Raw genomic sequence first — 576,716 nt, 5'->3', positions numbered from 1 at the left:
CTAGCTGATAGCCAATATTAACTGCCAGATGCATGAGTGAGCCTATCTAGATCTACCAGCTTGAGCTGAGCAGTCAAATGACTGTAGCCCTATCAGTGATTCTGACTATGACTGGTAGAAGAACCATTTGGATAACGAAACCACAAACCATGAGAAATAACAAATTATTCTTGTAAACCACTAAATTTTGGAGTTATTTGTCACGCAGCAGTAGATAGTGAAGATATCATCCTACAAAGTCTCTTCTCTGACCAGTCAAAATATTGTGAACATATATTATTGCTATTTCTGTATCAGCTTTTTACTTCTACTAAGCCATATGCTTTTTTTTTTTTTTTTTTTTTGACAAAGTCTCACTCTGTCACCCAGGCTGCAGTGCAGTGGCAGGATCTCAGCTCACTGCAACCTCTGCCTCCCTGGTTCAAGCAATTCTCCTGCCTTAGCCTCCAGAGTACCTGGAACTACAGGCGCCTGCCACAACTCCTGGCTATTTTTTTGTGTTTTTAGTAGAGACGGGGTTTCACCATGTTAGCCAGGATGGTCTCCATCTCCTGACCTCGTGATCCACCCGCCTCACCATCCCAGAGTGCTGGGATTACAGGCGTCAGCCACCGTGCCCAGCCAAGCCATATGCTTTTTGAGGCCTCTTTGTACATCTAGTACATCTCAGACGATTCCTCTTGAACATCTCAGAGCAAATATCAAAATGCCTTCACATAGTAGACACTCAAAAAACATGTACTTTAAAATAATGCAGTTACAGGTTGCAGTGAGCAGAGATCGCACCACTGCAATCCAGCCTGGACGACAGAGGGAGACTCCATCTTGAAAAATAAAAATTAAAAAAAAAAAGACCAGGCACGGTGGCTGACGCCTGAAATCCCAGCACTTTGGGAGGCTGAGGTGAGCGGATCATGAGGTCAGGAGATCGAGACCACCCTGGCTAACACGGTGAAACCCCTTCTCTACTAAAAATACAAAAAATTGGCCAGGCGTGGTGGCGGGTGCATGTAGTCCCAGCTACGCGGGAGGCTGAGGCAGCAGAATGGCGTGAACCCGGGAGGCGGAGTTTGCAGTGAGCCAAGATGGCGCCAGTGCACTCCAGCCTGGGCAATAGAGCGAGACTCCATCTCAAAAATAAAATAATAAATAAATAAAAATAATGTGGATTATTCAACATTTTATAATCAAAGAGTATACAACACAAGTTTTCATTTACAATTTTGTGCTGAATAATGATGCATCATCTGTTTAGAAATGTGGATTGAGGCTGGGCTCGGTGGCTCACGCCTATAATGCCAGCACTTTGGGAGGCCGAGGCAGGCAGATCACAAGGTCGGGAGATTGAGGCCATCTTGGCTAACAGCGTGAAAACCCGCCTCTACTAAAAATACAAAAAATTAGCCGGGCATGGTGGCGGACGCCTGTAGTCCCAGCTACTTGGGAGGCTGAGACAGGAGAACAGTGTGAACCTGGGAGGCGGAGCTTGCAGTGAGCCAAGATCGTGCCACTGTACTCTAGCCTGGGCAATAGAGCGACACTCTATCTCAAAAAAAAAAGAGAAAGAAATGTGGATGGAAAAAATTTGGCAACTTTGCTGGTCATGGTGGCTCCCACCTGTAATCCCAGGACTTTGGGAGGCCGAGGTGGGTGGATCATTTGAGGTCAGGAGTTCAAGACTAGCTTGGCCAACACAGTGAAACCCTATCTGTAGTAAAAATACAAAAGTTAGTCAGGCGTGGTGGCAGGTGCTTGTAATCCCAGCTACTTAGGAGGCTGAGGAAGGAGAATCGCGTGAACCCAGGAGGCAGAAGTTGCAGTAAGTAGAAATTACACCGTTACACTTTAGGCTGGGCAACAAAGCGAGACTCTGTCTCAAAAAAAAAAAAAAAAAAGAATATGGCAACTTAAGGACCTACCTTTGCTACTTAAGAGGAAGAAGGAAAAGACAAGGGAATTGGAGACTGATACTCTGTATGCATGTGAGGCTTTGGAGAACTCTCCCTGCAGGTTCTGGTCAGTTTGATCCAAGCAGGATCTCAGCTTCCCTCTCACTGTGGGGTTAGATAGTTGAGAGTTGGGCTGCTTGTGAGTGTCTGGTACCGGTTACTGTGATTGCTGCTCCTTCCCAGAAGGAGACACTTCTTTTCTACGAAGTTTGGTTGCCCACCACATTTAGCATCTGCTTTTCTTCCAGGAGCTCTTGCTGTGCTCCCTGGCTGGGCTGTCCAGCTCTCATACGACCTCCTCTTCTGACCGCACAGTCTTGTGCTTTCTCTTCTAATGCTACTCACAGTGTGGTGCAGCTCACGCTGGCAGTTTCTTGTTCCGTGTCTGTTTTCCATTCTGGTTTGTAAATTCCATAAGGGAGCCTGTCTCTCTTTTTCTGAAACATGGGTAGAAGTGTTTAAAGAGCACAAAGAGCTGCTAAACTGCTCCACACTGCACACATTTACTGATATGTGAAAACACAGTAAACATAATCTATCCAATCTATTCTGATGTAGTTTCTTTGCACGTTACTTGTTACAGTTGTAATTAAAGTTCGATTATGAAATTTAACTTTGGTTTATCATGCCTTCCCTATGACCCAACTTTAGTGTCATAAAATGGAACTAAATAATTTCTGATATTGGTCTGATTCTTTCAACATCTGTTTGACACAACTCTCCATTTGGAAACATTTCCTTATTAATGTTATTTGTCTCGGTTCCCAAGCTCGTATTTTATCTACTTAATGTTCTTTCCAAAATTTGACTTATATTAAAATAGCTAAAAGGTAACTTTTGTGGTAGTTTTTAGATGGCACTAGATCAAAAGCTTTCTTGATGATCAGCTAAATTAAATTTATATCACCTTCCCATTGGGGCCTTTTTGAGAAAAAAAAAGACCATCTACTTTGTTGTGTATAATTCTAATTTAAGAATCTAGGCAGTCTGTAATTAATTGCCTTACATTTTTCTCAATTGCAGTTGTGACATTCGTGTTTCCTGTTTGTCTCCAAAAACTTTTAAATTCCTGGATATAAAGATACATTTTTAACTTCTAGCAGTTTAGGTATACATTTCGCTGATGCTTTGAATAATACCAATACTTTAAATTTTCGTTTCTGGTAATGGTAAATTGGATAAGAGGGAAATAACATCCCAAATTAGGGTCCAGCAGGGAAACACAGGTTTGCTTCTGTACATGCAAATATATTTCTTTTCTACAATTTCATTTACAGTGGAGCTCTTGGATTGATTGTAGGTGAACAATAACATCTAGCATTAGAAGAAAGAATTTTAATGATGGTGAACTTTAAAAAAAAGCATTATTTCTGACTTAAAAAGTTGATCCCTTGACTCTATAACTATTTTTTGTTTGAAACCCCTTACACTTGGCTTCTCTGGGTACTTGTGAAGGTTTTAACTAGACAAGGCATGAATTATCTGGAAATGAATAAAAGCTCAAGAACCTAAAAAAAAAACCCAGTTGCACTAAAATGCCATTAAGAACTAATTATAATCTGTTCTCCTTCTCCTCTTTCTTCTTGCTAACTTCTGTTTCATCTTATCTTAACCTGTTCTCATATTAATTGTTAGTGAGTGATAGCTTGGGTATGGATGGGAGACAAAAAAAATCAGAGTAGTAACAAGATGAATAAAATCAGATAGTTAAAAATAACCTCTAATACCCAAATTGCTGCCTAATAACAAAATTATGTTATTATGTTATTAAGGTCAATAGCTCAGATGAAATAGGACAATGTACAAATTAGCAAAAATGTTGTTAAGATTTCTCATTGCTTAACAAATGTTTATTGACCAACAAATATTTATTGACATGTGTTCAGGCACATGGAAGATCTCCTAAACTGTACAGCCTTACAGGTCCCGATGAAAAGCCTGTTGCTTTGTCACATGCTTTAGGGATTCCCAAGCAACCACCATCTGTAGAGATGCTGCTTCCAGTGTGCCCAAGAAATGAGTCACAAGGAATCCCATGGAAATCTCAGAGAAATTCACATGCTAATTCCTGGTGATATTGCAGAGGCTAGTGCTGTAGGAGTTGACATTGCAGTACATTACTCTGTTGTTTCGTTCCCAAGTCTGGAGGTTGCACCCTTGCTCATGATCTCTGTGATCAGTATCTTGTAAAGGGTCTGTCTGGGCTTGATAAAACTGACTTCTACCATTTGCTGTTTCTTTTCCTAGATCTTATCAGTGGAGGAAATGGCATGGACTCAAGTATGCAGGCTTTTTTGTCGCCTTAGTGTAACCCAACAGAGGACAAACGGATAGACATTGTCCCCATTTCCAGTGACCTTACAATTAATAAGCAAACAGAACAATGAGGAAGCATGTAGCAGAGTCTCTAACTCCCAAGAAAGATTAGGTCTAAGCCTGGCTCTGAAGAAGGGATAGATGTTTCCTGGGTTGTGGGTAGGGGAGCAGGGTGAATTCTGATGGAGAGGTGCATTGATCAGTGGAACTTGAAGGAGGTACAGTGGGTGTCAGCCCAGAGTATGAGGCCAGGAGGAGTAAGATGGGCTGGAGGGTCAAAGAGGGGCCAGACCATGCTGTGTCTTGCCAGCCTCAGGTAAACAGTTCTCAATGGGTATACTTTAAAGAGTTCTACAGAGGGGAGTGATAAGTGCCATCATTCCTTCCTAAACCTTGAAGATCAGATCTGCACGTAAGACACTCCTGGGGGTGGCTAGGGAACATGAATCAAAACAAACAAACAAAGCTGGGTATGATGGCTCACGCCTGTAATCTCAGCACTTTGGGAGGCTGAGGCAGGTGGATCACTTGAGGTCAGGAGTTTGAGACCAGCCTGGGCAACACAGTGAAACCCCGTCTCTACTAAATATACAAAAAATTAGCTGGGCATGGTGATTCCCACCTGTAATCCCAGCTACTCGAGAGGCTGAGACAGCAGAATTGCTTGAATCCAGGAGGCAGAGGTTGCAGTGAGCCAAGATTGTGCCACTGCATTCCAGCCTGGGCGACAGAGTGAGACTCCATCTCAATAAATAAATAAATAAATAAATAAATAAATAAAACCAAACCCAGGTGGCTTCAATAAAATATAGGAATTAAATTTACTTGCTTTAGAAGTCAATATCAAGGAGAGAGTCAAACAACAAACTCTGATTCATGGCTGTATATACAGCAGAGAAAATGCTGTATAATATTGAAACTCAAAGTTTATAGTCAGCTAAAAGAATTAAAAACTTAAGCCACATTTGTTGAATTTAAGAGTGACTATGCTAATTATGCAGTCATACTGTTGGTGAGCATATGAAAGCATGTTTTGATTTTCTTCTTTAAACTTGCAAACTCAACAAAGGGAAATTTTTGGTTTGTTTACATGTTTAGTTTTGATTAACCAGACTGTCCTTAACTTAGTAAGAGTAGTTTTTGTACATAATTATGCTTAAAACATTCAAATCAACTTTTCTACATTCTAGATCTACTAATTTTAGGTGGTCAGACTACTTAAGGTAATAGCTTGGATTTTTAGAATTTGCCATTATTCTACCAAGTCTGGTATTTAAGATGCTATGAGGTTCCTCTCTATGAGCCCTGTATGAGTTTGCTGTGGCTGCTGTAACAAATTAGCACAAATCGAAAGGCTTAAAACAAATCAAATTTATTGTCTTACTCTGTTAGAGATCAGAAGTCCAACGTAGGGCTGCATTCCTTCTGGAAGTTCTAGGGGAGAATCCACTTCCTTTCCTTTCCCAGCTTCTAAAGGCTGTCCACATTCCTTGGCTCATGGCCCTTTCCTCCATCTTCATAGGGTATCACTTCAACCTCAGCTTTTGTCATCACATCTCATATTTCTGCCTTTGATCCTCTTGCCTCCCTTTTCTAAAGAGGGGGATCTGAAGAGCTCCTTCTTTGTAATTACATTGAGCCTTCTGGAATAATCCACAATAATCTTCTCTTTTCAAAGTCCTTAATTGTATCACACTTGCAAGGGTCTCTTTGCCATGTAAGATAACATATTCACAAGTTCAGGGTATTAGGACATGTATATCTTTGGGCCATCATTCAGTCTTCCACAGGCCCTGGATAAACTAAAAGTTTGTTAATCATGCAATTTAAAACTTGGAAATAAAACAAAAGATGGAAGGTGTATTCTTTTAATGTCATACTGAGGTTTTGTTTTATTTTTTGAGCAGGGTCACCTAAATATCTAGGGCCCAATGGAGAAAGAACATGTTTCCAATAACATATTCTCAAGGTTAGCTTACAAAGGTGTTTCTCTGTCAAACACTTCCATTCACTGAAAGAAAACAGCTTATGATGAAACAGCTTACAATGAATCTTTAAGAAAGCACGTGACAAGCATGCACATTCTGCACATGCTCCCCTGAACTTAAAATAACAGTTAAAAAAAAGAAAACATGCTTACATTTGCCTTTTATAACCTCATACGTAAACCTGGGTAATATGAACCAGTGGAGAAAGAAACATGTTCCAATTACATATTCTCAATGTTTGCTTAAAAACCCCCAAATATTTAATTATCTAGGAACTGTACCTGTGTTTGATTTTATTTCTGTTACTTAAAGTTTCAGACATTGGGTTAAGTATTAAATATATGTTAACTTGTAAACCTGAAAGGAGATGGAAATAATTGTTGTCCAGAAAGATAACCCCAAAAGTTATGGTTTTAGTGCCCTTATGACCTACAGGACATTAACCAGTTTTTTCTCTAATTCAGCAAACTTATTTTAGAATTATCTCCTTGTATAATATCTTCTCATCTTAATTTTAATGTTATCATTTTTATGGTTCAACTCATTAAAAAGTTGAATACATTTTTAACACAGATGCATGCAATATTTGTACAAGAGTTTTAACTTTTTGACAATTATGGTTTGACAATGAATTTGTTGGGTAAATGATATTAATTGGCCCAACAGCAAACTATATTGGCGTAATAGATATTCAATATCTCTCCCACTCCAAGAGTCTATGATGATCTTTATTTCTCATCAGTACTCAGAAACCAATGTTATACTCGCAGGGAAACCTAAATAGATGGAATTTTCAGTCTAAATGTCGACTGAAGCTTACGATTTTTTTCCTCTGACATTAACACTATAAATTTTCTGTGCTTCACCATTTTTCTAACTGATCTATTGAGTTGGTGGCAATAGTGATGAATAGCTGATGCAGCATGCTATAACATTTACATATTAATAACTTAATGGAGCTTGACAACCAGTTTCACTCAAAGGTAGATAGGAAAGAGGAACCTAGAGGGCTTGAATATAGGAAGTTGGCTTGTCTGTCTTGAACGTGAGGAACAATAAGAAACTGATGTGGCTGTTAATATGTGGTGAAACCAGCTTATGGTGTTTGTGATAGATACAAAACAGGCAAAAATCATACACTGTTGGGGGAAAAAAGTTAACTGCTCTTGGTTTAAAAATAAAGAGAGGAAATCACTACTGGTGATTTTCCTTTTGAAGGTAGTTGGGAACAAAATATAAATTGTCATATAAACACATTTTCAAAAATGTATGACTGTATTCTGTGTTCCCAAAGTTTGTAGTGTGGCAGGTTTACAGTAACAGAAGTGTGTACGTAACTCTGCAGAAAGACATAAAAGAGTATTGTGTTAAAATTTCGTAGACAAACTTGCACCCCATCAGCAACTTGGACAAAATTAACATGTTTCTAAAGCAACAGAATGTTGCGATACATTATCAAGATGGCATAGGGGCTAAGTGGTTCCATGCTATGACAGTCAGATATTATTTACTAGAGAATTTTTTAATTAAGAAGAAAAGAAAAAACCAAGGCTCAGCAAATAGTAGAAAGCTATACGGATTGCACCCTCTGTATAATATTATAGTTTCCTTTTTGTCAAACTTGGTAAGAAACACAAGGAAGAGTAATGCCTCAGTGATGAAGAAGGTTGGATACAAATAATACCAGGTCATTCCCCTTATTTGCAAATTGTACTTTGACTTTTTCTCACTTCGACTTCCATTCAATTCCTTCAGCCATTTCAAATTCACTCTTTAGTTGCCATGGCAAATATTTATTTTGTTACATGGTAATTTAATCTGTATTTTAAATTTCAAGTTAAAACATGTTTGTTTTTCTAGGAATGCCTGTATTAAGTAAGCAGCTGTGAATATGTTCATCGCACACTGAAGACATGTAGTCACATACTTTGGGCATGGAGGTGGGAGGTATGGGAGGGTTCTCACTAAATAAATCACCTAGCATGGCTTTGGTAGGAAGGACCCTTACTACCTCCCTATTACCTTAAGGCCAGTGTCTAAGAAAGAGAATTCTGGTAATCCTAGAAGTGAGCAGAACTTTCAAGGAACTGCAAGTGGAGGATTCCTTTTTTTTAATGTCAGAGAAAGCAAAGTCCAGTAGAAACATTGAAAAGATTCCATTGAGATGATGGTACTGAAGAATGATTTCTGAGCACTAGGAAGAATTTTAATTAGGCTGCTACGGATACCCATAGATAGCATCAAACAACTTCTATTTGGCTGCCTAGCTAGAGAATGACGGCCCCTGGATGTGATCAAAGCCCCCCTGAGTTCTCGGGGGTTCCCCTTGAATCAAACCCGTCGTAGCTCATTTAGATGCTGTGCAGTGTTCAGCGTGGCTGGGGAGTTGCTTTTCCTCCCAGTGCTTAACCTCCTTTCCCCTAAGACACAAATGTCAATATTGGATTTAGTCTAGTTGAATGGATGTGTCAGAGGGGAGATTAGTGACTGGCAGCCACAAAAGGGTTTTTCAACTGGCAAAAGTAAATTTTTCACAAATGAATCAAAACAGTTTGAGGTGGAAAAGAAGCAGGGGGAAAAAACCCTTGCCAAATTTTGTCATGATGCCTCATTAAATGGATTCGAATACTTCAGTGTGGGCACTTTATCTAGAAGCTACTGGATTCACCCCACAGGAGGCTCCAGAGTGAGGGAAAGAGAGCATCTGCTTTAATATCCTCAAAAGGGCATTTTCTGTGAAAAGTCTCAGTATATTGTCCCCTTTTATAGCATGAAACCATCCGCAGCCTAGCTTCCGATGATCAGAGTGCCTCGCTCATTATAACAATCCTTAGACCATTTAATGTGATAAATTGTGGAAGTTTTTTATTTGTGGTTGTATTCATGCCTTTTAGAATTAGTTGTGCTGCTTGTTTTTTTGCTTATTTGTTTGTTTTGAATGATTTTTGATAGTCAAACATCCCTGCTTTGACTGATTGAGAATAAATGGAGGTGGTTCCCACCTCCTTTCTTGAACAATTCACATTGCTGGCATAATTGCTAAGGTCATTGTTTCTGTGGTCACGTTTATGCTTCTGGTCACTTTAAATATTATGGGCATGTCTATTTCAGGGAACTGGTGTTCCAGCAGGGAGGAAAAAATGAAAAACATCCTTTGGGATGTAGTTATTGATTGATTAATTAAAAGCAGTCATGGATTATCCTTCTCAGGTTTAGCAAAACACGCTAATTGTTATAAACTTAGAAGTCGCAAGAAAGAAACTTGAAAATTATGGGAGAAGGGTTTGGCAGTACCAGCTTATCTCCTAATCAGCTCTGAAGATTCATGGAGAACTGTTGACAAAATGTTTTAGAAAGGTGGCCTCCAAATCCTAAGAAAACATCATTACATTCATGACCCACTTCAGTTCAATCTTCTAAATTTGAGGTTTTGCCAAATGGCTGAAGAAAGCAGTCAATTTGTTAAAGTCTAACTTTAGAGCCCATGGCTGATTCTTGATAGATCCCTAAATTTGCTATATCAAAAGATTAAAAACAATCAAGAAGTTTCTACTTTATAAGGCACATTAAAAAGGCTTCTTTTTTTAATAATAAAAAATTTTCAGGCTACATAAGTTAGGATTAGATTTGGCCATATGTGACAGAATGCTGCCAATACCAAAGCCTTCAGCAAACAAGGTGCATTTTCTCACCTGGAGGAAGTTCAGGAGTTTGTCAGCAGAAGGCTGGTACAGCAGCACCACATTTCATCTGGACCTTTGATAGTTCTCACTTGTCATTCTGCACCTTGGGCCTGACACATTAATAAACTACAAAGCACTTGTAATTCTTTTTTTTATTATTATACTGTAAGTTTTAGGGTACATGTGCACAATGTGCAGGTTAGTTACATATGTATACATGTGCCATGTTGGTGTGCTGCACCCATTAACTTGTCATTTAACATTAGGTATATCTCCTAATGCTATCCCTTCCCCCTCCCCCCACCCCACAACAGTCCCCAGTGTGTGATGTTCCCCTTCCTGTGTCCGTGTGTTCTCATTGTTCAATTCCCACCTATGAGTGAGAACATGTGGTGTTTGGTTTTTTGTCCTTGTGATAGTTTGCTGAGAATTATGGTTTCCAGCTTCATCCATGTCCCTGCAAAGGACATGAACTCATCATTTTTTATGGCTGCATAGTATTCCATGGTGTATATGAAGGCACTTGTAATTCTAAGTGTTTTAAGGTGCTCATAATTTTGTAAGACACAGGTATACATACATTTAATTATGATGAATACATAAAATAACAACATAAAAATATAGAAATACAATACATGTTTTTTCTTTCTAAAAGAATTTAGGAAGAATGATAATAATAAGCATGAAGTAGGAAAAAAAAAGACATTTGTGTGTAAGGGGGAATAACACTTTTTCTCCACTCCTGGTTGCACCAATCCTCGCTAGGGAGCGTGGTGTTCGAGCATGCCTTTCCTGCAGTGTATAAACGCTCTTATGTCCCTTGGTCACAGAGAATGTGGCCATGCCCTAGGCTGTGGCAATGTGGTGCATTATATAAGGGTCAGGAACCCTTGTTCTAAAACATGAGTGGTAAATTGACAGCCATGAGCCAAATATGACCTGCAGATGTAAGTTTCTGACCAACTTAAAATAGTTACCAACATTTCAAAATTGAGAGATTTCAGAGAACAATTTGACCTCTAGCTTTTCTTAAAGAATTAGATTAGCTAATCCCAGCAATTTGAGAGGCCAAGGCAGGTGGATCACCTGAGGTCAGGAGTTCAAGACCAGCCTGGCCAACATGGTAAAACCCGTCTCTACTAAAAATACAAAAAATTAGCTGGGCGCAGTGGTACGTGCCTGTAATCCCTGCTACTTGGGAGACTGAGGCAGGAGAATCACTTGAACCCAGGAGGCAGAGGTTGTGGTGAGCTGAGATTGCTCCACTGCACTCCAGCCTGGGTGACACAGCGAGACTCCATCTCACCACCAACAACAACAACAAAAAGAATTAGATTAGCTTTGGACCTCTGTTGGTTGGGTAACATTTCTCTGAAGCTGATCAATTGCAGCCACTTCAGATAAAGCACTCTCCAATTTCCCACCTACCTACCCTCTCCTTACTGCTTTCTATTATCCACCTGGCCCTGTAGGTGCTTATATGTGCTTGGTGTCCCCTGTAAGCAAGCACATTCTGAGGTTGGTGTATTCTTTTAGGGTCAAAGTGCTTGTGCCAGGTTTCTTCCAGCTTTGGGATGCTTCCCTTCATATTTGTTTGTAGTAGTATATTTTGGGAGTCCTCATTCTTGGGTCTGGGTCCTCACAGCCTGTCACAGTCAAGACAGATTAGACATGGGAGGAGGGACAGAGTACAGATTTGACCTGCTCCCCTGTTTTTACCCGATAGGGATTATTGTGAAACCTCAGGTCATTTAGAAGTTCTCCAAGTTTATCCTAGAACATATTTGAAAGCTCAGGGAAAACCTCACAGGTACTTTCAAGTTATCCTGGTAACCAGGCGTGGCAGAGTGATCCAGCGTGGCAGCCACCAGGTTTTGCTTATTGGCACTCAAGCAAAGCTGACTGTGCCTTCCTGATAGTCCTTTGCTGTTTTGCTGTGGCAGATTGCACAGTGGAAACTGGTGGTGTTATGGTCTCACTACGGTGAAATGCCAGTGTTCCCATACATGCCCTGAAATGAAATACTTAGGAATATCTCAGCGAAGTGTCTTGGAGGGCCAGTTACGCTTAGAAAATTCTCATTAACGGCCAGGCGCGGTGGCTCATGCCTGTAATCCCAGCACTTTGGGAGACCGAGGCGGGTGGATCACGAGGTCGAGAGATCAAGACCATCCTGGCCAACACGGTGAAACCCCATCCCTACTAAAAATACAAAAATCAGCTGGGTGTGGTGGCGCACGCCTGTAATCCCAGCTACTTGGGAGGCTGAGGTAGGAGAGTCACTTGAACCCAGGAGGCAGAGGCTGCAGTGAGCTGAGATCGCACCACTGCACTCCAGCCTGGAGAGAGAGCGAGACTCCGTTCTCAAAAAAAAAAAAAAAATTCTCATTAACTATGACCATGTTGCCCTCTGTCATTCTGAATCTGCTGAGGTGTCCACTACCCTAGGCTGTTACCTTATGATTGCTAAACAATGCCATTATCTAATGATTTTCATTAGGACAAATGAAAAAGTTACAGACTTCCTTGTTACTCTTTTTGCTTCTTTGCATTCTGTATGAGTTTCCAAAGCGTGTAGCAAGCGACTCAGCAGTAGCTGAGACTTACTCATTTATGAGGGGTCCAGAAATATAGCTGGCTATCTCAATCTCTGTGTCAAAATTATTTGAACAGTTCAGAATTCTTTGCTCCCATTAGCTGTACCTGGAGAGTACAGAGGTCAATGTAATAGTAGTAAAGAATCTTAAAAGGCAGCAGTTACACAGTGCTTACTACAGGTTGAGCATCCATAATCTGAAAAGCTAAAATCTAAAATGCTCAAAAATATAAAACTACTTCAGCATTGACATAATGCCATAAATGAAAAATTCCAGCCCTGACCTCATGTGACGGGGCACAGTCAAAAAGCAGTTACACAACACACAGTTTATTCAGCATTCCCAGTGGAAAATAAAATTTACCTTTAGGCTATGTATATAAGGTGTATTTAAAACATAAATGAATTCTGGTGTAGGCTTGAGTCTCATCCCCAAGATGTCTTATTTCGTGTATGCAAATATTCCAAAATCTGAAAAAATTCAAAATCCAAAATTCTTCTAGTCCCGAGCATTTTGGTTAAGGGGTACTCAACCTGTATGTGCCAGGGACTAAGTATATCCTCAATTCTTTTGACAAATCTAGGTGGTACTATAATTTCTTCTATTTCATAGATGAGGAACCCAAGGCACAGAAGGGTTAGAGTACATGCTTTGGATCATCAAGCTAGAAAGTAGTGCAGCAGGAATTTGAAATGAGGTAGTATAGCTTTAGAGTTCACACTCTTAAGCAAAAAGGTAATTCCTCTTCATTATAGGGCAGAATAGTTCTGCATGGTGAAGCCAAACTATGTTAAACTTCAGCTTCACTTTATGATTAGTTTACTGTCATGACAATTAACTTTACATAAAAATGATAATAAAGGCCGGGCACAGTGGCTCATGCCTGTATTCCCAGCACTTTGGGAGGCCGAGGCAGGCAGATCACTTGAAGTCAGGGGTTGGAGACAAGCCTGGCCAACATGGTAAAACCCTGTCCCTACTGAAGATACAAAAATTAGCTGGGTGTGGTGGCAGGCACCTGTAATCCCAGTTACTCAGGAGGCTGAGGCAGGAGAATCACTTGAATCTGGGAGGCAGAAATTGCAGTGAGCCGAGATCACGCCACTGCACTCCAGCCTAGGTGACGGAGTGAGACTCTACCTCAAAAAAAAAGATAGTAAGAGCATAGCAATAATAATATCATAATAAGCATTAGCTGGCAGTGTACTGAAGACTCCTGAAACATATGCTGCTTATTATAACATTTTGAGCTTTTCTCTCTTTTTATTTATTACAATATTTATAAGGATAATTTTAAAACTTTAGGTTTGGATTGATTAGACATGCAAAGAAGACTAAGAAGAGGTACCCAGAGAGTTAGGAGAAAAACTAAGAGCATGGGAAAATAAAGTACATCAAGAATGAAGAAATGGTTGCATATGTTGAATATTTTTTAGAGGCCTAGTAAGGTGAGGCTGAACACTGTACATGAAGTTTGTCAACATGGAGGTGTCCTTGGCAAGAACGGTTGTAATAAATGGTAGAGGTGGAAGATCCATAGATATGGATTGAAGAGTTAATGGTAATTGCAATTTTCAGCAACATAATTAACTAGATATTCTGTAAAACCTTCCAATACCAACACTTTAAAGTGCTTTGTAAAATATAACAGCTATCTTACTAGATGTCATGTTGAAATGTCAAGAAAGTAAGAGCAATCCCAATGATCAAAAATTTAAAAATAATCAGGGTGATAAAGCAAAACTGAAGCTACAGCTACCTCAAAGATATTTACAAATCTCATTAATGAAGACAGTAGGATTTGAATGGCTTAGCCCAGTGGAGAGACTAGGCTTTGGCCCATGTGAGGTGGGGAGTTAGAACTGATATCTCCATTATAAACCTGAGTGCCTCAAAGTTCTACATCTTTGCCTTTCATCAAAACGAAATGTATCTAACTCAACCTGTACTCTACATGGAAAAAAGTCACCTCTGAGACTTCATAACAATGTGTCTGTCCTCATGTAGGTTTTGGCTTTGCATTTATGCTATTCACAAGGTCCATGAATCCTCACACTAAGAAATTAACTTAAAGTCATCTTAGGGCATTTGGTAGAAGGAAAATAAATCTGCTCTGGACAGACATGCTTTTAACTCAACCTCACAGAATTTCTACAGTTAAAGTCACTGGGATGACAATGAGTTTATAATAGAAAATTATAAAAACAATAGAAATTACAAAACACAAGTCACTATGAGTGACAGCCAGCATTATAATCAGCAGAAGTAGGACCAAAATAATTTAATATTAAATTAAATTATTTAAGGAATTAGAAGGCAGAATAGAAAAATGTGAGGAGAAAGGAATTAAAGTGAACTTCTAGATGTGAAAAATATAATCTTTGAAATTAAAAACTGAATGAAATGATTAAAGCAAAAGATTAGTCAGAGCTAAAGAGAGACTAGTAAACTACAAGATATGAAATTTAAGGAAACTTACAGAAAGAGTGAAAGAAATAGAAAATATAAAGAGAGAGTAAGAGATACTGAAAATAAAATGAGAAGTTTTACCGTGTGTCTAAATAGAGTTCCAGAAAAAGAGAATGAGACAGAGAATATTCAAAATATCAAAGGCTAAGAATTTTTAGAAGCAAAGACAATAAGTCATCAGATTTAGAAAGGACAAGAAAAGGAACAATAAAAGAAAATCCTACCAAGATTCACTGTATGAGCAGAACACAGAGACAAATAGTTCTTAAAAGCAATTAGAAAGAAAAGGGAAAACATCCACAATTCAACTGTAAGTAAAGACTTGAAAACTGCTGAATTCTACCAAATATTTAAAAAAGAAGTAATACCACTTCTCAAACTAATTTCAGAAAATTTAAGAGGAATACTTTCTTTATTATTATTATTATTATTATTATTATTATTATTATTATTATACTTTAAGTTTTAGGGTACATGTGCACAATGTGCAGGTTAATTACATATGTGTACATGTGCCATGCTGGTGTGCTGCACCCATTAACTCGTCATTTAGCATTAGGTATATCTCCTAATGCTATCCCTCCCCACTCCCCCTACCCCACAACAGTCCCCAGAGTGTGATGTTCCCTTCCTGTGTCCATGTGTTCTCATTGTTCAATTCCCATCTATGAGTGAGAACATGCGGTGTTTGGTTTTTTGTCCTTGCGATAGTTTACTGAGAATGATGATTTCCCATTTCATCCATGTCCCTACAAAGGACATGAACTCATCCTTTTTTATGGCTGCATAGTATTCCCTGGTATATATGTGCCACATTTGCTTAATCCAGTCTATCGTTGTTGGACATTTGGGTTGGTTCCAAGTCTTTGCTATTGTGAATAGTGCCGCAATAAACATATGTGTGCATGTGTCTTTATAGCAGCATGATTTATAGTCCTTTGGGTATATCCCCAGTAATGGGATGGCTGGGTCAAATGGTATTTCTAGTTCTAGATCCCTGAGGACTCGCCACACTGACTTCCACAATGGTTGAACTAGTTTACAGTCCCACCAACAGTGTTCCTATTTCTTCACATCCTCTCCAGCACCTGTTGTTTCCTGACTTTTTAATGATCGCCATTCTAACTGGTGTGAGATGGTATCTCATTGTGGTTTTGATTTGCACTTCTCTGATGGCCAGTGATGATGAGTATTTTTTCATGTGTCTTTTGGCTGCATAAATGTCTTTAGAGAAGTGTCTGTTCATATCCTTTGCCCACTTTTTGATGGGGTTGTTTTTCTCTTGTAAATTTGTTTGAGTTCCTTGTAGATTCTGGATATTAGCCCTTTGTCAGATGAGTAGGTTGCGAAAATTTTCTCCCATTTTGTAGGTTGCCTGTTCACTCTGATGGTAGTTTCTTTTGCTGTGCAGAAGCTCTTCAGTTTAATTAGATCCCATTTGTCAATTTTGGCTTTTGTTGCCATTGCTTTTGGTGTTTTAGACATGAAGTCCTTGCCCATGCCTATGTCCTGAATGGTAATGCCTAGGTTTTCTTCTAGGGTTTTTATGGTTTTAGGTCTAACGTTTAAGTCTTTAATCCATCTTGAATGAATTTTTGTATAAGGTGTAAGGAAGGGATCCAGTTTCAGCTTTCTACATACGGCTAGCCAGTTTTCCCAGCACCACTTATTAAATAGGGAATCCTTTCCCCATTGCTTGTTTTTGTCAGGTTTGTCAAAGATCAGGTAGTTGTAGATATGCGGCGTTATTTCTGAGTGCTCTGTTCTGTTCCATTGATCTATATCTCTGTTTTGGTACCAGTACCATGCTGTTTTGGTTACTGTAGCCTTATAGTATAGTTTGAAGTCAGGTAGGGTGATGCCTCCAGCTTTGTTCTTTTGGCTTAGGATTGACTTGGCGATGCGGGCTCTTTTTTGGTTCCATATGAACTTTAAAGTAGTTTTTTCCAATTCTGTGATGGAAGTCATTGGTAGCTTGATGGGGATGGCATTGAATCTATAAATAACCTTGGGCAGTATGGCCATTTTCACGATATTAATTCTTCCTACCCATGAGCATGGAATGTTCTTCCATTTGTTTGTATCAAGAGGAATACTTTCAAACTCATTTTATAAGACCAACATTACTCAGATTCCAAAACTGGAAAAGAACACAATAAGAAAAGAAAACTACAGGCCAATATCCCTGAGGAACCTAGATGCAAAAATTCTCAACCAGATACTAGCAAACTGAATCCAACAGTACATTAAAAAGATCATTCACTATGATCAAGTGAGATTCATCTCAGGGATGCAAGCATGATTTAACAAAAACCAGATGATTATTTCAATAGACACAGAAAAAGCATTTGACAAAATTCAACATCCTTCATGATGAAAATTCTCAAGAAATTAGGTACAGAAGTTCTGTACCTCAACAGAAGAAAGGCCATATATGGAAAACTCATAGCTAATATTATACTGAACAGGAACAAGACAAGCATGACCATTTTTACCACTTTTATTCAATGTAGTATTGTAAGTCCTAGCCAGAGCAATTAGCCAAGGTACAGAAATAAGAGACACCCAAATTGGAAAAGAGAGTCAGATCATCCCTGTTTGTATATGGCATAATTGTATATAGAGAGAACCCCAAAGACATCACCAAACACTGTAGAACTAATTTTAAAAATTCAGAAAAGTTGCAGGATACAAAATTAGCATACAAAAAATGGTAGCATTTCTATGCACTAATAGTGAACTACTTGAAAAATAAATTTGAAAAGAAGTTCCATTTACAATAGCCACAAATAAAAAAGATACCTAGGAATAAACTTAACCAAGGAGATGAAAGATCTCTGCAATGGAAACTATAAAACTTCAATGAAATTAATTGAAGAGGACACAAATAAATGAAAAGATACCATGTGTTCATAGATTGGAAGAATTAATATTGTTAAAATGGCCACAGTACCCAAAATGATCTACAGTTTAATGCAATCCCTATCAAAATGACAATGACATTCCTCATAGTAATAGAAAAAAAATCATAAAATTCATATAAAACCACAAAAGCCTCAAATAGCAAAAGCAAACCTGAATAAAAAGAAAAAAGTTGGAGACATTACCCAGCCTGATTTCAAAATATATGATAAAGCTATCATAGCCTAAACAGCATGGTACTGACATAAAAGCAGGCACATAAACCGATGAAACTGAATAAAATGTCCAGAAATAAATTCATACACCTACAGCCAATTGACTTTCAACAAAGGTGCCAAGAACACACATTGGAGAAAAGACAGTCTCTTCAATAAATTTTGCGGTAGGAAAATCAGATATTCACATGCAGAAGAATGAGACTATATTCTATCTTTCAACATACACAAAAATCGGGTCAATGTGAATTAAAGATTTAAATGTGAAACCAAAAACTGTGAAACTATACTAGAAGAAAACATAGAAAAAATGCTTCATGACATTGGGCTGGGCATAAATTTGTTAAATATGACTTCAAAAGCACATGCAACAAAAGCAAAAATAGACAGTTGGGATTACATTGAACTAAAAAAATTTTGCACAGCAAAGGAAACGATTAACAGAATGAAGAAACAACCTATAGAATGAGAGAAAATACTTGTAAATTATCTATCTGACAAGAGGTTAATATCCAGAATACATAAGGAATTTAAACAACTTTCCAGCAAAAAACAAAACAAAACAAAAACCAAAAACCAGATAACCCTATTTAAAAATAGACAAAAGAGGCTGGGCATGGTGCCTCACACCTGTAATCCCAACACTTTGGGAGGCCGAGGTGGGTGGATCAGTTGAGGTTAGGAGTTCAAGACCAGCCAGGCCAACACAGTGAAACCCTGTCTCTAGTAAAAATAGAAAAACCAGCCAGGCATGGTAGTGCACGCCTGTGATCCCAGCTACTAGGGAAGCTGAGGCAGGAGGATTGCTTGAAACCAGGGGACAGAGGTTGTAATGAGCTGAGATCATGCCACTGCACTCCAGCCTGGGTGACAGAGCAAGATTCTGTCTCAAAAATAATAATAATAAATAATTAAAAAAATGAAAAATAGACAAAAGACCTTAATATACATTTATCTAAGGACATACAAATGACCAACAGGTATTAAAAAAATGCTCAACATAACTAATCATCAGGGAAATGCAAATCAAAACCACAATGAGATACCACTTCACTCCAGTTAGAATGTCTACTACCAAAAAGACAAAGTAAAACAAGTGCTGGCACAGATGTGGAGAAAAAGGAACACTTGCACATGTTCGTGGGATTGTAAGCTAGTACAACCACTATGGAAAACAGTATGGAGGCTCCTGAAAAAATTAAAAATAGAGCCACCATATGATCCAGCAACCCTACTACTGGGTATATATTAAAAGGAAATAAAATTAGTATGTCATAGAGAAATCTACACTCCCATGTTTACTGGAGCACTATCTACAATAGCCAAGATATGAAATGAACCTAAATGTCCAGCAATGGATGAATGAATTAATAAAATGTGGTATATATACAAAATAGAATACTATTCAGCCTTTAAACAGAGAGAAATGATATTATTTGTGACAACATGAACCTGGAGGACATCATGTTAAATGAAATAAGCCAAACACAGAAAGACAAAAGCTATGTGATCTCACTCATATGTGAAATTTTTTCTAAAAAGTTGATATCATAGAAGTAGAGTGTAGAACCATGAAACACTGGTTACCACAGACTGAGGAGGGGAGGATGAGGAGAGGTTGGTCAATGAACAGAAAGTTACAATTAAATAGAAGGAATAAATTCTGGTATTCTATTGCACAGGAGGGTGACTTTGGTTAATAGTAAAATACTGTATATTACCAAATGAATATTCTTGACACAAATAAATGATAAATTCATGTGATGAATGTACTATCTGATTGAATAATTATACAACATATATGTATCAGAACATCAAACTGTACCCCATAAATATGTACAATTATAATGTCAATTAGAATTTAAATTATTTATTCAAAAATGGAAGCCAAAAGACTGTAGAATATTTGCAAATTGTTGAGAAAAAATTATTCTTGAACAAGAATTATGTCTCTCTTTAAAAATATTATTTTAAAAATGTTATTCAAAAATGAAGGCAAAGTAAATACATTTTGAACAAACAAAACTGAGTGTACCACTAGTATTACTAAGAGAATTTTAAAAACGTGTCTTGCAAGAAACCATGACCCCTTAAGAATCCGCCAAATAAAAGGAAATAGCAAAAAAACTTAGTTATCATATGTAAGTCTAAACTAAACTTCAGTATATGAAACAATAATTCTTATAATTTGGGAATTTCAGAAAACAAGATGGAGCTAAAATGCTGGACAAAACACCTGTAAAATAAGAAGTGAATATTGAAAATAAAGTGTACTAAGGTACTTGTATTGTTCAAGAGGAGATGAGAGGTATTCATTAATTTTACATTTTGTTAGTGTGCATGTTAAATTATTAATGATTACTACTGAAAGAATAGAAATAAAGTATGTAACTCCCAAACTAGTGGACGGGGAAAAACATGGATCAAAGACACGATGAATCAAAAGAAGGACAGAATAGGCAAGTAAATCAAAAGCAAAAGATGAAATGGTAGTAATAAAAATATGTGACTATATTCATATAATATGATACTACTCAGCAATAAAACAATAAACTTCTGATACATGCAACAATGGGTATGAATCTCAAAAAAATATGTTAAGTATTAGAAGACAGTCCAAAAAAGACATAAATAATCTATTTATATGAAGTCCCAAAACAGACCAAACTAAACCACAGGGAAAGAAATCAGAATAGTGCTTGTTTCTGTGAGGAGAGTGAGAGTAAAGGGAAAGGAGCTTAAGAGAAATTTCCAGGATAGAATAATCTTGATTGTTATGTTGATTACAAAGGTATACATTTGTCAAAGCTCATCAAATTATACGCTGTATATTTTACATTAGGTAATTATACCTCAATATGTAGGTGTGTATGTAATCACGATAAATGTAAAGGAACTATTTTTTCTAAAGAAACAGAATTGCCAGATTGAATTTAAAAAAAAAAAATTAGTTTGGTGGTTGATATAGTTTGGCTGTGTCCCTACCCAAATCTCATCTTGAATTGTAGTTCTCATAATCCCCACATGTCATGGGAGGGACCAGGTGGAGATACTGAATCATGGGGGTGGTTCCCCCATCCTATTCTCATGATAGTGAGTTCATTCTCATGAGATCTGATGGTTTTATAAGGGCTTCCCCCCTTTGCTGGGCACTCATTCTTCTCCTTTTTGCTGCCATGTGAAGAAGGACCTGTTTGCTTCCCCTTCTGCCATGATTGTAAGTTTCCTGAGACCTCCCCAGCCATGCTGAACTGTGAGTCAATTAAACCTCTTTTCTTTATAAATTACCCAGTCTCAGTATGTCTTTATTAGCAGCATGAGAACAGACTAATACAATGGTATTGACAAGAGGCATATCTAAAACAAAAGCACATAAAAAGATTCAAAGTGAAAGGATAGAGGAAGATACAACAGGCAAATACTATTACTAATACTTTTTAAAAGGTCGTATGTTTAAGGCCAAAAACATTATTAGGGAAATAACACTCACTACATGATAATAGCTAACATTCACCAGAAATATTTAAAATTTTTCAACTTATGTCCAACTAATACTAAGACCTGAAAATACATAAGGCAAAAGCTGATAGATGTACAGTAGAATCTACACATTTATAGTTGTATTGGAAGATTTTATGTCATAATACATATATGGAAGATTATAGCAACACAATTAAAAATACTGATCTAGGCCGGGTGCGGTGGCTTACGCCTGTAATCCCAGCACTTTGGGAGGCTGAGGCGGGTGGTTCACGAGGTCAGGAGATCGAGACCATCCTGGCTAACATGGTGAAACCCTGTCTCTACTAAAAATACAAAAAATTAGCCGGGCGTGGTGGCAGGTGCCTGTAGTCCCAGCTACTCGGGAGGCTGAGGCAGGAGAATGGCATGAACCTGGGAGGCAGAGCTTGCAGTGAGCCGAGATTGTGCCACTGCACTCCAGCCTGGGTGACAGAGCGAGACTCCATCTCAAAAAAAAAAAAAAAAAAAAAAAAAAAAATATATATATATATATATATATATAACATTGATCACAATTAAAAGTATATATGAACCAAACAGAGAATACAGATTTGCCTTGAGCATGCATTTGTGAAATTTGTCACATAAATGATTACATATGAACACATTTCAGAACCAGCATAAAACAGACCATGTTCTCTGACCACCATACAATTGACAGTAATCAATAATAAAGAGATAATGTAAAAGAACCTACATGTTTGAAAATTCAAAATTCATTTGTAAGTAACTCATGAGTCAATATGTAATTACAGTGAAATTTTAAAAGTACTAATTAAAGAACAATAGAAAAGGTTTAATATCAAAACTTTCCCTCTCTTTTTCTCTCAGTTACGTATCATAAATATATTTAATAAAGGGCTTATATCTAGACTACAAAAATAACTCTTACAACTCAATAATAAGACAAAAAATGAGGAAAACACATATTGATAAGATTTATGAATGGCTAGTGATCACATAAGTTGAACATCACTAGACTTTGGGGAAATGTAAATTAAAACTACAATGAGATGACTTTACGTATTATTGAGAATAATTAAAATAAAAAAGACTGACAATACCAAGTGTTGGTGCAAATATGGAGCAATTGGAAATCTCAAACATTGTTTTCCAAAGTAGTTGTAAAATTGTATAACTATTTGGGAGAAGAATTTCACAATTACTTATATGTTAAACATATACTTAACATATAACTCAGCAATTTTATTTCTGGTATTTACTCATGAGAAATAAAAACATGCATTCAAAAAATGATTTGTATACAAGTATGTATACCAGCTTTATTCATAACAGCCCCAAACTGGAAATAACCCAAATGCCCATTGATAGGCAAATGAAACAAACTGTAATATAATTCATAGAATGGAACACTACTCAGTAATAAAAAGGAATGAACTACTAATACATGGATAAATTTCAACATGAGTAAATTTCACATACAGTGTGCTAAGCAAAAAAAAAAAAGGCAGACACAGAAGAAAATATGTGTATGATTCCACTTATGTTAAATTTTAGAAAAGGCAAACTAATTTATAATGACAGAAAGCAGATCAGTTGTTCCCTGGGACCAGACTAGGGTAGTGGTGAAGGCTGGCTGCAAAGGGGCACAAGAGAATTTTGGCATACTGGAAATGATCTCTTTATTGGTTATAGTGGTGGTTACACATTCATCAAAACTCAATGAAATATAAAAATTTGTGAATTTTATTGTATGTAACTTATACTTTAATGTTTGTTTTTTAAAAAAGAATGCCTGAAATGACAAGCTAAGCATTCAATTCAAGAAAACCTGGAAAAAGTAAAAGGGAAAACATTTTAAAGATCATAAATTCATAAATAATAAAGATAAGATAGGGACAATCAATAAAGAAGTGTTTTTTAAAATAAAAACCTAAACAAATTAATTTCTGACAAAAAAGAAATAGCACACATATACAGTGTTAAGAATGAAGAAGGCACATGGTTACAGATGTAGAAATAAAAATAAGGGAGTTATATAAATAACTTCAGGCTAATAAATTTAAAGATATTCAAAACAGACAATCTCCTAGAAAATAATGTATACCAAAATTGACCTAAGTAGAAATGGGAAATCTGAAAAGACTTACAACCAATAAAGAAATTGAATCAGTAGGTTAATATCTACTTTTTCTTTAAACTTCTGCCTGAAATTATTAGGCCCAGATGTTTTTAACAAAGTTCTGTCTAAAACACATCCAAGAGATGACTAACATAATTACAACTGTACCAAAAAAAAAAAAAAAGAAAACACATCTAATGATCAAAATTCAAATCCTATAAAACACTTCCAGAGAATAGGAAAAAAGAGGAATGCCCCAAATCTCATTTAAAAAGTAAACTCATGTAAATTAGATGACAGTGTAATTGTAAAATATGACAGACTTATCTTATTTATGAACATAGATTCTAAAAAATATCTGCAGCATTATGGGCATCCCCGCCAGCACCATTGCAGCTGAATTATGCAGGCACAGAGGCACAGAGGTCTGCAGTGGGCATCCATCCAAGGTCGAGGATTACTAAACTACTGGACACGGATTCTGAAGTTGGGAAGAAATTAGAAAATAGGAAGGAGTTGATGACTATAGAGAAAAGATGATGTAGTTTAGGGGATTGGAGATCTCAATGAAGTCAAAGAATTTTCCTTGTATGAAAATTGAGTGAGAAAGGTAGGCCAGAGATAGGAGTGTTTGTGTACCTTGAATAATGCTGGGCTGCCTGGTCTCACCCTGGTGTTGCATTCAAAAGAAACATCAGTCCAACATGTAAGGAAGCATAACAGGCATTTTAAATTTTGAACTAAAATAGCTTAAAAAGGGGCAAAGAAGCTGACGCCTGTAATCCCAGCACTTTGGGAGGCTGAGGCGTAAGGATCACCTGAGGTCAGGAGTTCGAGACTAGCCTGGCCAACATGATGAAACCCCATCTCTACTAAAAATAAAAATTAGCCGGGTGTGGTGGCACATGCCTGTAATCCCAGCTACTCAGGAGGGTGAGGCAGGAGAATCACTTGAACCCGGGAGGTAGAGGTTGCAGTGAGCTGAGATTGCACCACTGCACTCCGGTCTGGGCGACAGAGTGAGACTCTGTCTCAAAAAAAATTATTACATTTTTTGTCACAGCAAAACATTTTAAATCCCCTTTGCTTATCAGTTTCCCTGGGATCTCGCTTCTCACCTCTGTTGTAGCCCTATCGTCTTCTAGAACTTCAGCCTACAGTTCCAGTGCTTTTCTCTTCCTCTTCCAGTTCTCTGTTCTTCAAGGAGCAGCTTCGGGCCCTTTATAGCGTGCTTCAATCAAGTCTTATCTGTTCCATCTAGTTTTTTCAGCTGTGCCCATTGTCTGAATCAGCACAAAGTTCAATAGCTTCCATTTTTGGCTATCACTTGAGTTGAGTTCTCAATCTTGCATGTGGTGTGGTTTCTGTTGGTGATGAGGTCAGGGATGTAACCAAGAGTAGCATAGAGTGAAAGAACATTGGAGATGAGAAGACTAAAGATTTGAGTGGCCAAACTTGAGGCTATGTCAAGTGATGTCAGGAGTTGGGGTGAAGAAGAAGACATGTGCTTATGTCTTTCTCGAGTGAGGACAATGACCACGAAATTGCTCTATGGTTCTTGTAAAGAGAGAGGAAGTTGCCAGACACATGAGAATGATTTTTATTCAATAAGGAAGAAAAATAATCGTCTTAAAGGAGTGAGTTAAACAGCTTATGTCTGAGAGAGCTATAGGAGAAACAGTATTCCTGATGGAGAGTCAAGTTTTGGTTAAGAAAAGTGGGGCAGATGGGGGCGGGTATGGTTTAGAGAGGAAGTTAAAATTTATGAGACATCAATGAAGAGAAATTTCTAGAAGGTGCAGTGGAAGGATTTTGGTTTTGAGGAAAAGGGGTGGAACAGATTTGGGATTTACAGCACCGTTTGGGGAAGAGTGACTAGAAGACAAAAACTGTATGGAGGGGCTTGGTTCTTGGTTATAGATAAAAAGGCATGTGGAACATTGTCAGTGTAGTTCTGATCTTTTAGAGCAGGGGTCCCCAACCCTCTGGGCTATGGACTGGTACCAGTCTGTGGCCTGTTGAGAACCAGGTGGCAAAGCAGGAAGGGAGCGGTGGGAGAGCAAGTGAAGCTTGATCTGTATTTACAGCGGCTCCCCATAGCTCACATTACTACCTGAGCTCCACCTCCTATCAGATCAGCCTTGGCATTAGATTCTCATAGAAGCACAAACCCTACTGTGAACTGTGCATGTGAGGGACCTACGTTGCCTGCTCCTTATGAGAATCTAACTAATGCCTGATGATCTGGAGTGGAACAGTTTTATCCTGAAATCATCCCTCCCACACCATCTGTGGAAAAATTGTCTTCCACGAAACTGGTCCCTGGTGTCAAAAACGATGGGGACCACTGTTTCAGAGGAAATTGAATTGCTTGGACCTAGGTGTATGATCCAGAGGCTTCGTATGGAGAAGATGAGACATTTCTGATGGGCCAGGGATAGCTGTTGCTGCAGGAGCAGTAGAGCTGGATTTTGCCTTTTCATAGATACTTGCACTTTTTTTCCCCCCCGAGAGAATCTTGCTCTGTCACCAAGGCTGGAGTGTGGTGGCGTGATCTTGGCTCACTGCAACCTCTGCCTCCCAGCTTCAAGCGATTCCCCTGCCTCAGCCTCCCGAGTAGCTGGGATTACAGGCACATGCCACCAAACCTGGCTAATTTTTGTATTTTTAGAAGAGACAGGATTTCACGATGTTGGCCAGGCTGGTCTTGAACCCCGACCTCGTGATCCACCCACCTCAGCCTCTCAAAGTGCTGAGATTACAGGTGTGAGCCACCACACTTTTGAGAATGTATCCTAAGGAATTAATCACAGCAGCACATTAATTTATGCATGAAGATATTCATCACCATCTTATTTTTAATAACAAAAAGTTGGGAATATTTTAAATGTCCAACAATAAAGAACTGGTTTAATCAAGTATGCCACATTCATTACAGAATTCTGTGTAGACATAAAAAAATTTGTAGAAGTGTACTTAATGATATGAGGAAGAAATATGGTATATTAAGTGAAAAAGTATATAATTATGTGTAGGTGAATGTAAATTACTAGTTAGTTCTCGAGTTGAACATTGGTTTTATAAGTGTGCATTATATTACTAAAATCATAAATAAAATAGAGGATCATTGCTGAATGAAAGACGACTGTCATGATCTAAGAATTATGATTAATAATTTAAAATCTGAGGTTCAGCTTTTAAAAAATTCATTTATGAAATAAATAAACAGTGTCATTCTGATTTTTGTTAAAAATAATATAAGCCACGCTTTGTCTTGCTCCTCATCTCCCAAGCCTTTGAACCTTTTTTTTTTTTTTGGCCTTTGACCTTATTGATCGTTCTCTGTATTTTAGCTTAGTCTGAATGTATTTGTTATCTATTGCTGTGTAACAAATTGCTGTCCTCCCTAAAACTTTGTAGCTTACAGTGATAAACATTTATTATGTCACGGTTTCTGTGGGTTAGCAATTTGGGAGCAGCTTAGCTGGGTGGTTCTTGCCCAAGAGGTGTCAATCAGGATGTTGGCAGGGGCCACAGGCACCTGAAGGCTTCACTGAGGTTGGAAGATCCACTTCTAAGATGGGGCACTCACAGGGCTGTTTGCAGGAGCCCTCAGTTTCTTACCATGTGAACTTCTTCATAAGCTTGCTCAATTGTCCTCACCACATGGCAGCTGGCTTCCACTAGAGTGACCAATCCAAGATAAACAGCAAGGAGGAGGCTACAGTGCCTTTTATGACCTAATTTCAGGAGTCGAAAACAAATACTTCTGGTACATTCTATTCATTAGAACCTAGTCACTATGTTTGCTCAGGGGCAAAGAGATGCAGCTGCTGGGGGTTGGAAGTTGGGCAGGCAGGTGTTAAAGTAATAAGGCCTAGGGGGTATGAGTGGAGCAGTGACAGCTCTGTTATACTCCCATCACTCACAAACTCTTGAAATATTAATCTGTCATTCCAATAAGAATTCGTCTCCTACCTTTACAGCATGTGTAATAGATTGCCTTCTAAGTACGGTTCATATCCTCCTCACTCACCTTCCCACCAAATGTCCAGGTGCTCTCACCTAATTTATGTATTCATTTAATTTAATTATTTTAATTGCAGGTTTTCAATATTGACTAACATCCACATGGTTCCTCCTATTTAGATTGTAAGATACTAGGTGGCTGACTGCATAGAACCCTGGAGTTGAAAAAAAAAAAAACCCTGGAGTTCCTGCAAGCCAACCCTCCATCTGCTCTACATGTTCTTTCAAAGCATTTTTCACAAATGGCCATTCAGATTCAGCTTGCATACTTCAACTGAAAGGGACTCACTATCTTACCACCATGTGACGTATTTAGTAAAAGCTTTTGATTACAAAGACAATGATTTTAGAAACTTGGCATATCTAAAAGAGTAAGCCTGTGAGATATATTAATATACTATGGCAGCCTCGTAATATGACTCAGGATGGCCTTTCATACTTGAGATCAGATACTAGATTTTTGCTCTTAGTCTTTTCAGAAGCTCATCTTTGATGCACCGGTAAGTGCTTTTGGCAGGCAATGATCATGGAGTGCATATAGTTTCTCCTATCTTCCCCAACTCTGGCACCGAGTTAGGGGTGATGATATACCCTGGGTCAGTTTTCTCTTCCAAAAGACAGAAAAAAAAATAGAAAAAGATTCTTATTCCTGGGTGCTGGCCCTGATTCTTCAGTGTATGAGTAAATGAGTCAGTACTATTTACCTAGGAGGTTTATAATGATTATTTCATGTTTTAAATTCAATCCTGATTTTCCTGCAAATGCAGCATTCAGAGGAAAAGAAAGAACTCAGCTGTCTGTACAAACATATGGAAATCAATGATAAATGGACAGAGACTGCAGAGTATATTTATTAACCAAGCTTGTATAAATCATAATTTTTCAACCATTTATTAAACTAATAGGATTGTTTTGGGAACATCAAAGAATTCTTTATTAAGTAAATAATCATGTTTATCCACTCAGTTATGGGGAAAAGCAAATCATTCACACTGCATTTACTCTGCCTCATCAGATTTCATTTCTCTTAAATGTCAGCCGTTGATAATTTTTACCAAACAACCTGGGAAGAAAAGTCCAAATTCCTACCAGTCTTCAGCCACCTCTCCAGTTCAGGGAAAGGACTGTTGCTGGCTTTTCAGATTTCCATTTCTTTCTTCCCCAACTGGGTAAATTCTCCATGAGGCTTAAAATGGCTGTACCATAATGAACTCAAATTTAGATAGTTGGCAGCCTTGGCCAACTCTCTCTCTCTTTCTTTCTTTCTTTCTTTCTTTCTTTCTTTTTCTTTCTTTCTTTCTCTCTCTCTTTCTTTCTCTCTTTCTTTCTTTCTTTCTTTCTTTTTTCTTTCTTTCTTTCTCTTTTTTCTTTTTTCTTTCTTTCTTTCTCTTTCTTTCTTCATCCTATGCCAGTCTCTTTATTATCTGACCACCCAGGCACATTTCAGTGGCCTGCTTTGTGGATTAGGCATGAGCCAGAGACCCTTAGCACCTGGGACAATTCTCTCTGTTTCTACTCTTGTTCTCCATTGCGCAGCCGGCTGGCTTGGGCTCAGAGAACACTGACTTGAATTTCCAGTGTTAACAGGAACACAACACAATCAGGAAGTAGAATCTGCTGCTTGACAGCAAGGACATATTCAGATGTTTGTTATTTTTATTTTTAATGTCAATGTTGTTCTGAAAATTATTTTTATACATCAGAATTTTATAAATAAAAATGTATTTAACCATAATTTAACAGGTACTGGGAGAGTTCCAGATTCCACTCATTAGTAGTTATTGATCCCTCTAAGGCCAGTCACTGGGCATAGTGAGAAATATGAAGATTTATTGATTTACTCAGTAAACATTCACTGTGTACTGGCAATGTGCCCGACCCTGTTTGTGACACTGAGAATACAGAAATGAACAAGAAAAACAATGCTCCTGATCTCAGGAAGCTGCTATTCTAGTGGGAAAAGACAAATATTAAGTATATAAACAAGTCTATAAAATTACTACCAAGCAGCAAGTGTTATAAAGAAAATAAAAATGTAACAGAATAATCGGAGAGTGACTGGCAGCAGTGGGGGATGGGCGCTAATTTAGAGGACTGGCCAATGTAGGCATCTGGAAGGTGACATTTGACCTAACTTTGACGATAAGTGAAATAGGGCACATTCCTTTTCCTGGAAGTTTACTGTCAAGAAAGATGAGAAGACTGCACTTAATGTAGTATATAACCTTAAGCATGTATCTATGAACATCATGTTAAAAATGGCAGAGCATCACACAACTCAGGGAAAGAAGAAAATATCTATAGGTCCACGGTAATACAAATAAATAATTGAAGAAAGAAAAAGGAAGGGAGGGAGGGAGGAGGGAGGAACGAAGGAAGGAAGGAAGGAAAGGAAGGAAGGAAAGAAGGAAGGAAGGAAGGAGAGAGAATGGACAAATAAATCTTTCTGCAGAAGAATTCCAAATACGTGTGGATACTCCCCTCTCCTGGGTCACAGGCTTAATCCCCTTCCTTTTCAGTGTCATCTAGACTTAGTGGCTTGATTCCAAAGAATAGAGTATGGAAAGGGAAAAACAGAAGTTTTACAATGGAGAAACCCCACAAATACCACCTTATCCAAGTGAGCAAGATTAGCATCATCAACGACAAGTCATGTTGACATCACATACCCTCTGATATAATGTGATAAGAAGGGCACTTCACTTCTGTATTATCCATTCACAAAACCCAGTCTGATCATGAGAAAACATCAGAAAGACTCAAATTGGGAGACATTCTACAAAATTCCTGACCAGTACTCTTCAAAATTGTCAAGATTATAAAAAACAATAAAAGACCATCACAGATGAAGGAGACTAAGAAAACATGCTAACCAAATTCAATGTGGAAACCTGGAAAAAGGAAAGGACATTAGTGGAAAAACTGGTGAAACCCAAATAAAGACTATAGTTTAATAGTGTACCAATGTTAAATTTTTTGTTTTGACAAATTGCCATGGTTATGCAAGATGTTAACATTAGGGTGAGTGCAGTGAGGGTACATGAGGGATCTCTGTATGCTCTTTGTAACTCTTCTGTAAATCTGGTGCAAAGATGGTATTCTAGAGTGGGAGAATGGCTTTTTAGTGGAATAAAGTATGAAGTGGATGTGGGACATAGCAAGCATTCCATTTTTATTAAGTGAAATCTTACACCAAATAGCTCTCACTTCCTCTATACTTCTACTGCTTAATCACTTTTGAGTTACCTTTTTTACTTTCACATTCCCTCACTAGACTGAGCTTTTTTCCTTTTAATTTCTTTATTTTTATTTTTCGTAGAGATGGGGTCTTGCTACGTTGCCCAGGCTGGTCTTATGTTATCTTCCCACCTAGGCCTCCCAAAGTGCTGGGATTATAGGCATGAGCCACCATGCCCGACCCTGAGCTTTTTAAGGGCAAGAGCCACACCTAATTAGCATTTAACTAGCATTTAACTTGGTGTCTGGTGCAATGTAGGTCCACAGAAATTTGCTTAATGAATGAATGAAAGGAGCAAAATATAAGGTAGTTTCCAGCCTTGAAAGTGAATACAAGGCACATAACTTAATTTGGAAAGCAGTGGGGAGTCACTGGAGATTGTTGAGCAGAAAAATGGTATAATCAGAGTTGACCTTAAGGAAGATTCCTCTCACGGCACCGTACAACATGGAGTGTGGGGAAAGAGACTAGCTAATGGCAGGAAAACCATACAGGAGATTTACTGCATTCCTGCTGGCTACTCTTATTGAGGGAAGGGGTTTGGGAGAAAGAGATTGAAAAGCAATGTGAAGAATCCACTCAGGCTGTTTTCTGAAGTGTTGCCACCTGCTTTTTCTATTTTACTCTCTGTCTAAATAATTATGGAATGTCTACTGGGCCATTGTACTGAGCTGAGCCCCATGAATGTGTGAGAAGAAGTCTCATAAAACATGGATTCATCTGGAGGAGGCTTACAGTCATTTATTTTGCACAGATTGGTTGTTGCCTTGGATGACTTTGTTTGTTAGGGTAAATAATACCAGGGGCTGAAATAAATAGCAATAAAATTTAACATGTGAGTTTTGTGAAAACATACTGAAGCCCAGCGTGGGTCCAGGGAAGGTGTGGGCCACAGCCTGCTCTAAACAGTCATTCAGGAACACAGTGACTCCACCCTCTACATGCCAGAACCATCAAATAAAGGAGAAGGAGTGTGGAGGTGGCAATGCCGCTTTTTACTACCTCGGCTTGGAGGTGACACATATCATCTCCACTTATATTCCATTGCCCAAAACCAGTTATATGGCCAGACCAAAACCCAACGGATATGGGAAATGAAATGTAGCAGTATTCCCAAGAAGAGGCAGAGAACTTAGATACTGGGGGGTTCTGGAAGTCTGTCATAGTTTTTATTTTTCCCTTAAGTAGATTGTTGGTTTTTATTGTTGTTGTTGTTTGCATATATGGGCTCTTCCTTCAACTACACTGTGAGTTCCTTGAGAGCAAGGATTGAATCTCAAACTTCTTTAACTCCATTACAGGGACTTACATGGTAGCCAGCCTCCAAGATGGCTCCCAGTGTTTCCTGCCTCCTGTATTCATACTCGTGTGTAGTACTCTTCCATATTGTATAGACCTGGCCTGTATAAACAACAGGATAGTGAGGAAAGGATAGGGTGCAACTTCTGAGCTTAGGCCATACAAATCACTGTGACTTCTGCCTTGTGTTCTCCTGGATCACATGCTCAGGAGGAAGTTGGCTGCCATGTTGTGACAACAGATATGTAGCCCTATGAAGAAATCCATCTGGCAAGGGATTGAGACCTCCTGCCAGCAACCAGCAGTAAGTTGCCAAGTCTGTGAATAAGCCAGCTTGAAGTCAATCCTCCTTTCATCCACAGTCAAGATTTTGATGCCTTGCACTTTAGAGTTGTCAAAGCATTTTTATTACAAGACTCACATCCATCCATTCATTTATCAAATATCTTTCATTTGTTCCTCTGAAGACATTGCTGCATAACTATCTTAAGACTTCACCCTGGCCAAGCACAGTGGCTCACGCCTGTAATCCCAGCACTTTGGGAGGCCAAGGTGGGTGGATCACGAGGTCAGGAGCTCAAGACCAGCCTGACCAACATGGTGAAACCCTGTCTGTACTAAAAATACAAAAATTAGCTGGGCATGGTGACGCATGCCTATAGTCCCAGCTGCTCGGGAGGCTGAGGCAGGAGAATCACTTGAACCCGGGAGGTGGAGGTTGTGGTGAGCCGAGATTGCACCACAGCTCTCCAGCCTGTGTGACAAAGTTAGACTCCGTCTCAACAACAACAACAACAAAAATACTTCACCCAAGTAAGAGGTAGTGAATTGGATTCTTACCACATGCCAGCTCCCAGTGGTTGGTAGGAATGGCCAATGTTGTTTCCAAGTCTCTGAGTTTGTTTTCGAGAATAAAGGATGGAAGCCTTATCCATCAGTAATGCTTGCCAAGTACATGGAAGCAGACAGCAGTGGCTTGTGAGCTGTATATTTGCCATCTCTGGTCTAGGTATTCTGACTCTTGTTTTTCAAGTCTATATCCTCAGTTAGGAGCCATAGGCTAGAAAGTACCACTCGGCCTGGATAGGGGCCCCTGAGCTGCAGGTTTCACAAACGGCATAAGGGGAAAGCTGAAGCCAGATACTTTTTGGCCATAAGTCAATCAATTAATCTGCTTTTATTTATTGTCTACCATGTGGCTTATACTATGTAAGAATTCAAATTGGTTGCTGAAAATCATCTTTCCTGGCTCTTGTAGAAGACTACACTTCTCAACTCTAGCCTTACAGTCTTGTGATTTGATTTTTCTAGCATTAGAGTCAAGGGCAAAAATATTTGTTAGGTAACTACTAAAATTCAGAAGAGGCATGAGATACATGCTACCCTATCGGGGCTCATTTGTATTCTGAGCAGAATCTGGTGGCCTATGTTTGCTAAATGCATAAATTTTCAGGTACTTGCAAAATGCCAGGATCATAAATCTTTTTCAAAAACAAAGCTTATTTATTTTCCCTAAAAATAAAGTGGCTTTTTGTTTCACGGAAAATAGAGACAAACTCAAAGAAAAAAGTAGAAAACCAACTATCCACCCTTGATTCCACCTGTCAAAGCCAACCACTATTTTAAATGTTGTGCAAGGTAGAAAACACATATACTTGGGATAATATATATACAATCTTGTTCTGATTTCCTCAGTTATCAGCATAACAAAAAAGCATCTCCTGCATTATTACTAACTTTTTGCATATATAATTTAAGATTGTTGCTTATTTTATTATATCCATTTATGAAAATTTACTGATCCATTTCCCTAATGTGAAGTTATTTTCATGGAGGGAAGGAAGGTGCTAAATTACTATGAATCTTCAAATAATTTAAGACACTACTGTTAAAGAGGGAGATTATTCATCGACTCATGTAATCTTAAACCTGCAAGCCTCCCTTACGGTCAGTGGATTGCAGTGCTTTTATCTTGTACAAGAGGAAAATGAGGCACAGTTTCCTAACTTGTCCAGGATTACCCAGCCAGTCAACAGCAGAAGCAGGTTTATAGCCCCAAGCTTCTAGCAATTATAGAAATATCAAAAGGAGAAAGCACTTTTCTTTAGCAGGTATTCAGCATGATGCCCAACCTTTGAAGCCATTGCTACCGTAGGCATGGTTCAATTAGAAATCAACAAAGTTGGAGTTTCTCAGCCTGCCTGTTTAGATGAATGAGGGCTTGCCGGTGGGAAGAGTTTGAGACACATGTATAGCAGGAAAAAGCTTACCTGGGAGTCCTGTCTGTAAACATGGGATCTAGCTGTGCTTTTGCCTGACTGTGGTTTAAACAAATATAGCATAAGCAGGTCTACATCCTTGGATCTCAACTTTCTCACTTTTCAGTGAGGGAACTGCATTAGTTGATATTTTAATGTTCTAACATTTTAGCATCTAAGCCTACTGCTTTTTGTCCATTTCAAACTCAGTGAACATGGGTGGCAGTTAGCAAGAAGACTTAAGAGTTTACTAATGGGACGAAAGTCCTAAACCACTGCTCAGGTGTGTTGCTGAGTGAACTGAATGAGCATATATGGAATCCAAAGCTCTTTGCTTGAATAAAATATTTCTATCAGTACCACAGAGTGCCTCTTACCTCTCTATATTAGGGTGGCAGATCAACAACTTGAGGTTAATTCAACTTCGAGGTCACAACTAGCAAGTGAATTGTGAAGCAATCTGTGGGAATGACTGACTATAACAAAGCTTTGTTCAACTTTCTCCGTTTTTCAACTTTCTCCATTGTTCAACTCTGCCTGATGCTTTCAGCTTCAATGGGAATTGTCTTTGATGTTGCGGTTTCTCATACGTTTGACTTAAACATATTCTACTGGGCAGTACTTTGTAAAAACAGATACATGCATGTTTTGGCGACTTCTGAACTCTTTGGTACTGCAATAGCAGCATAGACAGCCCTTACTTTGCCAGTTTTGTTTGCTACTCCATGTGTCTCTGGGCTGGGACTCTTTTTTTACTGATTCTTTGAAATACTCTCTTGGACTGAAGTGACCACCTTGAAGAAGAAGAAAGGAGTACTGACTGATGTTGATAATATTATCAATTAAAGCTATTTGGAGCTTTGATGTAATTTCTTTGGATGATAAATTACAACCCCCTTGCCATTCCTATTGCTAGTTAGTTGCATATTTCTGAGATTCCCTGTTATATCCCCATTAAAAAAAAAAAAAAAGCTGGCTTGGTGGGGATGGAGTGGAAGTGAGGTAACCCTGAAGCTAAAACTCTACATATTCACCCTTAATTTAAATCCTAGAAAGATGAAGGAGATAATATTGGAAGAATGATTGGGGATTTCTGTGATATGGGGTATTCTGTGACAGTACACCCCATATTCTGTGTGGTATCCTCTCCATTGTTAGGAGAGGATTTATTCATCAAATAAATGTTTACTGAGCCCCTGATATGTATCAGATGATATTTCCAGCTCTAAGGGTTCAGCAGGGAAAATGCAAAGTGCACAGGAGTTCTTGAATAGCTTTACTCCTGAAATTTGCTCCATTTTCCAGTTGCTCAGGCCAAAAACCAAGAGTCGGCTTTAACCCTTCCTACTTTCTCCCTTGCTCTACTTCCAGACTCCATTGACTCTGCCTCCAGCTGTTTCCAGGACTGACCATTTGATCATTTTGTTCCCCTATTGCTACCATCCTGGGTAAAACTACCATCATTGCAATAATGACATCACCTCCTACTGCTTCTCCCCTTGCTTACTGGCCCAATTTAGGGGTTACATCCTGGCTCCTTCCTCTACCTGAAATACTTCTCCACCAGGTGTAGACTTGGCTGACTTCTTTCAAATTGTTTCTTCAAAATTTACTTTCTCAATAAGGTCTACCTGGACTACGCTGTTTCATCCTTTGAACAGAGTGTCTGCACAGTGTTTCCTATTCCTTTTAGCTTACTTTTAGCTCTACTTTTTCTTTATTGCATAAAACTTATCCTTTTCTAACATAATAGACCTTATTTATTATTTTTTAATTGTCTGGTTCCTGACACCCATGCAAGATCCACCAGGGCAGAGATCTTGGTCTGTCTTATTTACTGCTGTTCTCAAGTGCCTAGAACAGTGCCTGGGCAGTAGTCGGTGATTACATAAATATTTCCTAGATTTAGGGTTTTAATCTTTAATGTTTAATCAACTTAATCTTTAAATTGATTGCAAATGTATGTATGCAATGTATGTATGCAGTTTTCCAAAAGCAGTCTCATAGATTTTATCACATAGTTAACGGGAACTGTGACTAAAACCAGTTTTAAAACTACTATGTTATGTTTACCACAAAATGATTGATTTGGGGATTTAATTAGAATAAAACACGTGAAATTGTAACAATGTGACTTCTTGGATGGTTTCTTGACCCATGTACTGGTATGCTAAAAATCCTTCTTACGAAGACCTGTAAGTGGGGAAGCAAAAAACTATTGAGTGTCTTTCTTAGCAAGAAGTCAAGAGAGCAAGTGATAATGAAGCTGGTAAATAAAGTTGTTATTGTTAATAATAATGCTAATACTCATAATTATTGTATGTAGAACTTTTCATTTGGAAGTCTCAAAGTGCTTTGTAAACTAGTCTAATTAGTGACATTTCATAACACCCTAGTGAGACGGGTATTACTATATCCATTTTATATCTTTAGATAAAAGAATTTCTAAAGGTCATGTAGTAAGTTAAGATTAGAAACTAAAGCAATACTTGGAATCTCCCACCCCTCGAATTCCAGTATGTCTCCTGGTGCCTATAGGTGTATGAGTTCTTTTCTTCCAGCATTGGTTCATGACCTGTGGGAATCTGAGACTGATGCATTGTTCAGGATGTCATGAGAAATACAATATTCTATGGTAGCCTCAGAGGAGTTGCTGAAACTAAATGATAGACTTATTGTCTTGGTTTTTTGTTGTTGTTTGCTTTGTTTTGTTTTGTTTTTTTGAGACTGAGTCTCGCTCTGCTGCCCAGGCTGGAGTGCAGTGGCACAATCTCAGCTCACTGCAGCCTCTGCCTCCTGGGTGAAGAATCCTTCAAGTGATTCTCCTGCTCAGCCTCCCGAGTAGCTGGATTACAGGTGCACGCCACCACGCCCAGCTAATTTTTGTGTTTTTAGTAGAGATGGGGTTTCACCATGTTGGCCAGGCTGGTCTTGAACTCCTGACCTTGTGATCCGCCTGCCTTGGCCTCCCAAAGTGCTGGGATTACAGGCATGAGCCACCACGCCCAGCCTATTTTCTTGTTTTTAACAGAGATTTTCACAACTGATAATATTCCCTTTGCCATTCAATTCACATATTTGTCTTTCCTTTTGTGGGTCTACATTATTTTGGCCCTGTTCAATTGATTACTTCTCCAGCCTTACATCAAGGATTTCTGTTCTAGTCCCAGCTGTCAAAACCACTGTGACCCCCAAGCAAGTCTCCAAGCCTCCTGAATCTCAGTTTCTTCATCCATAAAATGAGCATGCTTAAGTATCTCTATGTTTCCTTTAAGCAATAAAAGAACATAATTCAATATAGGAAAATCCTTTGAGAGTATTTCTTTAGGGCAGTCTGCATGTTGAAAGCATATAAGGCAAACAGTTATTGGAGAGATGCCTTGCCAATGGGGAAGAGAGCCTCTAAATGTTCTGTTATTAAAAATGGTCTGAAATAGGTTTGGGGTCAGTTTCAATTTACTTCTGGGGCCCTCTTAATGATGATTACAAAATTTTATTTTCTTGGGCACAGGTTAAAAAAAGCAAGGTTGGTCCCTAATTGTCTCATTAGGGCTTTATGAAATGAGTCCCCCTTCTTGGGAAAGGCTCTTCCTCCTGTACTTTACTGATTTCTGTCTCTGCTTCTTTAGGAACCTCTTTGTCTCTCCTGGGTAGTGTCAATTCACATCTTAATCACTTTGTGTGTAATCTCATTAGAGATAATCCCATTTGCCAGAGTGTCAGTATCTTTCTTTGGTAAAGAAGATGGAATTCCTATCATTTGATTTGGAAACCCAATCCAGCTTGAGTTATAAATAGAGCAGTCATAGCTGAGTTCTTTTGACTTTTGATGCTGGCATTGAAATAGATGAGCGATGCGTTCTTTAAACTTGTCACACTAAATCCCTATCAATCTTGGCTTTAGACAGAAAGGACATAATCTTTTTTGCCATGTAAATGAAGCAAACATTTTTTTCAATTATAAAAAATATATAAAATGATTTTCATAAATCAATCTGGTAATTATGTCCTCTTATGATTACCCTATTTTTATTTGTGGAGGTAAAAGTTCTTATAATAAACAAAAAAAAAACCAAAAGACACACACACACTCACACACATAAAAGACTTCCCTCCCTTTGTTTTACTTTGAACACTTGCCTTATAGTGATTCTCATCAATCAGTTCTGAGACGATAAAATTCCAGTTCATTCAAGCAACCACATTTGGTGGTTGAGAGCTTGGTCAAGGAGGCTCAGGATACATCACATGTGAAGTCTGATGATGTGAGCAGTGATCAGTTTTTGCAGGAAATGCTGATCCATATTGCTCCCTGTTAGTCATAATATACATTGCATTAAATGTGTGAAAAAAAAACCTCCTATGGAAACCCCATCTCTCTCTGCCGTTCCCCTTTCCCACATGCAACAAATTCAAATCCTCATATTCTTCAAGTGGGGGGTGGGGGATGGAGAACAGCAGTCATTCTCATTTGATGGTTTGAAAAAAGAAAAGATGTTGGTACCACTCACTGACTGGCTAATGAATAATCAGATTTCACAGCATGAGTGCTGGGCTGGTAATTTGGTTGCATGCCATGCTCCAAACCCATGGAATAGTGCTTCATTAATGTGAAGACCTGTATAATCAAGCAATTAGCAGTCTCTCTGCAACGAAAGCAGCTTTTCATCAGCATATATACTTTGTCAAAAGATGAGCCCCAAATCAGTGGATCTGATAGCAGCTAGACTTATACTAACTCATAGCAACTATAACATGAAGTTTCTGCTTTTCACCCTTACCTTGAGCTTAGAATCTGATGGCAGCTTGTGCTTCGGCATCACTGAATGATAGCAAACATCAGTAGGAAATATGAGATTAGGATTATGCCTTCTAATTTTATTTATGTAATCTGCTGTTTTATAGTTCCTATGTTTATCCTCATTTTATGCTCTTTAGAATTAAGAACCTTGGAAAGATACTTTAAATTACTGTGGGGAAAGGGAAGCTTTGATCCTTTTCTTGGTTTGCTTATTTACATCAATGATTTGTGTCATCTTCATTCTAATATAGCTGATTAGCCTCTTTGGAGACTTTGTCTCAGTAACCATGGAGAAAGGGTGCTGTTTTATGGCAAGATCTCTCTTTTTCTTTGTTAACTAATTCACATCAAATGAATGCCCAACAGGGCTGCTTATAGGGCCAGGAGGCAGAGACCTTGGGTTCCTGATGCCCTATGGTTTCAAGTCTTTTTCTACCCCCAAACAAGCCCTAAATATATTAGGTTGCTTTCAACATGTCGCTCAGTGGCAAGGAGGTGATAAGTATTAACTCCATACTTTTTTTTTTAAGTAAAGTGTAAATTATCAACAAACTTCAGTGGATTTGTGACTGTTTCATGATGAGTTTGGCTATTCTAAATCAGGGTAGCAATTTTTTTTTCTGTATTTAGGATACAGCATACATTTAGGCTTTGCAGGTCAGGAGGAGAATCAAAGATATTTGTATGTACTCATATAACAACTGTTTTGCTTGTGCTTCTTTCAAAAACGTGTCACGGGCTAAATGTGGCCAGTGAATCCTTGTCTGCCAATGCTTGGTCTGAATCACAGGCTTAAAAAAAATAAATCTTTCTTGTAGTGACTCATGGCTGTAATCCCAGCAATTTGAGAGGCTGAGACAGGAGGATCACTCAAGGTCAGGAGTTCAAGACCAACCTAGGCAACAAAGCAAGAACCCCATCTCTAAAAAATTTGAAAAATTTGCTGGGTATGGTGGCATGTGCTTCTAGTCCTAGCTACTCAGAAGGCTGAGTCAGGAGAATTGCTTAAGCCCAGAAATTCAAGGCTGCAGTGAGCCATGATTGTGCTACTGTACTCCAGACTGGGTGATAGAGAGAGACTATCTCTCAAAAAATAAAAATAAAAACAATAAAAAAATCTTTCTCTGTGGTTTAGCACAATAGCCTCTGTATATCTGCTATGGTTTGGATATGGTTTGTCCCCACCAAATCTCTTGAAGGTGGGCCTGATGGGGGATGTTTGGGTCACCGGGCCGATTTCTCATGAACAGATGAATGCCCTCCCTCCGGGGTGAGTTCTTACTCTGTTAGTTGTTCCTAGAGATGGTTGCTAAAGAAAGCCCAGCACCTCTCCCTTGTCTCTTGCTTCCTCTCTCACCACAAGGTTCTGGCTCCCCTATGCCTTCTGCTATGAGTAGAAACAGCCTGAGGCCCTCATCGGATGCCCAATCTTGAATCTTGCAGCCAGCAGAATACTTCAGGTTACTGAGCAGAATACTTGAGTCAAGTAAACCTTCATTATAATTACCCAGCCTCAGGTATTCCTTTATGGCAACACAAAATGAATTAAGACAGTATCTGAGTTTCTTTTTGTACATGGTTGTTGTTCCGTTAGAAATAATGAAAATTTTGCAAGTGTGTGTTTGAGCAGTAGAAATTGTTAGCAATAATCCATAAAAATGTATGGGATGGCTCTAATTCATTGTGGAGAGAGGTAAAAAATGAATAAACCCAAAATACTCCTTTACTGTCTTTTTGTTGACTGAGAGTGGTGGTGGAGCAAGATACTCAGTTTACCTGGGTTATTGGTGTGGATGAATTTCAGGTCAACTGATGGAGCATGACCCTGACAGGGCCACAGTTTGGGACGTGGTCTCAGGATAGGTGTAATGGTTTCACACAAAGGGAAAACACTGTTGCATGGCACAAACTGTATCTCTACTCAAGTCAGTTCTCAGAAAGGCTGGCCAGATTGTCAAAGGAAGTATGGCTGAACTAAGGACAACTAGCACCAATCCCAGAAAGAGCATGCCCTACATGACTGAAATCTCAGATCAGATTCTAGATTTGCATATGAAGACAATTATTTGCAAATACGGTTTCCAGCGGGATGGAGCAAGTGTTCTAAGGACAAGTTATGTCCTGTTGTTCTCATGCCTTCGCTGACAGGTTACCCATGTGGTAAATCAGAGAAATACATCAGATGTCCTATTTCTGGACTCCAGCAAGGAGTTTGATAGCATCCTTTGTGAGATCTTTGTTGACAAGATAGGGTAATATGTATTGGAAGCTGACATGTTGAGGTGGGTTAATTAGTAGAATGCCAGGCTCCAAACAGCTGTAGATAGAGATTTCTAGTGACTGCCCATTGGATGTTGTTCTTCACACCATTCTCTTCCACATTTTCATTAAGATGTGCATGAAGACATAGAAGGCATTACTGTCAAGTCTGCAAGTAATGAGAAGCCTGGAGAGCTCACAAGTTCAAAGGATAACAGTTAGAGAATCAACAAAATCTCTATGACTTACCATCACTGTCGGTGAACTACAACAAAATACAATTGAAACTGGGGTAAGTGTACAATTTGTCATCTGAGTTTTTTAAAAACACAAAAATACTAATAACTAATTGTATAAGCCCTGAGTGGAAAAGTCCTTCCTTAGCAAAAGCAGAAATGAAAACTTGATTTCAGTTTTCAGTAGTTTCAATGGGTCCATGAGGTAATTCACATTACCTATGACTGCGATTATCTAAACAGGTTCACTTAGAGTGCCACATTTTATTGTATTTCTTTCACAGCATATTTAGATGGCATGGTAAAAAGGAAATAGATAAAAGTGTGTTTAATAAAGAAAAACTGCAAAGTGGGGGATGCAAAACCTTCATTACTATGTTGAATGAAGGACTGTAGAAGGAATGGTGCCTCTTCTCTCTAATTTCTGGGCTCCACTACAGACCTGCTGAATCAAAATTCCCGAGTGGTGCCAGGGGATCTGCAGTTGTGAAAACCTCTCCAGATCATTCTGACGAGAAGCCAGATTTGGGAGGCCAAATCCTCATGAATGGAAAAATCTATTAAACTAGATGAAATAACTAATTAACAACTGAGATCTGTAGTAACTTTCTCACATTTCTTCCATTTGTTTTGGAATCTTAACACTAGCCTGTGGCTTGTCTGTTTAGGAACAAGTAAGTTAGCATTGCTGATTCTTTCTCTGTAAGGGCCAGTTAATTTTATTTGCCGAGTCCCTGCTTTTTGCCAGGCATTGGGATAATAAAGATGAAAAAGCAATTTTACATTTCATTACACTGACCCCATGTTCTTGTTCTAATAGTTTGCCAATGCTGAGTTCTCTCTTATCTCCCAGTCTTTGAATGTCAAATACCATCCCTCCAACTCTAGTCCTTCATGAATTCTTCTCTGATCTCAATACTGAGAGATAACCTACTCCTCTTTGAATGCCCACAGTGCAATATTTGTGGCAGTTATCACTGTTTAGCAGTTTGCATATGTACACATCGATTTACTGCTAAAATACAGTTGTCATGAAGAGTAGGAACTCCACCTTATTTCTCTCCACTGCCTCTAGAATAGGGTCCAGTACCTAAGACATGCTCAATAAATATTTGGTGGAAAAATGAATGATTCATTGGCATTAAAGGCTGAAGCTTTTGGCTTATGATGATATATAGCAACCATGAAAAAAATAAATAAACACCTAAATCCTTCATAGTTTAAATAAATGTATGCCAGAGTTCTTACTCAGATCAGCATGCTTGCTGAGGTCACATCGTCATTGAAATATCACTCTCCTCCTTTTCTCCTCCTGGTAAACACAGCTGGCTCCTTATGGTGCCAGTGGTCACTTTCTAGAAAGGCTGGACTTGGATGCCTCAGTAGGCTTCTGCTTCCTGCACACTTCACTTAGCAGAGAGTGCATGTGAGACAGTTCACATTCCATTGAATTGTTGAGGTCCTTCATTTTCCACCTCACCACAGGGGTTATTTGAATGTATCAGACTTTACTACAGTACAAAGGTATGGAGAGGGTTACGTTGGAGTAAGGCAAACAATGTAAAGTGGACACTGGGCATTCTGGATGCTTTATGCTCAAAGCTCCAGTCCCCTGCCATGTTATTACTTCCCTTTTTCTGTTCCCCCAGATTCCTGACCATCACTCATTCAAAACAATTAGTTGGCTTTTTTGTTTCTATCTCCTTATAGGTATGCTCTTTTCTTTCCCATGCAAAGTAGAGAAAGAAAGACAGTTTCTGCTCTTAAATGTATTTTTGCCACTCAATCTATATAACATGTTCTTCCACAATTACAATAGAAGACAGACTGGGACTCTGGAAAATCCTAAAGCATTATAGAACTTGGGGCTTGTCCTTTGACTTCATGGTTTTCAAACCCAGCATGGTGACCCAGTAGTGGGCTGTCCAATCAACTGAGCTCTTGAAATTGGAATAGAATAAAATAGAAATATCAGCATATTCCCATCTATAGAAAGGGTGTGGTGGCGGGTGCCTGTAGTCCCAGCTGCTTGGGGGGCTGAGGCAGGAGAATTGCTTGAACCCGGGAGGTGGAGGTTGCAGTGAGCCGAGATTGTGCCACTGCACTGCAACCCGGGTGACAGTGTGAGACTCCGTCTCCAAAAAAAGAAAGAAAGAAAGAAAGCATAAGTATTGTTTTGTGAGACTTGTTTCAGTTTTGTGTTTCTGTGTGTGTCTCCTGGCTTTTAATATGAAATGTGCTTCTTACACTGTTGGAGGCACTTTGGTTTTGCTGAGTCTCCTTATCATCTGGCTAATGAGGAAAAGGCAAGTTGAACAAGAAATATCGGCACATTTTTGCGGTCTCCTTGAATCCCTTCTAGGTGGGCTTCTTACTGGGCTCAGACTAAGACCTAGATTTTTGACACAGTTATATTGCTAGTCATTTCTAGCTTCTAGTTGGAAATGCAAATGATGTAGCTTAAAAAAATAAACAAACAAATAAACAAACAAAAAATGGAGTAGGGGCACAGTGGCTCACGCCTGTAATCCCAGCACTTGAGGAGGCTGAGCACTTGGAGAAATGCTTGAGCCCAGGAGTTGGAGACAAGCCTGGGCAACACAGGGAGACCCTGTCTCTTAAGAAAAATTAGCCAGGCTTGGTGGCATATGCTTGTAGTATCAGCTACTTGGGAGGCTGAGGTAGGAAGATCACTTGAGCCCAGGAGGTTGAGGCTGCAGTGGGTGATGATTGTGCCTCTGCACTCCAGCCTGGGTGAATCCTATCTCAAAAAAAAATAAAATAAAATAAAGGAGTCACTTAATACTTCTTAAGGTTTTTGCAGAACTTAAAAAGAAAGAAAACCTGTTCTTTTGTTCCTATATAAGGACAGTGGGGAAAGCAGAGCCCATTGCATTTAGGGCAGGGGGTAGGGTGACTGTTGGCATAGACACACATAGCCAGGATTCCTGGAAATGTATGAGTCTTCCTAAAATACAGGCTTGTTTATTTTTCTTAAGAACTGCCTTTATTAGTGGCAGCCAAGGAAGCAAACATATTGGTTGCTGACACGCCTATGAAATGTAAAACCCAACTCTTCTCCCTTGTCTTTCTTTCTAGATGCAGCCTCCCTCCCAGACTCTCCCATCGCCCTGCTCCTAACTCCAGCCTTGGATGCAGGAAAATTGTGAAACTAGAGGTTATGTTTTGCTTACCGGGTTGGCACCTTTAAGACAATGACACAACAGTATTCCTAAATCAGTATCTTACCCATTAGGAGATTGTACCTCCTTTCTCAGAGAGCCTAGTCGTTGACCAGGACAGACGTTATGCTTTATGCTGCCTGCCTGCGGGGGCCATGTTGCAGACAGGCCATTGCACAGCATTTTCTGGGTTTCCTTTACCCCTAGCCAGTCCTTCTCCTCCTATAATTCACCCAGCAACCTTGGGAAAAGCAAGGATATTTTCCCTCTTTCCCAGCAATCCCAGTCACTTCACAGCAAGGTTGCTTCCCTGAGGAAATCAGGAAGGGAAGGATGAGGGCAGCTGCCCACAGCCCAGGCACATGGCAGGCCTGGCCAGGAATGAGAAAGAGAAAACGCAGCCCGAATCTATCATCACTCAACTTCTCTGTGTTCCAGAGAGGTACCACCATGCTGAAAAATCAGTGGGGATATTAATATTGGGACCCTTCTCCTTTCAGCAGCTGCTGTTTCAGTAGAAGGGATATTTTTGGGTTAATAAGCAATGATTGGCCCCTTAAAAACCAATTTCTAATAGCAAGCAGAGTAGAGATGGAATGGCAGGGCTCTCTATTTGTTTTCGGGGTGTCACAGCAAAATATTAAATCCTTTGAATTAGCACGAGCTCTGTAATCCTCTTAGAGCGTGTTTCTGTAGGGAAGAGACCTTGGACAGCTACAGTGCATCAAGATGCCTTTGTGAGCATTTCCAACAGACACACCAGCCACCTATTCCTAACGTGAAGTCTGACCTAGCGTCAACACAGAGCAAGAGAAACAGACATGCAAGCACATTGATCACCAAGTAAAGGGGATAAGATGACATGAACTCTCCTTTTGAGATTCACACATCAAATCAGGCTTCATGTGTTTCTAGAAGCAGCTGTTAGGACAATAATATTTAAGATTATTTTTTAAAGTTCTTTTAAATATAGTTCTTTTAAAAATCACTGAGAGAAAATTTGAAGATTAGGAAATATAAACATTTATTTAATATTTCTCTGCCAAGCTTAAAACATATCAAATCTCTCTAAACTGCAAGATTTTATGTTGACATATCCATGAATGTAATGCTACAATATATGAATATGAGAAAACAATGCGTTTCCATAGCTCAGCACATCACTGGGGAAAATGCTTTATTATTTACTTGTGGTTGATAAATATTAAAACCGAGAATGAAGTTAAAATAGTCTTTTATCGTAAAACCCACCATTTTCTCTTCTCTCCTCAAAAACTGGTTAGATTCATTCTTTTATATATATGTCTTGTATTTTATAACTAACAAAAATTTTCTTTTGGCTTTTCTTTCTTTTGCAAAAAACTTAGATTTAACAAATCATTGCCACGAGCTAAGTCACATTTGAATCTAGAAAATGCACTGGTATTATCCTTCTCTGTTCACATATATTTGAAGTAAATTACATCAAATTGTATTTGAAATACCAAACTGGCATTAATGGAAGCTTTTTTTGCTCCAGGCACCATTTTAAAATAGATGAGCATAAAATGCAGTCTGCATCATTAAGTTTATATGAAACTAGTGAGAATAAAAATCACCATGTAAGTTCTAATAAGATGTGTTTTCCATTCCAGTTTAATAACCCAAGACTATATTCATCTTCCAGTATAATAAATATACGAAGAGGAATGTGTTCTTTTGTGGGCTTAACATGTTGAGGTTCCCTTTTTCCCCCCAAGAAGATGGAGTTTTCTGGGAAGCTGGGTGAAGAAAATTCTTTAATATGGCAGTACAGAGTATTATTATCATAAATAATTAATGTGCACAGCAGAAGAAAGCCGGGCTTCATTAATAATTCTTATTTTTAGTTGGCATAAGCTAGAGGTGCTGTATCTTCTTTCATCCTATCTATGTCAATTTCCTTGATTTTAATTTAACAGATGTTAAAAATTTTAAAGGTACGGTACATTATGCAGTGGGTTTTTGTTTTTTTGACTAAATAACATCCTAGTACTAATTCTTACCTGCCAAGATATTTTTAGAAACAGGCAAAAGGAATGAGGTGAGGATGGGGGGAAAGTCATGATAAGGCAAGGTAGAGTGGGCCTTTTATCTTTCATTTCCCTCTGGGACTAGTTAAGATGCTCCTTTGATTAGAACCTCAGGAAATATTAAGAAGCTCTGCCATGAGTTTGAGCTCATCAAACTCGCCTATTTTTCAAATTCAAGGCTGATCCACCTTCTGTATCCTGAAAACACAGGTTCTCCCTGACACAATCTTGCATTTGTGATCAACTAAATCACTTGTCAAAACCTCCAAATCTTTGATAACAGGCATTTGTAATTTATTAATTCAGCCTCTGAGCAGGAAAGCAGCTAAGTGTTTCTGATTAGCACAAGGGAGGAAATAAAGAGCCTGCTACAGAGGGCAGCAGGGTTGCACTTTACAAGGAACAGTGAGAAGCGTACATGCCATTCCAACTTAAGGGGATTGATGCACAACCCGGACAACTGTGAGAGAGCCAATCAATGTTATTTCACGGGAGAGTAAAGCTAGGAAGAGGGGGCAATCAAGCAAACCTTGGGGAAAAATAAGTCTGATATGAAACAACTCAAATCATGGGTCTATGCATTTTTGTAGCCCTTTCTGCTGAACACCAGGGCTGAGATTCTTATTTGTGGCCACTGAGCTCTACCTTGACCTCACAGATATCAAATAGCTTTCCAGACAGCTCAGCTAAGGTGAGGACAGAAATACAAGCAGCACCTACAATATGATCTGAGATGCTCCTTCATCCATCTCCTGTGTTCAGGATAATTCAAGTGCTCAGTTTAACCCCATTTGCCTTGGTATGTATTATTGGTCCTAGAAGTCATAGCCATTGCCAGATGAGCATAGCAATCCACATGCTTCCTTAGGTTCCCATAGCCCCACCTGGCACTCAACCTCCTCCTTAGAGCACCCCCATGAGCTACGAAAAGAACTTGGGTCTGAGCAAGATCGTCTACTTACTTCTGGAGTGGATTTTGCATTTCCTAATTAACTGTGAGCCTTGAGACAGAGGATTCTGGGTTGGTAACCTTCTCTCGGTTCATGAACTGAGAGGACTGAGTAATTAGCAAATGCTTTGCCTTTTACTGAGCATGTATTAAGTGTCAGGCAACACGGTACTTGCTGAACACACAGCATTTATCTAGTCTTCATACAAATCTTCAATGGGCAAGTTAATATTACTACAGATTAAATTGTTTTATGTGTAAAATGGGCAAAAATTTAGTTTGTTGAGAGGCTAAATAACTTTCTTTTTCCTTTGTCACCTTTTATTTTAGATTCAGGAGGTACATGTGCACAAGTACATGTGCACCTGGGCATATTGCATGATGCTGAGGTTTGGGGTACAAATGATCCTGTCACCTAGGTACTGAGAATAATGCCCAGCAGTTAGTTTTTCTTTTTTTTTTTTTAAGTTTTAAGGAGTTTATTTATTTATTTATTTATTTTTTAAATTTTATTTTATTATTATTATACTTTAAGTTTTAGGGTACATGTGCACAATGTGCAGGTTAGTTACATATGTATACATGTGTCATGCTGGTGTGCTGCACCCGTTAACTCGTCATTTAGCATTAGGTATATCTCCTAAAGCTATCCCTCCCCCTTCCCCCCACCCCACAACAGTCCCCAGAGTGTGATGTTCCCCTTCCTGTGTCCATGTGTTCTCATTGTTCAATTCCCACCTATGAGTGAGAATATGCGGTGTTTGGTTTTTTGTTCTTGTGATAGTTTACTGAGAATGATGATTTCCAATTTCATCCATGTCCCTACAAAGGACATGAACTCATCATTTTTTATGGCTGCATAGTATTCCATGGTGTATATGTGCCACATTTTCTTAATCCAGTCTATCGTTGTTGGACATTTGGGTTGGTTCCAAGTCTTTGCTATTGTGAATAGTGCCACAATAAACATACGTGTGCATGTGTCTTTATAGCAGCATGATTTATAGTCCTTTGGGTATATCCCCAGTAATGGGATGGCTGGGTCAAATGGTATTTCTAGTTCTAGATCCCTGAGGAATTGCCACACCAGCAGTTAGTTTTTCAATCCTTGCCCAAACTTCCCTCCCCCTCTAGTAGTCTCCAGTGTCTATTGTTGCCATCTTTACGTCCATGAGTTCCCAATGTTTAGCTCCCTCCTATAAGTGAGAACACACAGTATTTCATTTTCTATTCCCATGTTAACTTGCTTAGGATAATGGCCTCCAGTGGTATCAATGGTGCTGCAAAGGTCATGATTTAATTTTTTAAATAGCTATATAGTATTCCGTGGTGTATATGTATCACATTTTCTTTAACCAATCCACCATTGATGGACACCTAGGTTGATTTCATGTTTTTACTATTGTGAATAATGCTGCAATGAACATGTGAGTTCACGTGTCTTATTGATAGAACAATTTATTTTCCTTCGGGTATATACACAGTAATGGGATTGCTGGGCCAAATGGTAGTTTTAAGTTCTTTGAGAAATCTCCAAACTGCTTTCCACAGTGGCTGAACTAATTTACATTCCCACCAACAGTGTGTCAGCATTCCCTCTTCTCTGTAGCCTTGACAAATCTGTTGTTTTTTAACTTTTTAATAGCCATTTTGACTGGTGTGAGATGGTAGCTCATTGTGGTTTTGATTTACATTTCTCTGATGATTAGTGATGAGTATTTTTTCAGGTCTTTGTTGGCTGCCTCTAGGTATTCTTTTGAAAAGTGTCTGTTCATGTCTTTTGCCCATTTTTAAGTAAGATTATTTGTACTTTGCTTGGCCTATTGTTTAAGTTTCTTATAGATTCTGTTTGAAGACATAGTTTGAAGAATTCCTTATAGATTCTATAGACCTTTGTCAGATGCATAGTTTGTGAATTTTTTCTCCCATTCTGCAGATTGTCTGTTTACTCTGTTGACAGTTTCTTTTGCTGTGCAGGAGCTCTTTAGTTTAATTAGGGCCCACTTAACAATTTTTGTTTTTGTTGTGATTGCTTTTGAGGACTTACTCATAAATGCTTTCTCAAGTCCCATGTTCAGAGTGACGTTTTTGAGGTTTTCTTCCAGAATTCTTACAGTTCGAGCTCTTATATTTACATCTTTAATCTGTCTTGAGTTAATTTTTGTATGTGGTGAAAGGTAGCTTCACCAGGTGAAATTTTGTATGTGGTGAAAGGATAGCTTCTGCACACAGCTATCCAGCTATCCCAGCACCATTTTTTGAACAGGGATCCCTTTCCCTATTGCTTATTTTTGTTGACTTTGTTGAAGATTAGACGGCTGTAGGTGTGCAGCTTTATTTCTGGGTTCTCTATTCTGTTCCATTGGTCTATGTATTTGTTTTTGTACCAGTACAATGCTGTTTTGGTTACTGGAGCCTTGTGGTATAAAGACATGTAATATGATCCTTCTAGCTTTTTTTTCCCCCCCCTTAGGATTGCTTTGACTATTTGGGTTCCTTTTTGGTTCCATATGAATTTTAGATTAGTCTTTTGTAAAAAATAATGTTGTTAGTTTGATAGAAATAGCACTGAATCCATAGATTGCTTTGGGCATTATGGCTATTTTAATGATATTGATTCTTCAAATCCATATTTAATATTTTTCCATTTGTTTGTGTCATCTATGATTTCTTTTAGCAGTGTTTTCTAGTTCTCCTTGTAGAGATCTTTCACCTCTTTGGTTAGATGTATTCCTAGGTATTTTTTTTTTGGTAGCCATTATAAATCGAATTGCATTCTTGATTTCTCTCGCAACTTGAACGTTATTGATGTGTAGAAACAGTACTGATTTTTGCGCAAAAGATGTTGGATTTTATTGAAAGCTTTCTCCATGTCTATTGAAATGATCATATGGTTTTTGTTTTTAATTCTGTTTATGTGGTGAATCACATTTGTTGCTTTGCATACGTCGAAACCAACCTTGCACCCCAGGAATGAAGCCTACTTGATCATGGCAAATTAACTTTTTGATTTGCTGTTGAATTCAGTTTGCTAGCATTTTGTTGAGGATTTTTGCATGTGTTCATTAGGGATATTGGTCTGTAGTTTTCTTTCTTCATTGTGTCTTTGACAGGTTTTGGTATCAGGCTGATGCTAGCTTTGTAGAATGAGTTAGGGAGGAGTTTCTATTTGAAATAGTTTTAGTAGAATTGGTACCAGCTCTTTTTTGTATGTCTGGTAGAATTTGGCTGTGAATCCATCTGGTCCAGGAATTTTTTTTGTTGGTAGGCTTTTTATGACCGATTCCATTTCAGAACTTGATATTAACCTGTTTGTGGTTTCAATTTCTTCCTAGTTCAATCCTGGGAGATTGTGTGTTTCCAGGAATTTATTCATTTCCCCTAGATTTTTCTAGTTGGTGTGCATAAAAGTGTTCATAATAGTCTCTGAGGATCTTTTGTATTTCTGTGGAATCAGTTGTAATGTTACCTTTGTCATTTCTGATTCTGCTTATTTGGATCATCTCTCTTTTTTTTTCTTTGTTAGTCTAGCTATCAGTCTATCAGTCTTGTTTGTCCTTTCAAGTAATAAACTTTGGGTTTTGTTGATTCTTTGTATGGATTTTGGGGCCTCAATTTTGTTCAGTTCCACTCTGATTTTAGTTGTTTCTTTTCTTTTGCTAGCTTTAGGGTTAGTTTGTTCTTGTTTTTCTAGTTCTTCTAAGTGTGATGTTAGAGGAACATCATTAATTTGAGATCATTCTAAGTTTTTGAGTTAGGCAGTTAGTACTATTAATTTTCCTTTTAATACTGCTTTTGTTATATCCTAGAGATTTTGATATATTTTGTGTCTTTTCACTTATATCAAATATTTTTTTATTTCTGCCTTGATTTCATTGTTTACCCAAAAGTTATTCAGGAGAAAGTTGTTTAATTTCTATGCAATTGTGTAGTTTGGAGAGATCTTCTTCATATTGATTTCTATTTTTATTTCATTGTAGCCTGAGAGTATGGTTAGTTTAATTTTGATTTTTCTGAATTTATTGAGACCTGCTTTATGGCCAAGCATGTGGTCAATCTTAGAGTATGTCCCATGTGCAGATGAGAAGAATGTATATTCTGTGGTTAATGGGTGAAGTATTCTGTAGATGTCTGTTAGGTCCAATTGATCAGGTGTCAAGTTTAAGTTCAGAATTTCCTTGCTAGTTTACTGCCTTGATGATCTGTCTAATGCTGTCAATGGGATGTTGAAGTCCCCTACTATTATTTTGTGACTATGTCTTTTTGTAGGTCTAGAAGTACTTGTTTTATGAATCTGGATGCTACAATGTTGGGTGAATATGTATTTAGGATTAAGTCTTCATGTTGAATTGAACCCTTGATCGTTATGTAATGTTCTTCTTTGTTCCTTTCTACCATTACTGGTTTAAAGTTTGTTTTATCTGATATGAGAATAGGGACCCCTGCTCTTTTTTGTTTTTTTCTGTTTGTGTTGTAGATATTTCTTCAACCCTTTACTTTGAGCCTGTGGGTGTTGTTATGTGTAAGATGGGTCTCTTGAAGACAGCAGGTGGATGAGTCTCGTTCTTTCATCCAGTGTGCCACTTTGTGCATTTTAAGTGGGGCATTTAGACTATTTACATTCAAGGTTAATATTGAAATGTGAGGTTTTGATACCATCATGAAGTTGTCAGCTAGTTGCTTTGTAGTTTCTACTGTGTTTTTGCTTTACAGGGTCTATGGGCTTTGTCCTTAAGTGTGTTTTTGTGGTAGCAGGTAGTTTTTGTTTGTTTGTTTGTTTTTTCCATGTTTAGAGCTCCTTTAAGGATCTCTTCTACGGCCGGTCTAGTGGTGATGAATTTGCTTAGTGCTTACTTGTCTAGAGAAGATTTTAGCTCTCCACTTATGAAGCTTAATTTGATGGGATATAAAATTCTTGGTTGGAATTTATTTTCTTTAAGAATACAAGAATATTGTCTGAAAATAAGCTTGTAAAGTTTTTGTTGAGACATCTGCTTTTTGTCTGATGGGGTTCTCTTTGTACATGATCTGCCCTTTAATTCTAGCTGCCCTTAAGATTTTTTCTTTAGCATTGACCTTGGACAGTCTGGTGACTATATGTCTTGGTGGTGTTCATTTTGTATAGTATCGCACAGGTGTTCTCTGGATTTCTTGATCTGGGTGTCTACATCTCTAGCAAGATTAGGGACGTTTTCTTGAATTATTTTCTCAAATACATTTTCCAGGTTGTTTGCTTTTCCTCCTTCTCTCTCAGCAATACCAACAATTCATAGGTTTGGTCACTTTACATAATTTCATGGTTCTCAATGACTTTGCTCATTAAAAAAAATTCTTTTTCTTTCTTTTTTTCAGCCTGGGTTAATTCAGAAGACCAGCTTGCAAGCTCTGAAATTCTTTCTTTTGCTTGGTCCAGTCTATTGACAAATCTTTCAATTGTATTTCGAATTCCTTAAGTGAGTTTTTCGGTTCCAGAAGCTCTGATTGATTTCCTCTAAATCAATCCATGAAATGAAGGAAGAGATGAAGGAAGAGATAAATATCTTCCTTCATTTCATGGATTGATTTAGCAGTTTCTTTGTGTTTATTTTTAACTTTGTCTTGGTCTTATTGAGCTTCCTTGCAATTCATGCTTTGAATTATTAGTCTGTCATTTCTGAGTTTCCATTTTGGTTAGGGACCATTGCTGGAGAGCTAGTGCAGTCTTTTGGTGGTGTCACTACATTCAGATGTTTCATGGTGTGGAATCTTTGTGCTGGTTCCTTCTCATCTGGAGACATTGACACTTCTAACTTTTGTAATTGTTTTCATGCAGGTAGGATTCTTTTTTTCGTTCTTTCCTTTTATCAGTCAGTTACCATCATGGGAGCTGCTTGCTGGCATTCTCCTCTCTGGGATCTGGGGTGTCCTTCACAATTCTGGTGGATTCCCATTTTCTTTCATGAATTAAAGCTTACAGAGTTGATCTTTATGTACTATCTTGCTATTTCCAAGTGGCTGAGGCATACTGTAAAGCTCTAATCTACCATGTTGAAAAAAGGGCCTAAATAACTTTCTATAGTAGGTCACATGGCCAGAAATATTTGTCAAGCTCAAAGTAGAAGCCACATGTATTTGGAGATATATATGTATGTACGTCTGTGTGTATATATATATATATGTATGTATATATATATATGCACATACACACACACATACACACATGCCTATGTCTGTATCTGTTCTACATATCTTTATATATATGTCTATCTACTTATAATATATGAAAATGAATTGCATTTTACATCACTGACTCTGTATTAATTCACTATTAGCTAAATGTTAGGTATCTTGTAGTCCCTTTCTCTCATGCACCATTCATTTGGACTGCCTTTCTCTGCCACGATTTAGTGTGCTCTCAGTGAATGCAAGATTAATTTTAATGTCCATCAGAGATAAACACTTAGGGAAAAGTTAATCTGATGCCAAAAATATACATAACACCATGAATTCCAAGTGTGCCCTCAGCACCTTCTGCCAACCCCAGCATCCCTGCCCCTGCATCAGTGGACAGTCCTCCTGCAAGAATGGGGCCATCTTCAGTCTAGGCTAGACTGTGGAGCATTGGCTGCCCAGCAGCAAGAAGTTGCACCTGGACAGAGAGCAGACAACCTGTTTTATGATCAGCCTCTTCTTCTTTTTCTCTTTCTTTCTTTCTTTTTTTCTTTCTTTCTTTCTTTCTCTTTCTTTCTTTCCCTCCCTCCTTCCTTCCTTCCTTCCTTCCTTCCTTCCTTCCTTCCTTCCTTCTTTTTTTGTTTTTAAACAGAATCTTTGCTCTGTCTCCCAGGCTGGAGTGCAGTGTTACGATCTGGGTTCACTGCAACCTCTGCCTTCCAGGTTCAAGCAATTCTCCTGCCTCAGCCTCCTGAGGAGCTGAGACTAGAGGCATGCACTAACACACCCAGCTAATTTGTGTATTTTTAGTGCAGAGGGGGTTTGCCATGTTGGCCAGGCTGGTCTTGAACTGCTGACCTCAAGACCTCAAGCGATCCACCTGCCTCAGCCTCCCAAAGTGCTGGGATTATAGGCATGAGCCACCCTGCCTAGCCCAGGATCAGCCTCTTCTATCAGGTGACATGCTTGCTATTCTAAACTTAACTGACTCTGACCCTGCAGATTCTGAACTTTACCAGTAGTCTTCTTGTTTTTGCAGATGTTTCAGCAAATACAGGTCCTAGACTGGAAATACTCTGAATGCTTTACCCCAAACTGTTCATCTTGTCTATATGACAACGCCCTCTTCCCACTTCTTCCAGATAGGCCTGATGATTGGAATTTGACTTCTGGCTGAGCTGGGTTCCTGAGCTAGGCTACACATTCCTTGGGATCAGGGGATAGTGCCTGTCTTACTCAGTGCTTGAAACATAGTTGGCCTTCAACAGTATATTTATATGAATGAATAAATGATTGAGTAAAGATTGCACTGTGGAAGATGCCCAATCCATCCCAGCTAGCTCGTCAGTGGATCTCCAGCTCCCGTCCCTATCTCATCAACCTGATGCTATTACGACTTTGACCCCTGAGTGATGTTGATTAGAAACAGATTGGGGTCTCCACTCTCTGGGCTTGGCTTGGCCACTGTGGTCCTCCTCATGGAAAATGTCATCCTCTTACACAATGCTTGTGGTCAGAGCACCTGTTTTACATACTCCTCTGTGCAGGTGCTCCTGGGCTAGGGCACATTCTGGGCTTAGTGTCTCTATTTAGACTTCCCCATCTCTCCTGTTCAGTAACACAGCAAGATAACATGACCCTGCCTTGGTAATATTTTAGAATTTCCATGGCAAAGATTCTAATAAGACAAACACACCTGTGTTTTAATTGTGTATTTGCTTCAGAGCAGCAAGGAAGACAAGTTTTTGTTTACTGCTCCCAGGGTCAATAATTGGCAAAGGAGAAAAGTAATATAAGAGGTGAAAGTTGCCGGCCGTATAGTCTCAGTATATGCACTGAAAAACAAACAAAACATTGCGGCCAAGTTCCACCCTGCCCTTGCTTTCTCTGGCCCAGACATGATCTTTGCATTGCAGAGTATTTAATTACTCCTAGTAAACTTGCGGTTGGAAGTCAAGGGGTTGATTTGGGAATGGGTGTTTGCACCACATGTGAAAATCCTGACCTCAGACACATGGGAGTTATGAAAAAAGATGTATTCTGAATACCAAAGTCAAACCAGGGGGGAACAAAAACAATGCTAGGGAATGCTATTATAAATGGAAAAATCTTGTTTAAATCAGTAAAACTTTTCTCTGACTTCTTCGGTCAATGGCATATACTGCTCAATAAAACATTTATTTAATAGAGAGATTTTGTCTAGTAATTGAGAAGATGGACTGAAGATCTAAATTGCCAGAGTTCAAATCTGGACTATGCCTTTCACCAGCTGTGTGATCTTGGCAATTTATTTAACTTCCCTGTGCCTCTATTGCCTCATCTGTAAAATGGGAATATTCTTAGGAATGCCATGAAGATTAAATCTATCTATGTGTCTATACATTAAAATGCATCTATCTCTCTATCTCTCTCTCTATCTCTCTATCTATCTATCTATCTATCTATCTATCTATCTATCTATCTATCTGCCTATCTACATTAAAACATTTAAAATAGTGCTTGGCACTTAGCAAATACTCAATAACTATTAGGTATTATTTTTATTATTTCAATTATACTTTTTAAGGAATGAAAATATAACACAATTTCTATTTAACATTATTTAATCTTTCTTGGGTAACAAAAGCAGAGGCATCAATACTTTGGTAATTCTGTTAGTCAGGGAGTTGACATCAGTGTAAGCTGGACCTCACTGCATAATGTGAATTAGGAATGAACATCCCAGCTTTGCCCAGGGGCCATCCAGCTTGCATGAGATAAATCTGGACCCAAACGTCAATTTACTAATTTATAGTGCCCATCATTTGCTACCAAATTGGATGCTATATTTGCATATTTCCATCAACTTAATCTCTTTTATCAAGAAGTCGAATTAAGATTCCATGGCTGATTTGTGCACATGGGGTGTTGAGTGTCCTGTTGGTCATGACTGTAGAGCAGTGGTGGCTTATTGAAATGCCACAGCTCTTCCGGCATCCCAGTGATTTTTATCTTTGCACTGGCATGGCAGTAATAAGAATTTCTTACTCTGCACTCTGTCTTTCCTAGATTCCGTTTAGATCCATGCCTCTAGGGTACATTTGCCATGGCAATACCACTTCAAATGTCAACCTAGAAGACTGTTCTCCCAAACAGGTTACCATTTCAAATGTACACTGACTAAAGTTCCACTTCAATAACATTTAAGGGAGTCCCTTAATCCCCAGTATTAGAATGCCCCCAGAATCACACTTTGCAGTCCTACAATAAGGAGAGTTTTCTTCTCTTCAAAAGTGTCACTTTCTGACATTTCCTGAATCTGGGCGTCTGCTTTGGTTGCCATCTGACTTTTTTGGCTGGTAGCCTGTTCTCCTCTGTCCATCATCATTATAAGCGTCAACTATTATTTTGCTGGTAAACTCAGAAGTGCCATTTACTAGATTATTTTGATCAATAAAATGCCAGATAGACTAGATTTACTGTATCTTTTAAAGTAGTCAATAAAATAAAATCCTCTAAGCGAGATCAAAAAATGGCTTACCGAAGAAACAGACCTATGAAAGTAGACGAGGGACATGTCATTCTTACAGTAACTTGGGGCCTGTTTATCATTCCACTTTCTCTATTCCAGCAAACAAAGAAATATCATAAGTACCATCCCCCCCTTTTTAAAAAAGTTCCTTATTCCAGAAACTTTGTTCCAGAAAAGATGTAGTGAAAATGGGGTGTTAACAATATCTGTGTCCTAAAGTGTTTCATTTTTGATTAAAACATATCACACTTGAGGAATGATTGAACAACTGGTTGGAAGTCACAAAAATATTAACTGTAATGAGCTCATTTAAATAGAAACAGACGTGCTACCCCGCTGGTTGTCAAAAGTTTTCAAAGACGGTTTCTCTCGAGTAAGCACGGTCCTGCAGACTGCATCCATCTGTCTTCATGAAAGAGCATTTTCCATACTCTGGAAGGAAATGCTCCTGTAAAAACACCATTTGGAATTATTGATCTCTTGATCACTTGTAGATCTCAGTGGGAAATCAGAACAGCAATGGGCTCAGACAGGAATCACCAGTGCCAAGAACATTTTTTTTTTTAATTTGGATTAATAGGTGGCTGGAATGAAATAAAGTCATATTTATTAAGAGGAAACAATTTTCTCTTCTCTCATTGAATCCTATAATGGGATTTTTCTTGTTTTCCCAAAGGCCTCCTTGTTCTTCCCTTATCGTAGTGAAAGATACATCCCTTTGTTCCCAGTTCCTAAATTCCTGGTCTGTTTCTGAGGATTCACACGCTGCAGCTAAACACTTAGTGGGGCTTTACGACATAAATTCGATGTTCTTGCTTAAGTGTTTGTCTGGTGAATTAGAGACTAGAGACAGCATAATGACTCCAAGAGCAATTGTAGGATGCTTGAACAAAACAATACACGTTATGTTGTTTCCTTAAACCTAGACCACAGAATTCCAGGGCAAGAAAGGATTTGGGTATCAAATTTATCCCTCCCTCATTTTCCATAGAAGAGATTAAGGCACAGAAAGTGAAGTGAGACCTTGTACTTTACGTTCACTTTTTCTTGAGGAAAAATATCTCTTTATTTGGTGATACAGAAGCCTGACTTTGCAAAATAAATAAAATATAAAGAGATCAGTTTTAAGACTGTTGACAAACAACCCTATTGGGTTATCCTTAGGGATCCTCTCTTTGATTATATATAAGTCTAGCAACTAGAGGTGCTCAGAAATATTTGTTGAATCACTAAACTAATGAAAGACTGAGTTTCATATTGCTATTACAAATAAGTTCATGGACAATGGTGATGTATGAAAATGTGTGAAATCATGTTACATTTCAAAAGGAAAAGGCAAAATAGTATGTGTCCACAATTCTAAATGTGTACGAATGTGCTTAAGAATGTTACCAAAGCACAGAATAGAATTTGAAATGACGGATAATTTAAGGTTTTCTAAAATGTTGTTTAAATTTATGTGAGAATGAATTTGGCTTCAGGATTAAGTTGTTTGCTAGCTTAATTGCAATGACCATTGCTTTCCTTCACATTTTCTCTTTTCATTTTGCTTCAGAGGCACATATTGAGGGCAAACAAACTCACTGGGACAGACTTTGTGACGTTGTTTTTGAGGAGCATGAAAGAAATTTTTGTGCAGAACCCAGGTACGTATGTTCATCTGCTATCTGTCCCCACCAGCAAAGTAATTCATGGCCTGACTTGTTAGCTGCCTTTCTACCCTTTGACACTCCAGGGAATGGTTCCTACTACGAGGCTTGTCAGACATGCTTTCCCCTGAGTCAGCTCAGAGCTTGAAGGAAGTAGTGTGGGAATAAGAGTATCTGCTGGAATCACAACTGATCCCTGTGTCAGCCCAGATCAGTTCCTGGGTTCTGCTAGACCAAGGAGGGCCTTCTGTGAGCTTTCTTCTTATCCAGGGCTCCGTTTACCTTGCCTATTCAAAGACTCATTTATAGTCAGTTCTTTCCATTCAGATTCTAAGCCAACGCGAAAAATAAAACGACCTTTACCTAACACGAGCCACAGTGAAGGAAGCTTTTTAAACAAAGCAAGGCACTGTTAAGAAATTAATAATTGTGGAGAAGAAAGAAGGGCTCAGTTTCTAAATACTTTCCATGTTAGATATGGTGGGTGCCCTGGTTTCGTCTGCTTGGCAGAGAGCTGTCTATGTCATAAAAATGAAATGGGGTTTGGTGGGATGAGGACCCAACAATGCTTGAGAGACTGACTGGGGGAACAGCCTCCAAGGCAGATCCATTCAACCGCCTCAGTCATTTCCTATTTTTAATATTAAAGGAATATGGAGAGAAACGGGACAGAACATAGCGTTCTGGGAAACCAGTAATCAAACGGCCTAAAGCTAATGTTTACTTTTTGGAATGTTTTACGAAGGCATTACTTGGAGATGTAAAAAAGAGAGAGAGAGAGCACCTAATAATAGCCTTTCAGTCGCAGAAAGAGAAAAGCAGCACAGACATGATAATTGAATTTGGTTTGGATGGTCAAAATCTGTGTGATCCTACAGCTGTATTTTCTAAACCATCTGCTTGACTTTTAATACATGTTCTACGTTTTGTTTCCTTTGCCCATCGCTGCATTTGAAAATGGCTAATTACCTTACAAGCCTGTTCCATTTTCCTTTGTTCTATTTTTTTTCTTTCCCTCTTACAAATTAAGATGCTTGGCCTTCATTACTTCTCAGTCCTCAGATCTCTCACCTCGTCCTCAAAGCAGGCCAACAGGGGATTTGGGTCAAAGTAAACCCTGAAATAGTTTTCGTGGAAAAAAAATGAGAGAAAAATAAATAAGTCCAGCTTCATCTCCCAGGAACTGAGGTTGATGTCTGTTTGTCCTCTGCCCCACATAATTAAATCTGGTGCACGGGACAGGTAAACCAAAGGAATGGCAGAGTTTTCATCTCATTTCAAGTTTAAATACTATTGGACTTCTGCAGCCTGGATTCCAAAGTTGTGTTATAATTTTACTTATAAATTCTGAGCCCTGATTATGTTTTGTATAAACATGTACAAAGTTGTGTTATAATTTTACTTATAAATTCTGAGTCCTGATTATGTTTTGTATAAACATGTATGTCCCCAAGCCCTTTTTGAAGTCATCCAAGAGAAGAATCTCTATGTGTCCCATTAGAGGTTCATTTGACCTTGGATTGCTATAAAGAGAAGTGCCATGCCCTTGCTATAATTTAATAGTGCTCTCTAATGTTTATATTATGAGTTCTGGACATCTGGGAACTCCTAGGATGAGACTGGAATTGGAAAATTGGCCCCATACATGTGGATTTGCATAGACTTGCTATATTAAGAAAATAAAAAATCTATTTTAGTTGGACTCATAAAAATTAGTTGTTTGTCTTCTTTTCTCTGTGTTTTGACAGACCAGAATAGTAACTCTTAAAATTTAAGTAAAATGTTCATAAAGTATTTTTATATATTTTCTGTTATTTGAGCTATACAATTGCCATGTGAATTAAGGCACTAACTTTAGAATCCTGAAGCTTGGGTAGGTAAATTGAATTACTCAAGGAAAAAATGGCTAATAAGAGATAGAGCTGGAACAAAGAGCCATTCATACATTCATTCACTCATTCACACACAGTCACGCACCGCATAGCAATGTTTGGTTCAAAAATGGACCGCATACATGACAGTGGTCCTATAAGACTATGATGGAGCTGAAAAATTCCCATCACCAGCCTCCAGGGCCATGAAGATAAGTTTCTGTCATGTAAGTCACCCATACTACGATAATTTGTTATGATGAATACACTCACAGTGAGGAATGAGGATCATGATTCAGAGTGAGACACTGAGACCTGACTTCATTTTGGGCGAAGCCTGGCCCACCATGATCTGTGGTGGGTACAGGGGAGTGGTATCTCTGAGGTTTTCAGCTTCTGTGACTGCTCCATTCCCACTGTCACATCTTTCTGGGTCCTCCTAATTAACCACCTCCTTACAGGGAGCTTAGCTAAAGTTGGCATCTTTCTGTGCAGTGGGGTGGGGATAGGCCCCCTTCTCTGGGCTGGAGGGGAAGGCAGTTAATATCTACCTGGAAGCCCAGCAGAGCCTGGGGCCTACATTGAAAGCTGTCAGTACCCATCAGTGACCTAACAGAATTCTCACTGTCTTCTTTTAATGGGTAGAATTTGGGACATCTTAAAAACAAATGACATTTAATCTATACACAATTTTTTAAAAGCCTTTATTTTCACTTTTTATATCTGAGTTCTCAACTATCTTGAGGGATATTCTCTTTAAGGGAATGCAGTGGCCTTTCTGGGCACACACAATTTCAAAGAACAGCATTTTCCTTTACTTTTATAAATTTGTTTTTCTTTAATTTTTATGAGTCCGAACAGTTTTTTGCACTTTCAGTCTTAAGGAGAATGCACAATAATAAATTGTATCTTTGTAGGAAGTTAAAGTCTGTAGCCAATTTCTTGCGGTCATTATTTGGAAAATTTCCTAGAATTTAGACAGTTTGATGATATTCTCATAGAGCCATGAAGTCAGCTTCAAACAGCTTTTAGCCCCATTAAATTGTTTTAAAGCAAGTCAGTTCTCCTGTGTCTATCAGATACATGAAGGCCGGGACTGGCATCTATCCTGTTCACTGTCCTGTGCTCTCTGCCCTAGGACTTATTCAATGTTTGTTGCATGAATAATAGAAATTGTTCAACACTCAAAATCAAGCCAGTAAAATAAGACCATTTCCTCCTTATACAGGATGTCTTTGAGAAGCTCTGGGAATCTTACATCTTCTAGATGGAGTTACTCTTGGAATCCTGGAAATGGCAGGAGAGACTGTCATACATTTTCAGAGAAGTAAGCTTGACCTCCACAAAGTGCATCAAACAAAAAATGAAACAAAGAAAACAATAGCAGAAATAAAAGGTGACTCTGTAGCTCTTTGTCTGCAGAGATGCTTTGAGATCCAAAACAGTTTTTCTCCAGGAAAACAGCATCAAGGCCAAAGTCCTCCTTTTAAAGCCATAGGGGAAATGCATGATTGTCAGTAGGAGAGCAAAACTCTTTGGAGTGGGTTTAGAGGCAGTTGCAGACTGGGGAGTTTGAATTGACAAGTTTTCTTGAATTGAGTCATCCAAAGGTGACCTGTCTCATCTTGTAACATGAGACACTCCTGGTCTGTAAATGCAACCCTGATGAATTTCCACAAGGATCAGTGGAGAGTAGAGGATATATTCAGAATGAAATGAGGTAGTAAGTAGGTTAGTGGATGCAACACATTATTCTGATCTTCATAAGTAATATTCTGTTGATCTTATTTTTCTTATAAAAGGAACTTCACCTCTGCCCATCACCTCCTACTTCTAAGAGAGTTGTTTTGTCTGCTCTATAAATGAGGTCATGGTGCATGACGAAATAACCAATAATTCTTAAATACCTCTGGGATATTCTATTAACCAGTTTTCCTCTCTGGCAGGGACAGCTTCTGTGGGAAATCTCTTAAGTTTTATGGGAATTTATTTGGGATATTTTTATGTTTAATGATGATGTGGACAAACCCAGTTTCTTCTCATGGTTTTTATTCTCAAGTAAAAGAAAAATATAATCGTTTGCGGTTTATCAGATATTCTCTTTGACTGAGACAAAATTTCATTTGATATTATAGTACCCAAGAGTATGCTTCATTTGTTAGCTAAGAACACATGCTCATTTGATTTATCATTTTCTGACAAGTAAAAAGCTATATGACCTTCTTCAGTGGATGACTGGGAAAACAAATTATGGCCCATTCAAACAAGGGAATACAATTCGACAATGAAAAGGAACAAACTATTGATTCACATAACAACCTGGACGAATGTCAGATGCATTTTGCTAAGTAAAAGAAGCCAGGCCCAAAGGCTACATAATGCACAATTCCATTTACATGACATTCTGTAAAGGCAAAACCAAAGGGATGAAAAACAGACCAATGGGTGCCAGGGATCGGGTCTGGGGAAGGGTTTGACTATAAACAGGCAGCATGAGGGAATTTGGGGGGCAATGGAACTGTTCTTATTATGACTGTAGTTGTAGATAGCTCTAGGAATTTTTCAAAACCTGTAAAATTGTGCACCACAAAGAATGAATTTTACTGTATATGAATTAACAAAAAAAAGCCTGTATAAAATAAATCTAGAATTAAATTAAACATAATCAAGAAAGCAGGTATTGTTGTGTGTCAACCATTTGAACCAGTTGAAGTACACCAAGAAATACATAGACTAATGTAGTGTTTTCTGAACTGTGTTCTGTGGAACACAAAAAAATCCCTAATCTGTCACTAGGAGTCGCTCAAAGAGTATTCCAAATCATTCTTCAAGGCCGGGTGTGGTGGCTTATGCCTGTAATCCCAGCAGTTAGGGAGGCTGAGGCGGGCAGATCACCTGAGGTCAGGAGTTCAAGACCAGTCTGGCCAACATGGTGAAACCCCGTATCTACTAAAAATACAAAAACTAGCTGGGCGTGGTTGCAGGTGCTTGTAATCTCAGCTACTCAGGAGACTAAGGCAGGATAATTGCTTGAACCTGAGAGGTGGAGGTTGCAGTGAGCTGAGATCATGCAATTGCACTTCAGCCTAGGCGACAAGAGTGAAACTCACTCTCAAAAAAAAAAAAAGGAAAAAAAGAAAAAAAAAAAGAATCATTCATCAACCAAATGATTCTGTGTCAAATAAATTTCGTAAATCTTGCATTCATAATCCTGTCCTTTTCTGGAGAGTCGTGGTATATATATTAAGGTTGAGAGATGTCCTGCAGCAAAAAAAGAAAAGCAAACAAACAAACATAAACAATAACAAAGGTTTAACTTTAATAGTCTTTGAACTTGTTTGAAACTCTGTTATTCATAGAACATCGATTAACATCTAATGGACAGGGTTTGAGAAATGCGAATCATAACAATAGGATGACATTTTATCACAGAATCACAAAATCTTAGTACTGGAGAAAGCCTCAGAAGGTCATCTTGTCTTTGGGACAGACATACAACTTAGCCATCTTTTTATAGAACATAGTCTATTTTTTTAACATCCAGTTCCTAGTTTCAGTTGGTGGTGGGTTTTTTGGTAATACATTCCATGCTTAACAATTTTCTCCAACGTAGTATTCTTTCTTAGATTCCTCCTCTAATGTATACCTGTTTTCTCTCCCTCTCTCTTCCCTATGTGAAGCTTTAATGCAACTCATCACCATGGACTGCCGTACCATGAGCTCGTCTTAGAGAGTAGTGGATACCATGGGGGTGGCTCACAAAGAAACCTCTCAGCTCCGGCAACTGCACCTAAACTACAGTTGGTGCTCAGCTGCCATGCCTGTATTGCATCCTTGTTCCTGCTCTTGGCCTCACAATTGATGCAGGGCTCACCAGCAGGTTCTTCCAGGAGCAAGAGAGAAAAACCTGGGAATGGTAGACTTAAGTCACCATAACAGTAGGGTCTCAGAGAGAAGGCTTATAGATTCTGCCCTTCCTGGAACTTGTTTTGGTTGGTTTGTCTCAGCTTTCTTTTACATTCAGTGAGTTACCCCAGTATCTTTAAGTAAATTTCATTTATGGCTAAAGTCAGTTTCTGTTACTTGCATCCCAAAGAACCTTAACTACAATATCTTATCTGTCTTCCAGCAGTGTCTAGTGGCAAAATGGTACAAATCCTGGCCAAATTTTCCAGATTGCCAGAGAAGAGTACTAGGGATATGAGGATCCATTCCAATTTACCTGGAGATTAAGTACAAAATTGGATTCATGGTCTGTTCCTTCCCACTCACCCACGTCAGGTCCTTATTCCCTGCACCTGGGGTCCTTCTCCGTTCCCTCTAGTTTCTAGGGGCCAGAGGGTGCTTTTCATTTAAGTCCTCCCTAGAAGAGCTTTCATTTTTACTTAGCTCTCCTAGAAGCAGAACGGTTTCATCTAATCATTTTTCCTTGTAATTCTTCTTTTCTAACTTTTTAGACATTTCCAACTTCCAAATTCTCTCCCAGGCTCTTCACACCACACTAAATAGTTAAAGAAGTGACTTAGTCATGTAGAGATGTGTATGGAATTCTCTGGTATGGAGTCCAAGAAGGGCCTTAATTTTATTTCGACATCTGGATAGGTGCATTTAACTAAACTATGCATGTTGGAATGGTTCCAAAGCACCTGAGGGTAGTTGCAGTACCTTCGAGGTTTGCAGTAATGCAAAGATTTATATGCAGCATTTACCCCATGCTGCTTCAGAGTGTTATTCTTTTTCATCATTTGATTTATATACTTGCTCAAAGTTTTTCCAATTGTAGGTGCAGTCTCTGTGTCAGCCTCTGCACATAAGCAGCTCAGAGGAAATAACTTGTCTTTCACGGCCCTTCAGTGCCCAGCACAAAGTCAGGTATAGGAACAGGGTTAAGGAACTATCTTCAAAATAGTCATTGTGTTTGCGAAGACTAAAACATAGCAGCCAAAACTATGGCAGGTGCTTGAGGCATTGCATTATCAAGCATCCTGGTGCTTCACAATCCTTAAAAGTAAAACAAACACACACTCATGTACACAATCAAACCTCTTTAGATATGGCAATAGCTTTACAGGGAGACTTTCAAGAAATCTGAGTAATTTCAATGCAAGTTTTTTAGCTCCTGCTGTGAGGCTCAGCTATGCCCTGCTCTCTTTGGAGTGTTCCTTCTTCCTTCCACCCTAGCCAGGTGGACCACACTGATGTTTGGTGATAGAGCCAGGTCCTGGCACTGCGTCCCCCTCTGTGCCTCTCCATCCGCTTCTCACCTCTAATCCTCCACCAGAATGAACTGAAGAAGTTTCATAGTCCTGCCAAGGATCATATTTTGAAACTTCGCGGGAAATTAGCAGTAGTGTTAAATTTATATTTGAACTTTAAGTACTTAAGTGGGAAGAAATACAAATAGATTTAAATGGTCAAGGAAATTTGGGGAAAACGGTTCATTTTGTAATATAAATGGAAGCCAGTCAGAGGATGCCTTTGAAGCTTGTGGATAGACCTGGCCAGTTATCGACAGTACCATTCCTGTGCTAACCACATGCCAACCTGATGGACCAGGAGGCCAGGGTGGGAGACTTGCACTCCCAACCCTAAGCCCCCTCTGTGTGTGAGGCTGATAGGCTTTGGGCCATTGGAGGATCATTTTTCCTTTTCTGTGGTAACTGTGGTGCCAGGGAGGAGTGATGGCCTGTACCTTCCCTAAATCCCAATGTTTTGGATGCCCCTTTCCTCTGCTCTTGCAGCACTGAGCGCTCACTGCCCCAAATTGAACTTCTGTGCTTGTTGGGATTCCTGACTTGACCTCGAGCCCTCTGTGGGCAAACTTGTGAGTTCTTTGTATGACTAGTGGCTAGCTTAAATAGGCATTCAATAACTATTTGTAGAATGTTGGTATTTTCAGGCATGCTAGGCTAGTTTCATCATTTAGCTTTATGTATTATTTGGGGTTGTATTATTGCCTGTGCTACCCAATGAAGAGAAACATCCTTACATACTTTCAGTGCCCCAGAATGGCTGCTGTCTTTATTCTTAAGGATTACTAGGGGCTAAGTGCAGAGAGAGAGACAGAGACACACGCAGAGAGAGAGAGAACAATAGGTAAGAAGCATCCCAAGAAGCATCCCAGCTGGTGGCTCATACCTGAAAGCTGTTCTTTCATGGTTCATTAGACTTTGACCTTGAACTGGCAGCACCTCTTTGACATTGAGGGTGAAGCTGACAAAACGGAAATGGAAACTCACCAAGGTTTCCTATGGAAGTGCTGTAATAGACAGCCTGGGACTCCCAGCTTCACCATTTATTAAGATAGCTGTTATGGGCTGGGGGCAGTTGCTCACGCCTGTAATCCCAGCACTTTAGGAGGCCGAGGCAGGCAGATCATGAGGTCAGGAGATCGAGACCATCCTGGCTAACATGGTGAAACCCCGTCTCTACTAAAAATACAAAAAATTAGCCGGGCGCGGTGGCAGGTGCTGTAGTCCCAGCTACTCGGGAGGCTGAGGCAGGAGAATGGCGTGAACCCGGGAGGTGGAGCTTGCAGTGAGCCAAGATCGTGCCACTGCACTCCAGCCTGGGCGACAGAGCAAGGCTCCATCTCAAAAGAAAAAAAAAAAAAAGATAGCTGTTATGTATTGAATGCTTGCTATGTGTGAGGCAAGAGGTTAATTACATAACCACTGTCTTACTTCATCCAATAACCCTCTGAAATTATTTTCATCCTTCTTTTCCAAATGAGAAAATTGAGGCTAAGGAAGAGTGAGAAACTTCTCCAAGATGACCCAACATTATTTCTCTGTCCCAGAGCAGAGCTAGGATGAACTCCGACCTGCAGCAAGTCCTGGAATAACATCCTTTCTTTCAACAATGTTTCACTATAATGTTGACGAAAAAAAGAAAAAGATCCCAGCCAGGGCCACTGTCTGTGTGGGTTTTCTCCAGGTATTCCAGATTCCCCCCACATCCCAAAGCTGTGCATGTTAGGTGAATCGGTATGTCTGCACTGTCCCGGTGTGAGTGAGTGTGGGTGTGTATGGGTACGCCCTGTGATGGATGGCATTCTGCACAGGGCTGGTTCCCATCTGGCACCCTGAGCACTCATGACCCTGAACTCAAATGAGCAGATTGGAAAAAATGAATAAGTGAATGAGTACAAATTATTGCAAAATAAACATTCACAAAGCATACAATAATTGTATAGACACATGACAATAAATGATGCAGTACAAAAGCTCTCGGAGGCCCACCGTATTCATGATTGTTTCTGAACTGCATGCTTGTAGGAGGGGCTCCTTACAATTTTTGCTTGGCAGACATGAATTTTTTTATCTGACCCACCACCACTATGTCACTGTCACTTACTGATTCATAGAAAATTGGGTAAATCATTATCTTGTTTTTATTAATCTTTCTTAAATGTATGTATAGCTCACATTTATTTCAGTGTTTAATATTAAAACTGTTTTGGTCTTTATTAAGAAGTTTGGGCCGGGCGTGTGGCTCACACCTGTAACCCCAGCCGAGGCCGAGGCGGGCAGATCACGAGGTCAGGAGATCGAGACCATCCTGGCTAATACGGTGAAACCCCGTCTCTACTAAAAATACAAACAAATTAGCCAGCCGTGATGGCGGGCACCTGTAGTCCCAGCTACTCAGAAGGCTGAGGTAGGAGAATGACATGAACCCAGGAGGCAGAGCTTGCAGTGAGCCACTGCACTCCAGCCTGCGCAACAGAGCGAGACTCTGTCTCAAAATAAATAAATAAATTAATTAATTAAAAGAATCAGTGTTTTTGTGACCAGAAATTTGCCAAGGGAACTTAACTCTTGTTTATATCAATTAGCTTATGGTCACATTGGTTCCTTTATGTCATTTCACTTAAAGTCACAGCCTCCAAGCACCTACCGGTGACATCAAGTGAGGATTCCCTGTACAGACTTTAACCTCTAACCCATATACCTTTCATGGCAAAGGTGGCTGCTTATAAGTTCCATGGCATGGGCAATTTAACCTCTCTAAGCCTCAGTTTACTCAAAAGAAATTTGGGAATGGCAATGCCTACCTCATAGTTTATGATGAGGTTTAAATGAGATGACACAGATGAAAGTAGACATATGATCATGGCATGTGGAAGGCATTACATAAATTTTTGTCTCCTCTTTAGAGCTGAACATGCGTTAGGCATTCAGAAAACCAATGGAGTGATGAATATGCTGGCAGAAAGACAGAGGTGGCATGACTGTCCCTGATCACTGTGGGGCTGGCATGGGTCTGGAGATGAGTTCTCTTGACACGTGGGGCACATGAGGGTCACAAGTGTTTAGCACCTGCTCTGGAGTGGTTTCATGATGTACCGTGACTCTACAGCCATCACTCCACACCTGCCTCTCCCACTCACAAGTCTGCTATTCGTGCAGAATGGACATGTATGTGTAAGCGAACAGATGTGTTTGTGTGTACAAAACACATTTTCCCATCATTGTTGCCAATGTGTGCTCACTGCAGACACACAGTAGCTTTGATGCCACTAAACATTTACAATCTTCCACTAAGCATGCATTTCACAAAGGCGAAGTAGGGCCTGAATCTTAGGACAGTGTTCAAGTTCTAGCTCTGACTACTCTGCTACTGACCTGCTGTATAATATATCCATAATTTTTAAAAAATGAATTCAAGTTCAAGCAGATTAAAATCCTGATTTCACTTTTTATCTTTCCCCTGGGGACTATGAATGAGTAGATGGGACAGTTGGCCCAGTTTTGCTCAGTGCTGCACTGCTGTCACCTGGAATAGCACCTAACACATAGTGGTACCCAGTGCATATTTGTGTAGTGAATATGAGGATGACAGTGATGGCATCGGAATTATCTTTCTAAAACATCCTCCTGCACGCAGGCCCCTAGTTCACCTTGACAGCCTCACATCTCACTCAGTCACTAGTGGTTTCTACAGAAGCCCACGTGCCATTTTGATTACTGACCTCTGCATGTGCTGTTCTTTCTTCCTCAGTTGCTCTCAACACTATCCACTTAACAAAGACCTGTTTATTCTTAAAGGCCCAGTACAAACAGGACCTCCTTTGTGAAACTTCCCCCATTCTTCCTTGGTAGAATAAGCTGCATTTCTTCTGCTCCTGAGGTACTTTGTACCTGTCTCTCTTCTAGTACTTGGTTCTGTTGCTAATGATGTTGTGATGATCTTGTGTGCATCTCTCCCTTTTGACCATCACCTCCTAGAGGGCAGGGAGCTTTATTATTTTTCCAGTCCTAGAGCAATACCTATGGAAACCATTTGTTGGATGACTAAATGAGAAAGAGATGGCTACAGAGAGGCAATGCATTAGATCAAAAATGTAAAAAAAGTAGGGAATATTGTGTGAGAGAAGATACAGAACAAATTACAAAAGTCAAATGTCTGTCTTTATTGGCATTCTTTGATCACAGAATCTGATGAAAAGAACACATCTCCTAAAGAATCCTTTTTTCTCTGTATACAACACCACCAAACAGATAACATTTGGCCTTGGAAAGGCAAATTACAGGCCAGGCACAAAAGCAGCTATAGCTTTATCATTTAGATGCACCCTAAAAAGAGGAGAGTCAAGGAGAAGGAAATTAGATCTCGAGCATTTCTCTAGTTCTGTTGTCAAAAAAGGAAAAGGCAAATATGAAATATCTGAGAAGAATGGCAAAGAGATCCCAATAAAGGAACTAACTTTTTTTTTTTTACTTTTAGTTTTGGGATACATGTGCAGAACGTGCAGGTTTGTTACATAGGTGTACATGTGCCATGGTGGTTTGCTGGACCTATCAACCCGTCATCTAGGTTTTAAGCCCAACATGCATTAGGTATTTGTCCTAATGGTCTCCCTCCCCTTGTTCCCCACCCCCCGACAGGGAGTATGTGATGTTCCCCTCCCTGTGTCCATGTGTTCTCATTGTTCAACTCCCACTTATGAGTGAGAACATGTGGTGTTTGGTTTTCTGTTCCTGTCTTAGTTTGCTGAGAATGATGGTTTCCAGCTTCATCCACGTCCCTGCAAAAGACATGAACTCATTCTTTTTTATGGTAGCATAGTATTCCATGGTGTATATGTGCCACATTTTCTTTATCTAGTCTATCATTGATGGACATTTGGGTTGAAAGGAACCAACTTCTATTTGGAATTTTCCAAGCAATGATTAGACCGATAATTGTAATATTTGAAGTTTTTGAGTTGCACGGGACATGGTGCTTAGCCCCTTATTCGCAGAGCCCTTGCCCTCCCCAGATTCTACAACTAGTAATTTCTACAGAGGCCAGTACCTCTGTACTGGTGGTGGTGAATGTGAGCTCATCTGAGTCCTGGAAACCTTGGGGGCTGCTCTGGTTCATTCACACTGGTTCAGGATCCCAGGCTTAGCAATGATTCCTCAGGCCCCAACGAGGCCCCACTTGGCCTTAAAGGAGACAACTGGTAGACCAGATGTCCTCACATGGATTCATATCAAAGAGAAATTCTGAAAGACAGCTCAAAGCTAAGCGGATCTTAATTTGTCCATATTATCTTTGAGATGTGACTATCTTCCTCAGCTTCCTGGCAGCTTGCCCGGCTCTCTGAGGGAAACTCAGTTGGCCAGAGTTCACCTGGGTTTATCAGGCCTCCAGGGGAATCTGTTTTCTCTGTGTGCATCCTTTGTTATTCTGCGGGAACTGGGTCATCTTTTCAAGAGTGGAAATGTCAGAGGAATAAAGAGGCTCCCTTGAAAAGATTTTTGCCACCACAGAAAGGAAACTTCTCAGCACATCCCTTAAATAACAACGTACAGTGTGACAGCCTTGCTTCCGACCCAAAGAAAGAAAAGAGGCCGAGAACACTGGGCAACATTTACACACACCCCTTTGCTGGGTGGACAGCTGGACTGGGGCTGTGTCATCCCAAGCACTGAATTAAAGGAGCGGAAACATCAACTCTGTGGAATCTTTTTGGATGGCAAACTAGGCTAGAAAGCAGACAAAGGAAGGCTTTCAGCAAAAGCCTGATTTTTTATATTGCAGCACGCTTCGAACGTAAGGCTGCTGCCTGGAGAAGCAGGAATCTGTGACTATCGGGGAAAAGCCCCATCCAGACTGCAGTCTCCCACTCACCCCAGCAGCAGACAGAAAGTTATTGTAGAGGGCAGCGAGCTGTGGCTGCACCAGTCCTTTCAGTTGTTCTAGAGAGATGCCACAGTGTGTGAAATAGATCTCACCATGTTAATCGGACTGCTAGAAAGACAACTTATGCAAAAGTCTGACTGGGAGAATCCTAAGATAAGGCACATTATTGACCACGTGTCCTAGGATTTGGGTTGCATCATGAGCTACCAAAAGACTCAACTCCGAGTCACAAACTTCTATATGACAAATCCCTTCCCAGTTACAAAATCATTCACCGTGCCCCCAAGCTTAGCACCACCCTCAGGCAAATATACCATCTCCCAATCAATGCCTCCTAACAAGCAGAACTGATCATGATTAAGACAGGGCACATTGATGGTGTGTGCTTTTTAGGGTCTCAGCTAGTGTTCTTTTTTCCTCTTATGAACCCAGATAAGCTATGACATGCAGTACTGGCCTGCTTGAGTCATGAAAAGACTTGTGTGTGTCGGGATTCTTCCAAAACCTTGGACTAATCCTGGCTCTGCCACTCAGGAGCCCCTGCATGGCCTTGAGGAAATCACTTTGTTGGCCTCAGTTGTCCCTATTTGTAAAGGCCCTGACACCAGGGGCTGCACTCAAAAACATCCATGTTCACCCTTCTATTCACTGTTAATTACATTGGAGATAAAACAGACATCAAGATTGCATAGACAGATCAAATAAGGGGAAACTAAGGTATCTTAACTTCAGTTTAATTCTCCTGAGAATAAGGGAAATGCAAGATGTCACACAAAATTCTGCCCAGGCCCAGGAAGATCTGAGATGTCTGTTATAGACCTTTGCTCCCTGCCTGCTTGTGTCAGCCCACCAGAACACCTCCTTTCAAAATACCCTCCTCATTATCCATTCTTATCCTAAGTTTTATTAATCATGAATAATGTGCTACTACCTCAATAACTGACCATCTGGGCATCAAAGGAGTACTTCGCAAACCCCAATTCATGTAAGAATTAGCTAAAGAACTTTTTTCTTTTTCTTTTTTTTTTTTTGAGACGGAGTCTTACTCTGTCATCCAGGCTGGAGTGCAGTGGTGTGATCTCGGCTCACTGCAAGCTCCCCCTCCTGGGTTCACGCCATTTTCCCACCTCAGCCTCCCGAGTAGCTGGGACTACAGGCACCTGCCACCATGCCCGGCTAATTTTTGTATTTTTAGTAGAGACAGGGTTTCACCGTGTTAGCCAGGATGGTCTCGATCTCCTGACCTTGTGATCTGCCTGCCTCGGCCTCCCAAAGTGCTGGGATTACAGGCATGAGGCATCGTGCCCAGCCGAGCTAAAGAACTTTTTAATGGTAAAGATTCTGGGCTGCAGCTTCAGGATGGGGTAGGGTCTGCACACGTCCGATGGTTCAGATGTTTTGGAATTATTGCTGGGCAGCAGGAATGTGTTAGAGTCATATCAAATTCTAAAACAACTTGAGGGATGGGAGGTGGAACAGGGCAGCAGTGGTGGTGCTGATGTGATTCTATGAAAAGTAATTCCATATGATTCTGATATGCTCCGTCTCCTGTAATCCCTTCTCCCTCCCCCCACCCCCCACCATTTGAGAATTATTGGCACTTGGGTTGGATGAAAAATGCCTTGGACTAACCCTAGCTCTGCCACACAGGAGCCACAGCCCCTTACTCCATGGCCTTAGGAAATCACTTTGTTGGCCTCAGTGTCCCTATTTGCAAAGTGAAAGCATTGGTCCATTCAGTGGTTGTCCAATGTCACTGTGTATCAGAATTATCAGGGGAGTCTTAATAACACATCAATGCCTGGGCCCCACTCACAGAGGTTCTGACCTAATTTGCCTGGCATGAACCCTGATTTGGAGTATCTGTCCAGCTCCCCAGGGGATACTGCTGTGGAGACAGCTCTGAAGTTGTATGATTAGAGTCCTCACTTTTCTGGAGCACTCCACAAATGATTGGCAGCCTTCCTTGTGATGTGTCTACAAGACTATTTTGAAGTCCTCGTGACAGAACTGACTAGCTAGCGCTTGACTCACCATCTCAGAAGTTAACATTAATAGACAATAGAAGAGTTGCTTTATTTGATAAGCAATGAAGCAACGAAGTGTTTGTGATTGGTCATTTCATGTGTCAACTTGACTGGACCAAGGGATGCCCAGATAGCTGGTTAAACATAATTTCTGGGTGTATCTGTGAGGATGTTTCCAGAAGAGATAAGCATTTGCATTAGTAGGCTGAGTAAACAAGATCCACCCTCAGCAATGTGGGTAGCCCTTATCCAATCCCTTGAGGCTCTGGAAAGAACAAAAAGATAAAGGAAGGGTGGATTCACTCTCTCTGCTTGAGCTGAGACACATGTCTTCTCCCACCTTCAGACATCAGCATTTCTGGTTCTTAGGCTTTCAGACTCAGACCAGGACTTACACCATTGGACCCTGATTCTCAGGCCTTAGACCGAATTATACCATTGGGTTTTCTGGTTCTTCAGTGTGCAGACAACAGATTTGTATGGGACTTCTAGGCCTCCATAATCACATGAGCCAATTCCTATGTCTCTTCTTATATAAATAATTATATATGTCCTATCTGTTCTGTTTCTCTGGAAACCCCTGACTAATACAGTGCTGCACAGGTTTTTCTGATCCACTTTAATATATTAAAGATTCATGAGCAGTGCAGTTTTTCCTGAAGCATTTCTCATAGGATAATTAAGCCATATTCTGATATTCTGATAAGTACAGCACTTACTATTGGTTGAGTATAGCTTTAAGCACTTTATTTCTTATTTTATTTTTTTGAGACAAGGTCTTGCTCTGTCACCCAGGCTGGAGTGCAGTGGTGCAATCATGGCTCACTGAAGCCTTGAACTCCCGAGGCTCAATTGATCCTCCCACCTTATCCTCCCAGGCAGCCGGAACTACAGGTGTGAGCCACCATACCTGCCTAATTTTCAATTTTTTTTTTTGGGTAGAGATAGGGTTTCACCATGTTGCCCAGGCTGGTTTCAAACTCCTGGACTTAAGTGATCCTCCCACCTCAGCCTCCCACAGTGTTGGGATTACAGATGTGAGCCACCATACCTGGCCAAGCACTTTAATTAATAACTTCAATTATCCTCACAACAATCCTGTATGCTATATATTACTAATATTCCCATTTTATAGATGGGTACAATGAGAAACAGCACATTGCAGTAACTTCTCCACAGTTACCCAGTAAATAACAGAGACATTTGAACTCAGGCATGTTGGCTCCTGAACCTGTGTCCTTTATTACTAAAAAAAATATTTCCTTCCCCGTAATCAGTAGCTTAATGTTTGTAATAAAAACTGAAAACAAATCCAGGCTTTATCACTGCTTTCCAATATCTTGGTTACTCTCAGCTATTCTCAGGAGATGAAAATCACAAGGCTTCTTAACAACCAGTTTTGCCCTTGATTTTGTGAAGAGTGGAATGAGATGCACCAGCTGTGAGTGAGAACCTTTTGTGCCTGTGTACTTGCAAATTTATCATCACTTCCCTGTTTCTGTGTGAAACCTGAACCAGACTGTGGAGCAGCTGATCTGCTCTCTTTGGCCCACTTCACAATTCATACCTGTTTCGAGGCGGCTGGATCCCCCTGCGGGCTACATCCATCACAAGGTGGCTGCTGTGGTGACTCAGCCGGGCTGAAATCCGGTTCTTCCGGCCGCATGTCCCTGGACTTCTACCTGCTGGAAAGCCAAGACAAGCAGGTTCACACACCTATGTTCACCGATGTGAGCTGTGCTGTCACCTTATTTTTATTATTAATTATTATTTTGAGGCAGTCTCGCTCTGTCACCGAGGCTGGAGTGCAGCGGCGTGATCTCGGCTCTCTGCAACCTCCGCCTCCCGGGTTCAAGCAATTCTCCTGCTTCAGCCTCCGAGGTAGCTGAGATTACAGGCGCTCGCCACCATGCCCGGCATTTTCTTTTCTTTTCTTTTTTTCGTATTTATAGTAGAGACGGGGTTTCACCATGTTGGCCAGGCTGGTTTTTATTATTTTTTTAATTCAGAAAACTTCGGCGTTCTAAGGAGCAAAGTGGCATTATTTGCACGTTTCCTATTTTATGAGTTTTTGCTCCATTCTTTGCACTGTGGACCCAAATGCAGCCAGCAGCAGCACTTAGGATATGATAATATATTACTTTCTTTTTCTTTTTTCTTTTGTTAACGACACCATTTCCTATATGTCCCATTAACTTAAAAGCTCCATGTGACAGCATATTATCATTTTATAAAGTGTATATTTTTCTTGTTTCTTTATTATATAAGTCATAAAATGTATAGCTGGTTTCTTACTCACTGAAAATAATTTTACGATGTGTTCAACTGAGCTAGGGAAAGCTGGTTAATGGATGATAGGGAACATGGGGTCATTCTGTGAAAGGGAGCAGCTCAAAGAACTTTGCACCATAAAAGTTAATGAGAAAAAGTCAAGAGTTAGGCGTGTGCTTACGTGTAAATCTTGATGAACTGTGCATTAATTTCTCTCTTGGGTTTAGGCATCATTTGGTCCAGAGAGCAGCTGTAGAATAAATTCACGTACTATTTTTCAGAAATTTGTCACTTTTCCTTTCAGACGTGAGAGGTTTGGATCTGATTCTTAGTCAGTATCTTCAAATGTAGATCGAGAACTTATTAGTTTGGGTAATAGTTTACTGCATACTCTGAACAGAATCCACTGGGGAAGAAAAAGTTTGTAAACATATAATTAATGTGGATGGTCCCTCATAGTATTATGTGTTTATTACATGTGCAATATATATTACATTACCTATAACACGTGTAGTTATGGCATAGACACAATAAGTTAAAAGATAATATTTTCCCGGTTAGACTTTATCTTAGGGCCCCTGCACTGGAAACTTCCCCTCATTGGAATGCTCTTCCCTCCAAGTAGGAAGCATGGATTCCTCCTTCAGTCATTTCAATCATAACTTAAATGTCATCTCCTCAAAGAGGCCCTCCCTACCACCCATTTAAAGTATCCACTGAACATTCCTCATCACGTTAACTATCCATACAGTCACTATCGCACATCTGACAGTTTTCCTGTTTATTTATTTAATAGTTTATTGTCTGTCTCCACCCTCTAGAATGTAAACTTGGTAAGAACAAGACCTTGTCTGTCTTGTTTACTTCGGTAACCCAGTTCCTTAAAGAGTGAGTTCCTGGTATACAGTAGGAGGTCTTTAACTGTTTGCTAGAAGGAAGGAAAGAAAATGGGAAGAAGGGAAGAAAGAAGGGAAAAAGAGAGAGAGGGAGGGAGAGAGGAAGGGAGGAAAAGAAGAAGGGAGAAAGGGAAGAAGGAAGGAAGCAAGGAAGAAAGGAAAAAAGGAAGGAAGAACAGATGGACCTGAGAGAGCTGAGCTTAGGTGTTAGATACTAACTTGCGTAACCAGGGGAAGCCAAGAGGCGTGATTTAAGTTAGATCTTAAAAGATGGCAGGGGTGTGGTTTATGGCTGGTAGGAGGAGGAGAAACAGATTTTTCTAGTTAGAATCTCTGAACAACCAGTTATACTAGAGAGAGTATGAGTACGCACTGGGTGTTGTCCCAAGTTCAGAAAAGATGTTATAGGCAGTGGATTTAGGGAAGTGGCAGGTTATAGGGACTTTAGAAAATGTAACTCAAGGCTTATGTGAAATTGTAGGAAGCAGTTTGAGATGAGGAGGGGGATGGATTAGGAAGTAATTTGAAGCAAATTGAAGGAGAGACATAGTGTGATCAATGAATGCCAAGAAGATTGGAAGTGTCTCTCAATCATTTGTATAACACTGTTTTGTAAAGCTGATTGATAGATGGACAGAATCTCAGTCTGGGACATCTACTAGACATTTGGTGGGAAATGGGTTCTCGCCTCCCAGGCTGGGAAGAGACTGCTTTCATGTGGGTACCATGGTGGGATAGCTCATTCTGCCCTTGCTATTTGGAGGGTAGAAAGTACCAGGGAAGATGTGGCATGGGCGGAGTTGAAAGGCAAAAGATGGCAGGAAGCTTGGAATAAAAATTGTTTTGTTAAAAGCATGTTGTCAGAAAAATACAATTTCCATGATATAATTATTCTACCCTCTGTAGCTCTCTGCAATTTACTGTATGTTTCTTGAGATAGGAGGATAGTGTCTCTTGATCATTTGAAAAATCCAGGAAGAAGATGGAAAAGGCCCTGAAAGTTTAGATGTGCAGCTCTTATCGTGAACTGTTCGAGGATATTGACCTGCAGTGTATGCAGAATTTGAAGTAGCTTTCAAAATCATGTTAGTTCCTTTAAGAATCAGGGGTGGTGGTAGGGACTTGGCATTGCTGTTAAAAGATGCATGCCATCACTGAGTGGCTTTTTAACAAGTGCTCTTTGACTTCCACTATCTCATATTGTCTCATACCTCCACCTTCCATGTGGTCTGTCATTATGGATTCCGCTGATTCTCATTCTTCAAATCCAGATGTAGCTATTAGCCTCTAATCCAGGAAATAGGCCTCTATCTTGTAATCCACTTGATTCTCAGTGCTCTTCTGGCATCTGGCCTTCTCCACTGTATTCTAAATTGCCCTGTACATTGATTCCTCTGTCCCAACCATTTTATAGCTGCTCTCAAACATGACTCTACCCTGGCCCATTATTTGCTACCAGAAGCCCAGGGGTCCCCTTAGAATTCGTGTGTGCACTGATTTAGCCCTTCCTGTGAACTTGGTAGTGAAGATAGTCATTTAGGCCATAGACTCAACTGATTGTCAATTCCTTCACACATTTTGTTCTCAATTCAGTTTATTTTGGTGACCACCATTTAAAGAGTCTCCTCTCTTGTTTCTTTTGTCACACTCCCCTGGAAACAGAAGAGCCTTTTCTGTCAAGAACAGCAAATATCAGCATTGTTTTCTGAACCAGTGTAGTCTTATCTTCATACCTACCATGCAAAGCCAGGAAGAGAAAGAAAGTAATCTCTTAAACGTCCATTATCATAGTAGCAGTTTCTTTTCCTTTTTGCTCCAAGTTGGAAGGTTGCTGCTTTCATCTCACTTGGATTAGAATGAAATTATTTACATTAGCTATGCTGCATCTCCAAAATTAGTTAATGGTAAATGTCACTTGTGTCACAAAAAATTAATTTTGTGTTCTTCTGAAGTTATCTGGCTGGCTAACCATTGTGCAGGGTGCCACTGGCATTGGCTCTGGGAGGGGGGAGGGGAAGCCATGCTGCCTTCCACACTGGGGCCTTGGCAGGTTGCATGGTGGTGTGCACAAGGAAACTGAACCGCATCTGCATGGCTCACTGCTTATCAGGAGCGCACACTGGCTGCCATGCTGTAGGGCAGTGAAGGAAAACAAAACAACAATAAAGGGAGGCCTTTGTCATGGATTAAAAGGGTTTAGAAACATCTGAGCCATGCAGTTTTCGAACAGTAACACTGCCAATGACTTCATGACAAAATGCTAGAAAATGTGCTAACTGGGTTAGATAGAGTTGGTGGGGCCGCCAACACTCATGCTTTTGTTAATGGCCTCTTATCTTTGTGAGTGTGTGGATGCACAGTTCACAGATAAAGTTACCTTTTGTAGAATGAGAGGAATGAAGTTAATGACATTACAGTATTGCTGTTTGTGATTGCAGCTAAGGGTGTCCCTAAAGATTGTCATTCCTGGGCAAATTTTTCATTTTCAAGTGGGTTCATCTCATACATCTCAACTTCCTCAATTAGAAAATTCATAGTGGGAACTAATGGAAGGGTCCTATCTTTGTGCATAAGTACAATAGGTGGTTACCTAAATGACTGCTTCAGGGATCAGCAAAGATCTCCTCCCATGCAATCAGTTCTACACCTACTGATTCATTCCTTTATGTTAATTGATGCCCCATTCCCCAAATTTTTCCTTTAAAAATATAATGATGTGGTTTTCTTCTTTAATTTGGCTACTCAGTTATCTAAGTGTCTTTGGATGGATTTATTTCAAAATAGTCTGAGATATCAATACCTGTCTGCCAGTGGTTGATAAAATCATTAGACGGGAAAGCAGTAAAATATAAAAAATTTAAACAACACTATCAACCAACTTGATCTAATTAATGTTTATAGAAAAATTCCCCCAACGACTGCAGAATAAACATTCTTTTCAAGTGCATATGAACGTTTACCAAAATATACCATATTTTGGGCCATAAGACAATTCTCAATACATTTAAAAGAATTCAAGTCTTATAAAGTACATTTCCTAATGACAATGGAATTTAATTAGAAATCATTAGTAGAAATATCTCTAGAAAATCCATGAATATTGGAAATTAAATAGTGTACCTCTAAGTAATATAATGGGTCAAAGGACAAATCTAAAGGGAAAGTAGAAAGTATTTTGCACTGAATGAAATTAATATATAATGCATTGAAATTTGTGGGATGCACTAAAGCAGTGCTTAAAAGAAAATTTATAGCACTAAGTGCCGTGTTAGAAAAAAAGAAAAGTCTCAAATGAATGACTCCAGCTTCATCTTTTTAAAAAAACTAGAAAAAGAAGAGGACATTAAACTCAAAGCAAATAGAAGAAAGGAAATAATAAAAATCAAAGCAGAAATAAAGAAGCAGAAAACAGGCCAGGTGCGGTGGCTCATGCCTGTAATCCCAGCACTTTGGGAGGCCTAGGCAGGTGGATTACTTGCTGTCGGAAGTTCAAGACCAGCTTGGCCAACATGAGAAGCCCTGTCTCTACTACAAATACAAAAATTAGCCGGCTGTGGTGGCTACTGTGGTGGGACCTGTAGTCCCAGCTACTCAAGAGGCTGATGCATGAGAATCACTTGAACCTGAGAAGTCAAGGTTGCAGTGAGCTGACATTGCACCACTGCACTCCAGCCTGGGCAATAGAGTGAGACTCCATCTTAAAGAAGATAAAAGTAGAAAACAGAAAACAATATAGAAAAATTAATGAACCCTGAAGCTGGTTCTTTGAATGGATAAATGAAATTGAGAAAGTTCTAGCCAGGTCGATCAGAAAAAAAGAGAAATGACACAAATGATCAATAGTATGAATGAGTAGTATGAATGAGAGCATTATATAAATACAGAATCTACATATATTATAAAGATAAACTACTTTATGACAATAAACTTGACAACTTAGATAAACTGGACAAATTCCTTGAAAGATAAAAACTACCAAAACTCATTCAAGAAATAAAAGTAGGTAACTTGACTAGCCAAAAATCTGTTAAATTAAATGTTTAGTTAAAAACCATCTCCCCAAAAGATTCATTGTACAGATGACTTTACTGGTAAATTTACCAGACATTTAAGAAATAACATCAATTCTATTCAAGCGCTTCCAGAAAATTGAAGAGAGGGGACTACTTTCCAATGCATTCTGCAAGACAGCATTACCCTAATACCAAAATCAGACACACAAGAAAAGAAAACTGCAGACCACTGTCTCTGATAAACATAAATGCAAAAAATCCTAAGTAAAGTTTTAGCGAATTGAACCCGACAATGTATAAATAGAATAGTGACCAAGTTGGGTTTAATCTCAGGAATACAAGATAAGTTTAACATTCAAAAATTGTCATTTACCATATTGAGAAACTGAAATAGTGTTGCCTCAATAGACACCAAAAAACATTTGACCAAATCTAATGTCCATTCCTGATAAAAACTCTCAGCAAACTAGGAATAAAAGATAGCTTTTTCATCCTGAGGAAGGACATCTACAAAAAAACATACAGATAACATTATATTTAATGGTGAAAGACTTAATGTTTTCAAAATCAGGATAAGGGTAAGGATGTCTGTTTCACCACCTCTATTCAACATTGTAAAATGTAATACTTTTTCTTACTATATACAAGGCAATAGAAAAGAAATATAACCATCCATATTGAGAAGGAAAAAGTAAAACTATTTTTATTCACAGATGGTATAACTGTTTAAGTAGAAAATACTTAGGGTTTTCTTCTTACAATGGAACCTACAAAATGTTACTAGAATTAATACATGGGTTTAACAAGATTGTGGGATCCAAAATCAATATACAAAAATTAATTGCATATGATAGCAATGAGCAATCTGAAAATGAAATTTAAAATGAATGACATCAATTTAAATAACATCCAAAAAAATTAAATACTTAGGGATAAATATGGCAAAACATGGAAAATATCTGTACACTGAAAGCTACAAAACAGTGTTTAGTGAAATTAAAGAAGACTTAACTATATAGAGTCCAAAGAGTCAATAGTGTTAAGATGTATATTCGCCACAAATTGATCTATAGATTCACTGCAATTCCAACGAAAATTACCTTCAATTTTTTTTTGGAGAAATTGACAACTGATTGTAAGATTAATATGTAAATATAAAGAACCACGAATAGGCCGGTTGCAGTGGCTCACGCCTGTAATCCCAACACTTTGGGAGGCCAAGGCGGGCAGATCACGAGGTCAGGAGATCGAGACCATCCTGGCTAACACGGTGAAACCACGTCTCTTCTAAAAAGTAGACAAAAAATATTAGTCGGGTGTGGTGGTGGGCGCCTGTAGTCCCAGCTACTCAGGAGGCTGAGGCAGGAGAATGGCGTGAACCCGGGAGGCAGAGCTTGCAGTGAGCTGAGATCCCGCCACTGCACTCCAGCCTGGGTGACAGAGAGAGACTCCGTCTCAAAAAAAAAAAAGAACCACGAATATCCAAAACATCTTTAATAAAGAATAACAAATTTAGAAGACTAGCACAATCCAATTTTGAGATGATTATAAAGCTGTAGTAATCAAGACTGTGATATTGGCATAATTATAGGCACACAAATCAATGAAACCAAAATAGACATATATACATATGACCAACTGATTTTTCACAAAAGCACAAAGGCAATTCAGTGGAAAAAGGATAGTTTTTCAACACATGGTGTTGGAAAAACTGGTACTAGAACACATATAAAACAAAATAAAAACAAAAAACTTCATACTTTCACCATATACACAGATTAACCTAAAATAGATTATAGACTTAAGTGTAAAACATAAAACTATAAAAGTTCTACAACATAAAATAGGAGAAAACCTTTGTGACCTGGGATTGAGAAAGTTTTCTAAGATACGACACCAAAATACAATCAATAAAAGAACAAATTGACAAATTGAACTTCATCACAATGAAAAACTTCTGGCCTTTGAAAGAGACTGGTAAGAGAATAAAAAGACAATCCACAGACTGAGAGAAAATATTTGCAAAGCAAATATCTAGTAAAGGACTTGTATCCAGAATAAACTCAATGATAAGAAAACAAACTATTTGAAAAAATGGGCAATAGATTTAAACAGACACTTCACCAAAGAAGATCTATGGATGGCAAATAAGCACATGAAGTGATGCTCAACAGCATTAGTCATTGGGAAGATACAAATTAAAGCCACAAGATAACACTTAAAACCCAAATTGACAAAAACTTAACCAAAAGAATTGAAGAATTTGTGAAAAGTGTTTTATGCTGTTTAAGAACTTCAGCAAAACAGAAGACCAAGGCAGATGAAATGGCAACAACACTACAAAAGATTAAAAGGAAACTTGAATACGTAGGGAATATATTGAGAAACAGAACACCAACATTACTTGATATAATAAATAATTATTGGCCAGGCGCAGTGGCTCACGCCTGTAATCCCAACACTTTCGGAGGCTGAGGCGGGCAGATCACGAGGTCAGGATATCGAGACCATCCTGGCTAACACGGTGAAACCCCGTCTCTACTAAAAATACAAAAAATTAGCTGGGCGTGGTGGCGGGCGCCTGTAGTCCCAGCTACTCGGGAGGCTGAGGCAGGAGAATGGCATGAACCCAGGAGGCGGAGCTTGTAGTAAGCCGAGATAGCGTCACTGCACTCCAGCCTGGGCGACAGAGCGAGACTCCGTCTCAAAAATAATAATAATAATAAATAAAATAAAATAAAATAAATAATTAGCAGCAAGTAACAGAATAGGTGCACCTAGAACTGTCTTAAAGAAAAGACTTCAGAATGAACTGAATATCGAGGAGAAAAAAAAATAATAATGAAGGCAATAGACAGAGAATGCTTGATAGGAAGGGCTAACAAAGATGATTCAACAAGAGGATAAACAGCTTCCTTAAAGTAGAAAAATGTAATAAAGGAGTAACAAGCATATTATGCTTCAATTGTTATAAAGTTACTTTTGTTTATTAGGTATCCATTTGTGTGTTACATGCAAGAGAGGTGTCTGGAATGAAGGGCATGAACTAGTCAGCTATTTCTGGGTGGTTGAATTTGAGGTCTTTTGTTGATTTCTTTATTATAATTTTCAGTGTTGTTTCCTTTTAAAAAATAGGCAAGCGTAATTTTTTTAAATAATGGTAATTTATATTTATTTAATTTCTAAGAGGAATTAAAGTAGTGGAAAATTTTAAAATAATTTTTATTTTTCAGTCTGTGGATTGTCTTTTTATTCTCTTACCATTCTCTTTCAAAAGCCAATTTTAAAATAATTATTAATAATTACTCAATATATTTAATTTTTATATGATGTATTTGAATTCAAATTAAGCAAAATAGTTTATCTTTTTTATTTCTGGCAGATTGATAATAAGATATTATGGGGTTATTTTTATTATTTGGGGTTAAAACTTACACTGATTTCCCCTAAAGCCTTATAATTATGTTACTTTACATTGTATTTATTGTTAGTCCAGTTGGCTTTTAATATACTCCTGTGTCCGTAAAGACATGTAGTCAGTTCAGTTATTCCAATAAAGCACAACATTGGCATAGATAATCAAATAGGACTGTAATACAGTCCAATCACAAGATAGACAATGGGGAAACGGAGCTGGGCCAGAAGACTGACCCCTGGTTGTTGAGGTTTGTGCATAATTAAGACCGAGGGGATATCACCACCCTGAAAACTATAAAATTAAACCAAAGTTAGATGAGTAGATCAAAGATCAGTGATTCTGTCCTCGGCTAAGCAAAATAGGACCCAAGCCTATAATATATATCTGATTAGTGAAAATTAACTAAAGACATGACAGAAGAGACATAACTATATATGGTTATCTTGTGGCAGTTGTGTGTGGAGCTGGCTTCTCCCCTTAGTTGTGCTCTTCTCCTTGGTACTTTGTAAACATTCAGGATCTTAGTTAAATAGTTTAGGCCCCCAGAAACTAAACAAACAGGCTGGAACACCTGGCTTTGAAGCTTCCAAATGCAGATTGGTATAGACATTTAATATGATGATTTCAATTTAATGGGAAAGAATAAATGAGTAGGAAAGCAAATTACTCAGTCACTTGAATTTCTTTCAAGAGTTTACATTAGACAAAGGCAGAATGGAAATCCTAGGTCATAAAGATATCATGCTTTGGGGGTTAGTAAGAGATCATGGCAGTGCGAAAGCTGATTAATTCACTCATTCCCTCCCATATAGCTCTATTTATCCATATGTATGTCTATATTGACATCTACAGATGCTCCCCAGCTTATGATAGGTTTACATCCCAATAGATCTATCATAAGTCAAACATATCATAAGTAAAAAAATGCATTTACTATCCCAATAAAACTACTGTAAAGTTAAAAAATCATAAATTGAACTATCCTAAGTCAGGGACTGTGTATATCTACCTGTGTATCTGTATATATAGAGTGTTGATTTTTTGGAAAAGATTTCATCTCATTGGCTGCTTGGCACCATATCGATAAAACAATGGATTAACTGAATATTTCACTGTTCAGCTGGTGGCTGAAGACACAGGAGAGAATCAGAGAAACACAAAGACAGTCAGACAGACAGACAGAATTGTCTATTTATCTTTCTCAAACAGCCCAAAATAAACCTAGCAGCTCCATTCAGTTTGGGATTAAAACAGCTGGAGCAAGAAAAGTGTTCTGTTGAAGAAATCCTACAAATATCGTCCAGAGTGACCATAGAAAGCAAAAGTAGACCACAGAAACCACGGCCACAAGGCCCCCAGGAAGAAGCAGCATCACTGGCACAGATAGGATGCAGAAGCGCTCCAGTGGGATCTCAGTCTCCTGCTAAGATTGCCACACAGCCTGGCTTCTTCTGGCCATGCTCAGGTCCTCGCCCACACAAGAGTGAAAGTATTGTGATACCAACTGTATTTAATGAAGAATCATAAAGATTTGAATAAAACTGGAGATGAAATGGATAGTTTGCTTTTCAATCTTGAAAGACTACATCACTTAGAAAACATGATTACCTCCAAGTTAACATTTAGAACCAAGATATGGCATTGAGTTTGAGATGTGAAAATAAAGAGGGGGCTTTGCTTTACATTTTGAGAAATCTCCTTGTGAGACATGGGTTGTCCTCAGATCACACTAGGGAACTGTGAAGGAACTGAGAGAGAGAACCAAGTCACCCACGGCCCCTGCTATAGACATACCACTCATTTCCACAGGTAGGTAGCATTTTCAATATTGGCAGCTTGGCCACTATTCTCCTGATGTGGGCTAATTTCCTGGAGATTGTATCTATTGTTTCAAGCCACTTCAGGATCACATTAAGCTAACATCTAGTTTTCATTTCCAACAAAGCCAGTCTTACAGGTAAACCTAATGCAAGGTACAATGTTACCATCTGGGAGTAGTCTTCTCATTTCTGAATGATGCCTGAGATTCTACCATCAGAGCACTATCTTTTTTATACAGGGCTTGGTCTCTAGTAAAATTCAAATATTCCTGGAAAGGGTCTCTCTTTAAATGTTATGTTTTAAAAAGTGAATCTAATGATGATTCACTTTAATAAGAATTTTAAAGCACTTAAAATTCTTCAGTTGCTCCCTATCCTCCATAAACTCTAAAATCTTATGCAAGATATATGAGGCTCTTTATGTTCAGGACCCATGCCTGCATCTTTACGCTTATTCAACAGACTTTCCTTCTGTCTAATACCTCACTCTCCAGTCATTTTGCACCATCAGAGTTTTCCTCAGCACACCATGCCGTTTCAGTCCTCTTGTTTCCTCACTTCTGGTCTCTGCCTGAAATTCTCTCGTTCTTCTTTGCCTATCCTGCAAACCCTTGCCTCAATAGTTGCCTCGTGCTCTCATCTTTGTAAACTTTTCTCTGATTCCTTTAGGAATATTTATGAACTCTTTTCTCTACTTTTGCCCTTTGTGCGTCACCTTCCCAATTTTTGTCCATCTCATATACTGCATATGATATTATACTCATTATTTTTCCTATGATGATTCACTGTTCATCAAAATAAATTGCATGAAAACAAAATAATGTTCATTGAACAATTAATTTCAAGCATGAATATAAATGAAATGTAAGCTATAATCAAATTGATCTGCAAAAATTTGTACCAAAATTAAGTTAATCATCAAGTAGAGTAAACTTGTTTCTATTTGGCAGCAATAAAGGATATTTGATTTCATATGACTTGTTTAAGGTGAAAATGAGATTCTTAGTAAGATAACTCTAGGCTTTACTTTTATGTTAAGCACATTTCAACTCCCATGTATATAATTAGAAAGAAGAAAAATATTTAATTACTACTAATTGTATAGATGGGGGTTCTTAGTTGCAATCAACAGAATTCAATGTGGCTACCTCAAGCGGGCAAGGAATCTATTTGAGGGTTTTGAGTAACTCACAGAAGGTTCATTAGGATCAGAAAGCCAGATTTTGAGGCTGCACAGTTGTAATGCCCAATTACACTAAGGTATCCCTTGAGAAACATGAGCACTGCTGATGGGCAACCATGACTGTTAGCACTGAATACTCTTGTTCCAGAAAGAACAACATTTTTTGCCCTTGTGCTTGACAGAAGGTCCATACGCCTGCCCAGCTACTTCTTCATGATGGTTACTTCTGAATCAAGCCTCTCATGGGTGTTCTAGTTGGCTGAAGCCAAGTCAATCAGGTACACCCTAGTTGCAAGGCATTCTGGCAATATGAAGTCTTCACAGATTTTACCTACGTAGGAAATTTAAAATGTTAGAAGGGTACACAAAAATGTTAGCAGCCATAAATGTTGAATGTTTTCTACACTGGTCAAATATTTCCAGGTGACTTTTGTTTCAAGAAGCTATTCAAAGTGATCTTCAGTGTCTATTTTTGTATGGAAGGTATCAAATTACTTGGTAATGACTATGAAGTGCTGGGGAACGTGTTGTTTATCTTTCTCTCATTGGACTAGGAAAATACTTATGAAGATCTTTCCTCAGGTCTTTCAAGGGTTTCTTAACAAGGTTGAACACATTTTCAGTAAATCTGACAGATGAGTACATAACCAGCTGGTTCAGACCATGGAAAGAATCCAACTCACCTCCCTGGGGGTGTATACCCTACAGCTCCAGGTTAGAATTTCCATGTTTGCTTTGACTTACAGGTGGAGTACTGAAGTGAGATTGCCTTGTAAGAATAGGCAAAAGATGCTAATTTGCAAAGTCATTTTCAGGCATGCATACAATCCACAGATTGAAGCTTTCATTCAAAAACACTTGAAGTTTTCACTGACTCAGTAAGGTGAGTGGGAAATTTTCTTTGTCAATGAGCATCAATATGAGACAATATGTTTTCTCAGACCTTGCTCATCTCCTTACCTAAGAAAAAAATTCTAGAGGTCTGTAGGTTGCCCTTAACTTGATTAACAATTTTAACACATTTGTTAAGTGTTCCTCTTAAAATTTCATGACCATCCCAAGTGACCAAGGTTTCCCTATGTATTCAAAACACAACAAATTTTGCTTCTGGGACACATCATTAATACCTGGAACAAGTCCTCGGTTTGAACCAAACTGGCACCCCTCATGTTTCTCATCTGTTTTATTTATCCTATCTATGTTAATTGTTTTGTCCATATGAGTTTTCACTAAATTATTAATATCATCTAGTTTCAATTTCTCCTAATTTTAACTTCTTATATAACCATAGTACACTTGTCAAAACTAAGTTGTTCCATTGCCATGAGTTAAACTCTCAGCTTTATTTGGATTTCACCAGTTTTGGGATGCCATGTTGCAGTTAGGCATCATGTTTTCTCTGGACTGTGACAGTTTCTTAGCCATCCTTTGTTTTCATGATATTGGCTGGTCATGTGTTTTTGCAGAATGTGCACCAATTTGGTTGGGTTTGTTCGATGTTTTCCTCATGATTCAATCAGGTCTGTGAGTTTTTGGAAAGACTATCACAGGCTGGGCGCGGTGGCTCATTCCTGTAATCCCAGAACTTTGGGAGGCCCAGGTGGGCAGATCACGAAGTCAAAAGATTGAGACCATCCTGACCAAAATAGTGAAACCCCGTCTCTACTAAAAATACAAAAATTACCTGGGCGTGGTGGTGCGTGCCTGTAGTCCCAGCTACTCGGGAGACCGAGGCAGGAGAATTGCTTGAACCTGGGAAGCGGAGGTCACAGGGAGCTGAGATCATGCCATTGCACTCCAGCCTAGCAACAGAAGACTCCATCTCACAAAAAAACAAAAAAACAAAAAGGAAAGAATATCACAGAGTGAAGTGGCTTTTAAGATCAGGAAGTACATGATATCAACATGACTTATCACTGGTGAAGTTAAACTTGATCAGTTGGGTAAGGTAGTATTTGCCAGGTTTCTGTATTGAAAAGTTACTATCTTCCCATTTCCCAATCTCTATTCTTTGAAAGCAAGTTACTAAGACTAGCCTACTACTTTTAGAAGGGGAAGTATTAGCATATATTATCTGGCAATTTCTATAGAGATGATTTGTTTCTTTTCCCCTATTTATTTATTTATTAGATCATTATTTATATCAATATGGCATTATGTACATTTATTTTATGCTTTGGATTGTAATCCAATATAATATTATTTCTTTTGTTACTCAAATTGTTCCAGCTTTGACCATTAGGAGCTCTTTCCGGTTGGCTCATATGACATACTCCACCATTTTTTTGGTAGCACTTCCTTATTTTCTGGCACTAGATCATGCTCTAAGCTCATCTTGTATTTTCCTTGACCCAGCTCTAGAATCAGCTATTTCACCAAGGAGCCCTGGTTCCTTTTATTGGAGACTGGTGTGAGTACTTAGAAATTAAAATATGAGTGTTGGGTGCATTAACATATTTTGAAAACACAGGAACAAAATTATGCAAAAAAAAGTCTTCTTAGACTTGTTTTATTATCAGACAAACATCAAAAGATTAACCAAGTTCAAAACAATTTTGAATCCTCAGTTTGCATTGAATAGTATCCTCTTGGTTGTACTTGGGATAATAATCGCTACTTTATGTTTTCTATGATGAATTATTTTATTTCATCAAGTCCAGGGGTTAATGGGAGGGAAGGGAAAAGAATATGAGAACTCTGGGCCTCAGGGGGAAGGGAAGTGGAGTAAGCAAGGCCCATGGAGGAAAGGTATACTTTGTGGGGAGAGTGGGGTTGCCACCTGCAGCCTTCATGCATATTTCATTTCTTTCATAAGGGTGGCTCTTATCACTGCTGTGGGAATATTTGCAGGCAATTCTAGTTTTGTCCATGTCAATGAATCAATTCAAGTTTTGGTTTTTAGTCTGCATTAAATCATCAGTCATTTTTCATTAGGATCAGGTGGTTAAGACAAAGAATTACTTTACTATTAAAGAGCAAATTATTCTTATTTTAGCTCTGCCATGGGTGTCTTCTTTGTCTTGAACAAGTCTTTCAATCATCCAGCATTCCCACTGTCATAGTAACATAATGCATTTATTGGCCTGTGACTTGCATAGTTCTAAGAGGACAGACAAAGCAGGCTCTGTAACTTCCAAGGTGTGCAATCTTGGGCAAGTTCCTTTCCTTTACCTATAAAAAGATAATGATAGTAATAAATAACACCTAGCTCGTAGAATTGTTGTAGGGATTAAATTACAGGATGTTTATAAACACTTAATATAATAACTGTCATATAATAACTACTTAATAAAAGCTGCTGTCATAGCTGTTATTATTCGCTAAATGTTTTCGTTTCCTATTTTAGGGAGCTGTGTTATATAATAGAGTGTGTTAAGTATTTGATCTTCTCCCATTTAATTCCTGCTCTTTGCTGCTTCTTAAGGAGAGGTTGGGCTGTGCTTACTCCTTCCTGGGCTAATGATATAGATGCTCAGGGCTTCCTGCGGGACTCTTGGTGGCCTCTGTCTGTCCTTGCTGACAACAGCCAAAAGACAAGTGTGTTTACTCTCCAATAAATCAAACCTCAACCTGAATTTTATGCAGAGAATGTCAGCTGACCCTTCATGGTAAGTCACCTTACATCCTTCAAAATATCGCATGACTCTTTAAAAATGCAGCCCACCCTCTTATAACAGTGATTGTCCAGGGACCCGTGATACGTGAGGGTTTTCTAGCTGATCATTTTGAGCTGTGGAAGTTCTTATGCTTGTGATAGGAGAGGCTATCTGGTTTTTCTTCTGTTGCATGAATAATAACTCTCTATGATAATAAATAAAAAGAAGTATCTGTTGCTTTTTTCCCATTCTATCTTGAAAGTTTATGGGTTATTTTTGTCTATATATGTGTTTTGTGTGTGAATATGCATGCAGGTGTGTGTGTATGAGTGTGTATTTCAACATTTTATGGTCTACTGTTAAAACCTTCCCCCCCTTTTTTTTTTGCCTTAAGGACATTGGCTAATATTACAGCCCCCAAGTAGTATGGGTTTGAGGATAGAGATCTGCAATGTTCCCAGGTAGGTCTGCTGTTAACACAGGTTAAATATGTCTTGAATCCTGAGAGCAAACTAATTCACAGAATAGCTACACAATCCACATTCCATCTGACTGTGTTTTATTTAAAGTGTTGCATTCAAAGAAACAACTACTCTCTGGCCTAGGCAATGTCAAATAAATGATATGCTTAGACTTGTCACTTGTGGACAGCCCATTTTGGTATTGTGCAAGCTTGACCATATAGAGAGGAAACAAGCACTTTAAATGCATCCTTCACCTCTAGGAGGGAACTAGTAAATGTCCTTTCTGAAAATAAAGAAGAAATACTATTCTATCTCCCAGGTTTTCTCTTTAATTTAGACTTATGTCAGATTCTAGGAGGAAATTGCTGGTTGTCTTCTAGGTTTCTCATGAAAAGAAATGTTTCCAAAGTCCACTTCTGAACTGTCTTTATGCAGGGAAAACTAATCTATGATGTTAGAGGACAGGACACTGGTTAACCTTTGGGAGCATTGACTGGAACAGGGCACCAGGGGACTTCTGTGGTACTGAAATGATTTGCTTCTAGATATGGGTGCTGGCTACACAGAAGTGTCCATTTTATGAAAATGTATCCAGTTGTGCTCTAATGGTTTGTGTACTTCACTATAAGTGTGTCATGCTTTATCAGAAAGTTTTCTTTTGTGGTATATCCAGACAATGAATTCAGCACTAAGAAAAATGAATTTTTCGTTTTTCTCTATAGTAAAACGATCAGCAGTTGCCAGGGATTAGTGAGGAGGAAGGGATGAAAGAGCAGAGCACAAAGGATTTTTAGGGCAGTGAAAAGACTTTGTACGATACCATAATGGTGGATACATGTCATTATACATTTGTCTAGACCCACAGATGTACAGCACCGTCCGTATTAGTCAGTTTGCATTGCTATAAAGGAATATCTGAGACTGGGTAATTTATAAAGAAAAGAAATATTTTGGCTCCCGCTTCTGCAGGCTGTACAGGACACATGATGCTGGCATTTGCTCCTGGGGGGGCCTCAGGAAGCTTCCAATCATGGCAGAAGGTGAGAGGAGCCAGCATATCACATGGCAAGCGCAGGGGCAGGAGAGCTGTTTTAAATAACCAGATCTTGCATGGACTCATAGAATGAGAACTCACTCATTACCATGAGGACAGCACCAAGCAATTCATGAGGGACCCACTCCCATTATTGAAACACCTCCCACTAGGCCCACCTCGAACACTGGTGGCCACATTTCATCATGAGATTTGGAGGGAACAGAACATCCAAACCATATAAACGGTGGGTACTTGTCATTATACATTTGTCTGAACCCACAGAATGTACAGCACCAAGAGCAAACCCTAATGTAAACTATGGCGTTTGGCTGATAAGGATGTGTCAATGTGGATTCATATATGTACCATTTTGGTGGTATATTGATAGTGGTGCAGGCTGTGCATGTGGGGGCAGAGAGTATATAGGAAATCTCTATACTGTCTATTCAAGTTTCTTGTTAAATTTAAACCACTCTAAAATATAAAATATATGCATATGTATATTTTTTAATCACACACACACTTTTAAATTTTTTTAATTTTTTATATTAAAAATAAAATATATATGCATCTATATATATTTTTTAATCACACGCATACTTTTAAACAGGAACCTTTTGTTTTTAGTTTAAATCGAATTGCCTACTTCTCATTTGAAGGCTGATGGGAAGGGAAGATAACAAAGGGCCCTTATAGCCAATCCTTTCCTCTTTGGGGAGGGCTGACCTATTAAAGGGGAACAGATGTCTTCTAAAATAAGAATGATTTTACTATGGAATTATTTACTAATAATCATTATTCAAAGCAGCAAACAAAAGATGAGGTTAAGCTGAAACATCGCCGTATGAATTATTGGTTGTAGAAACCCCCAGACTTCTGCTTGGTTTATAATTATATAACATGGTTTAAAATTACCTAGAAGAGAAAATGGACAGCAAAATCACCACATAGCCACATAATACTGAGTTCTTATGAGTAGTAAATGCCTAGAAACTGTAAGGGTTGTTTTTATCAGCTGAGCATATGGGGACAATGTAGTAGATGAATTTCACTGTGGGTAAATCTTGATGGACTATGAACCATTGACTCTTCATTCACGTGTAAAACTACCCAGTGTGTTCCAGTCATCGTACAAGGTACTGAGATCCCTGCCCCCCAGATCTCACAGTCCAGTGGGGAAGATCAATAGGAGAGCATGTGCTATGACAGTGTGTCAGGGAGCTCAAGGGGGCCCCAACACCCCAAGGGGGCCCTAAGCTGAAAGAAAGGTCTCAAGAGGCCTCTTGGGGGTGATGGCACCTAAGATAGGCCTTGGCACAAGAGATGGGTCTGAGGGTAACTGTAAATTATTCCTTCAAAACAGCAGATCAAGGCTGAGGTGAGAGGATTGCTTCAGCGCAGGAGTTTAAGGCTGCAGTGAGCTGTGATCGGGCTGCCGGAGCAACAGAACTAGACCCTGTCTCAAAAAAAAAAACAAAAAAAACACAACCGAACAAACAAAAAAATCCCACAGATCAGAGGTCAGACGGCTTCCTATGCATACATTTTGGAGCACATAAAGAAGATGGTTGAGGAGAAGGTAGAAATGTCCTTAAAACCATTAGGTATTTCTATGTGTCCTGTTCTACACAGTTCAAGAAAAATACAGCACACTTGGAGAAGAATCAGAGAAGAATAATTCAAGTAATAACACATCAACTTCCATTTGCACACACTGCCTATTACAACGTAAAAGCCAGTCTTATGGACTGCCATCTGTTGATAGCTGACCCCTCCTCACCATTCCTCCCTCCACCACCCTCTACTCCACTCCAGTCACCAGCAACAGCTCCTTCAATCACTGATGGATAAAGACCTGCTAACTGCAACTTTGTTTAAGCAGCACTCTAGAAGAAGACACCCACACATCAGGGTCCCAGTAGCAAGACTAAAGTTGATCTATGTGGCAAATAAAGGCTGAAATCTGAATTTTCAGGATTGAGAATGTATGTCTCTATGAATAGAGCTTATGTCTGATAATGTTGTGGCAAAGAAAAAGTGGGACTCTTCTTAATCTGAAACAATGAAAGTTGAAAGGAGGGTATCTGGTGAAATTATATAAAATCATGCAAAACAGAGTTGGCCTGTCTTTCCATGTTGCACAACAGCAGGGGGCACCATGCATCATTGACATTGTGATCAGCACCCCCTGGAGTTCTGCAGTGTGGCAGCCCTGGAGCAAATCTCACAATCCCAGAACTATGGGACAACCGAGGAAGCTGGGAAGATATACATTTAAGATAAATAAAATAATTTCTACCTAATATGACTGATGAGAACATTTTAGACTTTAATTTCTGGAAAAAAAATGCAGGCTAAATACATAAATGGCGACAAAATGAATAATGATAGTATTGGATTATAGCCCAAAGAATAAAATCAGTATCCACAAGTCCTCCCTGATGACAATAAATGATTGAACAGATAAATAACTAGGGAAGAAGAGACTAATCTTTTTTGCAGAAGAATTCCAAATACTGTAGGTTGATACTTTCTCCTCCAGTGAGGGTTACATAATTCCTCTTCCCCTGGAGAAGTATGGGATGGATTTGCTTCCAAAAAATAGAGCATGAGAAACAAAAAGATAGCAACTTTATAGTGGAGAAACTTGGCAGGCAGAATGTTTAATAAGTGATCAAGATTTATATCACCAGCAATAAGTCATGTTAGTATCATGTCCCCTCTTATATGATGTAATGAGAAGGACATCTCACTCTACAATACTCTTTCTAAGACTCACAATCCTAGTCTACAAATGAGTGAAAATGAATAGAAAATTAACTGAGCAATTAACTGTTGAGAAAAATATCAGACAAACCCAAATTGAGGGTCATTCTGCAAAATACCTGACCAGTACTCTTCAAGACTGCCAAGGCCATGAAAAACAAAGCAAGTCTGAGACAGTCACAGACCAGAGGAGACTAAGATGACGTGGCAACTAAATGCAGTGTGGTATCCCCAAAAGTGTTCCTAGAACAGAAAAAGGACATTGGTACAAAAATTGGGGAAATCCAAATAAAGTCTGGCATTGGGTTAATAATTTTTTAGTAATGTTAATTTCATGGTTTTAAAAAATGTACTATGGTGGCTGGGCACGGTGGCTCACTCCTGTAATCCCAACACTTTGGGAGGCCGAGGAGGGCGGATCACCTGGGGTCAGGAGTTCGAGACCAGCCTAGCCAACATGGTGAAACCCCATCTTTACAAAAAATACAAAAATTAGCCGGGTGTTGAAGCGGCCAACTGTAATCCCAGCTACTTGGGAGGCTGAGGTAAGAGAATTGCTTGAACCCGGGAGGTGGAGATTGCAGTGAGCCAAGATTGCACCATTGCACTCCAGCCTAGGCGACCAGAGCAAAACTCTGTCTCAAAACAAAACAAAACAAAAAAGTACTATGGTAACATAAGATGTTAAAATTAAGGGCAGATGAGTGATGGTTATATGGGAACACTTTACTATCTTACAGCTTTTCTGTGAATCTAAAATTATGCCAAAATAAAAAGTGTATTATATTTAGTTAGGTCAGTAAATGATAGATCCATAATGTAACATCATGAGAAGGCAGAGATATTTGATGCAAATCTTTTACCTTTCGGTTATTCTTCTAGGATTAAAACTCAGCCCAGTCTGCCACTTATCAATTGTATGATCTTGCACAATTTGTACTCTTTCTCTGATTTCAGTTTCCATGTCTTTAAAAACGTGGATACCACTATCTGCTTTACAAAATTATTAAGTGAATTAAATGAGATAAGGTATTTAAAATGCTTAACACAGTGTTTGACACACAGTAGACACTTATCAGTCAATGCTTTCCTTCTTTTCCCATAATACCTATCTTAGATTATCACTGTCAGACAGGGTGTTAGGTTTTTTGTATCATGAAATTAACCCCAAAAAGAAGATTTTTGTAGAAGAATTTTTATTGACATAATAGTTGTACACACTTTAAGGGTACATGTGATATTTTGATACCTGTATACAATGTGTAATAATCAAATCAGAAGAATATTTTAACTATGAGAAGGAAAGTTGGCCAGGTGTGGTGGCTCACGCCTGTAATCCCAGAACTTTGGGAGGCCAAGGAGGGAGGATCACCTGAGTTCAGGAGTTCAAGACCAGCCTGACCAACATGGCAAAACCCTGTCTGTACTAAAAAATAAAAAAGTTACCTGGAGTGGTGGCGGGCGCCTGTAATCCCAGCTACTTGGGAGGCTGACGCAGGGGGAATCACTTGAACCTGGGAGGCGGAGGTCACAGTGAGCTGAGATCGTACCACTGCACTCCAGCCTGGGTGGCAGAGGGAGACTCCGTGTCAAAAAAAAAAAAAAAAAAAAAAAAAAAAAAAGAAGGAATCAACACAAAGAAGTTTAGTCCTGTAAGAAGCTGCTTTAGTGTGATAGAATTTCCTTTAAAAATGAGTGGAAATGAATAGAAAACCAACTGAGAAACTAACTGTGGAAAGCATGTAGGTGAAAATAAAATTAGTTAAAGAAGGCTTTGTGGAGTAAGTGAGATTGGGATGGAAAAATGAGGAATGTGTTGGTGTAGGTTTAGGGGAGAATCACATTGGAGGATGGAGAGGTGAGTTCCTTCTGGTGCAAGAGTTCTGGTGTTTGGGCCAATGACCCATGGGCAGAATTGCATAAAGTTCAATGTAGCCTTAGTTTCCTTTTTTTCTTTCAGAAGGGCTCTCCTTATTCACTCTTGTTTGGCCCTTCTCTCTCCCCTTAGCTCCCAGATTCCTCACACCACTCCCAGCTGTTAAGGACCACCCCTTGTGGCATAATATCTAGGCCTGCTCTCAAAAGCCACTGTGCACTCAAAGCTTCCCAGATCTATGGTCATTTATCACAAGCTTTCAGCCAGGTGCCCCATTCCCACAGGTCTTTTCTAGACTTTAGAAGTGACCTTTCATTGCAAATGTCTGAAAGTGGTTTATAAGGCTTTTTTTTTTTTTTTTTGAGAAGTAGTTTCTAGTTTCGCTCTTGCCTCCCAGACTGGAGTGCAATGGCACGATCTGGGCTCACTGCCTCCTGGATTTAAGCGATTCTCCTGCCTCAGCCTCCCGAGTAGATGAATTACAGGCACGTGCCACCATGCCTGGCTAATTTTTGTATTTTTAGTAGAGATGGGATTTCACTATGACCAGCCAGGCTGGTCTCGAACTCCTGACCTCAAGTGATCTGCCCACCTCGGCCTCCCAGCGTGCTAGGATTACAAGCATGAGCCACCACACCCGGCAGAAGCTTTCCTGTTGCGAGAGCTTTGATACGTTAAGCTCTTTTATCTCAATGCATGACTGAAGTAGAAATTTTAGTCACTGTGGTACAGTCAAAAGAAAATAAAAATTGGGGTCAGGGTCAAAATTTGTATGTATGTAGCTTGGAGCTTGGCTGAAGTCTGGGTCAGAGCGTGAAAAAGAAATAAATATGGTAGATGAGGCAGGAGAAACAAGGAAGTTAAGAACATGGGAAGGGTAAAATATTGCTGGAAACAAACAAACAAAAAAACTAGTGAGTGTAGTTCACCTCAACTAGGCTGAGGTTTCTCAACCTCAGTGCTATTGACATTTTGGGCTGGATAATGCTTTGCTGCGGAAAGCTGTCCGTGCATTGTAGGGGGTTTCTCGGTAATCTCTGACCTCCACCCTCTAGATGCTAGTAGCACCCCCTGGTTGTGACGACTAAAAATGTGTCCAGATATTACCAAATGTCCCTAGGGGGCACAACTACCCTTGATTTAGAACCCCTGGGTTAGAGTGTCAGGCTGTTGTTGTTGCAGATGCTTGTCTGTTTGTTCTATAGGTAACCTGGATTTAATTTCTGACAGAATAACCTGCTCAGGGCAAGTGTGTCTCTAAGACCATACAGTCTTAGTTGGTTGATCAGACTTCTGTTTTTCCAGGTAGGTTTCATAGACAAAGAGCAGTGCAGTCTTCTGTCTGGAGTCTGTAACTTTTCTGCAATAATGGGAAGTAGTCACACAGTGCCTCCCCTTATTTTTTTTCAGTAGGAGGAATAATTTTGTGGGTCAAGGTGAGCTTTATGTGGAACAGGAGACACATTCTGGCAAAGCAGTTTTCATGTACAGTGTGGGGAGTTTCCTGGGGGCTATTCTATAGGTCTTCAAGGAGGGCTTTGAAGGAACACATTCCCTTTGCAAGTAATAAGCAGGTCTAGTATTGCATGATTGACACATGTTGGGGAAAGCGTCACCCTTTCTTAGTGGGGTCATGATGCTCTCATGAATGACAAACTCCTTTCTGCCAGGGGAACAGGACAGAATGTAGGAAGGGGAGGCATGGCCACAGTGTCCTCTGTGGGTTTTCCCTTGTGGGGCATTGTCTCTTGTCTTCCTCCACTCCCATCAATATTCAGGAAACTTGTATTTGAAGTGGAGTAGGAAAAAGTAGTATGACATTTTGAGATTGTCACTTTATTCTAACACTTAGCAGGTGACAGCTGTGGTGACATTTCTTCCCCACCCAAGCCCCTATTAACTCCTGTCCACGTTTTATTCTTTTCCTCTTCCTCCTCCATCTCTTTTCTTTAATATATTATTAGGTCATTTATTTAAGAATAGTTATTGAGTGTCCATTGTGTCCAGAGCCTGTCAGACAAAGGACCAGCTAGTATCTAGAGACTTTGTGCTGCCCTCAGGCCACCAGATGGGACAGGCTACCTGGGCAGGTGGCAGCAATAGGAATAGGAAGTGTCTGGGAGAGGCGAGCAGGATGTGCAGAGGAGGCTGGTGACTGGACATGGCAGAAGTTCCAGTTTTCCAAGTCTGAACTGGGGGTCGGGAATCTAGTCTTCTCCTGGGAAAAGAACCAGAGACGAACACTGGACTAAATGGGGCCAGTCTTCAGTGGGTGAAACCCCAGCTCCTTGCTGAAGGTGGGGACACTCTGACAAGACAGAAACGCCCCAGCTGTCCTCACCACAGCTCACTGCCCATCAAGGTGATTGGTACGGAGCTATTTTAGCTCCTGACATTCCAGTGGTTCAGGAAGAGGACTGGCCTCAAGCCTTCAGGAGTTCAACATTCAAGTATATCCTCATCCTAAAGGTGGAAAAGGATAGGGGTTTCGCACAAAATCGGAAACAGGAGAATGCTGATGGCCTGTGATTCTCAGAACTCTGTAATTCACTTGCGTCGCTACAAAAAAGGGCTTGGATTATCCAGAGTGTGTGTGTGTGTGCATGCGTGTGTGTGTGTGTGTGTGTTTGTGTGTGTGTGGAGAACTGGGTTGATTTCTCTTCTGATATCACATAAAGTCTCACAACATACCCTTTCTCTGTAACACTCTGTAAGTGTTATTAACCTGGGGGTCCATGGCTGGAAGTCTGTGAATCTCTGAAATTATAAGCACTAGTGAATTTTTTTCTAAGCAAAGAGGTCCTCAGCATTCTTCAGATCCCCAAGCAACCTATGACTGATGCAGCTTGAGAACAGCCCCACCAGGAAAAACGGGCCCCTGGGAGCCAGATGTACGACAGAGAGCTTCTCCGTTCATGCTACCCCCTGCTTTTCATTAGTTGCCTCTCTTTATTAAAGCTCCCCTCCTCCCTTACAGTGGGTATTCCCTCAGAAATCTATTTTTGAACACAGAGGAGGATAAATCAGTAATATAGGGTCTGATCTGATGAAACAACTTTGAACACTAGCATACCATACCAATGATTTTCATTTACATTATCTTAATTCTCACAGCCAGGTGAAGAGGGAGGTGTCAGTCCTCTCTTCTTACTTACAAAACAACAACAGCAACAACAACAAAAACAGAAAAAACAACCCAAAACCCCTGAGGCTCAGAGAGGTAAAGTGACTTGCCCAAAGACACACAGCAAGTAAATATTGCAGCTGGTATACGAAACCTATTTCCCTGATACTGGAAACAGCAAGCACTCTTTCCACTATCCTGTAATTCTGTCAGGCTGCAGCATGAAGACAAAGATCACACTGATCAGAGATTTACCCAGGATGCTATATATACCATTGCTAATTACTCATAACCACAAAAGTCACCATGTCTTGCCTTGTTGTTCCTTTAACCAATACACAAAGAGCCTTTCTCAGCAATGTCAAAAGGTAGAGGAGACTGGATTTCTTGATCTTTGTTTCTCTCGAGGCCATTAAACAAATGACAACGATGGAGAACAGTTATTAAAAATAAAAATCCAGTGTACAAAAATCTATGTTGATAATCTTGGAGTCTGACTGTCTTGCGTCTCTCTGGTTGAGCAGAGATCTGAATCCTATATGAAGGGTGGGTCTACCCAGCTGAAAATTGAGAGCATGATCTGATGATTCAAGGTGAAAAAACACTGTTGTTTCCGTCACCTGGAGACTTCAGGCATCATGTTTTGCTTAAGGGAAAATTTCTTTGGTCTGACTTACCCGAATAGTCTCTTGGCTCTAGCTTTGTTTTGCTTGGTGTCACTCTGGTCATAAAGGAGCTGATATTTCTACAGCAAAAGCATTTCTGAATTTTATGAAAATGGTGCTATAAAAACAGTTTTCATCAGGGCAAAGGCTTCTCTGTTCAATAGGCTCCTCAAACACACATGCACACACACACACGATCAGGGATTTTTTTTTTTCTATGTGCAGAGAGTGCCTTTATCTCTAGCCTTCTTCGCTTCCTTCACCTTACGTTGGAATGCTGCATAATATAAACATAGATCATGTTTATGATCAGCTAATTTTGCTCCTGTTCGGTAATCTCCCCTTCTTTCTTTTTCTCTCTCCCACCCTTCATTTCTTTTTGCTGTGCAGCGCTTCTAAAAGCCCCAACAAATATCTGAAGAGCTGTGATACCTCCAGTAAGTCCTCGTTCTGTTATGAGCTCGCAAAACACACAATGCCGGCGCTGCTCAGTAATCTCCTTGTCAAGGCTGCCTCTCTACCTTCCCATCCTCATTCCAGGAGCCTATTAAATTAATGAGATAGAAGTCAGTGCTACAGCGGTCGACATGTTATTGGTGTACAGAGCCGGTGCTGTTACAGTGTGCCTGTTTTCTCTCCTGGGACATTTAATTTCCGCTTCTCAAATGAGCTGCGAAGCTGTGAGGCCTGGCAGTGTTCGTTCTCAGCACTCTGTGATGCAGATAATGAGGGTACTGATAGGTGCCTAGGAGACTTCGGTGGCTCCAAGCTCAGCCATGGTCTGATAATGCTTTATGCCAGCAGTGTCACAGCGGAGCCACTATCATCCCTCAAGGAATGGTTCATCTTTATGTGTAATACAGCAGCTGTCACCTAAATGGCTAATGGGGAAGCAAAGTAGAACCTTAGTGCTAGTAATCTTTGTCACTTAATAATTTTAAAGGTATCAGACTTCAGTGGCTCCTGCAAGTTCTAATAAAAGTGCACTTGCCGATTTTAGGTTGTTTGTGGCGGATTAAATATAAATTGAGAAATCCATGGTGCTGTTTTGTGCAAATCTAATTTAGTATGATTTGAATAACCAAGTAATTAAAATGTATTATAGGTATAAGATACTGGGATGGTGGAGTGCCTACATTTAAGAGGAAGATTTATTGGGCTCGCAGCATTCACAGTGAACCTTCTACAACCACATTAGCTAACATCTGTTGGAAAATGTCGAGATTTGGGGCAGAAGACATGCATGCAGAATATATGCTTTTGTGCATTGGAATGACAAATTGGAAACACGGGGCAGCACTTGGAAGTTAAATTAATTAGTAATGAGACCTGCATCCATGGGCACACACATGCATGCGTGAGGGGTATATGGGTATACGAAGGGGCATGTGTGTGTGTACATAGGTACATGCAAACACACATTCTTTCTAATTAACACCCAGCCCCTGCAGAATGGGAATTGAAGTTTGATTGGATTTAAGGAGCAGGGCAACAATAATAGGACAGTTAATACAAACGATGTCTGTGTTGACACTCCACCATTAGTGTTTCCTGGCAGATTATTTTGTTTGCTTTGCCTAAGTGCACAAGATTATAGGAGGTGATTTAGTAGGCTAGGGCACTGGATTCTGAAGGGAAGCCAAGCAAATTTCAATCACACCTACAATCAGACTGTTAATCTTTGGGGAGTTACTGCACCTGTGCTGGCAAAGGTTAAGAGACAACAGATTCTAGAAGGCACAGATAAAGTAATTGTCCCAGGGAAGAGGTATAGATGGAAGGGACTCATAATTCTCTTAGAGGATAAATCAGAGGACATTTGGAAATCTGAAAAAATATGCCTATGGATAAGTGCAAGATATACTGCCCAGACAAACATGAAACATGTTCCAAGAAACTATTGGTCAGGAGACAGTCAAGAGTGCTGGCTACCAGGTGGGTACATGGGAAATATGTTTAAATAGCAATGCATATTACAGTTTTCTTTCTTCATCATTGAATAGCTTGCGACTATTTTCAAATGTTAAGTCCTGTTAAGAGAAAAATACTATTATCATGGAAGAACTGAGGTTTTGGATGCTATTTGACATTTTCACCTCGTCTCTGCCTTCTGAGTTGTTTTACTATTCTTTTCCTAAATCTTTGGTCAAATATGAGCATAGTTAATAAGAAATTTTAATGATGTAATCAACTTCCCTCAAAAGACTAATCCTACCCTGCTGAACTTACTTACTAGGGAATTCACTTATTGATAGCTGTTATGTATTGTGGGTCCACAGGTATAAATGTTTAGTTCAGGACCCTTAAGCCTTTATCTTATTCACAGCACATCTCAGAAGATGCAACGATAGCTGAGTGTTTTGAATAAATATGTAGATTTTAAATAAGGTTTTAAAAAACACCCTCTGGTTTGTGATGTCTGAGCCAAATACAGGTATTGACATAAGTGTTGGAAACATTTACTAACACCTGCAGTCTGTCTCCTCAGTCATGTGCCTCTCAAGTAAGAGAAGAAACGCAAATACGACAGAGTCATCAAAAAAAATTAGACTGCTAATGCAAAAATTTTAAAAGGTTGCTTTTGCCTAATATAATAATAACAAGATATTCATCATATATTAAAATTGGGCACTTTTTTGGTATTCACTAGAAAAGTATGAATCACCAAGATTCATACTTTTGGGATCCTTATGGATGTAATTCATAAGCTCTATGCAAAATCCACTTAAATTTAGCATTCATTAACGTCCACGTCATATAAAATGTCGTAATTTAGGTCAGATTTTCAGTTCATTGCCATTTCCGTAGGAAGCACTGTTATTTGTGCTTTGAAAACCACCTAAAAGATGGCTTTTCTGAGGTGGGAGTTTGAAAGTCAATATTGTCAGCATGAAAATAAAAAAAAAAAAAAGGAAGCTAACATATCAAATGTCTGGCTCCTTCTTCTCTTATTTATTCAAACCAAAGGTTTTGCCACACATAGAGCGCAGAGGTAATGACTGTGCATCTGTTGCCGTAATACAGTGAACTGGGAAGAACTAACTATGTGCAATTCAATAAAGTATATTTAGCATATTTTCATTGCACCAAATATCAGCTGATCCACCTCTTATTAGTATAAATGGCATAGATTAGTGTCAGGCATTTTCAACAGTGAAGAAATTACAGGAGTCTGCAAGGCTCATTAGGTTCCGGCTGCATGTTAACGAGGGGCCAGGCCTTATTAATAAGAAGAGGAAAAGATAAAACTAAGCTGTGAGGAAAAAAGCGAACAAAACACTCCTTTAGAAATTCTCTCACATTTAGAAGTGAGAAGACTGCACCAGGAGGTTCTTTTCTTACCTCATCTCCTAGGAATTCGTGCAGATATGCTTTTCTATATTCTTATTATTTTTTACAACATTAAAAAAATTATTTTGTTTCAGTTCATGACAATTATATACAGAAACCATGCTTTTTAAATAGGTAATATGGTTGCCAACTTTTGCTTTTGAATAGCTGATCTGAAGTAGAGTCTAGATTTTGTATTTACATCTTCTTTTCTCTCACCTCAATCAATTAAGGAAGGTGGTGAGACCTGCCTGCTTCAGCCTAGAGAAATAATAAGATTTGTGTCTTGTCCCTGCTTCCATACCTCTCTGTGCTAGAGAATCCAGGTGACAATATTCCCAAAGCAATCCGTCCTTGGGAAGGAAGGTCAAGAAGAGACTTTCTATAGTGTTATGCTCAAATGAGGCCAATGAGGACTTTCTCTGTTAACCCAAAGGTCAGTGTGATGAGTTCTGATTGAAAAACCAACCAACAAACTCTGTTTTTAGCATTTTGCTTAAATGCTGAGAAATTAATCAGTAAGGCCTTACACCAGAGTACAGGGGAAAAGTAAGAGCTACACAGGGCACAGTATAAACAAAGGTCCTGGCTAGAGGCTACATTGATTTGGAACCATGTCAGAAGGCAAAGAACTGAAAGCAAAGGAAAACTCTCCAGGTTCAGTACATGCTATGAAGTGCTTTTGAAAAAAAAGGAGAAAGAAAAGTTAGGAATTAATGATTCTTTAAACATTTTGCATATGGGTGTCTGTGTGGATGTATGTGTGTGTGCGCATATGTACACACACAATGGAGCAATTTTGTTGCAAAACTTTTATATTTGATTTGATTTGATTTGATTTTGAGACAGAGTCTTGCTGTGTTGCCCATCCTGGAGTGCAGTGGTGCAATCTTGCTCACTGCAACCTCCACCTCCTGGATTCAAGCGATTCTCCCACCTCAGCCTCCTGAGTAGCTGGGATTAGAGGCATGCACGACCATGCCTGGCTAATTTTTGTATTTTTAGTAGAGACAGGGTTTCATCATGTTGGCCAGGCTGGTCTCGAACTCCTGACCTCAAGTGATCCACCTGCCTCGGCCTCCCAAAGTGCAGGGATTACAGGTGTGAGCCACGATGCCTGGCCTGCAAACCTTTTAAAAGCAACAGCAGAATGTGCATGCAAACAGTTGGTTTTTAATGCAAAAATTACAACTGCTCGGATTTTGCACTTCTACAGACTTTCTCAGCCAAGAATATTTCAATGTTTCTGTTAGGCTATGTTGTTAGAAAATGATAAGTTTTTCATTAAAAGAAAGATAAATATGCTAAAGTAATAGTCTATTGTTGAACAGTCAACAGTAATTAATTTAGCGTTTCAGGTTGTTTTGAGTCATCCTCTATTATGTTTATATTATAATCCCCAAAGCTTAGAAATTGCATTTCCTTTATACCCATTCTGATTCGCCTATTGATTTCTCCCACTGTGTTTAAAATGAAAATGAAATGAACTTGACTCTGGAGATTTGTTTTGAACCAGCATTATCACCAGCATCCTTACGGTTCCCAAACATTGCCTTTTTTGGCAGATGACAATTGCAAGGTGAGGTGAGATGGCCAGTTTTCAGCATCAAACCCATTTGGTGATTACACCATGTCTGTGTGCTGAATGCCAACAGGGAGATGCTTGAATTCTGGGTCATAGCATGAGGGCTATTTAGGGCTCTCTCAATACTGCTTTGTCTCAAACTATTTGGATGATTGAGACAATGGTGATTGTTATTTTAATCTGCATTAAAAATAATAAAGCTTTCTTGCCTTTCTCCACTTCACCTATCCTGTCTTCACATAGCAACAGTTGGTTGCAAATTATTGCAGACATACAATAATATGTGTAGAAATGTTTCCTCTTGTAAAATATTGTGTATATAAACACTTATACCCACACAAATTTGAATATTTTCTTACATAAGCATTGTGGTTTTTAGGCATCGGATAAGGCATTTTCCAAGGTAGCTAAATCAAATTTCTGGGAAGATAATTTTTAAAATAAGATGTATCTATTTTAACCATATCAGTTTCTTCAAAGCAACTTCTGTGAAATAATGCCACAAAAGTTTCTCATAGAGTCAATGTGAAGAAAGCAATTGTTTCTTTTTTCTTTTTAATCTTTAATATGGAGACATAGAAATATTTTCTGGTCATCATCTTTCAAAGCAGCTCTTCCCAGTGGAATTGGAATCTGGTTCATGGAAACTTTGCAAAGCTCAAACCTCCAAAATCCCCATCGTGAAAGATCGTGTGTATTACTTGATTTTCTAAAGTGACAAGACGTACATTAAAAAATATTTCTCTTATTGTTACATTTCAGGCACGCTTACTGTTAGCTGCTTGGCTTCATTATGTATCATAGTCTGAATCTACAAATCAAGTATAATTAGACTTAGCGAACTGATTGGATTTCTAATTAAGCTACATTGGAAACAATGCACAATCAGTAAATATTCTGACTAGGTACATTTTAAAGAGCAACTCTTGGGCTTTTTGCTGATGACTAGACACCAGTGTCATTAAATTTGTTGGTGGCAAGCAAATTTTAAAGCTAAAATAGAGGCAATTAGTAAAGATCTTGAAATATTTAATCACGTTTGTCCAATTAGTGTGCAATTAGGCAGTGGTGTGGCATGGGACAGGCATTCTGCTTCACTGCTTGGTGCAGAAGGATCCCTTTGAAATTTTGCTGTTTAGTTTATTGATATATAAAAAGGAAGTTATGGTTGTAATTTCCAATTTAAAAAAAATACTGTGCAGATGGTCTGACTATATATTTAACAATGTTAAACAAATCCAAACAAGGGAAGCATGTTACCTGAAATTACACAGCTGTGATCTGTGAATAAGCTCTGGATCATGGTAGATTACAGCTGTGCTTATCTCGATCATTGAAACCGCCAGGCATTTTATACTGGAGGAATCGGGAACCTGATAAGCTTGCCCAACAGGTCTTAAAATGATTGGCAGCTCCTTACTTGTCCAAGTGTGTGCTTCCTGGTGGTTAGCTTGGCTCCTCTGAGTTCCAGGGGTTTTAATTTTATGCAGAGGGAGAGATGGGAAGAGATCTTGTAAAAAGTTGATTTGGGGAGTTGGATAAACTGAACAGCCATGGTACCTGATGTTGTCCTTGCAAACCGACTGCTCATATCTGCTGAGTTACAGCCTTGAGATGTGACTGTGTGAGGGGGAGGTTTGGCATGCCCAGTGCAAAAAGGAGGAAGAATGTCTCTTATTTTCAACACTTAAACGGTTTTGCCCAGCTGCAGAAGAGTTCCACTCTCTTTACTTACGCTGGAATGCAAAGAGTATTTTCCTGAAATTCTTTTTTAGATGATCTTTGGAAAGGCAATACCATCTCCATTTTAAAAAGATAGGGCTTGCAGGGTGGCGGGTGTCTCAGGCAGTGGTCAGACCCAGGGTTGAATGATATCAAAGATGCATGGGGAAGGGCCACTCCCAGAGTGACTAGATGAGGCAGTGAGATGATGATGAGAGAACTTTAGGGAAATGAACCAGGGAGAACCTGACAGGGAACCGGCTGCGTACCCAGGTAATCTGTGAGAGAAATATTCCCATACTCTTCTAGGGCATTGACTTCATGCTCAGTCAGACTGAACCATCTCAATATCATTTTAAGCGGAACAGAAACAATGTTCCTAAGTACACTTGTTTTTCTAGACCCTGGTAACCTAAGAGGTTGACGTGTATTGCATCTCAGGAGTCCACGGAAGGATTTCTGGACAGAGACCCAGTTCTCCTAGGCATACTGGCATTACACATTACCACGTCTAAGTGCATTTGGTTTGGAAAAGTTTTGGAAACTGGGTGAGAGGAAATTCCCTGGGTATCTACAGATGTAGAAGACAAAGGAAAAGTGAAATGTAAAATGTCCTTGAAAAAATGACAGGTGAATTAATGTGGAGGTTGGGGGAAAAGGTACAAAAGAATACAAGGCCTTAAAATAGATTTACTGGGGATTTAGGGAAGCTTTATCATACTTATTTTCCTATCTCCTGTCTCTCCCCAGTTTTTTTTTTTTTTTTTTTTTTTTATTTATTTATTTATTTATTTATTTATTTTTTTTATTTATTTTTTATTTTTTATTTTTATTTTTTTCTCTTTTTTTATTATTATTATTATTATTATTATTATACTTTAGGCTCTATGGTACATGTGCGCAACGTGCAGGTAAGTTACATATGTATACATGTGCCATGCTGGTGCGCTGCACCCACCAACTCGTCATCTAGCATTAGGTATATCTCCCAATGCTATCCCTCCCCCCTCCCCCCACCCCTCTCCCCAGTTTTGAAGGGTTTTTTTTTTCTGCCTCTCTGGAAGCAGCTTACTATCACCATTAAGTCAAAACCAGATATTTTGAAGCCTTTGAGTAAAATTGAATTCCCTTTTGAGATCAAATTAAATTCTATATTTAGAATGTTCACAAATTTACAATTCTAAATATAGCAAATGCTAGGTTTAAAAACTTAGAATGTTATTAAATTAGCCGTGGATTACACCTCTACCTAGCTGTTGCTGGAGCAGGTATAAGATTCTAAACTGAAGCTGTCTGCTACTGGCGATGGTCTCAGTGGAGTTTTATGGGATTCTAGCCAACAATGCCCTCTGCCATCTAAACTGTTGGGAGAGGAGATTCTGTTGATTGCTTCTAAGATGTGGCAGAATGCATACTTAGATGAGTTCAATAGCCAAAAATAATTTTGTGTTTGGCATAAACATTCTTCGTTTTGTGGTCTTTCCATGGTGTTCCTCACGCCCTCCCCGCAGGGTCTCCATGTCTCTGTGCCTTTTCCAGGCTCCCCTCCCACAACCTGCTCTCTGGAAACCTTCTGGATAGGACTGGCCAAGGTTAGCAAGTAAAAATACAGGCTACCTAGATAGCCCAATGTTGAAGTTTCAGGTGTTCATTAAGGTACTGGTTCTCAATCTTGGCTGCATATTAGAACCCCCTGGGGAGCTTTGAAACTATCAATGGCCAGGCCAAAACTCAGACTAATTAAGTCAAAATCTCCAGGGATGAGACCCAGGCATGTGTATTGTTTAAAACTCCCTGGTGATTCCAATGTGCAGCCAAGTTTATAAACCACTGAACTAAGGAAGAGTTCTCAACAACGGTACACATTAGAACCACTTAGGGAATTAAAACACATACTCATGTCTGGACCCCAATTCCAGACATTCTGACTTCATTAATCCCAGTGAGTGACTGGCATCCATAATTTTTAAACCTCCCCATGTGATAGGAAACCATTTAGTTAGGAGATAGGCAGAAGGGTCTTTTGAAAATCAATGAGTCATCCCAGCACTTTATAAATTTGCACCAGGGTCCCCATCTGCCCACATATAAAGCTATCTGTGATGCCTGGTTGCTGTAAGAAAAGATTCCATCTTCCCCTAAGGGATCACATGTATCTGCTTCCCAGTGAAAATCAGGGTCTTCTATTTCAGGGGCACTTAGGATGCCCATGACAGTTGCCTCAAAAAAAAAACAAACAAAAAAAAACAGTCAGATGTGACTGTGCAGAATTGAAGGCAATCTTTTTAAGGAATAAAATAAACTGTACCCTGCTGGGCCAGATGGGTAGATCAGGGAGTTGCCATGGAATAAATGATTATCAGGAGATCCTGAAGACTGAAGGGAGAAATTAGGTCGGACATGAAAAAATGATCAAGGGGAAAAGAATTTCACAAAAAGATAGAGTGGGATGAATATGAAAATATTAAGAAGGATCGAGTGAATCCTAAATTAAGCTTATTTTGGTTGGAGACTATGTTTTGGCCATAAACCAAAGAAAACCCTAAGAATTTGAGGTGTTTGGGTGACAGGCAGCAACAGGAAGGCCTTCGTAACTCTGCCAGAAGTTGGCCAAACATCATACTCCAAATGCTGTTGAGTAAACTGACACGAGACACTTGATAGACATCAGCTCCGTATCATTTGTGACCCAGCATGCCCTGACAGTAACACGTATTTGTCCATCTGTCATAGACTCTGTGGTTTAGAAAATGGGAGTCCCTTCAAGGCACTTGATGTGACAAGAGAGTCACAGCAAAAAACAATTTTGGCTGAGGTCAGATGCTGGGGAGGACATAGAACAGGTACCAGAGCCCTATAGAAAGAAAAGCTGAGCAGATTCAGAGCTAGACAGAGGTCAGGGACTGATTGAGAGTAGGAGATGCCAAGTCCCAATGTGTGTCTGTGTCTGGGTGCCTATGCGTGTGTGTGCCCGTGGGTGCCTGTGTATGTGTGGGCGTGTATGTTGAGGATAGTTCTCAAAGAGGGTTAGCAGGAGTCTAGGAGCTGGTAAAACAAGAAAAACTTGGAAACATACACTGAAAATCAGGGGAAATTGCAGGCAGTTTTCTGCCTCCTTCCAGGCCCTTGTGGGCCTGCCCCAAGAGCGTGGCCCTGCCACCTGAAGGACAGACTTGGGTCTGAGGTGCACCTGGCCCCTTTGTGGCATGTGCCTAGACAGAGTGTCTCTGGGCAGAACCTGCCTTGCCCAGAGTTACTGATGGAGGAGCAGTCCCAGGCCCCTCTTTTGTATCCTGTGACCCCACACTGTGCATCTCACAGCTGATGGGGATAGAAGTGGGTACCTACAGAAGGGCAGAAAACCCTCAGGCTGAACAGCACCTATAACCCTGTTCAGAAAAAGACTAGCTGGGCCAATCAGATTTTCTCTTGGAAATATGAACAAAAGCATCCTAAGACATATATTCAGATGATGGGAAGGGGGCTGCTTAGGGCAGATTTGGGGCAGGAGGCCTTGGTGGGCTGTATGTAGGGGAATTAGAAACTTTGATGAAGCAAAGACAGCCAATAAGAGAAAGAGGAGAACACAAGAGATATGCTGATAAATGAGGAGGTGTGGAAAGAAAGAAATAATGCCACCTTTGAGAAAACTAGCTGATCCCTAGAGCTGCCAGACTCCTAAAGAGCATTGCAGTTCGTGGGTCAACTCCTGTCTGTGAGGGGATCACTTCCTTTCTGGAAGAGAGATGCTTAACGTAGCTCTGTGGTTTGGTCAGCAGGTTTCCTTAGTGTGATCTCCCCATGAGACTGAACAGGGTACCCTCAGGACCAGTTTTCACTGGTGTAAACTTTTCAGTGGGGAGATATTTGTATCTCAGACTGAGTCTCTCATTCAGCCGTGGCAGTTATCTGCCAATCTGCCCAGCTGGTGCAGGACTCGGCTACTTCAATAAGAAAAAGGAGAGAAGACGGTTTTCTCCTTCATCCTTCCCCACTCCTGCCCCCCTCCTCCTGGCACCACTGCCACCACTCCTCCTCCCTATATTGTACAAAACCATGTGGATTTGCTGAACAGGTCTGCAAAATTAATTATACTGTGAGTGCTTGGTAACCAATGAATTGTAAATTGTACATTATTAAAACAGCATCAGAGCTCTGACTGATCTATTATTCTTTGGGGAATAAATGAAGATAAGAGCTTTATGCATTTTAGAGGTCTTTCTCGCCACCATACAGCAGGCATGGAGAGGAAATATGGAGTCGTTATTTTGTTTTGTTTTTCTGCAAGTTGGATTAAATAGAAGGAGTGTCATTTTTTTCTGTTATTAAATTGTTATTTCTGCTCTCACATGTCTGTTTGCAGCATCTAATAGTGTAGTGGTCACTCAATAAATGCTATTCTGTAGTGATTGTGATAATATGTATCCATATATGCTCATCCACAAACGCAGCACCATGTCAACCTAATGTGAACAGGAGATATATGATATGACATGGCATCGTAATAAAATAAATTGTGTTGATGTAGTGCTTCTCTGCAAAACCTCAGGAAGAATTCAGAGTAAACAGTAGGAAACATAAAGAACATCGGCTGAGTGTGCACCAGGGGCCTTGTGGCTTCAATTGAAAAGGAAGAATCTGGAGGAAATGGCTTTTCTTGTCTCTTCCTTCTAGACACAACAAGATTACTCCTGGGAGTTGCTTATGAATCTCTTTTTTTACTGAACTATCTCCTCCGTGCAGAATTTCTCAGCACCTTTCTACCTGCCATGATGATTCCTTCCAGGCGCATCACACAGTTCTCCATGGAAACTTTCACTTTCCATAATTGACCAAGCCTGTCGTCCCTGGGACTGTAACTGCCAGTCAGCCACGCAGCATTGCCCCAACAAGCAGGCGTTCTAGCTAAGAGAACCGAAACAGGTACCAGGCAAACCACATGCCATCCCACCCCCAAAATAAATAAACAGTTAAAAACCCACCATTGCAGTTGGAAATCGGATGCCTCAGGACTGAGCTATCCCTCAGTGCTGTGCAGGACCGGCTACATAATCTGAGGTTTATGCAAAACGAAAAGGGAGGCCCCTTGTTAAATAAAATTAGTAAGAATTTCAAGACAGTGACAGCAGAGCATTAAACTAAGTGTGGGTCCTTCTATGCTCAGGGCATTGTTCAATTGCACAGGTTGTCACCCAGGAAGCTGGCCATTGTGTACAGAGGGACATTTGCCCACTGGTTTGGGAAGGCTAATCTTCTAGTGGCCTGATTGGACCATTAGACAATTTCAGCATTTGTTTTGCTGGGAGAAGGACAGTGCCATTCATTTTTTTCCCCCCTATTTGGAGCTGCAGTGAGATCACTCCTCCCTCTCGATGACCAGGTAATGGCCATTTGCAATATGAGACTACTACGGCAAAGAGACAGGTCAAAGGGGAATGCTGTTTTATGATCAAGCTGAAAAATCTACAGGGAGTCGGGGGAGCTCAAAGATGCCTGTGAGAGACAGATAGACAAAGAGATTGCCATAGAAAAATAGATAGAAATCAACTTTCTGATAAGACATTCTTAGACTCAGTCATACTGAGAGGTGACAGCATGCTGGCAGTCCTCACAGCCCTCGCTCGCTCTAGGCGCCTCCTCTGCCTGGGCTCCCACTTTGGCGGCACTTGAGGAGCTCTTCAGCCCACCGCTGCATTGTGGAATCCCCTTTCTGGGCTGGCCAAGGACGGAGCCTGCTCCCTCAGCTCGCAGGGAGGTGTGGAGGGAGAGGCGCGAGCGGGAACCCGGGCTGCGCGCGGCGCTTGTAGGCCAGCTGGAGTTCCGGGTGGGCGTGGGCTTGGCGGGCCCCGCACTCGGAGCAACCGGCCGGCCCTGCCGGCCCGGGACAATGAGCGGCTTAGCATCTGGGCCAGCGACTGTGGAGGGTGTACTGGGTCCCCCAGCAGTGCCAGCCCACCGGCGCTGCCCTCGATTTTTCGCCGGGTCTGAGCTGTCTTCCGCGGGGCAGGGCTCGGGACCTGCAGCCCGCCATGCCTGAGCCTCCCACCTCCTCCGTGGGCTCCTGTGGAGCCGGAGCCTCCCCAACGAGCGCCGCCCCCTGCTCCACGGCGCCCAGTCCCATCGACCACCCAAGGGCTGAGGAGTGCGGGCACACGGCGCAGGAATGGCAGGCAGCCCCAGGGCGGGATCCACTGGGTGAAGCCAGCTGGGCTCCTGAGTCTGGTGGGGAGGTGAAGAACCTTTATGTCTGGCTCAGGGATTGTAAATACACCAATCAGCACCCTGTGTCTAGCTCAAGGTTTGTAAACACACCAATCAGCACCCTGTGTCTAGCTCAGGGTTTGTGAATGCACCAATGGACACTCTGTATCCAGCTACTCTGGTGGGGCCTTGGAGAACCTTTGTGTGGACACTCTGTATCTAGCTAATCTGGTGGCGACATGGAGAACCTTTGTGTCTAGCGCAGGGATTGTAAACGCACCAATCAGCACCCTGTCAAAACAGACCACTGGGCTCTACCAATCAGCAGGATGTGGGTGGGGCCAGATAAGAAGATAAAAGCAGGCTCCCGCAGCCAGCAGTGGCAATCCGCTCAGGTCACCGTTCCACGCTGTGGTGGCTTTGTTCTTTTGCTCTTTGCAATAAATCTTGCTACTGCTCACTCTTTGGGTCCACACTGCTTTTATGAGCTAGAACACTTGCAGTGAAGGTCTGCAGCTTCACTCCTGAAGCCAGCAAGACCACAAGCCCACTGAGGAGTCGGGCGGGAGGAACGAACAACTCCAGATGTGCTGCCTTGAGAGCTGTAGCACTCACCGTGAAAGTCTGCAGCTTCACTTCTGAGCCAGGGAAACCACGAACCCACCAGAAGAAAGAAACTCAACACATTTGAACATCAGAAGGAACAAACTCCAGACGTGCTACCTTAAGAGCTCTAACACTCACTGCAAGGGTTCGCGGCTTCATTCTTGAAGTCAGACCAAGAACGCAGTGGCCATTCTGGACACAATACTATAATTTTTCCCATGGCTATATTGTTGCTATCTTCTTGTCCTCCAAAAAACCGTCTATGATGTGGAGGAAAAGATGGCAGTCGTTTCTTTTCATTTTTAGGGGGCATATTCACCTGTTTTTTCTCCTGTTTGGTAGGCACTAGGAACCAGGAGTGTTGATGACGCAGGGTCGTCAGGGCAATGTTATTGGGGAGGGGTTGAGGAAGGGGCCATGGTACCCATGGTTACTGGAGAATGCTCACACTGCAGCAGAGAGCAGTTGTGGGAGAGGTCCGCACAAACCCTGGGTTAATGAGCCATGCCCAGCCCAGCAGGTTTAACTTCCTAGAATGGCTGCGTATGTCTCTGTGACTTGTCACTGCTGTGTGAACCTCAACCTCTACTGTCTGGGAAGGTTGGCTATCTTCAGCTGGACAGGCTTGCAAATCGTATTCTGGCATACTTCTTCCTTTCAGTATCTTTATCAACAGAATTATATGCAGACACTTTAGGGGAATTAATAGATCAGCCCAGAGGGGGCGGCCAGATAGGAAATGAAATTACAATAGCCAAGATATGGAAACAACCTAAACATCTGCCAATGGATGAATAGATAGATAAAATGTACTGTATATACATACTGGAATATTATTCAACCTTAAAAAATGAAATCCTCGTATTTGTGACAACGTGGATGAACCTGGAGGATGTTAAGTGAAATAAACCAAAAACAAAACCGTATAACCTCACTTATTATATGGAACGTAAAAAGGTAAAACTCATCAAAGCAGCTTTAGAAGGGTAGTTATGGGGAGGGGCTGGGGGAATAAGGAGATGTTGGTCAACGGGTACAAATTTTCAGTTATGCAAGATGAATATGTTCTGGAAATCCAATGTACAACATGGTGACAATAGTTGATGTTGTGCTGTATACTTGAAATTTGGTAAGAGGGTAGAGCGTAAGTGTTCTCAGCACACACATACACACACAAATGGTAACGATATCAAGTGCTGGCTATGTTAATTAGCTTGATTGTGATGATCATTTTACAATGTATACATATGTAAAAACATCAAGTTGTATACCTTAAATATATGGAATTTTTATTTGTCAATTGTACCTCAATAAGCCGGGAAAAAAGAAAAGAACAGGTAATAGCATGCTTTATACTTCTTTTGCTGCTTCATAAAATTGGTTTTGCTTTTGCTTTGGAAGAACACCAGCAGAGAAAGTAGCACTCAAAAGGGGAGTTAAAGTGCTGTTCCAGCAGGCTCTGGATTAGCCAGAAGGTTGCAGCAGCCCCTAGACAGGGAAAAGAGGCTGTCTTCAGGCAATAGGCCCTATTTGGGATTGCAGTGTGCCCTAAAATTCAAAAGAGGGCAGCAGATAACTTGCACTGCCTGTAGGACCAGGAAAGCGTGTAACTTGAGGAATGTCAGCAAGAAAATTTACTGGTTTTTCAAAACTCACGCCATGCAAGGGTTAGGTGAACCAGAAATTTGTGTTTCATAAATTGTGTGTTTAAGTGTAAAAGCGAATATTTGATGAATGGGATCTAAGGAGCTTTGGTGATGTGGAGGGGCAAGTGCAGGCAGATTGTCCACCATGGCAGCCTCGTGCCCTGTTATTTAGTGATATAAAAACCTGTGGTGGTAAGGTCAGCAAAGTTAAGGCCAGAGTGCATGAGAAATAGCTGTGGAGTGTGAGGTGAAGAGGCTGCGTGCGTGCTTGTACAGTCTCCTCGTTGCTTTCACCGATTCTCTCCAATGAGCGGGACCCTCCTCACAAAGTGTGCACAGTGCTTCTCTCCTGGGTAAATTTACAGGATGTGGGAGACAGTGATTCTCTCTGAGATTTTCCAGCGCTTCCAGAAGAAAGAAAGTTTGTGTTAGGAAGGACAGGCCCCAGCTCCCTGGGGCTTCAGGGAGGCTGGGGGGAGCTGCAGTGGAGAAGAGGAGGAGGTTGCTGAAGGAGAAGCAGCCTGAAGTTCTCAGGTTGAAAATACAAACCTTAGCCCCATCCTGCGGAATTTTGGGATTTCATTCCTAGGATCACCCTATAGACCTCTTTATGATTCAGTTTCCTGGAAAAGATGATACTATGGTATGGATCCTAAACACAGTTTCACAAGGAAGTTTTGTGTCTTTTGGCAGGGGAAGAATAGTGAACAAAATGCAATCTTATTTTTAAAATAAATCTTGAAATGATATTGCAAGCCTTATGAGATCTCTGATAATCTTTTTTTATTTGACCTGGTTTTAAGTAGTTCTTTTTATTCTTGATGTTTTTCTTAAAAGCATTTTAGAATCATTCAACCTTCTAAGAAAGCATCAAACCATATAAGCAATCTAATCTAAAAAATACCTCTAAAAGTTGAAACTTTTGTTTATTTTGACTACATTTTTGATTTCTCGAAAGAATAAAAAAAATTTTACTCTATCAACATTGGATTATCTAAACTGTAAAGAGCGTCTACTAAGACTTGTGAAAATGCACATTTTCTTTTTTTATATAACTTCAAAATTAACAGATACTATACTGTTTAGATACATACCTGATGCTAGATAAAGAGTTCCTGAGAAACATGCGCTAAAATTTTGGACTGATTTAATATGAAACAATTACTACAGAGCTGAGTTAATCAGTCCCTTTATAGATTTTGGCGAAGATGATTCTCTTCATATGTATAATAATGAAAACCAAACTTGGCAAAAGCTCACAGGTCTACAGTGACTGTATTTCTTTGCATTCTCTAAAATATTGAGGGAGGAGATTATTTTTTACTGGTGTTTTACTGTCAGGAAATTAGAATTGCAAGCTGATAAACAAATTGATAGAGTCTTTAGGGCCTGTGTGATCAATCAGGACTTCTGGGGCTCCTGTAGGTATCCTTGAAGTCTGCTTGTGGGTTGTATAGTCCAGAGTGATCATGAGATCTTTCACCTCAGAATGACTGTAGATGAAAAGTTACATTTCTTTTGCCAGAGCAGTTCTCTCTAGAGTTTCAAAAACAATAATTTTGTTCTCTCAGGAACATAGCCCTCTCAGGAATAACTCTAGTCGGTCCTCAAATTACAAATACAGAAAGAATGGCTGTGTTTACAGAATTTTTATAAGAGAAAAATGATCTGTAAAAAAAAAAAAAGAAAAAGAAATGTATGCATCAGAACAAATAGGAATTTTTAAAAGAAATAACTCCTAAGATAAATACTGAAAAAAACAAATGCTCTGATAATATAAATGATTCTACTATGTACTGAACTCAATAAATGCTCCTTGACTGTGAGTTGGAAGCCCTGAAATTTTGCTGGCAGCTCTGCCCCTAAGTTAGGTCATCTTATGAAGGACACATTTTATTTTATTTTTATTTTTTTGTAGAGACAGTGTCTTGTTCCGTCACCCAGGCTGGAGTGCAGTGGCGCGATCATGGCTCACTGCAGCCTTGAGCTCCTGGGCTCAAGTGATCCTGCCACCTTAGCTTTCTGAGTAGCTGAAACTATAGACGCGTGCCACCATGCCCGGTTAATTTTTTTAATTTTTTTTATAGAGACAAGGTTGTGCTATGTTGTTCAGGACAGTCTGGAACTCTTGGGCTCACATGATCCTCCCGCCTAGGCCTCTCAGAGTGCTGGGATTATAGGAGTGAGCCACCATACCCAGCCTCAAAAGGCATATTTTAAAGCATCACAGCCTCAGTTTCATTTTCGGTAAAATGAGGGAATTGGATTTTATTTCAAAATTCTATTATTTTCTGATTCATTGAATTATTGCAAAGAACATAATGAACTCCCAAATACTGGTGTCTCCATCCTGTTGAATTAATCTCAGCTTTAGTTTATAGGGAAGCATAGCCACTAGAAATTATGTTAAACATAAATTATAAAAGGTACATTTTTCTAAGTCATGAAGAAATACATAAATTTTATGTTGTTTTCAACCTTAGTCTGTCTCTTAAATACCACATGGCATACTGTGTACCACTCTGTTATTATGTCTTTCGTTTTCAGAATTGTTTTCTACCAGGAGACTATTATTAGGGTAGCCCGAAGACGTGGCCCTGAATATGGGAGTTCATGTGTAGAGTTCCTCCCTCTGTCCCATCCTCAGCATTTATGTCAGTCCTACAGCACTTAGTTAACTATCAGAAAATGGATCAAAAAGCAAACAAGTATCCCATCTGACCATGTTAACAGCAAAATCAACAGATATAAGGCCCCCTTTTAATTTCCTGGAGGTCGTCACCTCGTTTCTTCTGCTGTTTCACTACTGCAGTCCTTTCTTGTTCCTCAGACTCTTGACCTTCCTCAAATCCTTCTCCTTCCATCAACATTTATGTCATTTATGTCTTCGGTGCGCAGAGAACTTCAGGTTTATTCTGGAGAGAAATAAATGAAACAGAAAATAGCTTCTGCACTGGGAAGTCTTAAAAATCTCTTCTCCCTGAAATGTTTGTGCATTTTTGAAATCTTTGTCCTCCATATGGAGTGAACACACATACACCCTGCTCCTCTATTCTTCTTAACCCCATTTTCATACTGGAAGAGGGCAGGCACATGCTAATCATTCCTGTCCCTATTCAGCAAGCATGCGACTTGCTGAAAACCTACCTCCTTGAAGCAGCAGGATGAATACAGATAGAAATGATTAGAGGGGAGGAACTTACAAATACTGAATAGCTCATGTGCCTGACACTGTGTTAGGGGAGACTCTCAGGGCTGAGTAGTACTGTGTTACCATTATTAGAGAAAGTTTTAGAAAGGCTCAGAGAGGTTCAGTAACTTGCCTGAGGCCACACAGTAAGTGTTAGAGCTCAGAATCTAATTCTACAAACTTACTGATTTTTCCTTTATAAAAGATCTTATTCAATTTTGGAAGAATTGAAGTTATTTTTTTCTTCATTGTTTTTTAATTCATGAAAATTATATACAATTCTATGAAGAAGGAATCTAATATATGAAATTAAGGTATTATTGTATTATAGCATATCCCAATTTTACATGGATTTAGTATTTTTGTGTTAGATAGCCATGTATTAGGATAGTTCTAAGGCAAATGCAGCAGTTGAGATAAGACCATTTAGCCTCTTTTTCTACATCATGTTATAGGCAATCCCTTAGGATGATATACTACCCTAGGGGACATGAAATTTTTTTTTCTAAATTTGTTTTTCCAGAAGAATCTCTTTACCATTAAAGCAGTCCTGCTCATGGCTACCTATATAGGCCTGCTAGTTTCTCCAAACATCACATAGAGGTAATGAGAGAAGGTAATGATTTGGAAGGACATATAACAGGGTGAAAAAAATTCTTTCTTTTAGGTTTTTGCTTAGAAAACAATGATTGCTTGTGAGAACAAAGTGGGTTATTATAAATGTTTTGACACATAGCTAGATTGGAATGAAAATCAAGGGTATGAAGGACTCAACATCATGACCCTAGACCTGTCCCAAGGTCCCACTCCAAGGTGTCATGTATGCAGCAGCTCCCTCTTGGGCATCCCCTGTTACCAACTTCCTCCTCCCATGAGCTATTATTGCCACTTCTGTTGATATTATATTAACCTTTCCTCTTTACTTGATAAGAGCTCCTGGAAAATTAGAAATTGGTGTCGAAGAGTAGGAGGAACACACCGTGTGTGGCATAACAATAATAGCTTACACCTACGCACCATTTTGTAGCTTACAATACTGTTTCTCAATGGTTCCTGGGAGACTTGTGTCATTCACCAGGTAAAAGCTCATATGCAGACTTCTGTGTCGTACCCCACACCTGATGAATCAGAATCTCAGTGGTGGGGGGTACCTGGATTAGTGGAACTCAGAAAGTCATCTCTTCAGATTTTTTTCTTTTTTTTTTAGATGGAGTTTCGCTTTTGTTGTCCAGGCTTGAGGGCAATGGCGTGATCTTGGCTCACTGCAATCTCTGCCTCCCGGGTTCAAGCAATTCTCCTGCCTCAGCCTCCTGAGTAGCTGGAATTACAGGCATGAGCCACCACGCCCGGCTAATTTTGTATTTTTAGTAGACACGGGGTTTCTCCATGTTGGTCAGGCTGGTCTCAAACTCCCGACCTCAGGTGATCCACCCACCTCGGCCCTCCAAAGTGCTGAGATTACAGGCATGAGCCACCGCACCTTGGCCAGATGATTTTTATATATACCAAAATTATAACCATTGTCTTGTAAATATTTTCATGTATGTTACTTTCTTTTTCTCTTTTAAGAACCCCCTGAGCTAGGTTAGAATTATTATGTACTCATTTTACCTATGAGAAAATTGGAATCTGGAAAAGTGACTTGCCTGAGGGGACACAGATAACGAGGTGCAGGCCTCTGACTAGAACCAAGTCTTTTGGCTTGGCTGGACAGTCTCTGCCCTTTCCCCACTCTACACTGTTCCCATAGACTGAAGGGTAGGTCTGCGCACACACATGTGGATATAATTGTGGAGGACAACACAGGTTGAAATTCTTTCGTAGAATGTGCTTTTGATGTTGTATTATATCTAAAGATTCATCACCAAATCCAAGATCACATAGATTTTTCTGCCACGTTTTCTTCTAGAATTTTCAACTTTGCACTTTATGTTTAAAATGTAATGGTCTGTGATCCATTTTGAGATAACTTTTGTGAGAGGTTTAAGGTCTGTGCCTAAGTAAATTGTGGATGTCCAATTTTTCCAGTATCATTTGTTGAAAAGACCATACTTTCTCCATTGAATTGCCTTTGCTCATTTGTCCAAGAGCTTTGTAATTCTTGATCTTTGTTATTAAAGTACTTTACCTCTGCTCTCTTTTTTAAAAGGCAGCCAGATCAGTCCAGCATTAATAATTATTTGCTTAAGATTTGAACCCCACTTCTTAGGAAAGTACATGAGGCAAGTTGTAGATTACGATAGGGAACGAGATAAACTACTGAAGAGTAAACTAAAATAGAATCCATCCACACTGAACTTTGTGGCCTTGGCTTAGAGATGGGGAAACTAGGTTCTAGATCTGACTCTATCACTTCACCTTTTGAGCTTCTGTCTCCTTCCCTGGAAAATGAGAGGAATGTTGTTAGACATATTCCCTGTTTCTTTCTTTTTTTTCTTTTGAGACGTAGTCTTGCCCTGTCACCCAGGCTGGAGTGGAGTGGTGCAATCTCAGCTCACTGCAACCTCCACTTCCTGGGTTCAAGCAATTCTCCTGGCTCAGCCTCCCTAGTAGCGAGAAGGATTACAGGCGCCCACCACCAAGCCCGGCTAATTTTTGTAAGTTTAGTAGAGACGGTGTTTCGCCATGTTGACCAGGCTGTTCTTGAACTCCTGACCTCAAGTGATCTATCTGCCTCGGCCTCCCAAGTGCTGGGATTACAGGCATGAGCCCCTGCGCCCAGCCTCCAGGTTTCTAATTATACGATTCCACTCTAGGGCCTCAGATCATGGTAGGGGTAATGAAAATTTCTATCTGTGAAAGGCTTTCCCATGCAGGCAGCAAGCTTGCCCTTTCAAGACTGACTCATGAGGATTCATTGCATTAATTGTAACTGATCCATCCCACGTCACTTCACCAATTCACAAGAGTAAAGAAACACACGCAGAGACTTAACTGTACAATTTTTCCCAAGTCCCCTGCTTGCTCAGACCCATCACAACCTACGTCAGTGGGAGTCATCTCCCCTTACCCCACATTTTCATCTCAGGCACTGACGTGTCTTTGTTTCCTTATTCCAACATGGGTCAGTACTGTTTCTTTTATTTTTACTTTTTATTTTTTTGTGGGGATACAGGATCTGCTCTGCCTCTCTTCCCCCATTCTCAGTCTCTCCTTTAAACTCTCTTTGCCCTAGGCTGACCACACTCCTTCATTCTCAAGAACACGCAACTTATCTATTTTCCATGTTTCAGGCAGCCAAAGGCTTTTAAAGATAATAAAAATCTCTCCACTGCAATTTTGAGCTGCAAAGAATTTGCTAGATTTGCTGGCACAAAGAGTTACAGGAATGTTCGCCTAGTACTTGTGGTCTGGAATCTTTGGAGGGTCAGGGATCTACCAGAAACACAGACATGTGAAAATAATTATAATATAGCAGGGGGGCGTGGATGCTGTTTCGGGGGTGAGGAGGGGAGGCATCAAATAATTTTTGCTGAAGAGGTAACAGTTGAGTCTTGAATGATGGTCGGGTAGAAGTTTAGCAACAGCCAAGAGTGGGAGCGAGGGTCCGGGATCAAGGCAGGTGGTAACACACTGTGCAACGCAAGAAAGAGTGAAAGAGGATGCCATTTTGAATGTAGATGGCTTAGCTCTTACTCACAGGTGGGCAAGGCTGACTTAGGTGGTTTGGCTGTCTGGACAGGTGCCCCCTCCTTCACTGCATTGTTCTGCAGTCCACGTGTGTCCTTCCTGAAGTTGCTCCCTTCTTAACTCTCAGGAAATCAAGCATACACTGTTAAGACTAACAAAATAAGCATGCTTTGCTGTCTAGCATATAGGGGGCAAGATCTTAGCATAACATGTGTGCTTGAAGACAGCCAGAAGTGGAAGAGACAGAGGACAGCTGGGAATGACTCTTGAAGGATCCGTAGGTCCAGGTGGGAATGACTCTTGAAGGATCCGTAGGTCCAGGTCATGAGGAGGCCTTGCATGCTGCTCCAAGAAACTGGACTTGCCGGCATAGGCAGAGGGTGACTGTTGAGGAGTCATGCAGTTAGAGCACATGGAAGGTAGAGAAGATAAAGAAAGATGAGGCAAGGAGACTAGAATAGGAGCTGACTGCGAGTTCTGATGCGAAATGGAGATACAGATACTGATAGAGTAGCAGTGAGGCTGGGAGGCTGGGGAGGATCTGAGAGAATGTTAGCAGGAATTTTTGTGCTCAGCTGAATATGATGGGGCAGGAGAAAGTCAAGCACAATCCCAGATTTCTGACTTGAGTGATGACAGGTGGCATTAGCCGAAATAAGGAATTCAGAAAGAGAGGCAGTTTTGGAGAAGACCATCAAATCCTATCTGGAATCTACTGCTTTTCAGAGGTAGAGAGGACCAGAGGCAGTTAGATAGATTGGTCTTAAGCTCAATTGCAACTCAATGCAGATGAAAGGGCAAAGAAGGAGTGACTAAATCCTCTGGGAAGAGACTCTTAAGGGGGCATTCAGTTCAGTTAGTAACAAATATTTTACAAGGTTACTTTGTTAGGCACCGCAAAGAAAAGACAGGCAAAGAAAAGTCTCAAACAAAGAAGCCTACTTTAACTGCAGCTGTGGACTCAGGTTAAACTTGTATGAAAAGTGTTTCCAATAATTATTGCTTAGGTAAGTTGTAAAATTTTGGTCTATAAGTTTATGTCTGTTTTCCTGGCTTTCTCTGAGGTTTGACCTACAAATAAGAACTTCCCTATTTCTCTCTCGCTCTCTCTAAAATTAATCATGAGGTTAAACCAAATTCTAGGAGATGATATATACACGACAGTTGATTCACCTGTTCTTTAGTTTCGATCCTGCCTTATGGTTAAACATAATATGGTTGGTTACAGCAGTCCAAAAAAATGGAAGGTACACCTTTATGGAAATTCCCAATCTTAGGAACTAAAAAAGGAGAGAAAATAGAGAAAAGTTTACTTACTTTTTAGAGTAAAAATCCCTTTTGAAAGATATTTTTCTGTATGTCGGCGAACTATTTTTGGACATACACACTCATACTTAACTACAATCACTCAATTAACTGCTAAACCTTATGAAGGAAGTAGTATTTGAAAAACATTTAAAATATTTAAGAGGATATTTAAGTAAATACTTAAGAAACAGTCTATGAACTTGCATGAAGAACTCTACAAGTACAATACTTTCCTTTGGAAATTAAACTTTGAAATAAAAGATAACATTTTAAAATGTGATTTTTATATGCCTGCCCAAAGTCCTGATAGGTATTTTATATCATAAAGAATTGAGAAACAGTAACTAAAAGCAAATAGTAGTGTCTTGTTTCACCAGGAATTTGCATATTTTGCTAATATTAATGTAATCTCATAGAAAGTTCTCATCTGAAGTGTGAGGTTTCTTATTAAAAAAAAATTCATGGGTTAATGTAGAAAATTTTTCTTGAGTCTCTTTATTTAAACATTTTAAGTTCAATTCCTCTTCAGTTATGTCTTAGCTAGTGGAATACAGATAATGCATTTTGTTCTTTCCCCAGAAACTGATGTGTTTACTCTTATGGACTCAGAGGGGCTTTTCAAGTTACTTCAATTTTTACAGCTCTTTTCATATCCCATGTGTGAATTTACTGTGAAGACTTATGAATGATGGAGCCCCAGCAGCCTCACCATGGCCTTACTTTGGCTTTGGTAAGTATAGAAAACCTTTGGCAATGTGGTTGAGACCTAAGTTTTAACACTTAGGCAAAACTTTTTAGCAGGAGCCAGAATATGAATAAATATGAAGGAGGCACTTGAATGCAAAACACACTTTAAAAATTCATAGCAAATTTGAGAGCATTTTCAATTAAGTATATATGACTGCGGGTTGTCTCCCTTGAACAAATTAGTTCTCGTTTGTAAGGGTTTTATCTTTTAAAGTATCGATCAAATCAGTGCTCAAGGTAGAACTGTAAGTAAAGTTACAATCCTAAAACCTTTTGGGCAATGGTTCTAATTAATATTACTAATATTTTAGCAAAATAGCCTAGGTTGTAATTGAAAGAAATCATCTGGGTCTGAAGAATACCTACTGAGGGCAGCCCTATTAAGATTCATTCTGAGACGGGTTAAATTAATTTCCTGGACTTGCAAAGCAGAAACGGGAAGGTTTTCCTTCCTCATAAGCCTGCAGGGTTTGGTGTTTGGCCCTGTTGAGACCCAAGGGCTATCTGGGCTGATTAACATATATATAATTAAAGTGCACCAGCTAGAAAGGCAGAGCCAGTTTCATTTGGCTCTGTACTACTGTGAAATAAATTCTGTCTGCATTGTTTAACTTTTTTTTTTTAATTAGTTTTCCCTGGACATCATCCTGCTGCCTTCTTTAGGAATATTGCTTCCTATCCTAAGCAGGTACTAGAGTAGAGAAGCTTTCTCCAGCATTCAAACTAGATTTTCTTTCCATTCATATAGCCACTTTTCATAACATGGTAAGAAACACTGTAAATAATTGAGGTGATCCATCAAGAGACCCATTCTGGATAATGAAAAATTGCATAACTCAGTAAAAGTCAATTAAAAACCACAAACTCCAGAGCCTTTTGCTCAGTGAAGATTTATTGTTATAGAAGGCAACTAATACAATAAGATTTCTGGGGTCAAAATTTTAAAAAGTTCTGAAAAGGCAGTTAAAGCTTGACAATAAACTTGAGTAAGGTTTACACAACATCAAAGTATATTAGTTCTTTGAAATGAAAAGGTATTTTTTTTCTTCCTTTAACATTGAGATGTCTGAGATGTCAGGATTTTGTAACATTCTTAGAAACAACATCCACTGTGTGGGATACTTTTCCTTCTGGGGTTTTAAACCAGTCTGACTCTTTGGTTGTGCCTATACAATGAAAAGTCTACAAATGAAATGAGAGAAGTCAGGATATTTTCCTTTGTTAAACGAAGTATCTGAATAATTAGAACTACCTAGATAAAAGACTCAAAATGTTTTTGTTATCTGGTTGCCTGGTTAGGACATAGCCAACATTTCAATGGAATGTAGTATCTTGTACAACTGCATATAATTTTTTTAAAAATAAACAATGACTTTGTTTCTTTAGATACATCAAATGCTGCTTGAGTGGCCAAAGGGACAATGCCAACTCTTTGAAATGTAGTATCTGTAGCACTTTTCTTCTTTTAGTAGTTTTTCATACCCCAAATATAAACTTTAAGGAGTAACATCTATCCTCAAAACCCAAAAATACCCATTTGTTTTGAGGTTCATAGTCCACCAGTAGAAGTTTTAAACTGCGCCCAAAGGCTTAGGTAGGGTTCAGCAGTCAGGCATGACAGATGCATAATTCTAACCAACAGTGCACATGTGACATGCTTCCTACTGAAATTAAACTGCCAAATAAAAAGGAAGGATTGTGCCCTTTTTAATAACAAAGAATGCAGTCGTTAGAATTCTTCAGATTTGGAATTCCAGCAGCGCTCTAGTGTTTTCTTCTTGATGTGTGACAAGAATGAATAATATAAAAAATAAAAATAAACCTCATCTAAACAAGCAGTTCTTTGACTTTATAACGTTCAACATCAAATACATAAAATTCTAAAAATACTCAAGAGCAATAAATTATCAGAGCTGAGGAAATAACATGCTGAGGATAGGATCAATTTTTAAACCTTTTGATTGATTTTAACCTACTAGCATTAGTTTTGTTCATTTCTGTTTAGACATTGCCACTTCAACTGATTAGTAGGGACCATGGTATTTCATATTCATATAAATATTTGAATTTGACCTCATAAAAAGTCCCTTGGGTCTATAATACTTTTATTCTTGTATAATCTGAAACAAATCCTTTCCTTTTAAAAATCAAACAGACCACGTTATACACACAGTTGACTATTTACAAAGCACCCAATTAAATCCTACTTAATTCTCTTTCACTCTAAAAATTCCATCTAACTTGTGTGTAAAGTACCCATCACATTAAATGCATAATGTTCACAAACTCTGATAGTCCTATCTAACCTAGAAAATATTACCTTCCTTAAGGAGAAAAAAGAGCCTTAAAAAAAAAAAGAGTAAGGTTTTAAAGAAATGAGACCAGAAATCACAGTACAAGACAGAGAAATCTACTTTAATATTCACATGTAAAAGTTACACATCACAAGAGATTGGACAGTAGCTTAGCGTAACTAACATAGCTATAGTGAAAAGCATTTTTATAAAAAAATAATCTAGATGCGGTCATCAGAATTTTTGGTCTGCTTAAGTTAATGTTTGAAGATCGACTTTTATCCCTGCTTGAAGGATTTGCCATTATGCCTTTTTTTCTCCCACTGTTGTCTATTAATTCTTTGGAGGAAGGAAAGCAGAAAGTGTTCATTTCCAAGAGTTTGTCCTTTGGTAGCAAGCAGAGAACATTTTTTCATTTCCATGATTTAAATAATCTGTACAGACATGAAACTTAGTGACATTCAGCTTAATGTAAAATGAAGAGTGATAAGCAATTTTTTTTCACTTTGATAAAACAGCAGATTTCGTAAACTCCTTAAGGATCCAAGCATTTCCTCATCCCATATGCAAAATCATTCAGAATCCATTTTGACCTCAGTTGAAAAACAAAAACAAACACTTACTCTGTATATATTACACTATAAAACCCTGTACTTAAAAACTGATAAGGTATATTTTCAACATGTATGCTTCAAATACAAAGGTTTCAATCTACATTTAAAAAAACACATTTGAATGGACTCAGAACAAGTTTAATTTGTGATTAAACATCTCATGCAATCATGCAAGACCACTAGCTATAACTGTTACTTCCGAGTCTATACTGGGCAAAACAAAAGCAAATTAAGAGCCAGGCCAAACAGAAAAGACATTCAAGATATCAAGAGCTCTGTAATTGAGCTGAAAAATAATTTTCCAAAAGAAATATTCCCATAGATTAAAAAAAAACACACACATAATATTTACAAAAAAATATTTAATTAAAAATATCTTATAATTACAGTAGTCTATTAAAGCATATACTTTCTCACACTTATAGAACATCTCTATATATACATGGTATGAAATGTCACTCATTTATCTATACAATATGTAACATTCTTGCAGAGAAAAGAAAGTTCTCTGCCCCGTTATAATCATCTATTTTAAACAATAGATGTAAAAAAAAAACATCTACAAAGCTCTGGTAGATTAGTAAAGCTTCAAAACAAAAATTGAGCTCCTTGGTCACAAAGTAGGCTTCTAAAGTCGGATCTACTCTTGATCTTCTATTTATCAGTCCTGTCACACTTAAGCTTAAAAGTTTAACTGCACCCCCAAAAAACACAGAAATGTACAATTCACAGCAGTTATAAATGAAGAGACAAAAGAGAATACGTATGTAGAATGTTTATGAACGTGCAAAGAAAGGATGAAAGTTGTATTTTTCTTTCCTCTCCCTCTCTTGGAATGACGAATGAAAACGTTTCTAGGTTGGCCGATGTTTTTTCCTTTCCTCCGGTGGCTTTTTTTCTCTAACTTCTGCTCTTCCCCCTCCCTCTCTAGTGCTCCTGGCTCGGGCTCAGGCGGCCGCACACCTGTGGAAGAGGAATGAATAGAGGGGGTGTGTGAACCTTCTCGCTGCAGACTAACTGGCGCCACCGACCAAACTCAAGACATGCTTGATCAACAACCCAAAACAAACCACCAGGTCAGACAACACCCGCAGCCCGCGGCCGGGTCAGGCGCCGAGCAGGCAGCTGCGGCCCTCGGGAAGCCCAGAGAGGGGACCCACTCCGGGGCCTTGCCCGCGTCCCCCTTTGTGGGTGACAGACTGCACGGGAGGACACCGGGGCAGCTCCCATGCCCACGAGGGTGCCCTCCCTCTGGAAGGCAGAAAAGCCCGCTAACCACCAGGAAAAACACGGGGACGACGGAGACAAGGGCTGACCCGTCTCCACTGAGACCGAACCTCGAGTTCTAAGGCTAAGTACGGGTTTACTTGCTACTTAGGTGGCAGGGAGAGAGAGAGGGTTTACTTCCTTAAGAGTTTGCTCTCAGAAATGCTGGGGGCAAAGAACACCGCGGTGCCTGGCCCCGGAAGCCCTCGGGGACGGGCGTCTCTGGTGACCGGCCACCCGAGACGGGAAATGCGCGCTCACCTGGACAGCGCGGCTCAGCGGCACAGAATGCTGTCGCCCTGCTTGTTCACCGCGCCGGCCTGGAACAGCAACCGAACACCAAGGGAAAGGTTAGCAGGCGCAAACAACGCGCTCGACACAGTCCTGAATTGTCCTCGGAAATCGGGCTGGCGCGCCGACGCCCCCAACCCAGCCTGCAGCCCGGGGGGCCCCTCCGGGCTCAGGCGGGACTTGACAGCCCAGGGCGCGCACAGCCCCGAGTCCCGCCCTGCGCGTTCTCCCGGACCCGCGCTCGCCGAGCCCGGCCGGCTGCTGGCGGCCCTGGGGAGCCCGAAGGAACAGGGGGAGGGGGCTGTCATTCCCGGCCCGCCCCTGCCCGGAGGACGATGAGCGCCCGCGTCCCGTCACCCCGCCACCAACCTCCCAACCCCCGCGGCGTCCGCCCACGGCCGGCGCCCGGCCTCTCACCGGGTCGGTGTTGAGCGCAGTGAGCGGGGTCCGCGGCGGCGCGGCTGGACAGGTCCCGGCCGGGTGGTGTGGCGGCGCGGGCGGTGGTGGCTGCCTCAGCAGGGCCGGGTGCGTCTCCAGCGCCAGCTGCAGGTCCAGGATGTAGTCGATAACGTGCTGCAGGATCTCCACTTTGCTGACTTTCTTGTTGGGCGGGATGGTGGGCACCAGCCTCCGCAGGCGGCTATAGCAGTCGTTCATATCGCACTGCAGGCACAGCGCCGGCTCGTCGGCCGCCGCCTCGGCCGCCTTACAGCGCGCTGCCGCCGCCGCCGCCGCCGCGGCTGCCGAGCCACCCAGGCTGTGGCCGTGCTCGGCCAGGCAGCGCAGCGCCAGCTCCCCGCCGCCGCAGCCCGACGGCGCCTTGCGGCCCGAGGGGCGCACTGGGCTTACCGCCTTCATCGCGCGCGCCCTGCGCCCTGCGCGAGCGGATCCGCTGGGGCGAGCGAGGGAGGCAGGCAAGCTCCGGGCCCCGTCCGCGGCCGGCTCCGCTCCCTTTGCCTCCGCGCCCGGCGCGCTCGGGGCACCGCGACGCTCTCGAGCCCAACAATTGACGGGAAGGTCGCTCTGGGTTTTACGAGGGGATCTTTGCTCAGTGGGCGACACCCAGCCCGAGCCCAAGGCAAGAAAAAGCAAAAGCACCGGGAAAAAACTAGCCCACCCGGGTCCCCTAGTCACTCCCTTCGGAGCTCTGACTAAGCCCGATCGCGGCCGCCGCGCTCCCCTAGCCCGGGATCACCCCACTCCCGGCACTACTCACAACCGCGCCTCCTCCACTACGCTCTCGCCCGGCCCGCCGCGCAGCTATATTTATAGAGCCGTGCGCCCCGGGGGCGGGGCCAGCGCGCGGGCCGGGTCGCAGCTAGAGCTGAGCGGAGCCCGCTGGGCGCGCGGGCGGGTGTGCGGAGGGAGAGGCGAGGGCGGGGGCTCCGGGCGGTGCTGGGGGGCGGGGAGTCGGGCTATCCGAGTGGAGGAGTGGGCGGGGGGTCGGGAGTGGCCAGCCAATCAGGCGGGCAGTGTCACCTCGGGGAATGGCGCTCGGGCCAATGGGAAGGGCACTCCATTCCGTCAACGCTGTGGGTCGGGGTTCTGAGAAAAGAGAGCTGAGTGGGAGTCGGGCCAGGCTGATGTGTGCCCAAGGGAGGGGAAAAGAGAGCGAAGTTCCTGCGAAGAACTGCGGGAATGTGTGGCCGGAATTCACTCTCCACCGCCCCCCCATCCCGACTAGGCTGCTGAGGGAGCGCCTGGGCCCTGCTCGCGGATACCCTGCCACTCCTAATAGCACGGCGCCCAGGGACCCTCCGCCACCCATCACTCCATCCGTGGGATTCCAGTGCCTTAAGAAAGACGCGCTGCTCAAGAAGGCACATTCATTCTGTTCTATATTTCCCTCCTCCGTTTCATTATTCGCCTTTTCACATTTGCCGAAACCATAATGACGGAATGGAATGTGTAGCCTTTCCATTTTCTTTTTTAAAAATGCTAAAGCTTAGCAAAAGTAGAAAAAAAAGAAGAAAGAAAAGAATGCCGAATCGAATGCAGGTTTTTGGTGAAGGGAATATAAATAAAACAAAAACGTGGGGCGGGGGTTCTTTTACCCCATCTAAATGCAAAAGTGGGCTCAAGAAATGCAGTTGCCTTGCGCATTCAATTAGAGCACGTAAAGATTAAAAATGCATGGACACGGAATATTTAAAATTCCATTATGACATATAATATTAATCTGTTTTATGTAAAATTCATACCTGTAACTTAATTTAGGCCATTAATGCACAGCTTCACGTATTAGTCAGCGTACCCCGCTTTAAATAAGGTGATGAGAATGTCCAGAGTCTCCTCCTTTGACAACAAAGCATTAAAATTCACACTTCCAGTCTCTGGGATCCTGCTTGGGCCCCACCCTGCAAAAAAAAAAAGCCTGTTAATTAAGGGCGTTTTTGTGTTAGGTTTCTTAGAGAAAAGCTGTCCTTCAAGGGTTCAAAATAAAATTGCACAATGAGCTTTGGTGGAGCATTGTGTGTACCCTTCAAGAAAAAATTGAGCCCTTCAGATGAGAAAGGAGCATAAAAATTCTCAGTCAATGGGGAAATGAATTTTGAGTGCCTTCACTCTACAAACCCTCCCACCTTTAGACACGCTTGGAGATGATTTAACCCAAGAATTTTCTTCATTCGTGTACATGACATGGATTGGTGTCTTCATTTTCATAGATAATTGAAAGAAAGAGACATGGACCTCATTTCTTCCTGTCTACCCCTATATGGACCTTTTCTACATCCCCTGCCAGAACTGAAATACCTGCACCAGGCAGATATTTTGTTTAGCTATGTCAGTACTTTATGACTATTGCACTATTCCCCAGAGCACATTCCTTTTTCCTGATGAAATGAGGAGCAACTATTTAATTCTGGTTTCACAGGTAGATGCAATAACCCTCCTCTCCCCTAATCCTTGTATGTTACTGCCTCTAATAATTGTTTGGAAACAAGTGACATTCTCATTTATTTATGTGCATACGTAGATGGTCTACATACACATTTATCGAGAAAATCAGAATTATGAAACTCAGAAGGGCTTTCTTCTAAAGACAGGCATAGTCATATACATCATTAAATTAATGCAAATACAGAGAAAATGTTGTAATTTTAAATGGGAAGTCGGGGAAGCCAGCACTACTGGTTGTAAGTTGTTATCTTGGAGCCAGTCATATGAGCACCGACGATAATAATAAATGGATATATGTACAGATGTTTTGTTGCATTGATTTTTCTCTTTCCTAGAGTTTAAAATTTGCCTCCAAATTCAAAACCCAAGACTTTCCTCTGTTTGGCAAAATAAAACTATGCTAATATGCCCAGGACACACTTACATTTAAACATTTTACATATCCTAACGATTAAAATTAAAATTTAAGTTTTGAATATGTAACACAAAGGAAGAATCATATCGACCTTTTTGGAATTTGCTAAATCTCAGAAAGCCATGCCTTGGGTGTGACAAGTGCCAAATGCCAAAGTTTCAGGTTTTGTTGGAGATGCTCTGTGTGACTGGCTTAAAGTTGGAAAGACTGAGTTACTCTGTGTGGGGTGGGGTGGAAGAGGTGGTTTCAAAGGAGTGTACCTCAGCCACAAGATCAAGAACACCCAGGAAAGATGTGATCCATAAATCCCGCTGGCAGAGTAGGCAGAGGCAGTTACTGTGCTCCTTGTTTTGAAGGTTGGAAGGCATGAATACATTAAAAAATTAAAGTGCTACCTAAAAGGTTATAATATGGGAATAAGGAATACAATCCTGCACTTTTTGGTCCATGAAACCAGAGAGTACTAGGGGCTATGCAATGTATGTTTTTGTATTCTTGGACATAGACACTTACATGACATCAAAGCTGGAATCATGGAAGACTCCTGGCACTGATAATTCAAAACAGAGTTTACCCAATTATCACTCAGATTTTGGATAAACCTTACAAGCTATGTTATTTCTACTGTGCAGAGAAGGTAACTTAGTCTGTTGGTGACTCTTTTACATCAAAATGTTTCACTTGCACCTGTAAAAGTAAGATGGGCTAACCCATATCCTTTTGTCATGGAAATGCTAGAGACTCCCAAAATATACCTCAGTAGGAACCTAGAATGAAACATTCATAGGAGAATTGCTAGGAAGCCCTGATGACCAGAGTCATGGATACACCCTTCCTCCAGACAAAGAGGTCTGCTGTCCTCCCTGAGATGTATTCTAGCTACCAAATCAGGCCCTCACTGAGCTGCAACACCCAGGCCTTTAGAAGTCATAGTCACCCTGTGTTTACATGAAGCAAGGGTATGGAAGCATATTGTGCTATTCATTCCCAGTGCCTTTTTAGGACTTGATACTTGTTTCTCCGTAGCCTCCAGGGAAACAGTGAGTGGACTCAGACACAGATAAACGTGAATGTTCCCATGCCTTGGTCACTCTGTAGGTTTGTGGTCACAGAAAGAGGCACATGCATTCTTTGAGGGCATAAGAAACCACTATGTACTCTGCAGCAGGAATGTCCCTTGCTCCCAAAGAGTAAGTTGGGCAATGTGGCAATTCAAGCTCAAGGCTGCTTTATCAGGCACTAAGTTACAAAATTACTTGTGCTACCCTTGGATTGCTGATACTAGTCCCGGAAACGCTGATAACCCCTTAGTTTGCTAGGTCCTGGAAAAGGCTTGTAGGAAGAGGACGTTGTACGTTGAACATGGCTGGGCAGATGTGGCTGTCAAAAATGCCTTGTTTGGGGAGTTTTAAAGGTAGTTGGTTTAAATAAGAAGTGACTTTTTGAAAACCCCCCTTAGATTAAAAGACAGAAGAATGGGGAGAAATAAGTGGAATTTGTTTTTACCTTAGGAAATATAAACAGCATGGACTCTGAAGTGAGACAGCCTGAGCCCCAATTTTGGCCTCTTTGCTTATTAGTTTTATATCATTCAGCTGTGTTCTTAAATTCTTATACCTTTCATATTTGCAATGAAGATTAAAATTGCATTTACTTCATAAGGTGTTTATGAGATACACATGTTATGTGTATGGTCACTGTATAAGAAATTCAGTAAAGTTCTTAGAACAGCGGTTGGCACATAAGTGGGCAAACCATGTTAAAATGTATTACTATTTTTGGCAAATATCTCTCAGTCTGTGGCCTGACTTTTCATTTACTTCACAATCTTCTTTTAGAGCAGAAGTTTTAATTTTTTTTTTTTTTTTTTTTTTGAGACAGAATTTCACTCTTGTTGCCCAGGCTGGAGTGCAATGGCATGATCTTGGCTCACTGCAACCTCTGCCTTCCAGGTTCAAGCAATTCTCCTGCCTCAGCCTCCCAAGTAGCTGGGATTACAGGCGCCCACCCCCACACCTGGCTAGTTTTGTATTTTTAGTAGACATGGCGTTTCACCCTGTTGTTCAGTCTGGTCTTGAACTCCTGACCTCAGGTGATCCGCCCACCTTGGCCTCCCAAAGTTCTGGGATTACAGGCGTGAGCCACCATGCGTGCCCTGAATTTTGTTGGTGTCTAGTTTATCAGTTTGTTCCTTTATGGCTCATATTTTTGATATTGGATCTATCTAAGAAATCTTTCATAGCTCAGGTAACAAAGGTTTTCTCATAGGTTTTCTTCCAGAATTTTTATATTTCTTAGGTAGGGTTGCTTGCATGGTGTGCAGCTTATGCAGTCACACAGGGTCCTGCACTCAGAAGAGCTGTATGCTTGGGTTAGTGCTCTTGCCTTCTTGAAATTTTTAGTAATTTTTGAACAAGGGAACCTGCATTTTCATTTTGCATTAGGACCCACAAATTATGTCTCCAGTCTTTGTTTTCTGTTTTATGTGTAGGTCTATGATCCATTTTGAGGTTATTTTTGTATGTGGTGCAAGATATGGGTTGAAATTAATATTTTGCATTTGTAGATCCAGTTGTTTCAGCACTCTGTCGAAAAGTCTACCTGTTTTCCAAAGAATTTGCACCTTTGTTAAAAATTAATTGTGTACGGTGTGTATGTGTCAGTCTGTTTCTGGCCTCTGAAGTCTATTCCATTGGACAGATTATCTGTTTTCACGCTGCTACCACATTTTCTTGGTTACTATAGCTTTATAATAAGGCTTGAAATCAGATAGTGTTGAAGCATTGATCCTCCAGCTCTGTTCTTTTTCAAAGCTGTTTTGGCTATTCTGGGGATATTGCATTTCCATATGAATTTTAGAATCAGTTTGGAATTTCTTCAAAAAGGACTTGTATCCAAACATATAAAGAACCTGTACTCAGAACACTGTATATAAAGAGCTTTCAAAACACAATAATAAGAAAATAAACAACTTAATTAAAAAGTAGGCAAAAGAACATACAATCCAATAAAGAAGAAATAGGCCAGGTGCCATGGCTCACCCCTATAATCCCAGCATTCTGGAAGGCTGAGGCAAGGCGAATTGCTTGAGCCTAGGAGTTCGAGACCAGACTGGGGAACATGGTGAAACCCTGTCTCTACAAAAAATAAAAAAAATTAGCTGAGCATGGTGGTGCACGCCTGTAGTCCCAGCTACTGGGGGGTGGGGTGAGGTGGTGGTGGTGGTGCTGAGGTGGGAGAATCGCTTGATCCTGGGTGGGTAGTTGAGGCTGCAGTGAACTGAGATTGCACCGCTGCACTCCAGCCTGAACAATAGAGTGAGACCCTGTCTCAAAAAAAAAAAAAAAAAAAATGAAGAAATAAAAATGGCAAATGAGCACATGGAAGATACTAAACATCATTAGTCATTTGGGACATACAAATCCAAACTATGATACACCACTACACACCTGCCAGAACTGCCAAAATTAAAGACGGAACATACTGAGTGCTGGTATATGGAGCAACTGGAACTATCGTACACTGCTGGTGGGAATGTAAAATGAGGAAAATTACTTTGGAAAACAATTCGACAGTTTCTTAAAGTTAAACATATAGATACCATATGGCCCATCTGTTCTCCTCCTAGGTATTTACCCAAGAGAAATGAAACCTTCTATCCAAGGGCCACAATGGAGCCTGAGAATGATGAATGTGTGTATTATCTTACTAACTCTGTATCATACTGTTGTCAGCTAGGTATCACAGCATTAACTGAACGGTAGTGAAATACCCTCCAAAGCAGTCATGAGACTAATTTAATATTTCAGCTATCATGGTTACTCATTAACATATTTCATCACTTGTTGGAAATGGACTACGCTAAAAAACACATTCACTCTTTCTTGGTTTGTATGGCATGACATGGATTTAAGGCTTCAAGGAGGACCCTATCTAATTATTTGAAACATTTCTCCCTTTTGCAAAAACTAGAGCCATGTTCTGTACTCTTGCTTCTCTGCTTCACTCCTGTTGTAGCCTCTGCTGCCTTGATTACCCCAGTTGGCAACTGCCTTGGTACAAACACCCACTGGGTGGGGAAGATAAGAAGCCTATTATTCCATATTGAAGATGGTCTACTGTTTTCTTTTCCTCTCATTTTTTTCTTAGCAAGAAAAGAAAAGAGGCTCTTAAGATTAGATATATCCCACTGCTATTTCCAGCGCAAGGAGCAAAGATTTCCAATGGGTAACATATTTTTGCCTTTAAAATTCTGTGGTTCAATCCGTGCAAACACAGCTTCTCCATCTAGCAAGAAGTTCACAGGGATGGAATGAAGATTAACTGCTTTTGAAAGCCCCAGGAGAAAGGCAGTAAATGAATGATAGGGGGTAATACACCAGTATCTAGTGAATACTAGATACTGAATGTCCACTGATGGCTATACCATTGTTGAAAGGGGGCTTGTAATAGGTAAAATGGTTATGAAGATGCCAGATAGATCAAGTTGGTGCTTTAACTCATAATTATAGTTTAGTAGAGAAATGCGAGACAAGAATTATTATTATTCTTTAAAATTCATTCCAATAGTGATATGAATTTGTCTGTTACATTCTTTCTTTCAGCAGATAATACCACAAGTGAAGTCATAAATAAAAGCTATTCTACTCATAGCAGAAATTATTTCTAGATTCACATTAATGAAAAAGTTTTAATTTTATTTTTCTTTCTTTTAAGGTGAATGCAAAATAATTCCAAAATATAGAAAAAGCATTATTAAATGTATTTTAATTACTTAGAGAAAAGACACTAAATAAACAGGAAATTGCTTTGCATCTTCAAACTGAATACTGAACATGGGTCCATCACAGTAAATCAGCCTTCACTGAGAGAAAAGACTTTCCCATTTTATTGACATCTAGGTCATGGTTGCTAAGAACTGATACAATGTTCAAGAAACAGCTGCCTTTTTTCTCCCACAAAGAGGAATTTTTGAGTCATTTTTGTAGCTCCCTACACAGTTGTCATCAGTTGTTGGATAGGCTGTGATGTCAGTGACCTTCGTACCAGTAGTGGAAAGTGACTGTGTGTAAAGTTGAGGAACAGTATAAAAACTCGTATGTGAAATAATTGAACTAGTACATTTTTTCTACTATCACAACATGTGAAACAAAGCACTGAAGGAATGTTAAAAATCACAATTAAAGGAAGAAGAACTGGGTTAACTTTGAACTTTATCAACATTGGCAATTCTATATTAAAAGCCTCCAGTTTAAACAAAATCATCTCTTTGCAGGGGATTACAGGTATAACTATTTCCCCTTGAATATAATTAAATCAAAAGTATATTCTTAAAAGACTAAAAGCCTTAATGAAATGTATTTTCAAATTTACTGTTCAATGGAAAAATCTAAAAGTTTGGTCAAGCTGTAGATAATACTTGGTCTGATAAAACCATACTTACCATTTTAAAAATATTTTGTTCATTAGGTCAACATTAAAATATGAATCTGTTTATATTATGTTCTAAAAATAAGCAAAATATATGCTATCAGGCAAAATAAGACAATTACTGTGACAACATTGCAAAAAATGCAACATATATTGTCATCAAGACTTGTGGCATAGGATTGAAATTGTATCATATGAAAGTAACTTGTTGAATATATTTTTAACATTGATCTTCAACCCACTGTTCAGTCTTCATCAGGAATCTACAAACTGTAATAAATAAATGTACCCTTTGGCAGATTGTTAAATGGATCATTTTTGGCACCTTCCAACATTGTCCATTAACAGCCTTTCCAGAACTGCCAACTCCCAACTCTGGAGAACACGGTTGAAAAATGGTAATGCATTTTTTATCCAGCTTCTAGAAGAACCATCCTCCTATACCAATGAGGTATATGCTTAAAACCTCTATATTATGAATTCTAGCAACCCTATCTCTTCAGCCCCACTTTTCAGGCTCTCTGCTAACTGATCTTCTCCAAAATGGTTTCAGTTCAATTAAAGTCAATTCAAGCCAATACCACACAAACATGTATGGTACATTTACTATATGACAAGACTGTGTTCAAGAAAAATAAGTCCTTTACCCTCATGGAACTTGTTACTTAGAAAATGGCTTAAACAAATTAAAAATCAGTTGATGCAATACAGTGTGTTCTGTTCAACAATACTGGCATGCAGAGGGCACAGTGGGGACAAAAACCAAAGCCTGAGTCAAAGGAAATTTGATGGAGGAAGAGTTACTGGAACTTGATTTTGAAAGAGGACTTCATCAGCAGAAGATGTTCCATGGTAGTGAAAACAGCATGCGCAGAAGCTTGGAGGAGTGAAACTGCAAGGTTCTCCCTTGTTCTTTGCTCTGCCTCAGTTTAAACACTCAACTTTCTTTCTTTTTTGAAACGGAGTCTCGCTCTGTCGCCCAGGCTGGAGTACAGTGGCGCGATCTCGGCGGCTCACTGCCAGCTCTGCTTCCCGGGTTCACGCCATTCTCCTGCCTCAGCCTCCCGAGTAGCTGGGACTACAGGCGCCCGCCACGACGCCCGGCTAATTTTTTTGTACTTTTAGTAGAGACGAGGTTTCACCGTGTTAGCCAGGATGGTCTCGATCTCCTGACCTCGTGAGCCACCCGCCTCCGCCTCCCAAAGTGCTGGGATTACAGGCTTGAGCCACCGCGCCTAGCCTCAACTTTCGTTTCCTTATATTCAATTAGTATTTTACCTCATCTCAGGACACTCTTATCTAAAACACTTTCCACTCTCTCTTCTTCCAAACCGCAGTCATCAACTCTTGAAAAACAACACTGTAGGATTTAGTGACGCATGGTTCTTCATTCAGGAAGCCATCATTAACTCGCTAGCTATGCTTATTTTAAAATAACTTTAATGATTTTCTTTTATTTATTTTCTATTTATTTATGTATTTCTATTTTCTTTTTCATACACAAATTGCAAAAATGTCAAAAAACATAAAGATAAAAATATCAGCAAAACATAAAGATGAAAATAAAAGTAATCCACAAATCCACACCAAAAATAACCTCTGTAACTATTTTATTGTACATATTTCCAGATTTTCTTCATGTATGTATTATGCATATAAATATTATTTATTGAACAAAAATTATAGTGTGTAGTTCTTTTTTTGGACATCAAATTTTTCACTTTGCATAATGTAGATATATTTCCAGAGCAATAGTTACTTTTCATTGTCATACTTTTTATTGTTACATAAAATTCTATTACATAGACGTGCCATAACTTATTTAACAAATTTTTAAAATAAATATTTCAGTTGTTTTCATTTTTTTTGCTGTGTACTCTTACATGCCTGATGTGCTTATTTTATCTCAGTGTTGCAGGACAATGTGCATTTGTTGACATAATACTAGACAATTCTTTTCAAGCGATGTCAGGATTATGTGTTTCAGATCTTTGATTAAAGCAAAGCATCATCTCAGAGGCAAGGCCATTTCTTCCTCATGTTTTTACAGGTCAGTAAAGAGAATTATTCATATAACAAGGCTGTCCAGGTGGGTTGGCACAATCTACTAGGATGACATCCCAATATACAGTTGTTTAGAGATGACCTGCAGATTTTGCGTATGTTCAGAGAGTGGCTGGCCTGTTGACATGGGAAGCAAAAGGGCTGGAGCAGAGTAGTGGTGTATCCATTAGATCAGGTGATGTCCCAGGAAGGTTCTCTAGTACACTTAGCAAAAGGCTTTAGGAGAGCAACTAAAACTTTAAATTATAAATTTGCTAGAGATTTTCTCAGGTGAGGAAAGTAGTGGGAAGGAGAGGCTAGAGGGGTAGAAAGAAGAGCATGTGGGGGTTCTGCAAGAGCAAGAACAGGAACTGTGACGTTCACGATGAGTCGGATCGTTAGGACTTCCACTGCCCCTGTTGGTTCTCTCTCTACTCAGGGTTCTTCGCTAGGCTCAACTTCCTATTCTTTCCTTTCAACTCTTTATTTTCTTGCTCAATCATCACCTACAACCAGAACATAAATGCGGCTACAAACAATTTGGCAATAGAGTTTATATCTTTCCTGCACACCAGCTAATCACTATATTTACCCTTATTGACCCAAATCTTTTTATTCCTCTAGGTTGGACCAGTTTTCTTTTGAAATCGTGGTAACTGCTAAACTGTAATCTCATGGCAAAAGATAAACCCTCTGTCCTATTGGTAAAAATGTAAATGAGGCCTAAGTAAATAGTAAAGCAATTTTTATCAAAAAATTTCTTTTTTGATAAAAAGAAGTTTCTTTTTAGAGATTCAGATGCTCGTTTATTTTTTGGAATGGCCAAACACAGAGTTATCTAATTTAAGTAAGTATTAAGTGTTCTATTCAACAATATGAGTTTTAAAATGGCTATAATCTCACCAATACATGTTGTTTATTTTGGCAAAATTTGTCTTGGAATAAAAATATTCTTAGAATAAAAATGATTTCTCATGTTTCCAGTTGGAATATGATTAATGTTTTAACTTGTTGATGAAACAGCAGTTTTATAATCCAGGCAATCAGAAATCTATTATTTAATTTCTGAAAGGACATGAAATGGTGATAGTATCCTGCAGTAGCGTGTTTGCCTAGGCATCAGGCTCCTGGAGCATCTTTGTATCTGTTCTGGTGAGCCGAAGAAGATTGGCTCTAATTTTCTTAAAATGCTGGTTCTACAATCTTTACGGCAGGTGTTATAAAGGGGCCTCCTCCTTCCTTCTGACTTGAGTAACCTAAAAAATAAGTGTTATCTGTCTTATGTCTTGATCAAACTTAGAATTGTTTCAAAAAGTAGAAAGCTGTGATGACCATAGTTCTATTTCTACTGTTCTTGTCACTAATTTTGGAGACAATCCTAGATATTAGGGGTGAGTAAACAGGTGAAGCTAGTGTGGTAGCCAGCTCCAAAGACCATTTTTCAACTTGCTAATGGGATGGTACATGGCAGAGAAGGGGAACTGGCTCAGAATCTCCCTGCTATTCTCCTTCCTGTGTCATGAATAAAAATCACACATCTAGAACAATATGACTTCTCTTTGGGCCCATTTAATTTTTATGATTTTACCAATGATTGTAAAACATGCTGAATAAAGGGTATTTTATAGTTGGTGGTGGGTGGAGAAAAAGTAGAATGGATCAGCGATTCAGAAGTATCTAGGCACTAACTAGATACTTAGATACTAGATACTAGATATTTGGGCAACTAAGCAAATGCCCAAATTTTTCAGATATAACGTAGATAAGAAAATACAAGGGATGTGGTCAGGGATCCAGGTGTGACATTTAGGAAAGCAAATACAAGGAGGCAAAAATATTAGAGACTGTATTTTGAACCAATGAGCTATGTTAATTACAGTTACTAGAGCATGATCTATTTACTAAATACATGGAACTTCCCCTACATTCAGATATTTAAAGTAGAATATTATGATCTGGCTAGGAGATTGAACTGGAAATTATCTAGGTCTCTTATAAACATATGATTCTGATTCCACAGCCTTCTTACATCACTGTGCTGGCTATTTCTTCTTAAAGTGCAACATCCAATTAGCTTTACAATTATAGATTTAGTAAAATGCTTCACTGGACTTCACTGTTGAATACCTAATACCACTTTAGTAGAGGCAGCCAAGAGATAAAGAGGCATCTTGGTGACGAAGGTACTTGGCCTATATCAATAACACTAATATTTTATTTTGCAAAAGATTTAGCACTTATTTTAAGGCAACCAGTTTGCTATGTGCATGCCTTGTTTACCGTCTAACACAATAGTCTCATCTGCAACTTGGGGGATATTTAGTAGCTGTGATCTTAAAACACAAAGTATGGTTCTAAATGATCAATTTTTATTTCTATAAGTCATCAAAGAAAAATAGACCCATTACTCTATAGTTTTATCATACAGACGAATTCTTGTTATCTTCCACATTTTTACCGACTTGCTTTTTTATGGACACTAGAAAGTAGAGTCTGTATGGTTCTAAAAAGAATTTGCAACAACTCACCTCATATGCAACAGAGCATTGGCAAATTCAATCTTCTAATTAAAGCAGGAAAATAAATAGCCAATTTCCCTGTAACTGTGTTACTTAAAGTTTACAATTTAGAGAAGTATATGCATTATTTATTATTTATTTACTATGTATTAAGCACTATGCAATGGCTCTACATATAGATGTAACCTTTAACCACACAACAATTCTGAAAGATGTTATCTCAAAATGAAAGACTAAAATTAGTTAGCAGTTGCCATCAGTAAAGGTAGGAGAAGAACTTTAAAAGCTGGGTTTGGTGACTCACACCTGTAATCCCAGCACTTTGGGAGGCCAAGGTGGGCTGATTGCTTAAGCCCAGGAGTTTGAAACCAGCCTGGGCAACATGGCAAAACCCTGTCTCTGCAAAATATTCAAAATTTAGCCGGCCATGTTGGCATGCCTGTATAGTCCCAGCTACTTGGGAGGTTGAAGTGAGAGAATTACCTGAGCCTGGGAGGCCAACCAATATCTATATAGATAGGTATGCATACACAGTATACTTAGTCTTAGAAGTCTAACCACTAATCATTTAAATACTAGTATTCATGTGCATGCTGTATTTTCAAGCTTAGTATCAAGCCAGGCATGGTTGGGGAAGAATTTGTCAAAAAATAAATATAAAAACCTCAAGATGAGCAGGGCAAACTGGTTCTCCAAATATAGCCTCTTAGGAGAGAAAGGAGGAGTAGAGTTTACCCAGCCAAGTTTCGCTTTGGAGTACTCCCAATGCCGTGTAACCACCACAGCCGCTTTGGCATTGATGTTGATCAGAGCCAGCAAAGGCGAGGGTGGAGCCCTTCTTCTGACAATGAAAACTCTTCACTGAGTTTGGTAAGAACAACATGAGCTCACTCCCTAAAAGATCTCAAAATTCAACAGAATTATAAATCATGAGAAACATATTATTAACTCTGGTACTTCATTTTAAACCAAAGTTACGTACAACATATCTTTTTATGAAACTGAACTATATAACTTCTGTAATTAGTGCATTATCTGAAGAAAAAATCAGTTGATCTGGGGAAAATGTGATTAATCCTTTGCAAAATATTCTGGGGAAAAAATAAATAAATAAATAAATAAATAAATAAAACCTCATAGATCCTTGCTCTGAGAAGTAATGAGACCTGAGACCTAATCTGACTGTGGTGCTAGCTCTACCATGGACTGAGTGAGGCTCATTTAATCTTCTCTGCTTCAGCTTTGTCCTCAATGCAATGAGAGCATAAAACTGATTGATTTGAGGGCTGGGTATAGTGGCTCACGCTTGTAATCTCAACACTTTGGGAGGCCCAGGCAGTCGGATCACCTGAAGTCAGGAGTTCAAGACCAGCCTGGCCAACGTGTCGAAACCTCATCTCTACTAAAAATACAAAAATTAGCCAGGCGTGGTGGCACGCGCCTATCATCCCAGCTACTCGGGAGGCTGAGGCAGAAGAATCGCTTGAACCTGGGAGGCGGAGGTTGCAGTGAGCCGAGATGGTACCACTGCACTCCAGCCTGGGCAACAGAACAAAACTCTGTCTCAAAAAAAAAAAAGAACTGATTAATTTGTAACTTTCTGCTTAACTCCAGTATTATATGCTTCCAATTAATTAATTAACATGTTCATATGAAATCTTCTTTTCAAACAAATTTAAGTTGAAGGCTATTATGATTTGTCTTCCACGGGAATGACAGCCATTCCCTCAAGCAAGTTTTTAAGCAATGCTCAGTAAGATATTGAGAGACATAGGGGAAGAGCCTCTGGCTGCTGTGTTGAGACCATTCTGTGGAACAAAAGAACAGAAGGAAGGAGGAGGCTACTGTAATCATCCAGGCTTTGACCAGGGTGATTCTGCAGAGGTGTTGAGAAGTAACTGAATGTATTTGGAAGGCATGGCCAGTGGGATTTGCCTATGGAGCGGATGTGGGTCATAGAGAAGGGTAAAAAATGATTCTGTAGCATTTGGTCTCAACATCTGGAAGGACAGGGTTGACATTGATATTGACAGAGAATCCTGTGTGAGGAGCAGGGTTGGGGGAAGAAGAGTTTAATTCTGCAAATATTAATTTGAGATGCCTACTAAGCATTAGTATGGCAATGTTGAGTAGGTAATTGGACATCTAAATCTAGTGTTCAGGGAAGACATTTGGGCTGGAGATATGCATTTGGGAGTGATTGTCTCTACGGAAACGGAATATGAAATGGTAAGACTGGAGAATGTCTTCTAGGGAGAGAGAGTAGCTAGAGAGGGGGTCCCAGAGCCGAGTTCTGCATCCCTTCAACGTTCCGAGGTTGCGGAGAAGAGGAAGCAGAAAATCAGCATGAGAAGAGTGGCCAGCGAGAAAGAGAAGAGAAGGAAAGAAATGATTTCAAGGAGCAAGGAGTTCCTCAGCCAGGTCAAATGCTGTTAACATGACACAGCCTGGAAGAAACCTCACAAGCAAGGGAAGAGCCCATTAAAATGGGAGGTGCCTTATCTACATCATCTTGTGCATTGGGACAGCAAGGACAGGAAAGAAAGACGACTTTTAAATTTGCTATATTCAGAATGTAGATAGGAGCATATCAATTTGTGTAAAAATATTATCACCTGTTTCTAAATTCAGTCTGCTAGGATACCATCTAGTAATTTCTTCCAAGAAAAAATGCTTTTCTGTGTTTTCATACTGTTGATACAGCCACCCAAAGTGCCTACTTTCCAAGTGGAAGAATGCATTGTAGAAGAATCTTTTCCAAAGTCTTTAAGTAAAAAAAAATATATTTTTTTTTCTCTTTTTCTTACTTGTCATTTGAAATTATTCCTGGGTTTCCTTGTAAATAGGATAGATGAAATGAATGAATGCACTCTAATAGAATGTCCGCTGATTAGGAGACACACTCCATGCCCCACTTCACAAGGCTCTTTGTAGGGTGTTTATTGCCCTCTGAGCCTCCTCCTTCAGCTAGCACACACTGATGCTAAGATCTGTAATTTAAAACTCCTCTTATCTTCTACCCTCCTTTCATCTCTGACTACCCCAGAGAACATTCAGGGGTTTGTCAGGCGGCCTGTGAGGTCACCTGTATTTTTTGCATTTCTCTAACTTTGGTCAGGAAACAGCGCTGCCAGCCACTTGGAAATTCTGATTATGGATCTGGTCTCATTTACCCAGTCGCTTCGTGGGGGTCAAACAAAATTATTCCCACTTAGGTTAGTCCTTTCTTTATTTGATCCATTTGCCTGTGGATTTCAGAATCTCATATATTAAAATGATATTTTTGCATATTCTCAGAGAGAGAATACTCTTCTTGGTAGCATTAAGAAGAGGCCCCGTTAGTAGCCAGCAGTCTTGGAGAAGAATGGGTCACTTAATAACTTTATTATTAAGCTGAGATGTTCCACAGAGCGGATTAGGCAGTAGGTTGGCTAATTATCTGATATTTCCTTGTTTGTTTGTTTGTTTTGAGACAGAGTCTCACTCTGTCACCCAGGCTGGAGTACAGTGGTGCAATCTCGGCTCACTGCAACCTCCACCTTGCAGGTTCAAGCGATTCTCCTGCCTCAGCCTCCCAAGTAGCTGGGATTACAGACGTGCGCCACCACACCTGGCTGATTTTCATATTTTTAGTAGAGATGGGGTTTCCCCATGTTGGTCAGGCTGGTCTTGAACTCCTGACCTCAGGTGATCTGCCCACCTTGGCCTCCCAAAATGCTGGGATTACAGGCGTGAGCCACCGTGCCTAGCCAATTATCTGATATTTCAAGTCACTGGATTCTTACAAGTTTTTGTTCTCATTTATGCAGGTTGTATTTATATAGGCACAAGCCATGGGAGTAACCCAGCAGAAGATGCTTCTTGCTTTGTTAAGCTATGTACTGTTTATGTGATATTACTTAGAAACGTCTGCTTGTCATAACAAAATCTAGCATTTCATTCTGTTTCCACAGTCATCTTAACATGTTAATTACAGTACACTGAATGTTCTTTTTCCTTAGAAAAATTAAATATTAATTTATAACAATAAAAACAAAATACATGTTTTGTCTTTGTTTCCTAAAATTTCCACAACAAACATGAATTACTGTTATTGATATTAAAAATGAAAAAGAAATATACCACCAAACAATTTCTACGGTAAATGTTTTTTATTTTTTATATTTAGCTGTTCTTGTTTAGTATTATTATTCAAAGAATACAGATTACTTCCCAGTGACTTTTCTAGCTTAATGAGGACCCTGGGAATATCAGTTCTAGGTGAAGACAATACGCATAACAAACAAGATACATGTGAATTTTCCCTAGAATATACATACAAATCTAAAATCCAGAAAGTCTGGAAGGCAAAGAACAGCACAGAAGAACGTTTGTAAAGGAAGTCATTGATTTCCTGCAGTATGAGGCACCTAAGATATATCAGGTTGTAATAATACATCATGGGGTCAGTCTTCGAGTGAATTTGATTTCTCTGTAGGTGATATAATGCTCTGAACATAATTCTTAACGTTCTTCAATTTTTTTTAAATAAAATTTTTATTTGGAATAATTTTAGGTGTACAGAAAAGTTGCAAAGATAGATCCAGATTGTTCCTATACACTCTTTATCCAGTTTTCCCAGATGCTTCCATCTTCCATAACTATGTCACATTTGTGATTATCAAGAACTTAGTTATATTACTATCAACTAAGCTACAAACTTCAATTGAATTTCACCAGTTTTTCCACTAATGTACTTTTCCCATTCCAGAGTACGATCTGGGTACCAAATTACATTTAGAACTCTAACTTTTGAGGAAAATTAGGACCTGAGTTAGACCTATGAAGATCTCAGCCCCAACAGATAACAACTGAGATCTGCAATCAGGAAGAATAAATAGAAATAGCACAGACAAAAGCCTTAGAAAAATCCTGACTTCAAAGATGTAGCTATACTTATGTTTTACTTTAAGTAATATATACACACATACATACATAGATATGTATGTGTGTGTGTGTTTCTGATGCCACTGTCAGGGTATCTCAAATTTTCCTTTATTATTATGGTCCAAGAAGGATAGTTTTTTAAACCAAATGATACTGAAAAATCTGTTGACTATGATACACTCTTGGACACGAGTGAAGAACAGTATTTCTGAGAGATTTAGCAGCAGCATCTTAATAAAAGTATGCATATAACCTGGGATATAGTTATCTTCATACATAGTGGTACCTTATGCATCTCATCTCATTCCAGGTACTCCCTTTACCCTCGAATTTAGCCACATTAATTATTGCAGTGTTTCTTTAATTCATTCATTGACCCCAAATATACATTGAGAAACAGTTGTGTGTTAAGTAATGGGCCAAGCTATATGGACCCAGTGGTCTTTTGGATGAACTCAGATAAGATAACTAGGTTTTACTATATAGTGGATAGGTGCTAATACAGGCATTCATAAAGTGCTATGGAAAGAGGCTTAGACAACATGCATGCGGCAGAGGAAACTCATGCAAAAGACATGGAGACATGTGGTACCATGGTCTTTTAAGTTCCATTCCACCTGCAGCACATTCGCTGCCTGGGAGGCATGGCAGGAACTGGAGCTGGATGTTGAATGGGGGCTTAGAATGACAAAGGCCTTGGATGCCAGACAAAGGGTCTGAATTCATTGTGAAAAGGATGGGAAATCAGTGATAATATTTGTGATTTGAAAAGATCAGTATAGGCCGGCTGCGGTGGCTCATGCCTGTAATCCCAGCACTTTGGAAGGTCGAGGCGAGCGGATCACCTGAGGTCAGGAGTTCAAGACCATCCTGGCCAACATGGTGAAACCCCATCTCTACTAAAAATACAAAAAATTGGCTGGGCATGGTAGTGGGCGCCTGTAATCCCAGCTACTTGGGAGGCTAAGGCAGTTGAATTGCTTGAACTGGGGAGGCGGAGGTTGCAGTGAGCCGAGATGGCGCCACTGCACTCCAGCTTGGGCAAGAAGAGCGAAACTCCGTCTCAAAAAAAAAAAAAAAAAAAAAAAAGATCCGTATAGATAATGGATTGCTAGAGTTAAAAATGTAAGGCAGGGTTACTAGTGGGAGCTTCTGGGGTAGCACGGTTCAGGTAAGAAGACACAAAAACCCCCTTCCTCTTCAGTGCTGGACCAGCACTTAGATTATCCTTTTAAGAGCAGGTTGAAATGCCATTTGCTCTGAGAAGTTTTTTTTTTTTTTCACGCCTCAGACATACCTAGTCATTTACTCCCATAGCTCTTGGTTCATAACTCGATTATAATATTTATCACACAGTGTTGTAAGGATTGTTTTTCATGTCTGTCTCCCTACCACAGTGAGCTTCTCTAGGTCAAGGCTTGTGTCTTATTCATCTTGGCATCTTCAGCATTCAGGACACTGCCTGCCTGGTACAGGGCGTCTGCTCAAATATTTGATGAGTGAGAAATAGAATGAATATTTGTCAGTCATGGACAGAATCTATGAGAAAGTTAACCTTTCCCCTGAAATCTTAACAATCACTATTATTCAAATTAATTTTTGCAAAATTCCATGCACAATAATTTAGTTAGTTCAGTTGAGGAAACAAGGATGAGATTCAATTAAAGAAAGAATTGTAAGTCATTAAATAATTGATACAGATTAGAATTGCTTGGCCATGTTGTAGATAATCCGTTTGTGGGTTAAAAGAGAAATGTCTGATTGCAAACTTCGTGTAGAATATACTATAAAAACAATGTTGTGAGATTTACTTCAAGTAAATGCACGTAAGTATGTGAACAAACATTTCTTTAGTTCTGAGAGTGTATCAATGGGACAAAGCAGAACCTGTGTTGCTGCTGGGTGCTAAATAATATTGTGGGAAAAGAGCTTGGGATATTTTATTTGGATCCCTGTTGCCTAGTTTGTAATTACTCACTTGAACCAGAGGTCACAAAAGCAAATGCCTAAAAGGGCCAGACAAGTGGCAGAAATGAATAAAAGTGAAAGAAACTTAAGATGTAATAAACATTTTACATCTTCATTTTAGGTGTTTAAATGTTTCTCACGTCTTAGTTTTAGGGATTCTGCCACTTGTCAAGTTTCTAGTATAAAAAACTAAGATGTTGGAACAAATAATGCTTGTGAACTGGATGCTGCCTGACCCATCACTAAGTGGCAACCCTCACAATATTCAACAGATGGCTGATAAACAGGAACTTGGGATCAGTTTGCCATAGTTCCTAATTTCTTATGAGAAACCAAATGTCTCACTCTAAGTTGAAACTGTCCAGAATTCATGGGTTCTTGGTCTCACTGACTTCAAGACTGAAGCTGCATACCCTCGTGGTGAGTGTTACAGCTCTTTCGGTGGCTCACGTCTGGAGTTTGTTCTTTCTCATGCTCGGATGTGTTTAGGATTTTTTCTTTCTGGTGGGTTCTTAGTCTCTTGCTGGCTCAAGAGCGAAACTGCAGACCTTTGTGGTGTTCTTAAAACAGCGCGTCTGGAGTTATTTGTTGCTCCGGGGGGGATCGTGGGCCCGCTAGGTTCAGGAGTGAAGCTGCAGATCTTCGTGGTGAGTGTTACAGCTCATAAAACTAGTGTGCACCTGAAAACTAGCACTAACAAAATTTATTGCAAAAAACGAAAGAACAACGCTTCCACAGCGTGAAAGCAGACCCGAGCAGGTTGCCGACACTGGCTCGGGCAGTCTGCTTTTATTCTCTTATCTGGCCCCACCCACATCCTGCTGATTGGTAGAGCCGAGTGGCCTGTTTTGACAGGGCACTGATTGGTGCATTTACAATCCCTGAGCTAGACACAAAGGTTCTCCACATCCCCATCAGATTAGTTAGATACAGAGTATGGACACAAAGGTTCTCCAAGGCCCCACCAGAACAGCTAGATACAGAGTGTCCATTGGTGCAGTCACAAACCTTGAGCTAAACACAGGGTGCTGATTGGTGTGTTTACAAACCTTGAGCTAGATACAGAGTGCCGATTGGTGTGTTTACAATCCCTGAGCTTGACATAAAGGTTCTCCAAGGCCCCACCAAAGCAGCTAGATACAGAGTGCCGATTGGTGCACTCACAAACGTTGAGCTAAACACAGGGTGCTGATTGGTGTGTTTACAATCCCTGAGCTAGACATAAAGACTCTCCAAGTCACCACCAGACTCCAGCTGGCTTCACCTAGTGGATCTCGCACAGGGGCTGCAGGTGGACCTGCCTGTCAGTCCCGTGCTGTGCGCTCGCAGTCCTCAGCCCTTGGGCGGTCGATGGGATTGGGCGCCGCGGAGCAGGGGGCAGCGCTCGTCGGGGAGGCTCAGGCCGCACAGGAGCCCACGGAGAGGGTGGGAGGCTCAGGCATGGCGGGCTGCAGGTCCCGAGGCCTGTCCCGCGGGAAGGCACTAAGGCCCGGTGAGAAATCGAGGGCAGCGCCGGTGGGCTGGCACTGTTGGGGGACCCAGTACACTCTCCGCAGTCGCTGGCCCGGGTGCTAAGTACCTCATTGCCCGGGGCGGCAGGGCCGGCCGGCTGCTCCGAGTGCGGGGCCGGCCAAGCTCACGCCCACCCAGAACTCTGGCTGGCCCGCAAGCGCCGCAGGCAACCCCGGTTCCCGCTCGCGCCTCTCCCTCCACACCTCCCTGCAAGCTGAGGGAGTGGGCTCCGGCCTTGGCCAGCCCAGAAAGGGACTCACACAGTGCAGCGGTGGGCTGAAGGGCTCCTCAAGTGCCGCCAAAGTGGTAGCCCAGGCAGAGGAGGCGCCGAGAGCGAGCGAGGGCTGTGAGGACTGCCAGCACGCTGTCACCTCTCAAAACTATGTTTTTATTGACAGTAAGTAAAAATAATTGATATTGTATTGGTAAATCCTCTTCCAGCAATGATAGCCTAGGTTGTTTTGGATCTTCCCACTAACAGCTAGAGAAGCTGAACTAAATATTAAAAAATATTAAAATCTGAAATTTTTGCAGAGCCAACGAAACAGTGAAGAATTATGGAGTCAAGAGCAGGGAGGAGATGAAAGTCCATGGAGGTAAACCTGGTATTTGGGTTCACTTTTCTCTTAAAGGTGATTGCTGATTTTGAAAGCTGTGGCTTAAAGGTTGAAAACAGAGAGCTGGACAGACTCATAGAGCTGGGGGACCAAAAATGGGAGGTCAGTGTTTGTTAAAGAGTAGGGATCGTGGTAAATATCTCAGGCAGGCAATTTGGATCCAGAGGAGTTATACCTAAGGATAATACTGAACTGGTACTGTATCAAATCTAACAGGAACTGAAACTCAACCTCAGATGATCTCCAATTGCTGATTGGATTAAAGTGTTTTGAGGTTACTAGTGCGTCTAACCTAGCTGCTTGCCAAAAGCATGTGTACATTTTCTCTAGAGGAACAAAGCATCATACAGAGTCTTGTGACAATTTCCACATGCAACATCTGGCAATAGAAAACAACCAGCCAGGCTGGGTATGGTGGTTCCCACCTGTAATCCCAGCACTTTGGGAGCCAAGGCGGGCGGATCGCCTGAGGTCGGGAGTTTGAGACCAGCCTGGCCAACATGGTGAAACCCCGTCTCTACTAAAAATACAAAAATTAGACAGGCATGGTGGCTCATGCGTGTAATCCCAGCTACTCAGGAGGTTGAGGCAGGAGAATCACAAACCCAGGAGGTGGAGGTTGCAGTGAGCCAGAGATCACGCCACTGCACTCCAGCCTGGGTGACAGAGCGAGACTCCATATCAAAAAAGAAAAGAAAACCAGGCAAAAAAGGAGACAGGATGTGACCAAAAAACAAACAGGCACGAGAAACAGACCTACAGTGCGATCCAGATAACGGTGTTTTCAGACACAGACTGTAAAATGGCCACCACTGATATTTTAAGAAATTAAGAGTCAAGATGCAAACTTTCCACAAAGAATTGGAAGCAATAATAATTAACCAAAAGAAATGTTCGGAATTAAAACACTATATGGGTCACAAATAACATATACAGAAAATCCGATTTTTGAGCACTGCTCTCAACATTCTGTGTGCGGATGTAGCATAATGGGACCAGTGCAATAAACTGCAGATTGACTTGGTTTGTATCATAGTATAGCATAAAGAATTTGGCATAAGTAAGAAAATCTTTTTTATGGATCGCAAAAGATAGCAAAGATTAGAGATACAAAAAAAGTTGAAATAATTGATGAGGTTCAATTAATTTCAACAATGAATTGGGTTTTTGGTAGCTCTTAATACTATGAATTAACCAATCAAAATTTTTAGTCCAAAATCATTCTGGAAAAGTTTTGACAGGGAAATTCTGAGAGGTAGTATAGAAGGTTCCATGGTTTATGGAATCAAATAGATCTACATTTGACCCCTGGGTTTGCTTCCTACTAGGTAGGTGACCTTGGATCAGTTACTAACAATCTGACCCTCCAGCATCCTCATTTCTAAAATATATGCATAATAATTGATTTGTTGAAGTTGTTAAGAAAGTTAGAAAAAGCACCTAAACAAACGGCCGGCGCGGTGGCTCACGCCTGTAATCCCAGTGGAGGTGGGTGGATTACCAGGTCAGGAGATCGAGACCATCCTGGCTAACACGGTGAAACCCCGTCTCTACTAAAAATACAAAAAATTAGCTGGGCATGGTAGCGGGCGCCTGTAGTCCCAGCTACCAGGGAGGCTGAGCCAGGAGAATGGCGTGAATCCGGCAGGCAGAGCTTGCAGTGAGCCAAGATGGTGCCACTGCACTCCAGCCTGGGTGACACAGCGAGACTCTGTCTCAAAAAAAAAAAAAAAAAAAAGGCACATAAACTTACAAGCGTAGTAGTCCCTAAAGCAGGTTAGACAGTCAACTCATAAAGTTATTGGCAGGAAGAGAGGGTATCTACTCAGTTTTCTTTCCTCTCTATACCACCCAGACCTCTTACTACCCTGTTGCTGTCAATCATATGCATTTCTTTGTACTCTCTCCTTTTCTTCATTCCTCTCATTTATTTTATTTTGAGAGAGAAACACCACATCTATCTCATGTAATTACCATCATCTGGACATGAGTACCTTTTAAAACATCACTGATTTATTCTGAGAGTACCAAAAAATGACCTTTTTATCTTTCTCAATATGTCAAGAATAAACTATCAGTTTGGGTTGCCTGTTCAAGCTAAAAATCTATTTGGTTTTTACTTCCTTGCCAAGGAGAGAGGGTTACAGCTTTATATTTGTGTGGCTGATAGTCGCTCTTGTGATAAGCAAGACAGTTTAGCAGAGTCCTGAGTCATCAGCAAGACCCCCAACTGATTCAGTCAATGTGGAGAATCTGGACAGAGGAAAGCTTTCAAATTCATGATCTGAACCTTTATTTTTTGGCCATCTTTCCTTTCTGCAACATCTTCTTCTTTTAAGTATAAAGTTTCTACTATACCTTACCATACTGAAAGACAAATATCATGAAATAGACAAACTTGTAATGTCTATATTACAAATTATTTTGAAGTAACCCTTCATGGATAAAATACTATTTAATAAGTATCATTTGTCAAGGGACTTTTACTAGACTAAAAAACATCAGAGAACAATTTCATATCCAAAATATATGAGCACTTTCAATTTTCAGTCTATGTACTTCAAATATTAGTACTTAGAAGAATTTTAATGTTTGCTTCCTTTTATATGAAAAAGAAACTGAACCTTTATTCTTCACTTAAAACTATTAGACATTATGTACCCGATTTCTATTTGTGTATTTTCTTCCCTGATTTTAATATATTATTTTTATAAGGATGGTTTTCCTCCAGGTTAACATCAGAACATCAGAAAAAATAGCAGTATTCTTTTTTATTTTTATTTTTTGAGATGGAGTCTCGCTCTGTTGCCCAGGCTGGAGTGTAGTGGCACGATCTCGGCTCACTGTGACCTCCGCCTCCTGGGTTTTCAAGCGATTCTCCTGCCTCAGCCTCCTTAGTAGCTGGGATTACAGGAACATGCCACCACTCCCAGCTAATTTTTGTATTTTTAGTAGAGACGGGGTTTCACTGTGTTAGCCCAGAATGGTCTCAATCTCCTGACCTCATGATCCGCCCACCTCAGCCTCCCAAAGTGCTGGGATTACAGGCATGAGCCACCACGTCTGGCAAAATAGTAGTATTCTTAAAGAATGGAGTCTTGTGTTACTTTCTGCACTAAGAGCACAGTTTTTTCCAAATGTCAGGGGGAACTCTGTTGAACTGGATATCCCTACAAAATTTTCAATCAACTTAAGTACACAAAATATATTTTGCAGTTTTATTTATCATCAGAAGAAAAACATTCTCTTTATTACCTCTTGCGTCTTCCTTACTGGAAATAAATTTTGATTCAGTAACTATGCATTGACCACTTGTTAAAACCAGATACTGTGCACTGGCCATGGAGAATGTCAGCATGAATCAATCCCTATACCCAAGGAATTCATGAGTTCAGGTCCCCTGAGTGCTTCCAGTGTCCTGAGGGTTTTGGAGGACACATCCTCACAGGTTAGTTTGCGTTTTCCTCCTTCTCCTTCTTTTTAAATAAACTTTATTTTTTTAGAACTATTTTAGATTTACAAAGACATTGGAAAGACAGATACATTGGATATACTCCACACCCAGTTTCTCATATTATTAACATCTTACCTTAGTATGGTATATATAATTATAATTAACAAACCAATACTGATACATTATTATTAACTAAAGTCTCTACTTTATTCAGATTTCTGTAGTTTTCCCCCAATGTTCTTTTTCTTTTCCAAGATCCCATTTAGAGTACCACATTGCCTTTAGCCATCATGTCACCTTAAGATTCCTCTTGGCTGTGACAGTTTCTCAGACTCTCCTTGTGTTTGATTATTTTGATAATTTTCAGGAATTATTTATTTTTGCTTGGATAAAAAAGAACTTGATCACAGGCTGCGAATCACCTTCCATGATTATTTGTCTACATGAGGCAGAATTGCCGCTTAACTGCATAGTCCTCTGGGGAGGGCTTTGAAGAGTTTCTTCAGTATGACTCCAACAGTGGCCCTCATCGTGGCTCTTCTCCAAGCCCACTCACCTGGCACCTCCAGGCGGCTGCTATATTTTCAGATCACTTTCCTGTCTCTGAGTTGTGATGTTTGGCATCTCTAAATCTTTTCCAGTCCACCTCAGTCTCTTCAGCTTCCAAATATTTCTCTATACCAAAAGCCCTAATTGCTTCTTTTAATTAGCATTTCAGTCCACATTTTTATCAAGCAGAAATCTTGGACCTCCTTACTCACGGGCAGAGAGCTCAGTCTTCAAAAACCACAATCGTAGGCTTCAGGTCTCTTCTTCCTGGAGAGGAAGGGAGTTGTTTGCATTCCATCCCTCTTCTAGAACTCCTAACAATTCCTAATGCAGCAAAGAAAAGACAAAACAATTGAGTTGACATTTCAAAATAGATTGAATATTCATATTCTGCTAGACATAATCACAAGAGCAGAGTTAGTATTATTATTGAGGTGTGTAAAAGATGCTGGAGGAGCACAGAGGAGGGAAAACTAAATCTATTGCTCTGGAAAGAAAGAGGGGAAAGAAAAAGGGGATCAGCAAAGAGTATAAAGCTTTCTTATAGGTAATACCTGAACTGAGTCTTCAACAGTGTGTGGTGGGCAGTGCCAGCATCCCAGGTAGAAGTAACAGCCTGAGTAAAGACAGGAGGGCATGAAATAACATCATATATTTGAGAAGGTGCCAGCAACTCTGAACTAGTGCAGAGTAAAGGGACTATGAGGGAATGGCAGGAGGAGAGATTGGAAAGTTAAGCAGAAACGAATCAGACTGGGAAGTGCCTTTGATGTCACCCTAAGGTCTAAGAATGCTGTTGAATGCTGTGAAGTTAGGTCACCTTGCTGGCCGAGCAGTGGGGTTTAATATCTAGATTGGAAAGGGGTAGGATAAGAAGGTCAGAAGTTAGTGCACTCAGCAAAGAGATCTATCATCCCAGATTGGGCCATGTAAATAGACTGGTAAAAGAACATATTTAAATTTTGAGTTCAAACAAATTAAAATGTTCTGAGTTTGCTGAGTCGGTGAGTTGACTAACAATTGGCAATGCAAGATTTAAGACTAGTTTATATGAGACCTTAAAACTCTGGCTGCTTGGACCAAGATACTCTTTGGTCAAAGAGAAGTCCAGGAGGCTATTTGCCCTCTAGTGGCAACCACAAAGCATTTTCTATTTGCTAGAAACTGACTAGAATATTCAGCGCAGAAAAAATGTTCCCAGGAAGCCAGTGGCCACTATACTTCATGAAGCTGTTTTAATTAGTATCTAGACTTGAATATCTGGCTTAATACACAAGCCCAATATAAGTTAGTTAAGATAGAAAAAAATGCTGTTTAATAATAACCCATCAATCATACATACCAATCTCTCATTGGAATTACTTAACACAACTTTTCAATACCATCTTTAACAGGATATGACGGGAATGTAGCATTTTATTATAAATAACATCTCAGATTTTTAATTGTAGTGATTTATTTTAAACGTATAACATAGAAAGATATTTGGAGGATCAGAGATCAGTTTTCCTACATCTCCAAGAATCTATTTTAGGTTCTCTGATCTGTTCACTTAGATTTTACACTTGCCATCTAGAAAATTTTGGTCCCCAATTTAGCATTATAGAATTTCCATTTCACTTCTTTCATGTTATTTCTTTTTTTCCACCGAAGTGGTTTATAGCTTATTGAAGAGCCTTTGGTATCAACTTTCAATCTTTCAAATGTACAGTCTTTCGAGAAGTAATGCTTTCCCCTGCCTTTGCTAAAGGCATTTCACAGAAGCATCTCATTATTTATTTATAAGTGTAAGTCTCCAGAATAAAGTAACATTACCACTGGTCTACCATTGCCTCTATACACATGAATACATTCATAATTAATAGAATGGTCTATACTAGTGTTGCAGCTAGAACAAACCTAAGGTCGGAGCTCTGGGAGAGCAGGTCATGTCATTATTTTTGTTAAGAAATAAAGAGCGTAAGTTAAAAATTATCTGAAGGGAGATGTGCATGTAGGCTAGGGAGACAAAGACAATGGGGTATGGGAAAGAGGACTGAAAACAATTTGCGGAAAAAAATCTATAAGATTTTGAACCATGTCTTGCCAAAAAAAAAAAGTGTTTTTGTTTTCTTTCTGAGTTGTCTCTCTCGTTGGAGCAGGTTAATGATTGACCACTGCATTCTCCTTTTCTTGTGGGCTGTTAGGCCCTCAAAGAAACGGAAAGTAGTTGAGAAACAATGGGATTAAACTGCTTTAGGAAATTCTGAACGGATGAACATCAAACAGGCAGGTGAGGTTTCTCGTGGAATGCTTCTGCCCAGGTTTCCTGCTTCTGGAGGGGAAATTGATCTCATTAGAGTTCTCTTCCATACAATGGATAATGATGAGGGTGAGGAGTTATTGACATAAAAAGATGTTATTCACTCTACACAGCTAAGGGGGGGAAAGCAAGCAACAAAACATATGCATAATATAATGCCATTTCTGTAAAAAATACATAGTATATGGATATTTATTTACATATAGAAAATCAACTAGATTTGCTCTAAATGTTAAAGAGATTGTCTCAGGTTGATGGGATAGTGGGCAGTTTTAGTTCTTCCCCTGCGCCTATGTTTTTAGTGATTCATATGTGTAAAAATAATTGCTTTGGCCAGGCACGGTGGCTCACACCTGTAATCCCAGCACTGTGGGAGGCCGAAGCGGGTGGATCACAAGGTCAGGAGTTCAAGACCAGCCTGGCCAAAATGGCGAAACCCCCGTCTCTACTAAAAGTACAAAAAAATTAGCCAGGCATGGTGGCAGGTGCCTATAATCCCAGATACTTGGGGGGCTGAGGCAGAATATCACTTGAACTTGGGAGGCAGAGGTTGCAGTGAGCTGAGATCGCGCTACTGCACTCCAGCCTGGGTGATAGAGCAAGACTCCATCGCAAAAAAAAAAAAAAAAAAAAGATAATAATAATAAAAGAATTGCTTTAAAAAGTATAAAAATATTTTCTTGAAACAGAAAAAGATAGTTACATTGTAGTTAGCTAACCATTTGTAAATAGTAATTAGTCTTAAAAATTACTTAAAGTCCTACAGGAACTAGAAAAAACAAAGTGAATGCTAAGCTGATTTTAGAGTGGATAGACTTTCCTATGTGTTAAGCAAGCAAACAAAAACACATAAAAGATTAGTTTATCACATCATTTGTACAGCTTTCTAAAGGTTTTTAAGAGGAAATAATGTTTAAATAAGTATTAAAGACACATAGCAAACTCAGATAAAATATTTACAATACATAGGACCAATTAAAAATGCTTAGCACAGTGCCTGGAACAAGGCAAGGGTTTAATAAACAGATCATTATTATGATTAGTGTATTAATGTATTACAAACCAGTAATAAAAATCAAAATTCTTCAAGATTGGACAAAAGAGATGGACAAACCTCTAATCACGCAATGGCTAATAAACATGATAAAGTTCAAATTATACATTATTCATAGAAATGCATGCTAAAGTAACAGATATGCAATTCTTTACCCATGAAGTAAACAAAGATATATTTTTAAAAAGGTATTTTCTAATACCAGCAAGGTTTCAGAGAAATGCGTACTTTTATACCATGCAAGTGAGAAAATGAATCAGTACGAACTCTCTAGATGGCAATTTCTCAGTGAATATCAAAAACCTTTAAAGTATTTGTATTAGTCAACCCAGGAATTTCATGCCTAGGAATTTATCTTAAGGAAACAATCAAGAATGTTAACATACATCCTTTAAAAAACCCAATAGTTTTGCTTACAGAAATGTGTCCTACAGATAATACTTCTAGTGCACATGGACAAAATGACACAGATGTTGCACAAGGTTGTTTATGTGATTTCGTAACAAAAGATTGGAAACAACCTAAATTACCATCAGTAGCAGTAAGAGAAATACATTGTGGTACTTTGAGACAATAGAATATTATGGAAGAATAACAAAATGAAAACAGAATGTGCACATATAGCAAGATATCCTCCCGATATTTTTAAATTTTAAAAAGATACAGAACAGTTTAAAAATGGGAGAAAATGAGAATATGTTTATATCTGCTAGTATATTCAAAAAAATAACTCTCAAAGATAGGTAAGAAATTAATAGTGGCTTCTGTAAAGTGTGAGAGGGAATTAGGCAGACAGGACAAGAATGAAAGGGAAAATATTTTCTTTGGTTTTTGAACCACATACATTCATTAGTTTTCTTTTTTAAAAAGTAAATAAATGAATTTTTAAAAATACTCACAAAATGCATGTCAAGATAGCACGGGAAAGCCAAGTATCTTTTAAACGTCCAAGCTGAATAAATACAACACCCGAAATTCACTATGCTCATGTTTTCCTCTTTGAAGACAGAGAAAATGCTTTTCTTCTCTTGGCATCCTCCTATCTGAAAAAGTACCTGGCATATAGGAGGTACTCAATTAATTTTAGAGGAATAAATGAATCAATGAAGTTTTAAAAGTTAAGTTAGTCACCAAGGAAAAGACTATACACTCTTCTCACGTTCAGATTTTTTTTTTCCAGCAAGTAACGATTATTTTTTAGAGAAGACGCAAAATAGAAGTTCCAATGGTCCAAGTCGCTATTTTAAGTGCTCATTCATCAGCTCTAATTCTAAAGAGGCTGTTAAAGTAGATTATTAAAGCAAAGATAAAATCAAGTAAAATAACTGCACTGCCACACTATGGTACCATATAGGTTCATAAACCAGGTTTATCATTTCCATCCAGTCATGTGCCAAATCACTGTTCCTTCTCTTGCCAATGAGAGATATCAGGATATGTTCACAACTAAACCATGACAGTTAATGAGGGATGGAAGACATTGAGCTTAGAGAATGTGCTATAAACCATCAAAATCCACCACAAAACACACCCAGTATTAAAAATGATCTAGTGCTAGTATAATAGTTAACACTGGGGGAAATGTTCAGGGGCAGAAATGAAGCCTACAAAATGAGCTGGTGACTGTATATTAGATTAGTGATTCTCAACACTGACTGCACATTATAATCACCTAGGGAGCCTTTAAAAATACTGATTCTAGGGCTCCACTCCCAGAGATTCTGATTAAATTTCTGTGGGGTGGAGCTCAGGAATTCCTATTGAAAAAAAAATAGTAATGCTGATGTGAGGTCAGGGTTGAAAAATGCTTCATTGGACCATGGGAGGGATGGAGGGAAGTTTTTTCCTTTTCCTACATAAATGGATGATTTAATCAGCTGGTGGCAGCCATTACAATTCATGCAAACACAAAATTTTTCTGATTCACCTCTTCATCTGGTATTTCCTCATCTTCCCTAGACCAAACCTTCCCCAAAACTCCATGCTTGGACGATTATTTCCTATGGGTCTCTTCGCTTGTTTTTGTTCTTCCCTCATATTTTCACCTTGCACAACAATGAGAAGTGGTTTTTCTTATATCAAAGACTCTGTGTAAAGTATTTGTAATCTAAATTTCTCAGATTTGGCTTCCATTCTGAGCTCTGCCATTATCTAATGAGATTGTACTGCTGCTGTTTCAACTACACCAAATTAATTGGGACTCATAACCTCTAAGGTTGTCTTACCCCACCAGTAAATCTTCAATCCCATTTTTTATAGTTTCCCTAAATATTCTTAACTGAAGTCAGACAAAATCCTCTTCACCCCTCAACTTATTTTTTGCTCCTTTCCTTCCAATGCAATTGTTATTTATGCTGTTTCTTTGGCTTTTTCATTCCCTCAGCCAATCATATGCACAATCACCTGGCTCAAGTTCATCTTCTCCACAGGCTTTTAGGAACCCAGACCACTTTATATCCATTATATTCTTACTTTATGCTTTTCTTAGTACTTTGTGGTCAAGATTCTCTTTACTCAAAGTGCAGTTCAGGGTTGGCAATATCAACATCACTTGGGGGCTTGTTAAAGATGCAGAATCCCAAGCCTCTTCTGCATTTCATCCAATTGCCAGGTGACTTCATGCACATCAAGATGAACTGGCCTATACCCGTTTATTAGCACTTGCTTTGTTTTCTAGTTTCTCTTCCTTCCTTTTTTTTCTCTCTTTCTCTCTGTCTCTTCCCTCTCTCTTTTTTTTTTTGAGATGGAGTCTTGCTCTGTTGCCCAGGTGGGAGTGCAAGTGGCACCATCTCGGCTCATTGCAACCTCTGCCCCCTTCAAGTGATTCTCCTGCCTCAGCCTCCTGAGTAGCTGGGACTACAGGCGTGCACCACCACACCCAGCTAATTTTTTTTTTTTTTTTTTTTTTTAGTAGAGATGGGGTTTCACCATTGAGAGGTGACAGCGTTCTGGCAGTCCTCACAGCCCTCGCTCGCTCTCGTCGCCTCCTCTGCCTGGGCTCCCACTTTGGCGGCACTTGAGGAGCTCTTCAGCCCGCCGCTTCACTGTAGGAGCGCCTTTCTGGGCTGGACAAGGCCGGAGCCGGCTCCCTCAGCTTGCAGGGAGGTGTGGAGGGAGAGGCGCGGGCGGGAATTGGCGCTGCAGGCGGTGCTTGCGGGCCAGCGCCAGTTCCAGGTGGGCGTGCGCTTGGCAGGCCCCGCACTCCGAGCGGCCGCCTGGCCGCGCTGGCCCCGGGCAGTGAGGGGCTTAGCACCTGGGCCAGCAGCTGCTGTGCTCAATTTCTCCGCGGGCCTTAATTGCCTTCCCGAGGGGCAGGGCTCTGTACCTGCAGCCCGCCATGCCTGAGCCTCCCACCACCTCCGTGGGTTCCTGTGCGGCCTGAGCTTCCCTGACGAGTGCCGCCCTCTGCCCCACGGCGCCCAGTCCCATCCACCATCCAAGGGCTGAGGAGTGTGGGCGCAGGCAGGGGACTAGTAGGCAGCTCCACCTGCAGCCCCGGTGCGGGATCCACTGGGTGAAGCCAGCTGGGCTCTTGCGTCTGGTGGGGACTTGGAGAATCTTTATGTCTAGCTAAGGGATTGTAAATACACTAATCAGCACTCTGTATCTAGCTCAAGGTTTGTAAACACACCAATCAGCACCCTGTGTCTAGCTCAGGGTTTGTGAATGCACCAATGGACACTCTGTATCCAGCTACTCTGGTGGGGACTTGGAGAACCTTTGTGTGGGCACTCTGTACTTAGCTAATCTAGTGGGGATGTGGAGAACCTTCGTGTCTAGCTCAGGGGTTGTAAACGCACCAATCAGCACCCTGTCAAAACAGACTGCTCGGCTTGCTGTAAAATGGACCAATCAGCAGGATGTGGGTAGGGCCAGATAAGAGGATAAAAGCAGGCTGCCCCACCCACCAGTAGAGACCAGTTGGTGTTCCCTTACATACTGTGGAAGCTTTATTCTTTCGTGCTTTGCAATGTCTTGCTGCTGCTTACTCTTTGGGTCTACGCTGCCTTTGTGAGCTGTAGCACTCACTGGGAAGGTCTGCAGCTTCACTCCTGACGCCGACGAGACCACGAACCCACCGGGAGGAACGAACAACTCCAGAGGTGCTGCTTTAGAAGCTGTAACACTCACCGCGAAGGTCTGCAGCTTCACTCCTGAGCCAGCAAGACCACAAACCCACTAGAAGGAAGAAACTCTGTAACGCATCAGAACATCAGAAGGAACAAACTCCAGACACGCTGCCTTTAAGAACTATAACACTCACCGCAAGGGTGTGTGGCTTCATTCTTGAGGTCAGTGAGATCAAGAACCCACCAATTCCAGACACACGATGTTGGTCAGGCTGGTCTCGAACTCCCTACCTTGGCCCCACAGAGTGCTGGGATTCAGGTGTGAGCCGCCAGGCCCTTAACTTTTATTCCAAAAAAATTTCAGTTAAAACTTCCGATACATACTATTCATAGAGCAGGGACCCTGAAGTGTTTGTTAAATGAATGTCACATATGTCACATACTATGATAGGAATAAAGTCAACCGTTTGAAAGGTTGATAAATACAATGATAGGCTGCTAGAACTTCATGGGTCTTAAGAGAATATCTCACCATATCATTTCACCAGATCTCATCTTCCAGATGAAAAAAGGGCAGCACAGACTTCAACAGGAAGGGCTGATTTAACGACATCTACTATAATGTGAGTCTGGGCCACACTCTGGTTTTCCAGTTTCAGTAGTGATGCATCACTACTCTTGAAAAACCACCAAAAACCAACAAGCAAGCACCCCAAAAGATGTTCAGGAATTCGGAAGTATTCTTTTTATTCCAGCCTTTACTTAAACATTTGCTCTTGCATTGTGGATTACCCATCAACAATGTCCAGTCCTTACCAGTAATCCGGGAGCGCGTCAAATGCTGGAGATACTGAAATGACCTTAACCCAGTACTTGGCCACCTACAGGACACTGTAATGGAGAGCAAAGCAGGACAGAGGAAAAGCAAAACACAAAAACGCCAAAAAATTGGAAAATCTTTGGAGCCATTTGCCTTCTAGAACCTTAAAGGCACCGTATAGTCCTGCACTATAGAATATTGGAAGAGCAGTCGGCTGTAAGTCTGAATTAGTTCCTTACACTTTTCTTCCCAGTTCAATTTCGGGAACTTCCGAGCCCTGGTCCTTTCATTGTTTGTGATACCCAACACCCAGCACAATGCCGCGGAGCGCACAGTAAGGTGGCAGTGAATTCATCAATACTTTCAAAGTCTATTTTCCCTACAAGGACAAGTTTTATTGTATGTTTCCTTTTAAATAAGTGCCACAGTCGCAATAAGTGAAAACAAATCCTCTCTGACACCACCCCAGCGGGCACCCCCCAGCTCCTGGACCTCCCTGCAGGGCGCCCGCCCGTGGGGGTAACCGGCGGAAAACTAGGAACGCGGGCACAGCCGAAGACTGGGCGCGGGGGGCACCGGAATGGCCGAGCCTGGGACGCTGAGACCTCCGGCCGCCGCGGGACGACCGGGCGGGCGGAGGCGTCTCCCGCCCTCCCGGGCCGCGCGGCTCCTGGCGCATTCCTGTACCCTCCTCCCGCGCGCCGCGCTGCCTCCCCCGGACAGCTGATTCATTGGCTCGGCCGCCCAGACTGCCTGGCGCCGGCTGCGTGACGTCACCCATTCACGGAGCCCAGCTCCCCCCTCCGCTGGCGCCTGCCGGGCGGTCGCCCTGACAACGCAGACGCCAGCCCGCACAATGACTTCCAGCTGGAGCAGCCCAGGCAGCCTGCGCGCTCACTCGCTTGCTTGCGCTGGGCTTCAGAGCGCTGGGGTGAGTTTCTTTCTCTCTCTCTCGTTTTTTTTTTTTTCCAGGCTCCCGCGGGTTCCCCCTCTCAGGGAATCCACTCGCTCTAGTTTTCTAAGGCTCTGGTCCCAGTCCCTTCTGAAGCGCGCTTGCAGGCTGTCTTCCTCAGTCGCCCTCTCCCTGGGCAGCATCCCATGCTAGGCTCGGCAGACATTCTGGCGGTTGGGTTCGGCCCTTGCAGCGCTAACACCTGCAGAGTCGAGGCTCCTGCCAAAAGGCATAAAGCAAAGGAGGAAAAAATTCATTGTCATAATAGCGAAAATGATAAACCTCAGCTGTTTAAAAGAAGAATGTCTGAGTAGCTGTTGATTACCTCCCATAATCACAAAACAACTTTTTTTTAAAAAAGAATTTGCACTCTTCGTCTGTTAAAACGCGGTCATTCTTTTGCTTTCAAATCGAACTTTACGACAGTTAGCAACTTCAAGAACGCTTCCAAATGGATAAATCTTTCCAGAACGTAAAACAAATCTGGGAAGTTGTAGCAGTGTAAATTAGGATAGAGAGTGTGTGAGGGTCGTATTTGGAGGGAGAGACACAGAGGAGATTGGTGGTCTTGGGGCAAGGCAAATAGCTCATTCGCACCCGCTCGCCTCCAGTTTCCACCCCAGACCTTTAAATCTTTGAAGGTGGAGGAAAGGGAGACATAGCTGTTGATTAGAGTTGGGTGGGAGGTAATTCTTATTCTAAATTTTCACTTTATTTTTTGGTGCCAGATTTCTTGCTTCAAAACAGCTGCATTTTTGGAAGAAAGTCCACAACTGACAACTAAGTAAAACCCTCCTGGTGGATAGCATAAATCTGCTTTGTTGAAGCTGCTCATTTGTCTGATCTATGAGTCTAGAAGATGCAAACTCCCTTCTCAGCTTATGCAAAAATACTTCCAGTAAAAACAAGCCCTTTGGCCCCTTTCTTCTGTCAGTCCAGATTTCAGCATGTTCTTCGCTTTGTTATTCATAATTTTATGTATTTGGACCCATCCTCAAACAGACTTTAAACCCTTTAAAGGCAAGGAGGGACTCTTTCCTAAACCTTTAATCCCCTGGCCCAGCTGAGTAGATGCACAGTGTCTTATGATGATGGTGATACAGAATGATTAATAACCACACAAGGCATTCGGTTGGTCAAGTCACTGTTTATTGGCTCAAAATAATCCTTGGCTTCTATATGTCTACAACTCACTTCCTAAACAGTTAAATCCAGAGTCTAATAGATAATAGTTCGTGATCATTAATATAAATAACTAATATATTAGAATGTAGTCAAAATAGGAATACTTGCTTTTCACATATTTCCCAAGGGTCGCTGCTGGTGGTAGTCAACACAATAAAATAAAAATGTGAACTCATTTTGTTATTCATCTAAATTGAGAAACTCGGTGAAACATTGATTTTCTAAAATTGCTGCATATTTAAATGTGATTGTAATTGCTCTTCAGCATTTTAAAATTATAACATCGATACCAAATGCTTAAGAATCTAAAGAATAGTCTATTGGGGCTGGCCTTTTTTGTGTAAAATGGTCTGTATCATAATGGATGACTGATTATCCCATCCACATTATCTGGATTCACTTAATACTAGGTTTTAACATTAGGAGAATAAAACTCTCAAGAAACCTAACATAGATTTGTATATTTAGTTTTCTCCTTCCTTATCATCTTCCACCAGACTTACAGGTGTTCCACCTGCTTGTAGTTTCGGTAATAATACCAGCTGCCTGTGGTTCCTAACTCTAGCTACACTTTAAAATTACCTCGTGCGTTTAAAAAAAAATGCAGTTGGCTAGGTTTGCGTTTAAAAAAAAATGCAGTTGGCTAGGTTCCTCCCCTAGATATTTTAATTTACAAGGTTTGGGATGTGGCCTGGGCACCGATTTTTTTAACTTTTTATTTGAATATAGACTTACAGGAAGTTGCAAAGATAGTACAGAGAGGTCTCATAGAGCCTCCACTTTGCCTCCACTATTGGTTACATTCCGCATAGGTAGAGCACAATAATAAAGCCAGGACATTGACACTGAGATAAAATGTGCCTGTGATTCTGTTACTTTATCCCTGAAGACTCTTGTAATCATTATCACAACCAAAATCAATACCACAAACTATTTCAACACCACAAAGATCTCTCTCATACAGTCCCTTTATGGTCGTCCCTTTCTTTCCCCCACACCATCCCTAACCCTTGGCAACCATTAGTCTGTTCTCTATTTCTATAATTTTGTCGTTTGGGGAATGTTTTATAAATTGGTCCTTACAGCTTGTGACCTTCTAAGATTAGCTCCCCCTTCCACCCAACTCAGCAGAATGCCCTTGAGATTTATCCAAGTTATTGCAGGTATTTCTAGTTTGTTCCTTTCTGTTACTGAGTTCTACACTATGTGTGTAACACAGTTTGTTTAATCATTCAGCATTCACCTATCATGTGACATTTTGGTTCCTTCTGGTTTTTTTTTGGGGGGGGGGAGGCTATTACAAATAAAACTGCTTTGAAAAATTGCTTGCAGGTTTTTCCGTGGACCTAAATTTTGATTTCTCTGGGATAAATGTCCAGGAGTGTGATTGCTGGGTCATATGGTAAGTATGTGTTTAATTTTTAAAGAAACTGCTGAACTATTTTCCAGAATGTGGTACTATTTTACATTCCCAGCAGCCATATATGAGAGATCCAGTTTTTCCACATCCTTGCCAGCATTTTGTATTGTCACTATTTTTTTACTTTTACTGTTCTGATTAGGTGTGCAGTGGTACCTCACTCTGGTCTTAATTTGCATTTTCCTAATGACTAGTGATGTTGACCATTTTCTCCTGTCTTTATTTGCCATACACATATCCTCTTCAGTGAAATCCCTCTTCGTGTCATTTTCTTATTTTCTTATTTGTTTTGTTACTGTTGAGTTTTGAAGGTTCTTTAAATTATAGACATGAGTCCTTTATCAGTTACATCAGCAGTCCTCAACCTTTTTGGCATCAGGGACAAGTTTCGTGGAAGACAGTTTTTTCCACGGAAGTGGGGGTGGTGGGGGAAATGGTTTCCAAATGGAACTGTTCCACTTAAGATCATCAGACATTAGTTAGATTCTCATAAGGAGCATGCAAACTAGATCCCTCGCATTCGCAGTTCACAGTAGGGTTCATGCTCCTGTGAGAATCTGATGCCCTGGCTGATCTGACAGGAGACAGAGCTCAGGTGGTGATGCTGGCTCAGGAGCTGCTTACCTCCTGCTGTGCTGCCAGCTTCCTAACAGGCCATTTACCTGTACCAGTCTGAGGCCCAGGGCTTGGGGACCCCTGAGAGATGTGGTTTGCAAATAGTTTGTCCCAGTATTTTGCTTATCTTTTCATCTTCTTGAAAGGATCTTTTGGGCCGGGTCCGGTGGCTCACGCCTGTAATCCCAGCACTTGGGAGACTGAGGCGGGTGGATCACCTGAGTCGGGAGTTCGAGACCAGCCTGACCAGCATGGAGAAACTCCGTCTCTACTAAAAATACAAAAATTAGCCGGGCCTGATGGCGCATGCCTGTAATCCCAGCTACTCGGGAGGCTGAGGCAGGAGAGTTGCTTGAATCTGGGAGGCGGAGGTTGCAGTGAGCCAAGGTCGCGCCGTTGCACTCCAGCCCGGGCAACAAGAGCAAAACTCCATCTCAAAACAAAACAAAACAAAACAAAAAAAAGGATCTTTTGGAGAGAAAAAGTTTTTAATTTTAATAAAAATCCAATTTTTTAATTATTTCTTTTTTTAACTTTAGGGGTACGTGTGCTAGTTTGTTATATAAGAAATTGTGCATCATGGGGAGTTGGCATATAGATTATTTCATCACCAGGTAATAAGCACAGTACCTGATAGGTGATTTTTTCAATCCACCCCCTCCTCCCACTCTCCATACTCAAGTAGGACCCAGTGTATAAAAGTACAGTTGATTTTTGTATGTTGATCTTTCTGTGACTTTGCTGAACTTACTTATTGGCTCTAGGAGTTTTGTTGTTTTGGGGTTTTTTGTTTGTTTTTGAAGGTTTCTTGGATTTTTTTTTTTTTTTTTTTTACAACGTTAGGGAAACCTGTTATCTGCAAATAGCAACAGTTTTAGTTCTTCCTTGCATTTCCTTTTCTTGCCTTATTGTGCTGGCTGGCTAGAACTTCCAATATTGTGTTGTGGTGAGGTGGGACATCCTTGTTTTGTTCCTGAGCTTAGGGAGAAAGCATTCAGTCTTTTTTTTTTTTTTGAGACCAAGTCTTTCTCTCTCACCCAAGCTGGAATGCAGTGGTGTGATCTCAGCTCACTGGAACCTCCGTCTCCCGGGTTCAAGTGATTCTTCCACCTCAGCCTCCCGAGTACCTGAACTACAGGTGTGTGCCACCACGCCCAGCTAATTTTTGTATTGTTAGTAGAGATGGGGTTTCACCATGTTGGCCAGGGTGGTCTGGAACTCCTGACCTCAGGTGATCTGCCCATCTCGGCCTCCCAAAGTGCTGGGATTACAACCACCATGCCAGGCCAGCATTCAGTCTTTCATTATTAAGTATAATATTAGTTGTAGGGTTTTTTTTTTTCTTCAAGTTTTTAAAAAGTCAGTTTGAGGAAGTTCCCTGCATTCCCAGTTTTCTGAGAATTTGTATCATGAATGGATGTTGAATTTTTTTAAGTACTTTTTCTGCATCAACTGATGAATCATATGATTTTTTTCCCTTTAGCTTGTTAATATGGTAGATTATTAATATATTGGTTGATTTTTGAATGGTAAATCAGTCTTTCATCCCTAGGATGCTAGCTCATGGTGTATAATTCTGTTGAATAGTGCCGAAAGCCATTTGCTAATATTTTGTTGATTTTTGCACTTATATTAATGAAGGATATCAGTCTGTAGTTTCTGTCTCTGTGTCTGTTTATCTCTCTCTGTCTCTGTCTCTCTCATGCAATCTTTGGTTGGTTTGGATAGCAGGATAATGTTGGCTTCCTAAAATAAATTGGGAAGTGTTCCTGCCTCTTCTATTTTTGGGGAAAGTATATGTATAATTGGTGTTAATTCTTTAAACATTTGTTAGAATAGTGTGGTAAAACAATCTGACGGGCCCTGGAGTTTTCTTTTTCTGTAATTTAAAAATTATGAATTCAGTTTCCTCAATAAAGTGCTATTTAAATGATCTATTTCATATTGTGTGAGTTGGGATAATGTGTGATTTTTGAGGAATGGGGTCATTTTATCTATTTATTGTCTAATTTTGTCTAATTTATTTATGTGGTATTTACTCATCCCTTTGGTATCTGCAGGATCTGTAGTAATATCCCCTCTTTCTTTCCTAATATTAATTTGTGTTTTTTCTCCTTTCCTAATATTAATTTGTGTTTTTTCTCCTTTTTAATTTGTCAGTCTTGATTGAGATTTGTGCATTTTATTGATTTTTTTCAAACAACCATCTTTTACTGATTTTGTTTTTCTGTTTCCAATTTCACGGATTTCTGCTCTTTATTATTCCCTCTCTCTGCTTTCTTTGGGTTTATTTTTGTCTTCCTTTTCTATGCTCTTGAGGTATAATCCTAGATTTTAATCTGAGACTTTTTCTGCCTTTTTTTTTTTTTTTTTTTTTTTTGAGACAGAGTCTTGCTCTGTCGCCCAGGCTGCTAACTGCAAGCTCCGCCTCCTGGGTTCACGCCATTCTCCTGCCTCAGCCTCCTGAGTAGCTGGGACATCAGGCACCCGCCACCGCGCCCGGCTAACTTTTTGTGTTTTTAGTAGAGACAGGGTTTCACTGTGGTCTCGATCTCCTGACCTCGTGATCCGCCCGCCTTGGCCTCCCAAAGTGCTGGGATTACAGGCTCGAGCCACCGCGCCCGGCCCTTTCTGCCTTTTAATGTAAGCTTTTAGTGCTATAAATTTCCCTCTTAGCACTGTTTTTGCAGCATCCACACATTTTGATATGTTGTGTTTTTATTTTCATTCAGTTCAGTGTATGTTTTGATTTCCACTTCGACTCCCTCTTTGAGTTATGGATTATTTTATAGGTAATTTAGTTTCCAAGTGTTGGATTATTTTCCTGTTACCTTTCTGTTACTGATTTCTACTTTAATTTCATTATGGTCAGAGGATACACTCCGTATGATTTAATTCTTTTAAATTTCATGAGTTTGTGTTATGGATATGATCTATCTTGGTGTATGCTCTGTGATTGCTTAAAGAGAATGTTGCTAGTGTTGGGCGGGGTGCTCTGGAAGTGTCAGTTAGCTTCTGTTGCTTGACGGTGTTATTGGGTTCTCTTATATCTTTGGTGATTTTTCTATCCAATTGTTTTATCAGTTGTTGAGAGAGGAGTGTTGAAGTCCCCAACTATAATTGTGGATATATCTAATTCTCCTTTCAGTTCTATCAGTTTTTGCTTCACATATTTTATAAGTCTGTTATTTGGTGCATTCTCACTTAGAATTGCTGATACAGTTCACTTAGAATTGCTTATGTAATTCTTTTTGGTGAATTACGTTTCTCTCTGTCTCTTGTCCTTTGCTCTGAAGTCTACTTTCTTTTAATATAGCCATCCCTGCTTCCTTTAAATACTTTCATGACTTTTTTTATCCTTTTATTTTCAACCTACCTATTTCATTATATGTGAAGTGAGCTTCTTGTAGATAGCATATAGTTGGGTCATCTCTTTTTTTAAAATTCATTCTGTAATCTCATTTTCTTAATAGTTATATTTAGACCATTTAAATTAAATGTAATTATTGATATACATTTATGCTTTTGTTTCCTACTTTATTTAATATTTGCTCTGTCTTCCTTTTTTAACTCTTTTTCTTGCTTTGGGCTACTTGAACATTTTATAAAAATCCGTTTTGATTTATTTATAGTGTTTTTGAGTGCAACTCTATAGCATTTTTAATGGTTGCTGTAGCTACTGTATTATACTTACATAGCTTACTAACTCTATTGGTGTTAATGGAGTACCAGTTCAAGTGAAGTGTTAAAGTCTTCCCTCCCTTCATATCCCTTCACTTTATAATATAAATATGCAATATAATTGTCTTAAGTATTTCCTGTACATACATTTAGAACCCTACCAGATAGTGTTATAATCTTTGTCTCAATAGTCAAATACTTAGAAAGCTCAAGAGGAGAAAGAAAACCTATTATATTTTCCCATGTTTTTTATGATTTCTGTCTTCTTTCTTTCTTCTTGATGTTCCAAGTTTCCTGTTTTTAATTATCATTTTCTTTCTGTTTAGAGAACTCTTTAGCTTTTTTTTTTTTTTGACACAATCTTTCTCTCTCAGCCAGGCTGGAGTTCAGTCCTGCAATCATAGCTCACTACACCTTCAAACTCTTGCACTCAAGCAATCCTCTTTCTTCACCCTCCAATGTAGCACCACCACCCTAGCCAGCTTTTTAAATTTTTGTACAGATGGGGTCTTGCTTTGTTGCCCAGGCTGGTCTTGAACTTCTGACTTTAAGCGATCTTTCTAGCTCAGCCTCCAAAAGCACTGGGATTACAGGTGTGTTCCACCGTGCCCAGTCCTCTTTAGTCATTCTTTTAGATAGGTCTGTTGGTGACAAACTATCTTAGTTGTCCTTCATCTGAAAATGTCTTGATTTTTCCTTCATTACTGAAGGATATTTTTGCTGGATATAGAATTTTGAGATGACAATTCTTTTCTTTGAGTACTTGAAAAATGTTGTGCCACTTCCTTATGGCCCCCATGTTTCTTGTTGAGAAATCTGTCATTTAAATTTTTTCCCCTATAAATAAGGTATTGCTTGTTGTTGCCACTTTCAAGACTTTTTCCGTCTTTATTTTCAGAAGTTTGAGTATAATGTGCTTCAGTAGTGATTTCTTTGGGTTTATTCTTCTTGGCATTCATTGATAGTTTTATGAATCTGTTGGTTTATGCTTTGGCTAAATTTGGGGAGTTTTCAGTTGTTATTTTTTCAAATACTTTCCAGCCACACCCTTTTTCTTCTCTCCTTTCTAGTCTCTAAAGATATATTAAATGTTTTGTTATAATCCTACTGGTCCCAAAGGCCCTGCACATTTTTTAAAATATCAGTTTTCTCTCTGTCTTTCAGATTGGGTTATTTTTATTGTTATCATCAAGTTTACTGATTCCTTTTTTTGTTGCCTTCATTCTGCTGTTTAGGTTATCCATTGAGTTTTTAATTCTGCTCTCTTTCCACTAACACAATTTCCTTTTGGTTCTTATTTATATCTTTGTTTTCCTTGCTGAGACTTTTAATTTTTTTTTCATTGTTTTGGGCATGTTCATAATTACTCATTAAAACATTTTTATGGTGGCGCTGCTTTATTGTTGCCAAGCGGAAGTAGAAATCCATGCCAATGTTAATAACTGGAGGTGAGGGAGTCCTCATAACTCCTGGGCAAGGGTAGAAGTTCTAGTTCTCCATTAAACCTCTGTTGATACCATCCTGGCTGGGAGGGACATGAAGACTCATTACTGCTTGGCCTCTACTGACATTGTTGAGTTGAGTTGGGGTGGCCTGGTTTTTGCTGGGCAGTAGTGAAAGTTCTGCCTCTCCACTAACTTTTTCTGATGCCACTCCAGTGAGGGTGGAGGAGCATTTTATTACTGCAGGGTAGGATGGAAGTCCATACTCTCCATGTGGTCTTCTTGAGCACCATCAGTGTGGCAGTGGTGAGGAGTCGTTATTGCCTGGTGGAGATGAAGTTCCCAGCTCTCTACTTCTCCTCTGTGACACCACTTGGATAGGTGTGTTGGGGTATCTGGCAATGGTGGAAATGGAGCCTCCCACTCAGTTTTTGCTGGTGGGGGTGGAGGTGAGGCCACAGTTTTCTCTGTGGTGTTTGGCTGTTAATGTCCAAGCATCTTCTATCTGGCTAGGTAGCCATTTTGCTTATCCTTTTTCTAGAGAGGGCAGGTTTCTGTTGAGGCTTTTTGGGTTGGTACTCGTTGGTATTTCTGGGTTTCTGTCTTCTCCAGCACCCAATCTGGGATATTTGAGGCAAAAAATTAACCCAGGGCACTCACCACCTGTTTGTTCATCGGGTCCCAAGTTCCCTAGCTGATTTGCCACCTTCTGTTCACCTTGTCTTCAGCCTTCTTAGGTCTGAAATAGAAGGAACACTACTCCATCTTTCTGAAAATTGAAGACCCGTTGCTTTTAAAGGTAGGTGATTCTAAAAAGTACAACCTGGGTTAAAAACAACCTAGCTATGCCTGTTTAACACAAAGATTATAGTCTCTCCCCTTCATTGTGAAAGGGTATCAGTTTCTACCTCTGTTGGATTTGAAACAGTTTTAAAATAATTTTAGCATATGTGGACTTCCTCTTGCCCAAACAGTGAAAATATGTTGAAGAAAGGAACAATGCCTTATTATTTGGAAGGCAGCCGAGCCTGGTGGTGTGGACAAGGCTTTTAGAGGCAGAATATCTGTATTGCAATGAGATCTTGGTCAAAATTCTTAACTTTCTTAAGGTGAATAAAAATTCATGATATTGTTAAGAGTAAATATGTTATATATAGAAGACCCACCACAGTGCATGACTAATACATAATATATGTTCAAATATTAGTTCTTTCTTCCTGTGGTCATGCTCTATATATTACCTGAATAGTGATTAAGGAAGCCAAACAGTTGGGCTGAGTATTTGAGTCAGAGGACTTACTCTGGAAGCCTCTTAACTCTTAGGCTCAGGAATAGCTAGAAAAATAGTTCTAAGGAAGATATCCTTGTAAGAACAGAAATGTGAATTTTTAAAAATGATCCAGGTATGATAGGGTAGTGGTGTAAGTCAAGAGGAAAGACTATTGAGAATACAAAATGATAGGTAAAAGTGATTGGTTATGGTAATAGAATAGACATGGAAGTAAAACCATGAGCAGGAAGTGAAAGACTGGGAGAAAAGGTTCAGGTTAAGGTTAGGGCCTGGAAATTTTAGTAGGTAAAGTTCTTCCTGTTTCTCTGACTGTACTTTCTCATTTTCTTTTGAGGGTTTTTTTTCTTACCTGTTCCTTAAATGTTGATATAATTTGAGGTTCTGCCCTCTTTTTCTCATATATACTGACCTTAGATAATCTTATCCAATTCCATAATTCTGGTCTTATGAAAAAGCTAACGGACTCAAACTCATTTATTGAATGTGCAGTTATCACTGGATGTCTCCATTTGGATGTCACACAGGCTTTTCAATCTCAGCCTATCCTAATTCATCTCCCTTCTGTGTTCTCCATCTCATTCAACAGTACCACCATTGATTCAGATCCTAAAGTGAGAAACTCAACCATCTTCCTCTCTTTCATACAACACACTCAAGCGACAACCAACTTATGCTCATTTTTCCTTCAGGAATTTCTGAAAAATTATATTGAGCGTTAAGGGAAGTCATCTTGGAAGAATGCTAAAATAGGTCAAAGGAGACATAAAATATCCTCCTCAGTCTCAAAACTAATATTACCTAGGACTGATTTACTCTGTGCTTTATGGGGTACCTGACAGAATTCTGTTAGCATTGTTCTTTGTTTCTTGACCAGTTATTGCCAGTATTTGAATTTGCAGTTTCATATTCATTCTAGAACTTCATATCCTCTTAGGCCATCTTTTTCTTTTCACCTTGTTTTCTCTTTTCAATTTTATGACAATTGCTGCTACAAGTTGAATTCATCATTCTAGAACTTCATATCGTCTTAGGCCATCTTTTTCTTTTCACCTTGTTTTCTCTTTTCAATTTTATGACAATTGCTGCTACAAGTTGAATTCTTATTTCTCTCCTGTTACCCGCTATATTAATTAGGGTTAGGTTATGTTACGGTGAAATCTTAGTTGCTCATAGAAACAAAGATCTATGTCTTGCTCCTGCTACATGTCCATGATGGGTTGGCTAAATGTTTTCTCCTTCCAGGTTTGAGTGAGGTCGATGGACCTCCACTGTCTAGAGAGTTGGTGGCTGTGGCACAAGAAAGGGGGGAAGCAAGATACATCTTGTGTTGGCTCTGAAAGGCTTCTGCCTGGCAGAATTGATAAACGTCAATTGAGATTGTCCAAGGACCAAAACACATGCATTACCATGCCCAACTTGAAGTAGGTAGGGAAATGAAGTCTGCCATGAGGGTGGAACACTGAAATTGCTGGTGAACATTTATTTCCAGCATGACTACAAGACTCACTCATGGCTCCTCTGCTGGAAGCCCTGCCTTCTTCTGCCCTCCCTCCTTTCCCCTTCCCTTCCTTTCTTCTTTCTTTCCTTTGATATTTTAAAAATGACTGTTAAAAATATTCTTGGGAATGCCACAAAAATGGGAAAACAAGCGTTTAGTACTACAGGGTGGTTCCAAGTATTGAAAAATAAAAATGGATTTGTTAATACATTGCACTGTAACTGCATAGCTAGTGGTTCCAAGTGCAGCCTGGTTGACAGCAGTGATCCAAAGTAGCAGCGACAAAAAAAAAAAAAAAAAAACAAAAAACTGCAGGCAAGTTAGAATTTCATTAAATACCAAAAGCGCATCTCTTAGCACTTACTCCATAGCTCTAGGGTGCTGATGCTCACTGTTATCAGTTGCATGAATCACCATGGCAATTGATGAATGTAAAAATTCAGTATATACTTTTTTCTTGCAGTGTTTAAAAATTTTTGGTTCTGAAGAATATCTTTTCATTTGTCTGTCTCTCTTATTCTGTTCAATCTATGCAACAAGAAAACATTCTCTTTTTTTTTGTGACTTAAAAGCTTTTTCTAATTTATTTGAAAAACTCTGAGGCCGAATGCCGTGGGTCACACCTGTAATCCCAGCACTTTGGGAGGCCGAGGTGGGTGGACCACCTGAGGTCAGGAGTTTGAGACCAGCCAACATGATGAAACCCTGTCTCTACTAAAAATACAAAAAATTAGCCAGGCGTGATGGCGGGTACCTGTAATCCCAGCTACTTGGGAGCTGAGGCAGGAGAATCATTTGAACCCGGGAGGTGGAGGTTGCAGTGAGCTGAGGTCACACCATTGCACTCCAGCCTTGGCAACAAGAGCGAAACTCTGTTTCAAAAACAAAACAAAAACATAAAACTCTGAATACTGACTCTTGACAAAACAGAATTCCATTGTCCCCCCAATATATAGGCATTTATGTTAACCGAATTCCTTTCATGTCTCTTTATTAGTGTGCTCACATTCATACTCCTTGGACTGTATCTCCAAAAGCAAGATAGAGCATCACAGCTGATACTCTTATCTCTATGTGATGATAGACCATCATATCAGATAGTCTGTTTTTACACTGTGATAAGGAAGACCTGTCTGTAAGGTATGAACCAGGGCTATCAATCTCATAATAGACCACTTGTTAATATTAGACCAGTGCTAAGAGTAGAGCAGACAGAAATGAAACCCAATCTATTGTATATGTTAATGATAAAGATATATATGTGTACACTTGTGCACGTGCACACACGCACACACACAGAGCATCCATAATTCAAAAATCAAAAATCTGAAATGCTCCAAAATTTGAAATTTTTTGCACTCTAACATGATACCACAAGTGGAACATTCCACACCTGACCTCGTGGCAAGTTGCAGTCAAAACTCTGTTTCATTCACAAAATTATTTAAAATATTATATAAAATTACCTTTAGGCTGTGTGTATAAGGTATATGTGAAGCATAAATGAATTTAGTGTTTAGGCTTGGGGAGCATCACAAGATAATCTCATTATGTATATGCAAATATTCCAAAATCCAAAAAAATTGGAAAAACTTCTAGTCCCAAGTATTTCAGATAAGGGATATTCAACCTGAACCTGTGTAACTGGTATAACTGTACATACATATGCATGTGCATGTCTGTGTGTGTTCCAACCCAAACGCTGTGCCATTCTTCCCCTGCCTTGCCCCATGTCCCACGTCCACTCCTACCCCCATTTATTTGCTACCAGAACTAGGTCACCTTCTTGTCCCTTAGTCTCAGTGGGAGACTCCCAACTCATTGTGTTTGGATTAAGTAGAAAGTTATTCTATAACCATGTATTCAAAAAAAGAAATAACTTTACAATCATTTGAAACAAAACCAATTATTACTTTTAAAAAGCTACCTGCTTTTAATTAAGCAGGAAATTATCTAAGAAGCCACTTAATTTGCTTTGGTCTGTTGTCCAACAACTGCTTTATGCTGAGTGGAGCATGAAATTAAATATGTAACAACTATCCTAATGGTTATGTTTCAGAATGCCAGCATTTTAGATTCCTAGGTATACTGAGTGATAACAAATACAAAAATGTACCAATCAAAGAATATGGCTGTATTGAGTTTGAGGAAAAACCCAAAATATTATTAATGTTCTTTATTTTTTTTAGTTAAAACTGTTTTTAAGAATCTTCCATTAATTGATGTATCTAGGAAGAGCTGCAGTGCATATATGGAAAATTCTTTCAGACTACAATAAACTACATTTTTTTCCAAATAAATTTTTACAGCATTTTCTTGTGTCCAAATGTAAAATAAATTATGCAAGGATACATTAATAGAGAAAGTCATAATGAATTTTTACTATGTGTTGAAGAAACACTGATACTAATCTCCTTTGAAGGATTCATCTTTGTTTAAAGCGAAGAAGACATATTGTTTGCAATGGAGAAATTGTTTATGTCCACATATAAAGGCACTAGTTTGTGCAGGAAATTTCAGAAGCATTACTTAAATGACACTTCAATCAGTTCTTAATAATGTTGTAAATGCTAGATGGTTCTCAGAGCCTCTTATTTATTTAAAACATTTCTTTCACAACTTTAAAACTATTTTTAAACTAGATAAATCTTTCCAAACACTAATCATATTATGGTTAAACATTTTTAAAATCGCTGTATAAATGTGGATAAAATCATCCTTGTTCTTTTGTAGTTACTTATTTCAACCCAATCCTTTTCTTTTTTTCTAAAAAAACTAGGTTGACATTTTGGCAGTTGTATTAGGAAATGTTGAAAAGCAAATAGAAGAATGTAACTGGATTTCTCTTCCCCCCCATATGTGAAGCAAGGCAAGTGTGAGCTGAGAGAGCTTGCAAGGTTCCAGAGTTACTCAGCACTCATTTATTTGATGCTGAACGTGCTTAATGTTCTAGTTTCTGTCATTGAATCTGTCTATACTTAGCTATATTATTCAAAAATATTTTTCAGTTTTCTAAAACTACTATCTTCAAGGATTCCCTGAGAAGCTACAAAAAAAGGACATCATGGTAATTTATGGGACGTTGGATATTTTTCTAGGACAAAAAATTCTCCTGTTTCTGCATGTATACTTCAGCTTATTCTGATCAGGGAAAGAGCAAGACCATAATCACACAGAATCCTTGCACAAGAATCTGTGTGACCTTGAGAGAGCTGGTCAACCACCCTGAGCCCGATTCCTATGAACTGGAACCGTCTTTCATGTGTACATTGGGAATAATCATAACTCTCTGTTAGAATTGTGAGGATTATTTGAGATAAGGTAAGACAAGCATTCGGTAGAGTGACTGACACATAGTAGGACCGTGTTATCATGAGTTACCATGATTTAAGTGGTGGATCATTTCATCCTTTTGTAGCCTCTGTCTACCAGATCCTATGGGAAGCCTTTCATGTCTGTCATTTCATTAAGTCTTCCCAACAGCCTAACGAGATAGGTCTTATTAGTATCTCACTTTACAGCTGAGAAAATCAGAACACAGGGACTGGTGATGGTTCACTGGGCATTTCAGGTAAAGAAACAGGTAAAGGTGGTATTTTGAGTTTAAGAAGCCTTTTCCCCTGAAACTCAGCCGAAAGTTTTTCCTACTTAGAGGACCTACTTGCATTTTTATCAGCCTGCAGAATGTTTCTAAACTTCAACTGTGTGTCTTTTGGCTACACTTGGAATGTTAGTAACCAAAGGAAAGACAGACTTTTGGATGATGTGGAGTTTGTTCTCAGCTCAGCCAAATCTTTGCTACAATAAAAGATATTATAGACCAATTGCGTTTCTTAAACAATCACTAAAATACAAATTTAAAGATAAAAATAAGTGCCTTTATATAGCTGAGGGTGTGATTTGTTTATACACAAGGGAGTTTAATTTTCCGATTAATGAGTGGGTTTTATGCACATGATGTCCATTAGTGTTAATGAATAATGTGTGTGTGGTTAATAGATTGCTGTGCTAAACACATGGTGCTCCCTGCCAGAGAGCAGATCTGTATATCATAATTTGTACATGTGATATCACACCGATGAAATCAAGAAAATGAATTAATTCTATTCACAAATGTTTGGTAGACCAATAATTTCAGGAGTCAAGAAATTCCTTAAGAAACACCTAGGCAATAATGTTTTACTAGGAAATAATTGAGCAATATTTTCAAAATCGCAACCTGGAGGAAATGATATATCATTGAAAGGAGTGACTCAAAAGATAGGACCTAAAAACAACTTGAAGCCTTGAAATTTAAAATTGGTTGAATTTAGATTAGAGCAGAGACATCATTTGATCTTAGTGATGTGGTACTTGCCTTACCTATCCAAATACTCATTCCTGAGAGCTTGACACAGCGCCAGGAAATACACTTTCTCCTAATTTTTTTTCATGGGAAGTTGCCTGGAAAATAAAATTAGAAAACAAAAATAAGTTTGGTTTCAATGAGGGGTAACCAGCTCTCAAGCTGGTACAAAGTACCAGGTTTTTAAAATAAATTACCCAAATCTTAGGGTTTATTCTATCTACACGGCATGACCTAGGGTTGCAGAGAATCAAAGACTTTTACTCTCTGGTCATTCCTAGTGCCCTGTGGTTCTTATGCAAAGAAAAGAGAATAGCACCCTGGGCTCTGTTCCTGTGGGATTTCTGTATAAGCTTGCTTCCTCCTCTTGCTTCATGTTACACACACTCTCTCTCTCTCTTTTCCTCTTCCTCTCTTTCTGTCTCTGTTGCACGCTGTCTCTCTTTCACACACACATGCACACACACACACCTTTTTTTAAAAAAAAAAATTAGGAGATACCTTAGGTGATCAGCTGCAAAGGTTGCAGGTGTATAATACGTTGTTATTTTTAAAAATTTCTATGGCTTTCCGACATCTGAATCAAAAAGCACACTCAAAAGGAAGGAAAGAAGAAAATACAACTATTTAAACTCTGCATTTCCTAAAGGCAGTTGCAATTATAGTGCCACTTTCTCAATTTTATTTAAATTTACTGCCTGCCAACATATGAGTGCTGACCTTTCCATACTTAGCAAAGTCTAGGCATGCAGTGAATGAGTTCACGAAAGGGGCATTTCTTGGGAGGTCACAAAAACAGAACGTTATTGTGGAGAAACTAGAATGATTACCAGGACATTTTTTTTAATCTAACATTTTATGATTAGAGAAACCCAAATCCAGTGATCTGTTTTGCTACATCATGCTCTATTATGCCTTAGTTTCTTATGTGTAAAATGGGTATAGAAACATCTGTGCCCTTGCAATTAACAGGAATGCTTTTTAAGATAAATGAAATAGCATATTTAAAAGACAATAGTATTCTTTAACACAGGCCTGGCCAATGAACTCTCACTAATCAATACCATTAAAATGATTATACAAACCAAAAATATCTTTATCAAAATGACCTATGAGTAAGCGTTATTCTAGAGTTGTTAGCTAGTTCTCTAATCATATTAGCCATTATGGGCCTAGCATAGTTAGTGCTCAATATGTGTATCTTGAACGGATGGAGGAAACAATGAATAAATGGGTGTTTGAATTTTCACTTTGGCATTAAATAATTAAGGGCCATGGAAAAGGGATGGCAGGAATATAGCATGCATGCCAATCGTTCATCTTCCCTTACTAATTAATTATAGCATTCTCTCTTGCTGAGACTGAAGGTAACTTCAGAATCTTTCTCAATAGAGGAACCCAAGATATCTCTATCAATCAACTGGAGTTACAGTTGAAAGAAAATATATTTGCAACCCCAAAATATTTACAGAGACCAATGATTTAAAGGGCAGGGTGAAATGATGGACATGACACTTACCTGAGACCTATTATCCCTAGCTGATCTTAAGTATTTATGTTCAAACATACCAGGACACAGGAGAGTCCTAAGACTCAACTTTTCCCAAAACAGATGTCACTGTTGCTTTGAAATAGTATAATGTGTAATACAATGTGTGATAAGAAGAAAAAGTACATTGGTAAGAAGAAGACTCAACATAGAAATTATAATTTTCATAGCAGTATTATTGTTATTATTGCTATTGTAGATAGAAAGGGAGAGAATGAGGAAGGAAGGAAAGAAATATCTTACTTTGTTAGGCATACAAGAAGACTTCAAAACTAGGCAGGGCTTAAAATGAAGATCTCCTTATTTCAAGTCACTCATTCTGTTACTTAGCTATCAAAAATATTTTGTCTGGGCGCAGTGACTCATGCCTGTAATCCCAGCACTTTGAGAGGCCGAGGCGGGCAGATCACCTGAGGTTGGGAGTTCGAGACCAGCCTGACCAACATGGAGAAACCCCGTTTCTACTTAAAATACAAAATTAGCTGGGCATGGTGGCACATGCCTGTAATCCCAGCTACTAGGGAGGCTGAGGCAGGAGAATCGCTTGAACCTGGGAGGTGGAGGTTGTGGTGAGCCGAGATCACGCCATTGTACTCCAGCCTGGGCAACAAGAGCAAAACTCCGTCTCAAAAAAAAAAAAATATATATATATATGTATATATATATATATACACATATATATATAAAATGTATGATTTGTGAGTACTATGTGTACACACAGAGCAAAGGTCTGTAATTGACCTTGGACATGCAAAAAGAATAAGATGTAGTTCCTGTTTTTGAGGGGCTCCAAGTCTAGGGAGGAAAGTGGACTGAGTAACAAACAGTTTAACATGATGTGCTATGGCAGTTCAAATACCTACTAAAGGTATTGACCACCAGACTGTAATGCCTTTCTCTCTCTATCCAATAGTGACTACTGTTTCATGTTGAAATATATATTTTAATGTAGAAATTAAAATCTATAGATATCAATTGTTTAAAAATTACCAGTCATATTGCTTTATTAAAATACACAAGGTGGACTATGTATAAAAAATTATAGAATTTATGCCTGAGATTAATTCACACTGGGCTTTATCCATAATTTACTTAATCAGAGGAAATAGTTTGATGTTATAATGGCTGCTTAAAAAGAAAAACTGAGGAGTCAGGCTTGTTTTAAAACTAAACTAAGGTTTTATTCTTTCCTTCAACATGAAATTACTGAGCACTTGCTCTGGGCAAAACACTATGTTAGACTCTTTGATGGATATATTTACAGTCTAGTAGAGGAAATACAATCTGTATCCTGGCAACATTACTATAGGAAAGAAATAAAGATGCAGCATAAGGGAGTTACAAATAAATACAATTAAAGTTCAAGGTAGGGGAGAGTACTTCTAGCCTTGTGGAATTAGGGTGTGAGAGACAGTTCGTAATATTGGAACATTGGGTGGGGCTTGAAGCAAATACACATGCACACATACACACCCTTATATGTGTATATATATTTGTGTGTGTATATATAAAATATATGTTTGTAAGTATGTATACGTGCATATATATGCATCTGGATCAAGAGCCAGGCCATTACCTGCACATAGTTTTAGCTTTTACATATATGTGTGTATGCATATACAAATGTTCAAGATGTATCACATACCTTAATGTAAAATACATATACGCATGTATACATATACATGTGTATATACATATACACATATGCACACATATATACATATACATATTGTATACATGTACACATACACATACACACACATAGAGTCATGCATTGCTTAATGATGGCCATACATTCTGAGAAATGCATCATTAGGCAGTTTCTTTGTGCAAACATCATGGAGTGTATATACACAAACTTAGTATAGCCAACTACACATCCAGGCTATATGGTATAGGCTACAAACCTGTACAGCATATTACTGTAGTGAATACTGTAGGCAGTTGTAACAATGGTAAGTATCTGTGTATCTAAACATACCTAAACAGAGAAACAGTACAGTTAAAATATGGTATTATAATCTTATGACATAAGATTACATACAGTCTTCTTATAATCTTCCATCATCCACCCAAATGTCATTATGTGGTGCATGATTGTACATAGTGTTTTCTTTTAATAGAATTACAGTAAACATACAACAAAGTGTAGTGTATAGCTTGAAAACACCCCTGCAACTAGCATCCAGATCAAGAGCCAGACCATTACCTGCACATAGTTTTAGCTTTTACATTGAGGTATGTGATGTATCTTGAACATTTGTATTTTAAGGTGTGAGGTAGGATTCAAATATCATTTTTTGTTATATGATGATTCAATTATTTCAGTACCATTTTCTTTTTCCCATTGAATTATCTTGGCGTATTTGCCAAAATCAATTGATTATCTACATATGGACCTATTTCTGCACTCTATTGGTTCTTAATGGTGCCCTTTTTTTTAGTCTGCTAAAACAATTGTTATTTTTATTATATATATTTAAGGTATATGGTGTGATGTTTTAATATGCATGTACATCATGAAATGATTAAATAGTACCCTTTGATGAACAGAAAATCTTAATATATATGTTTAAAAAATATATAATTATACTTATATACCTAGCACTTCTTGTGTCCTATTTGTAAAATTTTTGCCTACTCCAAAGTCATGAAGGTACTCTCATATGTTTTCTTCTAAAAGTTTTATTGTTTTACCTTTCACATTCAGATCTACGGTCCCTCTTGGACAGATTTTCCTGTGTGTATATGATATGAGGTAAGAATAAAGATTCTTTTTCCCATAGCTATCCAATTGAGCCAGAACCATTTGTAGAAAATTCTGTGATTTCCCCACTACATTGTAGTGAGTGGCCTCTTCATCATAAATCAGTTAACCTCATATGTGTGCTTCAGTTCCTGGACTCCATTCTGTTCCATGAATCTATCAGTCTCTTCTTTTATGGCAATATATACTGTTCTAATAATTATCACTCCATAAGTCTTAATATCTAGAGTATAAGTTTTCTTCAACAAGAAACAAAATGATTATTTTGGTTAATTTTGGCCTTTTGCATTTTTATATAAATTTTAGAATTTTTTTGTTAATTCCAATATCGATTCAAAATTTGCTAGGAATAAAATTGGGATTACGTTAATTTACAGTTAAATTTGGGAAGCACTGTTAGCCTTACAATAGTGAACCTTCCAGTTTGTGAACATGGTATAACCCTTCATGTATTTATGTCTTTTAACATTTCTTTCCTAATATTTTGTAGTTTTCAATGCAGAGGTCATGCAGATGTCTGTTAGGTTTACACCTAGGTATCGGAATTTTTAAAAAATGACTTTTGTTGATGTTTTAATGTGTCAATTTGACTAGACTACAGTCTCCAGTTAGTCAAACACTTATCTATGTCATGCTATGAAGGTATTTTGCGTATGTGATTAAAGCCATTAACCACTTGACCTTAAGTAAGAGAGGTTACCCTAGAAAATCTGGATGGGCCTTACTGAATAGTGGGATGGCCTTCAAAACAGGGCTGAGGTTTTTCTTTTTTCTTTTTTTCTTTTTTTTTTTTTTTGAGACGAAGTCACTCACTGTCGCCCAGGCTGGAGTGCAGTGGCAAGATCCCGGCTCACTGCAACCTCCACCTCCCAGGTTCAAGCAATTCTCCTGCCTCAGCCTCCTGAGTAGCTGGGATTACAGGTGTGTACCACCACGCCTGGCTAATTTTTGTATTTTTAGTAGAGATGGGGGTTTCACCATGTTGGTCAAGCTGGTCTCAAACTCCTGACCTCGTGATCCGTCTGCATAGGCCTTCCAAAGTGCTGGGATTACAGGCGTGAGCCACCGTGCCTGACCCCAGGTTTTTCTTACAAAGAGATGAAATTCTATCTGTGGATGACAGTGCTGGCCTGTGCCCGTGAGTTTCATTCTGCTCATGATCTTTCCTTCCTGGTTCCCTGGGCTAGGGATGTCAGACTTGCTTAGTCAGCCTCCACAATAGTAAGCTAATTTTCTGTAATGAATTATCTACCTACCTACATAATCTATTTATCATTTTATCATCTACCTCCCACTGGTGCTGCTTCTCTAAGTGAGCACTGTCTGATACAGATTTTGGTACTGAATGTGTTTCCAAAAGAACAGAATCTTAAGGATGAATTCTCTGAATTGTTGCTGAGCAGTATCTGGAATGATGTAGTCAAAGCATTGCTCAAATTATTGCCAGTGGATGCCCCTAATCAAATCCCAATACCTCAGAAATATTACAACACTTTAATTAAGGTCATTAGATACCAAGGAGCAGGACCAGGATTTAAACCTCGATTTGTTGGATGAAGGTGTTAGCAGCTATGCTCTGCTGCTAGTGCCCATAGGCACTAGATTTACTTTGAGAGAAATTAATGTTTTAAGATTCACACTCTATATGATTCTATAGGTTAAATATCTTTTTTCTCCTTTTGGTATTATTGTTGGGAAGAATATATGGTTTGGGAGATGTTAGATACAGGGAGAAACACAGAGGGATTGACAAGCATTTTCTGATCAGATTCGGAATATTTAGTTCTATTCAAATCTTCACTACTCATTTTTCAGTGGTTTGTTTTTACTCTTCTGATGTCAAAGACCATATTAATTCACTCATATTCAAAAGCCAAAGACACTTAAAAGCCAAAAAGAACGCATTTAAAAACAATCTTCTTGCTGTTTACAGCAGCCTAATATGTATGAGACCTCTCTTGGAAGGAAGGATGAGCACAAGGAGCTATAATGGGCTTGATTTCCTTGGCCAGCGTGGGCAGAATGTTTTTGCATAGAGATTTGCAGGAACAATACCTGCTGCATTTTAATTTTTACAGAGACTGAAAGTACGTGTGAAAGTATGTGTGAGCTGAATGCACCCCGTGTGAACCTTGCAATTCTAATCTTCAAGGGAAATAAGAACTTCATGGGTCCTAAGCCACCCCTGGAGCAAACATATCCAGGCACAGCCGTCTGTGAATGAGCAGGGCCAAAGCATGCTGGGTGCAGAGCTTTACCCAAAGGACTGTTTGGGGCAACTCTAATTCCTAAGGCATGGGGTATGATAGGGTATAGAAAATCTGTTAGGAAAAGAACAACCTAAAGAAAAAAGAGGGAGCAAGGAATGGCAAAACATTGGATTCGATCTTCCAACTTCATTGAAGGAAAACTGTATGAGATTAAAGAAAGCACGTGCCACAGATGCAGCCGGGAACAGCCGGGGGCGAGGCAGCAGTACAAATGCTGCTTTAATATATTGCAATAGAAAGATTTCTGGCTCTTGTATTATGTCTCAGATAGAAACTTCAAGTTTTCTCCTTGGGAGATACATTTAATTAATTAATATACATTTTGCTGACTTTGGGATTTGCAGAAGGCAAACAGTATTTGTATTTTCATGTCTCACAATAACCTAGTGAGATGGAGTTGTTATTCCCATTTTCCAGACAAGCTAACTGAGTCCAGTGACTTGTCTAAGATTCCCAAGGAAGCTGGGAGATACATCTCTTGAATATTTTTCAGATAGTGTCTTGAAAAAATAATGAGCACTTTTATTTCCAGAATATACTTTTGTGAGTCTCTTAGCTTCTCTGATTATCAAATAACATGTTGAGGTTGGCAAGGCAGGTGTTATGATGGTAAATGTGCCTGCTTGAGGAAACTGAGGCTCAGAGTTGAGTGACACCACCATTCAGCCATGGAAACTAGAAACTGTGGACTACATCCATTCTATTCCCTGGCCAGCATAGAACTACTTATACACCGTAACCGTAACCTCCCAGCCTTTACACAGTTTCTCTCCCTGCAGTACCCACACTGTGATGGTTAATTTCATGTGTCAACTTGACTGGGCTACAGGATGCCCAGATATCTGGTAAAGCATCATTTCTGGCTGCGTCTGTGAGGGTATCTGCAGAAGAGATTAGCGTTTGAATTCATGGACTGAGTGAAGAAGATCCACTCTCTTCAGTGTGGGTGAGCACCATACAATCCTTGAGGGCCCAGATAGAACAAAAAGGCAGAAAAGGGGTGAATCTTCTTGAGCTGAGACAGCCAACTTCTGCCCTAGGACATCAGAATTCCTGCTCCTTGGGTCTCGAAACTCCAGAACTTACACCATTGGCTTGCTTAGTCTTCAGGCCTTGGGCCGTGTACTGAATTACACTACTGGCTTTCCTGGTTCATCTGCTTGCAGATGGCAGATTGTGGGACCTCTCATCTTCCATAATCACGGGAGTCAATTCCCATAATGTATTTTCTTATCTCTCTCTCTCTATATATATCCTATTGGTTCATTTCTTTGGTACTCTATCTAACCAACTCCTGAGCCTGACCGTCAGGCTTTTGAGAGAGGGCTCAAGGTCACCACAGCTGGAGCGGGGGCTGAACTGTGGCTGGGACCTGTGGGGCTCATCTCTGGAGCTACTGGAAGAGGAGTCTGCCTAGTGCCCCACAGCTAGAAAAAGGCGACATTCTCGCTGGGGTGGGGATTGGGGGTGGGCAGGAAAAAGCTGTTTTGCGAATATTAAGTCTTTGAGGGTGTTCCATACAGCATTCACCAGATGAACAGTACCGGGCCATCATAGCCTTTGGCTCAGTCATTTCTCAGGCTAAGAGAAGCCCTCTCTTTCACTAACAGAGCCATCTGCCAAAGTCTGCTGTGAAACCAAACATCCATGTTTTGCTCCACCAGCAGGCTACTGAGAGGTAATGATTAGCTGGCTGCCATTGATTGAGTGGTCACTAAGTGAGGAGGTGCATTACTTACATGGCCTCATTAAGACCTCTGAGATTATTCGAACTGACAGAAAGGGAAAATGAGGCCGGGCAAGGCACATAGATGTGCCCAAAGTTTCCTACTTGGTAATGAGCCCAAGCAGGGCCTGAACATGTCACATAGGAGGGTGCATGTTTGACGCCTCTTAATTTAATTTACTTCTAGCCAGAGCAGGAAGAAAGGTCATTTAATACTGTACTTGAAAACTGATTTTTGCTCTACTGAAGATGCCGCTACTGAATTTTCCCAGGGAATGAGCTGAGTCCTGCTTTCTTTCTATTAATTACCTGTGCAGGCAGCCTTGCACTTCTAATATTGCCTCACACTTGAGACTCTTTCAAGGTTATCTGACTGCATGCTAAGGCGAAGAAAATTCTTTTCAAACATTAGTGCTTAATGGAATTTAGCTCAAAGCAACTGAACCACCTACACTGTACCTAGCACTGTTCTGCCCCCCAGTCCCCACCCAAATAAAGATAAAACTGGTCCCTAGTCTCCAGGAGCTTTTAGTCTTTGGAAAAAGCATTATATTCAAATGAGATAGTTAGACATTGTTCTAGACAGACACTAATCTGTGACAATAAGTACATAGAATAGTGCTAATAATGAACAATGATAAATACTTTGACAAAATGTACTTAATAATACAGAGCAATGATCAATCAGAAAAATGTCAGGTAGGATTTGAATAATTCCAAGGAATATTTGATAAGAGCATTTTCCCTGGTTTTAAGGGTAATTTTGAAAGTATTAATTTGTTGCATGAGATTTAAAAAAAAAAAACCACCCATATTATCACTTAATTAAAATTTTTTTGATATAGACTTAGGGAGAAGTGGTCTAGAGTAGCCAACCATCCACTTTGTCAATTCTGGATAGAGTCAGAAGAAAAATACTATTTCCTATGTGTAGATATTCCATGAATTAATACAAAGCATCAGTTCTTAGAATAGTCATTGGTGTATACTAAAAATTCAGCAAATATTAGATACTATTTCAGCAAATATTTGATATTATTATTACCTCTTTGATGAAGCAATTGTTTGTATTTCAGGCAATGGTTCAAATGAATATGTGATATAATGCATAATGTTTTGTCATTGAGTTGGATCCCCTGTGGTTTATTTTTCCTTGCAAAAAGTCAGGCTTTTCCATTTTGTATTTTTGTCAGTAGAGTGTCTTAGGTAAAATGCATAGCTTTGTAGCCCAGCTCAATAACTATACCCCTTCAGGTATTTTCTGGTATTTATTTCACAAATCCATACATTTTTAAAAGAACAGATATCGTTTTTAGTAATTCAAAAATGTTTTCTAGGTACTTGTTTATATTCAAAGTCTGTTATCTTGCATGAACATTCCCCAAAACATGTACCAGACATTTTTTTCATATTTTGGATTGTCAATATGAAATTTACTTAAATTTTCCCACAGCATCAGTTTTCTTTGTAAATTTTCAACACATTTCATATGCTTCTATAACAGATAATGCCTTGTTCTGCATTTACTTTCAAGAAAATGACTTCTATGGTTTTATACCTTTACCTCATATTAAAAATACACTAATAAGCTTGTTGTCACGGGGAACTATCTTTGTGTCAAAATGAATGTAGCATTTGAAGAAGCCATTTACAATGAGGAAGTTTCCATTTCTGAGCACTGTTAATATTAAGGTGCTGAATTACCTGCCCTGGTAGTTAAGTGTTCTCAGCCATTACTGTCTTGCTCAACTGACTTGAATTTTGTAGAAGCTGAACTATTTGCAGGTCACACCGTTATGTGCAAGGTGAAAGTTCTTCCCTAGTAAGGAACACTTGAAGTATAAATAGTAGGCTTAGTAGAGTGAAACAAATTGCCTATCGTGATGAACTCACTGATGTGTTATTTGTGTTCCTTTCTGTCTACTTAAAGTCAATATAATGAAAATAATATGTTCTCATAAAAATTTGGAAATTATAGAAAGGAATAAAAAATACTCATCGACAATCACTGTTAACATTTTTATGTATGTCTTTTGATCTCCTGTGTATATTAAAAAATCACTGAGATGTGTACACATCATTTTATATCTTTTTAAAATACGGGCTGAGCGCAGTGGCTTACGCCTGTAATCTCAGCAGTTTGGGAGGCCAAGGCAGGTGGATCATTTCAGGTTAGGCATTCAAGACCAGCCTGGCCAACATGGTGAAACCCCATCTCTACTAAAAATACAAAAAATTAGCTGGCCGTGGTGGCAGGAGCCTCTAATCCCAGCTACTCGGGAGGCTGAGGCAGGAGAATCGCTTGAACTCGGGAGGCAGAGGTTGCAGTGAGCCAAGATTGTGCCACTTCACTCCAGCCTGAGTGACAGAGCGAGACTCCGTCTCAACAAAAAGACAAACAAAAAGAATACATCCCATTATAGCATCTTCCATCTGCCAGTCATTTTTTGTATAATCATAACTGGCTAATGTCCATGTTTGTAAATATAGAATCCTGTATTTTAGACTTGCCAGCCAACAGACTATACTCACATATTGTTTTCTCATATCTGTAGTCATTTGGTCCATCATAGATTAAATATCCATGAATAGAAAATATGAGTCTGCTTGGCCAGGTGCGGTAGCTCACGCCTGTAATCCCAGCACTTTGGGAGGCCTAGGCGGGCGGATCGTGAGGTCAGGAGATCGAGACCATCCTGGCTAACACAGTGAAACCCCGTCTCTACTAAAAATACAAAAAATTAGCCGGGCGTGGTGGCAGGCGCCTGTAGTCCCAGCTACTCAGGAGGCTGAGGCAGGAGAATGGCGTAAGTAAACCCTGGAGGCGGAGCTTGCAGTAAGCCGTGATCGTGCCACTGCACTCCAGCCTGGGCAACAGAGTGAGACTCTGTCTCAAAAAAAAAAAAAAAAAAGAAAATGTGTGTCTGCTTTAAGACATTGCCACATGCCTCAAACATTCATTTGATGTCTCTTCATTTTATTTGTCTATGTCCATACTTTTGGAAAAATTTCATTGATTAATTTGCTTGCTATTCTGAGATGGAAGTAAGGCATCAGAGCAGTTTATTTCTTGATATCACTCCTGCTCACTGTTTTGAAGAGGCCTAGCAAGTAGAAAACTTAAAGTAGTTTTCCTAGGATAGAATATCAACTAGGACCAGTAACTCCACAATCATTGTTACAGAAGAGTCCATACTTACGTCCACAAATTACATATATTATGTAACCCTAACATCTAAACTCAAGGAAGAATTTTACATTATTCAGATTACAATAAAGGGTGATGGGTGCACCAAAATCTTGGAAATCACCACTAAAGAACTTATTCATGTAACCAAACACCACCTGTTCCCCCAAAAACCTATGGAAATAATAAAGAAATAGGAGCATTTGTAAAATAATATTTTTAACTTAATATATTGCTAGGTGACTTTTTTTGAGTTGAGGCCGATATTTTGCACTGTTAATTTCACCAGTCTAAAAATAAAGCTTCTGGAAAGCTTTTCCTGGATATGAACTGTGGTAATGAGGAGGCACCTGCATGTCCACATAGGATATACATGGGATTGATTGCAACCTCCTATTTTTTGTTAGCTTTATTGAGGCATAATTTACATATAATAAAATTCTTTTTTTGGCCAGGTGCGGTGGCTCACACCTGTAATCCCAGCACTTTGGGAGGCCAAGGAGGGTGAATCACCTGAGGTCAGGAGTTCGAGACCAACCTGGTCAACATGGTGAAACCACATCTCTACTAAAAATACAAAAATCAGCCAGGTGTGGTGGTGCATGCCTGTAATCCCAGCTACTCAAGAGGCTGAGGCAGGAGAATTGCTTGAACACGGGAGGTGGAGGTTGCAGTGACCCATGATCATGCCATTGTACTCCAGCCTGGGCAACAGAGTGAAACTCTGTCTCAAAATAAATAAATAAAAATTAAAAAATTCTTTTTTTTTCTTTTAGATACAAGATCTTGCACACTGCACAGGCTGGAGTGCAGTGGTGTGATCATAGCTCACTGCAGCCTCAAACTCCTGGGCTTAAGGCATCCTCTTGCCTCCCAAGTAGCTGGGACTACAGGTACACACCACCACACTGGCCAATTAAAAAAATTCTTTTTTTGTAGAGATGGGAATCTCACCGTGTTGCTCAGGCTGGTCTTGAACTCCTGGCCTTAAGTGATCCTCCTACCTCGGCCTCCCAAGTCGCTGGGATTGCAAATGTAAGCCACTACCCCTGGTCTAAAATTCAATTTTAAGCATTTAATTTGATAAATTTTGACAAACATATGCAGCTCTGTGACAACTACCACAATCATGATATAGAACATTTCCATTACATCTAAAAGTTGCAGTGGGCCTCTTGGCAGTGACTCCCTTCACCTGCCTCTTGACTCCATGGTAACAATGATCTGCTTTTTATCGCTGTAGTCTGGCTTTTCTAGAATTTCATATACATGGAACTTTATAGTCTGTTTTATCTGGTTCTCTCATTTAATATAATGCTTTTTGTAACATCTATCTTCTTGTTATCAGTTCATTCTTCTTTGTTGCTGAATAATATTTCACTTATTTAATCCCTTCACTAGTTGATAGGTATTTGAGTTCTTTCTAGTTTTTCACAATTATTGACATTAAAAATAAAGCAGCTCTGAACTTGAGCACAAATTTTACTTTCATTTTTCTTGGGTAAGTACTTAACAGTGGAATTGCTGGGCCATATAGTATGTGTATATTTAACTTTATAAAGAACTGCTTTATAATTTATTTTCTGAAGTGGCAGATCCATTTACATTCCCATAAGCAATGATTAAGGTGAGAGGATTGCTTGAGCCCAGGAGTTTTACAGTAAGCTATAACCGTGCCACTGCATTTCAGCCTGAATGACAGAGTGAGACCCTGTCTCTAAAAAAAAATAAGAGCAAACACTTTGTATACAAACCTTTATAGTTACATGTTATGCAAATGTTTTCTCCTAATTTGTAGACTACCTTTTCATTTCCTTAACAGTGTTTTTTAAATAGCAAAATTTTAGCAAACTTTTAACATTTTGATGACATCCAGTCAATTTTTTCTTTTTGGGTCCTAGTTAAAACATATTTGCCCAATCCAAAGTCAATGAGATTTTCTTCTATACCTTCTTGTAGAAGTTGTACAATTTTATTTTTATATTTGTCTCTGTGATCCATTTGTTTTTTTTTTTTGAGACGGAGTCTTGATCTGTTGCCCAGGCTGTAGTGCAGAGATATGATCTCTGCTCACAGCAACTTCCACCTCCCTGACTCAAGCAATTCTTGTGCCTCAGCCTCCTGAGTAGCTGGGATTGCAGGCAGGTGCCACCACACCTGGCTAATTTTTGTATTTTTAGTAGAGACAGGGTTTCACCATGTTGGCCAGGCTGGTCTCAAACTCCTGACCTCATGTTATCCACCTGGTTCAGCCTCCCAAAGTGCTGGGATTACAGGTGTGAGCCACTGCACCCGGCGTGTGATTCACTTTTGAGTTAATTTTTTGGTATATGTGAATCAAATGTTATGTTTCACTTTTTTGCATATGGAGATTTTTTTTCTAGCACCAGTTATTGAAAAGTTTTTCATTTTTCCATTGCATTTTCCTAGAATAGTTGTCCAAAAAAACCTCCAATTTGTTATTGTGTATGTGATATGGTTTTGCTCTGTGTCCCTACCTAAATCTCGTCTAGAATTGTAATCCTCGCTTGTTGGGGGAGGTAGCTGGTGAGAGATGATTGGATCATGGGAGTTGTTTCCCCCATGCTGTTCTTGTGATAGTGAGGGATTTCTCATGAGATCTGATGGTTTAAAAGTGTCTGTCAGTTTCCTCTTGTCTCTCCCCTGTCAACCGTGTGAAGGTCTTTGCTTCCTCTTCACCTTCTACCATGATTGTAAGTTTCCTCAGACCTCCCCAAGTATAGGGAACTGTAAGTCAATTAAGCCATTTTTCTTCATAAATTACCCAGTCTCAGGTATTCTTTAGAGTGGTGTGAAAACAGACTAATACAGTATGGGTCTATTTCTCGACTCTCTAGTCTATTTCTGGACTCTCTAGTCTATTTCTTTGTCTATCTTAACACCATAGCACACCATCTTAATTATTGTAGTTTTAAAATAAATCTTGAAATTAGGCTGTGTTCATTTTCTAACTTTGTTGTTTTTCAAAGTTGTTTCAGCTAGTCTAGGTCCTTTGTATTTCTATATGAAATTTAAAGTTACTTTGTGAATTTCTTCAAAAAATATCTTTTACCCACAAAGTATAAGGAACTTTTATTCAGAACATACAACTTTTACCCACAAAGTATAAAGAACTTTTATCCAGAATATATAAATATTTAATACACATTTATAGCAAGGAGTAGGGGTTGGGTGGAGATGGGATATTTCTGTAAAGCTTATCCTATGTTCCTTTAGCACTTCTGTCCAAAGCAGCTCTAAATGACTTGTACTAATAAAGGTGCACATTAAGTTAAGGGTCCAAGAACATTTCAGATAATTCTTAAAGTATTTAGAAATGTGAATATACTTTTGATGCTCAGGCCAGTTTCTGAAAGCAATGGGCATGTCAGACCATAAGGCAATTCAGATCTTGGCGGTATCACATTAAAAATAGGCTGCATCTTTTTTAGTAGAGGTAGGCTCTGCTAATGATTGCTGCAACCAGAAGTCAAAACTTCTTTCTTACACACAGTGTAGAAAGAACTGCATTTCTTGCAGCCACAACTCCAACATGCCCATAGCACTCATGATCAGCCTTGAATATGTAAGACAGTGTTGCAGTGTCCTGGCCTTGCTGGTGGCAGCTGTGGGCATGGTCCTCTCTAAACTGAATCTTTTGTTCCGCATTATGGTCATGTTATTCCAGAACCTAGATCCTTTTTTTTTTTTTTTGGAGAGGGAGTCTCGTTCTGTCGCCCAGGCTGGTGTGCAGTGGCGTGATCTCGGTTCACTGCAACCTCCACCTCCCGGTTTCAAGCAATTCTCATGTCTCAGCCTCTCAAGTAACTGGGACTACAGCTGCATGCCACCACGCCTAGATAATTTTTGTATTTTTAGTAGAGATAGGGTTTTACCATATTGGTCAGGCTGGTCCCGAACTCCTAACCTCAGGTGATCCACCCACCTCAGTTTCCCGAAGTGCTGGGATTACAGGCATGAGCGACTGCACCCAGCCAGATCCATTTTTAAAACTATCTTCCTTAGTGCTTCTTTTTTATTGGATTCAAATGCCAGTAGCTAGAAGCTACTAATTTATTGAGGCTTTACCCTGATACTGTTTACAATGCATCTTTTCAGGCATGTATCATATTTGTGGATCAGACATTGACAATTACAAGGCACTGAAATGATTATATTCAATTGCCACAATTGAAGCCCTTGAAATAGGATACCTGAGATAATGCATTCCACATTCCAGTGTCTCATTCGATGATCAATGTATTAATCAGAATCAGAGATGATAGCATACTATATACTTGTCAAAATAAACTTATTAGAAATACATTAGTTCTAACTAAACTCTTGTATTGATTTCTCATTTATTAATAGTAAGCGTTACACCTGCTCTCAAATCTTCTAATTAAAAAAAATCTGTTTCCTAGACAGATTGAAGTTAAATGGTTAGCATAATTCCTGTGTGTGTGTGGAGAGAAAAGATAGTAGCTCACTGGCATACTCCATTGGCATGCCTTATTTTCAGGAAAACAAAGAGAAGAACAGCTACAGGAAGCAATTGATATCCCTGCACAGGTTGGAGTTGATATGCAAATTTATAAACACAGTGTTTCCATTCTAGGTAAGCTATAAAGAATCACACCAGCAGGGGTTTCATACTGTATTTCCTTCTGTTTTAGCTGTGTTGTCATTTCAGAAGCTGTGAAACTAAGAATCTCTAAAAGATGTGTTAAGAGATTCAAAACCCCAGCAGAGAACTATGTAACAATAAGCAATCATATAAAAAGTAAAGAGTAAAACATTCAACAATACAAGGAGGGTTTTACAAAATGGATTTACAAATTTGGGGTAGTATCAGTTTAATATGACTTTTGTTACTCCTTATTGTTAACATAGTGCTTAAGGAACTTTTAAAGGTAGTGTACAAATTGGATTAGTCCAGAGCTAGTTAGGGAATAGTTTATTATTATTATTATTATTTTTTACTTTTGAGACAGTTTTGCTCTTGTCACCCAGGCTGGAGTGCAGTGGTTGCGATCTCAGCTCACTGCAACCTCTGCCTCCCAGGTTCAAGAGATTATCTTGCCTCAGCCTCCCAAGTAGTTGGTATTACAGGCGCCTGCACCATGGCCAGCTAATTTTTTGTATTTTTAGTAGAGATGGGGTTTCACCGTGTTAGCCACGTTGCTCTCGAACTCCTGACCTCTGGTGATCTGCCCGCCTTGGCCTCCCAAAGTGTTAGGATTACAGGCATGAGCCACCACTCCTGGCCAGGAATAGTTTTTGTCTTTAATAAGCTCTGTTTTACTTCTATATAGGCATAACTCAGAGATATCACAGGTTTGGTTCCAGACCACCACAATAAAGCAAATATCATAGTAAAACAAGTCACACATTTGTTTTTTGGTTTCTCAATGCATATAAAGGTTACACTATACCATACATACTCTTATTAAGTTTACACTATACCATATATGCTCTATTAAGTTTACACTATACCATACATACTCTATTAAGTTTACACTATACTGTATATATTTATTAAGTTTACACTATGCCATATATACTCTATTAAGTTTACACTATACCATACATGCTGTATTAAGTTCACACTATACCGTATATACTCTTAAGTTTACACTATACCATATATACTCTATTAAGTGTGCAATAGCATTATGGCTTTAAGAACTTACATAATTTAAAAATACTTTGTTGCTAAAATTGCTAGCAATCATCTGAGACTTCAGTGAGTCATAATCTTTCTGCTGGTGGAGAGTCTTGTCTGGATGTGGATGGCTGCTGACTGGTTAGGTTGGTGGTTGCTGAAGGTTGAGGTGGCTGTGGCAATTTCTTAAAATAAGGCAACAGTGAAGGTTGCCACATTGGTTGACACTTCCTTTCACGAACGATTTCTCTGTAGCATTCAATGCTGTCTGATAGCATTTTACTCACATAGAACTTTCAAAATTGGTGTCAGTCCTCTCAAACCCCGGCACTGCTTAATCAACTAGGTTTATGTACTATTTTAAATCCCTCTTTGTCATTCAACATTGTTCATAGCATCTTCATCAGGAAAAGATTCCATCTGCAGAGACTGCTTTCTTTGCTCATCCATAAGAAGCAACTTCTTATGCGTTCAAGTTTTATTGTGAGATTACAGCAATTGTCACATCTTCAGACTCCACTTCTTTTTTTTTTTGAAATAGAGTCTCGCTCTGTCGCCCAGGCTGGAGTGCAGTGGCACCATCTCGGCTCACTGCAAGCTCTGCCTCCTGGGTTCATGCCCTTCTCCTGCCTCAGCCTCCACGCCCCCGCCACCATGCCCGGCTAATTTTTTTTTTGTATTTTTTGTGGAGACGGGGTATCACCGTGTTAGCCAGGATGGTCTCTATCTCCCAACCTTGTGATCTGCCCGACTTGGTCTCCCAAAGTGCTGGGATTACAGGCATGAGCTACCGCGCCCAGCCCAGACTCCACTTCTAACTCTAGTTCTCTTGTTATTTCTACCACATCTGTGATTCTTTCCTCCCCTGAAGCCTAGAACCCCTCAAAGTCATCCATTAGGGTTGGAATCAACTTCTTCCAAACTCCTGTTAATGTTGATATTTAGACTTCCATTAATCATGATTCTTTTTTTTTTTTTTTTTTTTGAGACAGGGTCTCACTCTGTTGCCCAGGTTGGAATGCAGTTACATGATTATGGCTCACTGCAGCCAGCCTTGAAATCCTGGGCTCAGTCGATCCTCCCACCTCAGCCTTCCAAGTAGCTGGGACTACAGGCACATGCCACCATACCCAGTTAGTTGTTTTTTTCTCCTGGAGACAGGGTTTTGCCATGTTGCTCAGGCTGGTCTTAGTCTCAACTCCTGGGCTCAAGTTATCCTCCACCTCAGCCTCCCAAAGTGCTGGGATTACAGGGGTGAGCCACTGTGCCCGGCCATGGATGTTCTTAATGGCATCTAGAATAGTGAACCCTTTCCAGAAGGTTTTCAATGTACTTTGCCTAGATCCATCAGGGGAATCAGTGTCTATGGCCTTAAAAGATGTATTTCTTACATAATAAGATTTGAAAGTTGAAATGACTCCTTGATACATGGGCTACAGAATGAATGCTGTATTAGCAGGCATGGAAACAATGTTCATCTCCTGTGCATCTCCATTACAGCTCTTGGGTAACCAGGTGCATTGTCAATGAGTAGTAATATTTGAAAGGCATTTTTTTCCCAAATGAAAGATCTCAACAGTGGGCTTAAAATATTCAGTAAACCTCCCAGCACTTTGGGAGGCTGAAGTAGGCAGATCACGAGGTCAGGAGATCGAGACCATCCTGGATAACACAGTGAAAACCCATCTCTACTAAAAATACAAAAAATTAGCCGGGTGTGGTGGCGGGCGCCTGTAGTCCCAGCTACTCGGGAGGCTGAGGCAGGAGAATGGCATGAACCAAGGAGGCAGAGCTTGCAGTGAGTCGAGATTGAGTCACTGCACTCCAGCCTGGGCAACAGAGTGAGACTCTGTCTCAAAAAAATAAAAATAAAAATTAAAATTAAAATTAAAAATTAAAAAATTAAAAATTAAAAAATTAAAAATTAAAAATTAAATAAAATAATTAAAAAATAAATATAAAATAACTTAAAAAATAAAAAATAAATTAAAAATTAAAAATTCAGTAAACCATGTTGTAAACAGACGTGCTGTCATCCAGGCTTTGTTGTTTTATTTATGAAGCAGATGTAGAGTAGATTTAGCATAATTCTTAAGGGCCCTGGGAGTTTTGGAATGGTAAATGAGCACTAGCTTCAACTTAGTGTCACCAGCTGCATTAGTCCCTAACAGAGAGTCAACGTGTCCTTTGAAGCTTTGAAAGCAGGTATTGACTTCTCCTCTGTAGCTATGAATGTCCTATATGGCATCGTCTTCCAATATAGGGCTGTTTCATGTACACTGAAAATCTGCCGTTCAGTGTAGCCACCTTCATCAATGATCTTAGCTAGATCTTCTGGATAACTTGCTGCAGATTCTATATCAGCACTTGCTGCTTCACCTTATCCTTTGATGTTCTAGAGATGGCTTCTTTCCTTAAACGTCATGAACCAACCTCTGCTAGCTTCAGACTTTCCTTGTGCAACTTCCTTCTCTCTCTCAGCCTTCATAGAATTAAAGAGAGTTGGAGTCTTGCTCTGAATTAAGCTTTGACTTATGGGAATGTTGTGAATGTTGTGGTTGGTTTGATCTTCTATCCAGACCACTTAAACTTCCTACATAGTAGCCATAAAACTGTTTTGTGTTCTTATCATTTGTGTGTTCACTGGAGTAGCACTTTTTAATATTATTTTTGAATTGCTTTTCCTTTGCATTCACAACTTGGTTAACTGTTTGGTACTAAAGGCCTAGCTTTTAGCCCATCTTAGCTTTAGATATGCCTTTCTCATTATGCCTAATCATTTCTAGCTTTTGATTTAAAGTGAAAGATGTGCAACTCTTTCTTTTACTTGATCACTTAGAAGCCATTGCAGGGTTTTTAATTGCCTAATTTTAATATTGTTGTGTCTCAGGAAATAGGGAGGCCCAAGGGAAGGAGAGACATGGCCAAATGGCTGGTTGGTGGAGCATTCAGAACACGCAAAACCACACAACATTTGTGTATTAAATTTGCCATCTTATATGGATGCAATTTGTGCCACTTCCCAAAATTACAGTAGTAACATCAAAGATCACTGATCACAGATCACCATAACAGATATTACAATAATGTAAAAGTTTGAAATATTGTAAGAATCACCAAAATGTGACACAAATACACAAACTGAGCACATGCTATTGGAAAAATGCCAATAGGCTTGCTCAGAGTGGGGTTGCCACAAACGTTCAATTTGTAAAAAGAAAATACAATATCTGCTGGGTGCAGTGGCTTGTACCTGTAGTTCCATCTACTCTGGAGGCTGAGGTATGAGGATTGCTTGAGCCCGGGAGTTTGAGGCTGCAGTGAGCTATGATCACACCACTACACTCCAACCTGGACGACTGAGTGAGACCCTGTCTCTAAAAAAAAACCACAAAAACAATATACAACAGAACTCCCAATATCTGTGAAGCACAATCAAGTAAGGTATACCCGTATGTCCCAGAGGTTCTCGTATACACATTGCAATGAACTTTGGGGGGGATTAAGCCTACTTCTCAGCATCCCTCATTAAAATTAAAGTACAGAAAATCTATACTTTCTGTAGCTCTACTTTTTAGCAAATCTCTGAATTGGATCTTAGAATAGTCACAGGAAAATCAAAAGTGGGTAAACTTGGAGATTCTAGGCCTTCATTTCAGCCAGATAGAAAGAAGCCTATCAGATCTTTTCTCTTTTCCTGGTGGGAATCCATCCTTCCCATATAGCTTCACTGCGTGTCCCCAGGAGTGGCCAAACAGCCTCCCTGTCTTAAAGATCAGTCCCACTTTAGAAAGGAAGGTTTGCATTGATATATATATAGCAATTCTAAAGGCTATTGATCTCACTCTGATCTGGAATTCAGTTATGGCAATACATTCCTAGTTAGCTCCCAGGACCCAAGTTTCTGTTCTACTAATAATCCCTCCTACCATAAGTTGTAAAGAGGTAGGTTCTGGTTTCTCTGTGATCTTGAAGTAGAACACCAACATAAAGAAAGGCAGGAATAAAACACAGCAGCAGAAAGAGCACAGTAGTTCACCTGGGCTTTTCCTGGGCCATTATTCATGGGCCATCTTTGTACCCAGCATGACTTCAAGCCCAGGGGATGAATCCTGTTTCAGGTCTGATTTCCAGTTGGCTTCCTCGTTTTGTAGTTCATCTAACCTGATAATCTAATGAAAAACAAAGCAAGTACCAGAATCTGGCTTTCTGTCTAGTGCTCATTCTATTAAATTACGTTGCATGGCCATCTGAACAAAAACCCATATGGGACTTCACTTTATTCTTCACTTATCTGCTGTTTATTTTTATTTTTCTGACTCTGTTGAACCTGATGATGCTGCAAAATGAAGTTTTGTTTACTTACTTTAGAAAAGAAGTTGTGATAATTGGGTGGTTACTGACGGTCTGTTCACTAGAGGAGACACTTCAAGCAGGAATGATTTATTTGAAGAGATTGATACCAGTTTAGGAAACAGTACCCTGAACCTCCAGATCATGATCCTAAATTGGCCATTACAGTATTGGGATTCACCAAATTACAGTTTTTACAAAGGCATTAAACAGGGAGTGGCAGGGGATGAGAGGAGTCTTGCTTGGTGAGCCTTTACTCTTATTAAGAGAGGAAAATCTTTGTTAACTAGTACAATTCCTTTGGGTTTGTGTATGCAGAGAGCCCCAGCGAATATTCTCTTAAGCTCATTGTCCTAACCAGGATCCTATGGCAACATGATTGGTCACATGACCTACTTTAGTTCTAAAGGAGGCTAGAAAGCCAGTATCCTGATTTTTGACTTTGTAGTGAGAGTCAAGCAAGAGAAAGGAGGGTAAGAAATGGTTGTCATGTCTGCCACAAATAAACTTCTCATTTCTTTGTTCATTCACCTTCCTAGCTCTTAATCATTAGTTCTTCATATTTATTCCCTTATGCTGTTGGTTATATTTTTCTCTGTGTACATTTACTTCCTTAGTATTTCTCCATTACTGATGGGATAAAGTTCAAAATCCAGATGAAGGTATCTGAGATCCTTTATGCTTGGCTTCTGCCCTTTTTTTTTCAGCCACCTCTGTTTCCATTCCCTTAAAGACACTGGGATGCTACCATGAGGATACTGGTTTTTTGTTTGTTTTGTTTTGTTTTGTTTTTTTGGCAGAGTCTTGCTCTGTCACCCAGGCTGGAGTGCAGTGGCATGATCTCAGCTCACTGCAACCTCCGCCTCCTGGGTTCAATCAATTCTCATGCCTCTGCCTCTCAAGTGAGTAGTTGTGGCTACAGCACTGGCTACCATGCCTGGCTAATTTTCTCTGTTGTTTTTCAAAAGTGGCAGAGTGTCTCAGGCCCATGTTGCCATGCAATATAGTTAGCATTTAGTCATTAATCAAGATAATCTCAATCAATATATTAATAATATATTGATAATATATCCCAAGGCCATCCCACTGTTAGCACTGATTATGCCTCATCGTAATGGTTTTCTTACATGGTTGTCTTTTCCTACATTTGAAGATTTCTTGTCTAGTGGGGCCGACAGACATGGGAACAGTGCCTGGCCCAGGGCAAGCATTCAATATATGTGCAGTGGAGACTATGAGAGCCCCGAGGGAAAACACCATCTTTTATTATTTTCTTGTTTTCCCAATAACAGCCCAACAGAGTTAATAACCCTAGTCAATTTGTTAAAAAAATTAATTTGATTCATTGGTGAACCACATGAGTGAAAGACATTTTTTAAACCTTATAACATCAATGGAGATTTATACTGTGGTTAGCCTATCGCTTTGGTCATTATATAAGATCCTGGCTGCCCAATGTACCATAGTGGCCATAGCATCTCTTTTCCTATTCTCTTCTCCCAAGAATGTGTCTTTAAGTGTGTTTGTGTGACTTCCTTATCTTTATTTTTCTTTCTTTACTTCTAACTTCCCCACCATCAATAATGGTAATTTCATATTCCTCATGGCTTGTCTGCTCATGTCCGATTCACACTATCATCAGGTAGAAGACACTTCTCTGCCTCAGCGGAGTAGGAATAGTCTTTGTATCCAAAAGCTAGGATCATCTAAATATTCTAGCACAAAAACCATTTAATATTCACAGCACTGACCTCTGGCAAACATTTTGTGCGCAATGCCATGAAGCTTGATTAATCAAGGAATGAATCATTTTTTTCCCCACAGAAAATAATCTGAAGACTATTTAGTTTTCCTATAGATTTTTCATTCCATTAAAAATGAAAATACTGAATTCACATTGCTTAATACATACTAATATAGATCTCAGAAAATTCTCTGGTTTGTTTTATACCTTCCCACAGGGTGTGAGTATCCGCAGGGTATCTATAGGAGTTGTCAGGGAGACAGACTATCATTAGAACAGTAGGGAGTCAGCCGGCTTGCTTCATAATAGGTAAAAGAATATCTCCAGTATAAGAGGACCACCTAAATAATGGAAGAGATAAAAGTAAAATGGTGTATCTTTAGATACATATTTATTTTTTATGTGCATACATGTTTATGTCAGAGCTACTGATGACTCTTAGAAGTACAAGCCCATGAAATTTGGATTTCTTGGGCAGGACCATATTGGACAGTAACAACAACAACAGAAAATCTCTTCTGCCTGTTTAATTTACTTGGAGGCATTTGCAGAGGAAAATTGGGAAACAGGTGAAGTTTTACGATTCTTATTCTTTCAGTAAACACTTATTTGGAGGTGACTGGGAAAAACCACATCCTTTGGGAGTTAGTCAGATGTGGGATGGAAGCCATATATTGGTTGTGTGACTTTGGGGAAGCTGCTTAGTCATTTTAAACTTTGGTGTCTACATCTGTAAAAGACAGGTAATATTCCTTATCGCAAGGGTTGCATGGATAGGAGTACTCAGTGGTAAGTACTCAATAAATGGTGGCCATTACCATTACTATTATTACTACTGTCACTACCTCGCACATGCCTGGGGAACTGCATAAGACTGGGCACAGTCTGCTCACAAGGAGCTTTCACTTTACTTGGGGTGGAGGACCATAAACAACTAATTATATCATAGGACAGCATAATTTTAGGGGAATAAAAAGGGTATAAACAAAACATTATGGGATTAGAGAATGGGTAAATTGGTACTACATGGAGACAACAGAGAAAGCTTCATGAGGATGAGGAATCTGTGCTGAGCCTCAGAAATGAGCAGGATCTTCACAGAGAAAGGGGAAAGGGACTGATTTTGTTAACACCCAAACTGCTCTTCTCTTTAGCCCATTTGCTCACAGTTGCTTCTACCTCATTCTTCCTCCTTTCTATACTTAGTAGCCTCCTCAGGTAAGAATAGGCTACTATTGTCTGTAGGGGAAGTATTCTCCGTTGTTATGTTGTGTGTAACTGCTGTGTGGAAGGCATATGGAAGCCTGTGTGGTCATAAGGAACTGTTGTGTAGTGGTCTGTGTGTAAAGGTCAGGGACCTACTGGATTTGAGTGAGTATCAGTCACCTTGGAAAGAGTGTCTCAGGCTGGACAGCCAAAACCCAGAGAGACAAATCCTGGTGGGCGGCGGGATGTTTCTTTTGGTCTGACCCATGAGCTTAGTCAGATGTCAGAGAGGTGGTTCCCTTTGGAAGGTGTCAGCAGCTTCCCTACAGAGATAGATTGCTTATGGGGAGTTATTGGGGAACCTAAGCAACTTAACGGAAAGGCTGTGGGGGTCCTTTGGTGCCCTCAGCTGAGCAAGCCCTTGATGTGAGCCAGGTGTGACCTTACTCTGTGAGGTCATGCACACCTGGGTTTGGATTCCAGCTCTGTCATTTACCAATGATTGATCCTGGGCAAGTTCCTAAATCTCTGAGTCTTGTACCACTTACAAAGCGTGAATAATGAAACCTTCCCTATCTGATTGATGTGGGGACAAAATGAAATAGCTCCCAGACGTGTAAAACCCTAGATACAGAGTCATAGCGTGTGACTTCCCTTTCTTTCTTTCCATCTCTTGTTTTCTCTATTTCCCCTGCTCCTGTCAGCATTGTATTTTAATGCAGAATAAAGACCTGGGTGTTCCAGTCAGTATCTGCTATGCTAAGAGGCACTAAGAAAAGAAGTTTTAGCCATACATGACTCAGAATATTAATGGAAGGGCATGGTATTCCTGAGGGTTAGCATGGGGGCTGCCACAGTAACCACAGGGAGAGAACCCAAAGGGGTAAAACTGGTGAGGAGGCTGGGTGCAATGGCTCATGCCTGTAATCCTAGCACTTTGGGAGGCCAAAGTGGGTGGATCACTTGAGATCAGGAGTTGGAAACCAGCCTGGCCAACATGGTGAAACCCTGTCTCTACTAAAAATACAAAAAAATTAGGTGGGCGTGGTGACAGGAGATGGTAACCCCAGCTTCCTGGGAGGCTAAGGCAGGAGAATTGCTCAAACCCAGGAGGAAGAGGTTGCAGTGAGCCGAGATTGCACCACTGCACTCCAGCCTGGGAGACAGAGTGAGACTCTATCTCAAAAGACAAAACAAAACAAAACAATACAAAAACAAAGCAAAACCAAACAAAACAAAAAACTGGCAAGGAGTGGAATAGGAAAGAGTCGATGTCCCAAGAAGCCAGCCTTCCTCAGTAGTAGATTCTCCTTCCAGCGCTAAATTTTAATGGCTTTGAATTTTACTAAGAGAGGAGGTACCCCTTCTAAGGATATCCATACCTTAATGTAAAATTAAGTAAATGTATAGCTTCTTCTAGAGCCATTTTTGAAATGAAAAAATTTGCCTCACATGAAAGGAATTTTAAGAATTCTTAGGCAGTCAGAGAAGATTTTGTGGGGGAGGACAAGCCTGGAGGACAGGGAAATTTACTCAAGGTTACTGTACTCAGAAATTAAACCTTTACATAAGTGGTTTTATCGTAGTGGGGCAGAAGCCCAGAAATTCCAGTTTTTAACCTGTTCAGCCTCTATTGATGAGCACTGGTGAATTAATACACTACTGCATTTCTCTGGCTTGGCTAATTTGGGTGGTTTTTTCTGTTAGTTTTTTTTTTTTTGTGGCAGAGTCTCGCTGTGTCGCCCAGGCTGGAGTGCTATGGTGTGATCTTGGCTCACTGCAACCTCTGCCTCCCGGGTTCAAGCGATTCTCCTGCCTCAGCCTCCCAAGTAACTGGGATTATAGGCGCCCACCACCACGCTTGGCTTATTTTTGTATTTTTAGTAGAGATGGGGTTTCACCATGTTGGCCAGGCTGGACTCGAACTCCCAACCTCAGGTGATCCTCCCGCCTCAGCCTCCCAAAGTGCTGGGATTACAGGCATGAGCCACCTTGCCCAGCCGATTTGACTGTATTCTTATAGTGAGGCTAACTTTTATGTATCAGTATTTAATTATTCTTTAATTGTGCCTGCAAAGAAAAAGAGAAAAATAGAACTGAGGCAAAAAGCCTATATGGTAAAATATATGAGGATAGAGTGGATTTGGTCCAAATGATCCAGAGCATCATCTCAATCCTCAGTCTTCTTTTCTTCTGAACATGTTTGAGTCTAATGGAGGAAAGCTGTTTTCCTAATGAGAAACTAGAATTGAGAATAAGTTAATCCTACTTTTGAACTTGCAGTGTGAAAATCATGGTTCTTTGGGAAGAAAGTCTTTGTTAAAATTCAACTTCTATTTGAGACATGCATATTTCACAGTTATAGGTGGAATACTATCCATGTTTATGTGGCCGTCTCACATGCAATATGCAAGTAAACTTTCTTAAGTAACTGAATAAAGGTGGCCTGCAAATGTTTGTGAGTGAAGCACTTCTAATTCTGTAAATTGTACTAATGGATATGTGAAAACCTAATGGGTTAGAGTTAGGAGGCCAACTGATTTGCAATTATACATGCATTACTCTCAATGTGAAAGTAATCAAGAGTGCTGAGTATACTTGGGTCTTAATGCTGTGATTCTCACTGATGACGCTGTGAACCAGATAAAAGAAGGTATTGAGAGAGGCATGACAAGAGACTAAAACGTAGAAACATTGTTGCTTTTTAATATAAATAGTTCTGTTCACAGGTCATTGTCTTCACAAAGCATTACTCAAATCAACTTAATAGTTTTAGTAGAATTCTAGTCATTCAGCGTTAACATCAAGGATATTTGTCTCAAATGGAGTGTCTTGAGTTGAAATTAAGGTAAGTTTTAAAAACCAGAGACTTTTCTGAGTTAGCTATCATGGTTTTTAAAGTCCATGTCTAAAAGGTGGTCATTGCACATTATATTCCAGGTTGGCTGAACTAAATGTGGTACCCAAGGGCAGCATCACCTCTCTGTTCTATACCATGCTAATCATGCTGCAACATGATGTGCTGAACGTTTTTAATGTTCTCTTTTGAGTGTTTTTGCCTTCTTTTCCATTTTGACACACAGATAGAAATTGTCTAAATCTTTCCCATTCTGTTATTCATTATATTTTATTAAGTCTACTGGAAATAAATATATGCCATTATTATCCCAACAACAAGAAAATCCTGTTCCACATCTTGACAGTTGCTTCAATATCTATTGCAGAAGGAGATGGAAGCTGAGCAAACGCTTAACCTCATGTTCTGAGCAATGTGTATACATGTACAATCTGATCCTTGTTTCACAACCAAACAAATAAAAATAAATCACATTTAAGAAAGAAAGAAACGACATATTGTGGCCAGTGCTAGGAATATGGAACTTCATCTATTTCTGCTGATTGCATTGTTTAAGCTGTCTGTAAGAAACCTCTGCCCCCAGGAAATCCTCAAAGCATAGAGGAAATTGTACTAGAAAAATCCATTACATTGACCCCTGCTGGGGGGTTGACTCAAGTGGCAAAAAATGATGGTAAAATATTAAGTGTCTTAATATTATGCTCCATACAGTCACTGCCTCTTATTAGATAACAAGGCAAATTTTCAGATAGATTGCTCTGAATTTCTAGAAGCCTGTTTAGGATGGACACAAGGTTGAAGACAAACCCACTGTGTGCAAACAAGAAGGATGGAAACGTAAGAAGGAAATGAATGAATGACCTGGACTGAGAGCTCTTTGTAGTCAGGAAAGAGAAGCATTATGAGAATTGACTACATGCTAGCTACTATGTCAAACTGTTTGTATTCATTTCATAGAATCTTCACTTTAACCAGGGTGCCAAGGCAAGGAGAGGCTAAACAACTTGCCTAAGGTCACATAGCTGTTAAGAAATAGAGTTGCCCAATCTGCTGAGTCTGTTACTGTGACCAAACAGGCTACCCATAGTTTGGTGATGGCATTTATTTAACTGATTTTATGCAATACCTAAGAGTAACCACAACAGGCAGACAAATGTTTAGGTAATATTCTCTGATAGCAACAAAAAAGTCAATGACGTTTTCTACTTATTATATCTGCTGAAATGTGGGCATTGAGTATCAAGGTTTAACTGCCAAAGATGTCAGTAAGCATGTAATAGGAAAACTTCCGCAGTTCAGCAAAGCAGCAAGTGAAAATGGTCAAATTAGTAAAAGTGGCTCATTTCAGATGTATCATGCTAGAAAGTCAAAAGTGCCAGAATATCCTTAATGGACTCCGCCAGTTTGAATGATATTTCAATAACATCTGCAGGTCACTATTGTTTTCAAATTTTATTTATTTTCAAGTAGTTCATGCTATAGCAATCAAAATACCCTTATTAATTCCAGGTTAGTTTATCACTCATTTGCATTATTTTTCCTTATTCTATTTGATTTTTCCTAATTAAGAATACTAATAGTTTATAGGTAGCTTTTCATATTTATTCCATTGCATCATTTAATATGATGATGTAGCTTCAGCTAGATCCTCCTCTGTCTACCAGGTAAAACAAACAAATAAAATCAAAAGAGGAAAAGTATGACTGGCTATGTGATTATTTTCATTAGCAGTGAATCTGTCTGTTTCTGTGTGATTGAGATGCAGTCCGTCCCTGCTGCACCTCTCATTTACTCCCAGGAAACAGTCCCAGTTGTCTAAAAAGTCAACACCTTCTGACAGGCACCATCTGGCCAGCCGTTCATTAACTCCCCAATGCTGCTCATGAATTTGCCTCTCTACGCGTGACCAGTGACACCGTTGAGAGCTAATGTGGCTTAAAGGAATATTGTTTCCCTGTTTGGATCACCCAGGCATCACCCAGCATGAGTCCTATAGGCAACATCCTACCTGCGATTTAAGTTTGTTATAAGATTAAATGTAATACTTGATAATATTTTGCAAATTTGAAGCTGAGGGCTGTAAAGAGCAAAAAACTAAATAAATAAATAGATCATAAATTTTGAAAGATTTTTTTGTTTGGTTTGAAGATAGAAGACACTTCAGAAAATTCTTTTGTGGGAGTAAATTTTTTGAGGAGTGACTAACAACGAGGGAGTGATGAAATAGATTCATTTATTGTGTTGCATCTGAAAATCCCTTCTGCTTTCTTGCTATATGATTTACCTTTATTTTTCAGTTTCTTTTGCTTTTAATCCTATACTCAGAGGTCACATAGTCTAGCAGGAGAGATAATGTGAAGATAATGCAAGAGTTTGAGGAAAAACTTCTGCTCTTTTTCTTTATGTAACCCTAGTCTGCCACTTCTGAATATTTCTTAATTTTGGTTTTATCATTTGACAATGTAAAAATGGCTCAAACCTGCTCTACCAGTTACACCTGGTTTCTAAAGGCACCCATTTCTAGGCATATCAAATAAGATAATGAATGTGAAAAAAGCTTTGTAAAACATAGCTGCTGTCTCACTGGGTATCTGTTTTGGCTTATGACAATATCACAGATGTAGAGATCCCAAAATAAAAGATACTAAACTCGCTCTCAAGGAGCTTACAATCCAGCGGAGAGATGGACACAAAAGCAAACAAACAAATCATGTGATGCAACATTAGGATTCCTAAAATCAAGGTCTAAAGAGCAGAGATAATGCTGGAGGAGCCCTACAAAGGAGGCTGGGACATTTTGGGCAGAGGGAATGTGGAAAAAAGAGAGATGAGAGACAGTATGGTACTTTTGAAACCCTTAAGTAGTCAAAATGGGATAAAAATGTTGGTAGAAGAAATGGCGAGACCTGACACATAAGAAGCATCCGGTTTGCGAACAGCTTTGTTTGCTGTGTAAAGCCGTTGAATTGTACCCTGTGGGCAATGGGAGGGTGTTGCAGAGTTTTGAACAGAATGAGATGATTGGAAATGCCTTGAAAGAAGGGAAGGTTGAAGGAATGATGAGAGGGGCCTAAGCCCAGATGTCAGAGGCACAGTAAGGAGTCATTAGCAGTAGTATCTGTGAGAGATGAGGAACTAGAATAGTGACAGGGAAGGTCAAGAGAAAGCATCAGAGAAATTGAGTGTGGAATAGCAAGGCTTGTGGGCAGCAGAATTAAATTAATCCAAAGATCCTTTATCAGATAAATGTTCCATCTTCTCTCAGGCCTGAGTTTTTCAGGTCCATTTTTTTTTCTTCTAGTATTCTTAGAGGGGAGATTTTCTTACTTGTTCTGTAAAAGTTATTTGACCCATGTGTGCATCTTGGAAAGATTCTTTTGACCTTCTCTGATGCCAAGAACTTTGCCAATAACATTTCTAGAGTAATTTCTTTTCCAAACTCTGAGCTCTATGACAGCAGGAATCAGACCTGTCCTGCCCCCTGGTATATTCCCAGCACAGTATCTGCAATATAATAGATCGTTAATAACTATTTGTTGAATGCCTTGATGATAAACTCTGCAGTACTTTGCAAACAAGATGCCCTGAGAAGTCAGAAGAATAGATATGTCTTTATAATAAAGTTTAAAAGTTGCCTCATTGTAAGCAGGCTTAATAACGGTAATATTAATAATAAAACATTTGTTGAATCCTTCGATAATTTTCACACACTGTGATAAATGTACTTTGTGTTCTTTATCTAATTTAACCCTTACAGCAACCCTTTGTGGGCACTGCTTTACTTCAATTTTGCAGATGGGAAAAATGAACCTTAGGGGTTACTCATGAAGTGGGTGGCAAAGCCATGGTTTTAATCCTGAGTTTCTTAGGGGCAAAACTCCAAATCTGAAACCACTATGCCTAATTTAATGACCTCTTAAACAATGTGAGTTCTGTCAAAAAATGACAATTAAAATAGGTTTAATCCATTCTCTTTTCCCTACTTGTTGATGTCTTTCATCCCGGGATTGTTCTGTGTTGTTTCTTAATACATATGCTTAGATTTTATAGGCACAGATGCTATCTTCCCTCCCCTTTTCTGTTTTCTCCTCCCACTCTAAATAATGACATACAGTCATAGTGTGGATGTTAATGTGAACCGTGGTTAGATTATGGCTCTACATCCAGTGGAGTGCTGGTCTTACGCATTTCCTCACTCCAGTCTGTCTCTTGGGTGGAGTCTGAGGCTCCATATCCACTTCCTACTCCATCTCTCTAGCTCCACACCTGGAATGGCCCCTCCACCATTCCTACAGCTTGGTGGCCAAATGTGTGAGTGTGAGTAGCATTTATGGGTAAGTCAATTTGCAATAGGTACTAGTAGTGAGAGCAACAGGCATGAAAGAGAAGCTCATGGATGGTAGAGTTTGGATATTATTTATCTTCCCTACTGGGTCACCTAGTCCACTGCCTGGCACCCTGAGGCACTTGATAAACATTTGCTGATTGAATTAAGTATGTATGTATGTGAGCCATCTGACAAGAAAACCCACTGTTCCCTTTATTTTCTGTGCAATGGACTGAGCTCTATTTTTTAAATACATATTTTAACACAGTATTGAGTATCAATACATTCAACACAGACTCAAAAGAATCTTTTCCTTTATCCTTTTGTGATTTTTCTCCTTTCTTGTGAATGTATTCATAGCTAGGTACGATTACAAGAAAAACGATTACTTATAGTAGTGTGGATATGAATGTTTGCTTGCCTTTTTGGTCTCAGATGAAGAGCTGTACATATCATCACAAACTATCTTTTTCCTAAGTATGTCTCTCTTTTAAAGGCTAATAATGCAATATATATTACTTTAATTGCAGATTTTGTAATATGCTCCATGTTTTACAAATACTGTGGCTAGTCTTAAAGAAAAACTTTGTACAATAACTTGCACTCGGAATTCAAGAGTGTCTCTTATTTGTGATATCAATTCCCCTTGTGCCTTGGACTTTTTTTTTTTTTCCATTTCACCTCCAAAATTGCATTGAAAACATCTGCTAAGGACTTATTTAAACAGCTAGTTAATGCTTTATAAAGCTCAGAGGTGCGCCCATCTGTTCCAGGAGCATTCTCTTTTCTCAGGAGCTATATCATATTTTCTACCTGTCTGACAGCTGGTTTTGCCTCAAAACTCTTAATTTCTCTTTATATCAGCAGCTTGACACCTTACTTTAAGGTTTATAACTGATTTTTCTTCATCTTGCTTCTCTCTGAGCAAATCTAAAAGCAAGGAAGTTATTTCCTTCCTTTTTTCTTAGTCTTACTTAAATCTTCCAATTTTGTTTTTGTTTTTAGAGCCAGAATGCCTTTCCTTTGAATCTGCATAATCAAACAGAAGTCAGGATGTAGTTCTGATGGATTTCATCTCCAGCATTATGGTCCTTGAGCCCCTCCGCATTCCACCCTGGTATACAGGACCCAATGGCAAGCCCTTTTAGCTCCTATCTGGTCCATGGGATTAGGTTACATACCCTTTGCTAGAGAGTGAAGATGAATCCCAATGTCATTTTGATCCTGCTTTCATGGGCTGATTCAGCTTTCTCAGGCTGAGTCAGGAACCAGTCCTCTGTATCCTCCAACTGCCCATTTCTAGATCTTCAAATGGTCCAGTCTAGGCTCCAGGTGACAGAGGATGCTCTCTCTTCCACCCCACCCCTTTCTGAATGGGCAGACTCAAGGCATAGCAACTGTTGTCTGCAGAAGAATCTTTTTACTATTGCTTCTTGTCTCCTCTATGTCCACTCTTTTGTATTTTCAAAGTAAGTGAGAGGCTTCAGGAGTTACGGAACAAACCCTTTTGTAACTCTGCATTTAAGGATCTGTTTCATATTTTTTATGATATCTGTTAATATATTGGCACCTTAGTCGAGAGCAAGATACAATGAGGCCTAATTTAACATCCGGTTACACTTTCTTCATTGCGTAATATTGCTATAGCGACAGCAATTCAGATGTAGTAATTTGTGTTTTGCCCTTATTATAGTAAATCAGATGGCATCTTGCAGCTATTTACTCTTTACATATGTGAAGATTAACTCACCCCAGGGGTTATTTTTTTCCGATGTAAGAATCTTAATTTCCTTAACTTTTCCCACAGGTGTCACATGCCATTCTTCTGATTTTCATGAATATCCTCTAAGAGGCAGCAATGCACTCACTGTCTTCTTCCTTTTGCCTCATCAAGCACGGGGGACACTGGAAGGAAGAGGTACCTCATACATTTTACACTGACTTAAATCTTAGAGAAGTTTATCTTGCATTGAAACTGAGGATTTGAAAAGAGGCTTACCTGACTTAGGTTTGTGTGAAAATGCTGGTTATGTCCCTTGTGTCTCAAAAACCAACCAAAGTTTTCCAGTTGATCCTACCAAAGAAAATACTGTCTGTTCCAGTGAGTCAAATACAAGACCATCTGTGCCAGTCCATTAAAAAAAATCATCCAATTGCTGTTAATAGATGACCGTTTCCAAGGGCAAATCCAAAGGATAAAGAAAAAGGTGTGTAGTTATTTTGTATTGATGTAGGCATGGCTATTTTTGTTTATCACAAAGAAGAAAAGACTACTCCCTGTACCATTCCGTATGTATGTTTATACACAATGGAAACCATATTTCTCATACATCAGTGTGCCAAGAAAGCTAGTCAACAAGCAAGGGCTAAGAACAGAACTGGGAGGTTATCCCGACACTCTCCCTATACTTGGGAGATTCTTGTTGAGTGGATTGGGAATTTTATAGTTGTTCCTGCTTCTGCTGATCCATGCAATTTTAGGCAGGTGTTTCTCTGTGGTTCCGTTATTTCAGCTGTGAAGTGAGTGGTAACAACAGGATTATTGGATAGTTTGTTAATGAAGTGGAATCATTGCTAAGCCAGATATATGCAGGAAATACCTGCAAGTAAGCTTAAAAGCTGGAAGTGAAGCAAGTCTGTTTTTTTCTTTAAGGGGAGGTCATAAATGGCCGTCTTCAGGGAGTGTTGTCAAGAAGGGGCTGCAAGCCATCTGAAGCTCTAGGACATCTGCAAAGTTTTTCTCTCCCTTTCACAAATTCCTTTGAAGAAGCTTTGTGGCAGTGCCAAGGGCATTTACTTTCCTGCAGAGCAGATGGGGGAAGACAAGAGCAGAATGAACTTTCTCATGTTTTCCAGTGAGAGTCAAGTATTTCCATCCTCTTCCTTGCACTTGAAGTCATCATTTCTCGTAAAAGATTTTTATAATACCAAAGGCGAGGCACAAAACCAATAATCATGGTCCATCAAGAATATGTATTACATGACTACTCCCCTAACTATGAGAATCATTAAGGCTTTTCCGATGAGATAATGTGGATAGTCTCCTGTCAGTGTAATGACTTTGCCGCATCTTCTTTATCTAGCCACATCCCCACTTTCAGAGTTTAGGGAAACCCACCTTCTATTCTCAGCTCCGCTATCCAGAGTGATCACCTGGATAGGTGATCACTTCTAACACCTTCTTACATTCTAACATGGACCATACTGTCATCATCAACTACTTGGCACTCAATCCTGTGCCGGTTTGTGTTAAGTTTGCTAGTTTTCTTACCGTTTTACATTGTATTGAATATGCACTGTACCTTTATGACACTTCTACAGAGATTTATTCTTCTGGTTAAACTGAAGGTCTGATATCTATGGTGATTTAGTCCTCTACTTGACTCTAAACCTTGGACCAGTCACACATACCATTGAGGTTCTTGAGCTGTTTCTTTAGCATCCCCTGACAATCGTTATCATTTATATTAAAAAGCAAAACATGATTGCTGAAAAGGAGGACCTGGGATGCACCAAGCATACCAGTGCTGAAGATGCACTTACTGGAACCCCATTTGAACATGGGTCATGAATGGACTGCAATATGGCACCTTGATAGCCATTGTTTGATGACTTGACATAACTGCAAACAGCAACATTAAAAGACACCTGGAGTACACCTTAAAATAACAAAATATAAAAGGGTTGAATGTTCAAAATGAACAAAGACATTCTTGTGAAATATCCAATTAGAAACAGTGAAGATATGTCTAAAAACTAGGTCAGTGGGGCACGGTGGCTCATGCCTGTAATCTCAGCACTTTAGGATGGTGAGGTGGGAGGATTGCATGAAGTCAAGAGTTGGAGACCAGCCTGGGCAACAGTGAGACCCAATCTCTACAAAAATAAAAATAAAAATATATTAACTGAGCATGGTGGCATGCACTTGTAGTCTTAGCTACTTGGGAGGCTAAAGGAGGAGGATCAGTTGAGCCCAGGAATTCGAGGTTTCAATAAGCTATGATCACCCAACTGCACTCCAGCCTGGGTGACAGAGTGAGACCCCGTCTTTAAAAAAATAAAAGAGATCCAAAAAAATTCCAGAATAAACCACTTCCACTTCTTCAAATTCAAACAAATTTATTTGTGTACAATGTGTTAATAAAAGCCAGTTATACATTATCACGTAACACCACATATATATGCAAAGTCATTAGTATAATAAAAAAATTGTGTGCTTATATAGCACCTATTATCCATTGTCCTCTGAGGATAAAAAATCTGTTTTGGCCTCTATCATTCTCAGTTTGACATTTGGTTCACTTAAATATCTTCATAAGAGATTTTTGTAATATCGAAAACAAGGCAGAAAATGAATATTAATTATGCATCAAGATTGTGTTAGGCACTATGCTGTATAATTTCAATTTTCACGTTATCGTCACGACAGTGGTCTGAGATTAGTTATAGTTACCTCCATTTACTTTCAGAAGAGAAAAGCAAAGCTCTGTGGGGTTAAATAAATTGTCTATGTCTACCCTTGGGGAATACTGGAACCAGGATGCAATACCAGGTGTGTAAACCCCAACATCCATTAAATCCCATTACACCAACAAAAACACGTTGAGGAAATCACAAGTTCTCACGATGCCATACTTAATAAAGACATTTTTTTTGGCCGGGTGCAGTGGCTCACATCTGTAATCCCAGCTCTTTGGGAGGCCGAGGCAGGCAGTGGATCACCTGAGGTCAGGAGTTTGAAGCCAGCCTGGCCAACATGGTGAAACCCCATCTCTACCAAACATACAAAAGTTAACTGGATGTGGTGGCACGTGCCTGTAATTCCAGCTACTAGGGAGGCTGAGGCTGGAGAATCCCTCAAACCTGGGAGACAGAGGTTGCAGTGAGCCAAGATTGAACCACTGTACTCCACCCTGGGCGACAGAGCAAGACCCTATCTCAAAAAAAAAAAAAAAGCTTTTTTTTTTTTAAATACTTTAAGTTCTAGGGTACATGTGCACAACGTGCAGGTTTGTTACATAGGTATAAATGTGCCATGTTGATTTGCTGCACCCATTAACTCATCATTTACATTAGGTATTTCTCTTAATGCTATCCCTCCCCCCTCCCCCCACCCCATGACAGGCCCCAGCGTGTGATGTTCCCCACCCTGTGTCCAAGTGTTCTCATTGTTCAATTCCCACCTATGTGTGAGAACATGCAGTGTTTGGTTTTCTGTCCTTGTGATAGTTTGCTCAGAATGATGATTTCCAGCTTCATCCATAACCCTATGAAGGACATGAACTCATCCTTTTTTATGGCTGCATAGTATTCCATGGTGTATATGTGCCATATTTTCTTAATCCAGTCTATCATTGATGGACATTTGGGTTGGTTCCAAGTCTTTGCTATTGTGAATAGTGCCGCAATAAACATACATGTGCATGTGTCTTTATAGTAGCATGATTTATAATCCTTTGGGTATGTACCCAGTAATAGGATGGCTGGGTCACATGGTATTTCTAGTTCTAGATCCTTGAGGAATCGCCACACTGTCTTCCACAATGGTTGAACTAGTTTACACTGCCATCAACAGTGTAAAAGCATTCGTATTTGTCCACGTGCTCTCCAGCATCTGTTGTTTCCTGACTTTTTAATGATCGCCATTCTAACTGGTGTGAGATAGTATCTCATTGTGGTTTTCATTTGCATTTCTCTGATGACCAGTGATGATGAGCATTTTTTCATGTGTCTTTTGGCTGCATAAATGTCTTCTTTTGAGAAGTGTCTGTTCATATCCTTTGCCCACTTTTTGATGGGGTTGTTTTTTTCTTGTAAATTTGTTTAAGTTCTTTGTGGATTCTGGATATTAGCCCTTTGTCAGACGGGTAGATTGCAAAAATTTTCTCCCATTCTGTAGGTTGCCTGTTCTCTCTGATGGTAGTTTCTTTTGCTGTGCAGAAGCTCTTTAGTTTAATTAGATCCCGTTTGTCTATTTTGGCTTTTGTTGCCATTGCTTTTGGTGTTTTAGTTAAGAAGTCCTTGCCCATGCCTATGTCCTGAATGGTATTGCCTAGGTTTTCTTCTAGGGTTTTTATGGTTTTAGGACTAACATTTAAGTCTTTAATCCATCTTCAATTAATTTTTGTATAAGGTGTAAGGAAGGGATCCAGTTTCAGCTTTCTCCATATGGCTAGCCAGTTTTCCCAGCACCATTTATTAAATAGGGAATCCTTTCCCCATTGCTTGTTTTTGTCAGGTTTGTCAAAGATCAGATGGTTGTAGATGTGTGGTGTTATTTCTGAGGCCTCTGTTCTGTTCCATTGGTCTATATCTCTGTTTTGGTACCAGTACCATGCTGTTTTGGTTACTGTAGCCTTGTAGTATAGTTTGAAGTCAGGTAGCATGATGCCTGCAGCTTTGTTCTTTTGGCTTAGGATTGTCTTGGCAATGCAGGCTCTTTTTTGGTTCCATATGAACTTTAAAGTAGTTTTTTCCATTTCTGTGAAGAAAGTCATTGGTAGCTTGATGGGGATGGCATTGAATCTATAAATTACCTTGGGCAGTATGGCCATTTTCATGATATTGATTATTTTTATCCATGAGCATGGAATGTTCTTCCATTTGTTTGTGTCTTCTTTTATTTCATTGAGCAGTGGTTTGTAGTTCTCCTTGAAGAGGTCCTTCGCATCCCTTGAAAGTTGGATTCCTAGGTATTTTATTCTCTTTGAAGCAATTGTGAATGGGAGTTCACTCATGATTTGATTCTCTGTCTGTTATTGGTGTATAGGAATGCTTGTGATTTTTGCACATTGATTTTATATCCTGAGACTTTGCTAAAGTTGCTTATCAGCTTAAGGAGATTTTGGGCTGAGACAGTGGGGTTTTCTAAGTATACAATCATGTCATCTGCAAACAGGGATAATTTGACTTCCTCTTTTCCTAATTGAATACCCTGTATTTCTTTCTCTTGCCTGATTGCCCTGGCCAGAACTTCCAATACTATGTTGAATAGGAGTGGTGAGAGAGGGCATCCCTGTCTTGTGCCAGTTTTTAAAGGGAATGCTTCCAGTTTTTGCCCATTCAGTATGATATTGGCTATAGGTTTGTCATAAATAGCTCTTATTATTTTGAGATATGTTCCATCAATACCTAATTTATTGAGAATTTTTAGCATGAGGGGTTGTTGAATTTTGTCGAAGGCCTAAAAAAGGCATTTTTAATGTGCAACATGTTCTTTAATAGAAACAATAACCTTCAGTTAAATAAAGAAATGGATGTGTCAATAACAGATTAATTTTTCATGCCCAGATTGACACTGTTCTGATATTTCATACCCTGCCTACCCACTTTTCTTTGCTCTGCCCAGGCTCCAGGGACCTACGTGACTTCCTATTCATGCTGATCCCACTGAGACCCTTATCTACCATGTGCCTCTTGGATCTGCCTTATGTTCCAGGTATAGTTCTTTTTTTTTTTTTTTTTGAGATGGAGCCTTGCACTGTCACCTGGGCTGGAGTGCAATGGTGCAATCTTGGCTCACAGCAACCTCCGCCTCCCGGGTTCAAGTGATTATCCTGCCTCAGCCTCCCAAGTAGCTGGGATTACAAGTGCACACCACCATACCCGGCTAATTTTTTTGTATTTTTAATAGAGACAGGGTTTCACTATGTTGGCCAGACTGGTCTTGAACTTCTGACCTCATGTGCCCGCCTTGGCCTCCCAAAGTGCTGGGATTACAGATGTCAGCCACCGCGCCCAGCCTCAAGGTATGGTTCTTTAACACAGAATAGATGCATTCTCTGTAGCCAGGCATGGTGGCCAGCGCCTGTAGTCCCAGCTATTCAAGAGGCTGAAACATGAGAATCCCTTGAACCCAGGAGGTGGAGGTTGTAGTGAGCCGAGATCGCGCCACTGCACTCCAACCTGGGGGACAGCAAGACTCCGTCTCAAAAAAAAAAAGATTTATTCTCTGAAAAAACTGAACAGGAGAGGAGGTTACAGACTCAGAGAAACCAGGCGCCACTGTAGGTGAGGGTGAGGCAGTTGTGTTGAAGGACTTGAATGAAAGTCTGCATAATGATGAGTAGGAAGCAAGGCACAGGGCGTAGTACTCAGATCAGCTCTGTGCTTGACTTAATGCTCTCCTCTGCCATTTTGAAATTCTGAATAATTTTATCTTTGAACTTGTGTTTTATAAGTGAAGTTTGATGGGATGACGAAGCATGAACGTGAGCAGAGGAGATATGCATAATGTGTGTCCACTGTTCCTTGCTGCCCTGTTTAAATATAGTGTTTCTGATGTCCCATGAGCACAGAACTTCAGTGGACCCAGGATGTATGGTAGGTTAGCAAGCCTCAAAGTGAGTGCAAAGGAAGATGTTGAGTCCATGAGTGAGTATGCTGCTGCTGACAGGCCTGAGAAGCCACTCTGCCTGTTCCAATAACGACTTTCAAAGGCAGGAACAAGGCAATGCATTCTAAGAACGATGACCTCCAAGGAACCCCATCATGTCCTTTCCACTCCTGTTACTTTCTTGTATTAGCCAAACTACCTACAATAAAAATGATGACATAGAAGGAATGGGACAGGTAGTAAAACTCAGAGTTTCTTTTCTGTCCTAATTTATTCTTCAGTAAGGAATGTAGAGTGTTAGTAGAATATGTGTCTATTAAGAAGTGAGATAAAAATAGCCTGGCCACAGTGGCTCACTGCTGTAATCCTAGCATTTTGGGAGGCGAAGGTGGGTGGATCACATGAGGCCAGGAGTTCGAGACCAGCCTGGTCGACATGGTGAAACCCTGTCTACTAAAAATTACAAAAATTAGCCAGGCATGGTGGCACACACCTGTGATCCCAGCTACTTGGGAGGCTGAGGCATGAGAATCGCTCGAACCCAGGAGGTAGAGGTTGCAGTGAGCCGAGATCATGCCACTGCACTCCAGCCTGAGCCACAGAGTGAGATTCTGTCTTTAAAAAAAGGAAAAGAGAGTAAGATAAAAATGATTGAGTTTTTACTTATTTATTTTTTTGGTGCAGCATTTCCATTTTTCTGGTAAGAATGAAACTTATATTCAAGTACACACTATGAAATACAAATTGTGTAATTTCAGTCATCCTGTTTAAGCATTAAATGTGCTTATATTTGCATTTAAAACTGGCATTGCACAACATAAAGATGAACACTGAAAAATTCATGCTAATTATTTAAATTTTAATCTTTTTAAACTTAGAATAACTTTAAATAGCAAAAACAAAACACTATGACAATTCAAGAAAGAGACTGCAGAAGAAAAGAAAAAGTTTTATGTTTTAGTAACATTAGTGCCATTTCCCCTGCTTTTGGAACAAGGGGTCCACATTTCCATTTTGTACTGGGCCTTGCAATTTATGTAGCTGGCCCTGGTAGGATGCCTTGCTTCTCTCTCCTCAGAAGGTCGGGGGCCAGGCTTATACCCCAGTGAGAAAGAGTGGTGGATTCTATTCTGGAGACATTAAACAGCCCCAGGAAAAAAAAAAAAAAAAAAAAAAAAAACTTCCATGAACTTAGGAGTTCACCAAGAAGCAGTAGACTTTCCCCATTCACTCTAGAGAGAATCCATGGCCTGTGCCCGCCCATGTGCATGGGATTTCCCATTGGTTTTAGGCCATCACTGTATGGATGTCTTATAGTTCTTAGATGGCTAATGACTTGCAAATATCAGAGAAAATCTTTCAAATGGAAAGAGAGCCACCAGATAAACATCAAATCCCCAAGGAAAAAAGGGGGCATGAAGAGATTATCTGATATGATAGAGCATCTGGAAAAAGACACAGAAATTATCAGAAATTATTGTACAATCAAACATTTGGGAAAATATCAATGACTGGTATACAGAAAACTACCAGCAACTCTAAAAAGGTGAGACAAAAATTGATGGCACAAAAAGAAGATAATCAGAATGCACTACATGCCTTTATATAAATCTTATAATGTGGACACAATATGTTGGTTTAAATAAAGTGGTTATGTAACTGTATTTGGAGGATTGGGTGTAGGAAAGTAGAGAAGGGATAGAGAGGCTAAATCCTCATCTAACCTTTAGAGTCGATTATTAATGTCTAATATTGGTGAATCAAAGACTAGTAGTGTAAGCATGTTACTTTGGAACATGGAAATAAATTCCAGGAGAAATAGATAAAGTAGTTAAAAGTGCCTAGGAGCATGGTTGGAGGATGAGAGGAACTAACAGCAGAAGCAGGGGATAGTTGCTTTTCCTCCTAACTACTAGAAAAATCTACTTGATTTTTCAACTCCGTACATGTGTTGTACTGATAAACATCTACAGTAAAAGAAAATAAAAAGAAAAGCTACTGATTATCTCACAGAATTTCCAGGAAGCCTGAATAACCATGCTTGGTAGTTGGGCAGGAGCAAATGAAGTGTCCTGATGAGGACAATACTGCTACCCTAGCTGGCACTGCCTTTGCCACTGCAGTGGTCACTGGATGTTAATGGTGGCGCACGTTCTCCACCATCTCTGTGTCTTTTCATCATGGCCACCAGGTTAAATGTCTTGGGTGGTAGCAACTGATTGGCTGAGGTTAGGTCATAGGTCCATGAACCTTGGCCAGTTTGGCAGAGGTCACAGAAAAATGGCCTTTTAGGCTTCTAAAGGGGAGATGAGCTCTGCCTTCTGTAAAGATTCATATAGTAGAAGCTGCCTTGATTTTAGGAAGGGGATTCAGACACTGGGCAGCTGAAAATAACATCAAATGCGCACTAGGGTCACTTTCTTGTGAAAGTGCAGATGACTTGCAAAAATTTGATTTTTTTGTCTTCTGTCAGGCACTTTTTGGGGGAATTTAAAGCTTTTGAGGACTGGAATATAGCAGAGGGTACATGATTATCTCTTTCTCTCTCTCTTTCTTTCTCTCTCCATCTACCACCTTTCTATCCAACAATCTATTTAACATTAAGTCCAAGGACTGTAATTAATAAAACAATGGTATGACACAGCAGATACTCTGGAAAAGTGTGTGTGTGTGTCCAATGTAGTGATTAGAAACACAACTTCCCAAGGAAACCAGAAACTCTCTACAAAGCAAAAATTCACCAGCAAGCAAGCCAGCAAGCAAGCAAGCAAGCAAGCAGACCACAATACCCACGGGAGAAAAAGATATAATTCTCCCCTCCCAGAAAAATGCCCTGTTCTGTTTTCCCCTTCATTAAGACTCTGACAAGTGAACAGCACCCTTCTGAATAATTTCAGGAACTAATGTTCACTGCAGAGAACATCAGGTTGCATCAAGGAACATACATACACAGAAGTCAACTCAAGAAGATCTGTCATTTCTTCAACCAGCACACAGCTGGGGGCTTCATGAAAAAGGACAATTTTAACTTTTATATGCTTTTCATTGATTTGGTGTATTAAACATAATTTCCTATTTACTTTTATTCTGGTGATTTGGGGCTTTCAATTAGAAACTAGGCAAGCTAACAGACACATTTGTTGCATATTTTATGTATTCCCAAAAGGTTTGCCATTGTGAAGAGCCAGGTTTTGGGGAGCAAAGAAATAAATATGCTAGTGAAGTCAGCTTTCCACAAAAACAACCTGAGGGACGTGCTTCGGTGGCTAGCCCTGATTGTTTGAGACAATGAATGTGTATTACATATTCCTATGTATTTACAGCCTATATGTATATATGCAAATGCACACAGGCAGTATTTTGAATTTCAGCAGGTAAAAAATTTTCATCTCTCTAGCTCTTACTGATTCTCTAAGCTGCTACATTTGTTTTGCTGTAGAATTTTCAATAAACACGTCTGAGAATACTCTTCCACCTGGATTCAAAGTAATTTGCATTTCCTCTAGTGTGAAACCAATTCACTGCAGGTATAGGCCTAAGAAATTATAAATATCAGATATAATTTTTGTGATTGCATTTCTTGTCTGAAAGTGGTATTCACAGAAAATGTAACTTTAGGTGAGCATAGCAAGAGTGTGTGTTTGCCAGCAAAAGAAAACTATCATCAGAGTGAACAGGCAACCTACAGAATGGGAGAAAATTTTTGCAATCTATCCATCTGACAAAGGGCTAATATCCCGAATCTACAAAGAACTTAAACAAATTTACAAGAAAAAAACAAACAACCCCATCAAAAAGTGGGCGAAGTATATGAACAGACACTTTTCAAAAGAAGACATTTATGCGGCCAACAAACATATGAAAAAAAGCTCATCATCACTGGTCATTAGAGAAATGCAAATCAAAATGAGATACCATCTCATGCCAGTTAGAAATGGCGATCATTAAAAAGTCAGGAAAGGCTGGGCACGGTGGCTCACGCCTGTAATCCCAGCACTTTGGGAGGCCGAGGTGGGCGGATCATGAGGTCAGGAGATCGAGACCATCCTGGCTAACATGGTGAAACCCCGTCTCTACTAAAAAATACAAAAAAAATTAGCCGGGCATGGTGGTGGGTGCCTGTAGTCCCAGCTATTCAGGAGGCTGAGGCAGGAGAATGGCGTGAACCTGGGAGGCGGAGCTTGCAGTGAGCCGAGTTCACGCCACTGCACTCCAGCCTGGGCGACAGAGCAAGACTCCGTCTCAAAAAAAAAAAAAAAAAAAAAAGTCAGGAAACAACAGATACTGGAGAGGTTGTGTAGAAATAGGAATGCTTTTATACTGTTGGTGGGAGTGTAAATTAGTTCAACCATTGTGGAAGACAGTGTGGCAATTCCTCAAGGATCTAGAACCAGAAATATCATTTGACCCAATAATCCCATTACTGAGTATATACCCAAAGGATTATGAATCATTCTACTATAAAGACACATGCACATGTATGTTTATTGCAGCACTATTCACAATAGCAAAGACTTGGAACCAACCCAAATGCCCATCAGTGTTAGACTGGATAAAGAAAATGTGGCACATATACACATGGAATACTATACAGCCATAAAAATGAGTGAGTTCATGTCCTTTGCAGAGACATGGATGAAGCTGGAAACCATTATTCTCAGCAAACTAACCAGGAACTGAAAACCAAACGCTGCATGTTCTTACTCATAAGCAGGAGTTGAACAATGAGGACATATGGGCACAGGGAGGGGAACAGCACACTCTGGGGCCTGTCAGGGGTTGGGGGCAAGGGGAGGGAGAGCATTAGGAGAAATACCTAATGTAGACGATGAGTTGATGGGTGCAGCAAACCACCATGGCACATGTATACCTATGTAACAAACCTGCACATTCTGCACATGTATCCCAGAACTTAAAGTATAATAATAATAATAATAAAGAGTGTGTGTGTGCATGAGGAACAACACCCTTGCAGTATTTGTAGATGGTGAACTCTGATCAGGTTAAAAAATCAGCCCAATCTCTACATTTAATGAAGTTGATGAAGAGAAAAAGTCATTAATTCAATTTTTTAAAGAAATATTTTCATGCTGGTCAGAGAGGAAAAGAAGACATAAACAGGTGGCCATGATATTTGGGAAAAAGAAGGACTGATTTTAAACTGCAATTTGGAATGAAGAGCAGAATGTTGATACTAGCAGCGTCTGGCAGGCAGCTTAGTGGCATATTTAGCCTTTCTAGAATCAGGCTTCATACCAACCTGCTGAGTTTTATTTCCATAACTGAAAATCTGATGGAGATGTGGGAAGTAGTATGTACATGGTTATAACGCTAAGCTGGCCCCAGGCAGTTCTTGACCATCCACTATATTAGAGTCCTGTACTGTCTTCAGGTGGTTTGGGGCTGAAGTAGGGGTTCATGTATGGGAAGAAAGACAGGAAGATGCATTATTAATTTGAAAGAAGTAAGAGGTACTTCTTACCTATAAACAATTTAAATAGAAGCTTACTGGGAAGGAAAGCTCCTAATAAGTCAAGTAATCCTATTGGCTCTACTGCTACTCGAATCTTAATCTGCTTACGTTATGTACTTTGGTCTAAATTCTATTCCATGGGTCTATACAGAAAAATCTAATCTTTCCTCCCCATGACAGACCTATATACTTTTTTTTTTTTTTTTTTTTTTTTTTTTTTTTTTTTTTAGAGACAGGATCTTGCTCTGTCCCTCAAGCTGGCGTGCAGCCCATACACTTTTGAAGGCAGACAACTATGGTGTGTTCTGCAATCATTTGTTTTGAAGAGTAGGCTGGGCATGGTGGTTCACACCTATAATCCCAGCACTTTAGGAGGCCAAGGCCAGTGGATCACCTGAGGTCAGGAGTTCGAGACCAGCCTGGCCAACATGGTGAAACCCCATCTCTACTAAAAATACAAAAATTATCTGGGCATGGTAGCGGGTGCCTGTAATCCCAGCTACTCAGGAGGCTGAGGCAGGAGAATCACTTGAACCCAGGAGGCGGAGGTTGCAGTGAGCCAATATCGCAGCATTGCACTCCAGCCTCGGCAACAAGAGTGAAACTATGTCTTAAAAATAAAAAAAAAAAAGAGTAGATATCCTCATTTCCTTCCTCGTCATGAAATTTTCATCTGTTTCATCAGCCTGTTAGTCTTCTCTGAATGTATTCATGTATCAAATGTTTATTATATATTAACTGTATCCCAGGCATGCCTAGAGCTACAGTACAGAAATAAGTAAGATATATTCCCTTCTATAAAAGAATTTTGGGGCTAGTAAGTGAGACAAAAAAATGTATATACCATGATGAAGTGCTATAATAGAGCTATGCCTAGAGTATTATGAGAGGGTCACTTGTCTTTGTTGGGCAGAAATAAGCAAAAGTTTCAGGTAGGGTTTGACTGGCACAGAGCACAGAGGATCTCCTATACTGTAGAATTTTAAAAATCTCATCTGTAACTATACCTATGTGCCCCTTTTTATACCTGATGTTATTTATGACTTTGATGTCTTTTTTATATCATACTTCTCAAAAACTGCCTATTTTATTGCTTCTTTTAAATTAATATCCATTTTTATTCTTATAGTTTCCTTCTACTTTTAAAAAATTTTACTCTTTTTTTTCTAGATTTTTGAGTTTATTAATCTTCATTCTTCTTGATCTCTAGTAGATTCTTTTGAGTCTATATATTTCCCCTGGGTACAGCTGTGGCCACACTCCAGTGGATTGGGTGTATGACGTTACGTGGCTGCTTAATTATAAAGAATTTGTAAAGTTAGGTTCGAGTAGCTCCAAGATTCTCCAAATGACTCTCCTTGGATCCTGTGATGCAATATACCCTTCACCAGATCCCAGTGTTCCTGCTAAGAGGACACATGGGGTAATCACCCCTGCAGAGGGTTCTCCTCCTTTCAGCATCCCCTTGACCTCAACAGCCATTTTCAAAGGAGCAGCACCATCCTCTTTAATTAGGGCCAGCAATGAGGGGAGCTGGCAAATGGGTATGTTTTTCTTAGCTATGTTGCCAACATGAGAAATTTCAGTTCTGGAGAAAGACCCCCTTGCCAGCACAACTAGTTAAGACAAGAATATGATTGCATCTAGATTTCATCAGAATACGATGAGGTGCATCATTAAGCCGGGCAGAGGGAGGCGGACTTGCGTAAATCTATTCTCCTACTCATTCAAAGCAGTAAATTGCCGAGTGTGCACAGGTGATCCCCATAAAGCTATGTTTCAGGCGGATGCCTGCTGGGCTGGCACTTAAGCAAATGCCGTAACGCATTTGTTACTCTGTCTCTGTTCCCTTCCCTTCTTAAAAGCACTTTCTTTTATCAACCTTCCTTCAGGAGATGGTGGTTTCAGACTCTCCTTATCCTCTCCTCTGTGAAAATTTACCCTTAAGAAAAGATCTAGAGACTTCAACATATATAAATGACTGATACTTAATATAGTGCCTCACCCAGGCCAACACTCATTTTAAAGGGAACACAAAGCCTGCATTGAAGGAAATCAGTGTGTATGTCTAGAATTTTCATCAGTAGTAGTATGAAGGGCTATTTGGGGGCAGTAGGAGATGCGGACTCCAGTACTGATCGATGGGGGCTTGGCTAGTACCTGAAATGATTGATGAGGGCTGCACGTACGCAGAGCTGGAGTTCTCAACCAGGGGAAATTTGTCTCCAACTCCCAAAAAGCGAACATTTGGCAATGCCTGGAGATATTTTGGAACAACTAAGGGTGGGGGGTGCTACTGGTATCTAGTGGGCAGAGACCAGGAATGCTGCTAAACATCCTGCAGTGTACAGGACAGTCCCCCACAGCAAAGAATGGGCCGGCCTCAAATGCCAACAGTGCTGAGGCTGAGAGACCCTGGTGTAGAATGATAGATATTTGACAAACGACACTGACCCCCATGTTGGAAAGACAGCAGGGAGAGCTTTTGTGGGCCAGCTGGAGACCAGCTTCCCTGATTCGAGGCACTCCCACTGCCCAGGACATAGAGGGATTATCCCACGGTGTAGTACAGCCAGATCTTCTGATTTCTTTGGAGAATTCAAAAATCCAGATTTTTATGTGACATCTCTAGATGTTAAAACACCAGCAATGAATCCAAATGAACAAAGTTGAGAGAGCCACACACACTTGGCCAAGGGCTGGACTTAGCTTGCTGGCGGCTGACATGACAAGTTGTGACCAGATCGTCCTGGCCCATCAAGGTGACTGTGGGTTATAAATCCAGGGCTACAAGCTACCAGGGCAAGGTTCTGGTGGTCAGTCTTTCTGTCTGCAGAGACCAGGACTGTCTCACTGAGGCAAAAGCCAAGGAGAGGTCTGTTTTAGCTGCGTGGAAAATAAAAAGTATAGATTGCTCTGAAAACTGTTCTAGCACTATTTAACAGAGTTTACCGAAGCAATTTTAGCTTTTCCTCTTGTAAAAATTTCTTTTTTGGGCTCAATAGGCACATTTCAGATTCTGGAGTTTTCTCTTACTAATTCCAGTATCTACCAGACAGGGTTGGTTGTTGAAGGGATCAAATAAGATAATATATGTGAAAGTTCATAGTGTAGAGTTGTCTGCTGTGAAAAGAAGTGTTAGTTGACTCTGAATACAAAGATAAAACTTCACTCTCTGAATGGGACCGTAGGCATTTTTTTGAACTGGATAGACTCAGTGGCCGGCTCCTGGGATAATGAGCTGAGTTCACTTGCTTGAATTTGGAGGGTAAACACATGTTCTTTGTGTCTGGGAGGTATGCTTGGGATTTCCTTTGTCTCTCCCTGCTTTGGGGAAAAGCAAATTTGGCATGGCCTTTGAATGTTTGCCTCCCCCACACTTTTTTTTTTTTTCAGTATGGAAGCTTTGTAAATTTTCCTTGTTAAAAACAAGCACCATCTTCATACCTGCTGAAACCTAATTCTCATCCAGAGGGATGTGAGGAATAAAGGGGGCAGTGATACCAACAGCGGGCGTAGACAGCCCATCCATCCCACGCAGGTACCCTGGCGTGGCTACATAGACCCGGGAGGGAGGCCGTTTGTAAAGAACCCTTTTTATTGTGACTCTCGCCTCCCTCAGCTCATCCCGAGCCATGAGAAGAGCGTTGTCAATGAGACAGGCCAATTTTACCCATCTTACACAATAGTGCATTACAGACTTTCCAAGAAGACACCATTCAGGGTGAATCACCAAATTCAGGATGAAAAGGTTTTGATTTGCAAAAGCGCTCAAGCATTTCTCTTTAGAGCTGGAGATGGCAGGGAAGGAACCGACGTGCATGCAGCTGCATCACCTTTGGGCCAGGTGTGCTGGCAAGCTCTCCACACTAGAGCAGGGCAAAGGCATCTAGCATTCACAGGCGCCTTTGTCCCACCGTGGGTGCTGGGACTCGTGAATGCCCTATTTAAGGCAGAAAAGAATAAGAAGGTGCCAGTGATGGTGGGGTATTGAAGTGAGAGGAATCGAGTCAAAGCATGAACTGCATGCAGGTTAACAGCAACTGAAATTAATGTTAAAATTTTTAGGTCCTTAAATAGATTCATCAACACAGGTAAGAGATGATGAGAGAAAATACTAGATAGAGAGTTGTGTCATTTAGGATGATTTCAGCTACTAGTCACTGAATATCTATCTAAAGTGAATTAAACCCTTCTTGCTCAGAGTTCGGGCTCAGAACTGGCATTGTCACCTTCACCTGGGAGTTTGTCAGAACTGCAGAATCCCCAGACCCAGCCCAAGGCCTCCTATAATACATCAGAATCTGCATTTTAATCAGACACACAGGTCATTTGAAGTCACATTACAGTTTGAGAAACAACCATGAAAAAGGATTATTTTAAATCTCAGATAACACGTAGACAAGTTAACTAATCAGAGTCAGTTAACTCAGCAACTCAACAATGTCAAGAAGGGCCTCGGTGTTTTCCATTTTTCTGCTTTGCTGTGTTTGATGTCTTTACTTTCATATTCAGGTTTATGGTCCTGTGATCACAAGATGGCTGCAGAAGCTCTGAGCATCACCTCATATAGCTCAACAAAGGGGTAGGAAAAAGGAGCTTCCTCTCAAATATGCCTTTTTAACAGCAAACCAATCCTAAACCAGCCATTGGCAAGGGGATTAAAATAATGCTGACTTGCTAAGGCCAACAAACGTTTAACCCCTGGGACCAGGTGGGGCTTGGCCTCCTTTGAAGCTCGTGGCAATTAAATATATGAACAAAATGGGCTTCTGTAACTTGAAAGAAATAGGAATGAGGAGGGAAGATAGCTGGTAGGAAAAGCAGCACCGTGTGCTGCAGGAATTTTTTTGAGGCTGGTTTCGTATATTTTGAGACATCAGGAATTTCCTCTAGAATATTTGTTAGAGAGTTAACAAAGAAATCAGCTTTTGATTTGATTCTATGATGACTGACCCAAGGGCTATTATCCTAGGACATACATAGATGGGTAGTTTGTGTTACAGGAAATTCTTTTTTTTTTTTTTTTTTTTTTTTCTGGTAAACGGAGTTTCACTCTTGTCGCCTAGGGTGGATTGCAGTGGCGTGATCTTGGCTGACTGCAACCTCTGCCTCCCGGGTTCAAGTGATTCTCTTGCCTCAGCCTCCCCAGTAGCTGGGATTACAGGCGCTTGCCGCCACGCCCAGCTAATTTTTGTCTTTTTAGTAGAGATGGGGTTTCACCATGTTGGCCAGGCTGGTCTCAAACTCCTGACCTCAGGTGATCCACCTGCCTCGGCCTCCCAAAGTGCTGGGATTACAGGCTGGAGCCACTGCGCCCAGCCTGGAAATTCTTAATGATAAAATAATGCAGTTACACAATGTTCGAATGAGAAGGCTAGAAGGGACATTTTACACTACTTAGAATGGTGCCCTTATTCTACAGATGAGGGAAAAGTCCAGGTGATTTATGCACTGGTTAGCTGTGTTGGGATTGGAATATATTGCCCTTTCATATGCTACCATCTTGATGGGAGGTAGTTCAACCTTTTCAATTTGAAATCTGTATTTTGAAGACCTACATAATGTTACCTCTCTGGGAAACATGAATAATTATGTAGAGCAAATCACACAGAGGTCATTTTAAGGCCATCTAAGAGAAATAGGATTCTGTTAAACAGGTCATAGGATCCCAGATGCCCCTGAATCATGAGACCTAGAGAGCTAGAGAGTAAGGCTATGCTTGATGCAGTCAGTAGGCACTTGGCAAGTGTTTGTAGAGTAATTACTGGACTAGATAAATAAATTAAGTATAAATATGTCTTTTTCAAAAGAGAATTCTCATGTGACTCACCTTCACTGTTGACATTCCTATATGGTGTATGTTGTTTTTAATTGAATTATTCTGAATAAGTGGGGTAGGACCAATGGATTCCAGAGTATGTATTTTCTCTTTCATGCTCTTATTTCTAAGGGTCTAAAAGAAGAAAAACAAATATAATGTTAGACTGCATTAAAGAATGTACAATAGTCCCCCCACCCCTTATCCACAGGGGATATAGATATACTTCAAGACCCTCAGTGGATGCCTGAAACTGCAGATAGCACTGAACCCGATTGCCATCGATCGGAACATGTTTCTGTTCATGTCCTCCACCCACACATTTAATGCCTTTTCATCTTAATTAAGCACTTATGCACTGTGGCCATAACTTCTGCAGTTTGAGGTGCAACCACAGAACTAGTATAAAGTTCTTTTTCCTTCTTCACAATTTCATGGATAAACGATTTTTATTGTAGACTTTAGCAACCTCAGTATATATATTTTTTCTTTCCTTATTAAGTTGAGAACTTTCATCTTTTCACTTAAAGGATGCACTTTACTTTTCTTTGGCATAGCCAGATTGCCAGCATCACTACTCTCATGCTTTGGGGACATTACTAAGTAAAATGTGGGTTAGTTGAACACAAGCACTGTGAAATGGTGACAGCCGATCTGCTCATCGAGATGGTTTCTATGTGATTCATGGGCAGGGAGTGCATACAGTGTGGATATGCTGGACAAAGAGATGATTCACGTCCCAGGCAGGATGGAGCGGGACGGTGTAAGATTTCATCACACTACTCAGAACGGTGTGCAATTTAACACTTATGAATTGTTTATTTCTGGAATTTTCCATTTAATATTTCCAGATGACAGTTGGGCCAGGGTAACTGAAACTGCAGAAGGCAAAACCATGGATGGTGCAGGGGGCTGTGGGGGTGGTGGGGGACTGTGGGGGGAGTGGCAGGACTACTGTGTCATGTTTCGGGTCAAGGGAGACAGTCTTCACGGTACCCTTTGGGCTGATTCTGACTACTTTGGAATTGTTTTTTATCAGTTTCTAGCAATATAATTTGAGGAGGACATTGATTAAGTGTTCACTGATGACAATGACGATAAAAATATTAGAGCCAAATATCAGCCACTTTAAATTTTTTTCATTAAATCTTACAAAACTCTTGTGAGATAGACATCTCAAAGATAAAAAACAGAAGCTCAGATAAATTTATTAATCTAAGGACAGCTACTAAACAGTGGAGCTGGGATTTGAACTCAGGGCTGTCTGACACCTAAACACCATCAAAACAGCTAATGTAGTTAAGCATTAGTTAAATTCTAGGCATTGTTCTAAGTGCATTATTTCATTAACCCTAACAAAAATCCTTTTTCTGAGGATTGGAAATACCTATAATTTCCTTTTACAGGTAATGAAGCTGACGCTTAGAGAGGTTGAGTAATCTAACCATGTCTTTCTGACCCAGGTCTGACCACCATACTATTGCCTGCAGATGAAGAGGAGCAACATATGGTATCCTGTGTTGCTCAAGAGAGCAGAATTAGGACTTAGAAGAGCCTTCTAAGAATTGCTCTGTGCCACCAAATGGGTGGCAGACTTCTAGACGAGTCTTCTAGACTTGTCAGCCTCAACTACAAGTGAGCTGGTGAGAAAAAACAAACATTGCTATCCAGGGGCTTTTGCTTGTCAGCCTCAACTACAAGTGAGCTGGTGAGAGAAAACAAACATCGCTATCCAGGGGCTTTTGCTGGATATTCAAACTGAATGTAATAGAGATGGGATTGGATTGTCTCTAATGTCTGTTTCACGAATAGAGTTCTGTAAATAGTCTGTCTTTTTTGAGGCCATTGTATTTTCAGTATTAGGCCATTTAGTTGACTGAAAGTGTGTATTCTGTAAAGAGAGAAAGGGATATGGAGAGAAAGGAGACTGTTACTTTTATCTTCATGTTCTTTGCTCTCCCACATGCATACCCCACCTCTAGCTCTTACACTCAAACATTTACACTTGCAGCTTACTGTAGATGCCACTGTCCTTTTCCACATTTGGACAAGTAGATTTCTCACTCCCAACCCTTATTTTGAAAATAAGGTGTTTCTACAACTTTCATTTTATTTTTAAAAATAAAAGTAGGACCACTGTTTAGATACATTAATCACTTTTCCCAAAACTCATGTTTGGTCATCTAAAAGCCTGTGTCTAGAAGTTGTGAGGAATAGTTGAAGCTTTCATCAATGTAAAGCTTGGGTAATACTCTACTGCCGAAAGTAGTTAATTAATTTCTGCAAAGTTAAGGTAGTAGAAATGGGAGCTCTGATCTGTTTTGAGAAATGTGTACAAAATTCATGTTTTCCCAGAGAAGCATTTTCCAATGTCTCCATCTAATTTGGCTCCATTCTGAAGAGAAGTACAATGAGCTTCAGCAACTTGAAATTTTACTAAGTGAACTAACTAATCCTGCCTTTGAAACAGTGGACTGGGGCTCAAAAGACAAGCTTCTTAGACTAATACTGGGCACTTTCTCTTTTCTCACTCTCTCTTTATTCCCTTTTCTTTCTCCTTCTCTTGTTCTATCTTTTCACTTTGGAAACTATTAGGTTTCAAAAATGCATCTGTAGCTGTTTATTTTACATGTGTCTGATTTTATGAGTTTATGGGCTCCTGAAAATTAAATTAATTTTAAATGAGCTTTAATTACTAATGCTTTGGGCCATTGCCTTTAACAAAGTCAACATAACAATCAGGGTTACCTTAGTTTGTCTCTTTGAAGAATATAGTCATTCATTTGGGCTCTTATTGAACAGAGCAGCTTTCTAACTGGAAAAACAAATAAATAAAATAAAACCACTGCTATATTTGAATGCCTGAATTTATTTCTTTTCCAGAAATAGCCACCTTTGATTTAAGAAACAGGATTTTAAGTGTGCATTAAAGGATTCTTTTTGTTAATAATATCTTGTTATTTTTCAGAAGAGGAGAGGATCCTGTTCATAATATTATGCTATGCAAATGCAGAGGCAGAGGTTGAATCATGACCTGAAGGTCTGAATTCTGTTCTTAGCTTGGTGCAGAGTGCTTTGTATGTAACATTAGTGAAATCGGCTTACTTCTAAATACAGTGCCCCCTTGCAAATTAAGGGTAATCAACTCCTAGTTCAAAAGTGAAGGGATAATGAGATAATGTTCAAAATGGCTTTTAAGTTTCTACCTATAGAGGTTGAAGGTGAAAAAAAGAACATTGCAATGTCTGTGGATATCCCCCCTCCCAGGAGGGAAGGCTACTCACGTTGTTCCCCATGGAATGTTCTCTTCAATCAGGGGCCATCACTTGAGTGGTTTGATAATAATAAGCTTAGATTGACTGCAGATAAAAATGGGAAAGGTTGATTAAGTCATTTAGTCCCTTGACAATTTTGCAAACCAAGTGATTCTTATAAGCATCAGTTTTAAACTGTGCAATACAGGGACCCGACAAATAACCAACGTTCTTGATTCCACGTATTGCAGGATTTCAGCTATTTCTCCCCAAAATTAATATCAAATTTCCATTATCTAAATATACCTTATTATTATCCGTGATTCCCAAGTGGTTTCTACCTCTTCTATCACTCTCAGTTGAAAATGTGCTAAAATACCCAAGTAATGAAAACACCCATGGTTGTCAGTTGGTTAATTCTTTTAATCAGTTAAACTGATGGTATAGTATCACAGAAATACAAATCTTTCTAAGCAGAATATTACATCTACACTCCCGTCTTCACTTCATGTCCAGGCATATTAGACTAGAAGATAATTAGTATGGAAGACATATTAGTATAGAAAAGAAAAACAGTGATTTAAAATAAAAAAACTTCAACTATAAACATTCTAAGACAAGTCCAGAAAGAAAAAAGTAATTCTTCTAGATTCTCTCTCAGATTTACTTCACACTTATATTTAAAGCGGCTCCCAATGATAATGTTTCAGTCACATGGTATATCTAAATGTGCAAGGCCAAGTAATTATACAAGTCATTATTTATTAATAAGAATAACATGTTGCATTTGTCTAATACCTTACAGTTTCCAACATGCTTAAACTTACTCTTTTTTTTTTTTTTTTTTTTTTTTTTACAATATCTGCTTATTTTTTCTCAAAAGTTTTTTAAAATAAGTCATCCATGTAATTGCCTCACCTGTAGTGGAAGTCATCTCTTATTTATTCATTACTTGTTGGGTTCATGACTATTTGAAAATTTTAAAAGTAGGCGATGTCTAAGAATACCTCAGAAGCTGATTCCATGTTATGTATAAATACTGCCATAAGCAGACACCTGTATACATGCACACACACTTACATGCACTCAGCTTCTTCTTTGTCTTGGCTGGTATTCCTAGAAAGAAATTACTTTTCTTTCAAATCCCTCTTGATAACTCACATTATATGTGATTTATTTCAGCAGTTGCTCATCACTGAGGACTTTTCTATAAAGGCAAAGAACCTGGATAGAAGAAAATTGAGTCATAGGAAGGAAAAAAATACTTCGAAGAAGAAAACTTAGTTGGGTACAAGAGGGAAAAGCTAATGGCATCTTTTTTTTTTTTTTTTTTTTCCTTGAGACGGAGTCTCGCTTTGTTGCCAGGCTGGAGTGCTGTGGTGTGATCTCAGCTCACTGCAACCTCCACTTCCTGGGTTCAAGCGATTCTCCTGGCTCAGCCTCCTGAGTATCTGGGATTACAGGTGGCCGCCACCACAACTGGCTAATTTTTGTATTTTTATAGTAGAGGTGGGGTTTCAGCATGTTGGCCAGGCTGGTCTCGAACTCCTGACCTCAGGTGATCCACCCGCCTCGGCCTCCCTAAGTGCTGGGGGATTACAGGCTTGAGCCACTGTGCCCGGCCCATCTTTTTAAAGTTATATGGCCACTTCCAAAAACTGTGCTTTCCTCTGTTACATGTAATTTAAGTTCCATGTGGATTCTTAACACTTTAAAATAAAACTATATTTTCTTGTTCTGAATAATGTTATATAGAGATCACCATTTAAAAAAAACAATGCCTGATAATTGGTTTTGTGAAGTAAGCAGGAGCAGTGAAATCGACCATAGGGGAACCTCAGAAAGGATGCGGGGGGTGGGGGTGGGCTTTGCACAGTGAAATAAAGGTGTTTGATTGGGACATAGACGTGAGCACCATTTAGACAGTATGCTTGTGATACTAAATCACAGAACTTTATTGATGAAGGGGCATCAAGTTCATCTTTAATTTTTTGCCCACACATCTTAGATAATTGTATACACATAAGGGGTGTCCAGTAAAGATTTCTTCACCAGCATATTTTATCATTGTTGCACCCCTCACTCCTCATTCCAGCCACACTGGACTTTCACCACTTCCCTAAACGTTCAAGGCTTCTTCCTGCATCAAGGCCTTTGCAAATGTTGAAACAGTCACCAGCAACAGCACTGACCTAGACGTGGTAGGTCTGCCACAAGGATGAATAATACAGCTGGTTCTGCAGATGTTAGGTGTGACATACTGAATTTTGTGCTATTGGGGCCACTGAAGCGGAACACTAAAACATGCTGTCAAAGAGAGCACAGAGCAATGGGATGGCATAGCATCAAGGAGAGAATCTTGGAAGTAGCCAGGCAGTAAGAGGAAGAAGAGGAGGCATCAGAGGAGACAGAGAAGTGGTCATGGAAATAGGAGTATCAGCTTGGGGCAGCATCTTAGGAGACAAAGAGTTGTAAGGAAGCATATACTACCAGTACTGGAAGGATACTGTGCTAACTAAGCACAGTGCCTGCTACTAGAAAGCACTTCATAGGCCCCGTTTCCCTTCATTTACTCACTTATCCTTTTATTTATTCAACAAATATGCCTGTGTAGCTACTGAGTACTAGGTACTAATAAGATGGACGTGAACAAGATAGATATTGTTCCTATTCTATCATAAAGCTTACAATCTGGAGGAAAGGGAGTGGGGCGAGAAGAGACAATGAAAAAATTAAAATTAACATATAAAATAATATTGGGTGGCAAAAAATGCTATGAAGAGAAACAAGAGGATAGAAAGATCAGATGGTGTTACATTGGGTAGGGTAGCCAGGAGAAACCTCTCTGATAGGGGGGATTTATTTATTTATTTATTTACTTATTTATGTGTTTATGGTTTTGTTATTTTTTAAAATATATTTCCATAAGTTATTGGGGTACAGGTGGAATTTGGTTAGAGTTCTTCAGTGGTGATTTGTGAGATTTTGGTGCACCCATCACCTGAGCAGTATACATTGCACCCACCATATGTGTAGTCTTTTATCTCTCCCCCCCTCCCACTTTTCCCCCCAAGTCCCCGAAGTCCATTGTGTCATTCGTATGCCTCTGTGTCCTCATAGCTTAGCTCCCATTCCTGAGAACATACAATGTTTGGTTTTCCATTCCTGGGTTATCTCACTTAGAATAATAGTCTCCAGTCTCATCTAGGTCACTGCAAATGCTGTTAATTCAATCCTTTTTATGGCTGTGTAGTATTCCATTGTATGTATATACCACAGTTTCTTTATCCACTCATTGATTGATGGGCATTTGGGTTGGTTCCAGGATTTTGCAATTGTGACTTGTGCTGCTATAAACATGCATGTGCAAGTGTCTTCCTCAAATAATGACTTATTTCCCTCTGGGTAGATACCCAGTAATGGGATTGCTGGATCAAATGGTAGTTCTATTTTTAGTTCTTTAAGGAACCTCCACACTGTTTTCCATGGTGGCTGTACTAGTTTACATTCCCATCAGCAGTGTAGAAGTGCTCCTGATAGGGGGATTTAAATGGAGAACAGAATGAAGTGACACATGTGATATTAGGAGTTGTGATGATGGATTGGTGATGATGATGATTATGATGACAAGGATGAAAACTTGAGGAGGATTGTGTCAAGGGGCAAAGAGAAAGAGACAGGAGTATTATAAGAAGGAGAAAAAGACCAACAGTTTGAATGCAATAGAGGTGTCAAAATAAGGATGGGAAAAATGTTTATTGGATTGTTTGATTCGACAATTAAGGAGGTTGGTGACCCTAAAAAGACCAGTTGCAGTGACTTGCTTGGAAGGAAAATCAGCTGCAGAAGATTAAGAGCATAATAGAATATGGATGCAGGGGAGATGTCTTAGAAAAGTTTAGCAATGGGCTGGGTGCACTGGCTCACGCCTGTAATCGCAGCACTTTGGGAGGCCGAGGTGGATGGATCATTTGAGCTCAGGAGTTTGAGACCAGTCTGAGCAAAAATGCAAAACTCCATCTCTCCAACAACAACAAAAAAAAAGCAAAAAAAGGTCGGGTGTGGTGGCTCACACCTGTAATCCCAGCACTTTGGGAGGCCGAGGTGGGTGGATCACAAGGTCAGGCGATCGAGACCATCCTGGCTAACATGGTGAAACCCCGTCTCTACTAAAAATACAAAAAATTAGCTGGGCGTGGTGGTAGACGCCTGTAGTCCCAGCTACTTGGGAGGCTGAGGCAGGAGAATGGCATGAACCAGGGAGGCGGAGTTTGCAGTGAGCCAATATCGCACCACTGCACTCCAGCCTGGGCGACAGAGCGAGACTCCGTCTCAAAAAAAAAAAAGCAAAAAAAGGAAAAAAGTTTAGCAATGAAATAAAGGATGTGTAGGGAGTAGCTAGATGCAAAAATTATATAAAACTAGTTTTTAAAAACATTTGTTTTCCCCTCTAGACAACGGCTTCTCCACTTTGAAACAATTGATATTTTGAGCCGGATGATTCTTTGTTGTGGGGGCAGGCAACGGGGCTACCCTGTGCATTGTAGAAAATTCTGCAACAGCTCTGACCTCTACCCACCAGATGCCAGTATCACCCCTCCACCCAACTTGACAACCAAAATGATTCCAGACATTGCTAAATGTCCCCTAGAGGTAAAATTGTCCCCAGTTTAGAACAACTGCTCTAGACTGAGGATATCTATGTATGTTTGAAATGATGAAGAAGGGCCCATGGAGAAGAGTAAAAAAGATATTGGAAAGGGAGGATCTTAAATGTGAAGATATACAGTCAGAAAGTTCAACATGTTTCCCTGCAAGTGACAAAAAGCAGAATTATAGGGACTGTTAATAAATGCTTTGTTTTATGAGTTGAGGAACAAATGTTGTCATTCTAAATTAAGAAGGGGCATTCAAGCTGAAAATTAAAAGAAAAAAATATATTTGTTGTAACAATTTGGAAACCAGCATGCAAACTCTCAAGGAAATGCGGTATTATTAAGAAAGGGAAACCATTAGCTATTTTTTATATATTTATAGAATTAAGACAAATAAGCAAATAGTTCAAGTTGGAGAGCAGATCATGTGGTCCACAAGTTGTCCCTTATTCTGGGAAGTCCTTAATTTGGGATTGGAGACAGATGTTTCTAATGTGACTCATGTATTTTTACCACTTTCTCATGGGCATGGACTGAGATTCTTCCTCTGTCTCCTGGTGATGTCAGCATCATGTTTACATAGAATGGGCCTGCCTAAGTCAAAGCTAGCCCTAAGTCACATGTCACATGGTAAAAATACATAAGCAGGCTTCTCTTTAGATAGATTATAGTTGTGACCTCTAGGAGAATAGACTTATTTTCTGGGTTGAGTATATAAGGTTTAGAAATTGGGGAATGTTCCAGAATAACAGCATTTCAAAGTTTGGAGGAATCATTATGATTGCATCACAATCATAAGTTCTCAGGTTGTCAAGTATGGCACATTAAAAATAAAAAATTATGTCTCCTGTAAGAGAACGAATGTGAACATCCTACTTGGCAATTAAGTTCTTTTCTTCCTAAATTAAAATCAAATGTTAATCTGCATCTGAAAAGGCAACTGGCACTTATTGTGAACCTACTATATATGGGAAATTATTGGAGTTATTTTATACATATAATGTTTTTGAAGCTTAATGACAACTCGGTGAGCCAAGTATTATTCCCATGCAAGGGAGGAAAACTAGCAATCACAAAGTCATACTGCAAAACCCGGCAATATAGAAACAGCTGTTTTATGTCCACAGTTTATCTTTGGACATTCTCTCCCCAGTGATTTGTACTAGTCTCTGATGAGATCTCAGCTTCTTTTTAACAGTGAACACATAAACTGAACTACTTTGGGACTGATAATCAGGTGGTTTATTTTGTTCAGCCAGTCCCTATCCAGTACAGTTAATTCTACAGATCTGACTTTTGCTGCTCACTTTATGCCTGTCAGAGCACCCTTCTACATCTCCTGGTGCACCTTTCCAGCAACATACTATGGCAATGATCCATTGAGAGTCAAACGAGGTGTCACAAAGAAGCAATTTTCTTTGAGATTTGAAATAAGGACTTGAGTTTGCCCATTGGCCTTCATGTAGATAGTCATGATATTTTAATTTGGTAAAGTTTTTGTAAGCAAGTTCATTGGGTGAAAGATTTGTTGGAATTTGTTAAATCCAAAAGAATAAAAAAGCTTTAGGCCATCATTAATTTCTTATAAGTGACCGATTTCCATTACAAGGACCCTTTCATTGGATGAGTAGTTCTGGTCTAATGTATACATTTTCTTAACTTTCATAGTAAGCATTACTGTGTGCTATAGCTATATATTTACATTTTTATCTATATCTGCTGCTCCAAATATTTTCTTGGTTTTCTTCCTGCTTGCTTTTCACTTGGCTCTTTGGAGCCCAAACAACCCACAATAACTTGCTGAGTATATGTAGCCCAGAAAAAGAGAATGTCTGGGATAAGCTTCACTTCTCATAAAAAAGTAAAAAGTGACACACCAAATTGATTTTAAAAATGTATATCTGTGGATGTAAGTGTCAGGACATTCAGTGTAAAAGCATCCCATGAGTCTCTAATCCAACATCTCACTCAATGGAGCAAGGGATCTATCCGCAGTGGGCTTGCAGATGAAGTAATTTCCAAGGCATAGTTGGGTGGGCAAGTGGAGAAAGATAGAAGAATGGCCGCCGTGGCTGTGAGGTGGTCAGTGAGAGAGACAAATCCCTTCCCCCACTCCTATGGCCGTGTGTGCCACTCTTCCTCTATACAAAGACAATTTGCTTTTCATGTAGTAATGAAGAACAATGTTTAACAGACAAAGGAGCTTCTAGTTTATTATTGTGCTGTCTTTGACTAGAGCTAGATGCTGGGAAAAATGGTAATTCACAGTGTGAATGCTTCTTTTCCAGCCGTACGGGTTATGGCTGAGCATGTATATTGTATATTGCAGATGGTACAATAGTGAACACTGTGAGAACGAGGAAAGAATGAATTACGACCTTTTTTTTCTTGCTAGCCAAGAAACCAGGAATTTCTTCACAGCGATTTTTATTTATATCTGTGTGTGTGTGTGTGTGTGTGTGTGTGTCTGTGTGTGCGCGCGCAATCGTGCATGGGTTATTCCTTAGCAATATGCGCTGCTGGATTCTGATAAGTGATTTTAGGTTTTAGAATTTTTAAATTAATGTATAAAATCTACCATGATGCTCTTAGAACACCTGTGTTCTCCTGCTTTTTCCCCCCTAGTTGACTGATACAAGGCACAGGTGGTGCCTAATTAACTTATTTCATGCAAATAAAAACATATTGCATGATTTCTTCTCCTTAACTGTATAATCACTGAAACACGATGGTGCTGATTAAAGCAACAAACTTTGGGAGGGGAGAATTTAGCATCTTTTGTCAGTTCTCCTATGCTGAAGGGATTTATGATCCATGTAAATCTGATTTAAATGGAAAAGTGATGGGAATGTGTATTTCCTATGCAAGAAAACGATTTTCCTCTATTTAGTCTTTTCTCTATGTCATAGGACACTCAGTGATACAGAATTGAAAAAGAGAAAGACCAGATTTCCCATGGAGATGGAGAAATTGGAAGCCCAGATGAGGAACCATCTCATATAAGCAAGCTTATGTGTTTTGATTTTGTGTTCAGATATTCTTATCAATGATTTCCAGAAAGTGACATTGATTTGCTTTGGAAACAATGATGGAAAAACAGCGAATGTGTACCGGAATGCTTTTAGAGTTCTAAAATCATACTGGAAAATGTCCGAGCATTCCAACACAGCTATAAACAGTACCATGCTGTATTTATGGGGGGTGGCAAGTCTGTTTTTAAAAGTCTTTGCGATATTATTTCTATGTTTTTAATTTATTGAATTAAAGCCAGATTTATTCAATTAAGATAATACACTTCAAGGTTAACTGCCATTTGCTGTTCATTTAGGCAAGCTATTGTACAGTTATGTAAATTTCATGAACAGAGACACTACTTGAGTGTCTTAATTACAAGCAAAAAGTGTCATTTAAATATGAATTAAGTGAATAGTTGCCTGTATTTCCTGTTTCTGTATTTTCTGTCTTCTACCCAATGATCCATACTGTGTTAGAAGATTTTTCTTTTTCCTGTGAAAGAAAAACACCTCCACTATGAAATATTAAAAAAAAAGAAATAGGGAAACATGTAATAACGCCATTGTTATTGCATTGATTAGTACTCAGAGCCATTTCTGAATAACAGGGTAGCAGGTTCTTTCAGTTGGCCACTGATAGTCATTCTCATATTGTTACTGAGATCTAAAAATTATTGCAGCTTATGCTGGGGGAAATAATTTGCTACATGTGTCATTTGCTCCAATTCATTATATATGTGAGTTCATTTTTTTTTTAAATCCTCTTTTAAAAGTACTAACTTATAACACATCCGAACATTTAGTCTTCCTTACTCCAATACTGGGCTGTGCATATTTTTATCATTCTTTTATCTTTGTCAAAAGCAACATTTATTTTCAATTTGGAACTGTCACAACCATATTTGTGTTTAGCAAATGTGACCCATGACCTGATACTTTGCTGATTTCTGTGAAACAATTCCCCATGCATCTTGGACTTACTGACCAACATTGTTTTTGTTTGTTTCTGTGTTTTGGATGATTCTTGTGTATATATAAAAATGACCTAGAGACAAATCTGGCATTAATCATGAAGAAAGGCAAGGATTCACAATTAGTTAATGAAAACCACACCTCTGTTCTGTGGAGTCAGTTCCCAGCTCCTGTCTCCAGCCTGGGACATAGATGCAGCCTGGGAAGATATTCCCAGCACCCCCCAAGGTAGATCCTGCGTGCTCCCCCAGGAGTGAGAAGTTCACTATTCACTCAGTGCTTGCATCATCTTTTCCAACATGTTCCCACTGATACATTAAAGGAATTAATTGCTCATAATGATCTCACCATCTGTTAACAGAGGTTCATACCTACAGGCTGGTGGCATGCGGTGGTTCTATTCAGGGATCAATAGGCAATGCCGGGCGAACGCTTTCCCACATTGCCTGCCTTTGCACGCTGAAAGGGGGAGGAGGGCTCGGTGCCGGCCATCTGCTCCTTGTCTTTCTGTGCGAGACCTTGATGCGGTCCAGCACAGCTCTGATCTGACTCCAGTCCGATTGGAATGTGGCTGATCTGAGAGCCTCTCAAAGCTGTGAAAGTGAGTCAAAAGGAGATGCCCATTGTCCGGCATGGCTGAAAGAAAATGATCACTTTAAAATTCATAACTCCCAGGTGCCTGCCATCTATTCATGGGAAAAACCCTCTGAACTTCTCTTCATTAAAGAGAGGGGAGTCTTGCTAAAAAGAGAGAAAAGGAAGTAGTTTGTGGGAATGTGCAGGGGATTTTCAAGCTAAACAAATGAGGAATTTGGAATTTTTCACTTGTATTAAAAGAACTGTGTAGGAAGGAGAAGCCCTTATTTAAAAAAAAAAAAAAAAGGAGAGAGGAGGCTTTCCTCAGACACTATAGCAACTAATAAAGAACATTTTAATTTTTCTCCAGAGGAATTCAAAGATCACCCTGTCTTTTTACTTTTATTACCTGGAGCTGTGGAAACTTTCCCATTTGATTCTGAATAACATTCTTAGTCAATTTTCACTTCTGTTCCACAGGAGTGCAGTTTGGGTGGGAATTTGGGGAAGAATGAGAGTCTAGGAAATTCCTAAATATGGTGTAGGACATCTATGGACACAGTGAAACTCAAATCCATTAGCTGTTGCATAGGAGAAGTTTATGCAGCAGGGCTACTTGCACCCAGTGGAAGCATCTGTTAGGAGAATTCTTTCTGTACCTTGAAAACCAAAAGAGCCATTAGAAAATAGTAAAGAAATAATAAGAGAATCTCTGTGCCTTGGCAACTTAAGATTCAGAGCTGAGTCTCAGAGCTGTGGGAATCACAGGCTTGGTGGATCTTGGCTATGGGTCATTATAGACAATCGATGTTGCATCAGAGTCACACAGGAGCTCACAGAGGATTTATGGATTAATGGATTGAGAGCCAAACAAAACTAGAAATAGAGAGACCTATGTTCTGTCTCTTGAAAATCTTTTAACATACAGATGATGACACTTAAGGCCCAAAGAGGTTAAGTGACACATGCTGAAAGTCACCCAGAGTTCGTTACAGAACCTGGGTTATAACCTGCACTTACAAGCAATTTAATTTCTAACACTTCATGCCGCCTCTTTTAATGGTGTGGGGTTTAATTTAAAATTATTTTTCCCCAGCTTTCCATCATTAAAACATAGATCAGTATCACCAACCTAAAGATTTAATAGTTCCCTTTAAAATAAATTCTGAGCTTTAAAGAAGATTATAAACACTAATATTCATTACTAACACACACAAAATAGAAAATCCATCAAGTCAGGTACTAATATCTGACAGGAAATATTGAAATAAATGATAGAATCTATTGGCAAAACAGGATGGCAAAGTTTAGCTCTCTTGGACAACAATGGCCAAATAAAACAAGAAAGAAGAAAAGTAAAAATTGGCGATGATCAATGCAAAGCCAGAAAAGCACTCATTTGATAAGCAGGGAACCAAAAGGAGTAGGTGATGAGAAAGAGATAGAAGAATCTAGAAACAATCCAAACTTCTGGAAATGAGAGAAGATATGTTTGACAGAATCAGTATTACTGGTCCTTCTTAATGGATAAGAAGTTACCACCTGAACCATATTTTTTCTAGAAATTTCCATTCAGTCTGTTGAGAGTCTTTGTTTTGCATGGCTTTTCCTCTGTGAGAGCCTATCTCTAATTTTCAGTGCAGTGGACAGGAACATAAATTCTTTGGACAGAATTGTGACATATTTATAGTGGGTTTAGGTAGAAAAAAAGAAATCCAGGTCAATTGTAGATTTGTTTCCTAATCCAATGTGGTTTCTTTTTCTTTTTTTTTCTTTATTTTTTGAGATGGAGTCTTGCTCTGTCCCCCAGGCTGGAGTTCAGTGGTGCGATCTCGGCTCACTGCAAGCTCCGCCTCCCGGGTTCACGCCATTCTCCTGCCTCAGCCTCCCAAGTAGCTGGGTCTACAGTCGCCCGCCACCACATCCGGCTAATTTTTTGTATTTTTTTAGTAGAGACGGGGTTTCACCGTGTTAGCCAGGATGGTCTTGATCTCCTGACCTCGTGATCCGTCCACCTCGGCCTCCCAAAGTGCTGGGATTACAGGCGTGAGCCACCGCACCAGGCCCCAATGTGATTTTTAAGTTATCAGATTGTTCGACTCGCTGTAGTGTCAAACCCTATGAGTTATGTATTAATAGTTGGAATTGCTGAAATACGGGTAGGGAAAAAACTCAACAACCCTGAAGAGTACAAGTAGGCTGAGAATGGAGATAAAGATTGACAGCAGCCACAAGGAAATGACTAATATTTTCTCAAATATTTTAGCTAGCTTGAGACTGGAGCTTGAGGGTAAACCCAGGGATTTATTCCTGAAGAAGTAAAAAATACAGGTAAGCCAAAAGAGGAGACGAATTAAAAGTGACCCATAATCCCATCCCAAGGATAACTGCTGCTAAATTTTCAGAGTATATATTAAAAAACAACAAAATCAGATCATAATATTCATATTGTCTTGCATAATATTTAAGTTAAAGTAGGAAATTGCAAATATTTGAACATTTTTGACCCGCCAAACAATGACAACTTTCAAGTGGGTCCATTTAAAAGCTTTTTCCTCAGTGATGGATTGTGAATCTCTTTCCTTTTCAATAAATACACATCCAGATTTATTTTTGGGGGACTCGTATGTGGTTTAGGAACTATTTCAATAAGTGTTGAAGGTTCTGGTCACCTCAGCTCTTTTCACGATTGGATTTAGACCTATATATAGATTTCACAGTAGAATTAAAACTATTTGAACCAGCACCGTGGCTCACACCTGTTATCCCAGAACTTTAGGAGGCTTGAGGTCAGGAGTTTGAGACCAGCCTGGCCAACATGGTGAAACCCCATCTCTCGCTACTAAAAATAAAAAATTAGCCGGGTGTGGGGGGAGGTGCCTGTAATCCAAGCTACTTGGGAGGCTAAGGTAGGAGAACTGCTGGAACCCGGGAGGCGGAGGTTGCAGTGAGTAGAGATTGTGCCACTGCACTCCAGCCTGGGCTACAGAGTGAAATTCTGTCTCAAAAATAAATAAATAAATAAATAAAACAAAATAAAATGAAAACAATTTTTTGCTCTGGGAATAGAGCTTATTAAACAATTACTTAAAAATTTACTTTTTTCTCTTGCAATGAAATGATAGCCTCTTCCTACTGATCAATACTCCCTCCTCATAGTGAAAAGCTGAGACTATCTTCTCAATTATTAGACAAGCAGGAAAATAGTTAATGAGAATGTATCTTAAGAATGAGACATACAAAAGTACCTAGCTCAAACAATGACAATAATACAAGCAATATACTTAAAAACAACAACAACAAATCCCCAAACCGACAAACAAAGAAACAAAAAAATAACCAATGAAGCACAGTACAGAATTCAAAGGCAGTTTGTTTCTTTAGGGGATTTTGGTGAAGAATGCAGTTGGTGGGACTACAGGGAACAGTTGATAACTGGCTGTGTTATGACTTGTGGGTCTCAAAGTTTTGACTTCAAGACTCACACCCTTAGGGTGTTCTGACTCCCAGAGCAATATGTAATCGTGAATGTGTTTATATCAAATGTCATCTGACACATAATCCTGTCCTTGTTTTTCAGGGTTTCTCCCCCCCCTACTGTTATTAGGGCTGGAGTTGCCCATCTTTTCTATTGATGGATGCGGTTTTTTTTCCTTTCAAGAATTCTATAGGGAAATTGCCTCTTCTTTTAATTACTCAGGTTATGAAAATACAATTTTCTTTTAAACTTTCCATTGCCATTGTAATCACTTTACATTTGCACAATCATCTGACTCAATTTTGTTCCCAATTCTTGTGTTCAAAATTAATAAATAGGAAAGATTTTAAAAGCCCACAGCAAAAGCAAACACACTTTAATGCTACCCCCATCCTTCAATTCCCACAAACACAGGGCTTGTAGGGTTAGCTGATCTCTGGGTTTTATTATTTTCCCCTCTCCTTTCTTTCTTTTTTAAAAAACTCTGCATGGAAAGCAAAAGTTTATTGGGGGCAAGGGTTCAATGACTATTTTTCCCTCGAACAAATTAATCTTGTATAACCTGCATTATCAAGGCTATTTTTAAAAAGAGGAGGAAATAATCATTGGGGCCTTATTTGGAACTCTTGTGGGTTTGAGCTCACATTTGCACCAGCCAGAGATTTTCAATTAGCAGTGCCTTAGAAAACAGGGACCCCTGCCTTTGTCAGTGTCCTGTGGAAGAAGAAGAGCAAATAGATTGGAAATGGTCTTATGGCTCAAGCTCCTGGGAAAATGTAACAGGTGTTACAGCTCAGCTGGGTGTGAGATTTATGAAAAAAGCCCACTCAGACTTTGCCCATAGAATTCTGCTTTCTAGCCAGGGCTTCAAGTAGGAAGAAACTAATGACTTCATTACCATCTCAATTCTGGGAAATGCCTGGTCCAGACCTGACTCATTAAAGGAAAGGTATAGCACTCTGGGTGACCTTACAAGATCAAAATGTTATTTAGAGCAATTCCATTAGTCAGGGCCATAAACCTGAAAGAACACACCCTTTAGGAATAACACTTTGGCCATAAAATCAGAAAACAAAAACAAAAACAAAAACAAAGCTCACACAAAAAAGGAGGGAGAAAGAAGGGAAAAAAAACATATTCTGTAATCGTCATGCTTCACTATTTCCTCCACTCTTTGAAAAGCCTCCACTTCCAGCACTTCTTCCCCTCACTCTGTGTTGTGACACATTAAATGGCTCTTGTCGCTGTCCCATTTCCAATGGATTATAATGGGGGGGGCGGGGTGAGGTGAAAGCCAGGGATGATGTCAAATTTCCAAACAGCAGAAGATGAAATAAATCTCTTCTGCACTAATAGTACTTAATAGTACTAACAGTAGTAGTACTTAACTGATATCAATTAACAGTAAATTTTTTATTAGATAAGTGGTTTTTAAATTAATCTGTAGTGGGAAAAACATAGCACATGAGAGTCTGTCTCCTGTCCTATTTATCCTTACAAACAATCCTTCGGAGCCATTGTATTGCGTTTTATTTCACATTGCTACTCCACTGAAAGAGAACTTGGCCAGTCAAATGCAATTTCAGTAACCTTCTCACAGTCTATTTATCTCCAAATGCCAGGCCCCTAGTGGGGGGTCCTCCACCCCCATATGACTCATGTTTATTATGTTCCCACATTCTCTGCTTTCCAGAACACCTTTGAGAAAAAAAAAATGTCAAAAGATAGATTGTTCATAAGACTGAAGCTATAAGGCTTGTGAACTTGCTTTGGAAAACCTAGCTATCCTGTACTACACCCCCATTCCTGAGAAAATAAACTTGACATTGAAGCCTCTAGTCATCATTTCTCTTATTCCTAGTAAAGTATGTGATGATGTCTTTCCAGTGGATCTGAGAGTTCCTATGTCCTAGGGGACATGCTGCCCCTTGAACTAGAGCTAGTCACCAAGAAAGCATTAGGGTTGGTCTGACACCATAGGAGTTAAAGCCAAATGGGGTGACCATTGTTTGAGCAAAGTAATTTGGATAACAAAAGCTGCTGAGTATGGCAAAATTACCTATTAAGGATTTGTAACTCTTGGTCATTACATATCAAATTAATGCCTGCCCATCATCATGAGTATTAATTAGGGTTATAATATGATTTTTGGCTTATTGTAGGAACAACGAAGTGGCCTATTTAGTGGTCAAAACAAATTGGTTATGATATTTGGGACATTATTTCAGGGTGAGAGCTTTAGGGTAGAGATTAGAGAGTCCCTTAAAGAAACGTTTGTTTGACGGTAGACCATATCGCTACAGAAGGATGTCAAAGGAAATCTTGCAGAGATTTATTGGTACACCTATGACATTTCTCTCCTTCCCTTTTATTTTACTTCTACTCATTTCTCTCTTTTCCCAAGGTAAATATGTATGAATGAAAAGGTATAAAAACTTACGTGAGTAAATTTTACCACTTATCAATTAATTTCACCTGCAGCTCTTCACAACAGTTCCTGGAGGTAGATAGATGAGGACACTAGGCTTAGATAATTTGTTATTTAGGCTTAAAACTCACATTTCCTGGTGATTCATCCAATGCTCCATTGTCCTGAACTTCTGAGGACAGTGGGGTGTTAGGTCATGTTAACCATCTACGATTTTGATGCAATTTTAAAAATACTTCTAAGCACAGTTCCATACAGCAGTCCTTTTCTGTTTGTTTTTTGACAGAGTCTTGCTCTGTTGCCCAGGCTGTAGTGCACTGGGATGATCATGGCTCACTGTAGCCTCAACCTCTCAGGCTCAAGCGATCCTCATACGTCAGCCACCCAAGTAGCTGGGACCACAGGTGTGTGCCACCATGCCCAGCTAATTAAAAAAAAAAAATATATATATATATATGTACATATGTATATAGTAGAGGGATCTCACTATGTTGTCCAGGCTGGTCTCCAACGTCTGGACTAAAGTGATCCTCCTGCCTCAGCTTCCCAAAGTGCTGGAATTACAGACATGAGCCAACATGCCTGGTCAGCATTCAATAAATTCTTGATGATGACAGTAGATAAACTCTTTAAAATATGGTTTTACTTACTGTTTCTTCCTCAGGCTGTGTAGCAGGGTTTTGAGCTGAAAAATAGAGTAATTTTTAAGGGCGTCTGAGGGTTAGTCATTCATAAAATCCTTAAATGTCCAGTGGAACACATGAAGAGTAGGATCTCTGGCTTCAAAGGATAAGCAAGTAAGGGATGGAGTGCTTAGGTGGAGGAAAATGCTTTGATTGTAATGGGAACATCCTGAAGATGTCTTACTGGGAAATGCACCCTGTAAATCAGTGGCCCCCAACCTTTTTGGCACCAGGGATTGGTTTTGTGGAAGACAATTTTTCCATGGATCAGTGGAGGGGGGATTGTTTCAGGATGATTCAAGAGCATTACATTTATTGTGCACTTTATTTCTATTATTAATACATTGTAATATATAATGAAATAATTGTACAACTCACCATAATGTAGAATGAGTAGGAGACCTGAGCTTGTTTTCTTGAAACTAGACAGTCCCATCTGGAGGTGATGGGAGACAGTGACAGCTTATCAGGCATTAGATTCTTCTAAGAAGCATGCAACCTAGATCTCTTGCATGTGTAGTTCACAATAGGGTTCACGCTCCTCTGAGAATTTAATGCCACCACTGATCTGACAGGGGGCAGTGCTCAGGCGGTAATGCAAGCAATGGGGAGCGGCTGTAAATACAGATGAAGCTTCATATGTGAGTTGCTTGCCTGCCACTCACCTCCTGCGGTGTGGCCCGGTTCCCGGTTCCTAACAGGCCACAGATGGTACCAGTCTGTGGCCTGAGGGTTGGGGACCCCACTGTAAATAACCATTAACACTCAGCTTTCCCTACTTCTGACTGTGAAAATTAAAAAAAACAAAAAACAAAAACAAAAAAACCCATCCTTGGTGGTGAGTGAGTGATCAGGAGCACTGGCAATATAACTAAGGTCTTTGCTGAGCAAGCAGAAAGCAGACACAGGGCTCAGCATCCTGGCTTGGGTTGTCACTTTCCCAGTGGAGAAAAAAGCCACAGGGCTTTGGACAACTTCTGAAGCTGAAAAGAGATTGATGGAAGTATGGATAAGCTAGAGCTGGAATAAAAGCCCAAGGGACAGGGAGGGAGAGAGAGAGAGAGAGAAAGAGGAGAGAGAGAGGGAGAGAGAGACAAAATAAAAAGAAAATAAATGACAAATTGAGCTAGAAAAGTTGTTTGTTATTCAAACCTGAGGCAAACCTGGTTTATTAATAAATTAGGGACCTGATTAAGAACCTATTGTTAACTAAATAGTAACACTCACTGTGTTTTGAAAGTTTGCACCAGCCCAAAGAAAATAGGGATAAGATACTCCCTTGGCTTGAAGGAGGCAAATGAGAGTTTGTAAAGCATTAACCATTGCACAGCACTCTACCTGAAGGATTAGCTTATTGTTGTGTATTGGGATGAGCTTCAGATTGGATTTTGCAGATAGGCTTACAAAAGCTCAGATACATGGGCTAAGAGACTTAAGGCGTGTTCAAAATAAATGTGCAAAAAATGAAACATTAAGTGAAGGGTAGTAATGTGTGGGCCCCATTCTCCTTCTGCTCAGTGTTTTGTACCAGTCATAGAACCTTTCTTGTTCTCTGTAAAAACTGTGCCTCTGAGTCACAGAGTAAGCTATGCCTGCATAAGAATCACTTGACCATTTCCCAAAAATGGAAACCATGTCAATATGAGCTTCTTGGCATTTTTATTCTTGCTAATGATGTGCAATTAAGTAGCTCAAAATGATGCTATTGGTCAATTATCAGAATTGTATTATGATTTTTAGAAGCAGGTTAGAGAATTTTTAAAAATGTATTATTTTAATTTCCACTGATATGCTGAATCTGAGTTGGTTTTTATTTTAGAAGTTGGCAGAAACAGAAACTGTGCTGTTATTTTAGATATTATTATTATTTTTTTATTATACTTTAAGTTTTAGGGTACATGTGCACAATGTGCAGGTTAGTTACATATGTATACATGTGCCATGCTGGTGTGCTGCACCCCTTAACTCGCCAATTAGCATTAGGTATATCTCCTAATGCTATCCCTTCCTCCTCCCCCCACCCCACAATGGTCCCCAGAGTGTGACGTTCCTCTTCCTGTGTCCATGTGTTCTCATTGTTCAATTCCCATCTATGAATGAGAACATGCGGTGTTTGGTTTTTTGTCCTTGTGATAGTTTACTGAGAATGATGATTTCCAATTTCATCCATGTCCCTACAAAGGACATGAACTCATCATTTTTTGTGGCTGCATAGTATTCCATGGTGTATATGTGCCACATTTTCTTTTTTTTTTTTTTTTCCCTCTTGATCTGTTGTCTTCTTTTTTTTTTCTTTTATTATTATTATTATTATTATTATTATTATTATACTTTAGGTTTTATGGTATATGTGCCCAATGTGCAGGTAAGTTACATATGTATACATGTGCCATGCTGCTGCGCTGCACCCACCAACTCGTCATCTAGCATTAGGTATATCTCCCAATGCTATCCCTCCCCCCTCCCCCCAACCCACAACAGTCCCCGAAGTGTGATGTTCCCCTTCCTGTGTCCATGTGTTCTCACTGTTCAATTCCCACTTATGAGTGAGAATATGCGGTGTTTGGTTTTTTGTTCTTGCGATAGTTTACTGAGAATGATGATTTCCAATTTCATCCATGTCCCTACAAAGGACATGAACTCATCATTTTTTATGGCTGCATAGTATTCCATGGTGTATATGTGCCACATTTTCTTAATCCAGTCTATCATTGTTGGACATTTGGGTTGGTTCCAAGTCTTTGCTATTGTGAATAATGCTATGTGCCACATTTTCTTAATCCAGTCTATCGTTGTTGGACATTTGGGTTGGTTCCAAGTCTTTGCTATTGTGAATAGTGCCACTATAAACATATGTGTGCATGTGTCTTTATAGCAGCATGATTTATAGTCCTTTGGGTATATACCCAGTAATGGGATGGCTGGGTCAAATGGTATTTCTAGTTCTAGATCCCCGAGGAATCACCACACTGACTTCCACAATGGTTGAACTAGTTTACAGTTCCACCAACAGTGTAAAAGTGTTCCTATTTCTCCACATCCTCTCCAGCACCTGTTGTTTCCTGACTTTTTAATGATCGCCATTCTAACTGGTGTGAGATGGTATCTCATTGTGGTTTTGATTTGCATTTGTCTGATGGCCAGTGATGATGAGCATTTTTTCATGTGTCTGTTGGCTGCATAAATGTCTTCTTTTGAGAAGTGTCTGTTCATATCCTTCACCCACTTTTTGATGGGGTTGTTTGTTTTTTTCTTGTAAATTTATTTGAGTTCATTGTAGATTCTGGATATTAGCCCTTTGTCAGATGAGTAAGTTGTGAAAATTTTCTCCCATTTTGTAGGTTGCCTGTTCACTGTGACGGTAGTTTCTTTTGCTGTGCAGAAGCTCTTTAGTTTAATTAGATCCCATTTGTCAATTTTGGCTTTTGTTGCCATTGCTTTTGGTGTTTTAGACATGAAGTCCTTGCCCATGCCTATGTCCTGAATGGTAATGCCTAGGTTTTCTTCTAGGGTTTTTATGGTTTTAGGTCTAACATGTAACTCTTTAATCCATCTTGAATTAATTTTTGTGTGAGGTGTAAGGAAGGGATCCAGTTTCAGCTTTCTACATATGGCTAGCCCGTTTTCCCAGCACCATTAATTAAATAGGGAATCCTTTCCCCATTGCTTGTTTTTGTCAGGTTTGTCAAAGATCAGATAGTTGTAGATATGCGGCGTTATTTCTGAGGGCTCTGTTCTGTTCCATTGGTCTATATCTCTGTTCTGGTACCAGTACCATGCTGTTTTGGTTACTGTAGCCTTGTAGTATAGTTTGAAGTCAGGTAGGGTGATGCCTCCAGCTTTGTTCTTTTGGCTTAGGATTGACTTGGCGATGCGGGCTCCTTTTTAGTTCCATATGAACTTTAAAGTAGTTTTTTCCAATTCTGTGAAGAAAGTCATTGGTAGCTTGATGGGGATGGCATTGAATCTATAAATTACCATAGGCAGTATGGCCATTTTCATGATATTAATTCTTCCTAACCATGAGCATGGAATGTTCTTCCATTTCTTTGTGTCCTCTTTTATTTCATTGAGCAGTGGTTTGCAGTTCTCCTTGAAGAGGTCCTTCACATCCCTTGTAAGTTGGATTCCTAGGTATTTTATTCTCTTTGAAGCAATTGTGAATGGGAGTTCACTCATGATTTGGCTCTCTATTTGTCTGTTATTGGTGTATAAGAATGCTTGTGATTTTTGTGCATTGATTTTGTATCCTGAGATTTTGCTGAAGTTGCTTATCAGCTTAAGGAGATTTTGGGCTGAGACAATGGGGTTTTCTAGATATACAATCATGTCGTCTGCAAACAGGGACAATTTGACTTCCTCTTTTCCTAATTGAATACCCTTTATTTCCTTCTCCTGCCTAGTTGCCTTGGCCAGAACTTCCAACACTATGTTGAATAGGAGTGGTGAGAGAGGGCATCCCTGTCTTGTGCCAGTTTTCAAAGGGAATGCTTCCAGTTTTTGCCCATTCAGTATGATATTGGCTGTGGGTTTGTCATAGATAGCTCTTATTATTTTGAGATACATCCCATCAATACCTAATTTATTGAGAGTTTTTAGCAGGAAGGGTTGTTGAATTTTGTCAAAGGCCTTTTCTGCATCTATTGAGATAATCATGTGGTTTTTGTCTTTGGTTCTGTTTATATGCTGGATTATATTTATTGATTTGCATGTATGGAACCAGCCTTGCATCCCAGGGATGAAGCCCACTTGATCATGGTGGATAAGCTTTTTGATGTGCTGCTGGAAATTATTTCTACATTGGAATTTTGGTGACATAATCTAATCAAAGTGTTTGCTATATTTCTTTCATGCTTTTTCTTTTTTTTATCCTCACTTGTCAATGTAAATGGTAAAACAACACATTGAAACTGCAGTTTTATTCTAGTGTCCATTTAATGTTATTTGACCTAACTTTTCTACAGTTATCATTAGCCCAGATAATGAGGCACGAAGATAACAATATTTACATAGTGCCTTTTTCTCTGTGGTTTACAAAGCAGAGATTTAAAAGGCTTATTACATTTATATTCCTCTGTAAGTTTAGGACAACATTGTCAATCCTATTTTATAGATAAATAAACAGAGACAGGCTTCTTCTCCGAGAAAACACCAATGGCGGATGACGCGGGTGCAGCGTGGGGGTCCCGGAGGCCCTGGTGGCCCTGGGAGGGAAACCGCGGTGGGTTCCGCAGAGGTTTCGGCAGTGGCATCCGGGACCGGGGTCGCGGCCGTGGACGGGGCCGGGGCCGAGGCCGCGGAGCTCGCGGAGGCAAGGCCGAGGATAAGGAGCGGATGCCTGTCACCAAGCTGGGCCGCTGGTCAAGGACATGAAGATGAAGTCCCTGGAGGAGATCTATCTCTTCTCCTTGCCCATTAAGGAATCTGAGATCATTGACTTTTTCCTGGGGGGGCCTCTCTCAAGGATGAGGTTTTGAAGATTATGCCAGTGCAGAAGCAGACCCGTGCCGGCCAGCGCAGCAGGTTCAAGGCGTTTGTTGCTATCGGAGACTACAGTGGCCACGTCGGTCTGGGTGTTAAGTGCTCCAAGGAGGTGGCCACCGCCATCCGTGGGACCATCATCCTGGCCAAGCTCTCCATTGTCCCCGTGCACAGAGGCTACTGGGGAAACAAGACTGGCAAGCCCCACACCGTCCCTTGCAAGGTGACAGGCCGCTGAGGCTCTGTGCTGGTGCGCCTCATCCCTGCACCCAGGGGCACTGGCATCGTCTCCGCACCTGTGCCCAAGAAGCTGCTCGTGATGGCTGGTATCGATGACTGCTACACCTCAGCCCGGGGCTGCACTGCCACCCTGGGCAACTTTGCCAAGGCCACCTTTGGTGCCATCTCTAAGACCTACAGCTACCTGACCCCCGACCTCTGGAAGGAGACTGTATTTACCAAGTCTCCCTATCGGGAATTCACTGACCACCTCGTCAAAACCCACACCAGAGTCTCCGTGCAGCGGACCCAGGCTCCAGCTGTGGCTACAATATAGGGTTTTTATACAAGAAAAATAAAGTGAATTAAGCCTGTAAAATAAAATAAAATAAAATAAAATAAACAGAGACAGAAGTTAGACAGTTACATCCAATATTTTGATTCTTCTTGATTACTTACTTTTAGTTCGTTTCTTAAAATAATAAAAAAGACTTAAACTATTTTCCATGAATTAAAGCATAAAGTAACCTATTTATATACGTTTGGTTTTAGATTTTCCATTTATTTCATAATAAGACGGCAATGAGAATGTCAAATCACAAACTCTTAGAATAAATGGTTCAGATTATGAATTATTAAAAGCTGTGAAATGTTGGGGGGCTGTTGAACAACCCAATAAATTCATATTACATTTTGTATTTCCTAGGTACTAGATATCTCATCAAAGCTCACTTTTGTGGAAAGCACTGATGAACTGTATTCAGTGGGAATTATGTCTATACCCCATTTTCCATGAAACATCATTGCATCCCAAACATGCTCCCTCTCAAACTGGGTTTTATGTTATTTGCTACATGCAAGGTTGTATGTAGGTGAAGAGATTGCCCAGTCCCTGAATCTTAGGAAGTGCTGAATGTGGTGTTCAAATCTTATTATTATAATCTAAGGTGCTTGCTCCACTGTGGATCTGTGAAGGCCCAGGATTAGATAGCTGGGAGCAGGATTCTAGTAGCACTTGCAAAAAGAATCCTGAAGCAAAAGGAAGAGGGGTAAAGTGATTAGTTTTTCAGTGGGTTGGTTTTCTCTTTCAGTTTTTTTTTTTTTTTTTTTTGAGATGGAGTCTTGCTCTGTTGCCCAGGCTGGAGTACAATGGCACGATCTCAGCTCCCTGCAACCTCTACCTCCTGGGTTCAAGCAATTCTCTGCCTCAGCCTACTGAGTAGCTAAGATTACAGGTGCCCGCCACCATGCCTGGCTAATTTTTTTTTTTTTGTATTTTTTGTAGAGATGACGTTTCACCACGTTGGCCAGGCGGGTCTTGAACTCCTGACCTCATGATCCGCCCACCTCAGCCTCCCAAAGTGCTGGGATTACAGGTGTGAGCCACCACACCCGGCCAGTTATTTTCTTTTTTTTCAATTTGGTATTTCGTTTCTGCAACTTTGCATAAACTTGGCCATTTTGACTGCCTCTCTAGACTATCTCCAATTGATAAGGTTATGACTTGGTAACACATTATTAAACCCAACACATATCATCAGGTTAAGTGAAGTGCGCATACCCAATATCTTGAAAATATATTATAAATGTTTTCACAAAATGTAATTGGGCAAGAGTGAGGTGGAGTGAAAATGACTCTTTGTAAACTGTCCATGCTCACAGCATGAATGTGTTCACATGGAAAAATGTCTATGTTTTTAATAGTATTAAATCTTCATAATTATTTTTCATTGTATAATTTTCATGTTCCTGAAATATGGTCAGTGGTTTTGTTGTATTTGAGTTCTGTAAATAAGAAAATAAAAAATTTAAAAACTGATTATATAAAGAACATTTTTTAAAACTGAGATTTGCTATATCCAGTTGTCCTTATTTGCAGATGCAAATGTATACACAGGTTCTTTACCTGCCTATTTGCTTCTCCTGGGAACTGTGGAGATGCTGATTATTTCAGATCCTGTTTGGAAAACTTATTGTTTAATTTGTATTTTACTCAAATGAACTAAGCTTTGCTTAAATGATTGTTTTGGATCAGCTTTGTAACTACGCTTATTACTGAAATCATAACCCATTCCTGTGTCCAGATGTGCATGGAATTCTTCCATTCATTTGTGTCATTTCCTACATATGGTTGTCTAGGGTAGACAGAGCGAAAAAGATTTAAAGTCTTCTGCAATGCTAGAAAGTAACATGAAGCTATATTAGAATTTCAGCAATATAGATGTAGTTTTGTGTAAAGTACGGGTCTTTCATACTGAAGGTAAAAATGCTGAGATATATGTGAATTAACATGACTTTTGCTTAGGGGAAAGTTGGCAAAAGCAATCTCTTTTTTTTTTTTTGAGACGGAGTTTCGCTCTTGTTGCCTGGGCTGGAGTGCAATGGCGCGATCTCGGTTTACTGCAACCTCCGCCTCCCAGGTTCAAGCGATTCTCCTGCCTCAGCTTCCCGAGTAGCTGGGATTACAGGCATGCACCACCACGTCCAGCTGATTTTGTATTTTTAATAGAGACGGGGTTTCTCCATGTTTGTCAGGCTGGTCTTGAACTCCCGACCTCAGATGATCCGCATGCCTCAGCCTCCCAAAGTGCTGGGATTACAGGTGTGAGCCACCGCACCTGGCCAAGCAATCACTTTCTTGAAGTGTCACCGTTGATGATGAAGAGTAGAGAGTAAATTCCATATGTATTGTGAGACCACATCATATCTAGAAAGGAGCATCCTGGATGATCTGGGCCACAGGTCTAGCTTTGCACTTACTGGCTCTGTAATCCTAGAAAGACACTTTTCCTGAACCTTGGAATCATAAGCTCTTTGAACTATTTTTCTCATCTCTAATATGGGGAGATGAATTCCTATTTATCTCAGAGGAATTGTGGGGAACAAATGTACTCTATTGTACTGTGATGTACTATATAAAATGTGTTTTTATTACTGTATTATTTTGAACTCAGACATGAGAAATGGAGTACAAGAAATGTAAAGTAATTCAGGTTTGCTACCAAATGTGGAAAAAGTTATTTTATTTCATTATATTCTTATAGTTTGCCTATTTTTTTTCGCAGATCCAGCAGATAAGCCAGTACTTAATGCCAATAATTGCTCCAACTGGGGTGGAAAATGGATATTTATACTTCAAATTTGTGGATATCAGTTTTCCAGAAGGGGAAAACAGGGTTGGCTCCTACTCCAGAAAATGATCTAGGGGTGAAGAGGTCCTTACTGGCCTTTTCCCCACTGAGTCCCAGCGGGTCTCCTGACAGGGAATTTTGGGGACCAGTTCACCGATGTGTGACAGTATCCATGCATAAAGATGTGAACTGTCTTCTCCCCAAACTTTTAATCTATGTAAATGCAACACTACATTCCAATGTATTTCTAAGACAGTTTTGCTCTATGCCAATCAGCAGATGAGCCGGGGCTCATTTTTTGTGGGATCTGGTTCTTACCTCTTTCCTCTGAAATCCTATAACATTTTATTTTTTCTTCTCTTGGACATATCACATATTTCCTTGATTTCTACTTATCGCAGTAACTGTCTTTTCATTCACATTAAGGTAACTTTATATTGTGGAGTCGGACAGTTCTCTCTCTGCTACTTACCAACTGTCGGATCTTGTTTGAGCAAACTAATTACATTCTTTGAGCCTCAGTTTCTTTATCTATCAGACGGGGATAATTATTTCCAAGCTCAAAATGCTGTTGTAAGTATGAATTGGAATAATGAATATAAAATAAGGTACATGCTAGTCATGCATAAGTTTTTCCTTAAAAGTAGACTGTTTCGTATTTATATTTATATCTCCCACGGTGCCTCAATCATAGTAGATGCTCAATAAATGTGACTCAATAAGCATGGTGGCTCTTTTTTTTTTTTTTTTGTACTTTAAGTTCTAGGGTACATGTGCACAACGTGCAGGTTTGTTACATATGTATACATGTGCCATGTTGGTGTGCTGCACCCATTAACTCATCATTTACATTAGGTATATCTCCTAATGCTATCCCTCCCCTCTACCCCCACCCCACAACAGGCCCTGGTGTGTGATGTTCCCCACCCTGTGTCCAAGGCATAGTGGTTCTTGCCTGTAATCCCAGCTCTTTGGGAGACCAAGGCAGGTGGATTACCTGAGGTCAGGAGTTCAAGAGCAGCCTGGCCAACATGGCAAAACCCCATCTCTACTAAAAATATAAAAATTAGCCAGGCATGGTGGCAGGTGCCTGTAATCCCAGATACGGGAGAATTGCTTGATCCCAGGAGGTGGATGTTGCAGTGAGCTGAGATCACGCCACTGTACACAGCCTGGGCGACAAAGTGAGACTCCGTCTCAAACAAACAAATAAATAAATGTCTGTTGAATGAAAGAATGATGATGACTTCTGGTAACTCCCATCTATGCAGTGATAGTCTTCCTTTCTTAGTTATGAGTAGATCATTGCTATGGGGATCTGTTTGACTGTACCATGGCTTCCACCCTTTCAGATTCCATGGACATCAAAATATCGTGCCCTAGTTTTTACTTAAGACTTTGATACACCTGGAGCCAGTGAAGTAAGATATGGAAGAAAAATGCTGTGTCCCTTGGGACTAGAAAACTCAGCCACAGCCATCAGAAATTTCTGAAAATGCCAACTAAATGTTGGTAATGAGGAAAACCTAACACACTCAACAGCACTGGGTACACCATTGTCTAAAAAAGAAAGATGTGAGGTGTGCTAGGATCAAATTTATTTACATGGGTCTACCTCTGGACTCATAATTCACCAACCAATACACTCCAAACCCTTTCTGGGGGGACAGTTCTTTAACAGCATTCAAGGAAATTGATGAGCATTTGGAGACTTCATACATTTGCTAGGACTGAGATAGTCTCACGGCTGGTGTCATGAAAACAGGAAAGCCCCCTTTAGGGGTTAGAGAGGTTCACTCTCAAAACTCATGGGATCCAATGGAAGTAAATCTGCTAAAGGCTTTTACAGAGTAACCAACATATTTCCCCAAATTTTCACATGTAGCACAAAGAGTGAAGAATGGAGTCACAACAGTAGAACTTACTTTGTGATTGAAAGGTGTGGGATAGGGAATGAGGTGGTGAAAGTTACATGCTAGCATGCATGCTAAGCTGTCCACTATTAGTCCACCAATTTCATGAAGGCTTCTCTGATCTTTGACTTCTGTTTTTCTTTCTCCAAACAAAAGAACCATAAAATCTTGGGAATCCCTTGAATAGAGAGCCACAGTTGTTCTTAATAAAAATTACAGTAGAAGGATCATGGCAACGTACAGAGTCTGCTGATATTCATACTGTGGACATGAGTTTGATTTTTAAATGTGTAATTAAGGTAATTTAGAATGATGATGAACAGGAGAACTCCCAATAGATGACACAAAGGCCTACTGGCATTCTCCTTCAGGTAAGGAAGGAAAAGTCTGTTTGGCATCGGTAGAACGTTTGATGCCAAACAGGATGTCTCAGCACTATGATTCAGTAATTACTCTCACCATCTTTAAACAGAACCAAAACTTATTCTCAGTTACTGGTTAAGAATCTTCTAAGAATGAAGTTATATGACTAAAATGGTTGTTTATGCAATTGCTTCCAGACTCATCTAGGAAAGAACAGAGCATCTAATATGCGAGTCAGAGAATCTGCACGACAAGGTGCCCCAAATTTGGGGCCAAGACCTAACTGTTTCTACTCAGTCACTTTTTTTTTTTTTTTTTTTTTTTTTTGAGATAGAGTCTCGCTCTGTTGCCCAGGCTGGAGGGCTGTGGGCCGATCTCAGCTCACTGCTGCCTCTGCCTCCCAGGTTCCAGCTATTCTCCTGCCTCAGCCGAATAGCTGGGATTATAGGCACCCACCACCAAGCCCAGCTAATATTTTGTATTTTTAGTAGAGACATGTTTCAGCATGTTGGCCAGGCTGGTCTTGAACTCCTGGCCTCAGATGATCCACCCACCTTGGCTTCCCCAAAGTGCTAGGATTATAGGCATAAGCCACCGCACCCGGCCTCAGTCACATTTTAAAACTAGCTTAGCTGTGCAATGAATACTCCTATATGTCCATTTTTTTTTTTTTTTAATCAGAGCCTGTGTCTACTGTAGAATCTATTCAACTGAAGGGTCTAACCTCTAATAACATCATCCTTTGTTGCCTACTCTAAGTTCTATATAAAATTTCCTCCAGTTTCTCTCCCCGACTATGGCCCCATCTCTCAAGGAGAGACCTGCTGAAAGCCTCGGACTCTAGGACACTTTCCCACATGTTCAGCATCCTCACTACCACCAGCTTGTCCCCTCCAGGTCCATCCACAGTCCTGCTGCAGTCCGTGTTCTTCCTGCTACATTTGGGACCATCTCTCTGTGGAAGCAGAGAAATGCACTTCTCGGTTTCAAAAAGCAAAAGCTAGTATTTCTTCTGTCTCAGAAGCCTGTGCTTACTTTGAACCACAGTGATTAAAGATCCTAGGTGACCAGGGATACCTTGGGTTTAGACATGATATAGGTTCATTGACAAGATTTTCACAGTGGAGCAGAGACAGGAGAAATGACGGGAAATCATTGCAGCCATATGTGACTCTATGAAGCTGTTTGACATCCATAGGCTTATGTCTGGAAGTTATTCATCTTTTTGTTTCCTTTTTTTTTTGAGATGGAGTTTTGCTCTTGTTGCCTAGGCTGGAGTGTAGTTGCGCGATCTCGGCTCACTGCAACCTCCGCCTCCCGGGTTCAAGTGATTCTCCTGCCTCAGGCTCTCAAGTAACTGGGATTACAGGTGTCTGCCACCATGCCTGGCTAATTTTTTGTCTTTTTAGTAGAGATTGGGTTTCACCATGTTGGCCAGGCTGGTCTCGAACTCCTGACCTCAGGTGATCCACCTGCCTCGGCCTCCCAAAGTGCTAGGATTACAGGCGTGAGCCACCTGTAATCCTAATATATTCTTCTATCTAATATAGATAGGATATCTATATTATATATCCTATCTAATATAGGATATATATCCTATCTAATTATCTAATTATATATTTATCTATATAATTATCTAATTATATATCCTATCTAATATAGATAGTATATCTAATATATCCTATATATGTAATCCTAATAAACCTGTAATACAAAATATATTCTTTGTGATAGCTGAAATAACACAAAGACTGCTACATATTTTAGCAATGATACTAAAATTTAAGCAAAAAATATTTGACAATATAAAGAATAAATAATAACATATTTATTCTTAATTGTGAATGAACAATAGTGATCATTATTACCAGCAATACATTATTTAAGACATAAAAATCAACATTTACTATTTCATGCCCTGCACTGTACCAAGCACATCACACATATGATCTCATTTAATATTCATAATAAGTCCATATGGCTATTATTATTATTACTACTACCCCTCATTTGCAGATGAGGAGATTAAAGTATGCAGAGTTTAAATTAAATGCCAAGGTCTGGCCCCTTTAAAATGCATGAGCCAGGGATCAGACAGAAGCCTTATGGTAGCAGAGCCTTTACTCTGAATCTCTGGGCCATTGATAGCCAGGCAGAGCATTTTCAGAGTGATTTCTGTGCTTAAGGATTTTTTGATAAACAAAATACAAAAAGACAGGGCAAATGAAGTCTGTGTCTTTGTGACTTGTCCTCCTGTAACCTTAACTGAACGGTACTAATACAAGACTTTTTAAATTCTGGGCTTGAGATATAAAAAGCCAGTATTATTATTATCATTATTTATTTATTTTTCTTTGAGACAGAGTCTCTGTCATCCAGGCTGGAGTGCAGTGGCACGATCTCGGCTCACTGCAAGCTCTGCCTCCTAGGTTCACGCCATTTTCCTGCCTCAGCCTCCCGAGTAGCTGGGACTACAGGCGCCCGCCACCACGCCCAGCTAATTTTTTGTATTTTTAGTAGAGATGGGGTTTCACCGTGTTAGCCAGGGTTGTCTTGATCTCCTGACCTCATGATCCACCCGACTCGGCCTCCCAAAGTGCTGGGATTACAGGCGTGAGCCACTGCGCCCGGCCAAAGCCGGTATTATTAAGGGGGTGATGATTCATTACAAATCTGTACCTCATCAAATCAGGATATTTAAGCGTAATGTAACTTGAGTGAGTTTCCATGTGACTCCTCTGCTCCACATTTATTGTGTGGCCTCCCCGACGTGGGGGTCCTCTACCAAGATCTGGCTTGTAGGGGCTACAGTGCTCTGAGAAACAGTATCATCAATTGCATAAAGGAAGGCAGGGAGTCCAAATCTGGACAGAAATGCATTGAAATGACCAAGGCAGTGGTAACTAGTGGCAAAAGAGAAGAAGCTGGGCAGTCAGGAACTGTTGGAGACGTTGGAGATGTTTACGGAATCCTGATTACTTCCCATCTACGAGGATAAAGGGATTGTTCTGAAGGATAGAAAACTGGTTTTCTATCTTGATTCTGCATATACAAAGACACTTGCTGCGGTGTTTGTTTATTCCTTTGGCTTTGTTCTCAAACTACAGACCAAGATGATTTTTTTCCCTGATATATGATTTTGAATTAATACCGCCTGTCGCCATCCTATAACACCACCTGTCCCCATCCTACATTGGCTCTTATTTCTTCCTATAGTCTCCAAACACCCCCGCCAATCTCCAAGTTGCCATGTGGAATGACACAGTAAAGTTGTTTGGAATAGCATGATTTTTAAACTACAAACCAATGTATCTGGTTTTATTGTTACCAAATCTCATTCTCCTTTTGTGCCACATTTAGATGTTGGAGGGGAGAACAGCTGCGCCATCAGTGGAAGGGTGGCTGCTGGGCTGGTTCACATGGCTGTGACCCCCATGTGACATGACCCCCAAGGTCAAATCAGATACTGAGACTGAAAAGCAGAGATGTTCTGGTTGGAAACAAGACAGGATAGGAAACAAAATAGCTAAAAGGCCCAAGTGGTGGAAATGAGTATTTCCAGTCTATCCTAAGTGCCTTCACATGGCTTCAGTTGTTGAAACCTATGTTCTCATAGGTTGGAAATTCAGGTCAGAAGAGGTCTACACCTCAGTAGAGTAGGCCACTGAAGAAGTCATTTAAACAAACTTCTCTCCTTCAAAGTTCCCAGTGTGGGAGATCGCCACTTACTCATTATGCACATAATATTATCTAATATATACATATTGTATATTATGTAGTATATATACCATATTTATAATATACACTAATATATCACCTTGAATATATCAACTATAACACATTTATAATCAATAATTATAATTATTAATATAAAAGTATAATTAACATACATATTACTAGTATATAAAATATATTCTATTTATGCATATATTAATATTTATATGTGATATTAATATAGACATATCTATGTATATATTGTATTAATATGTATCCATCTATACAGCTATTACATATATATACCATCTATCAACATGTACGTACATACGCACATACATAGAGATGGCATAGGAAATATGTCTTTGGACTGAATTTCTGACCTGTCCCTCGATTTAGTCTCTCTTTTCCTAATCCTGAACTAGTGGAGAATTTTTTTGAGAATGTAAAATAAACTCTTTGTACTTCCTTTAAATTCCAGCAAGAGTTTGATTTATTATGAAGCAGAAAAGTCATTTAATTTTTTATTTGAATTTGACACTATGGCTATCATGAAACAACTGTTTAGCAAAGGCAAAAATCTCAACTACATAGATTTTGTATATTTGTTTATGGTTTTGGATGTAAATCAAAGTTAATTTTTGGGTAGAATTTGAGCACTGGCTAAATGACGTGCTATGTATCGTCTTGCTTATCTGTTTGTGCACACGAGTAGAAAGCTTGTCACTTTTCACAATACATAGGGTACTGATATTTTGTTATGTGGATTATACTTACAGAAGCTGTTTGGAAACCTTCTTAGCAGTTTGAAAGTATGAGTCCATATTTTTAAAAACTGAATGACTTTTTACCTTAATCACTGATAACTTTTGTATTCTTCTGATATTCAAAAAAAATTCACAAATAGCATTCAAGTAAAAACAAAACAAAATAAGAAATCATTGCATAAGGAGAAAACATATGCTGAGCACTTTTTACAAAAGTAATAAGCAGGTCTAAGAGTTTCATTACAGTAAAATAGATTTTTTTCCCCTATACCTACTGAGACACTAGCAGTTTGAGACTCCTGAATTATATTATGTTTGATAATTTCCTGTTGCATTAGTGAGTTTCCATTTGGTTATACAAATTTCCTGATAAAGCACCATTATTCCTATGGCTATGAGGAAAGTATAATCTGATTATATAGCCACTTTTATTATAACTGTAGCTAATGTGATAATATACACCATGTTATTACAGAAATGTTTTGTGGTGTTTTCACTTTTGAAAAAGGGCTGACAGGCTCAGAGAACGAACAGGAGAGACAAGGAAGATTGGAACAGATCAACAAAGTATGCCCTTGAAAAAGCATGTCGACCCACAGTTGTGTAATGCAATTTATTCTCCTGGGAAGAATGAAGAAAACGGGGGGCTGTTCCTCTTGTCACAAATCAGGAAGACACACTGTGTCTGAAGGCAGAAATCACCTGTCTCTTGTGTCTGGGAGGAAACCTGTCAACAGGGTAGGCAATGAAGATTAGCTCATTAGACCAGATGGGTTCTCTCACTGAGACAGAGTACACCACTAAGTCATTCAAGTCCAACACATCTTACACCAACCAAGTATGCTGCTATACGGTGTAAATACAACAGTGAGAAAAACATGTTCCCTGTTTTTTAAGCAGCTTATGTCATTTAATAATGACAAGACAATGTCGTGGGAGACCTGCAAACTAATAATTATAATGCATTGTAATGAATGCTATAAAAGAGGTTTTGACCAGATGTCTGGAAGGTGGAGTAGGAGCTCCAGGTGGGGGAGATAGCCAGGGGTGTGTCGGGCAGGTGTGAGTGAGCATTGTAGTAGGAGCATGTGCAGAGGCATTGGGGTTGGCAGGCTAAGTCGAGATGTGAGGACATGACGTGCTCTGACAAATATTCTGAACGTTATTCCATGGTGGGGGTGGGGAAGGTGGCCCACAAAGGTTTTCAGGAAGAGCAATAATAGTTCAAATTTGTGTTCTGGAGTTTTGGAAAGATGAGCCTGGAAACAATGTGCAGGATGGGAAAGGAGGAGCAACTCCCCAGTGAACAACTGGAGAGAGGAAAACCAGAGGAAAAGGGTGACCATCTAAACGAACGCCACATACCAGATTTGAGGAAAAGTGTATTTTTACAAATATATAAATGTATAAAAACATAATTATAAATCTGCAGATTGTTATAAGTACTTAAGGTAAAATCAGTTGAGTGTAGGAGTTGAAGGGAAAGCAGGATTCAAAGGAACTATGAGATTTCTGGTTTGGGTGACTAGGTAACTGGTTGGTTCCAATAATTCATAAGGAAACAGCTTGGCCAATGGGTTTGATTTGAGATGTAGTAATTCTGAGGTAACTCCCAGGACAACCAGGTAGAGATGCCCAGAGGTTACTAAATATATGCACTTGGAGCTCAAGAAACTTCTGAGTTCAGGGTATTGGTGGTAATTAGGGCTTGGGAAATGGATGAAATAACTCACAGAGAGTAGAAGAAGGGGAGGAGAGGCCTGAGGATGAAACTCTGGGAAGACAGATCTTCAGGCAGCACACAGGGGAGAACTAGTGACGGAGACCAAGACGTGGGCAGAGGGGAAGGAGGAGAAAAGAGAGGAAAAGGTTGGCCACATGCAGTGCCTCATGCCTGTAATCCCAGCACTTTGGGAGGCTGAGGAGGGCGGATCACCTGAGGTCGGGGGTTTGAGACTAGCCTGACCAACATGGAGAAACCCCGTCTCTACTAAAAATACAAAATTAGCCAGGTGTGGTGGCACATGCCTGTAATCCCAGCTACTAGGGAGGCTGAGGCAAGAGAATCGCTTGAACCCGGGAGGTGGAGGTTGCAATGAGCTGAGATTGCGCCACTGCACTCCAGCCTGGTGACAGAGCAAGACTCTGTCTCAAAAAAAAAAAAAAAAAAAGAGAGAGAGAGAGAAGAGGAAAAGAAAAGGTAAAATGGTAGTTTAGAGAAGAGAGTTAGAGAGTTAGTTTCCAGATGAAAGATTCAACTATGTCAGAGACCCCTGGGAAATTAAGAAAAATAAAGACTGAGAAGGGTCTCTACATGGAAAATTAGGAAGAATCAGAGACAGTGGATGCGAAGTACTTTTTTCCAGAGGTGTCGTAGCAAAAGGAAGATATGAGGTAAGGAAGCGGTGAAGAAAGTTTATAGCTGGTGAGACCTGAGCTAGTGTGTACTGTGAGAAAACAAATAAGGTGTGATATAAGGATCAGCCTTGGACTGGGGAAGGATAGGTACTGATGTGGAACTAGAGTGGAAAAAAGTATGTGGTCAAGTTCACATATATCTTTCTTCTGTGATACCAAGTAATTCATCCGAGTCCACTTGCATGTGAAAGCATGCCTCTGCGGCCACAGAATGACTCAACTCAGCGTAGTCATCTTGTGAAGATGTATTACCGTTCATAACAATCTCTAAGTGAGGGATGTGGAAAAATCACCACAAACACATCAGCAATATAACAACAACAAAAACAAAACCGCAAACCCAAACCCCTTAACATATGTTGTATTTTTGATGAGTAGCAGTATTGTATCATTTTAGCATTCAAGAGATAGAAAAAAGGTGATAAGACTTGAATTAACAGGTAACCTCCTTACCTGACACTGTATTCTGCCTCACCTTTTTGAGAAAAAAAAAGCAAATAAAATAAGTATGGTATTATACTACGAAGTTTATAGAAATAAACAACATAAAATTTCCCTCCCTATATTCACTATATATCTACACCTAAAGTGCTAGATATATAATGAGATTTTATTGAACATGATGCTCTGAGGCACTGAAAAATATTGAATCATTAAAAATATCAAATTATGTTCAATTTGCTTCATGGTAAGGAAAGGAAAACAAGACATTTAAAGATTTTCAATAGGGTTCGGATAAAAAAACATGTTTTTTTGATCTCAGGATAAGCAGAAAACCAAATTTACTGCATCTAACATGGGAATTATCCAGACTATAAGAAAATGGGCAAATGACTTGGGGAGACATCTCTCAAAAGAAGACATACAAATGGCCAAAAGGGCCGGGCACGGTGGCTCTCGCCTGTAATCCCAGCACTTTGGGAGGCCAAGGCAGGTGGATCACCTGAGGTCAGGAGTTCGAGACCAGCCTGACTAATATGGTGAAACCCTGTCTCTACTAAAAATACAACAATTAGCTGGGTGTGGTGGCATGCGCCTGTAGTCCCAGCTACTCAGGAGGCTGAACTGCTTGAACTCAGGAGGTGGAGGTTGCAGTGAGCCAAGACTGCGCCACTATACTCCAGCCTGGGTGACAGAGGGAGAATCTGCCTCAAAAAAACAAAAAACAAAGAAACAAACAAATAAAAAACCCAAATGGCCAACAGGTACATGAAAAAGTCCTCAACATTGCTAATCATCAGGAAAATGCAAATCAGAACCACAATGAAATATCATCTCATCCTACTTAGAATGGCTATTACCAAAAAGAAAAAAATTAACAAAGAATGCAGAGAAGGAAAAATTGTCATACACTGTTGGTGGAGATGTAAATTAATACAATCATTATGGAAAACAGTATGAAGTTCCCTCAAAAACTTCAGATAGAACTATCACATGATCCAGCAATCCAACTACTGGGTATATATCCAAAGTAAAGGAAATCAATATATCAAAGAGATATATACACTTCCATGTTTATTGTAGCACTACTCACAATAGCCAAGACATGAAATCAACCGGTGTGCATGAATGGATGAATGGATAAAGAAAATGTGGTATGTAAATGTACACAATGGAATACTATTCAGTCATAAATAAGAACAAAATCCTGTCATTCAATGCAACATGGATGAGCTTGGAGGACATTACATTAAGTGAAATAAGCCAGGCACAGAACAACAAATACTGCATGTTCTTAATCTTATACAGAAGCTAAAAAAGTTTATTTTATAGAAGTAGAGAGTAGAATAGTGCTTACTAGAGGCTGGGAAGTGAGGGATAGCCAGAAGTTGGTTGATAAATACAAAATTACAGCTAGATAAAAGGAATTAGTTCTAGTGTTCTATAGTACTATAGGGTGACACTAATTAACAATTTATTGTATATTTTCAAATAGCTAGAAAAGCAGATTTCGAATGTTTTCAACACAAAGAAAGGATGTTTGAAATGATGTATATGCTAAGTACTCTGATGATTTTATTATTACACATTGTATACTTATATTGAAATAACACTCTGTATCCCATAAATGTGTACAATTATTATGTATCAATTAAAAATAATTGACACATAAGGCCAGTGACTCATGCCTGTAACAATCCCAGCACTTTGGGAGGCCAAGGTGGGTGGATTGCTTGAGGCCAGGAGTTCGAGACCGGCCTGGCCAACATAGTGAAACCCCGTCTCTACTAAAAATACAAAAATTAGCTGAGCATGGGGACATGTGCCTGTAATCCCAGCTACTTGGGAGGCTGAGGCAGGAGAATCACTTCAACCCAGGAGGCAGAGGTTGCAGTGAGCCAAGATTGCACCACTGTACTTAATGTTAGCTCTTAATGAGCCACTAGAAATCATGGAAATATCCTGCTTTATGAGGCAAAAAGTGGGTCAAATATATTAGAATTTGAAAATGTTTGTCTCTGCAGAAATGAACTCAATTCAAGCAAGTGTTCATTTCTAGATGTTGTTTCTGATTCTGGTTTCAGCTGTGATGTATGACATTGATCATTCACCTGTATGAACCTCAAAATTCTTAGTTGTAATGCAAAATGTTTGTCGAAGATGATCTTCAAGGGTCTGTTCAGTTTTAAAGTGCCATGTTTCTATATTATATGTAGTTAGCCAAGATTTTCCAATTCAGGGTTATCTCTCCTGGATCATTTCCTTCAGTTGTCAAATATTCTTAAAAAATATCTCCCATTAAATTTTTTTTTCCCTCTGTTTACCTCCAGCAACCACAACTTCTCAGAGCAAAACATTTTTGATTGGGTTGTCTATGCTGGTTGTCTCTATCTCCTCACTTTTCTTACTAACTTCAAACCCTGTCCAGTAGGGCTCCCATCCACACAACTTTGCTGAAACCACTCTTGTCAAGACTAAGAGTAATCTTCATTTTGGCAAATCCCTTGGTCAGTTCTCCGTCTGTATTTCATTCATTCAATCTAGTTAGCTGTTCTCTCCTATATGAAACAATTATTTCTGTAATCTTTTATGCAGCATGCTTGCTTCCTGTTTTCTCCTATCTCACTGGACGGAATCCCCTGCTGGCTATTCTTCCCATTCTCTAAACCAGTGTGTCCAATAGAAATATGACACGAGCCACATATGTGATTTTCAATATCCTAGTATTTAATTCACATGTTAAACATGTAAAAAATCAATAAAATTGATTTTAATATTATATGTAATTAATTCAATATATGCAAATACTGTAATTTCAATGAGTAATTGATATAATTGAGATACTTTGCATTCTTCTTTTAAAAATAAATACTTAAGTTTTCAAAATCCTGTGACTTAACCGTACATCTCAGTTGGTATGAGCATATTTCAAAAGTTCTAAAATAGCCACATATGGCTGCCATATTGGACAGTGAGGTTCTGAATGTTGGACGGCCCAGGGCTTCCATATTGGACAGTGAGGTTCTGAATGTTGGATGGCCCAGGGCTGCCATATTGGACAGTGAGGTTCTGAATGTTGGTTGGCCCAGGGCTCAATCCTCGAGCCTCTCCTATTTTCTGTCTACAGCCTTTCTCTCTGGTTAACCTGGATGAGTATCTGTTATCTATATGCTGCTTCAGTCATTCAATAAGTATGTATTGAGTGCCTAATATGTATCAGGGTACTGTGTTTTTGGTACCAGAAGATACAATAGTAAACAAAATAGTCATAAATCCCCACCCTAAGGGAGACTATTTTCTATTAAGAGAGAGACAGACAATAAATAAAATAACTGAGTTAACTATACAGTACAACAGAAGGTGAAAAGTGCTATGGTAGGAACAGAAAAGTGTGAAGCAATGTCAGAGAGGCAAAGAGGGGGCTTTTTTGTGGACTATTGGAAGGACTTTGGGTTTTACTGTGTCAAGATGGGGAGTCATTAGATGGCTTTAAGTAGAGGAAATACCTGGTAAGATTTTCATGGTAAATGAACATCAAGTTGTAAAGATCATTTTGGCTGCTGTTATGAGAATATGTAATAGAAGTGACAAGAGTAGGGGGAGGACATTGTATACAGTAGGAGGCTGTTGCAATACTCTAGGCTGGAGATGATAGTGGCTTTGACCTGTTACTAGGGGAAGTGGTGAGAACTTGTCAGATTCTGAAAGAAGAAGTTTAGGCCAAATATATAAATATGGGAATCATCAATACATACCTAATTTGTCAAATAGGATAGCCACCTGCTACATATGGCTATTTAAATTTAAGCGAATTAAAATAAAATTAAATTAAAATTCAGTTCCTCAGCCACACCAGCCTAACCTGATTTGAGGTGCTCAATACGCACACATGGCTGGCGGCTGCTACATTGGACAGTGCAGATTTAGAGTATTTTCATTTTCACAGAAAGTTCTTTTTGGCGGTGCTCATACACATGACATTTAGTGTTCTGGCTTCTTTGCAAATAAACTGCCTGCTGGATTTGTCCACTTACAAATTAGGTTAATGTTATATTAACATATGTCCAATAAGCATCTCATACATAACATGGTCAATATTTTTGTTCTAGTCTTTAACTGTATGGTTTCCATTCCCCAGCCTATATTCCCTTCATTTTCTCCATCCTGGGAAATGTAATCATCATCTGTACTGCCGTCCCAAACTAGGGGGTTCCTGATTCCTCTCTTTGTCTCCCCACCCATCCTCATCACTTTCAATCCATTAGCAGGTTGATTTGCTTCTACCTCTAATACGTATCCTGACTATGACCATCTCTGAGCATCTCCACTTCTATCACTCTGATAAAAGCTACCAGCATCTCTCACTTGGATAATGGTGACAGCTTCTAAGTTAGTAGTTTTAAACCCTGATTCTACATTAGAATCACCTGGGAGTTGAAAACAACACCATGAAAAACAATGCCTGGGTGCTAGTCCATGCAAACAGGTGGGACTTGGCTTTGCAAAAGCTTTCCAGGTGATTCAAATGTGCAACCAAGGCTGAGGACCCCTTTCATCCTATCCTCCCCTCCACCTTCACTGTCTACCCTCCACAAAGGAGCCGTTTATCTCCAGCAGCTAGAAGAGAATTTGGCAACAAATAAATATGTTTGGATGCTTTCTTCATTTGCTTCATTTAAGTTATAAAAGATCCTTTTAAAGTCTTCAGAGACAAGACGGTGACCACAATGATGATGAAGATGATTTATGGGGTGCTTACTATGTGCTAGGTACTGTGCTTATTTAATCCTGAAAATAGTCCCCTGAGATGGGCACAAAACACCCATTTTACAGATGAAAACCTGAGATTCAGCAAGGCTAATTAACTGTTTTGGGGCCTCTAAGGTAATTAAGTGTGAGAACCCAGGTCTCCCTGAGGCCAAGTTCTGACTCCTAAAAACCAAACAAACAAAACACGTAGCCCTTAATAAATACTTATGAAGTAAATAGAATAAATAGCAACTGGTGCATTTTAGAGACTTGTCAAACACTGATATTTAGTTTATGGCTAAGAAAAACAAAAAACTCTCCTTTTTTAATCCCAATATTTTCTTCGGGGTCACTCCTGCATCTTTTCTGCTCCTGTGGAGGACTCAAGTGCTGCCCTGCATTCCTCTTTTTGCCAGTTATTTGTGCAACATGCAGTTTTAGCCTGAAGAATTCCATCTCCTAGCAGCTACCAGGGTTACTTGCAGCCTCAATGATCTTCCTTTGAGGAGAGGGAAAAAAATCCCCTAACTTTGTAATACAGTCCAGCGATGCATGAGAAGCCTTTGTCAAATCATGGGGGGAAAAAAGGAAAATAAAAATGCCGTTCTCCTCTGGAATGTCTCCTAGGACTAGTGAAAAATGCTAATTCTGACAACAGCAAAATCATTTTAAAATCAAAGCACCTTTGAGTTATATTAGAAATGAGATTAAAATGAGAAGTGGTGAAAGAAAATAATTACATTCTTTCAATCTAGCAGCATCTTATCCCCTCCAGCTCTGTTCTGGTTTATGATGCCCTAGATATTCTCCCGGGAATGATTTCCCCGTGACTCCCGATAGACATGCTTTGTGTGCAGGTTGCATGAAAAGGTAGAGGGATGCATGGGCTCTCTGGATTCCCCCAGAATAGGCTGATTGGAGGTTGGAAACCTTTTTTCTCCCTTCTGTAACAAAACCCCACAGCTCACTGTTTTTATTTTTAATTACTCCACGATTAATGCGCGAAAGTGTGCTAATGCTATTAGCCTTCACTATACCGGCTGCATCTGAGTACTCCACGAGATCAAGTTAAAAGTGGGCCAGAGCGCTTATAAAAGATGGATTTTTCCTTAAGGGCGCGCGCGCGCGTACACACACACACACACACACACACACACACACACACACACACACACACACACACACACACACACACACACACACACACACACACCACACACCACACACCGGAGCCCCTCACCCTGCAGTCTGGAACGCCCCTCTCCACCGCGAATGGGGCTCGTGGAGCCTGCAAAGGAGTCGGCCTTTGGTATGCGCTCTGGGAAAAGGGAGAGCCCTCGGGACGCGCTGTCACCAGGGACGCCTCGCTCCTGGCGCGCCGCTCCCACGTCCCCCGGCCTCCCCCGCCCTGAGTGTGGAAGTGGCGCTCATTCAGCCTTAGGGGGGCATTTCTGCATTCTTTTCCAACAAGATGACGGCCCTTCGCGGCGCCCCTTCCTCCGGCGCCTCTGCCAAGGAGCTAGGGGCGGGAGCCGCGCGCCCAGCCCGCGGCCCAGATGGCGGAGCAGTCCCGAGCGGGGACATTTTCTCAGGCTTTCAAAAAGAGCACTTTCTTTCCTGCCTAATATTTAGCTCCTTCAAATGCAAATGGAGAGGTTGCGCTCCAAGGTTAGCATAACAATTATGGGAAAGCTTTAAATCTGATGCGTTTGTTTACATGATGAAAGGCAGGCAGGATCCGAAAGCTCCAAGGCCCCGGCTTTTCAGCAACTATTTTCTAACTAGTGAACTGCGAGTCAATTTTAGATCACAAAGAAAACCAATTTATATCACGGTGTAGGCTAATTTTGGAGGGAGTTCCACATTATTATCAATTTTTTTTTTTCTTAAATGACCGCTGCTGGAAGAGTGCTTTTTCCTTTTCCTTGGCGTCCTGAAGTTTGGTGTAAGCTAATTGGTGTTAGTGATAGGCAAGGAGGTCTTCATTATTGAGAACAATGCGAACCAGGGGATGCGGCGAAAGCAGGCAGAGAGTTTTAACGGAGAGTTGGTAGGGTTTTAGCATAAAATGCATGAAAGCATCTTAGTTTGACTGTTAAAGTTTTTATTTTTTATTCTGCTTAGCTATTTTGGTATTTCTAAAAGGGATGTGTGGTTTTAAATACTGCTGATGGGTATCAGACCTAGACTTCAGAGGAATGGCATTATCCCACTATAAAACCATTAATTTCTAGGCATCAACAGTGAGAACTGGGCCAAGCACATGAGATGTCTAAGATCTGCCAGGAAAAAGACCATGAAGGACCTGCCTGTGGTCAAGAAAGACATATCAGGTCTTTTTTCCCCACTTCCTCTTTCCCTCTCTCCCTCCCTCCCTTCCTCCCTTCCACTTCCAGTCCAGGAGACTTTTTCCAAACTTTCTTCCCGGGGCCATCCTCTCACCTGTCATACACAGAAAAGTGAATTCTTGTTACCGGAAAGGGGCCCAATCCAGACCCCAAGAGAAGGCTCTTGGATCTCACACAAGAAAGTATTCCAGGCAAGTTTATTAAGAAAGCAAGTTTATTGAAAGCAAATCTATTAAGAAAGCAAAGAAATAAAGAATGGCAACTCCACAGACAGAGCAGCAGCTTGGGCTGCTCCATGGATAATACTTAACAGTTATTTCTTGGTTATATGTTAAACAAGGGGTGTATTGTTCATGAGTCTTCTGGGAAAGGGGTGGACAATTCCCGGAACTGAGGTTTCCTCCCCCTTTTAGACCATATAGGGTAGCTTCCTGATGTTGCCATGGCATCTGTAAACTGTCATGATGCTGTTGGGTGTGTCTTTTAGCATGCTAATGCATTATAATTAGCATATAATGAGCAGTGAGGACAACCAGAGGTCACTTTCTTTGCCATCTTGGCTTTGGTGGGATTTGGTAGCTTCTTTACCACATGCTGTTTTAACAGCAAGGTCTTTATGACCTGTATCTTGTGCCGACCTCTCATCTCATCTTGTGAGTAATACCACCTGGGAATACAGCCCAGTGGGATCTCAGTCTTATTTTACCCAACCCCTATTCAAGATGGAGTTGCTTTGGTTCAAATGCCTCTGACACTTTTACTGAAATTCTGTGAGATCTCAGCCTATTAGGATCCTCATCAGTGGGAGACCCCGGAGGGGAAAGAAGACCCTTGGGAGCTTATTGTCTATTGGCTTCATTGGCAATGTATTGGAAAATAGTTTATAAAACACCACTATTTACAATGCTGACTACTCTGAAAGTTTACAAGTGCGTAGTATTTAGCAATGTTTTCCCATTTGAGAGAGTATTTATGACCAACAGAAATATGCCATTTTCAATGTTAATATTCAGCTACAAAACCATTTTTTTTCTTGCAGTATTTGTACAGTTGAGCCGAAATGCCTGTTCTAACAAAGAGATCCTGGGTAAGTGTGCATGCTCCATTGCCTGACAGGTATAAAGCAGTCGTTTTCAACTTCAATGAGCAGCTGAATCACTTGAAGAACTTCTAGCCTAAAAGAATCAAAGAACTATATAATTTCGAGAGAACACAAGATACCAAAATTTTCCTAGTGTAGATGGCTCAATCAGTGTTGATTGAACCATCCACACTAGAAATTAAGTGAAATTGAGGGACTATTCTTAAATGTAAATATTTTTCTAATATAGGTTTTTAGAGATTGCTGACTTGACTTATTTAGGAACTCAAAGCAAATAGTCTTCTGGAGTAATAGATAAGCATTAGAAAACACTAGGTCTACCTGGCCAAATGAACGGATTCACAAAGGGGGGTGATATATAAATGAAATATATTTAACTGATCTTGAACTACATCGAGATTCACTGCACTGAAGAGTCCCCTTGGCTCTCTTAGTAATCATGCCCCTTTTATCAGTTACTCTATGCTTTGTTCTCTTCTGGAGTGTTCCTTTTCTCTGAAACCCTTGACAGGCTCCTCTGATTAATGATTAAGGCAACTCTTCAAACCCAACTCCTCAAATAAGCCTTCAGGACAGAGAGGTTGATATTTTCTTTTCTTTCTTTTTTTTATTTTTTATTTTTTTGAGATGGAGTCTTGCTCTGTCACCCAGGCTGGAGTGCAGTGGCGCGATCTCGGCTCACTGCAAGCTGTGCCTCCTGGGTTCACGCCATTCTCCTGCCTCAGCCTCCCAAGTAGCTGGGACTACAGGCGCCTGCCACCATGCCCAGCTAATTTTTTGTATTTTTTTAGTAGAGACGGGGTTTCACCGTGTTAGCCAGGATGGTCTTGATCTCCCGACCTCAGGGTCCACCCGCCTCAGCCTCCCAAAGTACTGGGATTACAGGCGTGAGCCACCGCACCTGGCCTGAGAGGCTGATATTTTCATGTGAGACCCTAGCCATCCTGAAGTGAAATCTTACGACTCCTTTTCATTCATCTAACCATTTAATATAATAAAACATACTAATCTCCTGCTTCTGCTTAGTGTCTATATGAGTATGCTGATTTTTCCCATTTTGTTTTAAATTGTATGTCCTGAAAGGGCTAGATATTTTCTTTCTGACTTTTCATAATGCCTAGTATAGAGCCACACAGAAATAGATACATGAAAACAATAATTTTGATGATGATGCCTCATGAAGTAGCTTGGCATTAAGTTACTGTCTGTTTACATGCTACTAAGCTAAATGGATGAAATGTATCTTCTGTATAAAGCCTACTTCACGGCTGGCCCGGTGGCTCATGCCTGTAATCCCACCCAGGCAGGTGGATCACCTGAGGTCAGGAGTTCAAGACCAGCCTGACCAACATGGAGAAACCCCGTCTATACTAAAAATACAAAAAATTAGCTGGGCATGCTGGCGCATGCCTGTAATCCCAGCTACTCAGGAGGCTGAGGCAGGAAAGTCGCTTGAACCTGGGAAGCGGAGGTTGTGGTGAGCCTAGGTCGCACCATTGCACTCCAACCTGGGCAACAAGAGCAAAACTCTATCTCAAAAACAAAACAAAAAAACCCCAAAACAACAACAACAACAAAACAAAACAAAACAAACAAAAAACCTAGCCACTTGGCCATGGACACATGTCAGGCTAGTTGAGAGGCAAGTAGTAAAATTGTAGGAGATGTTTCACTCAAGTCATATTTTTATGTGCACTAAGGAAATATACAGCATGAGAAGTCATATGTAAATCATTGTAAAATAAACAAACACCTATAATTTATCTTTCATTTAATGGGTATCATAACATGCTGGAGAATAGTGATCTAGAAGACAAGGGATCCTCACCGGTGACTGCCTTTGTGATTTTTGTGTTGAAGATGAGAGGCAATGCTGTTGAAATATACAGTGTTCAGTAAGTCATTTGTTTCACCCTTTTCTCATTGACAGCAAGAGGAGTAGACGATCCTTCCAGTTCTTTCTGAATTATATGTATTGCATCTGCTTCGGTTTACTTAAACCACAATACACATACACATACAGTAGGGTCAGCATTGGTTTAAACAGGTGACTCTATTATGATAATATTGTCAACACCCATTAAAATTATTGTGATCTCCTGTCTATGTGTTACCGTCTCCTTGGATTTATGGGAAACGCTCTGCTGATTGTTTTTCAGTGTAAAGGAGTCATTTTCTTTGAGCAACTGCTATTTCTACCTGAACATTCTAGTCATTGAGGAGACATTTAATTTAGGGACGAAGCAGATCTTCTTTACCCTTGCCGTTATCCTGTGTCACAGCTGACTGCTTTAGTGCCAATAAAATGCTAAGGGCTCTGGTTTTACTGGGCAAAGCGCTGAGTGTCAAAGTCATTCCTATTAAATATTAACATCATTTACTAAGAATATAATTAGAAATAAAATAAACTAGCATATAAATTTTGTATCTTAATCATCCTCTGCTCTTGTTCAGGTATTGAAAAATTGTTTTCTTGTTCCTAAAGGTAGAGCTAGGAGTGAGGGTTTTAAGGGCATTAAACTACCACTGCAGAGAGATAGTGATAGTATTTTTTTCCACAGGTATTTTGAAAGACCTGAGGTTTTTGGAGGTCAAATTATGAGTATGTCAAGAAATGTGTGTGTGAGTATGTATGTGTATTTTGAGGTGAGGGAGGAAATGGAAGTGGGAAATTAGATGGAAGAAACGGGAAAGTGATAGAATAAATAAGGATCTTGGGTATTTTCTAGTTCTGAAATAAAACCATGGATTGAATTCAATAGGTCAATTTTATGTAAATACAGCGTAGAGGGCAGATATCCAGAAATAACAGATTTTTATTCTCCAGAGGAAAAGGGAGAATTATCAAGAGCAGAAACTTCTGGAACAGGGTATTCCATATCCTTACTGATAAGACAGTAAGGCTTGAATTTATTTATTTTGTATAACTGTTTTGTTTACCAATTCTCCTGCTGGTGGACATTTGCGTTGTTTCCATTTATTTTGCTATTATAAAAAATGCTGCTACAATCATTATTATATTTGTTTCTTGGCACACAGGTGCCACATCATCCCTAGGGCATCTTGCCTTTGTGATGCATTATTAATTTCTGTTCTGTCTAGTCTATAATTTTTATTAACAAAATAGTAACCCCTAAACTGATTTCATGTGTTTGCACGGTAGAATTAAATTGGCATATACTTCTTCAGCTTTGCACAATAATGGCAAAATTATTTTCTAAAAAGAAAACACTCCTACCACAGTGTATACGAGTTCCAGTTACTCTATATTCTTCCTAACACATTGTTTTGTCAGAATTTTAAATTTTGTCAACCTGAGGGTGGTAAAATTTTACCTCATTTTGGTTTTTATTTTCCTTTCCTTGATTATTAATGAGGCTGATCATTTTTCATGTTTATTGGTCATTCATGTTTCGTCGTTTCCGTATAGTTTGTTACCCTTCTACTGAGCTATTTTTTTTTTTTTTTACTGATTATTAGGAATAATCTCACACTGATCCTCTGATGATTATATACATTACAAATAATCTTTATTACTCTGTGGCTGGGATTTTCATTCTTCTTAAGACATCTTTTGATAAACTGAAGTTCTTAGCTTTCAATGACATCAACCACTTTTTTATGATTTTACTTTTTTTGGTTTTATTTAAGAAATCCTTCTATCAAAAAGACATCACATTCTTTTTTAAAAAGTATTAAGCCCTCAATCAGTCTGAAACTGTTTTTTTGCCTATGATGTGAGGAAGAGGTCCAATTGCACTTTTTCTAAAGGGGTAACTGGTCATCCATGTTTTATTAAGCATTATTTATTAAGTGGCCCCTGCTTTCCTGTTGGTGTATGATGTTACTTCTATCATATGTTAGATTTGCATATATACCTGGGTCTATTTCATGGCCCTCAGTTGTGTTCTGTTAGTGTATTTCACTATATATGTCCTAATTCTACACCATCTTAATTAAGAATGGCTTGTTTGTGTTCACATCGGGGAGAGGATGAACTCTTACTTAACTCTTCTTCATGAGCGTCTTGACTATTCTTGATCCTTTGCTCTTTCATGTACATTTTAGAATCAGCTTCATAGATTCCATATAAAGTCCTTTCTGAGTTTCGGTTGAAATTGCCATGAATCTGCAGTTCAATTGGAGGAGTTGACATATTCTTTGATATCACAATATTGGATTTTCTAATCCATGAATATGATAAATCTCTCCATTTATTTATACCTTCTTTAAACAAAAGTTGATGATTTTCTCTTTAAAGGTCTCACATGGGTTTTGTTCTGGATACATGATATTTTGATGGCATTAGAAATGTGATATTTTAAATCCATTAAATGTTCTATGTATTGCTCTTCTATGGTAATGCGATTGACTTTTATGTATCAACCGTATCTAGCAACTTTATTGAACTGTCTTACTAAATTTGATAGTTTATCTATAGATTGACGGATTATTTTTTGAAGAGCATCTTGTAAGAAAAATAATAATTTTATTATTTCCTTTCCTTATGACTTTAACTTTTCTGTTCTTTTTCTTTTTTTCTGCTTCCCTCCTTCCCTGCCTCTCTTTTCTTCCTTATTTCCTTCTTTTCTTCTTCCCCTTTGCTGCTTCCTGTTTGTCTCCTACATCCACCCTCTTTTTTTTTTTTTTTGGTATTAGTTAGGACCTTCAGAATAGAGTTAATATGAAAGTGGTAATAGCATACATCTTTCCAAGATTTTAAAAGGGGTTCTTTGGGCCGGGCACGGTGGCTCACGCCTGTAATCCCAGCACTTCGGGAAGCCGAGGCGGGCGGATCACCGGAGGTCAGGAGTTCGAGACCAACCTGGCCAACATGGTGAAACCCCGTCTCTACTAAAAATACAAAAATTAGCCGGGCATGGTGGCAGCTGCCTGTAATCTCACCTACTTGGGAGGCTGAGGCAGGAGAATCGCTTGAACCCGGAAGGCAGAGGTTGCAGTGAACCGAGATTGCGCCACTGCACTCCAGTCTGGGCAGCGAGCAAGACTCCTTCTCAAAAAACAACAAAAAAAGGAGTTCTTTTAATGTTTTACCATTAAGTATGATGTTTGTTGTAAAGTACGTATGTATGTGTAACTATATGAAAATAAGTTTTGACGAAGAGCTTAGGCTGTTTTTTTTTTTTTTTGAGACAGAATCTTGCTCTGTTGCCCAGGCTGGAGTGCAGTGGCACGATCTTGGCTCACTGAAACTTCTGCCTCCTGGGTTCAAGCGATTCTTGCCTCAGCTTCTCAAGTAGCTGGGATTACAGGTGCTGCCACCATGCTGGCTCATATTTGTATTATTAGTAGAGACAGGGTTTCACCATATTGGTTGGGCTAGTCTCAAACTCAAGCTTAGGCTGTTTAAAACTCAAGAATGAACATTGATTTTTATCAACGCTTTTTTTCGCTATCTCTAATCATATTTTTCCTCTTATTTTTAATATGGTAAATTATATTAATAAATTTTCTAAAGTTGAAGGAAATTTACATTTTTCAAGAAATTAAAATTGGAATTTTAAATTTTGTATTGTAGCAGCAAAAAAGCACACAATAAAATTTACCATCTTAACCATTTCGAAGTGTACTGTCAGTAGTGTTAAATATGTCCACTTTGTTGTGCAACCTGTCTCCAGAACTTTTTCATCTTGCAAAACTGAAATTCTATACCTATTAAACAACTCCCCATTTTTCCTGTTCCTCCAGTCCCTGGCAACCACCATTCTACTTTCTTCTGTTTCTTCCTAAAATTAAAATAGGACTATCATATGATCTGGCAATCCCACTGCAGGATATATTCCAAAGGAAATAAAATCAGTACGTTGAAGAGATATTTGTACCCCCATGTTCACTGCAGCATTATTCACAATAGCCAAGAGATGGAATTGATCTAAGAGTCCTTCAGTGGGAGAATAAAGAAAATGTGGTATATACACACAGTAGGACACTATACAGCCTTGCAAAAAAACCCCAAATTCTATCATTTGCGACAACATGGGTGAAACTGGAGGATGTTATGTTATGTGAAATAAGCTGGGCAAAGAAAGGCAAAATATCATGTGATCTCGCTTATATGTGGAATCTAAAAAAGTTAAACTCACAGAATTCGAGAGCAGAATGTGGATTGTCAGGGGCTGGGTGGGCTGGGTAAATGTTAGTCAAAGGGTGTCAAGTTTCAGTTAAACAGGAGGAATAAGTTCAAAGATCTAACATGGTGACTATAGTTAATAACAATGCATTCTCGAAAACTGTATTCTTGAACATTGCTGAGAGTAGAGTTTAAGTGTTCTCACCACACAAAAAAAGTAAGTATATGAGGTAATGCGTTTGTTAATTAGCTTGATTTAATCATTCCATTAGGTATACAGATTTCAAAGCATCATGTTGTACACGATAAATATATACAATTTTTAGTTGTCAAAAAACAAAAACAAGAAAAGAGTTGTCAAAAAAAGAGAAAATAAAAAATAAAAAGAATGAGATGCAATTATAATACTCTACCCCATCTAATTCTACTAAAGGCTGAAGAGACCAACATCTACCCAAAAGATCAGTAGTCCCCTGGGTTCCTCCTATGCCCAATCCATCCCAAAGGCCTTAGATGTATTAAAAGTTGCCTCTAATTTTACTTGTGTCTGAATTTGTGGAGGGGAAGTGAGGGGAGAATCATGCTTGTTACTTAATCTTCCCCAATGCAGAGGTCACTTTGCTACTGATGCCCATATAACTATAACTAATACTACCAGTAACATTTCACAAAGTACTTTCTCCATAAATTATCTACATTTGAGCTGAAATGTACTTGTGAGTTACTTAATACCATCCCCGTTTATATATAAAAGTTTATGACTAAACCAACACCATACAGCTGCCTAATAAAATCAGGCTTCAAACCTTAAAAAGATTTTTTCTTTAATAGTTTTAAAACTATTCATGTGGTCTATTTCTTCTTGAGTCTATGTTGCAAGGTAAGTAAAATATATTTTTTAAACAATTTATCTATAACTTTATTGGTAGAATAAACTTGATACTATTCTTTTACTATTTTTTTAATTGTTGGAGCACCTGTAGTTATACGCCCATTTCATTACAATATTGTTTATTTGTATGATGTCTCTGTTAATCAAACTTGGCAGAGGTCTGTGAATTTAATAGCCTTTTTTAAAGGGCCAACTTTGCATTTTCAATCCCCTATTGTATGTTTTATTTCTTTTTTATTTTCCACTTACTTTATTTGGGGCCATTCTAATTTTTAACTTCTAAGTTTTTGCCTTAGTTCAGTATTTTTCAGTCTTTTCTTACTCATAATGTAGGCATTGAATGCATTAATTTTTTCTCTAAATATTTTATTACCAACATTACTGAGTTACTTACAAGCATATTTTTATTTTTTTCAAGTGTATGAGCATTTAATAAGTTTTCTGTGACTATCAATTTTTGTAATTGTTATATTTTCATAAAAGAACATTTTATAATTTGCAAATGATCTACATGTGGTTTAAGAAAATCTTTATTTTCCAATTATTAGAAATAATTTAATATAGTTTATAATATTGAGGATACAAATTGTGTTCTATATTCCTATTTATTTATTTTTCTTTTCTTTTTTCTTTCTTTTTTTTTTGGGGGGGACAGAGTCTTACTCTGTCACCCAGACTGGAGTACAGTGGCATGATCTCAGTTCACTGCAACCTCTGCCTCCTGGGTTAAAGCAATTCTCATGCCTCAGCCTCCCAAGTAGCTGGGACCACAGGTGCATGCCACCATACCTGGCTAATTTTTGTATTTTCAGTAGAGACAGGGTTTCACCATGTTGGCCAGGCTGGTCTCGAACTCCTGGCCTCAAGTGATCCTCCCACCTTGGCCTCCCAAAGTGCTGGGACTAGAGGCAAGAGCCACCATGCCTGGCTATCTTTGCTTATTTCTTAATGAGAAAGGTGTTTTAAAATCTTACTATGAAGACAGATTTGTAAGTTTACCTTTGTAGTTCTCTCAAATTTCATGAAATTCAGTTTTCATATTGAAATTATATTTTGAGCATATACAAACTTAAATTATCATACCTTTCCGGTATGATATACAAACTTAAATTATCATACCTTTTACACTATTGTGTTCTCTTTATCTCTAGAATTATTTTTTGTCTTAAATTATATCATTTCTGACATTAGTTTTATATTTTATGTTGTCTAATGTAAACTGAATCAGAATATATGTCTGAATTTTAATATATCTGAATATATGTTATATGTGATATATATTTTAATGTATCTGAATATACATATATTCAGATATACTAAAATTAAAATACATGTGTTAAAATACATATATTCAGATATATTAAAATATATTTGATATATTTAATATATCTGAATTTTTCAAAATCTAGCCTGAAACACCTTGACTTTTAACATGTGTAGTCCATTTAAGTTTATTGTGATTAATCATACATTTGGATTTATTTCAAATGTGTTACTGTAAATCCTCTATTCTATTTTTACTCTAGTATTTGTTTTGACTTTAATGCTTACTCTGAATTTTTAATTTGATAATCTTAAACTAATTCTTCACTTGCCCAACAATGTAGTGATTTTAGAATAGTTGAATTCCCATTACTTTTCTGCTTTCTTATTTGACAAACATGGCTCACTGTAGCCTCGACCTCCCGGCCTCAAGCGATCCTCCCACCTCAGCAGGCCGCCTGAGTAGCTGGGACTACAGGTGTGCACCACCACACTTGGCTAAAGATATTGTTTTATATATTCAGGGTTGTTTATTAAAGATTAACCCATGTTTACTAGTTTATTTTCTTGACTTTCTCACCATTCTTTCTTGTCTCCTAGACTTTACTTTTTTCCTCATTTTTATTTTTACTAAATTAAATCACATATGCATGTCTTTATTTAGCCTCTGTTAATAGTACAGTCTCAAAGTCTTGTTTGTTGCCTTTATTGTGCCCATATTCCTACACTGTAATTTTACTGTCTATAAAATTGACATTTTTCCGTAGCACTTTTTGATATAATTTTGCTCTTTTCTGGCTTCTGTTATTACTGTTGAAAAGTTAGCTGCCTAATTATTTTTTTAAAAATTTGTTTTTAACCTCTGATTTCTTTTAAGGTCTTTTTTTTTGTCTTTGTTGCTCTGCAAGTTTTTCAGTGTGTCCAGAGATGGATTTCTATTTATTTATTCTACTTAGGGTATGAATCTGAAAACTTGCATTTTTTCTTAATTCTAAAACAAATCTCAGCAAGTTTCTTTGAATATTCTCTCCCCCATTCTTCTGTTATTTCTTTTATGCATGTCAGTTGATGAATATTAGATAACCTCTATTTATGGTGCACCTTTTTTTTTTTAACTCTTCATTTCATATATTTTTTCTCTTTATCCTTCTGGACTTCATACTGTATAATTTCCCCAGATCTACTTTCCAGTGCATTGATTTTGTCTTCAGCTTTGTCTTTCCAGATGTTTAACTAGTTTATTAAAGTTTTGATTTCAATTATTACATATTTCATTTCTATATAATCTACATGGTTATATTTCAAATATACCTCATTTCGTCTCCCCTTCTTCTGAAATAATTTAAATGCCCTCTTGTTTAAACATATTCAATGTAATTAATTTACTTTTTATTATTTATCTGATTATTCCAGTATCTGTAGGTTTGTGGACCTGATTTGTTATTTGTTATCCCTCCCAGCTCAAGCTAATAACAAATACACTGTTTTCTTTTTAGCTGTGAGAATTTAACTCTTGATTGTAGGGTTCTTCTAGGCCTGAGGTGAAAGTGTTTCCTTTAAATTGAGATTCACCTTTGGTTTTACTCAGTTCTAGGAACCACTACCAATGAAGGACCATTTAAAAATAATTATCAGCTTAGAGTTTTAGGGTTAAATAGTATGAATTGTAGTGTCAATGCTACATGATTGAAATCTTAATGGAGACTTTCTGCCTCTATCCCAAGTCAAGGAAGAGATAGGCAAAGTTCTATATCTATATCACATATACCCTGTGTGTGTATGTGAGTGTGTTTCCTTAATTCACTGTACTTGTTCACAGGGGATGACTGTAGGCTTGGTCTTCTGACCTCTATGAAAAAACAGACCATTAAAACTGAAGTTACCTGACATCATGGTTTGGCAGAAGGTCCTAAGGCCGCTACTAATTCCAATGCTTGGTTAATTCTAGACTCAAGATTTCTGGATGTTTTCAGCCTTTGAGAATATCCACCACACGCACACACACACACACACACACACACACACACACACACACACACAGAGTTCAGTTATATATTTAAATATTTAAAATATGTTAGTTCTATACCTGAAATATTTTCTTACTATATTTTGTTCTACCATACTCTCACACAAAGGTTTTTTTTTTTTTTTTAAGAAAATAATTACACAGTAAAAAGCTAATACTAAGGCTTATATTTGGTTATGTTATATGGGTTAGAAAAAATAATGACCTTTCAGGTACTGGTTTATATAATCACAGTTATAAAAAGAAAAACATTTTCTAATAATATGAAGATCATTTTTTAAGCACATTACTATTGTTTTCTTTTAGGAGTATAAGAAAGTGCGACAAGTTTGTTTTCAAGTACTATATTAAAGAGACAACCCTTAAGAATGTCAAATGAACCTTTAAAAAAATTAAAGTTTTTCCAATTTGCTGACCACAGGGAGGACAATGCATTTAGCACTCTTACTTGACTAGAGAAAGCCAAGTTTATGTTCTAATTCCAAGAATCAAATTTTTATCTTGAGTGTTTTTTGACCTCACTTCACTTACAATGGCTTGGGTTATATTTAATGTGTGGAACAGAGAGAAGGGATGAGAATGACTTTACCTGGTAAACTTGAATGTCTTGTTTCTTTAAAACTGACATTATTTATTATGAAGATGGGGTATCATTGCACTTGTTTGTAAGGATTTCTGAATGTTTGTGTTTATTTATTCATTGTGGGAAAGAAACATTTCTTTAAAAAAGAAAGCACTTTGACAATAAAGGAAAAGAAATCAGCTTTCATCCTGGGGAAATGGTGTGTATATCTGATTTCCTTTTAAGCAATTTCAGATTACTGGATATATTTATAATGGGTGGCGATTTTTAATCATTGAGGATAATAACCTCATGTTTTTTATTAGTTATTTGGCTTTAATAGGCCATTCAAGTAATGCTTTAGCTAATAGTTTTTTGTTTTTAGAGGGAAGGAAACAACATTTTGTTATTATTCAAGAAAACCATATTGCTTCTTAATGATCTGTTATCACTGAGTTTCTTGTGTTATCTTATTCTGCATAGTGTCTGCCATTTGGTATTCAGAAGATTAATTATTATTTTTATAGAATTAATCATAAAGTTCCAGTTCAGATATACAGCAATCATTTGATGCTTTGGTCCTTATAGTCTTCTATTTAGAATGACCACAGTTTTAGCCTGTGCTACTTTAATAGAAAGCATGCCATTTTGGCTATGAGACAAAATATCTATATTAATTATTTGAAAAGGAAAAATGCAAAATTGTGGTGAATTACTTTATAGCTTGAATTTAGTGGCTTGTTTTTACCTCATGGTTATAGCTTTAGCATTGGAAATCTCCTTGTCCATCTTTGAGGGGGTAGGCCGGGGTTTGGGATGGGCAGGATTGAGGATCATTATTTTTGGTCGGGGTTGGAACCTTGCCAATGTGTGTCTGGGGAGTCACTGAGTCTCAGTTGTTTTGAATAAAGTGTTAACTTGGATTCCACTTTCACTTCATTTGGTAACAATACATATTATCCCAGTGAAATTTTGATAATTTGCAGGGCTGCTAAAATACACAGGTTTTTATCTGGAGTTTTGATTGCTTCTTTTGTGAATTGTCCATAGAGCAATGTTAATAGAGCACATGGTAATACTTTTCTTCAGGTAAAAAAGTAGATCAAAAATATTGTGGCTTTAAAAAAACTAACATTTGACCAATTTGGTTCTTTGGTTCTTTCATATTTGAAAAAGTACAAATGTTTGGATACAATGGCAATATGTGGAAGGAAGTTATCATCAACCAGAACATAGTGGAATGTTGTTAGTGACCTCTCAGAAATAAAGTCTTACATATTGTGAAAAAACGCACAGTGAGCTTAGCTAAAAGTAGCCCTTGTGAAAAGAAATAGGGTGCAAAGACAAAGTCATTGTCATATTTCTTTATTACCATGGGTGGGAGGGCGGCAAGGAGGAGGTGAAAGGAGCTGCCTGAGCATGCCACACCATAAACTTGATACACTCACTAATGTTAATAATCTTTAAAAATGTCGCAAATATAAGGATTCAGTCTTTTGTTACTTGATTTTTTTCCAAGTTTCTTCTTTTTTATTTCATTTGTGTTTTTTTTTTTTTTTTTTTTTTGAGAGAGTCTCACTCTGTTGTCCAGGCTGGAATGCAGTGGCACGATCTTGGCTCACTGCAAGCTCCACCTCCCGGGTTCACGCCATTCTCCTGCCTCAGCCTCCCGAGTAGCTGGGACTACAGGTGCGCAGCACCACGCCCGGCTAATTTTTTGTATTTTTAGTAGAGACGCGGTTTCACCGTGTTAGCCAGGATGGTTTCCATCTCCTGACCTCGTGATCCGCCCGCCTTGGCCTCCCAAGGTGCTGGGATTACAGGTGTGAGCCACCGTGCCCGGCCTATTTCATTTTTTTTAACATTAACTGGTCTTCAGAGCCACCAGGGGGTGGTGTGATGGGTCCCCCACCAGGGTACTTAAGGGTGTATGTCCGCTGCTTGGGTCTTGAAGGCTGGGTCATGAGCCAAGGTCATGGTGCCCAGCTCAGGAGCAGGTGTCCCTGAGAACCCAAACATCCTGGGGCATAGCTGGGAACATACCAAGGAAAACAGGGAAAACGGTCTCATCACACATGCACACACAGAGTAGACAAAGAGTCAGAAAATGAACTTAAAGTTGCTTAGAGATGGGAGGACATGCAACTCTTTTTTTTTTTTTTTTTTTAGGCAGTCTCGTCCTGTCTGCCAGGCTGGAGTGCAGTAGTGTGATCTTGGCTCAGGGCAATCTTCACCTCCCAGGTTGAAGTAATTCTGCTGCCTCAGCCTTTTGAGTAACTGGGATTACAGGCACGTGCCACCACGCCCAGCTAATTTTGTGTTTTTAGTAGAGGCGGGGTTTCACCATGTTGGCTAGGCTGGTCTCGAACTCCTGACCTCAGGTGATTCACCCACCTCGGCCTCCCAATGTGCTGGGATTACAGGCATGAGCCACTGTGCCCGGCCACAGTGCAGCTCTCTAGAGGTATCCTGTTGCCACCAGGCGGTGCCCTATACATAAGACCTAATGAATTCATCTACTCACCAAGGAGTATATGAGTTTATTACAGTCCCAAGTTTTCTCATTTTTAATTTTAATTTTATTTTTTCTTTTTTTTGAGATGGAGTCTTCCTGTGTTGCCCAGGCTGGAGTGCAGTAGCACAATCACGGCTCACTGCAAGCTCCGCCTCTCCCGTTCACTCCATTCTCCTGCCTCAACCTCTCGAGTAGCTGGGACTACAGGCGCCCGCCACCACGCCCAGCTAATTTTTTCTATTTTTTAGTAGAGACGGGTTTTCACCGTGTTAGCCAGGATGGTCTCCATCTCCTGACCTCGTGATCTGCCTGCCTCGGCCTCCCAAAGTGCTGAGATTACAGGCGTGAGCCACCGCGCCTGGACCCAAGTTTTCTCATTCTTAAAAATACATATGATATTCCAATACCAATGAATCAGAATTTTTAGGACATCTGCATTTTTAAAAGTTTCTTCAGATAAATATGATAATTGTGACCCACTCGTCCATTGTCTATTAAATACCTCCTAAAATCTCTTCTTTTTGTTTGTAAATGAGTTCATGTCAGAAAAGCGATCAATTCAACATATTTTCTCTCCCAGTTAAGTATTGATCTAACCTACGCATTGTGGGGTTTTGCCACAGATGAGATATGCAACAGTAAATACTCTCCAAAACAAATTAAATTTTGATTCATTCTACTGTCTAAAAAGACATAGGTAAGGAAAGGCATAGTCCTGATTTTAAAAGCCAGTGAATCAAACACTTTGCCAAGGGTTATGGAGGCATCTATTGACTGTATCCTTTCTATGCTTTCCCATACAAATTTATATTTCCTGTCAATTTTCTAAATAGAAAACGAAAGAGTTGTTTAGTAAACATCCTTGGGGTGTTCATGTAGATCCCTGTTTAGCAGAAAACTCGTGAAGAAAATGCCCATTTTGTTTAAGGCTCTGTATGTAGGAACTCAGTCATGACAGAAATACATTCTTGGAAAAATATAAACCCATATTCAAATGATTTTCAATTTTCTTTTTTTAGTGTATTCAGCTGGAACTTGTCAGCATTTCAAGGGAAAGAAGTCACTCAGTAATTAATGCTGGAGGTGGTGAGTGAATGTGTGTGTGTGAGTGTACGTGCATGTGTAGGAGGATATAGAAATTAACGGAGAGTAGGTTTTTACTTTATTTAATTCCCATACTACTTTTCTCAGATTTATATTTCTTTGTGATTAATTTTTGTCAGACGCAGTAATAAGATCTGAGTTTTTTCTCCAATCCCATGTTTATTTATTTGATTTAGAGACAACACGACAAGTCCTGCTTTGTTCTTCTGTCATCTTAGTTGTAGGTCTGTTGGATCTTTGATCAAGTTAGTCTTTTTTATATTGGATTTTCTCCAGATATATTATAAATTGTAGCAGGTCATTTGGAATGAATATAGTTTATCACCTCAGTAGGTTCTAAATTAAAGTTCTTTAATAGTGCACAGGAAGTGTTTATGACCTTTAGAATGGGTCAATGATTACAGGTTTTAAGAGGTTCAGAAAGTCCATGGAGACCTTCCCCTCAAACTATTCTGCTTAAAAAGGGAAGGGTCACCAGCCAGATCAGCAACAAAATTCCAAACAAAACAAAACAAACATACAAAAAAAAACCCCTCAGTGTTATTGGGAAGGTAAAGCAACAAGAACCCTCATGCATTGCTTGTGAGATGGAAACGCAGGAAAATTTTTGCTTGTGTCTAGTAAAGCTAAACATACATATACCCTATGAGTCAGTAATTTCACTCTTCTGTGTATATTCACCATACATTCCTGCTGATGTATATCAGAAGATATCTAACATTTTTCTTTTCTTTTTTTTTTTTTTTCCTTTTCTTTTGAGATGGAGTCTTGCTCTGTCACTCAGGCTGGAGTGCAGTGGTGCGATCTCAGCTCACTGCAACCTCTGCCTCCAGGGTTCAAGAAAATCTCCTGCCTCAGCCTCCCAAGTAGCTGGGACTATAGGCATGTACCACCACGCCAGGCTAATTTTTGTATTTTTTTTAGAGACTGGGTTTCACCATGTTGTCCAGGCTGGCTTTGACCTCCTGACTTGCAAGTGATCTGCCCACCTCGGCATCCCAAAGTGTTGGGATTACAGGTGTCAGCCACCATGCCCAGCCTTAAGATTTTTCAAAGTAGCGTTGCAATGGACCGAAATATATGTGTGTGTGCATATGTGTATATATTAAAATGAGCCAAAATGCCTATCAAGAATCAAATACGTGAGCTAATTATGACATACTTATGCATTGGAGTAGTATGCAACTATAAAAATGAATAAATTACAAATACACAAGAAATGTGGATCCACCTTAAGGGCATAATATTGAACAAAAAAAGGCCAGACATGATATATCCTATGCAAATGGAAGCACATCAATAAAACAGACAAAATGTAATCATATTTTAGGCATTATAATTATATATAAAATCTTTTTTTTTTTCTTTTGAGACGGCATCTCACTCTGTCGCCCAGGTTGGAGTGCAGTGGCACGATCTCGGCTCACTGCTAGCTTCGCCTTCCTGGGTTCATGCCATTCTCCTGCCTCAGCCTCCCGAGTAGCTGGGACTACAGGCGCCCGCAACCACGCCCGGCTAATTTTTTTGTATTTTTAGTAGAGACGGGGTTTCACCATGTTAGCCAGAATGTCTCCATCTCCTGACCTCGTGATCTGCCTGCCTCAGCCTCCCAAAGTGCTGGGATTACAGGCGTGAGCCACCGCGCCCAGTGAATTATATTTAAAATCTTAAGGAAAGCCAGGAAGCATATAGATATTTCAGGGATACTGGTTACAGCTGCAGGAAGGGAGGCATTTATATCGAAGAAGTGGCAAGTCTGGGACTCTCATAGTATGTCTTGCCATGAGTGCCAGTTACGTTGCTGTGCATGTCAATAGTTCATTAAGGTGTACATTTGTTTTAGGCACTTCTCTTTATGTATTATATTTGATAATTACAAATAAAGTACCTGAACTGTGTTTAAAAAGAAAATGAAGACACAATCACATGTGTTGGTAAAGGAAGTTTCAGAGTTTCACCTAAACTTACAAAAGCAAGGACAGACTTACAAAAGCAAGAACTTTGCTCTTCACTCCTCCTGATGCGCCTTGTTATTGGGGCACATGCGGCGAGCTGTGACATGCTGAGGAGCCCCCCTGCAATGGTTTCAGGGGGATGAAATAAGGTTGGAGAGGAAGCCTTACATCGGAATCTCATTACTTGGGTGAGGTTAAGTCAGACACTTCATGTTACTATAGCATAGTTGTGTGTGTGTTCATATGTTAATTCTATTCTAGTATAATGAGAGAAGTGCTGGAATTCAGCACCAGCCAAGTACCTAATGTGCCTTTCAACCCCTGACCATAATGAATATAAAATGCTGGTAGTAATAGATAGATTGAAATGAAAAACCCCTTCATCTTGGCATGTGAGAGATTTGCAATCACATTTGGATTCTCAAAGTGCTGTTTGATTGGAGATTAACATGTGGGTGGATTGACCTTTCTTGCAAGAGCCGTTGTTTTTACACTAGATGTGTGAAAAACAAATTTCAAATAGCTGCCCTATTGTACTTCTTTTGTGATTCATATTATCACCCTTTTAGATTTCTCAGCAATAATGGTGCTTATTAAACTCACCGGGGATTTTTTTTCCCCTTAACTCTACTTAAACACTTTTTTTTTTTTTTTTGTCTTCCATAGGGGTGGAATTTTCTACCAACAGAAAAGTTTCTTCACGTTCTTATACTGTCAACATATGGTTTCTTGATTGGCTTGTGTTTTAGTCCCAAGAATGTCTGCTTTAGAAATTAAGGGAAGCTTTGGGATATTTTGTATAGACATTTTTCACCAATTCCTAGGGAGGAAAACATATTTTATTTTTATCAGCTTTAAAATTTATTGTTTACACATTTTCTTTCTTTCTTTTCTTTGAGGCAGAGGCTCACTCTGTTGCCCAGGCTGGAGTGCAGTGGTGCAATCCCGGCTCACTGCAGCCTCCACCTGCCGGTTAAGTGATTCTCTTGCCTCAGCCTCCCGAGTAGCTGGGATCACAGGCCACACCCGGCTAATTTTTGTCTTTTTAGTAGACTTGGTTTCACCATGTTGGCCAGGCTGGTCTTGTACCCCAGGCCTTAAGTGATACACCCACCTTGGCCTCCGAAAGTGCTGGGATTACAGGAGTGCTCCACTGTGCCAGGCCCATATTTTCTACATATAGATCTTTCTTTTGTCTTAGTTTTTTTCCCTTCGTAAGTGTTGCCTACATGTTACCTCGTAAACCAAGATGTCAATTTTTCTTGTTACAGCTATCAAATTGCAACAAAGCAGATTTAGGTTCTTGTCAAATTCTAAAATTTTTTTAATTAAAAAAAATTTTAAAGATGATCAAAACTGACCTACACTTTTAAATCTCTGTGCAGAAAAATCATCTGAAACTATATATTTTGTACTCCCAGTGTGGATCAATTTATTTTAAGCTTTTTTGAGTTGAGATTGGGGTGTGGTTTGGGGAAGCAAATAATAGTTCTTGAAATTGAGGGCAAGTAATCATACCACTATTGATATATCTGATATTCCTCCATATTTTATGTAGGCTGAGATGTAAACTATTTTCCATCATGTATGCTTTGTTTGGTTATAGATACAATCTTTATTTTTTAATTAATTTTTTTTTTGAGATGGAGTCTCACTCTGTCACCCAGGCTGGAGTGCAGTGGTACAATCTCGGCTCACTGCACCCTTTGCCTCCTGGGTTCAAGAGATTCTCCTGTCTCAGCCTCCCAAGTAACTGGGACCACAGAGAGTGCCACCACACCTGGCTAATTTTTGTATTTTTAGTAGAGATGGTGTTTCACCATGTTGGCCAGGCTGGTCTTGAACTTCTGACCTCAAGTGATCCATCCACCTCAGCCTCCCAAACTGCTGGGATTACAGGGGTGAACCACAGTGCCTGGCTTTGGTTATAGATGCAATCTTTATACCTGTAGCTGGTTTGAACTTATTTTAAATATTTGGAAGCTATTAAATAGTTCCTACTCAATTGAGTAATGAATGCCCGCACAAAAATCGAATACACATGAGGAATATTTACCCAATCAAATCAACTAATAAAGAGTAATATATCCCCTCTAGAAAGTTTAGACATTTTGATGTTAAGTGGTATCTTGTTCTGTTTCATAGTAACATCTTCTTTTGAAGAATGGGATGGGACAAAAGAGAACGTAAAAAGGCATTAAAATATTTAAATTTTAATTCCGGGGTCTAAGTTTCTTAAGTAACATTTGTAAAGGAAGCCTTTCTGTTTTAATGTTTCCCCTGTATTATTCACATCATTTTAAGGACACACCACGAAATATGTTATTTCAATAGCTACATATTGAGTTTGTTCAAGAAGAATAGCTTTGAAAATCAACTTGTTTTTTCTTATTTTCTTTAAGGCTGACTTATAAAAGCAATATTCCCCCAGTTGGTTTCCTTTCTTTTCATAAGCTACCCAGGAAGACATTTTGTGAGTCATGTTGCATTAAAAAATGGCCCTTGTTCCTTAAGTGTCATATGGACTAGAGCAGATACTGACTTTAAGTGGTCTTAGGAGCAGACTGATGGGACATTTGTACATTGAAAAGCTATCTCTGGGGATTTGTAGAAACTCTTATTCAGAAAATAGAAGTATGCACGTTCTTCAGGGTCACTGGTGAGTCTAGGCAAAATGCCATCCAACCAGTAGTGGCTGCCAAGAGTTATCCACACTTTTGCCATCCAGTAGAATATGAAACAAAGCTAGAGTAAGCAACTTCTTGTGGCCCTTCTGCTGCTCTCACAAAGTGGCTTTCTTAGATGATAGCCTTTGTCATGGGTAAACATGACTTACTGTGGAGAGGAGACAAGTGATCTGCAAGTAGCATCAGGCTGAAATTCATCCTGGTTCCATCAAGATTTTTCAAAGTTAGAAGTTAAAACACGGATTGACCTACTTGAAACTTTCTTAGCTGAAATATGGAGGATAAAATGTGGATGACACAAGCAGGCAAGATCTGGGAGGATTCTCATGCATCTCAACATCAATGGAACCACATTTGAAAACTGTATGAAAACCCAAGTCCTAGACTGAGTTACTCACAAACAATGGGACAAGTAAAGTTTTACAGGGGGTAGGGAGAGCGGTGAGTTATAGGAATGTAGGTAGTGTAGGGAGAAGAGAAATAGACTCAGAAGAGCATCTATTAAAGCTGCTAACATAAACTTTGCTGATAATGAGCTTAAAGATACTTGAGATGATGTCTTCCCTGCCGTGATTCAGTCTGGCTTCTCTAGGCAATGCACGTACATTGGTGTAGGTGACAAGGAGTGTTACACAAGAATACACAGCCACTTTGTAGTGCTGGACAGCCAGATGAAAATGAGCTCTTGGTAATGCAGTATTGCTGTTGGGAATATCCCTATTTCTGTCATTGTGTGCGTATCTACATATACTTATCAAAATAGACACACACACATCAAATACACACACACTCACAAACGACTTGGTGGCAATACACGGAGATTTTCACGATGCTTAAGAAAAGTGGGCAGAACACACATACAATTTCCTTTTCCTGGGGTGCATATATGTCAGTGGCAGGGTGCCTGAGGTGCTGGGCCCACTCTGCCCCTGTGGGTGAACGTGGGTGGTCTGTCTGAGGTGAAGGGCTTAGGTTGTGGGCTGGTGACCTATCTCAGCCTGTGCAGCTGACTAACAAGCAATTGTCTTGTAATCAAGTGTTGAACTGCATCTAGGTATATGGAAGGCTAGTCTACTTCCCCTCCAGGATTCAAGGCTCAAACAAGTTTCTCTTTGCTTTCTATGATGCATAAAAAGATTTAAAAAAATTCTGAAAGCTTTCTGGCACCTTCATCTGGAAGGAAGTACAGTAGGTCCTTAGAAAGATATTCACCTCTCTGTGCCCTCTGTGAGGGGTGTGAGCCCTGAGTCTGCAGGGGAGCAATGTGGTAAACGAAGGAGGAATTTTGGCAGTGAGAGTGCCAATGACTGGATGGAGTATATATGTCTTGGTCCCTCTGCCAGCAATTCCAGAACTTCCTTCCTCTAGTTCTGTGACTGCAAAAATGAGAGCCAGAATAATGGGGCAGGAGGTGGGTGTGGGGCTAAGGGATAGGACACTATTCATCTCTTTGCTTTGAGTATTAGCAGAAGAAAGTTGGGCACAACCACTGGGACTCCCTGGATGCTGGTTTTCATTAGAGCTACAGAAGATGTTTTACTTTGCGTCCTCTTTTAACTTGCAATCTGGCATATTCTAGCTCTGGATGTGTAAAATAACCTGGGGTAAATCAGTCTTAAGCAAAATCTCCAAATGAATGACCTGTGTTGGGGGCTTGCTGTTCTCTTTTATTTATTTTAATTTTTCAAATGCTTGTTACTCTGTCTGGTGCCACCCCAGTTTTTAGGATGACTAATGATTTCATGCAGCCAGAGATCCCTCCTCAGAGAGGTTGAAAACATCAGATTAAAAACAACCACAGTTATTTATAGGATGTGAAGATAGCTGAGTTTCTTGATAAAATCCAGAAGCATTTGCATTTTAAAAATGGAGACCTCGTTGCTGAGAAATCCAGAGGAACAGACCTTTAAAGACAGATTGTTGGGTATTTTTATGTCTGGGCAAGGGAGATATTTTGGGGCAAGGAAAGCTTCTTAAATTATACCATTCTGGCATGCTGCCTTTATCTACTTGTAAGGTTAGTCCTAGTCATGGATGGGATGTATCCAGATGAATGGCATTGTTCGCTAGCAAAATGAGGCCATCAAAAGTGCCTGTGATTTTCCCATGGTCAGATGAAAGTTACTCTTAATCATTTAATTTTGCTTCTCATTTTATCAGCAGCCTCTAGGATGCTTTCCAGGGTTATTAAAATGATGATTAATTAAAACACAGGTAAGAGTTAATGAGATTTGAAAGGTGCTTGGGCATCATTGAGGCAGATAGTTCTAGGTAAGGAGATTCTGAATGAAAGTCATCATCATTCCATCACCATCTTGATCACCACGATCACCATTGATAATAAACGTTAGCGTTTAAATGGTACCTCTTTCCAGAGATTTCAGCATCTGACAGAAAATTTCCTTGTTCTCACAACATCCTGTTAATGACAGAAGGTGGTTGTGGTTTAAGAAATCGTGATGATTATCACCCACTAGGTCCTGGCTGTCTAGTCTTGCTGATGCGTCTGTTCTCTCTCCTTGACTTTTCTGTCCCTCTAGAGCTGTGTAGCAACAGTTCAGTGAATGGGCAGAACCTTGTCACCCTGAGTCTGTGAAGAGCAGAGCTCTCTGTCCTCGTCAGTTGCCATTCACACTCATCTTGGGGGAGCATTACACCTAATTCGTCTCAGCTCATTCTGTTCATCTGTTGCCTCATTCTTTTTCTCAGCAATTTGTCTTTTTCCCTTTCTTTCTCCCATCTTTCCTAGCATTCTACTGCCTCCCCTATCTCCATTCTCTATTCTGTTTCTATTTTCATTGGCCAGTTCATGTCTGTATTGTTCCTTAGTTTTCCCTGTCTTGGAAGCTTATACAAGATAAACTAGAGATGTAGAGATACATGTGGGGAAACACGTCTCTTTGACTTTCTTTTCTTTTCTTTTCTTTTTTTTTTTTGAGACGGAGTCTCGCTCTGTTGCCCAGGCTGCAGTGCAGTGGTGCGATCTTGGGCTCACTGCAACCTCTGCCTCCTGGGTTCAAGGAATTCTCCTGCCTCAGCCTCCTGAGTAGCTGGGATCACCGGTGTGTTCCACTATACCCGGCTAATTTTTGTATTTTTAGTAGAGACGGAGTTTTGCCATATTGGTCAGGCTGGTCTTGGACTCCTGACCTCGTGATCCACCCGCCTTGGCCTCCCAGAGTGCTGGGATTACAGGCGTGAGCCACCGTGCCCGGCCTGTTTGACTTTCAAGACTGGAGAATTAAGTATTTTGCTCTGTTTCTAGCGTACATGCTTTTATGTGTTGATACTTCTCAGCCTTTGGTGATTCTCAGCATGTTTTTAGTAACTTGGTTAGGTCACAGTGACTGATTTCTTTTTTAGTTCAGTTCTCTTGTTCTCCGTCTATTAAAGTTCCATAGAAATTGGAGTGAGAGAGGAAATTTTGAGGCTTCAAAGCAGAGTTTTGGCAGCATGAACATTCAAGGGAGGAGTAAGAAGGATTGTGGACTCTGCATGGTCAAGTGTGCATCCAAGCCATTGGAATAACAGACAACAGCTCACATGCATTGAGCACATGCTATCTGCTAAGCATGGTTGTAAGCACTTAATAAATAATAACTAATGTAGTTAGTAGGCATGGTCAACTCTGTATTATTAAATTACCTGTACTCTATGACTCCTTAGCTCCTGCCTTTTTGTATTTGTTTTTTTTTCTCCAGTTTTCTTGGTAAAAATTTCTTTTCCCTAATTTAAAATTCAGCATGCCTGAAATATAAAGACAAGGACCCATCCATACCTTGGATGGGATTGAGAAGGTCACTCCCTATAATCTGTTACAGTGGGATGGTGTTTCTGTGAAGGGCAACTTGAATTGCAACATTAAAGGATTCAATTAGGCAGTAAAAGTGAGCCTTTCTCTATTTGAAATAGTCTTTCTAGTCTATAATTTTAGTATTTCTGAAGATGTTATAAAAAGAATTGTTCTTGCCTGGCACAGTAGCTGAGTCCCAGCTTCTTGGGAGTCTGAGAGGGGAGGATCACTTGAATTCAGGAGTTGGAGTCTAGCCTGGGCAACACAGTAAGACTGAGCCCCCCATCTCTAATATATATATATGTATATATATATATACACACACATATATATATACACACATATATATACACATATATATATACACACATATATATACACATATATTTTCTAATATATATATTCTAAAATATATACATTCTAAAACATATATTCTATATATTTTAATATATATATTCTAAAATATATATATTCTATATATTTTAATATATATATTCTAAAATATATATATTCTATATATTTTAATATATATATTCTAAAATATATATATTCTATATATTTTAATATATATATATTCTAAAATATATATATTCTATATATTTTAATATATATATATTCTAAGATATATATATTCTATATATTTTAATATATATATTCTAAAATATATATATTCTAAAGTATATATATTATATATATTCTAAAGTATATATATTCTAATATATATACTAGTATATATATTCTAATATATATACTAGTATATATATTGTAATATATATTCTATATATATACTATATATTCTATATATAGTATATATATTCTATATATATAGTATATATATTCTATATATATACTATATATATTCTATATATATATTCTATATATACACTAATATATATTCTAATATATATTCTAATATATTCGAAAGTATATATATTCTAATATATATATTCTAATATATATATTCTAATATATTCTAATATATATATTCTAGTATATATATTCTAGAATATATATGTTCTAGTATATATATATTCCAATATATATATTCTAGAAGATATATATTCTAATATATATATTCTAATATATATACTAAAATATATATATTCTAATATATATCCTAAAATATATATATTCTAATATATATATTAAAATATATATATTCTAAAATACATATATTCTAATATATATATTCTAATATATATATATATATTCTTTTGTAAAAATTGAATTTGTCCAGATGCTGATAGCCCCAGAAAAATTAGGAAGAATTGGTAAATCACTCAGGTAAAGTGATTCCTGTGGCTATGGACAGGTGGTACTGGTGGTGGGTCATAAATAAACAAATGACCCTGCTTTGGCTAGAGTTTATTCTGGCCACTTTCAAAGCAAATAACTTTTCTGTAGGCATATTTTTTTACAGACATATTCATTTGTGAGAAAGAAAAACATTTTCTGTAGATGGTCAGAAGTTGCAACATCCTCCTGTTTTGAGAAACGGTAAATCTAAAAACATAAAACAAAACAAACAGAAATCCACAGCTCCTTTACAATCTAAGATTTTTTTTTTTTTTCCGCATGATAGAAACTTGGTTCTCTTGGCTTCCATTAGGGAGGTGTTTTGATGTTCTCCTCTTTATTTCTTTTTAAAATAACCTTTTGTATCCTAGTGCTTGTGAAAAATACCTTTGATTCTCACTTGACCTCTTCCACTGAATTGGAAAATTTGGTTCCATTCTCTTAGCAGGTAAATAGCCTTAAAACCATTCATGGTTTTGTCAGGGTAGGGAAGAGCTGAAAAGCATTACATATGTTCCAAGTTAAGAGAGGCCAATCTTGCTGTTTTCAAGTGGTTCCTTCCCCTCCCTTCTTCTATTAACGGCTCAACCACAATGGAGCTTTAATCAGCTTCATTGATTTAAAGCTAATTTGCACTTGGCTTCAAGGTTAAGGTCCACAGCATAAGCTGAAGACCTTTAAATCAGAAGTCAGACTGAAAAGCCTTAGGTATATCATATTGTCTGCTGTGCATAAGAATGACAGCTCTTGATGACTGCGAATTAACTATTGGGGAAAAAGGCACAAAGCCAGTTTTTCTTCTGTGTTAATATAACCTCTGCTAGCCGAGTTTCACAGCATTGCTATCAACATTTCTGCTTCATCATGTAAATGGATGGAATTGGCTGGAAATACTTTGGTACTGTGATGTTTGTAGCCATCCATTTCTGCTTGGTTTCAGTTGGATTTCAACCTAATTGCCAAACTGATTCCATCTGTAATAACTTTTAACATTTATTTTTCCCAAAGGGGAAAAAAATGTCTTGTCTGTATTCTGCAATTAAGAAGGTGATGAAATATTCAGTGTATGTCTCCACTCTGACTAAATTCTTTTGTTAACTTTATCAGATAAACTATAAAATATTAACCAGGCTCACTGTTTGAGCATGTGCAGATGGCATAATATTTACCAGACGTATTTTTAATACACATTTAATTTTATAAATTGAATTAACTATTACATGGCTAATTTTTTTCCTCTCTTTTCCAAATTGATGCAACAAGCATTCCTGTTGTTGGCTGTATGTACTACACTAGAACATTTGTGGATAATTACATAAGCTTAGCTGTGGATATAATAAATAACATTTCCTCCAAACTTAACCACATGAAATCAAATCAAGCAGAAATAATGCTATTTTCTAAGCAAAATTATGCTGAGTAGCAATATGTGGGTTCTTTGCTTTTTTTCTCTGACAGCTCAGTTTTTAAAATTTTCTGGCACATTTAAATAGGTAAGTTAATTTTACCCACCTCTCTTATCCTCCATACGACTTGCTGTATGCATCCGTATCTTCTCTGCCATTCCCAAATGTACTAATATAATAGCCACATAATGCTTCACCTAAATCAGTTTTTCTTAGAATGTGGTTTGGACTGAATCAAGGTCAAATTCTAAATCATGGCACACAGAGCTATGAAAATCTTTTTTGTTGTTTTTTTTACATAATTAATAAAAGGCTTGATTATTGGTGAGCTGCTAAAATATCTAAATGGTTATAAGCAGGGGAGCACTGATTCTTACAAGATTGTCCCTCATTCAGCATCATCAAAGAGCTAAAGATGGAGCTGGTAGGGAGAAAGACACATAAGGAAACACTACAATCCAGTGTGATACATGTTATACTAGAATTTCACTGTAGGGATTGGAGAAAGGAGGGCGGATACCTAATTCTGAGAGTCAGTGATAGTGGTAAGGAGGACATAACAATTTGGCTAAGATTTAAATGTTTCCCTGTTTGGACGAGGGGTGTGCAGTGTAGAAAGGACATTCTAAGCACAAGGAATGGCCTATGGGAAGTGGTGAATGTGTGGACTACCACAAAAGACCTGTGAAAATGCATGGAGTATGAAGGAGAGAGTGGTAGGAGAGGAAATTAGGAGGGTTGTTGCAGCCTAGAACCTAAAGGTAGAATTAGCAGGACGTGCTGACATCACGGTTCAATGGTCCATGCAGCCACAGGAGTATGATGTGCGGGGAACAATGTGATGGTCCACAAAAGGCAAGCAATAGAGGAAACAGAGTCAGGAATGGTGACTGAATTCCTGGAGGTCCCCAGGACTCATTTAGAGAGCTGCATTTTGGAAAAGAATTCAGCTACGAGCAAGATGAAGAGAGCATGAGTATTCAAAATAATTCATTTTGAATATGAAACCTTATTTTGTACCCCAAGTTGATGAACAGGGGATTCAACAGCTCCATGCACGAATCACATTCAAATTTACACAAATGTCGAAGTTGTGGAATCTGATTTAATCATGTTTCACTATGCACTCAAAAGTGGTTTTGAGAGTCCCTCATCCCCTGCCCTCACTAATTGATTATAAACATAATTACTTAAAGTATCATACAGTGCAAAATTGTCAACCCTAAAAAGAGCAAGCACTCCCATCTATAACGAGTAATATGTAGTTAAGCCCGAAAAACTCAAGTATTTTCCTAAGTAAAGAGACTAGTGTTGGGTGCTGAGGGATAGAGGTGAATAAAGCCTCTAAGAGCTTTCACTAGCGTTGAGGACACAAAGCATGAATACATCACATTTTAAATAACAAAAGCGTTAAATTATTCAAAAGAACACAATTTAGCATGAGAGGGGATAGCTGCAGATGCAAAGAGGGTGCTTACAACACTGAGGCAATATCATTGCATCTACTTATTTTAGAATATATCAGTCCATAGTAATGTTGACAACCCGCTTCAATTTGTACATGCAAGTTAAACATAAAACACATGTTTCATAGATAAGTGGAGACAATAATGATGGGTTATCTCAAGTGAAGGAAGGCAGTTGAAGCCAAAGAGACATTTGTGTAATAGAAGTGCAATGCAGAACTGAATTGAAGCTAAAATTTGTTCACACAAAGGAGCAGGGGCACGCACAACAACTGAATTTCCCCAAAAGCAAAAGGGTGAATTTGGGAAACACTGTTTTAACATCGCTGTTTATTTTAACATTAGTTTTTAATTCTCCCTTGACCACATTTAGTTATTCAGAGTTTTATCGTCATGGTCAGCACTATCATCCTCAAGGGCAGCCTGAGGCGAAATTGCAGAAGAGAACCAACATTCAACACCCCCAGCCACCCCTTTTAATGTCCTTCTCTGCATCAGTGATGGTTGCCACCCACTTAGGGCTCAGAGCTCTTACCACCTTCCTGACAATCCCTTATGGACATCTGCTCTAGGAAAAACAAACAAGCAAATGTATTCACACAGAGGTGCTAAAATGTGAGAAGTTTAATTTTAACTCTCTCTGTGGTGCATTTACACTATCACTATGGACAGAGACTTTTGCTACAGGGAAGGCATCTGCTTGTATTTTGAGGATTCAGCTAGTTTAGGGAAGAAACAGTCTGAACAGATGTTGATCTTCCTTCATCCTTGAGCATACATCACAGAATCAGTCACCTACCGCACCTACCGCCTTCGCCACCTCTTATCTGTGTGATGACAGCAGCCTTCGGGTGGGTTTCTTCCATTTTTTCAAGACTTTTTCTGTAATAGAACCTAGTAAGCTAAAAAAAAAATGGTATAAACATGTATTGGGGTTCAGGATATAGTATCCCTGAATATTTTAGGCTAAAGGAATTTGGGAAAACCACAAAAGCAGGAAGGTCTCCCTGACCTTCCCCCCAAAGCAGGTCATAAAACCTAGGGAGGATTTTCTGACCTTCCTCTGACGCAGTTCATAAGAACTTCATGTGGGAAGTACCCAGAGGAAAGGGCTATCCTTATTTCTGAAGACAAAGGGTCACAGAGAGGAATCTGAACAAACAGGCCCTGCTAAGTTTTCCCCAGTTTATTACCATTAGATCATACCCCCTTTGTCATACTATATTTCTTCACGACTATCCACCCTTCAAATTTAGCATTAAAACACACAGGTTTAACTATTTCTTCGGGTCTCATTTTCTTTTGAAGGCTCCTGTGTCATGAAAAACATACATTAAATAAAATGGTATGCTTTCCCCTTGTTAATCTTTCTTTTGTTACAGGGACCTTAGCCATGAACTTGAGATGGGTGAGGAAAATACATTTTTCCTCCTCTACAGATGTGCCAAAATGATAGTCAAATTACTGACTTTCTCTGCCTTTCTCTGTTGCTCCAGAATCCCTGAAAGTTTCTAATTGTTCATTAGGACAAATAGGAATGTTTCAACCTCGTGATAGTATTTTTTTACTATTTTTTTTTACTATTTTGAATAGAGAGAGCACCTCTTCCCACCTCATTTCTTTACACTAAACCAACAATTTCCCACTAAATCCCAGCATTCCCTATGGTCTCACATTTGCCATCATCTTTTTTTTGAGATGAAGTCTTGCTGTGTCCTCTAGTCTGGAGTGCAGTGATGCAATCTCAGCTCACTGCAACCTCCGCCTCCTGGGTTCAAGCAATTCTCTTGCCTTAGCCTCCCAAGTAGCTGGGATTACAGATGCATGCCACCACACCCGGCTAATATTTGTATTTTTGTAGAGACAGGGTTTTGCCATGTTGGCCAGGCTGATCTTGAACTCTTGATGTCAGGTGATCCGCCCCTCTTGGCCTCCCAAAGTACTGGGATTACAGGCATAAGCCACTGCGCCCGGCCTCCGTCCTCTTTTCCTCTAACCCATGTACGTTGTTTCAGAATACAGACTCACTTTATCCTATCATCTTTTCTTTCTAACCTTACTTATCCTGACCACTTATTTTATTGGTACTGTTTTGTCACTTTCTTCAAGTTTAATGGTCTGTTTCTTGGTATTTCCTGATGTATTGCCTCGGAGGTATCATTTTAAATATTGCTATTGGCTTATAGTTCTTGGTGAACAAAGAATAACCAACATTATCACGATAGCTTCTGTTAATCTACAAAATATATATTTTTTCATGTGTTATTAATAATCCTACCAGGCAGTTGTTGTTTTTACCACTTTGTAAATGAGAAAACTGAGGCGAGGAGAAACTGAACGAGAAAGCTGAATCAAGGTCAAATTCTAAATCATGGCACAAAGAGCCATGAAAACCTTTTTTAAAAAAAATTAATAAAAGGCTTGGTTATTGGTGAGCTGCTAAAATATCTAAATGGTTCTGAGCAAGGGAACACTGATTCTTACAAGATTGTCCCTCATTCAGCATCATCAAAGAGCTAAAGATGGAGCTGGTAGGGAGAAAGACACATAAGGAAACATTACAATCCAGTGTGATACAGGTTACACTAGAATTTCACTGTAGGGGTTGAAGAAAGGAGGGTTAAATCATTAGTTATCTTAATGACCACATTTAGCTATGACAGGAATGGGATTTTAGCCCCACTCTCCTTGTTGAAGTAGTGCCTTTCTATCATGTTCATAGTATTCAGACGTGGACTGGTCTGTGAGGTAAAAGGCTTGGTTCTGCTGTTAAGGCTTTCTTTTATGAGTCCTGAGAGCCTGGTAAACATGACTTTCTTTGGACCTGCCCTTTAAAATTAAAAACAGAAGATTTAGATACTATTTATGTGACAGGCATTTGCAAGCACTGCTTAATTCACCTTCCTCCAGTCTCTGGTCACATGACAGTAATATAATTTCACCCGATTACAGCCACACAAGAAACTGACAAGCTGATGTCCTGGGAATGGAGTCCTACAGTTACATTTTCTAACCCCCATTTTGTAGATTTATGCTATAATATCATGAAAATTTATCCCATAGCACCAAAAATAAAGAAATTATTTGTGGTGAATACTATACATTTCTACCTATTATTGTATAGTATTATGTATAGTATAGAAATACTATACATTTCTACCTATATATTGACATACGTTTAAACTTGTCTGGGTTAAGCCAAGGATAGACTAGGAGATAAAATTAAAAGGAATAATATATAACACTTTAATTGCATTTGTGGCCAAGGGACCTACATTATACAGCAACCAGCATGTAACAGTGTACTTCATGTTCCATGATTTACCTTGCTGATAATTGCTTTGCACTCCTAATAAATTAACCCACAGAAAATCCATTCATCTGCATCTTCTTTTTATGCAGAGCTAGAGGAAAAAGGACCAGTATAGCAATTTGAGTGGCAATCATGCACTGATTGTAGCAAAGAAAGTAGCATGGTGAGAGTCTTAAGCATTCTGAAAGCATTTCTTTGTAAGAAAAGAGGAAGGAAAAAAGAAGAGAGGGCTTTTGCTAATTAAGTTCTGTTTTTTGTCTTATTTGCTATGGAGATATATTATGTTCTAGGCCAAAAATTCTTGTTTAATAAACTATATTTCTGGCCAGATATTTCATTTTAATATCATTAATTTTCTTTAAATATTTGTAGAAAATTCTCATTGTTATGTTTAAGATTCCTAGAAGGAAAGAATGTATAAATATGTTATTATATTCCTATGAGGTTCCTTCCATAAATATTATTCCATAGTAAATCTCACATTTAAGCTGCCCAATTTTTGTGTTAGACTCTGTAATCAAAATCATTTTGAACACCTTACTTTTATTCTAATGCTTTATGTACTTTCCATGTTCTGCCTAGTGCCTTGATATTACTTAGCTCATTTGATCCTCACGGTCAACATGGTAGAACAGAAAGAATGCTGAATGAGTGAGGAGGCAGGATTTCTGGTTTCCACCCTGATGTTAAATTGGGTATAATATTGGCCTTATTGTTTTACTTGTCTGAGTCTCAGTTTTCTGTGTTTTAACAGAAGGAGATTATAAGAGATGATCTCTAAGGTCCTTTCCAAATTTCAGGATATGCAGTCAGAATACTGTGAGTGATTAAGGTTCACAGAGGCAAGTAACTTCCCCAGCTTCATAAGGTGGATAGGTGGTAAGAGAAAGGCAAAAATGAGTTCTGCTTCCAGCAGTGTGCAAACTTGACTGACCTTCTTGCAGAAAACAACAAAAATGCTGTTCAGTTTTTAAAAGGCTCCCTAGATACATCAACGAACTGGCAAGAAAATAAGAATTTCTTCAGTGCAGTGTTGCCAGAAAACAAACACAGGAAATCCCGTCAAATTTGAATTTCAGATAAGCAATAAATAATTTTATTATATGAGTATGTCTCAAATATTGCATGAAACATATGTATACAAAATTATTTATCTGAAATTCAAATGTAATTGAGCATCCTGCATTTTTATTTGCTAAATCTGACAACTTACTCAGAGGTTAATAACTAAGTGAAAGCAGGGATCTGGAGAGGTAAATTAGCATGGAAGCTGCTTTCACCAAGAAGGTACTTGCTGAATCCAGATAACCTTGAGCTTTGGCTTTTGCATTCCTACAGAGGAGGGGAGAGGACAGGAATCTAGTAAGAGATCAGCAGAATAAAACTGGGACCCCAATAGGCTACATCCTCACAGTAAAAGTCGCTAGAATTAAACCTGGTCCCTGTCCTGGATTGTATGTGTGGGAACAGGTAACACTGATAGAAGGAGCAATTTCCTGTCTTGAACCTTGGAGTTGGCTGTGGATAAGGGAGAACGTTTACCCTGAGAATTCACATCTGAATTTTATACCTGCATAGTCTCAGGAACCTGAAGCCAATAATTTAATTTAAAGTGAACTTTGGTTACCAGTATGACCAGGCATCTGACAGAAGCAAAGACTAATGCTGAGAAAGATAAACTCATGTATGGGAGAAAAGATTCCTCACCCATTCATTACAAGGTTCATGGCTGAGACCCCTATAACAAAAGATAGATTAGAACAGGAAAGCATACAAATGTATTTATAACTTTTACATGACATGGGAGCCTTCAGAAATGAAGACACAAAGAAACAGGGAAATCTGTTTTTATGAATGACTATTGCAGAAATATGATTGGAGGACAAAAGGGTATGATCTAATGGTAACAAACTGGAGGGAACTTAGCATGATCTTTTTGTTCGGATGCTTCTTAGCAACTCTGTGTCTTTATTCCTTTCCTCAATATCTTATGACTTACTCTAGGGGAAGTTCAGAAAATTCTTTTCTGGATGGCCTGCTTCAGTGGAGAATGGCAGGAGAAGGTCAGTGAGAACTTCTTGCTTCTGCTGTTTTTTTCAAATGCCAAGGTGCCATGTTTTGAGGTAACATGCCCTAAACCTCATCACTCAGATACAAGTATAACAAAATATACAAGGAAATAAGGCACTGTGAACAAGGCTTGGTGTAAACAAAGGTTGGTATAATCTCAAAGACATCAAATATTAGAGTTATCTGGCAGGTAGAATAAAATATACATTATCAATATGCTTAAAGATTAAAAAGGGAATTGAAAATGAGCAAGAGACTTCATGATCAAGTAGATTTAAAAAATCAAACATAGTTAGTTTTTAGGAATAAGAAAACAGGTGATATTTGAAAATAAACATTCAACAAATGGTACTAACAGATTATACACATTAGGATAGATAGAGATATAATAATCTAAGGGTATTTGTAATACAGAATAAGGAAAAACAGGTGAAAAATGAGAAAGAGAGATGAAAATAAATTAGTGTCCTTAAAGGAGAAAATGGAGAAGAGGTAATCATTAAATAAATAATGGCTGAAAATTTTTCCGGATATTAAGGTTACCAATCCTCAAAGCCAGAGACCATAATAAATGACATAGGATAGTCACAAAGAAATCTACACATAGGGATATTAGAGAGTAGATTCAAGACACCAAAGACAAACAGAAGATCTTAAAAGCAGACAGAGAGAAAAAGATATATATGTATCTTTTTCATACATATTTACATACACAAACATATACATATATTAAGAATATATGTTTTTCATATAGACATACATATACACACATATAGATTTACACTTATATATATTTCTTATATATTATCATATATATATATTTAGAAGTAACCAGGTAAATACTAGTCAAAGGAATCTGAGGTAGTTCTATTGATGTCAGAGGAAATAGACATTAAACCAAATGGCTAACTAGAGATAAGGAGTGATTATATGATAAAAATTTCTAGCTAACAAGAAGTTGTCTGTGTGTTTGTGTGTGTGTGTATTGAGCTTACATGTGCTTAGTAACCAAGCCTCAAAACATATAAAGCAAAAATTGACTGACCTGCAAAGAGAAGTTGATACCCAAGTCTATCATTATAGTAATTGTGTATTAGTGCTTGTTAGATTAAGCTGACAAAAAAAATCAGTAAAGATAGAGAAGATCTAAAGAGCTTAATTAAAAAGAGCTAATTGTGAACCCTATATTTATCTCAAGTTATTTATGGAAAAAAAGATCATATACTGGGCCACCACGTAAGACTCAACAAATTCAAAAATTGATCTCATTCAGAGTATTTTTTTGAGCACAAAACAATTGAGTTAGAAATCAACAGCAAACTATAACCAACAAAACCATAGGCATTTGAAGATCAAGAAACATAATTCTAGGCCCTGCAAAGTGGTTCACGCCTATAATCCCAGCACTTTGGGAGGCTGAGGCTAGTGAATCACTTGAGGTTGGGAGTTCGAGGCAAGCCTGACCCATATAGTGAAACCCTGTCTCTACTAAAAATACAAAAATTAGCTGGACATTGTGGCACATGCCTGTAATCCCAGCTACCTGGGAGGCTGAGGCAGAAGAATCACTTGAACCTGGGAAGCAGAGGCTCTGAGACCTTGCCATTGCACTCCAGCCTGGGTGACAGAGCAAAGCTCTGTCTCAAAAACAAACAAACAAACAACACCCCCCAAAACAAACAAGCATAATTTTAAGTAAAGCATGGGCCAAATGGGAAATTATACTAAAAATTAGAAAATTTTTAGAATAGAACAAAACCAAAAATACTATATATTAAAAGAGAAAAATAGAACATTAATGAGCTAAGATTTTTATTTATAACACTAAAAAAACCCAAATGGAATGTAACCTGAAAATAGATCAAGTGGAATTTGCAATAAAATAAAAAACGAAAGTACAATAGATCCCACAAAACCAAACTTTGTTCTTTACAAAGACAATCCACCAGCCAAATTGATCAAGAAAAGAGAGTGCAAAAATAATAATTTTGAAATAAAAGAGGATATTACTGCAGAGTCTTCATAATCAAAGAATAATAAACAGCATTATGCTAACACTGAAGTCTTATTAGACCTGGAAGCAGTCTTCAGAATATAATTTACCATAATTAATGCAATAAGAATAGATGATCACATAATCCTATAATCATTAAAGAAATTGATTCAGCAGTTAAAAACTTCCCCTTTTCACAAAGAAACAAATAAAACCGAAACAAAACATTATTCCCAGATGACTTAGTCAATGTGAATTATGTAACATTCAAGGAATAAATTATCAAAATTTCATACAAATGAATGTAGGAACTAGAAAGTCTGATCTTGCGCATAGAGCAAGAAGAGCATTTCTTAAACAAAACATTAATAAAATTAATCACACACTATATAAAAAACAATACTGGACTAAATTGGCACTATTCCAGGAATGCAAGGCTTGCTTTACATGGAAAAAAATTAAATTTTAATTTATTATATTAATAAAGGGAGAAAAGTACACCACTTCAATAGATGAAGGAAAATGCTTTTGATAAAATTCATGATCTATAATATATTCGTTATAAAAATTATTAGCAGACTAAAAGTAGATAATATTTCTCTTCAAGTAATGTGCAGCATTTTAGTGGAATAATTTGCAGTTAATTTAAAATTAACTGAAGATCAAGAACATGAAAATTTTCATACCATTACTATTTCTTTCTTTCTTTCTTTCTTTTTTTTTTGAAATGGAGTCTCGCTCTGTCGCCCAGGCTGGAGTGCAGTGGCGCCATCTCGGCTCACTGCAAGCTCCGCCTCCCAGGTTCACGCCATTGTCCTGCCTCAGCCTCCCAAGTAGCTGGGACTACAGGTGCTCACCATCACGCCTGGCTAATTTTTTGTATTTTTAGTAGAGATGGGGTTTCACCATGTTAGCCAGGAATGTCTCGATCTCCTGACCTCGTGATCTGCCCGCTTCGGCCTCCCAAAGTGCTGGGATTACAGGCATGAGCCACCGCACCCGGCACCATTATATTTCTTATGTACATTACACTAGAGATTCTAACCAGCTCATTAAGACAGAAATAAATAAATGAGTAAATTGTGAAGATATGTGGATTGTAAAAAATGAGATGGTTATTGTTTGCATATAATTGTGTAGAAAACACAAAATAATATGCGGATTATTTATTAAATTAGCAAGAGAATTTAGCAAGGTGGCTAGATATAAAGCCAATGTACAAAAATCAATATATTTCTATTTGTAACTTAAAAATAAGTAGGCAATATTTAAAAAGAGAATGTGATTTATAATAGCAAAAAATGTAAAGCATTTACAGAAAAAATCTGTAAAAGATATGCATGACTTTTACAGGGAAAATAATAAAGCTTTTTGAGAACACATTGGAAAAGCCCTATATAAATGGAGGACTCTGTGGTATTCATGGACAAGAAAATTCAATAACCTAAAGATGCAAATTTTAATAAAAATTAAATAATATATTTAATAGATTAAAATTCCATTAAAACTCATAACATAATATTTTTGGTGATGCTTTAAAACTGATCCTAAAATTTATCTGAAAGAGTCAGGAGCCATGTAGAACTCAGACATGGGTCAAGAACCAAAAACTTAGGTGAAGAAATTTTCCTGCCAGATACCAAGAATTAATGTAAATGTAGAATAATTAAGACAATATGATATTGCCAAATGGGCTAACAAAGACAATAATTAAATTGAACAGAGGTCCCCAAATAGATCCACACATGTCTGGAAATGTGATTTATGATCCATATGGCATTGCAGGGCACTAAGGAAAATATAATTTTTTTAACAAATGACATTGGAGCCATCCATATAATATAACAGTTAAATTAGACCTCATATTTTATACAACACAGATATCTGTTCCAGGATGATTGAAGACTGAAGCGTGAAAGGCAAAACTGAAACTTCTAGAAAATGATGGATGACATGATCCACATAGCCTTAGTGTAAGGATAGATGTCTTTAAAAAGAACCACAAACTGGCCGGGCGCGGTGGCTCACGACTGTAATCCCAGCACTTTGGGAGGCCAAGGTGGGCGGATCACGAGCTCAGGAGATCGAGACCTTCCTGGCTAACACGGTGAAACCCCATCTCTACTAAAAATACAAAAAGAAATTAGCCGGGCGTGGTGGCGGGCCCCTGTAGTCCCAGCTACTCGGGAAGCTGAGGCAGGAGAATGGCATGAACCTGGGAGGCAGAGCTTGCAGTGAGCCTAGATCGCGCCACTGCACTCCAGCCTGGGTGATAGAGCAAGACTGTCTCAAAACAAAATAAAACGAAAAAGAACCACAAACTATTGAAAAATTGATTTCAATAACATTTAGAACTTTTGTTCATAAAAAGACCTCATAGAGAATGTGAAAATATCTGCCTCTGACTGAGAGAAGGTATTTGTAGCACACATAGCTAAAAATTGATTAGTATTCAGGATACATAAGGAGTGCATGCAAATCACACCGAAAAAGAAAACCCAGTGCAGAAATGGACAATAAGACTAGAACAGGTACTTCACAGAAGAAGAAACTTGAACGGTTTCTAAACAAATGAAAGGGAGCTCAATTTCAATAGTGTTCAAAGAAATGCAAGTTAAAACCATAATGAAATAACATTTCATACTCAGTAGTAGATAGGTGAAAATTAGGAGGTTGACTGAAACAATTGTTGGTAAGTCTATGGAGCAACCACAACTTTTGCACACTTGTACAAGCACTGTGGAATATCACTAGACATTATCTAGGAAGGTTGACCGTATGCACATCCTGTGAGCCAGCAAGTCTCCTTGCAGGGATATACTCTAGAGAAATTTTTGTACAAGAAAGATAGGAAAATCTTTAGGCTGGTAACTTTTATACTAGCAAAAAACTGCAAGCAATGAAAATGCCCATTAAAATGAGCATGGATAAAATATATGGTATAGTCATACGAAAAATGATGTATCCACATACATACAGAAAATCAAGGAAATGAACTTCAGCCACAAGTAACAACAAGCAAGTACATGCATGAATCTCAGAAATCTAATGTTATGGAAAAAGCAAGTCACAGAATACTACTGATGAATATAGGAAGGTTTATGTTCTAAATTATAAGGGACTAAGCAATACATTGTTTCTGGATGCAAATTGTGTGGTAGAATTACAAAGAAACAAAGGGAATGAGAAACATGAGATTTAGGAAAGTAGTTCCCCATGGAAGGAGGGAAGCAGGGACTCCACAGATCACGTTAATGCTCTATTTAACATTATGGTCCAGAGATAAGCAATGATTTTGCTGTGGTTCTTAAACTAGAGATATTTACAAATGTTTCTTTGCATCTATTCAATATTTAATAAATGCATGTTAAAAATGGACCAAAAATCAGGTTTTGGGTCCCTGTTGCAATGCTCATTCTAGTGAACCACATACTGGGCCACTGGCTTTTCTCTGTTTCGTGTGTTCTAGAGCAATTAATTACATGCACATGTACCTGCATTATTGTCATTGTATGCTAATTGTCTTTCAGTTCTCTATCATCCAACTATTTACCATGCCTTTTGAAGGCAAATGTTTTATTGCTTTTTAAACACACTTGTACTGTGTTCTTTGAGAATGGGAAACATTAATTAAAACTGTAGGTATGAAAGAACAACCTGCACTCAAATGCAAAGAGACTTCTGATAATTCTGAAAGACCTGGCAGCTGGGACAGTACAGTGTAGTGGTTAGAGGTGTAGGTTTAGAAGTCAGCACACGTCACTTTTAATCCTGGCTCCACTATGTGTTAAATGACCTTGATTTTAGATTTCTGAGTTTTGGATTCTTCATAATCTTCCGCTGTTGTGAGGATATTGTGGGCTGGTATAGGGAAGACATTTATTTGGCTGCCTAGTAGAACTCAGTATCAGGTAATTGATATCTGTCAACATTATTATTAAGTATCATTAAAGAGTAAGAAAGATGTAAAGTTAGCACCTAAAGCTATAGGAAGTAAAAATATACCTTGAAATTAGCTGTTAGTGCAAGTGTAAAACTTCCAGCTTTCCTTTGCTTTGGAGAGAATTTTGATATTTTCAGGGTTAAAAAGTCCAATGAATAGAACTCATTTCCCCTTGTGGCCATGTATTTTTCATTTGATCTGACTTTTCATAGTCTCATTTTTCTCACCTGAAATATGATGATGATGTTTATACTGGGTCTTTGTGAACCTCTAAAGGGGTAATATATAGTAAAAAACTTATTTAATAAATATATTATCATGATTGTTATACCCTAAGAAACTATTTTGAGTATATTATTTGTAGTTTTCCAGAAACAAAAAGGCAAGTGCTCCAGTTTTTAGTGTGTGTGATTATGTTTTCATGACCCCTGGTCATTACTGTTGAAGCTGCATAAAAGTGGTCGTGTAAAATGTCACATAGCAACATGTCCCATCTGCTTAGCAACAGAAAGAGGACAGGTAATAAAATATTATATATCAAAACAGAAACTCTGTAAGAAACTAGAGTCAAAGAAGCATCAAACCCTAAACCTACTCGTATTTTTTTCCCTTAAAAAAAAAAAAAACCAAAAAACACTAGGCTGGGTGCGGTGGCTCACGCCTGTAATCCCAGCACTTTGGGAGGTCGAGGTGGGTGGATCACAAGGTCAGGAGTTCGAGACCAGCCTGGCCAATATGGTGAAACCCCATCTCTACTAGAAATACAAAAAAATTAGCCAGGCTTGGTGGCATATGCCTGTAATCCCAGCTTCTCGGGAGGCTGAGGCAGGAGAATTGCTTGAATCCGGGAGGTGGAGGTTGCAGTGAGCTCAGATAGTGCCACTGCACTCCAGCCTGGGTGACAGAGTGAGACTCCATCTCAAAAACAAACAAACAAACAAACAAAAAACCATGAAAAACCACTCCCCAAATTGTCGTCTGAAAGAAATTCTACCAAGTTCCCTAACAATATTCAATTCAATTTATTTTTATTATGAACCTCACAGTGTATTTCATTTAAATGGCACAAATTTAAATAGTCACAGTAATCTAGATGACTTTCTTAGACTCTACATGATCCATGTGAGGTAAGAGGAATAAAATACCCCACAGGACAAAAATTCTCCTGTGTGGCAAATTAACTGCCTAGAACATCAGTGTACAATTTAGTACTCTGTAAGAAGTGATTTTTTAAATGGTGTCTGGAAGAGTTAATTTACCTCATAGCAGCAAGTAGTTTACTACAAAAGAATTGCTTACTCACCTTAGATACTTTGGAGTAAATTCATTATAGGATTACTCATTTTGGGGCTAAAGGAACATGTTTGCTGTAATGATGGATAATTATACTGTACAATTTCTGCATTATTTATTCTGTTTACCAGCTGATGGACCACTGTTCTTGACAGAGTTTCCATCTGTTTTGATAGGAATTAAGGAGTTTTGAAATCATTTAAAGGTATTCTTCAGTTAGTCCTTTATTTCCTCAACTCTAAAACACCATTTATTGTACCAAGACAGAAAAAAATGCTAATTAAACCCTGACACAATGTATTCTTATTACTGAAGAATTTTTATTTCATACTTGTTGACAGAGCTCTTTAGACAGATTCAGATATAGAAGTTTTAATCACATATTACTCATATATTCAAAAAAGGGAAAACAGAGGTAAAGTATATTAAAGGTATTCCCAAACTGTCTTCAAATTCAGAGTTTGACTCTTCTGAATTATTTTTCAACTCAGAGTCATGTATATCCATGTTTTTCCACAGTGTTTTCTTCTGTGCGTGAAGTGGACTAGTGCGTCAGGTTATTTCCAGGACTATTACACGATTGTCATTGGCATTAAATTCTAAGTAATTGACAACTTTTGGCTAGCTTTATGTCTTCTCAGTCTTCCCAGAAAATGTCAATGGAAGGATTTCAAGCAACAATTAGAGCTCCTATTTTTTCTAATGGCTCTTAAATGTTTTGTTGGCTGAAAACTAAGAAGTTGCAGTGGCCGGGCGCAGTGGCTCACGCCTGTAATCCCAGCACTTTGGGAGGCTGAGGTGGGTGGATCAGGAGATCAGGAGATCGAGACCATCTTGGCTAACACAGTGAAACCCCGTCTCTACTAAAAATACAAAAAACTAGCCAGGCGTGGTGGCGGGCGCCTGTAGTCCCAGCTACTTGAGAGGCTGAGACAGGAGAATGGCGTGAACCTGGGAGGCAGAGCTTTCAGTGAGCCGAGATTGGGCCACTGCACTCCAGCCTGGGCGACAGAGCGAGACTCCGTCTCAAAAAAAAAAAAAAAGAAAAGTTGCAGTTTGCCAGGTAAGCCACCAAGAAAAGCAACCAACTTTGCTCATGAGTAAGAAGATAACTAAGTCAAGAGTGCTGCCTGGTTACAGTGACTTTAAGGTACCTTTGACTCTAAGATGCACTTCTATTTTGAAGACATTAAGAATGAAAAAGGTGCATATTCGTAGTGAGAAACATGGCATGGAGTTTTAAAACATTTTTACTTGAATTAATTACAGATATATCTGCTTATATGAATCTATCAATGTATTGCTCAAATTAGCATTATTTGCAATCTTGTTATTCTCTTTAGAGTTGGCAAGAGGATTAACACTTGTATGTTTTTCTATTTTTTCCTTCTATATATTGGTATCATAGTTTGGGTTCTAATTTTGAACCTTCCAAGAAATATGGTCTACAATCACAAACACCATTTACTGAATATTTTCCAGTTCTTGATGGAGCTAGTTCACTACAAATTCATTTGGACTTTGCTCATCTGGGCCACTGATGCTGCTTGAGAACATCTTTTTTTCCTGTCATACATGGGGTTCATATCTTACTCTTTGCTTCTCTAAATCTTTTCTACACAAGGACCCAACTGATTCCTCCACCTCTATCAAGTTTCCCACAAATAGCACAGCTCAAGGTGATCCTCATTCACCACTATCCTCTCTCATCCCAGATACTACTGTGTTTTAAACATTTTATGCATGAGAAAATTGCAGCCTAGTTACAAAGTTGTGAAGAGCCTTATGTGCCATGCTAAAGAACATATGACTCCTAAAATAACCACGAACAGTTTTTTTTTGAGACATAGTCTCACTCTTGTCACCCAGGCCGAGTGCAGTGGTGTGATCTTGGCTCACTGCAACCTTCACCTCCTGGGTTCAAGTAATTCTCCTGCCTCAGCCTCCCAAGTAGCTGGGATTACAGGCACCCACCACCATGCCGGGCTAATTTTTGTATTTTTAGTAGAGATGGGGTTTCACCACGTTGGCCAGGCTGGTCTCAAACTCCTGACCTCAGGTGATCTGCCCACCTCAGCCTCCCAAAGTGCTGGGATTACAGGCATGAGCCACCGTGCCTGGCCTAAGATTTTTAATTCCTTAGACGTCATTTTCCTATCTATTAAGTGAGAATAGTACATACTTAGCAAGAGTTTTGTAGATAAAATTATATATGTAGAGCATCTAACTGAGGGCTTGATACATAATAGTTGCTTAATAAATCATACTAGTTATTATCCTATAGGCAATGATAGGACATTGGATGATTTTTCTTCTGAAAACAATGCAAAGACACACACGTCTAGATAATGTCCACAGAACACGCAGTATCCCTAGATTCCAAGTGTATGATGATAAATAAATCCAGGTCAAACTGGTAGGACCACTAACAAATTTTGAATTTTTTTCTTGTTGAAGTTTGTTTTCTTGGGTGAAATAAACATCCATTTGCTTATTTGCCTTGTGAATCCCATTTTAAGTCTGGCTGGATAGGGTTGTGGCTCCATTAGTAATTCAGTAGGACTACTCCTGTTTTTAAAAGTGATGAAACCACTTTTAATTGCTAGTGCTTCAGAAATACTGACCCTCTGTTAGATATGGGGAGGGTGAAGGCTTTACATACATCATCCCTAATCTTCGTATGAGTCCTCTCTGGAGGGTAGTATCCTTATCTTACTGGTGAGGCAACTGAAGTTGAGAGATGAAAATGGCTCCATCCTTGGAGGGTGACAGAGCAGGTCTCTGCCTAGAATCTGTTGACTGTGAGGCTGGCTCTGTCTCTGCACTTTGCCAGGTCATACTGGGTCCTCTTTTCTTTTTCTTTTCTTTTCTTTTTCTTTTTTTTTTTTTTTAAGATGGAGTCTGGCTCTGTTGCCCAGGCTGGAGTGCAGTGGCGCGATCTTGGCTCACTGCAAGCTCCGCCTCCCAGGTTTATGCCATTCTCCTGCCTCAGCCTCCCGAGTAGCTGGGACTACAGGTGCCTGCCACTACGCCCACCTAACTTTTTTTTTTTTTGTATTTTTAGTAGAGACGGGGTTTCACCGTGTTAGCCAGGATGGTCTCAATCTCCTGACCTTGTGATTCCCCTGCCTAGGCCTCCCAAAGTGCTGGGATTACAGGTGTGAGCCACTGTGCCCAGCCCATACGGGTCCTCTTTTCTAAGAGTTTACTTTAGGTCATCCTCCATAGTCTGTTTCATACTATCAGCTTGGCTATTTGGGGTTGATAAATCATGACTGGAGTATTTGAATAATATCCCTGTCCATATGTTCTTTAAATTCACATGAAATAAGCACTGGTGCATTGTCAAAAACTCTATTGTCTGGCATATTTTTCAAGTAATAGGCATGGAGCTATTGATTTTACAGCAGAACTTTGAATCAAAACCAGAAGTCTGCTGCCATCAAATTATTATCTTGGAACTCTCCTGCAAAATCAATAGAAATGCAGATACAAAATAAAAAAATGGAACCTACCATTTCATTTAGAAACTGATATAATTTGGATTTGTGTCCCTACCCAAATCTCATGTAAAATTGTAATCCCCGATGTTGGAGGAGGGGCCTGGTGGGAGGTGATTGGATTATGGGGGTGGATTTCCTCCTTGCTGTTCTCAAGATAGTCAGTGACTCTCATGAGACCTCATTGTGTAAAAGTGTGTGGCACCTTCCCCTTCACACTGTTGCTCCTTCTTTGATCATGTAAAACGTGGCTCCTTCTTCACTTTCTGCCATGATTGTAAGTTTTCTGAGGCCTCCTCAGCCATGCTTCCTGTACAGCCTGTGGAACTGTGAGTCAATTAATCCTCTTTTCTTTATAAATTACCCAGTCTCAGGTAGTTCTTTATAGCAGTGCAAGAACGAACTAATACAGAAACTTATCAGAAACATGTTATCTGTCATATGTTAATAGTTATTTTTTCTAAACATGATTTTTAATGGCTATGTAATATTTCATTTTATTAACATCCTTAAGCAAGCCTCTATTTTATAGTTATGAATGCATTTATTAAATATTGTTATATGCTTTTTACATATCTGTAATATTTCTTTAGGCTATATTTCTGAAAGTAGAATCTAGGTCAAAAACAGACCTTATTTAAGGCCTTTAGTGTATAATATTGCCTTCAACAGAAATTTCAAACTGTTTCCAGGAGAGAACTGCTTCCCAATATCCTTACCAATGGTAAATTTTATTATTTTTATGAATTGTCAATTATATAAATGAAAATGGAAGTTTATTATTTAACTTGCATTTCATTCATTGTAAATGAAGTTGATTTTTTTCATATATGATCTGTGTGTATTTCTTCTGCACATTTTGTATTCATTACTTTTGCCAATTTTTAAATTTGTGTATTTATCATTTTATCATTGACTTGTGAAAGTGTTTTGTAAATTAAGGATTTGCAATGTATACTGTAAATACTTTTCTAGTTTGTTATTTTTTTTAAATTATATTTTTTTGTTCTTGAAGTTGCTTTCTCTCCCTTCTTTAAGTTTCCATACAGAGAATTAAGCCAAGATTTTAGACAATTTTCTCATGGAAATAACTGTTTTTGATTAGGTTCCATTAAGTAACATAGATTAAGCATGCTACTATAAACTTCAAAATCAGAATTGGGTCAATGTCACTAAACCAAGGCCTTCTAGCCAGAATACTTATTTTTTTAATGTATCACTTATATGTATCATTATCAAAGTACTATGAGAGCAGTTTTCTGAAATGACATTGTAATTTACCAAAGTAATCATGTTGAAGCATATACATTATGTTTCTAGGTTGTGACTGCTGAGGTTTTCTTATGGAATTTTGTCTATTGGTCATGCTCTTTCCTGCCTGCCTCTCATTCAATTTAAAAAACTCAATCTGGGATTATACAGTTAATAGCTCGTGTTTCATCATATTCTACCCTGCACCTAATATAGTATCTTACCATAATGAACTCTGAGCTCTATTTGTGAATGCCTAATTCAAGGACAACTAGGTGGAGAAAGACAGAAATCTTTTTTTTTCAGTTTTGAATAAAAGCCAGAAAAAATTATGAAGACGTAGCCTGGTAGTATGTCTAGAATGTATTAAAGGATTAGAGATCTAAACAAGTTTCAAGTTGGGATTATTATATAGATCAAGACAATGAAACATGAGGAAAGTAAGTGACTAGTTCCAGCTGCATGTAATTCAGTCTGATTTCCTGAACAAGTGTATGGGCAGGTTGGAGACCAGAGTTGACCAATAACATGACTTAGACTGTGTGTGTTGGTTGGAGGAGGGGGGCGTCAAAAGAAATGTGCTTTGCAGACTTTCAACTGCAGCAAACAAGACTGACGAAGGGCCCTAGCTGCTAGGCTCTAAAATCCATTGCCATGTCTGAGCTGAGGCCATGCTTCCCACCAGTTTCCCCAAAACTGAGTATGGCAGAGATAACCAAGGCATACCTGTTCTTGTGAGATGTGGAACTCCACTGATGACCAACTTTGGTTCAGGAACTCTCCTATAACCTTCCATAGACCACATGATGGCCTGGGGGTGATTTCTTTCCTCTCTTCTCTCAGGGTCAGACTTGCATCTTGGCCTAATGGGTCTTTTTGTCTTTCCGACTCTTCCCCCATTTTTTTCTCACAGACATTTCCTCTAATAAAGTCCTTGCATGTTTAATCTTGTCTTGACATCTCCTTCTTAGGGGACCTAGATTAATCTACAGAGAAATTGCTGGCCAATTTTCTTATTCTTTAGAGACTCTGGTTTTTTTTTTTTTCTGTTTCAAAAAATTTCTAAATCTTCTTAAAGACTTCTTTCTTTAGTAAATGGGAACAGTAAATGGCAAAATGTACATAAAACTTTGCATGCAATTTTACTTGGTGCATGAGAATTTTGGAAATGATTCAAGGATCCTCTGAAAATCCATTGGACACCAGGTCGAGTATCCCCACAATTCTTTCTGAAGACATTGATAGTTGGTATTGATGAAGACTAATTATATGCTTTAAGGACTTTTATCTTCCTCTGGTAATGCAGGCTACATACCCATTCATGCTCTGTGGTGATATTCAAATTACTTAACAACCAATCAGAACAATCACTAGCCTCTACAACACAAAGTAGTTCCCACCCTGTTCTTTTCCATTATCTGTCTTCCATGAAATCGACGATAATTCTTAATGTATATATTCTTCTAGATATTTATTATGAACTGCTCAATAACTTTTATTAAATGTCAACAGAGTATGTGGCCACGGGCAGGTGGAGACATCAGGAAAACCCACACAAAAACTAAGAGACAGGAAAACTAGCAGTAAGGAGTCCCCCTTTTAGTTCAGAGTTAAATGCAAGCATGGCTAGCATGGTTTACATTTGAGCAATTGTTTGCACCCTACTATTCTTTAAATAACCAACAAAAGGTTTTCGAGGCAGCCATTTTTAATTGGTCCAATCCTCATTCATATCTTTTGAAAAACCCTAACAATTTGTGTTGAACTGCATGTCTACCTTCTTGTGTTCCAACTCTTTGGTTCACTTTGTCTGTTGTCTTTCCCATATGGTTCAAAAAAGCACTATGCATAATGCCTTTCTCTAGCATGCCCTTTTGATTCCTAACATTCTTCTGAGGGCCTTAACTCTATAACCATTACCTGAACATGGTGCTTTCATCTAGGATTAAGTTTTGCACTTCTATTGATCTTCCTCTATGGGGTTGAATGTAGTAAATGAACCTCCTAGCTCCCAACAAATTTGCATGTAATTGCCTGTCCAGTCCTGATCACTGAATACTGGGCTGGAAGAATACACTAGCATTAACAGAGCCAAAAATGTTTTTCTTTCAAAGGCTCTGCTCCTTTGTAAAAGTGGCATATATGGGAAGAATCAGAAGGCTTTCTCAAGGTTTGGGAAAATGGTGAGGTGGGGGGATGTCCGGAAATTATTACCGTGCTATCAAAATTATCATAACCTCAAATGGACCTTTTGAATAAGTCTAGAGCTGGCATTAACCTCTTTTTGACCACTGAAACATACTGACCTACATTTACATGCCCCCAAAGGGAACTGAAATACTTTAATCATGCCTTCTTTTCACTTGAATTTCTTTAAACAGATTTTACTAGGTAGTGATAAAAATTTTGTCCTGTACTGTGTCTTTGATGGATTTAATGATCAATCATATATGAAGGGTTATTGTTGAATTATTTTGAATAAAAAAGTAGTTTCACTTGAAGCTAGATAACTTTTATATTTAACGTGTTATATAAACCCTTGTACTTTTCCTCTGATCTGTCACAATGGACATGAAAGGTATGAAATTTTTAAGGGAGATGTAAAATTTACTGCAGAGAAATGTCTGATTGTTAGACTTTTATTACAGTTAATTAAAAAAATTCAGTACTGCACTGTTTCAAGTCTTGATTTTTAATTTTTAAAAAAGTGATGACTCCATCAATATTTGTGTGGGACACTCTTCATTTGCTGTCTCCCCAATGCAACCATATTATATAGCACCCACTCTATTTACTTTAAAACAGTAAGTGATTGATTTAACAAAAATTAAATGAAATAAAGCTTAATTTACTCTATAATAATTGGAGACCCAATGCTGTGTCTCATATCAAGGGACTTGGGAATTATTTTTTTCTTTTTTTTTTTTTTGAGATGGAGTTTTGCTCTTGTTGCCCAGGTTGGAGTGCAATGGCATGATCTCTGCTCACTGCAACCTCCGCCTCCCGGGTTCAAGAGATTCTCCTGCCTCACCCTCCCGAGTGGTTGGGATGACAGGCATGCGCCACCACACCTGGCTAATTTTGTATTTTTAGTAGAGACGGGGTTTCTCCATGTTGATCAGGCTGGTCTCAAACTCCTGACCTCAGGTGATCCGCCCGCCTCGGCCTCCCAAAGTGCTGGGATTACAGGCGTGAGCCACTGCACCTGGCCGGGAATTATTTCTTATAAGTAAATCCCTTGTTCCTCTTTGGAGAATGTAGAAGCTCTGCATTCTGATGATATGTGACTGGGAGAGGGGTCAAGGTTCCTTTCCTTGTTTGTCCTGTTCAGTCTGATGAGCTGATGAAGTCAGCAAGTTAAAGACATGCTTTGGAATGATCAAGAGGAATTATTTAGGAGGAGGTGTGGTTTGTGAGGAAATGTTGAAAGCATTTTTAAATTGCACTAATAACTGATGAAGTTCAAGCATTATTAGCACTGACGGGAATCCAGCTGAGTCTTTAGTAACATCATAACTTTTTATACCATCCCTGTGAAAGTGGCAATGTTAATGTTAACTTGAATTAAATTCTTAAGCATCCTGCTTTTGATTAGTTCAAAATGCCAAATACTAACGCTGTTTCATAAAATTCTGAGATATAAAAAATAGATATATTTAAATATGTCAATTAGTGCTGGTATTGGCAGCACATATACTAAAATTGGATACAGAGAAGATTAGCATGGTCCCTGCACAGGAATGACATGCAAATTCATAAAAAACATTGCATATTTTAAAAGAAATAAATGAAAATAAATATAGCAATTACATTTGAGAAAGATGAGAAGGAAGATTTCAGAAAATAGAACAAGTTCTATTGTTTTAGACCAGATAATTATGCCAAGAATTATTTCTGTCATTGCCATTCTAGTATTCATGTTAAGGGATATCATCTGACTAATAATAATATCCCCAGACACTGTGTAAAGCCCTATATATGTTAACTCATTTGATTCAACACAAATGGTGAGAATATGAGATGGGGACAACTTTAAGATGAGGAACTGGATTTTAGGGAGGATAGGGGACCTGTCCAGAGTCACTGTATTTGTAATGGATATTTTCTGCCTTTGAACCTTGGTTGTCAGACACAATCATTCTAACTCAAGAAATGCTCAACTTGTGTTGTACGTGAATTGTACTGCATTGAAAACCACTTAGGTGATAAGGGGAGAAGGGTCTCAGTTTAAGAATCAGAAGATCTGTATTCTCATTCTGACACTAATCTCACTTTGTCCATGAAACAGTTTTTTTTTTTTTAAACTAACAAAATTCAATTAAACTTGTATCATACAGGCTAAAGGAAGTGAAGCATTTAAGCTATAGCCTATATCTCTCCACATCTTATGTGATATATACACTTTTCCTCCTCATAGCGCTTTTCTCTTAATTGCTTGTTCTTCAGTAAATTTACATGAAGAAATGTATTTAAAATAAAATATGAATAAAACAGTTAACACTAAAAAAATGTTTTAAATTAATATGAAGTCATATCAACATAAAATAATATTTTAAAGAATAACATTATTAAATTCTCTATCATTTTGAAAGAATAGGACAAACATGGCTAAGAGGAAGAAAATGCCTAGTTCTTTGAAATGAGTTCCATACACTGGATTTAGATCCATCACACCCTAAGATACAGAAGTAACTTGTAGAATTACTGCCAGAATATTTTGAGAATTTAGGGAGAAAGGAAATACTGTTGAATGGAAAATGTTGCCTCAATCATCATAAAGGAGACAAAATATATGTTTTAAAGTTGCAAAACTGCACACTGATAATCCTGCAACCCTCTGTAGTAGGTTATGGAAGGGACAGTTTGTGGAGGAATGGTCACGAGGAGCCAGCATGGGTTCACTGAGAATGAGCAATGTCAAGGTAGCTAATTTCACATTTTAATAAATTAGACTTGCACGTTTGGGGAATTTTGGAGACAAAGTATGTAAATATATTTCTGGATTTGAGTTTAAATAGCAACACATTGCTTAAAATTCCCAGAAATTTTGTATTTACTTTAAACAAATTTTCCTTTAGCTTTCGGGATGCCGATTTACTAGATCTTGGTTGGGACCGGGAATGCGTATTTTACAAAGTTCCCTAGGGAGTTCCGATTATCTTCTATGTTTGGAAATCTCTATGTTGGGCAATCCATTTTTTAAAATTGAGCAATCCATTTTTTTTCTAGGAAATATGAATACATTTCTTTTGACCTCCACTCTCTTCTCATAGATTTAGCATCTATTTTTGAACCTCATAAGGTCTTGGACAATTTGAGAAAGATTAGAAGAAAGCAAAGTTGCTTATTTGGGAGCATCCTAATGTAGCCATTCCAAGCTTAAATGCACAGATATGAAGCTGGCTTCCTAGATCCAAAGCCTGACTCTCTAGCTGTGTATGTTACTTTATGTGTTTGTGCCTTTGTTTGTTTGTTTTTACATGTAAAATAGTAATAGTGCTTCCTCATTGGTAATTAATTGAGATACAAATAAAGTACTTACAAAGGTGTCAGTGTATGGGATATTCTCAATTAGAGTTGGCTATTATTATTATTACCATTGGAATAAATACCTATTATTTTTCAGGTGGGACTGCCAAGATGAATAGACATAATCCTCAATTTAACCACTTCACAGTTTATCATCGGAGTCAAGTGTGCAAATAAACAATTGCCATGCAACTTTCAAGGTCCAAGTTTAAAAGTATATATGAATATTATTGGACAGACATCAGTGACAGCTTCACAGCAACATTGTCACCTGAGCTGTGTATTTAGGTGAATTACTTGGACATATAAGTAGGGGAAAAGTCATTCCAGATGAAGAGAATGCTATGACAAAGGTGCTGGGGACTGGAAAAGCCTAGCTTTCCAGAGACTGAGTATTGCTTTAGTGGGCAATGGGAGAAGAGAGTAAAGAGAGGTATATTAGGATTTGCTTTAGGGGACTCAGTGCTGGCTAGATCCTGAAGGGCCCTGAATGCCGTGCCAAGGAACTTGGCTTTTTTCCATCCTTAATGAGAGCCATGAAAAGATTTTAAGCCAGGAAATGATGCTATTAGATTTTCATATAGGATTGTAGAAGGCTGTTAGTAGAGTTGAAACTAGAGGCAGGCACACCAGTTAAGAGGATGTTACTATGATTCAGGCAAGGCTTCGTAAGGGTCAAAACCAGAATGGTAACAATGAGATGGAGAGAGCAATACGTGATAGCTGCTGGTAAGAAGATCCCAGACATCTTGCAGGAGGAATGCTGGTTACTGGCAGATGGGAAGGAATGGGAAGCAAAAAGATTCCCCTGATATGTCACTCAGCAAATAAATGGTTGAATCTTCCTTCAAATTGAGCTAGGAAATACAGCATAAAAAGCATATTTTGGAGGAAATATGAGTTGTGTTTTATTCTTGCTAAGTTTTTTGTGTGTGTGTGTTGGGGGAGTGTTGATATATTCAGATAAAGCTACCCAGAAGGTGGCTGGATATTTAGGTCATAATCTTTGGGAAGAAAGCAGGGTTTGGAGCATTGATTTTGGAGTTGTGTCCTAAGGCCACACTTTTGAGTTACGATTCGATTTTACTACATGTACTGCATGTAACAGTGACTTAATGAAGACAAAAATGCATTTCTATCTCACCTAAAATAATTTTGGAGATATATAATTCAGAGAGAGAATCATAACTCTACAACAATTTTGTCTCTTTCCAGCTCACTTCTCAGCTACCTAGGGCAAAAGCTGCTGCCAGAGTTCTAACATTCATATCTTTGCGTGTTGTTATGGGTTGCAATTTGGAGAAGAAAAGAGGGGCTGTGATCTTCCTTTCAAAAGAAACTCCTTTGAAGCACCACACTTCTGTTTATTTCTCATTGACTAGAACATAGTCAAGTCTTGGGATTCTGGGTAATATAGTAATTTAACTGGATGGATATATGCCCAGCTAGTTGGAGTTCTGTTATAAATGTAGATTACTGCCCATCCTGTTGGCCATGTGCCATGAAGTGGCAGGTGCACTGTGGCCCCTGGTGTGGGCCGCGGTGCCTGCTGCCCCGGAGCTGCCTGTGCTGGACATGAAGCGGCCCTTTCTGTGCTGGGAGCCGCTGAGTGGCCAGGACGTGGGCCTCAATGTCCCTGCTTCTGTTGATTGTTCCCTTATGGACATCAAAGTGCTTGCCTTTTCTGGGTAGCATTGCACTGAAGTTTTAGATAGTACAAAGTCTTCAAAAAAGAGCAGCAAGGCTAGAAAAGGCTTCTCTTATTTGTTAACTGCAACAGCTACTGTCGCATATGGTGCCAACAATGTCTTCCCCTAGTTTGTTCCCAGCGTGAGGGCTTCTGCTGAGGTGTTGGCCATATCAAAATCAAATTCAAGTTATCTGATATTCCAGAAGGCAAGTATATGGCTTTCAAAGGAAGAGGCAAACTCCTGTTTGTGGGCCATAGAACCAAGAAGGAAACTGACTAGGAAGCTGCAGTTGAAAGGTCCCATTTGAGGGATCCACAGCATGATTTACAACAAGTAAAGAAACCCCATTTTCTTTATGCAGTCTATTACCATCAATGATAGACTGGATAAAGAAAATGTGGCACATATACACCATGGAATACTACGCAGCCATAAAAAAGGATGAGTTCATGTCCTTTGTGGGGACATGAATGAAGCTGGAAACCATCATTAACACAAGAACAGAAAACCAAACACTGCATGTTCTCACTCATAAGTGGGAGTTGAACAATGAGAACACATGGACACAGGGAGGGGAACATCACACATTGGGGCCCGTCGGGGGGTGGGGGTCTAAGGGAAGGATAGCATTAGGTGAAACACCTAATGTAGATGACAGATTGTTGGGTGCAGCAAACCACCATGGCACATGTATACCTATGTAACAAACCAGCACGTTCTGGACATGTACCCCATAACTTAAAGTAGGTTATCTTGATAAGTGTTTACATTCGCCTTGGTTATGTACTCACTGCATTTGCAGGAGATTCTGGTAGTTATTACTGCCCTCACCATGGGTCACACTATGATGCTTTTGGCAGGATTAGGAAGGGGCCTGCACCTCCCAACCTTGAAGTTCCCTCATATGAGTTCACCAGTGTTGATATAGTCATTGTTGGTTAGAGACTTGGACTCAAGTCTTGGGCTTCTTTGTCACCTCAGAAGAGTTATTTGAGTGCAAGCCTTCTGCACTTCAAGTTGGTTGATGTGAAATATGTAAGAATTGATGATAATGTATTTGCAAACATTATGTGAAGTAAGTTGAATTTAATGTTGAAGACGCAAGCATTCACTTAATAAAGCCATGGTTAAACATTATTAAGCTCACCCATACACTTGAAAAGTGCAGTATCTTTTAGCTAATCTTAATTAAAATTAGCTAAGATAATTTTTAGCTAATTTTAATTAAAAATTGCAGACTGGTGTACAACAAAATATGGGAGAACAGTGAATATTTGGAGGCCACTCTCAGCCTCTGCTACTCCAGGGAGTGGATGCATTGAATCAGGAAAGGATATCAAATGAGGAAGGTGAGCAGCAAGGATGGAACCTTGAAGACCATTCGAGCATTCCATCCTTTTGTAGCGACCTCTGGTAGGCTCTGCCCGGTTGCTCTTCCTCATCATGTTACATCTGGATGCTCCTTCCTTGTTTCTTTTCAGCCCCTGCTCTGTGCATCTGCCAATGCCTGGTTTCAGAACCCAAATTATGTCTACACTTTATCAAAGACATGACTGGAGTAATAAAAATAAGTTTATTAAAACATCTACATATTTTTCTATATGTTACTTAAATTAAGTTTGTATGTTTGAATGAAATTTTAACATAAATTTTAAGGTAAATTACTTTACCTTACTTTATAGGTATTCTGAGTACTTTAGATTACAATGTTCACAACTTACTTTGCTAACTTGATGTTCACAAATTTTGAAGATTCTCTCTGAAGCATGCTGTAAACCTCCACCCAACTTTTATGTTAATGAATCTTGTTAGGGTGTTGCTGTAAAAACACTAACAGTGGAAAAAACAATACCCTCACATTTGTTTTCTTACAATCAAACCAACAATACCCCTACATTTTCCTTCCCTCCCTTCCTTCCTTCCTTCCTCCCTCCCTCCCTCCTTCCCTCCTTTCTTTTCTTTTCTTTCTTTCTTTCTTTCTCTCTTTCTTTCTTTCTTCCTTCCTTTCTCTTTCTTTCTTTTCCTTCCTTCTTCCCTCCTTCCCTCCCTTCTTTTTTCTTTTCTTTCTTTCTTTCTTTCTTTCTTTTTCTTTCCTTCCTTCCTTCCTTCTTTCTTTCTTCTTTCTTTCTTTCTTTCTTTTTCTTTCTGTCTTTCTTTTCCTTCCTTCCTTCCCTCCCTCTCTCCCTCCCTTCTTTCCTTTCTTTCTCTCTCTTTCTGTCCTTCCTTCCTTCCTTCCTTCCTTCCTTCCTCCCTCCCTCCCTCCCTCCCTCCCTCCCTCCCTTCCTTCCTTCCTTCCTTCCTTGACAGAGTCTCACTCTGTCACCCAGGCTGGAGTGCAGTGACACAATCTCGGCTCACTGCAACCTCTGCCCCCCAGGTTCAAGCAATTCTCCTGCCTCAGCCTCCTGAGTAGCTGGGACTACAGGCATGTGCCACCACACCCAGCTAATCTTTTGTATTTTTAGTAGAGGCAGGGTTTCGCTGTGTTAGCCAGGATGGTCTCGATCTCCTGACCTCGTGATCTGCCTGCCTCGGCCTCCCAAAATACTGGAATTATAGGCGTGAGGCACCATACCCAGCCCAAAGCCCCTACATTTTAAAAGTTAAACAAATTCTCACTCATGACACAATTGTCAAATTACTTCATATTAAAAATTTACTTTATTTCATTTTTTAAATTTTTGGGTGGTTTTGTTTTGCAGAGAGTTAGTGTTCCTTTATTTGCTCTAGAATTACTAATCCAGAAAAGGTACCATGGAAAGGCTAATATAGAGGATCTTTTTATTAGTTTCACATTGCAATTTTTATTGCCACATCTGTTATAAATTGGCCATAGATGGTAACTGAGGTTTTCATAAAACTCCTATTTCACTGATCATATGCATTGAGCTTAGAAAAGACCTGTTATAACCTACTTCATATGTATAGTACATTCGTATCAAAGCTCACCAACAGGAATTTCAAAATAAGCTGACTCCAAGGCAATCAATTAATATCCTTTAAACAGTATACCACAGAATTTCCAGTAACCAGATTTATTATAACATCATGTGCATTACAATGAAATCTCATAAGATAACTGTCAATTATATTTTCCTTCATTTCATTAGCAGAGAGGCCAGATATTTTTGTACAGCTGAGAATTCATGGCACTTAGTATACAATTGTATTGTAAATTGCTTTATTTTAAAAAGTGCCTGTTTGTGTCACGGTGTGATTGACATTTTGGCAGAACTGTGTAGAACTCTGAAAATAATGTTTGTTACTTAACTGATGGATTTACAGGAAAGGCTCAAAAATGTAAAAAACAATTTTTTTGGTAGAAAAAAATAATTGCTTTTGGGACCATATGGCTTCATGGTTAGAGCTGGGTAGTGTGTCTTTCTGAGCTATCTCTCTATATTTGTATGAATAAGTAAAAAATACATGTTTATGCATTCATTCACTGCACAAATATTGTACGAATGCCTATTATGTAGGTGTTCACCTAGTATGGTGAATACAATAGACCTCGTTCATGCCATCAGTGAACAAATAGTTCTATAGAGGAAACAGAAATAAACATGAAGATACCTTTATATTATATATAAACACATACATAAAATAGATGTTTCAGACACCATTTTATGTCTCCAAAATGAAGTGGTGCTAAACTAAGAGTTTAAAAGTGGGTGGCAAAAACCACATAGAAAACATTTAACTCCCTCCCTAAAAATAAAGGATATAAAAGGGTCCAGAAAGGGGAACATGTAGAGAGAGAGAATTTTTAGGGAGACCTACATGGGTTCTGTGAGTTCTTTCCCACGTCATCACAATAAGAGATATTAATTGAGTTCAGTTCCTCAACTTACTAAGAAAGGACTCATTGAGATAATCCTGAGGATTGATGCATGTTCCTCAAAGTGAGAAGACCCAGGGGACAATCCAACTCCTGGATTACTCCTAAGACATGTAACAGGCATGGGATCCACTGGCTGACTTCCATTGGAAAAGTTGAGCAAAAAGTGACTGCAGTGTTATATAGCCTGAATTAGCAGGTGCTGCTGAGACAAATGAATGTTTCCTGTGCATTAAATTTGGGACAAGTAAGAGAAAGAACATCAGCTTGAGATGATCTCAGATTCTAAGGTCAGATCATCTTTGAAGAAGGAAACAGACTTCACCAAACAGACCCAATCTGTCTAATTCCTTGAGTGCAGGAGCAGAGGCAGTGGTAACCGAGGATCATTGCATTGCCAGCCTCAGGGGAACTGCAGGTGAAAGTTCTCCCAGTGATGGGAGTCTCCAAGAACCCACAAAATGACCCCTGAGAGAGATACTTCTCATCACCCTCCTGACTTTCAGTGTAGGATGCCAACTCACAACAATTATCAGTTGAATGAAAACTTCTATTTCCCCTGGCCCATGTTCCATGAAGGAGTCAGAAGCCACTTCAAGACGGGGCAGAAAGAGTATAAGTGAAAGGTTACTTAAACTTCTGCCCTTGAATTTCTCATGTTTAAAGATAGAGTTAATAGTACCATATCACAGAGTTGTTGAGAGGATTACATGGGGTAAATAAGACCCTTAGAACAGTGATTGACACATAATAAATACTATGCAAGAGTTAGGTATCATTTGAAAAGAGGTGGCAGTAGCTGACACAGTGTCAAAGGAACAAAGGGAGGGATGGTTTCAAGAAGACTCTCAACATCAAAAGAAAAAATCAAACAGGGAAGGAAACCTAATACACAGGGCTTCATAAAGTTAGCATTTATTTATTTTACACAATGATTTCATCTCTTCACATCATGTTTCCTTCGGAAACTTTTACTGCAGATCAGGCTTGACATACATATTGCCAGCTTGATTTGGCTTAAAAAAATGCCCCCCATCCCCCCGCTGCCTTATTGTGAGCATTAACCTGTATGGAATAAGGTCAAACATTGCTAAAGAGAAACAGGTTGCCAATTATCTTTGTTAAATGATAGCATGGTAGCTATGTTTCCTTAAATAAATCTCTAATGTTGATCACTGCTTTTGTTTATTGTTGTTAGCACCTTATTGATACCATCAGTAGAACAGACATTTTCAACCGCTCTTTTAGATAGATGACCCACCACCATCAATAGCTTCCTCATGGAGCAGTAGTTCCTGACATAGGGATGGGGAACTGCACTCTATCTGTAGGGAGAAGAGGTGCATATAGTTTGATAAACTGCACAGTGATTCTGCTCTAGGTCATCCCTTCCTTGCCATCTCATACATCAATACTCTTCCCATCCCACCTCCATTTCCACACACAGCTTGAGAACCTGATGGCAAGGGTCCAAGATGGTGTAACTAATGAATTAATTCATGCCTTTTTTGTTCAGAAAATGAAATTGATTACTAAATTCATTTTCTAAAAAAAATTTATTGAGATATAATTTATGCATGTTATAATTTACTCATGTAAACTGGACAATTCTATGGTTTTTAGTATAGTTAACAGATATGTGCAACCATCCCTACAGTCAATTTTAGAATGTTTTCATCATGGCAAAGAGAAACCCTCTACCCTTTAGCTATCACCCCCTTGTCTCTTATCCCCCTCTCTGAGACCCATAGTCCTAAATAACCACTAATAGATTTTCCTATTCTGGACATTTCCTATGAATTCATTATATAATTCATGTTGTGTGTGTGTGTGTGTGTGTGTCTGTGTGTGTGTGTGTCTGTGTCTGTGTATGTGACTGGCTTCTTTTCCTTAGCATAATGTTTTCAAGTTTCATCCACGTTGTAGCATGTATCAGTACTTAGTTTATTTTTATTGCCAAGAAATATTCCAGGGTATGGCTATGCCATATTTGTTTATTCATTTTTGTTCATCTATTGATGGACATTGGTGTTATTTCTGCAGTCTCTTTCTCCTTTTTGTGTCTTTGCATCTCAAGTATGCAGTGCATCAAATCATATAATTATTCCGGATGAAGTTAATGTGTATTAGTGGCTATCCATGTACCAAATTAACTCAAGAGAGTAGTATAGCTTAGAGAATTATAAACAACAACGTTGGTTATGTTACCATAACCAACAATACGTATAGCGATGAGTTTCAAATGCTGAAAAGTGAAGTAGAGCCAGCAACACTGAAATGAGTTTTCAGTGCTAAGGACTGTCCACGTGTCTTGGAATACTAGAGTCAGTTCGCCTGTTCCTATCCCTGCTGCTAGCTAGCACTGACACTTCATGTGCAGACTGAAGAACAGGTAAGGATTAAATCATCAAGAATTTCTAAAAATAAATTATATACTTATTTTTAACAATCATTTGCAACTTCAGCAAACATTTTTCTTAAGGTACATAGCAGCTTTTAATCCACTGCCAAAATACTAGGGTGAATAGGCTTTTTTTTTTGTCTTGGCAGAGTGTACATAAACATACGATGCCTTGCTTAAATATTCATAGACTCCCAGCTCGCAGTACAGTAACTTAATAATAAAATATTTTGAAGAGGGAATGATGCTGTGGAGCTTGTGATACCACTAATGGATTTGAAGAGGATGCTAATGCATTGTAGGAGGAAGTGAATTGAGCTCTCGTGTGTAAAGGAGGATTATAAAATATAATTATGAAAAAGCAATAGTGGCAGGCTTGAGGAAGTTCTGTTGATGTGTGGGTACTACAAACGACATGTTTTGTTGATGAGAAAGAGGCTTAGATGGATATTTACTGTGCTAGCAATCTTCTCTATCCGGAAACATGAAATGCATTATAGAAATGGCCATTTTGTGAACTCCACAGTGAAAATTAAATAGTGTAAGATGGAGGCTGACAAGACCCATGCAGCTTTTCATTTCAAATAGCAGTTGTCTAGGAAGGCGAGGTTTTCACATCAAGAGTTTCATGAAGACACCGGAAGAAAAAAAAGTGATATGACTGTCAAAGTAGAGGGAAAACTTTTTTTGCAAAAAGAAGCTTAAGGAATTCTAGAAGATTAAATAATTCATGGCATCCTGCAAGAAGTGGAGGAAACATGAAGACTTTTCTGAATATCATTTCCTGGGTACAGCTTTGAAAACTTCTTATAAATTGTGGGCATCAGTGGGGGCAACTAGACTGGGGCATACAATTAAAATCTTGACTTTCCTTAGTTTCCAGTCCTAATCTCATTGCTTTACCTAAGGCTCTGCCCCCTGAGGCAAAAGGAAGAAATGTTCTTAGAATGTTACTCTAATATTTGCTGAAAGAATATACAATGCCCAATAATTAAATACAGATAAGAACATTGCAGAGACAGGTCATAAGTGATATAGCTTTAGTCTTAAACTATAGCCCCTTTTCTTCCTGGGAAATTATTATTGTTATTATTATTTTTGAAACAGGTTCTCCCTCTTTCCCAGGCTGACCTTGAACTCCTGGCCTCAAGTAATCCTGCCACCTTGGCCTCTTAAAATGCTGAGACTACAGGTGTAAGCACCCATGCCTGGCTGGAAATTCTTAATGATATGAATTTAATTCTTAATGATATTAAAGCTCAGTGTTTTACTCCAACCTATATTTTTTTCTCTTTTTGAGACAAAATCTTCCTCTGTTGCTCAGGCTGGTCTTGAACTCCTGGGCTGCAGGATCCCCCGCCTCAGACTTCCAGGTAGGTGGGATTATAGGCACCCACCACTGTGCTGGGCTTACTTCAATCTTTAAACAAGAGTGATATATGAAATAGGAATAAAGTTTATTTTGCAGAAGCACATAAGAATGTTGCCTTTTTATGGAGCTATTTGGGAGGATAACTGAGTGCTGTAATAATTTTGACATTGTTTAAAACATGTATGAAATGCTGTGATTCTCTAAATAAATTGTTTAAAAATTATAAAAAATTCAAACACACAGAAAATATATGCAACATCGAGTTTAAATAGTTGTTAACATTTGCTGTGTTTAGTTCAACTCTTTCTCTTCTCTTCTTTTTTTCTCTCTCTTTCTCGCTTTCACAACACACACACACACAGACACACACATACACACAGATTTTATACAAACAGCACTCTACGGCTATATCTACATTTTCACCCTCAGAGGAAGACACTTTTGAGAAATTGATGTGAAACTTTCCCTGGCATTTTTACATGTTTTGAAACTATAAATGCATGAAAACTTACAATATGATTTAAAAATGTATATTTTTGATGTTCCCCTGAAAGTGTCCTTTTGCAACTTATTTTTTTCACTCAACAATATGTTTTAAGGTTTGTGTAGATATATGTTCATCTATTTAAACTGCTATATAGTATTCCATTGTATTAATAAACCACAGATCTTTTTCATGAATTTTTTTCCCTGAAGGACTAAATCTAAATATAAGTGTATTTTATAAATTAACAGCTATTCAGAGTTTTATAACATTTAAATTTATATCCTTTGCTCACTGTTTGACCGAAATTTTTGTTTCTTGTTTTTTTTTTTTTTTAAAGATTTCTTCCTATGTCCTGGATAGTATTAGTTGTTTGTATTTATATAATATATAACATAGAATTCTACAAAATAGTACTACAAAATCTCCCAATCTATAATCTTTTTTGTTTGTTTCTCCTTTGTTAAAGAATCTTGTTCACATTGAAATTTTTTAGTTGCAATGGTCAGATTTAGCATCTTTTTAAAAAATCTTATTGTGGTGTAGTGTTTGTATAAAAATCGTCGTGTCTTGTGCGATGGCTCACACCTATAATCCTAGTACTTTGGGAGGCGGGTGGATTGCTTTGAGCTCAGGAGTTTGAGACCAGCCTGGGGAACATGGCAAAACCCTGTCTCTACAAAAAATACAAAAATTAGCCAGGCATGGTGCCGCATGCCTGTAGTCCCAGCTACTTGGGAGGCTGAGGCTGGAGAATCTCTTGCAGTGAACAGAGATCATACCTCTGCACTCCAGCCTGGGTGACAGAGTGAGATCCTGGCAAAAACAAAAAACAAAACCTAAAAAAAAATTCTCTTTGATCCAAATATTGTACATTATTCTTTATATTTCATTCCAAAATTGGAGAGTTAACTCTTCACATTTAGGTCTTAATCCATTTGTGTGTGTGTGCGCGTGTGCGTGTGTGTGCATGCATGGCTGCAATGCAAGGTAAGGATCTAGTTGCATCTCTTATCATACGTCAGTAATTATTTTATCACCATTTAATTGAATAGCCCATCCTTCCCCACTGATTTGTAAGGGCAGCTCTGTCATATCCTAAGCTCGTATACATACAATAGACTGTTTCTAACTGGGCAAATGGAGTGGAATTGTTCAGCTGTATAGCAAGTGTGTTTTATTTTATAAAAAACTATCAAACAGCTTTTTATGGTGATGGTACAATTTTGCATTCCCACAGGCACTCTGTGAGAGTTTCAGTTGCCAGCACTTGGCATGGTCAGTTACTTATTTATGAATTTTTAATATTAGCCATTGTAATAAGTGTGTAGCAGTTTCTCATTGTGCTTCAGGTGTTTGTTGTCTGTAACTTTTTTGATAATGTGTCCATTCAGATTTTCGTCCATTCTTTTATTGGTTTGTTTCCTTATTGTTGAGTTTTGATAGTTTTTTATATATTCTGGATGCAAGTCTTTTGTCAGACATGTGATTTGCAAATTTTTTTCTCAGTTGGTAGTTTGCCTTTCATTCTCATATGTTTTTTACAGAGCAAATAATTTTAATTATGAGGAAGTCCAAATGATCTTTTTTTTGTCTTTTATTGGTTGTGCTTATGGCAAGTGGCTAAGAATTCTTTGCCTAGCCCAAGGTCAAAAGTTTTTTTTCTGATTTATTTAAAAAGTTTTAACAGTTTTACATTTTTTACTTTTATACTTATGATCTATTCTAATTTAATTACAGTAATAGGTGTGAGTGTAGGTTGATTAGCTTTTTGAATACAAGTGTCTAATTATTCTTGTAACATTTGTTGAAAAGCCTATTCTTTCAACGAGTTGCCTTTGTATCTTTGTAAAAATCAGTTGGGCATATTTGTGTGGGTTTATTCTGATACTATAAGTTTAGTCTTGATAACTATACCTTTATAGTAGATTGTAAAATCACATAGTGTGCATCCTCCAACTTTGTTCCTTTTCAAAAATTTTCCTTCGGGATTTTGATTGGGTTCATATTAAATCCATACTTAAATTTGAGAAAAATTTTCATGTTAATAATATCAAGTTATTAAATATGTGAACATGATATATCTTCATTTTATATAGATTTGTTAAATTTCTTTCATCAGTGTTTTGCAGTTTTTAGCGTACAGATCCTGTACAGAGATATTAGAGTCACAGGAACTGGACACTTGGGGAGCTGTCAGGGTACAGGTAGCAGCTGCAGGGGAGCTCAGGTGGAATGAGGGACATCAACAGTGCCTAATTTAATTTGTCTATGGCTAGGTTTAATTTTTTAAATCCAATCTGAGAATCCCTGTTTTTCAGCTGTTGGTTTGTGTCTATCTACATTTATTTGAGTTTGTGTTTCTACTTCCTACTTTTATGCTGTTATTTATTGCATTTTTCTTGGCTTTTTTCCTTCTCTATGGGTACTTATTAAATGTATTAAATTTTGTTTGTCTTCATTTTTTTCCCTTTTCTAATGGTTTTGAAAATAAAGATTTTGTTTGTATTTTCTTAATATCTACCTTTAAAATTTGAGTAAGAAATCTTTAACTTAACCTAAAGTTAAGTATTGGTTATCTTTAACTTTTTCAAGACAAAAGAAGCTAAATTTTTAAGTCTGCAAATCTCTCATGCCATAAATGAGTAATTATGTGTAATATTTTAATTTACGTTTTATCTTACATTTAGCTGGTTTTATTTTATGAAGTCCATACTTGCTCATTGATTGATTTGTTTAGTATTGTTTATTGCATCTACTCCTTCAATTTAGGCTCAATTATCTTTTTCATTAAATATTACTTAGCCTTTCTTTTAGTGAACATTTGTAAGTGATACATTTCCTTAGATTTTCTTTCTTTCTTTCTTTTTGCCAATTTTTTCTCACTTTTAAGAAAGTATAGTTTAGTTAGACACAAATTCTTGTTTGACAATTATTTTCTGTAAATATTTTCAGCATATAATTCCATTGTCATGTAGCCTCTATTGTCTGCTATCTATTTAATTTTGTCCCTTTGCAGATAATTTACTCTGACTTCTGGTGGCTTTTAAATTCACTTCTCTTTTCTAGTACTCTTTGGTTTCATGATAATGTGTCTAGGTGTGGATTTATTTTTATTTATGCTCATTTAGAGTCACTGGACATGCATCTTCAATCTGAGAACTTACGTATTTCATCTTTTCTAAGAAATTTTGGCTATTGTGTCCTTGCAAATTATCTCCCTCTGTTCTTTTCTTTTGGAACTTATCTTAGCCATGTATTGAAAGTCCTCATTTTTATCTGTTATGTCTCTTTATCACTGCTTTATATTTTCTAACTTTGTGATTTTCAGTGCCTTATTCTGTGCAATTTCCTTAGATCCATATTATAGTTCACAAATTCTCTCAGCTGTGTCTAATCTTTTCTTTAAGTTGTCCATTGAATTTTTAGCATAATGTTTTTAGCCTAATGTTTTCAAGTTTCATCCATGTTGTAGCATGTATCAGTACTTTGTTTATTTTTATTGCCAAAAAAAATATTCCAGGGTATGGCTATGCCATATTTCTTTATTCATTTTTGTTCATCTGTTGATGGATGTTGTTGTTACTTCTGCAGTCTCTTTCTCTTTTTAATTTCAATGATCATTTTTTTATTTGTATAAGTTCTATATGGCTATTTTTTTCCGTTTTTTTTTCTCTCAATCTCTTATTTTAGCTTAAGCAACTTGACAACTGGCTTTTGTTTTTAATTATTTTACTTATTCTTTATTCACTTTCTGATTTTTGTTTTATCATCTGAAGTTCTTACAATTCAAATCTTGCTTAGGCTTGTGTATGTTGGATTGATTTGTTTTGTGTTTGGCAATTTTTCATTGTGATCACATCTTTTAGGTAGGGCTTATTCTTTCTATGATAAACCTTTGGGTCTGAGCTTTGGACATTTCTAGGTGCTCCAGGACTATCAATGGTTCATGACCAAGTTCTGTATTACTTATCAGCTTGGAGTTTCCTAGACCATGTCGTAGTATCTGACCATGGAGAAAATATATGTGGGTTGATATTTTATTTTCCTTTCTTTTTCGAGTCGGAGTCTCACTCTGTCACCCAGGCTAGAGTGCAGTGGTGCCATATTGACTCTGCAACCTCCGCCTCCCGGGTTCAAGCGATTCTCCTGCCTCAGCCTCCCAAGTAGCTGAGACTACAGGCATGCACCACCATGTCTGGTTAATTTTTTTGTATTTCTAGTAGAGACAGGATTTCACCATGTTTGCCAGGCTGGTTTCGAACTCCTGACCTCAGGTGATCTGCCCGCCTCGGTCTCCCAAAGTGCTGGGATTATAGGTGTGAGCCACCACACCCGGCCACAATTTTCAAGAGAGGTTTTTTGTTTGCTTGTTTTTCTTTTCTAGCAGAGCCCAGAAAAAGATAAGATTCTTTGGCCTTTCTTATTCTCTTCCTGTACCTACTGTCAGATATTCCCCCTTGTCCTTTTTGCCTTATATGCTTTTCAAGGATCCCAGTTTTATGAGCCGGTTACAGGCATGAGCCACTGCGCCCGGCCTTCTTTCTCAACTCCTTTTTTTACATAGAGGGTGGCCTTATGTTTGCTCATCACGTGGATACTAAAAACCAGCCCATAAGTGACCAAGATAGAATCTTCCCCTTTCCCCAAACAAGACAGCCACAGAGTATGCTCAAGTCCTACTATCTGATTTTTAAATTCCCTTTTCTTTCTGGCTTCTAGAGATTATCTTCTAACTCCTGAAAGCTCAGCTAAGCATTTTAAAGGAGTCTGGCTATCTTTTATTAACTGTTTTAAAAGTTTGTATCAAGAGAGTCTTCAGATTTGCCATGTTCCTAACTGGAAACTCTACAGTAATTCTTCTGAAATAGATTTCAGAACACCCTTCTGACCTGTAGTCTAAATAACTTTATTAGTGAATAGTCATATACTACATGCCTTAGGTTGCAGTGATTCAAATAATAGCCTTTAGGACAATGCCACTAAATTTACCTCCACTCTAAGGTTTGAAATTGAGCTTTATGAGAATGAAATGAATAGAACAATGCATTTTTTCCAATGTATGTTATGCAGTGCTGTCACATTATACAGAACCTGTGACATTAAGTAGACCAAACATAAAAACTCAAGATTTGTATATTTTTCTCTATGTCCAAGAGTGCTGCTGAATAATTTAGAGTCACAGCAAATAGAAAGAACCCATCACATTTATCACACTTTATACTTTTAGCTAACCCAGGGTTTGGAAAATTCTTGTCTTTTTTTTCTTTATTTTTTTCTATATGTTCTCTTTCTGAGATAATCTGACAGGTGGCTGACAATGATTTAAATAGGACTTAATCTGATCAGTAGAAAAAAGTGTAGGAACTCATCTTACTCAAACCCTGAAATGCTGCATTTTCTATTCGTAATGGTAACCCTCATGCCTGTGATACAGGACTGGAGTCTCAAGTGTGCCTTTAGTTATCAGAAATTGCAAAAAAGTTGCTTATTGCTCCATCCAGGATAATCACTGTATACTTCTGTCTTAAAGCGGTTCTTAAAGTAACTAAAAAACCCCAACCCTTTGAAGAGTCAGCAGCAATTTAGTAATTAATACATTAAACATGTTAGCCCTATTCAATGCAGTGTAATTTTACTGACTTTCCAAGAGAATCTTCTACAGAGAATTCACTCCTGAGTAGCTGAGTAGTAGTCACTCTAGCCAACGACGTAAGTGAAGACCATGGGCAGGGAGGTTTTCTTGGAGGCTTTTCTTTCAGCTGGCAATGAAGAGAAAAAAAGTACAGAAATGGAGAAGGAAGCACAAAGCTTTTTACCTTAAATAGGAATAGAATTTCATAAAATCCTAAAATAGTAGGATGGATAAATCAAAGTTAAACTGTGATAAGGTGGCAACATAGAACTAAGGATGGACAGAGCCAGACACAGATTCTGAGGCTTCTAACCCCCAAATTAGAGTATATTTGAACACTAAATAAGTCACAAAACTTTTGAAGGCAGAGACTGCTTAATTTATTTTTATGTTCCCCTCATATCCAGAATAGTAGTTTATATACAGTAGTATCTTACTATTTTTTTAATGTAATAAATGAAAAAAATAGTTGGGTGGAGGCAGTGCTCTATTGTACTTTAATGTATTATAGCTTTATAGCGAGTCATTTTGATAACTTTTCAATCTTCATGAATATATCTCTTTATTCGTCAATATTTTATAGCATTGCCTAATTATGTTGCTATATTAATATTACCCAAGATGTAATATTTTTTATTTCAAATATGTATAATTGTCTTAACAATCTGCTTTAATTTTAAAGTTAATTTAAATTTTAAGTTCTAGGGTACATATGCAGGATGTGCAGGTTTGTTACATAGGTTAACGTGTGCCATGGTGGTTTGCTGCACCTATCAACCCATCACCTAGGTATTAGTTATTTTACATCACCCAGCACGTATTAGCTATTTTTCCTGATGTCTAGTTTCCCCTACCCCATCCCCCGAGAGCCCCGGTGTGTGTTGTTCCCCTCCCCGTGTCCATGTGTTCTCATAGTTCAGCTCCCACTTATAAGAGAAAACACGCAGCGTTTGGTTTTCTTTTCCTGCATTAGTTTTCCGAAGGTAATGGCTTCCAGCTCCGTCTGTGTCCCTGCAATGGATATGATCTTGTTCCTTTTTATGGCTTCATAGTATTCCATGGTGTCTATGTACCAGATTTTCTTTATCCAGTCTATCATTGATGGGCATTTGGGTTGATTCCATGTCTTTGCTGTTGTGGATAGTGCTGTAATAAACATATATGTGCATGTATCTTTATAGTAGAATGATTTATATTCCTTTGGGTATACACCCAGTAATTTGATTGCTGGGTCAAATGGTATTTCTGCTTCTAGATCTTTGAGGAATAACCACACCATCTTCCTCAATGGTTGAACTAATTTTCATTCCCATCAACAGTGTAAAAGCGTTCTTATTTCTCCACAACCTCACCAGCATCTGTTGTTTCTTGACTTTTTAAAAATTGCCATTCTGACTGGCATGAGATGGCATCTTATTGTGGTTTTGATTTGCATTTCTCTGATGATCAGTGATGATGACCTTTTTTTCATATTTTCCCCACATGAATGTCTTCTTTTGTGAAGTGTCTGTTCATGTTCTTTGCACACTTAATTTTTTATTCTTTTCACAATTATCTACAACCGGAGGAAATCTGCTTGGTGAAATTTTACTATTCTAAATAGGCACCACCATCAACCTTGAAGAGGTGACCTGAAGTGTAAGTTGGCCATATTTTAAAACTCTGTTCTATATTAGTGACAAATGTTACACACTGATTTATAATTTTTAAACAATTTTAAATATATGGCCTTTATTTAAAGATAATATAAGGGAATAAGGACTGGAAGGTATGACCTGAGCATTGACTGAATAATCTATGAAAGGTTATGTATTATATATGTAGAAAATATTTGTTCTTGTATCCACAGAGCTACAGATAGGTATTGATAACATCATCATTATCCTCTATTTATTGGCCACCTCTAGGGTTCTCAGTTGGATAGGAAAGTTTTTGGTTCTCCATCTACTGTCTTATAATGTGTTTTCCTTGGGGACTAATTGGTGTGACATGCATTTTAAGTTGATTTTCCAGTGAAGTATTGGCTTGGAGAGACTCATCCAAATATTTTTGTCTTGTTTGTGGCAAATGGCTGGCCAATGTTTAAGCAAGCAGAATATTATAATGAAGAGCTTTTCTTTCCTTGTAGGGATAATTGCTTACTAATGAGTCAAGTCCCCATCTTCTTTTTTTATTTGTACCAATTTATGGAGTAAATGTGATTTTATAATATGTATATAATGCATAGCAATCAATTCAGGGTATTTAAGGTGTTCATCACCCATGTACAATACATTTTTTTTTGAGACGGAGTCTTGCTCAGTCGCCCAGGCTGGAGTGCAGTGGCGCTATCTCGGCTCACTGCAAGCTCCGCCTCCCGGGTTCACGCCATTCTCCTGCCTCAGCCTCCCGAGTAGCTGGGACTACAGGTGCCCACCACCACGCCTGGCTAATTTTTTTTTGTATTTTTAGTAGAAACGGGGCTTCACCATGTTAGCCAGGATGGTCTCCATCTCCTGACCTTGTGATCCGCCCGCCTCGGCCTCTCAAAGTGCTGGGATTACAGGCGTGAGCCACTGCGCCCGGCCGTACAATACATTTTTTTTAAGTATAGTCATCTTACTCTGCTATTAAACATTGAATATATTCCTTCTATCTTACCGTATGGTTGTACCCTTTAACACATTTTTCTTCATTCTCCCTCCTATCTGCTCTCCCATTCATGATTCCCAGTCTCTGTTTTCTGCCTTTTCACTCTCTACCTCCATGTGATCAAACTTTTTAGCTCTCACATACACATGAAAGTGTATATTTTTCTTTTGTGCCTGGCTTACTTCATTTAAGACAACCTCCAGTTTCTTCTATGTTGCTACAAATGACATTCTTTCTTTCTTTTTTAATAGCTAAATAGTATTCCATTATGTATATATACCACAATTTCTTTATCCATTCTTCCATTGACAGACACTTATTTTGATTTTATATCTTTGCTGTATTCTGAATAGTACTTCAATAAATATAAAAGTGCAGATATCCATTTGATATATTAGTTCTTTTCCCTTGGGTAGATACCTAGTATTGGGATTGCTGGATTGAATGGTAATTCTATTTTTATATTTTTGAGAAAACTCCATGATATTTTTCTTACTAGCTGTACTAGTTTACGTTCCCACCAACACTGTATAAGAATTCTCTTTTCTGTGCATCTTCACCAACATCTGTTATTTTTTGTCTTTTTAATAATAGCCATTCTGAGTGGGTTAAGATGATACCTCATTGTGGTTTTGATTTGCAATTCTCTGATGATTAGTGACAGTGAACATTTTTGCATATACCTGTTGGCCATTTGTATGTCTTCCTTTAAGAAATGTCTACTTCCTCTGTCTACTTTTTTTATTTTTTTTTTAAATTTTATTTTATATATATATATTTTTATTATACTTTAAGTTCTGGGGCACATGTGCACAACGTGCAGGTTTGTTACATATGTATACATGTAGCATGTTAGTGTGCTGCACCCATTAACTCATCATTTACATTAGGTATAACTTCCAAAGCTATCCCTCTCCCCTCCCCCAACTCAACAGGCCCCAGTGTGTGATGTTCCCATTCCTGTGTCCAAGTGTTCTCATTGTTCAATTCCCACCTATGAGTGAGAACATGTGGTGTTTGGTTTTCTGTCCTTGCGATAGTTTGCTGAGAATGATGGTTTCCAGTTTCACCCATGTCCCTACAAAGGACATGAACTCATCATTTTTTATGGCTGCATAGGATTCCATGGTGTATATGTGCCACATTTTCTTAATCCAGTCTATCATTGATGGACATTTGGGTTGGTTCCAAGTCTTTGCTATTGTGAGCATAGCAGCATGGTTTATATTCCTTTGGGTATATACCCAGTAATGGGATGGCTGGGTCAAATTGTATTTCTAGCTCTAGATGCCTGAAGAATCGCCACACTGACTTCCACAATGGTTGAACTAGTTTACAGTCCCACCAACAGTGTAAAAGTGTTCCTATTTCTCCACATCCTCTCCAGCACCTGTTGTTTCCTGACTTTTTAATGATTGCCCTTCTAACTGGTATGAGATGATATCTCATTGTGGTTTTGATTTGCATTTCTCTGATGGCCAGTGATGATGAGCATTTTCTCATGTGTCTGTTGGCTGCATAAATGTCTTCTTTTGAGAGGTGTCTGTTCATATCCTTTGCCCACTTTTTGATGAGGTTGTTTGTTTTTTTCTTGTAAATTTGTTTGAGTTCTTTGTAGATTCTGGATATTAGCCCTTTGTCAGATGAGTAGATTGCAAAAATTTTCTCCCATTCTCTATGTTGCCTGTTCACTCTGTTGGCAGTTTCTTTTGCTGTGCAGAAGCTCTTTAGTTTAATTAGATCCCATTTGTCAATTTTGGCTTTTGTTGCCATTGCTTTTGGTGTTTTAGACATGAAGTCCTTGCCCATGCCTATGTCCTGAATGGTATTGCCTAGGTTTTCTAGGGTTTTTATGGTTTTAGGTCTAACATTTAAGTCTTTAATCCATCTTCAATTAATTTTTGTATAAGATGTAAGGAAGGGATCCAGTTTCAGCTTTCTACATATGGCTAGCCAGTTTTCCCAGCACAATTTGTTAAATAGGGAATCCTTTCCCCATTTCTTGTTTTTGTCAGGTTTGTCAAAGATCAGATAGTTGTAGATATGTGACATTATTTCTGAGGGCTCTGTTCTGTTCCATTGGTCTATATCTCTGTCTTGGTAGCAGTACCATGCTGTTTTGGTTACTGTAGCCTTGTAGTATAGTTTGAAGTCAGGTAGTGTGATGCCTCCAGCTTTGTTCTTTTGGCTTAGGATTGACTTGGCAATGTGGGCTCTTTTTTGGTTCTATATGAACTTTAAATTAGTTTTTTCCAATTCTCTGAAGAAAGTCATTGGTAGCTTGATGGGGATGGCATTGAATCTATAAATTACCTTCAGCAGTATGGCCATTTTCACGATATTGATTCTTCATATCCATGGGCATGGGATGTTTTTCCATTTGTGTCCTCTTTTATTTCACTGAGCAGTGGTTTGTAGTTCTCCTTGAAGAGGTCCTTCACATCCCTTGTAAGTTGGATCCCTAGGTATTTTATTCTCTTTGAAGCAATTGTGAATGGGAGTTCACTCATGATTTGGCTCTCTGTCTGTTATTGGTGTATAGGAATGCTTGTGATTTTTGCACATTGATTTTGTATCCTGAGACTTTGCTGAAGTTGCTTATCAGCTTAAGACGATTTTGGGCTGAGACGATGGGGTTTTCTAGATATACAATCATGTCATCTGCAAACAGGGACAATTTCACTTCCTCTTTTCCTAATTGAATACCCTGTATTTCTTTCTCCTACCTGATTGCCCTGGCCAGAACTTCCAACACTGTGTTGAATAGGAGTGGTGAGAGAGGGCATCCCTGTCTTGTGCCCGTTTTCAAAGGGAATGCTTCCAGTTTTTGCCCATTCAGTACAATATTGGCTGTGGGTTTGTCATAAATAGCTCTTATTATTTTGAGATACGTCCCATCAATACCTAATTTATTGAGAGTTTTTAGCATGAAGGGCTGTTGAATTTTGTCAAAGGCCTTTTCTGCATCTATTGAGATAATCATGTGGTTTTTGTCTTTGGTTCTGTTTATATGCTGGATTATGTTTATTGATTTGCATATGTTGAACCAGCCTTGCATCCCAGGGATGAAGCCCACTTGATCATGGTGGATAAGCTTTTTGATGTGCTGCTGGATTTGGTTTGCCAGTATTTTATTGAGGATTTTTGCATCAATGTTCATCAGGGATATTGGTCTAAAATTCTCTTTTTCTGTTGTGTCTCTGCCAGGCTTTGGTATCAGGATAATGCTGACCTCATAAAATGAGTTAGGGAGGATTCCCTCTTTTTCTATTGATTGGAATAGTTTCAGAAGGAATGGTACCAGCTCCTCCTTGTACTTCTGGTAGAATTCGGCTGTGAATCCATCTGGTCCTGAACTTTTTTTGGTTGGTAAGCTATTAATTATTGCCTCAATTTCAGAGCCTGTTTTTTGTCTATTAAGAGATTCAACTTCTTCCTGGTTTAGTCTTGGGAGGGTGTATGTGTTGAGGAATTTATCCATTTCTTCTAGATTTTGTAGTTTATTTGCATAGAGGTGTTTATAGTATTCTCTGATGGTAGTTTGTATTTCTGTGGGATCGGTGGTGATATCCCCTTTATCATTTGATTCTTCTCTCTTTTCTTCTTTATTAGTCTTGCTAGCAGTCTATCAATTTTTTTGATCATTTCAAAAAACCAGCTCCTGGATTCAATGATTTTTTGAAGGGTTTTTTGTGTCTTTATCTCCTTCAATTCTGCTCTGATCTTAGTTATTTCTTGCCTTCTGTGAGCTTTTGAATATGTTTGCTCTTGCTTCTCTCGTTCTTTTAATTGTGATGTTAGGATGTCAATTTTTGATCTTTCCTGCTTTCTCTTGTGGGCATTTAGTGCTATAAATTTCCCTCTACACACTGCTTTGAATGTGTCCCAGAGATTCTGGTATGTTGTGTCTTTGTTCTCGTTGGTTTCAAAGAACATCTTTATTTCTGCCTTCATTTCATTATGTACCCAGTAGTCATTCAGGAGCAGGTTGTTCAGTTTCCATGTAGTTGAGTGGTTTTGAGTGAGTTTCTTTGTCCTGAGTTCTAGTGTGATTGCCCTGTGGTCTGAGAAACGGTTTGTTGTTATTTCTGTTCTTTCACATTTGCTGAGGAGTGCTTTACTTCCAACTATGTGGTCAATTTTGGAATAGGTGTGGTGTGGTGCTGAGAAGAATGTATATTCTGTTGATTTGGGGTGGAGAGTTCTGTAGATGTCTATTAAGTCCATTTGGTGCAGAGCTGAATTCAATTCCTGGATATCCTTGTTAACTTTCTGTCTCGTGGATCTGTCTAATGTTGACAGTGGGGTGTTAAAGTCTCCCATTATTATTGTGTGAGAGTCTAAGTCTCTTTGTAGGTCTCTAAGGACTTGCTTTATGAATCTGGGTGCTCCTGTATTGGGTACATATATATTTAAGATAGTTAGCTCTTCTTGTTGAATTGATCTTTACCATTGTGTAATGGCCTTCTTTGTCTCTTTTGATCTTTGTTGGTTTAAAGTCTGTTTTATCAGAGACTAGGATTGCAACCCCTCCCTTTTTTTGTTTTCCATTTGCTTGGTAGATCTTCCTCCATCTCTTTATTTCGAGCCTATGTGTGTCTCTGCACGTGAGATGGGTTTCCTGAATACAGCACACTGATGGGTCCTCTGTCTACTTTTTAATGACATTATTTGTTTTTTTCCTGTTGAGTTGAATTCCTTGTATATTCTTAATATTAGTATTCTGTTGGAAGAATCGTTTGCAAATATTTTGCCCATTCAATAAGTAAGTTGTCTTTTCACTCTGTTGATTATTTCTTTTGTTGTGCAGAAGCTTTTTAATTTAATTAAGTACCATTTGCCAATTTTTGTTTTTGTTGCCTGTGCTTTTGAGGGCTCAGTCATAAATTCTTTGTTTAGATCAATGTTCAGGATAGTTTTTTTTCTAGATTTTATTCTAGTATTTTTATATTTTGGGTTTTTCATTTAAGTCTTTAATTCATTTTGATTAGAATTTTGTATATGGTGAAAGATAGGGGCCCAGTTCCATTCTCTGCATGTGGCTATCCAATTTTCCCAGCAGCATTTGTTGAAGAGGGTGTCCTTTCCCCAAAGATCTTGACTTTATTAAATATCAGTTGGCTATAAATATGTGACTTTATTTCTGGGTTTTCTATTTTTTTCCATTGGTCTACATATATATGTATATATTTTTATATACCAGTGCCATGCTATTTTGGTTACTGTAGCTTTGTAATGTATTTTGAAGTCAGGTCATATCATATCTCCAGCTTTGTTCTTTTTGCTCTGGATTGCTTTGGCTATTCAGGCTTTTTGTTCCATATAAATTTTAGGACTGTTTTCTATAATTCTGTACAGAATAATGCTGGTAATTTAATAAGGACTGAACTGAATCTGTAGATTGCTTTGGGCAATATGATCATTTTAAATTCTTTCAATCCATGAACATGGGGTGTTTTTCCATTTGTTTGTGTCAGCTTCAATTTCTGTCATTAGTGTTTGGCAATTTTCCTAGTAAAGATCTTTCACCTACTTGGTTAAATTTATTTCTAAGTATTTTTTGTAGCTATTGTAAATGGGATTGCCTTCTTGATTTCTTTCTTGGCTAGATTATTATTGGTTTATATAAACACTATTGAGATTTGTATGTTGATTTTGTATTTTGCATCTTAATTCGTTGATCAAATCTAAGAGGTTTTGGTGAAGTCTTTAGTTTTTTTTCTTTACATATAGGATTATATCATCAGCAAAAAGGAACAGTTTGACTTCCTCTCTTCCAGTTTGGATTCTTTTTATTTCTTTCACCTGCCTGATTGCTCTGGCTAGGACTTTCAGTACTACGCTGAGTGGGAGTGGTGAAAGTGGGCATTCTTGTCTTGTTCTAATCAGAGGAAAGGCTTTCAAGTTTTTCCCATTCAGTGTGATGTTAGCTGTGGGTTTGTTGAATATGGTCTTTGTCTTTATTATTTTGAAGTGTGTTCCTTCTATGTCTAATTTATTAAGAGTTTTTGTCATGAAAAAATATTGGATTATTATCAGATGCTTTTCCTACATCTATTGAGATGATCATATGGTTTTTGTCCTAAATTATGTTTATGTGATATATCACATTTGTTGACTTGTGTATGCAGAACCCTTCTTGCATCTTTGTTATAAATCCCACTTGATTGAGGTATATTATTATTATTTTTTGATGTACTGCTGTATTTGGTTTGCTAGTATTTTACTGAGGGCTTTTGTGTCTATGTTAATCAGAAACATTGGCCTGCTGGGCAGGGTGGCTCACACCTGTAATCCCAGCACTTTGGGAGGCCAAGACGGGTAGATTACAACGTCAGGAGTTTGAGACCAGCCTGACCAATATGGTGAAACCCCATCTCTACTAAAAGTACAAAAATTAGCTGGGTGTGGTGGAGCACGCCTGTGGTTCCAGCTACTCAGGAGGCTGAGGCAGGAGAATCACTTGAACCCGGGAGGCGTAGGTTGCAGTGAGCCAAGATCACATCACTGCACTGCAGCCTAGGTGACAGAGCAAGACTCCATCTTAAAAAAAAAAAAAAAGGAAAGAAAGAAAGAAAAAAAAAAGAAACATTGGCCTGTAATTTTTTTTTCTTGTTGTGTCCTTCTCTGGTTTTGGCATCAGGGTGATGCAGACCTCATAGAATTAGTTAGAGAAAATTCCTTCCTCTAAGATTTTTTGGAAGAGTTTCAGGAGGATTAGTGTTAGTTCTTAGTTGCATGATTGGTAGAATTTTGCCATTAATACATTCAGTTCTGGGCTTTTCTTTATCAAGAGACTTTTTATTACTGATTCAATCTTACTACCCATTACTGGTCTGTTCAGGTTTTCTATTTCTTCCTGATTCAGTCTTGGGAGGTGGGATATTTCTAGGAATCTATCCGTTTTCTCTAGGTTTTCCATGTTGTCAGCATATAGTTGCTCTTAATAGTCTCTGTATTGTTTTATATTTCTGTGGTATCGGTTTCCATGTCTCCTTTTTCTGACTTTGTTTATTTGGGTCTTCTCTCTTCTTGGTTAGTGTAGCTAGTGGCTTGAAGGAATCAACTTTTTTTAAAAAAATTGATCCTTTGTATTTTTAAGTCTCTATTTCATTTAATTCTACTCTGATTTTCATTATTTCTTTTCTTCTGCTAATTTTGGGTTTATTTTGTTTTCACTTTTCTATTTTCTTGAGGTGTGTCATTAGATTGTTAATTTGTAGCACTTCTACGTTTTGATCTAGGGGTTTATTGTTGCAAATTCCCCTCAGCACTGCTTTTGCTGTATTCCACAGGTTTTGGTATGCTGTTTTTCCATTTTCATTTATTTTAAGAAACTCTGGCTGGGCGCGGTGGCTTACGCCTGTAATCCCAGCACTTTGGGAGGCCGAGGCAGGCGGATCACGAGGCCAGGAGATCGAGACCATCCTGGCTAACACGGTGAAACCCCGTCTCTACTAAAAACAAAAAATTAGCTGGGCGTAGTGGCGGGCACCTGTAGTCCCAGCTACTTGGGAGGCTGAGGCAGGAGAATGGCGTGAACCCAGGAGGCAGAGCTTGCAGTGAGCCGAGATAGCGCCACTGCACTCCAGCCTGGGTGAAAGAGTGAGACTCCGTCTCAAAAAAAAAAAAAAAGAAACTTTTTGATTTTCATTTTAGTTTCTTCATTGACCTCATGGTCATTCATGAGCAAGTTGTTTAATTTCTATGTATTTGTATCGTTTCTAAAGTTCCTCTAGGTATTTATTTCCAGTTTTATTCCGTTGTAGTCTGAAATGATACTTGATATGGTTTTGATTTTTAAAAACTTGTTGAGACTGTTTTGTGGCTGAACATGGTCTGTTCTAGAAAATGCTTCATATGTTCAGTTGTTGAACAGAATGTTTTGTAAATGTCTGTCAGGTTCATTTAGTCTAAAATACAGTTTAAATCCAATTTTTCTTTGTTTTTTTTTTTTATTTAGATGATTTGTCTAGTGCTGAGAGTGGGGTATTGAAGTACCCTACGAGTTTTGTGAAGTACCTCACTAGCAATATTTGCTTTATGAATCTGGGTGCTCTAGTGTTGGGTGCATATATATTCAGAATTTTTATATATCCTTTTGCTGGATTAATCCCTTTATCATTATATAGTAACATTCTTTGTCCTTTTTAAAAAAACTATTCTTGACTTATAGTCTGTTTTATCTGATATAAGTATAGTGACTCCTCCTCATTTTTAGTTTCCATTTGTGTGAGATTTTCTTTTTTAATTCCTTTACCTTTAGGCTATATGTGTCTTTAATGATAAAGTGAGTTTCTTGTAAACAGCATATAGTTAGATTGTATTTTTAAAATTCATTCAGACATTCTATATATTTTAAGTGGAGAATTTAATTAATTTATGTTCGAGGTTATTATTGATATTGCAGCTTCATTCCTGTCATATTGTTAATTGTTTTCCAGTTGTTTTATATATTGTTTTCCAGTTGTTTTATATATTCTTTGTTTCTTTTTCTCTTATTGTTTGTCATTGTGATCTGTTTGATTTCTGTAGTGATGCCATTTGAGTCCTTTCTCTTCCTTTTTTGTGCGATCATTTTACCAGTGGGTTTTATATTTTGTGTGTTTTCATGATAGTAAATGTTGTTATTTTGCTTTTGGGTATAGGACTACCATAAATGTTTCTTGTAGGTCTGGTCTAGTGGTAATGAATTTCTTCAGTATTTGCTTTTCTGGGAAAGACAATTATGAATAATAATTTTGCTAAATATTGTGTTCTTGGCTGACAGGTTTTTTTCTTTTTTCCTTTTGACTATATTATCACATTCTCTTCTGGCCTGTAAGAATTCTTCTGAGAAATCTGCTGTTAGTCTGATGGGATTTCCTTTACAAGTGACTACAGGCTTTCTCTTGATGTTTTTAGAATTCACTCTGTATCTTTGATGTTAGACCGTCTGACTATAATGTGCTGTGGAGAAAATCTTTTTTTCATTGTATCTGCCTGGGGATCATTGAGCCTCTTCTATCTGAATGACTAAATCTGTTGCTTAACTTAGGAAGCTTTCATCTGTTATTTCTTTAAATTAGTTTACTTATCTTTCTTCTGGTTTTTTTTGTCCTTGGGGATACTTATAATTTGTATATTTGGTTATTTCATGTTGTCTCAAATGTCATGAAGCCTCTGCTCATAATGTTTTATTATTTTTTCTTTACTTTTGTCTGAATGGGTTATTTCTTTTATTTTTTCAAAATTTATTTTAAATTCCAGGCTACATGTGCAGGATATGTGGGTTTGTTACATAAGTAAACATGTGCCATACTGGTTTGCTGCACAGACCAACCTGAATGGGTTATTTCAAAAGACCTGTATTTAAGTTCTGAGATTCTTTCTTCTGCCTGATCTAGTCTATTGTTGAAGCTTTCAAATATATTATGTATTTCCTTCACTGAATTTTTCATTTCTAAAATTTCTATTTGGTTCTTTTAAAAATATCTATCTTTTTGGTAAATTTCTCATTTGTATCCTTAATTAAATTTTTTTTTAAATATTGTTTTTCAGAAGTCTCTTGTATCTCATTGAGCTTCTTTAAAATCAATATTTTGAATTATTTATCTGGCATTTTGAAGATTTCTGTTGATTGAGATCTATTGCTGGAGAATTACTGTGTTTTTTTAAAGGTTTCATATTTCCTTGCTTTTTCATGTTTTCTGTGTCTTTATGTGGATATCTACCCATCTTGCGTAATAATCACTTCTTCCTATTTTTGAATTTATTTTTGTAGGATGGAACTTTTCCTAAAGATATATCCATGGTGTTGGTTGAGTACAGCACTTTAGCTTTGATTCTGGGTGCAACCAGTAGTGTAATCTCTGTGTGATTTCTTTGGCTATAAACAGTGTTAGTGCTTTCTGTGATTTTCTCATGGGGGTTAGGATGCAGTCATTTATGGAGGTTGTGGTGAAGTTGTGGGGACTGGGAAGCCAGATGGGCCAATATTCAGGCTCTAGTGGTGGCGGTGGTGGGCTATGCATGCCTGACTTTGAGCCCCAGGGCAGTTTACACTGGCACCTGCATTGGCAGTTAATGGTGGGCCAATTCTTGGGACTCCAGGTGGTTTGCTCAGGTACTGGTAGTGGCAGTGGTGGGCTGGGGGTGGTTGAGCAGGTTCTCAGGCCTCTGGATAGCTAGTGTGGTGTGTGTAATGGCAGTAGCAGTGGTGAGATGATACTTCAGGTAATGAGTGGTGGTGGTGGTGACTGTGGTTCATTTACCCCCAATAGCCCCAGAGGCTCTGCTCTCAGGCTCACCTGATCTCTGTAGCAGTAGTGCTGTAGTGCCACGTTGCAGGGGGTGAGGGACCTGCCTCACTCATGAGCCAAGGCAAGAAGGCTACTCTGCCAGTGGTGTCACAGTTGCCACTTACCACCCCAGACAGGTAGTCCTCTAACTCATCTGTCCCAGCCTTTCACAGCAGCAGAAGTGGGTGTGTGGAGGAAGGGTAGGGGTCCTGTTTCCTACCTGAGTGCCCAAGCACAGAGGCCACCCCACCTGTAGGAGTGGATTTTACCCTTCGCTTACAAAGGCAAGCGCAGAGTTTGTGCTGCTCCTTGGGGGTGGGGTCACTTCTCAGTTTTAGACAGGCAGCTCTTGGACTCTGGAAAGCACATGCTTTGTTTTGCTTTGTCTCGAGGGCTGCCTTTTGGTGCACTTGTACCATCTCTTCTCCAGTGAGTAGCACTCCCTGTGGGCTAGAGAACTGAGGACCCTGTACCATCTTTAGGACCAGCCAGCTCTGTGCTGCTGTAGCTCTTCTAGTAGACACTGGGAAATGTCAGTGAGAGCTCCTGGGGTATGGAGATATGGGGGCTGTTGTTCTCAGGGTAAGATGGAGTCCTACGATGGCTGCACTCCCCAAATGGCACCCTCTCACAGCTGTTCAAGTATTGGGGTGGGGAGTAATTGGCCCAGTGCGAGTTTCCTGTCTCGTGCAATGACCTTTCAGGATCTCCAAACTGCCACTCATACTCGTATCACTGTATGGGTAGAGGAGCTCTCCTGCAGTTCAGATGGCACGAGTCCATGGCAGGGATGTGGGGCAACAAAGCTCTCTTGCTAACTCTTACCTTGCAATACTGAGGCCCCTGGGGCTCCTGGTTGAGTGGTCACTTGCTTTCTTCCCCTTCAGTGCCTCAGATCTTTCCTGTGAGTTCTTTGTTGAATTCTGGTGTTCTTTACTAGATATTGTATTTGAGGTACAATCGTCTATTCATAATTTTGGTTCTTCTTTCTGGAGAGGGTGGATGTCTGACGTCTGTAGTTAGCCATCTTGAATTAGAATCTAAGTCCCCATCTTCCATTTCATTTTACTGTACCACCTCTGTGTGTGTATATATGTGTCTATATATATATATATGTATTTATTTAGCTCTGAACTTTTTATTGGCCTCCTGGTCCCCAAAGTGTACTCTACTTCTGCTGGCTTAATGTCTCAAAACTTTGGTGTCGTTGTCCTCAGACACCACTTTGCCATCCACTATCCGGCTGGTGGTGGTCTTTTGGATGGTTTGCATGGGGTTGCTACTGTCCAGGGTATCACCAAGATTGAAGTCCTTGCCTTCTTCCAGCAGGAGGCAGTAGGTGGCGATCTCAGCCTCCAGCTTGCCCTTGATGTTCAGCACGGCCTTGTACTTCTGGACTTGGCGAGCTGTCCCTCTGCCCGGGTCTGTGTCATCTCTGATTCCATGTGCAGCAGGATCCCATTGAGCTGCTCCATCTGCAGGGCATAGCAGGCCTCCACCTCCTTCAGGCTGTTCTCCGAGCTGGACTTCAGATTTCTCATCAAGTCCAGGTCGATCTCCAAGGACTGGACTGTATGTCTCAGCTCCATGAACGTCATCTCAGCAGCTCTAACCTTGGCAGACTGCATGGTGATCACTGTGGTGCTCTCCTCAATCTGCTGAGACCAGTACTTGTCCAGCTCTTCTCGGTTCTTCCGAGCCAGCTCGTCATATCGGGTCGAGATGTCTGCTATGATCTTGGCGAGGTCCTGAGATCTGGGGGCATCTACCTCCATGGTCAACCCAGAGCTAGCAATCTGGGCTTGTAGGCGTTTTACTTCCTCTCTGTGGTTCTTCTTCATGAAGAACAGCTCCTCCTTGAGAGCCTCGATCTCTGTCTCGAGCTGCAGCCATTGATGACATTGGTGTCATCAGTGACCTTGTGGAGCCCATAGATGTCGCTCTCCACAGACTGGCGCATGGCCAGCTCTGTCTCATACTTGACTCTAAAGTCATCAGCAGCAAGACGGGCATTGTCGATCTGCAGAAAGATGCGGACATTGTCCACAGTATTTGCGAAGATCTGAGCCCTCAGGTCCTCGATGGTCTTGAAGTAATGGCTCCAGTCTCTGACCTGGGGTCTCTTCTTCTCCAAGTGCTCCCGGATTTTGCTTTTGAGCTTCCGGTTCCCGGTCTCCAGACTCCTCACTCTGTCCAAATAGGAGGCCAGGCGGTCTTTCAGGCTTTGCATGGTTTCCTTCTTGTTCTGGATGCCTCCCATTCCTGCCAGACCCCTGGCCATCCCCCCGCCAGGACCTTATGCCGTCCTGGAGGCTGGTGGAGCTGGACACGGACATCCTGGAACCAGAGCCCCCGGCACCTGCATAGATGCTGGCCGCGCTGCTAATCGGCGGAGCCTGTAGCTGCGCCCAGGGACCAGTAGTTGATGGAGAAGGTGGAGCGAGTGGTGAAGTTCATGCTCTCCGGGGTTGGGGGAGGGGTGGGTGGAGAGCGAGAGGACAGGACTCAGGCTTTGCCGACGACCGAGTGTATATATTTATTTATGTATGTTATGTAAATATGTATAGTTATCCATTCATCTGTCTAATTTGTAGTTATCTATTGACTTTACCCATGTAATATAAGCAACAATTTCTGAAACTAAACTATAAATACAGTTGGACAGTAAAGATAAACATTAAAAAGAAAAAAAGTAGATATATCAAAGATCATTTAGAGAAACATCAGAAATTTGACAGGAATTCATGATTGGTTGGTTGCTATTGCTAAGATTATATTGGGCTCCATGTTTCACAAAGGACAAAGCACAATATAGTCTTGGCACAAAAACAATATAGGAAATCCAGGGGTTGGGTGGTATGTATTGAATAGTAATTGTGGAGGCCACAAGTTATTCTGGAAAGACAATTGCAATAAATTCTGGAAGGGATCTGTCATTTGGATCTTTATGGAATGAACACTGGGTAACATGATAAATGATGTGCTCAGTTATTTTGTAAAAGATACACAGTTCTTCCATAAATGGAGGGCAGTGTATATTGACTATAAAAGTTGAAGTTGTAACATGAAATTGTAACTCATAGAAAGCATTTTTCTAAAATCTGGGATATTAGAGTTCATGATCAACTCTAGTTGATCACATGTTTCTGATAATCAAACTTAATTCAGTGAGTTTCCTCCTGCTGCTTTGGTTCAAAGATGACAGTTCCTATCACCTTTAGTATCAAAGTTAGTTCATGATTAAATTATGTGATCAGACTAAAGGGAGAATATTTTTCATTTTTTATTAAAAAGAAATTCGTAAGTTTTAGATACCAGACATTCAAATGTTGTAAATTACTTGGATGTCAATTTTAACCTTACCTATGGAGGTAGGCTGTGAGAATAGTTATAAACAAAGCCATTACTATTTTAAAAATGGAGTTTAATCTCTTTAAGTGCTTGAGCAAATACTCACAGAAGATTCTAGCATTCTGGACACATAATATGAAAGGAAGCTTTTTTTTACCTAAAAAAAAAATGCAAGCACTGGTATTACCAATTAGACCCTTAGACCATCAAAGAGCCCTATAGGGCAACTGACTTTAGAAGAACGCTGTACCTTTCTTTTGGTTTCATGGACATGAATTGGCTCATGAGAAACAATGTTGTTTAGCCATCAGCCCCATACGTGATTAAGTCAGATAAACCTAAATTCAAATCCCAGCTCCATCATTTATTATCTGTGGGATCTTAGGCAAATTACTCTTTTAATTATACATTTTCTTATTTATAAAGCATACACAAAGGTGCTACGTAGTTCAGGATGCTATTGTGAGACTGATATGAGGCAATACACTTAGCACAATGCTAAGTATGTGGTAGGTACTTAATACTCTTATTTATAATTATTAAGTGAAAAGTATTCTTCCAGGTATCTGAATGAATTGACCTATTTTAAAAAATATTCTCCAATTTGGAAATTTTCATACAATACAATAATTTTATTTTATCATGGATAATGCGAAACTGTTATTTCTGTTAACAATTAGCCTCCAGGTACAGTTATTTCTTAATATTACCCTTAGCTGCTATTTACAAGTCCATTTCATCAGCATAAGAGGGGATCTGATAATTTTATTGTTCTAAGGATTGGCCTGCTTTCAACCAATTCATGTAAGATTTTTATCAAATTACTTAAAATACAAAAAAGAGGAATAACACTATTGCCTTTATTCTACTGAATTTAGAAACTCTTTGGATGCCCCAAGGCAGTTGATACAGAGGTGGGAACTCTGAGGGATCCTGGTAGATGCTGGATGGGACTTGCGGAGCGGTGTGAGTGTCCTGGGTGATGCATGCAGAAGGGATACCAGGGACCATCAAGGGAAACTTTGATTGGTGAGAATTTTGCCAGGCACAACATGTCCTGTGGTCACAATGTTGAAGGACAGACAGAGATAGGTTGTAGGCCTGTGCTGCATCCACACAAACGACAGGTAAGCTGTGTTCTTGTCTCCAGCCTGTCACCTCAGTACTACAGAATTCCTTGTCCAGATGTATGTATTTGGTCCTAAGAGAGTGACCAAAACAAGGTAAAGGAGGGAAGGGAGGTGAAGGGCATATCAATGAGAGACTTCTGCGATGTTGGCAGTGTGGACATTTTTACCTGGGTTCCTGCTAATGACTTTTATTTTAAGTCCTGATATTTCTCCCAGAGCTGCAAACAGCTGTCTGCACCGAAGTGCTTTGACACATTATTGTACTGTACACTGGGTTGCTCATTTAATCAGCTGCGGTGCTGCTCTTCACATAGAACATGTCACATTTGACAGATTTATCAAAAGACTGTGGGCTCTATTTTCCACAGCCCTGTGGAACCCTTTCCCATTAGTGATAGCAGGAGTGATGTTTATGCATGAAGAGAGACTGTTCGATTGGGCAATTGTAGGCAGGCGAAAGCACAGCTCCCACTTATCAAGTGGGACTAATAGGGGATATTCATATGCACTGGAGAATCAATTCTCTGTACATGGACCTCTACTACAAAAATAATTGCTACTCACTGGTGGTAAAGACCTCAGCAATGTCAGAGGCTTAATGGTGAGATTAATGCTCTACCACTCCCCAGCTGGGCCATTTCTCTATAACCAGAAAAAAAAAAAAAAAACATATTCCTGGCCTGAGAGCTTGGTGAGATGTTTTTCAGGTGAAATCCAGAGCTGTGCTGATTTGCTATGCTGTTGAGTAAACCTTTTCTCTGTAGATAATTTTCTCTTTGTAGACTTTAATTAGGTTTAAGCAACCAATGGACAGCTTGGAGTCCAGTCCCAGATTCCGCTACCTAAATATACACGCTCTTTATGAGCTCAATATTTTCAGCTTTGAAATAACGCAGCTGCATTAGGTAGTTTCTAAGTATTTTGGTCATGTATCTGCTACACAGATATCATGATATATTGAAAATAAGTTTGATCTTTGGTTTGTTTCTTCTTCCCTACCAGACTGTGATTGTATTTCTTAATTTATCTCAAGAGCCTAGCCCAGTATATATTTATCTCAAGAGCCTAGCCTTGGTATACATTATACACACACACATACACACACACACCCCCCCCAACATACATGTTTTATATATTATATATAACATATAACTATATATAATTATTTATATTTATTGAGAAGCTCAATAAATATTTTTACTGAAAATAAAATTTTATGCTCCTATAACTATAAATCATTTGGACAATGATGCAATTCCTTAGAACAATATATTTATTGTTTCTCTTCCTTATATCAGCAAAATTTTCAAAAAAATTAATGGAATTGAATTTATTACACTAGTATCATTGATATTATGTTACTTTATTATATTATAAAGTATTCAATAAAGAAAGGCTTGTTGGCAAAAACAGATGGAATTTGATACTTTTCTCCTTAACCAGGAAGGTTGGCTATATACTATCGGCAAGAGTAGTCAGAGAAGAATTCATAGATGAACATGATTTGATAGATTAGGTAGAACTTAATTTGATCTGTGAAGGAGAGTTATGCTTGGTGAATAGGCAGAGAAAAATGGGGAAGTCATTGTGGACTAAAAGAAAATAAAAGCTACACAGCATGAATAGTATAGAGTCTGTAGAAGTTGCAGCTGGGGAATTGAAGGAAATAAGGTTAAGTGTGGTGGCCAGATGATGAGGGTCTCACTTGAGACCCAGGAATAATTTAGACTTATTGCAGCAACCACAAGATAGCCATAGGAATCAATAGTGCTTTCTGAAAAGCAATGTCATAGTGAAAGCTGGCTTGGAGACAAGGTACTTGAAAACATTCACCTGATTCAGAAAAACAGATGAAATCTGATACCTTTTTCTTAACCAGGGAGGTTGACTTCCAACCACTGTAGAATAACTACATTCAAATTGATGCTCTAACTTCTGTTAATGAGTAGTATGTTTAGAAAAATTACATACATTATGACACCACTTAATCATCCGATTGCGTCATCTTTTACTTTTTTCCTGAGTTTCCTCTGTTTTTTCAAGTGTTTGGGTTTCAAGATGGTTAATTTTATGTGTCAGATTGGCCAGGCTATGGCGCCCAGATGTTTGACCAAACACCAATCTAGATGTTGCGATGAAGGTATTTTAAAAACGTGATTAACTTTTAAATTGGTAGAGTCCAAGTGAAGCAGAGCACTATCCACAATGTGGGTGGACTTCATCTAACCAGTTGAAGGTCTTAAAGGAAATGAGGTTCCCCGAGGAGGAAGAAATTCTGCCTGGAGACTGCCTTTGGATTCAAGCTGCAACATCAGCTCTTCCCTGGTTCTCCAGCCTGCTGGACTACTCTGCAGATTTTAGATATATCAGTCTCACAATCATATAAGCTAAGTCCTAAAAATCAATCTCTCTCTCTCCACCCCCCTCGTACACACACACACACACACACACACACACACACACACACACCCCTTATTCAGTTTCTTGATGCTATATATATATATTTTTGAGACAGAGTCTCTCTCTGTCGCCCAGGCTGGAGTGCAATGGCACCACCTCGGCTCACTGCAACCTCCACCTCCTGGGTTCAAGCGATTCTCCTGCCTCAGCCTCTCGAGTAGCTGGGTTTTGAGGCAATATTTTAAAAAGACAGTCGATGAACTTGGAAGTCACTGTGTCATGTCATGTTTTTTCTGCCTTGGTCCCATTCCCTATGTCTCAACCTTAAACTGCTTGATGAAAGACAGTGTGTATTTCTGCTACATCATATCTGTTTTTCACTCCTGGAGTCTTAGAGAAAGAAATGTATATTTTGGGGGTCTCTAGTATGACATAGGTTAGAAATACCGCTCTCATGAAAGTGACATCCTTTCTCTTTCTTCTTCTTTTAGTTATTATTTTTTGAAAACAGTGTCTTGACTATTCCTGCTCTCTCTTGTTGCCTTCTCCCTCTCACCTCCCTCTAGAACTCGCTTCATCCAGACACATGAAGGTAAAATGGATACTGTTTTGAAATATTGTTTTATTTATTTTTTTATTCTGGAGAAACATAGAAAGCTTAATTTCACTGAAATGAGAGTAAAGACACATTCCTAGAATCCGCCACAGAGTAATCTCCTACCTTTTGGAAATAGTGAAAATAGATAGTAAGTGTGCTAAAATAAGAGCTGTTAGGCGGTTTATGCCAGCATTTGTAAACACTAGGCAGCTAGTTCTTCTCTACTTAGGAGAACTATTTTTGCTTCAATCTTCCTGCTCTGCTTTTGACCATATAAACTCATGCCTCAGATTTTGCTTGGAGCCATGTGTCTTATTACAGATCAAGAGGAACTGCTGGAAAGTAGGATATACTTTGGGTTTTGGCTTGTCATCTAATTAGGCTCTTTTTTTCCTGTGTATATTTTGCAATTTTGAAGTTAATGCATATTCACTGCAAAAAAAGACTCGAAAAATTAAACAGTGCCAGCCATAATTTAACAGCATATAAATAACAATTGTTAAGTTATAGTGTGTTTTCTTTGTGTGTGTGTATGAGAGAAATTGTGAGAGAGGGAGAAAATAGGTCTAAATTGCTCTTTAGATAAATGTAATCTCGGCCAAGCGTGGTGGCTCATGCCTGTAATCCCGGGACTTTGGGAGGCCGAGGCGGGTGGATCACTTGAGGTCAGGAGTTCGAGAACAGCCTGGCCAACATGGTGAGACCCCGTCTCTACTAAAAATACAAAAATTAGCTGGTCATGGTAGCTCACGCCTGTAATCCCAGCTACTCGGGAGACTGAAGCACGAGAATTGCTTGAGTCTGGGAGGCAGTTTGCAGTGAGCTGAGATTGCACCACTGCACCCCAGTCTGGGCAACAGAGCAAGACTCTGTCTCAAAAAAAAAAAAAAAAAAGAAAAAAACCATAATCTAATCTAATCCCTCCCTTCCTCCCTCTTTCCTTTCCTTTCTTCTCCTTTCCTTTCCTTTCCTTTCTCTCTCTCCCTTTGTTTCTTTCTCTCTCTTTCTCTTTCTTTCTTTCTTTCTCTCTCTTTCTTCCTTTCTTTCTTTCTCTTTCTTCTTTCTTTCTCTCTTCCTTCCTTCTCTCTCTTCCTTTTTCTTTCTTTCTCCTTCCTTCCTCCCTCCCTCCCTCTCTCTTCCTCCCTTCCTTCCTTTCTTCTTTTTCCCTCTCTGTTTTCTCTCTCTCTCTTTTTTTTTTTTTTTGACAGAGTCTTGCTCTATCACCCAGGCTGGAATGCAGGGGCGTACCATGGCTCACTGCAGCCTCAATATCCCGAGCTCAAGGGATCCTCCCACCTCAGCCTCCTGAGTAGCTGGGACCTCAGGTGAAAGCCACCATACCATGCCTGGCTAATTTTTTAATTTTTTGTAGAGACAGGGTCTCATTATGTTGCCTAGGCTGGTCTCAAACTACTGGGCTCAAGTGATCCTCCTGTTTTGGCCTCTCAAAATGCTAGGATTACAGGTGTGAGCCACTGCTTCTGGCCTTTCACATTTCTTAACATTGGGTACAATCAAATTTCATCTGACTACATTCTTGTTTATTATGTTGCAGTTTACTCTTAGTTATTTTTAGTGCCTTCCTCCTCCTTTTTTAGGCTAGAACAGATTGACAGCATTTCTACAATCCAAGAAGTTTGGGTGGGCCTCTGTTCTTCAGTTTATCTAGTGAACTGGAGACTGCGCCTCCCAGTTCCCTTGCCCCATTCCACATGGGGACCCGTTGTGGTTCCCAAATCAACTGAGCTTAGTATTCTGCCTTCAGACGCCCTCCCATGCACCCCTGTGTGGAGGTCCTGACACCTTCAGCTTGCCTTTCAAGCACTTCTATGGTTTGGTTTGCCCCACCAAGACTCATGTTGAAATTCGATCCCTAGTGTGGTGGTGTTGGGAGGTGGGGACTAGTGACAGGTGTTTGGATCACAGGGGATGGGATGGATTCCTCATGAATGGTTTAGCGTTGTTCTCTTGACAATGAGTTCTTACTCTGTAAAACTAGATTAGTTCTCCTGGGAATAGATTCGCTCCTGAGACAATGCATTGTTATAAAGCCAGGATGCCCTTCGGGTTTACCTCTTTGAACGTGTTTGCTTCTCTTTGACTGTCTCTGCCATGTTGTGACTCAGCAGGAGAACCTTCACCAGAAGCCAGGACCATGCCCTTGAACTTCCCAACCTATAGAACCATGAGCTAAATAACCCCTTTTCTTTATAAATTTCCCAGATTTAGGTATTCTTTTCTGGCAACACAAAACAGACTAAGACAAGAACACTTAAACTTGTCATCTAGGCTCTCTCATTGAAGGTATTGGCAACCTTCTTATTCTTTCCTCACATTCCTCAGGAATTCCTCTACTCTTCTAACTGCTGATTTGTTCATCCCAAATCAGGCCACATTCTCCTTCAGCCCTCAGAAATATTCAGCCTTTATTTCCTATTCATTTGAATCAAAGTATTTAAAAACTCACCTAAACACCTTTCTCTTTGAAATGGTCAGATTCTAGGCCCTTAGACCCAGCACAGACCATTTAACTTACCAGGAGCTAAGGCGGTTCCAGTCTTGACATATAATACCTGAAAACTCATCCTCCAAGTATGCACAAGAAGCTTTGTCTAAAAGCAGCAGAAGATAACAAATTTGAGTTTTCATACACTATTGCAACAAATGCCCAACACCTGCCAAAAGACAAAATTATAAGTTTAACTTAAAGATCTAATTGGCTTTTATTTGACATCCTAGATCTTGACAGCATTTCATATAAAATAGAATATGTGTTCTGCAGGGTATGACAGAAGAGTTGGGTTTTGTAAGATGGGAACAAGGAAACAACACACTAGAAAAAAGTGGGTTGATTAACATCTCATTACCTCAGTTTACTTATCTTATAAGGGTTAAAGCAGAAGGGACTTCCCTATTACATTGACTCAGATTGACTGGGCCCATTCCAATTGGTGGTTGTGAGCATCCTGTTTTCAGGAAAAAAACTGGCCTGTTTTGTGATGTACCTGCTTACTTAAAGTTTCAATTTACGTAAAGTAAGTAAATTTAAGTTTCAAATTAAGTTTGTGCTATGTGGCACTTAGCACAAGTGACTCCATTTTGATTTGGCCTAGTCTGTGGGGGTCTAATGCAGGAGCTCAGCCCAAAACAGTGGCTTCCCATAAAATTTGTTTAACATGCTTCAACTTATTACACATAAGTAAAACATAATTGGGATGATATTATAAATACAAGTTTGTAATTCTATTTTTTCTTTTTTAGCTAAAATTATGACTATTTTCCCAGGAAACTTTTTTCCCTAATTAGCATTGGTTAAAATAAGTGGGCAGAGTGTTAGCTGGTATATGTCCAACTGGCTTATGTTCTTCACTTAGGCTATCTCAAATGATTTATAAAGAGAGAACATAAATCCCTTCTGTGGAGCACCCAAGTCTTACTAGACAACCAGGAAAAGGCCAGGTTTTCTGTCTGTGAGCTGTGCATGAATCAATTTAGAATCTTCACCTTGAGCTTTGCTTAACCATTGTTGTAGTGTTGGATTATTCTACTTATTCACAAACAAAAGAAGTTGTCCCAAAGTAGTCTGCATTTGTTTTTCCTTTTTCCCATTCTGTGGTGGATTAAAGATGATGGCATATTCTTGATCACTCCCCTTTGAGAATGAAACTTATTTTCTCAACCCTTGAATCTCACTGGTGATGTGACAGCTTAACCAATAAAATATGGCTAAGTGATACTGTGGCAGTTCTGAGTCTAGCTTTTATGAAGATTAGCAACTTCCATTTCTTCTCCCTTAGAATGCTTGCTCTTGGTCCATCCTCTTGGAACACAGCCCCATGGCTGTGAGATGCTCATGTCTCCCAGGGAGAAGCATCCTGCAAGACTTCTAGCAGGCTGCCAATCTAAGCTCTCAGCCAACAGCCAGCATCAATTGCCAGCAATGGGAGGGAGTCATCTTGGTGGTTCCAGATCAACTGAGTGCTTGAATAACTGCAAATCAGCCAATATCAGAACTGCCTAGTCAATGTGCAGAGTCTCAAATGATAATAAAACATTTGTTGTGTTAACCCAATAGCTTTTGGAGTAGTTTGTTAGAAATTAATTTGTTTATTTGATAAGGGAAATATGTGCTTTTGGTTTCTATTACTACAGGGTGATGGATGTAGTTAATTATCTGTAACCTCACAGCAGTTCCATTATTGGTTTCCATATAGTGGGGCTATCTTCTTAACAAAGACTAGTTCAGCTCTAAATCTATGTATTTTGGGAACTTACTGTGTACCAGGCATAGTGTTAAGTTTTGGGGATAAGCAAGACAAAGTCCAAGCCAGCAAGAGGCAGAGAGTTGAACAGGGAACACGTATGTAAATGAATAATTATGACCAGATCTATTACAGAGAAGATTTTTATTTCACAAATATTTGAGCATCTATTACATGCCTGGTATCATGCAAGGCACTGGGAACAGATAAAAATAAAATTCTTGTTCTGGAGTAATTTATCAACTAGTTGAGGAGACAGATTAAAAACAGATATTGCTAATATAATGTGGCTTGTGTTAGAACTGAAGCATAAAGTTGTTGGTAATTCAGTGATATTATGTGTAAATTACCTAGCATAGATTGTCATATAAAAGATAGTAAAAGCATTTCACATTCAATCCTCTTCCCTTGATGGTTGGCCAAGCTGCATATTCCAAAGATGGCTTCGACAATAACTTCCAACCCACATACTCTTTGACAATGTGACTTTGCAACTCTATTATCAAGAGGAAGAGTCTCATTGCACCCCCTTTGAAACTGGGCTGCCTTTCAGAATTCACTTGTAACTAGTGGAATTTGATGAAAGTGATACTGTATACCTTCTGAGGCTGGGCAGGAAAAAAACCAGGTAGTGTCAGCCTTGGTCTTCTAGAAGACTCATTTTCCACATGCTCCATCTCAGAAGGCTTTTTCTGGAGCTCAGCTACCATGCTGTGAGAAACTCAAGCCACGTGGAGAGACTATGTGCAGGCATGCTGACTGACAGTCCAAGTTGGGCTCAGCCTTTGAGTTATCCCAGCTCAGGCACCTCCTAGAATAAAACTCCTAGAATAAAAGACTGTGAGTGAAGAAGCTTCCAGGTGATTCTAGCCCCTGACTGTTGAGTCACCCTCAACCCACTGGAGCCTTCCAAGCTGAGGCCCCAGATGTCCTGGAGCACAAATAAGCCCTCCCCACTGTACTCTGTTCAAAATCCCAACCCACAGAACCTGTGAGCATAATGGTTGCTATTTTATGTCACTGAGTTTGGAGTGGTTTGTTGCACAGCAATAGATAATTAGAACAGATGGATTTCAAGAGAGAACTGCTTTACAATGAATCATATTATTTTTGAATACTTTCTATGCTGAAGCTCCAATATTCCTGCATGCAGGTCTTTTAGTTAACTTGGAAACTGAGAAAAAATTTACTCTTTAATTAATTTCTGAATTCATGTCACAGGGTTTTGGGAGCTTATCCCTGACTAAAATACTTTTCCATCATGTGTAAAATTGTGGGTCTACTTGCTTGAGGAGTATTTCATTTCTTCGGATAGGAACTAGTTCTCTTTATCTTCAGATTTAGTGGAAATGTAAATGTTGGAAAACTCATTTATTTGATATTCATATCATAAATTTGTGAGACAAAATATTTTTGTAAATGATAAGTGGGAGAGTATACCTTGGTATATGTGAAGACACTGGCTACATCAAATATAATGTGTTTTATGGCTTTTATCACTAATTATCATTTATAGGAAGAATATGTTTATATGAAGAGGAGTTGAGGAAAGATGAGATATTAAACTGTAAAGTTCTCTTCCATTGTAGTCATTAGTCCTACCACTTATGAACAATTAAACCATGTAGTTTCAAGAATGGCAACTTGAAAATTGTCTAAGGAAGATATTCATTTTAATTATGTAAATTGAAAGAGGCTTTTTTTTTTGCTATTTTTCTATCTTACAGTAATTGAGAAATCATTAAAAATTGGAATACACTTCCATTAGATTTACAGGGGGAGAAAAGAGACTGTGTTAATATCCAAAACATTTTCTTTCTTAGACTATTGTCTTGACAGATGAGATAATTAAATCTGAGTCTCTGTAGTGGTAAAATAGGTGACATAGAAGGAAAACAAGGAAGTGCAATATATGGTTAATTAACAGATGCCAATTATATCTTAGAATTGAATGTGTCCTCAGAAAGCAAGAGGACTAGTTAGAAGAGGCAGAGTTGGAGCCTGATGAGAAACCATGCCTGTAAGCTTGCAGGTGCACCCTCTTAATAGCTAGATACTGCTGGGCCTGGATAGGGACAAAACCCAGAAAACCTGCTGGGTACATTGCACACTGGAAATCCAAGATTCTGACAGTGAAAGTCTATTGTCTGTAGAGAAAGCATGCTTCTTAATTTCCCACTTTCCAGTTCTTTGCAAACTTCCTAGAATAAAAGGGCTTGGTGGACAAGAGGGAAGCACAAAGTCTAGGAAATCTTTCAGGTCTCAGACTTCGTAGCATCATTCTTATTGTTTCCTGTCCCGATACGCAGATTTCCCTGTCATTTTCTTTTAGACTCTTCTGCTTGACAAGTATGCATTTTTGTAAGAACCTCTCAGATTCTACCTGAATTGCCTACTAACATTTTTTTCCCCATAGAGACAGGGTCACACTGTCACCCAGGCTGGAGTGCAGTGGTGCGATCATAGCTCACTGCAATCTCGAACTCCTGGGCTGTAGCGGTCCACCTGCCTCAGCCTTCTGAGTAGCTAGGACTACAGACACTCGCCACCATATCCTGCCAATTTTTATAATTTTTTGTAGAGACGGGGTGTCACCCTGTTGCTTAGGCTGGTCTCAAACTCCTGGCCCTAAGTGATCCTCCTGCCTCAGCCTCTCAAAGTGCTGGGATTACAGGTGTGAACCTAATCACAGAGGTAAGAGCACACTGCAATGTAAAGTTAGTTCCATGATTGTTTCCTCTCACCTGTTCAGGTGGTTCATTGCTGAACTGTCTCAGCTCCTTCTAAATGAAGAGATAAATGGAGGGTGTTGCCTGAGGCAAGGAAAGTAAATCAATTTAGAATTAATTCATGCCAAAAGTGAGTAGGAATAGGTTTATACTTTTCTATGTATCTATTCTTTTGGGATATACACATATATTAAAAGTAATTCAAAAATTAAATATCCTCAGGATTTTTTCTAACAAATCAAAGGAGGTTTTCATTTAATGTGGAATTTAGATTATTTTTGAGGAATTAATACACCTCTAAGTATTGGTATGTGAGAATGCACATTTGCAATATTTTTGTTCCATTAAAATTTTTTTTTGAGCTAGCTTGCTTGTCAGTTCAGTCACCAAGCTTCATGAAGCTTTGCTAATTTTGTGAAACTTGGAATAGTGTTTTGCCACTTTAGAGATAATCCCTGAAAGCTTCCTTCTTGCAGATGGCAATAAATCATTCTTTCCACTAAAAGCCTCAATGTCATTTGAAATTTATTACACAGAGCGGGTAGTGGACTTAAAAGCCATTTCACGTGTCTTATTGCTTCAATCATCTAATTTATGGGTTTCAGCTGCAATTGTAGTTGGAAAAAGTATTTTCCTTTCCCTGATCAATATAAGTCTGGTTTTGCATTCATTCCTCACTAACCTTCCAGGCCTGATTTCATCCGCTGCCTCTCCTGGATTTCGTAGGTTCTACAGTCGTTCTCCAGTTTCCATCATTCAAGAAAATGCAGGTAGGAAATGGAAAGAAAGTGCCAACAAGGCTGATGTAGATTGACTAAGCTTTCCCAGCTCTTAGCTACACTTGTCAAAAGATATCTTAGTTATTATTAGTTGAGCAATCTTGCCCTGGGGAAGGGGAAGCTGTCAAAAACTCCTGTGTTTAATATGTACATCTCTGGCTTCATGGAGAGAGCATGAAGGAAGCCGATTAAACACAGGTGAGCTAAGCCTAAGTAACACACACTTAACACAAAGAAGGATAAGGAATTGGTACTCTTTAATGCCATGTTGGAGGTGGGATTTTTTTCCTTCACAATGAAAAAAATGAATCTCTGTTCCCATGTGTCAGTCATTCTCATCACCATGGTGAAAGATAGTATTAATGGGTTGATAAAGTGAAGAAGAATGTAGGAAAGTAATAGTCTCTCTCACCTGGGTCTCATGTGAAAAGCACACCTGTGTGGGTATAACGATTGAGCCCCTGCAGTGTCCAGGTCATAGACCCTGTCCCTGACTGCCACCAGGATGGTTGTAAAAGGCACTGCTGCGTTCTCTGATTTCAATGTAAAAAATAAGATTTGCACCCAAACACTCCTATCCTGAGTTACCATAATTACATCTTAGCCTCATCAACCTTATGTTTCAATCCATTCAACCTCATGGGGAAATTCAAAATTTATTCAAAACCTATCACGTGCAAGATACTAAAAGACAATTCCCTCCTATACTCTCTCCCATACAATTCTTAATGCTGGGAAGAAAACACTGGTTTGCCTTTTGTACTCACACGCTCTCTTCTTTGCTGCTCTTTTAACCCTCCCGAGTGGGTCTCACGTGGGTACCCCTCCTCATCTATTCTCCTGCGGCAAAACTCTTGGTTGTCTCCAAAACAGCTATTTCTTTATCTTTTTTCTTGATTGCTGGGAGACCTTTCTCCCACAATAGATATACTTGCATTCTCATCTCCCTTGGCCTTATGGTATAGGTATGAGACCCAGTCCTGGTAAAAGGGACTGGAGGAGATGTCTGCTAGGGGCTCCTGGGGAATATTTTACCTAATAAGACAGACATATGGAGGGAATCCCTCCCTTTCTCTCTGGATAGGAACATGTCAGCCTGTGACACCTGCGACTGTGTCTTGATAACACATAGAGAATGGCAGAGTGGACCAATGAGAGCCCTGGGTCCTTGGTAGTGAGCTGCCCTATTCCTGGGACATTTTGTAGATTGAAAACAATGTATTTTTACAGAGACAGTTGGTGTTTAGTAGTTTGGCCAAGTAGTCTGGAATCTCAGGCTCTAAAATGATTATACTCATTTTTAAAATATGACAGATAATATTCCTTCTTGGTGGTCCTTGTTCCCTTTGAGTTAAATCAACTCCTCAGCTTAGGCTGAGAGGTTAAGAGAAAAGCTCCATGATCCAGATCCCAATACAAGTTTGCTTGCTAAAGACAGCTGTGGAAACTAAAGATAAGATTCATACCCGGCCTTGGCTGGGCACGGTGGCTCATGCTTGTAATCCCAGCACTTTGGGAGGCCCAGGCGGGCGGATCACGAGGTCAGGAGATCAAGACCATCCTGGCTAATGTGGTGAAACCCCGTCTCTACTAAAAATATAAAAAATTAGCCGGGTGTGGTGGCGGGTGCCTGTAGTCCCAGCTACTCGGGAGGCTGAGGCAGGAGAATGGCGTGAACCCGGGAGGTGGAGCTTGCAGTGAACCGAGATGGCACCACTGCACTCCAGCCTGGAAGACAGAGCAAGACTCTGTCTCAAGAAAAAAAAAAAAAAAAAGATGCATACCCGGCCAGGTGGTGCACTTGTAGTCCCATCTACTCAAAAGGCTGAAGTAAGAAGATGGTTTGAACCTGGAAGTTTGAGACCGGCCGTCTGTCTCTAAAAAGAATGAGACAATTTTCATATTCTTCAGATGTGAGAAACTTTACTTTTTATTTTTTTCTTAGGTGAATTTTCTCCCCAAATTTAAGCAATAAATGATACCACAACTGTTTGATGTGTTGTGAAGCATGAACAAAGATTTTTTTTTAAACAAAAAGAACAGTGAAAACAAAACTTCACATAAATAACATATTGTAATAAAACTACAGGGCAGTTTTACTTATGAATAACTGCAAACATAGGAGATAAAATGAGAAGATTGACTCCAGCAACACATTAACAGAGAAAAAAAAAAACACCATGCTAGCAATTTAAAAATGGTTCAATATTAGGAAAAATCCTGAAATAATTCTCACATTTTAAACTGGACGAAAAAAATCATATAAGTGTTCTCACTAATGAAAACCGCAATATTTTTGATCCATTCTTTAAAAGAGCTCTTCATAAAATAGGAATAATAGATATATCATTAACATGAGTCACATTAGATAGATGGAGATCTGATGCTATATGTGCAGAGTAAATTTACAGCCAGAAGCTGGGTGCGGTAGCTCACGCCTGTAGTCCCAGCACTTTGGGAGGCCGAGGCGGGTGGATCACCAGAAGTTGGAAGTTCGAGACCAGCCTGGCCAATATGGAGAAACCCCTTCTCTACTAAAAATACAAAAATTAGCCAGGCGTGGTGGCACACACCTGTAATCCCAGCTACTTGGGAGGCTGAGGCAGGAAAATAGCTTGAACCTGGGAGGTGGAGGTTGCAGTGAGCTGAGATTGTGCCATTGCACTCCAGCCTGGGCAACAAGAGTGAGACTACATCTCAATAAATAAATAAATAAACAAACAAACAAACAAATAAATAAAAGAACTTTCCAGCCAGAAAACATAGCTTTGCATTTCAATCCCTCCATTTGCAGTCTGTGAGACCTTAGGCATGTCATTTTACTCTCTTGGTTTCAGTCATTTAACGTCAAAAATGAAGCTAGTAACGACTATCTTAGGAGGATTAAAATGATGCAAAATACATGTAAATGCATTTAACATATTGATTCAACCATTCATAAATGGTTGCTTTTTAATAAAATATCACCTATTCTAAAGATTTACTCACCCAAACGTGGAAAAAAACAGGAAATATCTGAATACATACTTAGTTGAAGTCAATAAATGTTCAAAATTTCCTCCAATTAATCAAGTAGCATGGATACTTTCTTCTGATGATTTTCCCAGACAAGATCTTCAGTCATAATGAGGTAAAAGGTTCAAAAGCCTTCTATGGCACATATTGCAACAGAAGGTTGACTCTTTTTTTTTGTCAGCCATATCCATCCAAAAGAAGACACATGTTCTCACGGAATGTTCCCAACAACTGTTGGTTTAGAATCCATGACCTTCTCCAGATCACGGGGCATCATTCACCTTCCTGGAGAAGCTCATCTGTGGAGTCCTCTTCTCCACTCCTCTGCTTCTCTGGCCTCTTGCTTCTCTAATCAAGCACTCATAATTTATGGAAGGCTGAAGAAGCAGTTAACTTTTTTTTTCTTCTGTAACTCTCTTTGGAAATTGCAAATTAGTTTCCATAACATAGCTCTGCAATTTTCCTAATTCTGTGATTCTATTTATCTCAAGTGCAGCAATGAGAGGAGGGAGAAGAGGACACCGGCTCAATCCCAGCGTCCATGTTGAGTGTGAACACCTTCACATCTTTATGAAACCCAATCATATGTTTCTGTTCCTTAATAGTTTCTATTTCATTGTGTCACATCAATGTGTATAGACACCCTGTCGCATCAATAAGTGTAATCTTTTCTTAAAGGCCAGTAGGGTTCCAAGGAACTGGGCTTCTGTGAATCTGGAGTCTAAAATATGACATTAAAATAAATGCCTTGGATTTCTACTTTAATTCCTTCTAAATATCCCACAAATAGTCAATGGATAATTTATACTTTTTTTCTCTTTGTTCATCACATCATGCAATGAATAGGTCTTACAAAATTGACATAAGCTAATCTCTTGATATAAACTATGAAGTGTAAACTGCCCACCAACCATCACTTTGTACCAGAGTACACTTTTTTGTTGTTCTAAGTGCCCCTTTGTGGCATGTGAAGTTAGCTTTTTCTGTATTTAAATCAAACTTCTTACATTTCTTGTTCATAGGCACTTAAGCCATAGATGTTCTTGTATGCTAAAATTATTTAAAATTATTTCTTGCTAAAAATGTCAAGCATCCCACATCTGGGGGCTATTAGTAGAAACAAATTAGTGGTATCTAAATATATTTTTAAAATTATAAATGGCGGGAAATTTAGGGAGTGCAGAAAAAGTAGAGAGAACCAGATAACAATCATCTGTAGTTCACCATCCAGGGGTAACTACTCTTGACAACTTGTTTCATTTGCTTCCCATCTTTTTCGCAATGTACATATTTGAGATATATGAATATATTTATGCACCTATACCTGTCTATTTATAGAGAGGAAGATGGGAAGGGGACTTTGTTGGTTTTTATCAAATAATAAATCTTATGTTGCTATTTGCTTCACCAACTCACAAACAGCCTAGCTTGTTTAGTATGTCTTTATTATTTTGTTTTATTCAGTTTGCTAATATTTTATTAGGGGCATAGAGAGCCATAGGAATCTGCCCAATAATCTTCCAAATCTTCTACTGTGTTAATGGACTATTTACCTGACTCTTTTATGAAAATGGAAGTTAAAATGCTTAGAATTATATACTTTCTGCATAAAGAAGAGAAACATTCCTGATACATAAGAGCAGACAAATGTTTTACCTAATTCCTGAGCATCAAGACCTCACAAATTTAAGAGCCAGTTCTTAAAGATGATCAAGTTTAGCTTTCCCACTTTACAGATAAAATTAGTCCATGAAAAGACTGTGCCTAATTCTTGTGGTCTAGTGATTACTCTCTGATGATTTTTAGCTCAAATCTAAAACATAAATTACAGTAAAAGAATGGTTGTCAAGTCCTCTATTTTATGGAGTTGAGAGAAATCTACAATGATGTATTAATCAAGAGTTTTATCTGATCTCCAACATACTTTCTTAAGTAAAACATTTGTTTCCAACGCCAGTTACTCCTCCCTCCTCTTAGGTTGCCCAACTTCAGTTTATGGGAGCACTGAATTAGGAACAGAATAGACAGGAACAGAGATATAGGAAAGAGTTAGTCCTGTAGTTGCCCATCAAAGAAAGGTCAGCTGGAGTGGTACAAAGGAAGAATCATTTGTCCTGCCTTTTGTCTCTTGGTAGTATGGTAGTATGTTTATACAGTACTCTATAAAGGATACCTTAAGCAGGTAACAAAACATTTAATCAAAATTTCCTTAAGGTAAAACCAATTTGGGGAGCTATCACCATTTTGTTTGGAATAAAAATGTTTCAATTAAAAATTTCTTAAGAAAATACAGAATTTTGGGTGCTATCATTTTATTGGCAGTAAGATTTTATTTTTAATTTTGAAAAATGTATGTATTGTCTATGAGAAGAACTAATTAGAACCTTAAATATTCCTCATATTATTAATACAATATTTTAATATGGTGTAACTTATATCTAAGCATTCAAAATATTACCATGTTTTAAAAAGGTGGGTGCAACTCTCAACTTCCTGTAATTTATTGAGTAAAACATGCAAAATAAAGAAACTTTTTGATGATTCTTAATTTAATTCATATTGTGGAGTCTGATAGATGTTCACATGAAATTGTAGGTGGAGAAGAGACTCCAGATAGGAGTTAATCAGTCATATTCTATTCTTAATCTTTCCTGTAAAACCAAACTAACAGGGCAATAAATTATTATATAATAATTCAAGAATTTCATTAACATACGACTAAAGGAGGAATGTCCCCTCCATTCTCCTCTAATTTTTTTTCTAAAAAAATTATCTATGTTATATGATTGGTCTTATTTCCTTTTAGTATAGGTAGAATGTGTGTTAGGCTGTTTGTGAAATACACTTAAATGTTAGTCTTAATGACGATACCATTTAAAAATTTTAAATCCACTATGTGGGAATTGATTACAATTTATATTAAGATTTTGTTCCAAATGGTATGTAGAAAAAGCTTGCTAAGTAAATAAATCTTATAAACAGGTTTTCAACTGGCATGTATTCCCCCCAAAATAAGCCACCTTCTTTCCTCCAAAGCACTTTGTACCTTGGCTACATGGTATTTAGGATGGCGTTTTTGTAAATATTTGTTTATTTCATTTTCTCTTCTGCTGGACTGAGCTGCTTGAAGACCTACACAACCTCTTAGTCATCTTTTTGTTCTTACGACCTAGCGTAGTGCCTAATACAAAGTAAGCATTCAAATGCATTGATATACTTGAATTAAATGATCATTTTCAAGTACTTTGGAAATAACCGTATATAGATATATAAAACACCATAATTCAGTAAGCAGACACCAACTCTCGTAAGCTGGTGCTTTGATATGTTAATATAAAACAGTTCTTACCTATTCATCACAAAAGAGAGAATTTGATGTCAGACAGATCAGGCATCCATGTTGGCATTTATGAGCTGTGTAACTGTGGACAAATTAGCCAGCCACTATGAATCTTAGTTATCTCATATATGAAATATAATTATTAACCATGCCCTGCAGATCTATAAGGATTAAATGAACAAATTTACATTTTGTATAAATATGATTATTTACATGAAATATAATCATTCACCCTTTACCTGTTCATTTAATATCTGCCACATTACAAGCTCTCAGTAAATGTTAAAAGTTGGACATTCCACTTACATCTCCAGGTTAAATCTTTAACTCTTTCCTTGCTTTTTTTTTTTTTTAATACATGTTTTTGGAGAAAGGTTAGTAATTAAAACATTCAAATGTCATATTAAAAATACTCTTCATACAGGCATTCTTCATTTTATATATAAGCTTTACAGACAGATATTATATATGTGTATATATGTCGACACACTACATACATATTTCATGTAGGACCATATTATATTTATTATTATATTTGATGTTTTCTCACACAAGACTTTACCTCCTGTAGTCTTTTTAAAAGCTGCATAACATTGCATAGACTAGGTGTATAACTTTTTTAAAACCACCGCTCTTTAGTGACTATTTTGGTTATTTCTCCACTCCAAGATTATTAAAAGTTTCTATATTTTCTTGTATTTTTTATATTTTGAATTTTTAAAGTACACCTATAAATCCTCAGACATTCACTTTTGTGCATGCTGAAATATCTGGCTAGTAGAAGGGCTGTGCATTATTCTATGTCACTCTTGTTCTTGTTTTATAACTAGTGTGTATGTTTAAGAAACATGGAGAGGTCCATTATCTAGCAGCCATATTGTTGTGGATTAATACCTGCTAGTTTGATTTAGGCCATCAAAGATATTTTTGTTATTAAATGGTGAATTGCCTTTAATTAATTGAAATAAGATTGTCAGAATGATGCCATCATGAACTGTGGAGCCAAATTATAACTTAGAGCAAAAAAATCTTAATAATGTAAACATTTCAACAAGAACCAAATTAAATTCTTTTCCTTAGATATATTTTTTCAGCTGGGCGCAGTGGCTCATGCCTATGATCCCAGCACTTTGGAAGGCTGAGGTGGGCGGATCACCTGAGGTCAGGAGATCGAGACCAGCCTGGCCAACATGGTAAAAACTTATCTCTACTAAAAATACAAAAAATTAGCTAGGCAGGCTGGTGCATGCCTGTAATCCCAGCTACCCAGGAGGCTGAGGCAAGAGAATCACTTGAACTCAGGAGGTGGAGGTTGCAGTGAGCTGAGATCTCGCCACTGCACTCCAGCCTGGGTGACAGAGTGAGACTAGTCTTTAAAAAAATTAAATATATATATAAGCGTTTCTTCTATATGAATGCGTATATATATATGCTCCTGATCACACAAATGAAGCAAATGTTCCATTATGTATTGAGGCTTCTAGAGAATTTTTTCTTTAAATACCTACTTTAGAAATTACTTCTATTTTCATACTGCAAACTCTTTGTTATCCTAGAAAATAGAGAACAATTTTATAGAGATTATTGAAAAACCACAGTTTATCAAAGAAACTTGTTTAACCAATATATTCTATAAGCATTGCTAACGAAGAGGAAAAAGGAGATTTACATTTTTTTTTCTTTCTGTGAATGTATGGTCCATAGTATAATGGACAAAATTCTATAGAAAAGTGAAAGTGAAGCTAAGCTCCCAGTCAACTCTTAAACTGGATTCAACCTCTGAGTAACTTCACAGTGGCTGAACCAGAGCTTTCAACAAGGAGCTTTATATGGAAAAGGCTGGAAATTTGCTTTGAAATTTATAAAAGCAAACCTTCCAAATAGAAAATTAAAGGTAAAGCAGATCTCAGACTGCCTTTGTGTGTGTGAGAGCAAAATAATACATTATTATTATTATTTTTATTATTACTATTATTTTGAGATGGAGTTTTGTTCTTGTTGCCTAGGCTGGAGTGCAATGGTGTGATCTCGGCTCACTGCAACCTTCACCTCCTGGGTTCAAGCAATTCTCCAGCCTCAGTCTCCTGAGTAGCTGGGATTATAGGAGCCCACCACCACTCCCGGCTAATTTTTTTGTATTTTAGATGATTTTGAACTACTGACCTCAGGTGCTGCCCACCTCGGCCTCCCAATGTGCTGGGATTACAGGCATGAGCCACCGCACCCGGCCAATGATACATTATTTTTCTAGGGACAGAGTGCGCTAGGAACTTACACAATGGATAGGCCACATTCTAAGAATGAGAAATTGTATTTCATAAATCTCTCTAGAGACTACTGCAGAATCATGTGCCCTGAAACAGTCTTTTCATATGTCTTCTGTTTTTCAAGCAAACATATTTCTGGACTCCTGCAAAGAGAGGTGACATTTTATGTTCTCCATAAAAGATTCTCTTGGAAAGTTATTTTATAGTTTGTCTCTTAGACCCATTCCAAAGAGTTGTTTTTTTTTGTTTTGTTTTGTTTTTTTTGCTTCAGTCAGGACTCATATCTCTTATAAAAGATGGAGAGAAGGTGGACTGGGTTGTTCAGGGTTTAGGGAATGAGTAAGAGAGTAATTTAAAGTTTTTCTTTTTATCACCAGAGTTCTCTCTCTATCCCTCTAAAGTACCAGAGCCCAAACTGAAGAATAATTTTTCCATTATAGGTTATGAAATATATCAGTGCCTGCCTCCACACTGTCTTATTTCTGCATGTGCTTCTAACTACTCTGTGTATACATATTAGTTGCCAGCTATATTAGTTTCTAGCTCATACTTGTAGTGATAGAAAATGCCTGGCAAGCGTGACATCAACTCTTGACCTGAAAGTCATCATTAATATATCAAACCACTTTTTCTCTCTGAGCTCAAGAGCGTGAATCAAGCAGCTATTACAAATCAATAAGCACTGTCATAGTAGATAAAATCTGATCATCTGAGCCCTTGATTTCAATCAGCCACCATTCTTCTGTCAGGGAACAAAAGGCTAAAAATTTTAATGCAAGAGGGACTTCTGAATCTAGAGGAAAACCTCAGGAGTGATCTTTCTGTCACCTAAAACTTTCTAAGCATCAGTTCCCTCAGGTAATAATAAGTATTGGTGTATATCTTCTCACACCTCCTTTGCAGCCTACAATTGTACATAAAGGCTAAGACATTAGGCCAAGAAAATATTATCCTTTGTGGGTAAGGATAATTATAAGTGACAACTGTAAATGTGCTGTTCAGTAGAACTTTCTGTGATGAAGATAATAATCTCTGCAGTCCATCATAGTAGCTGCTAGCTGTTGAGCACTTGAAATGTGATTGCTTTAAAGGCAACTGAGGAAATGCATTTTTAACTTTATTTAATTTTAAAGAATTTAAATTTAAATAGCCATGTATCATTACACATCGAGTATCCCTTATCCAAAATGCTTGAGACTAGAAGTATTTCCAGTTTCAACTGTTTTGTAATTTTAGAATATTTATACTGAGATACACTGGGGTTGAGACCCAAGTTGAAACACAAAATTCATTTATGTTTCATATACACCTTATACATGTAAGCTGAAGGCAGCTTTATATAATATTTTTAATAATTTTGTGCATGAAACCAAGTTTGTGTACATGAGGTCAGGTGTGTAATTTCCCACTGAGATTGCGATGTAAGTGCTCAAAAGGTTTTGAATTTTGGAACATTTCAGAGTTTGGATTGTCACATTAAGAATGTTCAACTTGTGGTAGCTGCAATATTGGACAGGGAAAGTCTATAAAACACCTCCATAGAAAGAATCTATTTTATAGTATGATTGAGAGTTAGTGTTCTGACTAAACTATGTGTTTCCCTCTCTGGTATAAGCTTATTTAAAATGTGTGCTATGAAAGAAATAAATATAAAACTTCCAATGTGGAATGCTTTAGAAGGGTGTGGAAATGCTGGATGATGTAATTAAAAAAATATGAAATATAGAAACATGGACTGGCCCATAATAAATTCCTCATGTGAACTTATTCACAAAATAGAGACATGATATTTGTTGTAGATATTCTAGTCATTATAAATGTATATGCAAGAATCTTTTTATAAGCTGTGAGATCCTACTTTTTAAGTGGAAACTGTATCTTTTGCAGTTTTCTTCTTACATCATTTGGCACACAGTAAATATTAAATATTTTTGTTTTGTGAAAGAATGAACAGAGCAGCAAACCACCATGGCACGTGTATACCTATATAACAAACCTGCATGTTCTGCAAATGTACCTCAGAACTTAAAGTATAATTTAAAAAAATTCAATTACATGTAAAAAGAAAAAAGAATGAACAGAGTTTGTCAGGTTCTAGTACCCATATGAAGCATCTCTCACCTTTGCTGAAAAGAGTGATAAACAGAAAAGGAAAGAAGAGTTCTTTAACAAGTCATCACTTTCTTGCTGTAAAATTGCTCTGGGGTAATCAACACAGAGAAAGAAACACAAAAGAAATTATAACACACAGCATTTCTTAGCACCCTTTTTTCCAAAAGTCATATCAAATTGTAACCACTTAGTTGGTACTTGGTTGTTAGGCTATTTCTGTCCTGTATGTGTGAGTATAGAAATTCCAAGTGACTCTACTTCTTAACTTAAAATGAACTAAGTATGTGTTGCCTTCACATTGGGTACTTAGTTAGTCGTCAACAGGTGTTGCTAAAAAAAAGTTAATGCCAGATGATTAAACAGAAAATATTTCTTGTGATTGTTTACATCAGGAAGGATGTCTCTTGCAGTTAATTTTCTTGAGAGGTTATACATTAGTCTAGACGTCCTGTGTTCTGGACCTATAATGACTGTCTTGGAATGCTTAAGTACTGATGCAGAAATCCTTTTTTTTTCTATCTTAATTAACAGTAGCAAAATTATGAAAAATTCTCAGAGTAGGATTTTCTCATAAACCCCTAGCTCTCTATCAATGGAGACTGTCAAGACTTATAAGTCAATTTAAAAGGACTGACTCCTGTTCTTGATCATTGAGTAACATGGATATTTGGCATCCTCTTAACAGGCCACCTTGTAAATTCTTTTGTCTATATCATGCTTTTTCTTTTCTTTCTTTTTACTTTTTAGAGCCAGAGTCTCACTATGTTACCCAGGCTGGACTTGAACTCCTGGGATCAAGGGATCCTCCTACCTTAGCCTCCTGAGTAGCTGGGACTATGGGCATGAGCCACTGTGCTTGGCTTATATTATCCTTGTATCCTGACCTTAAACTCCAGGACAAGACCCTTCCCATCTAGCTAAAAAATATTCCTGGTTGGTTTCCATGTGATGTCACCAGCACATGTGATATAGAAATCTATAACATATATTATATTTTAAAAAGTCATATTTATGGCAAATAATTCATGTTGACAATAAATGAATAGCTAATGCTAAGTAGCTAAATAGCTTATGATAGCTAAATAGCATGTGAATAGCTTATGACAGGAAGTTTCTTGATCCTCCAAATCTTTCACCTGGTATCAGATGCAAACCAATATGAAATGTCACATGGTAAAGTATGTGCCTTTTTATCAACTTGTAGCTGTGTGTCAGAAAGATCTCATACCATCAAAACTTTCCAAGGAAGTTACATAATAAAATTGGGCATTAATAATGACAGATGGCTGAGAACCTGAGTATTTTAAATTGCTTTCTCTGATTGGTAAAGGTATCACAGATAACAAAGAAGGTTTCAGCACTGTGTTGTGGTGGTATAATTTAGGGGTCAGACTCACACTTGGACAGAAGTCTTAAAACGGGCTCATGGTCAGTTCAAATTAAATATCATGAATCCTAACATACTCATTAAACTTCTTGTATCCAATTTTTACAGCAGGGATTCCTCAATTTTTGTTTGTCTCTATGTTTTAGATGACACTGTAAGCGGTTGGTGTCCCAGTGCCATCTGGCACATAATAGCAAACACAGATCCACTACCATATGGTGAAACGCCAGTAGAACGAAGCAGTGGTTTCATTTCATCATAATGTGCTAACACATGGGAGTAAAGATGAGGCTGACATGATGGAAAATGTCTTCGTGTTGGTGAGTTCAATATTGGAAAATGCTTACTCCAAATCATGGGGATAGCCTTGGGAATATTTGAAGGCTTTCTTTGGTGTGTGTAGAGTAAGGTCATCTTGGCTTTATATTTGCTATTTTGGTTGGTGGTTGTAGGAGGTTTCTATTGCTGCGATACAAATGACCACAAATTTAGCGGCTTAGAACAGCACCTGTTGTTTCTGTTGGTAAGAAGTCTGGATGCAGTGTGGCTCAGCTGGTTTCTCTGCTTAGGGTTGCACCAGAGTAAAATCAAGATGGCAGAGCTGCATATTCTCTGGAGGCACTGGGGAAGGATCCACACTCAAGTTCATTCAGGTGGTTGGCAGAATTTGGGTCCTTGTGGTTGTGAGATCCTGGCCCCTGTTTCCTTGCTGGCTGTAGTCCAGGGGCAGCCCTCAGCTCCCAGAGATCTCCCTGCCGCTCTTGAATGTTGTCCCCTATATCTCAGAATCAGCAATGGATGTGGTGTCAAATCCTGCTCACACTTGGTGTCTCTCTGACCTTCCTTTCTGTTGCATCTCTGACTCTAGCCAGGGCAAGCTGTCTTTTAAAAGTTCATGTGATTAGATTGGGCTAAGCCAGGCAATTCAGGACAATCTCCCAATTTAAAATTCTTAACCTCAATTATACCTACAAAGGCCCTTTTCTGTGTCGGGTAACGTATCAACAGGTTCCAGGATTAGGGCTGAACATCTTTGGAGGGGGTGGGCATTATTTTGCCTACCACGGTGACAATCAGGATTAATAGTTTCTTATTCACTATATATTATTATTAATAGCTTTTATTAACTGTATATTATTATTATTAACTGTACTTTAAGAGAGTTTTAGTTCTTTCTATATCTCTCTTGCTTTCTCTCTCTCTCATTCTCTCTTTCACTTAGATACCTGGAATACTGAAAGAAAAGAAGAGCTTTCCTTTTACTTCCTATAGGATTTTCCCCCTATATTTTCTAATCAAGTACAACTTGGACATTTATTATTATATCTGGAAACTTGAAAAGCATGGTCTGTATGAAGTGAGCATTCCAAGGCAAACGAAATTATAAATTTAATGTAATTAAGAATGCCACTGGATGTGAAGGTGATGCCTTTATTATATCAATTGTTATAGTATTTATTTTTTAAAAAAACAGAACAAATTTAGTAAAGGTTTTCATATTTGTAAAAATAACCAGATGCAAACTGCCTGTAGGCACCGGTTATGAGAGCTGCTTAAATTCCTCTTCGTAGTTCGTGTTAGTGTCAACAAAGTCTTATCTTAAAAATTAGCACAGTGCACTTTGGGAGGCCAAGGCAGGTGGATCATGAGGTCAAGAGATCGAGACCATCCTGGCCAACATGGTAAAACCCTATCTCTACTAAAAATACAAAAATTAGCTGGGCATGGTGGCGTGCGCCTGTAGTCCCAGCTACTCGGGAGGCTGAGACAGGAGAATCGCTTGAACCCAGGAGGCAGATGTTGCAATGAGCTGAGATCGTGGCACTGCACTCCAGCCTGGGCCACAAAAGCAATACTCTGTCCCCCCCACCCCACCCCCTCAAAAACAGAAATTAGCACAGTAACAAGTGTAAGTAGATAAACCCTGGTTTTATATGATACCAGTAACATTGGAACAGTAGAACACTGGCATTTTTTTTTTTATTCATTCTGTGTGAATTAGTCTATTCAGGCTTTCTACTGCTCCTTGGCCATTTATATTTCTCTGGAAAATTGTCCATTTCATGGAGGTTTTCAAGTTTATTGGTATTTGAAAAATATAATGGATGGTATAAATCCATTATATAAATGGATTTTATAGAATTATAAAAAATATAGTTAAAATATTTTCACTTGTAGCTACATTTATTACTTGTGTTTTCTTTGTTTTTAACTTGTTATTGCTATTATTTTGTGTTTTTCCTTTTTCTTTTCTTTTTTTCTTTTTTTGAGACAGAGTCTCACTCTGTTGCCGATGCTGGAGTGCAGTGTTGGAATCCTGGCTCACTACAACCTCCGCCTCCCTAGTTCAAGCAATTCTTGTGCTTCAGCCTCCTAAGTAGCTGGGACTACAGGTGCCTGCTACTATGCCCAGCTAATTTTTGTATATTCCATAGAGACCGGGTTTCACCACGTTGGTCAGGCTGGTCTTGAACTCCTGACCTCAAGTGATCCAGCAACCTCAGCCTCCTAAAGTGCTGGAGTCTTTTTTTTTCTTGAACATACAGAAGCACTTTATTCCTGTTTGTTTAATCAACTGTTTGTTTAATCAATTCTGATTTTTTTGTATGCTTATGATTTTGAGGTTTCTTTATTTTTTTTTTTTTTTTTATTTTTTTTTATTTTTCTGACTTATTTAACATTTTAGATACTGCCATTATTGTGATTCCTCTGCTGGTTGATGTCGTTTACATTTTTTTTTTTCTTTTATTATTATTATTATTATTATTATTATACTTTAGGTTTTATGGTACATGTGCACAATGTGCAGGTAAGTTCTGGGGTACATGTGCAGAACGTGCAGTTTTGTTACATAGGTATACACGTGCCATGGTGGTTTCCTGCACCCATCAACCTGTCACCTACATTTGATATTTCTCCCAATGCTATCCCTCCCCTACTCCCCATTCCCAGGCAGGCCCCAGTGTATGATGCTCCCCTCCCTGTGTCCATGTGTTCTCATTGTTCAACTCCCACTTATGAGTGAGAACATGTGGTGTTTGGTTTTCTGTTCTTTTGTTAGTCTGCTGAGAATGATGGTTTCCAGCTTCATCCATGTCCCTGCAAAGGATATGAACTCATCCTTTTTTACGGCTGCATAGCATTATTCCGTGGTGTATATGTGCCACATTTTCTTTATCCAGTCTATCACTGATGGACATTTGGGTTGATTCCAAGTCTTTGCTATTGTGAATAGTGCTGCAATGAACATATGTGTGGATGTGTCTTTATAGTAGGATGAGTTATAATCCTTTGATTATATACCCAGTAATGGGATTGCTGGGTCAAATGGTATTTCTAGTTCTAGATCCTTGAGGAATCACCACACTGTCTTCCACAATGATTGAAGAAGTTTCTTTATTTTTTCCCTTTGCTTTATTTGGGTTTATTTTGTTATTCTTTTTCTAGCATATTCTGTAGAAAAAATAATTTATTTAATTCCTCTTGTTTTTAATAAATAATTGTTTTTACTTTAATAAATAATTTAAAATTTATAAATGCTCCTCTGAGAACCACATTACCTTAATCTCTTTAAAATACAGTATTTTTATTTTCCTCCATTTTTTCCTCCTCTGGATTAAAAGCTATACATTCAATTTCTATCCTTCTATGATTACCTATACATTTTGAACACTTTATTAAACTTAGAATTTTCTAAAAAGTCTTGTGTTATTCAGTTACCTTCTTATTCCACTGGAGAAGATAAGAATGTTAGAATATTTTTTATTCTAGGGTTCCACTCACAAGCTGCTCCTCCCCTGTCCCCCAAAATCCCAAGTAACCCATATTATCATCTGGAATTTTAATTTGAACTAATTGTTCATGTATTTTTATTTATTTAGATATCACTGATAGGTTTTTACTACTTATGTTTAACTTTCTATTGAATTATTTATCAAAATTCTTCCTTTTGGATTTGTTTTTCTTCTTGTTAAAACATTGCCTTTTGAAGTTGACTTCTGGGAGAATCTATAGGTAGTATAATATGCTAACATGTTAACATACCCATATTTTACTTTTACTTTTGAAGAGTATTTATTTTTATTCATGAAGTTTTATTGAGCATTGAATTCAAGGGTCAAATTATTTTCTCTCAGGATTTAGAAATATTTTTCCGTTGCTTTCTTGCATTCTGTGGTACTGATACAAGTTCTGATGTCATTCTGATTCTTACTTTTGAAGATGAAACTTTCTTGTTTCTCTGGTAGATTTTATAATTTTCTCTGTTGTTATGTTTGTGTTCATGGTATTTTGAGTAAAGTTATGTTTTTTTCCTTCTTGGACTTAGCGAGCACTGTCATTCTAAAGACTCATTTTTTTTTTCTCCTAGTTCTAGAAAATTCTCAGCCATTATTTGTTCTAGTATTGCTTCTCTTTCATTTCTTCTATTATTTGCTTCTAGAAATATCATCAGGGGAGTATCACACTTTTGGGTGTCTATTCCAAATGTTTCCATTTTTATCTTGGCTTTTCATCTTTTTATGCTGCATTTAAAATAATTATTTTGTCCAATCTTCCAAGTGTCTGATTCACTCTTCAGCTATTAAGGCCATTTACTGAGATTTTCTGTCCTTTCTCCCAGTGATGTGAGATGGCACCTTGATCGTATACTAAATTTTCATAGATATTTGTGTTTATTTCTGCACTTCTATTCAATTCTACTGATTTATTTGCTTATTTATGTGCCAGTGTCATAATATTTTAATTATAGAGTCTTTATAATATGTTTTAATGTTTGGTAGGGCTAGTTCTTTCTTGTAGTTGTTTCTTTTGTATTATTTTCTTGAACATTTGTGCATGTTTGCTTTTTTCATACAAACTTTAGTATGAACTTCCCTATCTCCTTAAAATTGCTTTTTGGTATTTTTATTGCGATTGCATTTAATTTACAAATTAATTTAGGAAAAACTGACATCTTTATAATGTTGAATCATCATATCCAAGAACAGGTGCTGTCTATCTATTTTTTCAAACTTACTTTTGTGTCTTTTAGGGATGATTTAAAATTGTCATCATATAGGTTTTGCACATTTCTTGTTCAATGTCATACTAAGACTTTTATCTCTTTTGTTGCAAGGGTGAAAGAGCTTCTCTCTACCATGTATATGTCTTCTAACTATTTACTGTTTGTATATATAAAGGCTATTGATTTTATATTTTGATAGGTTCCTGAATTCTTTTACAATTTAAGTTAGTTTTATCATTGATTCTCTGAGGGTTTCTAGGTATAATATCTTACCGTCTGCAAATAGAGATAATTCTATTTCTTCTTTGCCCATTCTTATGTCACTAATGACTTTCTCTTGTTTAATCATATTGGTTTATAGTCTAGTACAATGTTGAATAGTAGAGATAGTAAAAATCTTTGCCTTGTTCCTCAGCGAATGTTTTTCCATTAAATAAGATTCTGGCCTTAGCATTTACATGTCTTTATCTATCTCCATCTCCATCACTATCTCTAAATTTCTATTTCTATCTCTGTCTATCTCTGTCTCTAGATAGATAGAGATTATTATGTTATGAAAGTACCTCTTCATTCCTACTTCTTGAGTGTTTTCTGTTAATGAATGAGTGTTAAGTTTGGTCAAAGGTTTTTGTCAGCATTTATGAAGATAATCATGTACTCCCCTTTATATTTATTACTATGGTGAAATATATTAATGTTGTTTCTAATATTGAGCCAACTTATATTCTGGCAATAAAACCCAGTTGGTCATCCCATATTACTTTCTTAAAGTGGTATTGGATTCTGTTTACTAATATTTTGTTTGGGTATATTTGCATTGATATTTATTAGTGGGATTAGTCTCTGGTTTTCTTCCCTTTATCTGCTGTATCAATTGATAACATATTTACTTCAAAAAAGGAATTTGAGAGTTTTCTTTCTTTTTCAATACTCTTGAATAATTCATGCAGCATTGGGATTATTTGATGTTTGAAGGTGTCATAGCGTACCACAGTGAAATCATTTGGGTCTGGTGCCTTTTGGTATAGTTTTCTTCAATTCTTCCATGAACATAATCTGTTTACGTTTTTTAGTATGTTTTGTTTTCTTTCTTGCTTTGCAGTTGCTCACTACAAAGCCTTGCAGCTAGCTGGGGGCAGTAGGTGCAAGTATGAGAGAGTGCAGATTGGGATTTGGTGATTTTGGCAATTTTGGCATTTTCAGCCTTTAAGTAATGATGTAATGGCTGATTTTATGAGTCAACTTGACTGAGCCACAGAATGCCCAGATATTTGGTAAACATTATTGTGGGTATTTATGTGAGGTATATTATGTATTTTGTGATGAATTTAACATTTATATTAATAGACTGAGTAAAGCATAGTGCCCCTCCTAATGAGAGTGGGCCTGATCCAATCAGTTGAAGATCTGAATAGAAAAAAATCAATCCCTCTCACAAAGAAGGGGAATTTTTCCTTTCTTGACTGTCTTAAGCTGGGGCATCCATTTCTCCTGACGTTGAACTAGAATTGAAACATCAGTTCTTCCTAGGTCTTGGACTAGAATTATACCCTTGGCTCTCTTAGGCCTCCAGCTTCTCAACGGCAGATCTGGGGACTTGTCAGCCTCCGTAATTACATGAGATAATTTCTTATATATAGTTGATCCTTCACAATGTGGAGGTTGGGGTGCCAACTCTCCTGTACAGTCAAAAATCCATGTATAACTTTTGATTTCCCAACAGCTTAACTACTAATGGCCTACTATCAACTGGAAGCCTTACTGTTAATTTATACAGTTGATTAACAATATTTTCTATGCTTTTTCTATTGTATATTTTATCATTACAATAAAGTAAGCCAAAGGAAAAAAAGTGTTGCTAAGAAAACATAAAGAAGAGAAAATATATTTACCATTCACTAAGTGTTAAGTGGATTATTATAAAGGTCTTCATCCTCATCATCTTCACATTGAGTAGGCTGAGGGGGAGAAGGAGGACAATGGGTTAATCTTGCTGTCCCAGGAGTGGCAGAGGTGGAGGAGTTGGAAGAAGCAGGAGAGTCAGACATACTTAGTGTAACTTTACAGGAATATATCATAAATTCTTCTCTAACGTTTTGCTTTTTCATTTCTCTAAAAATGTTTCCACATCATAGATGGGTCCATGTTGTAAAAGAAATAAACAACAGTGTTGAATAATCAGAATCCTTCTGCTGGATTGTCTAATGTAAATGTGTTTTCTGGCACTGCTTCTTCTACATTTTCTTCATCATCTGGCACAGGTTTGGAAGCACTCATCTCCATCAAGTCATCTTCTGTTAATTCTTCTGGTGTGGCATGTATTAGCTCCTGAATTCTCCAAGATCTGTATCTTGAAACCCTTCACATTCCACTGTTTTTTTTTTTTTTTTGCCATCACAATCTCTCATGATTTCCTTGATTGGCTCTTTGTAAATCCTAAGAAGTCATATACGATATCTGGATACAGTTTTCTCAAGCAGGAATTCATTGTTTCAGGTTTGATGGCTTTCATGGCTTTTTCTATAATGACTATGGCATCTTTAGTGGTGTAATCCTTCCAGACTTTCAGAATGTTCTCTCTACAGGGGTTCTCTTCCATAGTGTTGGCAATCCTTTCCATAAAGTACCATGTGTAATGAGCCCTAAAGGTCCTGTGACTCCCTGATCTAGAGGCTGAGTTAGACACATTGTGTTTGGGAGCAAGTAGACCACTTTGCTTGTTGAACTCATAAAATTCTGAGTGGCCAGGGGCATTGTCCAATATCAAAAGAACTTTAAAAGGCAGTCTTTTACTGGCAAGGTATTTCCTGACTTCAAGGACAAAGCATGGGTGGAACCAATCCAGAAAAATGATTTTTGTTGTCCAGTTCTTGTGCAGTCAGGAGACTGGAAGTAGGTATGTATCTTTTCCCTTCAAGGCTTGGGGGTTAGCAGCTTTATAGATGGGGGCATTCCTAATAATAAGTTTGACTGCATTTGCACAAAAAGGTAGAGTTAGCTTATCTCTTTCTACCTTAAATCCTGGTGCTTGTTTCTCCTCCCTACTAATAAATGTCCTTTGTGGAATTTTTTTTTTTTTCCAGAATAGAGCACTTCGTATGTATTAAAACCTGTTCAGGCAGATACCCTTTTTCCTCAATGATTTTCATAATGGCGTCTGGGAACTCGTCTGCTGCCTCTGGGCCAGCAGAAGGTGTTTTTCTTGTTATCTTGCGTTTTTTAAAGCCAAACCTCTTTGTAAAATTATCAAACCATCCTTTGCTGACATTAAATTCTCCAGCTTTAGATCCTTTACCTTCCTTTTACTTCGATTTGTCATATAATGACTTTGCCTGTTTTCAAATCATTTTAGAGTCTATAGGTGTGCCTTTCTTATAGCAATTCTGCACTCAAATAAAAGCTGCATTTTCAATATGAGATAAAAAGCTATTTTGCAAAAGAAATGCAAGGTTTTCCCACCTGCTGTGGTAGCTGCAGTGATGGCTTTAAGAATTTCCTTTTCTTTTTTTATAACGTTCCTTATGCTGGATTAATTTATCTGTGAAATGGTGGGCAACCACAGCTGCACACCTCAATCAAGCAAAGCTGCACACATATCAAGCAATTCAACTTTTTCTTGTAACGTCATGACTTTGCTTCCTGGGAGCACTTCCAGCATCACTCATGGCACTTTGTATGGGTCCCATGGTGCTATTCGAGGCTTATGGCATTGCACTAAACATGATGAAAAATGCTTGAGAACTGCAAGAGAACACTTTTTACTATAATATGCAATTTTCTGAAGAGACAAACTGCTCATGTGGAGATGATTAGTGATTAGTGTCACATGGCATTTTAAGGGGATACTCCCAATACTTGAGCTTGTCACAATAGCAACAGGAAATGGCTACAAAATTATTGCAGTACTACAGTGAGTATTATAGTCAATTTTATGCAGTTATGATTTAATACTGCATCTTTGCATTTGTTTACATTCCTCTTGACTGAAAATAGTGCCATGTGTGGTCTGTGTGTGCATGTTTGACCAAGTATAACTTTTTGTAATAGATTTATGTATATTTTATTGTAGTAAATGATCAAATAGACTAGTATCTACATATATTTTATGCAATCGTGACATCTAAAGTTTCCACAATTTTCTCAATATTTCTGGGCTACACACTTCATCTGAGTTTTTCAAATTATTGCACATGTTCAAAAGTTTTTCCAGCGTATTTATTGAAAAAAATCTGCATGTAAGTGAACACACATAGTCCAAATACTGTTCAAGAGTCAACAGTATATATGTATATACTATTATTTCTGTATGTATGTATATATGTGTGTGTGTGTTTGTGTGTATGTATATATATATATGTATATATGCTTCTGTTTCTCTGAAGAATCCTGACTAATACAGATTTTGGTACCAATAAGTGGGATGTTGCTGTAACAATGTGGAAGCAGCTTTAGAGCTGGGTAATGGGCAGAGGCTGGAGGAGTTTGAGATACATATGTATACATGTGCTATGTTGGTGTGCTGCACCCATTAACTCATCATTTACATTAGGTATATCTCCTAATGCTATCCCTCCCCCGTACCCCCACCGCACAACAGGCCCCAGTGTGTGATCTTCCCCATCCTGTGTCCAAGTGTTCTCATTGTCCAATTCCCACCTATGAGTGAGAACATGTGGTGTTTGGTTTTCTGTCCTTGCGATAGTTTGCTGAGAATGATGGTTTCCAGTTTCACCCATGTCCCTACAAAGGACATGAACTCATCATTTTTTATGGCTGCGTAGTATTCCATGGTGTATATGTGCCACATTTTCTTAATCCAGTCTATCATTGATGGACATTTGGGTTGGTTCCAAGTCTTTGCTATTGTGAATAGTGCCGCAATAAACATACGTGTGCATGTGTCTTTGTAACAGCATGATTTATAATTCTTTGGGTATATACCCAGTAATGGAATGGCTGGGTCAAATGGTATTTCTGGTTCTAGATCCTTGAGGAATTGCCACACTGTCTTCCACAGTGGTTGAACTAGTTTACAGTCCCACCAACAGTGTAAAAGTGTTCCTATTTCTCCACATCCTCTCCAGCACCTATTGTTTCCTGACTTTTTAATGATCGCCATTCTAACTGGTGTGAGATGGTATCTCATTGTGGTTTTGATTTGCATTTCTCTGATGGCCAGTGATGATGAGCATTTTTTCATGTGTCTGTTGGCTGCATAAATGTCTTCTTTTGAGAAGTGTCTGTTCATGTCCTTTGCCCACATTTTGATGGGGTTGTTTGATTTTTTCTTGTAAATTTGTTTAAATTCTTTGTAGATACTAGATATTAGCCCTTTGTCAGATGAGTAGATTGCAAAAATTTTCTCCCATTCTGTGGGTTGACTGTTCACTCTGATGGTAGTTTCTTTTGCTGTGCAGAAGCTCTTTGGTTTAATTAGATCCCATTTATCAATTTTGGCTTTTGTTGCCATTGCTTTTGGTGTTTTAGACATGAAGTCCTTGCCCATGCCTATGTCGTGAATGGTAATGCCTAGGTTTTCTTCTAGGGTTTTTATGGTTTTAGGTCTAACATTTAAGTCTTTAATCCATCTTGAATGAATTTTTGTATAAGGTGTAAGGAAGGGATCCAGTTTCAGCTTTGTACATATGGCTAGCCAGTTTTCCCAGCACTATTTACTAAATAAGGAATCCTTTCCTCATTTGTTGTTTTTCTCAGGTTGGTCAAAGATCAGATGGTTGTAGATGTGTGGTATTATTTCACCTCAGGATAAATCTTACCTGCAGACTCATTCATCTGATTTGAGATCATATTTAGATATGATCTTAGAGTTGATGCTGAAATGAGTTGAGACTTTGGGGGCTGCTAGGATGCGATGAGTATATTTTGAAAGTGAGAAAGAATGAATTTTGGGCAACCAGGGGCAAAATGTTATGGACTAAAAGTATATGTTTCCCCCATCGCAACCCCAGAATTCATATGTTGAAGCTCTAGCATCCAGTGTGGCTATATTTGGAGTAAGGAAGTAAGGTTAAAAGAGATTATAGGGATGGGGCCTAGATCCAATAGGCTTAGTGTCCATCTAAGAAAAGACACCAGAGAGCCCACTTTCTCCCTCTCCCTCTACGTGTACTCAGAGTAAAGAGATGTAGGACATAGTAGCTATCTACAAATGGGGAAGAGAGCTTTCACCAGAAATGGAACCCCGCCGGACTTTGATTTGGGACTTCCAGGCTCCAAGGAGAAATAACTTAATTTTGTTTAAGCCACCCAGTCTGTGGTATTTTGTTATGGCAGCCCGAGCAAACTGATATAAATGGCGAGGCCATGTTTTTTATGTAGGATTTTCCTGGTTATGTAGTTGTTTCATTATATTTTGGGAAGCAAATTTGTGAGAGATTATTACACAACTGCCATTGTCTTTAACCATGAGAAAACTAAATCACATTTACTAAATTTAATGTGATTCACTTTTTAGAAAACAATTTCTGAGTGCAGTCCATTTGGTTAACCTGATTCTTGAAATATTTTGGATTTTTTCAATTAATTTCTACTTCTGCCATATTTCTTTCCTTCTTACCATTTTTGGATTGAATAATTTGATTTTTTTGTTATTCAATCTTTTCTCCCACTCAAATGTTCACACTCTATTTTTAATTTCTTATTGATTACCATTGAACTTTTACTTTGTTATATGTTTTAATATAACAAAATCTAAAGCTAAACAATATCTTTGCTTTCATCCTAAACAAGACATGATCTTGTCCTGCCTCTCTAAATGCATGATATTTTTTGTCCTTGGTATCTTCTAGTTTCACTAAGACACATCTTAGGGGATTTATTTTGATTCATCCTGTTTAGAACAAGTTGTACTTATTAGATCTGCAGATTCATATTTTTTATCCTTTCTAAAAGATTTAAGTATTGCCTTTCCCCCATCCCCCCATGCTCCCTACATGAGTCTGCAAGTAGACTTATGTTGGTCCTTATCACGCTATCCTCCAAGATCTCTTAAAATCTTTTTCCTATTTTCTCATTTCCTTATTCCTTCTTTTCATGTATTTTGGATAGCTTTTGGATATATCTGCCAGTTTACCATTTCTCTCTTTCTTGCATCAAGCTGGTGTTTAACCCATCCACAGCATTTCTGATTTCTACAAATATATTTTTCATTCCTAAAAGCCCTTTTTTCCCTAAAATTTTATTTTTATTCCCAATAACTTCTTGCTGAGTGCTCTACATTGAATATTTTACTTTTTAAAACATTTCATATAGCTATGACATATATCCAACAAGTCAAACATCTGCAGTTTTTGTGAGTCTAAATCTGTTATTTCTTATTTATGCATACTGATGCTAATAGCAGTAATTTTGCTAATTTTGTTTGTGAGTTGATTACTTGTTCTTAATCATGGTGAGTCCTTCAGGACTAACATATTTATTAAATCCAATGTGACTCTTTTTTTTCTTAAACCTATGAGTTTAGTCCATTTGGTTATCCTGATTATTGCTTTAGGAGTCTTTTTAAAATTAAGTTATATTTATCCCATGGTTTTTTTCTCCCTTTTTACTATTTTTAGATTGAATATTTTTGTTCTGCTTGATCTACTTAACTTTTTTTCTCACTCAAATTTATATACTCTCCTTTTAATCTCTTATTAGTTACCATTGAACTTTCATCAGGCATAGTTAGTATAACAAAATCTAATATTAATACCTTTACATCTTAAACAATACTCAAATTTCAGAACATTTTATCTCTGTCTTTCTGCAGATTTACACAGTATAGATTTCCATTATATTAGTTTCTCTCCAGCTCCCAATGCTATAAGTCTCTTCTGCCCTAGCTCAGCTTCTCAACTCTGTGTCCTTGAGTTGTGCCTACCCTAGCCTACTTTTCCTGTGCATTCCTAAACTGATTCCTGAGCTCTCCCATCTCAGATGTTAGCTTCAGAAACCCTAGTCCTGTATTCTTGATTGTGCTCATGTTTATTTCTTTGAGAGCTTTTTTGGAGAACTCTCCTATCTTTTGTAATATCAACAATACCTCCAAGAGTAAGTTTTTTTTCCCCAGGGTCTAGTTATTGTAAGAAGGTGAGTCTCTCAGAGCAATAATGTTTAATGATACATTCTGAATCTTATATTTTTTATTTCAATAATTATTCTACTCATAATTACGTTATCTAATCATTTTTATATAAACCTATTCTTGTTTCACAACCACTACTCTTATTTAATAATTTATTGTATTTTTAATATATAAACACCAAATTTATTCTTTTCTCTAAAAATTAATTGTTCAATTTTCACTTTGTATAAGAAATTCTTCTAGATGCTGTAGAATATAACAGTAAATAAAACAGACAAAATTTCTCTGCCTTTATAGATTCAATATTGTAATGAAAGGGAATAATGGCTAACATTCATAGACTGCTTAGTATATGTCAGGCATTGCTCAATAGCAGTATTTTCCACATTCTGTAAAAAACAAAAAACTATTTCCATCTTTAGTTATTATCTCCCTGGATAGTGAACATACATATTTTTAAAAACCCTTTTCAGATTATTCCATTATTTCTATTCCTTCAAGTTTAAATGGTTCCATACATGGATCTTATTTTACCTCCTTCAAGTGTTAGATTTCCGGTTGCTTGGTGTCTTGCAGCTCTGTTTTCATTTCTCAAGAAAGAGCTTTTCCTTGTTCGTTATGGATTATGATGATCTCCTTAGGAGACCATCTTGTAGCAGCACCAACTCAAATCTTGACAACTTAAAGTTCAAGTTTTAAATGATCCTTAGGGTGTAAACAACTAGATGCTATGTTTCATAAGGTTGCAAATATGCACACTACACACACACACACACACACACACACGCACACAGCAGTATAATATTTTTAAACCATTCGCCTCTTTTATCACTTTAGTTTTCTGTTTTTTTCCTATTTTGAAATGTGTCTTTCTAATCTATGGAGATATTCTTCTTTGGTTTTCAAACACAAATATGTATTAATTAGGTTCCTCTATTTTCTATAATTTCTTTGAGTTTAGTGAAAAAGGATGAGATTTCATTTCACACTTATTCTGCCATCCTAAATGGAAAGTTCAGTTTAAATTTCACATGTCATTTTCAAACTTCTGATATAAAATATATTCGTGTATTATCAATAATTTTTTTAAATTAGAAATTTTCTTTTACCTTTTAGGCATATAGTGACATTGTCTCATCTGCTAAAACCTTTCCTTTGGTAGCTGCGAATATGATGTGCAGTTTAACTGGTAAAGCTATTGAAAGACTTCATAATTAACTTTATATCCAAAGAGGAATTATAGCTAAGAACATTTCTAGATTGCTGCACTGAGAGAGCTGTCACAACTTTGTGGTATAAACATAATTGTCTTTGCTTGGTTGTTGATTCTGCTGATGTTGTTTAAACCCTTGAACACTGACAGTGACATCATTGTAAAATGGACTTTATAAAATAATTCTATGAATGCCTCACTTTTTTAGTCTTAGATGAATGAGAGATGGCAAAATATTTTATTACAGCTAACATTCGAGTTCTATTAAATGCCAGAAGTATAGAGCATGATTGCTCAGGGCCTTCTGTACCAATTATTTTTATGATGGAAAGAAATCCTCTTGGTGTGGGATTCCTCTGAAATAGGATGGATACCATCAACTTCTTCAATGGATTCCTAAACACATGTTTTCATTTCCCTCGCACAGATAATGAAAAGTGTACAGATCCCTGTGGAGCATCACTTGTTATTTTCTGTTTCTTCTTTACCTGAAGATGCCTTTCTAAGAATTCACACTCTAAATAGGAACCTCCAGTTCACTAAGTAGCCACCTCATAGTTGCACATTATTCCAACTGTGCAAGCAACAGCTGTGAATGAGAGAAATGCATATCATCATAGAGCTTATGGAGCTCAATATGTTAGTTCTGTTTATTCAAAAGACCACCTGTGTTTCTGGGGAAATTGGAGAAGTTCCAAAGGAGAATGAAGACACAGCAGACAGTCATGAAACCTTCAGAGCCGTAAGCAGAAACATCATTGCTTTGGGTTAAACACAATATGATAGTCCTGTGGGAAACTTGATTTCCAACATCTATAGCACAGCATTTTGGGTTGGAATATTAATTAGCAAATAGATGGCTAAAATGCCCAGCTCTCTCTTCTCACATATAGAAAGGGTATGAAATTATGACTGTCACTGTGAGGAGAAAATTGCATTGCTATGTGAGAAGAAATTCTCCTAGTTGTCCATTTTTTAAAGCTATATTTTTCCTTCTTTACTTTAACATTTGTGGAGGTTGTTTTATTGACCCTAAATCCACAAATATTCTGTTTTCTCTTGAATCGATAATCACCCTGTTTCCTCCTGGTTGTTGAGGGAAATTGAATTACCTTGGGGCTCCTCAGCAAACCCTTCCCATCAAGAATTTCACTGTCACCCTGATGGGTCCTGACTTAAAGAGAGAATGTGCGAGAGAAAGGTCGAATAATGAATGAATGAATGATGCATTGTGATGTCTGGTGCTCTCATATTACAGGCTGCTGAAAAAGAGAAAAGGCAAAATTTGCCTGACAGGATACCTAAATTGAGCATAGCCTCAGGGTAGGAAAAATGCAATTCTCTTTTCTTTTTCCTGGTTGTGTCCATGATGAGATTGAATTTGAGAACTGCGCTGCCATAACAGCATCAAGTGGCTCTATATGAACAGTGTTGTTGGCAGGGTTCTTTCTCCATCTTCCTCCTGCCCCATTAAAGGCTCTCTGGCAATATCGAAGGCATCCTGTCAGAACTGTGGCATGCGCCCTGACACAGGCATTGGGCTAACTTTTACCAGGCTGCTTCTTTATTTTATTTTATTTTATTTTATTATTATTATACTTTAAGTTTTAGGGTACATGTGCACAATGTGCAGGTTAGTTACATATGTATACATGTGCCATTCTGGTGTGCTGCACCCATTAACTCGTCATTTAGCATTAGGTATGTCTCCTAAAGCTATCCCGCCTCCCTACCCCCACCAGGCTGCTTCTTTACATATCCACAGAGTGTACGTTAGGATCCCACAAGCAACTCAAGATTACTTTACCTTAGAGAAAACAGCTAATCGAGACAGAGCTGATTTAGAGGTGGCTTTTTAAAAGTGCCTCCAGAACACACTCTTCATTCTGGTTTGCCCAGCTTTGTTATGAAAGCACAGATATATCATGGGGAAGCAAAACTTTCCACACTCTCTGCCTGAGTTCTTTGATTCTTTGCACAGTGGTGCACATGTATAGCATTTCTTGCAGAATCCAGGGGCCATTCTTTAAAATGAGGTTGGGTAAATGTGTAGACTATGAAAGGAGATATTAGGTATAAATGTTCTCCTCTAAGAGTCCGGGCTACTCCTCTGCCAAAGCCAGCAAAACACCAAGGTAAAAGAAGATAGTCTCAGTGGGATATTGTAATAGAAGGCAGAGGCTGATTGTTCATAAGATTATAGTGTAGTGTAGAAATCAAAAGTGTGGAAAAATAATGGTAGCAAGAGATAAAGTTCTTGGTTTTTGAAATGTGTTACATGTGTATATTTTTAAATTTTTTCCCCTCTCACCTCCCCCTGAACTTTTAATATGAAATTCTTGATGCTGACAGAGACACTATCTACCACACAATGAGTATTTGTGTGGATTGCATTCTGGGCTGGGGTGGCTGAGCAGTCTAGTGTGGCTAGCTAATTGGTAGTGAAAAGGAAATGCCTAGACTTGCCTAGGAGAAATTACCCAACTGTTCCCCTTGCAGCTGGTCTACCTGAGAGTGGGTTTATGAGCCAAGCTCTGGTGAGGGGTGTCAGCAGTGGTTAAGAGGTCCTGCCAGTGAAGTCCCCCTCAGAAAAGCATTCCACACCTGTGTTTCAGAGAATAAAATATCCTTTGTTAATTTCTCCCTCTCCTGTCTTTGCTAGTGTAACGGTGTGAGTTATTGAAAAATTAATTAGGGTCCTGTCCTTTTTGCTGCCCTATACTTTGCAAAAAGAATAAAAAAGGTAATTTTTTCTTCCCTTTAAGCAAGAATAACATAAGAAGACCTACTCAAAGGTTGGTCCAGGAACCAGCAGCAGCAGCATCTCCTAAAGGCCTGCTAGAAATGTCAGTTCTTAGGCCCTCTCTCAGGCCTACTGATTCAGAATCTCTGAGGTGGGGACCAACAACCTGTGTTTTGATAAATTTTCCAAGTGAGTTTTATGAAGTCTGAGTTTGAGAAGGAATGGGGAGGGAGGAGATAATCTTTCTGGTTATACACCATCCAGATTGTCTCAGAGAGAAGAAGGTAAGAGACAGACAGGAGCCAATGTAAGAAAGAGGGCTGGAGTCCCCAGCACTTGGAAGGTAGAAGGCAATGTGCTGTGTAGGTGGCAAATGGCATCTATTCCCATGGATTTCCTCTGTAGGTAGCAGGTTTCCATTCCATGGGAATGCCTGGAGATCAATCATCACGTGTGGCCTTGGGAGTGGCAGTGAGGATCCCGGCTGCTGACTTTGATTTGGAAAGCGTGGACACTGCTGCTAGAGCCATTCCACCTATCTGAGTGCCATGTGAGCTTGGACAATGAGCATTGCCTGGGGAGACTACCAAGGATAGAAAGCCAAAGGCCCCTCTCCCAGTACTCTTGGACTGTGCCAGCCCAGGGTTTTCAGATAATCCCAGCACAGTAGGGGCCAATCCCTGTAATTGTCCTCATATTGGATTTTCTTCCAATTTTGGCTAGTGGGGAACAAACAAGACTTAGTACAAATTCAAAAATAAATAAAATAGACAAGAGTGTGTTATAGAAACCACTCCTAGTCATATCAGTAGGAAGAAATATTATTCAAGAAGACACATCAAGTATGAGAATGTTTGTTCCCGTCTGCCTTTAGTAAAAGTGAAGAATTCTTATGCCTGATATCCTCTGAGAACTGCTTCTTAGAAGGTGTTTAGTAAATTTATTGGTTAACTACCAGGCAAAGGGAAGACATACCTTTCCCTTGTTTGTCTCTGTGTGAAAAAATTTTTAGAAACACTTAGGGAGAATATAAGAAAAATAAAATGACACAACTGATTGGTTTAAGGTTGAGCTGCAGAAAACCATGTGTGTTGTAGTGGAAAGAAGGCAGGAGTGGGAGCCTCGTCTTAGATTCCCACTCTGCCACTTACTGGCTATGTGACTTCAGGGAGGGTGATTTTATTTTTTTATGATTTGGCTTGATTTTCTAAGTCTTGATTTAATTAGAGATTTCTGTAGCTCACTCTTATCATAGAGGTTCTGCCAAGATATCACTTGCTGAGAGTGTCCTTCCCTTCCCTCTCTATTTAAAATATATTCCCTAATACCACTCCATCCCCCTTTTTTTCCTTAGCTTTTCTTCTTGGCATTTATCAGAAATTGTGTCATTTATTTATAAATTTGCTTGCTTATAGCTGTTTTTCCCCTTAGAAAGTAAGCTCCGTGAGGACAGGAACTCAGTCCATCTTGTTCATACCTTTAAACTGATGTCTAGAGAGTGCTTACCAATGGTAGGACTTCATGCATATTTGTTGAATGAATGAATGAATGAATGAATGAGGGAATAAATCATCTGTAAGAACTTGGGCTTTGGAGTCAGAGAGACCAGTGTTTGATACATGATTCTGACGCTGACCAGTAACAATAACCTGAGACAGGTTACTTTCTCTCTCTCAGCCTGTAAAACAAACTAATAATTAAATAAAATAATGTAGATAAAAGACAACTGATTGTACAGTACTTAAGAAACAGTAATTGAGTGAATGAATGAAGCTTATAAAAGTACTTTGAAAGGGAAAAATATATAGCAATATAAAAAGTTAATATTGATATAATTAATAATAATAAGGCTAAAAGATCCTTTTAAAGTGAGGTTCTAATGCTTATCTCCTATGAATGGAAAAACATACCTGGAAGGTTTGTGAGAATTGCCCATACCATGTTCATACTGTGAAACAATGAAGAGACACAAACTTTCCCAGCTCTACTTTCTTGTGAAAAGTTTTATTATAACCCATCACACATGGGAGTGAAAAAACCACCTCAAACTCTAGAATCCTTGCCAGATGACTTGTGTTTTAATTCTAGTTCTGTTACTAACAAGCCTGGTGATCAGTGACATGCAATAACCTCTGGGTGCCAGTTTTTTCATCTTCAAAATGTGGACATAGGAAGAGATGATCTTGACAGGGTTTCTCAGTTGTAAATATTCTATGAACATATTTACTTTCTTAGAGCCTTTCTGTAAGGACCTTTGATTTTTGATCATCCGAGCCTTGTTTTAACCATGAGTTTGGACTATCAATGTGACATCAGGCATTTATTTAGCACATCCTATACAAACTCTAGCACATCAAAGGTCTTCATTGCTTATGCCACGACTTTTATTAAGAGGCCTTATTGAAATTGTAGATTTTAAATATTTAAAGTGCCATGGTTCAGTTTTCAATGTTCCTCATATTGGGAGAACATGAATATATTGACAATTGTTATGAGGAGAATGAGGAGTTGTCATTTTTTTCTTTTGCTAAATGAAATTTATCTTTATTCCATGTGAGAAAAATTAAAAAAAAAATTGTACTGTCAAGACGTTGTGGGGACTAGGAAGTCAAAGTGAGAGATGCCACCCACGTGGGCTTAGAACCAATACTTAAGTTTGTTTCATATGCTTCTGTCCCAAAATCTGAGTATGAATGAAATGAAAAAAACAAAAACAAAAACAACAAAGAGTGTATATAACAAGTCTTATGAAAATCAATTTCTAAAAAGAAGAAACTTTAAGAGGAAACACAGATCTCCTTGAGTTGCCATCTGCTTGACTATTCTAAATTCAGAACACAAATCACTCTGCATAAAAAGTGATTTGTGTTTCTGGATGACGAACAGCTCTTCTGGCAATGGCTGGAGAAAGCCTATGGAGACAAAGTCCAGCTGAGGGCATCCCTGGCCTCTGGCCCTCATAAGCTGCAAGTCTTAGCTCTTGGTTTGGCTGATGTACTCTTCTGAAGGGCACGAGGTATACTTTTGAGTCCATAATGGTCTGAAGAGCCTCCATGACTTTGAGGCTAGAGGTGAGTTATTCTGCTAAATTGATTTTTCCCCTCATGTCCTCCTACTGCATGGTTGCCTGAACTATGTAAACTGGTACTTGATTGTACCAGAACAAAATCCCAATATATATGCCAAATGTCTGACTTACTATTTAATTGTATAATCTTTCTCTTCCTACCTACTTCAAAATTTCTTATATTTCATTTTGTCTTCCCACTTACATCCAAAATTATGATGTATTTTTTTATCCCCCACCAGTATCTTGAGTTTATGATTATAAGAGGTTGTAGGAAGGGAAACACTTCAAAAACAGTTTGATGAAGTGATTGAATCTATAAAGAACCAGCATAATGTTCCATACCGCATGGTTACCCAATATTAATGTGTACCAAGGAGCACCAAGGTGACAGAGGTCTTTTTAAAAAATGAGATAAGAGACTCAGTAGAGCATTTTAATGCAGCCTCATCTCACTCATCCTCGATTATTAGGACTACATTCACTACTGTTTTTAAAAATGTGCATGCAAATGGAATCATTAGTCTATAATTAATGCTGCTTGTCCCTGGGAGCTCTGCCGTGGCCTCTGGATGATGTGAAGGACGCTGCCTGAGCTGGCTGGCCTGCATTCTCACTACTGTTATTTACTGTGTGTGGTGGGTATGGGCGTTACATGGGCTTCTGTTCCCTGCCATGCTTCGGTGCTCCCTTCCAATGAGCAGGCAATAAAGTCAAATTTAAAGGAATTCCACTCTTCCAAAGAGGTCAAAACAAGCACTCAGAAAGCATTTTATATTTTTCTTGTGCATATCAGATGCCTTGCTAAGTGCCTTTCTGTGTAGGATTGAATCAGGGCTGTAGTCCATTTGGGGGAAAAAAGTGTCCAACCACAAACAAAGGCGCAAAGTTGTTAGCATATGATTTTGCATATGATTTGCATGTTAATGGTCCAATGTCAAAACATACAGTCATCTACCTGTCCCTGTTCCTTCCCTTCTATTGTCAAGATTGGCTGATTAGTCTTATTAAAATTAACTCTTAGGCTTCTACCAGCCTCAACTGCAACAAAATGAAAAGCTGTTACAATGACACGCGATGTAAATTGTTCAGATTCTACTGGAAGATCCCTTATGTTGATGGTAAAAAGCTAAAGTGAAGAAGTCAGTTGCATGAATTAAAATTTCAGTTTGTGAGATGAGATACTGATGGTTGTTACTCTTATTCCTCAAGCCCAGAGAACTTTTTCTTCTTCTCATTGCCATAAAGCTCCAAAAAATTATTCGAATGTTCTGTCAATTATCCCTTTCAAATAGATTTATTTTTAAACAAGCAAACAAAAAGTCTAAGGACATATGCATAAGAGGTACTCATGTTTCTATAAAATTAAATATTTTGGATATTAGGAATGAAAAGAAATGAAATGAAACACATGTCAAGTAGAAAATTTTGATGAAAAACATATTTGTCCAAGGATGACATATTAGATAACATTTTGGTTGGTGGAATGAAGGTGTGTAATGGAAGGTATTTTCCCCAAATTAGTAGCAGAGAGAGACACTAAATTTGGAAACACCTGCTAATAAGGGTGAGATGTTTGATTTCAGAGTCCGGTTAATTCAGAAGTGATTCTAGCTCTCTTGCCTAGTTAGATCTGTTATGTACACACACACACACACACACACACACGCACACACACACGTTCTTGATAATTTAATTGTATTAGGAATAATGTCAATGTTTTATATTATTGCTAAAAGATGTAAAGTTATTGCCAAGATGATAGATACTATGCAAGAATACAAAGAGACATAATAAAATCTCTCTCCTCAATTCAACTAAGGTCTGGCTGAGAAGACAAGTCAGACTCACATAAAAATGTAGCTAAAATTTTACAGCTCATAAAGGCATAAGAGTCAGAGGAAGTAAGTTACGGTGTCAGAAAAAGTTCTTCACAAATCTCAGGAGATAGCAAAGCCAATTATAATATCATTCATTTGTGCATTTACTCAGTTAATATTTATTGATGGCCTATGTGTTAGGCATTATGTCTGGGGCCAGAAATAAAGTAGTAAGTGGGACACAGTTTCTGTTTCCTGATTCAATAGTAACTAATAAATACTTTAGCTTGTATAGTATGGTGGGATTTGTTAAACTTTTTTTTGTTTTTTTATTCAATTTTTTAATCAATACAACCTTAAGATGATGGTATTTATTATTCCTATGAAATATTCTCAGGGAGATAAGTGGGTTTTCTAAGTCCCATAAAAATCAGGTGGCTGAGGTTGGACTTGAACTCTGGTCTTTCAATTTCAGGTCTACTAGCATCTCCAATACACCAGAATAGATAGAGCAATATAACTGGAGTGAGGGTTATGTGTATAGGGGAAAAAAGCATCTGAAACATTTAGCAAGGCTAAGACTGTGCAAGCTCTTAAAGGCTAGGCTAAGAAGGAACTTAAAACAAATTTACAAGAAAAAACAACCCATTAAAAAGCATGCAAAGGACATGAACAGACATTTTTCAAAAGAAGACATGTATGCAGCCCACGAACATATGGAAAAAAAAGCTTATCATCACTTATCATTAGAGAAATGCAAATCAAAACTACAATGAGATACCATCTCACACCAGTCAGAATAGCGATTTTTAAAAGGTCAAGAAACAACATATACTGGTGAGATTGCGAAGAAATAGGAATGCTTTTACACTGGGAGTGTAAATTAGTTCAGCCATTGTGGAACACAGTGTGACGATTCCTCAAAGATTTAGAACCAGAAATATCATTTGACTAACTCCCTGAGTTAGTATCAGACCCCATGTTTTGAATTGAATTGAATTGAATTGCTGGCCACCATGTGGTATGGAATAACCAACAAATTGATTGATGTTGGAAAAGATGCTACTTATTTGGTGTTAGGAGGAAAAATCCTCTCAGTGTTTCTGGAGGATGCTGAGTTGATCTGTAGTATTTATCAGTCCCAGAAACTCACCATTCTCCACTTTGTCCTGACCATCCCCCAAATCAAATTCCTAAATATGGAAGTGTTTATGGCTCTGGGCCATGAATGCCACTTTCCTGTATCCATAAGTCAGCAATATAAAATTCTGTAGAGAATTATCGTAGAAAGGTGATTAGGAGGTCACCAATAATCTTTGAAAATAATGTTTCAGTAAAATGTGTGATGGCAGAAGCCAATTCTGAGTATAAGGAATGATACTATAGTTTGAGAGCATAGAGGCCAAGTAGACAGACCACTTTGAAAACTGTTGATGGAAAAGAAAGGAGCTAGATGACCAAAACAATCTGCAGGCATCCTTGATGCACCTGACCGTTATTTGGATATCCTCTGCAGGGAGCCTGTGATGGTTAAGACTGTGAACTTGACTGGGTTAAGATTACCTCAATGGCTGGTGAAGCATTGTTCCTGGGTATGTCTGTGAGGCTGTTGCCAGAGGAGAACAAAGCAGGTGGAAGGAGAGCGATAAATAGCTCGCTTGCTGAGCCAGCTCTCTGTCCTTCTCATGCTGTGCTGGATAGTTGGCTTCCTCTCCTGCCCTTGGACATCAGATTCCAGGTTCTTCAGCCTTTGGACTCTGCAACTTGCACCAGCAGCCTCCCAGGGGCTCTTAGGCCTTTGGACTCAGACTTTGGACTGTTGGCTTTGCTGGTTTTGAGGCTTTTGGACTTGGACTGAGCCACACTACTGGCTTCTCTCTTTCCCCAGATTGCAGACAGCCTATTGTGGGACTTTGCCTTGTAATTGTGTGAGCCAATTCTCTCTGATGAACTAATATATATATATATATATATATATTAGTTTAACCCAACCCAGGATGGTCTGGAGGAAAAGTATATATATATATATATATATATATATATATATATATGTGTATATGTGTATATATGTGTATATGTGTATATGTGTATATATGTGTATATGTGTATACGTGTATATATGTGTATATGTGTATATGTATATATATATATATATATATATGAGTTTATCAGAGATAATACACACATATATATAGCCCGCTTGGTTCTGTCCCTTTGGAGACTTCTGTATTCATCCATTCTCACACTGCTCTAAAGCACTGCCCGAGACTTGGTAATTTATCAAGAAAAGAGGTTTAATTGACTCACAGTTCCACATGGCTAGGGAGACTTCAGGAAACTTACAATCATGGTGGAAGACAAAGGGGAAGCAAGGCATGTCTTACATGGCAGCAGGAGAGAGAAAGCAAGCAAGGGGGCAACTGTCAAAACACTTTTAAACCATCAGATCTCGTGAGAACTCACTCATTATCAAAGAACAGCATGGGGAAACTGCCCCCATGCCAATCACTTCCCATGAGCTTCCTCCCTTGACACATGGGATTACAATTTGAGATGAGATTTGGGTGGGGACACAGAGCCAAACCATATCACCTGCCTAATACAAAGCCCTATAATTCCACCTGCAATATATGGCCAGGAGCTGTATTGTATATCTGATTGTCTTAAGATAAATGGGCTCAGCATGGGAGACACAATTAGAGGGTGTAGTAGGCATGGAGAAGACCATCAACAGGTGTCAAAGAAGAAAAGAGAAAAGAAAGATTTGTAAGTTTGTAAAAATGGTAAACTTAATATTCAACTCTCAAGATTTATGGAGACTTGGGCAGGTCCATAGGGATCACCCAGTTAAACCTGTACAATTTACATCTGCAAAGGTGAAGTGACTTTTCTGGGTCTTATGACAAGAGAGTAGTAGTACTGAAACTAGAGCTCTGGGACCTCACTCCCCTAAATATTTCCTTCCTTTCATCCCTACTTCCTTCCTGATTTTGTATGAGCTCTTGTGCTTCATGAATACTGTGAATAGTGACCATCCCTCATAAGCTTTTTATCTCTGTGCGTTTGATCAAGATAAGTCCTTTGCTGGTTCTCCTCTTTTCTCTTACCTCTCTGTGTTAAGTTCTATCTTTCCTTTGAGGTTTATTTAAAATATTATGTCTTCCATGAAGACTTTCCAGAGCACCCTTTCTAGAAGTTTTCTCTCCCACTGAGCTGTGAAAACACATGACTTATTTTTGCATTGTTCTAATGTATGTACTAGTCTGAAGATCTGGCCAGATTATGAATGCCACTAGAAGGAATTATGCCTTATATGTATTTGCTTTCTCCAAGGACCCATTGCTTCTTTCCATATGGTCCATATCTTCTCCTTAATGATGGTGAGGGGCATTTATGGTCAAACTGAATTATGTTAGCACCAGCTGACTAGAGTGGCCTCTTTTTCCTTTATACTGGTCTTCTTGAACCATTGTGCCCGGAAATCCATGGTACAGAAAGTAAAGTACAGTGGATAAGGATAATAGGAAGTAAGGAGAAAATACCAATATTTTGGGTGAACTGAGGACTGAAGTTAATTTAAGCCCAATTAGTAGAGTTTTTCTCTAGAGGAAAAAAGTATAGAGGACTATACTTAAGCTAATACACTTCTCAAAACAGTCACTCCTGATGTAGAAAGGCTGTTTCTCATGCAGAACACATTTTATTGACTCTTTTTTTTTTTTGAGACAGAGTCTCACTCTGTCATCCAGGCTGAAGTGCAGTGGCACGATCTTCGCTCACTGCAACCTCCACCTCCTGGGTTCAAGCAATTCTCCTGCCTCAGCTTCCTGAGTAGCTGGGACTACAGGGATGTGCCACCATGCCTGGCTAATTTTTTTGTGTTTTTAGTAGAGATGGGGTTTCACCATGTGGGCCAGGCTGGTCTCGAACTCCTGACCTCAAATGATGCATCCGCCTTGGCCTCCCAAAGTGCTGGGATTACAGGCGTGAGCCACTGCACTGGGTCTATTGGCTCTTTTGTGGGCTGTATTAACGCATTTAATAGAGAACTGGATCAGGACTGAAGAAGATCAGTAAGTTTGATTCACAGGGGTGTGTCCCAAGACTAGAAAAAACCTTTTTCAGAAGAAGAAGAGAATTACTAATCTGATAAGGTATCAGGTGGGCAGTGAAGTTCCTCTCCCCACCTATCCCGTGTTACCCCCCAAATTACCTTTTCTCACTTGATTATTAATACTAGAAATAGTATTAAAAAGTCATAATTGTTTCTAAAGGCCTAAATTTTACATATAAAATTTTGGAGGAAGCTTACATTAAATACCCCTAGGAGAGATAATACATTGACTTAAAGTTAAGGCAATTTACAGTAGAAGGTAAGAGAAGATGAAAAAGAGCTCTGTGACATTCAGAGGTGGTGAGGGAGGAAGAAGTGGTATGAAAAAAATATAGCATAGGTGGTGGGGATGAAAGGGAACTTCATGCAATTGAAAACTTTACCCTTCTTAATGACACACACCAAGGGTGAAGTAATAATTCTAGGTCACCAACTTTCAGCTTCAACAAGTTGATTATATAAGGTAAATAAACATGATTCACAGAAATTATCTTTTTGGGAAACCCAGCCTGATTCCTTTGCAACCACTTATTCCCAAGCTCTGAAATTTCTCTGAATATATGGGTCAGGTCTTTAAAATGTAACTGCATTTCCAACCATGAGTGAAAACATATTTTTCTTTTCTTTTTTGAGACAGAGTCTGGCTCTGTTGCCCAGGCCAAAGTGCAGTGGCATGATCACAGCCCACTGCAGCCTCAACCTTCTGGGCTCAAATAATCCTCCCTCCTCAGCCTCCTGCGTAGCTGGGACCACAGGTGCATGCCATCAGGCCTGGCAATATTTTAAATTTTTTGTAGAGATGGGATCTCCCTATGTCACCCAGGCTGGTCTTGAACTGCTGGGCTCAAGGAAGCCTTTTGCTTCAGCCTCCCAAAATGCTAGGATTACAGGCATGAGTCACTACACTGGCCCAATTTTCTTTTCTTTGAGTTAATCTCTGAATTTCCTAAGTCATTTAAAATTAATACAATAGGTAAACCCTTAAAGGTGGAAGTAAGAAATACTTTCTTTTTCCGAAGTTAATAATGGACTTAAAAAATCTTGATTTAAATCTAAAGACAATGTAGATATTCAAGGGCTCAAAAGGTAAGAAAGGCATGTTAGTCTCACATCCTTTACTCCATATTAAATTGTCTCATTAAAATGCCTTGCTAATGTGAACATTATTTCACAGTTCGGCCACCTCCACACACTAAGAAGCAGCTGTACAAAGGTCAGGTACAGGAGGGCAATGTGAAAAGAAACAGAAAACCATGCCATAGCTCTTAGAACTTTCAGCCATTCACGATCACAACTTTCATAACATGATGAAATTTCTCAATTGATACTGCCCCCAACTTTTTAAAAAACCACCATGAAATGACGTCTCTCTGATCTGATAAGCTCAAGCAGTTTGCCAGAAAGATCCCTTATATTAAATGTTTGAGCAACAGTTATTAAAGAAAAAAGATATAAAATAGAAAAAGCTTACTCTCAAGAGCAAGCTTCTGTTTTTTCCTAAACGGTTGCTTCAAACTTCTTTTTCTTTTATTTCCTTTTCTTCACGAAAGTATTCGTAGGGACATTTTGAATTGCTGTTGTATAGTTTGTTTGTTTATTTTTTTTAAAATTAGAGCCTTCTATTACTTTTTCTGACTGAGCTTTGCATATTTTGTCTGCACCCTTGCAAAGAACTGCTTTGAAGAGCGTAATCTTGGGACTTCCTCCCCTTCTCTGCCTCCTGCCAGACACATTTGAGTCATTCCATCTTTAAACCTGCCCTCCAACTGAGTCTTCCAGGATAGGACTTATTTCCACCTCCGACTTCACATTCCTCTTCAGTAGTTGACTGTGACTGGGAAAATAGGCGTACAAAGCATTTCGCATTCTCTGGATGTACCACACAGTAATTCTGCTGTCTGAAAACTCTGTAATGTCAATAATTGATGCACTTGAGAAGTGGTAATTAAATTAGTTAATTATGCTGGTAAAATGACATGCAATTATGTGACTGCAGGGTATGTTTAGTAAATTAGGCTTTCCCATACTCACTACAGATTGTGTTGCCAATTTTGTTCCTTGATGATTAGGTAGCTTTTGATACTTCTTAATTGATTTAATACCTGGATCTTCATTAGCCCTTGATTGCTATGCTATGTATGTCTGACATTTTTTCTCTCTGATATTTTACTGAGATCGTGCATCAGGGAAAATATATGTACATGTTTGCGAATGATATATACGTCTATGTGAATCAACTCACTTATTTTTTTGTTTCAAATATTTAGATGTTAAAATATCACCCCCCCCTCCCACCTTCTGGGAGATAGCTAATCCTAAATGTTGACTCAAATAGAATCCAAGAACTTAACTCTTCTTGGACACGCCAGAAAAGAAAAGTGCCATGTTTATTTTGCTTCTGAAAAATTAATACCAATAGTACTGGGCAGTAATTGAAGGAAGCAAAAAATCAAACATTTTAGGAAAGTTAATCATTTCACCACTTTAAATAAGAGGCAATAATCTTTAAATAAGATCCTTATTGATGTGAGTTAATTACAAGTTTATAAATGACAGAAATTGAAAATCTGTCATATTATTCATAGAGACTTATAGTCCTTTATGGGCTTCTCATAAGCATTAGAAAGCCTTCATGGGTCAATGAGACTGGTAGGAGAAACCATTACTCCTATGGGTGGAGGTTGTGGATGGAATTTCTTGGTTCAAGATTTAGAATCCAGAGCTGGAAGGAAGCCTGGGAATTCCCTGGTCTATTCCCTTTATGTAATAGATGAAGAAATGAAGTTCCCATCGAATGTTTTATAGATAGATGTTTTCACAGCAAAGCAGTGACTAGGTTGGGTCTGGAATTTAAATCTTCTGCCCCTGTGGCTAGCAGCAATATACTATACAATATTACAGCTGTTTTCTATTTTGTCCATTTCCTCTCAGTTACCCACTGTAAACCTCTGAGTGACTTTTACTCATAGAGGGACTAGACATATTTTCAAAAGGCTCATTCCTTGACTCTAAACTGAGTGTCAGGAGGCAACTTGAGTTATTCAGAAGAAAGCATATCAACCGATCTGCATTCAAGAACTTGAAACTTAGTCTTGTTTGTTGTTTGTTTCCTGAGAAGCCAGAGCAATAGTCAGCATCTGCAACTTTTCCTATATTGTATATCCCACTCTTTTTTTTGAGACGGAGTCTCGCTCTGTCGCCCAGGCTGGAGTGCAGTGTCGCCATCTCGACTCACTGCAAGCTCCGCCTCCCGGGTTCACGCCATTCTCCTGACTCAGCCTCCCGAGTAGCTGGGACTACAGGTGCCCGCCACCACGCCCGGCTGATTTTTTGTATTTTGTTTAGTAGAGACGGGGTTTCACCATGTTAGCCAGGATGGTCTCGATCTCCTGACCTCGTTATCCACCCGCCTCAGTCTCCCAAAGTGCTAGGATTACAGGCGTGAGCCACCGCACCCGGCCTGTATATCCCACTCTTAATGTGAACAATGATGCATTCTGGCAAGGAGGAGGTTTCTGGAGAGGAAAATAGCCTTGCCAGTGTTGGGATAAATGGGAGAGGTTGGCCACTATGTGGGGCTCTGTCCTTCCTCTGAAACCAGGGAAATGGACAATCAGACCCCCTTCCTCCTGCAAAGCCTCTGCTGGGGCTATGATTTCATAATCTTTAGAAAACTACACCTCTGAAATGGATAAGCAAAGAACACTCTGCACATTTATTGCAGGTTTTTCTGTTGGTTTTTGTGTTTGTGTTTTGATTCTCAGGTAGATAAAAAAGAATACCAGAGGTAAAATGATAATCATAACGCTCAGTTATACAATGCTGTACACTTTCCTAAGTATTTTCACATCCTTTATCTTTGTTGGTTTTTACATCCACTCTGGTGACAGAGAACAAGAATTATTCCCTTTTCATAGATTCTTTTTTAATCTGACCCAGAAATTTTGCAACATTTGAATAGTGAATAATCCAGAATTATTCAACCTGTTAAGTAAAGACAAGTGATATCTAGTTCTTCTTGTGCCTTATATATTCAAATTTTTAGCAAAAACTGTCTTTCATCTTCTCCAGGAAGTTTTTTCTAAGTCCCTCTGGGATGGAGTAAGCAGTCTCTTAATACCTGTCTTTATCCCAATGACTGCATTTGTTCTTTGCTTTATGTTTGTCTGGTCACATAATCACATGTGACATTAGATAATGAAATCCTTGATGGGAGATGTTCTGAATGATTTCTTTCCTATTATTAAACATTAGTTCAGTGACTGACATCTGGTAGATGCCCAGTCCCTAGTTGCTGAATGAATGAATGAGTGTATATTGGCCTAGAAAATCAACATTCTTCTATCATCAGGTAAGATTTAAACTCCAGTTATTTCTAGGCTTTCTTCCTAATATAGGTGCACATATCTATTATTAGGACTATCCAAAGTGTTTTTGTTGTACTTATTATTACCACATGCTCTAGACATTTGAGTGAATTTTCTGTTATTTATTTATTTACTTGTTGTTGTTGCTGTTGCTGTTTTTTCAGATGGAGTCTCGCTCTGTCACCCAGGCTGGAGTGCAGTGGTATGATCTTAGCTCACTGCAACCTCCACCTCCTGGGTTCAAGCGATTCTCCTGCCTCAGCCTCCTGAGTAGCTGGGATTACAAGCACGTGCCACCACGCCCAGCTAATTTTTGTATTTTTATTAGAGATGGGGTTTCACCATGTAGGCCAAACTGGTCTTGAACTCCTGACCTCAGGTGATCCGCCCACCTTGGCCTCCCAAAGTGCTGGGATTACAGGTGTGAGCTACCGCGCCTAGCTTATTTTTTTTAAAAAAGCTAATACATAATTGAATATGAACTAAAAATGTTCTTGGTCATTAGGTTGAAGATTTTTATTGTATGAATTTCCGATTGTTTTTTACTCCTTTGGTTCTATTGGCTGTAGTGGTGTATGACTTTAAATGTAATTATAAAACATCTTTCAGTCTCACATAAAGCATTAGTTTAAAACACCAGTTGTATTTAAGTGTCTTTTCTCATGTCTTGTAAGAATAACTTATGTGGATAGGTTTTAATAGTTTTCATAAAAATTTGTAAGCAAAGAGCTGGAAAACAAGTCAAACGAAGATATCTTTGCTAAATCTTATAGATAGGGTAATGACCAAGGAACAGAGGGAGGAATCATGGGGAACAAAGGAGAACACTGGGGAATTAGAGGAGGCTCTAGCGGAGTATTGATGGAAACCCTGCTGCTTCCCGTTAGCCCTGCCAAGAAGCAGGCAATAACACCACCTGTCTGCTTGGCAGCCACAGGTACCTACACATGGTTCATGTTTTTCTCCTCTCCAGATTCCAAGATTTAGGTTGGAGACCCAACTAGTTAAATCAACAGGTGAGATAAAGTGTTGTGAAACAGAAAACCACTCTCGGCCTTGGTGTATGGGGAAAGGGAGAGGCAACCTGGAGCTCTCGTCAGGCACTCCTGAGAGTTTTGTAAGGGCTTCTTGTCTAAACCCTTTCCTTGGCCTCTGGGCTTTGGCAAAGCCAGCAAGCTATCCTGTAAGCTGGCGTGATGCCACTGTAACAGATGGCCAGGAGCGTAGGCAGCAAAGAAACCATGCGGGAGCACCACAAGGGAGTGCTGAGGGTGAGAGCTCTAGGCACAAGCCTGGAGTCTGTCTGTCCATTAGCCAATGCTGAGCTCCTGAGCAAAGTGGGCATAGGGAATGTTTCAGCCTGCATCTTTGGCTGTTATGTACTTTAGGCAGAAGTGCCAGCCTTGCCTTATATATGTTTTACTATTAGGATTTCCACTCCACCTCTGATGTGTGTGGGTGTGTGGGATATCTCAAGAGGGTGATGACAAAGATAGGAATATTCTAAATAAAACCATTAGTGTTTCTAGTTTGCTCATTCGGTCCCATTCATTCTGCATACTCCTGCTAAATTCATCTTCTGAGGCACAGCTTTGATTCTATCTCCTCTTCCCCTAAACTTCTGATTATTGTGATGATGATGATGATGATGGCATTGATTATGATAGTGGAGTGGCTTCTCTTTGTTAACTACTTATTACGCATAATTTCTTACTTCGTAGACAACCAGAACTCAGAAACCAACTTCCTACAAAGGCCCCATGACTAATCCATGTCAGAACTGAGATCTGAATTTATTATATCTGACTCTAGAAAAAGCCTTAACAAATATGCTCTATATTTGCAAATATAAGCAAATTTATTTGCCAGAGATTCTTGGTTATCATCAATAAACAATTTGAAAAAGTAAAATCTTTCAATTTAACTAAAAGTTTAGTTTAACTAAAAGTTTAATATTTTAGTTTTGGGATGTTTCTCTGTAATTTCTTTTTTTTTTTTTTTTTTTTGAGACGGAGTTTCCCTCCCCGTCGTCCAAGCTGGAGTGCAGTGGCGCGATCCCCAGTAGCTGGGATTACAGACGTGCACCACCAAGCCCAGCTAACTGTTGTATCTTCAGTAGAGACGGGCTTTTGCGGGCTTTTGCTTTGTTGGCCAGGCTGGTCTCAAACTCCTGACCTCAAGTGATCTGCCCACCTCAGCCTCCCAAAATGATGGGATAAGAGGCATGAGCCACTGCGCCCAGCATCTCTGTCATATCTTAAGAGAATATTTGTTCTGAGAAACTAGATTCAAGTTAATGAGGACCAGGATAAACCATATGTCTTAACAAAAGTACTAGATTGACCCTCTATATTGTGGTTGAGTAGCTCACTGTAAAGGACACATTTCTTATCTATTTTTAGAAACTGACAGAGTTTCAAATGACATTTCTATTTTTATAAACTTATCTGTGACTTCATGTCTGAAATCAATACATACGAAGGAACAAAGATCATTTCGCTTGCTCTTTCTAGATGCTAAGGCTTCAGCATTTATCTTTCCCACTATTGAAACTATCATATAAAAGTACTAACAATACTAACCTTTCTTATTTTTAACCTGAATCCTTTCTAGCATTTTCTCATCTCCAGAAAAGAAAGAAAATGTCTTCACATACTTGAAGATAGTTATTCTCTCTGTATCAGTTAGCTACTGCTGCATAACAAATAATCACAAAAATCTCAGTAAGTAAAAAAACATAAGCATTTATTCTTAAAGATATGAGGTAGGCTGAGGTTCAGATGACTGCAGCTGTCTAGGCTGGTATAGGTTCACATGAGCTCTCACTCTCCAGCTGGGGTCAGTTTATTACTATTTCCACAAAATTGCAAGTCTCAGCTTTTGCATCTACTCAAAGTCTGTTGTTAAGAATATTTTGAAGATGGCATTTTCCTCTTCCAGGGCCATGTGATAAAATCCTTTTCCAGGAAGAAATTATCATCACAGAAATTTGCTCATTTCAGTATATAAGGCCCTTCTGCTCTAGCTCTCTAGCATCTAAATGCTCTGTGTTCTACCCAGCCATGTATAAAATATGTTCCTTTGATGTGAAGAATAACTTCCTGATTGGGATTGAGCTGAAATGGGGCCCTCCTTTGGGCAGAAACATGAGTGACATCATAATTCCTGCAAAACATTTACATCTTCCCAGGCTGCATCACCTGAAAATTTTGCTTTGTAATCAGTTTTATACCCACTGTCATTTGGGCTTGAATTCCTCTTTATTAAGGATTAGATAAAACATTGGTGAGGGGCTGGGAGGAGAGAGAAAGAGAGAGCATGTGCATGAGTCTTTTGTATGTGTATGTACCTATGCATGTGTATGATTAAGCAGAACATATTTATTTTATAATTAAGCATAATCTTTATTCCTTTAATAGCAGTGCTATTAAGTGCATCTGATGTCCATCAGCAAGTATGAAATATTAATTTGTAATATGTTTTGTTTGTAAATGACCCCCTCCCACACACGCCAATGATCACTACTTAAATTTCATCGACTGTATTTTTAAAATTTCCAATCTGAGGACCTGTGAGAAAAGTTACAATTTAAGATCTTTGCTCACATCTTATTTTCATGTTAACCAGGCAGAACAGGCTGATTCAGATGTTTGGAAGCATCAGAGTACTTAATCTGTTACCACTGCTTTGCATCCTATCATGTTCTAGACTTCTTAGGAGCAATCTTTATTTATTTTTGGAGCTCACAGATTGCATTTGAACGAGTCAGGAATATTTTCCAGCTTATTTTAGTTAACTTACTCATATTTTGCCCAAGTGGAGAAAAAAGACACTGTTTTCCAAAGAGTTAGTATTAGTGCCATTCTAGTGATAGAATATTATTTTACTTGATTACTCCGAAGACAAAAGAAATTCTCATACTTGTCTGGTTTCATACATGCACATGAAGGTGTAGACCTGCCCAAATGGCACATTTCTCTTCATTAGATAAATCAAGTCAAAGCTCTCACTGAAATCTTGTGTTTTAATTTTTCTTCCCACACCTAAATACTTAGTGTTTTTAAGTAATCCTTCTTCCTTGAGCTCATGAGTAAACCCACAAGCATTACTTCACCTTTAAGAGCTACTCGAGTGATAAATATCCATGTTTGACTCAAAGCATGCACTCCCAGCGATGATGGGACTAGTTGCCTGGTTATTTGTGGTTATTTTTGTAGCACCTGTGGATTCCAAGATTGGTCATTTGTTTCATCAGAAGTATGTGTCATACATTTTTATTAATTCACTGAACACAGGTGTTTCCTGATTATCTACTTGATTAAGTATACACAGCTAGCGACCAAATTAAAACAGAACAAATAGGACCTTCCATGCTTACTTCCCTTCCCATATCCATTTTCATTATCATATAATGTGAAGCTAAATGGCCACTGTCTTGTTTTAATTTAGTAGAACCTAAAATCACTCCAGACTCTTCTCAGTGCCAAGCACAATGCCTGTTGTTTGTTGAATGAATACATGAATGTATGACTGAATGTATGCATATATTTATGAATTCTTTTAATATAAACGGTCACCACTAATGCCAGGACCATGGATAAACAGTCCATGGATAAACTTTTATTTTTACTCTTATTTTAATCTTCATTTGCAGATATTATTCTTAAGCATTCAGAGACTGTTGGAAGCACCGTGCAGCAGGGAGGAATAGAGATAAGGACTCTAACAAGGGCCAAATCTTTCTGCCTATTAATCAAACTCATAATTCCCATTAAGACAGGTAAAACAATGAATAGTGCTAATGAAAAAATTACTTTATATCATGAGCATATTTAAAAGCCAAAATCAGTGACTGGTGTCCCAGGGCACAGCAGAGATACTTCTAAAAGGCAAAGAAGTTTGAAGACTCTCATTAAGGAGATGTCGCCTGCATGCATAGATAAAACAGGAAAGAAAAATGTATCTAAAGTTCCAAGGAAATGTAGCCCATATTCTTCCTCCCACTCTATTTCACTGAATGATTCTCTAAGTTACAATATGAATAAAATGGAGCTTGGAATAGACAAAATGGGACTAAAGCTTTTTTGTTTTCCATGTAATATCTTAATGGAATTCCTACTCCCTACCTTCTGCAAAAGATTATTTGGCTTTTCTATATACTTAGGAAGGAAAATTTTAAGTTTGTAGTTAATGTCACTTTCAATAAGTACCACCACTGTGTTTCTAGATACCCCATGTTTAGGGTATTCAGGGGATATATTTATTTGTTCGTGCCTTACCCATTTAGATTGGGTACCATTTGTACTTGCAAACTTTAATGGAAATGATAGCTAAAACGTGAATGAATGCCTCCTCTGTGGGTAAAACTAAGCCTAGATGCCAACAGCTATAGCAGTTAAATATGCGCCAATTCTCATAAAAAGAGCAGCCATAGGCAATGAAGGCTGGGCTGAATGCACAGAAACAGAAAAAGCCTCCATGTGTTGCCTTCTCTACAGTCTGCATGCCTGCCTAACCCTTTACTAATGCTCTCCTTCACCCCAATAACACATGCACACACCCCCGTGCACATCCTATGGCCAAAATGAGAGCAGAATTTCTCTTTTTCTCTCCTTTCCTCCTGTAGCAAAAAAATGTCAGCTCTGTTTTCTTAAAAGCATATTTTTGAAAAATCATGCATCACTATTTGGAATTCTCCGAATGACTGTATTTCAGATTCCAGAGAAGAGAGATTCCTAGAATGATTTGCACTTTAAGCATGAAGGGTGACAGCCAAATGGCTCATGTGCCCAGTTAGCCATGTTAACTTCTAGTTTTTAAGTCTCCTAAAAGTGCAACACATTAAAAACTAAAACTAAGATCAAACAAAAACAAACAAAAAACAGGATTCTCTATCATCTAATGCACAGATTTAAAAGCTTCCTGAACTGTCCCGACTTGGCCATTCTCATGAGGAGATTATATAAGGCGGTGGAAGCCCCTTGTGTTTTAGAATTTGTAACTTGATAAGCTTTATCTCTAAGACAATGCAGGGTGACTTCTAAGCAAAATGTAGTCACTCATTTCTTTCATTGATTCAGTGAGCAAGTGCCAGGTCCTGTGCTGGCTTGTAAAGAGTGCAGAACAAATTAAGATAGAGCCTTGTTCTTCAAGGAGTTCATGGTATAGTGAGGGAAATGGATACAAACATATAAAATTAAAATTATATATTTATATATAAATACGTTATTGAAAATGAGTTGTGGAAAGACAAAAGTAGGGTCAAGTAATTCAACCTGGAGTTGTTAAAAAGGCTTCACAGATGAGCTGAGTCCTGAAGGATAAATGATGACTTATCCAAGCAAAGAAAAGAGTATGTGGAAAGACATATAGTGTGGCTGGCAACAAATTCACTAGGACTGACATATAGGGTAGAGGAGACTAGATTTGCACTATCCAATAAGGTAGTCAATACAACATGTGGCTATTTAAATTTAAGCACTGATCACATTTCACGTTTTCAATAGCTGCATGTGGCTAGTGGCTACTGTGTTGGATGGTGAAGATATAGAATGTGTCCATCATAACAGCAAGTTCCATTGGGTGGTGCTAGTGTAAAAATCAGGCAAGAAGTCAGGGTTGGATATAGATCGGGCATAATGAACACAGAGATGTAGTTGAAACTGTGAGTGTGGCTTTTTTCAGGGAGCAAAAAATGAGGAGATAAGAGGGAGCCCTCTGGTGTACATCACCATTTAAGAGGATGGGGGAGTAGATGGTATTAACAAATGAGCCCAACAGGAATGGCATGAAGAATAGACAGCAGAGAAAGTAGCAAGGCGATGTTTGGAGACATCTGCAATTGTTAATCATGTCCAATACTGTAGAAAACCTCATGAAAACCAAAGCTTTATGATGAAAAATTAGGAAGATGTCAGTGCTATTAGTGAAGATTGGTTAAGTGGCATTGTGTGTGTGTGTTTGTGTGTGTGTGTGTGTTTTGGAGTGGATGTGGCTAGAGGATAGGTTGAAGTATGAAGTGGATTGAATGGTGGCACCAAAGATACAGCCTTGTGACAACCAATATAAGTTGACAAGAGGCAAGGAACAATTTTCTCCTTAAACCTCCAAAAGGAGCATGGCCCTACCAACACCCTGATTTCTGACTTCTGACTTCCAGAACTGTGAGAGAAGAAACTTCTATTGTTTTACATTGCCAAGTTTGTGCTAATTTTTTACAGCTACTATGGGAAGCTAATACAAAGGGTATTTAGGAGATAATGAGGAGTAAAGAATGGAGAAAGTTTTGACAAACAGTTACGGACTCAAATGTTCTCAAGGGACAGGCAGATAAAGTAAATAGCTGAAAATGAAAGTGGGAGGGGTAAAAACTGTGGAGAATTTGAGATTACATGTCCAGACTACCAAATCAACACATAGATTGTATTTCCATACTCTACCTCCCATACCTGCTGAACCTGATTTATTGATATCTTCTTTAAAATTTCCATTCTCTCTTGCCTATATAACTTAGATTTTATGTTTAGCCATCTTAGCTAACATGTCAAGTCAGGTTAAAATTCCTCTTGTTCTTTTTACCTTATAGTGTAGGTTTCTTGTTTATTTCCTAAACCTGGTTAAATTGTTCTATTTCTCTACCCTTGGGATAATTTCCTGGTAACTATGATCATTTCTCCACAACATACTCAAATTCGCTCAAAACACTTAGGTCCTCCCTACTGAGCAGATTTGGTTTTATTTATCTGTAGTTCCTTCTCATTTCCTCTGCAGTAGTCATCCCAAAATGTTACTCTTGAGAACATAAAACCCATCTCTTTCATTTGTTGTTAATGAGAAAGTTGGGATTATCCAACATGCACTTCCTCAATTCTTCTTCCTTCAGGGTCACAATTTCTTTATGCGGTTACTACATTCCATTGTCTTTCCTTTTTATCTTTGGGGATGTAGTGTCCTTTCCCATCTTAAGACTAATTTTTCCACTCTCTGAAATGAGACTTCGCTTTTTCTGTCTTTCTGAATATATGTGTTCCTCCCCACCCTCTATGTTCCCCTGATATTTTATTCACAGCCTTCCTCCCCTTCCTTTCTTTTCCGTGGTTGATCTCATCCAGCTTCCTGTGGTAATCTCATCCCAATTCTCAACTTCCTTCCTGAGTTCTCTCACTATTGGCCACCTCCAAGATACACTACAAAATTTCAAACACTGAGCTTAAACTTACACTTATGGCCTTTCCCTCTAAACCCTATTTCACCTCAAGAATGCCCTATTTTTGCTGATACAGGGGAAATCCTCCCTGATGCATAGATTTGGAACCTGGGAATCAGCTTTAAATGTGCACTCTCCCTGATCCACCTCCCTCCATGTACAATCATTACAGATCATGGTGCCTTTCATATTGTAGATGTTTAACATGCATTCACAGTGGCTGATATTGGCACTGGAATAAAGTGGAAAGAACACTGCATTTTGAAACAAAGATTTGTACTTGAATCCTGGCTTGAACATTAAGTATCTTTGTGATCTCTGGCAAGTCACTGAACTTCTCTTTGCCTCAGTTTCCTGTCTCCAAAAAGGCGATAGCAATAATGATTTCAAAGGATTGTTGTGAGGTTACAGAGCCTAATGTCATAAAAGTTCTTTGTAAATTCTAAAGTGACATGGTTTGATTTAATCTTTGGTATAACCAGGTGTATATTCCCCAAATTGCTCTCATTCTCAGAGAGAAAAGATTTGTAAAAAACAAGTAGGGTTGGACCAGTTAAGAATCCCCCTTTTGCAACAGGCAAACTGTTCTCAATGGATCAAGTTCTGTATTAAGTTTGTCAGTTATTAGTTTGCACTCACATGAAATTGCTATCCATGTGGGTCTTTTTTTTTTTTTTTTTTTTTTTTTTTTGAGATGGAGTTTCACTCTTGTTGCCCAGGCTGAAGTGCAATGGTGCGATCTCGGCTCACCACAACCTCTGCCTCCCGGGTTCAGTGATTCTCCAGCTTCAGCCTCCCGAGTAGCTGGGATTACAGGCATGTGCCACCACACCTGGCAAATTTTGTATTTTTAGTAGAGATGGGATTTCTCCATGTTGGTCAGGCTGGTCTCGAACTCCCGACCTCAGGTGATCCACCCTCCTCGGCCTCCCAAAGTGCTGGGATTACAGGCATGAGCCACCTTGCCCATGTGGGTCATTTTTAAGGCAGTTGTTGGAAACTGCATATGGTCCAAACCAGCAGTGATAATACCTCCCTTTCACATTTCCTCAGGACAGTCTAGCCATTGGAAGGGCACATGGTTCCACTCAACATTGCACCAGCAAGTCCTTTGTGAATGATATTGGGGTGAAGGCAAAGGTTATGCTATTGGGGTGAAGGCAAATGTTATGCCAGCTTCTGTCACTGTGCCTTCAGCACCAGCAGTTCTGTCCATTTGGGGGCCATAATTACCTCTGTACACCATAGAATGAACGTGAGGGGTGATAAGGTAACACTACTGTTATGATTAGCATTATTAGGTTCATTATCGACATCAAGGTCCCTGATGTTTTATTAAGATGTGGAAGTCTTTAACTTACTAAATGATGATGGTATTGTGTATAATTTATCACATCTATTCTTTAATTTGCTGCTACTTATTCTAAGTGCTTAGGGCTTGGTGCTGAGGTCTGTTGTGGCTTCCTTTCAGCTGACAACTTCATCTTTAAGAAAAATCTCCCTTTCTTATGTAGCCTAATAAATATCAACAGAATGAAATAAGATAATATCTTCCTCAACTAAAATATATCTGATAGGTAGATGGGCCTGTTAGGATTGCCTTTTGGACTGGAGCTATCAACCTCAGAATGCAACTCTTTATTTAAATATAATGCTATAAAAGAGAACCTTGTTTTCATATTGTGTGTCAGTGTGTATATACATACATTCAAAAAATAATTTTATTTCAGTGTGGGACACTTTCTACTTAACAAAACATTACAAGTAACCTTGACTATACAATGTAAGTCATGTCACCTCTCCAGATTCTGCATCTTCCTGATTCTATACTCAATGAGGTACAAACGCAAACTCCAGTTCTGGTGTTCTTATGTAGTGTTTAATTGTACAGATTCCATAAAAAATCACTTAATATAAAGAAAACAAATACTCTTTTTTATTGCTGCACTAAATACTTTCGCCAGCAAATGCTTTGGGGGTGCTTTTTATTTATGGATTTTTCACAATGCTGGAGAGCTTTTGTCTTTTTTAGTGCTTTATATTTATGGTTGTGGGATGATCATTTTCTGGTTGGTTTCACATTGAGCTCTTTCAGAACTAGCTGGAGTAGTAATAGTTTTATACTGTTTATACTTTCTCCCCCTGAGTCCTATGTTAAATCTTTTTCACTCTATCAGTGACACTGCAGTATATTATGCTATACATTCTTAGGCTATTAACTTTGGGCACTGCTAATGATTTCTTTTATATATATATAGCACATAAAACATGTAAATGTTTCTTATTAAAACAAGAAAACTCAAAACACAATCAACCTCATCACCAAAAGCTGGAGATTTTCTTTCTCCAAGTGAGATTGTAAGCCAGAAACAGGTTTGTAAAATCCCAGTGTTGGGAAACAAAGTAAATTATAAAAGACCCCTAAAGGGAGAGATTTAGTTTTCTTAAAAAACAGCTTGCTTGGTATTCCATTCCTACATTGAAAATTTTAAAAAAGTAACACATTTGAAAAATCAACAGTAGCAGCACAGCAGTTTTCTCGACTACAAGAAAATATCTGAGTCTCTGTGAGAAGACTGGAAGCAAGAAAATGTGGAAGAATCTCAGAGTCACCTGCAATCTCACACCATTGTGCTCAGATCCTTTAAAGGAGCTCCGAGGGGTATCTTACCTTACCTCTGGTAGCTCAGAGCCAGTGAGGATTTAATCTGGAATTAGAATGTGTAAAGTAACTGGAGAACAAGCACTCTTAGGGGCGAAGTTTAACAATGAAAGATTTAAGGGAATAAGGTGTTTCAGAAATGACCCCTGAACACAAGAAATGGAACTGATTAGAACAAAAGCAACCAGTATTTGCATCTTTAAATTGAGGATTGGCCTACTCATAAAAAGTCTTTGGAAGCCAGTGGGCTCCTGACTGACTTTACTGTTCGGCTTTCTTTATCCTGTGCCTTTTTGAACCAGCAGGGTTTTCACTCGCGTCCGTGTGAAGAGACTACCAAACAGGCTTTGTGTGAGCAATAAAGCTGTTTATTTCACCTGGGTGCAGGCGGGCTGAGTCCGAAAAGAGAGTCAGCAAAGGGAGATACGGGTGGGGCCATTTTATAGGATTTGGGTAGGTAAAGGAAATAGGAGGGTTGTTCTCTGGTGGGCAGGAGTGGGGGTCACAAGGTGCTCAGTAGGGGAGCTTTTGAGCCAGGATGAGCCAGGAGAAGGAATTTCACAAGATAATGTCATCAGTTAAGGCAGGAACAGACCATTTTCACTTCTTTTGTGGTGGAATTTCATCAGTTAAGGCAGGAACTGGCCATCTGGATGTGTACGTGCAGGTCACAAGGGATATGATGGCTTAGCTTGGGCTCAGAGGCCTGACATTCCTGTCTTCTTATATTAATAAGAAAAATAAAATGAAATAGTGGTAAAGTGTTGGGACAGCGAAAATTTTTGGGGGTGGTATGGAGAGATAATGGGCGATGTTTCTCAGGGCTGCTTCGAGCGGGATTAGGGGTGGTGTGGGAACCTAGAGTGGGAGAGATTAAGCTGAAGGAAGATTTTGTGGTAAGGGGTGATATTGTGGGGTTGTTAGAAGAAACATTTGTCATTTAGAATTATTGGTGATGGCCTGGATACAGTTTTGTATGAATTGAAAAACTAAGTGGAATAAGAGAAGGAGAAAAACAGGTATTAAAGGACTAAGAATTGGGAGGACCTAGGAAATCTAATTAGAGAGTGCCTAAGGAGGTTCAGCATAGCCTTGCCAGCAAAGATTATTTATTTACTTTAAGAGTTAAGAGTGGCGGTTTGGGGATAGCACCAGGAGATATCAGCTGTGATGGCTTGGAGAAACAGTGTAAACTGGCAGTGTAAACAAGAGCAGGGCATGTATGAGTAGTTGAGAACGGTGAATAGGAGTATGACTAGACAGAAGATAGTAGGGATGACAAGTTTGTTGGGGCACAGTCCAAGTTGGTCTGGTGTCTGGAATGAGATTGGGGCCTAATAAAAAGGAGCGTCTATACAGGAGCTCAAATGGGCTGTACCTTGTAGCATTCCGAGGACAGGCCTGAATTCTGAGAAGGGAAAGTGGTAAAAGTATTGTCCAGTCCTTTTTAAGTTGGTGGCTGAGCTTGGTGAGGTGTGTTTTTAAAAGGCCATTAGTCTGTTCTACCTTTCCTGAAGACTGAGGACTGTAAAGGATATAAAGGTTTCACTGAATACTAAGAGCCTGAAAAAATGCTTGGCTGATTTGACTAATAAAGGCTGCTATCGGACTGTATAGAGGTGGGAAGGCCAAACCGAGGAATGATGTCTGACAGAAGGGAAGAAATGACCATGGTGGCCTTCTTAGACCCTGTGGGAAAGGCCTCTACCTATCCAGTGAAAGTGTCTACCTAGACCAGGAGGTATTTTAGTTTCCTGACTCGGGGCATGTTGAGTAAAGCTAATTTGCTAGTCCTGGGCGGGGACAAATCCCTGAGCTTGATGTGTAGGGAAGTGAGGGGGCCTGAATAATCCCTGAGAATTAGTAGAATAGCAAATTTGCCAGTCCTGGGTGGGGGCAAATCCCTGAGCTTGATGTGTAGGGAAGGGAGGGGGCCTGAATAATCCCTGAGGAGTAGTAGAATAGCAGATGGAACACTGAGAAGTTATTTCCTTGAGGATAGATTTCCATGATGGAAAGGAAATGAGAGGTTCTAAGAGGCGGGCTAGTGGCTTGTACTGTAGCATAGCCTGCCTTTGCTGGTGTGTGGCGATTAGGCCAGGTGAAACTGCCATCAATAAACCAAGTGTGATCAGGATGAGGAACAGGGAAGAAGGAAATGTGGGGAAATGGGGTGAACGTCAGGTGGATCAGAGAGATGCAGTCATGAGGGTCAGGTGTGGTATCAGGAATAATGTGGGAGGCCAGATTGAAGTCCAGGCCAGGAGCAATGGTAATTGTGGGAGACTCAACAAAGAGTGAGTACAGCTGAAGGAGCCGGGGAACAGAAAGTATATGCATCAGGTGTGAGGAAGAAAATAGGTTTTGGAAATTATGAGAGCTGTAGAGAGTGAGTTGAGAATTGTTTGTGATTTTAAGGGCCTCTAAAAGTATTAGGGTGGCAGCAGCCACTGCACGGAGACATGATGGCCAGCCTAAAGCAGTAAGGTCAAGTTGTTTGGACAAAAAGGCTACAGGACGCGATCTTGGTCCTTATGTAAGAATTCCGACTGCACAGCCCTGCACTTCGGCTGTGTGTAATGAAAAGGGTTGGGATGAGTCAGGGAAAGCTAGGATGGGGGCAGTCTCTAAATCTGTCTTCAAGGAACAGAAAGAGGAGTGGGGAAAGGATTTAGGATCTATGGGGTCAGCTAGGTTTCCTTTTGTGAGTTTATATAATGGTTTTGTTAGGATGGCAAAACCAGGTATCTAAAGGTGAAAGTATCCAACTATGCCCAGGAAGAAAAGGAGTTGTCGTTTTGTAGAAGGGGTTGGGGTTTGAGAGATTAGTCAGACATGATCGGCAGGGAGAGCACGTGTGTTTTTATGAGAATTATGCTGAGATAGGTAACAGATAAGGAAGAAATTTGGGCTTGACTGAAGTAATGGGGGCTGTCTGTGAAGCTTTGCGGCAGTACAGCCCAAGTAATTTGCTGAGCCTGATGGGTGTCAGGGTCAGTCCAAGTGAAAGCGAAGAGAGGCTGGGATGAAGGGTGCAAAGGAATAGTAAAGAAAGCATGTTTGAGATCCAGAACAGAATAATGGATTGTGGAGGGAGGTATTGAGGATAGGAGAGTATATGGGTTTGGCACCATGGGGTGGATAGGCAAAACAATTTGGTTGATAAGGCATAGATCCTGAACTAACTTGTAAGGCTTGTCTGGTTTTAGGACAGGTAAAATGGGGGAATGATAAGGAGAGTTCATAGGCTTTAAAAGGCCATGCTGTAGCAGGCAAGTGATAACAGGCTTTAATCCTTTCAAAGCATGCTGTGGGATGGGATATTGGCATTGAGCCGGGTAAGGGTGATTAGGTTTTAGTGAGATGGTAAGGGGTGCATGAACGGTCGCCAAGGAGGGAGTTAGAGGTATCTTATACTTGTGGGTTAAGGTGGGGGAATACAAGAGGAGGATGCAAAGGAGGCTTTGGATTGGGAAGAAGGGTGGCAATGAGATGTAGCTGTAGTCCAGGAATAGTCAGGGAAGCAGATAATTTAGTTAAAGTTTCTCGACTTAATAAGGGAACTGGGCAGGTGGGGATAACTAAAAAGGAGTGCTTAAAAGAGTATTGTCTAAGTTGGCATCAGAGTTGGGGAGTTTTAAGAGGTTTAGAAGCCTGGCTGTCAATACAACAGTTATGGAGGCAAGGGAAACAGGCCCTTGAAAATAAGGTAATGTGGAGTGGGTAGCCTCCGTATTGATTAAGAAGGGGATGGACTTACCTTCCACTGTGAGAGTTACTTAAAGCTCAGCGTCCATGATGGTCTAGGGGGCTTCCAAGGTGATCGAGCAGCATCAGTCTTCAGCCACTAAGCCGAGAAGACCTGGGAAGGAGTCAGTCAGAGAGCCTTGGACCAGAGTCCCAGGGGCTCTGGGAGTGGCTACCAGGTGAGTTGAACAGTCCGATTTCCAGTGGGGTCCTGCACAGATGGGACACGGCTTAGAAGGAATCCTGGGCTGCAGGCATTCCTTGGCCTGGTGGCCAGATTTCTGGCACTTGTAGCAAGCTCCTGTGGGAGGCGGTTCTGGAGGAATGCCTGGCTGCTGTGGTTCAGGTGTTTGGAAGTTCTTGTGTGCTGGAGATGTGGCTGGGGTTTGTCTCACAGTGGAGGCAAGGAATTGCAACTCAGAAATATGTTGCTACTTGACTGCCTCTACTCTATTATTGTACACCTTGAAGGCGAGGTTAATTAGGTCCTGTTGTGGGGTTTGAGGGCCAGAATTTAATTTTTGGAGTTTTATTTAATGTCGGGAGAAGATTGGGTAATAAAATGTATGTTGAGAATAGGATGGCCTTTTGACCTTTTAGGGTCTAGGGCTGTAAAGTGTCTCAGGGTTGCTGCCAAAGGATCCATGAACTGGGCTGGATTTTTATATTTGATGAAAAGGAGCCTAAACGCTATCTGATTTGGGATAAAGAGAAAGGAGCATTAACCTTGACTATGCCTTTAGCTCCAGCTACCTTTTTAAGAGTAAATTGCTGGGCAGGTGGGGGAGGGCTAGTCACGGAATGAAACTGTAAGCCAGACAGGGTGTGAGGAAGGGAGGTGATAAAAGGATTATAGGGTGGAGGAGCGGTGGCTGAGGAAGAAGTGGGACTTAGCTTGGCCTGGTGAGGAGGGGAGAGGTCAGATGGGTCTGTAGAAAAGGAAGATTAGAAAGACTCAGTGACGCTTGGGGTTGGGAATGGGGGGACAGGTGGGAGAGAAGGAAGATTTGGGATGAGTTGCACTGGGAACAGAGACTAGGGAGGGACTGATGTGTAAAAGAATGCCTGGACGTCAGACACCTTAGACCGTTTGCCTATTTTATGACAAGAATTATGTAGCTCTTGTAGGATGGAAAAATTGAAAGTGCCCTTTTCCGGCTATTTGGAACTACTGTTGAGTTTGTATTGGGGTCAAGCGGCATTGCAGAAGAAAATAAGATGCTTAGATTTTAGTTCAGGTGAGAGTTGAAGAGGTTTTAAGTTCTTAAAAACACAGGCTAAGGGATAAGAAGGAGGAATGGAAGGTGGAAGCTTGCCCATAGTGAAGGAGGCAAGCCCAGAGAAAAGAGAGTAGAGACATGGAGAAGGGGTAGGGGGTTCTTGCCTTCCAGAAAAGCAGAGAAGGGGTCAGGGCACAGAAATAAGGGGTTGGGGCACAGAGACAAGAGGTCGGGGTATGGAAATAAGGGATTGGGGTGCAGAGATAAGAGGTTGGGGTGCAGAAATTTGGGATCAGGGCGCAGAGATAAGACGTTGGGGTTCCTGCCCTTCCCCCAGAAAAGCGGGACTTGCCGCTAAGGGTAAAGGACCAAGGCAGGCGTCCCTGCGTGGTCTGACACCTCTGAAACCTGGGTGAATAATCAGAGAGGCGTCCCTGCAATGATTAAACACCAGGGGAAGGCTGCCTTCCTTAGCCCGTGACTGGTGCCAGAGTTTTGGGTCCACGGATAAAACGTGACTCCTTTGTCTCTACCAGAAAATGAAAGGAATTGAAATTAAGAGAAGGGAGAGATTGAAGTGTGGCACCAAGATCGAAAGGAGAAAGAGGTTGAGGGATAGTGAGGGAGGTTGGAGAAGAGAGTAAAAAGAGGCCGCTTACCGGATTTGAAATTGGTGAGATGTTTCTTGGGCTGGTCGGTCCGAGGACCCAAGGTCGTAGGTGGATCTTTCTTACGGAGCAAAGAGCAGGAGGACAGGGGATTGATCTCCAAAGGGAGATTCAGAAAACGCTTTTTATAGAGGCATAAACACCTAATTTGGACATTTTCAGGATGCACAGTCCATGGGATAAGGTTGGATAGGATGGAAGAGACAGTACAGCAAAAAGTAATGGGTTAAGACAAAAAGTCACATGTGGGGAGAATGAGAGAGGACAGAAAGGACTGGGGAACAAATAAAGGCAGAGAAAAGAAGGGATAACTAGAGTAATGTAATAAAGGAAGTCGGATTTCTAATACAACTTAATCTATGCCTACAACTACAAAGCTAGTGATATGGTACATGCAAAAATGAGCACAGAATTTTTTTTCTTAATGCACTAAGGGGGACTAAAGAAACATTTACAAAATATTTATTGGGGTTGCCCCAGCAGCGTACAGACAACCACGTTTGGCTGGGTCCTTCCCTGCCCAGACCTACTCCCCTTGGGGCGATGGAAGGAGGAGGCACTGCAGCAGCCTAGTTCTCTGTCCTTACAGTTGTTCATCTGTGTCCAGAAAATGGTGCCTGAGATGAGCAAGGTCAGCAGACAGGAATTGAGGTCAATGTCAGGTTTCCATGCCAGCAGTGGGAACTCTGGATACAGTGGAGAGTCACAGCTGGTCAAACCCTGAACAGCTTGCTCCTTGAAATGGTCAGAGAGGCCCATCCCAGAGCCATCTCATCATCTCTCCTCAGACAGGTGAACCTCTTCTGGTGGCGATGGGGTAGGGAAGAACAGAGATCAAAGCAAAGTAAAACCAAATAAAATGAAAGCATAATTGTTACTTTTCTTTTCTCTTTTTACACAAATGCATTATAATTTATTATTAACTACTCTGAGTTCTTTCCTTAAATTTCCCAAATTAAGGATTGGCTTTGCTGGCAGAGATCTTTTCCCCAAATAAAACTGGGCACTTTCTTAAGAGTTCCATGTTCAAGGTTAATGTTACGGGTGTAGCTTGGCCTTTTTGAACGCTTGATGGAGAAAGCTAATCAGTGGATCTGTTGTCTCTAGGAAACCAAGAAGGAAAACAATCAGCTCTGTTCTCTCTGGGCCGAGGGAGTGAGCTGTAATGAGGGAGCACATGAACGCATTGGGCGCCCTCAGACCTGAACACACAGGTTAGCACCACCTGCCTGGCTGACCTGGCTCACAGGTGTGCGGTTGCCAGGTAATGCTTGGTATCTCAGGGTGCCTTCAGAAGCCCAGCAGTTGGCTTGGGGAGGTGTGGGCATGGCCTGGGGCGGTGGTGGGGGCAGGGCAGACGGAGTCACTGTCAGGGCAGCTGGCAGCACCACTGCTCCTCACCTCTGTAGCAAGTGGAAACAAGCTGGCTCGCCCTGAAGCCCTGAAGGGCCGATCTTCCTCAGCTGCCTGTGTTGTGAAAGGGCTCTCTGATTAGAAATGAGCTTACAGATGCAGAAGGGAGAAAATAAAACCCGTGCTGTGCGTTATATAAAGCCCCCCATCTCTCTCTCTCTCACACACACATATATGTGTGTTTTACATAAATATAAATATAAAACACACATCTGTCCTTTAAAAAGTTATATTCTAAAAATTCCTCTCAAACTTGGGCCACTTTATAGAGCATGTTATCACATATGTGAAGGGCAAAATGATGTTTGGGAAGAGTTGCTGACTGGTTGAAAACACGTGGGTTCTAGCCCTAAATGTGCAAGTTTCTTGATCCCCCAGAGTTACTGGGGAGTCACTCTGTCATTTTAGATTCACATGAAATCAGCCCAAATCCCTATGTGTCCTGAAAAACCCAGAATTCCCCTGAGTCTCTTTATGAGCTCTTGAGGGCTTGATTCCTTTGCCCTGTCTCCAGCCCCCCACTTCCTTCTTGCACAGATGTAATTAATTTCCATCCTTAGTTATCACATGTCCGTTGCATATGTTCTTCACACAGAGTCTGCCATTTCCTAAACTATGGCAAATTCATAAATCTGGAGCACCTTGTTCCCAAATAATGCCAGATGTAGAAGAACTCCTCCCCTAAGCTAATGCTGGTTTCTCTTTTGGGGGTAGTAGCTCTTCCTGGTCAAGTTGTGTACTCTTACGGATCTTTCTTTCATTCTACTTGATCAAGAAAGCTTTATGTGAGTGGATAGGCACAGTGTCACTGTGTAGAGCAGAATAGGTTGTACATTTTGGTGGTCCTGGACTGCAATTAATTTGCAAAGATAGGCTCAATGTGTAAGAGTCAGTGTTTTTAGAGCTGGCCTCAGTAGGTTCGTTAGGTCCACAGAAGAGTGAATATTGGAAACCAGCTGCCCTGCCCGATCCATGGCCTGTCATTTCATTACAGCTGAGTCATTACTGTGCAGAGTACTACTTTTTCACCCTAGGATATGCGTATGTTCCTGAATCTGTCTTGGGTGAGGAAAAGATGAGTTATCTAATAAAGTTATGGGAAAGCTAAGAGCTTGAGGTTAAGCAGAGGCAGCCAAGCTGTTTTCTTCCCACCTGGAATCAGACAGGCTAACGGGGAGATCACACAGGCCAACCTTCCTAGCCCAAGGGCTATCATTCTGCTTTATATGTTTGAGTCATTGTGAGAAGAGAAATATTTATAGGTGTTCTTTCAACACTTATTCAACAAATATTTATTGAACACCTACTCTATTCTGAGCTCTGCAGTGTGTTCAGAAACCAGGGCTGAAAACAAGTTATTCTTCCTTACTATCCTTGAACACTGCTCTTTTTAACTGCCTCTAGATCTAAGTATCAATCCATGTATTGATTGAATGAATACATGTGTAAAGGCTCTTACAGGCTGACATTGTCAATATTTGCAAAGTCTAAGACTTGCAGACTTGGAGGCAGCTTATTTTCTGTGGGTATGTGCTTTCATGTATCTTAGAGTACAGCCCAATTTGAGTTTATATTATACATTTTTTTTTTTGAGACAGAGTTTCGCTCTTGTTACCCAAGCTGGAGTGCAATGGTGCAATCTCGGCTCACTGCAACCTCCACCTCTCGGGTTCAAACGATTTTCCTGCCTCAGCCTCCGGAGTAGCTGGGATTACAGGCACACGCCACCATGCCTGGCTAATTTTTTGTATTTTTAGTAGAAACAGAGTTTCACTGTGTTAGCCAGGCCGATCTCGAACTCCTGACCTCAGGTGATCCGCCCGCCTCCGCCTCCCAAAGTGCTGGGATACAGGCGTGAGCCACCACGCCTGGCCACAATTTTTTTTTTTTTAAAGTTAAAACCAAACAAGCAGGAAACCTAACTCTCACACAGACTGAGCCCAAGACTGGGAAAAGGATGCTTTAAGGTACTTTTCAGAAGCCAAGACTGGGGAAAGGATGCTTTAAGCTACTTTTCAGAAGCCAAGTCAATCTGCTGCTGCATTGTGGTACTATAGAGTCTCAGTGTTGAATATGTATTTGAATTTTTTTTTTAATTTTTATTTTTTTAGATGGAGTTTCGCTCTTGTTGCCCAGGCTGGAGTGCAATGGGGTGATCCTGGCTCACTGCAACCTCCGCCTCCCGGGTTCAGACAATTCTGCCTCAGCCTCTCAAGTAGCTGGGATTACAGGCACCTGCCACCATGCCCAGCTAATTTTTTTGTATTTTTAGTAGAGATAGGGTTTCTCCATGTTGGCCAGGCTGGTCTTGAACTCCTGACCTCAGGTGATCTGCCTGCCTTGGCCTCCCAAAGTGCTGGGATTACAGTGAAAATAGGTTTTTTAAAGAAAAATGTAAATACTTGTAGAGTGATGTTAATAGTTCAGTAGATGAAATTTTTCCTATTTGATCATGACTAACTCCAGGGTCCATAATAGAGAGAGAGATGCCTAGTTCATTAATGAAATGCAATATTTGGCATGGAATGAGAAAATACGGCTCTTGGTACTAGTCATCACCAGTGATGTTGTATCTCTAATCTGTGAATGAGGAAAATACAACCTTTGTAAAGCCTTTGGCACCCATCCAGAGGTTCATTCAGTGCCAGAGACAAGGGCTTGGGAGGAGAGCTCCTCTTTCTGATCATGCCAGCTCTCTTCAGGAGCGCTGAAGTGGTACCACATGTCTTCAAGTGCAGCTCACAGAGCTTGGTGGGTTTTCAGAAAGAATTTTGCCATGCTGATTCTAGAACAGTGTTATCCAACCTTTCAAAACTCAAAACTCCTATAATACTTTCTCATTCTGTCTTCTAGAGAAGCCAAGCCAGCCAGAAATGTGTTGTTCAGCTATGGATTCTGTTACAAAGGCACCAGGAATATTAAATATGTTTTATCAAACTGCTTATGACCCCCTACACAAACCTTTTAGAAACTCTGATGAGATGTTTCTCTTCACTGGGGGGAGCCGTAGTCCTGTGTGCCTTGGACATTCCCAGTTTACTCTTGTTCTGATGTAAATATTACTGTTGCATGTTCCTTGCACTCTCACGTGGCTCAGTTTGGATGGCGAGGTATATGGTTGCCTTATCTTTACCCTGGATCCTTCTCTCCCAACAGTTGAGAATAACTCATCCAGGGTTGTTGAATGGTGGAGGATCTTTCAAAATCAGCAGCTAGAAGGTCGAGAACCCTTCATGCCATACTAAGAAGTTTCATGCTAGGCAAAGAAGAGTGACAAGGTATTTCAACAGGTGAATGATGTGAGTAAATATTTGCTTCAAAAAAGTGTATTGTAATAATCCATGTGAGAAGAAATGGGAACACTAGCAATGACGTTTGAAGAATTATGCCTTTGTGTCTGGGAAGTCTTGAGCTCAAACGAGAGAGAACTCTTACTATGAGTGAATTGCAATTAGAGTCCTATCACCTCTACTTAAATCTCTCAAACGTAAACCATTGGAGTAACATTTCCTTGCTTGTCATCTTTCAATAAGGCTTGTGTGTGCTATTAACAAAATACCACAGCATCCCAGAGCAGGGTGCCTTTCAGTGATGAATCAATTGATTCCCACGTGCTAGTGTATAAATTGTTAACTGCTTCAGGATTCATAGGGATGAAAGATGCTTTATTTATTGTCCTTTGAGATGAAAGATGCATAATTTATGGCACTAGGATTACTATTTTATTTACTCTTGTGATGCTGAAATCACATTCTTTTCTAGTGATGGAATTGGAGAATCTCTTAATTTGTGGGCAAGTGGCTTATTAAAAGCTTCAGAGTTGGAGGGTTTGGCTACACAAAAGTGGGTGTTGTCTGAAGGAAGCAGTATGATGCTTTTGTTGCTAACACAAAGACTTTATTCTACTGCTCACAAGCGTTAGTGAGATGTTAAACATGTGTGCATGATGTAAAGATGTTGGGTCTGATGCGTGTTCATGTAGGCTTAAGGTTGAGAATGACATAATTAGGTACATTCTGTAAAAGTATCTTAAAATATCGCAGTTGTAGACTTTGCAGAGTTTTCTCTTACAGTGGGTCCGGGACGTTTGTATGGCATACTTCGGTGTTCCTAGGCAATCACATGTTTTCCAGCATCCAAAAATATCCACAACCTTGGTTCAGGAAAATGTCCAGTGTCTTTTGTTGATAGAATGTTTAGAATTTCATTGCCTGAAAATCTCTTTGTAGCTTTGCTGAAAAGGCTAGTTTAGTTCATTTGTTTTCTTACTTTTAACTAAAAGTTGTGGCTCACTTCTTGGTAGCAAGGTTTGGGACAATTTCTTTAATTAAAGAAAATATTTGCCTTGTGTCATCCTGCCTCAGAAGGCATATGGGAGGCCATTCGTGGATTGGGGTGAGGTAGGAATGTTGGATAATTGTTTCTACCTGGTATTTCCACCAATACACTCTACCTTTGGTGGAACCAATATCATCTCGACATTTTAGGGATCACAGTAGTAAAATGTATGGAAATAAAAGAGCAGGGTCAGGCCAGACAATAGCTTCTTTTTCCTTCTTTTCCCTGATGGGAAAGTGCTTTCCCTTAGACTGATGGCCAAATAGGAATACAGGTTGAGTATTCCTTATCTAAAATGCTTGTGATCAAAAGTATTTTGGATTTCTGATTTTTTGTTTTAGATTTTGAAATATTTGAAAATGCATAATGAAATATCTTGGGGATAGGACCCAAATCCAAACATGAAATTCACTTATGTTTCTTGTATAACTTATGCACATAAGCTGGGGTAATTTTACACAATATTTTAAATAATCTTGTGTATGCAACAAAGTTTGTAGATGAGGTCAGGTGTGCAATTTTCCACCTGTGGAATTGTATCAGTGCTGAAAGAGATTTGGAGTTCAGAGCATTTCATATGTTGGATTTTCAGATGAAGGATGCTTAATTTGTAGTAGGAAAGGAAAGGGAGCTATAGACAGAGGGTCCCAGACACTGTCGGGTAATGTTGTATGAAGAATCGAGCAACAACTGTACAGAATACTCAGGAAAACAAATAGATATAAAAATGATGTTACCAATTTGGGTGCATGATTCTACTTTATTGGGATGTAAATTTGCTTTCTTTCTTTTTTTTTTTTTTTTTTTTGAGACAGAGTCTCGCTCTATCGCCAGGCTGGAGTACAGTGTCATGATCTCAGTTCACTGCAACCTCCTCCTCCTGGGTTCAAGAGATTCTCCTGCCTCAGCCTCCTGAGTAGCTGGGATTACAGAAGTGTGCCACCACCCCTGGCTAATTTTTGTATTTTTAGTAGAGACGAGGTTTCACCATGTTGGCCAGACTGGTCTCAAACTCCTGACCTCGTGATCTACCCACCTCAGCCTCCCAAAGTGCTGGGATTACAGGTGTGAGCCACCGCGCCAGGCCGTAAATTTGCTTTCTTAACCAGAGTCAGTTTGGCATTTCCAAGAATGCTGTTTTGGAAATAGAGAAGGCATTTCTAGAAACTGCAATTCCTTTGCCTTCCATCCCCAAAACAGGGAAGTGTGACTTTAAAAAAAAAATTCTATTTGACACTAGAAGCAAATGAAGGAAAGCGAAAGCATAACTAATAACTATCTTTATGTGTATGGAAAACTCTGGGTTAAGTTAAGGAGGACTAGCAATTATGTCTTCACTGAGGACAGAAATGGACTTCAACTAAATTGAGGGATTAGAGTTAAGTTTAAGAAAGCCCTTTGACTCTGACTCTGTCCACTACTGATGTTAGGTTTTATACAGCTTGTTTCTCTGGATGTTGCTTTTGTTGTCATCAACATTGTACTTATAGTTATTTCAGCAAAGGACAGATCTCTACCTATCTGGAATGACTTTAATAACGTATAATATTTGGCATTCAAACATGTTCCTTTGCAAATAAGGAATTAAGCCTATATTTCCTTCATGTCACTTGGCTGGTACCAGGACAAGAACTTCAGTTCCTAAGCACCGACACCGAGGTGTTTTTTGTGCAGCAGACTCTGGGGTCATTCACAGTAGCAAGAGATCAAGCTAAATAATTCTGGAGGCTTCTTCCTACTTTGGATATTTGAATCTAAAAAAAGATTTTACCTTTGCAAAACTTGAAATCATATTTATTAAATTTATTAAACTTATAAGTTATCTATGTCTTCAAAATGTGTAAGGCATAAAATTTTTACTTTAGTTTCTCATTGAGGGTTTAAAGAAAACTACCTAGTGTATTAGTAAGGGTTCTCCAGGGAGACAGAACCAATAGGATATATACAGATAGACAGATAGAGAGATAAGAGCGGATTTATTTGGAGAATTGGCTCAGGTGATTATGGAAAGTGAGAGAAGTCCTGTGGACAGGCCATCTGCAAGCTGGAAACTGTGGGATGCCGGTAGAGTGTCTCCGTCTAAGTCTGAAAGCCTCAGAACCAGCGAAGTCAATGGTGTAAATCAATGGTGCAAGAATCAAGGACAGGGGTGGGGAGGGAGGGCAAGGATGCACTGGTGCAAGTCCTGGAGTCCAAAGGCCAGGGAAACTGGAGTTCTGATGTCCAAGGGCAGAAGGGCATCTCAGCTTCAGTAGAGAGTGAGCAAATTCACCTTTCCTCTGCTTTTGTTCTATCTGGACCCTCAGCCAATGGAATGGTGCCTGTCCACATTGGGGTGGATCTTCCTTACTCAGTCTACTGATTCAAAGGCCAATCTCATCCAGAAACACCCTCACAGACATACCCAGAAATAATGCTTTACCAGCTAACTAAATATCCCTTAATCCAGTCAACTTGACACCTAAAATCAACCATCATACATAATATCTTTTTCTTTCCGTCTTTTGTGTGTGTGTGCCTTATAAATATGCAAAATGTGCCTCTGGAGTATAAAGCGAAAGTGTTTGCTTGTTGCTTTGGAAACTTTATATGGCTATTCAGAATGGCACCTTGTCATTGCCAGGTCAATAGAGTTGCTTTAAATATAGCCATATATTATTAATGCTGTGACAAATATCTTTGTGTTTTATCACTTGTGATGAATGTTTCATTTCATTGGGATTGATTCTAATTCTGGAAATTAAGTGCTCACCCAAGAGAGGCAAATAGCATCTTTTCTTGAAAAAAAAAAAAATTACTCCATAAGAGAGATCTGCCTAGTCCTGCTTTCCCAAAGACCTAAAGTTATCTCAAGAATAAATAACAACATTCTTTTTCTTTTCTTTTTAAAAATCTCTGCAGGGTGTAAGAAATACTTACCTTCTTCCTTATACCCTGGTTGTCTGAAGGGCTTGGCTTTAGAATGATAGAATGGTAGAACATTAGAACTAGAAGGGATTTTAAGAGACTTTAGAACTAGAAGGGACTTAGCCTAGTCCCTTCATTATACGGATGAGAAATACAAGGCCCAGAGAAATAAGGTGACTTGTCTGAGGTCATGTAATTTAATGGAAGTAACAAAGCCTGAAACTTATTTCTGGTTTGCTTCATTACCATTTTTTACTTATAAAGGGTTTTATTTTTTTTAAGAACATGTTTTACCTGTCCTAGAAAGTAGGAAAAATATTGTTGCCATTAAGGTTAAGCAAAGCAGAGACACTGAGAGATCAAGCAATTCAAAGTCAAGGTCAACAGATACTCAGTAACAAAACCTGTAACAGTAATGTATACACAAGGAAAGAAGTCTTCATGTAAATTATAACATACATTTGGGCTACAAGTGTGGGTTTTTAGGACCAGTACAGATTGAGAAAATTACTAATTGTTGTATTCTCCCCTACATTGTGCCTTTAGCGCTAAAGCCATATTGAAAACTGAAACTGTGCTATTAATACATAAACCCTAAATTAAATTGAAATAGAGGTGGGTACATGTTTTCTGGCTTGCCTATAGCAAGATCTCCCAAGGACCTGATCATCACCTACAATACCAAAGATAATATTATCCCTTATTTTTGGTGAACTGTCCACCTACTTTTTGCTATAATTTTGCAGCATTCACTTGGACCCTCTGACAAAACAAGAGAGAAACAAACATAAGATCTGCTCATTTGCAACGGTTGCTCTCCTAGGTCTACTCCACACAGCCATTATAAACAAGGAGCAGGGATGAAGGAAACCATTAGTTAGAAAAAGGGATCACTTGTGATGTTCAGACCTAAGAACATGCAAATTACTTGGTGTTTCTTTCGAACATAAAGCTATTCCCTGATGTGTCTGCCCTGCCTGGCCCTGCATCTGTGATAACTCCCTTAGGATGACCTCTGTTTGCAATGCAGAGGTCTGCAGTGTTCCATCAGTTGCAGCAGAAGCCCCCTGGCAGGCAGACATGGATCAACAATGTTCTTGTGCAAGTAAATTTCCCCACCCATTCAGCTTCTAAACGTCGTGATTACCCTGTCGTTTCTACTTTCCATTAATGAATGTATATTAATGGCATAAGGCCAAAGTTGGAAATGGGATAGATCCTAGATTATTTTAATTAATTATCAATAATATTTTTTCAGTTGTCTACAATAAACTGGCATTTTACACACACACACACACACACACACACACACATATTTTTAAATTAAAAGCTCACAGTTCTGGAGTAGTTATAGTTCCCATTTAAATGGAGGCTCACAAAGGGAACTTGGCCAAATTCCCATAGCCAGAGTCAAATATATAAGATCACCATTTATCCCAGTTGCCCTGGATAATTATTAGTAGACATCCACTTTACTCTCAATACTAGGTTTGGTCAACACATTGTATAGTCACCCTAATTAATTAGCACCAGAATTGATTTGAAGCAACATTGTGAAGCAGGAGGAGTCTGTGCGCCTTTCTTGCATCATCTATCAGGTCACCTCCATTCCTCTCTCCTGGGGATGTACTTTTGCATCTCCTGGGTCTTTTAACTTCTGAGCTATTTTCACTTATTCTGTCTCGGCTGATTATCAGTAGGTTGCTGCTGAATGTTGGTGAAACGATATTCCTATTGGCCTTCTTCATCCATAAATCAGTCAAGAGTTCTCAAGCTTTTTGCTCTACTAAACTCAATTCAGCCTTCCCAGAATGATATGAAAGCTTTTGCTTATGAAGCAGTTATTAAGATTACCTCCTGACATTGGGGCTGTATGTGATTTCTTCTTGGTGCTCCTATACAATTTTATAGATGACATTCCTGCTAGGATTTGTAATACCGTATAATAATTATGTACTTATATCTCTTTATCTCTTTTTAAAACATATTTAAATTTATTTTTAATTGTGTTAAAATATATACAACATAAAATTTGCTATCTTAACCATTTTTAAGCATACGTTCCAGTGGTATTAAGAAGATAACTTGGGGCTGCGCGCAGTGGCTCATGCCTGTAATCCCACCACTTTGGGAGGCCAAGGTGGGCAGATCACCTGAGGTCATGAGTTCCAGACCAGCCTGGCCCATATGGTGAAACCCCATCTCTACTAAAAATACAAAAATTAGCCGGTGTGATGGTGCATGCCTGTAATCCCAGCTACTCGGGAGGCTGAGACAGGAGAATCGCTTGAACCTGGGAGGTGGAGGTTGCTGTGAGCCGAGATCGTGCCACTGCCTCCAGCCTGGGCAACAGAGCGAGACTGAATCTCAAAAAAAAAAATAATAATAATAATAAATAAATAAAAGAATATGATAACTTGGTTGTATTTTTATCTTTCCTACAATATTATAAAACTGTGGAGAGCCAGGATAGTTCTGAATGCATTCTCAGCATAGCAACATGCCTGAACTCAAATAATTAGTCAATGAAGTCTTGATGAATAAATGGAGGAAATCATGTTTCTCTACTGCTTTCTCTTGTTTCCTCAATTCCTGTAACTTTCTTTCTTTCTTTCTTTTTTTTTTTTTTGAGACAGAGTTGTGCTCTGTTGCCCAGGCTGGAGTGCAATGGCATGATCTCGGCTCACTGCAACCTCTGCCTCCTGGGTTTAAGTGATTCTCCTGCCTCAGCCTCCCAAGTAGCTGGGATTACAGGCATGTGCCACCATACCTGGCTAACTTTGTATTTTCAATAGAGATGGGGTTTCACTATGTTGGTCAGGCTGGTTTCAAACTCCTGACCGAGGTGATCCTCCCACGTCAGCCTCCCAAAGAGCTTGGACTACATGTGTGGGCCACCGTACCTGGCCCAATTCCTGTAACTTTCTGATTGCTGACTCTTTGCTAGGACTTTTGGTTATCAACTTTGCTTTCCTCTTCAGCTTCTGAGGGTTCCCTGGTTCCCATTATATTTTGGATCTTCTGTTTTACCGCATTTCCTAGTATTTATATTGTTATGATCCTTGTCTTCCTAGCTTTGAATCCACTGTGTACCCTGACTTTGCAGAAGTTCCAACTACTTTAATACCCAGACTATCCTGGAGATTAGCACTGCTTACCTGTTTGGCCTGCTTTGACCTCTCATATCTGTCCAAACTCTAATTACCTTTGTTCTTTTTGCAAGATCTGATCTTGGAGTTAGAAGACACAGGTTTGAATCCAAATTCTGTATCCATCTAGCTTCACAGCCAGTAAAATTTAGCCTCTTTGAGCTCACATTCCACATTTGTGAAAAGCAGGTAATAACAATATCCTCTTCCCAGGAATGAATGAAATAATACATGTAGGAGAATTTTGCAAATCAACATTAAGCTGCTTCTGCTACATTTAAAATTAATGGCAAAAAAAAACCAACTTAAGATGGATTAAGGACTTAAATCTAAGACCTGAAACTATAAAAATTCTGGCACAGTTGTTCATGCCTGTAATCCCAGCACTTTGGGAGGCTGAGGTGGGCGGATCACGAGGTCAGGAGATTGAGACCAGCCTGGCCAATATGGTGAAGCCCCGTCTCTACTGAAAGTACAAAATTAGCCGGACGTGGTGGCAGGCACCTGTAACCCCAGCTACTAAGGAGGATGTGGCAGGAGAATTGCTTGAACCCGGGAGGCAGAGGTCACAGTGAGCCAAGACCGCACCACTGTACTCCAGCCTAGGCGACAGAGTGAGACTCCGTTTCAGAAAAAAAAAAAAAAAATCTAGAAGATAACATTGAAAAAACCCTTCTAGACATTGGCTTAGGCAAGGATTTCATGACCAAGATCCCAAAAGCAAATGCAATAAGAACAGAGATAAATAGCTGGAACTTAATTAAACTAAAGAGCTTTTGCATGGCAAAAGGAACAGTCAGCAGAGTAAACAGACAACCTACAGAGTAGGAGAATATCTTCACAATCCGTACATCTGACAAAGGACTAATATCCAGAATCTACAATGAACTCAAACAAATCAGCAATTAAAAAACAAACAGTTCCATCAAAAGTGGGCTAAGGACATGAATAGACAATTCTCAAAAGAAGATATACAAATGGCCAACAAACATATGAAAAAATGCTCAACATCACTAATGATCAGGGAAATGCAAATCAAAACCACAATGCGATACCACCTTACTCCTGCAAGAATGGCCATAATCAAAAAAATTAAAAAAAATAGTAGATGATGGCATGGATGCAGTGATCAGGGAACACTTCTACACTGCTGGTGGGAATGTAAACTAGTACAATTACTATGGAAAATAGTATGGAGATTCCTTAAAGAATTAAAGTAGAACTACTGTTTGATCCAGCAACCCCACTCCTGGGTATTTACTCAGAGGAAAAGAAGTCATTATATGAAGAAGATATTTGCACACGCATGTTTATAGCAGCACAATTTACAATTGTGAAATTGTGGAAGCAACCCAAATGCCCATCAATCAATGAGTGGATAAAGAAACTGTGGTGTGTATATATACATATGTGATGGAATACTACTCAGCCATAAAAAGGAATGAATTAACAGCATTTGCAGCCACTTGGATGAGATTGCAGACTATTATTCTAAGTGAAGTAACTCAGGAATGGAAAACCAAACATTGTATGTTCTCACTGATATGTGGGAGCTAAGCTATGAGGACGCAAAGGCATAAGAATGACACAATGGACTTTGAAGACTTAGGGGGAAGTGTGGGGCAGGGTGAGGGATACAAATAGGGTGCAGTGTATACTGCTCAGATGATGGGTGCCCCAAAATCTCACAAATCACCACTAAATAACCTACTCATGTAACTTAACACCACTTGTACCCCAATAACCTATGGAAAAATTAAAACAACGGGATATCACTGCTTTGCACCAGTCAAAAGGAGATTCTTAAACACAAAAAAATCTTCCTTAAACCACAATGACAACACTCTCCTCAAGCAAGGAGTGAAAACATTAGGATTTGGCATATCATCTTAGTTAGATAGCCAACTCTGAACTAGATCATCTTTGGAACCAGTTAGAACTGCTGTTTTATAGTTTGCTAAATTTAGATATGTGAGATGCATTGAATCAAACCCTGAATGTTCTGTAAACTTAGTGTTTGGAAATTATTTTAAAATCAGTTTCTTAGAATTTTAAGCAATTCTGGATTGTTGAAGGCTGGCAATATATTTGTTACAACATGGAATGAGTGCAAAAGTTACAAACCAAGGATTGTCTTACCCATAAATATTGGTCTGAAACAGCCTTTAGAAACAGGTTAAAAACAAAGAGAACTTAAGAAAAAGGCAGATGCAGCAGTGCCTATTTTGAGTAAAAAAAAAAAAATGGTATTAAAATTTCAGACAAACAGGTCTAAAAACCTGAGGGAAATATGCCAATTGGGATATGAAAATATTTTTCAAATTTTATTTGTTTTGTACACAAAATGGTCCAACTATGTTTTTGTTTTGTAAAATCACACATTTTCCAAGCTCACACCATTGGTATCCTCTCTAAAAGAAGAATACTTCTTTTAAGAATGTTATTCTTTTTTACTTTATGGGCAGGTTTTAGAGATTATGGTCAAGGGAGTTGCTTCTAGAAAATATTAAACAATGAGAAAATCTCACACTACCAATTATTATTAGAGATACTAAGATGCTATATTTATACTAAAGAGTTTGAATATTTTCTCTAACTTGTATTTTTTAAAGTACTTTTGAATGTTGATCTCTAGTTGAAAATGTGTTTGAAATGTACTCTAAGCTAAAGTGGTTTAAAAGGTTTTGAAATTTGGGAGCTGATAGCAGTTGTGTTATAAATATCTCATCTAGTAGAGACGTGACTAATACCTTTTGCTCTGTTGTACTATTTCATAAATCAAAATTCTACCTCCTGATAACAGTATGTTGCTTCAAGCTTGCTAAGTAATAGCTGAAAAATCTTTGAAGAACTTGTGTAAGGGATGGAAAATGCTTACTGGAGATCTGCAGATTTCTGGAAGCCCTGTGTTCTATTCAAAATGGTCAGAGAGTTAGAGAATCACCAAACTGACTGTGGCACATGCAGCTTTGCGGATACTTCAAATATTTATTTTTAATCCATGATTTTGCTAGTTCCCATGCTATTCATATCCTTTTAGCAGTAAATCAGTTAAGCATGATTGATGAACAAGAAACATACAGATTTAAGAAGGCCTATACTGGAAGATGTAATGCTGTATCAAGGGTTGGCAAACTTTTTTCTATAAAGGGCCAGATAATAAATATTCTTGGTTTTAAAGATCAGATGATCTCTGTTGCAGCTACTCAATTCTGCTGCAGTTGTGCAAAAGCAGCAGCAGACAATATATGAACACATAAATGTGGCTGTGTTCCAATGAAACTTTATGAGAACAGGCAACAGGGCAGATTTGGCCTGTGGGCTATAATTTACTCACACCTGTTCTGAGCAATAGCTTTGTGATTGTTTTAAAATATTTTACCAAGTTTTCTCCTTAGATAGAGAGAATTCAGTCCAACACAGAAGATCATAGAGATGTTAATCGTCGTTAAAACTCAAGATAGGAACTCAGACTGATTGCTGTAGCTAAAAGAGTTGCTTTGGGATATGTAACTGATTCCCTTTCTAATCCCACAGGCTTTATTCAGAGCAAATAAACAGCTGAGGTGAGAAATTAAACTCAGAAGGCAATGTGACCCTTTACTTCTTGGATGAGTCTGAAAGTCTATCTTCTAAGTGTAATTACTGAAGAGTTGACTATATATGGATAGGTTGTCTGTGAACTAAACAGAGACTATGGTCAAAATCCAGGAAAAATGTTGTCAGATTCTGGGATTTGAGGCTTCTCAATGCCAACTAGCTGACAAGTCACTCTGTTAATCTCACCTCCTTTTCCTGTAGTTTGAATTTAACCATTTCTCAGCTTGTTCAGATATCTAGAGAAAGAAAAGAAAGGAGAGAGAGCTAAAACAAATAATTAAAGATCACTTTGGAAGAACAGAAAGTGAAGAGGCAGAAATGGTTAAGAAAAAATGAATGATGGGGAAATTGACAATTTGAACTATTATTTTTTAAAAATGCAATGCTCTAGGTAAAATTTCTAAATAGTTGGAATTATCTTTGGCACCATTACACCCATCTCCTCTCACTCTACCTCATCAGTTCCAGCACCCAGGGCATTAGTGCCACTTGTTGGGCCCTGAAAGTTTCTCCTTGCCATAGACTGGGTTTCCATCTCCCAGTGTCTTATTTCTTCCCCCTCTTTATTCTCATCAAAACTTTCAGATAATCTTAGCTAGCCTCTAGAGGAAGGAGAATTTGTTTTAACTAATTTTTAGACCAATGTGAAAATGACTGATATTTTCCTATACACATTAATCTATAACTTGTAATACTCAGAAAGTGTAGGGAGATAATTTTAAGCAGAGAGTAATTCCTTAAATGACACCAAATAAGCCATTACCTGCTCAGTACAGGTATCTGCTGGCAACACTGATTACAAAAACAAAAGTACAAACGGTGAAACTAGTATAGCCCAAGAGTCAGCTGACTTGGTGTCATCAAGTTTTCTAGACTTTGAAGATCACCCTTTATTTTAATATCCAAATATGTTGGCACAAGACTCTATCCCTGCCTTAGTTAGCTTGGGCTGCTATAATAAATGTCATAAAGTAGGTGACTTAAACAACAAACATTTATTTCTCACAGTTCTGAAAGATGAAAGTCCAAAATCAGGTGACAGCATGGTCTAGTTTCCGGTGAGGGCCCTTTTCCTGGTTTGCAGACCTCCACCTTCTCCCTGTGTCCTCACATGGTGGAGAGAGAGACCATCTCTCTCTTGTCTCTTTCATATAAGAGCATTAATTCCATTCATTATACCCCAAAGCCCCACCTCCAAATACCATCACATTGAAGATCAAGGCTCCAACATAAGAATTTTGGAGGGTATGCAAACATTCCATCTATAGCAACACTGTATAAAGTTTTGAAACTATTCCTGATATTCTTGTGGATTTCAGAGAGACTGATATCTGTTTATTGGACCACACAGTAATTTTCTTCTTAATCATCACTCTCAGTACTTGAAGTTTCTTTCTCTTGCTGTCTGACTCTTCCCTATGGTGGACACCACCCTAATTTCTTCATTCTCTTATGAATAGCTACAGTAAAATCCATGTGGACATTAGTTTATTATCAGATATCACAGTCTCAAAAATTTATCAGCCATTGCTGAAAATAGGGCATCAGCTTCCTCTCTTCTTAAGGCCTTTAACTTGGTACTAGGACTCTTTCTTTACCTAGCTCATCTTCACATTTATCATTATTTGTTTATTAATTTTAATTTTATCTCTAGGCTCTTGATCCTCTCTTTCTTCCTGTTTTGTTTTGTTTTGTTTTTGAGACAGTGTCTCACTCTGTCGCCCAGACTGGGGTGCAGTGGCTGATCTCGGCTCACTGCAACCTCCGCCTCTCAGGTTCAGGTGACTTTCCTGCCTCAGCTTCCTGAGCAGGTGGGATTACAGGCAAATACCAGCACACCTGGCTAATTTTTGTATTTTTAGTAGAGATGGGGTTTCACCGTACTGGAGAGCCTGGTCTCGAACTCCTGACCTCAAGTGATCCACCTGCCTCAGCCTCCCAAAGTGCTAGGATTACAGGTGTGAGGCACTGTGCCTGGCCGATCCTCGGTGTTTTTTTCCACTCTGCTTTGCATAGAAATTAAGTTTTTTTTTTAAACCCTCTTTTAAGGGTAGAAAGTGCCCTTTTTGTTCACACATGCACTCAAAATGATCACTAAAGTGCTTTCTTATATGTAGAACCTTTTCCCAAAATGAGTACTATCACCATAGAATGAAAAAGCTAAATGCAGTCAGTTCTTTGATATATAGCAATACTTCCTCCATTTCCTGCTATAACTAATTATTGACTATCTAGTAATCTTCAAGCTGCAAATGCATTTGCTTTGAAATCTCTAGCACTTCAAATTGTTTTCTACTCTCTTTCTCTTGAAGTTCCTTTATATTTTGGCTTGGGGTAATGTTGCACTTGCTTGATTCTTTTAACTCATTGAGCACTTCTTTTCTCTTTAATTTCTGCGTTCTTTTTCCTTATGCTCATCTTAGTTAACAGATCCCAAGGTGTAGGTTAAAATATGAGTTGCAGTCTGGGAAAGGAAAGTTCATAGGAGGTGGCAGAAACAGTCCCAGAGCCAGTAGAGAGATTACCTCTCATTTGTCTCTTTCATATACAACTCATTCATTCAAGGATAAATGAGTTGATTTAGTCATTTTCTCTGACCACTCCCACATTAGTTAAAAATATACAGCTAAATATATTTTTGACTATGTTTTACTTTTTAAATAATTGCCTTAATTATCAACTCCTTCTGCTCTTGTTCTCCTTTTCACTTGCCTATTTGCTACTGGTACGAAGCATTCAATCATTCAAGTTGGAAAGATTGTCATTATTGTAGAAAGTTTTGTCTCCTTTGTGCCTAATATATATACAACAGCCAGGTCCTTATCACATTTTCATTTCTAGCATCTCTCACTTCTATCTTTTCCTTTACATTTCCATTGCCAGCCCCCTAGTCCATTCCTGTATTATTTTCAACTTCTCTAGTTACCCATAAAGACATGAATAAAATGTTTTCTATTCTCCCAGTAGCAAATAAATGGAATGGATCCTGGAAACTCAGTGAGAGTAGTGTGTTTCACTGTAAATTTTTTAGTATTACACAGTTGTTCTATTACTTTGAAGCAATTACATCTGATAATGATTTGTAATGGGATACAGGAAAATTTATCTGAACTCCTCTCCCAAGCAGTTAGTGGGCCTTGCATTGGGTCCCTGCTGGGCTTCAGGAAGTTGGGTTTTGTGTGGAAGTGGACAGGGATGACTCTTAGCTGCAAGGTGTAGAACAAACTAAAAATAAAAATTTGGGTGAACACAAGCTATGGAACCAATTAAATCTGAAGGGGCAGGCCAAAAGTCAAAAACCAGCAAGAACCAGATCCTAAGCAACTAGAGTCGTTGAAGATAGAGTAACCAGATTCTGGAGAAATTCCTGGAAATTATTAGTACATGGAGAGAAGGGAACTTTTCTAGGTATTGGGTGCCTCAACTCTATGCAGGTGGAGGGCAGTGTAGTTAAAGATGCTGAGCACATCTAGATGAGAATGGAACGCTTTGGGATCACAGTATTAAAACCTAAAAATAGTTGAGGATAGTTATGAGGGCTTAGAAATAAAAAAGATGCCTCTAGCCCTTACTCCTTCCATAAGAGCATCTTCAAGATAATCAACACCTCATCGTATATCTTCAATTAGTCACAACTTTCATTGTCACAGGGAGTTACAATTGGATATTGAAACTCATTATTTGTAATACTATGTACTTTAAGTTACTAATGAATACGTTTAGTTTGAAAAGTAATTTTTTTTGCCATATCTAAAATCTCTCTACCTTGGAACAAAGTTCATAAAGTTAAAAAACAAACTTCCCAGTAGACTACCAGCTGTGGTAGAATACAAACTAATGAAATTAGAAAACCAAGAATGTCAGGATATAAACTCAGCCAACTGCAAAAATAAACTGTGATTATAAAAAGCATATTTTCTGTCCTCCAAAAATTGTATGAAATCAAAATCTGTGCAAATTAATTAGAAATCCCATATGACCGGTTATAGAAACATGTGGAGAATCCACAGGGCTGTTTTGGGAATGTGCCCAGTGTGGGAGAAGGCTCCAGTTTAGGGGTTTGGTGGTGGATGACCTGTCGCTCAAAGTCACACAGAGTCTCAAGTATATGACGACTTTTCGTTGCAAGGAGCAGAAATGGAAATCACTTAAAAAAATGTGAATCTATTGTAAGAATACATGTAACCTGGAACTGAAATCAGAAATCCATCAGATACATGGTAGTATTAGGGTCTCATTATCTTATTATCTTTTTACTCATGTATTTATTCTATTAGTAATTCATGAATACTAATGCCATTCTCTGTTCTAGTCAATGAAGATGCAACAAAAAATAAGACAATTAAGGACCCTTCATCTCTCATGTACTTTATTCTGGTAGGAGGAGATAGACAATAAAAACGGAAAAAAATCTAATTTAGCAGAAGGGAAGCACAGGCCAATGGGTTAGGGAATGACTAGGAAGATTCTAATGTAGATTGGATAGTAAGATAACAAGTGCCATATAAGCTAAGTTCTGAATAATGAGAAGCAGCCAACCGTGCAAGGAGATTTATTCCAGGTAGAAGTTATAACAAACACAATTATTCAAGACAAGAAATACAGTAACAACAACAAAATCAGAAAACAGTATGATTGGAGTGTAAGGAGCAATGGAGAGAATAGACAGAGATGAGATGTGGGAGACAGATAAATGTCAAGTGTATTGCAGCCTTTTATCAGAGGAAAGATGCTTGAGTTTTGAGTTGTAGAGAAGTAGTACACGCTAATTCTTTTACCTCCTTTCATGACTCATAGGGCCCCAGTGATAGCAACAGTGCTTCTTACTGTTCATCTTCTCTGTTTCCTTCTTCTTTGAGCATGGCTGTATTCTCTACTCAAAGTTCTAGAGCAATGCAAGTAATTGACTAGCTAATGAATTACCTTTAATCAGGCTACCCTATGAGTTGCTGGATGAAATATGGATGGGCCTTCCTGGATCCAGTGTTAAGAATTGGTATAATTAGTAGCCATATCTGTGAAGAGGAAAATTAGTTGCTTCTATGGGCTAGAAGCTCAGGACAAGGACATATCAATTAGAGAGGGCAGAGGCAGGAACTGGAGACTGATGTGCCTGCAGTTCTTCTGTACTCTTAAAATTAAACTACAAACCAATTGGAAGTAATTGAAGTAAAATACATACAATTATTGTGTATGACATTACATAATTACATTATGTATTTAATAATCTAAAATTAAGATTTATATTTTATATAAATTCTATATAATTCTATACAAAATTAATAAATTATATTTTATATAAATTCCATATATTTACTTTTATAGTCTACAGCATATATTTTCTTAGAAAATAGGGATGATGAATTATGTTAAATCAGACCCAGTTTTGTTGGCTCTAGAGGCATGTCTGGCAATATGGCTGGAAGAGCTTAGTTCACGGTTTGTAGTCCTTGATGGAAATGCCTCTGTGCATCTTCTTGGCAGCTCTGAAGATAATCTGCTCATATACATCTGGTGAATTGCTGTGAAGCATTGTACTCATAGCTTCTACAACACCTGCTACTTGTTACGTTTCTTGCTGAGAAGCAAATAGTTTAAATTTTATCTTATCCACACATTTTTGACATATTTTAGAAATGCTGGGTCAATCTCCTCTGCTTCAGGTGAATCTAACACTCATGGAATAATAAGATATCCTTAAGTTACCAAGATAGATGGTGGCAAGCCCAAGAATAGAACCTGGGCTTTCATTAGCCATTCAGTGATTTATATACATCATGTCTGGAGATGGGGAAGTGAATGGGGAAAAAAATCAGTTAATGCAGCATATAAGAAAGCAAGTGTAGAAATTGCATCATTTGAGAAGAATTGATGCTAAGGATAATTAACAGAAGAATAACACATTGAGAAGAGAGAAAAAGGTATGGAAATGCGAAAAGTGAGTGTAATAAAAGGGAAGTATCCAATATTGAAAACTAGGCAATCTGATCTGTAAATCATTTTGAAGTCAATGAAAACCCGTTAGGCCTCAAGAGAATTTTTCATATTGCAATGTTTCAACTAGCTTGATTTCTTTGAAGGACTTCTGTCATGAAACTTAGAAGTAATTATATACAAATATACTGTATAAAAACCTACATATATTATATCAAGAATTTTCTTTGCTGTAGTTCCATGTCTAACTTAAATGCCATGGGGTTGATTAATCTATCATTGCCTGAAGGTTTCCAAAATATGATGAGTAAAGAGTAAAGCACATTTATTAACCAGGAGAGCTACACACTTGAACCAGTTTTTGTCCAAATCCTATGATTGAAGCTCAGCATTTACCTGCAAATTCTTCTTTGTTTTTACTGTGTTTTATTCATTTCCTCTTAGGGCAGCAGTCCCCAACCTTTTTGGTACCAGGGACTGGTTTCATGGAAGGCAATTTTCCATAGCCCATGGAGGAGGGGATGGTTTTGGAATGATTCAAATGCATTACATTTATTGTGCACTTTATTTCTATTATTATTCCATTATAATATATAATGAAATAATTATACAACTCACCATAATATAGAATCAGTGGGAGCCCTGAGCTTGTTTTCCTGCAGCTAGACACTCTTATCTGGGGGTGATGGGAGACACTGACAGCTCATCAGGCATTAGATTCTCATAAGGAGTGCACAACCTAGATCCCTCACATGCACAGTTCACAATAGAATTTGTGCTCTTTTGAGAATCTAATGCTACACCTGATCTGAGAGAAGGTGGAACTTAGGCAGTAATGTGAGCAATGGTGTATTAGTCTGTTCTCGTGCTGCTAATAAAGACATGCCTGAGACTGGGTAATTTACAAAGAGGTTTAATTGACTCACAGTTCCACATGTCTGGGGAGGTCTCACATTCGTGGCGGAAGGTGAATAAGGAGCAAAGTCACATCTTACGCGGCAGCAAGCAAGAGAGCTTGTGCAGGGGAACTCCCATTTATAAAACCAAGGCATCTTGTGAGACTCATTCACTATGATGAGAACAGTATGGGGGAAACTGCCCGCATGATTCAATAATCTCCACATGGGGATTATTACAGTACGAGGTGGGATTTGGATGGGGACACAGCCAAACCTCATCATTCCACTGCTGGCCCCTCCCAAATCTCATGTCCTCACATTTCAAAACTCAATCATGCCTTCCCAACAGTTCCCCAAAGTCTTAACTCATTTCAGAATTAACTAAAAAGTCCACAGTCCAAAGTCTCATTAGAGACAAGGCAAGTCACTTCTGCCTATAAGCCTGTAAAATCAATAGTAAGTTAGTTACTTCCAAGATACAATGGATGTACAGGCATTGGGTAAATGCTCCCATTGCAAAGGGGAGAAATGGGCCAAAACAAAGGGGCTAAAGGCCCCAAGCAAGTCCAAAATCTAGTTGGGCAGCCAAATCTTAAAGCTCTGAAATGATCTCCTTTGACTCCATGTCTCACATCCAGGTCATGCTAATGGAAGAGGTGGGTTCCTATGGTCTTGGGCAGCTCCACCCCTGTGGCTTTTCAGGGTACAGCCTCCCTCCTGACTGTTTTCACAGGCTGGAGTTCAGTGTCTGTGGCTTTTCCAGGTGCATGGTGTAAACTTGTGGTGGATCTACCATTCTGGGGTCTGGAGGATGGTGACCCTCTTCTGACAGCTCCATTAGGCATTGCACCAGTGGGGACTCTGTGTGGGGGCTCCAACCCCACATTTCCCTTCTGCACTTCCCTAACAGTGGTTCTCCTTGAGGGCCCCAACCCTGCAGCAAACTTCTGCCTGGACATCCAGGCATTTCCATACATCCTCTGAAATCTAGGCAGAGGTTCCCAAACCTTAGTTCTTTAATTCTGTGCACCTGAAGACTCAACACCACATGAAGGATGCCAAGGCTTGGGGCTTGCACCCTCTGAAGCCATCGGCTGAGCTGTACCTTGGCCCCTTTTAGCCATGTCTAGAGTAGCTGAGATGCAGGGCACCAAATCCCTAGGCTGCACAGAGCGGGTGTGGGGGGTCTGGGTCTGGCCCATGAAACCATTTTTTCCTCTTAGACCTCTGGGCCTGTGATGGGAGAGGCTGTTGCCAAGACCTTTGATATGCCCTGGAGACATTTTCCCCATTGTCTTGGTGATTAACATTTAGCTCCTTGTTACCTATGCAAATTTCTGTATCCAGCTATAATTTCTCCTCGGAAAATGGGTTTTTCTTCTCTATCGCATCGTCAGCCTGCAAACTTTTCTGCTCTGCTTCCCTTTTAAACATCAGTTCCAATTCTAAACCATATCTTTGTGAATACATAAAACTGAATGCTTTTAACAGCACCCAAATTACATATTGAGCACTTTGCTGCTTAGAAATTTCTTCTACCAGATACCCTAAATCATCTGTCTCAAGTTCAAATTTCCACAGATCTCTAGGGCAGGGGCAAAATGCCACCAGTCTCTTTGCATAGCAAGAGTGACCTTTACTGCAGTTCCCAACAAGTACCTCATCTCCATCTGAGACCACTGAAGCCTGGACTTTATTGTCCAAATAACTATCAGCATTTTTGTCAAAGCCATTCAACAAGTCTCTAGGAAGTTCCAAACTTTCCCACATCTTCCTGTCTTCTGATCCCTCCAAGTCTCTAGGAAATTCCAAACTTTCCTACATTTTCCTATCTTCTTCTGAGCCCTCCAAACTGTTCTAACCTCTGCCTATTGCCCAGTTCGAAAGTTACTTCCACATTTTCAGGTATGTTTACAGTAGCACCCCACTCTACCAGTACCAATTTACTGTATTAGTCTGTTCTCATGCTGCTAATAAAGACAAACCTGAGACTGGGTAATTTATAAAGGAAAGAGGTTTAATTGACTCACAGTACCACATGGCTGGGAGACCTCATAATCATGGTGGAAGGTGTTGAGGAGCAAAGCCACGTCTTATATGGTGGCAGGCAAGAGAGCTTGTGCATGGAAACTCCCGTTTATAAAACCATCAGATCTAGTGAGACTCATTCACTACCATGAGAACAGTATGGGGGAACTGCCCTTGACACATGGGGGTTATTATAACTCAAGGTGAGATGTGGGTGGGGATAGGGCCAAATCATATAAGATGGTGAGTGGCTGTAAATACAGATGAGGCTTCACTCAGTCACTTGCCGCTCACGTCCTGCTGTGTGGCCCGGTTCCTATCAGACCACAGACTGGTACTGGTCCATGGCCTGTGGGTTGGGGACCCCTGTCTTAGGGGATGAAAGAAGCAGAATCCTTATAATACTTACTCTTTGAAAAAGATACTCTGTCATTTTGTAGAAAAGATACACTCTTCTAGGCAGGGATCAGGGTAATTTTTTTCTGAAAAAGGCCAGAATATTTTAGGCTTGTGGGCCATACTTAAAGTTGTGGGCCAATATATCATTGCAATGACACAGTTTGCCAATGTAGCACACAAGTTACAAAAGGGTTTGCAATACATAAATGAATGGGTGCAGCTGTGTTCTAAGAAAATTTTAATTTACAAAAGCAGGTCATCTATCAAGGAGGTCAAAGTACCAAGTCAAAGGAGCATAAAGAAAACAAAATGAAGAAAAGTGAAGAGCCTAAAAGGCTTAAGGGATATTATCAAGCAATATGAGTGTCCCAGATGAAAAACAAGAGGGAAAGAAGTGGATAACTATTTGAAGAAATAATGGCCCAAACCTTCCCAAATCTGAGGAAAGGAATGAACATAGAAATTCAAGGAGCTCAACAAACTCTAACTCAAAAACTCCCAAAGACCCACACCAGGACACATTATAATCAAACTCCCAAAGATCACAAAGATACAATCTTGAAATCAACAAGAGAAAAATGACTATCTAGCACAAAGGAGCTTCTACAAGATTATCAATGAATTTTTCAGAGGAAACTTTGCAGAAGAAAAGAGGGTGAATTTAAAGTGCTGAAAGAAAGAAAGAAAGAAAGAAAGAAAAAACCTTGCCAACCAAGAATACTACATCACACAGAACTATCCTTCAAAAATGAAGAATAAATTAAGACTTTCCCAGTTAAACAAAAGCTGAGAGAGTTCATCACCAGTAGACCTGGTATGCAATAAATTCTAAAGGGAGTCCTTCAAGTTGAAAGAGAAGGATATAAGATAGCAACACAAGACCACACAAATATATAAAGCTCTCTGGTAAAGATAAATATATAGGCAAATATTCACTCATGTAGTATCATAATGTTGGTGCATAAGATACTTTTAATTCTTGTATAAAATTTAAATGACAAGCATAAAATAACTCTAAATTGATGTTAATGAATGCACAGTATAAAAAGATGCAATTTGTGACATTAATAACAGAAAGTGTGTAGGGTGGGAAGGCAGAGATGTAAAGTGGAAGAGTACTAGTATGAAGTTAAATTGTTAACAGTTTAAAATAGATTATTATAAACTTAAGATGTTTTTTGTAATTCACATGGTTCCCACAAAGAAAATACCTATAGAGGATGAACAGATGGAAACAAGAAGGTAATCAAAGCATATCACTACAAAAAAAGTTAGTGAAAACAAAGGAATGCAATAAGAGAGGAAAAGATGGATGAAATAGCCAAAATATATTTAAAAAATGACAACAGTAAGTCCTCCGCTATCAGTAATGAGTTGACCCTTGAACAACATGTGGCTTAGGGGAATCAATTTCCCACATAGTTGAAAATCTGCATACAACTTTTGACTTCCCTAAACTTAACTACTAATAGCCTGTGATTTACTGGATGCCTTAAAAATAGCATAAATAGTCAATTCACACATATTTGTTTGTTATATCTATTATGTACTGTATCCTTACAATAAAGTAAGCTAAATAATAGAAATTGTTAATAAGAACATTCTCTCACCATTACTATTCAACATAGTACTGGAAGTTCAAGCCAGAGGAATCGGGCAAGAGAAAGAAATAAAAGGCATCCAAATAATAAAAGATGAAGTCAAATTATCTCTCTTCACTGATGATATGATTTTATACCTAGAAAATCTTGAAGGCTGTGCCAAAAGGTTCCTTGAGCTGAAAAATGGCTTCAGTGAAGTGTAAGGATGTAAAACCAGCATATGTCCTAAAAAACAAAAAACAAAAAACAAAAAAAAAAAACAAAGCTGGAGACATCACATTACCCAACTTCAAAATATACTATACTATAAGGCTACAGTAACCAAACAGCATGGTACAAAAAAAGCTAGTGAAAACAAAGGAAGGCAATAAGAGAGGAAAAGACAGATGAAATAGCCAAAAGATATTTAAAAAATGACAATAGTAAGTCCTCCCCTGTTTCTGTGGTACAGAAACAGACACATAAACCAATAGAATAGAATGGAATAGAGAACCAAGGATTAAAGTCACACACTTACAACTATCTGATCTTCAACAAAGTTGACAATAACAAGCAATGGGGAAAGGACTCCCTATTCAATAAACAGTGCTGGGATAGCTGGCTGGCTATATGCAGAATAATGAAACTGGATCCCTGCCTTTCACTATATACAAAAATTAACTCAAGATAGACCTCAAACTATAAAGGTCCTGGAAGAAAACCTATGAAATATCATTCTGGATATTGACAAATAATTAATAAATCATAAGAAGCAACTGCAACAAAAACAAAGATTGGCAAGTGGAACCTCATTAAACCAAAGGGCTTCTGCACAGCAAAAGAGACTACCAACCAAGTAAACAGATAACCCATGGAATGGGAGAAAGTATTTGCAAACTCTGCATCTGACAAAAATCTAATATTCAGCATCTGTAAGGAACTTAAACAATTCAACAACAAAAATAAATAACCTCATTTAAAAGTAGGGAATGGATATGAACAGACACTTCTACAAAGAAAACATATATGTGGCCAAAAGACATGAGAAGAAATGGTCAAAATCACTCATTATCAGGGAAACGCAAATGAAAACCACAATGAAATACCATCTCACACTAGTCAGAATGGCTATTGCTAAAAAGTCAAAAACTAACAGATGCTGATGAGGCTGTGGAAAAGAGGGCACACTTAAGCACTTTTGGTGGAAATGTTAAATAGTTCAACCACTGTGAAAAGCAGTATGGAGACTTCTCAAATAACTTAAAAACTGAGTAGAACAACAATTCTACTCAGCAATCCTAGTACAGGGTATATCCCAAAGGAAAATAAATCATTCTACCAAAAAGACACATGCACTAGTATGTTAATTGCAGCACTATTTATAATAGCAAAGACATGGAATCAACCTGGGTTCCCATCAACAGTGGATTTGATAAAGAAAATGTGATACATATACACAGTGGAATACTACACAGCCATAAAAATGAAATTATATCCTTTGCAGCAACAAAGATGCAGCTAGAGGCCATCATCCTAGGTGAATTAACACAGGAACAGAAAACCAAATACTGCATATTCTCACTTATAAGTGGGAACTAATCATTGGGTGCATATGGACATAAATATGGGAACAATGGACACTGGGGACTACCAGAATGGAGAAAGAGGGAGTGGGGGCAAGGGCTGAAAACCTATCTATTTGGCACTATGCTCAATAACTAGATTACTAACTGGATCATTTGCACCCCAAACTTCAGTGTCATGCAATATACCCATGTAACAAACCTGCATATGTACCCTCTGATCTAAAATAAAGTTGAAATTATATATATTTATAAATATAAATATACATATAAAATATTTAAATATAAAAATATATATTTAAATATATATAAATATATAAATAAATATATATAAATATTTAAATATATATAAATATATATAAATATATAAATATAAATATATATAAATATATATAAATATATAAATATATATAAATATATAAATAAATAAATAAATAAATATATATAAAATCTATCTTTCCTGTCCCACATCTCTAATTCTGTTTTCCAGGGGCCACTAATGTTAGCAATTTGTTTTGTACTTTTCCAAATGTTCGCTGGCTAATGAATGTATCATATTGTACAAATACATTCACTTTTAAATTTTAGAAAGAAAATTCTGAAAAAGAGAAAATACATTTACTATTAATTAAGTGGATATGGATCACCATAAAGTTTTTCATCCTCATTGTCTTCACATTGAGTAGGGTGAGGAGGAGTAGGAGGAGAAGGGGTTAGTCTTTCTGTTTCACAGGTGGCAGTGGTGGAAGAGGTGGAAGGGGAGGCAGGAGAGGCAGGCACAGGGTGTAACATTTATTGAAAAAAAAATCCATACCTAAGTGGACTCACACAGTTCAAACACATGTTGTATTTTAAATGTAAATGAATTAACTAATCAAAAGACATAGATTGGCTGAATAGATAAAAAATTAAAAACAACAAAAAACCAAGAGCCATCCATATGCTGTCTACAATAGACTTTAAAGACACACATAAGCTATAAGGGAAAAGATGGAAAAATATATCTAAAATATGGATATGCTGCAGAAAGGGATGATTCATGTTCCAAACATGTTGGAGCAAGATGCTACTCAGAATGATGCAGAATTTAAAACTCTTGATTATTGATTTTCAGAATTTTCCACTTAATATTTTCAGACCTCGTTTGACCACGAGTAACTAGAACCACAGAAAGAGAAACCAAGGGTAAGGGGGAACTACTGTGGACCAATTGTACCTAACAGCCATGTACAGAACATTTCTTCCAACAACAGGAGGATACACATTCTTCTCAAGCACATGTGCGACAGTCTCCAGGACAGACTACATTTTAGGTCACAAAACAAATCTTAACAAATTAAGAAAATTGAAATCATGCAAGGTATCTTTTCCAACTACAATGCAATGCAACTAGAAATTACTAGTTGAAGGAATACTGGAAAGTCTACAAATATGAAAAAATTGTAAAACACATTCTTTAAAAACCAATGGGTCAAAAAAGAAATCACAAGGTAAATTAGGAAATATTGAACACCCCACTCCTGTGCTAACACCACTATCAGCCTGATCGAGTACACGGTCCCCAACAGGCGCCCCCTGCACCCTGCAGCCATGCTCCCCACTCCACTGTGGTGAATGAACATGCAGAGGCAGGCACCCCCGCACTGGCAAGCACTCTGCTGCAGCCAATGAATATGCACCTCTTCGTGCTGCTGCTGCTGCTGGCACATGCAAACAAAGATGTATCCTTCTGCTACTGCACTATGAAATGCTTTGGCTGACACCACTCATTGGAGTGTAGTGACCACTGGTCCAGGAGCACCTTGTCAGCAGCCCCCTTCCCCAGCACAGTGGATTCTTAACCTATAGGAGCCTGACAACAAAATTGGGGCCTTATGCAAGTCCCCCAGAGTCTGAGCATGTAGTCCAGGACTTGGGAGCTGAGCACTGGCCCCCTAAAATCTTCCAGAAACAAAGCCAGTTGGCTGAATCCACTTTATACAACAATCAAACCTTCAAGTTTATTAAATAGGATAAAATGAAAAAAGAGTCCATCCATAGGTTAGCAACTTCAAAGATTAAAGAAACATCAGCCCCAAAACATGAGAAAGAACAAGTGCAAGAACTTTGACAACTCAAAAAGTCAGAGTGCCTTCTTCCCCCCAGATGACTGCATCACCTCTTCAGCAAGGGTTCTGAACCAGGCTGAGATGGCTGAGATGGCAGAAAAAGAATTCAGAGTATGGATAAGAATGGAAATCATTAAGATGTAGGAGTATGTTGAAACCCAATCCAAGGAAGCTAAAAGTCACAATTAAATGATACAGAAGCAGACAGACAAAATAGCCAGTATAGAAAATAATGTAACTAACCTAACATAGCTGAATAGCACACTACAAGAATTTCATAATGCAATCAAAAGTATTAATAGAAGAATAGACCAAGCTGAGGAAAGAATCTCAGAGTTTGAAGACTAGCTTTCTGAAATAAGATAGGCAGACAAGAATAGAGAATAAAGAATGAAAAGGAACAAGTAAAACCTCTGAGAAATATTGGATTATTTAAAGGGACCAAATCTAATTGGTGTCCCTGAAGGAGATCAAAGAGTGCAAGCAACTTGGAAAACATATTTGTGGATATCATCCATGGGAACTTCCCCAACCTAGCTAGAAAGGCCCACATTCAAATTCAGGAAATGCAGAGCGCCTCAGTAAGATACTTCACAAGAAGATTATCCACAAGACACATAATTAACACATTCTCCAAGGCTGAAATGAAAGAAAAAATGTTAAAAGACAGCTAGAGAGAAAGGTCAGGTTATCTACAAAGGGAAGCCCATTAGACTAACAGCAGACATCTCACCAGAAATCCTACAAGCCAGAAAATATTGCCAGCTAATATGCAACCTTCTTACAAAAAACAAATTCCAACTAAGAATTTCATATCCATCCATAGTAAGCTTCATAAGTGAAAAAGAAATAAGATACTTTTGAGACAAGCAAATACTGAGAGAATTTGTTACCACCAGATGGGCCTTACAAGAGCATTTGAAGGAAGCACTAAATACAGAAAGGAAAGACCATTAGCAGCCACCAAAAACACACTTAAATACAAAGAACAGTGACACTATAAAGCAACCACATAAACAAGTCTGAATAATAACCAGTTAACATTATGATGACAGGATAAAATCCACACATATAAATAGTAACCTTGAATGTAAATGGGCAAAATGCCCCAATTAAAAGGCATAGAGTGGCAAGCTGGGTAAAGAAACAAGATCCATTGATATGTTGTCTTCAAGAGACCCATCTCATATGCAAGGACAGCTATAAGCTCAAAATAAAAAGGTGGAGAAAAATTTACCATGCAAATGGAAAACAGCAAAAAGCAGAGATTGCAATTCTAATTTCAGACAAAACAGACTTTAAACCAACAAAGGTCAAAAAAGACAAAGGCATTACATAATGGTAAAGGGTTCAATTCAACAAGAAGATCTAACTATTCTAAATATATATGCACCCAACACAAGACCACACAGATTCGTAGAGCAAGTTCTCAAAGACCTTCAGGGACTTAGACTCCCACACAATAATAGTGGGAGACTTGAACACCCCAGTGATATTATTAGACAGATAATCAAGGCAGAAAACTAACAAACATATTCAAAACCTGAACCCAGCACTGTATCAAATAGACTTGATAGACATCTATAGAGCTCTTCACTCAAAAGCAACAGAATATACATTCTTCTCATTGCCACATGGCACATACTCTAAAATTGATCACATTATTGGACACAAAGCACTCCTTAGCAAATGCAAAACACTGAAATTATAAAAACTACTCTCTCAGACCACAGTGGAATGAAATTAGAAATCAAGATTAAGAAATTCACTCAAAACCATACAATTCCATGGCAATCAAATAACCTGCTCCCGAATGACTTTTGAGTAAGTAATGAAATTAAGGCAGAAATCAATAAGTTCTTTCAAACTAATAAGAACAAAGATGCAACATACCAGAATCTTTGGGACACAGCTAAGGCAATGTTAAGATGAGAACGTACAGCACTAAATGCCTACACCAAAAAGTTAGAAGAATCTCATTTTTCTATCATTATGTAACCTATCATTATAACTAAAATAACTAGAGAACCAAGATAAAACAAATCCTAAAGCTAGCAGAAGACAAGAAATATTCAAAATAAGAGTTGAATTGAAGGAGATTGAGACATGAAAAATATTTCAAAAGGTCATCAAATCCAGGAGTTGATTTTTTGAAAAAATTAATCAAATAGTTAGACTAATGAAGAAGAAAAGAAGATCCAACTAAACAATTAGAAATGACAAAGGGGATATTACCACTGACCCCACAGAAACACAAATAACCATCAGAGCATATTCTGAACACCTTTATGCACATAAACTAGAAAATCAAGAAGAAATGGATGAAATCTTGGACACATACACCCTCTCAAGACTCAGCCAGGAAGAAATTGAATCCTTGAACAATTCAACAATGAGCTCTGAAATTTAATCAGTAATAAATAGCCTACCAACCAAAAACAAACAAACAAACAAACAAACAGCCCAGGACCAGATGGATTCACAGCCAAATTCTATCAGATGTACAAAGAAAAGCTAGTATCATTCCTACTGAAATGATTTCAAAAAATTTAGGAGAGACTTCTCCCTAACTTATTCTAAGAGGACAGAATCATCCTGATACCAAAGGCCAGCAGAGACACAACAACAACAAAAAACTTCAGGCCAATATTTGTGATAAACATTAATGCAAAAATCCTCAAGAAAATACTGGCAAACCAAATCCAGCAGTACATCAGAAACTTATCTACCACAATCAAGTAGGCTTTATTCCTGGGATGCAAAGTTGGTTCAATATATGCAAATCAGTTAATATAATTCAGCACATCAATGGAACTAAAGACAAAAACCACATGATTATTTCAATAGATGCAGAAAAGGCATTTGATAAATTTTAACACCACTTCAAGTTAAAAACTCTCAATAAACTAGGTATTGAAGGAATATACCTCAAAACAGTAGGAGCTGTGTGATGGTTAATACTGAGTGTCAATTTCATTGGATTTAAGGATACAAAGTATTCATCCTGGATGTGTCTGTGAGGGAGTTGCCAAAGGAGATTAACATTTGAGTCAGTGGGCTGGGAAAGGCAGACCTATCTTTAATCTGGATGGACACCATCTGATCAGCAGCCAGCATGGCTAGAATACAAAAAGCAGGCCCCAAAATGTGAAAAAGACAAGATGGGCCAAGCCTCCCAGCCTCCATCTTTCTCCTGTGCTGGATGCTTTCTGCCCTTGAGCATCAGACTCCAAGTTCTTCAGTTTTGGAAATCAGACTGGCTCTCCTTGCTCCTCAGCCTGCAGACGGCCTCTTGTGGGACCTTGTGATCATGTGAGTTAACACTTAATAAACTCCTATGTATCTATAGAAATATATATTTACACACACACATACACACACACACACACACACATATATTCATTAATTCTGTCCCTGTAGAGAACCTTGACTAATACAAGGTGTCTATGACAAACCCACAGACAACATCATACTGAATGGGCAAAAGCTGGAAGCATTCTGAGGTCAGATCGAGACCATCCTGGCTAACATGGTAAAACCCCATCTCTACTAAAAATACAAAAAATTAGCCAGGCATGGTGGCGGGGGCCTGTAGTCCCAGCTACTCCAGAGACCAAGGCAGGAGAATGGTGTGAACCCAGGAGGCGGAGCTTGCAGTGAGCCAAGATCACGCCATGGCACTCCAGCCTGGGTGACAGAGAGAGACTCCGTCTCAAAAACCAGCACAAGATAAGGATGCCCTGTCTCACTATTCCTATTCAACATAATATTGGAAGTTGTGGCCAGAGCAATCAGACAAGAGAAAGAAAAAAAGGGCATGCAAATGCAAATAGGAAGAGAGGAAATCAAACTATCCTTGTTTGCAGATGACATGATCATATATTGAAACAACCCCATACTCTTGGCCCAAAAGTCCCTTGATCTGATAAACAACCTTAGCCAAGTTTCAGGATACAAAATCAACATACAAAAATCACTAGCATTCCTATACACCAACAACAGTCAAGCTGAGAGAGAAGCGAGAAATGCAATCCCATTTACCATTACCATAACCAGGGATGTGAAAGATCTGTACAAGAAAGACTGCAAAACACTGTCCAAAGAAACCAGAGATGACACAAATGGAAAAACATTTTATGCTCATGAATAGGAAAAATCAATATCATTAAAATGGCCATACTGCCCAAAGAAATTTACAGACTTAAGGCTGTTCCTGTCCAACTACCAGTGACATTCTTCAGAGAATTGGGAAAAACTATTTAAAAATCTATTTGGAATCAAAAAAGAGCCTAAATTTCCAAGGCAGTCCTAAGCAAAAAGAACAAAGCTGGGAGCATCACACTTCCTGACTTCAAACTATAATACAGAGTTACAGTAACCAAAACGGCATGGTACTGGTATGAAAACAGACACATAGACCAATGGAACAGAATGGAGAATCCAGAAATAAGACTGCATACCTACAACTATCTGATTTTCAATGAGCCTTACAAAAGCAATGGGGAAAGGATTCCCTATTCTATAAATGTTGCTGGCATAACTGGCTAGCCATATGCAGAAAATTGAAACTGGACCCCTTCTTACACCATATGCAAAAATTAACTCAAGATAGAGTAAAGCCTAAAATGTAAAACCCAAAACTATAAAAAACCTGGAAGACATCCTAAATGATGTTTTTCTGGACATTGGAACAGACAAAGATTTTATGATGAGGAGGCAAAAGCAACTGCAACAAAAACAAAACTTGACAAATAGGATCTAATTAAACTAAAGAGCTTCAGCACAGCAAAATAAACTACCAACAGAGTAAGCAGGCAACCTACTGAATGAGAGAAAATGTTTTCAAATTATGCATCTGACAAAGGTCTAATATCCAGCATCTATAAAAAACTTATATTTATAAGAAAAAAAAAACTCCATTAAAAAGTCAGTAAAGGTCATGAACAGACATTTTCCAAAAGAAGCATACATGCAGCTGACAGTCATATGAAGAAAAGCTCAACATCATTGATTATTAGAGAAATGCAAATCAAAACCACAATGAGATACCATCTCACACCAGTCAGAATGGGTATCATTAAAAAGTCAAACAATAGTAGATACTGGGGAGAATGTGGAGAAAAAGGAATGCCTATACATGGCTGGTGGGAGGGTAAATGAGTTCAATCATTGTGAAAAACAGTATGGTGATTCCTTGAAGACCTAAAAACAGAACTACCATTTGACCCAGCGATCCCATTGCTGGGTATATACCTAAGGTAATATAAATCAGTCTGTCATAAAGACACATGCATCTGTATGCTTATTGCAGCACTATTCACAATAGCAGACATGGGTTCAACCTAAATGCCCATCAGTGGTAGACTGGATAAAGAAAATGTGGTGCATATATATCATTGAGTACTATGCAGCCATATAAAAATGAGATTATGTACTTTGCAGAAACATGGAGGGAGCTGGAGGCCATTATCCTTAGCAAACTAACACAGGAATAGAAAACCAAATACTGCATGTTCTTACTTATAAGTGGGAGCTAAATGATGAGAACACATGCATTCATAGGGGATAACAATAGACACTGGACTGACCTTGATTATGGAAAGTGGAAGGAGAGAGAGGATCAGGAAAAATAATTAATGGGTATTAGTCTTATATCTGGGTGACAAAGTAATCTGCACAACAAACCCCCATGACATGAGTTTAGCTATATAACAAACCTGCACATGTACTACTGAACTGAAAATAAAAGTTAAAAAAGAAAAGATCTTGAGATAAATGAAATGAAAACACAACGTACCAAAACTTATCAGAGATAGTGAAAGCACTTTTGAGAAGGAAGTTTATAGCCATAGATGCTCACATAAGAAAGAAGGGAGAACTCCGAAAAAGAATTCACAAAAATAAGAACAAATGGAACCCAAAGCTAGCAGAAGGAAGGGAAAAATAATTAGAGCATAGACAATAAAATAAATAATGGAAAAACAATAGAAAATAATCAACAAAACAATTGTTTATTCAAAAAGAACAAAACTGACAAACCCTTAGATTAACAAAAAAAAGAAAGAAGACTCAAAAGACTGAAATCTAAAACGAACGGACACTTCTACTGATGCCTCAGCATTCAAAAGAATTATAAGAGAACATATGAATAATTACATACTAATAAGTTGGATAACCCAGAAGAGATGGATAAATTTCTATAAACACACGGCCTACCAAGATTGAATCATGAATAAATAAAAAATTTGAATAGATTTATAACTAGTAGGGTGACTGAATCAGTAATCAAAAGCCTCCCCCCAGCAAAACAAAACAAAAACAAGAAAACCCAAGATCAGATGGCTTCACTGGAGAATTCTATCACATATTTTAAAAATATTAATACCAATTCTCCTGGAACTCTTTAAAAAATTGAAGAGGAGGAAGCATTTCCAAACTCATTATATGAGGCCAGTATTACACTGAACTAGAGCCAAACATACTACAAGAAAAAGAAACTACTGACCATTACCTCTAATAAATACTGATATAAGAATTCTCAGCCAAATAACAGCAATCCAAATTCAGCACCACATTAAAAGGATTATACACCGTGATTAAGTGGATTTATTCCTAGAATGCAAGAATGATTCAACATATGGAAATCAAAGTAATAGATCACTTTAACAGAATGAATAATAAAAACCTAATATCACCTCAATTGATACAGAAAAGGCATTGACAAAATGTAATACTCTTTATGATAAACTCACTTAATAAACTAACAATAGAGGGAAACAACCTCAGCATTATAAAGATCATATGTGAAAAGCCAACTGCTAACTTAGTGGTGAAACTCAATGGTGCAAAATTGAATTATTTTTCTCTAAGATCAGGAACAAGTCAATGATACTCATAGTATTTAAAGTCCTAGCCAGAGAAATTAGGGTAGAAAAAGAAATAAAAGTGGTTCAAATGGAAGAGGAAGATGTAAAAGTATCTTTGTTCACAGGTGACATGATCTTGTATATAGAAAGTTCTGAAGATTACACACACACGCACACACACACACACACACACACCTGTCAGAATGAATAAACATGTCCAGCAAATTTGCAGGGTACAAACCAACATACAAAAATCATTTGTTTCTATACACTAACAACAATGTATCCAAAAAGGAAATTAAGAAAGCAATTTTATTTACAATAGCATAAGAATAAAATAGTTAAATATGAACTTAACCAAGGAGATGAAAGGTTTATACATAAAAAGTACAAAATATTACTGAAAGAAATTAAGGGAGACACAAATAAATGGAAAGCTATCCTGTGTTCATGGATTGAAAGGCTTAATGTTTGGAAAATGTCCACACTATCCAAAGCAATCTGCAGCTTCAATATGATCCCTAACGAAATCCCAATGGCATTTTTTTGTAGAAATAGAAAAAAAATTATAAAATTTATATAGAATCATAAGGGACCACAAATAGCAAAAATAATCTTGAAAGAAAAGAGAACAAAGTAGGAGGCCTCACACTCTTTTATTTCAAAACATATTATAAAGCTATAGTAATTAAAATGATGTGGTATTGGCATAAAGATAGGCATGTAGACTAACGGAATAGAGAGTCCAAAAATAAAATCTCATATATATGTTCAAATGATTTTCTTTAATGGCACCAAGACTACTCAGTAGGGAAAGTACAGTCTTTTTAAAAAAAGCGTTGGGAAACTGGATAGCGACATGCAAAATAATAAGAATGAAGTTGGACTTTACATTTCATTACATTCAAGAATTAGCTAAAAATGGATTAAAGACCTAAATGTATGACCTAAAAATATCAAACTCCTGGAAGAAAACAGGAGAAAAGTTTCATGGCATTAAATTTAGATTTTCAGAGTGAAAGGCAACCTACAAAAAGGGAGAAAATACTTCTAAATCATGTTTGATAAGGGGTTAGTATACAGAATATATTAAAACTCCTACAACTCAAGAAAAACCAAAAAAGTAACCAATTTAAAAATGAGTGAATGACTTGGGAGACTTTTCTCCAAAGAAATTGTCAACAAGCATATGAAACTATGCTCTCAACATTATAAATCATTAGAGAAATGCAAAACAAAGCCACAATGAGGTATCATCTTCCATCTGTTCAGATGTCCACTATTAAAAAACAAACAAACCCACAGAGAACAAAACAGAAAGTAACAAATGTTGGAGAAGATGTGCAGAAATTGGAACTTCTGTGCACTGTTGGAGGGAATGTATAATGATGTAGCCACTATGGAAAATATTCTGGAGATTCCTCAAAAAATAAAAATTAGAATTATCATATAATTCAGCAATCCTGCCTCTGGATATATATCCAAAAGAACTCAAAGCAGGATTTCAGATATTTGTATAGCCATGTGTATTGTAGCATGATTCATAATAGCCAAGAGTGGAAGGAATCCAAATGTCCATGGATGGAAGAGTAAAGAAAATGGGGCATATACATAGAATGGAGCATTATTCATCTTTTAAAAAGGAGGAATCTTGTCACATGCTACAACCTGGGTTAACCTTGAAAATAAGCCAATCACAAGAAGACAGATATTGTATGACTCCATTCATATAAGGCATTGAAAGTAGTTAAATTCACAGGAACAGAAAGTAGAATTGTGGTTTCCAGGGGCTGGAGCAATGAAGAAATGGGGAGTTGTTTGATTGATACAGAGTTTTAGTTTTTCAGGGAGTTGTTTAATGGACGTAGAGTTTCCATTTTGCAAGATGAAAAATACTTGGAAATGTGTTATATATCCTTAATTGTTAAGATGGTAAAATTTATGTTATGTGCTTTTTTAGCTAAATATTTATTGAAAGCAGGTTATTCCCCAGATTTGGCCTGAGGGCCATCATTTACTGCCCCCTGCAAAGGATCAACCATTGCTGAAGCAGAAGGAAAAGTCGAAGATGAACAATGGATGCTTTCTGTGGCTACTAGGGACCATGAAACAAAATATTGGTTTGTCAATTCTTTTAAGTTGTGTTAGGGTGAAAAATGAGGAATTTGATGGACTATTCTGTATCCACATTAGAGGGAAAATATTGTGGAGAGAAGGTACTCTGGGCCTAGTGGCTGGAGGAGGTATGCCTTACTGTTGGAAGTAGATAGGAAGAATGATTAAATGTGTTTTATGTTCATTAAGTATATTGAAACCTTCATAGTGTGAAGTGACTATAAGCCTTTTAAGAATGAAAAAATCTTAATAAAAAATACATCCAATTTGATTTTTCCTCTTGCAATGGAATTGATGATAGAGTCCCACGTATTGTGTCTAACAGCAAACAAAATTTATTTCAACTTTTCTGTTGTTTTTGCTTTTTTTTTTTCTTTAAATCTTGGGTTTCACAATAAACAACTTGATGTCTATGATTTGATTTTTCCTTTTGGGGTAGGAGGAGGTATGGTTTAAACTCTTTTAATGTTTTATTTGTGCAAATTAGATGTCAAAATCCTTGGTATGGAAATCAGATCTTTTTATATATTCAGGAAAAAATCTTACATATATAGTGCTTTATAGATCATAGTTACCACAAACAGCTTGAATACAGCAATCAGAGAAGTTGAAAGTAATAGTATAACTAATATTTTAAAGAGACACATAAAAGAAGATGATGCTAATTTTAAGATGGTGTTAAAATGTTTGGACTGTCAGAGATGTTCCATTCTCTTAGAACTTTAAATAATGTGACAGAGATACTTTTCTTATTTCTTTTTTAAGTTATTTTTAATTGCCTGCAGAAGTGCTGTATATAGGGTGGGCGCTGTGACTCACACCCATAATCCCAGCACTTTGGGAGGCCGAGGTGGGCAGATCACCTAAAGTCAAGAGTTGGAGACCAGTCTGGCCAACATGGTGAAACCCTGTCTTTACTAAAAATACAAAATTTACAAAATACAAAAATTACCCAGGTGTGGTGGTGCATGCCTGTTACCCCAGCTACTCAGGCGGCTGAGGCAGGAAAATTGCTTGAGCCCAGGAGGTAGAGGTTGCAGTGAGCCGAGATCATGCCACTGCACTCCAGCCTGGCCACAGAGTGAGACTCCATCCGAAACAAAAAAAAAGAAGTGTTTTATATGTGTGTGTGTGTGTGTGTGTATATATATACACACACACATATAGTAACACATGCACACACACATATATATTTATATTGATTTATAATGTGTAGTATGTATTTGTCCAATGGCAACAAACAGATATCCTATTAACATGTAACTTCTAACTGTTGATTTTTCCTGGCTATTAGGTAAAAGTAGATGTCTGGAAATTTAGAGGAGAAAAAGTTGTTGCTTTGGTAATTGAAAACCCCAGTGTTCCCTCATTTTTCCCAAATGCAGCATTTGATATATCCTGGTTCATGAGGGCTCTGTCATGTATCAGATTCCCCGTTTGCATAGAAAACACCTCTTTAGGAAGAAAAAGGTACAGGCTCCACCCCACTGAATTTCTGTGATTATAGGAAACTCAGTGTCATGCACATATTAAAATGATCAGCATTCTCATAAAAGATCTGTAAATTTTACTACCATAAATATTACTTAAAAGATTTTATGTATTTCCCCAAATACTCCTTGAGACCAAATTCCTGGAAGTGCATTTTTTTTGTGTGTGCCAAGATGTTTTCGGACGTGTTGCCAGCTCCCCTAGAAAGGTTGTGCCAGTCAATACTCTCATCGTTGGTGTTTGTGAGTGACTGCTCCTCTGAAAATGTTTCCTCCATTCCTATCACACAACAATTAATCCAGACTAGTTAGTTTTGAGACAATGGCACAGCTCCCCAATGAAGCCACACACTTGGTGTTTTATGACGCCTGTAAGTATGCTCATTGAAGCTTTCACAGTGGAAGCAGAGGGGCAATTGATGAAATGGTGCCCTCGTGGTCTCAAAGTGTTCTTCTGTTTTAACAAATTGCCACATTGAATCAGAGATGCAATTTATTAGATATGCCCTTTGATGAAGGAAGCATCTTGGAGAGGGTCCATAAATAGAAAACACAGGTTTAAAAAACATTCAATGAATACTGTGATTCCTTGGTATCCACGGAAGATCGGTTCCAGGACCCCAAGGATACCAAAATCTATGAATGTTCTAGTCCCTTACATAAAATGGTGTAGTATTTGCAAATAATGTACACATATCCTCTCGTATACTTTAAATCATCTCTAGATTATACACAACATCTAATACAATGAAATTGCTATGTAAATAGTTGTTATACTTTATTGCTTTTATTTGTATTTTTAAAAATGTCATATGATTTTTTATTGTCTTTTCCCAAATATTTTCGATCTGCAGTTGGTTGAATCCATGCATGTGGAACCCACAAATACAGAGGGCCATCTGTACTGTTGTCTTAAAAAATATCATGGAATTTGTTTCATGATTAATTTAGAAATTCAGTCAGTATCTAGTGAGCACCACATTGTTCACAGCTATGGTTAGAGCTTAGAGTACAAGGAAGAATAAAGCACTCATATGTAATTTAGGAGCTCATGGTCTAGCGGGAGAATAAGGTGTGAAGGATGATAGCCTGAGGAAGCTCAGGAACTGGGCAGCAGAATCCACACTGTGTGTATGAGGCTCTTTCCTCTACATACAGCATCCTGGTGGAACCATGCCCTGTGCGCTTCTGAGCACAGAAAGAAAGGGAAATGTCATTTGCCACAAGTCCCTTGTTATCTGTTTATCTTTCTCACTCTTGACCATCAGTTGGAATGACTGGACATAGTTAGCATTTTTTCCATTTAGAACACACACACACATCTCATTTTAGCCTAATGTGTCAAATATTTCTACTGTCAAAAATAAAATCTGATCAAGTTAGAAAATTTTATTGTGTATACAAAAGAGCTGTTTGCCAACTGGGAGACTTTGAAGTGAAGATGGTTAGCTCTCCTTATGGCAGTTACAGCCAGTTTATAAAGCATAAAGGAGGAAGTGTTTTGACCTTTTTTGCAATTGGCTGTTATACATTAACATTCTTTGTAAGGCAAGCAGAGCTGTGTAAGCTGATTTGTCTCTAGCTGATTGGTTTCATTTCACTGAATCATTCTGACAAGAGTGTAAAGCTTATGTTTTGTGTTTTGTTTATAATTAGAGCTGGCTTTTCAGGATGACAAGTTTTGCCTATGTGGTTATGGGTGGTTGGACTTGAGGTACGTTTAAACTGTTGCCTCCATTTCAATTTGTTTAACACTGCAGATCCATGAAACGTCATCAAATACCAGAATGTGAATAATCACAAAATCCCTAATAAGAGCAAAGAATGAAGAGTATTTTTTCTTTAGCCAAAAGGCCCATTTGCCTCTTGCAATGCATATCTTCTCTTTGAAAATCAGCGCCATATTTTTTAGGGGCTTTAGTGTGTGATTACTGATTTTGGATTGTCAATAAAAGCTAAATTTAAAGCAAAAGAAACAATTTCTCCAATTCCTGAGTGGTTTAAAATATATGGACTTGAACAGAAATTTTTCATGTGGTTGTCAGTTTTTCAGGGGGTTCATTGCTTTAATATCTTTCACCTGAACACTTCTTGTTCGAGTGGCATTCTAATGAGAATGTTTACAATATGGCACTAAAGTGATAAAACAGGACTCAAAATTACAGTTATGCCATGATTATATCTGTGTTAAAATATGTAATCATGTGAACAAAGACTGGAAAGGAATATCCCCCATGTGAAATTATTTATTATGTTAGGTGCAGAAAGTTGACATGATTTATTTTTCACCTTTAAAACCTCCTTAATATTGCTCTCAAAATTTTTCTTCCATTCTGAACGTTTCATAATCATGTTAATAATAAACACTTTAGTTGAGAGATGGTGAATGTCATAACTGAGCCTTACAAACTGATTTTGAAATTTCACTGGCCAGTGAAATTATTAATGAAAATATGAGGGGCTGACATTGGGTGGCTAGCTTTTACATTTGCAAGGAAGGGGGAAAGCTGCATCTATCATCTATTATCATCATCATTTTAAGAAGAAAGACCATTTTGACACTGAACAATTATACTTACTAGAGCATCAGAGGTAACCAAGGTGTTAATCATGAACACAGGTCTTCATGATGTGGCTGAGAGTTCCTGGCTTAGGGACTGAGGTTACTAATCATCAACACTCCCTGGACCTGCAGGGCTGGTAAATTCTACCGATGCCTTTTAAAATCAGCACTGTCACCCGGGAGGCGGAGCTTGCAGTGAGCCGAGATTGCGCCACTGCACTCCAGCCTGGGTGTCAGAGCGAGACTCCATCTCAAAAAAAAAAAAAAAAAAAAAAAAAAAAAAAAAAAAAAAAATTCAACACTGTCAGTTGCATACACAATGGCTATTTCTTGCCTTTTTACCATCCTAAATAGGATGTCGATGCTACCTGCACCACTGACCACACTAAGAATAACAAGATCCTAGTGGACTCACAATTTTAAAATATTAACATAATTTAATAATCTCTATGTATTTTAGCTTCCTCAACTATGAATTATTTGGCCTCCCAGTTTTTTTTTTTCCAACTCACAGCATCTCTTTAGCTATGTTTTGAATAGATAATATCACAGGGCCGTTCAAAATAGACAGATGTTCGACAGCATGACTGGAAGATACACTGGGGATATTATTAAATAAAATAAATGTTTCTATTCATTTGTTTGGGATATAAAAGAATATTGACTTTTTAGAAGAATAAATGTGAAAGAATCCCATTATGATTTTTTGCTTGGTAGACAACAGTGTGTGATTTAAAACTGATAGCTGACTTCAGTACAGATTCTGTCTGATGATGAGGCCCCATCAAATCACTTCACCTTGCTGAATGTCTTTTTCTCTTCTTTAAAAATGTAGAAATCAGACCATTTCCCAATTCCTTTTCAGAACCAAAGCTCTGCAAACACAATAAGCAACATTCTGCCTTTGGTTTTAAAGCCATTTGAAGCCATGATGTTTGTGGCAACACCAGCAATTTGCCCCGTGAAGGATCCCAGACTCTCCTTCACATCCTCTAGCTTCAATGCTTGCAGCCAAAACCAGCACAGATATGCATAATTTCAGCCCTGTCCTCCTGAGGACAAAAGGTTTCTCAGATCAGCAAAGCCAGTGGTTCCCAGACTTCAGTACGCACCAAATCTCTGTGAGACTTTTCAAAACACAGATTGCTGGGTTCCAGCTCCAGAGTGTCTGATTCCATAGGTCTGGGGAGGGGCCTGAGAATTTACATGTATAAGTCCTTAGGTGATTCTGATGCTGCTGATCCAGGGACCACACTTCTGATCGCAGAAACCTTAATGGTAAACCTCCGGTTCTTCTGCATTGATTGGTTGCTGCTGCACCTCACAACTCCTGTATAAATATGTGAGGTGGCAAGGTCTGAGGATACAGGGAAAAAACGAAACTCAGTTTCTCCTATACCCTTACTTAATAATCAACACAGAAGACTTCCATGATGAAATGTGTGGGGATTTTCACCCTCTGTATCAAGTAAGCAATCAATTCTGCAGTAGTCACCAGCTGGGTGTCCTCCAGTTCAATTCCAATAGAGATAGCATTCAGACCCCACAGGTTGAGGCTTCAGTCTCACAAGACTAATCCCCACTTCTGCTGCCCATTAAAAGGTTTAGGTTGTTTCACCTGTTTTTCTGACTGACCAGGTATAAATTGGGATTCCCATAATGCCTCCCAGGGTTTGATTAATTTGTTAGAGTGGCTCATAGACCTCAGGTGAATACTTGCTTACATTTACTGGTTTATTACAGAGGATATTACAAAGGATACAGATGAAGAGATGCATAGGGTGAGGTATATGGGAAGGGATGAAGAGTTTCCGTGTCCTCCCCAGGCTCCCTGCTCCAGGAACCTCCATGTGTTCAGCTATCTGGAGGCTCTCTGAATAGTCTTTTTGTGTTTTTATGGAAGCTTCATTATGTAGGCATGATTGATTAAACCATTGGTGATCAAACCATTGGTGATCACCCCAGAAATTGGGGAGTGGGGCTGAAAGTCCCAACCCTCAAATCCTGTCTTGCTCTTTCCAGTGAAAAGCCACCATCCTGAAGATACCTAGGGCCAGCCACTGGTCAACTCACTAGTATACAAAAAGCCACTTGTCGCTTTGAAGATTACAAGGATTTTAGGAATCATGGGCCAAGAAATGAAGATCAAATATCTGTTTCTCTATATCACACAAGGGTTTTAGGGTTACTCTAGAGGAGCACAAAGCATGGTGTATGCAGCCATACCTGGCCCAGGGCTGCTGTACGTGGGATGGCAAGAGACTGGCCCAGTGTGTGTCGTGAAAACCCTTGACCCATATGTTTCCTGGAGCCTGCATCATGCGTAAATTTTTGTGTTTGCCCTTGCCTTTCACTCAATGAATTTTCAAATAATTCTTAAAGACACATTTTTTTTAAAACATGAAGAGTAAAAAGATAGACATGCAAACTACTTTCAATTATTCCACAAATAGTGAATGAGAAAAATATTACATGTAAATGTATTTTCTTGCATTTTAAAAAATTGTACTACGTGTATAATTTGGAGTCCTGGCTCTTTTTTTTCAACTTCACATTATTATAATGTGATAATTATCCAACTTATTTGAAATCATGTTAAGTGGTTTAACACACATACATATATAATTTTTCTCCTAATTATAAATAGGTCAGATATGATTATGATTTAGCTATGTCCCCCATGATTGAGTACTTTATTTATTTCTTATTTTTCACAATTTTAAATGGCCAAATGTCATACATCTTTACCCTTAACTCATTACTTTCTTAGGATACATTCTTAGAAGCAAAGTTAGTGGCCCAACTTGTGAGCATTTTGAAGGATTGTAACTATTGCTGAATTGCTTTCCAGAAGGTCTAGACCAATCTATCCTTCAAGAGCAATGCAAGGGCAGTCTCTCAACTCTTGCCACCAGTGAGTCCTCTCAGAAATCTTTGCCAGTGTTATAGTGGAAATTTGCATGTCATTATTGCTTTAATTTATATTTCTTTGATTATCCTAATAAATATACCTTATTTGTTTATTAGACATGTATTTCCATTACTGTCATTGTCAGTTTCTATCCATGTGTTTAAAAAATTTTAAATTTGTATATGCCTTCTGAGGAAAAAATGAAATTGTCATTAAACAAAGACGGAAAAAAGTACTCATAACTGGAACAACAACAAAATTAACGACCATTCACATTCTGCCAGACGTTTTTATTTGCATGTGTATATACATTTGTCTATGTTCACGTATGTATTTTGCTTACAAACATAAGGAACATTTATAGAGGTTGTCTGCAAAAAGGATGTCACAGTATATGTAAACCTTATAACCCATCTAAATTAAAAATATATTAGGCTGGGCATGGTGGCTCACACCTGCAATCCCAGCACTTTGGGAGGCCAAGGCGGGTGGATCATGAGGACAGGAGATAGAGATCATCCTGGCCAACATGGTGAAACCCCGTCTCTACTAAAAATACAAAAATTAGCTGGGTGTGGTGGCGTGTGCTTGTCGTCCCAGTTATTCGGGAGGCTGAGGCAGGACAACCTCTTGAACCCGGGAGATGGAGGTTGCAGTGAGCTGAGATCGCATGACTGCAGTCAGCCTGGCTGCAGAGGGAGACTCTATGTCAAAAAAAAAAAATGTATATATATATATATATGTAAATATATATATAACATTTTAATTTCAAAAAATAAATCTTAAAACATCACTGAAATTTACTGAATAGAATTTGAGTATATGCATGCAATATTCAACTCATTATCCACTTAAATAATTTATTGTAGGAAGCATATTATTCATTATTAGGAAAAAATTTCTAGAAATGGAATTTCTGAGTCAAATTCTTCAGTGCGTGCGCACACACACACACACAATTTTCCCCAATTATAAATGAAATATAAATTTCTAAAAATCTAAATGTTTCAGAAATAGACATGCTACTATGTATTATTCTGTTTTAAATTTATTTATTCTTCTTTATTATTATACTTTAAGTTCTAGGGTACATGTGCACAACGTGCAGGTTTGTTACATACGTATACATGTAGCATGTTGGTGTGCTGCACCCATTAACTCGTCATTTACATTAGGTATATCTCCTAATGCTATCCTTCCCTCCTCCCCCAACCCCATGACAGGCCCCAGTGTGTGGTGTTCCCCACCCTGTGTCCAAGTGTTCTCATTGTTCAATGCCCACCTGTGAGTGAGAACATGCGGTGTTTGATTTTCTGTCCTTGTGATAGTTTGCTGAGAATGATGATTTCCAGCTTCATCCATGTCCCTACAATGGACATGAACTAATCTTTTTATGGCTGCATAGTATTCCATGGTGTATATGTGCCACATTTTCTTAATCCAGTCTATCATTGATAGACATTTGGGTTGGTTCCAAGTCTTTGCTATTGTGAATAGTGCCACAATAAACATACGTGTGCATGTGTCTTTATAGCAGCATGCTTTATAATCCTTTGGGTATATACCCAGTAATGGGATGGCTGGGTCAAATGGTATTTCTAGTTCTAGATCCTTGAGGAATTGCCACACTATCTTCCACAATGGTTGAACTAGTTTACAGTCCCACCAACAGTGTAAAAGTGTTCCTATTTCTCCACATCCTCTCCAGCACCTGTTGTTTCCTGACTTTTTAATGATCGTCATTCTAACTGGTGTGAGATGGTATCTCATTGTGGTTTTGATTTGCATTTCTCTGATGGCCAGTGATGATGAGCATTTTTTCATGTGTCTTTTGGCTGCATAAATGTCTTCTTTTGAGAAGTGTCTGTTCATATCCTCTGCCCTCTTTTTGATGGGGTTGTTTGATTTTTTCTTGTAAATTTGTTTAAGTTTTTTGCAGATTCTAGCTATTAGCCCTTTGTCAGATGAGTAGATTGCAAAAATTTTCTCCCATTGTGTAGATTGCCTGTTCACTCTGATGGTAGTTTATTTTGCTGTGCGGAAGCTCTTTAGTTTAATTAGATTCTATTTCTCAATTTTGGCTTTTGTTGCCATTGCTTTTGCTTTTGGTGTTTTAGACATGAAGTCTTTGCCCATGCCTATGTACTGAATGGCATTGCCTAGGTTTTCTTCCAGGGTTTTTATGGTTTTAGGTCTGACATTTAAGTCTGTAATCCATCTCGAATTAATTTTTGTATAAGGTGTAAGGAAGGGATCCAGTTTCAGCTTTCTACATATGGCTAGCCAGTTTTCCCAGCACAATTTGTTAAATAGGGAATCCTTTCCCCATTTGTTGTTTTTCTCAGGTTTCTCAAAGATCAGATGGTTGTAGATGTGTGGTATTATTTCTGAGGGCTCTGTTCTGTTTCATTGGTCTATGTCTCTGTTTTGGTACCGGTACCATGCTGTTTTGCTTACTGTAGCCTTGTAGTATAGGTTGAAGTCAGGTAGTGTGATGCCTCCAGCTTTGTTCTTTTGGCTTAGGATTGTCTTGGCAATGTGGGCTCTTTTTTGGTTCCATATGAATTTTAAAGTAGTTTTTTCCAGTTCTGTTAAGAAAGTCATTGGTAGCTTGATGGGGATGGCATTGAATCTATAAATTACCTTGGGCAGTATGGCCATTTTCACATTGATTCTTCCTATCCATGAGCATGGAATGTTCTTCCATTTGTTTGTGTCTTCTTTTATTTCATTGAGCAATGGTTTGCAGTTCTCCTTGAAGAGGTCCTTCACATCCCTTGTAAGTTGGATTCCTAGGTATTTTATTCTCTTTGAAGCAATTGTGAATGGGAGTTCACTCATGATTTGGCTCTCTGTCTGTTATTGGTGTATAAGAATGCTCGTGATTTTTGCACATTGATTTTGTATCCTGAGACTTTGCTAAAGTTGCTTATCAGCTTAAGACGATTTTGGGCTGAGACGATGGGGTTTTCTAGATATACAATCATGTCATCTGCAAACAGGGACAATTTCACTTCCTCTTTTCCTAATTGAATACCCTTTATTTCTTTCTCCTGCCCGATTGCCCTGGCCAGAACTTCCAACACTATGTTGAATAGGAGTGGTGAGAGAGGGCATCCCTGTCTTGTGCCAGTTTTCAAAGGGAATGCTTCCAGTTTTTGCCCATTCAGTATGATATTGGCTGTTGGTTTGTCATAAATAGCTCTTATTATTTTGAGATACGTCCCATCGATACCAAATTTATTGAGACTTTTTAGCATGAAGGGCTGTTGAATTTTATCAAAGGCCTTTTCTGCATCTGTTGAGATAATCATGTGGTTTTTGTCTTTGGTTCTGTTTATATGATGGATTACATTTATTGATTTGCATATATTGAACCAGCCTTGCATCCCAGGGATGAAGCCCACTTGATCATGGTGGATAAGCTTTTTGATGTGCTGCTGGATTCGGTTTGCCAGTATTTTATTGAGGATTTTTGCATCAATGTTCATCAGGGATATTGGTCTAAAATTCTCTTTTTTTGTTGTGTCTCTGCCAGGCTTTGGTATCAGGATGATGCTGGCCTCATAAAATGAGTTAGGGAGGATTCCCTCTTTTTCTATTGATTGGAATAGTTTCAGAAGGAATGGTACCAGCTCCTCCTTGTACCCTGGTAGAATTCGGCTGTGAATCCATCTGGTCCTGGACTTTTTTTTGGTTGGTAAGCTCTTAATTATTGCCTCAATTTCAGAGCCTGTTATTGTTTTATTCAGGGATTCAACTTCTTCCTGGTTTAGTCTTGGGAGGGTGTATGTGTCGAGGAATTTATCCATTTCTTCTAGATTTTCTAGTTTATCTGAGTAGAGGTGCTTATAGTATTATCTGATGGTAGTTTGTATTTCCTTGGGATTGGTGGTGATATCCCCTTTATCATTTTTTATTGCATCTATTTGATTCTTCTCTCTTTTTTTCTTTATTAGTCTTGCTAGCAGTCTATCAATTTTGTTGATGTTTTCAAAAAACCAGCTCCTGGATTCATTAATTTTTTGAAGGGTTTTTTGTGTCTCTATTTCCTTCAGTTCTGCTCTGATCTTAGTTATTTCTTGTCTTCTGCTAGCTTTTGAATGTGTTTGCTCTTGCTTCTCTAGTTCTTTTAATTGTGATGTTAGGGTGTCAATTTTTGATCTTTCCTGCTTTCTCTTGTGGGCATTTAGTGCTATAAATTTCCTTCTACACACTGCTTTGAATGTGTCCCAGAGATTCTGGTATGTTGTATCTTGGTTCTCGTTGGTTTCAAAGAACATCCTTATTTCTGCCTTCATTTTGTTATGTACCCAGTAGTCATTCAGGAGCAGGTTGTTTAGTTTCCATGTAGTTGAGCGGTTTTGAGTGAGTTTCTTAATCCTGAGTTCTAGTTTGATTGCACTGTGGTCTGAGAGACAGTTTGTTATAATTTCTGTTCTTTTACATTTGCTGAGGAGTGCTTTACTTCCAACTATGTGGTCGATTTTGGAATAAGTGTGATGTGGCACTGAGAAGAATGTATATTCTGTTGATTTGGGGTGGAGAGTTCTGTAGATGTCTATTAGGTCTGCTTGGTGCAGAGCTGAGTTCAATTCCTGGATATCCTTGTTAACTTTCTGTCTTGTGGATCTGTCTAATGTTGACAATGGGATGTTAAAGTCTGCCATTATTATTGTGTGGGAGTCTAAGTCTCTTTTTCGGTCTCTCAGGTCTTGCTTTATGAATCTGGGTACTCCTGTATTGGGTGCATATATATTTAGGATAGTTAGCTCTTCTTATTGAATTGATCCCTCTACCATTATGTAATGGCCTTCTTTGTCTCTTCTGATCTTTGTTGGTTTAAAGTCTGTTTTATCAGAGACTAGGATTGCAACCCCTGCTTTTGTTTGTTTTCCATTTGCTTGGTAGATCTTCCTCCATTCCTTTATTTTGAGCCTATGTGTGTCTCTGGACGGGAGATGGGTCTTCTGAATACAGCACACTGATGGGTTTTGACTCTTTATCCAATTTGCCAGTCTGTGCCTTTTAATTGGAGCATTTAGCCCATTTACATTTAAGGTTAATATTTTTATTTGTGAATTTGATCCTGTCATTATGATGTTAGCTGCTTATTTTGCTCATTAGTTGATGCAGTTTCTTCCTAGCATCAATGGTCTTTACAATTTGGCATGTTTTTGCAGTGGCTGGTATCAGTTGTTCCTTTCCATGTTTAGTGCTTCATTCAGGAGCTCTTGTAAGGCAGGCCTGGTGTTGACAAAATCTCTCAGCATTTGCTTGTCTGTAAAGGATTTTATTTCTCCTTCACTTATGAAGCTTAGTTTGGCTGGATATGAAATTCTGGGTTGAAAATTCTTTTCCCTAAGAATGTTGAATATTGGCCCCCACTCTCTTCTGGCTTGTAGAGTTTCTGCTGAGAGATCTCCTGTTGGTCTGATGGGCTTCCCTTTGTGGGTAACCCGACCTTTCTCTCTGGCTGCCCTTAACATTTTTTCCTTCATTTCAACTTTGGTGAATCTGACAATTCTGTGTCTTGGAGTTGCTCTTCTCAAGGAGTATCTTTGTGGCGTTCTCTGTATTTCCTGAATATGAATGTTGGACTGCCTTGCTAGATTGGGGAAGTTCTCCTGGATAATATCCTGAAGAGTGTTTTTCAACTTGGTTCCATTCTCCCCGTCACTTTCAGGTACACCAATCAGATGTAGATTTGGTCTTTTCACATAGTCCCATATTTCTTGCAGGCTTTGTTTGTTTCTTTTTATTCTTTTTTCTCTAAACTTCTCTTGTCGCTTCATTTCATTCATTTTGTTTTCCATTGCTGATACCCTTTCTTCTAGTTGATTGCGTCAGCTACTGAGGCTTGTGCATTTGTCACGTAGTTCTCGTGCCATGGTTTTCAGCTCCATCAGGTCCTTTAAGGACTTCTCTGCATTGGTTATTCTAGTTAGCCATTCGTCTAATTTTTTTTCAAGGTTTTTAACTTCTTTATGATGGGTTTGAACTTCCTCCTTTAGCTCAGAGAAGTTTGATTGTCTGAAGCCTTCTTCTCTCAACTCGTCAAAGTCATTCTCTGTCCAGCTTTGTTCTGTTGCTGGCGACGAGCTGTGTTCCTTTGGAGGAGAAGAGGCGCTCTGATTTTTAGAATTTTCAGCTTTTCTTCTCTGGTTTCTCCCCATCTTTGTGGTTTTACTACCTTTGGTCTTTGATGGTGGTGACATACAGATGGGGTTTTGGTGTGGATGTCCTTTCTGTTTGTTAGTTTTCCTTCTAACATTCAGGACCTTCAGGTGCAGGTCGTTGGAGTTTGCTGGAGGTCCACTCCAGACCCTGTTTGCCTGGGTATCACCAGCGGAAGCTGCAGAACCACAAATATTGCAGAGTAGCAAATGTTGCTGCCTGATAGTTCCTCTGGAAGTTTCATCTCAGAGGGGCACCCGGCCATATGAGGTGTCAGTCTGCCCCTACTGGGAGATGTCTCCCAGTTAGGCTACTCAGGGGTCAGGGACCCACTTGAGGAGGCAGTCTGTCCGTTCTGAGATCTCAATCTCTGTGCTGGGAGAACCACTACTCTCTTCAAAGCTGTCAGACAGGAACGTTTAAGTCTGCAGAAGTTTCTGTTGCCTTTTGTTCAGCTATGCCCTGCCCCCAGAGGTGGAGTCTACATAGGCAGGCAGGCCTCCTTGAGCTGCAGTGGGCTCCACCCAGTTCGAGCTTCCTGGCCATTTTGTTTACCTACTCAAGCCTCAGCAATGGCGGGCACCCCTCCCCCAGCCTCACTGTGGCCTGGCAGTTTGATCCCAGACTGCTCTGCTAGCAGTGATCAAGGCTCCGTGGGCGTGGGACCCTCCAAGCCAGGCACAGGATATAATCTCCTGGTATGTTGTTTGCTAAGACCATTGGAAAAGCGCAGTATTATGGTGGGAGTGACCCAATTTTCCAGGTGCCGTCTGCCACGCTTCCGTTGGCTAGGAAAAGGAATTCCCCTACCCCTTGCACTTCCTGGGTGAGGCGATGCCTCGCCCTGCTTCGGCTCACGGTCTGTGGGCTGCACTGACTGTCCTGCACCCACTGTCCGACAAGCCCCAGTGAGATGAACTCGGAACCTCAGTTGGAAATGCAGAAATCCCCCATCTTCTGCCTCACTCACGCTGGGAGCTGTAGACTGGAGCTGTTGCTATTTGACCATCTTGGAACCTCCCCCTATTATTCTTAATATTAAAGTTTAAAAATTAGACTACCTTTAGTATACTGTTCTGCAATTTACTTTTTATTTTTCAATTTGCCATTATATATTGAACAATGTTTCCATCAATATACTCAGATGTGTTAGTTTTCATAATCCCTGCCTACTATTACATTATACGGATGAACTAGAGTTTCATTTAACACTGCCTTTACTGATTGATAGATGTTGGAATTGTTGTCAGATTCTCTCCATTATGTGCCCTTGCACATTTGTGAGACTATTTTGTTTTAGAAAAAACTAATATAAGTGGAAATGTTCAATAGATGTAAACATTTGAAATACTAAAATATATTTCTAAATTTTCATTTGTGAAGTTTTTTTTTACGTTATACTCCGATGAATAGGGTATTTGAATGCCCATTTTCACCTGTAATGATGAACATTTAAAAGCTTTTGGAAGATGTTAAATGACTATTCAAAAAGTTTGAACCAACTTAGTTTCCATCTATCAACAAAAAGAAAGAAAAATATAGAAGGGAAAAAGGAAGGAAGGAAGAAGGAAGGAAGGAGGAAAAAGAAGGGAAAAAGAAAAGAATCACTTGCTATTCTGTTATACAAAAATTGTATTTTGCTTTTATTTATGTTTTTTATTACTGGCAAAACTGACTATTTCATTTTATATGTAGCATCTGCACAGAAAAGTAATATGGAAACTACACTGTACTTTTTTTACTCCTCAGTAACCAGTCCATTAATGCCCTTTTCTTATTTTCCTACTGAAGTACTAGTGTCATAGTAACAGATTTATAGGAGCTTCCTGAAACTCAATGTCTTTAAATCACTAGCATTGATCCCCTTGGTAGGCTTCTAACATGGAAAATATATATGTACATTTTATTACACAAACATTATAGCAGGTATTTACTCATAAATTATTTCTAAAATAGCTGATTCAGATAAACTTTTAGCCAAACCTTTTGCTACATCTTTAATGTAGGCAAAGTGCTCGCAGTAAATAGTAGCTTCAGAGGTTGTCTAAATCTTCAGGGACAGAGGGTATTGAGACATAGGCTGCAATTACCAAACATGGGGTACTAGCCCTTTTAAAAATGAAGACATTGAGATGGCTGGGAGCAATGTAGGGTGTTATTTAAATTAGTTTATTTTGGTTGCTTTCTCTCTCAGATCCATTCTTTTTGCCAATATATACTGACCGCCTTTCATTTGATAAGAACCATGCCGGTTACTTATATGCTTTGGAAATGTGAAAGCGTCAAAGTATTGGTTCCTGAGCCGTACTAGGGATAAATAATGTAATGACACTAATAAATAAAATGCTGCTTAGGGTGCAGATCAGCTGTGGTAAGGCACATGGAACCACGGGCCCAGCCATCTGATACTCACTTATTTTGGTGTTTTGTTTTCCACATATTTCAAGAAACAGAAAAATGCATTATATTAATACATTCATGTCCTCCACAGTTCTGAAGGGCCACAGTGGTGTCATAAAATTAAGTATTGCTTTAAAAGAATAGTAAAATAACATCTGGCTAATAGACATGGTTGGCTTCAGCCTTCCACTGTTGGTAAATAGTGTGTGATCTTTGTGATATGAGATAAATTCATTTTTAAAATATGAACTTCAGAAGGAAATTGTCACATGTGTTCCTTTGTTCTCATTATGTTAACATTTATGAAGAATTTGGCCCTGTATTTACGTGGAAAATAAATAAAAAGAAATACAGATTAACTATTAAATGAGATTAAGCCTTCTGAATTGTGAGCCTTCTCATATTTTTCCTTTGATTTTTATTTGTTTGAGTTTTCAGTTTAATTTTTAGTGGAGGTTGTTGTTTATTTTAGAAAAAAAACAGCTATTGTTTCCCATTCTTTAAAATTTCAAAAGGCCAATAGCAAATTATAGTTTATCAGATGAAATAACATGGGGATATTTGACAAAAATCAGTGGATCTGATGACCTTTGATGAAGCCTGCAACTCTGAGATAATATAGAAAAAAACATCTCTGGGAATAAACTCAGTAGACTGGAATTCAGAAAAACAGTGCTCAGTATTTAAGCAGATATACTTCTTTTTTTTTTCTTAAAAAAAAAAAAGAAAGGATGCTGACAATATAGAAAGTAGTTGCAAAAACAGGTACTTTTCAGGGTGAAATGATAAATTAAAGGTTTCAGAAATTCATCATCCTACATTTTCCCTGGAATCAACAGACAGAAATGGTCTATTTTCTTTCATTAAAATTGATTTGATTTTAATTTTGACAGTCATTGGATGTTATCTATCATCTATACTTTTGACAGTGAAGCAAGATAATGAGTCCTCTGAATAGGAGTTTTCTATGATTGGGGTAGTTGTCATTACTAGAAGGTTTTGTGTGAATAATAGATGCCAAACCTGGCTTGACTCCTCATTTCCAGTCCTTTTTACTTCTTTTGTATCAAATTGTTAATAACTAGCTTCATCTTTTGTCACCAAAAAAGAATGGCTTTTTTGTTTGCCCACAGAACTGTATTACTCAGTGCTGAGCAATGAGTTATCACAAGATGATAATCCACCCCTCTGGAAACAGGTCTGTGAATCCACAGGCACTTCCACAAATAACAGACTGCAGGCTTTTGAGCAGACACTTTTATACCCCTTTTGAAAGCTGTTTATTAAATCTGGAAAGAAACTGCTTGACTGAAAGAGAAAGCTACACCAAATAGGACTGTTTCCTTGACTGTAGAAACATTTTCTTCTTCTTCAGGGGGAAAAGTCCATAAGAAATTTGAGCAACTTTAATGCATTTTAGACAATCTATGCATGTATGTGTTGTTTCCCCACCCCCAAGTCTTCTTTAGTATTAATAAAAGGATTTAAGGAGCAATGGTCTAGGATGTTTTTTAAAAACAGAACTGATTAATGACAGATACTTTGTATTCCAGTTCAATGTCCCCATAAGGAAATTACTTATAAGAAAAATCACATTTACTGGAGAATCATTTTTCAAGTTTTCTTTGTCACTTGGGGTGTCTACAGTACGTACTTGTATCAGTCAGGGAACCACTGTGAGCCACGGGACCAGGGGTTTATTACAGTAATGAGAGCTTTTCCAGTGTAGAAGGAGCTGGGGGAGTGGGGTAAGGCAGGAGTCAGGGCATCAGAAGAGTCACTGGTCAGGAAGTCAGAAGCTGAGCAAAGCCCATCTGAGGTGGATGGTCAGGGGAGGCCATGCAGGGCCTTGGGGAGCTTGCCTCTGTGTGGCAGCTGCTTCTGTGAGTTTGCTGCCAAGCATTTGCTGGCTGGCCCCAGGCTGTTGGTCAACAGTGTCCACTGGGACAGAGGAGCTGGACACAGAATAGAGAAGAGTGAAGATGAGCTAGGAACACCAGCATCTACTTCTCACCACTTCATTCAGAGTGTACTGACCGCTGCCTTATTTCTGCTCCATATCCTCTTTGGAGTCAATTTGAAACTGGAATTATACAGGGAAGGGGATTCAAGGCTATGTGGTATTATCTTACTCAAGTTGACCCACCAAACTCCAGCAGAACTTAACTGAGACAACAGAGACATCCTATAGAAAAGGGTTATTTCTACTCTGTATTAGTAACTCCTCCCCGCAAAAAATGCCTTGGAAAGATTTGTCTTGGGAAGAAATAATGGTAAGGTTTTAGATATTTTCAACAGTCTTTAAGTAGTGTCTTAACAGAAACCCTATAGCTCACAATATTATATGTATTTACCTTTTTGACAAATGGCACTCAAAGTATTAAACGAGCCACGGGAAATCTTCCACTTCAACCTCTGAAGTTTCTCAATTGACAAAAGGCATATTAATAGGAGCAAAGGCATAGAAATTTACTTGGTCATAGTTTTACATGACATGAGCACCTTCAAAATGAATACCCAAAAGTACAGGGGAAACTGTCCATTTATATGCTTAGGTTCAATAAAGTATGAACTGCCATGTAGAACTGTGATTGGACAACAAGGGTGTCATCTAATACCAATAGACTGAGTGGGAAATGCAGCAAGTCCTGTCTGTCTAGATTCTTCTTGGCCTCTCTAAGCAGCATTCCTTCCTTCTGGGTATGGGGCATAACCCTCTCTAGAATGGGAGTCTTATGACCTACAGTCAAATAAGGTAAGTCAGATCAATTTATTTACTGTCAGTTTTTACACAGAAAGATAAAGGAAAAATTAGAACAACATTTTTAGGTTATATGGCCGGCTTTGGGGAAAAGGGGTTCTAGATTCTATGACCTGACTTGGGGAAGAGGGATTCTAGTTTCTATCGCTAGCCTCAGGGGAGAATGAGAGGTCAGAGACAGGAGGGCAGGAGGTCAGAGAGCTTCTGCAGCCTTCATTTTGGGGCATTGCTCTCCAAGGCCATCCAGTATCAAAAAATGTTGTGGTGTAAATACTTTAGCACAGTGGTCCCCAGACCCTGGCCCACAGACTGGTACCAGTTTGTAGCCTGTTAGGAACCAGGCTGCATAGCAGGAGGTGAGTGGCCGGCGAGTGAGTAAAGCTTCATCTGTATTTACAGTCACTCCCCATCGCTCACATTACTGCCTGAGCTCCACCTTCTGTCAGATCAGTGGTGGCATTAGATTCTCATAGGAGCATAAACCTTATTGTGAACTGTGCATGGGAGGGATCTATGTTGTACACTCCTTATGGGAATCTAATGCCTGATGATCTGTCACTGTCTCCCATCACCCCCAGATGAGACTTTCTAGTTGCAGGAAAACAAGCTCAGGGATCCCAAGGATTCTACATTATGGTGAATTGTGTAATTATTTCATTATATTTTACAATGTAATAATAATAGAACTAAAGTGCAAAATAAATGCAATGCACTTGAATCATCCTGAAACCATTCCTCCCCTATACCCCCTCTGATAGGTTTGGCTGTGTCCTCACTCAAATCTCAACTTGAATTGTATCTCCCAGAATTCTCATATGTTGTGAGAGGACCCAGGGGGAGGTAATTGAATCATGGGGGCCAGTTTTTCCTGTGGTATTCTTGTGATAGTAAACAAGTCTTATGAGATCTGATGGGTTTATCAGGGGTTTCTGCTTTTGCATCTTCCTCATTTTTTTTTCTCTTGTCTTGTAAGAAGTGCCTTTCACCTCCTGCCATGATTCTGAGGCCTCCTCAGTCATGTGGAACTTTAAGTCCAATTAAACCTCTTTTTCTTCCCAGTTTCGGGTATGTCTTTATCAGCAGCGTGAAAATAGACTAACACACCCACCCACCCTTGGTTCATAGAAGAATTGTCTTTCACAAAACCAATCTCTGTGCCAAAAAGGTTGAAGACTGCTGCTTTAGGGTCAAATTTCATGTGAATGGTTCTGAGAAGCCTGTATTATATATCCAGGAACATGTCTTCCTGCTTAGGATTAGTTTCCTGCCATGACCTATTATACGAAGAAACGTGATTTCTCACGGGTGGGCATGTCTCATTCATACTACCATTTTCACAAACCACCAGTTTTTGAATGATGCGTGAAGAACATATTTAGGCAATCTGTGAACTCGAAACTTTTTCTAACTTATTGAATAAGAAAAAAAGGAAGAAGTGCTGGTTGACTGTATTTTTCATCTATATTAAACTACTTTTACAACGTAAGTATGTGTGTTAGTCTGTTTTCATACTGCTGTAAAGAACTGCCTGAGACTGGGCAATTTATAAAGGAATGAGGTTTAATTGACTCACAGTTCAGCATGGCTAGGGAGGCCTCAGGAAACTTATAATCATGGCAGAAGGTGAAGGCGAAGCAAGGCACCTTCTTCACAAGGTGGCAGGAAGAAGTGCCCAGCAAATGGCGAAGAGCCCCTTATAAAACAATCCGATCTCGTGAGAATTCACTATGATGAGAACAGCATGGGGGAAACCATCCCCATGATTCAATTATCTCCACCTGGCCTCTCCTTGACTGGTGGAGAGTATGGGAATTATGAGAATTACAGTTCAAGATTAGATTTGGGTGGGGATACAAAGCCTAACCATATCAATATGTAAGTAAGTCAAAATTTCTCATATTTTAGGAAAATTAGTTTTTGCAAAAGTATTACAGTATTTCCAAACCATTCCAAGCAATAGGACTTGGCCATATTTGTCTTTCTTGCCAGAGATTGAGCACAGGAATGCCAGCCATCATCACTTGGCTAGACCATGGGTTCCCAAACTTACTCCATTCACAGCATCTTTAGTGTCTTAGCTCTTTTTCAAAGTGCTTCTAGCTAAAGCAAAACAAAACAAAAACAAAAACACCCTAAACCTAATAGTTCCATTTATTAATTGAGTTTAGGTCCAAGCTTGCTTATTAAGTTGATTTATGTCCAAGAAAAGTTGTGGTAATAATAGCTCATGTGGTATTTGACAGATGTCACTATGTTTTCCTCTAAAATATAGTCCATCCTGCGGTGCCCATATGAAGCACCACAGCACCAGGGTGCCCTCAGCGCACAGTTTGGGAACTGTAGGGCTGGACTAAAAACAAAGCCTGAATCAAATTGTGTCTATTGTATCACTTCTCTGCCCATACTCTTCATATAATGTCTGTGTGGTTGATATTATTTTTAAAAATGTATATCAGTGTAAATATTGAATATTATTTCTGTACTCTAGCCTACTGAGTTTTTCCCCAGGGATGGAAATATGGAAAAAAAAATATATATATATATCTCACCCCATTCCCCTCTGAATGGAGGAAAGTGATAGTACTAGGTACAGTGTCGCAACTGAAAAATAAAATTTTTCTGGATCAGCCATTCTAACAGCATTTTACACCCTACGGACAAAATTATTTTATTAGTAAATTTTCTGTAAAGTCTGGGAGCTTCAGCCCCCACACCAGTGTTTTCTGGTTCCCTTATCCTAATTACTAATTGCAATGGAGGAAATGTACTTCTTATTTTACAAAAGTAGTGATATGGATCTGTATTATTAAACTCAGTAGCGCCAAGCTGCAGTGGTGTTCTGACTCACCATGGCCATGGAGTGTATTATGAGGTGAGGTTCATCGCATACAGAGGTAATAACGTTCTAGTCTCTTTTCACTTACTCAAAGGTGATGACAATGCCTCAGGCAGTGAGGGAAGAATTCTAGTGCAGCCCAGCTTCCTTGGGAAACTCTTGCATTCTACGGCAGCAGAGCCCTGACTTGGCCAACCACAGATGTGTGCAAAAAACAGATCTGATGCATGACTCATAGACCCCCCGAAGGGTTCCTAGAAATACATTAGGAAATATCTGTAAAGCGATAGCCTTCTTTAAGAAAAGAAAGTGGAAGCTCTGAGGCACTGAGAATTTTCTCATGGTTTGGTGAAGATTGAGATGCTGAGGTGCATGTTTGTCCTTTGCCTCTTGGTTCAGGAGCCACTGACTACTTCTCTCCCCTGAACACATGCTGTCCTCATCCCTTGCAGTGCTGGTGCAGAAGCGTTCTCTTTCACCAGTGATTATAAGACTTTGGAAGCATGGAAAAGTTGACTGGGTGGGCACTTGTGTGAAGATGCCTTTTGTCAAATTCGAAAAGCACTCTCAGGCTATGCATAACTCATTCAAATCATGGTACAAGCTCCCCACCCAAGCGGAAGCTGGGAAAGCCTCAGTCTCCCTTTATTCTAGCAAGTTAATTCTGATCAACTCAAGTCAAATGATTATACCCCAAATCATGTTTATTATGACCCCTATGAGGCCCTGAAGAGCTTCATGTAAATTAGAATCTTGACTTCCCACACTATTCGTGAACCTCCCTTAATTTAATTGTACTCTCTCCCTTTCCCCCAAGGTTAAAAAAAAAAAAAAAAATTATTCCAAACTTCCCTACAGTCGCATTTTCTTTGTGAAATCTTTTGATATAAAAAATTATCAATTCCAGTGACTTTAATCACTTAATGAACCCTCTTATCTTTTTGCTGTTCCACCTTCTGAATTACTTACGGACCAAGCCAACTAAAAGTGCCCATTGATGGAACTTTTGAATGGAAATAGATGCAGGCTCAATTTTGCATGCCAACACGAAAGGCAGCATCCACAGTTTTTGGGATTCAATTTGAAAATTTAGGTTAATTAATTTTAGTCTAAATAACTCTGATAACGTTATTCATTAAGGGGTTTATTGTAGAGATATGTATGCTGTTCCTTATGAAAGTTCCTTGAAATTTTCTCTATTAACTATTTTAATTTTTAGAGTAAACTTTTATAACTTTACACTAGCTGAAAGTGGAAGAGAAATATAACAGATTAGAACCAAAGTACTTATCCAGAACCGACATTTGAGAATCTTTATAAGGCTATGTGTGACTCCCATGGGAGTTATTTTTTCATAGTTTTGTATAAAATTACAAAGAAATATGGTTCGAAAGTGAAGGTGTCCCCAAAATCTGGAGAGCCATGCCTGAATTTATGATGTTGGAATTGCTTTTGTAACATTTATTTATAGATTATATGTTATTTTAAATAAATGATTTAATGATATTTGCTACTTAGAAAAATCTTGCAGCAGATCCTTCTAAAATATGAAGAATTCTTGGGTGAAGTCATCAGATACTCCCATGTGTATGTGCTGTGTGGTTGTATTTTTGTATAATAGATTTTCTCAAAGCAGGAGACTCTTAGACCTAAACGTTTCCTCATGCCAAATTGTTCTCTATCTTGGGAGAAGTGGGCCAGGCGCAGGGGGTGCACTCTGCTCCTCTGAAATGGTCACCTCTGTTTGTGAGTGTGTGTATGTATGAGTGTGTGTATGCATGTATGTGTGTGAGTGAACTGAATGTGTGTGTGTGAGTGTATGTGTGTGTAAATGTGTGCATATGTGTGAATGTGTGTATGCATGTATGTGTGTGGGAGTGTGTGAATGTGTGAGTCTGTGTATATGTGAATGTGTGTGTGAATGTGTATATGTGTGTGTATGTGTGTGAACGTGTATGTGTGTGTGAGTCTGTGTATGTGTGTGTTTGTGTTAGTGTGTGAATGTGCATGTGTGAGTGTGCAAATGTGTGTGCCAAGGTGTGTATGTGTGAGTGTATGAATGTGTATATGTGTGTGATTGTGTGTCAATGTGTGCATATGTGTGACTATGCACCTATGTGTGTATGAGTGTGTGTATGTGTGAATGTGTGTGTATGTGTGAGTCTGTGTGTGTCTGTGGGAGAGTGTGTGTGTGTGTGAATGGGCAGGAGTAGGCAGGAGAAAGAAAAGCATTTGTAAAAAGATTAGAGGTGTACCCTCTGTAATAGCACAGATATGATCTCACTGACCATCAAAGCCCCTTGGAGTTCCTTCTTTTGGACTTCAGACCTCAGAGTGTACACTCTTAAATGGCATATTTTTTCACTTCTGGTTTAGTGTTCATATGTATGCTACATTCTTTTTCTTCTTTGTTCTCATTCTCTTTCTCTCTTCTGTCTCTCTCTGTCCCCCCTCTGTCCCTCTGTCTCTCTGTCTCTGTCTCTGTCTCCCTCTCACACTCCCCCCCATTGCCTTAGACGTGTGTACATAGTCTCTCTGCATTTGACCCTCGTCATGAATGCAGTAAAGGTTAAAAGGATGCTTTTCTGTGTGTCTATCTTTTCACCTGAGAAGGAGGAAAATTATAAGTTTATAATTAATGTGGATGTTGTTTCTATAGATTCATCATATTTTCTATCTTGGTAAAGGAAAGGGAAGGGTGGTAGACAAATTTGAGAAAATTTAAGATTTTTATAAAATATAATTCATAAAGAGAAAAAAGGTATTAGCATGTTTACTATGAAAATCTGAGTGACAGACAGGTATCTACAGAGAATCCAGAAACAAAATGGAGACCGAGGACCACAGACCAGATGCTCAAAAAGAGAGAGGTCTGGAGTAAGAGGCATCAAATGATAATTCAGGGAAAATATACAGATTTTTTAGGGAAAATCTTACATCCTTCAGTCAATTAAGCATGCAAAAGAAGTATCCAGAATGGTGGTTTATGCAATTTTATTTCCCAGATAACTAGCTTATGGAGAAAGAGGCTCTCGAAGCTAAAATTACTTAATTTCCTTAAAAGTTACTAGACTTTGTTTTTAAATACTTAAATCATATGATAATGAGACTCATTTTTTTCTATGAACAAATGTCTTCAAAATTATTCTAAAATGATTTCCGAAGTGTCTGATAGTGGTTTTATTTCAATTAAAAACGGCACATTTGGAAAGTCAAAAGTGCAGTAATGATATTAATGCACATCCACACACATTCTAACTACCAAATTATCTTCTTCATTGTTACTAAAAATAAAAATTGGAACATATTTTTGCTACACATATTGGTTTCAAATAGAAAACTTGAGACAACAGATCTCAGTGCTTGCTAATGGGTTTTTTAAAACCTACAATTCATGAGTACCCAGAAAAGGTAAATTTGACCTCTACAGAGAAGGATTTGTAGTTTGATAACATTGCAATAGATGACACTGTATGTGCTATATTGTTTCAATATAATGATTGCACAGGTGAAGGGTGGTTTATAGCAATGCAGTGTTCTAAAGGACCAATTCATGTTTAATTTCGGATTTTGTTTCTCTTCCCATCAGCACCTTCTACCTCAATCTTTTCTATGATCAGATACATACAGTGACTCCTAGGACTGGACTGACTAAGAAATGCCAGAGAACTGAAGGGAGCCTGGGATTTAGGACCAGGCAAGTGAGAGGTTAGGAGAAATGATGAGTGAAGAACAAAGCTTATAAGCAGCAGTTACAATAAGTGACAATGACAAATGGGCAGAGAAAGTATATGGACAAATTCTTTGAACTGTCTCCCTACTTAAATTTTCTTGATGGAATTGTCACGTACCCAATGTGCAGCTCTCTCCCTGAGTTAATGCTGTTGGAACATCCTTGTTTAGATTTCCTCCTCTTCCCATCTCTCTACCACCAGGTAATGATTTTCACTGCTCCCAACTGCCCCTGACTCACTTCTCAGATCATGGATTAATCCCGTTACTAAATAATCAACCCCAGATCCCATTACCCACCGAAGAACTTTTGATGTTGATCTTGAAGCTTCCTTCTTGTGCACAGCTAATTTTCCTGTGCGAACCTGGCTGAAAAATCTGTACTTACAAAAATATTATGATCAGGCTAAGAGGTGAATCAGCTCTCAAGAAGACAATTAGATGAGTATCGGGGAGACAGAAAAGGGGCAAATCAAGGCAATCAGAGAGAGAACTCTAGTGGAAGTCACAAGTACAAGCTCTTAGGAACATGACAGGAGAATATAACCATTCATTTAACAAACATTTGTTAAAACACTTGTAATATTCCGGGCACTTTGATTATTAAATCTGATCAGTTAATGATTGCTTATGCACTTTTTGCAAGGGCAGGAATTAATTCAGGGCATTAACGACCCAAAGCCCAAGTATGTGGACAGGTAGTATGAGCGTGCCAGGTGGAAGGATAATTTCCTAGATTAAACTGGAATTGTCTAGGAGGAACTGTAGGACCTAATTCTCCACCTCTGACCTAAAAGCATTGATAGGCCCAGGACTCTGTGCTTTTAAAACACTTTCAAAGTAATTCTGATATGCAGCTACATTTTAGAATTACTGATTAGGCACACAATATTTATTCATACAATGGATATTTGTAAACATTTGCTACAAGTTTACATGCAAGAATAAATTAGGACTGCTACTCTCATGCGGTTTATATTTTAATAATACACAAATATATTTAACCCAAGGTGAAATTTAAACAACATAAAATAGATAGAGTTCAGAAAAAGAAGAGCTTACTGATGAAGTTTTAGGAAAAGCTTTCTGTGGGAAGAAAGGCATTTGAGCTAGAGTTTGAAGGATAGTTTACATTAAAATTATTTTCTATATCGAGGTAATTCATGTTTACTTTTGAAAGGTTGTAAAATATAGATAAATGACATGCATACACACAAAACAATTTCTTGATCCATAAATAACACATGTATACATTGTTGTGTATTTCTACCCTCTCAATAAAATTACGAATATGGATATAAATGAGTATATACATATTTAGATATGTTGCTTTTTATAAAAGCAAAACCATTTGTACAGGTTGGTTCTGTAGCTTATTTTTCTCCATCACAAATATATATCATGAATGTTATTCCATGAGAATCAGTATTAATCTATGGTATCATTTTTTATTGCCTGAATACTACATTATTACATATGGATGTATTATAATTTATTTAAGTATTATATAATGTTGGGAATTTGGGGTTGCTATCTTTTTTTTTTATTGTAAACATACTGAAAAGAGAATCTTGAAAGAAATTTGTTTTCTTGTTGATGAATGTCTACAAATGGAATTTCTAGGCCAGTGTGTATGTTTGATGGATACATGAAAGGATGAGACATATACCAGGGGTGGGGGTAATAAAAGCAATATCCCAAATATAGGAAAGTACAGGCCACCAATAGTAATATAGTTTCCTAAAAATAGTGTAGGCCGCCTGTGGTGGCTCAGGCCTGTAATCCCAGTAATTTGGGAGGCCGAGGCGGGTGGATTACCTGAGGCCAGGAGTTCAAGACCAGCCTGTCCAACATGGTGAAACCCCATCTCTACTAAAAATACAAAAATTAGCCAGGCATGGTGGTGGGTGCCTATAATCCCAGCTACTTGGGAGGCTGAGACAGGAGAATCGCTTGAACCCAGGAGGTGGAGGTTGCAGTGAGACAAGATTGCACCATTGTACTCCAGAATGGGCAACAAGAGTGAAACTTCATCTAAAAAAGAAAAAGAAAAAGAAAGAAAAGCAAAAGAATTGTGGCTGAAAATTTAGGCTGGGACCAGGACTTTCAGGGTCTTCAGTGGTAGATCAAGGAACATAGGGATAGGATATCAACTCAGTGTTCAGTGGCTTTTAGTTTAATGCTACATATGGACTCTGCAAGTGTTGTTGCCTCAGAATCCCTACGGTTTGGGATAATTCTGGAGTCATCGGCACTATTACGCTGGTGCTTTATACTGCTGGATAGTTACATAAGTCCTTTTGACAGAGAAATAACAAAACGACCCCATTTTCAGAAATCATCAATGCTTAGCCAAAGGGCCTCCCATGGTACAAGTTTTGTCAATGGCTGCTCCCAGGGTGAGGGTCGTGCTCAGGAAATCTCAGCAGAAGGTACCCTCCTCATAGGAGTCTTTCCACATGCACTGCAAATACATGAGAAAGCTATGTGATGGTGGACAGTTACTTTTTTAACAGAACAAAGGAAGGATCCATCCACTTTTTCTCCTTATGTACCGTGAAAGACAGCTTCTAAAATGGCAGCTCCAAAAGCTTCTTAAGCCGTATCCAGAAGGAGATGGAAAGTCCATGGGGACTGAGCACTGGCTGTTTTCATTCAGGAAGAAGTTGCATTATCCTCCTTTGACTTTTCTCTCGCACTGGGAAGTCATTATTATTCTGGCATTCCTCCTGACATTTTTATGACTTTGTTTATTTTAATACATGGTTCATTATTTGTTTTGGAACAACCCTCCAAATTATTCTTCCAAATGCCACTTGAGCTCAGCCGAGGAGATGTTTCATCATCTCCTTTGTTGTCGTTTCTTGCAACTTGCCTAACTTTCATCTTGGTGGAGGCTGTAAAGCTCTGTAAGTGTCCTTGTGGGCTATGGCTTTGATTTGCCTCTCCTCTCCTTTGGCTGATTGGGCAAATCCAATAACTATTGATCAGCTCTAAAACAGCGAGATTTGTATTAAGTCCCCTACTCTTGATGGGGAAAAATGACTTTTCCCTTTCAACAAAACCCACAACCTGTTAAATTCAATTAAGAAATAAGTAGCAGCAGCGGAAGCAGAAACAGGCCACTGAAAGGCATTTCTTTCTCTCTGAGTGCTTTTCTTTTCCGGCAGCAAAGGGCTTCTGTGCAGTTAGAGTCCCGTGTTTGATTGACTTGGCTCCCAAGCTGATGTTTACACGGCTGTATTCATCTTGCTCCGATGACTGTGACATGCCACCCGGATGCGGTGAGGCTGACAGGGAATGTGAGGGGGACCAGACAGATGACAACGTCTCCGTTCTTCAGAGCCCAGGCAGGATGATCTGTCACCTGATGATAGGCCACAGCCTGTCATTTATTTACTTACAGCTTTAATGTGGGTAAAATGAGCAGGAGACGGGGGGAAATGTGACAAGAGGCAAAGAGAAAGTGAGTGGTTACAGGAAAGAAAAATCTGACAGACCCTTTTCAGCATCAAAATATCAACAACAGCTATTTCCTACATCTCAATGGGCATCCCGGCCTAGAAGCCAATTATGAGCAACATTCTGAGCAAGAAATCAGATTTGCAAAGCAGGAACTTGAGCCATTCATCTGTGCAGTGCAGTAGACAAACCCCACTGCCACTTGATTATATTAAATGCTTGGAATTTTGTCTTGAGCATTTAATTTCTGAAATTTTCAGTGACCATTTGGCAAGCATTTTTTTCCCCTTTTAGTTTTTAAATCTGTACACATTTTGCAAAGTAACATTCCAGTGCAATTGGAATTATCATCCAAGGGTCCTATTTGCTATAAAAGTGCAGCTAGGCTGGACCCGGTGGCTCACGCCTGTAATCCTAGCACTTTGGGAAGCTGAGGCAGGCAGATCACTTGAAGTCAGGAGTTCGAAACCAGGCTGGCCAACATGATGAAACCCTGTCTCTGCTATAAATATAAAAAAAAATTAACTGGATGTGGTGGCGGGTGCCTGTAATCCCAGCTACTTGGGGGGCTGAGGCAGGAGAATCACTTGAACCCGGGAGGCAGAGGTTGCAGTGAGCCGAGATCACACTATTGCACTCCAGCCTGGGCGACAAGAACGAAACTCCGCCTCAAAAAAAAAGTGCAGCTAGAAATCACTTTGGAAACCATTGACCTGCTTGTTCTGTGTGCTGACACCCTGGTTATGGGAAAGAAATATCTTAAAACCAGGAGAAATGACAAAAGATATTTTAACTGTTAAGGCAAACCTGTAGGAACAAAACAGACTGAGACGATTCATATTTTAAGGGGATTTTGTAAATTAAAAAAATGGATCTTTGCCAGTATCTAAATGAATTAAATATTTTTCAATTAAGCCAATTTCATGAACAAAGTATATTAAGTACTGTATACACTAGCACAGATTTGAACCACTACGATGAAGTTTTAAAAGGGATCTACAGTTTGGGAGTTCTTTTAAAAAATTTTTTATGATACTAGATCTCATTTTCTCACACAGCATTTGGGGGAGAGGCCCCAGGAACTTCCCACACACTCTGACGATTGTGCACTGAAGGCGTGATGTGTACAGAGACAGTGTACCTGAGGGCACACCTTTATATGCCCAAAGACCATAAAGCATTCACAGATCATTAACAATGGGGCTGATGAGGCCCAGGTGTTGGGTCCAGCATTATGTCAATAAAATCCATCATGCAAAAATACCAAAGATCTGACACATTTTCTAAGAAACATTGTCCTGGGGAAATTGTAACTGTAACTCACAGTAGCCTGAATCCGGCAATGCTGAGACTGACTATTATCAAGGAGGCTCTCTGGTTCTTAGCCTGTCATTTCCAAATGCCTCTTTCGGCACATCTAACTTGGCAGTGTACTTTCAACATACGAAAGTATGGTAACCATCCCCCGAGTAGGCTATCAGATTTGTAGCCCCAAGCATCCACTCAACAGGCGGCCTGGGGTACAATAGGTCTCACTTTTGCCCAATAAAGGCAAAATGTCTCAGAGTCACAGTAAATGTGACTCCCCCAAAATACTGTGAAGAACATGGCATTTTAATCATGTGTGATTGCTTTGGGAGGAGAAAGAGCTTCGGTTAGTACTGAGAAGGTTGTTAGAGCAGATCAGACACTTCACCCTGTGGCTCCATTAGCCCTGTCTTCCCTGAATGTCGCCCCGCTCTTAGATATCCACGTGCATTGCTGCTTCAGGCTGCCAGCTGTGTTAAAAAAAGATTTGGCACATCTTCATATGGGGTTCCCTTACTGAAGGGAGAAATACAAGCTACACTTGTCCAGCCACTTCTCCTGTAGTTCTGTTGCCAAGGAAAGGGAGCTTTACCACGAACCCTGGGGACAAAAGGGCCCTGTGAAATACAGGACTCCCAACCAGCAACTTGCTATGTCCATTTCTGGAGCTGATAGTATCCTCAATTCCTGGTGAGTATAATTTGGCATATTCTTGTGAATGAGCCACATGGTAAAATAAAGCCATGTGTACTCTGAGAACTGTTTGATATATGTATATTTGAGACAGGGTGTTGCTCTGTCACCCAGGCTGCAATGCAGTGGCACCATCACGGCTCACTGTAGCCTCAACCTCCCAGGATCAAGTCATCCTCCTACCTCAGCCTCTTGAGGAGGTGGGACAACAGGCGTGTGCCACCATACCCAGCTAATGTTTTTAATTTTTTGTAGAGAAGGAGTCTCACCATGTTGCCCAGAGCTCAAGTGATCCTCCTGCCTCGACCTCTCAAGGTGCTGGGACTACAGGCATGAGCCACGTGCCCAGCCTGATATTTTTAATGCACTTTTAGAAGTTTCATTTTGTATTGGCTGAGTTCTACTTCTTTCCCTAAGAATTTCAAAAAGGAAGAGAATTTTGTCCCCTTCCATGTATTTGGCAGTGTATCTCTGATGCTTAAAAGAGCCAAATTACCTGTCCTAATTTTCTTGCCTTGGCAGAGGAGCGTGATGAGTCCTATAACCTTGCTCACAACTGTGCTGGATACTGTTTGCGTTGGATTTATGTGGACACAGGTGGTGCCCTCGGGGTCCAGGCGTTCATGGGGAACACCTGTTTCTATTCTTTTGCCTTCATTATTGTTGGGGAAGACATATGTGGGGTGGGGCCTTAGGGTATATTCACAGAATCAGTGAGGTGAAGAGTGTTAAACATTATAATTTCATTACAGTTAAGCTGTATGCTTCTCCTCAACAGCCCCTCATGGTTATTTAGCCTTTTAATCTGTCTGGTTAAGATGTTGTTAATACTGGTGACATAGGAGGAATTACGAAGAAAAGGGAAAAAGAGCAGGGTATTCCCAGAGCTGACCCTGCCTAAGAAATGTCCACCTCCCACTGCCGTATATACAAATAAATGCTTTTTTTAAAAAAAATTATACTTTAAGTTCTGGGCTACATGTGCAGAACGTGCAGGTTTGTTACATAGGTATACACATGCCGTGGTGGTTTGCTGCACTCATCTACATTAGGTGTTTCTCCTAATGCTCTCCCTCCCCTTGCCCTCCACCGCCTGACAGGCCCCGGTGTGTGTTGTTCCCCTCCCTGTGTCCATGTGTTCTTGTTGTTCAACTCCTACTTATGAGTGAGAACATGCGGTGTTTGGTTTTCTGTTCCTGTGTTAGTTTGCTGAGAATGATGGTTTCCAGCTTCATTCATGTCCCTGCAAAGGACATGAGCTCATTCTTTTTTAGGAAGAAAAGGGAAGAAGAGCAGTGTATTCCCGGAACTGACCCTGCCTAATAAATGTCCACCTCCTACTGCCCTATATACAAATAAATGTTGTATAATTTGCCAAATATTTCAATCTGTATGATCACATACTGTAGCATATACTATAGTAATTTTACTAAGGTAAGATATATGTAAAAATCATTTATTGTTTGTCCTTCCATCAAATATTAATTGAGGGTCTTCTGTGCAGAGTCCCAGTACCCTTTGACCATGGTGGTGATCTCAAGCCCCTTAATATGTAAACAGAGTTTAAAAAATATGCCCACTGTCTCTTTTTTAATAAGCTGAAGCAGCTCTTTCCCATTTCCTGTCTTTTATATTATTTTTGTAGCAAAGGTGAAAAGTAAAAGTAATTATCATCCCGGGGACCTTTTCTGTTGAGACCATAAGATGTGCCCAAATCTATAATGTGCAATTTTTATCACCAACATTTTCATTCTTGACTCAAATGAGCTTCTGGTTCCATCCAGCATCAGTCTATTCATGAAAAGCTCTGAACACAAAATTATATCAAACATAATAATAGATAAGCAGCTAGAGTGAATCATATATTTACAAAAGAATACTGCTTCCCTATGATACCTGTGAGCTAAGGGGATATTTAAGATATTTATCCTATTTAGCAGCTGAGCCTTGATCAATTGGAGTGGAAGTTGCCTATAAACAACTGGTACAGTATTGTCCAAAGAGCCTCACCCATTCAGGGGAGCATCCGAGGATGGGTGTGGAGGAGAAGCCACCTCCCTGGTGACTTGAGAACATAACTGATGAAGGCTCATTACCTTTTCTATATGTTTCCTAGGGCTGGAACAAACAGCTACAATCTAGGTGGCTTAAGACAACAGAAATGTTTTCTCTCACAGTTCTAGAGGCCAGAAGTCTGAAATCAAGTGGTAGCAGAGCCACGTGCATTCTGAGGTTTCTAGGAGAGAATCTTTTGCCTCTTCCAGCTTCTGGTGGCTCTTGGTGTTCCCTGACTTGTGGCAACATCACTCCAATCCCTGCCTCCACCTTCACACGGCCTTCTTTTGTATGTCTCTGTGTCATGTCCTCTTCTTATAAGGACACCAGTCACTGGTTTTAGGGAAATCATTCCCCTAAATCCAATAATGATTTCATCTCGAGATCTCTAATTACATCTATAAAGGCACTATTTCCCAATAAAGTCACATTCTGAGGTTCTGGGTAGCTATGATTCGGGGAGCACACTAATCAACCAAGTACACCCTCATTTGCTTTCAATGTTTCTTAGCGTCATATAAATAGCAAGAGGATTCTCAAATCAGAGAAGCAAATCTTTTAGGTAATTTTTCCCCTAAGCAACATGGTGGAGAAATGTTCATTTTTTAATTTTTGTGTTAATTCATCTATTTATTTCTGCAATTAATAAAAAGTGCAGAATTTTAAGACCCTTTCCAGTGGGGCTTAGAATTTAAGATTATAATTCTCTGATAAATATTTGGAAGTGTCTTCATATTTATCTTTCTCATTTGATCCTCTCAGTGGTCTGGTGAAGGAGGTGGAGGTGATAGCATTAACACTGGCCTTAGAGAGCATGACTCCAAGGCTCAGTGAGGCTGAATTTTCCCAATATTCCCCAGTTAGGTGATTTATGGAACTGGCAAGGACTCCAATGTCTAGATTGGATTTCTTCCCATTAGTTCAAGAAACAGCCTGATTTTCACTTTTGTTGTTGTTGTTGTTATGGTACCCAAGGAGACATGTGCTTCTATTTTCATATTCAGGTTTTCATTTTATTTTGAATTTCAGGGATACGTTAGCTTAGCTATTCTGGTTTTGGGGTCAGTCTGAGCTGTGTTCTAGTTCAGGTTTTGCCACTGTCTAGCTTTGTAACATTGGGTAAGTTATGCTACCTTTTTGGATTCTTATCAGCTTTCTTATCTAAGTGAAGAGAATAATAATTATCTTGTAAGGAGATAATGAAGAAAAATATCTTAATGTATTTAAAGCATTAGCACTGTGCCTCAAAAAACAGCAGCTGCTTTTTATGGTGTATGTTTTATTATTAAGCAAAAGAAACAGTGGAAGGCTTGAAGAATGGGTGTATTTTGGGTCTGCAGAACTAGCAAGATGGTCTTGCACAAATATCAGACATTCTGGGTCTCAGTTTCATCATCTATAAAATGATGAGAGGTCTTTAAGTCCATTCAGTTCCTTCATTTATGGGCAAAAGACTGAGAAAGAATTGCAAACAAAGAAGTCTACTATTTACCTAGTTAAATGCTGATCAATTTAAACTTCACGTGAGAAACATTTATAAAAACTTCTGATACAAAATAGGGAGGAGAGAATCTCTGCAAGAGGCCTAAACAATTATTGGTGTTGTTTCAGTGTGTCAGATAAAGAAAGTGAGAAATGAAGCATTTCTTGTATATTTAAGGCTGAGTAAAGGTTATCATTCAAGGAAAGATTACCTTTTCTTTCCATTCATCCAAAAGAAAATTGCACAATATTCACATTCCTCAAAGCACTCTGAAGATGACATGGGAATTGAAACTTCTAGTGTTTCCAAAGGAATTTAGAAGCACAGAATAATGTCAGGCTCAGATCAAATAAAAATAACTTTTATGTCTCCATTTATTAAAAATGCATGTTTTGTTTTCAAATGTTTTCTTCCACAGCAGTTACACACTGGCAAGACCCGGTTTGAAGCTTTTTAACTAGTGCTTTTTGACATCTCCAAAGCTCTTTCCCTCCTGCCCAAATGCTGCTCCTTCATTAAGTCCCCCAAGGAAGCAAACCAGCCAACAGCAAATAGAGACAATACACCCTCCTTGTTCCAATGAACTTGTTCCTTTCATTTGTCAGAAAATGGAGAGATGCTTGTGAGAAAGCTGACTTGGAAACAAAGCCCACATGGGGCAGTCCTGTTTGGCACCACAATCTTTTATGTAGATGGTGGATGAGGATCTTATATGCCATTTACACAAAAATTAATACCTAAAACAACATGTACAGAAAGTGGTTCCAAGTCCCAGTCCCATTGCAATCTCTTCGTGTTCTCTTCTGTGTCTCTCAGTATTCTGTGCTATTTTCTAGGCTTCCTTCTTGTTTCAGCGCAGTTTGTCTTCCTGTGTGCCCCTTCCTCCTCCTCCTTTAAAAATTCAAACCAGAATGATTGCAATTCTTTCCTGGAATTTGTTCTTTCCATCAAAATCAGAATACAGTATTATCCCTTTACTCTAAAAACATTCTTGTTTTTTTATCCAACCCAGAATATGTGGAAGCAAAAGGTTAACATACTCTAATAGCTTTTTATAATATAAAAATTTATATTGGCTGGGCGCGGTGGTGCACTCCTGTAATCCCAGCACTTTGGGAGGCCGAGGCGGGCGGATCACGAGGTCAGGAGATCGAGACCATCCTGGCTAACACGGTGAAACCCCGTCTCTACTAAAAATACAAAAAATTAGCTGGGTGTGGTGGAGGGCGCCTGTGGTCCCAGCTACTCGGGAGGCTGAGGCAGGAGAATGGCGTGAACCCGAGAGGTGGAGAGTGCAGTGAGCCGAGACCGCGCCACTGCATTCCGGCCTGGGAGAAAGAGCAAGACTCCGTCTCAAAAAAAAAAAAAATTTATATTGTCCTGAGAGCTACATTTTGTGAAACAAACATCTGCTGATTGTAGTCCATGTGCCAGCTCTGTGGTAGTGATTGGACAATGAATAGAATGGTGCCTACCTGCAGCTAGGTTACAGTCTATGTGGTTAACATAAACTATCTCTGTGGTGTCTTTAACACCGTATGCTTTTGAGAGGGGAATGCTTAAGTTCTGGCTCAGACTTTTATCCCAAGATTGATAAAACACAGTATGATAAAAATGTTCTTCCCTTTATTTTTCTCATTCATAAAATGAGTCAATGCGACTAGGCTGGAAGATTATTTTCTGCTTGACTATTTCATATCAACTGAGTGATAAAGAGTTCTTTGGCCTTCTCACAGTCTGGTTTGATTTTTCTGTGGTGGTGACATTCAGTGTCTCTTTGAGGAGCTGGGAAGGCAGGAGGCAGAAAAGGGGCCTAAAGAAGGGGGAATAGAAACTTGAGCGCAACCCTCAACTTTCTTAGATTTTTCTGGTCTTGAGAGTAGAAAGAATGAATCAAGTCTGCATATATGCCCAAATCTCTCCAAGCAGACTCTTTGTAAGCTTTGACTTTATGTGCTCAAGTAAGAAAATTTCTTCTGCCTTTATTATGATTAGATTCGATAGCGATATGGTGGGTGAAATGTTGCTCTCTAAATTTGAATCATGTGCCATGGGGCAGAGCCCAGGGTTTGACCTGGGGAAGATGCTCTTTTTGAAACTTCTCCACCGTTAATTTATGCATTCACAAAGTGGAAATGATGTCTTAAAGATGGGGGTCCTCTTTCTATATTATGCTTCTTCATTTTCAGGCAGTGAGTAAAGAAGCATAAATACAGAGATGGCTTTTGGGTTGCTATATTCCCACCTGACATAGGCTGTCTCTGCAGGGCTCCGGAACGGGAACATTATACAGAGTCTTTAAAAACCCTTAATTTACTTTTGAGCTTTAATTATTTCAGAAGTATGAATGTACTGTCTTGTTCAAGTGTCTCTTAAAATAGTAATTATTTATATTTTTAATATGTATGCAATTTTGGGAATCTTAACTGATTTTTTTCATTTTATTTTTCTAGTCAGTGTGTACCATTTTCAGTAAGAGAAACTGGAAAAAGTTAAAAACAGATTTTGAAAAATTCACGAAACTGCATGAGCCTAGAGGAAAGGTAACCAGAAATATGACAAATGGTCTTTGGAAGTTTGTAGCACTTGTTTCTGCCTAAGTTATGAAAGCTCAAAACTCCACTAAGACTTCTGGGATAACCTGTAATAGGTGACAGCTTATTTTGAAATTCAAATACTTTCAAATATTTTTAAAAATAGATTGAAATGCAAAAATACAAAAACATGCATTTAACATAACTTTTGAGTTAAAAACTCAATAAAATTAATGTCAGAAGACATTGGATGTCTATGGATGCTGATAAAAACTATGGATATTCACAAAAATCAGTCAACCTCTTAAGAAGTTTGTTTTTCACAATAGATTTTCGATTTAGAGAGACATCACAGAATTTTGCCAATTCTGGAGGCCAGCTACAGCTTCTCTTAGAGATTGGGGCAGAAGAAGTCAGCAGCGAAGTATCAGTTCATGACCCTGGCTTAGGAAGCCAGACTCATAAGCTCTTTTGATGTAGCTTCTATTTAGAACACAGTCAAGCCTGGGTCACTGCTGGGATTTTGATTTTAGACACAAGGGATGTAAAATATTAGGCAATATGAGCAAACTTTGCACTTCTTTCTAGAAATGAAGGAGTTACATTCTCCTGTCCTGTCTGACGTTTGGTTACAGAGTGCAGTGAACTGCTCAAGAGTAAGGCATTTGGTTAAGAGGCGGCACTGTGTATCTATAGAACAGATTAAAGTGTATGCTGATTCTGTTTGCTTTGAGAGCAAATATTTTCCCTGAATTTTAGTCTCTTTGGTTGGATGTACGGAATGGGCACGTGCAATGGGCACCATGCCTTCCTCCATCAGCAGCCCTGCCCTCTAAGGCAAGCTGGCGGTGTGAGGAGCCACAGTCATCCATCAGCTGCCTGTGTGTCCTCCATTACACACTACATGTATAAATTATAGCTCATGTCCTCCTTCGTGCCTCACTCAGAGGGTTTATAGTGGCAATTACCTGTTCACAGACCTACAGCATGTTTGCTGCTACCGTGCCCAGTTCTGAATCTTGCTTCAATCAGAGATTCGGTATGTCTTTACCAACACAATAGACATTAAGCTGATACAACGAAGTGCAATAATTATGTGATGTGGGATGCCCTTGGTTTGCTGGTAAATTATATTTGGGGTTATGCAGTATAATCCAGGCTTGCTGTTGGATTTCACTGGCATTGACACAGCTGAGGAAGAGATCCAAACCTGGACATGCCACTTATGCAATTAAATATGCTGCCCCTTATATATACTTTACCTCCCATATTTTACAGCGAGACAATGGTTTCTTCAATGATCAAGTGATACAGCATGCAGTAATTACTTGAAGTGATAGCAGCTCTGATTTTTGGCTCCATGTAGTGATACCCTTTCTAAAAATTCAAGTCATTCAAAATTGGAATAAGCTGCCTAGTGGGTGGTGAATGCCCCATCACTGGAAGTGTTCAAGTGCAGCCATCTGTCAGGAATGCACTGGACAGAACCCCTATGTTGGGTAGGATATGATGCCCTCTAATACTCTTTCCAATATGAAGTTCTTTGGTTGTTTCAAGTCTTCATTTTGTAATACTGTAATGATTCAGATTAGGGATACTCACTGTTCACTTTCAACTGGCCTTACTATAGAAAGCGCTGTCACTTCCCACTATTAAAAAATGTACATTTGCCCAAATAATGGCATCCTCAATGTTGTTTTGCCCTTTTCCTATTATAGGTATAGCGACTGAGAAATATGTGATGACTAGATCTAGGGGAGGAGTGGAATGCCACACTGCCCAGCTCTGCTGCTTACCAGCTATGCGACAGGGGCAAGGTTCATAAACCCCAACCCTGACGCTGGTCATCTGCTAAATTCAAAGCCTAACAAGTACCTCCCTAACAGAGCGCTGAAGGACTAAATAAAAATTTAAAGTATTTAGCACAAGGCATGATACTTCTGGTGAATATAAGCATTCACTATTTGTTATTTGTGGTGGTTTTTATTGTTTACCTGGGTTATCTGTTCTCAATCAGCAAATCTGTCACTTGTGTACCATGAACAGATGATGGATTAGATTTAGAGAACTATGTTAACTATTGGCATTTTTAAAGGACAAATAAATATAATCATTTTTTTCTATTTTTGTATTTTCACTCATCTGTACATTAATTTCTATAACTGTATTAATGATGTTGTTTTTAAGGGCAGCTTTAAAGTTTGAACAAATACTTCTTATGTGTATAGTCAACTTAAAACAATTTTAAATAGCCTGTAATTGTGTAGTACTTCTCTTAAATTCCAACCTCAGGTTTAAAAGCCTGTGTTACTTATCATCTATTGCTATTAACGTTGTGGAAGCTTATTGTATTTATGTGACAGATAATATTTGGACTTAAAATTTTTCAGATTTTTGTTGTGTTTACTGAGCTCTGATTCATATAAAAGTGGTAGCTCCAGTTTAATGTAGGAATTCTGCTTGCATGTGCGGCTTTCCTTCCCATTGAAACAGAAATGATCCCAGTGAGTGAAAAGCAAAGATAAGCTGAGAATAGAGTTGCAATCTTAGTTTGTGCAGGTGCTGTTTTGTTAACATCCTGGTGCATGTGCATTGTATTTTTGCACACACAGTCATAGTCAATTTTTTTTTTTTAGAACATGCATTACAATGTTCAGCTCATTACAAGTCATGACAAAGCTCCGTTGGAACCAAAGAGAAGACTCATGCTCTTTATATACCGAGAAGCCGTTCCCATTGTAACTCAAAGAATTCTAGTTCAGGAAATATCAACTGGCGATTTGCTTTGTGGGTTGTTTACAGACCACTACCTTTTGCCTTCCATTTTTTATGTGCTGTATTGAGACAGTCTCACACTTTGAGGTTAGTCTTCTCAAACAGGCTTTAAGATGATAAAAATCACACCAGGTCCAACTGGATCTTTATGTCATAAGACCATTTCCCCTTTTCCTCTCTACTTCTTTTCCTCCATTCAGAGCTAAAACAAACCACTTCATAAGAACCTCATGAAATTTTCCCTGTGTGCACTTTAGTTAAAAGACCCTCCTGTGCAGTGCATTCAACTCTGTGGGGACACTGTGCCGCAGTCAGCTTGCTGGGAGATCAAAGTGGAGAATCTTCAGCTTGCAGAATGCCTGATGTGTCTCTGTAATGCATCTAGCAGGCTTTCTGAGTGCACTCTGTTTCAGAAGGCTAAAGGGAAAGGGCATTTTATCATAACACAGAAGACATTCAAATTTTGAGATAGCTTAGAGGATCAAAATAATTATACCTAAAATAGATGAAATGACCAAATGGCTTACCCCAGGTCAACATCCACAGGGATACATTCTCAGGCATTTTTGGGGGGCATCAATTTCTTCTTTTTTCCAATCAGAACATTTCTAATTTGATTTATAAATTATGAATGTAACTTCTCAATTCTTCAAAATATGAGATATGGAAAAGGGTTGTGTTTGCTACTACACACTTCAGCAGCTCAGGTAATACAGTGTGTGCATTTTAAGAAACATTAAAACATGTTAAATATTGTATATGCCGTTTTATTCTGGGCTTTTAAGCTTTCTCTCTCTCTCTGTCTCTCTCTTTCTCTCTCCCTCTCTCTCTTTCTCTCTCTCTCTCGCTGTCACTCTCTCTCTCTGTCTTTGGCAGCCTGGTCTTGTCCTCAACTAAACTATTTCCTGCCTACTAATTTTGAACAATAACTTAAGTTTCCTTGATAGATTATTTGTCATTGGTATCTCAATTTCTTTACCAAACACCTTTTTTGCTGAAGATCTAGTAAATAGTTTGACAGGTTTTGAAAGTGGAAGAAACTTTAAAAAATCATTTTAGTTAAGTGTTGACCTCCACATTTTATGCAGTAGGGATCTGAAATTTGTCCAATATTTCACATTTACTAAGTGAATTACATATTTTATCTAATCTATAACACCAAAGATTGTAAAATATGCCATCACTTTGTGTACCGATAACACAGAAAAAAATTACCAACTTAAATTATGGACTTACTTTGGCAGTAAGATACATCCAGATTAAAGAGAGACTATAAGCATAAGATCACGCTGTTAATACAAACATATCTCTCCTTTATGAAATATATAATTTGCACCCTGTATTTCATAAACATAGCAAATGTTGCAAAGAGTAAGCTCATGTCTTCTCTAAGAGGAAATCAGGATAAACACTTAGATTGACTGGGAAGGCAGGCACAGGAAAGGTGAAATACCAAATCAAGTATACTAAGCTTTAAGACTTTTTTTTTGGCTAGAGGCTGTCCTAGGATTACTAATAGACTACATAATAAGGCAAGTGTATCCAATATTCCCTTCTAGTTACAGTGCCTTCCCTCTCTGCACATCATGGTTCTTTGTTGCAAGTGATCACCTGAATGATAGTGATTGCTCAAAGTTCCTAAGCTTCATGAGATTGACTCCAGGGCATTACTGGTGGTGCTGGTAGCTGTTCCCCAGCCTCAGGCCCTTAAACTCCTGTAGGGGGAGTGTGTCTAGAGGCTGCCTCTCTTGTCTGCTCAGATATTCTATCCACTGTCTCCACCAAACCAGAGTCATCTCTGGGGCTTGGAGGAGTGATACTACTAGCTTCCTCATAGGACAGGATCCTTGGCCTAGGAATAATAGATACTTATTAGAAATAAAGGAGATCGGGAAATCCAAAACCAATTATACAGCTTTTGCTTTGAACCACCTGTTAGTGTGTGGCATAGTCTATCAGTGTGAATAAATAAATTGTAATAATTTGGACTTGATCCTTCTTTCATAAAATGTGTGTTCTGTAGATATCACCTTTGAGGAGAAATGGTATTTGTCATTTAGATTCTACTTGACTGCTAACTTGCTTTGGAAAAGTAGATGATTACTTTCTCCAAAAATGAAATGTAACACTCCAGTCTCCAACAAAAAGAAAAAATGTAGCATGTGTATCAACAAGTCTCAGAAATCACCCCTGTTTAATTAATATCTTGCTTTTGTTACTCAATATTTTTTATTATATTCAAAATACCACAAAATTAAGATAATAGCTCCACAAAATTGATTCAGAGATATTAATTATTTCTTTGCTTGTCTCCAGACTTATTATAATTCATTACTTTCTCCTGATGTGGTTAATGTTGTCATAGTTTGGAGCTGGTATACTGTACCATTAAGAATTTTTATAAGGCACCACTTATATGATTATATCACTTTGATTTTTAAAATGCCTTCATTTGTTTCCTGGAAGTTATCAAGCTGACATGAAAAAGCCATCATCTAATAGGAGTGAATTTTCATAATGCTATTTTCATCAAATTTTATCCTCAGATATTGTATTTGGCCCTGTGACAAACATTAGATTTCCTTTCTTGCACTTTTTCTTAATCTAATAAAACATAGATTATGTATATTGACTGTATATTATTGGTTGTAATATACTGTGTATATTTTCTTGTTTTTATAAATGTTTTTCAACTAAAATTTTTGTAAATAGAAGCAAGCCTTTCACAGCTATATCTATGGATCACAAAACAAGAGGAGAAAATTGGTTACCTGTTACACTATGTAGCAGACAATCACTTATAATTTTCATGAAACAAATTCTATTTGGCAATGGGATTTAATCTAACAGGACTATTGCAATGTTGTTGGCTTCCTGCTTCACTTTGAGTTGGGTAACCCAAAGGGCTGGTTGCTTGTCTGTTGGCTATCAGCTCCAGGCTCATGCATCTGTGTTTCTCTCTTATAAGCAGGCTGAAGGCCTGCAAACTTTATTTTTAACAAGATTCCCTCCTTACCAAGCAGCTTTCTTATACTCTTCTAGCAGGAGGTCCTACCAGGAAATTGGAAGGTGGGAATAAGATTGAGAGCATTTTATAAAAAAGAACGAGATCATGTCTTTTGCAGGGACATGGAAGGAGCTGGAGGTCATTATCCTCAGCAAGCCAACACAGGAACCGCAAGTTCTCACTTATAAGTGGGAGCTAAATGATGAGAACACATGGATACATAGAGGGGAACAACACACACTGGGGCCTCTCAGGTCGGTGGGTGGGAGGAGGGAGAAGGTCAAGAAAAATAACGAATGTGTATTAGGCTTAATAACTGGGTGATGAAATCATCTGTACAACAAACCCTCATGATACAGGTTTACCTGTGTAACAAACCTGCACATCCTGCACATATACCCCTGATCTTAAAATAAATTTTTTTTTTTAAAAGATTGTGGGCATCTTTTCCCCTCTTGGCTTCAGGCAGCGTATAGGCAGAGTAGCAGAAGAAGCAGGTTACTTCTATGGTCTTGCCAAGGAGTGGCAGTGGTGGCTCTGACAGCAGCAGGAGATTATCTAGCAGCTTCAATGGCAGAGATCATGGACTCTTGAATAGTATTTTCCCTTTTAGTCTTGTCACTGACAGGATAGAAGTATCATCCTGCAGTTACTGATCAAACCCTCTCCTTTTTGCTCTTTTAGGCCTTCCAATATCGAGTAACCAATTTTCTACATTGTTACCTCCATTAGAAATTCCTCAAGTTGTTTCAATCTTCCTGACTGAGCTCTGACTGATGGATCTAGTAAAACCATATAGAACCTTTGCACACAGCAGGGGAAAGCCCAAATAAGGAACCATGGGAACTTGATACTATTTGTTCATCTAGGTCTCAATTAATGAGCAAATATTATTAAATGTCTATGGGCAACATGTTGCACAAAGTTGTAATAATAACAAAGAATAGAAAGATTGTATATTTTGGCTAAGTAGGTTGCCAGTTTACTTATTTATTCATTGATTTTATTTTATTTTTTTGAGACAGGGTGTTACTCTGTAACCCAGGCTGGAGTGCAGTGGTACAATCATGGCTCACTGCAGCCTCAACTTCCTGGGCTCAGATTATCCTCCCACCTCAGCCTCCTGGGTAGCTGGGACTACAGACATGCACCACCATGCCTGGGTATTTTTTGGTATTTTTTGTAGAGATGAGGTTTCACCATGTTCCCCAGGCTGGTTTCGAATTCCTGAGCTTAAGCCACCTGCCCACCTGGGCCTCCCAAAATGCCAGGATTATAGGCATCAGCCAGTGTGCCCAGTGAGGCTGCCAATTTACAATTCAGGTAGAATCTTCCCTGGATTCTAAATATCAAATAATCAGCTGTCTTTACTCAGTTCACACCAATTTGATCATAAGAACAAGCACCTTTCATACCCTCACATTTCCCCCATTAATACAGAACTCTCAGCTACTGCCCGATACTCACCATTTTCCACTGTCTCATTCCATCATATCCATTAATAATCATGAAAAGCACAGCTGCAGGGTTGCCATGAAGCCACTTCCTACCTCCTCTAGCTTCCAATATTTACTAGTTCTGGAAAGAGTCTTTTCTGTTCATTTCTACTTTGCTAAAACCCCCAATAGATAAGGCGCTTTTGCCCCAATCTGTCACAGAAATTTTAGTATCATGTCTAATTCAAGTTTTGCTCTTTATTACAACCCTCTCTCCCTAAGCAAAGGGTGGGGTTATGCAAATAAAAGGCACAGCATGTATTCAAAAAACCCTTTCCCCTTTGGCTGTTCACTTAAGTGTCTCAATACGTTCTCCCTCAATATGTTCTCTCTATCAGGGAGCATTCTTAGTTTGAACCCTCTCCCCGCCATGTCTCCAGGACCCCAAAAGATGTCAATATCCTGTGGTAAGTTCAACTTAGGCTAAAGCTGGTGTCCTAGCTACATACTGATCGCCCAATTCACTGAATATTTCAAGTGTCACTGGTATTGTCTGTGTTTACATTGGACTTCATCGTCTGAAATTTGGACAAATGAATTTCCCTGTGCCTAAACTTCCTGACATGTTTAAAAAGAACAAAAACGGGAGTGGTGAGGCATGTATGTGGCATGGTGACAGCTCACTCCTGACAGCAGTTGATCCCAAAGTACTTTTTGTAAATACCTGTTATTTAAATGCTGAATAAGTGATAATAAATTTTATCATATTATTTTGCTTCAATAACACAGCCTCAAAGTTCTGTGATCCCATTTTCTAGTTCATTTTTTCTCAGTCACCTAATACCATAGTTGCATGGGATTCAAGCCCCTTAGTGTTAATTTGGGGACTCAATTACTTTTGGGAAGCTTGCTGGCTTCTAGCTCTTTTAATTTTCAAACCAACTTTAAAGAGAGTCATTGAAAGTCACTTCAAGTAATGTTTTCAGGCAAAACACCCTAAGCTTTTTTTTTTTTAAAGTACATGGTGCTAAGTCAAGTTTAACTCTTAAAAGATTAACTATGGTATAATGAATATGTACTGTCCATGGACAGCTTCCTGGTCTCACCTGGGCTAATTATTTGTGAATTATTCTCTGCTTTCAACTAAAGTGTGCACACACACAGACACACACACAAATGACTTGTGCATTTGTGTGTGTGTGTGTGTGTGTGAAAGACCTATTTCTTATTCCATTCACTTTGTGTGTGCCAGTAGGGACCTTTGAGGGATCACATCACAGGGAGCCGAGGATATGGCAGAGAAGCTTCTTTTTCAACCATTTTATTGTTGCTCTTGAGCCTGTAACTGTAGCCTATATATAGCACAAGGCTTTAGGGCAAGGCTGCCTGCATTACCTTTCTCTCTTATTATAAGCCCATCTCAGAGTTAATAATTTCCTCCAAGGAGGTGATGCTGTAATAAAGATAATTAAATTGAAATTTAATATAGTGGGGCATTGTACTACAGCTTTATATCAGATGAGGGTTCTGAGAGAAACCATTGCTGTGAGGGTGGAGTTTAAGGTATGTAATTAACAATTATGTTTGTCAGGTTTATGAAACAGAAAATTAATAACATGGAGACTGTAAAACAGTGAACAAAGCTGCAAATTCCAAATTAAGGTGACTAGGCCATCATTTATCCCTAGAGCTATAGGTGTCGTTCTTTTTCAGAAATAGAATGCAGGATCATGTTGATTTACTCACTCAAAAAAAAACTTCTTGCACTCCCAGACAGAATATTTTCTCTGTAGCACAGTGATTCTCAGTCTTGGCTGTGCATTAGAATTACTTAGGAAGCTTTTTAAAATCCAGGTGCCTTTTTTAATATGCTGTTGGCCACATGCATGTTTCTTTTGAAAAATGTATGTTCATGTCTCCTGCCCACTTTTTAATAATTTTTTTGCTTGTAAATTTAAGTTCCTTCTGGACACTAAACCTTTGTTGGATGCATAGTTTGCAAATATTTTCTCCCGTTTTTAGGTTGTCTGTTTACTCTTTTGCTGTGCAGAAGCTGTATAATTTAATTAGATCCCATTTGTCAATTTTTGTTGCAATTGCTTTGGCATCTTCATCATGAAATCTTTGCCAGGTCTTATGTCCAGAATGGTTATCTTTCAGGGCTTTTTAAAAATAGTTTTAGATTTTACATTTAAGTCTTGAATCCATCTTGAGTTGATTTCTGTATATGGTGTAAGAAAGAAATCCAGTTTCAGTCTTTTGCATATGGCTAGCCAGTTATCCCAGACCCATTTTTTGAATAGGGAGTCTTTCCTCATTGTTTATTTTTGTCAATTTTGTTGAAGATCAGATGGCTGTAGGTGTGTGGCTTTGTTTCTGGACTCTCTATTCTATTTCATTGGTCTATGAGTCTGTTTTTGTACCAGTACCATGCTGTTTTGGTTACTGTAGTCTTGTAGTATAGTTTGATGTGGGATAATGTGATGACTCCAGCTCTGTTCTTTTTGCTTAGGATTGGCTTGGCTTTTGGGGCTCTTTTTTTTTGTTCCATTGGAATTTTAAAAACGTTTTTTTCTAATTATCTGAAGGATGTCATTGATAGTTTATAGAAATACCATTGAATTTGTAAGCTGCTTGGGGCAGTATGCCCATTTTAATAATATTGATTCTTCCTATCTGTGAGCATGGAATATTTTTGCATTTGTGCCATTGCTGATTCCTTTGAGCAGTATTTTATAATTCTTGTTGTAGAGGTCTTTCACCTCCTTGGATAGCTATATTCCTAGATATTTTATTCTTTTTGTGGTTATTGTGAATGGGATTGCATTATTGATTTGGCTGTCAGCTTGGACGTTGGTGTATAGGAATGCTACTGATTTTTGTACTTGGATTTTATATCCTAAAACTTTGCTGAAGTTGTTTATCAGATCAGGGAGCTGAGACTATGGGGCTTTCTAGGCATAGAATCATATTGTTTGCAAACAGAGATAGTTTGACTTTCTTTTTTCCTATTTGGATGCCGTTATTTCTTCTCTTGCCTGAATGCTCTGGTTAGTATTTCCAGTACTGTGTTGGATAAGAGTGGTAGGAGTGGGCATCCTTGCCTTATGCTGGTTTTCAGGGTAAATGCTTCCAGCTTTTTTCCATTCAATATGAGGTTGGCTGTGGGTTTGTCATAGATGACTCTTATTATTTTGAAGTATGTTCCTTTGTGCCTAGTTTGTTGAGAATGCTCCAGATCACTAATTATTAGAGAAATGCAAATAATCTCATTCAGTCAGAATGGTGATTATTAAAATAACAGATGCTGGCAAGGTTGTAGAGAAAAAGGAATGCTTATACACTGCTGGTGGTAATGTAAAGTTCAGCTGTTGTAGAAAGCAGTTTGTTGATTTCTCAAAGAACTTAAAACAGTGTTACCATTGGACCCAGGAATCCCATTGTTGAATATATACCTAAAAGAATGTAAATCATTCTACCACAAAAAGACACATGCACACATATGTTCATTGCAGCACTGTTCACAATAGCAAAGACATGGAATCAACCTAAATGCCCATCAATGGTAGACTGGATTTTAAAAAGACGGTACATATATACCATGGAATACTATGCAGCCATAAAAAAGAATGAGATCATGTCCTTGGCAGCAACATGGATGGAGCTGGAAGCCATTATCCTAAGCAAACTAACACAGGAACAGAAAACCAAACACTGAGTGTTCTCACTTATAAGTGGGAGCTAAAATCTGAGTACACATAGACACAAAGAAGGGAACTACATCCACTGGGGCCTACTTGAGGGTGGAGGCATAAGGATTGGAGGAGGATAAGGATTGAACAACTACCTGCCATCTTTAATTCCTTTGAATAGTGTTTTGTAAATATCCTTGTAGAGACCTTTCACCTCCTTGGTTATTGGGAATTATGCTTATTACCAGGGGGTGACAAAATAAAATCTGCACACCAAACTCCTGTGACATGCAATTTACCTGTATTTCAAATTTGCACATGTACACTTGAACCTAAAATAAAAGTTAAAAAAAAGGTCCTTGGTGATATAAAAAAATCCAGATGCCCAGGTCCATCCCAGACCAATCAAAGTAAAACTTCCAGGAGTGGGACCCAACTACCAGTATATTAACAAGCTCTCTAGGTGATCCCAATGTGTAGCCAAAGTGGGAGATCCTGTTAGTAAATGTTTAGTGTGATTGATTTCCCTGGCGGAGAGTGTTAGGTTAGAAGAAAAGGAAAAAGAAAAAAAACAAACAGGAAAGAATAACTGCATAATAATTAATTATTCATAGACTGTACTTATCCTGACAAATAAAAATTTACAGAATTTGTCCACAAACAGGAGGTATTATTAAGACAGTATTGCCATTTCTGATATTTAGACATCCGTGTTTCCAGGGAAAACAGAGAAATCTTGGCCCCTTCCTATACTCCACTCTCTGGGCTACCAAAACCCATGAATGTTTGAAGGTTTCTGAATGAGGCCACAGAATTTCCCAAATTATTATGGGCAAGTGCTGGTTCTGTCTTTGCCAATCTGAGCTCTTATACGCTCCATGGCAGAATGAAAGGGAAACATGGCCAGAGTGATGATCACACAACCAGGAAGCAGAAGAAAGTATGCTTGGCAAATCCGCATTCTAACCATGCCTTCTGCATAAAGGCAGGGTCTGGGATCTCTGCAGAAGCTGGTATATGTATGTGTGTCACATCACACGTGCACAGACACACACACACAATCTCAGAATATACCTGCATAGAGAGCATTCCTGTATTGGTCTTTTTGAGTTTAAGAGGTCACCAAACTAGAGTGGATTGGAGGTAAGTTTACTATTTGCTGATTTGCATAATTTATCTTTTGTGAAATATGTATTTTGAAGCTATTGTCCTGGTAATTCTGGTGTGCTTTTATTGAGAACCTTTGAATTTGACATCTCCTGGTGATTCTGATATGCTTTTATTGAGAACCTTTGAATTTGACAATGATAAACCATTGAAGTATGTTCTCAAAGACTACTTAGGAAGCCATTGAATTTTGCCTGTTCTGTGGAATTTGAGTGTATCCTGTGCTTAAGAAAATGGGAGAAAACAAAGAATTGTGTGGCAGCCAGCCTATATCCTGGGATTTATATGCTGGAAATTTTTTTTCCTGTTTCAATTTTGACATAAACTATTAGAGTTAAAAACTAACTAGATAAACATTCTCTTGCTTCATCATACTTAGAGGAAATGAGATATTTATTTTTAACCACCATCAGTGAGATTATAATGGTTTGTTGTTGCACTTGGTCATATACAATGAACCACAAGACTTTGGCAACATTTGTTCTCATTTAGATCAGTTTTTCCCACTGTATATTTTTCTACAAAATTATTCAGATTTTTCTGTCACTAAATCGAAAGAATGAGGAAAAGTAATTATGCGTGTGACTAAGAACAAAAGACTAAGCCTATTAAAATATTAAAGCCTTGAAATTTAAATTGAGTTAATCACATTTATCAATACAACTCATTTTTAATTTGCTTTCTCTTTTATTAAATACTACTGCTTAAATTGCTAGACCATGGCTGTATCTATGTAACCAAATAACTAGAACATAGCCTTGTAGTCTTGGCTCTTTCTGCTGTTTTCCATGGTACCTGTGATGTCTACCCAGACATGACAAGTAGCTGTCTAAATATATTAGCTTTGTAATGCTTGATTTGTTGCCTGTGAATTGTCCTGGTCTCATAGAATTGTACCTCGAATCTCATACTTTACAAATGACCTTAAATTTTCTACTACCAAACTATTTAGGTGTTTAGATAACTTAAAGAATGGGGACCATTTTAACAAGTAATTTACATATATTAATGATTATTTTGAAAACACTAAAAATTGGAATTACTAGTGATCTAATTTTTATCTCATGCAAAATGTATATTTTTAATGCCAATCCTAACATGTTAACCAAGGTCAAAGTAAAATTTCTATGAAAAAAATCTCAGGATAAAGCAAAATCTAGGCAAGAGATGTGATTTATTTCAGAAACATTTTTAAAGTTCTTTATCATTCAGTGATTTCACCAAGATCACAGTTTTTATGAGAGTAAGTTAAAAAAAATTTTTGAAGAGAATTTTTTAATATTAACATGTATTTACCTATAAAGCAAAAACTAATATTTGGTTCTTTGAATTGTATATCTGATGTTGACCAAGCTCTGTTTTTCTCTTTTTACAATTGCCTCATGCTTGGGACAGGCAGGTGAGAAATCTCAGGAATAAGTAACCATAGCTTCCCTGGTTGAGATTGTGGTCAGTTGGCGTAAGTGTGAGATGTAATTGCTGGAAAGGAGTTGACCTGTCCTACACAAAAAAAGGTCCTGGTCTGCGGGCTGCACAGGAAACCCTTCCTTTCCCATTAACACTGGCTGGAAGCACATTTCTTCTACAGAGACTCTGTCAGGTGACTTCTAGACCCTCAGAGTCCCAGGTTTATCTGTGGACAGAAAAGGGGGTTCTAAGGGTAGACATTGGTCCATTTGGTTAGGAAGTCAAGAAGCTAGAGTATATAGATGGAGCCCTGGCCTGGTCTGGTTAAGCAGATGCAGGCTCTTCCTTGTATTCTTGAACCCTTCAATGGAGCACTTTACAGGCCCACCAGAAAAGCCCCACTGTAAAGAAGATCATGAGCAATATCCATCATTCCAGTCCACCATGACAGCTGAGCATAGCCAAGGAGATGACTAAGCACCCGGACATACGTATTCATACCAGCTGCAGTGTCTGTGGTAGCCCGCTATTAACCAGGGTACAAGGCCTCCTAGATTTCATGTACAAAGTGCACAGAGTACGTGGCACTCAGCCCAAAGGAGTCCTGTAGGTAGAGGGTGGAAAATCAGGGATGGGAGGAGGGGAGCTACAGTGAATGTATTGTTATACAGCCCCTGAATCCTTACCTTTACATAAATTATATACTTGATGTTCATTTGCTGGATCTGCTCTTTAGCAGCATACGAGCTAGCTGCCACGTGGCTGTCCTAGCAAATGTATGCATGCTTTGCAGATTGAAACTTCATCATTATTTCTGAAACATTTAATATGAAAAAAGTTCACCTGGGTTTAAAGTCCAAATACATTATCTCAGGAAATTTCAATAATGTAGCTGATGATTTAAGAAAAGGAAGAATTATTAGATTAAAAAATCAGTTATTGTAAATGATTGAATGGTTTCAGAAATGTTTAAAATATACACTATTTACTTACATGGAAATATTTCAGAGAGCAAATACTGAAAATTTGAGGAAATCATCATTGTGACACCTTGGTTAGGAATCATGTAGAACCATTTCAACCTTAAAACCTAGTATTAAAAGCAAGCTCAAATTTCTCTTTAAGTGTTTGAAGTTTGATTTTAGAAATAATCTATATCTTTCCTAATATGTTGCATTTTCTTTTTCTTACCAAAATTTTACAATGTCAGTAAAATAAAATAATATTTTATACCAAATTCCAAATAACTGTTTTCACACTCCTTGCTGTTTGCCACAGTGTTATCACAAATAAACACTATATGTTTCATTAAAAAGAGGTTGGTGGCCGGGCGTGGTGGCTCATGCCTGTAATACTAGCACTTTGGGAGGCCGAGGCGGGTGGATCATCAGAGGTCAGGAGTTTGAGACCAGCCTGGCCAAGATGGTGAAACCCTGTCTCTACTAAAAATACAAAAATTAGCCAGGCATGGTATCACGCGCCTGTACTCCCAGCTAGTAGGGGGTGCTGAGGCAGGGGAATTGCTTGAACATGGGAGGTGGAGGTTGCAGTGAGCTGAGATGGCACCACTGCACTCCAGTGTGGGTGACAGAGTGAGACTCCATCTTAAAAAAAAAAAAAAAAAAAAGGTTGGCAAGAACTTGTCTATAAAATTTTAAATATCTGTCTATATGCTTGAAGGACACACTTAAATGTCTATCTATCTCTGTACCTATCTATCTAAGTGGCAGGAGTAAAATCATCTCTCTTCTGCATAGAATCCTTCTTCCTCTCTTCCTTTATCCATTCACAATACTGCATGAGTATGCATTTTCCTTTCAAAGGGTAGTGCAGCAGAGAATATCCATTATGAGCAAAGATATATTAATGCTATTCTGATGAAATATTTTCCTACAAGCTCATATGTTGCACCTACCAAACCCATAGATGAGGAAGCTCATCAAGTATAGCTTTTAGGCAAATAGAATACTAAAAGCAACTTAAAAACAATGCCAGCATTTTAGGTTAATTTCTACATTTTAATTTCATAATGTCATAGAAGAGCCAGAACAAAAGGAAATGGGGAATATGCAAGACGATTAACTCCTTGCATTCCAAAATTAAAAAAAAAAAATCCAAAGTATCCCAAAAAGTGTATGTAAGTACACATATGTAGTTAGTCACTCATTGCCTTCTTTCATTCACTAATTTACTTATCTAAGTACATTTCACTAAAGTCATCTATCACTTCGGCAATTAGTACCTGTTATTTTAGATCTGAGACACTTGGATACCTGCTAGTTCCCATGGCACTATGACGTGATTCTGAGGTTGTAAATGCCTCACAATTAACAAAGCCTTTTTTATTATTTTGAACTCTCTCCCTCATTGCCTTTGTTTTCTATAGAAGACGAAATGACAAGGTTTTTAAAATGCATTTTCCTATTTTCTGCAATATGTATTTTAAAATCACTCTGACAGTTTTATTCCATAGCACACCAGCAATTGCTAAGCTCTTAGGAACCACTCTATCCCAGCAAAATCACTCAGGGAAGAGAGGTTTAAGGAGACGAATTTCAGCTTCATGCTTCAGAGGGGTTGTAATAAATCATGATATGGGAGGAGGAAAACAAATATAAAAATGATGAAATGTACCTTGATAACAGTGTGTTTTTAATCACTGTTTTCATAGACAGGTGCAATTCTCAAAACCTTTCCTCTGTGGGGCTGTACTTTATGGAGTTTGTGCGCCGTATTTTCAGTACAATCAACACCCACTCCCTGTTCTACTTATGACCATGCCTATAAGCCTTTGCAAGGGGTAGAATTCCAGGTCTGGGCTGTTTCAGGGGACACTTCATCTTTCCACTATGGGGCTTCTCCCGATCTTCCTGCCTTCTGAAGGATTTGTTTGTAAGTACATGTCAGCCTTAAAGTAACGGGCCAGCTTCCTGAATTGCTTAGAGCTAGCTACAATTTACCAGCCTCTGAAGTGGCATTAAAGCAATGTTCATTTCTTAATGAGTATTAAATTTACTTTTAGCCAAACCCTCTAGCTGACAATGAAGTGTTCGCTGGGCTTGCTATTGGCTCTCTCTTTGGTAATTACTCTACTGCCGGTGATTACTCTATCTTTCTTTTTTGGATGCAGAAGCTTAAAATGTTTGAGTCTTATACTTAATTTTAAAAGCAGGAACAGCAGTTACAACTCTCCAGATTTAAAGTCTCTGACTAGGGCCTCTCCTCAATTATGAAACAAATCCATATGGTGTAGTGGAAAGAACATGGACTGTGGTAGAAAATCTAAGTTTAACTCCTGAGCCTGCCCCTTCTATCAGGGCTTGGTAAACTACTGCCTGTGCACCAAATCCAGCTCACCACCTCCTTTGGTGCAACCTGTGAAATAAGAATGTGTTTTTCATTTTTAAATGATCTGGGAAAAAATCAATTGAATAATAATATTTCATGACATGAAAATTATACAAAATTCAAAATTCAACCCATAATTAAAGTTTCACTGGAATACAGCCACAGTCATTTATTTATGTATGGGCTATGGCTGTTCACATGCTACAACAGCAGAGGTGAGTAGTTGCAACAACAACTGTATGGTGCAAAAAAGCCTAAAATATTTACTATCTGGTCCTTTACAGAAAAAGTTTGCCAATGGACTGCTATAAATAGTTGATTGATCATAGGAGCATTAATTTACTCTCAAAGCCTCAATGGCTTTGTCTGTAGAAAGGGATCAATAGCATAGTTACATCACAGAACTATTGTGAAGAACAGATGAGGTTGTTAATCTCACCACTTAGAAATCTCATTGTTAAGAAAGTCAAAATGGAATTACTGGTTATTGGATGTTTTGCTCTAATAATTATTCTTATCCTTCTACCAACTCAACTGAGTTTATGTTTAAATAGATGATTTATGATGTTTAATAAATTTATTTATATTAGATATGATTTAGAAATTGGCATTTAAAATAATTTATGCAAATACTTATTGGATGTCTATGACAAGTCAAGTACTCACCTTTGAGGAGAGATTATATAAAAATGAAACTCCTCCATTCTCTCAAAATGTCTTTGGAAAAAACTCCTCAAAGGCATATCCACATGTATAATTTTTCCACTTGATCGATCCGTGTGATCTTTTTAATTGTTCCCAGATCACCAAATGGAAACAAAGTAAATCTACATTCTTCAAATGCCTTTGAGCTCTATCAACAACTGCATATAAAATAAAACAGGAAAATTGGGATATTTATTCCATTCATCCAGCATAAATTGTGTTCATCTTTATTACAAACTTTTACAGTTGAGGAAGTTCTTTAAGTTTTCTACCTCGAATTTTACCCCCAAACTGATTTATGGATAAAAATCCAATAAAGATTTCTCTTCTAAAAGGATGAAGGCATTTGCCATGCTGCTAATGAAGGAAGCAATAGAGGAAATCCATTTGGTTATTTCCTGATTCTTGTCCAAAAGCAATTGCCCCCTGCTGTGGTCTGTTCTTAGTGTTCAAGCAGCGCTGGTTCAGGTCCAAACCTTCAGTCTATTTTGATCTAGGAGCGCTAACTTCTTTGATGTGTATCAGTGACTTCTAAAGTGCCATGCCAGGTTTAATCAAAGGTACATAGCTTCAGCAAAAATAAATGACGAGAAATGATCACAGTGCCTCACGCAGGGTTTTTAAGCAGCCTCCAGACTTTGCTGTGCTGGGCCCCCTCCTCAGAGGACAAATGCAGGAACCCCAGAGGGTCTCTCTCAGATAAAATAATTGCAGAAAAACAGAACAAAGGAAGCAGGGCAATATTCTCAAGCCCTCTGATTTCACGATGCAACCAATATTCCTCTGGCTGCTGTGGCTGAGGCCCAGCGCAGCTCTGCATGCTACTATCATGAGTGTAGGTGGCAGGAGTGGATGTTGAGCAGCCACTAGGACCTCAGGGCCTCCAGCGTGAGTGTGCTGGACAAGAACATTAGAGCTGGCATTATAGAGCCTATTTTAACTGGAGCCAAGCAGTTGGTCACTTAGTGGCCTTTTTACTCATATACAAGGATGTATCCAAACACAGGTTGATTCTAGATCAACCATAACACAACTAAGGAGCAAAAAGGCCTTTTCAGCTTTCTGCCAATTCTTTCACTACAGTACAGTATTTTGCAAGCATTCATCTCCCACCTCTAAAAATGTTTTTAGATATATTTACACATGCTCACTTATTATTGTCAATTCAAAAAAATATATACTATAATAATCTATTGAACTTTAAGTTCTTGCAAGATTGATGTCTAATGCTTTCTCCCATACCAAGTACTAACCAGGCCCAACCCTGCTTAGCTTCTGAGTTCAGGGAAGATCGGGGGCATTCAGGGTGGTATGGCTGTAGACTCTAATGCTTTCTTTCCATTCCCCAATGTACTATTTTAGGTGCTTTCAGAGGTCTGCATACCATATTTGTTGCTATATTATCTAGACAACTTAGAAGCCAGGGTTATTTTCTGAAAAGTCCACTTAAAATTTTAAAATCCAAAAGTCACAAGATTATTCATTCTTTAGGATAGCCTGTGATTGAATAAAATTTTATTTGACTGGTCTACCAGATTTTGTCTTGTTAACCACTCTTGTAAAACTCTCTTTTCTCTGCTTGAGTCAATCTCCTCCCCTGCCACTCCTTTCATGATCTCATCCTATCACGTGGCTTTAAATATCATAAATATTCTAACAACTATCTCTAGACTGGACCACTCCCTTCAAATGTAGATTCACATATCCCATTTAACTCAATGTCTAAAGCCAAATTCCTTGTCTCTCCCAACGACGCTGTTCCTCTATTGGTCCTCCTCAACTTAGTACAGACTGTCTCCAACTTACATATTTGATTTACGATTTTTTTTTACTTTACAATGGTGTGAAAGTGATACATAGTAGAAATCATACTTTGAATTTGGAATTGTAGTATTTTCCCATATCACCAAGGCTAGTGATGTGTGGTATGACACCCTCACGATGCTGGGCAGTGACAGCTCCTCATGCGATCACAAGGGTAAACACTCGACATTCTACAGTGGACTCTGGTGACAGGTGATTTTGCCCAACTGTGGGCTAATGTAAATCTCTGAGCATGTTTACGGGAGGCTAGGCTAAGCTGTGATGCTTGGTGGGTTAGGTGTATTTAATGCATTTTTTACTTAGGATATTTTCAACTTAGTATGGGTTTATTAGGATTTAACCCTATCCTAAACTGAGGAGCATCTGTAAATGCAACTACATCCTAACACATGCTCAGACTAAAGGTGGGCTCACCTTTAACATTTCACTTTCTCTCACACCCTACATCTGCAAATCTTGTCTGAATTTTCCAGAGACATGCAAGCTCTTTATATCACCGTTACTCTTTTTTTTGTTTTTTGAGACGGAGTCTCATTTTGTCGCCCAGGCTGGAGTGCAGTGGCGCGATCTCAGCTCACTGCAAGCTCTGCCTCCCAGGTTCATGCCATTCTCCTGCCTCAGCCTCCCGAGTAGCTGGGACTACAGGTGCCCACCACCACGCTCGGCTAATTTTTTTGTATTTTTAGTAGAGACGGGGTTTCACTGTGTTGGCCAGAATGGTCTTGATCTCCTGACCTTCGTGATCCGCTGGTCTCGGCCTCCCAAAGTGCTGGGATTACAGGTGTGAGCCACTGCGCCCGGCCCACTGTTACTCTTAACTCTCTAGTCTAAGCCACCATCTCTCACACAAGGATGATTGCAATAACCTCCTACTGATCCTCTTTATCCCTCTGTAGCTTTTCTCAACACAAATTCCAGAATAGACTGTTTAAACCTTAAACTAGATCAGGTCAGTTTTTTACTCAACATTCTCCATTGGCCTCACATCTCATGCAGAGAAAAGGAAGAGAGTCTCACTCGCTATACCTTTTGGAGTCTTGCCTTTGCACTCTCAATTATATCTGCTTGTAGCCTTCTGCTTTTTCTAGAATTCAGTGGTCACACTCCTACCTCAGGACCTTTGCACTTACTCTTCTTTCTGTAAGATGTTCAGTCTTCTTACTTCTTCACATCTTTTCTGTCTTAGCTCAAATGTCTTACTCTCATTGAGTCCTTCCTTTACTACCTTATATCAATGGCAGATCATCCTGCTCATCTCACGTCGTTTTCCTGATTTCTTTTCCTCCGTAGGACTTATCATTGTTCACAAACTGAATATTTTATTTCTTTATTTTCCTGTTTCCTTTATCTAGAATGTAAACTCCATGAGAGCAAAGATCTTTGTTTCATTCACTACTGTATTCCTGAGACAAGAGACAGAGCCTAGAACATAACAGCTCCTCCAAAAATATATCTGAATGAATGAATGGATAGATTTGCATAAACTACAAATGAAAAGGATATACACCAAGATGTAGTTATCTCCACTGTCAGCAAATTAATGGTGATCTTAATCTTTTAAATTAACTTCCCATAGTCCTTTATCATCAGCAAAAGAGAAATGTCTTATTAAATGCATACGAATGTTTAAAGAAAAAGCAGGTATAAAAAACCTAAAAAGCAGGAAACAAAATTTTGTATGTATTTAGATGAATATATTATAAATATGTACAAATATATACCTATAAAGAAATAAAATCAAAAGGAAATAGATCAAAATGCTAATAGAGATTTTTTTAAGTGCCAAAATTATGGGTCATTTCTTATCTGGTTTATTTCCTTTTATTGATGAGCATGCATTTCTTTATATTATAATAAAAATAAACCAACCTTTAAAATGAAATAGACTAGAATATGCTTTCTGCATGACCATACAGTAGATAAATGAAATAAAAAATCAATAATCTTCACTATCAATTACTCATAAGTAGGCCTAATTATGACGTTACCACTCTGTTAATTTTTGTTGGTTTGTTAGTTTGAGACAGGGTCCCGCTCTGTCACCCAGGCTGGAGTAGAATGGCGTAATCTTGGCTCAATGTAACCTCCACCCCCCCAGGGTCAAACTATCTTCCCACCTCAGCCTCTTGAGTAGCTGAGACTGCCTGCATGCGCCACCACTCCTGGCTAATTTTTGTATTTTTTGTAGAGATGAGGTTTGCCATGTTGCCCAGGCTGGTCTCGAACTGTTGGACTCAAGCGATTCACCCACCTTGGGCTCCCAAAGTGCTGGGATTACAGGCGTGAGCCAACCTTAATTATTTAAAAGAATTTATTAATTCCTTTAGCTTACAGTTTTCCCATTGAAAAATAAACTTTGACTCAAAAATGTGACTTCAGGTTTTTGCCCTAAACTTGTTTCCAAACACTGGGGTTATTACCATCACAATATAAAGCAGTTTTGGGTTTATGTGTTTCGTTTTTTTATTTTTATTTTTATTTTAAGTTACAGGTAAGTGTGGTATGTATACATCATGGAATCCTATCCAGCCATAAAAAGGAATGAGAACATGTCCTTTGCAGGGACATGGATGAAGCTGGAAGCTATTATCCTCAGCAACCTAATGCAGGAACTGAAAACCAAACACCACATGTTCTCACGGTGGGAGCTGAACAATGAGAACACATGGACACAAGGAGGGGAACAACACACACTGTTTAGTTTATTTATTTAGTTAGTTAGTCATTTTTGAGACGGAGTCTCGCTCTGTTGCCCAGGCTAGAGTGCAATGGCACGATCTTGGCTCACTGCAACCTCCACCTCCCAGGTTCAAGTGATTCTCTTGCCTCAGCCTCCTGAGTAGCTGGGATTACAAGTGCCTGCCACCAAGCCTGGCTAATTATTGTATTTTTAGTAGAGATGGGGCTTCACCATGTTGGTCAGTCTGGTTTTGAACTCCTGACCTCGTGATCTGCCCGCCTTGGCCTCCCAAGGTGCTGGGATTACATGTGTGAGCCACTGCACCCAGCCACACTGTTTAGTTTTTAAAGGTTAGTTTTTCTGTCAGGAATGTTTCACTAATGTGTATTACTGAATAGTTAAATTTTTCAGCCGAATGTGGTAGGGTCACTATGTTTTTCAAACTTAAAATTGATTAAGATGCAAAAATGACCTGATAACCTTCTAGTGAAAAACTCTTTTGATTAGTAGTATATTTTAAAAATATTCTGTGACATTTTAATAAAATACACTTAAATGTTAACCCTTTAACAGACTCTTCTGTTGCCATCAAGACATTTGCTAAAATGAAGGTATCTCCTTTCACCTTCGGCATTGAGAGCAATTAATCCATGCAACAACAATCAAGGCTTTTTCTGCTTGGCCTCTTGCTTGGATTTCGTGCTGGATATTGCCTTTTGAAGAATAAGTTTGGATGTGTATTTTTCAGAACCTGTTTCACTATCATGAAGGAGAGTCAGTTAAGTCTTCTTCAATGTGTGACAGCAAACAAAAGGCCTCTCTCTTCCCGGTTCTAGGGGAAGGGCTTACCTCCTTGACCTGCTCTCTTGGCATGGGCTTTGTCTTCCAAACCCAAGCCCAGACACCCAAGTACATACTCACAGTAGATGTTGCTCAGAGTCAGTCCCAAATCACAGCTTGCTAATGAGAATGCAGTTGCCTCAAGGGAGTGGATTCACCCGTCCCCTCCCTGCCACCATTGTAGCCCGCTTTGTGAGGGGAGGAGAGCTGCGCTTCTGAGGCCTCAGTGCCTCCATGGCTTCTCTGCAAGTTCCTCAACTCCTGGTGCTTTCAAAGTGTCAACTACACCAAAGCCAATTATTAACGTTTACCATGAAATCATTTGAATAGTACTTTCCATGATAAAATTATCCAAACTTTTTTAAACAGAGGGCAGACAGGAGCTAAGAAATAAAGTATCAATAGTAGATGTTCATTCCTTTCTTAATAAAACTGAATTGATATTTAAATAGAACTGAGTGTTACAATGTTTATATGTATGAAAGAAATTAAATAGAAAAGTAGTGGTTGCCGCAGCTGTCCTCGGCTCCTTAAGTGCCACGCTCACAGTGTAGTCCATCTTTGTGTTAGCATTACCGCGTTTCAATACATCCTCTGTTACCTTTTCTGCTTATAGCACAAGGGTTTGGCTTTGGTTTCTTTCTCAGGAGGGAAAGGTAAAAGAATCACATTAGGGAGGCAGGCATACTGGTATAAAAACTGTCTTCTCCCACTTATTTTTAAAAATGTCTCGAAAGGTATATTTGTGTTGGTTTTTTTTTTACAGTATTATGAAATGTGGCTTAGGAATCAGGTGCAGTTGTGGAATCTTGTGCAGTTGTTCACGGCAGAAGGGTAGTCGGTAAAAAAAAAAAAAAAAGGTATAAACAGACTATAATAAGAAAAGAAAAAAAGAAGACTCAATTGTAGCTCTTCCTACTATACTTTTCAGAACAGAAAAGACAAACTGGTTACACGGTGGCACCCAGCCAATCTCTAACTAGAATCAATTGCTTTGCCAACAGGAAACACAAAAGATGTTCAGTGTTTGCAAACCGAGTTTCCTGCAAAAGCACCTTTTCTCCAGGCTAGCAAAACGGGACATCAAGACAATTTCTTCTGCTGCTCCTTACCGCTGTTTCTCTCCTCCCTGTGTTCCGAAACCTTTCTGGAAGAAGGCAAATAGGCATCTAATCCCAGAGGAAAAGGAGACTTTTCACTTCACAGCGTGATCTCTTCATTACAGCTGTGTGACCACAGCAGGCAATTGTTCCAAAAGGCAGCGACCAATATTATAATTATCTATATGAAACAGTTCACTGGGTAGCCTTTGTTTTTTGGAAGTTTTAAAAATTTGTATGTGGCCATCGTGTTCGGGGTGGAATATGAGTATGGCTGGAAGGAGCCAATTCTTGGAAGGAGAGGGGAGGGGAAAGGACAGAGAAAGCTCCCCTTCGCCTTTCGCTTCTCCCCTGCTCTTGATTTCCTCCTTCACTAACCACTAGAGGGTTAGAGTGAATGCAAAATAGAAAACAACATCAAACTGTAATATAGCCTTTCTCCCCCCATCTTTTTCTCTCTCCCTCTTCCTCATTTCAAAAGTATTTTGTTTGTTTGCTTGCTTTTTTAAAAAAACATTTCTTACAATCTCAGCCTTTGTCCTTTTTCTTGGCACCATTCAGCATATGTTTCTTCTTCCTCTTCAATGTGTAGCCCTTCCCCAGGTTTTTCATCATTCCTGCCTTCCAGGTCTCAGAGTCTTGAACAACTTATGTCCTAAAGCCTAAGATTCTGCAGTACCATTAGCTCCATCCGCAGGGCTGATAGGCATTTGTGTGTTACCTGGGAACCTCTCCAACATTTACAACACCCTTTCTGTGGCAAACATATATTCTGGGTGCCGCACGGCCTACCCAGACAAACTTTTAGGGTACAGCCAGGTTGTAGTTTGAAGATGTGTGTTATATTTTTAAAGGAACCACAAAAAAGAACTAGACATTCAGAGTGAAAATTACAAAGATGTATAAAAATCATTGGAGGAACTTCCAGGTCCCAAAGAGGCACTTGGAACCAGTGATCACACTACTATTCGTGACTAAAATTGAAATGTATTTAGTGGACTATACTTTCTCAGGAAGATTTATTTTTAGAGGTCAGATGTGGATTGAGGAACCAAAAATAGTTATTGTGTAGATTTGAGATGATATTTTCTATTTTATAACTTTTGTATATCTTGAGATGAGCCATAATTATCTGTAGAAACCTGAATAATGGATTTAAGTCAGTTTCCAGAATGGGTTCTGAAATAATAAAAGCTTTTTTTTTTCTTTTATGAGAGAAAGGTTTTTTGTTTGTTTGTTTGTTTTTTGTTTTTTTCTTTTTTAGAAAGCAAATATTTATTTCATTGCTAGTAAAAGAATATTCATGTTATTCTAAAATTAAACCTATTTGATGTAGAATATCATCCATCACCAGAAATGCACCTTTGGAAAGTTTGGAAAGACACCCTAATTTCATATCTGAGAAATTACTAATCTCAAGTCGATCCAAAATATAACTAATCCAAAAGATTAAATAAATAAGATACTTTTCAAAATATTACATAATGATAATTGATGTTTAAAGTGAAGCTTATAAGCACTTTATGAATCTGATTGCATTGCCTTTAATAATATTTTATAGTGAATATGTATAAATCTGAATTCCTTGACATTAAAAGATGTTAACAGCTTGTGAAATTTCTACCAATGAGTATAAAGACTGAACAAAGTATGTCTAGGTGCTATTTTTGTTTGTTTCTCTATTTGCTAACATACTCACCCAACTCCTTATTATGTCTTTTTTACTTCACTGTCCCACAGCCAATTCATACTCAATATCACTTAAATAGAGCAACACTTCACATTTTTCTTAACTCCTATTGCACATGTTGGTGACTGACACTTTCTTCCACCTATGTGTGTAATCCAGACACTAGAATGTCTCTTTCTACTGTCCCTTAATCTCACATTCAATCACATCTCTCTCCTCTTCCTCATACTCTCTGCCATTGTCTTTAATGGGATTCTCATTTTTCATTAGTATTACTCTAACCATGAGTTTATCTGCTGTCTTTGCCTCAAGACTTGAGCCTCCTTGCATCCTAAACACAGCTGTCAGAGTGATATTTCTAAAGGAATTTGATCACATCCCTCCTTGCTTAACATTCTTCACCACTAACTCCTCTTTACCTTTGGTCTGAAATCCAAACTACTTAACCTGGCTTATAAAACTCTTCGAAGTGTGAGCCTTGTGTTCTGCCTCATGTTTCAGCAACTGATAATCTAGAATTGTGCTGCTGGTAAGATAGTCACTGGCCATAGGTGGCTGCTTCAATGTCATTTAAAATAAATTAAAATAGAATAAAATTAAAATTTCTATTCCTTAGTCACACTCACTACATTTAAAGTGCTTTACAGCCACTTGTGACTAGTGGCTTTGCAGTAGCCTACTGTATTAGAGTGAAGACAATATGAATATTCCCATCAATGCAAAAAGTTCCATTGAGTGGCACTGCCTGTGATTCAGTCATATAGCCAGTGTTCAATGCAGTTAGAAGTTCCTCAAAGATACACACTTTCCCTTCCTGTGTCCAAGTGTTGTCATTGTTCAATTCCCTCCTATGACTGAGAACATGCGGTGTTTGGTTTTTTGTCCTTGTGATAGTTTGCTGAGAATGATGGTTTCCAGCTTCATCCATGTCCCTACAAAGGACATGAACTCATCATTTTTATGTCTGCATAGTATTCCATGGTGTATATATGCCACATTTTCTTAATCCAGTCTATCATTGTTGGACATTTGGGTTGGTTCCAAGTCTTTGCTATTGTGAATAGTGCCGCAATAAACGTACGTGTTCATGTGTCTTTATAGCAGCATGATTTATAATCCTTTGGGTATCCTAATGTAAATGATGAGTTAATGGGTGCAGCACACCAACATGGCACACGTATGCGTATGTAACAAACCTGCACGTTATGCACAAGTACCCTAGAACTTAAAGTATAATAAAAATATTTATATACATACATATAAAGATACACACTTTCTTCTGCATTGTTGCTTAAACTCTTTCCTCTCTCGAGAGTGTTCTCATTGTCTTTCTCTTAGCTAAGTCCTACTCACTTTTTCATAGTCGTGCCTATTCCAGCCTGGGTTAGTCCTCTCCCATGGGTTTCTATAGCTTCTCCAAAGGATCTTTTCTTGCAGTACATTCATTGTAGTTATCTGTTCCCTTGTCTTCCTCACTAGACTGTGAGCTCCGTGCTGTCAGAAACTATGTCCTTTAATGTCAAATGCTGTGCTTGATTCACAGAAGGCACTTGAAGGCATGTCTTAGGATAAATCAAATATAAAATATATGCTAAAAGTATTTCCTTTGTGATCAGGACTGATGCTTATGGTAAACATTTAATGTTTAGAGTTAGGCACTGAAGAATTATAAATTTCAAGTTTCTCTTCTTTCAATTTTTTTGTACTTAGCCAGTCAATTGATTATAAAGTGCTTATCTTACTATATGTCTTTAAAACCCAGTATGAAAGTAAAAGGTTAAATTATTGAAAAGTAAGTGACTTATAAAATTCTTTTTAAAAACCCAGAATGTTGTTTAAAAAGACCTCTCAGTGGATGTGGAGAAATAGGAGCACTTTTACACTGTTGGTGGGAGTGTAAATTAGTTCAACCATTGTGGAAGACAGTATGGTGATTCCTCAAGGATCTAGAACCAGAAATACCATTTGACCCAGCAATCCCATTACTGGGTATATACCCAAAGGATTATAAATCATTATACTATAAAGACACATGCACACTTATGTTTATTGCAGCACTGTTCATAATAGCAAAGACTTGGAACCAACCCAAATGCCCATCAATGATAGACTGGATAAAGAAAACGTGGCACATATACAGCATAGAATACTATGTAGCCATAAAAAATGGTGAGCTCATGCCCTTTGCAGGGACATGGATGAAACTGGTAACCATCATTCTCAGCAAACTAACACAAGAACAGAGAACCAAACACCGCATGTTCTCACTCATAAGTGGGAGTTGAACAATGAGAACACATGGACACAGGGAGGGGAACATCACACACCAGGGCCTGTTGGGGGGTGAGGGGCTAGGGGAGGGATAGCATTAGGAGAAATACCTAATGTAGATGACAGGTTGAGACGTGCAGCAAACCACCATGGCACATGTATACCTATGTAACAAACCTGCACGTTCTGCACGTGTATCCCAGAATTTAAAGTATAATAAATACTTAAGTAAATATATATGCACGTTCTGCACATGTATCCCAGAACTTAAAGTATAATAAAAATTTTTTTAAAGACCTCTGAGTGTTAGATACAGTGGTTCAGGTGTAAAACGTACAACACAGTATTTCAATACTATCATTTAGTTAGATTTCAACATGCTGTGTTGTAATGTCTTTTACTTAAAGTAGGAGAATTGAGCAAATTTATATCACTTTCAACAGTTGGATTATTAATATTTCTAACACAATATGTAGACCATATTCTCACTTTTGTTTTTATAAATCATTAGGCTGTGCATATAGAAAAAATGAAATTGATTTACTTTCTTTTTTGAACATTGGCTTATTTTTAAATTAATGAATCATACTGATAACACAAAACATTGCTTCCAGTATTGTATTTTTTATCTTTTAACTTACTGAAAGAACTAACTTGTGAGTCATTTAAAATGTCACTCAACAATACATTTTCTGCTTTTAGTTTTCAATTATTCATGAACATTTTATGTAATATTCAGAGCTTTAGAGCTGAAGAAATATGTAGGTAGGTTCTGCCTGAGTCCATTCTACTCTGACTTTACCATCTCTCTCCACATAGTTTTCTTTTTCTGCAAAGGGCCAACACATCCAATAATTGGAGAATAATACATTCCAGAGTCTCGATATGTCAAAATTGTTTTATTGTTTTAAAAAATAAATATTTATGATCAATGTATTAAGTTTATTATTCATTTAGTTGTTCATTTATAGTTATACAGGTCATGGAGAAGCCAATGTGCATGGATGTACACATGGAGGAAGGGAGAATAAATAAACTCCAAATAGAAGGCCTTTATTTGCAAAAACACTTTGAGGTAAATCAAATGAGGTTAGAATTTATTATTCTGATTAGAAGGACCTAGACCAATATTGAGATAATTATAGGCCATCTCTATCCTTACACTAAAAATGTATCCCGTTTTTCTGAAAGATAGAGTCTATAGGAAGTATAGTGTTCACCTACACAGTGCTAGGGTGCATTTTCTAATCCATGTGTAAGGGATCTACCCACTAATTAACCTATAACTCATTCTGTGTGACAACTCATGGGGCAGATAGAGTGCATTTATAGTTTCCTTCTTATTACAGAAATGGAAAACAAGAACCATAATTGCCTCAGGATTACTGTATCATTCAGGATTGGCCAAGTTATGCTAAGATACTAAATGAACTTGGAAGTCTTGTTGACTTAATCAAATAAGTGTTTTTCTTGCTTATGCTACATATCCAGTATAGTTGCATCTATGAAGGGAGGTGGTATGAAGCTCTCCTAGTCATGAAAGCTTAGGGATACTGCTGACACAGGTTCCACCATAAGGAAGAGACTGTACATGAAGAGCTCATACCTTTCTGTCACTTCTGCTCACACCCTATTGGCCAGAGCTAGTTAGGTGGCTCTGCCTTATTTAAAGAGGGCTGGGAAGTGAAGGAGGGAAGGTGAATATTGGATGAATAGAACTGTCACAATTAACTAGGGAACGTGTCAAAACCAAGACTCCTTCATTCCTGCTAACATCAGTTAAAATAACAGATAAATGTTAACTGGAGACAACTCTATTTCCAAATTAAGTGAATGGTGAATTGACTCTTTTTTACTATTTTACTTTATTTTTTGAGATGAAGTCTCACTCTGTCACCCAGACTAGAGTGCAGTGGTGCGATCTCACCTCACTGCAACCTCTGCCTTCTGGGTTCAAGCGATTCTCCTGCCTCAGCCTCCTGAGTAGCTGGGATTACAGGCGCACACCACCATACTCTGCTAATTTTTTTATTTTTTAATTTTTTGTAGAGACAGGGTTTCACCATGTTGGCCAGGCTGGTCTCGAACTCCTGACCTCAAGTAATTTGCCCACCTTGGCCTCCCAAGTGTTGGGATTCCAGGCATGAGCCACCACACCTGGCCTGAACTGACTCTTAATGAAGCCGATTTATCTCCTTTTAAATACTGGTTTACTGTGACTAGTTTTTGATTCTTGATATGAATTCAGGGCATCTGGCAGGTTAAGTGGAAAGTATTATTCCTCGCTGTATAAAAAAAAATGCAATCATTGGAGGACATAGTTCAACCAAGGGTCTCAATGGAAAATTGAAATAGAACATAAATTAGCTCTTCTTTCATAATCAATTGCCCAATGTAGATGGGGACTTGGCTATTAGGTTATAGTGCAGTTGTTGCCAAAGTGGGTTGCGTATACATTTAATAGATTGATACTGGTTTATTCATTAGGTTGATATGTGAGAGTGTCCCTTGCCACGTATGAGAGGAAATCCTAGAATAAGAGAAGTAGCTCCCTATCATAGAGAGGCTGAGGGTGGTGCCATTACTTATTTGATTGTGTGTGTGTTTTTTAATGTTTTCTCAATTAGAACAGATTCTGTTATGTGGGTTTGAATATATTTGATTTTTCTTAGAATTTTCATCTTTCTGCCCACATTACTCATCCGTTCTTGCGTGTTGTTTACCTTTTTTACTACATCTCTTAACATATTAATTGTAGCATTTTAAAATTCTCTGCCTGATAATTCCAAAATCTATGTCATATCTGAGAGATTTTTTTTTTAATTTGCTTTTTAGCATGTCTTCTATTTGTTTTTGTTGTTGAAATCAAGGCATGACATATAAGGTAATAGGAACTGAGGTAATTAGGCCTTTAGTGTGAAGATTTATGGTAATCTTGATATGGGAGTTATGAAGAAATCACTTAGGCAGATAGTGAGGGTACAGAAGTCCTGGGTAAGGCTTTTCTTTTTAATGAAAAGCAGCCCCAAATCATTTTCTAACAAAGAGCACGACTGTAAAGTCAAGCTGCAGACATAGATAAGCAAGCTGGAAGCTTGCAAGTGTGAATACCGGCAGGAACTAGGGACTAGACATGTTCAAGATGGCGGCTCCGTCTTCCCTTCTCTGCTAGCCACATGTACAGTAAGGAGCAGACAAGATGGCACTGATTAACTGGAAAGCTCATTTGCATAATAAGATTAGGGTGAGGAGACCAGCCTTCCCTGTGCACTATGTAAAGGTCATACCTGATTGAACCAATCTGTGAGTCCTATGTAATTCAGACACTGACTCCTCAAACCTGACTATAAAATCTGGCCCATTCACTGCTAGCCAGTCCTTTCCACTTGGAGACCCCTCTCTCTACGAAGAGACCCATTTCTCTTTCTCTTCTCTTCTGCCTATTAAACCTCCACTCCTAAACTCCTCCTGTGTGTCCATGTCCTAAATTTTCCTGGTGCATGCTGACAAACCCCAGGGTATATACCCCAGGCAACATAGCTGCTTCAATCTGGCTAGAAGTTGGGCCCAACTTATCGTTTGCTATAGCTATAGGTGGTGGTGGTCTCAGATTCCTCTAGTGTCTATGTTTTTACTGCTTCATGATTCCCTAAGAAATACTCCTCAGATAGAGTTTGTGCGCTATGGTCTGAATGTTCGCGGTCCCACAAAATTCATATGTTGAAATCGTAACCCCCAATATGATGGTATTAGGAAGGGGGGGCCTTTGAAAGATGACTAGGTCAAGAGGGTAGAACCCTTATGATTGGGACTAGTGCCCTTATTAAAGAGGCCCAAGGGAGCTGTTTTGCCCCTTCTTCCATGTGAGGACACAGCAAGAAAACACCATCCATGAAATAGGAACTGGGTCCTCACCAGACAGCAAATGTGCTGGCTCCTTGATCTTGGACTTCTCACTTTCCAGAACGGTGAGAAATAAAGGTTTGGTGTTTAAACCACCCAGTCTATAGATTTTGTTATAGCAGCATGAATGGACTAAGACATGGAATATGGACTAAGATATGAAATCTGGACTAAGACCAGAAATCTCAGCTGAGATCTGCTTGTCTGGACAGGAACTACTGGAGGCTTAAACTAGCAGAAACCCATAAATAGCAACGTGCTCTTTCAGCTGTAAGTCACTGTTATTCTAGTGGAGTCTTGCTGGTGTGGTGGTAAGATAGGGCAAGGGAAGTGTTCTGTAATCTACTAATAAAACCTCTGTTTTCAGCAGGCCTGGGTTCTGGGGCTTTGACCTTCGCAAAGTTTCCATAGTTTTGTTCCCTTCTAAGCTGAGACAGGAAGTCAGAGAAATGTCCTTCCTCCAGGTGGTTTTTAAAGCTCTGGTCAAGTCTTTCCCCCACCAACTGGAGAGTAGGCTTTTGTCATGGAGAATGCTCTGAGGGTGTTTTACTATGATTGTCTCTACCAGAACCATGAGGGGATTTTTCTTGTCCCTTCACCATGAAGGCGTGTTGGGGTTTCTAAATGTAAAAGTGAGGAGGCCCTCCTAAGACTGCAACTGCCAGGATTTTCTCAATCGAAAGCTAGTACATATTTTGTCTCCTCTAAGTCATCAAAATTACTATTTATGTGTTTCTTCTAGTTTAAGGCTCCAGTAGTTCCTGTCCAGATAAGCAGATCTCAGCTGAGATTTCTGGGTTGTGGTTTGCCCTGCTACTTCATGGGTACAAGAAAAGTCATTGATTTTTCAGTTGGTTCAACTTTATCTTGTTGAGAAAACGAGAGTAATGACTTCCAAGCTCTTTCTCTGCCAGAACTAAAACTGGAAGTCTGAGCTTATTTGTTAATAATATAAAATTGCTGTACCTTAATATCTTCTGATTAGTTGGCAAGAATAATTAGCAGAGGTCAGATAAGAAGGAAATTTTTAACAGAATTTTAAGAGAAAACATTGCATAATTACTGGATGAACCTGAAAATAATTTCCACAATTTAATCAGTATGATCAACAATGTACTTCTTCTATTTATATTCATATGTTAATGTTGAGTGGCTTTTCCCTTTATCTGGCCATAAAATCAAGTATCAAAATAAACTGAATTTAGGACCAGAATTTCATATTGCTAAATCACAGGTATTAAATAAAATTCTTCAAAAAAAATAGAGCATATTGAATCATACTTTTTGTACTAAAAATATCATGAATACTACTTTTTGTGTGTGAAAAAAACTTTTATTTCATTGATAAAAAATATGTAACAAAAAACAATGGTTATTTTATGTTTATCTCACCCTTTAAAATTCCCATTTTGATAGTACATTTTATAACATATTCAACATATTAATAATGTTAATTAATAATAATATTAATGTATGTGCAATTTATAAAGAAATATGTATATGGAAAGGAATATTCAGATTTTTGCTGCTGGTGTAAAGATTAAAACAATCAGTCTACTAACTGCTACTTGAGTAACTTTGGCCAAATTATGTAACTTCATTGAGCTTCAGTTTCTGATATGCAAAATGGAGACGATGATTTCTATGTCTCCATCTTCTAAGGTTCTTGGTAGCATTAAGAAAGGCAATGCAAGGCTGAGTGCGGTGGCTCACACCTGTAATCCCAGCATTTTGGAAGGCTGAGGTGAGAGGATTGTTTGAGGCCGGGAGTTTGAGACGAGCCTGGGCAACATAGTGAGATCCCATCTCTAAAATTTTAAAAATTTGCTGAGTGCAGTGGCGTACACCTGCAGTCCCAGCTACTTGGGAGCGTGAGGTGGAAGGATTGCTTGAGCCTAGGAGGTCAAGACTGCAGTGAACTGGGTTCCTGTAGCTGCACTCCAACCTGGGCAACAGAGTGAAAACCTGTCTCAAAACAAAAACAAAAAACAGAGAATGTATATGAAAAGGATTTCTCAATAACTGTTAAGTGCTAAGCAGCAGCTATTGATGCTTTAATTTTTCTGAGTTTTCATCCTGTGACTACATATTGCTGCAAAAGGGAATAATAGTTGTTTTTTTTTTTCTTCAGCTAAATAGCTCACAAACTGGGAATGGATTAAAAACTGTAATAATCTTTTTCTACAAAAAACCACTGTGGAATTACTCTGAATATGTGGGAAAAAAAAGTGAGTCTCACTTTTCTCTGAGAAACAACAGTATCATACAGTATCTGACCCCGTGTTGCTCTTAGTATAAAAATTTAAGAAGCGGAACTTGAGAAAGGCAGAAGATGCCAACTTAGGCCCCTGATGTGTTAGGCTGAGAGACACATGATTCTAGGCATGATATTTGAATAATAATTTTGTGTTTTTTCCCAGAAACCACCTGGGATTTTTTTTTTTTTTTTTTTTTTTTTTTTTTTTTTTGAGAGGGAGTCTTCGCTCTGTTGCCCAGGCTGGAGTGCAATGGCGCGATCTCGGTTCACTGCAAGCTCCGCCTCCCGGGTTCACGCCATTCTCCTGCCTCAGCCTCCCAAGTAGCTGGGACTACAGGTGCCCGCCACCGCACCCGGCTAATTTTTTGTATTTTTAGTAGAGACGGGGTTTCACCATAGTCTCGATCTCCTCACCTCGTGATCTGCCCGCCTCGGCCTCCCAAAGTGCAAGAAGTTCTTTTAAACGAATAAGAGCAAAGATACAACATACCAGAATCTCTGGGAGACAGCTATGTCAGTGTTAAGAGGAAAATTTACAACACTAAACTGCCACATTAAAAAGTTAGAAACTCAACAACCTAATATTAGAACTAAAAGAACTAGAGAACCAAGGGCAAACAAATCCCAAAGCCAGCAGAAAACAAGAAATAACCAGGCCTGGTGTGGTGGCTCATGCCTATAATCCCAGCACTTTGAGAGGCCGAGGTGGGTGGACCTTCTGAGGTCAGGCATTCAAGACCATCCTGGCTAACATGGTGAAACCCCATCTCTACAAAAAATATAAAAATTAGGTGTGTGTGGTGGCAGACGCCTGTAATCTCAGCTACTCAGGAGGCTGAGGCAGGAGAATTGCTTGAACCTGGGAGGTGGAGGTTAAAGTGAGCTGAGTTCATGTCATTGCGCTCCAGCCTGGGTGACAAGAGCAAAACGAACTGAAGGAGACTGAGACACAAAAAATCATGTCTCAATCAGAAGATCAACAAATGCAGGAGGTTTTATATTTTTTAAAAAAATATTAATTAAATAGATCACTAGCTAGACTGATAAAGAAGAAAAGAGACGAGATTAAAATAAACACAATCAGAAACAACAAGGGGGATATTATCAAAACCCCACAGAAATACAAACAACTATCAGAGAACATTATGGACACCTCAATGCACATAAACTAGAAAATCAAGAAGAAATAGATGAGTTCCTGGACACATAGACCCTCCCAAGACTGAACCAGGAAGAAATGGAATCCCAGGACAGATTAGTAATGAAGTTTGAAATTGAGTCAGTAACAAGTATCTTACCAACCAAAAAAAAGCCCAGGACCAGACAGATTCACAGCTGAATTCTACTAGATGTACAAAGAAGAGCTGGTACCATTCCTGCTGAAATGATTCCAAAAAGTTGAGGAGGAGGGACTTCTCCCTAACTCATTCTATGAGGCCAGCATCATCCTGATACCAAAACCTGGCAGACACACAACAAAATAAGAAAACTTCAGGCCATTTTTATCAATGAATATTAATGAAAAATCCTCGAGAAAAACTGGCAAACTGAACTGAGCAGCACATCAAAAAGCTTATTTATCACGATCAAATAGGCTTTATCCCTGGGATGCAAGGTTGGTTCAACATATGCACATCAATAAATGTTATTCATCACATGAACAGAACTAAAGATGAAAAACCACATGATTATCTGAATAGACATAGAAAAGGCTTTCAATAAAATTCAACACCCCTTCATGTTAAAAACTCTCAAAAATCCTAGGTATTGAAGGAACATGCAGCAAAATAATAAGAGCCTTCTATGACAAAGCTACAGCCAACATCATACTGGGTGGGCAAAAGCTGGAAGCATTCCCCTTGAAAATGAGCCCAAGACAAAGATGGCCTCTCTCACCACTTCTATCCCACATAGTATTGGAAGTCCTGGCCAGGGAAATCATAAAAGAAAATAATAAAGGGCATCTAAATACAAAGAGAGGAGGTCAAACTATCCCTGTTTGCAGATGACATGATCCTGTAACTAGAAAACCCCGTAGTCTCAGCCCAAAAGCTCCTTAACCTGATAAACAACTTCAGCAAAGTCTCAGGATACAAAATCATTGTGTAAAACTCACTGGCATTCCTGTACACCAACAACAGTCAAGCTCAGAGTGAACTCAGGAACACAATCCCAGGCCCAACTGCCACAAAAAAAAAACAAAACTAAACAAAAAACAAACCCAAAAACCACCACAACAACAAAAAACCTAGGAATATAGCTAACCAGAGAGGTGAAAGATCTATACAAAGATAACTAAAAAACATTATTCAAAGAAATCAGAGATGACACAAATGGAAAAAGATTCCATGTTCATGGATAGGAAGAATCAATATCATTAAAGTGGCTATACTGACCAAAGCAATGTATAGACCAATGCTATTTCTATTAAACTACCACTGACGTTCTTTACAGAACTAAGAAAAAAACTATTTTAAAATTCATATGGAGTCAAAAAAGAGCCTAAATAGCCAAGGCAATCTTAAACAAAAAGAACAAAGCTGGAAGCATCATGCTACCCAAATTCAAACAATACTACAGGGCTACAGTAACCAAAGCAGCATGATGCTGGTATAAAAGCAGACACATAGACTGATGAAACAGAATAGAGAACCAGAAATAAGGGTGCACACCTACAACTGTTTAATCTTCAACAAACCTGACAAAAACAATGGGGAAAGCATTCCCTAATCAGTAAATGGTGTTAGGATAACTGATTAGCCATATGCAAAAGATTGAAACTGAACCCCTTCCTTTCCCCATATAAAAAAATTAACTCAAGATGGATTAAAGACTTAAATGTAGAACCTAAAACTGTAAAAACCCTGGAAGATAGCTTAGGCAATACCATTCTGGACACAGTAACAGGCAAAGATTTCATGATGAAGATACCAAAAGCAATTGTAACAAAAGCAAAAATTGATAAATGGGATCTAGTTAAACTAAAAAGCTTCTGCACAGCAAGAGAAACTATCAACAGAATGAACAGACAACATATATAATGGGAGAAAATTTTTGCGGTTTCTAATATCCAGCATCCATAAGGAACTTAAACAAATGTACAAGAAGAAAAGAACCCCAATTAAAAGCGAGCAAAGGAAATGAACAGACACTTCTTAAAAGAAGACATACATGTGGCCAACATGCATATGAAAAACAGCTTCAATATCACTGATCATTAGAGAGATTTAAATCAAAACCGCAATCAGATACCATCTCACACCAGTCAGAATGGCTATTACTAAAAAGTCAAAAAATAGCAGATGCTAGCAACATTGTGGAGAAAAAGGAATGCTTATATACTGTAGGTGGGAGCGTAAATTAGTTCAACCATTGTGGGAGACAGTGTGGCAATTCCTCAAAAACCTAAAAACAGAAATATCATTCAACTCGGCAATCCCATTACTGGTATATACCCAAATGAATATGAATCATTCTATTATAAAGATACATGCTGGCATATGTTCATTGCAACACTATTTACAATAGCAAAGACATGGAATCAACATAAATGCCCATCAATGATAGACTGGATAAAGAAAATGTGGTACATATACACCATGGAATACTATGCAGCCATAAAAAGTACAAGATCATGTCCTTGGCATAAACATGAATGGAGCTGGAGATCATTATTCTTAGCAAACTAACACAGGAACAGAAAACCAAATAATACATGTCCTCACTCATAAGTGGGAGCTAAATGAGAACACATGGATACGTAGAGAGGAACAACACACACTGGGGCTGATCAGAGGATGAAGGGTGGGAGGAGAGAGAGGAAGAATAACTGATGGGTACCAGGCTTAATACCTTGGTGACAAAATAATCTGTACAAGGAACCCCCATGACACAATTTTCCCTATATAACGAACCTGCACATGTACCCCTAAATTTAAAATAAAATTATGAAAAAAGACATATGAACATATTTTACTGGATTCTTATAATATACCTGTTTGAGATAGGTAGGTTAGATATGATTATCACCATTTAGAAAATGAAGATACGAGCTCAGACACGAGGATTTTTTGTTTAGCCTACTGATCAGGATAAGTTTTAGAAACTGCTCTGGGACCAAGCTAGATATTTTATTTTGAGTTCTAGATTTTGTTTTGTTTGTGTTTTTTTTTCTGCCTTGTGATCATGAAAAAAAGACACTTATAATTATTCCAGCTTAGGCTAATACAGTAATTGTACATTTTTTTCCAAGAAAGTCTACACCTATTTTAATATCCTGATTGTTCCTTCATATAGTATTCTATCAACCTCCCTCAGATTTCCATTTCAGTTATCTTCTGGGAGAAAGAGAGAAAAAGAGACAGAGAGATAGAGAGGGTGGTGAGAGAGAGGGGGAGGGAGACAGAGAGGAGACAGAGACAGAGAGAGGGTTGGGTTTCATATATTGCTGGAGTATGTTTCTTATGTATCTAAGATAGGCCTATTCACTTGTGCAGGGATGAAGTACTTTATTTAAAATAAAATAAAAACTTTGCCCATCCTCTTGCATGAGGACAAGCTTTGTGCAAAGTCTTAACCACTGCAGGCTGCTTATACCTGTGAAATTTGCGTATTGGTATAGGTCTTCATTTCCTGTACACTTTAACAAAAATTGGCTTAGATTAGTCAATGCCCTTTGGTGTCTTTATTCTACTTTGTTAGAATTAAGCTGGAGGGGGGAGTAAACAGTAATTTGTTGGGGTAGAGTTGTTGGTAGCACTAACATTAATATGAGGCCTTCTCTTTCAGTTCTAATCAAGTCATTTTGGAACCCTTACTTCTGAGAAAACTGCTTCTGTATATGAGTTGAATCATCTTTCTAAGGTCATTCATAGGTCACCTGTTGCTCACAAAGAAGAAATGCACTGTATGAAACAGCCAAGGTGATTCACCTGGGCATGTGCAAAGCACAAACAAATCGACAGAGGAAGAGGCCAGATTCCTGTAAGAATTGGGTTTCTAATTTCTTTTCAGTATATAAACATAGGTAGTTATTATATTCTGTTTCAGACTTTTCTTCACAACAAATTGTCTTCTTGGTTTTCAGAGTATTTAAGAGTCTTAAAATAGAAGAAAGAAAACTAGAATTAAAATATTTTAATAAACAACCATGTCTAGGTAGGGCACAGTGGCTCATTCCTCTAATCCTAGCACTTTGAGAGGCCAAGATGGGCAGATCACTTGAGGTCAAGAGTTTGAAACCAGCCTGGCCAACAGAGCAAAACCCCGTCTTTACTAAAATACAAAAAAATTAGCCAGGCATGGTGGTGCACATATGTAGTCGCAGCTACTCAGGAGGCTGGGGCAGGAAAATCACTTGAACCCAGGAGGTGGAGATTGCAGTGAGCTGAGATCGTGCCACTGCACTCCAGCCTGGGTGACAGAGCGAGACTCTGTATCTAATAAATAAATAAACAAACAAACAAACAAACGACCATCTCTAAAACTTCATTTTATGACAACAGGTTGTGGCAGATTAACGACAGGCACATGTTCTTAGGAACTCCTTTCATGAAAAGGTGAACCCTATTACTCCTCCTTTGCATTTTGGTAGGCCCTATAACTGCTTAGTGGATAGAATATGATGGCAATGATGTTCTGTCAGTTTTCAAGTCTAGGCCTGAAGACACTGGTAGTTATCCATGGTAGTGGGAATTCTAAGTTGTCCTCCAAAATTTTACCTCATAGAGTGCATGCCTCATTCTGTAGACTTCTCTTGATTTGGGATGAGACCTGTGACTATGACATATATCACTTCAGGAATTATGCTACCTTATATGGCAATGGCCAAGGCATTTCTGGATGTAATTAAGGTCCCTAGTAAGTTGGCTTTGAATTAATGAAAGGGAGATTATCTTGGTTAGGTTAGAACTAGTCAGGTGATCCTTTTAAAGAGGGCTAGGTCTTTGCAACAAATAGTGCTGGAACAACTGGATATCCAAAGAATGAAGTTGGACCCCTTCCTCACACCATACACAAAGATAAACACAAAGTGGATTTTAGACCTAAATGCAATTGCTAAAACTGTAAAACCCTTAGGAAACATATGGTAAACATCATGAACTTGGGGCAGGCAATAATTTCTTAGATACAACATCAAAAGCAAAGTAGCAAAAGACCAAAAAAGATAAATTGTACTTCACCAAAATTAAAATTGTAATGATTCTAAGGATATAATCTAGAAAGTGGAAAGTCAACCACTGAAATTGGGAAAATATTTGCGAATCATATATCTAGCAAGAAATGTGTTCATAATATATTTTTTAAAACCTCTGGAAACTCAGGAATTGAAATAAAAATAACCCAATTTTAAAAATGAATAAAGGATTTGAATAGATATTTACCCAAAGAAGGTATACAAGTGGCTAATAAGCACATAAAAAGATACCTTCAAATCATTAGTCATTAGGGACATGCACATCAAAACCACAATGAGATACTACACACCCAACAGGATGGTTGTAATAATAAAAAAAAGACATATAATAACAAGTGTTGAAAAGGATGCGGAGTAATAGGAATCTTCATACATTGCTGGTGAGAATGGAAAATTGTGTGGCTGCTTTGGGAAGTAGTTTAGCAGTCCCTCAAATTGTTCAACATAGAGTTACCATATAATCTAGCAATTTCACTCCTAGGTATAAAACCAAGTGAAATACAAGCATATGTGCACACAAAAACTTCTGCATGAATGTTTATAGTAGCATTATTCACAATAATCCCCAACTAAAAACAATCTAAATGTCTATCAACATTGATAGATAAATAAAATGTGGTATATCCATAAAAATATTACTCAGCTATAAAAGGGGATAAAGTACAAATACATGATACAACATTATATCTTGAAAACATTTGCTAAGTCACAAAAGACTTAGCGACTCATGTTATGAATCAGTCACTAAGTCTTTTGTGAATGTGAATGATTCCACTAATATAACTGAACAGGAAAAAATTTATAGAGATAAAATCGATTAGTGGTTGCCTAGGGCTAGGGGCAGCGGTGGAATTGAAAGTAACTGCTTGGCCAGGTGTGGTGGCTCATGTCTGTAATCCCAGCACTTTGGGAGGCCGAAACGGGCAGATCACCTGAGGTCAGGAGTTCAAGACCAGCCTGGCCAGTATGGTGAAACCTGGTCTCTACTAAAAATACAAAAATTAGCTAGCTGGACACAGTGGTGTGTGTCTGTAGTCCCAGGTACTCAGGAGACTGAGGCTGGAGAATCACTTGAACGCAGGAGGCAGAGGTTGCAGTGAGTTGGAACCACGCCACTGCACTCCAGACTGGGTGACAGAGCGAGACATCATCTCAAAAAAAAAAAAAAAAGAAGTAACTTCTAATGGGCACAGGGTTTCTTTCTGGGATGACAAAAGCATCCTAAAATTAGAAAGCAATGATGGTTGCACAACTCTGCTAAAAACTATTGAATTTCATACCTTAAATGAGCAAGTTATATTTCAATAAAGCCGTCCTTTTATTTATTTATTTATTTTTATTTATTTTTATTTTTTAGACAGAGTCTCGTTCTGTCACCAGGCTGGAGTGCAGTGGCGTGGTCTCAGCTCACTGCAATCTCCGCCTCCCGGGTTCAAGTGATTCTCCTGCTTCAGCCTCCCGAGTAGCTGGGAGTACAAGTGCCCACCAACATGCCTGGCTAATTTTTGTGTTTTTAGTAGAGATGGGGTTTCACCATGCTGGCCAGGATGGTCTCAATCTCTTGACCTCATGATCTGCCCACCTTGGCCTCCCAAAGTGCTGGGATTACAGGCGTGACCATCGCGTCTGGCCAGCTGTTCTTTTTTTTTTAAAAAAAAAAACAAAATGAAAAGCTTATGTCTTTCCTGAGCTCAGAGACGTTCCCCTGTTTGTCTCAAAGAAAGCAGTTGCCTTGAGTTCTAGAACTGCTAGAAATGAATTCTGCCAACAACCCAAGTGAGCTTGAAAAAGGATCTTAAGCCTCCGTTGAGATGTAACCGTGGTTGACACCTTGATCAGGCCTTGTGAGATCCTGAGCAGAAGATCCAGCTAAACCATACCTAGGCTTTTGACTTACAGAAACTGTGAGATAATAAATGGGCATTGTTTTATGCCACCAAGTTTGTGGTAATTTGTTACATGGTAATGGAAAACTAGTACATTTCTTCTTTTAGTGTCTTGGAACACTTGCTTTTGAGACTCAGCTGCCATGATGTGAGAAGCCCAAGTCACATGGACAAGCTACCTAAGCTCCCAGCCAAGAGCCAGCATCATCTACCAGCCATGAGAGTGAGCCACTGCGGCCACTCAGTCCAACTGAGTCAGACTGCAGTTGCCTGAGAGACCCCAAGCAAGAACCACTAAGCTGTGCTCAGCTAATTCACAGAAATGTGAGAGATAATAAGTTTAAGTTTTAGGGTGGTTAGTTATATGACTATAGATAACATGCTTAGATAAAATAAATAACATAGATAAAAATGCTTATTTTATTCATTAAAAAGGGTCTTTTAAATTCTCTTAGTCTTATAAGTGAAACACTGCTTTCAGTTTTCTTCATTTTGCTCCTGGAATCCTTCTGACTGTATTGAAGGTTGACAGGTGACTTCTCTTAGGAAGTTCTAGGTGACTTCTCTTAGGAAGAGCTGAAAGACATGGCTAATTTTTGCACATCTTCAATTCAAAATTAAACACTTATTTTAGTAGAGTGAAGTTGTTGTAATTCCTGCTGTATTTAAGAAAAACAATAATAAGGGCCACACTGAGAATGCTACAATTAATTAAAGAATACATTGTCATTATTACATAAGTATAGATAGAGATTTGTGTTTAGAAAGAAAAAAAATCCAATGCAGATACATTGAATCCGAATTAAAAATGTATAATAAATATCATAAAAAGACCACTCATAACTGTGATGTTATATGAAGAAATGGCCATAATAAATAAGTTCCTTATGCTGTTATACTTTAGGTTGACTAGAATTTCCATACTAAAGAAAACTATTCTGTGGTAACATTTTTGGTGCTTGTGCCTACTTGTATTATTCACTGTGGCTAAAGCCAATTTGTTCACAAGTATGATAATTATCTAATTCTGGACAGGAAAACTCTTCTTATCTCTGGAATAAAGTTTCTAATTGCAGCAAAAATAATTTTCAAATATTTTTGGGCAAAAAGTCAGTGCATGAGCTTCAAATATGCTTTGTTCTGTTAAAATTGGAATCGAGAGTTTGAGAGCTACAGCCTCATAAGGAAGTAATTGCATTAGTCACCCTCCTGGCACTACATGGGTATTCATCTTTTCCTTTCATCATCCTCTCTGGCTCTTGCACAATTTTATAAGGTCCCCCACGAAGCCCAATTAATATTGTTTCTTTCTTTAAAACTCATGAATGTGCAATTAATAATCAATGATCTTGGGAGAATAAAAGAAGCAAGTTTGGAATTTCTAAATCATCTTGACAGGCAGCTGTATTCCATAGGCTATTTCAAGGAGTAACTACCTACCTGTTATGTCTTTATTAAAGCCAAACTGGCTTGAACATTTATTACCCAGAATAAGTGGTTGTCTTACTAATAAACTTTATGAATATATTTGGGACTTAAAAAATAATCTTGAATGTTTGATAATCTTTTCATTTGATGTGTATTAGAAGTCATTTAATTAAAAGGCCATCTTTGAACATCCAAAGGATGTTCTAGCCCCACATCCCTTCACATCACCTTGTTTAATTCTGGTATTTTCTCCATTATTTTCTTTCTTTTTAATGAGTCACTCTTTCTTTTTAGAGCAAAAGTCCTGTGTAAGCAATGACCTTGTTCATCATGGTCCTGTGGACTCTCCACTACCTATAACAGTGCCTGGCCAACAGTAGAAGCTCAGCAACTGTTACCTGAGGGAGTCAGTGTCTAGCTTGCTGTTCAATAATAATAAAAACAATAAAAAATGTTCAGTTGGTCTTCATTAGTGGCAGTCTAACATGGTTAATATCAAATGCAAAATCTAACTGGATAGTTCCTCTAGTTGAGGGAATGTATTTGGTTGGCCCCTCTAAACCACATGAGATTTGGTTAGGATCATTGATTTCCTTTGCTGAAGTCAACTGGTCAGCGGAGTTGCAGCAGATTACAAACCAAATTTCCAGGTTGACCTATCCGTTGAATTCAAATAAAGTACCCCATCATGACCACAAGCTGGGAGAGTATTCTCAAGTATCAAAATTCGGGTATGTAAAATGTTACTTTCTTTAGTATCTTTAAGACTGAACTCAGTTTCTGTCTTGAACCCAATCTTTCACAACTGTTACTAAATTTTATTCCACTTTGAAGTGGGAATTGGTGGAGGAGGAACCACATATAAGAACTTACTGTGGCTGGGGGTGATGGCTCACGCCTGTAATCCCAGCATTTTGGGAGGCCAAGGCAGGCGGATCACAAGGTTAGGAGTTCGAAACAAGCCTGACCAACAGGGTGAAACCCCGTCTCTACTAAAAATACAAAAATTAGCCGGGCATGGTGGCATGTGCCTATAATCCCAGCTACTCGGGAGGTTGAGGCAGGAAAATCGCTTGAACCTGGGAGGAGGAGGTTGCAGTGAGCCGAGATCATGCCACTGTACTCTAGCTTGGGCGAGAGAGTGAGACTGTCTCACAAAACAAAACAACACAACACAACACCTGTGTGGAAAGCATTAAATATAACTTGTATTTTATAAGAGAGAGCATGGGATTTAGAGGCAGACAGACCTAAGAGTCCATTTCAGTTGCACAACTTTTTAAACTATATGACCTTGAGCAAGTTAATGAACACCTGCAACATTTATTTGTGAAATGAGGACAATATTACTTGCCTCCCAGGATTCTGTTAGAGGATTAAATCACATAACCCTATAAAAAATGGTTAGCTTATTATTTTGCATGTAACAACACTCAATTATTATCACTATTATTGGTTTTATCATTTTTGATCAGTTGTGAGCAAGTGATTTCAATAAATACAAATTTATTTTCATTTAAGTCTTTCTTCATTATGCTTTCCCCCATCAAGTTGGAAATTCCCTTTTTGTCATCCTTTTAGGTTTATTCCTCATGCTTACTTTCCCTGAAGATGTTACTCACCCAAAACGTAACTTAAAAAGACTTTATGAAAAGTTCTGATTTTGTTCACTAATTCTTACTTATCATGTGGTTAAATCAGTATCGTCTTATGTTCCTGTCTCATTTGGGTTTTATACCTCCCTCCAATGGTGAGAGGAGAATTTGTCTCAAATTGAAGGACTTAATACCATCAAACCAATAGTGGTGGGGGGCAGAGGGGATTATCTTTTTTGGCAAAGATCCATACCTATGGATGCTGAGAAGATTGGCCCTGATGGGATTTGTAAGACTCTTTCCCCCTTCAACTCCAGCATGGCAGGAGTCTGTGGCTTAGAAGCGGGCTACAAGGTTCCTACTCATATGTGGCCCTAGATTACCAACTAAGGATGCCAGTCCTCTTTATATTAATCATTCATTTGAATAGCAACATTTTGCTATGTATCTACCAAGTGCAATGCTCTTTTCATAGGCAAAGTTCAGATCAAATAGTAGAAATCTTTATTAAGTATTAAAAAAGCAAACAAGCCACTGATATTGATGTAAATCCAAGGCACTTGCTATGTTAGATAGAGGATATCACGAGGGGCTAAAGGCAAAGTGAAATGTAGGTAAGTTAAAATTCAAAAATACAACTATGGCCTTTTGTTATCTATACATATAGACTCAATTCAGAGATCTTTAAACAACATAGTATTATTTCAAGCAGAATATATTTCTTTTAGTTTTTGAAAACGTATTAATTCTATTAGATATAGAACCATCTTTAATCAGTTTATATTGCTGATGGAATAGATGAAATAAAGATATACATATATATAAAGACATATAATGACACGGACTCTCACACATCTATCAGCACCTATCCAGAGGATCATAATGTATTGTAAACAGAGGAAAAATGATTTCCAGAAAGTAGAGTAGGATAAAGCTTGCCCCCACCCCCACCTCAGTGCTCGATGAAGTTAACATAGTTTTGATGTCTGTGCCAAGCCATTTTTCATTTCACTCACTGTAGGTTGAAACTGTACCAGTTGTTACTTGCTCCTGCTTAGATAAACAACTGTAGCAAGTACTGGAGTAGGGCTCATGCTGACCTCATCAGGAAACCATGTGTAGGTGGACTTCTTGGAGGCTTATGATTCAAAGTCAGAAAAGTGAAAATTGTCCACATAATTCTTACACACATAAAAACAAACTGCTAACTGCTCTCTGTCTCTTCTCTCAGCCCGTTGCCCTATTCCATTGTATAACCTGAGTTTTAGTAGTAATAATGTTTTTTTAAAAAATTGTATTTAATTTTTATGGGTACATAGTAGATGTATATATCTGTGAGGTACATGAGATGTTTTGATACAGGTGTGCAATGTGAAATAATCACATCATAGAAAATGGGGTCTCCATGCCCTCAAGCATTTGTCCTTTGAGTTACAAAAAATCCAATTACACTCTGTAAGTTATTTTAAAATGTATAATTAAGTTGTTATTGACTATAGTCACCCTATTGTGCTCTCAATTAATAGGTATTTATTTATTCTTTCTATTTTTTTGTACCCATTAATCATCCCCACCTCTTCCCCAGCCCCATGCTGCCTTTCCCACCCTCTTGTAACCATCCTTCTACTACCTATGTTCATGAGTTCAATTGTTTTGATTTTTAAGTCCCACACATTGGTGAGAAAATACGATGTTTGTCTGTGCCCGGTTTATTTCACTTAACATAAGGATCTCCAGTTCCATCCATGTTGTTGCAAATGACAGAATCTCATTCTTTTTTTATGGCTGAATAGTACTGTATTGTGTATATGTATCAATCTTCTTTATCCATTCATCTGTTGATGGACACTTAGATTGCTTCCAAATCTTAACTGTTACAAATGGTGCTGCACAAACATAGGAGTGTGGATATCTCTTTGATATACTGATTTCCTTTCTTTTGGGCATATACCCAGCAGTAGGACTGCTGAATCTTATGGTAGCTCAATTTTTAGTTTTTTGAGGAACCTCCAAACTCTTCTCTATAGTGGCTGTACTAATTTACATTCCCACCAACAGTGGACAAGGGTTCCCTTTTCTCCACATCCTTGCCAGCATTTCTTATTGCCTGTCTTTTGGATATAAGCCATTTTAACTGGGAAGAGATGATACGACATTGTAGTTTTGCATTTCTCTGATGAATTGCAAAATTGATTTGCATTTCTCTGATGATCAATGATATTGAGCACATTTTCATATGCCTGTTTTCCATTTGTATGTCTTGTTTTTTGAGAATGTCTATTCAAATCTTTTGCCCATTTTTGATCAGATTATTAGATTCTTTCCTACAGAGTTGTTTGAGCTCCTTATGTGTTCTGGTTATTAATCCCTTGTCAGATGGGTAGTTTGCAAATGTTTTCTCCCATTCTGTGGGTTGTCTCTTCACTTTGTTTTTTGTATCATTTTCTGTGCAGAAGCTTTTAACTCAATGTGATCCCATTTGTCCATATTTGCTTTGATTGCCTGCTCTTGTGGGCTATTACTACTCATGAAAATTTTTCCCAGGCCAATGTCCTGGAGCTTTTCTCCAATGTTTTATTTTAGCAGTTTTAGATTTAAGTCTTTAGTAGTAATAATGCTTTAATCACTAGTTTTGCATGGTATATTGAAGTTTTCCAGAATTTTGGTGCAAGCATACTGCCAAGCATCCACTTCATATTCAATACAGACTTAAAGTTTCTCCTCAATATGCCACACAATGACTCAATTTAAAATATGTACTGAATGGCCACTATATGCTATACTTGCTGGAGAGTGGGAGCAGTAAAAATGAATTCAGCATGGTTCCTTCTTTAAGAATCTTATGATGTGGCAGACAAAATCAACATGAAATAAAAATAATATGAAAGTCCTTGAGAGAATGCTGAGCAAATGGCAATGGGCAAACAAGATAGGAAGAATCTACGGGAAAGAGAAAATTTCACAGAGGAGATAATGTTGATTTGCCTTGCCAGGAGACAAGAAGAGTGGAAGAGCATTTCAGACAAAGAGAAGAGTATGAACAAATTGATGGGAAAGAGAAGAATATGCACTGTGTTTAAGAATGAAAACAAGTCCAACTGGGTACACCGTAAGGTTTATATTACAGAAATGCCAGATGGTGAGGAGCTAAACATTTGGACTGAAGCCCATGTTGAAGAGTTTGAGAGACCAACAGGAATGTTCCCTTGGGAGAGCAACCTGATCAGAATTTTATTTTGGAAAGATAACCTTTGTGGCAGTGTGGAGGATGTACGACCATGAGAAGAATAAGATACAGAAAAGAAGTCCATGACAGGGGCAGGAGAAATGGAAAAAAGAGGATGAATTCCAGAAATGCTTCTAGAACAGAGCTACAAAATTTAGTAACCAGATGAGTAATGAGAAAAGGGAAAAGAATGAGTCAAAGGTTTATTAATCTATTGATTACATATTTACTGAGCACCTGCCATATGCCTGGTGCTTTGCTACCTGTTGTGTATATGGGGACTAGTGAGGCAAAGTTCTTACAATCATGTGGCTTACAGTCTAGTAAAATGAAGAGAATGATCTCAAGTTTCTAGTTCAGTTTATTGATTAGATGTAGATCCTGTTAATTGTGTTTGGAAACATTGGGAAAGGTAAAAACTTAAGGACAATGGGATTTTGAGTTTAGTTTTAGACTTTGTATGAATGAACTGTCTGAAGGTCATAAGATTGAAGATGAATAGGAGGTCAGGCCTAGAAAAGAGAATGGAATTGATGGTGTACACTTGAAAATTGTGAGTTTAAATATTAGTCATAGGTGTAAATTAAATTATCTAAGGAGAGTAAATAGAAGAGAAGAGACTGGAAGAGAGAACCCTAGGGAATGACATTATATCTGGTTAGAGGAAAAATGTCTAACATATGAGTCTTAAAAACATGGTCAGAGAATTAAGAGAACAGCCATGAGGAAGGTAAGAAATGATTAAAAAAATAGAGAGTTGCCAGTTGTGTTGGGTTTACCAAAAGCTTCCGTTATTTTTGCTTCTGTGCAAGAATGCTCACATTAGCTGCAGATTATACCAAGGCCTGCAGATATTTCTTCTCTTCTAAAGGTTTCAGATGCATTCCCTTTGTGCATCTTCTCCTTTTACTGTAAGTAAACCTCTACTAGAAGGGGAGTACACAGCACTAAAAAATATAAGAGAGAAAGCTTGTCTAGAAGTTTCTCAATGTGCCAAGTACAGGTGGTTAATTCTTACCTCATACACAATGGTAAAGCATAATTATTACAAATTTAGACATGAAGAACTACCTGGATTGGCTAAAGATTTTGATCTGAAGTGACAGCCAGGAATAGCTTTGGAAATCTTGAAGCTAATTTCCCTTATTCCAGAATTATCAGTAATTTCCCACCCAATGCATATTCAGAAAAATGTGCTATATACTAAGTATAGAACATTAAATAATTTGTGTGTTTCCTCAAGTGGTTATCAGCAGCTATCCTTTGGAATGATCATGGGTATTTTTAAGTGTCATTATCTGAGTGTCGCTGGAGCACCCAAACAAGAGATGTGCATATGACTTGTGTTTTATTTAAAATATGGTGGAACTGCTGTAAGAGACAGCTAGGTATTTTTCCAGTGACCTATGTATTAGTGACTACTTTTCTGAACATCAAATAGAGCATGGTTTGAAGACATTTGAGTAATTTTCTTTTATTATGGGAGGTATACAGAAAATGTACTTCAGATACTTAAGGCATTTTCTAACTTTATAGAAACAGGGATGTATAATAGTTAAGAGCAGTGACTGTGATAATAAGATACAATATTTAAAACTGAGATTGTCAAGGTTTTGACTGAATGGTGGTTGTGATGGTTAATACTGAGCATCAACCTGATTGGATTGAAGGATGCAATATTGATCCTGGGTGTGTCTGTGAAGGTGTTCCAAAGGAGATTAACATTTGAGTCAGTGGGCTGGGAACGGCAGACTCACCCTTAATCAGGTGGGTACCATCTAACCAGACTCCAGAGAATGTAAAGCCAACAGAAAAATGTGAACAGTCAAGATGGGCCTAGTCTCCCAGCCTACATCTTTCTCCCATGCTGGATGCTTCCTGCCCTCAAACATGGGACTCCAAGTTCTTCAGTTTTGGGACTTGGACTGGCTCTCCTTACTCCTCACCTTGCAGACTGCCTATTGTGAGACCTTATGATCATGAAAGTTAATACTTAATAAACTCCCCTTTACATATATCTATCTATCTATCTATCTATCTATCTATCTATCTATCTATCTATCTATATATCTTCTATTAGTTCTGTCCTTCTAAGAGAACCCTGACTAATACAGATTTTGCTATCAGGAGTGGTTCTAGAGGAACAGAATATTAAGGATGGAGTTCTTTCATTGGTTTTGGGGTTTCTGGAGTTGGTTGCTTAATATGATTGGACCCCAAAATGCTAAGGACTCTACTTCTAATAGTATGGAGAACACTGATAGTCCTTAGTGTAAACTAGAGAGTTACACAGAATAAATGAATTTGACTTTCCTGATTCACTGCTCGTGAGAGGCAAGTTTAGTGACTCTATAGATAATACCTTTGACCACATGTGGAGAACCAACGAATATAATGAGGCTGGTTGGTTGCTCCTAAGTTCAGTGGACAAAATAATGAGAGAAATTGGTGAACTCAGGGATTCTGTCTCCCGGCTTCAGAAGCAGATACTGAGCCTCAAATCTGCTAAGATTGCCCTGAGTGAGAGTCTTATCTCCTGTAGAAAAAGAACTGAAATTGTGGAAAAACAGACACAAGCTCTTATCATGCGAGTGGCTGACCTGCAACAAAAGGTGCATGCACAACCTTGTCAGGTGTCTACTGTTAAAGTGAGAGCATTGATTGGAAAAGAATGGGACCCTGCAACTTGGAATGGGGATATGTGGGACCCTGCTGAAGCTGGGGACACTGAGTTTGTAAACTGTGATGAACCTTGTTTGCCAGAAGGAACAGCTTCCCCATCCCCAGTAGTGACAACATTCCCTCTCCAACCCATGCTGCCATCAGCCTTTCCACCTTTGTCAAAGGGGATAAACCCTATGCTGCCTAAGGCAACAGTGATGGCCTCCCTGAGGCAGTTGCCAGGCAAAATAATGTTGATTCTCCTCAGGAGCAACCCCCAGTACTCCTGTTTGCTTCTAGAACTATAACTAGACTAAAGTCCTGGCGGGCCCCAAGAGGTGAGGTTGAGAGTGTGACCCATGAGGAGGTGTGTTACACTTGAAAAGAACTGTTTGAGTTCTCTAATTTATATAAACAGAAATATGGAGAACAGGCATGGGAATAGATATTAAGGGTATGGGATAATGGTGGAAGGAACAGAGTTGGCTCAGGTTGAATTTGTTGATTTGGGCCCACTAAGTAGGGACTCTGTTTTTAATGTTGCAGCTCGGGGAGTTAAAAAAAAAAGATTCTAATAGTTTATTTGCTTGGTTAGCTGAAATATGGATTAAAAGATTGCCCACTGTAAGCAAGCTGAAAATACCTGATATCCCTTGGTTTAATGTAGAGGAAGGGATTCAAAGGCTTAGGAAGATTGGAGGGCTAGAGTGGATTAGTTACTTTAGACCTAGTCATCCCAGCTGGGAGGGTCCAGAAGATATACCCTTGACCAGTTACTTGTGAAATAGATTTGTGAGGGCAGCACCTGCATTTTTGAAGAGTCCTGTAATTGCTCTTCTCTGGACGTCAGATCTAACAGTGGGAACAACAGTCACTCAACTACAAAATTTAAGTATAATGGGAATAATTGGATCCCAAGGTGGCAGGGGCCAAGTGGTGGCACTCAGCCATCAAAGACAAGGTGGACGTAGCTACCATAATGGACAGCAGAGGCAAAGTGGCAATCAGAATAGTCTGACTCTTGCAGAGCTCTAGCATTGGATAATTAACCACAGTGTTCCTAGAAGTGAAATTGATAGGAAGCCTACTGCATTCTTACTTAATTTATACAAACAGAAAACTTCTAGATCAAACAGACAAAAGACTAATTTGAAGTATAAAAAGAGAGAACCACAGCCCCTCAATCGATTTCCAGACTTGAGCCAGTTTACAGACCCAGAACACCTTGAATGAAGGGGAAGCTAGGTCCCCTTGAGGAAGGACCCCACTACATTACTGATAATTTATGCAGTGAATCTCCCATCCTTCCCAAAGGAGACCCTGGCCTTTTACCAGAGTAACTGTACATTGGGGAAAAGGAAATGATCAGATATTTCAGGGACTACTGGACACTGGGTCTGAGCTGACATTGATTCCAGGGGACCCAAAATATCATTGTGGTCCTCCATTAAAGTAGGGGCTTGTGGAGGTCAGGTAATTAATGGAGTTTTGGTTCAGTTCCAACTTACAGTGGGTCCAGTGGGCCCCCAGACTCATCCTGTGGTCATTTCCCTAGTGCTAGAACGCACAATTGACATAGACATACTTAGCAGCTGGCAGAACCCCCACACCGGCTCACTGACTGGTAGGGTGAGGGCTATTGTGGTGGGAAAGGCCAAATGGAAGCCATCAGTGCCAACTCTACAAATAAAAATAGTAAATCAAACACCATATCACATCTCTGGAGGTATTGTGGAGATTAGAACTCCTATCAAGGACTTGAAGGATACAGGGGTGGTGATTCTCACCACATCTCCATTAGACTCTCCCATTTGGCCTGTGCAGAAGACAGATGGATCTTGGAGAATGACAGTGGATTATCATAAGCTTAACCAAGTGGTGACTCCAATTGTAGCTGCTGTACCAGGTGTGGTTTCATTCCTTGAACAAATTAATACATCTCCTGGTACCTGGTATGCAGCCATTGACTTGGCAAATGCCTTTTTCTATATTCCTGTCTATAAGGCCCACCAGAAGCAATTTGCCTTCGGCTGGCAAGGCCACCAATATATCTTTACTGTCCTATCTCAGGCATATATCAATTCTCCAGCTTTGTGTCATAATCTTATTTGGAGAAAGCTTGATAGCTTTTTGCTTCTGCAAGATATCACACTGGTCCATTACATTGATGACATTATGCTAATTGGATCCAGTGAGCAAGAAGTAGAAAACACACTGGACTTATTGGTGAGACATTTGTGTGCCAGAGGATGGGAAATAAATCTGACTAAAATTCAGGGACCTTCTATCTCAGTAAAATTTCTAGGGGTCCAGTGGTGTGGGGCCTGTTGAGATATTCCTTCTAAGGTGAAGGATAAGTTGCTGCATTTGGCCCCTCTTACAACCATGAAAGAGGCACAATGCTTAGTGGGCCTATTTGGATTTTGGAGGCAGCACATACCTCATTTGGGTGTGTTACTCTGGCCCATTTATTGAGTGACCCCAAAGGCTGCCAGTTTTGAGTGGGGTCCAGAATAGGAGAAGGTTCTGCAACAGGTCCAGGCTGCTGTGCAAGTTGCTGTGTGACTTGGGCCATATGACCCAGCAGATCCAATGATGCCTGAGGTGTCAGTGGCAGATAGCAATGCTGTTTGGAGCCTTTGGCAGACTCCCATTGATGAATCACAGCGGAGGCCTCTGGGAATTTGGAGTAAGGCCCTGCCATCTTCTGCAAATAACTGATCTCTTTTTGAGAGACAGCTCTTGGACTGTTAATGGGCTTTGGTGGAAACTGAACATTTGACTATGGGTCATCAAGTCACCTTGTGACCTGAACTGCCTATCATGAACTGGTTGCTTTCTGACCTATCTAGCCATGAAGTGGATCGTGCACAGCAGCATTCCATCATCAAATGGAAGTGGTGTATATGCTATTGGGCTAGTGCAAGTACTAAAAGGAAAAGTAAGTTACATAAGGAAGTGACTCAAAGGCCCATGGTCTCCACTCTTGCCACCCTGCTTTCTCTCTCCAAGCCTGCACCTATGACCTCATGGGGAGTTCCCTATGATCAGTTGACAGAGGAAGAGAAGACTAGGGCCTGATTCACACATGGTTCTGCATGATATGCAGGCACCACCTGAAAGTGGACAGCTGCAGCACTACAGCCCCTTTCTAGGACATCCCTGAAGGATAGCGGCGAAGGGAAGTCTTCCAAGTGGGCAGAATGTTGAACCATGCTCCTGGTTGTGCAATTTGCGTGGAAGGAGAAATGCCCAGATGTGTGATTATATACTGACTCGATGGGCTGTAGTCAATGGTTTGGCTGGATGGTCAGGAACTTGGAAGAAGCATAACTGGAAAATTGGTGACAAAGAAATTTGGGGAAGAGATATGTGGATGGACCTCTCTGAGTGGTCAAAAACTGGACATTTTTGTTTCCCATGTGAGTGCTCACCAATGGGTTACCTCAGTGGAGGAGGAATTTAATAATCAAATGGATAGGATGACCCATTCTGTGGATATCACTCAGCCTCTTTCCCCAACCACCCCTTTCATCACCCAATTGGCCTATGAACAAAATGGCCATGGTGGCAGGGATGGAGGTTATGCATGGGCTCAGCAACATGGACTTCCACTCACCAAGGCTGACCTGGCTGTGGCCACTGCTGAGTGACCAATTTGCCAGCAGCAGAGACCAACATTGAGCCCTCGATATGGCAGTATTTTTCTGGGTGATCTGTCAGCTACCTGGTGGCAGGTTGATTATACTGGACCTCTTCCATCAAGGAAACGGCAGAGGTTTGTCCTCACTGGAATAGAAACTCTGGATATGGGATTGATTATTCTGCATGCAATGCTTCTGCCAAGACTACCATCCATGGACTCAAGGAATGCCTTATCCACCGTCATGGTGTTCCATAGAGCATTGACTCTGACCAAGGCACTCACTTTATGGCTAAAGTAGTGCAGCAGTGGGCTTATGCTCATTGAATTCACTGGTCTTACTTTGTTCCCCATCATCGTGAAGCAGATGGATTGACAGGATGGTGTAATGGCCTTTTGAAGTCACTATTATAATGCCAACTAGGTGACAATACTTTGCAGGGCTGGGGCAAAGTTCTCCAGAAGGCTGTGTATGCTCTGAATCAGGGTCCAATATATGGTACTGTTTCTCCCATAGCCGGGATTCATGGGTCCAAGAATCTAGGAGTGGAGGTGGAAGTGACACCACTCACCATTACCCCTAGTTATCCACTTGCAAAATTTTTGCTTCCTGTTCCTGTGACATTACATTCTGCTGGCCTAGAGGTCTTAGTTCCAGAGGGAGGAACGCTACTACCAGGAGACACAACAATGATTCCATTAAACTGGAAATTAAGATTGCTACTAGGACACTTTGGGCTTCTCCTACCTTTAAGTCAACAAAAAAGTCTAATTAGAATAAAATTAGAACTGTTTTATTAGTTCTAATAGAATATATATAAATTATATATTATAGAAATTATAAATATATAATTATAAATATATAACAAACTATAAATATATAATTATAAATATATATAAATTATAAATATATAATTAGTTCTATTAGAACTCTAATACTACAGTGGTCAAGATATACTACACTTTGCTCTTATTCTATGTGGGATAGGAGAGCAATGACTTGACTCTGAAAGCTCTATCTATTCCTTTGGTAAAATGGAAATTATTCTAGCTTATACATCTCTCTTTGTGCCAGCTGAAACAAATTTGCGTCCTATGGTGCTAAAACTGAGCCACCGAAGGCTCGTTTTCTCTTCTGGATTCTAGTTTTATGATAGCACCAAATAAACTCACCTCTCTTTAAAGTCCGAGATCACATGGATGGATTGGATGTGGTCTTTGGCACTGGGCCAAACAGGGTTACTTCTCTGAATGTATGTGCAGTCCCAGATGATACTGACTTGCTACCTGGTTCATTATGTTTCAGAAATAGAAAGCAAGCTGGGATCATTCTAAACAGTCTTCTCTGGGTTTTTATTTATGTGACAATAGCCAGACGGTCATATGAAGAAGAAACCATGGAATTATGGTAAACAGCCCTACTTGAATGTCAACCAGAAGTTGATAATAACAGCAAATGTTCATTCTTTTTAAATTAAGGAAGGTGTTTCTGGGAGTAAAATGAGGCCCATTTATTTTAGTTGCAAATAGTAACCGCTTCTTTGAAATAACTAACACACAATATGGCTTCTTGGGGGTGTTATCCTCGTCTTCATTCCTCTCACTGTAGCTTTCAAAGAAAATTCAATCTTTGGAAGAACTTTTTCATTATTAGTCAATTCTTGGTGCTGGTGATCCCTGAAGGGAGGCTACCTGATGCTCTTAAAGTGATGGTGTGGCATCATGACCAAAAGAAGCAGCTTGCCACTAAATTGCATCCACTCCTGTCTCAGGTGGATAATGACTGAATCAGATAAACTGCATCTTGTGGGGAGAAAGAAATGGAAATACATTTGGGTGTGAGAATGTACAGGAAGAAATCCTCCTCAACGGCGCATTTCAATAGGGTGGGGGTGGAACTGGGTTTTTGTAGCCTAGGTATGGGAGAAAATTCTGTGTTTTTCAAAATAAGAGAATTAGAATGCTTAAAAGAAATAATGGGCTGGGCGCAGTGGCTCATGCCTGTAATCCCAGCACTTTGGGAGGCTGAGGCAGGTGGATCAGGAAGTCAGGAGATTGAGACCATCCTGGCTAAGATGGTGAAACCCCGCCTCTACTACAAATACAAAAAAATTAGCTGGGCGTGGTGGCGGGCGCCTGTAGTCCCAGCTACTAGGGAGGCTGAGGCAGGAGAATGGCGTGAACCTGGGAGGTGGAGCTTGCCGTGAGCCGAGATTGCGCCACTGCACTCCAGCCTGGGAGACAGAGCAAGACTCCGTCTCAAAAAAAAAAAAAAAAAGAAAGAATGATTTTCTCAATTATTATCAGAGGCTTGTAGAGAGCCTTAGTCTTTCTGGGTCATCTATCTTTCCCATTATTAACACAGGGGCTTATCGAAGGTCTGTGCTAAAACAACTGAAAGGATCTGACCGCAAACTGTATATTTTTTTCTCTCTCCCATAAAAAAAGGTTCTTCTGTTAGAATTCTAGGCATGGCAGACAGTACTGGGAGATGACACAAAGAGTCAGGTGGAAACTATTCTGTTTAATCAAGAATGAACTAAATGTCAGAGACTCAATGTTCTAGATCAACAATTTCCAGGATTGATATATCTTAATCAAGTAATTAGGTGACTTTTTCGGTAGTGTTTTCCACACCGGAGAGAGGAACAGATTTGCCGCTTTGCTCCGATGGCTGCTAGCAGCAGTGTTGGTTGTTAACAGAGACATTTACATGGAACCACCAGTTGGCAGGGCGAACACTTTATTACTTGCTATTCCCACATGCTGAGGATTGTGGGAAGGCTGCCAAGCTCTCTGTCTCATGTAGCTCTTCAGTATCATAACAACAGCAACAAAAAGATTTGGAAAAAACAAAACAAAAAGAAGCAAAGTGAGTAAAGGAAACGATGGAACAAAGTCCCAGGCTTCAGACTAAATATGGATGAAATAAGACTTTTAGCAGTGCTTTTCTTTTACTTTCTTCTTCCTCTCCCTCCCTCTCATTCTTCCTTTCTCTCTCTCTCTCTCTCCATCCCACCATTTAAAAATCATTTTAAATTGAGGCTGATGCTTCTCAAATATTAAAGTCCTTTCAAATCACCTTGGAGGCCTGTTAAACTGCAGATTTTGATTTTGTAGGTTAAAAGTGGGGCCCAAGAGTCTTCATTATGAACAGGTTCATGTATGCACATTATTCTGTTCTTACCAGGCAGTGGAAACGCGATACGAAACTACTTTTGACTTCTTTATATGCCCACATTCTACCAAAACTCTGTACCTCTGAGTTTACCGATGAGTAAAGAAGGATTAAAAAGGAAAGAAAAGAGGACTACGTGTTGCCATATCTTTCCCTTTCCTTGAATTTTATCCTTTTTCAGCATAAATTGTTGGTTAATACAAGAAAATAAAATGTAAGAAAGATCATGAGGGGGTTCCTTATTCATTTATTTCTTAGCGTGTCCCTGACTTCTTTAGGCATTGGAAGCAAGTTCTGGTTAGAATATAAAGAGACTCTTGGAGTCAGAGATCCTTATCTCCCCAGCCTGCCTTACCCAGTTGCAGATGAAAAATGTTTACCTTATACGCTCTGGGTCTCGCTGAACTCCCATGGATCATGTGCTCTCCAGAATTCTGGGCCAATGGGGCATCCTGAATGCTCTGTGAAAATGGGGCTGCAAGGGATGGTGGACATGTACATTGCGCATATCTCCTCTGTTCATATGTGAATTGGCTGAATGTTGGTGTTACCCCCAAATTCATTTATTCATTTGATAGGATCCTAATCCCTATGTGTTTGTATTTAGAGGTAGGGCCTTTAGGTCATAGCATGGGGCTTTTGGGAATGGGATTAGTGCTCTTGTAAGAACAGCTCAGAAAGCTAGCTTACTCTCTTTCTGCCATGTACATATACAAGGAAAAGTTGGTTGTCTGCAAACTGTAATAGGGCCCTCACAAGAACCGGACCATGCTGGCATCCTGATCTTGGATTTCCAGAACTATGACAAATAAATGTTTGTGTTCAAGCCATCCAATCTGTGAGAATTTTTTATAGCAGCCCAAACTGCCTAAGACAACATACATGTTCTATGGTCCCAAAGGACTTCACTCCCAAAATACAAGTTCAGATATAAAATTCTTAAGAAATTCAAGACACCAACAGCAGAGCATTAAGCCAAATGTCAGGCACCAGGCAATGCTCAGGTCACAGGTGCATGAAGTCAGGACAGAAAAATGAATCAAGGCAGCAATTGGTCCAAAAAGTTAAGAATCTAATAGCTAGAATTGCACTGTAGGGTTATAATGGAAAGAGATATTAAGCTAATTTAATACTGAGCCTCTGAGCTCAGAGAAACTCTGTCACATGAAGAAAGAGTTGATCTGAAAGTTGGGGTTATATAAACTACGAGGTTTGGAAATGTGTGGCATAACTGGATAATCTGATGTACCTTGATAATGGCTTTCACTCCATGAAAATTTGTGTAATATTTTTCTTTCATTATAGAAGGAGAGTTGAAAGGGAAAATGATTTTATAGATGAAAAAACTGAGAGCTAGTGGAATTAAGTGATTTGACCTAGGTCACAAACCTTGTTAGTAACAGAGCCAGGATTAGCTTAAATTTTTAGAATACTAATTCATTGTCCTTTTGAGTCCGCCACACTGGTTCCTTCCATACCTCACCAAGATGGCAAGAGGTCTGTACTGGTAATGCTGAAATATGATTAATGGCTGTAAAAACAATGAGAGGAAAGTAAAGAGAATATAAACTGTTCCATTACACTCAAATATAGGAATACCTCATTTTATTGCATTTTGCTTTATTGCTCTTTGCAGATATTGTGTTTTTTACAAACTGAAGGTTTGTGGAAACCCTGCTTCAAGCAAGTCTATTGGTGCCAATTTTCCAACAGCGTGTACTCACTTCTTGTCTCCGTGTCACATTATGATAATTCTGGTAGTATTTCAAAACTTTTTTCATCATTATTATATTTTTTTGGTGATCTGTGATTGGTGATCTTTGCTGTTGCTATTGTAATTGTCCCGGGGTGTCAAAAATCACACCCATATATGACAGTGAACTTAATAGATAAATGTGTGTGTTCTGACTGCTCCACTAACTGGCCACTCCTCTATCTCACTCCCTCTCCTGGGGCATCCCCAGTCCTGGGACATAGTGTTAAAATTAGGCCAACTAACAACCCCACAATAGCCTCTGGATGTGCAAGTGAAAGAAAGAGTCACACATCTCTCACTTTAAATTAAAAACTACAAATGACGAAGCTTAGTGAGGAAGTCATGTCAAAAGCTGAGATGGGCCAAAAGCTAGGCCTTGTGTGCCAAACAATTAGCCAGGTTGTGAATGTAAAGGAAAAGTTCTTGAAAGAAATTAAAAGTACTATTCCAGTGAACACACGAATGGCAGGAAAGCAAAATAAACATATTGCAGATGTGGAGAAAGTTTCAGTGGTCTGAATTAAAGATCAAACTAGCCACAACATTTTCTTTGTTTTTTTGAGATGGACTCTTGCACTGTTGCCCAGGCTGGAGTGCGGTGGCACGATCTCAGCTCACTGTAACCACTGCCTCCTGGGTTTAAGAGATTCTCCTGCCTCAGCCTCCCAAGTAGCTGGGATTACAGGGCACCTGCCACCATACCCAGCTAATTTTTTGTATTTTTAGTAGAGACAGGGTTTCACTGTGTTGGCCAAGCTAGTCTCAAACTCCTGACCTCGTGATTCGCCCGCCTGACCCTTCCAAAATGCTGGGATTACAGGCGTAAGCCACCATGCCTGATTGCCACAACATTTTCTTAAGCCAAAGCCTAATTCACAGGCTCTAACACTCTTCAATTCTATAAAGGCTGAGAGAGGTGAGAAAGCTGCAGAAGAAAAGTTGGAGCTAGCAGAGGTTGATTCATGATATTTAAGGAAAGAAGCCATCTCCAAAACATAAAAGCAAGTACTGATGGAGAAGCTGCAGCGAGTTATCCAGCACATCTAAGATAATTGATGAAGGGGGGTACATTAAACAATACATTTTCAATGTATATGAAACATCCTTCTATTGAAGGAAGATACCATCTAGGACTTTCATAGCTAGAGAAGAAAGTCCATGCCTGGCTTCAAAGGACAGGCTGACTCTCTGGTTAGAGGCTAATGTAGGTGGTGAATTAAGTTGAAGCCAATGCTCGTTTACCATCCAAAAATTCCTATGGCCCTTAAAAATAATGTTAAAGCTACTCTGCCTGTGCTCTATAAATGGAAAAACTAAGCCTAGATGACAGCATATTTGTTTGTAATATGGTTTACTAAGTATTCTAAGTCCACTCTTGAGACCTGCTGCTCAGAAAAAAGAGTTTTTTCAAAATATTATTGCTCATTGACAATGCACTTGGTCACCTAAGATCTCTGATGGACATGTACAAGGAGATTAATGTTGTTTTCATGCCTGCTAGCATAACTTCCATTCTGTAGCCTATGAATCAAAGAGTAAGTTAGTTTGTTGTTGTTGTTTTGATTTTTATAATTTCAGTGTTTTTTTAGATTCAAGAGGTACATGTGCAGGTTTGTCACATGAGTGTATTGCATGACACTGAGGTTTGGGGTGTAAATGATCCCACCACCCCAATAGTCAGCATAGTACTCACTAGGTAGGTTTCTAGCCCTTGTCCCCACTCTCTCCTTAGTAAACTCAAGTGTCTTATGGTCCCATCTTTATGTCTGTGTGTACCCAATGTTTAGTTCCTACTTATAAGTGAGAGCATGCTGTATTTGACTTTCTATTTCTGTGTTAATTTGCTTAGGATAATGGCCTCCAGCTGCATCCATATTGCTGCAATGGACATGATTTGATTCTTTTTCATGGCTGCATAGTATTCCATGGTGTATATGTGCCACATTTTCTTTTTCCAATCCACTGTTGATGGGCACCTGGGTTGATGCCATGTCTTTGTTATTGTGACTAGTGCTGTGATGAACGTGTGTCTTTTTGGTAGAACTTTATATTTTCCTTTGGGTATACACTGAGTAATGGAATTGCTGGGTCAAGTGTTAGTTCTATTTTAAGTTCTTTGAGAAATGTTCAAACTGCTTTCTGCAGTAGCTGGATTAACTTACATTCCTGCCAACAGTGTATAAGCATTCTCTTTTCTCCACAGGCTCACCTGCATCTATTATTTTTTGACTTTTTAATAATACCTAGTCTGACTGGTGTTAGGTGTTATAGTGTAAACCTAATTTTTATATGCACTGAGAAGCCAAAAAATTCATGTGACTTGCTTTATTGTTATATTAGCTTATTGCAGTGGTCAGGAACTGAACCTATAGTATTTCAAAGGTGTGCGTGTGTTGTAAAAAGAGTATTCTCTCTTTCTCTGACATTGGTGAAATGGTTTTAGAGGGAGTGTTTTCTTTATAAGACTTCCACAGTGGTGTGCTGAATAGTGAAAAATCAGAGGCTATCTTATTCAGAAGCAGTGATTAATTTTGCTTTGTACTGATGATATGAGTAAGGGAAGGTCAGAAAGTCAAATGTTATGTATGTGGTTGCTGACAGATTAATGTGAAATAAATGAATGAAGGCTTTCAATGGCAATGAAGAAGGATTCTAATGGCCTTCTAGTTTAAAATGTGGTCAGATAATCTGTCCCTAACATAATAGTTCTGTTTTTTTCCTAAAATCCTTATGAGGACACAGGAAAAAAACATAACAACAATAAAAACTGACAACAAAAATAAAAGCAAAAAGTACCAGTCCATTTTTGCAAAATCTAAGATCAAATTGCATTAGCTAAGATTACTGTGGAGCTTAACAGAGAATGTGATGAACACATTCCAGAAACCAAGAAAAATTGCCAACCTGAAAAGGTGAACCACTAATTCCACCATTGATATGGTATTATGATGGAAAAGGGGATGAGTGAGATTTTTAAAAAGATTGCAAGAACACAATAAATACAATAGCAGAAAGGTTTTGAGGTTTTGCATTTGTACCATTGAAAGTTAATTGTTTGCTTCACGAATGTGCGCTTGAGGCAACCAGCGTACTCACTCTTTTTCTCCTACATCACCGGCACCTCCTCGTGTATATTCATTTAGAAACTGACACTTACAGGGAACAACATGAGGTGGAGTATCAACTGGTGTAAATGGGAAACAGGATTAGTTGTAGTATATTGTGCCCTGACACGTATGGTTCCAGGAAGTAGACCACGGCTGATTAAGGTATAGAACAAAAAGAGCATTGAGAGCAGAAAATTGGTCATTTTTGTTTTCTTGCTGTGTATTCAGTAGGCTTAGAGTGTGAAAGAAATAGCAGAGATACAATTAACTCCAAATAATTAAACAGAATAACATAAGTTAAACGCATACATGATTATAGAAATTTTACTAGGAAGAATGACCGCAATTGTGTCTTCCAGGTTAAAATTAAAAGGATTCTTCCAATACCCAAGATGACATTGAATGGAGACAAGAGAAAGATACAAACCATTTTTATTGGAAAATATCATTTGTGGCTAGAAATCTTCTGATTATAGGATGGATGAAGTAGGAATATGAAATCCATCAAGTCTGGTATTATAGACTGAATGCTTGTGTCCCTGTAAACGTTCCTATATTGAATCACTGATCATTAGAGAAATGGAAATCAAAATCGCAATGAGTTACCATCTCATGCCAGTCAGAATGGCTTTTACTAAAAAGTAAAACCCAGGGCTGGGCGCGGTGGCTCATGCCTGTAACCCCAGCACTTTGGGAGGCCGAGGCGGGCGGATCACAAGGTCAGGAGATCGAGACCATCCTGCCTAACACGGTGAAATCCCGTCTCTATTAGAAATACAAAAAATTAGCCGGGCATGGTGGCGGGTGCCTGTAGTCTCAGCTACTCAGGAGGCTGAGGCAGGAGAATGGGGTGAACCCGGAAGGCGGAGCTTGCAGTGAGCTGAGATTGCACCACTGCACTCTAGCCTGGGCAACAGAGCGAGACTCCATCTCAAAAAAAAAAAAAAAGTAAAACCCGACAGATGGTGGCAAGATTGTGGAGAAGAAGGGACACTTTTAGACTGTTGATGGGAGTACAAATTAGTTCGACCATTGCAGAAGATAGTGTGGCAATTCCTCAAAGACCAAGAGGCTGAAATGCCATTTGACCCAGCAATCCCATTGCTGGATATATACCCAAAGGAATATAAATCATTCTATAAAAAAGATACATGCATACATATGTTTATCGCAGCACTGTTCACTATTCATTGTTCAAGACATTGAATCAACCTAAATGCCCTTCAATGATGGACTGGATAAAGAAAATATGGCATATATACACCGTGGAATACTATGCAGCCATAAAAAGGAAGAAGATTATGTCCTTTGCAGGGACATGAATGGAGTTGGAAGCCATTATCCTCAGCAAATTAATGCAGGAACAGAAAACCAAACGCTGCATGTTCTCACTTATAAGTGGGAGCTGAATGATGAGAACACATGGATACATAGTGGGGAACAGCACACAATGGGGCCTTTGGGTAGGGAGCAGGTAAGGGGAGGGAGAGCATCAGGAAGAATAGCTAATGGACGCTGGGCTTAATACCGAGGTGATGGGATGATCTGTGCAGCAAACCACCATGGCACATGTTTACCTGTGTAACAAACCTGCACATCCTGCACATATACCTCGGAATTTAAAACAAAAGTTAAAAAAAATCCTATTTTGAATTTATAAGCTCCAAGGTGATGGTATTAGAACTTGGGGCCTCTGGGAGGTGAATAGGTCATAAGGGTGGAGCCCCTATGAATGGGATTGGTTCCCTTATGAAAAATACCCCATAGAGCACTCTTGTCCCTTCTGCCATGTGAGGACACAGTAGAGAGATGACCGTCTATGAACCAGGGAGTGGACCCTCACCAGAAACTGAATCTACCAGTCCCTAATATTGGACTTCTCCCCCTCCAGAATTATGAGAAATAAATGTTTGTTGTTTAAGCCACCTAGTCTATTATATTTTTATATAATATTTTTGTAATAGCAGCCTGAATTGATTGAGACAACTGATAAAAAGCATTGGAAATTAAAAAAGGAACATCATTACAAAGATTCAAAACAATGACAATATTTTCACATATGATTTCTGCTAGAGAAGGCAGAATAAAGTTTTGGAAAACCCTGAGTAGTCTCCATAGAATGTATAATGACACCACTGAGAAATATGCGAGAGGAATTCCAAAGAAAAAAAGCAAAGAGGTATTATGATGGAAAGGCAGATGAGTGAGATTTAAAAAGAAAAGATTGTAAGAACACAATAAATATAATAGCAGCAATAAAAGCTTTATCAAAGAGAGCAAGGAGCCAAATGAATACTTAGTAAGACTGAATTTTTTGTTATTGGGGACAAACTGAAGAAGCTCTCCAAGAATTTAGACAATAGGACAGATAGTTGGAAAAAATGCGAATGACATTGAGCAAAAATAACTTATATCATACCTTTAGAATAGTAATATTATTTAGTAAGAGAAGAAAAAAAGAATTAGTGCAATAATCAATAATATAACCAAAGAAAACATTTTGAGAAAAAGTGATAAATGTTTCCCAATCAATAGGTCTCCTTACATCCCAAGCAAAATTAATTAAAAAGTAACCAGACAAAAATCCATTAGGACAAAATTCTGAAATAGAGAAATCAAGAGGAAAAATTTTGTATGTATCCTAATGGAAAAATATACTGATAATCTAAAAAAAGTAAAACATGGCTGATTTTAGATCTCTCTTCTAAAACATTATAAGAGTAATTAGAAGGCTATAAGGGCTTCTTTAGAGAATCTACTGAATTTTCAGAAGAAAAGTTTTTATTAAATAATTTAAAAGCCAAGATTTTTTTCTTTTCTGAAGGCAATCAAAATATATGGATCATCTGTTTTTGCTATAAGAACAAGGTCATAAAATATGCTACTTTAGTTACCTGGGAAACAACTCAAATCATGATATCAAAGAATTGATTATTTAAGCCAGTTAAGTGTGAAGATAATTCAAAATAATTTTTATAAATGCCTTATAAGTATCATAAATCTAAATGTTAAAAATTAATTATTGAAATTGTATTCATACTGTATATAAAAATAACATTTAAAATGTTAGATAATACATCTAAACACTATAAAATGGGAGTACAGGAGCTAAAAGGATGTTAAATTCTCCTCCTATGTAGTGTTGTGTTACATAACAAGTTTCATTCTTCTTTTAATATTCAGCGGTAAAGTTATTTCAAAACAATTTTTAAAAAACATTAAAAGCTATAGAAATAATTAATACCAGAAAATCTCAAAAGTTTAAAATTAAACTTATTATAATCCACATAGAAAGTTGCTCAAAAAAGACACAAAAAAGACAAAAAAACTGAAAGCATTAACTCAAGAAGCATGTCTGATGAATTAAAATAATTACTTTTACAATGATTAAAAGTAAATTAGTTACAGTAACTTAAAATGTATGAGACATTTACTATAACATTTACAATAACATTGAAAGAAGAGATTTGTTGTAAGATTTCCAATATTTGTAGAGTAAAAACTACAAAACATTCCTGAGAAAAATTAAAGAAGACCTAAATATGTAGGAAAGTTATAACTTGTTCATCTGTCAGAAGTCTCAAAATGTTTAAGCTGTCAATTATCCTTAAATGGATGTATGGTGTATGTACAGCCTTATTAAAATCTCAGAGTTGTTTTTCTGGCAGAAATTGATATTGACAAGTTTGTTCAGAAATTTGTATAAAATGCACAGTACCCAGCTAGAGTAGCCAAAACACCTCTGAAAAAGAACAAAGTTGGAGAGTTAGCATTACATGATTTCAAAACTTACATTGTCACAGTAATCAAGGCAGTGTGGTGTTGGTGTCAAGAAGAAAAATGAATCAGCGTAACAAAATAGTCTAGTAACAGACTCACACATATACAGAAAACTAATTTTTAGTAATCTAGCTATTAGCAGAAATCATGAGACTATTTTTGTGACTTAGAGATAGGCAAATATTTCTCAGACAAGATGAAAGGAAAACACAAATTGATAAATTAGAATTCATCCAAATTAAAATATTCTTCTTGTCACATCTTTCATTAAACATGGACATGCAAGCCTCAGACATACTTGTAGCTCATATGTCTCATAAAATAATTTAACCCAAAGTATATAAGTAACTCCTACAAAACAATAAAAAGCAAACAACCTACTATAAAATAGTCAAAAGACTTGAATATACACCTCTCAAAAGAGGCCAACAAACATAATATATACTCAACATCATTAATCACAATGAAAAAGACTATTAAATCTATCATGAGGCACTATTGAACACTGATTAGATTGGCTAAAAGAGAAGAAGCCTGGTAATACCAAATTTTTGCAAGGATGTGGAACACATGGAGCTGTAATACATTGCTCACAGGAGTGGGCCAATCATGCTGAAAAAGAGTTTGGCAATTTCTTATAAAGTTAGACATGTAGTTACCCTTAACCCAGTAATTGCACTGCTAGGTATTTACCCAAGAAAATGAAAAACATATGACCGTACAACATCTTTTACAAGATGTTGATAATGGTCTTATTCATAATAGCCAAAAAACAAAAACAAACCAAATGTTCTTTATCAGGAACATGACTACATAATCTGTGGATTATTCATATAATATACCAAAAAGAAGGAACAAACTATGATCAACTCAACAACATGAAATGATTTCAAAAACATTATATTGAGTGAAAAAAGCCAGACACAAAAGAAAACATACTGTATTATCCCATTCGTTAAAATTCCAAGGACAGGCAAAACTAATCTATAGAGACGGAACTTAAAAAGTGGTTGCCTCTGGAGAATAGGGGTTGACTGAAAAGGAACCCTAGATTACTTTGTCCAGTGATGGAAATGTTCTCTATTTTGATTTGGATGATGTTTGCACACATGCATATGATTGTTAAAAACACCAACTGAACATTTAAGACCTGTGATAAATATTAACATTTTAAAAAAGGATACTAAATTACATTTTTGATAAAATTTTCCCTCTCTCTGCATATGTTTGTATGGATACATGTGTGTATTTATCTACATGTATATATGAACAATTGTGTGTATATAGATGTATGTATACATACCTATGTACATATATATCTAAATTTGAATGTAATCTCCTGAAGTAATGAAATGGTTACTTTCTGTCAAATAAATCTTGTCCATAAAAATATGCAGGCACAGTAAAAAGACCCCAGATTTTTTGCTGTTATCATTAAAATCCAGGCACCCCTAAATGGAAAGTGATACTTCTCGGTATAAGATAAATGTGTTTTTCTCCAATATTACTTAATAAAATTTTATTTCCTTAAGCAAATTGGGGAAACTGAAATAGGGGAAATTATAGTGTCTGAAGTTAAGTTTATTTTAGTTTAATGGATAATTTGGCTATTTTAGCTCATGGCCTTGCCCATGCAAATGGCCTGGGAGTTACTTCTCTATTTTTACCCATCCTTCTTTCCCTTTTTTTTTCTTTTTGCCAAATATGATTAAAAAAGTCTAGTAAGTCAAACAAAAAAGAGACAAGTGTATTTTTCTCTGTTAACAACCTCAAGAAATTGTTCTTCTCTAACTAGCAGGGTTTTTTTTTTTGTTGTTGTTGTTGTTTTGCATGTGGGAACTTTGTATTTTCTACAGAGAAAGTTAAGGGATGGGGCTGGACCAATTACTCATCCCAAACTGCTTGAATTAGGAATGATGCAGAAGCAAAAATTGGAATACTTTATATGGTAAGAAACAGTAGTCTTTGTAAATGTGTTATCCCTGACAGCCAACACTTATAGAGCACCTGATATGTGCCTCTCATTTAAGTATTTATTTATTTACGATGTTGACTATTTCATTTAATCATGATAACAACTCCAGTGGGTTCTCTAATTTTTTTTTCAAATACCATAATGAATATGGGGCATATCAAGAAAGTATATAACAAATTGATTAATTCCTGGGTGAGCAATCACCACTTACTAGTTATTCAAGTATTTTTTCTTGAGAAAGCCCTAAAAACAATTGCCTTAAACTAACAGAGAAAGCCAAAACAAAAAACCACCACCATGACATCAACAACAAAATGTTTATTCCTTAAAAATACATTTCCAGTGAAAAGTTCTAGAGTATATTTTTCCAGTTAAGGGCTCAAACGAACTTCATTCCATATCTAACCATTAGTTGTGCACAGACTGGTAAGTTATCTTCCTCATGTGTGTAATACAATTTTCACTCTGGTGTGATTTTCACTTGCTTCTTTTGTACACAATCAAATCACTCTGCAGATCCACAAAAATAGCTATTTCTTGCTCTGCTTGCAATAGAAAATGATGTGTTTGTAGTTTCAGCAGTGCTCATATTGTGTGAGTAATGTCTGTATTTTATCATTCTGGGTGCTTATTAATAGAGGCAGAACATTCAAATTTGCTTTAAAAAATTTACAAGGAATAGCTACTCTTTTATTAGAGGAGAGTGAAGAAAAAAGGAGAACGTGGAGACCTTGGTTTAGCTCTTTACACGGTGACCTTTCTTGGAGCATCCCTAGAATTAAATTAGATGGTGTAGCTCAGAGAGTCAGTTCTAACGTCTTCATTTAGCTGGTGACTATGGTGAAATACAGCTAACTCTCAATTACGAACACGCAAAAATTACAATCCCCTACCTACCTTGTTCGAGACACTCCTTTTTAATTATCAGAATACCGTTGACCCTTTTACCTGAATACTTAACAGCATTTATGGTTCTTCCTTCATGTGCGGACGGAGTGAACTGCTAATGGGAAGAAAAATTGGTAAAAGTTAAGAAAGAAAGGAAGGGGGAGGACATAGATACATCCTGCACAGTATGCTATATGGATAATGAGTCCCTAAATGTTTTAATTGAGGGTGGACTAACAAAAAAATAAAACTGATGTTTACCTTTCATTGAGGGAGTATGTCAGGAAAGAAGATGGGGCTAAGTTAAAACTAAGTCCTAAAGGTTACAGCTGGACTCTGGAATTTTGTCACTTTGTCTTTTTGAAGAAAGGGGCAAAGGATTAAACAGGGAAATAATAGGGAAAACAACAAAAATAAATCTGGAGACCTAATTTTTATTGTAAAAGAGGAGGTTGTTTTAGTTTGTGTGTCATTTATTTTGCTTCTTTAATGAAATCTAATTAAGAAATATGTATATGAAATACATAATCTCCTGTTCATGAAATCTGTAGAATGTACACTGAAAACTCATTTTTCCAGATCCCAAGAAATATTTGGGTTAGTTAGTAATAGCGGTTTTGGCCATTAAATGTAATGGCAAAACCGTAATCAGTTTGGCCCCAACCTAATAATTGATACATTTTTTTTAATCTCATATTTCTTTCATGTATTTCTAACCTCTAAATTCCTAATTTTGATTCTACACTATGACAACTAATAAGAGAAATGAAAGATTCACACACACGATGTTTTTATTTTCATATAATTTGCCAAACAACTTTTCTGATAGACATCTTCACTGACCAGAATATATATTTAATGAACAATTTATTAGTCACTGGCTTTATGTCATATAGATGTAGTCTTGTATCTGTTTCTTCCTCTGAGTCTTAGCTCCCAGAAACATCATACCTCTGGAAAAAATTCAAGGAAAAAGGGACTGGGTTGAAGTCTTGTACTGACACCTTTCAGAAAAGCCATAGTGTTTGTGAATACAGCCATCAGATCATTCTTGATTCAAAAACCACAGATAGGAAGACATGCTTAAAGAGTTTGGGAAAAGTAGAGGAGAGCTCCATAGGCACAAAATTAAATCAAAAGAGATGAAGCAAATCCCACAGAATGAATGAAAGAGATTCAATAGGAGAAACCCATGAGAGAAGCAGTCCATGTTTATATTGTACTTATACTTACCTTGAAACTAAGAGATAAAAATAACATTTTTGGTTTTTGATCACTCACACCATTTCACTTTCTTTACAGCTCTCGACAGGGGCAACCTTACATATAGGTATAGTGCCAAAATGGCGGGAAGAAAGGGCATTTTGAATGAAAAATCATTTTCTCTAGTTATTTGGGAGTTCATCTATCACACTGTTACCAGCCACACAACCAGGATGTCAGCTCAGGTATCTTCATTTTTT

At 38.8% G+C, this 576,716-nt stretch overlaps 1 protein-coding gene, 7 long non-coding RNA genes, 1 other non-coding gene and 3 pseudogenes across 16 annotated transcripts; 6 read left to right on the top strand and 6 right to left on the bottom strand.

Annotated features, from left to right (window-relative positions):
• Positions 1-74,417: 74,417 nt before the first annotated feature.
• Positions 74,418-90,141, bottom strand: LOC129059895 (uncharacterized). Of its 2 annotated transcripts, none has more exons than XR_008526061.2 (4): positions 89,673-90,141; positions 76,840-77,064; positions 75,955-76,072; positions 74,418-74,652 (listed from the first exon to the last, which is right to left on the bottom strand). It is a non-coding gene; the product is annotated as an uncharacterized LOC129059895 (long non-coding RNA). The 2 variants fall into 2 exon arrangements; XR_010140587.1 differs by lacking the exon at positions 89,673-90,141 and adding an exon at positions 79,292-80,093.
• Positions 90,142-91,047: 906 nt separating this feature from the next.
• LOC129059894 (uncharacterized) lies at positions 91,048-115,583 on the bottom strand. Its single transcript, XR_008526059.2, has 4 exons — positions 115,077-115,583; positions 99,809-99,944; positions 97,297-97,414; positions 91,048-91,159 (listed from the first exon to the last, which is right to left on the bottom strand). It is a non-coding gene; the product is annotated as an uncharacterized LOC129059894 (long non-coding RNA).
• Positions 115,584-126,354: 10,771 nt separating this feature from the next.
• ID4 (inhibitor of DNA binding 4) lies at positions 126,355-131,199 on the bottom strand. The gene is made up of 3 exons (XM_002816468.5): positions 130,363-131,199; positions 129,916-129,974; positions 126,355-129,351 (listed from the first exon to the last, which is right to left on the bottom strand). Exons 1-2 carry the CDS (start codon positions 130,801-130,803, stop codon positions 129,930-129,932), a joined length of 486 nt encoding a protein of 161 aa, XP_002816514.1. The 5' UTR covers positions 130,804-131,199; the 3' UTR covers positions 126,355-129,351; positions 129,916-129,929.
• A 24,678-nt stretch (positions 131,200-155,877) lies between these two features.
• On the bottom strand, positions 155,878-177,477 carry LOC129059891 (uncharacterized). Of its 2 annotated transcripts, XR_008526055.2 has the most exons (4): positions 177,364-177,477; positions 163,436-165,696; positions 160,535-160,690; positions 155,878-156,603 (listed from the first exon to the last, which is right to left on the bottom strand). It is a non-coding gene; the product is annotated as an uncharacterized LOC129059891 (long non-coding RNA). The 2 variants fall into 2 exon arrangements; XR_008526056.2 differs by lacking the exons at positions 163,436-165,696; positions 177,364-177,477 and adding an exon at positions 156,834-156,895.
• Positions 165,241-235,087, top strand: LOC112133851 (uncharacterized). Of its 5 annotated transcripts, XR_008526053.2 has the most exons (7): positions 165,241-165,456; positions 167,995-168,064; positions 174,549-174,619; positions 185,214-185,261; positions 214,413-214,523; positions 219,954-220,043; positions 233,698-235,087. It is a non-coding gene; the product is annotated as an uncharacterized LOC112133851 (long non-coding RNA). The 5 variants fall into 5 exon arrangements; XR_008526052.2 differs by lacking the exons at positions 214,413-214,523; positions 219,954-220,043 and adding an exon at positions 230,929-230,998; XR_008526051.2 differs by lacking the exon at positions 219,954-220,043.
• On the bottom strand, positions 214,511-275,991 carry LOC129059893 (uncharacterized). Of its 2 annotated transcripts, none has more exons than XR_008526058.2 (5): positions 275,731-275,991; positions 235,519-235,593; positions 234,983-235,049; positions 232,247-232,369; positions 214,511-216,481 (listed from the first exon to the last, which is right to left on the bottom strand). It is a non-coding gene; the product is annotated as an uncharacterized LOC129059893 (long non-coding RNA). The 2 variants fall into 2 exon arrangements; XR_010140586.1 differs by lacking the exon at positions 275,731-275,991 and adding an exon at positions 244,501-244,799.
• On the top strand, positions 256,296-258,777 carry LOC100447553 (small ribosomal subunit protein uS5-like; annotated as a pseudogene).
• On the top strand, positions 275,048-437,681 carry LOC129059892 (uncharacterized). The gene is made up of 3 exons (XR_010140585.1): positions 275,048-277,925; positions 383,737-383,910; positions 435,078-437,681. It is a non-coding gene; the product is annotated as an uncharacterized LOC129059892 (long non-coding RNA).
• Positions 326,032-326,136, top strand: LOC112133982 (U6 spliceosomal RNA). Its single transcript, XR_002915578.1, has one exon. It is a non-coding gene; the product is annotated as a U6 spliceosomal RNA (small nuclear RNA).
• On the top strand, positions 329,301-330,696 carry LOC100447187 (cytochrome b-c1 complex subunit Rieske, mitochondrial-like; annotated as a pseudogene).
• On the bottom strand, positions 357,403-358,677 carry LOC112133850 (keratin, type I cytoskeletal 18-like; annotated as a pseudogene).
• A 106,827-nt stretch (positions 437,682-544,508) lies between the features above and the next one.
• On the top strand, positions 544,509-550,331 carry LOC129059890 (uncharacterized). The gene is made up of 3 exons (XR_008526049.2): positions 544,509-544,917; positions 548,125-548,340; positions 549,739-550,331. It is a non-coding gene; the product is annotated as an uncharacterized LOC129059890 (long non-coding RNA).
• Positions 550,332-576,716: the final 26,385 nt, after the last annotated feature.

This window comes from Pongo abelii, chromosome 5 (genome assembly GCF_028885655.2).
Source record: "Pongo abelii isolate AG06213 chromosome 5, NHGRI_mPonAbe1-v2.0_pri, whole genome shotgun sequence".
NCBI lineage: Eukaryota > Metazoa > Chordata > Mammalia > Primates > Hominidae > Pongo > Pongo abelii.
This window is presented reverse-complemented; position numbering and strand designations above follow the sequence as displayed.

Coding starts and splice junctions, on each gene's coding strand:
- ID4 (XM_002816468.5), bottom strand. CDS start 130,803: ATGAAGGCGGTAAGCCCAGTGCGCCCCTCGGGCCGCAAGGCGCCGTCG. Junction 129,975..130,362: donor CTGCGCTCAACACCGACCCG/GTGAGAGGCCGG, acceptor TTGCTGTTCCAG/GCCGGCGCGGTGAACAAGCA.